We start from the raw sequence: 519,881 nt of genomic DNA, 5'->3' as shown, positions 1-519,881 counted from the left end.
TGGGGGAGGATTGAAGGAGGGAGAGGAGATGCAGGGAGGGGAGCAGAGAAAAATGTAGAGCTCAGTAAATATCAACAATAAATAAAAAGAATCTGAACAACATTTAATCAGAAGGACCCATTATTACAGTATTTGAGGCAGACACAGACTCGGCAGGCATGCATGCCATGAGTGTATGCATGATCAAGTAATGGTCATAGTCATGTATGTAAAGAAGATTAGACCATCCTGGCAGCCATAGGTTCTGACATGTAGCTTCCATTGAGAGTCTCAAGCCTAACGGCTAACCGCTGGCAGGGTGGGGGCAGTACCGATCAAGATCCATCACAACACCACTGGGAATATCTGTCTAAAGTTTCTCGTGTGGAATAAACAACAGAGGCTCCTAGTGACTTGGTAAGTTAAATGAAAAGGTGTTTGGTTCCATGAGGCAAGTCTGGAACCAGAGTGCTTGAGAGAAGTTAGAAGCTCGCAGGAAAGATTATCTGAAAAGTAGCTGATGCCCAATGGGGAAAGCTTGGTGGCAAAGCAGATAGAGAGAGAGAGGACCACAGAGGAACACAGGAGAGTCACTGTCTTGAAAACAAGAGGCTGGGTTCTCTCTGAAGTAACTTGAGATGGTTTGGCAACCACATTTTGAAATAACAGTTAAAAAGATCCATCACCTCATATTTGGAGCATCAGTTGGAGTAGGAGGGCCTTCTGTCTATGTGTTACTTTCATTGGTCAAATAAAGAAACGGCCTTGGCCTTTGATAGGAGAGCAGCTTAGATAGGCAGAGTAGACAGAACAGAATGCTAGGAAAAAGAAAGCAGAGTCAGGCAGATGTCATGAAGCTCCAGCCTGAGATGGACATAGGTTAGAATCTTCCTGGTAAGCCACAACCCCGTGGTGATACACAGATTACTAGTTATGGGTTAATCAAGATGTGAGAGTTAGCCAGAAGAGGCTAGATATTATGGGGGGCCAGGCAGTGTTCAAATGAATACAGTTTCCGTGTAATTATTCGGGGATTAGCCAGGCGGCCAGGAACTGGTCGGGACATGGCCCACTCACAGCTCATCTTTGCAACAATCAGTGCTAAGACTATGTTACATACTAAATTGGTAATAAAACTTTTAGCCTGGCAGTGGGGAAGCAGGACTTAAATCCCAGCATTTTGGAGGCAGATGAAGAAGGATTTCTATGAGTTCAAGGTCAGCCTGGTCTACAGATCGAGTTTCAGGACAGCCAGGACTACACAGAGATGTTCTCAAAAAAAAAAAAAAGTCATTATATTGTTTATAAAAACAATATAAATATATTTTTATTGGGACATGTAAAAAGAGATAGAGAACAAAGAAAAAACTGCAATTACCTTAAGTTGCACATTCATAAATCCTGTGTGTGTGACTGTCTGCACATGTTCATGTGTGTATGTGTGTGTATACATGTATGTGGAGGCTAAGCATCAATGCCTTCTTCATTCTCCACCTTAGTTTTTGAGGTGGTATCCCTGGAACTCACCGATTTGATTAGACATGCCCCTGCCTCTGCCTGCCCACGTCTGGGATTAAGGCCTGTGCAGCTCTCTTTTGTGGGTGCCAGGAGTCGGAAACCAAGTCCTCACAGTGGCAGAGTAAGCACTCTACCAACTGTGCCGTCTCCCTGCCTCTCAGTTCCTTTTTCTACACATATATCACGCCTCCTCTTAATATGAGATTAGAATAAATCCAAATTTTGTCTTGTTTTTACACATCATTACAAGTGTTTCCCTTGTCATGAAATATTATTTGGAAACATTTTTATGTCTTATTGTCTATTGTAAGGTTCTACACTAATATATTTAACATCCTGTTGTTACTGTTAGGGTATTATGTGAAAAAGCTTTTATTTGCCTTTATATCAATGTTACTTTTACAGATTTTTGTGATTCAATTGTGCAGCACTTGAGCATGAACCTTGTATATGAAAATATTATGTTGTGGTGTGAACAGGCTAGACAAATCTATTAGGAGAAAGGAACCTATTTTATTAAATCTCCTCCTCCACACATGTTGGGATTATAGGTGTGTGCTACCAATGCAGGGGGAAAAATCCCACCAGGTCTTTTATTTGTTTGTTTGAGACAAAGCCTTATATAGCTTAAACTAGCACAACCTCACTAGGGTGACTTTGAACACAACCTTCAGCTACCTGCTGTCCTCAATTCTTACCTGAGTTGCAGGAATGGCATCGTTTGGTACAAGTATCCTCAGTTAAGAATGAGGAAGACAGCTCTTGAAATCTGAGCATGATGGGGGAGGCTATAGGGGAAGGAACCTGCTATTGCTGTTTTGCTCAACAGCCATGCTGCCCCCCTTGCCTTCTAAGTATTTATGCTGAATCACAGAGATAGTGCTGCTCTTGACCTTAGTCAGAGAAGCTGGAGCTTTTGCAGCTGGGCAGAGGTTGATGCAGAGACTCATTACTGATCATAAAGAGCAAGTGAGTGTTTGCACATGTTCATGTGTGTGTGAGTATACACGTTTGTGTGTGCGAATGCACATATTCATGTGTGTTTGTACACGTGTGTTTACACGGGTTCATGTGTGTATGTTTGCACACATTCAAGTATGTGTTTGCAGATGTTCACGTGTGTGAGTGTTTGCATATATTCATGTGCTTGCACACATTCATGTGTGTGTGTTTGCACACATGTTGATGTGTGTATACATGTGTGTGAAGACCAAGCATCAATATTTTTTTGAGTAAGTGCTTGGTCAGTCCTAAATGTCTGCAGCAAGCCTCCCTGTGAAAGGCTCAGGGACATCTTGGAAAGGGAGGTGGGAAGACTGTATGAGCCAGAGGATGGGGCAGGTACTGAGAAGTACTGTCCTCTGTCAGTGATACGGCCCTTGCATTCATGAATTCACGGCAGCCATAGTTACTTGCTCAAGACCTGCATGAGATCAAGCCTGTCAAAATTCCACGAATGGGGGAGGGACTGGGGGAACTCTGCTCCTTAGCTGAGGAGACACTGGATTTGGAGCTCCTGAGAGTCCCTCTCCCTCAGGGATGTGGTCCCTGGCAAGATGACCGCACACCAGTGAATTTTCAAACATTTATCCACATATCAACAGCACTAATTGGACTCTGTGGGTTATTGAAAGGAGGAGGCAGGAGAGGAGAAGGGGAAAGAAGGTGATACAGCATTGGGAGACAGTGTTGAGGCAGTCCATGAAGAATTGAAGAGAAGAGGGAAGCTGTATATCCGTGGTTCTCAACCTTTCTAATGCTACAACCCTTTAATTGTTGTGACCATCAACCGTAAAATTATTTTCGCTGCTACTTCATAATTGCAATTTTGCTACTGTTATGAAATGTAAATATCTGATATGTGACCTGTTTGGCAGTCATGACCCCTAGGTTGGGAAATGCTGGAGTGCTTGCTCAAAATATACTGTATATATGTATGAAATGTTCAAAGAAAAAAACCTATTTTAAGAAGATCGTTATGTTAGTCCAACACTGCAGAGGCAGCCCCTGAGTGTGATATTGGGCAGAACAGCAATACCAGACAAGACCCCCGTATTCCTTGAATAAAAATGAAACCAAAACCAACACAACAAAACAAATGAAAATATTATTTCACAATTTTGACAAGCACAAAGAAAACGAAAATCACAGCACAAACCACATATACAAAAAAGCTCAAACCTCCATCTTTTCCTGGCGAATGGGATTAACTACTGCCTCTTTATCAGTCCCAGCTTGGGCAGCCCTCTAGTCCTCTAGTAAGAATTTCTGCAATATCTAATCGTAGAATTATCTGTGCTACTTTGTTTTCTATTTTGTTTGAGACAGAATCATGAAATGTTGACTGCGCTAATCTTAAACTCCTGCCTCACCTCCCCACTGGCTGGGATTCTGGGTCCATATTATGGGGCCTATCCTCACGTCTCTTCTTGAGGGATGCTTTTATATATGTTTAGCTGGGCAGTGGTGGTTCAATCCTTTAATCCTAGCACTTGAGAGACAGGCAGATCTGTGAGTTTAAGGCCACCTGGTCTACAGAATGAGTTCTAGGACAGCCAGGGCTACACAGAGAAACCCTATTTCAAAAAACAAACAAACAAACATACAAAACAAAGCAAAAATCCAAACAAACAAAACATACATTTTAAAAATTAAGACATAATTACATTGTTCCTCCCACTTTCCTTTCTTTTTTCCAACTCTTTCCCTGTACCCGTTTTGCTCTTTTTCAAATTCATAGGTTCTATTTCTATTTCTTTGTGGTTTTTAACACCACACACATTCCTAAATATATAAATGCAACTTGCTAATCATTATAAAGTTTCCTAAATGCCTAAGATTTCAGGACTGACCACTCGGTACTGGATAACAAATCTGGGGGTTTCCTGGGGAGGGCTTTTTCTTCTGCTCCCAGCATATTTTGGTTAGCTATAGTTCTTTGTTCTGTGTTGAGGCCCCATGCCATTTCTTCCTCTCCTGTTAGCGTGTCTATTGGTGTTATCCTTGTCTGGGTCTTGTTCAAGAGGCCATGTTGATTAGACTTCATGCTTGTAGCTTCTCTAACATTCTAATAGTCAAAGTCGCATAGCAAACTTCCTGTTCTTCCGCATTTTACAGTCTTGCCACCCTGTCTTCTGCTATGATCCCCGAGTGTTAGATGCAGGAGTTGTGTCATAGCTATATCAGTTGGGTCCGGGCACCTTGTATTCATATGTCCTCTGCATTTTGATCAGTGTGGTTTTTTTGTAATGACCTCTGTCTCAAGGAGCCACTCCTCTATGAGGGTACTTATTTGTATATATAAAGATAATTATTTAGGATATAGCAGGGTATATCCTAGCTTAATAAAGTGGCAGTGGTATGCTCTGTTTTAAGATTCATGACATCACTAGCTCCTAGGAGTTGGCTGTTTCCAGTACCAGGAATGATTTTCCTTTTGCTGAAGAGGCCTTAAGTCCAAGTAGAGAGCTGATGGTGACTGTCAAGGTATGCACGTCACTCTTGGACCCTTAGGAATATTGTACCATGCTTGCCATTTTTTATTTCATATGTGTCATAGCTGGGTAGGACTATTGGATGATTCCCGCTGGTCTTAAGTAGGGTTTCTGTTGCCACAACAAAACACCATGTCCAAAACACAAGTTGGGGAGGAAAGGGTTTATTTGCCTTACACTTCCACATTACTGTTCATGATTGAAGGAAGAAAGGATAGGAACTCAAACAGGGCAAGATTCTGGAGGCTGGAGTTGAGGTAGAAGCCAAGGAGGGGTGCTGCTTACTGGCTTGCTTCCCATAGCTTGATCAACCTGCTTTCTTATAGGACTCAGGACTATGAGCCCCGGAGTGGCATCACCCTCAATGGGCTGGACCCTTCATCATTGAACACCAATTGAGAAAATGTTATATAACTGGATCTCATAAAAGCATTTCCTTCAACTGAGGCTCCTTCCTCTTTCATGACTCTAGCTTGTGTCAAGTTGACACACAAAACCAGTCAGTACATGGCTCTTGGAAGCTTGCATACCTTCAGGAACCATAAAAGCTGGTCCTCAGAGGGGGAGGCTTTCAGGATAGATCCAGCTCAGCTTCTCTGAGTTCTATGTCCAAGGTACATGGTGTATTCAACAATAAGGACTTACCTTCCCTCTTTCCTCTGCGAGGCAATCAAAGACAACAGAAATAGCCTACATTTGGGGAGTCTCTTGGACAACCCTGACTAACAACTCAAAACAGGGTTTTTGAAACCTTGCATTAGAGTTTTGTTAGTCTCTAGAGCTTGAGCAGCACTGTCAACCCCGGTTGTACTAGGAGGAAGTGGGTCATGGGGGTATACCTTCCAGGACAGATTTTCCCTCAGGGTCTCATTTTTCTCTCTCTCTTTTCTTTATCCACATCCCACTCTACCACCCTGGCATGAGCGGCTCTCCTTCCACCATGATAGCTCACCTCACCTCAGGCCCACAGGGATGAAGCCAACCTCCCCGAAATCATGAGCCGAAAGAAATCTTCCTGCTTCTAAATCATTTCTCTCAACAAAAAACACTAACAAATGATATTATTATTTGGTAAAGTTTTTTCCAGCTCTTTCACACCTGTTTCTGGCCAATCGGCATTTTAAGTATTTATTTATAAGAGCAAGGTTTTGTGGGAGAGAAAGACACGAGTCTAGCAAAATCTGTAGGCAGAGTTTGAATAAGTATCTCTGTGGGTCACCTTTAAAGCCCTTGCGAGGGTTCATCTCCCAGCCTCTGTCTTTGTTTTCTCCAGAACATCTCTGTTTTGTTCCAGCTGCCCTGAACTGGAAGACTTTCTCCAGCTTTGGATCAGCAACAGTTGATCTTGAGCCAGACTTCCAAGACACCAAGCCAAATAAGTGCCTTCCTCACAGGCCGTTGGGATCTCAGACATCTCTCACAGTCATGCCCATTCCAGGCTAAAACCTGCCTCCTTCGTGGTCATGTTTCCTATGTGTGATAGCATGTACCTTTAGCTTTCCAAATGTCACAATTTTACCAGAGAGAATTTGAAACACTGTTGCCAATTTGAGGCAATGTTGACATGAACAAAATTGTTCATTCAGGATGTGGATTGGAACAAAAGGATGAAGAAACTCTCATGAGAGCATTGTTGTCTTGCTTGTCTAAAAGAACGAAAACTTTTCTTTAACCTCAGAAACAAGCCCTGCTTCGTTTTTGTACTGAGAGATTAATAAGAACTGACATTGTAATTGTATGGCTTGATAAAATTGTCAAGGACTCAAACAATGTCGAAAGCAACCGCACGTTGCCTTCTTTTGTGTATGTGTGTGTGTGCGGAGTATTTATTTTTTCTATTTCTAAAACTCTTCCTTCTCCTTGCAAAGGGAACATAATTAGCCTTTTTCAAAACAATTTTGCATTTTTTGAACCTGAATACCTCACTTTTTTCCCCTTTTCTTTTTCTTCTTGTTTTTCTTCTCTTGGGAGACTTTAGAGATTAATTGCTTTAAAAGAAGTATTTAGTTGCAGGCTCCCTGTAGGAACACGGGCCAGATAAGCAGTCAAAAGTATCTGAAAGAAAGAAAGTGGTTATTAAGCTGTGTTTCTTCTTGTTGACACTACAAAGTATATTTGCATAATAGCCCATCTAACATCTAGAGAAAGAGGGAAGGGGCTTTTATTCTAAGATAAAAGAAGATTATTTTTGTCTTGATTGAGTCTCTGTAAAAATTACTTTATTATATAAAAGTAATGTCAGCATAGTTCTTTAGTTTGTTCAAGGTTGGGGTCAAATATCTTATGAGTCAAACTTCTTACATTGGTTTTATGAATTCAACCAATCCCAAACTGTTTCTACAACTTGCTTTAGGTCCCTGATGATGTATTTAAAACTGTCTTCAACCACATAAAATGATAAGGGACATCTGCTTATAAAGGGTTCAATGTCATGAGCTCTGTACAGTGTTGTAAATCGTAAGGATTTATGGCTTGCTGAAGTATAATGTTCAGATGAACAATTAAGCAATTAGATAATGCTTGGATTCTAAATCAGTTTCCTCCATCTCAAAAAAAAAAATCAGTTTCCAAGAAGAAAATAGAGAACACTGATACTAAACATACATTTAAGTGACTCCTATTGCTTAAACCTCCAAGACTCCAATGCCTATAGATTTAGAATATTTGTCTAGCTATTCATAGCTGTACTATTAGGATATTTCTGCCTCCTCAAATTTGTTAGAGTTATATAAATTAATCATTGTAGAGAAAAGTAGCTGAGCAGATAGATTTTGATCTTCAATTTCTTAAACTTTCGTTTCTATCTGGAGAAACTTTTTTAACTTTTTTAAATGTGACAGCTAAGGGTTAGAGGTGTAGCTCCAAGATGGGGCGTCTGCTCAGCATGCACAAGGTCCTGCGTTCACATAATAGTCACATAACCAAGAGACAAAAGGAAAACAGAGCACAAAGGGGAAAACAGGGAAAGGGGGAGATCATTAGATTTGTCTAAAATTCTCCGAAGGCTAACAAATTCAAAACATGTTTAAGGGTTCTTTTGTTTTCCAAACGTAGACTATAAAAATAAGATGAACAATAAAGATGAGGTTTTCTTCCTAGACAATTTGTTCTTGGGTGAAACGTGTTGCTATAAATATTATTCTATAACTGTATGCTTAAAATATTATTTTATTCTATGGGTATGAGTATCTTATCTACGTGTATGCCCATGCATTTTTGCAAGCCTGCCAAGGAGGCAGAAGAGGGCACCACATCCCTTGGAACTGGAGTTATAACCAGTTGTGAGCTGTTTTGTAAGTACTGGGAATCAAACCTGGGTCCTCCAGAAGAGCAGTTAATGCTCTTAACTCCAGCCTCAGTGACTGTATACTTTTCAAGTTAAAAAAAATTAATATATATTTATAAGCATGAAAGTCTGGTATATGAACTGTCAACCTTAACAGTTTGTCAGGATTCTCTCTCTCTCTCTCTCTCTCTCTCTCTCTCCCCCCCCCCCCAATCTGTTTTTGCAGATCAAACATAGGGCCTCATGCATTCTATACAAGAGGTCATCTCTGAGCACATCTGTGGTCCCTTTCCTAGGATTCTACGTTCACATCCCTTTTTATTTATAGAAAGTCGCAGTAAACACTAGAATCCCACATGCATGGTATATTTGTTCATTTTTCTTTACTGTAACAAGATACACAAGGCTGGATAATGTTTTTAAGAAGAAGTTTATTTAGCTCCCACTTCTGCAGGTTCAGACAAATCGTGCCAGCTTCTGAGTGGCTCTGGAGAGGAAATTCCCGTGGAAGAGATGAGCTCTGCAGACTCTTCCGTGAATAGAAGACACTCATCAGTTCGGAGCAAGTCACCCAATCTTTATAAAATGCTGTTACCACAGTCACTCTCCTTCTCCTGCTTTGAAAGAGGAGAATCCTGCCACCACTTAACCCCTGTCAGAGGACTCTCCATTACCTGAAGACCTTCTAAGAACTGCCGTAAACATTCTTGATGTCATTTTGTCAGAACCCACAGTTAAAATAAATAAATAAATAAATAAATAAATAAATAAATAAATAAAATTTGCCAAGCAGGACATTCTGTCACAGACTTAAATCCCTCCTTGAAAGTTTCTGTGGCATTGCAGATTGAACCCAGGCCTCATACATGGCAGGCAAGCTCTCAACCACTGAGCTGCATTCCCCAGCCTGATCTCATCTCATTTTATCAGGTGTCCAAATTAATCGTTCTTGCTCAGACCTGCTGGTTAACAACAGATGAAAATATTTGTACTGACAGATTTTATTTGTGTTAGTTCAGATTTCAAAATACTTTAGAAACAAAAAGTTTGATTATTATATAAATCTGTGAAATGACAGTCAGTTTGTGCATCCCAAGACGTTTTGATAGACCTAAGGAGATAGCAAAAAATAATAGCACTTAGCAGAAATCCTTCCATGACGTCGCCCATAACAGCAGGAAGAGAATAGCCCTGATACATGATGTGGATGGAATATAGAACGTCCCTTGAGGTTCATATGCTGACTGCTTGGTCCTCAGCAAGCGGTGCTCTTTCAGGAGGTCTGAAAAGTAAAAATTATGGTCTCACTACAGGAAACCTCTGATGGCTATACATAGTCCTTACTCTCCTTCTCTCTCTTACATCTTTTTCACCATGGGGTGAACAAGCTCCTCCACATACTCCTGCCGCCATAATGTTGTGCCACATCATGAACCCACACAAAACGGAGGCAGCTACAATGGACCAGAATCCCTGAAATCATGACCCCGAACAAGTCTTCCCTTCCTCCAGTAGTGTAGGTCAGGAATTTAGCCACAGTGATGAGGCAATGACTAACACAATATTGACCCAGGTTGGCGAGGCTGTTTTTAAAGATGTTTAATTATTTTGTGGGTGCATGTGTGTGCGCATGTGTACGTGTGTGTACATGACTGCATATGCATGTGTATGTATTGCCTGAGGAAGAAAGAGAATATCTGACAGAAACTCCTGAACCTGGAGTTCCAGCCAGTCGTGAGCAGCCATGAGGGTGCTGAGAACTGAATTCTGGTCCTTTGTAAGAACAACCAGTGTTTTAACTGCTAAGCCATCTATCCAGCCCATGGCAGGGAAATTTTTTAAAAGGGCTGTCCAAAATGCTACCAATATCTTATTTGTATTGTGATTACAGGTGAGTTCATCATTTCCTTTGGATCTTTGCTCAGATACAACATTCTGAGTATGCTTTTCGCTGATTTCCCTCCCTGGTAAAGAAATGCCTCCTCCCTGATCCTCCTGCATATTTCGTTTTAGGAATTTGTCTACCATTGAGAGAGAGAGAGAGAGAGAGAGAGAGAGAGAGAGAGAGAGAGGAAGAAGAAGAAGAAGAAGAAGAAGAAGAAGAAGAAGAAGAAGAAGAAGAAGAAGAGGGGGGAGGGAGGGGAAGGGACAGGGAAGGGAAGGAGGCCGCTATGTAGCTAGCCATGTAGTAGAGGATGACCTTGATCTCCTGATCCTCCTGACTGTCTCCCATGTATGTTAAAACTAAAAGTATGTACAGCCATACCTAGTCTCTGTGGTGTCGGGATCAGAACCCAGAGCCTCATGCATGCCGTACAAGCAATCTACCAAATGAGCCGCAAACTCAACCTTCATGGATTCCGTGTTCCATTTTGTGTTATTCTTGGCACCTGAAAACGGAGAGTATATAACAATACCGGATAAACACGATTTGAGAGTTCTGCTCTCTAAACTCCCACCGCAAACCAGACCTGTTATGCTCAGTAAGTTTCTTTTTTCCAGGGTTAGGATGGAGTCCAGGGCTTCATACATGCTAGGCAAATGCTCTGTCTTTGAATTAAAACCTTAGGCCTCTGTGTTCTTTGAACACTGTGTTGATAGCTGGTGACCAGCAGGGACTAAGCCCTGCCGTTAAGGAGGTTATGATTGAGTCAGGGGAAAGCATGGACAAGTAAATTGGCAATTAAAGCATGGTGTGATAAGTGCTACGGTAGGCAGAGAAATGGCTAGCATGCGGACCATCCCCCAGCTCCGTCAGACTCCTCAAGCTCAGACTTTGCAAATCTGAATCTCCTGAAGGGAGCAGCATCTCAACGCAGACGTGAAGACCGAGAGTTAATCTGGGTGAAAAATGAGAAGCAGGGGTATTTCAAACAGAGAATGATCTATGGAAAGTCTGAGCAACAAGAAGTTCTTGCCAGACCTAAAGGCTTGTTCCTCCTCGGACCTGCTGATCTGCTTCTGATTTGGCCTCTGCACGAGTTGTTTCCTCTGCTGCGAATGACAGGGATGAGAGAGAGAGAGAGAGAGAGAGAGAGAGAGAGAGAGAGAGACTCCATAAATTCTGTTAATCCCGAGAACCCACAAGCACTGGTGCCCCACTTCTTTGTCCGTCTAGAACCCCAGCCTATGGGGTAATATGACCTTCATTCTAGATATATCTCATCTCAGTTGAACCTCTTCAGAAACAGACACATCCAGAGGTTTGTCTCCTAGGTGATTCTAGAGCTCCTCAAACTGTCAATCAACACTGCTATATTCAGTCGGGCACTGGTGGCGCACGCCTTTAATCCCAGAACTCAGGAGGCAGAGGCAGGAGGATCTCTGTGAGTTTGAGGCCAGCCTGGTCTACAGAGTGAGTTTCAGGATAGGAACACAAAGGAAAAAAACAAACAAACAAAAAGACTGTTATAGGGCTGGAGAGATGGCTCAGTGGTTAAGAGTACTGGCTGCTCTTCCAGAGGTCCTGAGTTCAATTCCCAGCAACCACATGGTGGCTCACAACCATCTGTAATGAGATCTGGCGCCCTCTTCTGGCCCTTAGGCATATATGCAGGCAGAACACTATACATAATAAAAAATAAAATCTTAAAAAAAAAAAAAGACTGTTACATTCACACTGCATTTGAACAGAATCTTGTGATTCTATTACCCGGAGAAGGTGGGACAAAGCCAGGAATTTTCCTGCCTCGAGAAAAAAATAATCAGAGGCAGGTGGATCTATGTGAATTCAAGATCTACTTGGTCTATGTATCAAGTTCCAGATCAACCAGGGCTACTTAGCAAGATCCTTTCTTAAAATAAAGAAGAGTAATCGGCATCATCCATCTGCAAAGTAAAAACAAGCATAGTATGCTGTGAATACCATTGGTTGTTGAGGGAGGTCACTTGGCCACTTGTTTGTTTCCCAGCTACCCAGACCCCCCGAAATAATCACACAGAAACTGTATTAATTAAATTAACTCTTACATATTAATCTAACCTGTTTCTATTAATCTGTGCATCGCCACATCGCTGTGACTTACTGCTAAAGTTCCGACATCTATCTCCAGCAGGGCTACATGGCTTTTCTCTGACTCTGCCCTTCTTTCTCCCAGCATTCAGTTTAGTTTTCCCTGCCTGCCTGAGTTCTACCCTATCAGGCCAAGACAGTTTCTTTATTAACCAATGGTATTCACAGCAAACTGAGGGGAATCCCACATCATTTGGTGAATGAAGAAACTGCCTTGGCCTGTCAATAGGGCAGAGTATAGCTCGGGGAGGAGAGGGCGGAGACAACACGACTAAACTGAATGCTGGGAGAAAAGAGGCAGAGTCAGTGAGAAGCCATGGAGCCCCACCTTAGACAGGCGTGGGAACTTTACCACAGCTTAGTGCCGATACAGAGATTAATAGAGATGGGTAATAGAGATGGGTTAAATTAAGATAGAAGAGTTAGCCAGAAATACACTTAAGCTATTGGCCAAACAGTATTGCAAATAATATGGTTTCTGAGTGATTATTACGGGTCTGGGCAGGATGGAAACCTCTTACTACAGGTAAGTGTAGTTATTAATATCCATCTGTATTCTAACTTGCTCTTTTAGTAGAGCAGGAAAGAAACACAAAAGAGCCTCTTTCCATACATTTGCTAATACGTGTCTCAGGTTAGTTCTATGGAATCAAAAGCTGACATGGGGCTGGCAATGCAAGGTACTCCAGGAGGACACAGGATCAGCAAGAAAACTACATTCTGTGCCCTTCAATCAAGCTTCAGTCAATGATTCAGGGAGTCTTTGTTGTTGTTGCTGTTGTTGTTATTTATGCTTTTCAAGACAGGACTTCTCTGTGGAGCCTCCGCTGTCCTGGAACTCACTTTGTAGACCACGCTTGCCTGGAACTCAGAGATCTGCTAGCCTCTGCCTTCCAATGCTGGGATTAAAGCATGTACCCCCAAGCCTGGCAATTCAGGGAGTCTTAATGCATATTGGACCACAGTCATTGTTGCCCCCTAGAGACCTGGAGGAACCAGACCTTTACCCTGGATGCCACGGGTACTTCAACGGTTGGATGTAGGTATCGCAGGAAGGGTGTGTGTTGGCCATGGCAACAGTTTAGAGAGGGCCTAATGGGAGTGACAGCTGGAGAAATCTGGTCACAGCATCCAAGAAGGCCAAGATGACAAGTCCTTCCTTGAAACATGATACATGTGTCCACCACAGTCTTTTTTCCATAAACATAAACACATAGTCGTGATCATAAACGAGAAGGACATATTCAAGTTCTAACTTCAGTTCCAGAGGATCTGATGTCTTCTGTTGACCTCTGTGGGCACCAGGCATGTACATGGTACACATCGTACATGCAGGCGAAACACTCATACATGTAAAATAAGTCAATAAAATTTTTAATGTGTATATTTAAAGATATTTGTGAGTGTGTGGGTGTGGGGGGCAAGTGTGCATATGGGTGTGGAACATGTATGTGGTGTAGAAGTGTGGGGGGGGGAGGAGTGACGAGCATGCCCGTGCATATGTGGAAGCCAGCAGAAATATTGCTGCTCTTTTCTATCACTCTGTCTCATTGGAGCTAGGCCGGCAGCTTGAAAACCCCAGTGATACTCCTGTCTCTGCCCACTTGGTCCCCCCGACAGTATTGGTACGCATCTGGCCATGCCCAGTTTTTTTATATTTGTGCTGGGGATTTGAACTTGGATAATCATGCTTTTGTAGCAAGTTATTTTACCCACTCAATTGTCTCCCTAGCCCCAAGAACACGTATATTTTAAAACTATTGGAAAGCATCCAAGATCTATGACAGAAATTACTATACGGAAATATGCTTGGAATATATTTCTCTCGGGGAACTTGGGATCCAAGGCTGCTGCCATGGGGCTTCCTTTACACTTGATGGACAATATTTTTATTCCAGAATTTGGGTTTACTTCATCCTGTAAGATGTCTAATATTTTCCATGACAGATTGCAGATCACTCTGTCCTCTGACTTTCCTTTTTCCATCCCTTTTCCATGACATCAGGAGCCAACCATCTGAACCAATTTTAAACAGCTTCACATTATAGCCCCATACTTTTAAGTTTGGTGTTATTCTTTTATAGTAGAAAGCGTTTCTTCAGTTGAGTTTTAAAGTAGCAAACTTAATTGATTTATTGAAACAGTTTCAACATAACAGAAATTATGGAAGAATTTTGCTAGGGTTGGGAGCATGGCTCAGTGGGAGGCCGTGCTTACAATGCAGGTACTAGGGAGACAAAAGCAAGATTCTTGCTTGAGCTCAGAAGTCTGACACGAGCCTGGGCAGCAACACAGCGACTCCGTCTTGTTTTTTTCTTTTATGTACATATTTTTAACTTTTAAAAAAGATTTATTTATTTTTAATGTAAGTGTAAGGGTCTTTGGTCTGCATATATGTCTGTGTAGCACATGGTGCTTCCATTTCTGCAGAGTCTAGAAGTAGGCATCTGTCTCCCTGGAACTGGAGTCACAGATGCTTGTGAGCTACAATGTGGGTACCAGGAATCAAACCTGAGTCTTCTGGAAGAGTACAGGCATACATAAAGGAAAAATCATGTACATAAGAATAAATGCCTTATATACATGTATGAAAATGCTATAACGAAACCCATTATTACTTATAGTTAATATATACAAATAAAAGTTTTTAAAAGAAAGATTCCTCAGGGCAGTGCCAAATGACTTAAGTCTCAAAACACTGGAAGAATCAATCAGCCTCAAGTTTTTATTGTGTACATGTTCATCAAGAGGAGGCTGGGGAGGTAGCCAAAGATCCTAAGTAGCATCGGTATACCATGGGGATCCCGTTAAGTGTGTGTGTGTGTGTGTGTGTGTGTGTGTGTGTACGTACGTGTGTGTTTATTTTGAGACAGGGTTTCTCTGTGTAGCCCTGGCTTTCCTGGAACTTGCTCTGTAGACCAGGCTGGCCTGGACTTCAGCAATCCAACTGCCTGCTAGGATTAAAGGCATGTGCCGCCATGCCCGGCTCCATTAAAGAGTTGTAAGCACAGAAATGTCATGTATTTTTCAAAACTACCTGTACTGGCCCGACAGAAGGATGTTCTAAATGTGCAGTTTTTAGTGTGCACAAGCCAGCCGCTTTAGCATCATTGTACACACTTGTCAGAAACCCACATTCTCAGCCTGGGTATGTAGCGCATGGGCAAGACCCTGGTTTGCGCTCCTGTGCCATAACAAAGCAAAACAAAATCAAACCTAAACAACAGCAACAACACACATAGCTTCCAGGATCCCTCTTCCGGAGCTCTTGAACAGAACCTGGGAGGTGGCTCAGCAGTCAGTTTTAAGAAGTCCTCCAGTAGTTTCTGATAGAGGTCAAAGTTTGAGGACCATTGCGCTGAACCAGTGGGAAAACTGACAGTGTCCCTCAGGTTAGGGTAAAGCGAGTGAGGGCTCTGTCAGGTGCAGAATTGCAGAGGGTAACAAAACCCTCAACAATCAAGTCAAAATTTAACGCAATATTTTTTTTTTTAATTTTTCGAGACAGGGTTTCTCCGTAGCTTCTGGTTCCTGCCCTGGAACTAGCTCTTGTAGACCAGGCTGGCCCCGAACTCACAGAGATCCGCCTGCCTCTGCCTCCCGAGTGCTGGGATTAAAGGCGTGCGCCACCACCGCCCGTCGCAATATTTTTTAAAATAAAAATTAGCCCAGTTTTCCTGAGATGAAAACCATTTTCAGTAAGGCGTCCCTGTTGTGCAATGAGGGCTGATGTCAGTCTGCCTCTGGGTTCCCAGGATCTCTGAGGCTCTTGTACCCCTCAGCAGGCAGACTTATGACGTTGACACAGGCAAGTAAAAAGACGTGGTAGCTCACATTGTACACAGGCAGTCTCAAGTTCAGGAGGACCCCACACTTAGAAGGCCCTGTGTTTACTTAAGTGCCGTCATTGTTTTGAAATTCTTCATACAGATTTGGAAGGGGGTCCTGCAGCTGCATCTTGTGCACATGGATTTTTTTTTAACCCCTTCAAATTTTACCTCTGAATAAAGTGAATTCCGTCTTCTTTATCGTTCCTATGGAGCTTTCCAGAACTCTTTTGTTTCAAAAAATGAGAAGACATTTTGGTAAATGCATCCTGGACACACGATTTTCCTTTTGCCTTAGGCTCCGATGTGACAAATCTGGAGGTTTGGGTATGAGTGTTTTAGCATATACATGTATATGCTTGTGTGTCTGCACATGTGTGTATATGTGTCAACAGAGGCCAAAGGCTGATTGTCAGGCATCTTCTTTGATCACTTTCCACCTTAATTTTCCTGGTTTTTTTTTTTTTTTTTTTTTTTTTTTTTTTTTTTTTTTTTTGCTAGCCAATGATACTGTGCCTTTTTTTTTTTTTAAAAAAGGCTTCTGGGGATCCGGACTCAGTCCATGCTTGTATGACAAGCACTTTATCAAGGGAGCCATCTCCTCATTCCCAGTGGAAGCATTTTTTAAAAATACGTATATATTTATTTATTCTTACTCTTTTATATGGGTGTTCGAGACCTTTACTTTCTCTCTCTTCTCTTCTTTCTCTCTTTTGACTGACATGACTGGTGGGTGCTATTGATGGTCAGGTGGTAGGCAGAGGCTAGAGCTACACAGAGAAATCCTCTAATGAACAGGACAGCTTCCACAGGCAGGAATCATGGTTTCCCGAGTATATGAGTGTGTGTATTTATGTATTTATGTGCATTTTTGGTGCCTTTCTCTTTGGCTCTTTTTTCTTGTTTGGTTGTTTTGTCATATTCTGATTTGTTTGTTTTTAATTTATCTTATTTCATTATTATTTCTTTTTTCTATTTTTTTAGATTTATTTATTTATTAAGGATTTCTGCCTCCTCCCCACCACCGCCTCCCATTTCCCTCCCCCTCCCCCGATCAAGTCCCCCTCCCTCATCAGCTCGAAGAGCAATCTGGGTTCCCTGACCTGTGGGACGTCCAAGGACCGCCCACCTCCATCCAGGTCTAGTAAGGTGAGCATCCAAATTGCCTAGGCTCCCCCAAAGCCAGTACGTGCAGTAGGATCAAAAACCCATTGCCATTGTTCTTGAGCTCTCAGTAGTCCTCATTGTCTGCTATGTTCAGCTAGTCCGGTTTTATCCCATGCTTTTTCAGACCCAGGCCAGCTGGTCTTGGTGAGTTCCGAGTAGAACATCCCCATTGTCTCAGTGTGTGGGTGCATCCCTCGCGGTCCTGAGTTCCTTGCTCGTGCTCTCTCTCCTTCTGCTCCTGATTTGGACCTTGAGATTTCAGTCCGGTGCTCCAATGTAGGTCTCTGTCTCTGTCTCATTTTTTCTTTGGATTCACCTTCTTATTTAGCTTCTCTAGGATCACGAATTACCATTATTATTTCTTATATGCCTGTTTGTTTTCTAAGGAGAGACAGAAAGAGTGTGGATCCAGGTGGGATGTAAGGTGGGGAGGAACTGGGAGGAATAAGGGAGGGGAAACTGTGATTAAAATATATTGTATGGAAAAAAATCTATTTTCAATAAGAGAAAAGAAAGAAAAAATGTCATCTGTACTGAGGCTGAGACGCTCTAGCGGGAGGCTATTTCCAGTGTCACAAATTAGGCACAACAGCAAATGTGGAACCAGCTAAAACTGGGTGAGTCATCAGCCGGAGGGAATAGAGAAAGAAAGCCTTCCAGAATCTTCTCTCGCTTATGGCTCAGGTTAGTACAGAGAATTTGGGAGGAAGCACCGGTAAGGGAGAGGCGAATGGAGAGCCGTCCTCAGGCAGGAGATTCAGATAGGAAGCTCTGAAGACAGGGATTTCAGGATGTCATCGGGTTCCGCTGCCACGCCTAGTCCTCTGGGTAGCCATCTCTCCTACCTTAGAGAACAAAGCCTACAGACAGATTAGGGGACAGGAAATGCCTTGTCCTTCCTTCCTTCCTTCCTTCCTTCCTTTCTTCCTTTCTTTTTATATACAGACTATGTCGCCTTGGCTGGTCTAGGTTTGCTATTTAGATCAGGCTGGCCTGGAACTCATTGCCAAGATCTCCTTGCCTCTGCTTCCTGAATGCTGGAATTAAAGGCACAGGTCACATCCAGCCCTAAGAAATACAATTTGGGGGAGGGTTTTTAAGTTCCCAAAGGTTTTCCTAAAAATTGCCTTGCAGAAAAAAATGTGTATTTCAAGTATTTAAACTTATATCTAAAATTACGGAGCTCATTGCTGTGTTGGGGGCAAAGGGTGATAATCTGATTGCTTTTTCCCTCTAGAGGAACTAAGTTTATGTCAGTGGGAGAAGAGGAAGAAGAAAGGGATGAAGATGAAAGAATGGCTGAGACCACCAGCCAGATCAGAGAACAGAGAAGAGGAACCACAAAATCTTCCCGGATCCACTTGAGCAGATACAAGGAGCCAGCTTTCCAAGTGGCAACACAGTGCTACTTAAGGGGAGAACCCCCAGCCTTGGAGCCACAGAATGACACCTGCCTATAGGCAGTCTTCCTTCCCAACAGAGCACAGTGTTTGGAGCTCCAGGATATAAGCAATGCCCCATCATTGGTGGAGCCAAAGGGAATAAAGGGAGCCAGGCTGCCTGGGTGGTGGCAGCACACACCTTTAATCCCAGCACTCAGGAGGCAGAGGCAGGTGAATCTCTGTGAGTTTGAGGCCAGCCTGGTCTACAGAGTGAGTTCCAGGCCAGCCAGGGATACACAGAGACACCTAGTCTTGAAAAACAAAACAAAATGAAAAAGAAGCCAGGCTCTACTATAGATGAAGACGGACGGCAACTCCCAGTGCTCTGGGTCAATAGCTCTAGAACTATTTCTGAGAGAATCTTTTCTTCACTTTTCATACCAGCAGGGAGGAACTCATGCCTTACTCCTCTTACATCCAGCATTCTCTATTGTCTTAATGAAAAGCAAAGATTTTTCTTTGCCACTAAACCTTAAAGAATACTTTTCTGAGCCAGGAGGTGGTAGAGCACACCTTTAATCCCAGACCTGAGGCAGAAGTAGGCAGATCTCTGTGAGTTCAAGGCCAGCCAATCTATAAGAGCTAGTTCCAGCACAGGCTCCAAAGTTACAGAGAGACCCCATCTCAAAAAACAAAACAAAAAAGCACACTGTGGTTGCTTTGGGATTTTGGAAACCCTGTGTGTTTCTTTCTTTTCTCTGTGCTTCCGGATGTCTCGGAGGGAGAGATGTTATATTACCCCACTCTATACCTCTAGACCTGGTTCTGGTTAGGGCTCTGACAGATGTAGGTGTCTATAGGGGATGCTGTGGGGCAGGTCTACCACTTAGGAACAAAGTGCCTGTTCCACCACATGCAGTCATGTGGTCTGTGGTAGCTCATGGCTCATCTAATGACTACTGGATTCAGAAATGTCAAGGCCCAGTTGGCTTGCCCAGCCAACTCCGCGACTCCTCGTAGGATTGGCCCAGACCTCTGTTGCAAGTTCATCCCAGTTCAAGTCTTTCCAGCCTGTTCTTCTCTCAAGCCCTTACAAGGATTGTCCCCAAGAGTATTCCCCAGCCAACTCTCCCTTACACACATCTCTGCCTGAAGTCTGTTTCCTGGGAAACCAACTAAGACAGTATTTAATAAATATTTGTTGAAGGAATGAATGAAGGGGCTCTCTCCCGCAGTTCTCACTCTGAGTTGAAATATCGTGGAACACATTTGACCTTTATTTGTATATTTGACATTTTATTTTGTCATCTTAGGCCTTACAAGTCGGATCTCACACTCAAATCATTCACCCGACCCCAGGGTCGTGCATCGCTTACGTGATGACAGTATCAATGCCCCGTTGTTGTAGTTATATTGTCATTTGACCATCAGATGGCAGAGGTGACACTTGGAGAGCCCATCTGTCTGACCCTGGGTCCTCTCTGCCAGGATTTAACATGAAACCCAAATTACCCATTTAGTACCATTAATTCCCACACCATTGTAATTACGCCATTGTTTCGCATCATAGGGAAGTGTCACTGCTGCAGATAGCTTTGTTTGCTTTCAGAAAATCAGAGTGTGGCGTACACTAGTGTGGAATATATCAGGATCCCTGCATAGCAGCCGCTTGCTCCACTGACCCATATCTTCACCTAACAACTCGATGAGAATTCCAGGTCTGAGGAGGGATAGATGCACGGCTGGACTCCTTCCCAGCCCAGGAAGGTTCTGGGTGAATAGAGGCACCCGGGTTGGACCCCTTGTGCCTTCCAAAGGCTCCTAGGGTTCTCTAAAAAGGTCCTGACAATACCTTTCGGCCTAAGCCAGACACCAGGGCCCAACATTGCTTCCTCCTCTGTGAGGCCCTCCCAAATATTCCGAGCAGTGCCAACTTCCCCTACATGGTGGGGCAGACAGAGCACTTTATTTCTCCCAGGAATCCTTATTTTGGACCTTTTTTGTGTGTGTGCTGCGAGGCGGTGGCTGCTTGACCAAGCCTGGATGAGCTTTTCTCTCTTCACTGTCGGAATGTCCCTAGTCCCACAACCATGACTGGCCAAGGGCAGTGGCTAGCCTCCGCAAAGCACTTGCTCTGTGCAGTATTGCTCAGTTCTAACTCGTTCTACGTGGAGTCTGTGAGTCAATGAAATGGGCCGAGGGTCTATAGCCAGGGGAGAACTGGGAAGTCGGTCTTGTTTGGAAATGGAGGCAAACAGAGTGAGAAGTCTGTTGCCATTCTTCCATCCTGGCTTTCTAAACTTAGGGAATATATGAATCTCCCACTGATGCTGTAACAAAGACCATGTAGTTAGTGGTTTAAAACAGCACACATTTTTTTTTTGTTCTGGTGGCCCGAAGTATGAAGTAGATCCTAATTATCAAAGCATCTGAGCTAGCTGGTTGTATTCTGGGGGCTCCAGGAAGATTCCTTTCCTTGTTTTTATTTTATTTTTAAATTTATTTTTATTATTTTGTATGTATGAGTATTTTGCCTGCATGTATGTCTGTGCACCACATGCACGCCTGGTGATGGAGGAGTTGGTGAACCTCCGCGTGGGTGCTAGGAATAGAACCCTGGTCCTTTGCAACAACAACAAGGGTTCATAAGCACTGAGCTGACTCTACAACCTTGTCTTTTATTCTTTTACCAGAATTAGATATGACATGCCTATGTCCTGGGTTTACCATACGACCACCTTTGGGGTCTTGACCTTCAGCCTGCTGAGAGAATTTGTGGTTTAGGGTCAAAGGAGCCTGAGGCTGCTTGTTGAACACGCTTTGTGTTTCAGAAGCTATAACAGATGCTTTACCCATTCTATCTCATTTAATTCTCACACCAGCATATCAAAGAAGGGCGTGGTTGTGTGTGTGTGTGTGTGTGTGTGTGTGTGTGTGTGTGTGTGTGTGAAGTCAGAGAACAACTTTCAGAAATTGTTCTTCCTTTCCACCCTGCGGGTCCTGGAGCTTTTACTCAGTTTGTCAGGCATGACAGCAAAAGCCCTTACCTACCAAGCCATCTTGTCAGCCCATTAGATTTACTTACGTAGCTAATGACTTATTTATTGGAGACAGGGTCTCATGTAGCCCCGGTTACCTTGGACTCTGTCTACTTGAGAATGATCGCGAATCCTCATCTTTGGGCTTCACTCCCAAGTATGTGAACCACTGCATGACTTTGCAGGATTTTTATGAGGTCAGGCCAACCTTTTACAACCCAGTAGTAGAGTTTCATGCTAGGGTGTGTGTGTGTGGCTGTGTGCATGCATGCATGCCTGCACATGCACATGTGTGGGAAAGTCAGAAGACAACAATGGGTACCATTTTTCCCCAGGTGCCATCTGCCTTTTTTTTTTTCTTTGAGACAAGGTCAAAATTGGCCTGGACTTCTGGTCAATGAGCCCCAGCGATCCACCTGTCCCAGCACTGGGATTCCAAGCATGTTAGGATTTGTTTTTTTCTTTTTAATTATTCTATCCTTTCCTTAATACCTGGACAAACACTTTTCTGACCCGCAGAATGGGACAGTAAGTGGCTCCAGGGTTTGTGTGAGGAAGGAGATGACATCTGTAAGGGGCTTGGGGCGATGCTCACGGTAAGTGCTCCATTAGTGCCCGCTGTTACTGTCTTCTACCCCGTCTTTCTTCCCCTGGGCTCTCCTATCTCAGACTCCGCTCACTTGGGCAGACAGAGTCCCACTCAGTCCCAGCTAGACCCAGGCAAAGTGGGCAGGTATCAGCGTGAGCTCTCAAACTACTTTAATAACATTAATGTTGTCGCAGGAACGGTGTCAGGAGCCACTTAGCGTACGGCCCCACGTGCTCGAAGAGGAGAGGGTTTTTGTAAAATGTTTGAATATAAAGTAAAATGGCCCTACTTTGTAGGCTTTCTTCCGGGGCTGTCTGTCATGCTCAGATGACTCCAGGGACAGCCTTTACTAGGGCCATGAGGGAGGGAAGAAAGGACAGACAAAGAAAAACCAGGATCGGGTGACCTGGACTCCCGGATGGAGAAGCCTCTTCACCTCCGAAGCTCAGTGGGTTTATTACCTATAGCTGAATGGAGCTGTAGTTATTGCATAGAGCTGACCAAGGAGGCAGGCTTAGCTATTCTGGGCAGGCACAGTCTTCAGGCCATCAACAGGCAGGGAGAGAAAGCTATGGAGAAGATATTCTGTACACATTATCAGCATCTGTACATGGACCAAAGGAAGGCTTTCCCATCCTCTGAGCCTCATCGTGGGTCGGGGAAATTTGCCATTTCCCCGTGGGTCTGAGGTTACTGGCCTTGATATGGCCGACTCGAGAACAAAGCACGCTCACTTAGGACTTCATTCAGGGCTTCCAGCTCTCCCCACAAATGCCCTAAGAGGAGGATCGAATCTTGCCTAGCATCATCAAAAAAAAGTTAATTAACCATGTTAGCAGATTCCTATGGGGCAGAGAGATGGCTCAGTTAGGAGCCCTGGAGGCTTTTCCAGAGGACCTGGGTTCGATTCCCGGTACCCATGTGTTGGCTTACAGCTGTTCATAATTCCAGTTTCAGGGGATTTGGTGCCTTCTTCTCTCCTCCATAGGCACCAGGGACACATGTGGTGTACAGACATACATGGAGGCAAAACACCCACACACATTGGTAAAAAATGTCCCAGAGAGCTGTTTTGTGCTCTCCACCTAGCCCTGCTGGAGTGTAAAGATCTCTGTGCCTTTCACTTACTACCTGTTATTAATTAGTCACTGTACTATTGATGTGGATTTGAGTCCTTCTGGGAATCTTGCGTGACTCTGTCTCACAAATGGAATAGTGTGGACTAGTCTTTCCTAGTGGAAGGACTGAGAATTGTCATTGCAAATGGGTAGGCGATGTTTTCCATGGGTAGAGCTATACATTTTAAATCTGTATGTGTTTCATAACCTTTCTTATCCTTAAGACAATAATACAATCAAAGTAAAAAATAATTTTAAAATTCTTTTTCGGTAATTTGAAGCATTTCAATTAAACTTTATATAAACAGGTCTTACTGGTCAGTGGTGGTACATTCCTTTAATCCCAACACCTAGATGGTAGAGGCAGGTGGATATCTGTGAGTTTGAGGCCTGGTCTACACAGTGAATTCCAGGTTAACTGGGGTGAGACCTTAAACAAACAAACAAATAGATGAATACATTAATATGCACACACACACACACACACACACACACACACACACATATATATATATATTTAGTTGCTGTGTATGCTTGTGTGTATTTGTATGCTAAGTGTATGTGGGTGCCCGATGGAGGAAGGTCATTGGTTAAAAAATAAAGAAACTGCTTGGCCCTGATAGGTAGAAAATTAGGTAGGTGGAGTAAACAGAACAGAATGCTGGGAGGAAGAGGAAGTGAGCTCAGACTTGATAGCTCTCCTCTCTGGGGCAGATGTGAGGAGCTGCTCTCCAGGGCAGACGCGATGAAACTCCGACCCAGGATGGACGTAGGCTTGAATCTTCCCGGTAAGCGCACCTTGGGGTACTATACACATTATTAGAAATGGGCTAGTCCAGGTGCGAGAGTTAGCCGAGAAGAGGATAGATATAATGGGCCAAGCAGTGTTTAAATGAATACAGTTTGTGTGTTGTTATTTCGGGTAAAGCTAGCCGGTGGTGGGAGCTGGGTGGCAGAATGCAACCCACAGTTCCTACAACAGGTGCCAGAGAAGGCCAGAGAATATCATAATTTATCTTGTAGGTTACAGAGTTATTGACTAATGTGGGTGCTGGGAACCAAACTCTGGTTCTCGTAAGAGCAGCAAGCACTCTTAATGGCTGAGCTTCTCTCTAACACCTGAAGAAAGTCTGAAGAGATCAGTTCATTCAGGCAGGCATGGTGGCATGTGTCTGTAAATCCTAGTATTTGGGAGGCAGGGACGGGAGTAGCAGGAGTTCAAGACCATCCTCAGGTACACAGTGACTTCAGGGCCAGCCGGGGTTACAGAAGACTCTGTGGGATTTTACTTTTTGTTTTAGAAAAGAACAAAGATATATTCTCTAAGTCAGTGTTACAAATTGAAGCTTAAGAAGAGAAATAATTGACTTAAGCTTTTTCCAGAAAGAAGATTACTTTCTGAATCTTATTTACAGCGTCCATATTTTATGGACTTGTAAGTGACTTGCATATGTAATCTCCTGTTTGAATAATTTCAGGCTATATTGTAGGAGAGACCCAGCCAATCACCTTGCTACCAGGGGGCGGGGTCCCCCGAGGATATTTTTTACTTATAAAGATTGCAGGCGTGCTCCCAGTTATCTGCAGGAATCTGTGGTTCTGTAAGTCTATTTCCCCATTAAAGCTGTATATATTATCACAATCTGTCTGCATTCATTTATGCCGGTACACTGTATTATTTCCAGCTATTTGCTTTATTACTAAGTTTTCTTATAAAGTTTAAATATTTGCTTAAGTAAAAAGTCTAAGTAACTATGTGCATTACTTTAAAAAAATATTTTCCTGCCTTTAATGCCAGCACTTGGGAGGCAGAGGCAGGCGGATCTCTTTGAGTTGGAGGCCAGCCTGGTCTACAAGAGCTAGTTCCAGACCAGGCTTCAAAGTTACAGAGAAATCCTGCAGAAAAACAAACAAAAATTTCATGAAGAAAATTTATTTTTATAGTGATTTTTCATAATATATATTCTTTCTCTCTCTCTCTCTCTCTCTCTCTCTCTCTCTCTTATTTTTCAAGACAGGGGTTCCCTGTTTAGGTCTGGCTGTCCTGGAAGTTGCTCTGTAGACCAGATTGGCCTCAAATTTAGAGATTCGCCTGCCTTTGGCTCCCGAGTGAATTAAAGGGAGTGGGCCACCAGGTCAGGCAATGAGTACATTATTTAAACTGAGTTGACATTTTATTCTTACATACTTTCAAGTAGGTTTATATAATTTACAGTATCAATGTTGAATTTCACATTGTAATGTTATAATGACTGCCTACAATCTCAATATGTGGGAGGCAGAAGGAGGATTAAGAGTTTTAGAGTGGGTTACACAGTGAAGCCTATTTCTAGAAAAAAAAATATTCCATTCAAACAACACAGAGCTACACAACACTGACAGTGAAGCCACACTATGTTATGATATCGCTCTCCTAAAACCCAGTGTTCTGGAATGCAGACTCTGAGGAAGACAAGTGCCATTGTTATCAGATTAGCCCTGTCTGCTCGGAGGAGTCTGTCACAAGCTGGCTTGTTGACTGCTGATGTTCTCAAGGAGGTAGGGCAGCTCACTGGACCCTCATCTCCGAGTCCAGTTCTCCTCCCAGCCATGGGTATGCAATTCTGCCCTAACTGTATAGGTCTTAGAAGATGCTGCACTATGGAGGCTGGGGGAAGCCCCAGAAGGGGGCGCTCTGTCAATGCTGCCATGGAAAAGCCATCAACCATGCTGGGTGCAGACTTCCCAGTGTAGCAGCTTTGGGCTCGTCTGCACTTCAGCAAGTAGCCTCTTACCTGTATTGCCTTACTTAGGGTTTCTATTGCTGTGATAAAACACCATGACAAAAAAAAAAAAAAAAAAAAAAGCGCACTGAATGTGTTGCGAGTTATTGGTTCCCAAACTGAACTCGGGTGGAATGGGACTTTCGTTTGTCATTGGGACCTTATGAGGAGGAGGCAGGCAGATGTTATTTACACCTTGTCAGGAAAGGAATTCTCTCACAAGGACCAGTGTCTTCAACTTGAATATTCATGCTGGCTGAAAGCCTACCTAAAAGGTGGCGATAATTCTGTAGTTTGCTGCCACCTAGTGGTGAAGACTGCGTCGCTGCGGACTAAAACTGGAGGGAACTCGCTGGCCCTGTTTTACCTCAGCAAACATTTGTGGAGCTAGTTATGCTTGGCACGGCTCAGTCGCCAGGGACTTAAATATGGTTTCAGTATTGGGAAAATCCTAACTCAATGGTTCTCAACCTTCCTAAATGCTGCGACCTTTTAATACAGCTCCTCATGTTGGGACCCCTCAACGACAAAAATTATTTCATTGCTACTTTGTAACTGTAGTTTTGCTACAGTTATGAATTGTAATGTAAACATCTGATATATGACCCCAAGGAGGTCATGACCCACAGGTTGAGATCTACTGGCTGTCAGGACTTGTCAGGAGGCCTAATGAGTGGGACAGCGTTCTGAGGAACAACCCGAGAACAGGAGAAGGGCTCCTCGGGTTTCATTTAAGAAGTGATGTCGAGGCTTGTCCTCCAGTGTGAGGGAGTTTATGGCAGTGCCTTCAGAAATCTTGAGAAGGTCATTCAAGTTGGAGACAGGTTTACGGGGAAGAAAGAGGGGGGACTGTCACACAGACTATGGTTATGTCTTAGAGGGAAGGGATGAGAATTTTTGAGAAAGTCTGATGAACATCTGAAAAGTTCCTTACTCATAAACAGCTTAGGTTTGTGTTCAAATTGTGTTAGGTCATTAAAAGCAAATAAAATTTTAAGAGTCACTAGAAGAGCTCTGGAGATAGATCAACCAATAAAAGATAGATCAACCTGAGTTCAAATTCCCAGAATCCACATTTAAAAAAAAAAAATCTAGCTTTCTCCTGTAATGACAGCAGTGCTGAGATGGGAGGATCCTTGGAATCACTGACCTCCATTCTCTGCAGTTCCCACTGTGATCTCATCCAATCCTGAGCCTTGAAATACCAGCAGCCATATCTCCTTCAGTGCAGACTCTCTGAGTGTCTGCTGGATGGCTAAGGGGTCCCCAGTGCCACCTGCCTTTTGCACTGAAAATTATATGCAAATATATCTTAAATAAATGATTACTTGAAAAATGAAATTTATGCCCTGGCAATGCTGAGGCATACATGGGCAGCCTGTATATGGCGGTTCTGTTGAACTTGTCCATATTGGGTATATTGGTCTAAGCTGATGAGGACTACTGACCAGGTCTCTTCCTCAAACCATCACTTAGTTAATGATAATTAATGTACTTCATATGCCAAGGGGTGTCTGCGGGTGCTTTATAGTACCATGACAGCCAGCTTCATAATATGACCCTCTCCTGATATTGGTCACCTGCTGCTGTGCCTTTATATAGACCTTCCTACACAGAATCTGGGTTGTCTTTTAAACCCATAGGATGCATTCCAAAGTAATGGGCTGTGCAAAGGTTACTGAAGCTTCTACCAGGATTTCTCTTGTTCATTCAGAGGAAAGCCAGCCACTGTGTTTTAATATTGGTGTCCTGGGGACAGGCTTGTGTGGTAAGGGAACTGGTCTTCTGTAAGCAACTGTCAGGAAGCAGATCCTTGGAAGCCAACCCTTCAGGAGACTGCAGCCCCAGCCAACATAACTGTAACCTAACGAGAGAGTCCCAGTTCAAAGTACCCAGTTACATTGCTCCTCAATTTCTGACCCACAGAGAAATAATTAAATGTGTGTTTTAAGCATTGATAAGTAACAGAAAAACTTTTTATGACTTTGGGATAAATTTATGCTATAAACATAAAATAACATCCTATCTTATAGTGTATCACTTTAGATTTCATCTTAGATATAAAACTATTCAAAAAGGCTTTACAGGGGCTGGAGAGATGGCTCAGAGGTTAAGAGCATTGCCTGCTCTTCCAAAGGTCCTGAGTTCAATTCCCAGCAACCACATGGTGGCTCACAACCATCTGTAATGGGGTCTTCTAGCCTGCAGGCATACACACTGACAGAATATTGTATACATAATAAATAAATAAATATTAAAAAAAGGCTTTACAGAGATCATGCATACACGTTACCTTGCATTGTTGGCACATTATTGTATATTATAATCTGAGGGGGTGGCTAGGGTGGGGACTAGGAAACTGGGAGTTTCTTAGGCTTTCTGTATGAAAAAAGCGTTTGTAAGAGATCATTGCCTTTGCCCGGACAGTTGTGCTGTTTCTTGAGGTTGGCTGTACATACCGGCAGCAACCGTGCAACAACTGAAGCCTTTTCTTGTGGTCTGTAAAGGCTGGATTTTTCATTATTCAAATGTCCTTATGAATGCAGAAAATTAATTGTATCGGAAAACATACTGCTTTTTTTTTTAAAAAAAACAACACCTCCTTTCTTTAACAAAAGGAAATTTATTTTCTAGAGATGGAATCTAGGGCCTCATGCATGCTAGAGAGGTGCTCTGCGAAGAGCAGAAACCTCCAGGTCTTCTCTTCCTCTCTCTTTTTCTGAGACAGAGTCTTGCTATGTAGCTCTGTATAGCCCAGAATAACCTCCTGTGTAGACCAGGCCGGCTTCAGAGACTTGCATCATTCCTCTTGTCTTTGCCTCCTGAGTGCTGGGATTTCAAGCATGTGCCACCTTGCCCGGCAAAGTTATTATTTTATATATTAAAGTATAAATTAAAACAAACTTAAATGACATAGCAGAAATAGGATAAAATCAGAAGTAATTTACATTGTGTATTTTTATTTAATATTATAAATACCCCTAAATACGTTCAAGCCTCAACACTGCAAAGTAAAATGATAAATACTACGCTTATCAGAATTAAGAAAACGAAGTCTCAGAGTTTCTGATTAATATTTCAAGAAGCATTTGTTTTGGTTATGTATGTGCGTTACAGGGAGCCCACCAGAGATGACCACTCAAACACTGTTTACAGTCAACTGAAAGATTTTTCTAGCCATCTGGGACTACACGCAGGCATTCCAGACTGAAGTGCAGCCCGAGTGTCCAGAGCATGGGGTTTTTGAAGGCAAAATCCATGTTTTGGCATCCGATCAGCAGCGGAAGGGGGCTTTGCTGAGCAGTTCACTGGAGGGTGTTCTGCAGAGGCAGGCAGTTTATCAGAAGCTAAGACAAGCTAGCTAGCACATCTTTACCCTGGGTTTCTAGAATAGAGCTGATAATTTTCCATGGGATTCTCCATCAAGGAGATCAAATTCTAGATAAGACTGAAAGGGCCTCAGCAAGAATACACGATGGAGGGGTGGGGTGGGATGGGGGTAAGGGGAGATGGGGAGAGAAAAGTGAGAAGGGGAGGATGGGGGGAACTTGGGGAAATGGGATGGTTGGGATAAAGGAAGGGTGGATATGGGAGCAGGGAAGTATATATCTTAATTAAGGGAGCCATCTTAGGGTTGGCAAGAGACTTGAACCTAGAGGGGCTCCCAGGTGCCAAGGGCGATGTCCCCAGTTAGTTCCTTGGGCAGCTGAGGATAGGGAACCTGAAATGGCCCTATCCTATAGCCATACTGATAAATATCTTGCATATCACCATAGAACCTTCATCTGGCGATGGATGGAGATAGAGACAGAGACCTACATTGGAACACCGGAATGAGCTCCCAAGGTCCCAATGAGGAGCAGGAGGGAGAACATGAGCAAGGAAGTCAGGACCGTGAGGGGTGCACCCACCTACTGAGACAGTAGGGCTGATCGATTGGGAGCTCACCAAGGCCAGCTGGATTGGGACTGAAAAAGCATGGGATAAAACCAGACTCTCTGAACATGGCAGACAATGAGGGCTGATGAGAAGCCAAGGACAATGGCACTGGGTTTTGATCCTACTTCATGTTCAGGCTTTGTGGGAGCCAAGCCAGTTTGGATGCTCATTTTCCTAGACCTGGATGGAGTGGGGAGGACCTTGGACTTTCCACAGGGCAGAGAACCCTGACTGCTCTTCAGACTGGAGAGGGAGGGGGAGAGGAGTGGGAGGAGGGGGAGGAAAATGGGAGGCTGGGAGGAGGCGGATTTTTTTTTAATCAATAAAAAAAAGAATACAAGATGGAAGAACCTCAGTACTGTCTTACCATGTCACATTCTGCACTGGCTCTATGGGCATGAGTCATATGTTACGTTCTAGGGGCATAGATGGTCCTAAGGACCAGTAGCTTAATTCAGTTTATTCTTTGTGATGTAGTTGAGAATGCAGGGTTCAATCATTAGCCTGATCAGAATAAGAATCAACAGTCCAGCTAATGCTGATAGAAAGGTGGTCAGCCATGGGAACCAGGTAAGAAAGACTGACACCAATTATTTGATCTGTGTTTCCCTTTAATCCCCCTTTGAGGTTTTCTCTGAGCATGGTTTCCCAGACTGGTTGGCATGGAAACAACAATTTTCTCCTAAGACCATGCAAAGTCTTCAGTTCTGTAGAACTACTTTTGTGAAAGAGTCAACTTGGCTCTCCGGCCTGGAAACAGAATTCTCCAAATGATCTAGGTCTAGGTTGGTCTGGAACTTGAGTTCCTTAAAGTCTTGGTTCCTTGGTTCCCTGTAGGGCCCATGGCAGTTGTACCAGCTATTCCTGCCTCTTCTATGATTGGGAGCAGAACTGGAGCCCTTTTGACTTTCGTTAACATTGAGTCAAAGCCAAATGAGCTTTGTCTCCTCTTCTCTATTATAGGCCTATCCCTGGGAATAGCATATAGTGTTCGTTATCATAAACATAGCACGGAGGTGTGGCTTTCCAGTGAGCGGGAAGAGACACATTTAGTCAAACTGCTCCCATTTGTGTGAACAATACATCATCTGGTGTTGCCAAAGGTATATCAATCAAATCAGGTCAGTAACTTCAGGAGGGCCATGCCGGGGATCTGAGGAGTTGTCTAGTAGGAGAGTGGCAGGGACCAAATGCGGGGTTGATCCAGGAACAGGGCTTGCTATGAGGTCACTTGGGCGTTAGACACCCGTCTCTCGGGTATTCCTCTCAATAGGGCCTCAACAGAGTGTAGAGTTGCAGGGACAGTTTGTGTCCTAAAGTTAATCTGTCAGATTCTCTTACCAGCAAGGTGGTGGCAGTAAGGGCCTTTATAAATGCTGACCATCCAGCTGTGACCAGACCAAGTTTCTTGGACAGATATACCACCAGTCTTCCCCAGCGCCCCAGGGTTTGTAGGAGGATCCCTGGGACAACGCCTCTGGCTTCACCCATGCACAAGTGGGACAGGTTAGTAATGTCTGGGAAGGCCAGGCTGGGGCAGGCACCAGGGCCTTTTTCATGGCTTTGAAGACCCTCTGCTCAGTCTCAGTCCATTCCAAACACTGGGTACCCCTGGTGTTGGCACAGATGGGGCTTGGCTGCTTCAGCAAACCTCGTTATCCACGGCCTGCAGTATCTAACTGCTCCCAGGAATTCCCATTACTTATTTTGATCTGGGAGCAGAGATCTTCTTCAATTGCTGACTCTGCTGTGTTTGGGGGGGGTTCTCTGCTGCTATCTGCTGTGCTCCAGATTTCTTCTGCTTTTTAATGCTTTAACTGGCAGAGACAATGAACACAACCCAGACCTGTAGACCATATCATTTCAGGAACCTTAGACTGTATCAGTAGTTTGTTATTGTTAGGAAATCCCCAGGCACCCCAAAAGGGCAGGGCCACTGACTTGGTCCAAAACGACAGTCTTGGCTCACTCAGCTCATGCTGGATTATTGGATTGTTGGCTGACATTTTCAGCAGTTCTCAAGAACTTGCAAAACTATTTGTGTCTGCCAGGATGAGCCTTTTTCCTACTGTTCCTGCCTCTGGCAGAAGAGGCATCTGGCTCCCTACTGACATGCACATATGATGCATACCAAAGCTAATGCTAGCTCCTTTTCACCTGTACTTGTTATGCATCTCAGAGTCCAGGCTGGCATCCTGGTCCTTTGCACTTCCTCCTCTGCCCTAAACTCTTATGCAGCTCCAGTTCACACACTTCACTATCCATGGCCATGTCTGCTTCCCCCCTCCCCCCCAATCTGGACTCCTCCAGAGCAAACGTCCAGAGGCACCAACTAGCATGAATGCATACATGTAGTACTGCATATTATATGTTAACAGTGAATCAAAGAATTACCATCACCCATTTCAGGTGGGTGACCCCAAAAGCAATGCTAAAATATGCAAATCGGTGGATAATATACACAAAAACAAACAAGCTATTGTTTAGTGGTGCATGTGGCAAAATCACAAAGCAAAACTAAGCGCATTAATATAAAATTGAGAAAAAATTTAAAAGCTTAAACATTCCCCCCGATGAACCTCTTCTTCATTATTCTCCCCTCAACAAGATAGCATCTTGTCTGATTTCTAATCTTGTCCCGTGCCCCAGCTCCTACTGCCGTGATAGGTCTCCAGTTTTTACTCATTTTTTTAAGATATTTATTTTTTATGCATCCAATATTCTGTGTGTATGCCTGCAGGCCAGAAGAGGGCACCAGACCCCATTACAGATGGTTGGGAGCCACCATGTGGTTGCTGGGAATTGTACTCAGGACCTTTGGAAGAGCAGGCAATGCTCTTAACCACTGAACCATCTCTCCAGCCCCCTTTTTACTCATTTTTAAGGACTGGACTGAGTGACAGTTTGTGAGCTGTGTAAAAGATACACTCTAAGGCAGCTTTCAAGGCTCGGATGGTGGAGTTCAAGTCGTTGCTTGTGGCTTCAGTTCACTGCAGGGCTCAACGGTTGTCGCGGGTAGTTTTTGCCCTGTCTCTGGGCACAGTGAGTGTAGAAAGTCTGGACTGAGACAGGAATGTGGTATTGACACCTAGGGGTGTGGAGGCTGCAGCCAGAAGAAGATAAGGCGTGTGTAGCGAACAGCGGCCCGGATCACAGGAACACTGATCCAAAACTCTTGATGTCGCGGTCTATCCGAACCTACTCGCTAACGAACGCCCTCTCTGATGACATCACAGACCTTCCGCACTTCTAATTGGCGGAGCGGCATCCGGCTACTCTCGCGGTATTTCCTTGCCAGGTCCCGGTTTGTTTCCCGGCGCCGGGACCTCCGGTTGTGGATCGCGAACCACGTTAAGAGCTACCGGGACGCCGTAGACTAGACGGGCTTCCGGAACTCCTCCAGAGGCGGCGACTCTTTGCAGACGTCCCAGGGCACGAGGTTTGGCTCGCGAGTGTGCTGCCTGCCAGGCGCGCGGGCGCATGGGACCGACTCAACATAGCGCGGCCGGGCCAGCCTGCAGGGCTTCCTGAGGGTGCCAGCCTGTGGGCGCTGGTCGCTTAGGTCTCCATGGAGACAGGCCTTTAACCACTTTTTCGCCTGTCATTCTTCGGACTCCACGTGGGAATCTGAAAGATGTAGATGGGAGGGAAGCAGCAAATGGTACCTACGAGCAGAAAGTCACCAGGCTGCACAGGGGTATTTCCCGCACTGGGGATGCCCAGTTCACCAGAACACACGTTTATCCATAGAACACGCGGAATCACCTACTCTTATTTTCTGTGCAGTCCTCAGGATTCCGGGATCAAATACTGCTGCAGACTTGTCATTTACCCAAAATATCTCCAATTTCCTTCCGCAGTACCTTCTCACTTTGTACCCTGGCTGCTCGTTTAGGAAACTTCTTTCTAAATTTAAATACGAACTTCAAATTCTTCCCTTGTTGTCTGCTAGTAGTGTTCATTCTTAACCTTTTGGTGGACTGCTCACTTTACTGTGTTGACTTTTTGTCCAAATGTACTATGAATTCTTTAGTATCAGGATCAGCCTGACATATAAGCCGTAGCGTGAACGTTTAGGTCATAGGTGGCCCACCTTTTCGCCATTAAAGGTATTTGCCCCTCCCAGAATGTCTCTAGCAGATGTTCATTCCTTGGTTTTGTCCAACAAATGTTTATAAATGTTTACATGCCTGAATGGTGAAAGAATTGAGAATTAAAACACTGGACTCACCGTTAAAACTGCCACTTTCTTGGAGTTTGCTAATAGGGAAAACAGACAATACACAGATGTGCAAGTACATGTAGTTTCAGGTAGTAATAGGTGCTGTAAAAAATGATGGAAGGGTTGTGTATCAGTGATGATATTGTAGGTCAAGTGACAGAAAGCTTCTCAGGTGGTATTCAATCACACACTTGGATAATAAGTATGTCTTGCCGTATACGTGGGACAGCATTAGTGGACAGATCTGGAAAGCTCATGGGTGATAGATAACAAGAGCATCAGGAGTTGCGAGTGCTCTTAAGGTGGCAGAGCAGATTGCTTTGAAATGAAAAACAGGAAGCTGGGTTTTCAGGCTTTGAATACCAACACCCAAATTTGGATATTAATAATTAAATTGTATTTAGTGCCATTGGAAACCCTTGAGGTTATAAGTAAGTGCGTGTTTAGACTTTGTTAGTGTTTTTAAAAGATTACTTTGATGGTTGACAAGAATGAATTCTTCAGAGGTGGTGGGGGTGGGGAGGCAGTTAGTAAGCTGAATCAGGCCTATAGGTGAAATTCTATTGAGTCAGTTTCTGCCTGGGAGAGAATCTGAGGGTAGCCCATTCTTCATTGGACCACAGATGTCTTCTTTGACTTAAGCTGGAATTTGAAGCTTTTGTCAACCTTCTGATCCTTCAGTGGGACAAAAGAAATTTCTCCTTCAAAGCAGCAGCTATTTTAGCACTGCATAGTGAGATTCCTTTTCAAACAACAGCAGTAAAAACACTAAACAAACAAACAAGCACACAGGTTTTTTGTTTTTTGGTTTTTTTTTTTTTTTTTTTTTTTTTTTTTTGTAAACCAGATATCCTCAGCTCAATGGCTGTCAGCCTGGGGCAGTTGTGCCCTCTGATAGTGGCACTGTAGGAGACATCTGTTGGTTGTCGTAACTTGTTGGAAGTAAGATGCTCCTGGCATCTAATGGGATAGAGCCTGGGAAGCTAAGCATCCTATAGTGCACAGGACAACATCCTCAGCAGTCATGTGGCCTAAATGTCAGTGTTGCAGGAGAAACCCTCCACTGGACTAACATCTTAAACTCTTCTTTCTTTCAGAGACTACTGTTTGTCCTGTCTAAAATGGGTGTGAAGAAGAAAAGAGAAATGCAGGTTGCTGCATTGACTGTCTGTCATCAGGACCTGGAAATTTTGAGATGTAGGTGATTTTTAAGTTTCATTAGTTTAGTGAGCAGGGTATTTAAATCTCTGGGTCCCTCTAGAATATAATGCTGAAATTCTTTCTGTTTAATTTTTTCATTTTTTTGCATTCAATTTTGGATAAAAAATAATTTTGTTAAATATTATTTGTGCTTAGACTGAGTTCTGCTTGCTATTTTGGTTTCTGTACTTTTAAAAAGAATTTATGTATGTATGTGCACCAGGCATGTGCATGCCTGAAGCCCACAGAGATCATAAGAGGGCATCAAATCCCCAGGAACTGTGGTTAGAGAGGGTAGTAAACTGCCGTGTGGATGCTGGGAACTGAACCTGGGTTCTCTGCAAGCACAGCCAGTGCTCTTAATGGCAGGCCTCTGTGTCTATTTTTACTTTATTATTTATTAATCTCTGTGTGTACGCGCACATGCACCAGTGTGCACGTTCTCACTTGCTCTTTACTTTTTTTTTTTTTGCCAATTTGAGCTAGAGTCACCTGGGAAGAGAGAAGTTCCATCAGAAAATATCTCCATCAGGTTAGCCTGTAGGCAAATCGGTGTGTGTGTGTGTGAATTTCCTGATTAATGATTCCCAGCCCATTGTAGGCAATATCACCCTTGGACAGGTGGTCTTGGGTTGTATAATAAAAGCCAGCTGAGTAATCTGCATGGAACAACCAGTGAACAGCGTTGCCTCCATGGTCTGTGTTTAGGTTCCTACCTCCAGGTCTCAGCCTTGAGCTCCTGTCCCGACTTCTGCTAGTGATAGACTGTGACCTGGGAGTTGAAAGATAAAATAAACTCTTTCCTCCCCAGGTTGCTTTTGGCCATGGTATTTGTCACAGCAGTAGAAAGCGAACTAAGACAGCATGTGTATATGTGGACATACACATGCCCTGACACAGGTGTAGGGGTCAGAGGACAACTCTGAAGAGTTGGCTCTTCTCCCTCCACTGCATGGGTTCTGGGGACTCAAACTTAGGGTCAGACTTGGTGGTAAGCCACTCACTGCTAACACACTCCCTGGCCCTGGTTTATGTCCTTAGCAGTTTTGTAGCATGTATATAGAGAAGGAATAATTAATCCATATGTAGCTACATTATTGAAAGTTTTGTTCCTGTTCCTTAGCTTTTGCTGATGCAGAAGGGAAAAATCTAGCCTCTTTGTTGTTACATTGTGTACAGCTCACTGATGGAGTGTCCCAAATCCATTCTGTTAAACAGGTAAAGTGGAGTTTTTGTTCATGATGTGTCTTAAATATTATGCTATTATGGATTTTAAAAATTAACTGACAGTTTTTGGCTTTAGTTATTTAATGCCAATTTATCACCAAATGATAGTTTTTTCCTTTTTCTGTTCATTGTGTAATGTGTGAGCAGCAATAGAAATAGTAAATAAGCTTCCACCATCGTTGTGATTATAAGTAGATAGGAGATAATTGTGTGCAGTTTGTTAAAATTTTTATTTCTTTGGTTTTCCTGAGACAGGGTTTCACTGTGTAGCCCTGGCTGTCCTGGAACTCACTCTGTAGATCAGACTGGCCTCAAACTCTCAGAAGTCTGCCTGCCTCTGTTCCCAAGTGCTGGAATTAAAAGTGTGTGCCACCACTACCTGGCAATTTTTTTAAAAAAATTACTATTAATTTTGAATCTTTAATTTCGGCAGACACATTTGAAAGTTAATTTAAAATATAGATTGTTCTTATTTGTATTTCAGCATTTAGATTTTTCACACATACACACTTTGAAATCAGTTAAATATATTACTCACTGTATTGCCCTGGGGCATGGGGGGGGGCAGCCCGTATATGGCGGCTCTGTTGAACTTGTCCATATTGGGTTTCATGGTCTAAGTTGATGAGGACTACTGACCAGTAGAATCAGTCTGAGAATGTAGCTCCATTGGTAGAGTGCTTGCCCCGATTTGCTCCTCAGCACCGCATAAATCAGACATGGTGGCACATGCCTGTAGTCTCAACTCTCAAGAGGTAGATGTGGGAGTATCAGAAGTTCAAAGTCACTCTCCTTTTTCCTTTCAAAGAAAAGGAAAATGACTTAAAAGAATATTTGTAATCATCTTAGTTTGATGTATTTGATATTAGAATTGCTTTGATTTTTTTTTTTTTTTTAATTATAGATTGTACCTTTTCTGGAGAAGGTAGATAAAAATGGTGTGTGTGATCCTGCTATTCAAAGTTGTTTGGATATTTTAGCAGGCATTTATTTCTCCTTGACTCTGAAGAATCCCTTGAAGAAAGTTTTGATAAGGTAAGGAAAAGAAAAGAGTATAAGTTGAGTGCTACAAGAAATAGCCAGGAACTGGAGATAATACTTCAGTAGTAGTGCTTACCTACCTAGCCAGGTGAAACCTGGCTTCCATCCTCAGCACTTAAAGAAAGAAAGAGAAAAAAAAAGCAAAGTGAACACTGTTTTGGTAAAATTAAACTAAAGTATATTACTACAAATTTCTTTTCTTTTTTTCTTTTTTTTAAAGATTTATTTATTATGTATATAGTGTTCTGTCTGTATGTATGCATGCGGGCCGGAAGAGGGCACCAGATCTTATTACAGATGGTTGCAAACCACCATGTGGTTGCTGGGAATTGAACTCAGGACCTCTGAAACCACAGTCAGCTCTTAACCTCTGAGCCATCTCTCCAGCCCCCTACTAGTTTCATTTATACTCTCTATGTATCTGTCTGAGGTTTTTAGAAAGCAAAAAGCCTTAGGTTATAGGATTAAAAAAAAAAAAAACAAGCTGCACATTTATTCTTTGGGCCCCAGCTCACTGGTTTCTGGGTCAGTTCTTTTACATGGATGCTTAAATCTATCATCTTGCTTTTTTCCCCTGTCCCCATCTTTCTAACAGATAGTACAGGATTATATGCTTCATATAAAGTTAAGTAATACAGAAGTCTAAAAAATTAAGTGAAGCTTGAATTCCGCCATTTCTGCCTTGTTTCATTAGGAAAGGGTTGTCACTTTAATTTTGGATTTTGGTTTTTGAAACCTTTTCTTTGGGTTTAACATGTATACTATGTTTTGGTTTTAATATTTTTATGCAAATGGGATTATACTCTACACAATGCTCTGTAGTTAATTTGTTTATTAAAGAATATCTTGGAGGGTTGGTGAGATGGCTCTGTGGGCCAGGGTAATTCTCATCAAGTCTGATAGCCTGAGTTTTATCTTTGCCTCTACGTGGTAGAAAGAGAACCAACTCTTACAAGTTTGATGTCCATATGTGTGCTGGGGTACCCATGTGTAAGCAAACAAACAAGCAAATAGAACATCTTAGGGAAATTTCTATATCAAAATAGCCCTTTTAAAATGTGTTCATTTATTTTTGTTTTGTGAGTGTTTTGTTTGCATTTATGACTGTGTATGTACTCCATATCACGATACATATTATTTAGTTTATTTAATCTCCTTGCCACTTATGAATATCCGATGTTGTAGGTTTCATTATTTCAGCGATGCTGCAGTGATATTTTTTGTAATACATAGAATGTGTGTAATTGCAAGAATTACTAGAGTGGGATTTCTAGACCAAAAGGCCTATTTTGTAGATGTTGTTGACTGTGTTTCTCCTAAGCTGTCTGTTTACGCTTCTCCAGCTGTGAGTGACACTACTTATTTCATTGTGTCTCTCCAGCACTGGATCATACCAGTTTTTACATTTTTAAAATGTAAAGATGAGAAATTCTATTTTATTATCATTTGTTTATCCCAGACTGTTAATGTTGACCTTTCCTTGTTGCTGGGTTTTGACCCCATGAGGCTCCTGTATGTTAAGCAGATACCCTCCCATTGAACCACATTGCCAACTCATTGTTGAACATTTTTGCAATGTGTGGAGTTTGATTACCTTTTAAATTATTATATATCTTTTTATTGTCTTATAATCTTTTCTTGATTTATAAGTGCTTTATATAGATTATGTGCCAAATATATTCCTTTATTTTTCACTTTCTGAATGATATATTGTCTTTGTAAAAATCAAAAGACCTTGATCTTACTAATTCTTTTCCTTATATAGATTTCTAAACTTTTTGCCATGCCTATTTATGTTTTCCCTAATTCAAGATTGTTTATTTATCTGTCTTACTTTTTTTGTTCAGTTTTTAAATCCATCTACAATCAAGTTTTGAGTATTGGGTGAGATAGGGATCTAGTTTCACCTAGGATCTCTGTTATCCCCAGATTGTTGGCTCATGCATTTCCCTTCATATTTAGAATACTCCTTATCATTATGTATTTTTATATAAACTAGGTTTGATCATTTTACACTTGTGTGTATTTGTTATACCAATATCACTCTTCTTTTACTATTTTAATAATATGATTCAAATACAGAATAAGTTACCTTTCTACTAAATTTTCTTTTTCAGAATATTACAGTTTTTAGATTATTTCTTCTAGAAAGTAGTGAACTTTTCAAATTAAAAAAATGTATGTTTTGATTGATTATAGTATGTGATATTTGAGATTGACCTACAAGATTTGAGGTGATAATTATTTGGTATTTGAAGGAAATGTGTTTCAGATGGAGGAAATAAGTGAAAAGATTTTGTAAAGCTCTCAGAACAAAGAAAAGTCATATAGTCAGAGCTAAGTGATCAAGGATTGAGATGAAGTCAGAGGGCTAATGGTGAGGGAGAGAGGCAGGTTTTGAAAAGCCTTGTAGTTTAGTGTGAGCTATGCTTATTAGTGCCGCTGTTTGTGGAACTTGTTAGAGGATCACAGGTCAGTTCTTTACGTCTCTGCATTCTGCATTTGGCAAACTCAGGTCATGTACTGAACATGTACAAACTTGTTTTCCTTATTATCGTCCCTTAAACGACAGAGAAACAACTGTTAATATAGCATCCACATTGCATTGCACATTGCAAAAAATTTAGAGGTGGTTTAAAGTATGTGGGAGAATATGCTCTGTATGTTATACAGGAGGTTGACTATCCCCCAGTTTTTGTACCTGGTTGGTTCTGAAACCATTCTCATAATAATTGGTGACTACATGGTACTTTAGTACTATTGTGTAAGCTGAGACTGAATATTCATTTCCTGGTCACTCAGACCCGAATAATCACACAGAAACTATATTAATTACAAGACTGTTTGGCCAATAGCTCAGATGTATTTCTAGCTAGCTCTTATAACTTAATTTAACCCATTTCTATTACTCTACATATCGCCTTGAGTCTGTGGCTTACCGGTAAGGTTCTGGCATCTTACTCCTTAAGCAGCTTACATGGCGTCTCCTTCACTCCATCTACTCTTTCTCTATATCTCTGTTCGAATTTCTCACCTGGCTTTACTCTGCTAAGCCAATAGCTGAAACAGCTTTATTCATCAACCAATAAAAGCAATACATATACAGAAGGACTTCCCACATCACTATTGCTCTGGCTACTCTGTTGAGAGAAGTCTGGGGGATCAGAAACAGCAAAATGGAACCAGGGAGACAGATGAGAAATGGTAGATAGGGAATTTTGGTGATGGCAGTATAAGGTTATAATTTCAGTGCTGTATTTTGAAGGTATGGTTCAGTGTTTAACATTTGTATATTTTCTTCTCCCTCCATACTTAAGCCAGTGATACAAGCTTTTCATTCTTCGCTTCTTTTTTACAGCTCACTGAATGGCCTACCTAAGTTTTTTCTGACTGAGGCTATACACAGTTTTACTTCTCACCTTCAAGAAGAATTAAATACTGCTGACTTATATTCTTATAGAAAAGTAATTGACAATATATCTTCCTGCATGGAGAACTTTAACTTGGGTAAGCCAGTACTTTTCCTGGCTAATGTCTGTCATTACATCACTTTTTTTTTTTATTGAAAAAAAAAATTTCTGCCTCCTCCCAGCCTCCCATTTCCCTCCCCCTTCTCCCGCCCCTCTCCCCCTCCCCCCACTCCTCTCCCCCTCCCTCTCCATTCCGAAGAGCAGTCAGGGTTCCCTGCCCTGTGGAAAGTCCAAGGTCCTCCCCCCTCCATCCAGGTCTAGGAAGGCGAGCATCCAAACTGGCTAGGCTCCCACAAAGCCAGAACATGAAGTAGTCAGGACCACGAGAGATGTACCCACCCACTGAGACAGTGGGGCTGATCTATTGGGAGCTCACCAAGGCCAGCTGGACTGTGACTGAAAAAGCAAGGGATAAAACCGGACTCTCTGAACATGGCGGACAATGAGGGCTGATGAGAAGCCAAGGACAATGGCATGGGGTTTTGTTCCTACATCACTTTTTAAAATGTTCATTTTGACAAAAAATCCTTAGCATTGTTATTTTCCTACCTGCAGGTAGAGCAAGTGTTGTCAATCTACTTGAAAATGGTAAGTCTTGATATTTTCTTTTGCTCTGAGGGGTGACAGTTTCTGGAGTGGTTTTTTTTTTTTTTTTTTTTTTTTTTTTTTGGTTTTTCGAGACGGTTTCTCTGTGGCTTTGGAGCCTGTCCTGGAACTAGCTCTGTAGACCAGGCTGGTCTCGAACTCACAGAGATCCGCCTGCCTCTGCCTCCCAAGTGCTGGGATTAAAGGCGTTTGGAGTGGTTTTGAAGCTGACTACTTCCCATTTCTTGGGAGAATTGGAGTATCTCACATAACTAAAGTACACCATGCTACTTTGAAGTTTCTGCTTCTCAATGACATCATTTCTGGTAGACGTTTGAAAATGTTCCTGTACTGAAGCTGGAACCCAGTTTGGACTTCTGGTTTGTCATTATATTCTTTTTTTTTTTTTCAGTGCTTCATTTTCTGCACAAGAGTTTAATTGAAATCCTGGAAGAAAACAGGCAAGTGCTGTATGTCTGCGTGCTTGTGCATATGTGTGTGCACTTTGGGGCTTTTCTCGTACAGAGGACACTTTCTTAATGGTCTCAGAATGTGCTGTTTCCGACATTTAGCATTTAGCAAGATTATTTAAATTTTTTTTAGAATTGATGTGTGTAATTTTTAATTGATTTTTTTGAGACAGGGACTTACTTCATAAACCAGGCTAACCTCAAACTTGTAATCTTCCTGCTGTAGCCTCTCAGGTGCTGAGATTACATGTATGTATCACCATGCTTAAATAATAATTTTTAAAAGATCATTATTATGAGAACTATTGAGAAAGAGAAAAGTCGTTTCCTCTACCTTTGAGTGTTTGATATTTTCATGGGTGAAATTTTTTTCTTATTATCTTTCTGAAGATATTACTAATAGTTACCTTTGTTTTTTTTTTTTTTTTTTTTTTTTTAAGTTTTCTTCGATTTACATAGTATCTGGCTTTTCTCAGTTTCTTTTTTCCTCCTGTTTGCTGTGTTTGTTGACTGTATTTTTGGCAATAAACCTTCCTCAGAAGTCTAGTGATGCTGGCTGGTGAAACATTCAGGAAAAGGCTTTTAAACATTATGTGAACCTGTGCACTTTGGTGGGGTTGGCTGCAGGTTTGGTCTGTTTCTGGGGAACCCTTTAAGCCGTGCTCTTGCTCCTTGGGAAGTAGATTTACAGTAGCATCAACATCTAGACTTTGCTTTAATATTCTTACTGCTGAGTGGCTGGATAAAGCTGAGATCTTGGGTTTTGACAGCCACCGGGCACATGTTTACCTATTTCTCCTTTCTGCAATACAGCATAGCTACCTTATCTATTTGCACTGTTTTCCTGACAGATACTGGCCGGTTGTTACAGTTTGTTTCTTACCACGTAGCTCAGACTGCACTTAAACTGAAATTCTCCTGGCCACTAATCCCAGCTGACATGCCTTGCTTTACATTCTGCACAGGTGAACTAGCTGTCCGCTGTCTTAGAGGTTTGCTTTAGAATGCTTATTCTTTCTAAGACGTGTAGTCTCTTTGCCTGTTTTCTGCCCTGTATTTACTTCCACATCAAAGCCAGCACTAAAGTGCCCAGGTCTCCAGGTTACTCTCTGATTTAGTGTCCATCTTTCCTCATTCTAAGTCAGTTACTAGTAGTTATATGCTTGACAGCTTCTAAAATATTGCCATTATCACCTTGTTCCTTATGTATCTGTTTATGCCTTTTTATATTTTAAATCATGGCTGCTAGTTTAGGAAAGTTCTGGAATGGAGTAGAAGTATTAACTGTATGCCCACTTTAACCTGTGGTTCTCTCCTTCAAGAGGCGCTCCTTTGTCTCCTTTTTAGACTTCTCGGCTCATCTCACGGACCAGGGTCCATTCCTCCAATTTTATTCTTCTTACTATTTCTTTGTTGTTAGTCACTGTCTATATTATATTTAGGATTTTCACTTAGCTCTTCTTCCTTAGTAGATTCATATATTCAGTTGGTTCCCAGATACTTTGACTTGACAATTTTATAGGTGCTTCAAGTTCAGTGTATGCAAAAGAAAATTCACTGTCTTAAGAAGATACAAACCCTGGTCACTTCCATTCTACTTTCTGTCTTTGAGTTTGCTCATCTTTGATACTTCATATGAATGGAATCATGTAATATATGCATATTCTTTATATATATTTGTACATGCATGTAGATTCATTGTTTATATATATTTGTGGTGACAGAAATACAGTTTCATTCTACAGCCCAGATAGGCAATGAGTTCTTGATTTTCCTGCTTTAGTCTCCTGAGTGCTGAGATTACAGGCATATATCATCATGTCCAGCCTGATGATATATTATCCTTTTATATCACACTTACTTCATTTGGAATGTTTTTAGGATCTGTCATGTAGTAATGTGTATCAGAATTTTATTTTTTTTATAGTCAAATATTCCACTGTGTATATAGGGCACATGTTTTCTATTTGTTGACCTTTTTTTTTTTTTTTTTTTTTGGCTCTTTCTACCCTTTGGCTGCTCTATAATGCTGCTGTAAGTATTGGTATACACAAGAGCCTGTTTTAGTTTCTGTTTTCTTTTCTTCCTCCCCCCTCATTTGTTTGTTTTTTTAAATAAGGTCTTGCTCTGTGGCCTCAGTTGGCTAGAATCTCAGCTGTAGCTTAGACTGGTCTCAGAGTTGTATTGTGGCAGCTCTTCTGCTTCAGCCTCCCATGTACCTCACACACTTGCCTCTGCTTTTATTTATTGGAGATATATACCTAAGAGTGGGCTAGCTGGGCCCTATGCTAATTTTGTTTGTTTTGAGGAAGTTACAGTTTTCCCTGGTTTGAGTTTTAATAGGATTTTCTGTTTTCCCCTTTTGAAAATAGAGAAGAATGAGGCTGAAGGCTGGGAGAGCAGGTGAAAGCTATTGTAACCCAAAAGAGGCATGAGGATGGATGGCTCAGGTCAGATAGTGGCTGTGGACATGGTTTGGGTCCAGATACATTTTGGAAACAGAACCAAGATTTCCTTGCAGATGGGATAGAGAAGACAGGAGGCCAGCATGATTACCATGGCTTTAGAAATAGAGATCCCAGGAGGTAGCACAGCTTTGGAGTCAGAGAAAATCTAGGACAGCATGTTAATTCACCTATCTTGAGATACCTATTAGATAACCAAATGAAGATTGTGAGTAGGAAGTTAGAAATACAAGTTTGTAATGGAAGAGATCTGGGCAATAGTTAACGTATAGAATATAATTTAAAGTATCAAGGGAGAGAATTAGATGAGAATAGAGAACTAAGTGGGACTGAATCTTGGGGAGCTTTGACATAGAGTAGGATGGGCAGGGAATGTCTCAATGTCAGAGGATCTATTTAGTGTACCTGAGGCTTTGGGTTGGACCTTCACACCAGAGAGAAGGGGCGGGGCATGAGAGGGAAGAGTGAACTAGTTAGATGGGTAAATAGATTAGGGTGAAGAGAACAATCTAGTCATGTCTGAGGAGAAAATCTACGACAGCATGTTGAAGGCAGGTGGAAAAGTATGCTTATATTGAGTGTTTGTGCCTGTAAGTTGTCTCATTTTTTTTTTAATTTCTTATCTTTGCCCTAAAATAGGGAGTAAGGTTAATCTTGCTGAGAAAGAGGGGCCTATTGCTGTAAGAGTATTTAGGAGTTTACAATTAGTGTCTATGTAACTGGAATGCTTATCCCAAATTGATTTTGGCCCTTGGTTGCAGGAATGTGCTAGTTTTGGAGAGGATAGAAGTGGTGACATTTGTATTTGAGTTTTCTTTTGAAATCCTTTTTTTTTCTTCTTTGTAGAAAATTTTCTGGAAATCATATTGTTCAAACACAGTTAATGAATGACTTGTTGGTGGGTATTAGAGTTTCAATGACATTAGTACAGAAAGTACAAGGTCTCCAGAGTGATCTTGGGAATGATTCTGGCTCTCCCATCTGGCAAACTATGTGTGGCTTGCTGAGCGTTTTCACCAAGTTTTTAAATGATGGTAAGTGTGACAGTGTACAAAATGATGGGCGTAACTGCATGCCAGAAGCTTTTCCTATATTTGTAATTGAGATGTGGGACTTTAACCTATGGGGAAATGACCTGAACTACATGATTTTAATGGTTTTGTTTGTTTGCTTGCTTTTTTTTTTTGTTTTTTTTCGAGACAGGGTTTCTCTGTGGTTTTGGAGCCTGTCCTGGAACTAGCTCTTGTAGACCAGGCTGGCCTCGAACTCACAGAGATCTGCCTGCCTCTGCCTCCCGAGTGCTGGGATTAAAGGCGTGCGCCACCACCGCCCGGCTGCTTTTTGTTTTTCACACGTATGAGTTCAGCAAAGGAGGTTGAACTTTTCCCAGTTTGCATGTGTTTATATATGTGAGCATGTTTATTGTGAACAAAGGAGAAATACCAATACTCTCATTGTTGGAAAGCCACAGATGTTAAGTTATCCTGAACCTTGCTAGCTCAGTTGGCAGAGCCTGAGACTCTTAATCCCTGGGTTGTGTGTTCCAGCCCCACATTGGTCGTCAGAATGTAGCATAATTCAGGTCCATGAGAGCCTATAATAAAGGCTAACAGATGTTTATTGGGGAACACTCACAATAAGAAAGCCGCTGCATCCCTCTGCTCTGTGGACGCTGGGAGCTGCAAACCCAACTTTTATCACCAGCCATGCGAAAGGGAAAAAAGGATGAGCATGTTTGATGTCTGAGCTCTAGTATCCAAAAGGCTATTTGAATGAATTCCCACAACACCACCACAGACTTTAAGTTATAGAAGAAAATTCTTCAGAAGTAGTTACCAAATTTAAGAAAGGCTTAGAAAGATAAGTTGAATTCTTAGTGGTATTATATTCAAATAATGACAATAGTTGTTGTTTATAAACCTAATTCCTCCCTATATCTCTTCTGTCCATGAGAACTATACCACTAAGAAGCTAAACAGAAGAAAATAAATTTCTCCTCATGAGAGTATTTCAATTATTAAATTTAAATGCAGTAACATGGTAGACTGTTGAGTCATCTCTCCAGGCTCAGACAAAAGTTTAATGAGACATTACTTTCTGAAAAGTTGATGGCACTCCATCAGCGCCATTCGTAGATAATTCCAAGCTTGTTGTGTTAGTAAAGTGTTTAGCTGCGAGTAACAAAAATTGATCCCGAAGTTTAGAGGCAGATGACCCAGAATTACTGCCAGCAATGTCAGAGCCAGCTCTGCGTTTCTGCTGGGGCATTTTTATCATGTTGCTGCCTACCCGTGGTCCTGCTGTCTCCTGTTTGGCATCTGTCTGCTGTAGCTGCAGGCATCAAGTGTTTGTTCAAGGCAAGAACGGCCTTGCATCTCTTTCTTTATCTGTCCATCTGTCTCTCTCCCTCTCTTTCTTTTTTATGTCTGAGTGTTCTGCATGTGTCCCTGAATGGCAGAAGAGGGCACCTGATACTATTATAGACGGTTGTGAGCCACCATGTGGTTGCTGGAAATTGAACTCAGGACCTCTAAAAGAGCAGCCAGTGCTCTTAACCACTGAGCCATCTTCCTATCCCCAGGGTCTTGCATCATAATCAGAAAACTAATAGATCCAAAGGACTTCTTCCTATAGCTCATTGGCCTGCACCCCTGCAGTGGCTGTCTTTAGTTTCAAGGAGTATTGTGGAAGCAAGAATCCTGCTTTTTGCTAAGCATATGGCTACCCAAGGTCAGTTTTGTTCCCAGAGAGGAAGGAAAGAGTGGATATTTAATAGTTAAGGTGTTTGTCATACTTCTTAGTCTGAGCTGAGTAATTCACATTCCTGGAGACTAATGTATGTGCAAACGAAGAGAGGGTAGCGAATTAAAATTGTCTGATCACTGAGTACTGTGTCAGAAGGGTTTCTGGTTGACATTGATGTAGATTTTTTCATACAGACCTTCAGAGCGCTTTTAGGAAAATTGTCCATGGAGTGGGAATTCAGGCATCAGTGTTGGGGAGGGCAGGGGCCACTGTTACCGGGTGTTCTAGTAGCTTGGATGTCGAGGATGAGCGTAAGAAGTTGGACAAGAGAGGAAGGAAGCTCATTCACTAAATATGTGCTGGGCTTAACTTCTTTTTCTTCATTCTCATTTAAACTTTATGACAACTTGTCTGGTAGGGGTTATTTTTTTCTTTGAGACGAAAGCTGAGTTCCCGGGAAGTTAAGTAACCTGTCTGGATCTAGTTACCTGGGAAATGGTTGAGTGGAACTCTGGGACTGTCTGACCCAGAGCACTCGCTCTTTCTGCTACACCAGACTGCCCATGCTTTGCTACATGATGGTTGCTTCTTCCTCCCATAGACGACCTGCTGCAGACTATTCAGAGCACATCGGGATTAGCTGTTATTCTTTTTGTGAAGACCATGCTCCATCCATCTGAAAAGCTTCCTGAGTTGGTGAGCGCTTCTCCTTTTTAGAAATTCCCTTCAATGAGAATTAGACAGACATCAGTTTGTTTTAGTTTAAATATTTTATTTGTTACTATTTTACAGTTATTTGTTTGTGATGTGTGTCTAGGCACACGTGTCACAGTGAATGTGTAGCGGTCAGTTGACAACTTATGGTAGGTGATTGGATCCTGGGGATCAAACTGAGGTTCTTAGACTTGACATGTTTCTCTTACTAAGCCATTTCACTATCCCTCAGTTTTTAAAATGTATTGGCTAAATTTTTAAAAGTTTATGTGGCATAGTTGGAATTTTTCCAATGGCTCTTTTCTCTTATAATGATAATTCTAAATATGCAAATGAAGTGGTGGCAGGATGATGACAGAGTAATAACAGCTATCTGTAAATCAGTTTTGCAGAGATAATTACTATTAGCGTTTTGTTGACTTCCTCGTTTCTTGTAGGGCCGACTTTTTGGTTCTGTGTGTCTGTGGTAAGAGATATTTATAACATCACAGTTATGCAGTGACTAGTGTTTAAATACATGGCAATAATTTTCCGATAGTCTTTTTTTATTAAGAATAGACTTTATAATGTACTTAATCATACTTTATCATGTAATATAAGAGGCATGTTTGGGTCAATTTTTAGTGAATTTGGTCCCTAAGGAAAGTGTAATTTGGTAATGTAGACCATAGTCTTTGTATTGTCTGCTAGCATTCTTCCCTCCTCTCAGTATATTATCTAGAAACTCAGTTTATCTAATTAAACATCTCTGTATTCTGAGATCACACAAAATAATTATTATTGTATACAACTGATTTTTTTTCAGAACTCCCCTAAAAGCATCCTTTTGTTCACCTTTATGCTCCACCAGTACTTTCATCTCAGCAGACAGATTTATGTGCTTAGGTTTAATTTTTTCTTTCTTTTAAAGTTAGTGTAATAATTTTAATGTTTGTGGCTGTTTCATCATTACTTTTCCTAGAATATTTTGGCAAAGAGATTTGTAGGTTGGCATTTGAGAGACTTACATATTATTGTCTCTGTTGTTTCTAGATCAGCAGCCTGCTTCTGCAGTCGGTTGACCCTGCCAGCATCCCTGAGTGGTTCATGAACAGCTGCAGGAGCCTTTGCTGTGCTGACGTGCCGGCGTCAACTCTCTTATTCCTGTGTCAGGGAACACTTGCGATGTTGGACTGGCAGGATGGGAGCATGGGCCCACCTGGGGAGGCTTTGCTCTTGGATACTGTGCGGGTTTTGTTTACCTTGAGTTCACAGTGAGTTTTTCTTTTGTTATCTCATATTTTGTTTGTTTATAAGACATTTGAAGGATACAACTAACCCAACAAACTCAGTTCAGTTAAATGTGGAAGGATGAATTCTAAATTAAAATTGATGAGTGAGAATAGAATAGACATGAGAGATAATGAGAAGGTAATGAGAATGACAGTCATAGGAATTATTCCTATAGGCTATCCTAATGAACATTTCTAATGCTTGCCTTTTTGTTTGTTGTTTTGAGTTATTCTTATGTTACTTTGAACTTACTTTGTGGCCAAGGCTGGTTTTGAACCCCTGATCTTTCTGCTTCTCCTTCCATAGCAAGTATATGCTACTACACCCAACTTATGCTAGCATTAAAATAAGATTTTATGTTTATTTAATAATGTGCATATGTGTGATGGATATTTGCATGTGTGTGAAGTACCATGGAGGCTGGAGGAGGGCAGTGGATTCCTTGGTACTAGAGTTAGAGGTGGTTGGGATCTGCCTGACATTGGTGTTTGGAACTGAACTTTGGACCTCTGAAACAACAGTATGTGCTTTTAACTACTGAGCTATCTTTCCAGTTTTTAAAAACTTAAAAATTTGCATTTAGAGATGGTACAACACATGACCCTATTTTCAGTTCCTGGAGCTGTACCAAGCCAAACCACAGAAAAATCCTATAACAATGCCTGAGTGTATAATGCTTTAGGATTCATGAGTTTCATGAATTCTAGGTAACCATTACTTTTTATACATAGATAGTATAAAAACTTAATTTGTTGGATGAGTAAAGTGAAGTTTAGACACTAAATGCTCTCTTAGGAGCATGTTATAGTAAGGTAGTCACAGAGCTGAGTTCCTTTGTTGTTTTGCCATTGTGGCTGAAATGATCAAGTACTTAATATGTCAAAACAGAGTCTGGTGAGATGGCTTAGCTGTTAAAAGTGCTTGCCACCAAGCCTGATGGTCTGACTTTGATTCATTGATCATACATGGTAGAAGGAGAAGACTGACTTCCGAAAGTTTTCCTACGATCTTAGCATACCTGCATACAAACGCACACTAAATAAATAAATAATAAAAATTTTAAAGTCAGACCATGAATACAGCCTATCAGAATTGCTATTAAAGTAAGCCAAAAGCTCTAAAATAATTTTTGCAAATTGGAGGTATAATTCATGTACTATAAATTCGCAAATGTAAAGTGCACAGTCTTGTTTCTTTTAGTGTGTTTATGAACTTGTACAACCATCACCACAGTCAGCCTCAGAGTGCTTCCATCTTCCTGGATGGCCATGGTGGTGCACTCGGGAGGCAGAGACAGCAAGATGAGCTGTAGTGTAGCTCAGGTTTCTTTGTGAGACCTTGTCTCAAAATAAATTTTCATCATCCTAAAACAGCATATACCCAAGACCTCAGGCTCAGTGGGTAGGAGACTTGCTGTGCATGTGGACCTGAGTTCAGATCTCAAGCAGCTCATGTGCCTTTAACCTCAGCATTAGTGAGGACCAGTAAATCCGGGGAGCTCTCTGATCAGCTGTCTTAGCTGAAATGGCTAGGTTGTAGTTCAGTAAGAGACGCTGAAGCAAGATGGAAGAAGACACCTGGCATCTTCTGTGGCCTCTGTGCGTGCATCCTCACACTCACTTGACTCTGTACCCCTCCCCCCCACAATTTAAAATACCCATGAAACCATCATCACAGTAAAGATAGTGAATAGTTCCTTTTTTCCTAAAAGTTTTTTCATATTCATTTTTTGTTTTTTGTAAGGTGAAAAAAATTCATCTGAAAGTTTGACTTTCAGTTTGACCTTCATTTGTAATTTTGTTGTTGTAAATTTCATTGAATTTTCTGTTCATTCTTTGTTTTTAAAACTTATGATTTCTGTGTAATTTCTTATACCATTATAATAATATATGTCATGGTTTATTTTTCTCCAGGATTAAGGAGTCAACACTAGAAATGTTCCTATCTAGAATCTTGGCATCTTGGACCAATTCAGCCATACATATCCTTGGATCAAGTTCCCCAAGCCTAAAGGACTCTCTGAATGGGGGTTCCAGCATAGCTAGGAGACTTTTGGAATACGTCTATACACACTGGGAACATCCATTGGATGCTCTGAGACACCAAACCAAAATCATATTCAGAAATCTTTTGCAAATGCACCGGCTCACTACAGAAGGGGCAGATTTAGTGACCGACCCTTTCTTCCTGGAATTGACTAAGAGTCTTCTTCAGTTAGAATGGCATATTAAAGGGAAGTACGCATGTCTTGGCTGTTTGGTTGAGAGTATTGGAATTGAGCATATTTTGTCAATAGATAAAACAATTCCATCTCAGATCTTAGAGGTGATGGGAGACCAGTCGTTGGTACCTTATGCAAGTGACCTTTTGGAAACCATGTTTAAGAATCATAAGAGCCATTTGAAGTCCCAGACCGCCACCAGTACTTGGATGGATGTGTGGCATGAGACTTGGGTTTCTCCTCTCCTTTCTATACTGTGTGGAGGAAACTTGGATCAGAAGTCTTACGTGATCGATTATTACTTGCCAAGGTTACTGAATTACAGCCCTGAAAGCCTGCAGTACATGGTAAAGATTCTTCAGGCATCTATTGACACTGAAACTGGTGAGAAATATTTTGTTTTAGTAGTTCTATTTAGGAGACGTAAGTGTAGGTCCCTGTGCAGATGCTTGTTATCTCCTAGTTTAAATATCCCCCGTCTCCCATTCTATAAGTGGTCAAGAATGCTATTAATGATAGCCACTTCAGATTGAAACAGATTAGACTTTCAATACCTGAGTGGTGTTTTTGGCTGAAGTAGTTTCACTAAGCCAAAGAGGGATTCCAGTTATAAAATTTTGTTTCATATTTTTAAAAGATTGATTTTTATGTGTATGAGTTGGTGTGCTTACCTGTCTAGTGTCTATATGAGCAACATATGTGTGCCTAGTGCCTTTGGTGGTCAGAACAGGCATTGGATCTTTTGGAATGGAGTTCCAGAGAGTTGTGAGCTGCCACGTGGGTACTGGGAATTGAACCTGGGCCCTCTGGGAGAGCAGCCAGTGCTCTCAACTCCATAGACATCTGCTCCAGCCCCTAGTTACAAGGTTTTAATTTATTATTTTGATCCCAAACTAGAGTAATGGTATATGTATTTTATATAATTTTCTTTAATTTGTATAATTTTATCCAAATGATTGAAATAGCAATTAAAAATGCTTTAGTCTGGCTTAATAAAAACAGGTGAGTTTTTCACAACTTAAAATAAAGAACTATATAGTCATTTAGAATAGGGGGAATATCCCACTGAAGCTTAGAAGTGCTAAAAGAATCATGGTTTATAATGAACGTGTAACCATATGGGGTGGTATATGTCTCCAATTCATGCATTTGGGAGACAGAGACAGGAGAATTGTTTCCGGTTCAAGGCCAGTTTTGTATACATCGAAGTTCCAGGTAGGCCGTGACTGTATTAAACTCTCTAAATGCATAGATAGATTAAAAAAGAACGTGAGGCGATAACCCTGAGTATGGAAATATCAAAAAAATTTCTTAACTTGGTTCTGAGAGGGAATTTTAATTTTATATACAAAAATAATGTGTTATTTAATAATCTTTTACAGTTGTTCCTTATGAAGCTGTCCTGCAGTTAGCTTGTTTTATTCTGTGTAAGGTGTTCTGCGAGCCTCAGCTTCCTGTGCTGTATCAGAGCACAGCCTTGCTAGAGGCCGATGTTCTACTGAAATCAGGAAGCCTTTGTGGCCACGTTTTATGTTCTTTATAAATGAGAACAACTCCAAAATACATGTTGTGGATCAATGTTTGTGTTCAAGGAAGTTACAGTCTTTGAACTAGTACAATGTTTCTACTGTTCTTGTGTAATTGTCTTACTTTTCTCCACTTGATTTTTTTCTTCTAATTCACATAATGGTGGACTTTTTTTTAAGATTCAAGACCAAAAGTAAAAGTTTTAGAGAATAAGTTTTGATTTCTTTTTATTAATAAGATAATTACGCTTACTTGAAATTATTGGCAAGAACAGTTATTTTCAGTCATTTCTGTTTTAGAATAAGTACTTTAATTGGTTCTAGAATTAGTTTAAAATTTAATGTTAATTGGAACATAAAAAGTTGGCATGCCATAGTCATTGCATAGCACAATGATCTTTGTCCTTGTGCTTTTAAGATAAGAACAATCTTTTCTCTCTTAGGGGCTTGCAGTCGCAGAGGGGCTCTGGGAGCTTTGATGGCATGTCTGCGAACAGCTAGAGCTCATGGACATCTTCAGTCTGCAACTCCTGCCTGGGAGAACCTTGTGTGCGGTGCAAGGATAAAGCAAGGCTTAATTCACCAACACTGCCAAGTAAGGAAACTCGTGTTGCACACATTAGTCCCTGCTAACCTCATTCTGTTAGTCCTGCTAGCGGCCCCTAAATTCTAGGGGGTCCATTTTAATAGTAGAGGGTGGCAGTGTCTGGTTGGGAACATGGACAAGTTATGTGAAGAACCTGCAGCTCTGAGAGACAGCGTAGAGTCAGTATGTCTAGTAAGGGGCTTTAGCTGAAAGATTTAGAGGAGCCCAGCAGTGTCCGCTATGACTGCTTCGGAAATGGAGTGTTAGAAGAGCACACAGAATGGAAGCGAAGCTCAGGTTGGGAGAGCGCTGGAGCTAGACTAATGACATCATTGATTCCCAGTTACCAATAGGGTGGGTGTGTTCATTGCTTATCAGTACAGTCAGAGATGAAGTTCTGGAATAGGTGCAAAGGAAGCCAGGAGACCAGCTAGTGTGAACTGGAGGTGAGCTGTGAAGGCCTGGAGTGAGGTAGCTCTGAGGAGATGAGAGGGGTGGAGCTAAAAGCTACATAAGTAAGGCTTTGGCTTGTGAATGTGTGTAAGGCTCGGTTTATACATGGAGTGACAGTTTTATAAGAAGTAACTAATTACGAGGTGTTTTGGATTGAGAAGCCTTTCTGAGGTATATGTAGGTAACATGAAGTTTACTTTTTTCTTTGGTAGCTTATACAAATATCACACATTTGAAATAGTTTGGGCTTTTCCTAGTTCTTGGGAAAATTAACATTTTATGGTTTGATGTATTTCAGGTGCGGATAGATACACTAGGCTTGCTTTGTGAAAGTAACCGGAGCACAGAAGTGGTCTCTCCAGAAGAAATGCAGTGGGTTCAGTTCTTTATAACATACAATCTCAACAGCCAGTCTCCAGGGGTGCGGCAGCAGATTTGCTCGCTCCTTAAAAAGGTACAATCTTGCATCAGAATGGGAAAGTGCAATTGCTCAGAAATTGCTGTTTTAACAGGTCCCAGATTTGGGGCAAGTGTGAAATGGTTGTGGTTGGGCTGCCATGTTTCTTCATGGTTTCAGTGTCTTGTCCTGAGTTCAGCAAATTTACATGTGGGATTAAAATACCACACAGGGCCAGGCGGTGCTGGTGCACACCTTTAATTTTAGCACTTGGGAGACAGAGCCAGCTAAATCTCTGTGAGTTCAAGGCTAGCTTGGTCTATAGAGTTCCAAGACAACCAGAGCTACATAGAGAAACCACATTTCCAAAAACAAACAGAAAAAAAGGGTTTTAAAATCCAAGACAGAAAGTTTTTTCATTGGGTGTTTAAAAAAAAAATTGACCCCGACCTCTTTACAAGTATAATTTTAAAACATTTTATTCATTTACTTAGGGGACAGGTGTATATATAGGGGTGCACTTATGGAGGTCAGAAGACAGTTTGCAGGAGTTGGTTCTCCTCATCTGCTGTGTGAATCCTGGGAGTAGACTTAGGTCATCAGGCTTGGTGGCAGACATCATTACTGAACTATCTCACCAGCCCAAACTCTTGTTTTTTGAAAGAAAAAAAAGTCCAGCATTGGGGTTCTTGGAGCGTGGGTGATTTGAAGATGGGGGGACGGCAGCTCTTGCACTTGTGAGCACCTCCGGACTGGTGATTTCATGGTAGTTCACCTTGAATCATTCGTGTAGCGCATCTCTGGTGAGGACTGGTAAGGTACAGAAATGACTGCATCATCTCAGCTTCAGCCAGTTTAAAGGAAATGGGAAAACCGGTTTGATTATGGTTATAGTAATAGGTTGTTTTTGGTAAAACTATAAAATGTTAATTTTATGGCAAAAAGAGACTGCAGATTTCATGATTTGAAATTGCAGGCACTGCATGCACCTTAAATTATTCCTGCTGGTCTAGATTTACTGTGTGATTCACATAGTTTTTATTTTTTAAATGTCTTTTTCTCCTTAAAAGTTGTTTTGCAGGATACAAGAAAGTTCTCAGGTACTTTATAAGTTGGAGCAAAGGAAATCCACACTTGACTCAGAGAACCGGTCCAGCAGAGAGCAGCCTCCTGTCTCTTTGCAGCAGTATAAGGTAGGTCATGTGCCGGCCACACAGGACTGTGAGGAAGCACTAGAGGGTAACAGACAGAAATCTCTTGCTGAATTAGGACTTTGTGTTTTTCCTTGTCACGATGGATGTTACATATTCCTTCTGGGACTGGGTACCCTACTGGAAGGAGCTGCGGTTGTGGAACCAGTGCAATCCCTGAACTGTGACAGAGTGACGTAACGAGGCTCACCTGTGAGTAGCTTATTTTTTGAGGGGCCAGTTTACTTATTTCTTTGACATTTGTTTAGTTGCTACCTCTAAAGTCCACCTCTTCACGGGGCAGAAGACTGCTGATACCGTGACCCAGACTGACAGCGTGTGTGTGTGACAGACACAGGATATTCGTGTGGGTGTGGTCACGAGTGTCTGCATGTGGAGGGCAGAGGTCGATATGACCAGTCTCTCCCTTACTCTTTGAGACAGGTCTCTCACAACCCTTGAGCTGTTTTTTCAGCAGCTGCTTGGTAGCAAGCCCCAAGCACCCTCTTGTCTGTGATCTAGGACTGAGATCACAGGTGTGTCCATTGCAACCCTGGGCTTTGGTGTTAGGGATCCAGCTCAGGTGCTCATGTTTGTAGAACAAGCACAGTACTAACTGACCCATCTTCCCGCCCTCCTGTTTTGTATGTCATCCAGAGCCATATAATGAACTCTGTCTCAAAAATCAAACAATCAAACCATACAAATAAACATCAAAACCACTAAAACCAACAAACAAACTAAAACCCCGAACAAGTTGGTTTTGAGGGTTAAATGAGAAAACCCTTTGTAAACACTCACTGGGGGCTGAGGAGATGGCTCATCAGGTACAGGGGCTTGCTGCTAGGCCTCATCTCTTAAGTTCCATACCTGGAATCCATGTGCAGAAATCCTACTCCTGAAAATTGTCTTCTGATTTCCACATGGGCACAGTGGCATTTACTGCTCATGTTCGGATACATACATAATAAATAAAATAATAAAAATAAAAAGTCTTTAAAAGTGGTTGAGAGCGTATATGGAGCCCTGCCCTGTGTGTGTGAGTGACGTATTGTTTATTAGCCTCTCTTGATCATTGCTGGATTTGAGGAAATCGCTCCTTTGCCTCTTGATGAAAGGAGTGGTATGACATCCATGAAATGACGCTTAAGCTCCTAAGAACATAAATGCCTATCGTGTGGATTGAGATTCTAAATTTTCACAAAAGCTTGTGTTTTAGTTTTCCCTTAGACGCTCCTTTTTCCCTCTCTTGAGACAAAGTCTCGCTCTGTAGCCCAGGCTAGCCTTAAACTGTGGTCCTCCTGTCTTAGTTCTGAGAGCTATGAGTATAGTCATGTGTACCATGTCTGACAGACGTATGTTTCTTGAACATTAGAGACTTAATCGAAGTCAATCTTGTGGTTATGATCATTTCTTATAACTGTTAACAGTCTGTGGCTTTTGGAGGTTGTGAACTTTGCCCTGTTTTACCGTCATCATACCAGTGGGTACCATGCAGTGTGTGATAGGCCCAGTGCCAATTACAGACCAAGTGCTGAGGAAGAAGGGGAGGCTTAGTTGATAAAGATATCTTTTAGAGTGGTGGGGATGATTTCTTGTCTAAATAACCAATCCTAATGTCTAGAGTACTTTCAAACTTATCAAATACCATGTACCTATGTTTTCATTTAATCTTTTATAACAGACTGTGGGTTAAGCACTCTTACCCCATAACAAGTGAGAAACTGAAACTTAAAAAAGTTGAGTGACCTCAGCTACTAGAAGTAATGCCAGTACCCAAGTCTAGATTTGCTCCTGACTGGAAACACCCTAATAGTCCTTTTTATGGGCTCACCTAAGTGGGGGCTGGTAGATGAGAGAGATTGGGGAGGACTTAGAAGTGAATTCACTTATAAGTAAATATGGCACGTGGAATGCAGAAGTTGAGTAAGACCTGAGTGTGGGAAATGCTCAGTAGAGCATTCCTGTGGTTGGTTATGGTATTTGGAAATCTTACTAGGAACCCTAAATTAGCTAGACTGGGGATGGAGTTCAGTGATAGAGTGCTCTCTTAGTGTCTATAAGCCATGTTTGGATCCCAGCCTGGGTGTGGGGTCCACAAACGGGGTGTGGTGGCACACGACTGTTGTCTCAGCACTTACAAAGTGGAAGCAGGAGGATCAGAAACCGAAGGCCACCCTCTGCCGCATAGCAATTAGATCTTTTTATGAACTGTCACAGTTCCTTTAGCAGTCTGTATTGACTATTTCTTTTTTACTCTAAAACTTTGGAAAGCTACATACCTCTGATGCCTGACGGCTTCTGTCTGGAGCAGTGAGGAATTCATGAAGCCCTGGCACAGACAGGGCCTGAACAGATCTTGTTGTTTTCTAAAACTATGATTGATTTTTTTATTGTTGAATCAGTAAAGACAGGTTTAATTGATGTCCTGGTGTAGTTTATGCCTTTAGGGCTGTCCGTGTTACGTTGCTGTATCAAATGCCTGAGGGAGGGTACTTTGGAAAGGATGGGTTATGGAGAGGAATTAGTGGCTGGAAAGATCAAACAGCAGAGGTGAGGGTTCTCTACCCATGTCATGAGATAGCAGAGTGGTGGGCACAGTATGGAAGGAGCACGTGCTAAGGAGTGTAGCGAAACAGCCATTCCCATGGAAACTTGTAGCTTACCAGTAACCTGATTCACTCCTGACAGCAGAATCAGTTCCTGTGGGTGGAGTCCCTAGACCTAATTACCTCCCACCAGGCCTTACCTCTTAAATTTATACTGTCCCACTGGGGGTCAAACTTGAAGCAGATGAGTCTTTAGGAGATAAACTGTCCAAACTCTAGCAGGTGTCAAGCTGAATAATGAAGCAGCTTCTAAAGAGTCTTCTCTCTGTAGTAAATGTAACAAAAGCAATCCTCCTGAAGGGCAGCACCTAACTGCCCGTTAACTTCATTATTCGTAACTGTAGTTTGTTTTTAATTTTAGAATTTCATGTCATCTGTTTGCGACATTCTTTTTGAAGCATTGTTTCCTGGATCTTCCTACTCAACAAGGTTTTCAGCTTTAAGCATATTGGGATCGGTAGCAGAAGTGTTTGCTGTCTCAGAAGGTAAGCTTCACCAATGTATGGGAAACATAACACTTGGCCAGTATTTTGTTGTCTTTTGATAGATCCCTTCTTAATACATAGGTCTCATTTGTACGTAATTAAAGTTGCTAGAAAAGGGCAGATGGGAAAGAAACTGTCTCTCCTTTTTGTCAGTCACTGCCTGCTCAGCATATTGTCACGCTGCGTGGATCCTCTTGACTTCCTGCACCAACACTTCCCGTACCTCACATTTGTTTGTGCTGTTATAAGAAAGGGCTACATCTGTTAAGTTTAAAATGAAAACCACTATCTTTTATCTTCTATTTAATAAAAAGATGAAAGAGCCTTTGTGGTTAAAATGTGGTTTCTCATATATGCCAATTGCCTGGAGATTCCTATACCTTCAGAAATCACACACTATAGTACAAGAACCATTTGCCTGGAGTTTCCTGTACCTTCAGAAACCACACACTATAGCACAAGAACCATTTGCCTGGAGATTCCTGTACTTTCAGAAATCACACACTATAGTACAAGAACCATTTGCCTGGAGATTCCTGTACCTTCAGAAACCACACACTATAGTACAAGAACCATTTGCCTGGAGATTCCTGTACCTTCAGAAACCACACACTATAGCACAAGAACCATTTGCCTGGAGATTCCTGTACTTTCAGAAACCACACACTATAGCACAAGAACCATTGCATGACAACAAACTAAATATCTACACGATTCCAGAAGAAGAAAAACTATGAGAAAAAGAATAATTCTATACTTAGTAAAAGATTGAAACAGATCAAAACCTACTCCTAGCCTCTGGGTATGATAATACATGCGTTTAATCCCCGCACTTAAAGGAATGAGGCAGGGGGATCTCATATTAGAAGCCAACCTTCTTTACCTCGTCAAAACCTTGTCCCAAAACAAATACAAAATCAAAAAGTATTCTAACAAAGCAAAGTCTGAGACAAGTGACTGATAAATTCCACCAAATATTTATAGTTATCCCTTCTCATAGTCTTTCACAAAACTAAAGAGGAGGGGTGACCTTCATTCTGTGAACTCAAAGAAAAGCAAATAAGGCTTGTAGAAGGGTCAGCAAGATGGCTCAGTGGTTTGCTGCCCAGCCTGCCTATGTAGGTAGAAGAAGAGAACTGACTCGCGCAGATCATCCTCTGACTTCTACATGTGCACAGTGGTACATAAATGCAAAAAAAAAAAAAATGAAAATAAGGACTCTGTAAGAAAATGATAGACCAGTATCTCTTATGAATATAGATTCAGAAAACCTCAAGAAAATACTCCAGCAAACAAAATTTAGCAGCATATTAAAAATATTGAACACAGGGCTGGAGAGATGGGTAAGATGGTTAAGAGTACTCCTGCTTTTGTAGAAGACCCAGGTTCTATTCTTGGTTCCCACATGGAAACTCAAAACCATCCATGACTCTAGTTCCAGGGAATCTATGCTCTCTTTTGATTTCTGTGGGCATTGGACACATGTGATACACATGTATATATTTAGGCAAAACACTCATACACATAAAATAAAAAAAATTACTTAAAAAAATGTATGCAGCCGAGTGGTGGTGGTGCACACTTTTAATTCCAGCATTTGGGAGGCAGAGGCAGGTGGATCTTTGTGAGTTTGAGGCCAGCCTGGTTTGCAGAACAAGTTCCAGGACAGCCTGGGCTGTTACAGAGAGAAACCCAGTTTTGAAACTTGAAACAAGAACAAGAAACAAACAACAACAATAACAAAAATGTGTGCTACAACCATGTGGAATTTATCCCAGGAATTTGGGATGGGTCAAAATAAAAAGATCATATAGGATGTCATTGCTTGTCATTCTGTCGGCTGACTCCAAGACTTTGGATCTTAGGTCAGTAAGTTTTTTAAAAGATTTATTTTTATTGTATGTTTATGAATGTTCATCTGTATGTATGTTGTGTGTATATGAATGTATGTGTGTGTGTGTATGTCTGTCTGTCTGTCTGTCTGTCTGTCTTCTGTCTTTCTGGTGCCCACCAAGGCCAGAAGACAGGATTGGACTCTCTGAACTGGAGGTACAGATGGGGGTGAGATACCATGTGGTGCTGGAAACTGAACCTGGGTCTTCTATGAGAGCAGCAATGCTCTTGACTACCGAGTCATCTTTCTAGCGCCATGAAGATTTTTAAAAATGGGTTCCTAAGTTTGTTTGTTCATTTTTATTTTCAAAGTAACTGAGATATCTTTCATACCCTTTGAAAGGGAATAAAATATTTTTAAGTCTTAAAAATGTGTTTTATATTTGTAAATCTGTAGTACTTACTTTGTCATTTGAAGAGATGCAGTTTATGCTATTGTATAGTGTATGCTATGTAAAGGATGAAATGAAATTTTATTGTGGGTAAAGCAGGAAGTATGAATTTTGTAACTGATCTTATATAAATATCTGACCAAGATAGCTTTGGGCAGTTGATTTTTTTTATTTACTTTTAAATGGTTTTCATTTATTTAAAAATTTAAGGTACCATCCAACCAGTGTATCAGCTGAGTCATGACATTGATGCTGGCCGTTTCCAAATACTGATAGAATGTTTTACTAGTACTTTTGAAGAAGTGAAAACCTTAGCATTTGACCTTCTGATGAAGCTGCCGTCAGTAACAGCTGGACAGTTTCAGGTATTTGGACTTTACCTATGTAAATGTGCATGTATGTAGAAATCTTAACTTAGGTAAAGCAGTCAGGATTGTCCTGGGTCTGTCTTTGCTTCCTTAGGTCATTTGAGTGTTTCTTTCAGTTTCTGTCTGTTTGGTCTAGCAGGAGTGGGAAATGGTAAAAATCCACATTCCTGAGCTATACTTTTTAAAGCTGCTTTGGTGGAAAGGGAGGCGTAGGAGGCGGTAGGTTTTGTTGTTTACAAGATTATTGGTAGATTTCAGTTATGTGGTCTCCATAGTTCCCTTGGACTTGTAATATTTGTTCAAAACATATCACTTACAGTAATTTTGAGGTTTTAAAGATAATCTTCCTGATTATAGACTGAGAAGCTGAGCGTACATGAGGTAGAGAATGTGTTTCTGGTCTTCCTCTCAGCAGTAGCTAAACCGAGACTGAAACCTCAGACTGTTTGAGGCCAGCAGCAGTTCTCTGCAGAGGCGCTTGGCCCCAGCTCTCTCCCCGACACTCCTTTTCCTGCCTTGGGGTAGGAGATGAAGATGGGATTAGGGGTAAAGGCATGGTATAGGGTAGGTCTGCAGAGACACCCAGTCAGGCACTGTCCTCTTTAACTTGTTCTGGGAATGTGGGGTCACCAGGACCACAGTGAGGGTAGAGCTTTGCCTTCCGTTAGCATTTTCAGAGGCCAAGGGGCTGAGGGGCTACAGCTGTTAGGTTATATTTAGGGTATGCTGTACAGCCGTACACCATCTTATAGGTGCGGGATTCAGAGGAGCAGAGTCTACCAAGACAGCACCATATTGTTGTTTCTGTGTCTTTGGTATGGCATCACAGGGTCTCAGGGGGTCACTGCTCTGACTTGTGTCCAGGTTAGGAATGGCTGCCCAGGATCTGGCTGTATCTGTAGTCTTCTGGGTGCCTTAGTGAGCAGAAGGTTCTTTGCTATCCTCTGCTAAACTCTTGTGCCCTATAGAGTTTAAAAATAGACTTTCTTTTATTAGTACAGCTTCCCTTACTGTTTATCACATATAGCTTTTTATCATATAGATTAGCTATGCCTCATTCCTTTCAGATAACTTTTGAAAGGTGTTGTAAGGGGAGTGGCAGGCTATGTCCCGCCGCCCGGCTAGCTTATACCCCGAAATAACAACACACAAATTGTATTCATTTAAACACTGCCTGGCCCATTAGCTCTAGCCTCTTACTGGCTAACTCTCACATCTTAATTAACCCATTTCTATTAATGTGTATCGCCACTTGACTGTGGCTTACCAGCATGAGTCTAACCAGCATCCATCTTGGGCAGGAGAATCATGGCGTCTACCACATTCCCTTTTCCCCAGCATCCTGTTCTGTCTACTCTGCCCACTTAAGGGCTGCCCTGTCAAAAGGCCAAGCCAGCTTCTTTATTCAACCAATGAAAGCAACACAAATAGAGAAGAACCTCCTACAGAAAGGATATAAAGTAAGAAGGTAAACTGTAGGAAGAACTGGTTCTTCATACCTGTGAAGGCCCTGAGATGACCTCCGCATCTTTAATTCCATAAACATGTACTCATAGGAACACATGGTATTTAAGACATTTCTGCCCCATGTGGTTTAAGTTAGGATTTTAGATATAGTATCTGGCCATTGTCATAAACATTTATGATTTTAAAATGAGGCAGGCAAGGTGGCTCAGTAGGTAAAGGTGCCAGTCACCAGCCTTGTGATCTGGGTTTGGTCTCTGACCTCTGCCTGGTAGAGGAAGAGAATCAGCTCTTTAAGTTGTCCTCTGACGTCCATTAGCACCATAGTGTGTGCAAGTCCATCTCAGGTCACTACTCCCAAATAAATAAATGTAATTTAAATAAAAGAATCGACCACCTCCTCTTTAAACAAAGATTTAAAAATATTGGCTATGTATTTCCAAAGTCCTGTATTTTATGTAGTATGTCATTCTTTTGAACAGTATAAGTTAACATTTAAGTATTCTTTGAGTGCTAGCTGAACCTCTCGAGTACACTGTGTATATAATACATGTTCTTGATGGTATGTCTTTCTGATATGTGTCTTTTCTACTCATTGGTTTACTACCCATCTTTCTGTGGAGCTGCAAATCTTGTGTATTTATGGTACATTAATATTTTAAGTTTTTGAATTACATTTATTTGTGCATGTGTGCTACTGGGGCGGTGTGTGTGTGTGTCTGTGTGTGTGTGTGTGTGTGTCTGTGTGGTGTGTGTGTGTGTCTGTGTGTGTGTATGTGTGTCTGTGTGTGTGTATGTGTGTGTGTGTCTGTGTGTGTCTGTGTGTGTCTGTGTGTGTGTGTGGTGGTGGTGGTGTGTCTGTGTGTGTGTCTGTGTGTGTGTGTGGTGTGTGTGTGTGTGGTGTGTGTGTATGTGTGTGTGTATGTGTGTGTGTCTGTGTGTGTGTGTCTGTGTGTGTGGTGGTGGGGTGTGTGTGTGTGGTGTGTGTGTCTGTGTGTGTGGTGTGTGTGTGTGGTGGAGTGTGTGTGTGTGTGATGGTGTGTCTGTGTGTGTGTCTGTGTGTGTCTGTGTGTGTGTCTGTGTGTGTGGTGGTGGTGTGTGTGTGTCTGTGTCTGTGTGTGTGTGTGGTGTCTGTGTGTCTGTGTGTGTATGTATGTGTGTGTGTCTGTGTGTGTCTGTGTGTGTGTGTGGTGTGTCTGTGTGTGTGTCTGTGTGTGTGTGTGTGTCTGTGTGTATGTGTGTGTCTGTGTGTGTGTGGTGGTGGTGTGTCTGTGTGTGTGTGAGTTGTGTGTGTGTGGTGGTATGTGTGTGTGTGTCTGTGTGTGTGTGTGGTGGTGGTGTGTCTGTGTGTGTGTGTGAGTGTGTGTGTGTGTGTGTGGTGGTGTGTGTGTGTGTGTGGTGTGTGTGTGTGTGTGTGTGTGTGTGGTGGTAGGTCAGAGGACAACCTGCAGAAGTTGTTTATCTTTTTCCACCATATGAGTTCCAGGATCTGATTCAGGTTTTTAGGCTCTGAGTCATCTTTAGGTTTCCTTGTATTAATATTTTGCACTAAATGGGATAAAAGTATTCTCAGTTTTTTTTTTTTTAAGTTTTTTTAGACAGGGTTTCTCTGTGTAATAGGCCTAGCTGTCTTGGAACTCACTTTGTAGACCAGGCTGGCCTTGAACTCACAGAAATCCAAGTACCTCTGTCCCTGAGTGCTGGGATTACAGGCGTCACCACCACTGCCCGGCTAAGTGGTCTCTTTTAAGACTGTTTATTTTTTTACTGATTTATAGATAGTGTAGTTTAAGATTTTATTCTTAGGTAGAAAGATGACCTAGATGTTTATTTAGTACTTTCTGTTTTTTTTAAATTTATTTATTTATTAAAGATTTCTGTCTCTTCCCCGCCACCTATTTAGTACTTTCTGATGATTATTTAGATTTCACTTTTTTGACCACTAAAAGTTTTTTTAGGTTATAGAAAATTAAATGTCAAGTAGAAAATAATTTAGATTAAAACCAAACTGACATGCAAATCAATACATTTGCTATCTACTGTTTTGAAATTGTTAGACATCATTGTCAGCGTACTAATAATCAAATCCAAGAGTGAGTTTCTAACTCCTCTCATTAGATAGTTATAGAACAATCCAAAAAGAATCACAGTAATATTAAGTAGCTAAACACTGATGTCCAGAATGGTTTGATGACCATGTGGCTTGATAGCCGTGGGACTGGGGCTGGGGTCCACGTCTCCCATTGTTAACCCAGTGTCACAGGGACTTTCCCCTTGCTCTGTGCTCTTTAGCAGAGCGAGGAGTGGAGTCTAAGTAAGGCACGGGTGTAGGAGCTTGGCTGCCAGACTTCTGAGTCTGATTGACCCCTTCTTCTCCAGTTTGTATGGAGTTATACCATGAGGAGCCTTTCTTTGTCTCTGTCATTTGAGCAGCCAGTTCTATGAGAAGGGAAAAGGGGAAAGAACAGTAATGTGGTGTTCAGATAAGACGTAAACTGAGAAACAAAGCTAATAAAACTTGTGCTCTGAGTAGAAGGTGGTCTGCCTGGGGCCTAGCAGAGTTCACAGGAAAGCAGTATCTGTTTGCCCATTGAGTTTCCCAATTGAAATTATATTCAGGGTCTTCATCGCTGAAGTGATTAATGGTCATCACCAAGTACTGTAGGAAAAGTAGCCTATGTTCATGGAGAAAAGCAGTTCATAGTCACTAATGTTCATACCGAGTCACAGCCAGATGGTGGGTATGAACTTAAATACACTGTTCCTTTAAGTTCCTCTCTGCCATGGTGATTGAGACTGTGCTCTGCTCTAGGATCCTGAGAAGCTGCAAGACCTGTTCCAGGCAGCATTGGAGCTCAGCACCAGCACAAAGCCATACGACTGTGTGACTGCCTCCTACCTGCTGAACTTGCTGATATGGCAAGATGCCCTGCCAGCTTCCCTTTCTGCCTCCTCAGCATGGCTGCTCACATGTGAGGCTGGAGAGAAGGCTGCTGTGCTGGAAAGGAACACATTAGTGGGTTTGTATTGAGAAAATGATCTTTCACTGTCATTTATCAAATATTAGTTTCTTTTTGGTTAGAGTACCCAATGGTTCAATATTTTCTTGTTTTTAAAAGTTTCCAGCATATAAGAACATGAGTACCATTTATGCAAATTAATAGTTTATTCTTCTTTAACACCTATTTCTTCTGTTTTCTCTTTTCCCTCTATTTAACAACCTTAACTGTCCTGGAACTAGGCATGTAGACCAGGCTGGCCTCTAACTGAGATCCATCTGCCTCTGCCTCCCGAGTGCTGGGATTAAAGGTGTGTGTCACCACACCCACTTGCTAAACAGAAGACATATGCTAAATAATTAGATGCACAAATGTGCATTAATGGAAACATTTTGAAGAACGCATCTTTTCTTTTTAATTTTACTTTCATTGTGACCACAGACAAATCATCCTCCTTGTATCTGTACAGAGCAGTTACTTTGATGTTGGGATATTTTCCTCAATCACTTCTTCACCTTATTATTTTGTTATTTTTAAAAACATTAAAACTTAAATGCTGCTTGTGAGTGTCCATGTGCGGTGTGTGCATACATGTGTGCCTGTGCATGGAGGCCAGAGGAGAAGATCTGCTCTCCTGTCCTCTCTGCACTGGTGGAGGCCAGAGGAGAAGATCTGCTCTCCTGTCCTCTCCCTCTGTGTTTGCTTCTGGAACCTGGAACTGCACTAGTGGCCAGCAAGCCCCAAAGATCCTCATGTCCGTCTTCCACAGTGCTAGGGTTGTAGGCATCTGATCACACCCAGCTCTTGGATTTGAACTCAGGCTCACATGCTTGCATGGCAAGATAACATTGAGCTATCTCTGTAGCTCTCACTTTAATTTTTGAGACAGAATCTCTTCATTGCACCTAGAGCTTGCCATTTCTGCTTGACTGACTGGCAAGGGAACTTCCAGATTCTGCCTGTTTCTGAATTTACCTCTCCACTGGGTTTACATATGTGTGCCGTCATGTCAAACTTTTATATCCATGCTGGTGATTCCAACTGAGAGCTTCCTGCTTGTATAACACTGAGCCAATTCTCCAGCCTCCCCCACTTTCTACTCTCTCTTTTTTAAATAGGATCTCTTGTGGCCTAGGTCAGCCTGAAACTTGCTTTGTAGTCAACGGTAAGCTTGAGCTTCTGCTCCTCCTGCCTTACCCAGTGCAGTACCAGGCATTGAGCCCAGGACTTTGTGCATGCTAGGCAAGTGAACAGCAAGGACAGGAAGCAACACAGCACCATCAGCTTAGAGGGAATTGCAGACCAAAATCACAGAGAGAAAAGTTCTTCATTCCAAGTGTGATATCTAAGTAGAAACCCCGAAATTAGAAATGTTGTTGAGGCTGTGGAGAAAATAGAATATGCACTGCTACGGTCGAGGGTATGCACAAAAACATTTAGCCTGTAAATATCCAGAGAAATTAAAACATAAGCCCAGTCAAGAATTGTACAAGAATGTTCATAGAAATATTATTCATACTTTTCTAAAAGTTGAAATAAGCCATGTGCACATCAGTTGCTGGGTAGGTAAAAATGTGTTATGTGTGGGCAGTGGACTCCTGTCCAGCATATAAAAGAATGAATTATTGATGCAGCTTTGATGAACTTTGAAAACTTTATGACAAGTGAGAAGCCAGTCTCGTGTTACTTTTTTCTATTTATGATTGTCTAGAATAAGCAACAAAAAAAAAGTTATTTTTGTTTTTTTTGAGACAGGATCTCATATAGCCCAGGCCAACCTCCAACTTGCTATATAGCCAGGCTGGTCCTGAACTCCTGATCTCCCTACCTCAGTTTCCCATGTTCTAGAACTACAGACAGGTATATATCACCACACCTGGCTAAGAAGAGGCATATCTGTATGGACAAAATAAGTCAGTCCAGAGCAAGAGTAGAGCTTCCCTGAGAGGAGTGACTGTTGTTTCTGAGTGAAGGTTTCTGTTTTAGTTTTGTGTATGTGTCAGCAGACAGCAAATATGTTCTAGAATAGTGCTTATGTTTGTATAGAGAAAAAAGGACTTGTACACTCTTGATTTTTATTGTATTTGTGCATGTGCGCATGTGTAATGGTGTGAGTGTCGGAGGACACCTTTGGGAGCCAATTCTCTTCTTTCACCCCTTGGGCCCTGGGGCTCCAGCCCAGGCTGTCATGTGTGGTTGGACGCTGCTCTGGTCACTGAGCCGTCTTACTTTGCTCAACTTGTGCACTTGAAATGTGTGAATTGATTGGTGTCTGAATTGTATCTTGATTACACTGTTACTAAATATCATTTTTGGCCAAATAGTCCATGCTACATGGTTCTGGAGTTTGACACCCAGCTAGAGGGTATCTAAAAGGATTGGTTCAGAGTGAGTATCATTAAACTTTCGGTTAAGTGAATGCATTCTATCCCCCCTCCTCCCCCAACAGGGTTTCTCTATAGCTTTGGGGCCTGTCCTGGAACTAGCTCTTGTAGACCAGACTGGCCTTGAATTAACAGAGATCCGCCTGCCTCCTGTGTCCTGGAATTAAAGGCGTGTGACACCACCTGGCTTGCATTCCATTTTTTTTAAACAGTGTCTTAACTAGAAATTGCTAACAGGCTCCGATATCCCTGAAATCTTTGATTCAAACTTCTGACTTAGGGGCTGGAAGGATGACTCAGTTGGTAGAGCGCTTGCTCTGCACACGGGAGGATCTGAGTTGGGATCGTCAGTGTCTATGGAAGAAGCCAGGTGTGGCAATGTGCATTTGTCATTCCAGCCTGGGGAGGCAGATACAGGGAGCATCTTGAAGCTGGCCAGCCAGCAAGCCAGCCTTGCTGTATTAGTGAGCCATAGGCTTAGTGAAAGATCTTTCTTCAGAAAATAAGGTGGAGAGTGATCAGGGAAGGTATCCAGCATTGACCTGTCTTCCAGCTGTACATATGCACATTTGTACATTGTTCTCACAGACCTCTAGTATATGGTTCTAAACCTTGGGGCTTGACCCCTTTGGGGGTCGAATGACCTTTTCACAGGGGTAGCCCAGGACCATTGGAAAACACAGATATTTACATCATGATCATAACAGTAGCAAAAGTACAGTTATGAACTAGCAATGGAATAATTTTATGGTTGCGGGTCACCACACAATGAGGAGCTGTATTAAAGGGTTGTAGCATTAGAAAGGTTGAGAACCACTGCCCATAGTGTAACAGTTAGTTGAGCTTGGTGTGTTCTTTTTCTATAAATAAATTATAAATGTGTTCTATGTATAACTGAGGCTATTTCAGTTTCTCTTTGCTTTTTTTCTAGTTATTAAATGCTTGATGGAAAGTCTTGAGGATGAGATATCTCAGGCTGAGGACTCTTTGCTTCAGGCCGCATCCTCATTTCCAATGTATGGAAGAGTCCACTGTATAACGAGAGCTTTTCAGAAGTTGCCTCTACAGTAAGAATACCCACAGCTATATCTTGTTTCAGAAATACACTTGTGTCTGGCATTTAGCTTTTTACTGGAGTCTGTTTTTGGAAATGAATGTTATGTTGCTTTAAAAAGATTGAAAATTAGATTTAATTATCTACCCATATATGTATATTTTAAAGTCCCTAATATTTCATATACCACACAGTTTTAAGCCATAAATTCTTGCAGCTCTTTTTTATGTTAATTTCATTTCTAAAATGAGTGTTTTGCTTTTTATATCACGTCTCTCCTGTGTTGTTGCAGTGACCTGCAGTTGGTGAGTGAGTGGAGGCTCGTGGTGGAGAGGCTTTTGCTGCTGTCCTACAGGCTTTCTGCTGTGGTGTCTCCTGTCATCCAGAGCTCCTCCCCGGAAGGCCTCATCCCTATGGACACTGACTCAGGTCAGCAGTTTCTAACTATTATAAACAGCCTCCAGCAGGAGAGAGTTTTACACAGTGCTGTAGTGAGTGGTAAGGTGCCTTTGCTCCTGTGAGCATATTCACCCATCTTCCCACAGGCAGACTTAATGTTATTCTCTGAGTTAGAAAGAAAAAGAAGAGGGACAAAGAAGGGGATCAGTGGGAGTGAGGAGGACAAGGGAAGGTAATGTAAAGAATATGATCAGAGTATACTATGAAATTATATTCATCATTAGTCCTATCATGTTGTATAGCCAGTGCCTACTAAATAAAATTATATAAAAGACAAAAGAAAAAAGAGAGTTACAAGCAGTGTATATATAAAATGACCCCAAACTCCAGAGACCCAGGTGATGAAGAAGATAGATTGGGTTTTACAGTATTGTTTTTCAGAGCAAGTAGTACAGATATGTGAAGTGGGCAGAGAAGACCACTTACTGGGAATCTGAAATGAACCAAGACCAATTGATGGGAAATAGTTATTCAGAATTGAACTCAAGAACTTTTATCTGCTTTTGCCTTCCCAGTCTCTGCATCTTTGCTCATTTTCCTACCATGAATCTGCATGCAAGCCAGGGGTTAGGACTACTTGGCGTGTCCTGCATGCAAGCCAGGGGTTAGGACCGCTCGGCAGTCTCCCTTCTCACACCCAGTGCATTTCTCTTTTCTTTCAGGCTTACTCTTACAACCTCTTAAATCTCTTTCCTTTTTCTCTGCATCCTCTTGTCCTCTCCAGGTCATTTTCTGTTTTCTTAGGTTATCCTAGATCCTTCCCTGTGGATTTCCCTTCATTCTTACCTTCTTCCATTTCCTTCTAACAAAGTTCAAGTGACTTTTTCTAGTCGTGTAATTTATTTGAATGGCACATAGTCTAGCCTCTTGTTCTGTCCCATGTTGATGCGTCAGTGCTCCCCCCTGTGTCCTGGAGTGGTGTGCACCTGCTTTCTCTCCAGCCTGTTTCTTAACGCGTTTCTCCCCTGGAGCTCTCCTTCATGGAACATATTGTGCAGGAGTGGTGCCTGTGCTTTCCTGCCTTGTGATGAAATTTAGTGATGATTCATGATACCAAGACAGTTCATTGCTTCAGCGCATGTTAATCTAAATACCGAATTTAGATACTTTGGTTTTCCTACTTAGATAGCACATCTTGAATATTTTGCTCAGGCAAATACTGGTAGATTCTAAATGCGCAATCTTGAATGTTTCAGTTCCTTAATGTAGGTAGATCTTGTGAATATGCATAAGAGGTTTTATTGTTGTTATTATTATTTAAGAGTAGGTGGGGAGGAACCGGACAGGTTTGGGAGGGGAAAGAATATGATCAAAATTTACTGAATGAAAAAATTTTAAAAGAATAAAAAAGATTTTAAATTTAAAAAGGTTGATCTTAGATCAACAGACTCTTATCTCACAGACTTTTCCTGAATTCTGCCCCCAGCTCCTGAGGGGAAAGAATTTTTAATATTTTATATAAATATTATATATGTTTTATACTTCTTTCTTGTTTTATAGGTCATATATCTTGAACTCCCTTGCAAAGAGCCATAGTTAGATAGATAGGATTGCTAAAATTTTGTTCTGATTGCTTCTCTTTCTCTTCTTCTCTTGGCTTTTGGGGTGGGGAATTGGGGGTAGTGTTATTTTTTCCTGACTATTAAAATTAGCTTTTTTGACAGAATTTCAGGGAAGCATCAGTGAGCATAATGTGTTGCTTGAATGCCTGTGAACACAGGTTTGAGCCTCTATATTTCCCACACTTGTCTGAATAGATGTATGCCATGTATATCTCCTATTAGATGTTTCTGTTTGTTCCATGTGATTGGTTATCTGTTGGTATTTTAATTTTTTTTATTTTAATTTTTTGTTTTTGAGACAAGGTTTCTCTGTAGCTTTTGGAGCCTGTCCTGGAACTAGCTCTTGTAGACCAGGCTGGCCTCAAACTCACAGAGATCCACCTGCCTCTGCCTCCTGAGTGCTGGGATTAAAGGCATGCACCACCACCACCACCTGGCACCTGTTGGTTTGTTAAAAAGTAGAGCTTGGGTGACTTCTAGCTACCCATCCATCTTCCCATTCATTTGGCCCAATTCCCTGAACCTCTGTATTGAGTCAGGTTTGTTCTAGGCATTGGTGATTCACAGTGAGTACCTGTAGTTTACTAAAAGATACTGAATGAAACATTGGCACTGTCCATCATGTTGAGAAGGCTGGATCTTTTGCTTTTCTAAACCAGATATGGAATTTTCCTATGCTTATGTTACAAAAGATTGTGTGGTGTTGATTTTTTTGAAGCTATCACAACACATATTTTTTTAAAAAATATTTATTTATTCATTTATTATGTATACAATATTCTGTCTGTATGCCTGCAGGCCAGAAGAGGGCGCCAGACCTCCTTACAGATGGTTGTGAGCCACCATGTGATTGCTGGGAATTGAACTCAGGACCTTTGGAAGAGCAGGCAGTGCTCTTAACCGCTGAGCCATCTCTCCAGCCCCCACAACACATATTTTTATCTTTCAGTCTTAGTAACTTATATTGTAGGCTAGGAAATTAAACTTTACTTCTCTCACATGATAAAGCTCTATAACAGCGATCACAGTCTTTGAACGGTGGATGTTTGAACTGCATTGTTGTCATGTCATATCTTAAGAGCACACTCTAATATCATGAAGACCCTATATAAGAAAGTTCATACTGGCCATCCTGTGAGCTCAGGGATTGTCGCTGTTGGAAACTACAGCAACTTTGAGTTAGTTGAGGGAAATCTGTATGACCTGGAACTTGGCGTTCATGCATACTTATCTTTTCTTCAGAGTCAGCAAGCCGCTTGCAAGTCATTCTCAATGAGATTCAGCCACGGGATACTAATGCTTACTTCAACCAAGCCAAGATACTGAAAGAACGTGGTAGCTTTGATTTGGAAGATTTGAGTGCCAGTGTCTCAGATATTGATAGCTTCGCAGAAAGCAAAGGTAAGATACACGAAATACTTGATACTGTAATCAGTGGGTTGTTGTGTTTTGTTTGTGTGTGTGTGTTTCCGAGGCTTGAACTCAAAGCTTTGTAAGGCAAGCTAGGCAAGTGTTGTACCAATGAACCTAAACTACTGTACACTGGCCGCAAGTATTTCAGTGATGTAAAATATATAGGCTGTCTTTAAAAAAAATTGTTTTATTTTAAAGTGTGTGTGTGTTTACATACCTAAGTGCAGGTGTCTGTGAAGGCCAAAGGTGTCAGATCCTTCTGGAACTGAAGTTCGTAGGCCGTTGTGAGTTGCCAGATGTGGATTCTTAAACCCAGACTCTTAACTGCTGAGCCATCTTTCCGACCCCAGAATAATGCCCTTTCCAGTTCAGATTCTAAAAGAGTTCAGATTTACAGAACATGTCTGGAAAACAAAGATTTTTCTTTTTAATTTAGGTTTTGAAACTACTTTATAAGAGCTTTCTCAGAAAATGGTATGTCTTAGTTCAACATAAACGATGCTACAACAAACCTTTTGAGCATAAAACTCTTTAACAGCCCAGCCGGGAGAGCAGGGACACATGGTGATGATGGGCCTGGGCGTGGGTGGCCTCACCTCCTCCCTGCTGCACAGTCACGGTGTCTTCTCCAGGAGTTCTTAAGTCAGCATAAATAAAGGAACCCTTATTATCAAGCAGAACGTGAGCTTCTCTGTTATATCAAACCACCAGATCACACGAAGTAATTTTTTAGTGATTTGCCCTGGGGCTATATTCTCCACTAGGTGGGGTTATCGACTTGCAAAAAATTCTCTTTGCAATTTGTATTTTTAAAATGACAGTTATAGGTTTTCACTGTAATACTGATATGTCAATTTAAAACAGGTAAAGCCATGCTCCATATCCTCCCAGTTCTTCCCAGTTCCAATTTTGTGTATAAGCCACTCTATCCATACTGTGTATTTATACGTGCATTTATTCTTTTAGCGTAGAGAGCTTTCTTTTTAAAAAGCAAGATAGAATAAACAATTTTGTTAACTTCCTTTTTTACATTAATAGAATTTTTTTATGTTAGTAATAAAATACACCTAGAACTTGGATAAGAGAATAAGTAGGAGGACATTTGGGGCTAGAGAGATGGCTCAGTGGGTTAAGAGCACTGGCAGTTCTTCCAGAGGACCTGGGTTCAATTCCCAGCACCCACATGGCAGCTCACGACTGTCTGTAACTCCAGTTCCAGGGGATCTGATACCTTGATACCAATGCACATAAAATAAAGTTAAGTAGGAAGACATTTAGCTCATTTGCCATGTTATTTGAACATACTTTGAAAGATAATTATTATTTGCTTTTGATTTTAAAAGTTTTGTCTTGGGGCTTGAAAGAGAGCAGTTAAGAGCCCTGTCCTTTTGAAGGGTCTGGGTGCAATCCTAGTACCTACATGCTAGCTCACAACTGTCTGTAACTCTAATTCCAGAGGATCCAGTGGTTTTTTCCCCCCCTTTTATTGGCCTTTGTGGGCAGCAGTCATGCATGTGGTGATACACAAGCAGGCAAAGCAAAACACCCATGTGCATTAAAACACAAAAAGACATATTAAATGTTCTGTGTTAGGAACTGGAGAAGTAGCTAAGTGGTTAAGAGCACTTGTTCTTGCTTTTTTATCTGTATCTGCTATGTATCCACCCACCTATCTATTACATCTACCTGTCTGTCTGTCCATCTGCTCATCCATCTGCCTGCCTTCCTCCTTCCTTCCTTCCTTCCTTCCTTCCTTTTTTATTTTCCTGCCTACCTACTATCCATCCACCCATCTTCCTTCCTATCTTTCTCTCAGTCTCCCAGTATAGATGCCCGTGCTGTAATTCTTTTTTTTTTTTTTTTTTTTTTTTGGAGACAGAGTTTCTCTGTAATTTTGGAGCCTGTCCTAGAACTAGCTCTTGTAGACCCATGCTGTAATTCTAACACTCAGGATCTCAGGGTGCTAGGTAAGGAAGGTTGTGAGTTTGAGAAGTCTGAGCTACATAAGGAGATACTGTATATAAAGAAGCAAAGCCAAAACAACAAAATTTTTATCCGTTCCTTAACTGATAAAATAACCATTCTCACTAAAGTAAACAAGAAGTACTTTTTTTTAATGCTCAACCATGTAATACTTTATGGGTGCCAGAGAGATGGAAAGTTTGTTTTATTAATATTCAAATATTAGTCCTAAGTTTTGAGGCAGTATTGTGTTTCATTTTAAGTTTATTTGAAAGTAACAAATTAAAAAATTAGCATGCTTCATTCCCATAGCGTGTTCTTTACAAATGTTAGCATGTTTTGTTTTGTTTTCTCTGAATAAACAGAACATATGACAAATTGGTTTGTTCAAACAGATCATTCTTGGAGAAATTATGAGTGTGTCCTAAGAAACCTGGGATGTGAGGAATCCTAGCTAGTGTTCCAATAGTGTTTGTTTTGTTCCTTAAGGCAGAGAAGGAAGAACATGTGACGTCACTGCTCAGATGGTCCTGGTGTGCTGCTGGAGGAGTATGAAGGAAGTCGCTTTACTTCTCGGCACCCTCTGCCAGCTTCTCCCCATGCAGCCTGTCCCAGAATCCTGTAGTGGGTTATTAACAGTGCAGCAGGTAAGGTGGATGGCCGCTCCACCAGGGCTTGTTTGTGGCTAAGGCGGAGGCCGTTATTGTAGATCAACTTTTAAAAACAGGTTTGGACCTTAAAGATTTTACAGATGCCAACTGAAAAAATAATTTTAGGGTATTAGACCTAGTATATTTTTAAAATAATGGCATTTTAAGAAATATATCAGTAATTATAGATTTGCCTCACTTTTGACTCCAACATTGTTATAGTTTTTTATTTCTCTTTTTAACATATGTAAACTTGAATTCTAGCTGAAATTATCTATTTAGTAAGACACTCCCTGGCCCCTGTCTCTTAAAAATTTCAAAGGAATGAAATGTAACATTGGTTGGTCATGCTCTCCTGTTGCCCTCCCTTCAGTAGTAAAGTTGCAGTCCTTAATGCGTTTGACAGACTTTCGCTTTAGACCACAAGTTAGCTCAGCATCTGGGGCTGTTCAGGGATCTAGTGCTGTGTTTACAAGAAGCTAGCTCACCACAAGCATTTCATTTGGAAATATTGTAGATTTATTAGATTTTTGTTTTTAATTGATTCCTTCTTCCTTTCCATATGGTTTCAACAAATCCATTTCCCACAGTTTCCCAGCAAAGATATATAGCATGCACTTTCATTTTTAACCTTTTTCAAATAAAAATAATTTCCCCCCGTAGGGTATTACAACATTCAAGAACAAAACAAATGCTGTAGTATGCTAATGCTGGTTATTTCTACAATAACCATGCGACTAGCTCCATGGAAATAATGCTAATGTTTTTATTCTCACACTCTGGTTCATGTGCTTGCATCTGGCTAACAGCTGGGCCAGTGATGTTGCAAGAAGGCCTTGGAAAAGCACAGGGCAAAGGCGAGCAGCACATTGTGGGTGGCATGTTCCTCAGTCTCTTCCAGATCAAATAGGCCTTGGTGTTCTAGAGTTACTTGGAGCCATTACTCTGACTCGCAATTGGCCCAATGCCTGTTTTTTTTGCTGAGGAACCCAGTTATGATCAGCCATTTCACTGGGTGAACCCACCATCTTGTTATGAAATAAGCATGTGCTATTTCCCTTGTCAGCTTCTCTTTTCAAGAACAAATTGAAGAAAATACATTTTGCTTTTTACTGTAACTGAGAAAGGCTTAAAAGTGCCCCGTGAAAATTATTTGCCTTAACACCCTTTCCATTACATCAAAAGTTTGTATTATAATGAATTTATGTGGAACAGCTGTGTTAAAATTGGGACCTAACGTAAAAGAGATGTTTGGTGTTTTAAAAAAAGAAACTAAAAATAGCAAATAAATAGTTGTATAAACTAAAGAATTCTTCAGTAGCTATTTGTATGGATAAGTAGACTCCTGCCCATTAAGAAAAAACATTACTCTCCATTTGGATAAACCACACAGTTTTCCAGTGTGCTTTTTACATGATAAGCTCACATGTAGCTGTATGAGAAGACATTACTGGCTTGATGATGGATCAGGGCACATATAGTTGCTGTGTGCTATCAGAAACTGTCTCTGGAAAGCTTTACTCTTGGTTTTGTTGACTTTTAAACAAACGCCTTATTAGGAACATTTAGCCCCCCCCCCCCCACACACACACAAAAGATTGCTTCTTTAAAGTTTTTTTTTAATTTAAACATTTTAGGTTTGTTTATTATAAATGTATGCTATCATATAGATGGGCATCAGTTGTGCTCTTAGTGCCCATGGAGGCCAGAAGAAGACATCAGATCAGATCCCCAGAACTGGAATTACACATGGTTTGAGCCACCATGTGGATGCTGGAAACTGAACCCTGGGATCCTTTTGCAAGAACAGCAGTGCTCTTAATTTCGAGCTAGCTCTTCTTCATCCCATTTACTTGTCATGTAGCCCAGGCTGGCCTTCCACGTGCTGGAAAGACAGCCAGTTCTCAACTCTGCTTCTGTGAGTCAAAAATGGTCCCATGTACTTGATTCTTTTAAGAATGACAAATGAAAATGACAGAGGAACATAGTTTACATCAGGGTGCCTGGCCATACCTAAGGTAAATCCATACCTCCAAGGACATAGTTGCCCTGGCAAAGCTACATTTGCTGTAGCTGGTAACAAAAACATCAGTTTGAGAGTTATGTCAGATGAATGTGACGACACCAGACTCACCTCTGTAGTTAATATGTGTAGTGCTGATGCATAGCTCTAGTCTCCTCTCTCACCTTTCCTGCCCAGTGCTTTGACATCACTCTGATTTTATGGCCTTTGTTAAAGGGTGGCCACTTAAATAGCACACACATGAAAATGATTTACAGCAGGCTGGCAGGAAAGAAGGGTGACAGTTTGGTGACCTATCTTGCTATATGATAGCAAAGTGGTGCTTGTTTTTAGTTCTGAGTTTCCAGGGCTTGGTTCATGGGCACATCATCCCCGTGATGCTCTCCAGCTCTCTTAGATAAGAGGAAACAGAAGGCCCTGCTTGTCCAAAGATCACAAAGGTTGTCTCTGGCCTCCCTCAGACAGGAGCCCAGTTCTCTCCTTTCTTTCCATCATGGCTTCCCCTGGCACAGTGCTCTCTTTTTTCTGAGCAGCTAATTTAAGTTTTCTTTAAGCTAAATTTTCTCCTTCTCTATTACTCAAGCCAGTTTTCTCTGCTGAAAGAGCAATGAAAGATAACTTTTTTTTTTTAAGTTTAATATCTAATCGTTCCGTAGAGCACTTCTTGTGAAGCAGTTCTTCAAGAAGAAACTGTTCACCCGGCGGCAGGTCTGACTTCCCCCTGCCCTCTAATCGCACAATGAAAGGTTCTTTCATAGTGCTCCTGTCCTAGAGGTGGAGAGAAAGCTGCTTTGAGGGCTGTAAGTCGAGACCCTTCAATGGTGAGCAGTGCACACAGCCTTATCTCACTGTTTCCTGACTCACTGGTATGTGTCTGAGTTTCTAGCCTGACGTTTTGCTGATAGACTTCTACTTGATATTTTGTTGGACCTCTTTCCAGTGCGATGGCTGATACTGATTTTAAAACAACTTCTATGTTGAATATCAATTTCATTGGAGAGTTCATCTAATATTTCTAAAGAGAGTCTTCTGGGTAAATTTTCATACCTGCTTCACCTCACACCCCTTACTGCCACAGAAATCACGTGAACAAACATATTGCCAACTAGTAGAAAGTGCCTGCTTTAGATTCTGCTGTTGCTTGAGTGATTTCTAATGCTGGTGCATTTCCTCTCTTGTTATTTATTTTTTGTAATGGGTTACAAGTGGAATTTACATTTATTAATATTCATAAGTCATAAAGCAATTGCCTTTTGTTTTATTTGTTTATATTTAGATTTTAAATATTACAAATAAGTATATTGAACTATAATGAGTGTAATTTATAACTTTTTTTTATAAAAAAATTTATTTATTATGGCTGGGCATTGGTGATGCACCCCTTTAATCTCAGCACTCAGGAGGCAGAGGCAGGTGGATCTCTGTGAGTTCAAGGCCAGCCTGGGCTACAAGAGCTAGTTATATGACAGACACCAAAGCTACAGAGAAACCCTGTCTCAAAAAACAAACAAACAAACAAACAAAAAGATTTATTTATTTATTATGTATATAGTATTCTGCCTACGTATATGCCTGCTTGCTAGACGAGGGCACCAGATCTTACTATAGATGGTGGTGAACTACCATGTGGTTGCCGGAAATTGGCCTCAGGACCTATGACAGAGCACCAGTGCTCGTAACCTCTGAGCCATCTCTCCAGCACGAAAGTTAAAACTCTTAGGCTTTGCAGTAAACTGTAGAAGTGAACACATTGTCGTTTAGTTGCCTATTTATTGACTGTCTTACTACATGGATGTTGTGGGAACGTAAATAAGACTTATATGTGGTTCTCTGCCCTCAGAGAGCTTAGTTAATATACCAATGAAACAAAGCCAGAGTAACTTTGAAAACTCAGGCCTGAAGGGCAAAGTTAAAGTGGCTCATGTTGAGAAGCTGCAAGAAAGCAAAAGCTAAACTCCCTGGTCAGACAGCGTCTGCACACCAGAAAACCATTTTAGTTATATAGACGGACAATTTGAGGGAATTCTGTTAGAAATCATTAAAATAAAGAAGGAATGGTTTTAAACATTAATTATTGTTTAGGGTTTAAATGTGAAGCATGCCATGTAACCAAAATGGAATTAGAGTCTCCTGACTGTAGACATCCCCAGGGTTATAAGAAATAGTTTTGTTTTCAAGTCAGAGTTTGAATTAAGGGCTCCTATTTTATAGTGCAAAGTCAAACCAAAAGGAGAGATTTATAGACTGCTAATTTATCTGATGGTAAACTTTAAATGCTGGAGACATGGCATGTAGCTGTTTCCCTGTATATTTGTGACCTATAAATCCATAAAAGGTGCCAGTTTGCTTAGAGTTTCATAAAACGTCTAAGTAGGATATGTTAAACTTAAAAGATAGTGACATGTTTAATTTTAAAATTAAAAATCAGTATCTTATTTTTTTATTCACTTTTACCTTAATTTTCTTTTAAATATCCTGAGATGTGTGTTAGCTCGTGGCTGTAATCCTAGTATTTGGGAGGCTGAGGCAAAAAGCTCTTCAGGGATTCGAGGCCAGCCTCAGCTGTGTAGTGGTTCCAACCCAGCCTGAACAGTAGAATGAGATTCTGCCTCAGCTAAAAATGATAATAAAACATCTTGGGAGAATCTACTTTTTTATGTTAAAGTTTGTTTTTTAAAAAATACACTATCTGTAAAGAAACTCTTTGAACTTAAGAAACTTGGTGGTTTCTAATGAAACAATTGAGGTTTCCCTTTAAAGACTAAATGGAAATTTTCACGGAGCTAGTGAAATGGCTCCGTGTGTAAATTCTTTCACCAAGATTGATCCCTGGGACCCACTCCTGTCCTCTGATCTCTGTAGGCACCCTGCACGCATACGTACACACAAATAAACAATGTAAGGTTTTAAAGTTCCGTTTCTGCTTCTTACTATTGTTACTCATTTTCTGAATGGTCTGAGTCGTCTCAATTCTTTGTAGTCTGGTTATCCACTGAGAGGGTGTCAGTAGATTGCTTCTGTGCAGCTGCTGCTTACATTATCCTGTGCACTCTCCCACCTTCAGGAACTGGGTTCATCCCTCCTCTTCATGCCTGTTTTTCACTGCTGTGTAGTATAAAGCCTCTAAGTCATTCATCTGGATCTGCTTACATATGTTAGATTTGGATTCATTCAAGTGTCTGGTTATCCTCTTCTCTTTTGGTTTACCTAGCCACATACACCCTGTGCGAGATGTGAGCATGAACTCTAGTCTAATTTTGTGTGGATGGGCCTTTCTTGAAAGACAGTGAGTGTTGTGCAGCTCTCGTTACAACCCATCATGCTAGTTTTCTCTGCAGATCTAAACTGAAAGCCTACTGAGGTCACACATCCTGTTTTCATCTTCTTTGTCTGCCTCTGTAAGTGCCACAGCATTGGACAGGATGTCAAAAACACTTGACAATGATTTTTTTTATATTCCTGCAAGGGCAAAAATTCACAAGTTTGTTTGGAGATTAAATGTGAAATAAAATAAAGAAAGATTGTCTACATAACACTCTTGTCCTTAGGGTCTCATTCTGACTGCTGAGATTGGGATTACCTAGGGCTGAGGGGCCACATGGGAAAGACCACCCACAGACATACTTTTGGACACTTTAGTTTTATTACATGCTGTTCAGTTTAGTCCTTTGAAAAACGTTGGTATAAAGGAAGCAATGAAAATAATGACCTCTGTTTAAGGAGACGATAGTGAGCTGTTGCAAGTCCTCAGAAAGCCTTCTTGAATAGCGTTCGTCTTTATTGAACGATGTCACAATATCTGAAACACTTTAGAGGAAAGAATTAACTAAGAGACTCTGTTGTCTTTGTTTTCTCTGCTCTGAAGTATCTTCTTAGTAACCTCTTACTTCTGTAATGATAGCAATGATGCTTGAAAAAAGCTTTACCTGAAGGATATAGCGTGTTAGTCTGAAATAGAGTTTGTAAAAATTCATCATGCACTGCTTGTGTGGTTCTTTGTTGGTCTCCATTTCTGTCTGTGCACTCTTTATAACAGATACACCGAGTGTAGATGTTTTCCCTCTAGATGGAACAGAGAGCTCATGGGGAACTGAATTAGGTTATAGAGAATTAGCCTGTTCTGAATTTGTCATTAGCTCATTTAAACACAACCACCCATGAGGTGAGTAAGTGCCTTTAGTGCCCCAGTATACAGAAGAGGAAAATGAAGCCATTGAGCATGGTTGCTCATTTACTGCTCACTGTCGTGGCTCTGATGTATGCAGAACACTAACCCTGTCACTGCTGAGGTGAAGGTGTTTCTGGGAAGCAGATCTGAGGTCCTGTTGGGCAACTTCCCTGTTTACAATGCTGTGGTCTATAGATGCACAGTGAACAGATAGCTGATTACTGCTTCGGTCCAGAGTTTATATAAAGCCTGAAGTTTCTAAAGTCAGCAGCCACCAAATCTGTCACCAAATGACATAAACCAAGTTGGATTAACTAGTTTGCCAGCTCTCTGTTCAGAGCAATGTGACTAATTGTCAGTTATGTTTTGTTTTAAATTACTTGACGTGCTTTGTGTTTAATCTTACCTAAGAGAAAGACAACATGTCAGGAAATGAGGGCATGGCATCCTGGCAGTTTCCATGGTTGAATTAAAGTACTGCTTATTGACTTGTGAGGCCTTTTACTAAGCCTCACCTGTAACCTTAGTGAGTCTCTAGAACATAATGTGAATGGACATGGCTCTCAGTTTAAGATGAAAATGGATAATGTTAGTGCTCAGCAGTGCAGATGTGCTTCCTGTCATTGAACTGTACACTTAAAATGGATGGCATGGTAAATTTTCTTACGTGTATTTTACCATAATAAATGCAAAATATTTGAAGAACAAATATTTAGAATCACGAATGTGAGTTTGTTACTCTTTGCGATTTTTTTTTTTGTTGATGTTGAATGAATGGCATGAGCTAACAGATTGTACTGTGAAATTTGCAGATCTGGCATAAGGAGGCATTCTAGTGTAGCAATTAAAGATCGATGACTCCCTGGTTTCCTGTCCTGCTTACTTGCTGTATGACCTTAGATTAAATTATATAGCCTTTCTGTGCCCAAGTTTTCTATTGGAGACTATAGTGTTAAGCTAACACAATGGTGTTTATTTCATGGAGTTCATTATGAATAGTTAATGAGATGCTATAAAAAGCTTAAGGCATGTGTGGTAGCACACATTTGTAATCCCCGCTGGGGGTATGAAGAACAAGAGTTCAGTGTTATTCCTGACTACAGCGTAGCAAGTTCAAGGCCAGTCTCAGCTCTCTGAGATCCTATCTCAGAAAATAACATATAAGTCAGTGTTAGGTGGATACCCAGGTACAGGTTCCAAATTATATTGCTGATATGTGCTAATGCATCTGTAAATTAAGCATAAATTGAATATTATTTTCATTTTTTTAAAGGTAAAAGAAATAGGAGATTACTTTAAACAACACCTTTTACAATCAAGACACAGAGGAGCATTTGAACTGGCTTATACTGGTTTTGTGAAACTCACTGAAATATTAAACAGGTAAAACAAATATCCTTTTTGTGTAGGTTTTTTAAAGAGCAGATTCTAGACCGTATGCATGGAGTAGATGTTGTTTGTGTCTTTTCTACGTTGGAAAGAATGAAGACTGGCTGGTTACAGAACTCAAGAGATGACTTTCCTGGTTCCGTCATGTGATTGACTGCAGATGGCGGCGTGAGATGTCCAGCCGGCACTGCTTCCTCACCAAAGCTCATTCAAAGTACACTCAAAGATTTGCCAAAAATAAGCTTGAGATTACTGCTTCTTTCCATGGGTGAAATGAATGTTTTGTCTGTTTGAAAATAACTTGATGTTTGGAATCAAATAGTCCTGGATTTCTTTGTTTCAGGGAAAAACAAGGATTTTGTCTTTTTCTTTATAGTTTTATAGAAAAGTCTTGAAATAACAATAAGTAGACATAATTAATCTTAACCAGAGATGTAGATAGATCTCATGTATTTAACCAAATGTATATTTTTAACTTTATGGGTGCCAGAAATTTCACTCATTCATATAATAATAGATTTTCTCTAAATGGTTTGTAAGGAAACCTTCACTTACTTAATGACTAAGTATTTGTGACAAACATTCCCTAAATGAAAGGTAGTTTATTTTTCAGGAAAACATTTCTATTGCCTGGATGTTGCCAGTCTTGTAGTGTAGTAATAAGGGGCAGCGGGACTGTGTCCCTGGCACCCCAGCCGCCTGGCTAGCTTATGCCCCGAAATAACAACACACAAACTGTATTCAATTAAACACTGCTTGGCCCTTTACCTCTAGCCCTTACTGGCTAATTCTGATATCCCAATCAACCCATCTCTAATAATCTGTGAGAACCGGTCTTACCGGGAAGATTCTAGCCTAGTCCATCCTAGGTCAGAGCTTCATGGCGTGTGTCTGCCCGGGAGCGGGGCATGGCATCTCTCTCAGGCGTCTGCTCCCGAGAGGAGAGCTGTGGAGTCTGACCTCACTTCCTCTTCCTCCCAGCGTTCTGTTCTGTTTACTCCTCCTACCTATGTTCTAACCAATAAAATGGGCCAAGGCAGTTCCTTTATTAGCCAATGACCTTCCTCCATCATTGTAGCTTCAGCAAACATTTTGTTTTGGCTGCTGAGCGATTTTCAGTGTTGATATCTGTGATGCTTTGATCTGTGATGCTTTGTTTTCACTGCTGGTGAAAACATTTCTAAAATGTCTTGTTTGTTGTAGGTCACATAGACTATCTTTAAGTGATACTTTAAAAATGTCCCTGATATTAAAACTAATGATCTTTAAAAACATTATATTTTATTTTTAAGTGTGTGTGTGTGTGTGTGTGTGTGTGTGTGTGTGAGAGAGAGAGAGAGAGAGAGAGAGAGAGAGAGAGAGAGAGAGAGAGAAAGAGAGAGAGAGAGAGTCTGTGGACAGGAGTTCAGGTGCCTGTGGAGGCTAGAGAAGAACTTTACACTCTCAATCTGGAGTTGCAGGTGTTCGTGAACAGCCTGATATAGGTTCTAGGAACCACATTCTGGTTTTCTGTAAGCGCAGTGAGGTCTCTTAGATGCTGAGCCATCTCTTGAGATCTGTAAAGTGTGACCTTGAAAAATATTTTTTCTTTTCTGGGCTGAAGAGCTGACTGACTCAGTGGTTAAGAGCACTGGCTGCTCTTCCAGAGGTCCTGAGTTCAATTCCCAGCAACTACATGGTGTCTCACAGCCATCTATAATGTAATAGAATATGATGCCCTCTTTTGATATGCAGGATGCAGATATACTTGCAGGTAGCCCTCATATACATACATAAGTATATCCTTAAAAAAAAGAAGATGCTTTATCTTTTCAATCCTTTGTTTCTATTGTAGACATGATATGAGTATTCTTTTCTCATAATGCAAATACTCCCATTTGCATTTCAAATGAATGTTAGCTGTGTAGTTTGTATTGTGCTTGGCTTGGAAAATATAATACCTCACCATGAGACACAATTTCTATTGTTAAAGAGCTTGTGAAGTATGAGGACAGTCTAACCCCATTGATGGGTAGGATTGGTTCAGCTATTCTGTCTGACTAGACAGTGTCTGCATCCTCCTTAATGGTTCCATGCATGTCCTTCCTGAAGCTGCATCCTCACTCCAAGGAGTGGCCTTCTTTCTTCCAGAGTAAAGGATGTATTTTTCCTTTGTTATAGTCTCCAAACAAGAGCTGATGGTTTAGTTTAGGAAATAAGCAAGGGTAAAACTCAGAATATCAACAGGAACTATGTTCCAGGCCTCTACTGGTCAGAAGAATTGCTGCAAACATTTGGCTCAATAGATTTTAATGACTATTAGGGAGTACCTAGATCTCAGTTTTGGCGATCTAAGCCTGAGGTGATGGGGCTCTGAGATGAGCAGAGATGGGTATTTCACCTAACATTTGTCCTCATGTGGACAACTCCACACATGACATACTGAATGACCAAAAGGAAAGCAATAGACATTCTGTTACATTTCTTGACTTTATGAGATGGAATCAGGGCAAGGCTAAGCTAGGTAGTTTTCCTCTGGACAGTTACTGATTAATTTGCCACTAGCTGGCAGATGAAGTAGTGGACGAGGGGGTTCCTTCTGGCTGTGGTCACATTTCTGGCACCTTGGGCAGTGGGATAGCTAGAAGACTGGACCTAGTTGGCATATAAACTAACGACATGACTGGTGTAAAGTACGGGAAGATTTTATTGTAGATATGAGAGAGAACAGCCCGAGCATCTGGAAGAGTCTCACACAGAGAGATAAAGAGGTAGACTGACCGTGGGCAGCACAGACTGGACAAGACCAGGGCTGTCTGCGAGAGGGGAATAGCAAGAGATAAAAACTTGCTAGAGAGAAATGTCCCAAATCACCAAGGAGAGTGTCTTTTTCCATGTGATGGGTACCCAGTAGGGTGAGAAAAGCTGCCCGACCTACCCTGTTAGCAATAGGAGGCTCCAGGAGCCACCAGAGGCAGAGCAGGCAGCTCCAGGGTGACACTTGCTTGAGTACCGAAAGAGAACAGGTGGGGGGAAGAAATGGCTGAAGTCGGACTCAAAATTTGGAGTTGAATATGATGGGTGGCAGAAACAGCAGGAACCTCTGCATCCATACCTCTGCAGACTCAAATCAACAGCTTGATTTGGTTGGGGAGGCTGGTCCCCTCGGAAGGGGGTCTGTTTGTGTCCCTCCTGAGTGTTCCGTACCAGATGTGTAACTGACAACATGATCACTCCTTTTTTATGGTTACAGGGATGGTTTTTATTGTGAATGAGAGGTGGAAAATATCCAGAGGTGTCTGGAAGAATCCAGAGCAGAGAGAGAGAGAAAGAAGTAGACTGAACATGGCATGGCCAGCAGACTGGACATGCTGGGGAGGGAGGTAGTTTCTATATTGTTAAGCTTAGAGAAAGCTGCCAGACAGGCTGTGGCAGACTCCGACCTCTGACTAGCCAGCCATGTATTCCAGCACCTTTTGGAGTTTGCAGAATTGAAGTTTACTTTGGATCTGACAGTTGGGACCACAAGTGATCTCTTACTAAACATGGCAGTTTTGGGGTAGCAGAACTTCTTAAATAGTAGCAAGCTCTAGGCAGAAGCTATATGATCTCTTCTGGCCCTAGTAGTCTGGCAAGTCTCCTAGTGTGGCTTCAGTCACATGCTTTTGGTTATAAAGAGTCTTTAGGACAGACCAAGTGTAGTCTACTTTTTGGTGACACAGTGGCAATTGAATGCAAGTGGTAGTGGTTACCAGGGAATCAGTGATGGTTCCTCTGGTTTTAGATCCTAGTGACCAGGAAAATGGGATTGATGTTATCAAAGTCAGAGGAACTTTTGTCTGTCTGTTTTGCCTGTACTGAGTGTCAGGAAATGATGGGTTGTCCTGGTGGCTGTCCTCAGTTTAGCAGTTGCAGTAGCGTATGACGAGGTAAGGTAACGTAGCTGAAACAGATAGGTCTGGGTACTGTTTCCATAATCATCACTGCTGCTAGGACTGAAGTCTTCAGGGAGGAGTGGGAATGGACAGAACAGAGAACCAAGGACAGAAACGTTGTGTGAGGCCGAGCATGAATGAAACACCACATCTTCGCGTCAATTTCAGAACTATTGTGTACTTGCGTAGTAGAAGCCATCCCCAAGAGATGAAGCAGGGAGATGGGGAAAGTGCCTGCTGTATTGGCCACTCGAATCTGTTTTAAAGCCCCCTCACGGCTGTCATTGTTGGTTCATACCCATGGTGGGCATTCTCATCTGATGCTTCTGGGTGCAGGGGTTTTCTGTCCCTTTGGGAACATTTCAAATCCGACTATTTTGCACAGAATATCTGTATCATGTGTGTTGCTTTTGTTTGTTTGGTTTTCATTTTTAAAAGAAAATCTGTTTCCTTTGGGCTTTTTTAGGTGGAAGGGTTAATTTAATAAGCACTTAAGTGATGAAAAACTTGTTTAGGCATACAGCATTGAAGAAGTTTGCAAGAAAAAATCTGGGCGTTCCTAAAGACCCATAGGAATCAAGGCCAGCTGCTGACTACCGCTTGCACTGCAGCTGTGTTAAGGAAGAAAGCACTTAAAGTGATTAATGGACAAATAACTGAAGAGTTAAACATGAGCTACATTCTTTAAATTGGTTTTTAATAGGATTATTCAAAATGTCTTCAAATGTAAACTGATTTTACTATTAAACAATTATCAGGATAAACAAGAATGGGGAATATACTATTCCTTTTTTCTGGGAAATTTTTAAAAATAATATTTATATGTATAACACAAACAAATGTGGAGTTAGTGTTCTGTAATCTGATTTTCTCATGTAGCAATTTCTGTTTGGGATTTGATGAATATTCATACTTTCTTTGTAAAACACCATTACCGCTAAATATGATTGTGTATGCCTGTAATTTTAGTATTCTGGAGGCTGAGGCAGGAGGATTTACATAGCAAGGCCCTCCACCAAACCCAAACAACAAAATAAGCTGAAGCCATAACTGTCTTACATGAGGTACTCACAGAAGTGCCTTCTCCACTTATAATTCTGCCCTACACTTACAATTGTTAGCGACCTCAGTGTTTAATTGGGGGGGGCTTAAGTATATTTAAATCATGGATAAATTCAAATTTCTGGTGAAAATCATAAATGGGACTCTCCTTGTCCTTTGTATTTGAAGTTGCTGTTCTAATTTAAAGATTCCTAAACTAGAGAGTGCAGTTGGGGACTTTGATTTCTTCACATTTAAAGCTTAACTGTGGGGGTAAATTGTTGAACAGAGGGCTGGAGAGATGACTCAGAGGTTAAGAGCATTGCCTGCTCTTCCAAAGGTCCTGAGTTCAATTCCCAGCAACCACATGGTGGCTCACAACCATCTGCAATGAGGTCTGGTGCCTTCTTCTGGCCTGCAGGCACACACAGACAGAATATTGCATACAAAATAAATAAATAAATAAATAAATATTTAAAAAAAATTGTTGAACAGAATTGTAAGTGTAGAAGTTACCTTGTGAGCACTTCGTGGTATCTTACTCTTCATATGGGAGTTGCTCTGACTACTGAAGGATGGGCATTCTACAATTATCTGCCGTAGTAATTATAACATATTCACATTATTGACCCCCTGAATGAACTGCTGAGAGCTAGCAGTTTTAGGTATAAAACACTAGTAATTTAAATATTTAATCTTTATCAATGAATTATAGTTCCTTTGATGCAAATCTAAGTGAAAATCTTTTATGAACAATTGGAATGTATAGTAAAAACTAAGTTCTCCTTTTTCTGGAGAACAAAAGAATGTATCTTTACATAGTTGTACAAAAAAATAAATGGTAAGTGTAATATATTGGGGAGAGGTTCATTCTTCTCTGATTAACATTATATTGTCTGATCTTTTATTCGTGTTTCATTGGACAGATATTCTTTTCTTTAAAGACTTATCTATCTGTCTGTCTGTCTATTTATTTATATGCATACAGCATTTTGTCTGCATGTATCCCTGCAGGCCAAAAGAGGTACCAGATCTCATTATGTATGGTTGTGAGCCACATGTGGTTGCTGGGAATTGAACTCAGGACCTCTGGAAGAATAGCAGGTGCCCTTAACCACTAAACCATCTCTCCAGCCCAACAGATATTTTTGAATCACATACTTACTGCTCACTCAATGTCCTATGGATTTTATTTGAAATATGCATAATTAAATTAAGAATAGGTTATAGCTAGGAGGTAGTTGCACAGACATTTAATCCCAGCACTTAGAAGGATTAGGCGGGTGGATTTCTGTGAGTTCGAGGCCAGCCTGGTCTTCAGAGCTAGTTCCAGCTACATAAAGAAACCCTGTCTCAAAAACAAAACAAAACAAAATAAAAACAAAAACCATTGTGGGTTCTAAGCTTATTCTGAGGTGCTATAATCCTGAAGAGCCCTATGAATTGGGGGAGTCTGAACCATATGAATAGTCAGCACTTTGTAGGTCTGGCTGCCATAAAACTCACAATGTAGACAATGCTGGCCCAAGACTCAGATTCTTGTGCTGGAATGTAGGTCTGTGCCAGCCTGCTGATTCCTTCTTTCCATTTTTATAGTAGATTGAAAGGATTTTGTGAAAGCTGGAATGTCTTAATGTTAATTTTCTACGTCACTGTGGTTACTATATTGTTAGTGACCTTTGAATTTTTATTTTTCATATCTATTTTACGTGAGCGTTTTTGCCTGTATGAAAGTGTACCTGGTGCATGCAATACCCACCAAGGCCAGAAGAGGGCATCAGGAGTGCTAGAGCGCTTCCTTGTGGTGCTGGGAACCAAACCTGAGCCCTCAGAAAGAGCACCGTGATCTTGACCACTGGTCTCCATTTCTCCAGCCCCTGAATTGTTTTTAAGTCTACTCCTGTAAAGTCAGCCCATCCCCTATTTTGGAAATTTTAATACTGGTTTTCAAAGTCTTTATAATATGTTTTCATTTAGATATAAGAACAGAAGAACCTTGCTCTCAGTGAGTATTCTGTAACGTAGAGTTTTCAAACTAATGTATTATGGTTTAATCTTCTTTCTTCTTGGTCTCAAGGAAACATTCTATGCTGAGTACTCTGTGGGCACGTCCTCCCACCACTTTTCATGTAGCGTTCTTGTTCTTCCTGTGGCTTCTCTGCTTATTTCCTCGTTGTTGCCCCTGCTCTCAGCTAAGTTTTAGCGCAGTGTCTGCCGTCTCCACCTGCAGTGAGCTTGAGCAGTCTGTGGTGTTGGTGAGGGCGGGCAGGGAAGGTAGCTTCTCTTGATAATGTCATTTTCCCACTGCTCTCATTTATGCACATCCTTCTTCAGATTTAAAGTTTCTCCATATTTCAGAGGTATGCTCCCTTTCAGAGACTGCCTCTGTGCATACAGTCTTCTTGCACAACCTGTCATTTTGTAGTTATTTAAAGACGAAGACATGAGCCATTAAATTATAAAAACATAAAACCAGAAGAAAGAATGGATAAAGTTTTCACTTATGAAATAATTGGAGATAGGAGAAAATTTTCTAAATAAATTTTTCTGGAAAGGGTTTTAGGAAATGAAGATAAGTATCTCAGTTAACGGCGCCTAACAAGTAATATAACTAATTCAGACTCACCAAGACAATAACCAGGGCACTCCATAGGTGGATGGAAGAAGCGTTTGGAAAGTTCCTTTGTACTCAGGGAATCTGATGTGTTGCTACAAAATAGTCTAATGACCAATTAGTGGAGTCTATGGCATATGTAATCTTGTATTGTGGGTTTGTTTTTTTTTTCTTATCTTAAAGAACTTATCCACTAGGAGTGAGATAACTCTGTATAGAAGTTGGACTAACCTGTTTATGGAATAGCAATTTGCTCCAGTCCTGAACATCATCTGGAGCCTGCCTTGTACATTTCTGCTACTTTTCTAATTTTAAAAATGTTAAAACTTATTATTTTCAGTGCTTTATTGACTCTCGAGTGTGGGCATGCTAGGCAAGTAGTGTTCACTGAAGGGTAGCCGCCCGCTCCCTGATACATTTGGTATGGGCTCAGGCTGACCACTGGAAGAGGAAAATAGCAATGACAAGTTTCCTTCTGGCCCCTTCGTGATTGTGGTGAAGAAGAAAAATCACAGTGCTTTGATTTTGTCCTCTTGGTTTGAAGTACAGACAAAATATAAAGGTGCTTCCCTAGTTGTCATCATACTCTGTCCAGTAACTGATGGAAGCAGAGGCAGAGATCCACAGACAAGCCCTTCGCTGAGCTCTGAGAGTCTTGCAAAAGAAAGGGAGGGGGGATTGGACCAGCCAGGGGGTCACGATGGGGGAACCCACAGAGACAGCTGACCTGAGCTCGTGGGATCTCATGAACACTGGACCAACTGTCAGAGAGCCAAAATGGGACTGACCTAGGCCCTCTATATGTGTGTGACAGTTGTGTCTTTTCGTAAGGCTTCTAACAGTGAGCTGGCTTTTGCTAACCTATTTCCCATGCTGCATTATCTGGCCCTGCCTCGATGTAAGGGGAGGAGCTGGGTTCTGCCTCAATGTGATGTGCCATGCTTTGTGCCAGCCCAAGGGAGTCCTGGTGCTTTCTGAATGGAGATGGATGAGGAGTGGGTGGGAGAGAGTAAGTGTGAAGGGGGGGGGGCTGGTTGCTATGTAAAATAGATGAAAAAAATGTTCTTTAAATAAAAAAATTTAAAAACTATATGAAGATATAATTTAAGTGAGTTCCACTGCTAGCTTACTAAGAACAGTAAAATACCTAACCTGTCTGAGACGTTGTGTCCCTTTTCAAGAAAAGGACTCCAGCTCCTTTCAGCCTGAGCATCCCACTCACCCTGTACAGTGCTGCCTTCTGATTGCTTGGGAAAGTCTGGGGGGTTTTATGGTGAAAGATGATAGGGAACTGGATGCATTTTAAGAATTATTTTTATTTTTGTGAGTAATGTGTATGTGTGGGTGTGCGCACGCTATGTGTATATGTGAGGATCAGGGGACAACTTGTGGGAGCTGGTTAATGCCTCCTTTGTTCTATGAGTTAGTTCATCCTTTGTTTCTTATGTGGTAATACCCTTACCTGCTTAGCCATCTCCACAGCCCTGCAATTGGATATATTTTTGTAAGTTCCCTTTAGTACTGTTAAGCTGATTTCATAGGTGCATGTAGATTAATAATATGTAGTTTTAAGGAACTCTTTTTTGATGAGACTTGAACCCTTAATAACTTAAAATTGTGTGATATTCTTGAGGCTCACGACATTGGTAAAGTCGTCAAAGCAAAAGAGTCTTCAGACAAAGATGGTGTGTCCTCTTTAATTGGGGGCATTTGCTGACAGAAGCAGGATAATGGAATTCCCCTAGTCTGTGGTTGGTGACTGCAGAGTGTTGGCAAGAAGCAGTTCTTCATTTCGGGATCCTTTCCCTTTTCCTTCCTGACCCCAGACTGTGATGAGGAACCAAAACAAACAACCAGAACTTGCTGCATTGTTCTTGGGAGTCTTCCCTTTACCTGGCAGTATCTTCTCTTAGCAAACACCAGTCATCCTGGTGTTTTGAAATCACTTCCTTATAAAGCTGGCTTTCCTTGCTGGGGAGTGGACTTGAGGTGCCAAAACTTGAGGGTGTTTTATCTTATAGCTACTATGACTTTGTGTTGAGAAATCTTAAGGTTACAGCCTCTCTTCCCTACACACCCTTTTTAGTTTGCGGCTGTACCAGAAGACAAGGTACTGCACAGCAGCGGCCACCAGCTCGGTTTGGTTTGTTTGTATGCAATCATTCAGCAGAAAGTTTCCGCTGCACCTGCATGCCAGATGCTATACAGGGCAAACTCTCTGGACTACTGAAAATAGGGTGTTCTAGGCTGCATTCCTGGGAATTTAAAGAACATTGGTAGGGCCTAATCCAGCTGTGAAGGCTTCTAGGAGGCTGTGCTGAGGTGTTGGGGGTTGTTCTCATCAGAGGCTTTAGGTACTTCATATATTTAGGGTGAGACTGTCTGTGTGTAACAGTCACTAAAGGAGTAAAGAATATCTCTTTCATAAAGTCTCTCTGTGGAGCCTGACTACCCTGAAGCTCTGTAGAGCAGGCTGGCCTTGCAATCGCAGAGATCCTCATGCCTCTGCTGGGATTAAAGGCGTGCTCCACTGCTGCCCAGCTGTGGTGGGTATTTCTTAGAGACTAGCAGTTCAGGAGACGTTCATTGGTCACTCACAGTATGTAAGGAGTTGTGACAGGAGACGCTAGTAGAGGAGAAACAGTGGTAAGATGTGGGGTTTGCTACCAAGGAAGCTTTATTTGAGTGTGTTTATGGGCTCGTGTGGAAGCTACAGGATGTCATTTCAGGAACCATCTACCTTGTTCTTTGAGAAAGTTTCTTAATGACTTAGAGCTCACCAGGTAGGCTATGCTGGGTGGCCAGCAAGTCCCAAAGATCTTCCTCTTTCTACATTCCCAATGCTGGGAATATAAGAGCACCTAGCTTTTTTACGTGGGATCTGGGTGTTGAACTCCAGACATCATGTTACTTTAGCAACTGACATGTTCTTATCCCACTAGAGCAGCAATTCTCAACCTGCGGGTCATGACCCCTTTAGAGTTCCAAGGACCCAGAGGTTGCATATCAGATATTTATGATTCATAAAAGCAAAATTACAGTTATGAAGGAGCAATAAAATAATTTTATGGTTGGGGTCACTACAACATGAGGCACTGTAAAAGGGCTGCAGCGTTAGGAAGACTGAGAACCGCTGCTCTTGAACTTTCAACCTAGCAACTTAATGTTTGGGATTAGTAAGTAAAGTATGGAGTCACTAGGCAGAAATTAAAGACCAAGAGGAAGATCAGCTTGTTGGACTGTGTGTCCCAGGTGATAGACGGAATCATTGGGAGCAACAATAGAAAGCAAGAGAAGTCCTCAATAGGAGACAGGCCATGATGTTTGGGGTGGTGTTGGGAAGCTGCCTAGAGGGATAGCAAATAGACAGTTGGGGTACAGGTCCAGAGGCTAGGAGAGGAGGCAGAGGTGGAGATGCAGGACTGGGGAAAACATCTAGTTCTGTGAAAATAGGGAGAGTTAGATACTCTGGGTAGAGACATATATTTAGGAAATTAGACAAACAGGGAACATTTGAAGTTATTGCCTGGAGAAGGTCTCCTAAAGAGCCTTGGGAGAAAAGGAAAAAGTTACATTGTCACCTGTTGCTAAAGTTCAGAAATGCTGAAACATAGTTCCTACCCTATTTTTACATGTGCAATCACTTCACACTCCAGAAACAAGTACTAGTCTTCAGTCTGAACTTCATTTGGGTTTTGTTCTTGAATCCTGGGAAAAGCTCATCCTTGGGACAAGATTTAGGCTAATAGGTTTGCTGTTGATAGGCTTCCCATGGGTGGCAACTCTTACCCCTGGGAAACACTTGTGCATTCCCTCTTTAATAGTTACTGTATCCTCTTTATCTCTTTTTGGGCCAGCCTGCTTTGTTAGAACGCCACGCCCAGCAGAGCTGGTCATTTAACTGCAGATATTTATTGAGCTCCCACCAGGGTGCTGAGCCCTGTTGTAGATACTTGAAAGTACAAAAATGGACAGGAGAGAATATGTCCGTGATCATGTGCAGCTTGTATTTTATTTTATTTATTTTTTGATTTTTTCGAGACAGGGTTTCTCTGTGGTTTTGGAGCCTGCTCTGGAACTAGCTCTTGTAGACCAGGCTGTCTGAACTCACAGAGATCCGCCTGCCTCTGCCTCCTGAGTGCTGAAATTAAAGGCGTGCGCCACGACCGCCCGGCTGCAGTTTGTATTTTAAAGCACACTTAGGAAGCTATAACATTCTATCAAATAGCAGTGTGTGTGCACTCTAGCACATGTAGAGGTCAGAACACAGCTTTGGGGAGTCAGTCCTCTCCTTCCACTTTGAGAGCTGAGGATCAAACACAGGCTGTCTGTTTACCCACTGAGCTACCTGCTTGCTTTACTTTGTTGTTTTGAGACAAAGCCTCCTATAGCCCAAGCTTAAGCGCACCTTTTAGTTGAGGATAACCTTAAACTTATGATCTCCCCTCCCCCCTTTCCAAGTACTGGGATTACAGGTGTGCACTGCCAAGCCCCACTTAGCAGTGTGCATTTGATTTGATAAAGTTTGGTGACAGAGAAAGCCCCCCTCCTTTTTTTCTCTTTAGAGTCGAGTAGTATTTGAAAGGACCCGAATGACTAGAAGCAGCAGAGTTCTGAGAAGAACTAATATGTAAGTCCTTAGGTATCCAAGAGCAAAATGGGATAAAGTGAAATTTAATGTGATTATCCAAGTATGTAAGGCTTTGTAAACCCAGATAATGGATTAAATGTGTATGGAGATACATATTTTTTAGTTTCCTGTGAAACACATTTAGAGTAAATCTGTTGTATAGGCATCCAGGAGAGGATACCTGGTACTGGCCTAAAACATGACTGTAACTCTTGTGCCTTTGCATAGTGTTTTAGCGATCTAAAAGTGTTGTCTTCTGAATAGCCAGCTTTGAGTGGCCAATGATGCTTAACTGAAACTAACACTACCACTAATTTACATCAAATTCCAGTTTGTCCTCAGAGCTTCTGTTGGCATTTTATCCCGTTATCTAAGTGATTGTCAAATGGAACTGAAGGAAACAAAGTGAAGGTGTGTGGCGGTGTGCCAATGTGTCGGCCATCGGCTCATACAGGTAGCTTTACAAAGTGAAGGTGTGTGGCGGTGTGCCAATGTGTCGGCCATCAGCCCATACAGGTAGCTTTACTTTACTGATGCTGATTTGTCTGGACACCATACCTTAACTGAATCAATTATTCTTTAGGGCTGTTTTAAACCTGACAGTTTTCACTTTTTCCTGTTTTGATGAGCAAAGGGAAGGACTTCCTTTCTGTACTAAAAGCCCTTAGTAGCCTGGCGAGTGAATTATTTGGTAAATAAAGGTGTTTGGTAAACCTGCGAGGTTGTACATGATTAATTTCTTGGCAGTTGTGTCTTGGTACATTTCTGGGTATTTGTGTCATACATTAGCTTTCATGTGTTTCCTGTTTCAATGTGAAAGTGGTTGCTTTATGCTTGCAGGTGGATGTTTCTTCAGGCCGTTGTGAATGGTTCAGCTAATATAAGAAAATGGTATATTAACAAGACTGGGTCTCCCTGGTTCCCCAGGGGAGTCGGAGTACCTCCAGAATGGATGAGACACAGTTCATTTCATGCCAGGCCAAGCTGAGTTTTCTGTAGGATCTTCTGTTTGCCAGGGTGCTTTCTGCCTGTGCTATCCAGTCCATTAGCATACTTTAGTATTTTAACTCTAATGACGTATGTTCGATGACCAAATCAGTCTGAATAAAGCACGAGTAGGAAGATGATTTCTGTTTTGTTATATTTAGGAAATTTCCTTGAAACAGTGCACCCAGAGCACTTTCTGAGTGAACAGCTTTTGGAAGTTGGTTCCAGGGTACAGTGTATATACACCAGCTACTTCTTCATGGTTTTTGGTTCATTTGTTTGGGAGTGAAATCCATTGAAACAAGTAACAGGAACTGATAGTATCTTTAGTACCAGTGAATCAAACCAAAAATGTAATGTAGCATAAGGTCAGTTCCCTTGAAGTAGTGCTTTCTTATTAAGCTGACATTTTAGTGTTTTATTTTTATTAATTTTTTTACTCAATTTACAAAAAGTGTAAAAGTCTGAGAGACAGCAGTTGGCTAATTTAAATTAAGGAACGTGGGTAAACTATGTATAACTAGCTTGTTATAAACAAGCTGTGGGGAGCCAGGGTTGCACAGTGACAGTTCGTAAATAAACTCAAGACATGACTGAGGATGGATCTGGCCTTGTGGATTGTTTCTTTTTTTCAAATTGGGTCTTAGTACATAGTCCAGGGTAACCTCAAAGTCAGGATCCTTCTGCCTCAGCCTCAAGTGCTAGGATTATACGGCACCTAGTTGATTGTCTTTTGAAAGGGTTGTGCTGAATGTTGTGTTGAGAATAAATGGTAACAGTAAAAGTAGAGCATCCGTTTGGGAGGTTACAGTCGGACTTGAATTCCAAAAGAGTTGGCTGAGGTTTGGAGGACGGTAGAGATGGAAAACCTGCCCAGAGTCTGGATCATTTCCAAGTCAAATATCCATGCTGTTGACAGCTTAGATAGGGCAGTTTTTAGAAGGGAGGGTGCAGAGGAGCTCTTTGTTACTCGTTAGTAAAATGTGGCAGTCTGGTAGGGCAGGCTTCTGGAGCAGAGTGGGGCTTTAGTATGGGAGATGTACTTTGTTTTGTGGACATCCTGTTAGCACCACTTAGATTTGTTTAACTTTACTGAAGAACATCTTTCAGGATTTCCTTTATTCAGAATCCCAGGTAGTCTTTATTATTATTATCATTACATTTAACTTACTCACTGACTAACTGTATATATGTGTGTGTGCCACTTGTGAGTGTGTAAGGGCTAGAGGACAATTTGAAGGAGTCTGTTTTCTCTGCACTGTGTAGGTCCCACTGAGACATCTAGTCCACACAGCAAAGATCTTTCTGATGTGTCTCAAACAATCTAGATTTTGCTTCAATTTTTTAATATAATTTAATATGGTATAGAATTCCAACAACAGGTAGTTATCCTTCAGTATTTTAAATATACTACTTTGTCTTTTATTATTGATAATGAGAAACTTGGTTTGTTTGTTTGTTTGCTTGCTTGTTTTTTGAGACAGGATTTCTACGTATAGCCCTGACTGTCTTGGAACTCACTCTGTGAACCAAGGATGGCCTTAAACTCAAAGATCTGCCCTGCCTCCTGAGTGCTGGGATTAAAGGTATGCACCACCATCACCTGGGTGAAAAACTTATTTTTGATATAATTGATGTTTTTAAAATTTTAAGTTTAATTTTTTAGCATTGATACCATCTCTTTTGGAAATTATACTTTAATACAGAATGTGTTTAGTGTTTTTATTTTTATTTAAGCCTGTTTTCTTTTTTCAGCACTGTTTGTTTTCGTAATTTCTTGCACTTGAAAAAATCTGACAGAGTTTCATGTAGCCAAGAGTGGCCTCCAACTTCCTATGTAGCCAGAGCTGGTCTTGAACTCATGATCTTTCTGCCTTTACCTCCTAAGTGCTGGGATTACAGGTGTATATCATGCCTGGCAGGTAAATATTCCTTTTGTGTTTTTCTCCTTTGCAGTACAGCTATTGAACCCAGGGTCTGGCCTGTGCTAGGTGAGCACTCTACCATTGAGCTACATCCCAGCTCTCCTGTCGTTCTTTTTTTTTTTTTTTTTTTTTTTGATTTTTTTGAGACAGGATTTCTCCGTAGCTTTTTGGTTCCTGTCCTGGAACTAGCTCTTGTAGACCAGGCTGGCCTCAAACTCACAGAGATCCTCCTGCCTCTGCCTCCCGAGTGCTGGGTTAAAGGCATGCGCCACCACCGCCCGGCTCTCCTGCCCTTCTTAAGAAGAAATCATTCCTTCATTATTTCTTTAATATACTAAAGTGAAATTATTTTAAGGTCTTTGTCAGTCTGCCCTATAAAATTAGTTTGATTTAGTATGTTCTAATTATTTTTAGCTGTCCTTAATATAAAATTCTTTGTGTTGTGAGATTTGGTTTGCTGGCTATAATTAGGAACCTTTTGATTAATTGTGTGTTTATTTGGATTCATTCCTCTGAGGAGGTAGATCAGATGGTGTCATTTTGGTCTGTCTCTTCCTAGTTACCCTGGCTATCATAGATTTAACTACCAATTCAGTAGACAGTCTGGTTCAGGGTGCTATGGTTTATCTTGGTTGTAGCCCCAGGTCTAAAAGTCACCCTTATTCAAGCCTTCTCTCATGGGAGAGATAGCCTCTGAAATTCCCTTCTGGAAAAAGACTGCTTTCCCCTCAGAGCTCACTTCATTGCCACGGCTGCTGGTTCTAAATCTGCCATACTATAGAAGCCTCGTTCCTGTGTCAGCTTTTTCACTTCTTATTTCCTGTGGTTAGCTTGTTCTTCCTTAGCTGTTTTTAGGGCTTCTAGGTGTACGTTTTGGGTGTTTGCGGGTGTTGTGTGAGTGTGGGAGGATGCCTTTTCAAAGTGTAAGTCAGAAATTTCACTGAAACTCTTAAAAAAAACTTAAATTTCTTATAATCAGATAATATTTTTATGAAATGCCTCTGGGGAGTTTATTAAACATGTTCCAAAACTAAACTCCTGTATAGCAGCATTCTTGTGCTGGAGGAGAAAACTGGGAAGTTAAGCATCTATGATTTGTCCTAGGTCTCATAGCTTTTACATGGCCCAGAAGGGAGCTAACCTCAGGAACTTGGCTCCATAATTGGTGTTTCTAGACACCAACTTGGATATTTGTCCACCCTGACTTCCTAGTTGGTGTCCTTGACCACTGTGTTTACACCTCCATCTGTCAGAGGAAAGAATATTTTCTCCTGCATTTGTTTGTTCCAAGGATGATGCAAGATCAGATGTGTGGAGCGTGATATTGACTAGATAGATGCATAATAGACATGCAATAAATGTTTTCTTTCTTTCTTTCTTTCTTTTTTTTTTGGTTTTTCTAGACAGGGTTTCTCTTTGGTTTTGGAGCCTGTCCTGGAACTAGCTCTTGTAGACCAGGCTGGTCTCTATGTAGCAGGCAAATATATTTCCAGTATGATAATTTAAATAAGGCTTTAAGGTTTTGTTTGGAATGCAGTGTGTTTGATCTGAATAAAGAAAGTGGGAGTTACATTGTTGAACCAAAGTTTTGTATATGACTTTGGGGTGGGAGGTCTGGTCCACAAGAGGAGCAGAGCTAGGAAGCAAGGGAATCAAAGAAATAGAATTCAACAGCAAATGCTAGACTGAAAACCAGCCAATTAAAGAATTCAGAAAAACTGGTTTGATGCTGGGGAATCCCAGAGCAGAACAAGGTCTGGACTGGGTGGCAGGAGTGAACACCCCGAGCATTTCTCGGAGCTTGTTCTGAGGTTGCTGGGTCTTCAGTGGGCACAGAAGGTTCTTTTGAAGATACTTTGCCCAGCCGTAATCTTGTAGAACATTCTTCTAGCCCTATTTTGGAAATCCCCAAATTAATAAGGAACATTTGGTCCTCAGTATGCAATACCCAAGGGAATAAATAGGTCTGGCTAAGTGTTTACATTTCAGATAGCCAAGAATCTAAATGAGGGAATTGTCTTTGGGACCTTGGTTAAAGCTTGTTTTCTGGCACCTCCTGCTTTCTGCTATTTAGGCTTTCCACCATTCTTCTGAGCAGCCTTCAGTGTCTAGCTTGCATCCCATTCCTCCCACGACACCACCAGCCCTCTGTACCCTGGACCTAGTAATATAACTCCATTAACTTAGAAAGTTTGTCAGTGCTGATGAACAGGAGTATGTGTGAAGACTATAAAAAAATGCTTAGTTGGAAATAGGGGTGTGTGCATATTTGGTGTGTGTGTGTGTGTGTGTGTGTGTGTGTTATATGCTAGTGTAAAAGCCAGCAAAGAGAAGAACCTTATTAAAACAACATCTGTGTATAAATTGGTGAAGTTAAAATAGGAATGTTAGCTCCAGGTCATATATAACCTTTCAAACTTAAGGAGAATGTGATAATTTAAATCAAGATTTGATTGGTAGTCAGTTTACATGAAAGGGTGACACCTGCTGAGGTGGCGTACTGATCCCAGACCTGCCTGGCTGCTGTGGCCTTCATTTGCTAGCCCAGGAAGGGTGTAGGAGAGGCTGTGTTGAGAAACCTTGTTGAGCTAGTGTCTAGTGTACTAGTATCTCAACGCACTTGATAGGAACACAGGTTCCTGTCATGTCCTGCATTCATTTCTCCCTGACTCTCTTGCTTAGTGCAGTCTAACTAGAGACCTGACTTGCCACAGGCTGCAACTTGTCTTTAAGACAGTTCTTTAGTAGAGCAGAAAATGCAAGGAAATGATATTCATAGACAATCTAGATCAAGTTATTCTGGGTGACTTTCCTAACTTCTGTAATTCCAACATATTTTTGAACCACACACATAAAATGCCTTTTGCTTTAGTTTTTAAAAAATTCCCTTATCTACTAATTGTGAGTTAAATTAACCCATGTGTGTATGTATGTATGTGCGTTTGTATGTGTATATATATATATATATATATATATATACTTCCTATTTTTAATAGTGAAAAAAGACTCAAAGAATGTAGCAGTCCAATCTATGACTGTATCATTAGCACTTAAATAATTGTTTTGAACAATCTGGAGTTCAATTTTTGATTGGGAAATGAAAGATTATACCAAGTTAGGTTATTTATTAATTTATTTCTGCTTATTTCTGTTGCTATGTGTAAGCATGTGCATGAGAGTGCAGATTCCTTTGGAGGTCAGAAGATGGTGTTGAGTCCTCTAGAGCTGGAGGATTTTTGGTCGCCCAACATGGCTGCTGGGAACTGAACTTGGGTCCTCTTACAAGAGTAATACCTGTTCTTAACTGCTGAGGCAGCTCTCAAACCACAGAGTTGGAAATGTTAATATAAGCTAAGGAAATTACTACCTGTGACTGACTGGGAATGGAGTTTATTGGAAGAATAGTTACCAGGCACATGCAAGGCCCTGGGTTCTATCCCCAGTACAAACAGGAAATTTATCTTTAAAATGATAGAGATGGGAGCAGCTTTAGTCCTTAAAATATAAATATGTATGTATATACACAAACATGTTCATTAGAGAATAAGAGTTCCAATTGCCTTTATTCATTACTCAGATCCAACAGTTATCAGAATTTGCCACAAATGCTTTATACCTTTGCATGGTAGCTGTTGAAGTATTAAAATATTAATCTTGGTTTGTGAATTTTACTCTCGGACCTTTCTATATGTGTCTCTACAAATGTGGACACTTTTCCTCATGTCTCATTGCCATGGTTACATCCTCGGTGTCAACTATATCTAGAGCATTTATAATTTTTTCATATTACTTGGCAATATCATTCTTGCATTTTTATCTGTTCTAGTCAAGGTCTAAACAAGGTTGTCACTTTAGAAGTTGTTGTTAAGCCTGTGGCTCTTACTTAGTCTCCTGATTAAGATTTTCTTCTACCTCAGTACTGGGGATTGAACCTACGGCCTTGAATGTGCCAACTGAACTACATCCCCAGCCAGTGGTTTAAATTTTTGAGAGTTGGCTTTGGTGACTATGGGACACAGGCGGGGAAAAGCAAGGGTAGAGGGGTGGATTTTAATCCATTCTATGAGGAAATGTTTAAAATCCCTGCTGAAAAAAAAAAGTATTTAAGCCAGGCGGTGGTGGCGCACGCCTTTAATCCCAGCACTCGGGAGGCAGAGGCAGGCGGATCTCTGTGAGTTCGAGACCAGCCTGGTCTACAAGAGCTAGTTCCAGGACAGGCTCCAAAACCACAGAGAAACCTTGTCTCGAAAAAACGAAAAATAAAAAAAAAATAAAATAAATAAAATAAAATCCCTGCTGAGTGTGGGGGATTTGACTCTAATTTTCAGGGCTGAAATTCTGCGGTCCATGTTTGAGTGGTATTAGTTCTATATTTAAGTCAATGTGAAACATTTACATAAATTTCAGTTGTTCTGTTCTGGAGTGTGTAGTCAGAAATGCAAGTTTACTGTTTTACAACAGAATAAAGAAAAATCCCAAATGTGTTCGAAAGGTGCAAATCTTGCTCTAAATTACAGCCAATTATTTTTCTGATGATTGTTTTCTTCTATTTAAAGTAAAAGCATTTTTCACAGCTTGATATCTGTTTACTTAATGTGCTAATTTCAGTTAAGCAGGTCCTTAATTCCTACTTGGGAAGGCTAAGTCAGGGATTGCCACATTCGAGGCCTGTGTGGGCAACTTACTGAAACCTTTTTCTCAAAATAAAAACCAGAAAACAACTGGGGATCTCGCTTAGCAGTAGGATTTTTTTGTGTGGTGCATTAAGACCCCCCAGCTAACCTCTAGTACCACTTCCCTTAGTCAGGGTGTCCTCTTTCCAAGGTGCCTGTTTCCCTTCATTGAGTATGCTGCTACTTGAGCTAATGTTAATACAGTAAAGTGTGATGTTCAACAGGTTTCTTAAACATTGACTTGAAAGTGTCCTCAGATCCTACAAGGAAGCAAGAGAGAAGGAACTCCTGAGAGTTGCCTCTGGCCCCTATGCCATGGCGGTCTTGCCTGTTTACACACACACACATCTGCATACACAACACACACTTGTGCATACATACACACATATATACACACACTTGTGCATACATACACACATATATACACACACTTGTGCATACATACACACATATATACACACACTTGTGCATACATACACACATATATACACACACTTGTGCATACATACACACATATATACACACACTCAATTTTAAGAACATCCTCTGATATAGTCAGTTTTTTAAGCATGTTTTGCCTCTTCCTAGATAAATTTCATTCTTAATACTCTACAGGTTTGAAAAAATACTATTTGCGAAAAACCACATTTTAAGTAAGATGAAAGAAATTATTAAAATGTAAGTTTAAATTCATTCATTTACTTTGACTTGTGTAATCTCTATAAATAAAAATCAATTACAGAAAACTATACTATGTGTGATGTTTGTATTGGAAACCTTAAGTCTTACAGTATGAATATCCATATGAGCTTTGTGAGCCTCCTTCACACCCTTGTGAGTATTGAGGCAGGCCTGTGTGTTCAAGTATTTGTAGATCATACTTTACACACATTAGTTGTAGGAAGTAGTACCTTTAGTGGCTTTAAGTCAAGACAGATCGTAGAGAGGGGTCTTAGTTACTTCCTCGTTGAAAATGCAACTTCAGGGAGATGGTTTATTTTGGGTCACTGTACAGTCCTCACAAGAAATCCAGGCATTGGAAGCTCGAGGGAGCTGGATCCAGAGCCAGAAAGACGAGGGTGAATGCCAAGCTCCCTCTCTCCTTAGTAAGTCCGCCCACAGCTGATGGGCTTACCTCCGCTGAAGGTGGTCCTTCCCAGGCATGCTCAGAAGCTTGTCTCTTGGGTGACTCAGGATCTCAGCAGGCTGACATCGACAGTAACTGTTAAAACAGGTATATAATAATAGGTTGAGAAGTCAAGTAAGACACTTTGTAAATTGAGTCTTCACAAAATGAAATGTTCATTATTTCTGATAGTGCTAATGAGCGCCATTAGTTTGTGCTTTTACCTGTTAGAGCCTGATAATCCCAAACATTTGCTTGTTTGTACCTTTTAGGTGCTCTGATGGGAGTCTGCAAAAGCTGCCGGAGCAGTGGTTGTGGAGTGTTCTGGAGGAAATTAAAAGCAGTGATCCCTCTTCCAAACTCTGTGCTACAAGGCGCAGTGCTGGGATCCCTTTCTACATACAGGTACTCACCAGAGACCACCGCACTGGTCTCTTTGTTTCTTGAAACTGTATTTTCATCTTCTCAATATGTCAGTGAACACAGTGTATTAGGATGTTTCTGTATTTCCAGTACCACAGCATTTGTGACTTGGTTATTTTTAATTGTTATTCCATTCATTTATTAATGTGTACGTATGTGCACAGGCATACACATGCTATGGTTCACATGTAGAGATCAGAGGACAGCTTGCTGGAGTTGGGTTTCTCTTTCCATCATGTGGATCCCACGGATTGAATTTAGCTTGTTAACATTTGGTGGCAAGCACCTTTATTGACTAGCATCTCGGACAGTCTGTTCTGTGTCAGCTCTGTTCTAGGAGCAGGAGGTCAGTCTTGTAATATAAACAGAGAGTAGTATAGATTTCCATCTGTAATTCAGTAGTCAGAAATCACTGTGGCACAGCTTATTTCTAGGAAGTATTCATATTTGAGTTCTATAATATATCCATCATAAAAATCATAATCTTAATAGTAATTTACAGTTGTGATGGTTATATCACATCTGTTACTTCATTTAAACCATGCCTAAACTCTATGAGATAGGTACAGTTACCATATGAACATTTCCTAAGTGAAGAGATTCGGGACTGAGGAAGTGACTGGCCAGAGGTCTCAGGGATGTAAACCTTGCTAGAGCTTAAGCCCAGTCCATCTGACTCTTGACCGCATCTTCATGTGAGACCATATGTGAGTACAGTTCCTGAACACAGATGAAAACATGCTGAACACTTGATTTCTAAAATAATTATACCTTACAACATGTTCATGTCCCATATGCTGTTAGTGTTGCTGACGGATAAATAGTTCTTTTCTGCGGGATAGAGAATAAGAGACTGTCACTTCATTATCCCAAAGAATAAGCACCAATACCCTCTCAGTACAAAATCAGATACACCCTTATGTATAGTAAGAAGATCCACAAATTGGGCAGTGTAATAAACACAGTGGAAGCAGATCAAGTAGCCTTCCTTCTTAGTCTCCTATAGTTTGTCTCTCTCTTTTATTTCTCTCTGTATGTTTCTTTAATTTGTTTATCTTCGTTTTATTTGCATTGGTGTTTTGCCTGCGTGTATGTCTGTGTGAGGGTGTCAGATCTTGGAGTTAGAGACACTTGTTAGCTACCATGTGGGTGCTGGGAATTGAACTTGGGTCCTCTAGAAGAGTCGCCAGTGCTTTTAACTAATGAACTACCTCTCCAGCCCGTATTTCTTTCTCTTATTCCTAGTCTCCTTATGACTTTTTTGATGCCCATGGGGCACCAGTTGCAGAAGTGATTGACTGAGGTCACTGGGTAGCCCTGAGGAATGAGCTTTTTACATGTTCTTAGCCTCTTTTGTGTAATAAGTCTTTCTCTGTCCCACCAACTCCCAAATAATGACATGGAGACTTCTTATTAATTATGAAAGCTCAGCCTTAGTTTAGGCTTGTTCCTAAATAGCCCCTATAGCTTAAATTAATCCATTTAAATTACTTTCTGTGCTTTCATGTGGCTTGTGGCTTTTACCTCTCCTCCTGCATGTCCTGTTTCCACTGTGTCCAGCTGGTGGCTCCCCTTTGTTCTTCCCAGAGCCCTCTTTGTCATAAGTCCCGCCATACCTCCTGCATAGCTAGGTGTGCTTTAGCTTCCTACTTGCAATTCCTTCTGACCTTCTGTGTTTATGTGGTCTTCTTTTCTGAGGACAAATTTCAGGTAATGGAGGGAGCTGCCCCGTGTTTATGCTCTGTGCTTATTCCAGCTGGGATATTCACCGTGTGCTACCATTTGATCATAGTTAAGAGAGTGACCACTGAGTCCATTTCCTAAGCCTGAACTCAGCAGGCTGCATCACCATACTTTTGTCCGGTTCTTGAGGCAAGACGAGTTGAGTCATGTTTCTGGGAAGAATACCTCTCAGTAATTGAGTATAGCTTTGTTATTTATATTAGTGGAATAAAGTTTTAATTGCCAGAAAAATCTGCTCAAACAGGGTTCTATTTTTCTTAGGATGATGTACCAATAAAGTAATACTCTTTGTTCTGCTGACAACTTCAATTTAAAGTTAACTGTGGTGAAAAACTACCATTTTAGTGTATAAGTTTACCCTTTGTATTAACAGACCTTTTTAGACATTCGTAGAGTATGCTTTCTGACATAGATATATTGTGATGAATTCAAGTCTGTTTATATGTTTTTCTTCTATGCTCATTGCATAGCTTGTCACGGGTTTATAAAATGAAGAATAGTTGCGACTCTGGCTCTAGGGAGCCAGGTGCTGCATTTTACAAGATGTAGATGTGGAGGGTGAGAGCTCCAGAATGTAGCTGAAGTGTCTTTTCTTTGACAACTTGGTTGAGATAGAATTCACTTGTGACAACAGTTCATGCATTTAATGTGTACAATGCAGTGATTTGCATTATATTCTCAGAGCTTGATAACTATTAGCACAATCTAATTCGAGAATATCTCCTAACCCCAGCCATTAGCACTTACTATTCACTCCCCATTCCACCCACCTCTGCTGCTCTCAGAGCACTAATTAGGCAACCACAAATCTTCTGTTTCTGTGAATTTGTCTGTTCTGGACCTTTCATGTAAATGGAATCATATAATGTTCAGTCTTTTATGTCTGGCTTCTTTCACTTAGCAGTATATTTTCAGAATTCATTCATGTTGCCACGTATATCAGTACTCCATTTCTTTCTATTATATTGCCTTAAGCGGGCTGATAGTTCATTATTTTGTTTATTGGATGCTTGTCACAAAGTAAGTAAGTGGCTCCTTTGAAATCCAAGTGTAAGATCTCTTTGGAGTTTGTAATGTGTCTTTGTCCTGTGGAGTTTTAAATGCTGTGGTATGATTCAACTTTCAGTAGACTCTTCTGTGAAGAATTAAATTGTTGATCAGTATCTAGAGGGCCGGAAAACCTTTAGAAGAAATCTAATCCAGAATGTTTTTGTAACTGTTTAAGTAAAGAAAAAAATTTCTTATTTGATCAATTTATTTCTGTTTTACCTGATTTTGTTTCTTACAAAGTGGCTTATCAGAGTCATTTATTCATCAGTTGCTTATGATTAGATCAACGAAAAGCAAGCAGAAGGGTCTGTGGAGTTGACATGATTTCACCTTAACCTAATTTCATACATGAACACGGAAGAGAAGTTAAGCTACCTGGTTAAAGCAGCCTGACTTCATTAATTTAACCCAGTAGTCTTGTTTTTATAGAGGGTATTTTCAGTTTGGGGGTTAATTTCAAAGCTGATAAATAGGTGTGTGCAAAATCAAAGCTCGTTGATTTTGGTATTTCCCCTCACAGGCATTGTTGGCTTCTGAACCAAAAAAAGGAAAAATGGATTTGTTGAAAATAACAATGAAAGAGCTGATCTCTTTGGCTTTATCTGTAGATACCTCAAAGGGCATAGTCCCCCAGGTAATGCTGAAAATGCTCTTATACTGCTTGAAGGCAGAGTAGTTAAGTCTCTGCTGTATATTTACTTCTTAAAGGTATCTGCTAAAGATACACAGCTGCTGAAGGTAGGTTAATGTGAAGTGTTTAGGAGGTACGCTGTTAGTTTTGCTTTTTTGGTCTTTCCTATCCATAAAATAAGCTTGCTTGTATTGGTGAATGTGTGCTGCGGGAGCTCCTTCCGTAATTCCAAACTGATGTGGGATTTTTTTGTGACTTACACTTTCAAACATGAATGATTTTTAAACTGTGTTGAAAATATTTAGCTGACAAGATATTTCCTAATGTTACTATTGCGTCTAAAAATTTGAAACTGAGTATGTAATCATACTTGAATTTCATATGTGCTTCTTTGAGTTGACGTAAACTTTGTAGTTGAACAGTTGAATCCTTTAAAATGTGATGTCTTATTTTAGTATGTTTACATTTTAATTTTAAGTGATGTTTTAGTTTCTTCTAGTCACTGTGTATATGTCTTTGGGTCAGCATGCCTCACAGCTGCACTCCACCACTAGGCAGTAAATACTATGTGTGCCTTGTCTTCTAGATGTCCTTGGCAAATACTTCTTAGTAGGATGTTACTGTGGAAGGCCCATGCTCAGTTAGGGGACAGAGCTAAAGTTTATAGAAAAGAAAAGTATGTTTACTTGGTTTTAAATTATAGGTGGTATCAGGTGCCATGGCCATAAAGTGGACCAACTGGGAGAAAGTATTGTGTTTATTAACATATACATAGTGGCCAGTTACTGTAAGAGAATTCTTTGGGAAAAATAACTAACATTAATCATTTTTCAAAAAAGCCTATGTCAAGACATTTTTCAATGAAATGTGAGAAATATAACTACTTATATTTTTTTAGGCAGAGACTTTGAAAAAGACTCAGATTGACAGGAACTTTGATAAGTAACCAGGTTCTTTGGCATCAGTAGTATTGCTTACTGTCTCTTCTTTCTTTCTGCCTTGCTAGTGTTGTAAGAAATCTGATTTTAAAAGTCAGCTCAGTGGCTCAGCACTTTAACTAGGATGTGAAGGCTTAGGTCTGGTCTCCAGCACCACAGAGGTTTTTTTTTTTTTTTTGTTTTTTTGTTTTTTTGTTTTTTTCGAGACAGGGTTTCTCTGTGGCTTTGGAGCCTGTCCTGGAACTAGCTCTGTAGACCAGGCTGGTCTCGAACTCACAGAGATCCGCCTGCCTCTGCCTCCTGAGTGCTGGGATTAAAGGCGTGCGCCACCATCGCCCGGCACCACAGAGGTTTAATGATCTTAGCTGTATTTTTGCTGTTTAACATAAGTCTGTTTTATGTTTGAGTGTTAGTTTTCTAACATGTTAAGAGGACACCCAGCATTTGTTTTTGTTTGTTTGTTTTAGTATTTTTAAGTATGGTTATTGAAAATGTACGCTTAAAGTTTTTGTTTGTTTGTTTTAGTATTTTTAAATATGGTCATTGAAAATGTACATTTAAGGTTTTTGTCTGTTTGGTTTGGTTTTCTTTTTGACCTCGAACTCAGAGATCTGCCTGCTTCTGCCTCCCGAGTTCTGGGATTAAAGGCATTATTAGGCACACTACTGCCAAGCTTATATTTCTTTTCTTAATAATCAGCTAAAGTGCATTGTACAGTGTCAATGTCTAGACGACTTGGTAGTATTCAACTATAAATGTTAAAAAGTTTTGATCATTGATTAAAATTTTTAATTATTTATTTTATGTGTGTGCATGTTTTGACTACATATATGTATATGTACAATGTATATACCTGGTTCTTATGGAGGTCAGAACAGGCTGTCAGATCCCATGGAACTGGAATTACAGTGGTTTTGGGCCACGTTGTGGGTATAGAACTAGGGTTTTTCTGCAAGAACAGCTAGTGCTCTTAATCTTTGAGCCATTTCTCCAGTCCCTTGACCTGTGTTTTAACAAGTATTTATTTTAAAAGCATTAAAACAATATTTCTTTCCAATTATAGTGTGATCAGAGCACAGTCTATAAGATAGCAATACTTGCTATTTATTTAGATTCTGTTTGTGGGTGGGTTTGGGATCATTTTTTAAAATTATTTAAATGTTCCATGTATGTTTGGAAACAACCTACCTGTTCTTATTTACTAGATACAGAAGTCTACATATGTTCAATGGATGAAACTTTATTAATTGTATTGTTCCATTTCATAATATCTTTATCTAGATTTTCAGTTCATAAATGTATTCTCTTAACTGTGTTATTACATTCAAAAACAGTCCACTTCTGGTCATTTGTGTACAGTTTTAGAATGACCATAATTTTAAATCCACCACTGATCTTGAACTTCTCATTCTAGGTTCATGCTTTAAACATCCTCAGAGCCCTGTTCAGAGATACACGCCTGGGAGAAAACATTATTCCTTATGTTGCTGATGGAGCTAAGGCTGCAATTCTGGGATTCACGTCACCTGTCTGGGCAGTGAGTGTTCTTGCCATCTGTGCCCACTGAGCTAATTATGCTTTTGAATAACAGGTTTTTGATAAGCTAACCTTTCCCTGATGATAAAATATATATGTTGCATTTTATCAACTAATTTCTTCAGGGGATAAGTGTTTTGATCAGACTACATTTATTTACAGTTTCTATTGTTGTAAAGTGACACCATGTTTTTCCTATAAAGAAGAACATTTAATTGGGGCTGGCTTACAGTTTCAGAGGTTCAGTCCATTATATCATGACGAGAAGCATGGCAGCATGCAGGCAGATATGGTACTGGAGAAGGAGCTGAGAGTTCTACATCTTGATTTACAGGCAGCAGGAGATAGTGAGCCACACTGAGCATACCTGAGCTTAAAAGACCTCAAAGCCCAGCCCCACAGTGACACACTCCCTCAAACAAGGCCACACCTACTCCAACAGGCCACATCCCCTAATAGTGCCACTCCCTGTGGGCCAGTGGGGTCGATTTTATTCAACTACCACAGGTTTCCATTTTATCTCCTTTGTGGATTTATCATTAATAACTTTATTTTGTGGTTGCTTTGACATCTGTATGTCTTATGCCATATAAAGTGTAAGAACTTATTAATAGTGTGCTTCTATTTATCTCTGTCTGGGCTGTTACTGCTTCACATTTTTCTTTGCTGTATGTGGTGACTCAACACTATCTACAGGTTGTTTTATATAACACCATGTACTAAGTTGTTACTTCTTTTCTATAAATGATCCATTATCATGCTTTTTTTTGGTATTTATTTACATTTTATTATTCAAAAATTTAATTTCAAAAGTCTCAAAGGCTAATTACTTAAAAATTATTATTACAAGTTGCTTTGAAATATCTCACAGCACTTCAAAAATATTACCTTTTGGATCTAACCCTTTCTTGAGAAAGGAGCTCTTCTTACTGTTCTTTTTTTTTTTTTAAATTTATTTATTTATTAAGGATTTCTGCCTCGTCCCCACAACCGCTTCCCATTTCCCTCCCCCTCCCCCGATCAAGTCCCCCTCCCTCATCTGCTCGAAGAGCAATCAGGGTTCCCTGACCTGTGGGAAGCCCAAGGACTGCCCACCTCTATCCAGGTCTCGTAAGGTGAGCATTCAAACTGCCTAGGCTCCCACAAAGCCAGTACGTGCAGTAGGATCAAAAACCCACTGCAATTGTGCTTGAATTCTCAGTATTCCTCATTGTCCGCTATGCTCAGCTAGTCCGGATTTATCCCATGCTTTTTCAGACCTAGGCCAGCTGGCCTTGGTGAGATCCCAATAGATCATCCCCATTGTCTTAGTGTGTGGGTGCATCCCTCGTGGTCCTGAGTTCCTTGCTCGTGCTCCGTCTCCTTCTGCTCCTGATTTGGACCTTGAGATTTCTGTCCGGTGCTCCCGTGTGGGTCTCTGTCTCTGTCTCCTTTCATCGCCTGATGAAGGTTAATATTCCTGAGGATGCCTATGTGTTTGTCTTTGGATTCACCTTATTTAGCTTCTCTAGGAACATGAATTATAGGCTCAATGTCCTTTATTTATGGCTAGAAACCAAATATGAGTGAGTACATCCCATGTTCCTCTTTTTGGGTCTGGCTTACCTCACTCAGGATAGTGTTTTCTATTTCCATCCATTTGTATGCAAAATTCAAGAAGTCCTTGTTTTTTACTGCTGAGTAATACTCTAATATGTATATATTCCATACTTTCTTCATCCATTCTTCCGTTGAAGGGCATCTAGGTTGTTTCCAGGTTCTGGCTATTACAAACAATGCTGCCATGAACATAGTTGAGCATATACTTTTGCTGTATGATAGGGCCTCTCTTGGGTATATTCCCAAGAGTGGTATTGCTGGATCCAGGGGTAGGTTGATCCCGAATTTCCTGAGAAACCGAAACACTGCTTTCCAGAGTGGTTGCACAAGTTTGCATTCCCACCAGCAATGGGTGAGTGTACCCCTTTCTCCACAACCTCTCCAGCAAAGGCTATCATTGGTGTTTTTTATTTTAGCCATTCTGACAGGTGTAAGGTGGTATCTTAAAGTTGTCTTGATTTGCATTTCCCTGATCGCTAAGGAAGTTGAGCATGACCTTAAGTGTCTTTTGGCCATTTGAAGTTCTTCTGTTGAGAATTCTCTGTTCAGATCAGTGCCCCATTTTATAATTGGGTTGATTAGCCTTTTACGGTCTAGTTTCTTGAGTTCTTTATATATTTTGGAGATCAAACCTTTGTCAGTTGCAGGGTTGGTGAAGATCTTCTCCCAGTCAGTGGGTTGTCTTTTTGTCTTAGTGACAGTGTCCTTTGCTTTACAGAAGCTTCTCAGCCTCAGGAAGTCCCATTTATTCAATGATGCCCTTAGTGTCTGTGCTGCTGGGGTTATACATAGGAAGTGGTCTCCTGTGCCCATGTGCTGTAGAGTACTTCCCACTTTCTCTTCTATCAGGTTCAGTGTGTTTGGACTGATATTGAGGTCTTTAATCCATTTGGATTTGAGTTTTGTGCATGGTGATAGATATGGATCTATTTTTATTCTTCTACAGATTGACATCCAGTTTTGCCAGCACCATTTGTTGAAGATGCTCTCTTTTTTCCATTGTATACTTTTAGCTCCTTTATCGAAGATCAGGTGTTCATAGGTTTTTGGGTTAATGTCAGGGTCTTCTATTCGATTCCATTGGTCGACTTCTCTGTTTTTATGCCAATACCAAGCTGTTTTCAATACTGTAGCTCTGTAATAGAGTTTGAAGTCAGGGATGGTAATGCCTCCAGACAATCCTTTATTGTATAAGATTGTTTTGGCTATCCTGGGTTTTTTGTTTTTCCATATAAAGTTGATTATTGTCTTCTCCAGATCTGTGAAGAATTTTGATGGGATTTTGATGGGGATTGCATTGAATCTATAGATTGCTTTTGGTAGAATTGCCATTTTTACTATGTTGATCCTCCCAATCCAAGAGCAAGGGAGGTCTTTCCATTTTCTGGTGTCTTCTTCAATTTCTTTCTTCAAAGACTTAAAGTTCTTGTCAAGTAGATCTTTCACTTCCTTGGTCAGGGTTACCCCAAGGTATTTTATGCTATTTGTGGCTATCGTGAAAGGTGATGCTTCTCTGATTTCCCTCTCTGCTTCCTTATCCTTGGTGTATAGGAAGGCCATTATCATGCTTTTTAATTTACCACCAGCCATTTTGAAGTGTACACAACTCAGTGGCACCAGATACATTGGTGTTATCACTAGTGCATATTTTCTGAATTTTTTCCTCACAGTCTTTACCCATTCACTGGCTCATCATCCCTTGTGCATTCAGCTATGCTTTCTTCTCTGGATTTGTCTGGCCTAACCCATCACATAAGTGGAGTCTATAATATATGTCCCTTTGCATTTGATGTGTTTCAGGACTTTCCCTTATTCTATTGATAAGATGATAGACTTTAGGATTGTTTCCAAGCTTTTAATTATGAATGATGCCACAATAAATACTTATAGTCCAGTTCTCTGAATTCCTGCTCTCAGCTTGTTTGGGTCTGTCACATGGTAATTCTGCTTCCCGTTTTAGGAACCTGTTTCCTACAGTGACAGCCATTTACCTTCACATGCCACAACAAGAGCTCCACTTTCCTTACTTCATAACCAACATTTATTATTTTCCTGTTGTTAATGACAGCCCATCTTAATAAGTGTGAAATAGAATTCTATTCTGGTTTTTTTTTTTTTTTTTTGGTTTTTCGAGACAGGGTTTCTCTGTGGTTTTGGAGCCTGTCCTGGAACTAGCTCTTGTAGACCAGGCTGGCCTCGAACTCACAGAGATCCGCCTGCCTCTGCCTCCCGAGTGCTGGGATTAAAGGCGTGCGCCACCACCGCCCAGCTTTATTCTGGTTTTTGAAATAAAAAAATATTCAGACTTATTTATTTTATTCTGTGTATTAGTGTTTTGCCCGAACATATATGTGGGTACCACATAATATGTGTGATGCCTGTGGAGGTCAGAATAGGTTATTAGAGGCCCGAGAAGTGGAGTTATAGATGGTTGTGAGCCACAATATGGGAGATGGAAACGGAACCCAGCTCCTTTGCAAGAGCAGCAAAACTTTTAACTACTGACCTATCTCTCCAGACTTTCCCATTCTGGTTTTGATTTGCATTTCCAAAATGATTACTAATACTGATTTAGAAGCAAAAAAATTCTTAGTATCTTAATGCATCTTTCAACATCTGTGGATTCCTTTATCCATCATGTGCTGTATCTTTAGCAGTGGGGTCTTATCTTCTAGTTCTAGTGAACAACCAAGAGCAGTAGCACTGTCTTCTGTTGTTTTGAGGGCTTCTGGGACCTCCCTGACCAATTACATATTGGGAGAAAGCTCATGCCTGGCACTGAGATCTTAGTAACTCATTTACTCTGGGAGAAGCACTGTCTTCCCATACAGGGTAACTGTGCTCAAATTCCTTTTAAACAATTATTACTGTATTTAAAAAATTAGCTTCCAAAATAGTGAGTTTCCACAAGGACTTTTCATATATCTTTCCCTGCTTCTCTCTACCCTCTTTGTGGGATCAATCTGAAGCGTCCCCATAGGTTCAGGTGTTGGAACACGTGGTCTCCACCTGGTGGTACTGTTGGGAAGGCTGTGAAACTTCTCAGGGTGCTCTATGCCTTTGAAGACATGCTCACTGGGATCAGGTCTGGAAACTTTATTGCCCCACCCCCTTCCTACTCCCTCTCTGCCTCCTGACTGTGTACACAATGTGAGCAGCCGGTTCCCACTCCTGCCACCTGCCTTCTGTACCACGGTGTAACTACACCAGAGTAAGCTCTTCTTTCCTCAGCTTCCTCTTGTCGGGGCTCTTGTGGCCACAACAGGAAAAGCGACTACACAGCCCGGCCTATTTGATAGCATGTTCTAATGACCAAACTGCGGCAGGTGCATATCTATAATCCCAATACTCGAGAAGCTGAGGTAAGAGGATAGTCAGATCCCATCTTAAACAGCAACAAAATGGCAGCTGGGATTATGGACTGGTGGTAGAACACTTGCAGAGCATGGGCAAGGCCCGGGTTTTAAATAAAGAATATTTAAAACTCAGCAAGAAAAAGACTCCCCATTTAAAGGGAGCATAGTGAATCTGAATACATTTCTCTAAGGAGGACATTCAGATGATCAGTAGACATACAAAAAATGTTTACTAGCATTTTGTCATTAGGGAAAATACAAGTCAAAACTGCCCATTAGAATTTTTTAAAAAAGGACATTAACAAACATTGAGATAATCCAGATCTGAGTTGGGGCAGAGACAGTGATGATGACAGAACAAGATGGATGCATTGCTGCTTGGAGACATTAGGCAGGGCTGTGACAGGGCTCCGTTATTTGCTGACTATTGATTGAATATCAGTAGATCACTGCCCAGTTTGGGGGTTAAACTGTGAATGGTATTTATATATCCATAAAGTTCATTTTCAAGGCTATCATAGATGAACTGGCTCTTTGGCTTTTAGAGGAGAGGTTGCAGTGGGTGCCCTTAGGACAGATACAGTCTGCTACTGTGTTTCATTTGGCCTCTATGACAGTTCCTCACTTTCCTTTAATTTGTTGCCAGCATTTCCAAATAGTGAGATTTCACATAAAAATCAGGGTTTCTGGCTTCTCTTGAAAAAAAAAAAAACAAAAACAGAAGATCTGGCAATAGTATAGTGGCTTTATATTCCCTCGTGGCCACTAGCCAGCCTAATAGTAACTGCCTTAGACATGGTGCACTGACGTCTTTGTTGCCACTGTTCCTGGGCATTTGGGTTTGTGGCCATTCCTGCAATGGCTTTAGAAAGTTGTTTTCTAAATCTCTTATTATTAATTTCCTTTTAAAAATTTATTGCACTGTGTGCTCATGCATGTATAGATGTACAGCTCATGTATGACAGTCAGTTACAAGATTGTGAGTCAGTTTTTCCTTCTACCATATAGGTCCCAGGTATGTGACTTAGGTCTTCAGGCTTAGTGACAAGTACCTTTACCTGTTGAGCCATCTGGTTGGCTCACATTCTTAGTTTTTACGACCTTTCAGCTTATATTACTAGTTGACATATATTATGATGATGATTCTACCTGCCCAATCAGAATATAGATTCTGTCATAGCAGTTTTTAATTTCTGATTCTGAATGTTCTCAGGATTCTGGTATAATTCAGTGTACATTTGACAAGATTTGACAAGATAATTGAGGAAGGCTGATGAAGTTAGGATAGTCAATATTTTTACATGATTCTGAAGCATCTTGACATGCATTGTTTAGTAAAGATAGTCTCTGTTAGTATGGTGGAGAAACAATTATAGTTTATTCTTAATAATTTTCCTTTATTAAAAAGATTTCTCTTATTTTTTCCCATGAGAATGTTTGCCAGAATGCATATATGTGCACCGTATGCATGCCTGGTTCCCGAAGAGGTTAAAAGAGGGCATTGGATCTCCTAAAACTGGAATTGTGTATGGTTGTGAGCCACCATGTGGATTCTGGGAATTGAACATGGGTCCTCTGCAAGAACAGCCAATCAGTCCTCTTAACTGCTGAGCAATCTCTCTAGTCTGTTTTTTTTTTCTTCCTTTTTGAGACTGCCTCATTATATAGCCCTGACTGGCCTGCAACTCATGATTTTCCTGCTTTGGCCTTCTAAATGCTGGGATTACAGGCTTGTGCTGTTGCCATGACTGGGTGTCTTGCTTCATTTTTATTAATCGGTTATCATAAAATAATTTCAAAGTTAAAATTACTTGAGTGGGTTACTGGCATTGTAAGATTAATAAACAACATCTTGAGTATTGACTGGTGTCTTGGTTGTTTTAATTACATGGATTCTATAAAGTTAAATCAAAAGTTTTTTTCACAGGAAAAAGAAGGAGTTCAGGTTTCCTGGAGTGTTCATCATCAGGATGTGGGGAAAGAAGTCCGTTTCATTCTTTAGAAGCATACAAATATATGGTGAAACAATTGATAGCATTAGAAAAGGCTGTGTTAGAAAGGAAAAAAGAGCAGGCTGTGTTATAAAGAGCAGGCTGTGTTATAAAGAGCAGGCTGTGTTATATGCGTATGGTCGGATAGTACAGCTGGGTCAGTTTAAGAGTAAGTCATTGAGAGAATTATCAGAAAGGGTTTTTTTTCTCATTTGCTTTATTTTATGAGTGCAAACCTTATTTTCTTTAGTTTCACTCTGCCAGTTAGGTAATGATTTTTTAATATCTACTTTAAACATTGTTAATGTTTATTTCATGCCGTGAGTATTTCTTAAATATTATTTTATGTTTATTTTTACATTAGGTGAGAAATTCATCCACACTTCTCTTTAGTTCCTTGATCACAAGAATTTTTGGAGTTAAAAGGGGAAAGGATGAACTTTCCAAAACAAACAGGTAAGCTCAATCCAGCCTCAGCTTTATACAGCACTGTCCAGGCTACAGTGACTGCCAGATCCACAGATTCGTCAGTGACCTAAAATTGTAAAAGTTCTATAATGACATAAAGCATGCCACCAAGTCCTAGGGCCGATCAGCTACTCAGTATGCAGGTCTGGAAAGTGCAGAGACAGAGCAGGGTTGAAAGGGCAGAAATAAAGACCTCAGTGCAACAGCAGAGATTTTTATCTTCTTCAAATATCTCTGAAATGTTCCCAGTTAATATCTCTCTCTCTCTCTCTTTCTCTTTCTCTCTCTCTCCCCCCTCTCTCTTTCTCTCTTTTTCTCTCTCTCCCCCCCTCTCTCTGTGTGTGTATATATATATATATATATGTATATTAGTGTTCAGCATGTTATGTTCGCTTGTCCAGGTAGAAATGTAACCATTTTTGAATTCTGATCAATGCATGCCCCTGAGTCCCTTTTCATTGTACTTAGTATGTGAAGCAGGTAGAGACTCAGTCACTTAGAAGAAACAGTGCTTTTGGCTTGTTGGAATTTACTGTCTGAGACATTTTCACATAACATGTTATTCTTGTTGAACCTAGGAAACCATTTGATAAAGGGTAGTTTCAAAGTGATATACAAGTTGTGTATGTTTCTGAAGAAGAGAAGCTCCGAGTAGGAGCACGGGGGAGGATTTGAAGCTAGTCCAGTTGGCTTGCAGTTGCTAACACTAGATGTCACTGTTGTTGTGTGCTCAGTTGCTCTCGTAGCATCATTTAGGATCCAGTTTGGTTTGTCTTGAGGTTCTCCCTCCCACCTAAAAGGTTGCTATACTCCACATTTGTTTTAGGCTAATTGCCTTACAAGAATGTTTTCTTGTGCTGGCACTAAGTCTTAGGAATTACGTGTACACGATCCTGTGACTCCACAATAGCAGTGCTCGAGTTGCTGAGATAGGAACATTGTAAGAACATAGGATGAACTTGAGGCTAGCCTGGGCTACAGAAGTAGACCATGTCTCAAAAGGAAAAAAAAGCTATTTATCATCCTGTAAATTTACCAAATATTAAAAAGGAAGGTAACTGGGTATATGTATGAATTTCCCAAGAATTTGATGAAAATACTAGACTACTATATTTTATTTTTGAATTTATCCATGTACATCTATCTGTGAGTGTATGTATGTTTAGTGCCCACAGAGACCAGAGAGGGCGTCAGATTCATTGCAGCTGGAGTTACACATAAACTCCGGTTATCACAGTTGAACTGCAACTGGTTTTAATTGCTTAAATCATCTCTCTAGTTCTTATTTTGTTTTTAAAAACTGTTTCATCTTTAAAAATAAAATATTACTCGTTTGTAATAATGATTTTAATTTTTGCTTTTCTTAAAGTAATTTGCCCATTTAGTAATATAAAATGACTGATGCTGTTTCTCTTCAGTTTTGTGTACTTTGTAATAATTCTACAGTGTCCTAAGGTTTCACCTAATTTAGTCTGCTCATAAAACCATGATTAACAGTGATATAAACTGAGCCTGAGGGTACAAGCCTGTAACCCTGGAATGTAGGTAGGAACATCTGGAGCTGAAAGTCACTCTGGGCTACATAGTTTGAGGCCAACCTGGGCTATATGAGACTTTGTATTGGAAAAACAGAAATAAATAGCTTGAATTCTTTTTATAGTTGTTGTGAAGCTATTCTTGGACATTACTTATACATTTTACTGTGTGCAGTAGAAAATGATATTTTATTTCATTTAGATTGAAAGAGGGTGGAAGAATAGAGTGGTGATACATATAATTTTAATCATCTTGCCAAAGCTATACTGATGGAAACACTACTATACATTCATTCTCTCTGAATGGGAAAAGTTAGAAAATCACAACTTTCCTAGAAAGAGGGAAGTGGAGTATTTTCAGGGTGGTTTCAAGTACAATTGAAAAGGAAAATGAAGGAAGTAGGAAATTGATTATGTATTTAAATTGATGACCACTTTTGTTAAGAGCCTTTACTTTGATAACCTGAGGGTTTGTCTGCGCTGTCCTTATACAGGCTTCTGCTTTCTCTGGACTGGAAAGTCTGGCATAGCTGTAATTGGACTTGCTCTCTAAAGCCTTTCCCGACTCAGATTTGCAGCGAGTGCTCTGCGTTTGTGCTGTAGTCAGTTGTATCACTGTTGGTTGAAATGCTTATTTGCTCTGTCTTAGACAATATTAGGTCTCCAAGAGCAGGGCCTTTTCCATCTTTTTTGCATATATAATAATGGGGCCCTTTAAGAATGCTGGAAGTGATGATTTTTACATTGTCTCTTTTTTTGGCATCAAATAACTAACCTCTCCTGATGGCATCTCCCAGGATGGGAATACTTGCTTTCACAACTTCACTGTCTGCCAGAGGCCTTGTAAATGTATGCTCTTGGTCAGGAATGAGTTGACAGGAAAAGACCAAAAAGAACATCTGCCTTTTACCTCTGCTGTGAAAATTATGTCTCTTGGAGTAAACAGCTTGGTTTCTAGGTATCCTGTTGCCCCTAGAGATGACCTTAATAGACTCCTTGATCCACTCTGCGTTTCAGTCAGTTCACTGTCATCTCAGGAATAATAAGACCTAGGCTCATGTCCTCACGGGGTCATCGTCAGCCCAGAGCTAACCGTTGGACTTCTTTCCTATGACAGTATTGGGAGCCCTCCAGAGACTCCTGTGCTCTTTTCTTTTGTTACTACCCCTGTCATCCTTCTTGTCCCGCAGTTTTGCTTTTAGATGTTGATTTTTGAGAAAACTGCAGGATCAGTGTCTTGATATTTTTTGTGTATCTGGTGCCTTACTGTCTTACGTGTAGGAGACTCACAGACATACTTGCTTAATAAATAAACCAAAATTTTGATGCTAATCAAAGGAATAAGAAAACTGGTTTCTCTTGCCTTTATCCCAAATGACTGCAATAATTGACTGAAACAAGTTAGCTTGCCTCTCTGTGTCTTGAGTTTCTCCCCTATAAAATGAGGGTTCTTGGAGTAGCCCCAAGGTCCTAAAATACTGAGCTCCAGCATTCCATAAGTTCCTAGAATTGCAGCCTTGGTTAAGTGCTGTATTCTTAGTGCATAGACCTGCCACATAGTAGGGTGGAAAAAAATGGACTTTCATATATAAAGAAGTGATAGGGGGTCCCCGTCTCCTCTGTTAAATATATTAAAACAAATGTTCTTTTGAGCCAATTGGCCTTGTTTTAGGTGTTTAAATTATGAAGAATTTAATAAGTTTATTAAAAAATAAGCTTAAAGATATTATATATATAAGTATATATAATAAATTGTTTTTTCATTTGTTTATTTGTTTTTGTTTTTGTTCTTTTGAGACAAGGTTTCTCTGTAGCTTGGTGCCTGCCTATAACTAGTTCTTGTAGACCTCGAACTCACAGAGATCTGCCTGCCTCTGCCTCCCCACCCCTCAGTCCTGAGATTAGAGGCATATACCACCACCGCCTGCCCAAAGAATTAATAAGTTTTATTTGTGTGTTTCAGCCATGTATTTGAAGGATATCTTGTATTGGTTTTGGCTTTAGATTGTTTCAAATAAATATGTGAGGAGCATTCATGTTTATATACATAATTTTTTATGACTACAGAGTTTCACTATCCTGGAATGAGTGGCTAGGAGTCCTTAAATTTAAATTTATTTTTATGTTATGTGTCTGGGCAAACAACTGCATGTGTCTGTGCAACATGTATGTGCATTACCTGTGGAGGCCAGAAGAGGGCGTGAGGTCCTCTTGACTTTAACTTACAGATGGTGGTTAGCTGCCATGTGGGCACTGGTAATCAAATCCAGGTCCTCTGGAAGAGCAGCCAATCCCCTTAATCACTGAGGCATCTCTCCAGCCCCCTAATTCTATGTTCTTAAATAATATTACTATATTAAGATTTTCTAAAGCTTTTTCCCTTTGTGCTTCTTGTCATCTATCAAACTTATAATGTGGCCCGACTGCAAGGTTCTGTGATCCCCATCTACATGGAGAGGTTTGCCTTGATGACCCCTCATTTCTACCAGCAGGAGCAAAATATATGTGGCTTTTGTTTTTTTCCTAATTTAATCCCTATGTGAATTAGCCTTCAAGTCGGTGGGTTCGAGCTCTATGGCCGATCAGTATATAGCAGTCTGAAGAGCTTTCCTTTGACCATATGACATCCATGTGCTCAGTGAAGAGGGGCAGCTTTTGCACTTCCTGCCTCAGTGCTATGAACTCAGCATTAACAGGGAGAGGAACGTTGCCCATAATCAAGGAGCTCACAATCAGCTGGGGAGACAAGGACCTATACTTTTGAATCAGGTGAAATAGAAAACACTATACTATAATTGCCTGCACAACATGATACAGATAGTGAATTCTCTAGATATTCGTAAATGGAAAAATAGAGTGGAATACTCTCCAGGGGAAATAGCGCCCTCTTCTGGCCTCCATGGGTAATGCATGCACATGTTGCACAAACACATGCAGGCATTTACCCAGACACATAACATAAAAATAAATTTAAATTTCAAGCCTCCTAGCCACTCATTCCAGGATAGTGAAATTCTGTGGTCATAAAAAGGGATAGTGGATGAGTAGACTTGGGGTAGTGAGAGAAAGTCAATCTAAAAAGGAAAAGGCTCGCTCCTCTCAGTGAAGAGAAGATCACATCCAAGGGAACAGTATAGGAAGATTTTGTATGATTTTAGAAGAAAATGTGTCTGTAAAAGCATTATTTGATCCAAGGGAAATGATTTTCAGTGACTATGTTTGCAGGTGTTACAATGACTTTACTTTCTAGGCTATAAATGACAGAACCATTTAGTTATTTGTCTTACTGTCTTGGTGTGTAGACATGCCAGTGTCTTCCCCAGCCCCGTGCCCTGCTTACAGGAAGACTGTGAAGCAGTTTCCAGACAGAACGGCTTTTTCTCCTACTTTTCATGTTTTCTAGGAAAATAGATTCCACAAGTTTCTGTGGTTACCCACCCCATTGTTGAGGAAAGAATCAGATATTCAGAACTAAAAATGAGAGCTGTAGGGTGTGTGGGCCTTTGTGTTTTTGAAAATGTAATTATTAGAATTCAGAATGACTTATTTGATTTGAACTGTGTAGTAGCTTGCAGCAAGTACTTATTTGGCCAGACTGAAAACCAGAATTTTCTTTGACTGTGGCATCATCTTATAGACCAAAAGGATTCCCATTTTCTCCACTAAATGAGCTTCTGTTGTGTTCTCACTCTGACAGGAATCAGAAGTATTCCATGTCAGAGCCAGAGCCAGAGCTCAGTCAGCAGGGGCCTGAGCAGCCTGCCCAGCGCCCTGTCCAGTCTCCTACCACACTGGGAAATCCCACACTTGGAAGTTAGAGGTAGCAAGGTTGGAAGCACAAGTTCATCCTTAAGTTAGAAGCCAGCCTTGGTCACAGGGCATCTTGTCCTAAAAGAAAGAAGTGAGGGGTGGGAGGGAGGTGTCACATAAGCTTGAAAAGCTCATTCAGTCTCTTGAACTTGCGATGGAGGCAGAAGGAAAGACCGAGTGTAGAGTTGTCCCCTGAACTCTACACCATGCTTGCACAGGCAAACAAACCAGTACTCCACACCCTAAAGAATAGGATCTGTGCTTGCTGTGAGAGTCTCTGTTAAAGGGCAGACAAATTTCTGAGAAAAGCTGGCATTCCTCGGTGCCCTTTCCATGTATCCAGTTTAGTGTTAATGAGAGCCTGGTATCAGGTGAGAATGCCACCTTTTCCAGTGTAGTCATTTACCTACTGTTACACACCCAGAATGTGACCCAACTAGAGTGCAGGGCGCGTTCCAGCTGCCTTTCACCAACACGCACCCTCCATTGGTAGACAGTCACAGTTCTGTCGTCTGGCTTTAACTTTGACACCTTCAAGCTGTGGAGACTCTTCCCCTCTGTCTGCGTATGGACTGGAAACCTCTCCTCTCTGAAATGATAGCCTGTATTTTTTAGGGAAAGCGAAAAGAAGCCAAGGAAAAGTAGACCTTGAGGTGACTGGTATGAGTCTTTGTGTGGACGATGGAGTGGATTGTACCCTTCTTGACGTGGTGAAGGTTACTTGTCCTCTCCAGCCCCTGCTGTTTTCACATCCCTAAAGTAATGAGAGAGTAGGCTTCAAGGATTTCAGGGTTCAGAACCAGGAAAGTACAAGTCTTAGTTTTCAGTTTGAGTTGCCCCAGTAAAGTGTCAGAGTTTCTACTAGGACATTGGCCGTTTCGACAGTTAATCCTATAGAACTTTTAGATTTGATAATAGTTTGGTGCTATGGGATGGGAATTTGGGGGCTTATAAAAATTCTTTCCTATAATGTGATTTCTTTTAGACTTAACTAAATGTTTTTCAGAGTTCATGGTGATGTTCTTTATTCATGTCTTTAATTAAATCAGACTCATTATAGCCATCATCATCATCACTTGGCGTTACCCCTGGAGACCCTGAGAGGGGCTCAGTTCTGTTCACACTTCTCAGCCGTGACAATTGAAGTAAGAAGAGTGAAGCGGCTTGCTCGACATCACAGTAGCACTGGAAGTCAAATTCAGTCATTTTTAGCTCACATTAAGCTTAACTACATTTTTAATCTTTCAGTTTATCCTATTAGTAACCATACACCAGAACTGGATTCAGTAGCTCTCATATAGAGTATGAATTTTAATCTTCCAAGGAGACGCTTTACCTGCCATAGGGTTTTAAACACTGATTTAAAAGTTAACAGCCACATGTTTTTTTTTGGAGGCATTGTCCACTCATTTCCCACAGACATTTGTAGACCATTCAGTTTTATTTTGTAGTTAGGAAAAAATGAGTATCTTGTGTTTCTGTTGTTGAATACTTCCTACAACAGAGCTAAGTCTATACTAGCCCTTCGGCCACTGAAGAGCTCCATGTTTCTAGTTTCTGTTCACTGGGTTCATGAATTTTAGGTAAGAAAACTATAAAATTCTTAACAACAACAACAACAACATTCTTGAAAAGTAATATGTTCATGAACTTAAGAGGGAATTAGTCATTGTGTTCTTAAATATTGACTCTTGCATGAACCAAGTAATCTTTGTTCTTAAGTACTGCTTCAGGCCATTGCCTTCTTAATAACTAAGGCATTGTTGTCTTCGTTCGAGCATGTTCTGTGGAATTTTGGCAGTGCAGCATCCTTTTTCTGCATCCTAGAAAAGCATGAGTAAATATTTTTTCTTATCTTTGGTATTTTTGTAGCTTAAATTTTATACGAGCCAGACTGATATAACGTAATACCAAGATTGCATAATCCGAGACGTCAGCACTGCTGCTAGAACTGCGGGGCTTTGCAGGCTGTACTTGCTCTCCATTCTCTGCCCTAGGGAAATACCACAGACTGCTTTCCCAGTGAGAAGATGGAGTCAAAGAGGTTAAAGATTGAGGGAACAGTTTCATTCAAACAAGGATAGTATTTCTTTTTCATTCAGAACTTAGTCCTTGGAACTATTTATTTTAGTTCTAAACAGTTTGAAATTCTAGGAATTGTTGTTGGACACTTGTTGTTAGAATTACTTGTTAACACATTGATTTTTGAAAATATAATAAAAAATTTTCATTGAATCCTTGCTATACACCTTGGCACTCTAGTGTGTACAAAAGTAGTTCATGACATGATCTTAGATTTCCAGGATTTTTACTTCTTAGTGAGAGGTAAGGCCAACTTTGAACTTGTTCAATAAATATGATTATCAGACTATTAGTATTGGTTGTCAGGGATAGGGACCAGAGGAAATGAAGTCATCCCAACTAACAGTTCAACTTTGTTCTTGACTTGAAAGAAAGGGTAGGGTTGGGTCTGTAAAGAGGGGATTGCATGAGGTATTATGTGGTATTATATGGTACATATAAGGATGGAGGTTAGAAACAACACTGCACATGCCTGAGGACTGATGGCAAAACAGCCAGGAACAGAAAGGGTGTGATGTACATTTTCATCATCCATATCTAGAACAAGGAAGGATTGGTTGGCCACCTGTTCTAGGTGTGTTTGCATTTTATACAGCATTAGGAATTGTTCAGAAGTTCCTGTATCTGAGGATTCTATGACATGACATCTTTTTTCTTCTTATAAATCATTGAGGAATGAATGAATACCTTGTCACTGGCTGGTGGACCTAGAGAGCACAGTGCAGGGCTTCTTAGATGGTTTGCTCATGAGCTGCAGTCCATTCAGCTTAGTGTGATCCTTTTAGCATTCTTTCTTTTTGCCACTCCTGAATTAACAATCAGTATCTGTACCAGTGGGGAGTGTACATTATACTTCAATAAAGATTAGCTTTTCCAAGAGTTTAAAAGGTACATAGAAAAATATTTGGTTCTTTCTTTTCTTTTTCATTTTTTCAGTCTTTTTTGCTAGATAAAAATGATGCATTAAATAGGAGTTTGTGATGGGACATCTTAGGACACTTAAGTGCTATAATTGTTTTGTGAATCTTCAAGAGTGGGATATTGCATGTGGTACTGCTCTAAATTATTTATTTAACCTTGAGTTTCTTTCAGGGTTTCAAGGAACATCTACTATCGGTGTTTCAGTAGCCATGATTTTGGTGATATTGTAAAGAAACTGACTAAGGAAAGTAAAAGGCATATTTCTGATGCTGTGCACATCACCAGATATGAAAGTTTGGTTGTGTGAATAAAAATGGCCTCCATAGGCTCATAGGGAGTGCCATTATTGGGCATTTTGGTCTTTTTGGAGGAAGTATGTCACTGGGGAGTGGCCTTTCGGGTTTCAGAGGCTCAAGGCAGGCCCAGTGTCATCCTCTTCCTGCCACCTAGACCTTTTAGCTCCTTCTCTAACACCACATCTGCCTGCATGCTGCCACACTTCCCACCATGATGACAATGGACTAAACCTCTGAACTGTAAGCCAGCCCCAATTAAATGTTTGTTTGTTTGTTTTAAATCTGAGTTACTGTGGTCATGGTATGTTTTCACAACAGTAGAATATGGAATAAAACAGAGAGCTACTTAGTTCAGATTATCTTGGCAGCCACAGAAAGACTTAGTTTTAGTTGTAGTTAAATGTACCATAAATTATCTCAAATTGTGAGGTTAAATTTAACATGGTCTCCTAAGTATGGTTGATGGTCAGCAGTGAATCTGTGAACATTTCATGGTTATAGACTTTAAAAACCTCCATAGAAATTAAAATACTTCTTTGAAAGGAAGAGCTTTCTATTTTGTTTAGGGTCTCCGGCCATTTTATCAGGAGATCCTTTGCATTTCCCACAGTCTTGATTGTTGCTGGGGAAGACAATTAGAGTAGCATGTTTGGAGAGCTAATCAGGAAGCTGCGGCCTGATCATCAGGCTGGGGGTTTGTGTGGGTGTGAGGAAGAAGAGGGAGCAGACAGGGTCAGAGAAGAGTACTGACCTGTGTGAAGTAGATATGCTTTGGGCCCTTCCTTGACACAAGTAACTGCTCGGAGAAGGGTGACTTTCTGACTGAAGTTAAGTTTTATTCATAGGAAAGATGAGGGAGGGGAATGAATGTTTATTAAGCAATTGAGAATGTCTAATGCTACATTCTTCTAGGCCAATGTCCTCAACCCTCCTAATGCTGCAACCCTTTAAAACAGTTCTTTATGTTATGGTGACCCCAACCACAACATTATTTTCATTGCAACTTCATAACTTCATGCTACTGTTATGAAACATAATATAAATATCTGATACTTACTCTGTTCTTAGGCATCCCCTGTGAAAGGATCATTAAACCCCAAATGGGTCATGGCCCATGATTGAGAACTGCTGTTGTAGGCCATCTCAAAAGCTTTGAAAATGTTTTTTATAAAGAATAGTGCCTTTAATATTAGAAGATAATATGTGCAATATTTCATTTTAGCCATTAGGAAAATTTATTTTCCCTTTGCATTTTTCCATATATAATTATAAAGAGATATGAAGTGGTGCTACTGTTCTTGTAGTTAGTATGGTTTTATATACATCATTTTTATAATCAGCTTGCATTTAAAAAACACTGTCATCTAGTCTTAATCCATTTTCTGTTGCTATATCCGACTACCTAATGCTAGGTAATATATAAAGTTAGCTCATGATTCTGGTGGCTGGAAGTGGTCAAAATAATATGGTCCTGGCATTCTGGAGGTGTCCCTCTGGCTATATTTACAATAGGGCAGAGAAACAGAAAGGAAAGCAACTACATAGAGCAGGGCCAAGTAAATGGGTGGCCTTGCTGTGTAACAACCTGTTCTGTTGAGATGCCATCCATCTTTCAAGATAGCATAGTCTGTTCGTGATTGTGGAGTCTGCCTGCAACCTAATTACTTTCTCTTACTGGTTCTATCATGTCCGAACTCTTACATTGAGGGCTAAACTTCTAGAATATGTATCTTTGAGGGACAAAGTACACCTCTTATTTAACTTCCAGAAATAAAGTGTACATTTTTTTTTCAGATGAACAATGTTTTGGGGAACATTAAAAGAGAGATTGTGACTACAAAGCAATCACTTTTCTAAGACTGAACATGCTATTCTGCAAAATGTCTCCTGACATCATAGCTAAGATGATTTGAATGAGAAAGGCCCCATAGGCTCGTATATTTGAATCCTTGCTCCCCAGTTGATGCAGCTGTTTGGGAAGGATAAGGAGGTGTGGCCTTGTTGGAGGAGGTGTTTCACTTTGACATTTCAAAGGCCCACATTGCTTTCAGTTAGCTGCGTCTCTGCCTCGTGCTTGTGGATCAGGATGCAACCTCTCAGCTAGTGTTCCGTTGCTGTGTCTGCCTGCTGCCGTGCTCCATGCAGTGACAGCCATGATCTTGCCCTCTGTAAGTCTCCAATAAACTGTGTCTTCTATAAGTTCCCTTGATCATGGCATCTTGGTGTGACAATAGAAAAGTAAGAAAGATAGTAGCTGGTCTGTTAAAGCTAATTGCAAACTCTGATTCACTTTGGAATTTGAAATTTGGTTACAATGTTGATTATTTTATTGAAAAGCAAAACTGTGTGAAGTTAAATAATCTAAGTTTATTAGAATTGGTACTTGATTTATTTTTATTTCTGGGTCCCAAATCCCTGTTTTGTTTAAATTGAATTTGGTATTTTAATTTGACTTCTTTGGCCTCTGAGCTCCAATTAGGCCATTTGTTCTGAATAATCTCCTTTTCTCTGTCAGCTAAGTTTTTCTTTTCTCTCCTCTAAATGCTGAACTGTTTTGCTCTGTACAAACTGTTTCTATAGAAATAGGGCATGAAGCTGTCAGGGCAAACCAGCTGGACTTAACAGAAGACAGGATCCGATTTGCTTCGTTGGATGGGTCTGATCTAGCTGCTAAATCTTGGGGGGGCTAGAATTTTCCTCTCTATGGGCCCAATTCTGTGACATCTTCATTTTTGCTGATTTATTTTTCTGACTGCTGAGGTTCTGAACTGACTTAGACAGCCAGAGTTGTCACTTGTGCCCTTTATTCAGTTGAGTTCCTTTCCCAGCTCTCATCATAGTTCAGACCCTCTGCTGTGGTACCATTTCTGTGGAATTGGTGTCCAGTGATCCAGTATTTTCCCCTTCATCATTCATTCATGGATCTGAGAATGGAAGGGGGTTCAGACACTTGCAAAATATGATCTGAATTTGAGGAAAAATAAAGGGACACTGCGACCCAACTTGGACCGATTCCTAATGCTAACTGTGAGCACGTGGGAAGGTCTAAGTGCTCTGGCCTTTGCTCGTCCTCCTAGGATCAGTTCATGCCCATGCCTCAGGTTTCCTCACTTTAACCCCACTGCACAAATTCACCTCTAGCAGAAAACTTACTCAGTCTTTAAGCTTATATCCTTCAAAACCTTTCCTTTCTCCATCTCTTCCTCACGTGAGTGCTATTATTCTCTATCACTTACTTCCCTATCCTCCAGCATGAGTGAGTACGGAGCAGCATTGGCGTTATCTCTTAGGCTTACATTTGGAAGTGAAGTGATAACACAAAGAAATATAGCATCACTGTCTGCACAGGTAGGAAGTACATTGTTTTGACTAAGACAAAAATCCAGTGTAAGCCATCATATCTCCTTTATGCTTTGGTTAAGCTTTCTCTTACGTGTCAATGATTCATTTTTGAATGGTGCTTTCCCATTTTCCTTATTTACTAGAGGTTGGTGTCTTAGTGTCTTTTCCTGTTGTTGTGATTAAATGCTCTGACCAAAGCAACTTAAGGGAGAAAAAGTTTATTTTAGTTCATAGTTCAAGGTATCAAGTCCATCATGGCAGGAGCTTCAGGGCAGCGGGAGTCTAATGTTGCTGTCACATTGTAACCCCAATCAGGAAACAGAGAAGATGAAGCTGTGGTGTTCCTCAGTCTTCCTTATTTGTTTCCACAGTTCAGGAGGCCACCAGGGAAGCCTCGCCCACAGTTAAGTGGGTCTTCCCATGTCAATAAGCCAAACTAAGATCATCTCCCACAGGCCTGCCCTGAGGCTTGGCTTGAATCTTCAGTGATTCTAGATCCTGTCAAGTTGGCATTTAACACTAACCATTGATGTGGGAGGTCCTTCTGTCTGTGTGTTGCTTTTATTGGTTAATAAATAAACTGCTTTGGCCTGTTGATAGGACAGAACTTAGGTAGGCGGGAAAAGCTCAACTGAGTGCTGGGAGAAAGGAGGCAGAGTTAGGGAGAAGCCATGGAGCCTCCGTTGGAGACAGATGTGCTGAAACTTTGCTGGTAGGCCACGACCTTGTGGTGATGCACAGATTAATGAAGATGGGTTAAATTAAGATATAAGAATTAGCAGATAGGAGGCTAGAGCTAATGGGCCAAACAGTGATTTAAATAATATAGTTTCTGTGTGATTATTTTGAGGCTGAGCAGCTGGGAACGAAATAAGCGGCCTTCAACAATAAACCATCACTGTTGGGTTTTACTTTTTATCGGTATAAAAATATAATGGTTCAATAGTGAAATACCTGATTTCTGTAGGGTGCCTGCAATGCCACCATTTATAACATCCTTGAGAAGCATTTCTACTTGTTATGTGAGAAAACCACCACCTCTCCAAAGATGAACTGAACATTTTTAAATATTTGTTTTTATTTCCTGTTTTCCTCCCTGGCTGCCTTCAAAACTGCTCTTACATACTGCCCAGCTGGTTGGCTTTCTCAAGAAAATTAAATTCTGTGGAACCTGTTGCCTTTTCTGTGGTGTTCCTTTCTCTGAAAACTCCTTTTTGCCCCTATTCCCATTGAAGTTTGATGATTTTCAAAGGTGTATGTGTGTGTGTGTGTGTGTGTGTGTGTAATGTTATTCATTATAAATGTTTAAAAGTCACTGTAGCTGTTTGTCTTAATCTGGAGTAACTTTGTACACATGATCTGATACAGTCAATGAATATGTGTGAAGAAGCATTAACTGTGTGGTGAACTTAGTGCTAGACCTAAGAAAAATACCAGAACAGCCTATTCTTGGGCAACATAAGATGTGCTTGTAGTGAAACAAACCCAAATAAAACCCAGGCAAAGTGGTTAAGGAAGAGATAAGTGTTAATATGAAATGAAGATAGTTTTAAGAGAGAGAAGATGGTTGCTAAGTAGAAATCAAGTTATAATCTTGTTTTAAGATAACCCAAGAGGGAAGCATCTAATGATTCTTAAGTATTCTTTCTATGATGTACATACTGGAATCTCTGTGTGAAAGAAGTACTTAGTGCTCAACCAAATCTTAAGAGATTTTGCTCCTTTTTAGAGGGACAACGTGCGCTCTGATATGCATTCCTTTTTAAGGGGAGATGTGAGGTGGTTGTGGATTCAATCCGGGGCATGGTGCATGCCAGGCCAGTACGCTATATCTGAAGTGCATCCCTGGGCCTTTGGATGTGCTCTTTATAATTAGAGTCTGATTGTCAGTGTCTGTATTCTTTCTTGGGGAAAAATAAATGATGTTAACAATATTTTTTGTTCCCTGCACATATAGAGGAGTTGGTTTCTCACTTTCCATTGTGAATTCTGAGGATGGAACTCAGAATGTCAGGCATACATGACAAAGAGCCTTTAAGCTGAGCCATCTTGCCAGCTTTAAAGCATTTTTTACCAGCATCATATACTTTACCTTTTCATCAGTGCTGAAGGAAATTCCTGATGTGCTTTTATTTTATTTTATTTTTTTTTTGAGAAATGTTCTCCTTTAGTCTAGTCTGGCTTTAAACTTCCTGTGTAGCCAAAAAATACCTGAACTCTTGATGCTCCTGATTTCCCCTCCTGAGTACAGGGATTAAGGCTTGCACAACCATACATTGCAAATAATTCTATTACTATAAAATATTTCTTCTCTCCCAGTTTTAAAAATATTAATTCAGCATAGTACATATATGTAAAGTGTTTGAATATGTACCATGCCTTTCTTTCGCTCACATCACCTGAGTGTAATTCCTAGGACTCTGCATTCTACCTGTCTTTGGATTGTTTGGAGTTGTCGGCTGTTTTAAAGAACTTGATCTTGAAAAGTCATTTTCCATGTGTTTTTCCTATAGGAATTGTAATTTTTTAGCTCTCTTTTGCTAACCCTCTAAGGTTTATGTTTCTCAAATTGCTCCCCACTCTGCCTTTTTTGAAAAGCTGTTTTCATTTTGTTTAAACCAGCTGCCTATCATTCACAGAGCATTTACAAACCATCTAAATTTTTCACATTATGAGGAATATTCTTGTGCGAGTTTTTAACTTTTCCCATGTTTTCTGGGATTATTTCTTTGGAATAAATGATCTGAAGAGCAAATACTGGGTTAAAGAATACAAACATCTCATGAAAATGGTAGGCAAGCCTCCTTTAAATAAGATCGTATCAATTTACACATTTATCAGCATGTATAAATCTTTCCAATAGTGGCTGTCATTGTTTTTTTTTAATGTATGTGTAAGGGAATGTGGGGGGAAATGACCATGTTGTTTCAATTTCCATTGCTTTTATTAGTAGGGAGGCTGAATCGCTTGCCCACATTATTTGTTGGTTAATTGTATTTTCTTTAGCTTTGATTTCAGGACCCTCTATTAATTTGCACCTGACCTTTTTACCTTATCTCCTATTATTCAAACCCACAAATATTTATTAAACTCCCAGGCTGCCGTCTTCCACCCAACAAATGCATAGACTCTAATCAAGCTGAGCTCTCATTGTTTTTTTTTAAATATATTACATTTTCCTTTGAGGGTCCATTCCCCAGCTTTGGTGTTTGTTTTGTTGTCCCCCCCCCAGAGATAGAGTTTCTCTGTAGCTTTGGTGCCTGTCCTGGAATTAGCTTTTATAGATCAGGCTGACTTCAAACTCACAGAAATTCGCCTGCCTCTGCCTCCCAAGTGCTGGGATTAAAGGCATACACCACCATCTCTTGGCTCCTTCTTTTCTTAAGCAAAGCTTTCCATCCTAAAGATTCAGCTCCAATCTTTTTTGTCTCTGGGAAGTCTTCCCCGACATGACAGTGGCATACCAGCTTCGGGTTCCATGATCCTTGTACTCCATAACTTGTTCAGAATCTGCCTCTCGTCACAGGTAGAAGAGAAACATGTGGAGATAGGTAAGACGAGATTTACCTTGCAGGGTTTTGGGTGCACTGAGCTGGTTTTTGCAGCCTAGCATTCTCTGAAAATGGGATAATGATGTCCTGCTCTGTAGTGTTTGTGAGGAGTGAGGGGCTGGTGCTTGGTGTTCAGAAACTCTCATTTTAGTGCTTATGTATGGCTTTTGTTGATGCTTTCTCTTTAAGACCTGCTGTGGTTCAAGCCAGCTGAGGTCCAGCACAGAGAGCTGGGAAGTAGACATGGGGGTCCCACCCTTAATAAAGAAGCTATTTTGCATGTGATACCTAAACCAGTTTTCTCCAGTGGAGTGCCAGTGGGCCAGTGTGAAATGAATTCCATGTTGTTGTTTGCTTGTTTATTTGTTTTATTTACTCAGTGGGGAGGCTTTTTGTTTTTGTGGTGGGGTAAAAAGAGAGATAGTACTTACGTTTTAAACTGTTGAACAAATAACACACTGTCTGAGTAGTTCTTGTCTTTGCTTCAATTCTTTTCTTTTTCTGTTGTTGACAAATTAAGATAGGATATCGTATAGCTGGGGTTGGCCAGGACCTGGCTGAGGCCGAGGACCTTAAGCTCCTGATCTCCCTGCTTCCTCCTCTGGAGTGTGTCCATTACAGACATGTGTGCCAACGCTCTGGTTTAGGCAATAATCAGTATCAGACCTCAAGCCTCCAGAATGCTTTCCAGGTGTTCTGCCACCTGCGCCACATCCACAGTAGTACTCCCCTTTTTATGCCTTGGACATGGCATATTGTCCCTGTGTCCTGAAAGAAATGCCAAGGACAGGAAGTCACTGTGGCTCTCCGTGCCCCGTGCGCTTTGTAGATGCTGCTTGAGTAGGGAGAGGAAAGCAGCCGCCTCAGGGCTGAGCATCTCAATCAGTCTCTGAGAAAGCCTTTACCATAGTTTACCAGGAAGACTTTCTGCCAGGGCCTTTTAAAAATGGTGAGTTTTGTTGCTTTTTCAGTCAAGTGGACTAAGTTATTCAGTAGAAAGTCCTTAAAAGATCCAAATTATATCCCTGGATTTCACTTTTCCATACAGGGTTGTATTCATTAATATTTGTTAGAACCTATGCTTACTACTACCATAAGAAGCCGTAAACAAAGCCAGATCCTTGTTCCTTTAATTGCCATGTGGTTTGGATTAACAGCACTGTTACTCCCTTCTTTACACCTGGGATTTCCAAGCATTCTCAAAAAGCTGAATTGGTGACTCATGATTAGTCAGCATGTGACATTCTATTTTCATTTATTTAAAATGTAAACACCAAAAAATATCCCGGATAAAGATCTGCACTTATTTTAACTAGTGACAGATGCTGTGCTCAGTATTTCTACTAAAGACTTAGGCTCCCTTTCCACGTACTTCAAGCCTCACATTGCAGCTCTCTTCCATTCCAAGCATAACAGTTAACCAGTAAACCAAAACAGCAGCCTCGTCTGCCTTAGCTCAGCGGCCTTCTGATTTCTTCCAGTCTGTTTGCTATGGAGGTTCACTGGGTTATCTGCTGAGCTGCTCTTAGTCTGTAGGGCTAGGAGCACTGGCTGCATTATAGAAGATTCCACTGGTGGCAGACGAGAATAGTTTCTGCAGGGTGGGAAGTTTAATTCCTTGTGCTGGTCATTGTTTTGTTTTTGAAATGTTTCAAACTATTCTCAACCTTTTATTAATACTCAATATTCTTTAATTTTCTAATTTTATACTGAAAGCCATAAACAGTATGGTATATAATTGGTTTAGTTTACTAGAGATAATTCCAGCATTCAGCAGAAACAGCTATGCACTGTGGAAACTTTTCCAGTTATTTGAAAAGAAAAATCAAAATAAAAGTATACAGTGACCAATCACGGTACTTCCTGTATGCAGTGGTAAGTATCATCTCCTTGTATTGTTCCTGGTTGAAATAACATTAGTATACCCAGTTTTATAAAAAGCCTGGAGAGTTTCTTTACCTTATCTCATGTGTTCCTAGGCATTCCCAGTAGGATGCGTATTGCCCAGTTCTAGATGACATACTTGGGAGTTTCCATGATTAATTTGCTACATGTTTCATATCTGGTGTGAAGCAGAGCTGCTGTGCAGACTCAGCAGTGAGCCCTCACCTAGTTATTTTTCCATTAGAGCAAAGCTCTTTTGTTGACTAATATACACGATTTCTAAAAGCGGCGGGGTTTGGCCAGTGGTTTGTTTAATCATGTCCTTTCCTGAGAGGTAAAGTAAAATCATTCATGTTTGCTCTGCTGGAGATAAGAGCAGCAGGTTATACTAGAGGAATAATGAAGCATTTCCATTCCTCCTGCTTCAGGAGCTTCATATATCAAATGGGGAAATAACTCCTAGGGGTTTTGTATGTTTGCATTAAAACTGTCTGCCCAACACTGAAAGAGCTCCTGGTGGAGAACATTTAACTGGTGTTAGGTTCATTTATTCAGTGGACTTTGTTGGCCATGTGCTGAGTGCTGGAAGAAAAATAAGTTAATGTTTTTAGCTTCAAGAATCTTAGTGTTGGGCTGGAGCGGTGACTGGGGAAGAGCATTTGCTCTTCTTGCAGACAGCATGTTTGGTTCCATAAACACCTTGATGGCTTCCTCCAGTTCCAGGCGATCCAAGCTCCTGTTCAGGCTTCTGCAGGTACTAGGCACAGATTTGGCACACATGCATGCATTCAGGCACTCTCATATACAAAAATTGAAAATAAAGAAATCTTAAAAAAAAAAAAAAAAAAAACGACTCTCAGAGTCAAATAGAGTAGGTGTACTCCAGACTGCATGCCGCAGCGGGAGTGCTCCGCTCCAGGGCTGCGGTGGGAGGCTCTGGAAGCAGGGTGTGATGGAGATGATCAGCGGAAGTTAGTCTGAGCTTGGGAAAGGAGTAGAAGTTAAGGCAAGCGAAGCCAAACTGTGGGGCAAGCAGGCTTCTAATCTCGGAAAGTTTCTGAGTCTAATGGCGTCATTTTAGAGGTGAGCATTGAGGACCCGCAGATTAGCCTTCCTGGCTGCTTTCTTCTTCCTTCCTGTCTCTTTCATTCTTTCCCTCCCTCCCTCCTTTCTTCCTCCTCTCCTCCTTTGCCTGCCCTCCTGCCCATCCCTGCCATGGCTTTCTGTGTCTCAGACTTCCCGTCTTCCCTTCTCACCACTGAAGTGCTGGGATTATAGGTGTGAGCTACCACACCCTGTTTGTTTAGAACTGAGAATTAAATTCAGGACTTTATGCATGCTAGGCAGGCAGTGTACCAACTGAACGACATCCCTAGACCTCAAAGTTCACTTTTGACCTAAGTCTTGAGAAGCAAGAGTGAGATCTGCTGGAGCATATCCACTCTGCAGTTATAAACACAGGGTCTGGAGCCTAGGAGTAAGGTCTAGACAAAGGGGTGTTCCATTGTGTAGATGGCATTTCATACCCCAGTGAATGGGATCACCAAAGGACTGAGAATAGTGTCTAGAGGCATCAGAGGTTAAATGATGTGTACAGTAAAATCTTCCAAAAGAGATAGACTGTTTCAGTACTCAGATTTAGAGATGAGGCATGTGTGCTTGTGTATTTCAAAATCAGTGACTTTTGTTTTTCTGAAAGTGCTTGAGTCTTCCCATGGTGAACATGTGTTCCTGGGTTGCTCGTCCCAGGACTCTGGGTGCTTGTGAGGAGATGTTTAACCTCTCTACCCACCCCTCCGCTCTATTTGAGAAGTCTGCTGACTCTGCCCAACCCTTGGGACATAGTGTGGGAAGGTGGAACTCTTTGCTTTGTTAAGTTTTGAGTGTTAAATCCTTAAATGTATTTGGAGAAATAATGAAAGTATCCTCTGGATTAAACAAGTTCAGTGGATTTTAATTTTCCTGACAAACTGTTATTAAGAAATTGTTTGGGAGATTTGTTCTCAGAGAAGGATTAGCTAACTTAAGTTTTTCATTTGGAAAAGTAGTTTTTGAATCAGAAAGCAAGGTTGGAGGAATCATTTCTGTTGCTTTATATAGTGCAGAGAAAGTATGTAAAACTGGCAGATGAAAATTCCCCTCATGATAGGAGAAGCACGGAAACAGAGAAAATTATAATATGTTAGGGAAAGGATTCTCTATCCACTGTACCTGCTTTTATCTTCAATTCTGGAAGGCTCTGCCAGCTGCGTTTTTTACACCCCTATACTTGTCCTGCCAAGAGTTGCATATTTTTGGCAAAATGTTCATTACTGGCTAGGAGTGCACAAGAGAGCCTTTGCCAGAGAATTAAGCAAGCAACAGTCTGTCAAAACAAATATTCTAGTTTGAAAATATAGTCCTGCAGGGGAGGGAGGAGGGGGCCGTAGTAGAGGAGCCAGGGCATGCTCTGAGGCTGAGTATTTATTTCATAAGAATTCTGTGTCCTGAAAGGCTGCTGTTTGTCAGTGCTGGGGACGCAGGGCTGTGGTACATGAAGTGTACTGATGGATGCTGGGGACTCAGGGCTGTGGTACATGAAGTGTACTGATGGATGCTGGGGGACGCAGGGCTGTGGTACATGAAGTGTACTGATGGATGCTGGGGACTCAGGGCTGTGGTACATGAAGTGTACTGATGGATGCTGGGGATGCAGGGCTGTGGTACATGAAGTGTACTGATGAGCAAGGATGGGTTTCCCAGGGATTTGGGGTTTGTTTTTGGGTTTTGTATGCTGCTCTTATGATGACAGCCTTTTCTAAGAGTGAAACATTTGATAACAAATAGCCTTTTAAATTAAATTTAGGAGGTATTTAACAAAACTTGTGTTTACATGGAAAAAAACTTCGAGGCCCGAGGATATTAAGTACACATAAACAAATCCTCCCAGAAACACAGACTGTTTCATAAGCAGTTATTTGACTAGGAAATGCCAACTTTATATGACTCCAGCCTTAAAAGTAGTCATTATTGATTCTAAAAAACAAAACTTGTTTTTCTTCCCCTCTTTTTCTTCTGTTTATTTCTTTGTTATGTAAAAATATTTTATAAGTTAATGTGGAATAGATTGGACAAATGCAAGTGTGTTTAGATTCCCTCGCTATCTAGATATTCAGGGCTACTACCAAAAAGTTACACTTTAAGTTGGAGAAACATGTTTGTTTGTTAGCTGACATTTTGGTTGGACCTGCTGGAATGGGTAGGGGTGTTAACTGTATTAAGCTTCAAGAGAGGAAAAAAGATTGCATGCGAAATTGGATTTTAGTTTTTGAGGATCTCCTGACTGAACATCTATGTACTGCTGCTGATATTTTCTAAGAATTAAAAAAAAAAATGTTACCTTGTAATATTTCAGTAAATGATAACATGTGATTAAGTATTTTAAGAATAAAGTTTAAAACCTTAATATAATATTAATAAAATACATATGTATTTATTCTGACTTCCTCCTACAGATCTTATATAGACCTGCTTCCTAAGTAATTCAAGGAGCACATGCCTGTGTCCCGAGCATAAGAGGAGGACTTTTTGCCCCTTGATTCTCTGACTTGGTCTACTTTAGTTACTGGAAGAGAGGTTAATTAATGTAAAATCTCTTTAGTTTTAGTAATTCAAAAGAATAAAAATCTTTTGAGGGCTTCAAAAGATCATGGTGCACCATTGGAATTTGCCTTTAGTAAATGTAACATTTGTTTTCTAAAGAATTATAACAACATACTTAAATTCCAGAACAGTAAGCAAAATAGCTTAAGTTCACTGACTTGAAAAAACATTCTTTTATACTGCATGGTTCTAAAATAAATACTTAAAAGAAACAGAGAGCAAGCCATTCTATCTTGGATTTCATTTTCCTTCAGATAGAACAGCTAGAACAAACATTCTTGCTAGTTAACATTGCCTGTGTTTTTATGAAGTTAATAACTGACCTGTCAATCACGCCCTATATAAATACGGTAGTTGAATGCTTTCTGCTTTAGAAGCACTTTTATTTACAAGAGCTGCCAGCCAAGATTTCCAAAGCACTCCACGGGCTGTTTGCTTTGATCTGTTTTGAGGGCTGGTCCCTTTATACCTGTTGCTTTGCTCTTTATGATACCTCTGTGTGATCAGGTAAGGGAGAGCAGATGTGCAGAAGAAGGAAACCAGGGCTCAAGGGGAATTGTGTAATTATGCACCAACAGCTCTAGAACAGAATATTTTCCTAGATCAACTTAGTTGCTGTTATGACAAGAGAACAGATGTCATGGTATTCACCCCAGAGAAGTCGGAGCTTTTCTTTAATGGAGTGGTGTGTGTCCCACCCCGCTGCTTTGAAACTGCAGCTCCTTCCCAGGCTTTTTGCCTTTGACCTTTTTCATTTGCTCCTTCCTTAGGGAGTATTTACCACGTGTCTCTATCCAAATAATCAGTTCTCTGTGGGAGAGTCACCTTTGCATTCTGAACTGGAAGAGCATTTTATGTGTAAAGCCAGGTTCCAACCGGAGCAACTTCTGGCGGACTGCCTTGTGGCTTCAGCTTCTGGTGGGCTGCCTTGTGGCTTCAGCTTCTGGTGGGCTGCCTTGTGGCTTCAGCTTCTGGCGGACTGCCTTGTGGATTGATCTGGAGTCTTCCCAGGACTGAGGGGAATGAGTACTGAAAGCCTCTTTGCAGCCCCTGCGTGCAGGCACAGTGTTTAGTGAATGAAAGAAGGGCAGAAAGGAAGAGAAACTACAGACTTGCATCCAGAATGACCTGAGCATTTTCTTTTCTCCTTTTTATTAAGTGCTGTCTTAGCAAGTCCTATGAATTACATTTACATATTACTCTCCTCCAGGAACCTGAGTGTCTGAAGTTTGTAGCTTCTGTTTCTGTTTGAAACTGAAATGGTTTTCTGTCTGTGTTTTTAGCTGGAGATCCTATCACCACTTAACACTGCCTTGGGAGGGAAGGTGGGTTTTCAGGCCCTCAGAGGTCACTGTGCTTGGGCAAATTCTCTTCATGCTCCCTGCTGCTCTCTGGCCACCTGGGTTAGCACCTTTGCCTCCTGTGGAAGGGCGCCTAAATTTGGCTCCAGGTTCAGAAAGCAGGCCTTTACCAAATCAGTTTTCTCTTGATTTTTACCCAGAGCATTTTCTAAATCTAGTATCTTTAGCTGTTGTTTTGCAGTTTGTTGGATTCTAGTTTATAGCTTTTAAGCATTGCTGTCTCTGATAGTCAGCAGACTGTAAGTAATACCAGGATAACCCTGTTCGAGCATCCTTCTTCGGGTACTTGTCAGATAAAATGGTTTGGTAAGTGGGAAGGTAGACTAAAGCTTGGTTTTGAGCTCTGTTCTCCTGCAGAACCTTGTGGGGAGCAAAGATAGGAAGGCTCTGAGGTTACCTGAACCAGTACAAACTAGCTCACTTGTAGGGCTGTGTGGCCTGTGTTGAGGCAGAAGCCTGTAAGAGATAGAAAAGGGCTGAAATCACCTTGATGCATTCTTAAGCCTTAATTGGGGCTACAGGGCCGCCAGAGACCAGGGCAGAGGAGCGAGCAGCAGTTAGAGAAGATCACCATGCTGCAGCTACCAGGGAAGAAACTGCTGTTGCAAATGTGCCCAGGGAGGATGGGGTTAGGGACCCTTTGAGACTGTTTAGTTGACAGATGTGCAAAGTCTCCTCCAGTGTTTTTATTTTGCATTCATCCAGGGTTCAAGCCTGTAATTAAATTTCTGAACAAAGACTTGATTACTGTGAACTTACACCATCCAGACTGATGACTAACAGCTCCTCCTTCAAGGTACATAATGCAATCTGTAGTGCGCAAAGCAGAGTGGACTCCAGTGGTCTAAAACAGTCTCAGTGACAGGGCTTTTTTTTTCTAATTTAACTTTTTATTTTAAATGCATTGGTGTGAAGCTATCAGATCCCAGAAAAATGGAGTTACAGACAGTTGTGAACTGCCGTGTGGGTGCAGAGAATTGAACCAGTGCTCTTAACTGCTGAGCCATCTCTCCAGCCCCTACAGGCTTTTTAAAATACCCCCGAAAATATGTGCATTTCCAACTAAGAGTGTGGTGTTTGTTTGATTGTTTGTTTCAAAAACTCCATTTGGCCATTGAGATGGCTCAGTGAGTAAAGGCACTTGCCACCAAGTCTGATACCTTGTTTGATCCCTGTGACCTACATGGTAGAAAGAGAACCAATTTTTCTTTGATTCCCACATATCCTATGACATACGCATGCACATACACAGACACACATGCATACACAACACACACACACACAAAAATAATATTTATTTCTTTAAAGGTTCAAAATATTATTTTTTTGAGATAGTTTCACTGTAGATCAGGCTGCCCTGCCTCCCAAGTGCTGGGATTAAAGGTGTATGCCATCTTTCTTCCCAGCCTTAAATAAAATGTAATTTAAAAAATTTCCTCTGCACTTTTGTGTAGGCACCGTATACTTACTTGAAACATTTTCAGACAGACCTAAACACAGTTTATGATGTTTATTCCTAGGCCAAAAGTTCAGGCAGTTTCTCAGAATTTGAGAAATAAGAGTTGGGATTCATTAGCTTGGCATCTCAGACCTCCCACATCCAGCTCACCCTCCCTCTCCATTGTTCCAGGCAAGCCTGAGGCGTCTGTGCTCAGCAGTCTCCCTGACTTCCAGCAGTACTAGGAGAGGTGAACCCCAGCTGTCCTTAAGACCAGCGCATCTGAGCAGTGTCTTCTCTTTTTCACCCTGTCAGCCTCCCATATCCTCACTCATGTGAAATCCTGGAAATCCTCTTTGGCCTCCTGCCTACTGCTCAGGCCTCCAGAGCAAGAACGTACCCCCCCTTCTCTCTCTCTCTCTCTCTCTCTCTCTCTCTCTCTCTCTCTCTCTGTTGGTTTTTCTTTTGTTTTTGTTTTCTATTCCTTTTTGTCTTGTTTTGTAAACCTGATTTAAAATTCCTTGAGACCTAGAGTTCTCTTCTATGTGAGAATGTTCTCTGGAGCATTTAGCATAATAGTTAATGCTTGTCCGTGGTTGATTGATGGGTTTTGTGTCTCAGGGCCAGGGCTTGATGTATTTGTAGTCTGTAAGAGTGAACTATTTTCAAAACCACTGAGTACCTTGTACCAGGTTTATTTTTTTGCTTGTCAGCACAGTAGTGGAAAAGTTAGACCTAACTCTGCCCAGAACATCTAGTTTCCAAATCTTTACATGAGCAGAATGGTGTTACAGTCACACGCTGGAGCACTTTTCCCCTGGGCACTGCCAAGTCTTTCTTACGCTGACTGGCTGACCAGTGTTCCTCAGATCTTATTTCAGCGTTCTGGGTTATTTTTATTTTTAATTAAGGGAAAGATTATTTCTAAGACTTTTCTTGGACCGAAGGCAAGTGAATATTCATTAAATGTTTACTTTCTTGACTTGAATTGGCTTCAACAGGTGATAACTTGGGTGGGATTATGTCCTGACAGTGATCTGACAAGGTTCCTGTTCATGCTAGTTATTGACTTTTCCAGTGTAACCTTTTATAGATAGCACGGAGCCAGCATCCTAGAATTCATACCATATAAGGAACTGGCTTTCTTTTAATTTTGTGTTTTGAGTTTGAGGAAGATGCATATTTTGCCAAGTTGGGACTTTGAAGGCTGTAGTGCTTAACTCATCTGATCTGAAAATTACTGGTAAAATGACTGCTTGTGCCAAATGCAAAACCAAGTCTAAATAGTGAATGGGCTAGTATGACTGACACAGCATGCCGTAGGCATCTGGAAGCTTATTTATACCAGACTGGGGCCTTTAATAAGGCATTGTAGGCCTGTGTACACAGTGGGCAGTCTTCCACATTACATAGCACCTTTTGACACTGTTGTGTATTCATTCATTAGTTTTGTTTGTTCTTTTCTTGGAGCTAGACTTAATGGGAGGCTCATAGGAAACAGTGATAAGCAATCCTAAGATATTTTAATTCTGATGGTTTCTTGAGTCAGGGGGTTTTGTTGACCAGGCTGTCTTTGAACCCTCAATCTTCTTGCCTCTGTGCACCATGACTCTAGCCTTATTATTTTGACTGTTTGTGTCTGGTCTTGTTTCTCTTAGTGGGCCATCAACGTCTGGGGGTGAGACTTTGTCTCCTTCATTGTATCTGGCATATGAAGATTAAGTGTTGCTGTGAAAACACATGGAGCACAGGCTGCCATCTGAGTTCATAGGAGGGGATCAAGGAGAGCATCTCAGAGCAAAAAAAAAAAAAATGAGCTATAACATTTGGTTGGGAAAGAAAGTTGGGAAGCTTGGGGTAAAAATATGCAAAATGAAGAGGAGAAGCTTGGGATGAATGGGGGACCTTGCCAGGTTGCTTGAGGACATGGGAACAAGCAAGTATTTTAAAGTGCAGGTTTAAGAAGCACTTAAAAGGTTTGTTTTAGATGATCATTTTAGCTGCTGAATGGAGACACACTGTAACTGGATTGGAACTAAAAGCTAAAGACTGGAAGATCAGTATGTTTACTTGAGTGGTTTTGTCGGTTACAACAGTATAGACTTTTGGAACTCAGGCTTCAGGATTTCATACACCAGCAGTTATTTGCTTTTTTAAATTGAGAACCAGCATAATAGAACCTTTCATTCTGCTAAGTATTCTATCATACATATGTACCCCCAGTCTAAAATATGCTACTTAATTTTTATACATTTCTCTCTCTCTCTCTCTCTCTCTCTCTCTCTCCCTCTCTCTCTCTCTCTCTCTCTCTCTCTCTCTCCCCTTTCTGATGTCTCACCTAATTCAATCCCAGTGTTAACAAATGAGGAAATAGATGAGAAAACTGGATTCAGAAGTTGGGTGACTTACATCATTCATCTAATAGATAGCAGAACTAAAACCACCATTCAAGATATGGGCACCCTCACATTGTTTTGGTTTTACTCACAGTTTCAAGGATGGAAAGAAAAGGAACCCTGGCCTTCTTGTGAGTCATGTCTTTTCGGTCAAAACATACATGACTTGTCTTTGGACTGAAACAGTATTTTAGTGATGACTCTTTTATTCCTCTTTATCTTGCAACAATCCAGTGAACTTGGGTAACCTTATTAAATAGGCCAGAGGATGCTAAGTAGCTTTTTCAACAGTATTTTCATTTCATCCTCTCATGTCCCTGTCTTTTCTATAAATAAGCCTGGACCATCCTTCTCCTGGGTTTTTGTTAGGAGAATGGTCCTGCACAGCAAAGCGGTGTGTGTGTATGTGTGTGTACACGCACGTGTGTGCATGTGTGTGTGTTATTTACATCCCGTCACCACTTTCTTATTTTTTAATAAAAAAAACTATGCTTGGAGATTAAATTTGGTACATATAAATTCCAGAAAGAACGGGATAGGTTTTGTAGCAGTTTTCTTTCTTTGTAGAAAAGGAGAGAAAGGAAGTACATAAAAAGAACAAAATTAGACTTAATGAGAGAAAAGGTGAAGCAATAGCAATTTGAATTAGACAAAAGGGAAAAATGTGTTAGGAAATACCTGTGGGCACTTCCCTGTGACAGCTTTGTAAACAACATTGCTGGTGCACCCCAGAATCCTCTTCTGGCCTGTGGAACAATTTAAAATAAAGTAGGTGCCATGGGAAAACTTCTTTAATTTTTTTATTTATGTCCATCTTTGTTATTTTCTGACAAATTACAGATTTTTTTGGAAAATTGTTAAAAGTGATACATTAAGTTATTTCAATGTAAACTCAGCCAGTGGTCAGTCCATTGTAATTATGAAATAATGTAAGTATAGTTTTCTTTTCCAAGGATAAAGTACTCATTGTAGTATTTGCACATTTTTGTATGTATGTTCAGGCATAGGAGTGTCTGTTTGCACTACTAGAATGAAACCATCAAAAGGAAACATTGTTTTCTGGTAATGCATGGGCAGAAAAGTGCATAGACCACTGTGTGTGTGTGTGTGTGTGTGTGTGTGTGTGTGTGTGTGTATGTGTGTGTGTGTATATATGTGTGTGTGTGTATGTGTGTGTGTATGTGTGTGTGTGTATGTGTGTGTGTGTGTGTGTGTGTGTTTGTTTCTCTATACGTGCCAACTATATATTATCTCATTTTGTAGCTTCCCTTTTTTGGTCTTTGGCACTTAATACATTCAGTGTTTAATGAAACAATTTAGTGTTTGATCCCTCAAAATTATAGGTGTTAACTTTTACAGAATTCTTTGTAAATTTTTATGATAAACTTAAATTTTAATCATATTTTCCTTGCCTGCGTTTTATGTATTTTTTTTAATATTTATTTATTTATTTATTATGTATACAATATTCTCTCTGTGTGTATGCCTGCAGGCCAGAAGAGGGCACCAGACCCCATTACAGATGGTTGTGAGCCACCATGTGGTTGCTGGGAATTGAACTCAGGACCTTTGGAAGAGCAGGCAATGCTCTTAACCTCTGAGCCATCTCTCCAGCCCCCGTTTTATGTATTTTTAAAAGCTATCTGTACTGCAAGAACAAGTACGTTGTATTCTCTGGTCTTTTGGACTCTGGTATGTTGGCCTTCATGATAATTTATACTAATATCTGTTTTCTTCCTTTCATCTCCTCTTCAAAGTAGGGAGGGAGGGGAAGAGGACTGGGTGGCAGGATCCAAGGCCAAAGAGCAATGGTTTGTAATCTGTGGAGAAGGAACAAAGTTAGATTTGTGGATGTGTTATCTCTGTTCTCACAGTAACTCCACTAAGCAGGCATGACTATTCCCATCTTACAGAAAAGAGATGGGAGGGCAGTCAGCAAGGATGAGTGATCAGCCCAGCCTATGCTGTCAGTGAGCAGTCACTCCTCCATACTGGAGCTTAGGCTCTGCTCCTTTTCCACAGTATGTTTCCTCTTTATTGTCTCAACAGAGAATAAAACGTTTAGGAAACATGGGCTCAGATTTTATTTCCTGGTGTAGTAGCATCCTTCTCTGAAACAAAATTTTCACATTACTTATAAAAATTGCCATTAGAATAGGCTTTAATATAGACAGATATGATATTTGAAATGCCTTAGTTTTGCGGCATGTTATTAGATTTGCCTAAACTCATAGCATTTTGTTTTAAATATAATTATTTAATGAGGATGGATATTTTGCTAACATTTGTGAGTTTTACAGGTTTTTAAGAATCATTAGGGTATTTCTATATGTAGGCTATTTAGTGGGCAGTGTCTTTGCAAGGTTAGGTAATGACTCACTAAACTGGTGTCTATGAGTCTGTTGAAAAGGTTAAGTAGACTGCACAGTACTCTTGACATACGTGCAGCTCCTCTGCCAGCCTGCAGTGAGTGCATGTGACGGGCTTAGAAACAAGGTCATGAAGTCAAAAAGACTAACCACAGTGAGATCAGACTTGCGACCATAAGTACAATATGTAAAAACCGGGTCTCTGAAAGAACGCCTTGCCTCCCTCCTACTGCTGCTCCTCCGTTGCTTTGAAATCATGTCTGACTTGGGCTCGGAGTGAAAAAGAAAGAAAACTTTTAATTTTGTGCTTTGAATAGGTGTCCTTTAGAGTCATGTAGTAGATATTTGTGTTGACAAGTCTAAACTAGAATAGAACTTAACTTTTAATAAATGCTCTTACACCATACTGCTTATTTGAGTGGTCTTCACTTGGGTCTTTCTCTAGGTGGCCTCCTTTTTGGCTTGTGTTTGATACATTATAGCACTTAGTGTTTCTGTTTCTGACAGAATTATTGTTTATTTTGAGATGTGGAGAGGGAGGAGGGAAGGTGGGAGGGAGGGGAAAGACCATGTTAGATATGTTAGGAGGAGAAAAATGTACTATAACCATACCAAGAAATACACTTAAAATTTATAGTCATTAGTGAAAGAAAAGTTGAAAGTAAGAGTGGAATTTATTGGGAGCAGATATAGAGATCAGAGCCCGGAAGAGAGCTGAATTTTTCTTTGCGTCGTCCTTCCTTTTTTTGAGCCAGAATGGCCTGAGCTCATGTTTCTTTTGCCTTGGCCTTCCGAATGCTGGGATTACAGGTCTGCCACCATGCCCTGCCCAGAATGAGAGTTTTAAAGCATCACTGTGCACATAAGAAAGTGTTGTAGGAAATTAAAAATAAGATCATCCATGTGACATTTTAGTGTGCGGACAGAAGGCCAGTGAACTAGAGGTTGAACTAGAAAGGAGGTTGAGGGGGTGGGACATGGGAGAGATGAAAATCAGATAATTATTTCAGTTGACTCAACATTCAATTTAAGAGTTCAGAAAGGAGAGTAAAGTAAGGACAGAATATTGTGACAGCACAAGGAAATTTCTTAAGACTGAGAAGCATGAGTCCCCACACAGTGAATGAAAGTGCACACCAGGGTTCTGGCGCTTAGAGCTGATAAGAGAGAAACTGCTAAAAGTTTACACACTGTTAATGAAGCATTGCACAACAAACAGTAACCACAGAAATTAATGGAGTGGGGCTAGAGAGATGATGGCTTAGCAGTTAAGAGCACTTGTTTATGCAGAGGGCCCGAGCTTGGCTCCCAGCACCTACATGGTTTCTCATAACCAGTCATAACTCTGGTTCTATAGGATCTGGATCCATGCTCTCTTCTGGCCAATGTGGGCATCAGGCATGCACATGGTGAACAGACATACCGACAGATAGAACACATGAAAAAATGTTTTTAATATAAAAAATTAATGGAACAATGCCTTTAAAATTCTGAAACTATATAATTTCATTCCTGTTTTTTCTATATTTGGCTATAATTACTAACCAAATTTAAAAATAAAACTGTATTTGAATTAATGGCAAGGAAAATAATACCTTTTTTTATTCTGCCACTGAATGTATAAAAGCCAGTGTACAAAAGCAAGGATAGCATTTAAACATCAATTAAAATAATTTGACAAACAGTATTGTTCAACTGGCTTGTGTTTATCATTCCTTCAGAACAGCAGAACATAGCATATGTACAGCTTGGCATGGTTTATGTGTGTATAAGAGCTCTATAATGGGCAGGATTTGGTACGTTTTACTGTGTATTTCTTGCCTTTTTTTAAATGAGCAAATGTTAGTTATAGTTAAGAGAAAAATTAGAGGAAGAGAAAAGAGACTTGATTTATTCTTTCTCTTATTTAAAAACTGTAGGAAATGCATGGTTTGCCTGTCTCCTCTCCTGGGTGCTGTGGTCTGTGACTGAAGAGCAAACAGTGCCTCACTCAGCCTTTGCGGGGCTTGGGGTCTGGTTATTCGGGGAATCAGGCATGGAAGGGAACGGGAGTGGAATGACTCCAGTTAGATAAAGAATGTTCCAAGCCAGGCTCCGTGTGATCTCAATGGGCAGTCTGCTTTGGGACCAAGTGGATGATATTAGGGTTCACAGAGGTGGCCGCCTGACTTTAGAGCACTTTAAAGACTCAGCATTCATGAGAAGAGCAAACACAAGCCTTTAATCTCAGAATGTCTAATTTAATGCATTTCATTTGCATTTAAACAGAAACCAACCTGCTTCCCGCTGCCAGTCCCAGGAACTAGGGGTTAGGTTTTTTTTTGTTGTTGTTGTTTTGTTGTTTGTTTTTTATATTATAATAATAATAACAACAATGAGCTATACTTATTCCAGATTATTTTTCTTGCTGCTCAAAAAATAAATGGCTAAGTTGTCCAAAAATATTCTTTTTTTGAAATCAGTCAAGCAATGGCTTTTCCCGTGGTGGTAGATCTCCCAACCTCTGGAAGATTATCTTTTTCTGAGTACTTGCAGGCTGGTATTGGTTGGGAATACACTTAGCAGATGTCTAAGGTAGGTACTATAAGCAGAGACCTGCTTAAGCAAAGGAAAGCAAACTATATAATGAGTATTCTGAAACTTCCTTTACTTAGTTGTTGGGAAATTCTGTCAGTGGATATCCATCCTACTAGGTATGGACAGCGTTGGAGTAGAGTAGCATTTACCTGGCATCTGATTGATTTTTAGTTTGGTTTTTCTTTGTGAATAAATCTTGGCTTGAAATCTACTGTGGAAAATGGAGCATAGAACCTGGTTAAGAACAACTCCATGCTCCCTCCCCTTTTCTGATTTAATTTGCATGAAAGTTGAACATTTTGGGGGAGACAAGGGAGGTCAGAGGTATTTTAGTGCTTTGGTAAATTTTTCTTAATTTGAATACAGGAGAGACAGGACATTCACTGGACCAGATGGAATTATCTGTGATAATGGCCAGTAATCTCTGGGAATGTTTTGTAAGAATAGATAAGTAGATTTTCACAGATTATCCTGATTGCTAGTTTCCCTGTTTAGATTCATTGGGTGGCCCTGGCTGAGTGTGGAAGGAAGAAGCTCAGGTGGGGACTTTTATCCGACTGTACTGGGCTGACTGACAGTGTAAAGAGGTTGCTGTCTGACCAAACCACAGGGACATGAAGCCCTTTGAAAACTGACCTGTCTGGGTCACAGTCTGTCCTTGGTTGGCTAAGCAGCTGCCTGCCATGGGGTAGAGGCACCAGCCTAATAGAAAGCTGGGACACCTAGTCCTGTACTTGCACCCGACTTGTGTCTCCATCTTAGAAGGCTCACTTAATTCCTAATGATTAATAATTCAATTAGATATTCATCAGGGGCAGTTCTTAGGTCTAGCATGGGCCTTGAGTTCTGGGATTATGGTGGTACCTGCCCTTCCCTTGCATGGTTTGAATTAGCAAATTAATATTGACCTCAATGAAAATATTTGTATAATTTAGGATAGGAACTTAAAAGGTAACAGAATGTTAGAGATGATAGAAATACTGAGTTGTATGTAAATCTATTATTTCTTACTGAATGAACTGGAAATTGCTGGGTGATGACTTAAAAATTTTTTTAAGTGTGCTAAATGAAATAGTGTACAGCAGAAGTTCATGTTCAGTGCCTGTGCATGGGTTGATCTTTGTGTATCCAGAGTTAGGGTGATGGGACTAGGGTCCTTTGATTGACAGGACAGCTCAGTTAGTTGAGGCAGGGTTTGTAGAGTGGATTGCCAAGGGAACAGTAAGGAGGACAGTATTTGCCAAGTACCTGCGACATTTTATATCCTGTTTTGGATCCTGGGATTAGAGAGGAAACAAGAAAGTTTCAGGTCTCATGGAGCCGACATTCTAGTGAGGAGATTATTTTTAAGCATGCTTCAATAAAAGAGCATTAACTGTTTGCATCATACAGAAGCTAAAGCTTGTGAGGGAAGGAACTGTGGTAGATGGTGTGTTCTGCTTAGGCCAGAGAGGCTGGAAATCTGGGCATGGCGGGAAGTAAGGGGGGCGAGCAGAGATAGTGGTTCTTAGTCTCTTATTTGCGGTATCTTACAAATACTGCAAAGTCTGGACTCTCCCCGAAGCCCATGGTGATGTTGCAAAAGGAGACCAACCTGAGGATCACCAGCCCTCTTCCACTGTGGAACTGCTGTGGTTGTTTCAATATAATAATACGTTTTGTTGTGATACATGCACAGAACAGATTTTGCCATCTCTTCTGTGTTTAAGTAGACATCTCAGAGACAGTGAGTACCTTCACACTGTCACATCATTACTGCTGCAGTCCGTCTCCAAAATTCTCCCTACCCTCTGAAAGGAGAGTGCATTAAACACTCCCCACCCCAACTCCTAGTAGAGACCATTTCATTGATTTTTCTTAACAAATATATAACAGTGTTGTTTTTTTAAATCTACCATGCTCAGATTCATACCACATCCTCAAATTTTCTTAAAATATAAAACAGAATCTTGAGTCTTAAGGCAGTGATGACTGAAGATGTGTGCATCTCTGGGGTTCCCAGTGGAGTGTACCATGTTTGCAACAGCATAGTCAGCCATGCCTGCGGTGGGGCCATGTTCTTTCCGTACACACACCACAGCTTCATAGGAGTGGCCACCCCTGCAAATGCTATAGAGCATGGCTGTGGGACATTTCCAGAGAGGTTTGATTGAGGTGGGAAGATGTATCCTGAATCTAGGTGGTACCATCCCATGGGGTAGAGTCCTGGACCAATACCTAAAGGGGCATGTTTGAGCTTTGCATTGTGGGGAATGTGAGCACAGCTCCCTCCCTCCCTCTCTCTGTTTTAAGTGTCTTAGTGCACGTGCGCACAAAGATGCCATGGAATATGTATGAAATGTAGAGGATGACTTGTGGGAGGTGATTGAACTTGGTCACCAGGCTTGGCAGTAAACAGCCCCTGAGCTGTCTCAGTGACCAGGTACTGTTTTATTTATAGCCACCTATTTTTTTTTAAATATTTATTTATTTATTATGTATGCAATGTTCTGTCTGTGTGAATTCCTGAAGGTCAGAAGAGGGCACCAGACCTCATTACAGATGGTTGTGAGCCACCATGCGGTTGCTGGGAATTGAACTCAGGACCTTTGGAAGAGCAGGCAATGCTCTTAACCACTGAGCCATCTCTCCAGCCCTAGCCACCTATTTTTTATTGTTTATGTGGAATACAGTTTTTCATTCTTTCACTTTAAGCTTATCTATCTCTACTCTAAAGCAAGTCTCCTAGACAGCATATTATGTGATCATGTTTTTTTAAAGTCTGTTCTGTTCGTATCTTGTCTTATTAGTTGGAGAATATAATCCATTTACATTTAAGGTGATTGCTAATAAGAAAGGACTTACATGTGTCATTTGACTATTTCCTACGTAACATACAGCTTTATTTTCCCTCATTTCTTACACTAATGTCTCTTGTGTTTAGTTGATTTTGGGGACTGAGAACTTAAATTTATACTTGTTTATTTTTCTAAAGATTTATTTTATGTGCATGAATGTTTTGTCTGAGTGTGTGTGTGTGTGTGTGTGTGTATCACTTTGCATGTTTGGTACCCATGGAGACCAGAGAGGGCATAGGATCCCCTGAAACTAGAGTTATAGGAACTGAACCCACATCCTCAGTAAGAGTTGCAGGTGCTCTTAACTGCTGAGCCATATTTCTAACCCTGTTTGTCTGTCTGTTATACTGTAAATTTTAAAACTGTTTCCTCATTTGCTTTGTTATATTTGATATTCTTTAAAAACTTTGTAGTTACCATTCATGTTACACTTAATATTCTAACATTATCTTCTAATTTGAATCCCCATCACTTCAGTAATATACAGTACTGCATCTGTGAGCTCATTCCATCTGCCTTTAGTTACTGATGTTATGTGATACTGAAGTGCCACATATACTGTGTTCAACTCAGGACCACGAGGGGTGCACCCACACACTGAGACAATGGGGATGTTCTACTGGGAACTCACCAAGGCCAGCTGGCCTGGGTCTGGAAAAGCCTGGGATAAAACCGGACTCTCTGAACATAGTGGACAATGAGGACTACTGAGAACTCAAGAACAATGGCAATGGGTTTCTGATCCTACTGCACGCACTGGCTTTGTGGGAGCCTAGGCAGTTTGGATGCTCAACTTACTAGACCTGGATGGAGGTGGGGGTTCCTTGGACTTCCCACAGGACAGGGAACCCTGATTGCTTTTCGGGCTGAGGGGGGGGGACTTAATTGGGGGAAGGGGAGGGAAATGGGGGGCAGTGGCGGGGAAGAGACAGAAATCTTTAATAAATAAATAAATTAAAAAAATAAAATAAAATAAAAAAAATCATAAATTTTTAAAGAACTATTGTTTAAAAAAACTATTGTTTTTTCATAGTAGCCTAATTGTCTAGAAAACAAAACGTGAAGTTACAAACCAAAGTTTTAATAATATTGACTTTAAAGTAATAGTATTTTATTTTCTTTATTTTTGGTTTTTTCAAGACAGAGTCTCACTATGTAGGCCTGGCTGTCCTAGGTTTCATTATGTAGACAAGGCTGGCCTCAAACTCAAAGATCCTCTTGCATGCTAGGATTACACCTGACAGCTTTTTCTTGTTTAACACACTAGTCTCACGTGCTGAGATGTAGCTCAGCTAATCAAGTGCTTCCCTTGAGTGCATAAATCTGGGTTCAAATCTAGCCTCTCATGAACTGGGGTTGTGGCATAACTGTATTCCCAGCACTTGGGAGGTGGAGAGAGGAGGGTCAGAGATTCAAATCATCCTTGGCTACATGTTGACTTTGCCTGTTTTATAAGAGGAGAATTAGTTACTGAAGTTACTTGGATAATAAAGAGAAGTCAGAAAAAGAGCTGCAGGCAACAAAGGGATGCTGAGAACAAAGGAAATAGTCTTCCTTGGGGGAGAGCACTTGAATTGGTTATTTAATACCAAATGGTCAGCTAGGAAAACATACAAGTTACATATGGGCTGAACCAGTTGTATTTATAACAACTATTAAGGAAAAAGAGGCTGTGAATTTGAAAGAGAGCTGACAATGGGGTCATGGCAGACAATATGGGAGCGATTGGAAGAAGGAAAGGCAAGGGAGGAAATGATGTAGTTATAATCTTAAAAAAAAAAAGAAGTATAAATTTTTAAAGTCTTTGGATTGTAAAAGGAACCAAAATTGTGTACCTGTTACACATCTCATTCTACTTTTTTTTTTTGGTTTTTCGAGACAGGGTTTCTCTGTGGTTTTGGAGCCTGTCCTGGAACTAGCTCTTGTAGACCAGGCTGGTCTCGAACTCACAGAGATCCGCCTGCCTCTGCCTCCCGATTAATTTTTGCAATTTGAGTTTTCTTCACTTTAGAATGAGATGTGTGTGGCCGCGCGGTGGTGGCGCACACATCTCATTCTAAAGTGAAGAAAACTCAAATTGCAAAAATTAAGTTCTTGGGGTTATTTAAAAAGGAAAACTGAATTTTTAAAGTTCACTAATGCTTTCTTAATTGCCCATGCTCCTTGCTACCTGACCCTGGTCATTTCTTCACGTGACCTCATGTTTTTCTGTGTGCCCTTTCCACTTCAGCTACAGGGGCATCTCAGCGATTCCTGCAGGTCCAGGGTAGTAAGCTCACTTTGCTTCTGTTTTTTTGTTTGTTTTAGGATGCCTTCATTTCTCCGTGTGTGTGTGGGGGGGGGGGAGGATCTTGGTAGACAGCCTCGACTGGCCTTGAACTCAAGACCCTCCTTCCTTTGTGTCCCAGGTGTGGTGCAAGTACAGGCAGATGTCACCACCCTAGTTCTCCCTAACTTTTAAGTTATAGGTCTACTAAGTATATGATTCCTGGTTCATGGTTTTTTTGGCCATCACTCTGGCTTCTAAAGCGTCCGATGAGAAGTCTGCTGGCAGTCTTCTTACTCAGACTCCTTTGTGGTGGAGGCCTGCTTCCTTTCACTACTTCCTGCTGTCTTCATTTTGATGATAACATGTTTAGGGGTATGGCTTTCTCAGATGTCTCTCGGCAGAGTTTGCTGAGCTTCTTTTATGCTGATCCTCATCTTCCTTCAAATAGGACTTTGCATAATATTCCTTAGACCCTATCTCTGCCCCTTTCTCCTTTTCCTTTAGAAACTGATGGTGTTTATGGTGATCTCAGTGGTGTCCTGCACCTCTGGGCTCTGGCAGCATTTCTGAACTCTTTGTTCTGTTGCGCAGGTACAGTCTCTTGGTTGTCCTCTGTCCACCTTGAGTATTCTTTTTCCCTCAGTGAAACTTCCACTTTGTTATTCTCCTTTTCAGCGCTAGAATTTCTTCCCTTATTTATTTAGGTTTTTCTCTCTGGAGTGGTAGGTTTTTGTTAATACATTATTTTCTTGACTTTCTCCATGTCTTTTTTTTAATTCTTCAAACATTTTTAAGACAGTCATTTTAAAGTCTTTGTCTAGCAAGTCCACACATTGGTCTTTCCTGGGGGCAGTTTGTTGTATTTTCCCCCCGTGAATGGGTGATTTTTTTTGTTGTTGTTGTTGTTCAAAACTGTATATTTCAGTCTACTGTATGTACCGAGGGTGTGGAGTTGGGCTGGTGTTTTGGTTGTTGAAGACTGTGTCATTGTGAGGAGTAAGCCCAAGGTAAGCAAGAACCTCCTCACTGGGTGTGTGGGCTTCCTTTCTAGGTATCTTTAGAAATATGATCCTTTCTCCAAGTCTGGTTTTCAGAGGGGAACAGCTGGAATTAGGTTTAACACATGATTCTTTGAACAGACTCTTTTGACTATGCAAGCCCAGCAGGTGATCTGCTGAGGTGTAGTATGTTTCATACCTGAAGTTTAAAGACAGAAAGGAGAAAACAGTGTGGCCACAGAGCCATAATCATGTAACCACAAGCCAGGAAATGTTGGCCATCACCAGAAGGTGCAAGAGATGAAGGTGGAATTCTCTCAGAGAGCCTCCAAAGGGACGCTGCTGACATCATCAGTACTAATTGCAGATTTCTAGCCTCAAGAACATAGTAATTCGACATAATAAAGTAGCTTGTATGTTCCTTGTTACTGATTCTTCCTTCAGTGTAACTCAGTGCTTTAATTATAACACTTTTCTGTATAAAAAACCACCATGAAATTTAGTGTCTAAACTAACAGTTTTTAATTTCCCACAACGTTAAGGGCTAGCTGGATTCAGCCAGATAATTCTTTTTTATTTATTTATTTTTATTGATATTTATTGAGCTCTACATTTTCCTCTGCTCCCCTCCCTGCCTCTCCCCTCCCCTCTTCAACCCTTCCCCAAGGTCTCCATGCTCCCAATTTACTCAGGAGATTTTGTCTTTTGCTACTTTCTACTTACTTCCCATGTAGATTATATCTATGTAAGTCTCTCTTAGTGTCCATATTGTTGTCTAAGTTCTCTGGGATTGTGGCTTGTAGGCTGGCTTTCTTTGCTTTATGTTTAAAAACCACCTATGAGTGAGTACATGTGATAATTGGCTTTCTGTGTCTGGGTTACCTCACTCAAAATGGTGTTTTCTAGCTCCACCCATTTTCCTGCAAAATTCAAGCTGTCATTATTTTTTTCTGCTGTGTAGTACTCCATTGTGTAAATGTACCACATTTTTCTTATCCATTATTCGATTGAGGGGCATTTCGGTTGTTTCCAGGTTCTGGCTATGACCAAAAAAGACCCTGCTATGAACATAGTTGAGCACATGTTCTTGTGGCACGATTGAACATCCTTTGGATATATACCCAGAAGTGGTATTACTGGGTCTTAAGGAAGGTTGTTTCCTAATTTTCTGAGAAATTGCCACACTGACATCCAAAGGGGTTGTACCAGCTTGCATTCCCACCAGCAATGCAGAAGTGTTCTTTCTTCCCCGCAACCTCTCCAGTATAAGTTGTCATCAGTGCTTTTGATTTTGGCCATTCTTACAGGTGTAAGATGGAATCTCAGAGTTGTTTTGATTTGCATTTCTCTGATGATTGAAGATGTTGAACATTTCCTTAAGTCTCTTTCAGCCATTTTAGATTCCTCTGTTGAGAGTTCTCTGTTTAGGTCTGTACTCCATATTTTTAAATTGGATTATGTGTTCTTTTGGTGTCCAATTTCTTGAGTTCTTTGTATATTTTGGAGATCAGACCTCTGTCTGATGTGGGGTTAGTGAAGATCTTTTCCCATTCTGTAGGCTGTCGTTTTGTCTTGTTGACTGTGTCTTTCGCTTTACAGAGCTTTTCAGCTTCAGGAGGTCCCATTTATTAACTGTTTCTCTCAGTGTCTGTGCTACTGGGGTTATATTTAGGAAGTGGTCTCCTGTGCCAATGCGTTCAAGTGTACTTCCCACTTTCTCTTCTATAAGGTTCAGTGTGGCTGGCGTTATGTTGAGGTTTTGATCCATTTGGACTTGAGTTTTGTGCATGGTGATAGATATGGGTCTATTTTCATTCTTCTACATGTTGATATCCAATTATGCCAGCACCACTTGTTAAATATGCTTTCTTTTTTCCACTTGATATTTTTTGCTTTATCAAATATCAGGTGTTTGAAGAAGTGTGGATTGATATTCAGGTCTTCTATTCAGTTCCATTGGTCCTCCTGTCTGTTCTTATGCGAATACCAGGCTGTTTTCAGTACTGTAGCTCTGTAGTAGAGTTTGAAGTCAGGGATTTTGATGCCTCCAGAAGTTCTTTTATTGTACAGGATTGGTTTGGCTATCCTGGGTTTTTTGCTTTTCCAAATGAAGTTGAGTACTGTTCTTTCGAGGTCTTTGAAGAATTTTGCTGGGATTTTGATGGGCATTGCGTTGAATCTGTAGATTGCTTTTGGTACGATTGCCATTTTTACTATGTTAATTCTGCCTACCCTAGAGCATGGGAGATCTTTCCACTTTATGGTGTCTTCTTCAATTTCTTTCTTCAAAGATGTAAAGTTCTTGTCATACAAGTCTTTCATTTGTTTGGTTAGAGTTACTCTGAGATATTTTATGCTATTTGTGGCTGTCGTGAAGGGTGTTGTTTCTCTGATTTCTTCCCCAGCCCCTTTATCATCTGTGTACAGGAGGGCTACTGATTTTTTGAGTTAATCTTGTAACCTGCTATATTGCTGAACGTGTTTATGAGTTGTAGACGTTCCTTGGTGAAATTTTTCAGATGTTTCTTTTGTACCATGTAACATCATCTGAAATGACCTCAACTAGAACCAGCAGCACAGATGACCAGACTGATGGGGTTTCTCCAGCAGCGTAGTTAGAGCATCAGTAGAGTGAATACAGAAGTTGCCCTGCCTCTTAAAAGCCCAAGCCCAGACTAGCACAGTGCCATCTCCACGACCTCCTCTGATCACAGCAAGTTACAAGGCATTCTGGAGGCAAGGAGTGAGAAGTACACCTACATTTTGAAAGAGAGGAGAAGCGTACACCCAGGGGAAGGAGGCTGTGGCTCATCTCTGTGAACAGTCTGTCACAGATCCCTTTCAAAATGACCATGAAGTCAAACTCCTACAGACTACATGATTCTGAGACTTCTGAGGTGATGGACTTCAACCAGAAACATTTTCTTTTTTTAATTTTTTTTACGTGTGTGTGTGTGTGTGTGTGTGTGTGTGTGTGTATAGATACTTAGGTGCTGTTGTGTACATGTGGAGGCCCAACTCATGGGTGTTGGTTCTGTCCTTACACCATGTGGGTCCTAGGGACTGAGCTCGGATTGCCAGGCTTGGCGAAGTGCCTTTGCCTGCTGAGCCATCTCACCAGCCCAAGAAACATTTTCTAAGAAACAATTCCTTATGTTAAAAAAAAAAAAAAAGGCCATATAAGCTGCTGAGATGGAAACTCGCACATAGAGGAATTTAAGAGAGGCATACTGACTCACTTCCTGGCAGTGAATGAGAAATGTGTTTCCAAGCCCCCTCCTGGACCAGTGGTTTTCCAAGGGATGACTTGCAGCCAGAACACTTCAGAACCAAGACCACCCTACCCCTCTCTGGATAGAGTATTCTAATGGGCACTGTGGCATTTTGGGAACTGTTCATTTTCAGAGGACAAGAAGGGGGAGATGTGATTCCTGTTAGCACTTTGGTAGAGGTCCTGAGGCCCAAGGCTTTCCCGTTAGAACCACTGCAGGGATCACAGTGGCTTGAGGGTTTGTTCTGGGAGTGCCTAGGGTCACACCCAGGCCTCTCTACTTGCAGCACAGGTCTTCTGTCACCTCCATCCTGCCCGCGGGCTTGGATTTTAGACTGACTCTGGAAATACTGATGGCAGCCTTCTTTTTTTCTTTGTGGTTGTTTCAACAAGACATAGGTAGACCATGATGTTCTCAAGTTTGGTGATCCATCTGCCTCAACCTCTTGGCTGCTGGGATTATGGGCTTGCACCAGCCAGGACAGCAGGTTTATCTCTTTCTATTGTCACACTCATTCGTGTGCTGACCTTGACCACTGCAGGAGATGCTGCTGCCAACCCAGTTAGGGCTGAGGAGAAGCTTCCAAGAATAGAATCAGAGATGGTCTGGTGGGGTTCCAAATCTAGATTTCTTTTTAATGAGTTATTTGTGTTTTATTAGTTTATTTGATCATGTCCTTTTAATTCATGTGTGTGCTATGTCTTCTTTGTAGGCCTGTTTCCATTTGGGGACATTGTTTTTCTTAAAATGAGCTTGCTGTTTTATCAGCAATCACTGTGGCAAGCAGACAGGCCCTTAGCTGAATTTCTCTCCTCTGGGCTGGTTTTATTAGCCAGAATGTAGGGAGCAGCCCCATTTTGATAGTTTATTGGGTTCCCATTTGAAACATCAACTGCAAATCTCCAGGTTTTTGCTTTCAACGTTTATTTGCATATAACAACAGAGTTTATGGTGTTTGCTCCATGGCCTCTGAATAAGACCTGTTTTTCAAAACTGGGCACAGCCTCCGCCTTTGCTGCTGTTTACTATGCAGCTCCTCAGGCCTGCATGCTTCTGCTTGCCCTTGCTCGCTTTTCCTTTTAGTCCCTTGTGCATTACGCTATTGACCGCCGTTCTGCGATGATTGAGAGTGATATGAGCTGCATGTAGAGGGACTCTTGTGCAACAACTTCATTTTCATTGCATTATTATTTGCATAGGGTTGCCTTTGTTAAAGCTCCAACGCATAGACTCCTGGCATTTTAACTTTTCCTCTGTGTGGCAGATCTTAAGGGCATAGTTTTTAAAAGAGACTGAAGCTTGATTTCAGTGAAATGTTTGTGGGAAACATGGATGCGTGGGAGACAGTTTTGTGGAGTCAGTTCTTACTCCCCAAATTCTGAGGCTGGTCTGTCTTATTTCTGCAGTGTGTACTCCTGGCTAACTGATCCATAGCTTCCAGTCTCTGTCTTGCATCTCATGGTATAAGTGCTGGGATTACAGATAAGCACTTCTGCATCCAGCTTTTTATGTGGGTACTGGGGATCAAACTCGGGACATCAAGCTTGCACAGCGAGTGCTTTTACCCACTGAGCCATCTGTGTGTGTGTGTGTGTGTGTGTGTGTATGTGTGTGTGGGGGGAGTGTAAAGGTACCCAAGGAAGTCAGAGGCATCTGGGATTTCCTGAATCTATAGTTGTACGTGCTTGTGTGTGGTTGATGTGGGTACTGGAAACTAAATTCAGGCACTCAATAAGTACAATACATGTTCTCACTGGAGTTTATAATTTAAGTTTTTATCTATGTGTATATGTCTGTGTGAGTATATGCCTTGTGTGTGTGCCCTCTTAGGTCAGCTGTAATTACAGACAGTTGTAAATTGGGTGCTGGGAACTGATCACAAGTCCTCTTGGAGAACAGCAGGAGCTCTTAACCTCAGACCAAGATTTTTAAAGCTGTTAAATATTGGACTGGATTCAAAGTAGACCAAGTGATCTAAGCTTGGTTGCTTTCCCAGAACTCAAGGGCTAGAGCTGCAGCATTACCGTGATTAGATGGAATGTGCAGACATACCAAGTAACATACAAACATGATTGGAAGAAAAACCACTGTCCACATGACCGAGCCAAGGGGATAATGTCCTTTCATGTTAGTTTCCTGGTTAGTGCCCTGAAGGAACTTCTGAACTCTGGGAGAGTCCCAGAGTATGTCTCACAGACGCCGCTATTTTTAGGAGGCTTCAGTTGAACTTGGAACTGAGTGTTTGTATTGTTTGAGACAAGGTTTACTCTGTAGCCTAGACTGGCCTTCCACTCACCATTCCCCTGCCTCCATCTCCCATATGCTGGAATTACACAAGTGTGTCAGCATACCTGGCTGAACTTACCCTTGACATATCTGTAAGTGCAAGCAAGTAGATCATAGAGTAATACATAAGGAGAAGAGAGAGATGGACAGATCGGCACTTCAGATTGGTGACTAATGTGGAGGGTTGAGTTTATGTTTTAGATTTTTCTGTGGTATTTTATTATCTGAGTTTTCTTCTACAAAGAAAGTTAGGCTAGGCAGGTGTGTGGTATGAAGACTTGAATCTTAGCACTGTGAGGCAGAGACTGACAAGTCTCTGTGAATTTGATGCTAGCTTGGTCTACATAGTAAGTTTCGGGCTACATAGTGGGCCCTATCTAAACAAAACAAAAAGTAAGATAGGGGCTGTAGAAATAGCTCACACTAGTTAAAAGCCCTTGCTACAGAGAACCTGGGTTTGGTTCCCAGCACCCACATGGAAGATCACAAATACCTGCAACTCTTGTCCAGGGGATTCAGTACCCTCTTCTGGCCCCCTTCGGCTGGTTTATGTACGCAGTACACTTAAACTCATGCATGCAAACACTGATGAGCATAAGTAAAATAAATACTCTTTAATCTTTAAAGTAAAAGAAGTTAGGCTAGCATAATTTTAATAACATTTTTAAAATAAAGCCAATCAGCACCAAGCAGACACTCCCATCAGTTTAGAAAACCTCCTGCTGCCTACCTGCTTTCTTCCAATGTTGGCCAGGCTCTGTGGAGTCAACACTGCACAGGTCAGGTGAGAAGTACCCACCTGATTCCTTTTGCCATAACTCTAGAGATGTAGCATTCTGCATGTGACTTCTGTGTTAATCCAAGGGCCTACAGGTGGAGGCAAAATGGATGGCTTGCACTTGTACCTTCTTTGTCTGAGTTGTCAGTTAAATTGATAGACAACAGATTAACAGTTAAAGATTTAAGGGTTGGAGGGTGGCTCATTTGTGCATGAAGCTGTTCACATTAAAGTATATGTATAATCCCAGCACTCTTATGGTGAGATAGGAAATGGAGGCAGAATAGCCTGGAAGATCATGGGCCACCTATTAGCTGACATATTAGCTACAAACAAAAAAGACCCTGTCTCAAGCAAAGTGGAAGGCAAGGACAAACACTTGAGTTGTCTTCTGACCTCCATACATGTACAGTGGCATGCATATAGTCATATGCATACATACACACACAGCATACACTCTTGTGTGCATATGCTCATGCACACACAGATTAATAATAAAAATTAAAATTAAAAACGTTATTTATGTGCATATACACAAGAATCCCACCACATACTGAACTTGAAGACAAGTTAAATGATTGAAGCTTCATTATAACTACAAACAAGAACAGAGTCATGGAGTTTTTTGAGTTAAACGTGGCTGAGGGGAGAAATTTCTGTAGTGAATAAAGGTGGCCATATTTCACAAATCATCTTGTCTCTGAGCAGTCCTTTTTACTATATGTATATATTGTCCCCAACGTAGATTTCATTTGTCACAGTAAATGTTGGAATACGAGCTTTCGGTAGCTGTCTCTGTGACTAGTTTCTCAGAGTAGTCAGGCCGGAATACACCTGTGAAGTGTACTGTGGAGTGCCATATTTGGTATCCTGTGGTCATAGTTTGGGGAAGTTTTACCCAAAGGTGTTTCCTTGGTTGGCTGACATGCCCTTACCTGCTGAGACCAAGATTAGCATTTGTCTTGCACAGGCTGAGGGAAAGCTGGTGTGCTGTCTTTACCCTGGCTTGTTTGTTTCTGCCAATTCTGCCTGTTTATCCCACTCACCACTCAGGGCTCTTTTCCCTCTCTAGGAGGGTGTGCTGATGGTGGTTCAGCTCCCCCGCCCCCATCCTTTCTATTATCTAAAAAGGCTGCAGGGCTAGTTTTGAGTACATAGATAAAAAAAAAAGTTTGAAATACCCTGTCTGTCTGAAGAATTTACCCTGAGGGCTTCTTATACCTTCTGTAGAGCTAGCATCAGCCTGTTGTTTGCTTGTTGGGGTGAACTAGAATTGAACTGCTTGTAAGCCAATGAGATAAGCCTTATCTGTGCTTAAGAAATATCAAGTCCTCACAGGGTGTCTCAGTTTGCTAACAGTGCCATTTCTGGATTGCCAGGGAAGACTTGGTGGGGTTACTTTCTTGCTGTCTTGCTCCTGATTCCTTTTTCCTTTGTCTGTCTAGTCCTTTGCTTCTTGCACTCAGTGCCTATTTCTTGTGGATCTTACTTGTTTTGAGATGATCAGCTTTTTTTTTTTTTTTCAACTTGCTAGAGATGGATCTCAGAGCCTCACATGCTAGGCAAGTAGTGCTTTAGAACTGAGCTGCAGTCCCAGCCCCTGCCACTGTTTATTGGATGCCAACTCCAAACTGGACAGCATACTTAGTGTCTGAGATACAAAGGGAAAAAGAAGATAGCTTTAGCCTCTGCCTGGGGAAAGAGTATATTCTGGCAGGAGAAACAGGTGAACAGGAAGGTGCATGGACGACTTGCTGTATGATATGATGGGGGCAGCGTGGATTGTAGTATAGAACCAAGGAAATATACCTCACCCAGTTCTTTGGTGTGGATATGTTTTCTCTTTATTTTAAAGCCTGTGTGTAGCATTTGTGCCATGGTATGCCATGTTTGGAGGTCAGATGGCAGTATGCAGAGGAGCTTGGTTTCTCTCCTACTGTATAGGTCCTTGTGATTGAATTCAGTCACTAGGCTTGGCAGCAGCACCTTGACTTACTGAATCATCTTGCCACCCTCCCCCCCCCAAACAGTTCATGAATGAAGCTGTTGACAGGTGGATCTTCTAAGAGTTAAGGCCTCATTGGGAGGTCATTGGGGTACCACATTTGAAGGGAATAAAGTAATGGGACACTGAGTCAATTCTCATAAGAGCAAATGGTTGTAAAAACAACCCTGTGTCTTACTATGGTTTCTATGACTGTAATAAGACACCATGACCAGAAAACAACTTGGAGAGAAAAGGATTTATTTCAGCTTGCACTTCCACATTATAGCCACCTGGCATGAACGTTTGGTTCATGCTAAGTTGTGAGAATACTTCCTGGCAGGACATATAGCTCAGGTCTTCTGTGTCGCAGCCATTGGAACCCTGGCCTTTTAGGTGAGCTACAGGAGAGATATGTTTTCTTAAAATAAGGCTATTAAGAATTTTAGATCAGGACATCTGTTTTGTCAGAGTCAAATATCTCCTTAGAAAATAACTTTTGTTTTCCTAATACCTGATAAACACACAGATGCTTATAGGCCTGTAGCATCTAGAATGACAGCAGCAATAAGAAAATAGTGAACCCTCTGTGTTTGAGATCTTCATCTGTGAACCCAGCCAACCATGGAATAATAATATTTGGAAGACACACTACGTATGTTCTGATCATGGTCAGACTTCTATTCTTACCATTATTCACTAGGCAGTGCAGTAAAACAGCATGTACAAAGCATTTATATTGTGTGGGTATGTCAAATGTTATAAAAATGACTTGAAGGATGCTATGCCACTGTGTGAGTATTTATAAGTTCTCCTATCTGCAGGGGTCCTGGAGCCAACTCCTCCTCCCATAATGAGAAACAACTCTGTATTTTAAAAACGATATAATAAAACAAATTACTCAGCTCTGAGAAACAAAACAATTAGTTAAAATGTTCACAAAATGTTTAGCTTTGAGGTAATGTACTATATACCTCCAGGACAGACTGGCTAGTAAATATTTTCTAAGATAACTGAATGAGGTAATTTGCTGTTTGGAACAATTAGCTTCGATTCAATTAAAATAATGCCTTTAATCATAGAGTAGTAGTTCAGCGGCCCTTTTATCTGGCAGCATTATGGACAACAGAGCCCAGTTATCTATCAGGACAATTTCTAGATCACAGTCATATGGTTTGTATAAGTGAGACTGCTTGCCTTTGTAACTCACCTAAGAGATATTAGACCACTAGGAATGACTGACTAGTTCCTCTGCGGAGTGAATATGCTGCTTTTTGTATGTTAGTTAAGTGGAGAGGTATATATGGGCAAACATATTGACATTTCCTCCTGTGGTTGTTTTAATAGGTCTGTCCATCTTGTGTTGACTTGTTGCCCTTTACTTACTGGTTTCCGGCAGTTCTGGTTACAATTGTGTAGTCCCATTTGTGACTTGTATTCTTGTGTTGAATTTAAAACATTTTACTATTGAAAATTTCAATGTATTTAAACAGGAATTGTCCCATTGCATCCATTACTCAGCTTTAGCTGTTGTCAGCATTTATCATTTTGTCTTTCTTAGTTCCTCCATTTCTTGCTTTCCTGGAGCTTGTAAACACCATGTCATTTTCCCTATAAATCCACTTGGAGTACATGACTAAAGGAGTCTTAGAAGAAATACCACTGTGTTATTACCACATCTAGCAAAGTGAATTCCTCTGTAGACAAACTTCCCTTAATGTTTTACAAGTTTTTCTGTATTTAATTTATTAGAACTGGGAACCAGGCAGCTTCTACACATTGCAGTTCGTCCACTTTAGCTCATTTCTTTGAATTTTTTTTACTCTCAAAAGCCTCTTATTTTGTAACACTTTATATTATTTTGTAGCTATTGGTTTATTAGTAGAAACTGGCTGTTTTCCTATGCAGTTTCCAAAATCTGAGTGCTTTTGCAATATTGTTTAGCTTTTTCTATTGGTCCTCCATATTTCTAATAAAATGGCATTAGAAGTACAAACTTGGTTACATTTAGATTTTTTTCTTTCTTGTTTTTTTGTTTGTTTTTTTTTGTTTTGTTTTTTTTTTTGTTGTTTTTTTTTTTGTTTTTTTTGAAACAGGGTTTTTTCTGGGTAGTTTTGGCTGCCCTGGGACTTGCTTTGTAAGATCAGGCTGGCCTCCAACACAGAGATCCACTGGCCTCTGCCTCTCGAGTGCCAGGATTAAAGTTGTATGCCACCACTGCCTGGCAATCCTCCTGCCTCAGTTTTCCAAGTTCTAGGATTGAAGGTGTTTACCATATCATACCCCTAGCCCCAGCACCAGCCTTTATTTCTGGATTACTGCCAAAGGCTAGATGGAAAGGCAGTATAGAAAACCACACAGCCCTTGGTTTCCCAGACATGCGATGCTGATTAGGTGTCAGGTGCTAGGGGCCGCAGCCAATATTAATACTGAAGGTTGCATCCATTTTGTTGACAGCAATTTAAATTAATTAAATGATGTATTAGATGAAATGCATGAATTTAGTCCTAATTTGTCAGGACTGACAACATGGAGACCTTATGGGGAAATTCCTCAGAAGTCAAGACTGTAAAAAACTTACTCTTTCACTTTTCTTTTTCGCTGTTTTTAGGCTTTAGATACAGTAGAATTTTATTTTGTATATATCAAAAGGCTAAAATTCAGTTTTAATGAATTACCATATTATTGATTTACTTATTTGGTTTTCTGGAATTCATTTTTGTTGTGGAAGTGTCTGTCATGTGTAGACCAAGCTGGCCCTAAATTTGCTGTGTAGCTAAGCTATTCTGATATGTCTTGCAACCTGAGGGATGAGTTCCCAACCTTGTACTTTATTGTAGCCTGTGGTGTGTCATATATATTTTAGAATCTCCATCTCATCACTTACACACATGGGGGATGAGCAGAAGCAGACAGACAGGGACACAGAAAGGGGACAGAGACAGACAGACAGACAGGAACAATGGAGGGGGGCTGGTAGAGAGACAGGGACACAGAGTTTTTATTAGAATTATATTGCATTTGTACAGATTAAGAGTTTAATCTTTGTAATATTAAATGTTTTAGCCCTTGTGCAAAATGCATCTCCATCTTTCTAATTAAGGAACATCTTACTAAAAATGTGATAGGGCAGGTAAGATGCCTCCCTAGGTAAAGGCACTTACTGATAAACCTGAAGACCTGAGTTCAATCCCTGGGACCCACATGGTGGAAAGAAATAAAGGAAGGGAGGGAGAATAAAAGACGAGAGCAAGCCTGAATGCGGAAATGTATTTGAGATGGATTTAGATCATAGACTTTTGTGTGAAAGGCCGAGCCATAGCACATTCAAAAAACAGTTGTTACTCTGAAGAGAAAGAGATTTCTTAGTTGTATAAATACATGAGTCACAGAAAGGAAAATGATAAATTACTGGACTTAATCAAATATTTTAAAATGTTCTCATCTAAAGACATTATTAAGAAAGAAGGCTGACTCAGCAGAGATGTGTATATGTTGTTTGTATGACAAGGGAAACAACGTATTTTCAGAATGGGTAAAAGGGTTTGAATAGAAGGCCACACGATGCCTAAGCACAGGAAGACTGCTCAGCACCATCAGTCATCCAGGTATGCAAATCAAAATCACAGATACCCCAGGTTTCACTAAATGGAAAAACAAGATAAAAGCCACCAGCAAGCACTGTAAGTGGTAGAGAGCCTCCAAAACTTTGCTTTTCTGTTGTTGGAGTATAAAGTCATGGAGTTGTTTGGGAAACTGTGTGTTTCCTAAGTGATAAGCAGATTTCACATTTATTCTCAGATGTTAACCCAGAGAAATAAAGACATATGATCAAGAACAACCTTGTTTGAGAATGTCAGGATAGCACTTGTGTTCAGAATGCCCATGTCTGCGCACAGAATGAGTTACAAACATCTGTGTCTACATGGTGGAATTCTGCTTAGGAGAAGAGTAGAACCACAGAATGAGTTACAAACATCTGTGTCTACATGGTGGAATTCTGCTTAGGAGAAGAGTAGAACCACTGCTGCAGCCAGTGTTGTGGACAAAGCTCAGCAACTCTATGCCAGATGTGAAAAGCCAGACAGAAAAGTTATAAAATGTACCACTACATTTTTGTGAAAGTTTAAAATAGATGAAACTAAACTGTGGTAATCGAAATCAAATCAGTGGTTACTCGGGGAGGCAGAAGCTGGCCGGAGACAGAGCTTTATGGGAAATCATGAGTCTTGGTGGTAGCCAATTTGCGTGTATGTGTGAGCCGACTAGCAACACAAGATCTGAGCGGTTTGCTGCCTGCAAAATGCTTCAGTTTAACCAAATGTGATATGAGTGTTCATTAATAGGAGCATATGTCTAGAGTTGAAACAGTGAGCAGGTTATGAGTGTTTCTTTATAGTTAGGCCTTTTCTAATTTCTTTAACAGGCAAGCCTCTTTCCTAAATGCTTTATTTACTAAGTGTGAGCTTTTTGGCCTACTGTGTGTGCCATCTGAAAAACTATTATCTCCTTTTCTGAGTTCAAGAGTAGTTTCTGTAAGTATGGGAAAGATGATCCTTATAGGTATCCGCTGGAGCAGTCCCTATAGACACTTATGCACCAAGCCCATCCTTCCTGTTGCCGCCATCCTCCAGAGCAGTGGTTCTCACTTATTTATCATTGTGTCTTATCACATACATTTGGCAGTATCTGGAGACATTGTCATTGTGACAATTAGAGAGAAGGATACTGTGCTACTGGCATCTAGTGGGTAGAAACCTCAGAGACTATTACCCATTCTGTAGCACAAAGGACATCCTCCGGTCCTGAAGAATTGCTTGGTCCAAAATCACATGGCTCCAAAGTTGGGAAACCTTGTTCTAGGCCTCTCCTTATCGCTGGAGCCGAGTCAGTCTGTCAGGTGTTGACTGTGCTCTACTCAAATCAGTTGTGCACATTACATATCTCTTCTCTGATTGAAGTTAATATCAAATATTTGTAAGTATATGTCATCTTAATTATGGAGAGAAATCCGTGTCTCATTTGTGTTGACTATCAAATGTAAGATGTTGGAGGTTTTCATTAAATAGCCAGACATGACCTTACTGTTTTCCTTCAAAGGGGGAAGGTGTGAGCTTTCTTATCAAATCCAAGGATATCAAATGTAATCGTTTCTCCTTTGTTTCTTCTTCCGCAGAATGACAGGAAGAGAATTTTTCTCTCGCTTTCCGGAATTATATCCATTTCTCCTCAAGCAGTTGGAAACTGTAGCCAGTACAGTGGACAGGTAAGGCAAGGACATATTGGATGAAGTACAGTCACAGTGTGAAGATATGTGTAGTCACGATGGTTGGACAGGATGGCTCGTGCCTGCAATCCCAGCCCTCAGAAGATGGACACTGGAGGGTTGCCATCAGTTTAAGGCTAATCTGAGGTACATAGACAGACTTTTCTCAAAAAAAAAAAAAAAAAAAATCCTGGGAGTGGAGGAGCTGTGGAGAAATGACTCAGCAATTAAGAACACTGATCTTCCAGAGGACCTAGGCCCACTTCCTCACACCCACATGGTAACTTCCAGCTGTCCATAAATCCAGGTCCAGGGGATCCAGTGCCTTCTGGCATCTGTAGGCAGCAGGTACAATGAGATACACAGACACACAAGCAGACAAAACTCTGGTTCACATAAAATAAGATACTAAAGTTAAAAACAAGCAAACACTGGAGTAGATGGAATGATTGATTAGTGGGCTCAGACACTAGCTAGTAAGCCTGACAACTTGAGCTTGGTTTCCAAGACCTGTGTTGTGGAAGGAAAGAGCCAGCCCCTGAAAATTGTCTCCTGACAGTGTGCTTTGGCATGTGTGTACACAAAAACACATGTATGTACACACACCCAGAAGGAGAGAGAAATTAAATAAATATAATTTTTTAATTTTTAAAGATTATAATATAATTACATTATTTTCTTTTTTTCTTTTCTCCCTCCAAACCCTCTCATATACCTCCCTTGCTCTCTTTCAAATTCCTGGCCTTTTTTTTTTAATTGTTGGTATATTTGTGTGTGTGTGTGTGTGTGTGTGTGTGTGTGTGTTCCTTGATTCACAAATATAACCTGCTCAGTCCATATGTTACTTGTATATGTGTGTGTTCAGGACTGACCAGTCAATACTGGATGACCAGTTGGTGTGCTCTTTCCTGGGCAAGACTTTTTCCCACTCCCAGCATTCCACAACTGCCTATATTCAGGAACTTCTCCCCTCCCACATTAGCATGTCTATTGGTTTCCTTGTTTGGTTTTGTTTAGGCAGCCATGTTGGCAAAACTTTTTGGGTGTAGCTTCTGACATGTCTAGAAGGCACAGTCTTACAGCAAATGTAAGTTTAAAAATTAAAAACAAAAACCGCAACACCAAGCAAAGTGAAGGGGCTCACAAAGCTCCACTCCTCCCTGAGGGTCTGTAGGTGGTGGAGTAGCCACCAGTAAGTGCCCATAGTCCTGTGAATAACCCCTCACCCATGCTTCTCTCAGCAATTTTAATGAAACTCACCGGTTACCTAAAACAAACCTGGAAGGAGGGCATAAAAGAGGGTCAGAAGTGTCATTATATGAAATTATCACCATGTATCTCCTAAAGTACAACATTCTTTGAAGTTTTATTTTCTTTTATGTGTCTGTCTGCGTGTTAGTCTGTACATGCACATGGGTGCCCACAGAGGCTAGAAGTGGGCATCAGATCACCTGGAGACATGGCTTAGTGGTTCAGAGCACTTGCTGTGCTTTTAAGACCCGTGCTCCCAGCACCTATGTCAAGGCAGCTCACAAACACCTTTCACTCCAGCCCCTGGGAATCTGATACCCTCTTCTAGTCTGCATGGTTATATACATAGACTCATGCACATAGACACATGCGTGTATACATAGAGAAATGCACGTAAAGTTTCTTTAATTTTAGGTTAAAAACATTTATTTTTCCATAATGTGCTTGCCCTACAAGCCCAAAGTTTAATCACCAGTACCCATATAAAAAGTTGGATGTGGTGGCATGTGCACTTATAACTCTAGTCCTGGAGATGCACACAGAAAAGGACTAACCTGTTGGGTGAACCCCAAGACCCAGAGAGAGACCCTCTCTTGAAAGACAGGGTGGCATCGACAAGATGGCTCAAGCCTGAGGGCGTGTCTTGTGTGCCCCAACCCCACACCAATTCACAAGTCATCCTCTGACCGTGTGTCGTGGCATTGTGTCTCCTCCCATCATATGCACAATGATAATAAATATCTTTTTATTTTAAGTTTTAAAAGGACTAAGCTGGGCAGTTCCTGAGGATTGACATCCAAGGTTGACCTCTTTCACACACACACAAATTATTTCTTCCTGTTATTTTTTAAGATCTCTTTCTAGATACTAAATTTATTTAATAGATTCTTACTGTTTTGTGTTACTGGCCTGTTTCAACTCACCACTGTGAAACTGTAGCAGTTTGCTAATTAATCAGGTCACCTGTGTTCAGATGTGAGTCTACCTGAGTAAAAATGACCAGTTGAGTTTTAGGAACTGCTTGAGATGGAGAGGAATGCTCTCATTTCCTTTCAGTCCTACCCTGTAGCTGACAGTAGACTTTTTTCTATGGGCATCTCAGAACATATATCATTTTTTTTTCTTTATCAGTCTTTGTGCTGGTGTGAATGCATGTAACTTGTCTGTAATGGGAAGATGTAATTTTATCAGTGATTTACTTTTGTTGTGATACGTTTTCTCTAACTGCTAGTTGGTGCAGATAGGATTTTCTGGTTCTGGTAAGTCATAGCCTATTCATGCTTTCTCAAACCCACCAGACATGGCAAGCTTCACATTCCCTGCTCCAGACAGCCCAGCCAGCTCAAGAAAGACTGGCTTTGGAAGAGAATGCGTGCAGAAGCCTTGCTTTGCCAAAGAGTTCACATGTGTACATTAAAGTGAAGGAGAAAAAAGTGACAAAATGTGTTTGAGTGGTACCTGACTTCTTCAGTCTTAAATCTTTCATGTATAATAACTTCTTTTCAGTGAGACGGGAGAACCTGATCGCCATCCCAGTATGTTCCTCTTACTCTTGGTGCTGGAGAGACTCTACCCATCTCCGATGGATGGCACGTCGTCTGCACTCAGCTTGGCACCTTTTGTTCCTTTCATCATCAGGTAGTGTCATGGTGTAGGAAACTTGGAGGAAATGCTTTATCTTGTTCTTATTTGGAGAATTATAATCAGCATATTGTCTTAGAAAGCCATTGTGTGAAACCTACGGTATGGTGAGACTTTCTGCCATTGCTCCCGACTGTTCTCTAGTGCTTTAGAGCAAGGTGCTTAGACGGTGGGCCTGGGAGCTTACTGTGTTGGCAGTGCTTCCCTTGGAGACCTGCTAATGGGTATGTGGTGTTGATAAGAGCTATTCTTTTGAAAAAGCTGCCTATGGTTTGCATTGTTCTATACTGGGCCAGCCAACACATGTATGATGGAGCAGGCTTAATCCTAGCATGTATTCCCTGTCCTGTAGTTTAAAAGACTATCAGGATATATAGCTCTTTACTCTGGAGGAATCAGAGCATCCAGAACCTGGCATGCCTGTGGCAATGCCACATTGCCCATGATCCCACTTACTTTCTCTTCCAAACTTGAGGTGCCTAAGAAAGATCCCAAAGCTTAGAGTACATGTGGATACACACCAGCTACAGGTGTTCTTGCTTGAGGGACATCACCAAAGGCTCTGTTACCTCTTCTGTGGTGTCTGTCACCTTCTTGACCACTTTTATTTTGGATTAAGCACCTTAACATGCCAGCCTCCACAAAGCATTTGTATTTCCCAACTGTTGTATTATTAACAGTTTTTGCTTTCTTCTTACTTCTTGACAAGTTGGTGCCTTTAATGTATCTACTAAAAAATTGAAATGGACTTGGACATGCAGTACAAGAACATGAGACTCGAGAGTATGTGTTTAACGTTTGTGTGGCACTCTGGCCTATGCTTCCTGGTTTCATGTAGCTGATGTGCGCATTTCCATGTGAGAAACCATTAAACACAAGATTCTGACATGTGATTGCTTTGGCCATTTGTTTGTCACCAGGCCCAGGCTGTGGCTGTGTTATCTTTCATCATAGAGGTGACTCACTCAGACTGGTTTCTGCTTCCTGATACAGTTACCAACCACCTCATCCAATATTTGGTGATTCATTTTAGAAATTTGGGTGGTAAATTTTACTTTTAAGAGTATTCTCTCTATGAACACTTGTAGCAGGCAGGTAGGGGCTAAGTACTGTTTCAGAAAGTCGACACAAGGAGAAGGGGGCAGAGAGTCAACAGTGTGCATTAGAAAACCAGCTGGGCCGTGGACCCTCATCATCTGCTGAGAGCATTTGCTTTGCAGAGGCTTTTACTGTCTGTGGTCTGCTACTCCTAGAGGCAGGAAGTTGCTGCATTGAAAATATCCTTTCTAATGGCCCTGTTTATTTATCATCTGAGTATAGACATGGTATTGAGAAATAGTCAAAGATTACATTAATATAGAAGATTTAAACATTACTCTGAAACCAGGTTGTAGGAAGCAGTGAAGTCCTTAGTAAGGGTGTGTGGTTGGCATGGGTGTGGTGGTCAGTGACACAAGTATCTCAGGCCCATGGGAATGGCAAAAGCTTTCTCTGGGTAAGATTTAGAGGGATGGCAAAGCCTTCAGCTCACCCCTGTCAGGATGGTGATAAATTCTGCAGAAAATGTTCACAGCTGCTCCCCATCACCCACATTGTGAGCGCAAGTTCATGACCTAAAAATTGCTTCCCTACAATGACTGCTCCTACCAAGATAGCTAAACCTGCCTCCTCCTTCAGTTGTATTTAGTAATGCTGCCTTCTTGTTTATCTGTATGCAGTAACCCTGCCTCCTCCAACACTCTCATCTCACTGTTCAACTATATATAGTATATATTATACATAGACGTATGGCTGTATATGTATATAAAACTATATATAATAGGCCGGGCGGTAGCGGCGCACGCCTTTAATCCCAGCACTCGGGAGGCAGAGGGAGGCGGATCTCTGTTAGTTCCAGGACAGGCTCCAAAGCTACCGCAAAACCCTATCTTGAAAAAACAAATATATATATTTAACATCCTGAGCTTTCCAGTGTGCTATTACAGAGCGTAGACTACCTGATCTGTGTCTATGTGCTGTCTGTCCTTTCCTCATTCCCATGTTGCACCTAGTTAGGGTTCTAGGGCCCAAAATGCAAGGATGTGGCACCAGGTTAGAACATGGTTTGGGTTAGTTTGGTTGGTTTCGTTTATGTTATTTGGTTTTGCATTGCTGGGGATCAAACTCAGGGCCTTGCTCATGCCTGGCAAGCACTCTACCATTGAGCGGTATCCCAGCCCTGTATATTTAAGAATCTACCCAAGCACTGGGAAGATGGTTCAGCAGTTAAGAATGCTTGCTATCAAAGCAGACCAAGGTTTGTTTCCCAGAATCCATATGATGGCTCACAACTGCCTATAATTCCAGGTCCAGGGAATCTAGCACCCTCTTTTTACCTCCATAGGCACCAGGCATCCATATGATGCACACACATAATACATACATATATATAATAAACAAATCTAAGGGATTTTTAAAGAAAGAGTCTATCTAAGCTTATTTCTCTGTCAGCATGAATCTTAGAAGTTACTAATTTGGATTTTCCATGTTATATGTGGGCATAGTTAAGACTGTTATACTGTCTTGGAACAGAAATGCTCATATTAGCCCAAGCATCTTGTTTACAGTTTTTAAGGTCTTGTGTATTTTTCTGTTCTCCATCCAGATACACAGCCCTTCCCACATTAATGTGACACCTTTCATTTCACACTATTCTCTCTTCAGTTGCAGTAGCACAGGCAGATTATTAATGTTTTGAAAGAACTCCAAGTAGCTTTCTGAATGCAGCTCCCAGTGTCTAGTGGTCTGGGCTTTCTAGAGGCCAGAGGTCTCCTTTGAGACTAACAGGGCTGGGAGTCTTTGGATTCCCTTTCACAGGCAAGTTCAAGCTTCCGCTGGAAAATCTCAGGAAACCTCATAGTACCCTAGAATGCTGACTGTGGAGTCCTGAACAGAGCAGAGGCCCAGGCTGAGGAGACTTGGTTCTGTGACACTGGCACGGAGCAGTTTTCCTGCACTGGACTGATGTGGTGGTACTCTCTCTGAGTGCATAGTGCCTCCTCCTGCTAAAAACATGAGAGCCCAGCACCTCTCTAACCTGGGAGGAATCACCTCATTGTTTTGAGGGCCTTTGTAAAACATCCCCCACCCCCCACTCCCCACCCCCACAGCTTCCCCTTCTTTCATCTTAGTCTAATTTTAGTTCCCATCTTCCCCAGTCCATTTACTCATTGCCCTCATTTTTGAAAGTGATCTCTGTTTGTTTTCTTTCTCTTACAAATACTAAGCACCAGTAACAAAACCAAACAAATAGGAACCTGTAGAAGTCATGCATAGAACCTATGTGGGGGACATTTTTATGTTGAGATATGAGCATCTAGTCAACAAAGATTAGGGAAGCTTGTGGTTCGTGTTTTTAAAAGAGTTTCATGGGACCTTAGGACTCTATCAGTTTTACCAAAGAAGAAGATGGAGACAGAAAAACTGAGAGTTGGTCCTTTTAAGCTTGTGATGCTGAGAAATAATATTGACTCTGATCTTGTTTCCCTTGAGTGTTACATAATGCGGATGATTACATTGCACCTTCTCCAGGTTAGGGAGTAAAGCACGTGTCTTCTATGCTGGAGTATTGTAGATCTTACAGGAAACAGTAAGGAGTTTCCTTTTCACTTGAGATTCTGGTGCCAGGAACTCGTCTTTAAGTATGCATTACACTGCTGCTTTGGTGTTTTGGATTTTGTTTGTTTGTATTTGTGTTTATTTTTGTTTTGAGATGGATTCTTATGCAGCCTAGACTTTCCTGAACTTAGTATGCAGCCAAAGACAACCTTGAACTTCTCATCATCTTGTCTCCATTTCCCAAGCACCCGGATAATAGGCATGTACCAGTATGCCAAGTTATACAGTGCTAGGACTTGAACTCAGGAGTTAACCACATGCTGTGCCCATCTTATTTGTATCTGCTCTCACTTCTCAGAATCCTTTTAGCTAAGTAGAGGGCAACATTTACTTTATGGAGACAAAACAGATAAGCAGGGTGGTTCCAGCACCGCCAAGGTAGAAGTCTCTGCTGCTCCCTCTCTCATGCTCTCAGCTCCTGGTCGCTCCTCTTTCCGAGTGCAGTGCGCGCTCCTCCTGCCATTGTCACTGTTAGCCTGGACTGTCATGCTCAGCGCTTGCTCCTCAGCATGGACTGTAATCTTCTAGGCAGACAAGCTCAGGCATTGTTGTTTTGTGGTACTTTCTTCTACCTAGTACAAATCTAGGCACCAAATTAAACTGAGTAAAATAAAAATGAAACTAGCTTGGAGTCAAAAGTTTGTGGTGAGTAGATCTGTGTATTCTGGGGTGTTCAAGGACTTCCAGCCCTGTATGATTAGAACCACATGTTTTAGCCATGGTCATGGCTTACATAGAAAGGAGCCTCAGCTGGGTTTTATGTTTTACCTGGCCTTTGAGGAGCCCTCTGTTCTAATATGAGCTTTGGCATTTGCTTATATTGTGATTCACCTCTCTGACTTTTTGTTTCCTTTTCAAACAAGTTTCAGTCAAATTGAGTTCTTGGACTGAGTGTTACCTTGGTCCTCTCTGGCCTCATGAGCCTGTGACCTTTCTGGATTATGAATTCCTTTTTGGCCATCCTTTAGAGGGGCCCCGTGAAAGTGCCTTTCAGTACCCTGCTACAGGGTTTAGGGTCATTGGAGAGAAGCCTGAATGGATCAGGATAGAAGATGTGGCAAGGCACTGTCTTTCTCTTGAAGCTCATAGTTATAATGAAGCCAAACATGCAAGGGAAAGCCCCCCCAGACCAATACAGCCAGATCCCAGAACCCAGGTAGGAGAGCCTCAGTCCAGTGGGGTTAAATGTCCTCCTTACAAAATAGCCTCCTAGGTTTAGCACTTGGGAGGCAGAGGAGAATCTCTGTGAGTTTGAGGCCAGCTTGGTCTACATACAGAGCTCTAGGACAACCAAGACTACATAGAGAAACCCTGTCTTCAAAACAAAACAAAAACCTTTTTAAATTTGGTGTATATTAAGTGTACTTATTTGATTTGCGGAGCAACGGTGTGTCTTCCGTCCATGTGCACAATGTGTAGCACACATGCATCCCCATGAATGTACCGCCTCAAACATTTGTCCCCTGGGGGTGGGAACATGGACACTCTGAAAGAGCAAGCTTTTTTTTTTCCCCCACTTGCTTTGACATGTCTCTGCCAGTAAATGGGAAGGAAAGCCCTGAAGCCAGATGAAGGTCAGGTACTAGGCATTGTGTTCTGTGAGTAAGAGCATGTCCTAGGACTCAAATAATTGAGAGACTCAGGTTCCAAAGGTCAGCTCAGAATCATGCCAGCAATTTGGGGGCCATGGGTCATGGAAATGTTCCAGCAGCCTTCAAAAGACTCTCTAAAAGCAAGGAGAAAGCATATTTTTCTGCAACCACATATTTGTACTGATAGTAGTTGTTTCCGACTGACTCTTAAGTGTATCACTTAGCAGTACTCTGTGCTTTAGTTGCTGAGAACTAGGAAGGATTCCCCAAGAGTATTAGTCATGTATGAGTCACCTCAGTGTTTGGGTGGTGTTACCATGCTGGTGGGTATGCAGCTTTATTCAACATTGGAATTACTTAAATGAAAATAGACTCAATTGCCACTTTGTATATAACAGAGGCAAAGGAATAAAAATACAAAAATCTTCAGAAATGAGAGTAGCAAATACAAACTCAATCCATACCCTCTACCTCTGTATGTCTTGGGGGAATGGGAGCCACTGAGAAGCTGTGAACTCAGAGCTTGGATTTTATTTATGGTGTGTATTTTTTTAATGCTTGGAACTAAGCAAATAGTTGAATGTCATATTAGTCTCTCTCTCTCTCTCTCTCTCTCTCTCTCTCTCTCTCTCTCTCTCTCTCTCGTCTGATATATTCCTTGATTGAAAGTACAGGTTGGCAAGTTGGCTCAACAGGTAAAGGCCCTTGCCACTGAGCCTAACAACCGACCTGATCCTTGGGATCCTTGGGATCCTCATGGTAAAAGGAGAAAACTGACTCCTGCAGCTGGTCCTCTGACTTGCATACAATAAGGACTTTGTAAAATATATGTTCCATATGACTTTAGGAAACTGTTTTTGGTAGGTTGAGACTGGAGATATATACCATATTTGGATTTTTTAAATCAAAATCATATCTGTATAAAATTAAGAGTGTCTGTTTTCCCATCATTTTATGTAGGAGACGGGAATGGGGTCTTCTGTGAGCCTGGGGGCAATGTGATGGCACTGCTGTTGTGGAGAGCTTTGCTGTAGTCTTCCTTAACTCTGTGGCCATTCTGTTGAGTCTTCTGCTCTGGGATCCTCGTTTTAGGAGGGTCACTGATAGGCTAGTGTTTATCTGGGGCAGTGACACAGCGTGGAGGAAGCAGGACATCTGGAAGCAGTCAGATTGGGAAGGCTGGGTAGAGGCAACGAGGTAATCGTCTTTAGATACTCAAGAGGCTGCCGTATGGTAGAAAGCAATTTGTTATTTTCCCTCCCAGTGGGGAAGTAGGAGAGGGTACAACTCTGAAGACAAAGAAGAGTTTTGTGAAAGACAGTGTTCTCCATCAAACACATGACTAGATTTTCTTATACCGGGCTGCCCAGCAATGAAAGTGCTTGAGGAGAACTGATCCTATGTTGGATATGCTTCCCAAAGGGTCTCTGTGATGTGTCTGAGGTTGGGTAGGATGACTGTCAAGGCATCTATTTGGGATGTCTTATTTCAGAACACTGAATATCTCAGCCACAGTTCCAAAGTGGGTGGTGAGTGAAACAATGAGCCTTGATCTAAATGTCTCATACCTATTTGTACACTTTTTATGAATTCCCCAGTCTTACAAAGAAAAAAATGGGAGAGCCATTTTGGCATGACCCACAGAGTTGTGGTGGTCTATTCCTAAATGATGCCCTCCAGGAATTAAGCCACTTAAATTTAGCTTCTAACTAACTTCTGTAACTTTGTTCTGGATGGTTCTGAGAACACGCTTGGCCTGTGTGATGTTATGTCTGAAAAGTACTCTTCTTGATTTAATTATCTTTTTTTTTTTTTGTGGTTGCTGTATTTTCTTCCATTCCAGATGTTGACTTAAGTTCCATTTGTTTTCTGACAAGTATAAAGAACATGTTAGTCTTGAGAAGTCAGAGGTGGCTCTTCTGAAGTGACTGGAATAAGGAGCTGTTTGCTGTCCGCAGCTCTCAATGGATCTTGTTTGAACAGAGATGTCCCTGGGAGAGAGTACTGTAGTCCCCAAGTCTTGCCCATTGCATATGGAAACATCTGAAAATTGGGCCTTGCTGGAACAGCAAATGAAGAATTCCCTCTCCCTGACCCTCCTGTGGTTTCCACTGAATTTCATAGGGTCACAGGGACAGAGACCCCAGCACCCTAACCTGCTGACAGTTGGGGTGATGAGGGACCTGTTACCCTGTCAGTCTAGAACTCTGTCTTTTGTTTTATGGGTGAGACTATGGACTCCAGATCAGACTTTGGACAACATGGCAAAGGACAGGGGTCACTTCTGCTCAGGGACTTTTCAGCAGTTCATTTTTCTTTTGTCTTTTCCTGGCACCCACTGTTCTCTGTGCTGGGGTTAGCCCACTGAGCTAATTGTGATGCAGACATGTACATGTGAAATAACTTCCTGAGTTTCTAGTGCCAGTCATTTAGGCTTTTTATAGGGAGGGAGGTCTTGGAGCAGAGATGGGGGAGAGGTCCTGGTGCTATGCTAATTCGCTTGGTGGAGGGAGGCCTCCCTTTTTCTATGGCCTCATCCAGCTCTGTTGAGAGCTGTGCTCATGCTCTTCTGAGTTTCCAGATTCCACCCAGGGTAGTTGAAGTTAAGCATGTGGAATGAAGTCATGTTTTCTATGTTGTGTGCCCCCCCCCTTCAAGTTCTGGATTAAAATAAACAAACAAAAAAAACCTCATTGATTTTTTTTTTTTCCTCCCAGTTCCTAGAGCAGGGTCTGGCTAGCTCAGTCTGGGGTGCCAGATCTCTTTAAGACATTTTTCCAAGTATGTTTTGAGCAACAGGAATGAGGAGTTCACCTCTTATGGAATGCATTGACAAAGCAAGCTAGAAAAACAAAGCTTGTAAGGACCAGCTTTTCTTCAGTGTTATCTGTTACTTCAACAGGCCAGTTCAGGTCATGTTAGAACAAGTGATTAGATCTGCAAACAGTCTCATGCTTAGGTGAAAATTCTGACAGTGATGATAATCCATGGCCTATTGCTGTCATTGGCTTGAAGAGCTAGATTCCAACTAGTTGATTGATTAGCCAAGTACTTGCTAAACATTTGTTGTATATCTAGCTTGTGTTGAGTTGTGGGTAAGCTCAAAAGAAAGGGGTCTTCATTCTTGAAGAGCTTGCTGTAGGGCCAGCGAGATAAAGTGCAGGCTTGTCACTCTGACATTGTGTACATTAACTACTTTGTTATGTGATACATGCCCTAAGGTCTGAGACTAGTGAGCTGTATAAGTCTAGCAAGCTTTCCCCAGTAGCAGGGCAGGAAACTCTCAGGGAAATTCAATCTGCTATTTTGGGAAGTGAGGCCATGGTACTCTGCAGGCTGTGGGGCCCAGCTGGGGGGGGCACTGGTAGCTCTAGATTTATAACCTGGAAGTGATTGTAGAGCATTGCTTCTGCTCGACTAAGGGTGACCCAGAAGATGCACAAAGACAGTGGTTTGCAGTTTTAACAGGAGAAACTGCTATCACAGATCTGTGACAACTTTAGTAAAGATAGTATTTGTCCCAGAGGCTCCTTTTTTTAAAAACAGTAACCCTATACATTTAAAAATACTTGAATTTTTTTCCATATGAAACTTTTATTTCCCTGGTCTTAAATATTTTCTCAAAAGTTTTGCCAAGGTGTTCACAGATATTTTTAATGCTAACTTGTAGGTCTTCACTGTATTGAGCTCCATGCTGCTAATGTGCGCTCATTTACCATCGTAGTAATGGACATTTTAGATCAAAACTGTACTTTTTTTTCTCTTCAGACCAAAAGTATGAGTTAGGGAACAGAATAGCAAATAAAAATTAAATATAGTAGTATAGGGAGATGACTGATTATCTTTCCCTGGCTCATTCTCCCCCGGCCATTTGGACCTTGACTCTTACCTTACTACAGTTGCCTCCTGCTATACTGAGAGCTATCTTTCTAGACCTCCAGCAGATACCTGAAGCCACAGTTAGTATTGAACTAACTAACACTGTATTTGTTCCCATAAGACATTACTTTTACATTTGTTGTGCAACCTCAAAGCCTCCATTAATCCCCCTCCCCCATACACACACACATCCCTGGTACAGTTTCATGAATAGAAGACTCATCTTTACCATGAATCTGAGGTTTGCAGCCCAGTTTTTCTCTTTTCCTAATGGATCCCTTTTCACCTACAGTGTTGGTGTTGTGACTGCTCCTTGGCAAGTCAGAATTGCCAGCTTCATCACTACTTCTATGCTTTGGGCAGTAAGACTTGGACCCAACCACTGTTTCATGGTAGCAGTCCAGTAAGTGAAATAGCTAAGTTACTCACAGGTGCGTAATATGCACTAGGGATAGGCTCAGCAAAGGATGGTTCATGTTTTGAGCTGGACAGTATGGGGTGACATGAGATTTCATCATTTTACTTAAAATGATATCCAAATTAAAACCTACGGATTGTTTATTCCTGAAATTTTCCAGGTAGTACTTTCAGGCCACAGGTAACTACGAGCATGGAAAGCAGGGACAGCAGTATCTACAGTCTGGTCAAATGGGCTGCGTTAGTCACATCGGCGCACAAGGTGCACCGGGCCTTACTTACAACTTGCATGTTTCTGCTTGCCCTTCCCTCTCTCCTCCATTGGCTCTGGCGCCTCTCTCCCCCTCCTTTCTAACAGGCACAGCACTCTTCACCACTGCTCCATACATCCACTACTGCGCTTACTTATTCGACCCAGTAGCTCCGCTTTCATCACCTTGGGCTTACAACAGATATTAGAGACCTCTCCATAGAGACAGCCCCCTCCCCGCCCAAAGCTGCTCATGTTCAGTGATCTGATTCTCAGGAAAAGTTCTGTGTTCAGAGTCCCCTACTTCATGTCCTGTCCCATTCACTTCTTGGACAGCTGCAGCCTAGCTCCTCGCCATCACTGCACTGAGCCTGTGTCTCATTTCCAAAGCCGCTGAATGCTCTGCAGTGGTGTCTGCTTTTATCCTGAACCAGTGCTCTTGCAGACTCCCTCCTCCACAACACTGGCCACAGCAGCTTCCTTGAGCCATTGTTTCTCCTCTTTGACTTCCTTCCCACTCCACCTTCTTCCTGCTGCTCTTCAAACACTGCCCACCTCCGCGTCCTGCCCTCAGCCTGCCTTTTCCACTCCCTCGCACTCCCTGAGGTTGCACATGCCTACACTAAGGAGTCAGTCTTGATCTGTGATTCCATGTTCCTCTCTGCCTATGCCACAGACATCCGTCAGCGTTTTCACTTGCCTCTGCTCACTGTGGGCTAAGCAGCCCACCGTCGGGTCTGCTCACTGTGAGCTAAGCAGCCCACCGTCGGGTCTGCTCACTGTGGGCTAAGCAGCCCACCGTCGGGTCTGCTGCTGCATCCTTTCTGCTGTCACACTGCACCTTCTCCACACTGCACCTTCTCCACACTGCACCTTCTCCACACTCCACCTTCTCCACAAGGAACATAACAGAATGTGGACTCAGGGATCTGACTGCGTTCGCACTTGCTCACTGACAGGAGCATTGCTCCAAAACAAATCCCTGGCTTCTGAAAGCCTTCCAGTAAGTTTGAAATGATTTGCTCTTTTTCGTTACATTGATTAATAACAATTTGCAGTAGCAAGCAGCAGCTCCTGTGACAGGGTCCAGGAGAAATAAGGCTAATGTATCGACAGTATGTACCTGGCTGTTTGAGGAGTCAGGGTTGGTTCATTTATTCATTTACTCAACAGGAATTACCGAGAACACTGAGGCACTAAAATTTGATGGAGAGTTGGACATGATGAGTTACTATGATGCTTCTTGTCTCTTTTTCTTCTGATTTTTTTCCATTCTAATTAGAGATAAATGATAATTAGCAGATGTTTATGGTAGAGTAGGCACTATTATAGGTCCTTCTGCATATTATCCCATTTAATCATCAAAACAGCAGTGTGAGTTTGCTGTTGCTATTACTATCATCTAACGAGGAGTCATGGAAACACACCCTAGGTCATATGGCTGGTGTGGGCTAGGCTTGGGTGGGAGCCCAGGTGGCCTGGCTCCAGAACCCATTTGCCTTAGGTTTAATAGTTCCTCACCCAGCAACAGGCTCTCCCACCTACCTATTTCTGATGTTCTCTCTGTGAAACATGACGAGCTGGCTCTCATTGTGCCAAAGGTAACCTACAGGTGTTTGGGCTTGCCTTGTTTTCTTGGATGGTTCTCCTTTGGGGCATGGCATTGGCAGTGGTCTCACTTTTCAATCTGAAATCAGCACTAAAGGAGGAAACGTTTGCAGCTGAACCCACGTGCTCGTGACAGATTGCTAAATCAAACTGGCTCAGCTGAAGCACTGAGATTCTTGAGAAATACTAAGACTTTCTTACAAAAGAAATTTTCCTTGTTATAGGAGCTTAGGGTCACTGCATACTTGCAGATGTCATGGTAAAGAACAAGTGTGGCTTGAGCTGAGATGCGTACAATCCTAGCGAGATTATTCGTGGGCTGCTGTTCATGCATGCTTTCAAAACTATTAGCAACGTTTCCTCTCTGACTCTAGTGTGTCATCTTGAGTTTCCACAGTTAAAATTTTATATAATTTGGAGAGATTTTGGAGTTGCTGAGAGTGAAAGAAAACCATAGTAACATGCATTTCCCTGAGGATTTGAAGTTTACAAAGTACTCTCTTCATATGTACTAATTTACTTCTCTATCTTTACTGTCTTAGAAAACATGGTAATCGGTACATATTAAAATGTTTTTAGTTGCCCATGTTTTCTTGTCTAACAATCCTAAACCTACTCAAGAAAAAGCCAGTATGGATGAGTAGGTTGCTTAACTGAGTTTCATTGCTCCAAAGTGCATCTAGGGACCTCAGGGAACAATCTTGAGGGGCCCTGACAGTAGCAGCTGGTGAAATGGGTTAAAGTGGACTAAAGTCTGTGAAATGGGTTAAAATCCCTCTTTCTTGTCAGTTTTATGGTTTTTTTTTAAATTTGTTTATTATATGTATGAGTGCTCTATCTACATGTACAACTTTATGTCAGAAAGGGCATCAGACTACACTATAGATGGCTGTGAGCCACCATGTGGTTGCTGAGAACAGAACTCAGGACCTCTGGAAGAGCAGCCACGTTATCCACACAACATCCAGAGTGTTATCAGAGGCTGCTGTGTGTCTTGAAGGTACTGCCACATGAGAAAACCCACTTAATTTTGATCACTGTAGCCATCCTGGAAAAGGTTGTCTGTTTTGGTCCAAACCATGGAGATATATCCAAATAGCCAAGAAAAAGCTGAGCTGTTACTGAAAGATGTGTCACAGAGACAAGAAAATAATTTACAAATAGTGGGCAGAAAATATGTTTAAAACACTAAGGGAGGCCCTTGAGCTGTCCTTGTGGGTGATGGGTGAGAGGTATTAGCTTGTTTCTTATTGGACTGTTTATTCATTTTCCCCGTAAGAGTCATTATTTCCTACAAAACCAAAATTTAAGGTATAGATTCATTTGGGCATGGACAAAATGACCAAAAGTGCAAAATTAATTTACTAATTATAACCTATATAACTTTAATGAAGAGAAACCTAAAGAAATGGAATTCTTACAGGGTGTGATGGTGCATGTCTTTAATCCCAGTATTTGGGAGACAGGATCTCTGTGAGTTTGAGGCCAGCCTAGTCTATATAGTGCATTTCAGGCTAGCTGGAGCTACTTAGTAAGATCCTGTGTCCCAGGCAGGAGTCTGGGGTGGAGTCTGGCTAGAGAGGGGTTTGCAGTGCGCTTCCTGATTGAGCATGTCCCTAAAGTAGCAGTTTTAGGATCCCATCAATTGAGAGAATTTTGCACTGTCAACCGGCCCACAGAGCAGCTTTCTAAAGCACTGGTGTTACAGGGGAACTGTACACAAACCTAGAGGATGCTGTGGGATTGCCCAGTCTGACAAAGGTCACTAGTGTTGTTGGACAATTATGCTCTGGTTTAGACACCTCGGGCTGTGGATTCTAAAATGGGTGGTTACCCTGACTAAACCTTAGATAAATATTCTTGAGTTCTAGGTAAGATAGGGGATTCAAAGCTCTGTTTTTCTCTGAGTCCCACGACCAGTCCATGAGTGAACTGAGTTAGAGGACAGTAAGAGAACACTCTGCTCCTATCTGCTGTTCCTGTAGCCCTCCCTCTTCCTTAGGGTGCTGCTAACCTACTGCAGACCTATCTGCTGTTCCTGTAGCCCTCCCTCTTCCTTAGGGGTGCTGCTAATCTGCTGCAGACCTATCTGCTATTCCTGTAGCCCTCCCTCTTCCTTAGGGTGCTGCTAATCTGCTGCAGACCTATCAACGACTGATTTACTCTGAGGGTGGTGGACACGTATGGAAAATTATGTTAGTGTTCTTAAACAGTACCCTCAGGCCGGCCACCTTATATTCTTGGGTACACCCTTCATCTTGAGCTGAGCCTTGAGGGTTCACAACAGACCTTCATTTAGTATGTAGTTTTGATCCATTTAAAACCAGGGAGAGACAGAATACACTTATGTCATTAGCCACAGTGTGAGATAGGTTATGCTTCTTTGATTTTTTTTTTAAATTTATTTATTTATTAAGGATTTCTGCCTCGTCCCCACAACCGCTTCCCATTTCCCTCCCCCTCCCCCGATCAAGTCCCCCTCCCTCATCTGCTCGAAGAGCAATCAGGGTTCCCTGACCTGTGGGAAGCCCAAGGACTGCCCACCTCTATCCAGGTCTCGTAAGGTGAGCATCCAAACTGCCTAGGCTCCCACAAAGCCAGTACGTGCAGTAGGATCAAAAACCCACTGCAATTGTTCTTGAATTCTCAGTATTCCTCATTGTCCGCTATGTTCAGCTAGTCCGGATTTATCCCATGCTTTTTCAGACCTAGGCCAGCTGGCCTTGGTGAGATCCCAATAGATCATCCCCATTGTCTTAGTGTGTGGGTGCACCCCTCGTGGTCCTGAGTTCCTTGCTCGTGCTCCGTCTCCTCCTGCTCCTGATTTGGACCTTGAGATTTCTGTCCGGTGCTCCCATGTGCTTCTTTGATTTTAACAAGAAGACAATTGGCAGAAGATGCAGAATGAGGAACAAGAAAGCATGTTGTCATCTCCACACTTGTGACCTGGTGGAGGCCCACCATAACTCTACCCCACCAGAACTGGTTACCATGCTTTCAGTGACACCCTCTTTTCCATTTACCTCTCCTCTGTCAGAGAAATCAATGGAGGCCTCTTTATAGCTTTGATTCTTCCTTACTCTTCAGAGATGTAACTCTGTTTCCTTTCCAAGATGAAAGCTTTGTCTTTGTCCCTCCCCAAATAGTTCCAGTCAGCAGAACACACCGAATCTTTGCAGATAAAAGACCCTGCTGATAAAATGCCAGATTGTTATCAGAGCTGCAAGTGAGGGAGTCAAGTCTCTACTGTTAATTACCTCCTTACAGCTTTGTTTATATCCTGTTCATTCAAGGCATGTTTTTCTTGGATAGCTTCTTGTCTGAGCTCTGAACTGGAGTCTGAAGTTTGTAAAACTCCCGAAGGTCAGAGAATAGTGGATCTCTTCTTTTCAGAAAGGCTTAATTGGAAGGAAGAGAAGATCAAAGTTGCTATCTTCCGTCTGAAAAGGATGAATGCTTCATTTGGATGGTTAGTTCCTCACCTCAAGAAGACAGACCCCAGTGTACTATATGAACCTTGGTTCTGAATGCTTAGCCAGGAAGTTGCCTGGCAATAGACTGGCATTTATATCTGAAGCTGTGAATATAAAGCACTGGCTAATTGGACGTCCAGTCATTGAGGCCAAAGGCTAGTTGAATCAAAATAAACTACCTGATAAATATACTTGACAATATTGATCCATGCATTTAAAAATGGTTGGGTATAGTGACGCATGCCTTATGTCCCAGCACTTGGGAGTCAAAGACAGGCGGATCTCTGAGTTTGATGTCAGCCTAATGTATATAGTAAGTTCCAGGCTAGGTAGAACTATGTAATGAGATGGCTAAACTGATAAATGTTATGTTTTGGGCATTTCATCATAACAGTGCCTGCTTTAACAGTAGTCTAGCACCATAGGAAATACAGTGTGATAGGGCTTCTGATCTGCCTTAATTTTAATGTGATTGCTGTTGCATAGAAGGAATTGACTAGCCTTTTAAGAACTATAGGGCTATGGATATTGAACACTTTAAGGAACCCAAGAAGTAAGAGCATTTTGCTGCTATCACATTAGGTGTATGAAAAAGTTTGGGATTGAAAGAGCCTGTTTTGTCTTTAAAAGTATCATTTAAACCATGGTAGCTACTGTTCTACAGATAAACCAGGGGAGAGAAGTCAGTTCTCTCCAGTGTACTCTGTCTTCATGGCTGGAAGAGGAGTGTTCATTGCTCTGATTATGGAACAGTCTTCATGATTAAATTAGCCATATGTGGGCTCTGGCAACAATTAAGTGGCCAAACATATTTCTTTACTATTAATGAATGAAATTTGTTTTTTTATATTTATTTTTTTCATTATTTATTTATTTATTAAAGATTTCTGTCCCTTCCCGACCCACCGCCTCCCATATCCCTCCCCCTCCCCCAATCAACTCCCCCTCTCTCATCAGCCTGAAGAGCAGACCTGGTTCCCTGCCCTGTGGGAAGTCCAAGGACCTCCCACCTCCTTCCAGGTCTAGTAAGGTGAACATCCAAACAGCCTAGGCTCCCACAAAGCCAGTACGTGTAGTAGGATGAAAAACCCATTGCCATCGTTCTTGACTTCTCAGTAGTCCTCATTGTCCGCTATGTTCAGCGAGTCCGGTTTTATCCCATGCTTTTTCAGACCCAGGCCAGATGAATGAAATTTGAATCTGAATCTGACCTTATGTTGTCTTGTTAGCTTCCGTCTTTGTTAAAAAGACAACTGCAAACTGGCTAAACCAGCCCTCTCAGCTTCTCAGCAGTGGACTGCCATATTTTTCAGACCAAAGAAATTCTCAAACCCTATAAACATCTTATCTGGAGGTATAACTACAATATGAGTTTTAGGAAGGGAGGAAGGGATAGAAGAATATACTCATATTAAATAACGAAACACTTTTCAACCGTGAAAATTCTTTTTTTTCCCCCTTTGAGACAGGGCCTCTCTATATAGCCTTGGTTAGCCTGAAACAATAATGCCTGGTGAAAACCTGGTATTTTAAACTATAACAAAGAAATCCCTCAGTTGAGCGATGGTGGCACACGCTTTTAAACCCAGCACTCAGGAGGCAGAGGCAGGCAGATCTCTGTGGGTTCAAGGCCGGTCTTGTCTACAGAGTGAATTCCAAGACAACCAGGGCTATTAAAAAGAGAAACCCTGTCTCGAACAAACAAAACAAAACAAAAAATACATCTTGTATCCTCCATCCCTGTCATTGTTTGAAGGCAACTAGGATGTCAACAATCTCTTTCCTATATTTTAATTTAGAACTTTTTGAAAAAGAGGCTGGACATTAAAGACTTAGGAATAAGTTAAGGACATACACACACACACACATACACACTTTGAGTAAAATTCAGTAGAAATAAGTTCTGGCCTTCTCACTACTAAAAATAGGGAGGGATATGTTTTGTTTTGTTTTTGAAGCAGGGTCTTACTATATAGCCCAGGCTGACCTGAAACTTGCTTTGTATTCAGGTGACCTAGGTGACCTAAAATTTGTAAGCTTCCTGCCACCTCTTATTGAGTACTAGAATTATATTATGTATTACATGTATGTACCACTGCATAGGCTCAAAAATATATTCTTTATGAAACAAAGATTTTGCTAGATATAGCATGGTTGTTTAAGAAAGTCTGATATACATGATTTTTTTTTTTGAAAAGTGGATTCCTTTGCTTTCCTTTTGATTAATGGTTTTGTCAGGATAACTTCTGGGATAGTAAATGAAGTGTTTTGAAGTATCTGAGGGAGGGAGTGAAGAGCATTTCTGTACCTTGTGTGAACTGGTAATGCAGATTGTAGGTGCGTGACTCCAGATTCCACCGGCAAATATAGTCAAAGTCATAGAAATCTATTGATGAGATCATGAAAATGAACAGAAGCAATCCAGGTTGTTTTGTTTTCTTTTGAAATGTTGTATTTGTTAGATTGGTAGACCTTTGTACCCAAAGCTTAAGCAGTATTGGGTTTCACACTTAGTATTTTATTTTTATCTGAATTTAGAGGTTGTGTCTTTGACAGAATTGAAGAATGAATCAGACATTCTCCACTAATTTTATTTTGTTTATTTTTGATAGACAAAGAGGAAAGCTAGCAAATAAATAATACTGCTTTGAAGCCACCTTTATTAAATTCAGCTGGAGTAGAAATAGTGATATTTAAGAGCTTTCTTATTTTTTGTTTACATTCATTGTATGCCGTCTTTGAAGACTTATTTAATGCTACTTATGCATATATATATGTATATATATATAATATCCTTATTGAAACTAGCAATGGGAATTAGCAGTGATTTTCTTTTTCTAGTACTCTATGGTCTCAGATATTTAGATTGTTGGATATTTTAGAAGTTATGGCCAGTATTCTTTATTGACATGTCCCCATCTTAAAACACAATCACCATGAAATTAATGTATTAACCCAAGGTCACAGTCAGGAAAGGACTTGTAGGTAATATGATGCCCCTGATAATTAGTAGCATCATAATTAAGTATTAGGATGCTTCAGTGATGAAAGGATATAGCATGCTTCTGAACAAAGATACCACCACTGTGGCTGTATGCTTGTAATACTAGTACACTTTTTATTGGGGCCAGGCCATGCGCATGTGTAGTCAGTTCTGTTTGAACTGTACACAGCAATCTGCATTCGCTATGCATTCATTTAGGATGTATAAATAGGATGCTGGTCTTGGTTCTATTTTCCCAGAATTTAGGATGATTTGAATTATTAGGAACTGAAAAGTACTTTTTCATTATGATATGAGTCGAGTTTTTGATTGTTCAAGATATTAGAAAGAAGACTTAATAAATTCAAAGTGGAGAGAAACATCTGCTTTACCTTAATAATCACATAGAAAATATCATAAATGCAGATGAGTTTATTATAGCTGTCCCAACAAAATTGAAACTACTTAATTGAATAGTTTATAATATGTATTTTAAAATAACAATTTAATTAATTTTCATTTGTATAATCATTATTCAGTACTGAGGTTGTAAAAATACCTTGGATACTGTAGGCTGACATGTAATTGTAAGGCCATTATTGGGAGACTAAGACAGGCGATCCACAAGTTTGAGGCTAAGACAAGTTTCTCAGGTTCAAGACCTGTGTCAGAAACTGAGACACACTCACTTTGCAGTTGATACATGCTGTAGAGTAAAGCTAGACAGTTTAATTTTGAATCTTGGCTGATCCGTTTCCTTCCTTTGTGAATTAGTTAAATTGATTTTGCTGAATTCCTCTGTGCAATATTGAGAACATAGTCCTAGTTCTTATATGATTGTTAGCCTTTAATATTTATTTTTTAAAAAACTGATCACAAGGAAAAGTTAATTTTGGTCAGAAAGTTGAAAAATTGACTAGGCTTGTTTAATCTGGGGGAAAAAACACTTACGAGAAGGGAAACAAGAAACTTTTCCTTGAAGTTTGTTGTTTGAGACAGAGTCTTAGTATGTAACTCTGGCTATCCTGGAACTCACTCTATAGACCAACCTGGTCTTGAACTCAAAGAAATCCACCTGCCTCTGCCTCCCAAGTACTGGGATTAAAGGCTAATGAAGATGTTCTTTAAAAACAAATTAATACCTGACTGGTAAACTGCACATGTTCAGAGTGTGCAATTTGATAATTTATATACCTATAAAGCTACCACTACTATAAAGTTAGTGAACATATCTATCGTCCTTTGTAATCCTTATACAACACCCCCCCCCCCCAGGCATCTGACAGTGGTGGCTTTGTTCTCTGTCACTATAGATTAACTTACATTTTCTAGAATTTTATAAAATGGGAATCATACTGCATACATTCTATTTTCTTTGGCATTCCACTTGCTGGGCCTCATTAGGCCTGGGCATGAGGCCCACTGTAACTTCCTGAGCCTAGCTTGAGTTTGGAGACCTGGAGGCCATGACTTCCCCATATTAGTGAGTGACTCAGGGCAGACTGACCTAAACCCACCTCTGCCCAGCCACTGCTAACATGGCAGGATATTATTGGCCCTTATTCCTTACTCTGCCTCAATTCATCCCAAGATTCCCACCCCCTCTCAGCCCTATGTAAGTTCCTGCCTGATGCAATAAAGCGAGATCCTGCTTCGATAGACTCCTGACTCACTGTACGTGTGTTCCTCCCTGGTGGCCAGGGGGAAGGTCTGAGTCTTTGACACTCACTATCCTGCCCAGCCCCAGGGAAAGTCCAGCAGGTCCTTCTCTGCTGCCATCCTTTTTGCCAGAGAACCTGGCATCCACCTGCATATTCTGAGATTCAGCCATGTTTTTAAGTAAAGTGGGATTCTCTTATACTGATCCTCCACAATTTGTTTACTTCTTTAACTCGTGATAGACATTTATTTTATCTAAAAATTTAGCTATTATAGATAAGTTGCTAGGAAGTCCCATTCATGTACAAGTCTTTGTATGGATATTAGCTTTCATTTCTTCTCTAGATTAAATACATGAGAGTGAAATGGGAGGGCTATGTGGTTGCTTTAACTTTAAGAAGCTGAAAACTTGTTTTCCATAGTTCCTGAACCATTTTACATTCCCACCAGCCAAGTGTAATAGTGGGCAAGGTGCACACCTCACCTGCTCAGCTTTTGGTTTTATTTTTTCTTCTGTTTTTATTTCCTTTTTCAGACTTATTTGTCTTTATTCCATATGTATGAGTGTTTCCCCTGCTTGTATATTTTACATCACATGTATGCCTAGTGTTCTTGGTGATCAGAGAAAATGATAGATTCCTAAAACTGGAGTTACAGATGATTACAAGCTGTCATGTTGGTGCTGGAAATCCACTTGGGTCCTCTGAAAGAGCAGACAGTGTTCTTAACCACTAGGCCATCTCCCTGGCCTCAGTAAACACAGTCATTTTCATTTAGTATTTCTCAAATGTGTAGTGGTAGATCATTATTACTAAATATATTAATAACTCATATCACCTTCACTGGTGTTGACTCATCGTGTATGACATTAGGTTACATGAACACATTTTCATACCACCATATAATGTACTTTTAGTTTCCCAAGTAACTCAACATGGTGAGCATCTTCACTATACTCTAAGCATAGATTTGGATGCAAACAAACATAAAACTTTTCCTAGGGTGTTTCTAAAGGGCTAGCAGTAGTCTGTTAGCAGTACTATAGGTCTGTGGAGATGTGACTCAGTTGATTTAATTCAGAAGGAACATTTTTGTGGAGATGAAACTGTTCCTGTTGCATACTATTTTTCTAGGCCAAAATCAGGCAACTTTTTGGAACTTTTCAAACCTTTCCATGTAGTTGGTTTTGAAAGATTCATTCTTAATTATTTCAGTTTGAATTGTTGCTAGGAAATAAAAGGAAGGTTATTTGGGGGCATTAATTAGCGTTAGCAAAAACAAGCTGCAGTCTCAGAGAGCAATAATCATATTAAAAGAAATGCTCCACTTTCTCTCTTCCAGGAGGAGCACCAGGCGTTTAGTTGGTGTAGTCAGGAAGATTCATGTAGCTTTCTGTAGAGGCAAAATAATCACCAGATTCTAAGACTCTAGATGAGTAAAGGTCATGGGGTTGTTGTGGCCTTGGGAAGAGTGAGGGGTGCTTTAATGAGAGGATTCCAGTAGAGTTGATGAAGGGCTTTCCTCTGTAGGAAACACTGGTCGTTTGTTTCCAACTCCGACAGAGGTCTGAGCTAAGGGAAACTGGCTCTGACTATAGAAAGGTTGAGTGTGGTCAGTGTTAGGCATAAAAATTTTATTATCAGCATCAATATTGTTAGGAGATTAAGCAATGGAACAAGTCAAGAGAGATCCTAAAGATAATGTTGAAATTAAAAAAAAAGATAGTAATCCAACCAAAATGTTTAAATGCCCGTTGATTTATAGGATTTTTTATTGGATGGCTCTTAAGAAATTATTCTTAGTATCTTTTACAGATGAGGATGTGAAGGGATGTTATTATCTTGAGGGGCTATGGAGAGTTTATTTAGTGGATATTGGGAGGGTAGGAGTATGGGGGGAAGAGAGAAAGAGAGAGAAATAGAGGAACAAAGAGAGAGAGAGATGCCTAAGTGGGGGAGGAGGGAGACAAAGATACAAAGCGCTGCCTCTTCAGAAGAAGATCAGATGCAGAGAGCATGAAGGGATATTATGCAACTTGCCTTTGGCCCCATAGCTGGTACAGATATTAATATTTTAATTTGCATCTTTTCATTGTCATCTTATTTATGTCACCAAAGAAGCATTATAGTTGTTTCTCTTCATTAAAATGGTCACTTAAGTGTGTGTGCTTCTTTTTCCCAAGCCCTTAAAGCTCTGCTAATGCCCAGACTTGAGTGTATCCGTACATGTCACTATAAAGGTTAAAGTTTTCCATTCTTGAACATTTTGAGAACTGGTTTATGTACATGAGCAAATACAGTGCTTTGAGTGGTTAGATGGTTTGAACCGAGGTGATTAGTAATAACAGAGGACAGAGAGGCCATTGTCACATCCTTTGTGTGACCTGCCCCATTTTGATATATGTTCTTCATAAACCATTGTTTGGCCTGGGCTACAAAGTCTGCAGTTTGTGAGTGACTTTGGGTCAAAGTCCTGTGACTGATGTGCTTTCTTTAAGGGCAGTACATTAGAAACCTTTAGGTTTTGTTTTTTTGTTTTGGGTTTTTTTTTTTTTTTGCAACAGTAGTTTGAACAGGAGGAAATACATTTATGCTGCCAGTTTATTGTGAATGAGATCTGTAAATGTGAGTTCCAACCATTGGAATTAGTGGGATAAATTGCTTCTTAAGGATTCCACACCCATAATCACAACAGAAGGAAACTGGCACAGGGCATTCTATTTGGCTGTGGTTATATTCATTTGGTGACTCATTGTTCTGTACATGTTCCCACTAGTCTATCTGTAGTGAAAAACACATACATTCATATAATGTTCTTTGAAGGCTTATCTGAGTACTAAAAATAGGACAGGGGGCTGGGAGATATCTTAGTCCATATAGCATTGGCCCTGGAAGCGTGAGGACCTGGGTTTGATCATGGGCATTGCCATGTGCCCTTGTAATCCCAGTGCTGGGGAAGCAGTGACAGATGGATACCTGGGGTTTGCTGGCCAGCTAGTGTAGCTGAAATGATGAGTCTTGGGGTCTAATGAGAGATGCTTTTTCAAAAAATGAAGTAGACTGCTGTTCGGTAGTGGTGCAAGCCTTTAATCCCAGCACTCGGGAGGCAGAGGAAGGTGAATCTCTGTGAGTTCAAGTCCAGTGTGTTCTACAGAGCGAGTTCCAGGACAGACTCCAAAGCTACACAGAGAAATCCTGTCTCAAAAAAATCAACCCTCCAAACCAAACAAAAAAACTAAAACAAAGTAGACGGCACCTGATGTTGACTTCTAGCTTCTATATGTACATTCACCCAGATGTAAATGGACCTACTCCACATGTGTGCATAAACCCCATACATCTGCGTGCGCACGCGCACACACACACACACACACACACACACACACACACACACACACACGAGGGGGAGAGAGAATATTTGAAAGTACCTAGATTACCTGCCTCCAACTTTTTGCTTTCCTTGTATTTTTGCATAGGTGTTGGGCTTTTTCAGAAACATAACAAATTCTTGTCATAAGGGAAATTAATCGAGCTGTTTACATTTAAAAATATTTAAACTGTCATTTGTGGACCACTCAGCTCACAAGTTTTGTTAATTTTATTAGTTTAGTGCAAAAAGATTTTTAGTTTCAGACTGAGTTTTACGTCATTACAATTAGGCTTATTAATCAAAATAGGAGCTACTATGGTCAACAGTCTTAGACAATAAGTTTGCTTATCCTGTAGCATAAAAGCTTTGGCTTCAGGATCTGATGAGCTCTTGGAAAGCTCTTTCTACATCTTGCTGCCCGTGGAAGTGTAAAAGGTTGTCAAGATGCATGAAGAAGTGGTATCTGGTTGGCAAGAAGTCAGGTGAATATGGCAGATGAGGCAAAACTTTTTAGCAAATTTACTCAACCTTTGAAGCACTAGTTGTATGGTATGCGGCCAGCAACTGTTGGAGAAGAATTGGCCCTTTCTGTTGGCAGTGCCGGCTGCAGTGGTTGCAGTTTCCGGTACATCTCCTCTACTTTCTGACACATTTCTCAGATGGGAGGGTTTCGCTTGGGTGCGGATTGCTGTGGTCGATCAGGCTGGCCTCAGAGCACCCATCAGTGACCATGACTTTTTCTGCGCATGTTGTCCTTGTCTAAGTACTTTGAGCAGCTTTATGGGCCAGCCACAGAGCTGGATGTCACTGGTTGTTATGTACATTCTACTTTTCATCACAGATTCATTGTTATTGCACAAAATAACAGCATTACTTTACTGTCTTTAACTTTTGGTCAGCTCATAGAGCATTCACTTAGTCTCACTTTGCCAGTTTCCTTCAAATGCTGGACAAACATTGAATGGTCCGAGTCGAATTCTTTGGCAGATTCTGATGTAGTTGTGAGTCCTCTTCCATGATTACAGTCAGTTGGTCATCATCAGCTCTGATGGCAGGCGTGTTCCTTATCTTTAAGGTGCTCATTTCTTTGCAAAATTTCTAGAACTATCACTTATTGTATATTCATTCATTAGCAGTTTCTGGGCTGTTGGCACCGAGGGCTGTCTCTACTGCTTTACCACTCATTTTGAATTCTAATAAGAAAATCACTCAAATTTACTTTTGTCTAACAATTTTCCATTGTATTAAATAAACATAAAGCAAGTATAAATTAATAAGTTATTAGTTTTAAAAAGCAAGAAATGAACTTTAAAATGTTGTGTAATCACCATTATTAAGAATATTCTCCCAGGCAGTGGTCGCGCACGCCTTTAATCCCAGCACTAGGGAAGCAGAGGCAGGTGGATCTCTGTGACTTTGAGACAGCCTGGTCTACAAAGTAAGTTCCAGGTCAGGCTCCAAAGCTACAGAGAAACTGTCTAAAAACCAATAAATAAATAAATAAATAAATAAATAAATAAATGTACACATGCATCACCCAGCAAATTTTAACATTATAAAATTCATAATCACCACTCATAATAACTTTTCAGATATTATTAATAGGCTCTCAAAAAGTTAAGTTGGACAAAAAAGTTTATTTCTCTATGATTTATTAATTATTTCCCTGATTTCTCTAGCAGATCGTGGACTAGTTTTAGGGTACTTTGTATATCAGAATCGTTTTAATTTGCCAATAGAGGACATTTAGGTTTTTGAATATTTGAAATCTTATTTTTTTTTAAGTAGGAATAAACACAGTTCTTTCTAAACCTTTCCCCAGGTACATGGTAGGATTAAAGAATAGAGTGTGAACTCTTAGTACCTTTCTATGGTTTCTTTAATGGATCACTCAATCCTCTGTGACCTGAAAAGTCATTTGCTATGAGCACGGAACCAGTCTCCAAGATTGATGGTGCGAGTTCCAAGTATATTAAATCACTTTGAGAGCTAGAATTTCAGGCAGTAACACACCACAAGGAGAACCAGCCTGTTAGCTGACTTCTACACCTGTCCCCTCCCTACCTGCAAGAAAGGAAGACACCCTAAGCCCAGGTGCTGTGTTCATAACCCCGCCAAAGAGTCTAAAGGCATCTTTCTTCTAGTCTCCTGTAGAGACAGCAGAGAGTTGTGAAAGGCTTTTATTCCATCTGCAGAGTCTGTACCCTCAGCTGGGCTGCAGACCTCACCCCAGCCTGTGAGCCTTCCAAGGCAGAGCTGGAAATGCTTTTCCAGCTGGTGTGGGTGGAGACTCCAGACCAAGGAGCAGCTCTGTGCTCTGGTTTGGAGACTAAACTTCCAGAAGGGCTGGCAAGGGAAATGGTTCGTGTTAGATCTTTATATATTTACAGCACTTCATTTTTATTTTTGGTAAGGACTAAAATTAGTTCTTTTCCTTAAATCTCTAGGCTGGGGTTTCTAGTGTCTTTGTGTGGCCATTGCTGTAAAGCCTTCTTCCTACACTGGGAAAGAGCTTTTACTGAGAGAGACTGTTCTCAGTATTCCAGAGAAAAATCTCCTTCCCAGCTGTCTAAAACACTTGGATGGAATCTCAAAATATTTGTTTAAAATTGCATTTACTGGCAAAAAGATGATAAACTATTTAAATGAAATTTCAGATGAAATATGAAGATTGTATTTTGTCTATATTTTGATAAGAGCAAGGAATCAGGGATTAACATTTAAAAGCCATGCATCCCTTCATTATTGAAGAAATAATTGTAATTTCAGATAACGGAAGTGTAGTGTTCCAAGAGCTTTTTGGATGTAACTACCACACCATTTACCTTGGGGAAATTTGTTCACTTCATTGCCCAACACCAAAAGGAATGGTATGCATGCAGGCAGCCATCACCATTACCTCTGTGGTCCTGTGTCCTTGCCACGTGATATGACTGGGTGTTGCTGTATGTGCAGCTGCCATTTTAACTTAAAATTAGCAGCCCGGGGCATATAAGACTGAGTAAAGACTGGTAAGTGAGCACCAGAGTGGAGGGATCACATAGTCACATGTCTTTTAAGGCCAGGCTTGGGCCTATGGTGGCCTGGTCCCAAGTAGTCACATTACAGTTCTCTAATGTTCTATTGTGGTTTATTACTGTTTATTTCTTCATAAGGTTTTGTTATATCAATCAATCTCAGTTAATTTTCAAAGAGCTGCCCAGTAGATACAATTAAACTGAACATTTTGCCTGCAGACACATAATAATTGTTTTGTTTTGTTTTACTCAATCAGACCTGACAATGTGCACTTTTTAGTTGAGCAAGTATCTACTGCTCTTATTCCTCTCTCATTAACACAAGAAATGATTTTTTTCAACTTAACTCCAAAAGTCATGTCCATTTATATTTGATATATTTGAATGGAGAAACTCATGATGAGCTGAATTGAGGGTATGAGTAAATGCAATTATAAGTTCTAGCTAGCAGTGTGAGTGGGCCAGAAAAAGGGCCAGTTCAGACGGCAGTAGATCTTTTGATGAATTAATAACAGGTTTAGGAGGGTCAGGAAAGAACAAGCAGAGAATCTGGTAACTTCGACCACCACTGAACTCCCTGAGAATGTGATTCAAAAATATTTAGATCTTCAAACATATTGGGTACTGTTTTTCTTTTATGTATGCACACATACCCACACAGGATTATTTCTCTGAAGGCAAGATTTAGAACAATATACAAGAGAGAGCAAAAATCTTTGGTATAATAACATTGGGGTAAACAGAACAGGAATTGGAGCCCTGGGCCAGGAGAATGAAAGTGTGAGAGCAGAGAGTCAGCTGGCCCAGAAAAACTTCAGTGCCCCCTCTTCTCTTCAACTTATGTGCGTGGAAAGTGAAGGGTGGGCCTCTGTGAGCACATGAAGTATGCTTGCTGTCAGCAAGGCTGCTTCCTGTGCTGGGACAGAGAGCCCTGGAGACAACAGAGTATGCTTGTTCACTGAGGCTGAGTCCTAATGACTCTACCTATCAGACTATGATGGCTGACCACCTGTGTGGTGAGCACTGTGCTTTACACTTATTATCCCACTTAACGTCACAGTAGCAAGTAAGTCAAACCTTAGAAACTGGCTAACCCTAAAACCCACACCATGAAGTGATAGTACTTGAATCCACACTGAGGTGACATGTTCTTAACTCCTACCTTGTATGCTCTCCGTGTCATTTCAGTGTAGTAGACAAGGTAGTGGCCAGGGTTTGTTGTGGGAAGGGTAGATGTGATGCATCCCCTGTGCTGACACAGAGCTGACTATGCACTTTAATAACTGCACAGGAATAAAAGCAAATGGTCCTGACCAGAGGCAGTGCAGCAAGGTTTGACAAAAGAGCTCATACCATATTAAAATTCAGATGCAGAGAAGATCCCCAGTGGTCCAGAGTCAAAGCAAATTCCAAAGCATTACAAATGAAGTGTAGTAATAAGCCACTCTGTAGTAGTAGGAGCGGTGGGGCTGCATCCCTGGCACCCGGCCGCCCGCACAGCTAGCTTCACCCGAAATAATTACACGGAAACTATATTCTTTTAAACGCCGCTTGGCCCATTATATCTAGCCTTTTCTCAGCTAACTCTCGCACCTGGACTAGCCCATTTCTTATAATCTGTGTAGCCCACGAGCTGGCTTACCAGGAATGATCTTAACCTGCGTCTGCCTGGAGTGGGAGAATCATGGCGACTCCTGACTCAGCTTCTTTCTCCCAGCTTTCCGTTCTGTTTACTCCACCCACCTATGTTTTAACCTATGAGGGCCAAACAGTTTCTTTATTGCTTAACCAATGAAATCAACAGATTGATATATGACACTCCCACATCAATGAAGTAGTAGTTAAGCTGGCAAATCCTACATGCAGAGCAGGCTTTGTTTTAACTCTGTAACTGTGAACCTACTGCTCCTCCCCTAGCCTTCAGAGATACCCTGGAAGATCTGGGTCATTGTTGGGTACCATTTCCTAAGAGCGTAGAGCCAAGCTGTATGGAAAGCAGACCACTATTGCCTGGCATTCATGAGCATGTTTAGCGAGGGGCAGTTTCTGTGACATATTTCAGTCACAAAATTTAGTGTTCCAAGCAAAATGATAACCCGTCTGTGTAATTTTCTATCTTGAACACCTCTAAGTTCCTTGTCCCCAACAACTGTCAAAGCAAACTTGCAAGTGTATATTTGCTTAGTGTTTGTGTATTATGTGTGTATACACAGGTACATATGTGTGAATCTAACTGTAATCCAATGTCCTGCTTATATACTTACCATTAGATAAGTGTGAAATTACATTGGTTATTACTTTCTAATGAATATCATTTAATTTTACTTTACAAGTTGCTATCTTTAGAAATGGCATTGCTTTTTTAAAATTGCATTTATTTATTGTGTGTATGTGTATGGGTTTGGGTACATGCATGCCTCAGCACATGTGTGGAAGTCAGAGGGACTTTGGTCAGAGGGACTGTGGGAGTTGGTTCTCTTCTTACACCATGTGAATCTCAGGGATCAAGCCTTCGAGCTTGTTATGTAGCAGGTTGACTCTACATAGTGATCCGCCTGCCTTCCCCTAGATTGCTGGGGTTAAAAGTATGCACTAGCATGCCTGGTAAATGCACGTTGCTTTCTGAGGATAGTTTCAGTTTTGCTTGTTTACCTGGTTGTATGGGTTTAATAAGTACCTAAAGTGGGGTATGGAAACAAAACATTTTGGACCTTTTCCACTTTCTATTCTTTCCCCTGTATAGATCCCAAAGGCAGATTCCTTTGGGAAATCATCATTTGCAGAAGGCAGGCCATTCTTTTGTGTAAGGTTGCTCCTAATTGAAAACTAAATATCTATAATCATGTTGGGGTTATTTGTATTCGAAAGGAAACATTTATATACAAGAGCCCTTTGGTGACATAAAACACTATACCACATAGTACAAGTTGGGGCTGGGTAGAGGACGAACTGGGAACCTTCAGAAAGTGGCTGTGCAGAATGAAATAATTTGCTAATTAGGTTGCAAACCAGTTTCAGAATATTTTCTTTTCTTTGTTGAATGAAGTTTTCTGTCCCCATGGGCCAAAACAAGCATTTTACTATGTTTGCCAATTACAGATTAAACATTTAATCATTTTAAAGGAAAAACAAGTGAGAAAATGGGTGAGTTGTCAGGACCTAGTTAAAGTCCAGAGGCGTTCTCTGGCAACCTGCTGTAGCCTTGGCCGCCTTCCACTCTGCTACCTGACAACACTTCTCCGGTCTGTATCAGGCGCTAAGTTTTTCTCTTACGTGTTTTTCTTTCTTCTCCATTGTCATCCAGTTCCCCAGTGAAATTTAAAGTCATTTTGTTTCTACAGAAATGGCATTGCAGGGGCAGTGGTGTGTGGGTGTGTAAGTTAGAGGACAGCTGTGGAGTTGGTCCTCTTCACAGGAGTTCCCAGTATCAAACTCAGATTACCAGGCATGTGCGGTGAGTGCCTTAAGTGAGCGAATTCTCTGACCCTAGAAATTTTTTCTGTTTTTATTCACATATTAAGGTTCACTTTGGTGGTACTTCTGAAATACTAAAAACATTTATTCCTATGACTCTGCCCCCTGCATCCTATACCTACATGGCTATGGCCCCAAAAGACCATATGCAAATTCCCTTGTTTTGGGGGAAAGTTAAGAGGTCCTCTCTTTGCCAAGTAGAACCTACTGTCTTCTGATCTTGTTACCTTGGCATCTATGACACCTCTGAAATTGGATTACTTTTGTAAGTGGGTAAAATTTTATGAAGTCTAGAGAATTCAAGAAAAGTACTTCCTATGCTGAGACTTTACCAGATTGAACTTCTCTTACAGTCTGTGTTGTGTCTTTAAAAGCTTTCAGCTTCGCAGTCATACTCCCCACAGTGGTGTGGCTTCTCAGGAGCTAAGTGTTTACAAGGCTAAGAGGCCTATAGATGCCCTGCCTTTCCAGTGCTCTGTTAACATCACAAAATGCCACTTGTCCATGGCTGTTCCTTGCTTTTATCCCCACTCTTTAGATGTTAATCAGCCCAATGGTGAGGATTTAGAGCCTTGGCATTTATATCTTGTCTTTTTGACTGGAGCTTCATACTATGTTGCTTACCATTTGTGATGCTCCTCACTGTGGCCCAACCCATCAATTCTTTAGCCTTAATGTCCAGTTACTCATTAGCACCTGTCATCCAGACACATCCACCTGTCCCTTCAGCATTTTTCTGTGTGTGATTTATATACTGCTGGTCTTGGCTAGGACAGCCTTTTGTTTTTCTTGCCCAACTAGAACCATACTTTCCTGACTCAGCCATTCTCTTCTCACTGCTTGTAGCATGAAGATCATTTGTTTATCATTGTCCCTATACTGCCTCAGTTTTGCTCATCATTCTGAATGTGCATTTTATCCCTCTAAACAGCTTATAGGCTGCTCAGAGACAGTCTTGCTGCTCATGGCACTTACCACACTACTTTCTATTCTTCACAGGTATCCAGTTAAACTTTGTTCATCATTGATGAATAAACCAGTTTTCTGCTATTATCTTCCCCTGTGATAGGATTGTATATGCCAGTGTTATTTTTAACAAAAGCAATGTGACCTGTGAAACTAACATAGATACAGAGAAAAACATCATTTGAATAAGGAAAGAATAAGAACAGTCATTTGAAATGAGGTACTGATTCTGTAAATAATAAACATATACAAAGATACAGATGTGGAAACAAGCATTAATGCTGTTATGTTTTCATTTCTCTTTAGGTGTGGTTGCTCGCCTATCTACCATTCCCGTGAAATGGCAGCTCGTGCACTGGTCCCCTTCATTACAATAGACCAAATACCAAGCACCGTCCGTGCTCTACTAGACTCACTTCCCAACAGCACTAACCGGTGTTTCCGACAAAACCATATCCATGGGACACTTCTGCAAGTAAGTACAGTGACTCTGTGTGGCTTTCATAGACCACCGCAGGATGAACTTTGGTTTTTTCGTGTATTCTTAGCAGGTGAAAACTTGATACACAAGCTTTTAAGATTGTTTGTAGGGCTTATTTATTTCTACTTCTTAATTACCATATAGCTCAAATATGAATTAGTGTACATTGATTTGGCGGATTATCTTGTGCATTCAATTCTGCAACATGCTTTTTCCATCAAGTATGCCTACAGAACATTCCGAGCCATTTCTTCTTCAAGGTTGTGATGGTTTGAATGAGAAATGTCCCCTAGAGTCTTGGGTGTTAGAATGCGTGGTCCTCAGTTGATGGTACTGTTTGGTCACTGATGTGTCACTCATGGCAGGCTGTGAGACTTCCTGCTCCTACCACCATGGCATCACTCCACCATCGAGGTCTCGTAACTCTCTGGAACTGTTAGCTCAAATGGACTTTAGCCCAAATAGACTTTTCTCTTAGGTTGCCTTGGTCATGATATTTTATCACAGCAATGGAAAACTGTGAGCCTTCTAAGAAGACTGCCTAAGTGCCCACTCGTGCATGCTTGCACACACACACACACACACACACACACACACACACATACACACACACACCTTCAGAGTCACCTCAGGTCATCTGCTCCCTGTTGTGTGTATTACAGGGTTTTGCTGGTTTTTGGGAGGGGGGAGCGGAGAAGCATTTGAGGGTAGGGGTGATGCTACAGCACCCAGGTGGCAATCGGGACAGCCTCAGGTATCAGTTCTCACCTTTCTCCTTGTTTGAAGAGTCTCTTGGTTTTTTTGTTTTGTTTTGTTTTGTTTTTTTGCTTTGGGGGTTATTCCCTTCTTCACCACAGGCTGTGCCTCTGGGTTTACCTTGGGACTGGGTGTTCAAACCAGGTCCTCACGTTTGTGTAGCGGCACTTTTCCCTGCAGAACCATCTTTCCAGTCCCATGTGACTCTTACTATAAAGTCTCAAGCACTTACACCTTCCAGTCCTCACTTGGTTCCTGTGTTAAAGATAGGCACAGACTATCTTAGCCTTGGAGACAAACCTCAGAGGTCCAGAGATCATCATTGGATTAGTCAAACAGCTAGGTCTCTTTGCCCCTAACTCTGCCTCTGTTTCAAAGGAAACAGACTAATGATAAGGAAAGTAGCAGAAGAGAATCTTGAAAGTGTACCCTATAGGGAGTTAGACAGAATGCCCAAAGCATAAAAGATTGCAGCTGTAGGCTGATGAGTTCTTGCAGAAGTAGTGTGGGTGGGGTTGTTTTTCCTTCCTTTCTCCACTTGTACTGGTGGGCCTCTAATTGGATGCCTCCTGCCACCATAGCAGTCCCTATGTTGCACTGGTCTGCCCAGCAACCAGACATGATCTCCACTCTGTATGTGGGCTACCTTCCATATTCTCAGGTTTACTTTGTTGACTGTCATATAAAACTCTATGGAAAAACAAGAAACACTCCCAATTCTGGGCTTGTCCAGCTGTTCTTGTTCCTGAGTGTTGATGAAAGGCTTCCTGTGGGTGGGTTGGGGGTGAGGAGTCATAATTGAATGTGGGCATTTACTGTGCTGGTCTAACAGACTCCTGCATTGGTCAGAGTTGTTTCACTCGTGTTGAAAAGGTGTGTGCAGTCTTCTGCTCTGTTTGGACTGTTTCATTGTCTCTTCGGGGAGAGCATCTGAGGAGTTAAGTCAAGAGAGGAATCTCTCTGTAAGTTCTTCTACACATAAAACTATCTTTAAAATCAGCAGATGCTTGCTTGAACTTGGAAAAGAGGTTAGGGACTGAGAGGAGTGATAGTCTCCATGGGACCTTCAGAACCAGCTAAGTAAATACAAAACTGTTAGTTTTTCAAGAGCAGGAAATCATTTTGTAATCAGAAAACAAATTCTTTCACAGAACATTTTCTTGAATTATACATTTTGACTTCTTTGAAGATATTTACATAAACATATCAAACCCCAGAGTATTTCTTTAGTATACCTTAAAAACAAAAATGTGCTGATCCCTGGGTTTCTGAGACTTGGGAAAGACTCAAATTATAGGGCATGCAGAATAAGAACATGTGGGTTCATTTCCTAATCATTTCAAAACCAGAGGTTCAGAATGGCAGTGCTGAAGTGGAAGGAAATGGCACCCGTATGGAAAGGTGAGATTGTACAGCAGGTTCTAAAGAGCCCAGAGTAAATGACATTAAATCTCAATAAAGGCCAGATAAGAGCCATGGACATTACCTCATTTGGGAACAACACTGGCAGGGCCACCCGTCCTTTAAGTAGAATTAACTGTCTGTTTTTATTGCCAAAACTCTTCATGTTAGGAACTTAATGTTATTACTAGGTTACTTATCACCCCTAAGAAGTTGCAGTGCAGTTCAGAAAGTTCTCTTGTTAAGACTGAGTTTGGCCAGCAACCCTGAGGAAAGGGTTGTTCTGATCCTTGTGTATTTAACTAACATTTTGGTGTTCCATAGAGAAGTCTACAGCATCTGAGGGGAGAGCTTGAGTTTTGGATTTGTTCATCATCCATCATGTCTTTTGTTCATGTTTCTGATGGTATAATACAAAAGATGGGCCTTGTTCTTATTATTGTAAAGCTCCTTTGTAAAGTAAATAGGCTAGATAATGTAGCTTGTTGGAAAATGAGAAAACCATTTGGGTATTTATCTGAATATTCCAGGCAAGTTTTTTCTTTAATCTAAATAATCACTCAAGTGCTACATATCCCTTGGTGTGAGAACACAAACTGCATCTTCTACTGATTGTAATCAACACACTTCTTCCTGTTTTAGCAGCGGAACATGTTAAACACTTCAATTTTTTATTTTTCTTCCCAATCCGGAGACTTGATTTCTCCACTCTGAGAATTCTGAGGTAGAAAACGTCTTCTTTCCTGTCTGTGGAGTTCAGTAATAGTGCTGCCTACTTGTTTGCTGCAACACACTAACCAGAGATGGCCTAGGTGGACAGCTTAGGTCCCCTGAAAGGACAAGTAGCCTTCAGAGCATTTGTGGTTGTGTTCATATTTTTAGCAAGTCTACAGAGTAGCGAGACAGGTGCCCCTTCATTCATTCCCTCCTCACTCCCTCCCTCCTACCCAGTTGATCTAAGCCCAGAATGGGTGACTTGTATGAAGCCCCAGAGGTAATCAGCTGTAGAGATTTGTCTTACTCTAAAGCCCACGTTCTTTCTATTTATAACATTCCTCCTGCCTGATAGTTGATGAGAGTAACAGCTTTTCACGAGTAGGAACTTAAATTAAGAACCCGTCTCTTCTCTGGTTTTATCTATTACCAGTTGGTTGATCTTCTTAAATTCAGTGTGTTGTGATTCCCCAACATTGGAAGCAGAGTGAGGCCACCTGTGTTTTAGAGGTTGTCAGGGAAAGTCCTAAAACCCAGAGAAGATTCGATGGGAAAGAAGCACTATACTTTATTCCCTCCGCTCATGGCTTTCTCTTTTCTCTTTTCTATAACTAAGCTGCAGTAGTCACATCCTCTGTCATCCCTAAGCCTTGGACTTGAGCAGCATAGGAATGATGGATCTAGGAAATGTTGGGCACAAGGAAGTGGTGAGGATGGAGTTTAATAAAGCAAACACCGCATGCCTACGCTGTTTTAGGTGCTGCTGGAGTGTGAGGAGTAGTTTGCCCCTGGGGTTCTTCCTTCCCAGTGTGGGGAGCTCTACTTCCAAAGCTCAGTGCACTCCCTGTGGGTAGGAACAGAGGACTGAGTGACACTGAGGCGGAAGACAGACAGATAGCTGGCTGTGGGCATGAATGAGGCCCTTTCTGCTTGAGTTAGGATCTCCACACAGATGGGAGCAGCAGAACAGACTCAAAGACAGCATGAGGACTGAAATAGAGGATGATCCTGGAATCACTTTCTTGAAAAGAAAAGCAGGAACCCAGAAAGAATTAAAGGTGAACCAGTTTAGCTAATTGTATAAAGCAGACAATGTTTAAGGAGTAGGGACCAAACATGCATCCTTCAGTGCTCTCCCTAGACCCCAAAATAGAAGGGAGTAGAAAATCCAGAGTAGGAACAGCCTTTCACTAATATTGTGCATCAGTATTTATAATAAATATAATTTGAGTTATTTCCATCTTTTAAAAGTATACCCATACTAGACAATATGTACCTTAAGAATTTTAATATTTTTCCATGTTTCTCAGCAGTACAAATTGTGAGACCTAAAATGTTGAAATTGTCCAGAAATGGGATAGTACTTGATGGATCTCTTTCGGTGACCTGTGGCTGTTGTTGTTTATTTTATGCTCAGAAAATACAATTTCCAATGAAAAAAACGAAAGCATGAGATGATGCTGATGTTGTAAGTTTTAAGTGGACTAATTGTCAGTGTTTGTTCCCAGACTGAGTCGGACTTCACTGAAAGCGCTCGTTTATGACTAGTTGTTAGCTTGTTCTTCCCTCTGGGGCACCTGTGCTCCGGTGAGAGGAGAGCGAAGGGACGGAGTAGTTCCTAGTCCAGCCAGGGCTGTGGCAGTGCTGCCTCCACGTGTTGTCTGTACACATGTCACAGTCTTGGGAGCATGAATGAGCAAAGGGCTGGAGACTCCACGTGGTCACCTGCACTTGGGAATGGCAGCATCTGTTTTAACCTGGGGGCATTGATAAGAAAGGCACTGGGTGACGCTGGGCTCTTTTTAGAAGTTAAAGAAAGCCTTGGACCTTGTTAAAACTTACCTTTGGTGATACATTGCTTTCTTGATATAAACCCAGAAAAGCTATTTTTAATTAAAATGCTACTTTCAGAGATAAATTAATCCCTTCCTTAGAAAGATTCAGAAGTTTTTATTTGGTGTGTGTTACTTGTTGGAGAGCCTTCTCCACATGTTGGGAACTATCTCCCAGCTGCCAGGTCCAGTGCTATCCAGCCAGGCCCACTGGCTGTTATACGTGGTCATTGTCCCCCACAGCAATGCCCTCCCATAGCTTTGCAGTGTTCTGAAGGAAGGCCAGATATAAGTCAAGGATATGTTGAATTTACAGGATAGACACATCATGTTTCCCCATGTGATTTTTACTGTTTGGGATTAGAATGGGGCCAGGAACAGTGAAAAGTAGAGAATATACCTCTATATTTTCCTGCTTGCTGTGTATGTTATATATATTGGATGGGTTGCCACTTATTGAGTACCTACAGAGGTCCTTCTGGAAAGTTTATGTAATTCCTGTCCTACTGATGAGAAAAACTGAGGGTAAAAGAGTGAGATGTTCCCCAAGTTGTGTAAGTATAAATGGTAGCAAGGAGATCATGGATTCAGTTCTACCCTCATGTGAAGCTTTTGAACTTCCAGTATTAGACTCTACTATGCTATATACACTATACTTGGTTCTACTGTTTTATACATGTGTATGTTTAATATATATTATCATTGTCATATTATACTCTATTATAGTGTACTACTTCTGTGGATGAGGAAAAGAATATTCTCAGAGAAAAATGAATCATTGTGGGGTCTTCCAGGTACCACCATGGGAAATTGACATTTGCTGTTGGGTTGTTCAAGTGCTTTTGATAGACATCAGCTTTGTCTCAAGTAGGTACATAGAATACATAGAGGAAAGAGGGTCCATTGCTCATAAACATGAGCTCTCAGGGACAATGATGTGGCTGAGTTGGCAGAGCATTTTCCTAGCATGCCCAAAGCCATTGGAGTCAGTCCCCAGCACTGAATAAACCTGTAATCCCAGCACATGGAAGCTAGAGACAGCAGGATCAGACGTCCAGGGTCATCGTAACTACAAAATGAGTTCAAAGGCAACATGGGCTACATAAGATCCTGTCTCAAAATGCAGCAGACATAAAAACAGATCAGCTTTCATGGAGCTAATATTCTTATAGTAGGGGCCTTAGGAGAGAGACAATAACAAATAATAGCTTAATACTCACTATAATTTATGGTCAGTATTGTAGGTAAATTATGTAGCTTCTTGGAAGCTCTTAATTGTTGTGTCCCACTGTTGCAAGGAGAGAGGGCCTGCTTTTCATCCCGGCCGCCTGGCTAGCTTAACCCCCGAAATAATTCCACAGAAATTGTATTAATTAAATCACTGCCTGGCCCATTATCTCTAGCCTCTTATTGGCTAACTCTCACATCTTGATTTAACCCATTTTTGTTAATCTGTATATTACCACGTGGCAGTGGCCTACTGGGAAAGATTTGACTTGTCTGTCTCTGGCAGCTCCATGGCGGCTCTCTGTCTGCCCTTCTTCCCCGCATTCAGTTCTGTCTACTCCGCTTACCGAAGTGCTGCCCTATCAAAAGGCCAAGGCAGTTTCTTTATTCAACCAATGAAAGAAACACATAGACAGAAGAACCTCCTACACCATCCCACAAAAGCAGATGGACTAGAGGAGTCGGAATGAGAGAAACAGATGGCAGCAGTAAAGCAAGGATTAGAGCAGTCACTGTTGAAATGGTACTGTCTGAGCTGGAGGCGGGTACTAGATGCACTGGTCACATAGATTTGTAAGTAGCTTTACTAGATGTGTGCCTGAGACCACCTTTTCGATAGAGAAGGCCATCAGAGTGGGCATAATGGGTGAGCAAGGGAAGGAAGAATGCCACACTTTAGAAGCCCCTGAAGTGAATCCCCATGCTCTAGTTTCAGGGATCCTCTCTGAAGCCCTGTTCCTCTAGGATCACTGTGAGTCAGGCATGTCTGCTCAGTTCGAGAAAAGAGAACATCACTATTCCATCACTTCCTCTTCCTCTAGTGTAGCCTGTCCATGGACTTTGTACATCTGGGCCTGTGAGAGAGATGGAGAGTGAACTGGATAATGTCTCTGTTTTTATTTGTGACTATTTATTGAGTAGTTTTTAAGCATAAACCCAGTACCATGGAGAACACAAAGAACAGTTTGTTTATAACATGGTCTCCACTCTCAAGAAGGGACTTGGTGATCATCCCTGAAAAAGTGAGCTGTCAACATTGCAAGCAGTTACACCATAGTATGTGGCAGCATATGATATGTGCCAAAGGAATGTCATAGTCATAGGCGTGAGCTAAGGCCAGCATGGGCTGGAGTGAGTGCATAGGCTTCGTGGGTGATGGGGCTTGGGATAAACCAATGTAAGAGAGTATTTGCCATGTGCTTAGCCACTGGTTGCTTTCAGGGGTGATTGGATTAAAGGTATAGGTCAGCATATATATGAAAGACTAAAAATGACATGAGAGATTTTGAGCTAAAGAAAGCTATTTTAGGAAAGCTAATACTGTATATTGAAATAATTGTAGACCATGTGAACATTTCTATTCGTATGCTGAGCGTGTGCACAAGTGTATGTCAGTTATGAGGTTTGACTGTGCTTCAGAGAGTCCTTGATCAGCCGCTGTCCCCCCACCCTCACAAGAGCTGCAGTTCCCTCAGGTTCCCTAGCATAGCTCCTTCCAGTCAGCATGTTATCCTGCACACCTGGTTTGTTTGGAATTACATCCTTTCCCTCAGACTCCATCAGAAACTCAATGACTCTACAAAGGAACACTGTTACACTGTCTCAGACAAAGAACGCTTTGAACATTCCGGGGGGGGGGAGGGGGGGTTGAAGTTTATAAAGTGAAAAGAGATATAGGATCTGCCTAGATAGAATAATCTAGTACTTTTCTTAGTTTGTTTTCCATCCTCGTCTTTCCAGTCCCTCCTAGTAGTTTCTTTGTTATTGTTTGAGACATTTTATTACCCTAGATAATTCTGAGCATACTTCAAAAACCCATCAGAAGAAAACAGCACACTGTATACAGTGTGGGGCTCTGTCATTTCCTAGGATTCTGGCAAATAGTCATGGGCCCGTTATGTGATGGAAATTTTTGAGGGGGTGTTTCCCCACCCAATAAAATTATTATATATTGTTTGTTTTTAGAGGATGCCAGTCTGACAAACAAAAATACCTCGTTGCCTTTGTTGGTGTTGTATTTTGGGGATTGCATAGTGTGTGTACTTGTTTATTTAAGATACCCACTTTATTTCAGTTACTAAGGAATTGACTGACCTTTTGAAAGCACTGTGGTTGAAGATGCTGAGATAATTTGGCAGTTACCCTAGAGCAGTGGTTCTTAACCTTCCTAATGTTATGACCCTTTGATACCCTTTTGCTATCCCCCAAACATAAAATTATTTCATTGCTACTTTATAACTGTAATTTTGCTACTGTTATGAATGATAATGTAAATATCTGATACAGGATATATGTGACCCCCCCAAAGGGGTCACAACCCATGTGTTGAGAGCCATTGCCCTAGAGGCTTGCAATCAAATGAGGCCCTGACCTAAAGAAAGATTCAAGGATATGGAGCTTATTTCCTGTTCTAAAGCACATGGCTATGGAAACAAACACTCTTCTGTGTCCCCTTGACCTGGTTATCTGCCTTTTATTGAAAACCTTTGCTCCATGGTACCTGTGAATTCATTCCCTTTATCATCCTATGGGACAAAATGGGATATAGCAGCCAGGCAGTGGTGGGGCAGCACACCTTTAACCCCGGCACAGGCTCCAAAGCTGCAGAGAAATCCTGTGGGGGCGGGGTGGGGAGAAGGGAACCAAAAGAACAAAAAGAATGGGATATAGCTCTCTTAAATACTCATGATCATGGAAACCTCACTCCTGTCCTAGGAACAGGCTGGGGCTCAGAGGGCTACAATGATCTCTGCGTTGAGTAGCAAATTTAGAACACAGTCTGGAAATCCTGGTGAAAGCTCCAGATTTCCCTCCCTGCCTCAACCCCAACCCCCTTCCATACCCCCTCCCCCCCACAAAAGTGCCATGAACACATAAGCCAGTCCCTTTCAAATCTTAGCTGTTTCGAGTTTACTTCATGGCGTGCCCTAGCCTGCCTCTGACCCACTTGAACTGTATTTTCTTGAAACCTACGTTTAACCTCCCCAGACTCAGGGAACACAATACATTTCTAGGTTCTGTTTACCAGGGAGAGTTTTGGGGGAAATCACAGAATTTTCTCTCTTCTGCTTGAAACCTGTGTTACTGGGTATGATTACTGTCCATCTTATTGAGCCTCTTTCTCCTTGGTAGAAAGTAGGAACTATGTGGGTAAATCTTCACTAAGAATAGGGTTCTGCTGAAAAACGTAGCCAGTTGAACTAAACCGTCTCTAGATTCACAGATTTTGTCCCTCAAAAGGAGACTAGTGGATCTAGATACTGGTGCCAAAAATGCATGATGGAAATAGTAATCATAGTTAATTTTATTTAAAAAGTCTCTTAAATGTTATATGGACCTTATATATGCAAATGCCCATAAATCCAGTAAGTTTATAACTTGATTCTTGAAAAATGTTAAGATATATGAAAATAAGGCTTTATTTTCTTTTATTGATTTTTATTGAGCTCTACAATTTTCTCTGCTCCCCTGCCTCTCCCCTCCCTACTTCAGTCCTCCCCCAAGGTCCCCATGCTCCCAATTTACTCAGGAGATTTTGTCTTTTTCTACTTTCTACTTCCCATGTAGATTATATCTATGTAAATCTCTCTTAGTTGTCTAAGTTTTCTGGGATTGTGGTTTGTAGGCTGGCTTTCTTTGCTTTATGTTTAAAAACCACTTATGAGTGAGTACATATGATAATTGTCTTTCTGTGTCTGGGTTACCTCACTCAAAATGGTGTTTTCTAGCTCCATCCATTTTCCTGCAAAATTCAAGCTGTCGTTATTTTTTTCTGCTGTGTAGTACTCCATTGTGTACATGTACCACATTTTTCTTATCCATTCTTTGGTCGAGAGGCATTTCAGTTGTTTCCAGGTTCTGGCTGTGACAAACAAAGCTGCTATGAACATAGTTGAGCACATGTCCTTGTGGCACGATTGAGCATCCTTTGGATATATACCCAACAGTGGTATTACTGGGTCTTGAAGAAAGTCATTTCCTAATTTCCTGAGAAATCGCCACACTGACATCCAAAGGGGCTGTACCAGCTTGCATTCCCGCCAGCAATGCAGAAGTGTTCCCTTTTCCCCACAACCTGTCCAGCATAAGTTGTTATCAGTGTTTTTGATCTTGGCCATTCTTACAGGTGTAAGATGGAATCTCAGAGTTATTTTGATTTGCATTTCTCTAATGACTAAGGATGTTGAACATTTCCTTAAGTGTCTTTCAGCAAGAAAATAAGGCTTTGAAATACATTCCTAATAACTCATTTAGAATTTGTCAGTTATTGCGCACATCCCTGCCTCCCTTCCTCCTCCTCCTCCTCCTCCTCCTCCTCCTCCTCCTCCTCCTCCTCCTCCTTCTCCTCCTCCCTCCCTCCCTCCCTCCTCCCCCTCTCTCTCTCTCTCTCTCTCTCTCTCTCTCTCTCTCCCTCTCTCTCTCTCAGCGGACCCTGCTGGACAGATAGAAAGTCGGACCTCCCACTCTTGTAGCGTGAGTTTTTCCCTAATAACCATTATTCTTGAGCTAGCTTGGTTATTTATCATGCCAACCTAATCCCAAACACAGTCTCATGCTCCCTGTTCCTCCTCAGGCCTCTGTACCTCCTCTCAGAAAGATGGTGCTGATTTTGCAGACGCATCTTCAAGATTGTGGAGTTGCCTACTGTGGATCAGTGTGTATTGTGGTGTTTTTCTGTTGTTGTTGTTTTTGTTTGTTTGTTTTTTGTTTTGATTTTTCGAGACAGGGTTTCTCCGTAGCTTTTTGGTTTCTGTCCTGGAACTAGCTCTTGTAGACCAGGCTGGCCTCGAACTCACAGATATCCCCCCTGCCTCTGCCTCCCGAGTGCTGGGATTAAAGGCGTGCGCCACCGCCGCCCGGCCTGTATTGTGTTTTGATATTCTTCCCCATCCTCACTTTTTCTATATGTTGTTTCCTGGATTTTTACTCTTCTCCCAAAGAAAAGGAACACAAAGTGAACACACACACACACAATTCTAAGCTGTCTGTCCACTTCAGAAGTTAAATCTTAGATACCAGTTGCTTAGTCACAGTGAGTCTCGTCAAAATTTTTTAACTTCATATCAGGAAAGTGAGACTAGCCTGTTCGCTGCTTTTTTCCCCCCTCAGTGACAGTTGCTGTGCACTGGCAACAGTCTAGAACCTTACCTCTCAAGAATTGGTGGGGACCACAGCACTGGGCTTCACTGAAACTATTAGAAGTCTGGGCTCCAACCCATTGCTGCTTTGTAGTACTTCCTTCTCGTCCAGATCTACGTGTTTGGGACTTCCTGTTCTGTTTTTCTTTTAATGCATTACTGCTTTTTTTTTAGAACTTTAAACATTACATAGACATTTTTTTGTGAATTTTTCTTAATATATTAAATGTATGTCTGGAGGACATCTCTGATAACATTCCTTTTTCTGAGATTATTGATGCCATTTTGAGGTATGATGATAGGATTATTTGTGAATTGTGTATTTTGAAGAATATTCTACAATAATATACATTTACTTTTTCACCTATCTGATAGCAATGTGAGTTGAAAATTATAAGCAATATTGATTTTGTAGTTCTTTTAGTTCTATACACTTTAGCAATGTGTAAAATTTAAGCAATGTTCTTAATATCTGAAATTTTCATGATTTTTTTATGCTTATGCCTTTTTATCTAATGTTGATATTGCTAAAACAATTCTCTTCTGCCTAAGTTTATTAAATACATACATACAGACATACATATATATATATGTATATATATACACATATATATAATGTTCATTCCTTTTCTCTTATTAAATTACAGGTTTAGTTGTCCTTTTAGATAGCATAGATCTGATTTTATTTCTATATTTAATCCAATAGTAACCATCTCCTTTTTGGTAAACTTTTTTGTTTAGGGTAGTTTACTACAAAATTGTGAAGACTACCAAAGGTTTTCATACACCGTTACCAGTTTTCCCCACTGCTACCGTCCTGTATTATAGTGGTGTTTGTCACACTAATCAGGTAATCGGCACATTGCTGTAAACTAAGCTGGACACAGTGGACCCCTTCTCTAGTCTTTATCTACTGTCCCTTTTCCGTCTCAGAATTCCAGCCAGGTTGCCACATTACATCTAGTTGTCATGTCCCCTTAGCCTCCTCTAGCCTATCAGAGTTTTTCAAGTATTTTTCTTGTTTTTAATCAGCTGAATATAAACTACTGGTCAGAAAGTTCCTCCATTTGAGTTTGTCTGTTTTTTTGGGGGGTTTTGGTGGTGTTTGTTTGTTTGTTTCTTCGAGACAGGGTTTCTCTGTATATTTTTGGCTGTCCTGGAATTCATTCTGTAGACCAGGCTGGCCTCGAACTCACAGAGACTCCCCTGCCTCTGCCTCCCAAGTGCTGGAATTAAAGGCGTGCACCAGCACCACAGCCCCGGTGTTTTGTTTTGTGGCTAAACTAGGGTTTAGTATTTGGAAAGGAGGCCACAAAAATGGCTGCCATTTGCATTCTGTCGTCTCAAAAGCTTCACATGCTGCCATCATGGCTTGTCACTGCTGCTGTTAGCCTGAGCCATTGTTTAGAGGTGATGTTTGCCAGCTTACCTGCTGTCAAGTCCCTCTCCTTCTCACACTCCCACTCTTTAAAAGGGTGCTAGAAAATGCAGCCTATACTTAGGGGTGGAAGAAAAGAAGTTAATTTTTGTTTATCAGAGGTGGATATCTTCATAACTGTGTAATTCTAAGTGGGAAATCTGTCTCTTCTCCAGTTAACTGATATTTTTAACCATTTATTTACATAAGTATAGACTCATCAGTATTTATCTTTTAATTTAAGTTTTAATCTAGTATTACATCATTTTTTACTGGATGATTCTGGCTTCAGCTATTGTAAGCTCAGGTTGATTCCTGTGTTCCTATAGAGTGACTTTTCTTTTGGGGCCAACAGCTCACAAAAAACAACATGGAAACTCATTATTAATTATGAAAGCTCAGCCTATAGCTTAGGCTTGTTCACTAGCTCTTATAACTGAAATTAACCCATTTATGTTCATCCGTGTGTTGCTATGTGACTCATGGATTTTACCTCTCCTCCTGCATATCTATCCCCTCTGCATCAGCTGGTGACTTGGCCTTTCTTCTTCCGGAAGCCCCGCCTATACCTCCTACCTAGCTAGTGTCATACCTTCACACAATGTAAAGACATTTTCCACAACATGTCACTTTGATGTACTTCCAAACTTCTAATTTGGTCAGTTGCTTTTTCTTTTCTGGCATTCCAAGATGTTTTAGGCTGACCTAGATCCAGAATTAGTCATCTCTCCAAGGAGCCCTGATTCCTTTTATTGGTAAATGATATTAGACGCCAAAATCACAATACTGTGTGTACTCTTTGCTACTGGAGTACCATTATTTCTAGATATGCTCTTTAAACAGAATTAGGAAACCCACATCAATATATTAATCTATTTATATGCACTCACACGTAATTCTTTAACAGTCTGTATCTGTATTAAGCTACGTGGAGTTATACTGATCTCTTTGATTCTGGTGCAATACTACATAGTTCATTCTATTTTACTTTCCTGTGTATCTGTAACCTTTCACTTAAGGAGTAAGAAACCTAAAATTTGTTAATTTTATTTAACAGTGAGTTTTGTTATATATATATGTGTGTGTGTATGTATATAATATATATGTATATATAATATACATATATAGTATAAATATAGCTATCGATCATGCTTACCGTCACTACAGAGCAAAGTCTTTCTGGCCAACACTACATTCTAGTCCTTGCACCTAAAGAAACTGGCTTTCTTTCTCAGAGTAGAAATAGATAGAGTAAGTATGATTGCAATTTCCAGACCTTCTGGGTGTTCATAATTGCCAACATCTGGCTTCATTCTAATGCAGCACTTGAGTCTCAGCCAAAAAAGAACCAGCAGAATCCTAACTCTTGACTTCAAGCAAGGTTAAGTTGTGTTGATTCAAAATAATACTGAATCAGGCTGCACGTATTTAACATGTGGACCTCAGGAATGACGCTGAATGTTTGGAATACCAGTCTTTATCATGTGTTGTCTGAGGACAGCCAGTAAATCTCTAGCACCAAATCTAATTTAGAAAGAGATATTAGTTCTGTATATTTTTAACTATAAAATCAAAGAAAACTTTAAAAATAACTTGAGTGAACTGGAGACCATCTTCAAAAAGCAAGTGATAGTACTTTTTAAAAACTTGGGTTGTTTCAGCTGCCTGGGGAGAGTGAGTTCAAGACTATTCACTGTAGTGTATGTATCCTGACAGTCGGGGAGAGGCGCACAAAGACATGTGCTTTCTCTGTGGTGTCTCCTCATACCAAAGGATTTCTTTTATGAAAAGATAGACCACAGACACAGAGAAGGGCCGATGTGTTTTCTACAGCTACAGTTTAAACCAAGCTGTAAATGTTGGCTCTTGCTAGTGCTTTCTACTGGTACAATCTAACCCATGCTGTGAGTGTTGGCCGAGTTCCACCAGTGTTTTATCCAGGTACAGTTTAAACCAAGCTGTCAGTGGTGACTCTGGGGCTGCACCAGTGCTGACCTGGCTTCAGGGGCCAGTGTGCTCTCAAGTGGCTTGCATGGGGAAGTGGCTTGCACAGGGGTGGTGTTTTTGGAGTTGAGCTGTGAACACTGGCACAGATCTCACAAAATTCTCTTGTTAAATGATTTGCTTGCTTATGCTTTGTTTTCTTCCTCCTTCTGGAGTTCTCATCCTGTTTCCTTTGCTGTCTTCCTGGTCAGCAGTTCTGTAACAGGATTAAAGGGATGCCGCAGTTTCCAAAAATAGACGTTCAGGAGCTTTACTGCCCAGCAGAGGGAGGTCAGAATGTTAAGTATTATATTGTTTGGGGTACATATTTTCAGTGCCCACTTTGGGGCTTTGTGTGTTGGAAATAACTGCTCTTCCAGAGGTCCTGAGTTCAATTCCCAGCAACCACATGGTGGTTCACAACCATCTATGTTGAGATATAGTGCCCTCTTCTGACATGCAGGTGTACATGCAGACAGATACTGTATACATAATAAATAAATAAATAAATAAATAAATAAATCTTCAAAAATATTTAAAAAAATGGTTACAAAATTATCTTTGCATAAAATTCTGTTGTAGCTCATTGGAGCTTCACATGAATAGTCTTCTGGAAAGATTTTATGTAAGGTAGATTTTTTTGTTGTCTTCTAATAATTGGAAGGATAAAGAATAAAGCAGACAGGTAACATGTTTTTACCATTTTAAAATTGAAAAGCATGGGGGGAAAGCCATGCTTTATTATGAGTACTTCCTTCCTATTTGGTTTTAGTTTGAGATTAGCACTGTTTTTATTGTTTTATTTGTAGCACTCTATCAGCGCACTAGATTGCCTTGTGAATAGAAAATGGTGTGTTTGGGTCTAAGTAGGCCTAGACTTGACATTGACAGAGATGCTATGGGACTGGAAAGATGGCTTGCTGCTCTTCTAGAGGACTTGAGTTTGGTTCCTAGAACCCATGTCATGCAGCTCCCAACTGCCCGTAACTTCAGCCCTTTGCTGGTCTCCATGAGCATGCACATGGCATACACTCACACAGACATATACATATGTAAAAAAATCTTTTAATTAAAAAGTAGAGTTATTCTATATGCAAATCCCAATACAGTGGCTGGCAGTTATCTTTCATAATAATGGTGACATGATCGCCACAACTTGGTCCCCTTCCCAGCCACCCCTTTATAGTATGATGAGTTAACAAGTTGGTGACCTGCACAAAGTGAGACCCAGCTATTTAATCTCTTGTCAGACATCACCCCCATCCCCCATGCAGTGCTGTACAGGTCTCTGTAAAAAGTCCTTGCTGACTCGGCAGCCAGTCAACTTCTAGTTTATTTTTTTATGAGGTTTGGTTTTGTTTTGTTTCCTTTCTAATCGAGGTGTGAAAAAGTTCTAGGTTCAGTTGAAGTTCCTGATGAAGAAACACATTGAGATTTTTTTCAGTAATAAAATTTACGTATTTGTATTTCAACAACTTAGCTAAAAACTTGATGTAAATTCTTGGTAAATAAATAAATAATGGTGATGTGATGATGATTAATTTAAACTGCCATTATAAAAATTATTTATACCAAAGGGAATTAAAAAATAAATATATGAGCAGGCATGGCGGCTCTCACCTTTAATCCCAGCACTCAGAACACAGAGGCAGGCAGATCTCTGTGAGTTCAAGGCCGGCCTGGTCTGCAAGAGCTAGTACCAGGACAGCCAGGGTGGTTACAGAGAAACCCTGTCTCAAAGAAAAGAAATAAGTAAACAAATACATGGACAAATAAAATCATCACTTAGACAAATATAAAATGAATATGTATAAGTTTTATTTAATTCATTGGTTAATAAAGGAACCAGAAAGATTTCATGATCAGTTCAAAGAACACTTGAAAGCGTGAGCATCTACAGGCAATGTAACAAAAATGTTAGGATTTCTGAGTTAGACATAAAACAGTTCAATATTCAGCAGATGTTAACTCTTTATGTTTATTACTCTGGGGCAGAAACTAATTGCCATCTCCACTTCCCAAAAGCCTACAGATTTCCAAGTAACCTCACTGTGGGTCTTGTACTTTTATTCAGCACTAAACAAGGTTGTCATCTATAGTTTGGCAGTCAGATCAGGCCTGCATTCTATTTTGAATAAAGCTTTATTGAAACACAGCTGTGCCTCCTTTTTACATATTTTCTATAACTGCTTATGCTTGTAAGAGAGACCATTATACACAAAGTTTGTATTGTATTTACTCTCTACCTCTTCACAGGACAGCTTTGCTAATTACTGGCTAAAAGAATCCTTGAGTTTTATACATACTTATTTTGTTAGGTTTATCCCATAATGACTAATGGTTTTGTGTTTTATTAGAAATAGTACTGTGTTTTACATTTAACTCTCACGTGTCCATTGATTATATAGGGAGTATAGTTAATTTCCAAATGCTGACATTGTTCTGGGGCCCTGCTAAGCTCACTAGACCTAGTGTCCTTTTTAAATAGATTGTCTTACTCCCTAGATAACTGTGCCATCTATAAATAAAGGCACTTTGTTTCTTTATAATTACTATACCCTTTATTTCCTGCTTTTATCTTACTGCTTTCTTATTTTGTCTAGGTCTTTCAGTATGATGTTGAGTAGGAGTGGAAAGAATGAACAGTCTGGTGTTTCCTAATCATAGAGGAAAAGCATTCAATCTTCAATGTATGGCTACATGTTTTTCTTACCTGTTTTTGTCAGGTTGAAAAGTTTTCATTATAAACAGATACTTAATCTCAGTTAGATTACTATTGCTATGACAAACACCATGACCAAAAGCAACTTGGGGAGGAAAAAGTTATTTGACCTTACAGCTTTTAGTCCTCTCTTTCTTGAAGGAAAGTCAAGACAGGAACCTGGAGGTGGGAACTAGAGTAGAGACCATGGAGGAATGTTGCTTACTGGCTTGCTCCTCCTGACTTACTCAGTTTGCTTTCTTATGCAACCCAAGACCACCTCCCTGGAGGTAGCATCACCCACAGTAGACAAGGCCCTCCCACTTCAATTATTAATCAAAATAATGTCTTGTAGACTTGGGTACAAGCAATCTGATGGAAGTATTTTGAGGTTCCTCTTCCTGGTCAACATTAGTGCTGTGGGATGATCTTTCGGCACTCTGTGAATATGTATTCCTCATTAATTAATACAAGCTATTTGACCAAAAGCCAGGCAGGATAGGGTTAGGCGGAACAACCAAACTGAGAACTCAGAGACAGAAAGGCAGAGTCAAGAGAGATGACAGCCAACTGCCAAACAAGCAGGTCGTGTAGAAAATGAGGTAGCAAACCTTGAGCCGTGTGGCAAAACAGATAGAAGAGTTAGCTAGTAATAAGCCTGAGGTATTGGTCGAGCATTAATAATTAATATAAGCCTCTGAGTGGTTATTTGGAAGTGGCTATGGTACAGGGCGGGACAGAGAAACCTCCATTTACACTCTAGTCCTATTATATTGGCAAATAAAACAAAACAAAATGGAAACAAGGGTGAGTTGAACTTTGTTAAATGCCTTTTCCACAGTCACTGAGTTAATTTTATTCCTTCCTCTTTCCCAAATTCTGAGGATTAAGCCTGGAGTCTTTATTTGTGGTGGGCAAGTGCTATCCCTCCACTACCTTAGCCCATAGTTCTCATTTCTTCAGTTGTAGTGATGATAGTGAATTACACTCTTCTCCAGTGTTGTATCGACCTTGTGTTGATCTTACTGGTTCTCTTATTAATTAGTGAATTCGATAAAACATTTTATACTTGTTTATTTTATCTACAAAAAATAAGAGTTTTACTTTCATGAAAATTAAACTTAAAAAAGGTTACTTTCCCAAATTACTTTATATATTTAATGTAAGGCACATCAAAAATGTATTATTTTCTCTAAGTAATTACTAATTTGTAATTAAATTTTAATTTAATTACTAATACATTTTAATTTAATCACTAATTAGTAATTAAAATTGCTCATATTTTCTTTAAGTAATTTGTGTCTAGAAGAATGTTTTGAAAAGGAAAAATATTGCAATCCTAGAGAACAAGCCTAGGACCTTTAGGGTTTTAGGAAACCATACCCCTCTACCCCTGAGATATATTTCCAAACCCAAAATCATTTTATTCTTTTATGTTGTTGTTTTTGTTTTTTGTTTTTTGAAATAGGGTTTCTTTGTATAGCCATGGCTGTCCTGGAACTCACTCTGTAGACCAGGATGGCTTTGAGCTGTTGTTTTTGTTTTTTGTTTTTTGAAATAGGGTTTCTTTGTATAGCCATGGCTGTCCTGGAACTCACTCTGTAGACCAGGATGGCTTTGAGCTCACAGAGATCGACCTCTGTGAGTTCTGGGATTAAAGGTATATGACACCATCCAGCCACCCCAAGTCTTTTTAAATTCGTAATTTTCATAGGTTTTCTGGAACTGTTTGGCTTTTGATCTTTTTTTAATATTTTTTAACTTCTTTAAAGATTTATTTATTTATTGTGAGTGAATGTTTTGCTAGTATGTGTGCCTGTGAACCATGTGTATGCCAGGTATCTATAAAGGTCAGAAGAAGACGTTAAGTGGATATGAGCCACCATATGGTACTGGAAGTCAAAACCAGGTCCTCTGTAGAAGCAACAAGTGCTCTAAACCTCCAAGCCACCTCTCTAGTTCCTTGTTCTTATTCTTGAGTCATCATTCTTTAAACTGTATGTTGTCACTCAGGAGAGCAGACCCTGCACCTCGCCTGGGCAGGACTGTGGAACTGACCCTGTTGGTGGAGGTGTGGGTGAGCCAACCCCGAATATATGAGATTGGGAGATGTGTCCCGACTCCTCATCTGTCTTGTGGTGGCACGGGTGGGAAAGAGATGCCTCCCCATCAGTGTCTGAGGCAGCTGGAAGATCTGGCCTTGAGGTCATAAGAGTGGGAGAGCTGTCCCTATACACCCATCAGCTGCAACACTCAGGAGAACAGGCTCAATACCTTGCCTGGGAACTACAATAGAGCCAACCCTGTTGGCAGAGGTATGGGTGAACCAACCCTGAAGTTGTGAGCATAACAGAACTGTCCCCCTTACTCATCTACCTTGAGGTGGCATGGTGGGGGGAGCACCCCATCCCCCAGCCCATCAATGCTTGAGGCAGGTGGAAAAGCTGGTCCTGAGTGGGAGAGCTGGCCTGCCCCTCATTAGCTGCAGCACTCTGAAGACTGGCCCCTACACCCCTACACCTCGCTTAGGCAACACAGTAGGGGCAGTCCTAAAGGTGTAGGTGTGGAAGAAGCCATCCTGAGGATGTGAAAGTCGAAGCCAGAGAACTGGGCCTACCCCTTGCTCAGTGCTGCAAGTAGTGAACTAGCCAGGGAAATGCTGGAGAGCTCACCCTGGCAGCAAAGACATAAGAGAATTGCAGGCTGACCAAACTTGCAACTACCCAGACCCAGAACCAGGGTTGTATGTTGGCCCATCCCAACAACCACCTCATCTGTGATCTGCTGGAGCAGGGTGGGGGTGTCAGTCTTATGCAACCAGAGCTGTGGGATCTCCACAACACAGGGCAGCAATAGGATGTCCAGGAGGAATCCCAGTGAGGGCCCAGTGTCGATGGTGCAGCAGAGATCAGGGGCCTCGAACCAGACCAATGATTCTTTGTGATAAATGCCTGCATCTAAAAATGTATAGATAAAGGGGCTTACTGCATGACTCATTCATTGTGTCATTACAGCTTTCTTTTTTACTTTCTCTTAAATTTTATGTTTTATTTTGGAGGGAAGTGGGTGGGATCAGGAGGCATGATGTGAAAGACATAAAAAATAAATATAAATAAATTACTGTATGTTATCTACTACATTTAAAATAATGTGAAGTCATGATTCTTTTGCATATGCCGTTAGCCTTTAATCTTAAATACTCAATACTTAGCATGGTGTTTTAGAGTGATCAAAAGCTGTGGAAATTCTTCCTTGTTTTTCAGGTAGAAGATTTGGGTGTTGGTATTTCCAGGCCAACACAGTGGAACATTTTAAGTGTTTCATAAACTGATGCTCTCCTTTGTCACATTGGGGTGATCACTGATCCCTCAAAATGCAGATTAGTTGGCTTCTTTCCTTTCCTAAAGAGCAGCGCAGAGTAGACTCCCCATCTGTGACGACACTCACTCCCACCCTGTGAGCGCTAGCTTTCCTGGGATGGAGGGTCAGCCTTTATGCTGTGCTGCCTACTTTCCATGGGTAGAAAGTCCAGAACTGGCTGTGGAAGCTTCCCTTTAGCTCTCACATCATTCCTTAGAAAGCCTAATGTTGTCTAAATGAGGAACTCGTTAACTTGAGTTTTGCTGCTTTAGGAATTTGGTTTTGTTTTGGTGTTCTGTTTTGGTGTTCATGTGTAGGTGATTCTCACACTGGGATTCCATAAAAATTTGCCTTCATCAGTGGTGTTGGTTACAAAGGATTCTTCTTTCAACCATCCTCAGGTTCAAGAAAGAAACCCTACTTGATAGTCACTTGGAAGCCTTCTGGGTGGGTCTGTGGTTTGGGCTGGGACCGAGCCTCGCCGAAACACTGAACTACCTCAACCCGTTTGCGTTCTCATTACTGACTAGATGAAGCAGCAAGTTATCAGCTCCTTTGGAACTTATTTGACTAGAGTTCTTGTGCATTAGAAATTATTTCCCAGTCGGGTGGTGATGGCGCATACCTTTAATCCCAGCATTCGGGGGTGGGGGCAGAGAAGGTGAATTTCCAAGAGTTCAAGGCCAGCCTGGTCTACCAAGTGAGTTCCAGGACAGGCTCCAAAGCTACAGAGAAACCCTGTCTCAAAAAGAGAGAGAGAAATTATTTCCTGATTATTTTATATCTAGGACTCTGGGTTGATTTTTTTAGATATCTGTACTGATGAACACACACTTTTTAGTTGAGCACTTTCAAGAGATTTTATATTGTGAGAAGGTAACCAATAAGCAACTAGACAATGGGAGATATGTTTGAATGGGTGGTAGCAAAACTCAATACTTCAGGTCCATTTATCTCAATCATCGGGAAAAGATGAGTTGTACGTAGGTGCTGGGCTTGGGTTTTATACTCCATCCCTAACTTGGAGTGGGAGGATAGACATTTAAACCTCTAGAAAAATTAACACATAAACAGTCTGGAAATGGCAAGTGATTTCTTAGCACACTGGAAAAGGGAAATGATAGCAAACACCCTGGCAATTAAGTGGCAAAATGTCTCTGTAGGTTTGGCAAACAGGCAGGTAATTTGGTAAAGGGTTGAGAATGAGAGAAATCAGAATAATAATTGACTGTGTTTGTCAAGGAGCTGATATAGTCAAGAGTGAATGCACAAAAGAGTCAATGAACTTGAAGGCGCAGTCAGTGGTCTCAGAAGACACATAGTCCGAGTTTTTATTCTTTGTTCATGTTTTATAAGAACACTTTCTTCCTGGATCTTTTTCAGTGTAGAGTAGACTCCTTGACAGACACATGAGCACTACCGTCGTCTGTGCTCTTAGCAGCCAGGACCTAGTTAAAGTCCGATGGTGTCGCGGCACTCCTGCCTTTCAGCCTGGGGTTCCAACAGGTATGCTAGAACCATGTCACATTACAGAGCTCAGTATGTTAATACAACTGTTGATACAGTGTATATGTAAAGACTCATCATGTTGTGTGTACACGTTATATTGGGTCAGTTGTAGGTCAAACTTTATTTAGAAGTAGCAGTCAGGGTTTTGCTCAGTGTGTTCTGTGATTTGGGGGTGACCTACTTTGTATAGAGAGGGTGTTATTTAAAGCTTTCCCCAAGGAATGAAGCACATGGTGAATTAAAACAAAGGGAATATTTTTTTAGAATCTATCTTCAAATCACTGTGTAGATTGTTTGGCACAATTGAAATCTCAGTGGCTATAAAGGTCTATGGTGTGGGTGTGAGTCTCAGCGTTTACTTCAAAGCAGAAATGTATTGTTCATTAATCTTGTTCTTTGATGGTGATGTTAGCTTTTTTTGTTACTGTTGCATTTACCTTGGCCTGAGTGCTGGCAATTAAATAGCACAGTGAAGATTACTGGAAAACATTAACTTGTTATTGTTAGCCGACAGCATGCTAAGTTTGATGGGAAGTTGAGTTGATAAATAACTTCATCTATGCATTGATTTTGCAATCTACTGAGTTTCAGAGGTTAATCTCATCATGAGAACTATTCATTATTTACATTTGAAACCTTTTGTTTTATGAAGAATTGTTTCATCCTTTTGAAAAACATGTAACATTAAACATAGTTGTGATACACCTCTGAAATTTTGTTTTCAGTATGCTACAGTAAGTTTGCTTCCCATTTTTTGTTTAATTTTATGTTTTTGGATATTACATAAAGATGGTATTTTATGTCTTACAAAAGGATCTATAAAACAAAAGGATCTATAAAAATAGGAAAACAAAAGTTTTCCTATTGCATTTATAGCTTAATCCATGATGGACTTTATATTTTTAATAAGCATATTTTTAAATAAGCATCCTTGGACATTTGTAGTGCTTAATATAAAACTTCTATTCATTTCTGAGAAGGGCATAGAAACACCCGCCTCTTGGATTTTGTAATGAATTGTCTGATACCATTCATTAATTCTGAACTCTTCCCAGAATGGTAGTGGAGAGAGAACTGGGTCAAATAACAGTCCATGAGGGACAAAAGGAGCTTGATTCTGGGAAATTTGGGCAGTTGAACCAAGTAGAAGTTTCTAGAAATCTCACCAGATTGCTAAGTAGCAGTCACCTTCTTTCAGGCCAAGATAGAAGCCCCAAGTTTTTGTTTTCATTTTCATTAGCTCATTGTGAGGGGGACTTTACGATATTGAACCAAGGGCTAAGGATATTGGTCAATGATAGAGCAGTTACTTAGCATTCTAGAGACATTGGATAATATCTTCAACACGCACACAATGTTGGAATTTTAGAGGTTTTTTTCCTTTTAATTGGATGGTGCTTGATTTAATTCAATCATTAATGGATTTTTAAAGTTTTGTTTTTATTTATGTATACGTGTCTGTATGAGTGTGTATGTGTGTGTTCGTGAAACCAGAAGTGTACAGCCAATTGTGAATCACCCAAAATGGGTGCTGAAAACAAAACTTGAGTCCTCTAGAAGAGCAACTCTGAACTGCTGAGCAACCTCTATAGCCCCCAAGTCTGTAAGGGTGGTATGAGTTCCAAAGACATGCATGGTGCTTTGCTTGTATAGAACGAGTAGGATAATAATGCGGTATAAAGTCATTCCTAGGGCCTGAAGCATGACTGGATTTAACCAACAGACTCTCAATAGAAAAATTAGATTATCTAACTTATTGTAATTTAATTACAATATTATTTTATTATTTGATTGATACTAATTAATAATGTTATTGTAATAATAATACTGTTTCAGGCCAAAATTAATTGTAATTCTAGACTTAGAATAGGTGGAATGTTGGTGGCCTAAGTATTGAGGCTATTTGGTAAGATATTTTAGACTTCTATGGTGTTAGAACACTGACAAAAACTGAAAGACTTGATAGGCTGTCAGTTTCCCAAATTTTCTCTTCTGGAGATTTTGATTGTGTCAGACTCAAGTCAGACCCCAGAATCTACTTCCTAAGGAAGCAGCCTAAGTAATTCTTGTCATGCAAGTGTAGAAAACAGGGGAGGTGAAGAGGGAAATAAGGGACTGTACAAAACTGAGTTACTGTCCGAGACAGGTGGTACTTGTGTCCAGTCCTTGAGCAAGTCTTTGTCCGGAGTGACCGCTAGTGTGAATAAATAGGCAGTAGCCCTTTGTGATGAAAGGGCCACAAAGAGCAGCAAGAAAAGCCTGCAGTTCCACATTTCAACAGCTGCTGAACAAAAAGTTTTCCCGGATTTCATTTCATTACTTATTTTCCACTCCAAACCTGCTCCACCTTAGGGAGGGTGCTCCAGATCATTCGTGTGGAAAGCAGGCAGAGAGCCAAGAGTAAGGAGGAAGCTTTTGAATAGCTCCTGGTGTCCACTTGGCAGATGCAGGGGAAAACTTCAAGTTCTAAAGGGCAGCTGGCAGGAGTGCCCAAAGCAAGGGTATAGGAAGCAGTTCAGTAACACACTATTTCATGGTCAAGATCAAGGGGCCTGAAGAAAGAATTGTAGAAATGAGCAGAGATAGCATTCATAACTATAATTGTGTGTGACACATCTTCTAAGGATCAAGGAAGTCAGTGGAGCACATAAACTCTTGATCCCATGACATCCTCATCTTGATGGTATTACTTCCATTCTAGGACTGAAGACCTAGAGTTGAGTAGGGAGCCTCTGCCCTAGAGGTGAGCTAGAGAGAGGGTGGGTGTTGAAAGGCTGGAGAAGAAAAGGGCTTGATGTTGAGCCGAGATGGGGAAGGTAGATTTCAGCACATGTAAATGGAGGAAACATTATCACCCAAGAAGAAGCTGTGGAACCAGGAGAAATGGAGGAGGAGGTCAAAAATGTCAGAGGACTTTGAACTGTGCAGAGAAAGCACACATGACAAGTAAATGGCCCAGCAAGCATTTGAGAAGGAAGTGATTTGCAGATGGCTCGCTGACCACAGCAGTTCCCACACGCTTTCTGGAAAGCATCAGTACACAGTCTGCGGTGGGGGGTGTGCAATGGAGAACTTTTGCTTTTTAATCATAGTTTTCCTTAAAATTTGGTCTGTGGGCTTTCTCCTTCATGGTAATAGCAAAACAGCTTGGACAGTGGTGAGTTTAGAAAGCAAGAGACTGCACCTTAGCATCCACTTAGACATCCCAGTGTCTCAGCATCACATGAAACTTACTCTCCTATGGATGCCATTCTTTATGATCTTCACCCAGTGCTAGTTGTCTTTCTTTTTCTGAGTAATTAAAAGAAGCCAAAATGAGGATCCTAAAGCCAAAATGGGGTTGCTAAGATTGACTAGTGCAAGCTTATAGTACCAATTATTTGATTATGTAAAGTAAGTGTGTAGTTTACACTAAAAAAAAAAAATTTAAGCTGGGCTTGATGGTGGACACTTTTAACCATAGCACTTGAGGCAGAGATAGGTGGAACCCTGAGCTTGAGACCAGCCTGGTCTACAGAGCAAGTTCTAAGACAGCCAGGACTACAGAGAGACCTTCTTGAAATGCTCCCTCTCCCAAAATCATTTATGTATATGTGTGAGTACATGCCATGTGTCTGTGGAGACCAGTGGAAAGTGTCAGGTCCCTTGGAGCTGGAGTTTACAGGCAGTTGTGAGCTGCTTGATATGGGTTCTGGGGACAGAATTTAGGTCCTTTGAAAAACCAACAAGGGTTCTCATCCACCTTTGGGTGGATGAGAACTTTTGTAATCAGAGAATTCAAAGCATGTTTGAAAAATAATACTAAATATAGAATTATAGTATTGACCATTGTTGATGTGAATGTAGTGGCTTTTATTTGCTTTGTGTGTGTTATTTTAAATCACAAAATTTTCTATAGAAGGCATAAAACAGTTTTCCTGTGATTTAGAGTGAGAGAGTCCTCTTCTTTGCTCTTGTTTTCCTTTCTTGTCTCCGTCTGTTACAATTATTTAGTTCCTTTTTTCATCCTTCCTTTCTCCCTTCCTCTTAACTCCTCTCCCTGCTTTTCCTTTTCCACAAAGTGGGGTTGGCCAGAGACCTCAAAGAGAGCTCCATCCAGAGCAGAAGTACTTGTCTTCTGGTGTTTGTTCTTGTTGGGTGGATAGTGAAGCCATACTTTGTCTCTCCCACCACATCTAGTTCTGAAAGGTCTCAGTGCTCTGCTTGACTTCGTCGTACCACATGCCCTGACCACTGAGACATGAGTGACTGGCAAGTGGACGACAGACGTGGGGGTGCTGAAAAGCAGTCAGGCTCTCGGTTCTGAGATGTGGAGCGTTGGCAGAGGAGTCTCCTCATCCTCCATCTTCCCTGGCTCTGTGGAGCAGAGCTTCATGGTGGTGTCACCCTTTGTTCTTCTTCCTCTTGTCCATCCTGTTTCAACCATCATGGCCTTTTTGGTTTCCTGTAGTTTCTCTGAGGATGTTGACACTGCAGGCGCTCTATTGTGAGCATGGCAGGAATACTTTTTTTTTTTTAACTGTGATAAAGCACACATAAAGTGTGCTATTTTAAGCACTTGTGAGCTGTATTAAATATATTTGCACTGTTGTGCATCCAGTTTTTAGGACATTTCTAATTTGCAGACTTGAAACTTTGTACTCATTAAACAGCTTCTGTTTCTCCTTCCTCTCAGCCCCAGGCATGCACATTCTTCTTTGTGAAACTATGAGTTGATCACTTTTGAATACTTCATATGAATGAAATCAGACAGTGTTAGAGGAATGCCTGCATGCATACACATGCATGTGTGTGCAACTGGCTTCACCTCTCATGGTGCCATAAAATGCATGTATATTGTAAGTAAGAAACACGGAAAATTTAGCTATGACCCCCCCCCCAAAAAAAAATCAAACTTACAACAATATACTTCTTAAAGTAACTGGGGGATGGTCATTATTATGCATCTTTGCCTTATGCGTGACAGTAGCCGTGGTAAGGTGACTATTATTATGTATCTTTATGTATCTTTGCCATGTACTTGACAGGGGCTGTGATAAGATGACCATTATTGTGTATCTCTGCCATACACCTGATGGGGCTATGGTAAGATGATTGGTGAAAAGCACACTATCTAGGAAAATTACCAGAGTCCATAAGGAAAGCACTGCCAAGAAGCAGTCCTAGGAAGGGCTAGAAGTCTGGTGGCCAACTCCAAACACCTGCTGAGGAGTGCAGGCAAGTAGAACAACAGAATCAGTGCCCACAGATGGCTAGGTTCTTCTCTATTCCTATTTCAAGAGGAGTCATAAATTGCCTAGAAATATTAAAACTGCACGCCATTGATCGGGAAGACCCAGTTGTCAAAGTGTAATTGATGTGGGAGTGTCATATCAGTCTGTTGCTTTCATTGGTTAATTAATAAAGAAACTGCTTGGCCTGATAGGTTAGAACATAGGTGGGTGGAGTAAACAGAACAGAATGCTGGGAAGAAGAGGAAGTGAGCTCAGACGCCATAGCTCTCCTCTCTGAGGCAGACACGATGAAGCTCCGACCCAGGATGGACGTAGGCTAGAATCTTCTTGGTAAGCGCACCTCGTGGTGCTACACACATTAATAGAAATGGGCCAAGCAGTGTTTATATGAATACAGTTTGTGTGTCGTTATTTTGGGGCATAAGCTAGCCAGGCGGCTGGGAGCCGGGTGGCAGGAATGCAGCCCACCAGCTCCTACTACATGTAATCACCAATCACTTTTCACAGCAACTACCCTGGACCTCATTTTACCCCATGACATGAGCGTCCATTTACATGTGAGGAAAGTGAAACTCAAAGACAGTACAGTCTCAGGTCACCAGCCCGGCCTTGCCTGGAGCCTGCGATTTGACAGTGCCCCAGAGCGTCTCACTTTAGTGCTGCCTCCATTTTGACCTGGATACTTCTTTGTTATGAAAGGGTGTAGTGTGTTTTGTAAAGCATTTTCCAGCTTTTCTGACCTGAGCCTCTAGGTACTGGTAGTTTTTAGGTTGTGACAACCAAAAATGCCTTAGACAGTGCCAGGTGTTCATGGCAGATTTAGAACCACTGATCCAAAGCCAAAAGTTTCTCAATAGGAATCTGATGGGAACAAAGAAAGATGTCTTTTTGTCCTATTACAGTCTGTCCCAATAATGTCTGAGAGGGCTCGTCTATGTAAAAATCCATACTAACTTTAAACCTTTCCCAAATTGGTCCTCATAGCCTCCCAGCAATACTGGGATGGGGAGGTCAGAACAGCTGATGCTTGGGGAGGGCATACTTTCTCAGTAGTCTTTGCTCTGTGAGCTCTTCGTTCAACAGATAATGGCAAGAGAATAGTTTCAGAAGTTGAAAGATTTAGAGGGGAGATTGCAAACTTCCTTAAAATGGATCTGATGTAAATGTCATGTCAACAAGCCAGGAAGACAGGCTGGTTGGCCACCCATCACGCAGCATATTCTGGTTCTGAGGCCTCACCCTCTTCTCTCCCATGTGCAGATTCTTTGTTCTACTTTTGTTTTGGTTTTTGTTTGTTTGGATGGTTTATTTTGTTTTTAGACAGTCTCTTGCTATGTACCACAGGTTGACATTTCTTTTGCCTGGGATTACATATTTGTACCACCGTGTTGCAAGCAGTCCTGCTACTTACACAATTACGTTAACCTTGTGCGTGCTGATTATCTCACAGAAACTGCCTTGAATTTGAAAACCAAATCAACAACTTTCTCACTTCAAGAAGAGCCTGTTGGACATGATTTGCATAAAAGGATAAATAGTAATCAAGGCAACATTTTTAAGTGCCAAATGGATGGTTCAGATAGTAAATTATATGGGACTAAAGGATGAGATGATCATGACCTAGCATTGTTAGATAGCTTCACAGAGGGAGTTGGTGAACTAAGCCTTAATGAGCAAGTAGAAAAGACAGGAAGGTGGATAAGGTCTCGTTATCACAAACTCTGCCTAGTGGTGGATTAAAATCCATTTACATGCATGCCTGTCATCCAGAGCTCATTGTCATCTCAGACAAATTTGGTTACTCGGGATCAAAGAAGGCTCATAAGGAAGGATCTGTTTCATGGGTTCTTTCCTTCGGTGATAGCTCATGGAATCACCATTCTCTGAAGTGTTCTCCAGGGAACCTGGGCTCAGGATTTGGAGAGAGCTTACTGAGGCCTGCTTGCATGGCGTTAGATAGTGCACAGGCTGGTGGGGTTGAGGAGGCACAGCAATCACTAAAAGGGTTCCACGACCACATGAGACACTGTCTGGCGTATTGCACAGGCTCCAGTCATTGGCTAGAATTGTAGCATTCCCAAAAATGAATGCCGCAGATGTTCCCTCTGTTGGAGGTGCTGAGTGTCAAAGGAACAAACAAACTGGGGGAGGGTGAAAGGGAAGCTGCCCACTTCTCTGTTCCTAGGGACTTAGAGCAATCGTGTTTTTCCTTTCTCCATGTGAAAATATAAACAGTCACTTCATAAACAGTCGTCCCTTTTCGACTTAGAGATCAGCCTCTCCCTTTTGTTTACTTTGAAATAAGCTGCAACTGACAGCATGAAAAAAAGAAATTGCATCTTTGTTTTCAGAAAGAGAAGTCTGTTATCATAGAACACGGGTTTCAGCAGCCTCCAGAGGCTGGCCCTGGCTCTGACCTAGGGTGCAGGCTTGAAGGGCCTTAAGGGAGGTCTTAAGGTGCTTTGTCCAAGTCCCTAGCTGGGGAGGTTGGATAATAGTCACTAATCAGCCCGAAGACCAGATACTAAATGCCAAATTGTTTTCTCTGATTCAAACTCTTTTTACAAGGGAAATGTTGCAGCTGCTTTAAAGTCCAGAAAGTTTTATGTTGACGTAGCGGCTCTCTGTTAGCCGTGCTTGCCAACAGTATGGGTATGTCACTGGAGCACTCAAGAATGCTGCTACCCAGCCGGGCAAGGTGGCGCACGCCTTTAATCCCAGCACTCGGGAGCAGAGGCAGGCAGACCTCTGTGAGTTCGAAGCCAGCCTGGTCTACAAGAGCTAGTTCCAGGACAGGCTCTAAGGCTACAGAGAAACCCTGTCTCGAAAAACCAAAACAAAAACAAAGAATGCTGCTACCCACCTTTCCCCTTGGTGCCTTTCCTTGACCTGCTTGCTCTTCAAGTGCCACTGGGTACTAAAAACTAAAAAGTTGAAGGGTAAGTCCAGCAGTGGCGATTAAGTTGATGAGGATGAGTGACCAGCTCTCGTCCTCCATAGTACATTGTAAGACTGAAAAAAGTCCATATTTTCCAGTTTAATAGCCACTGCCAAACTTGGTGTGGAGTTAACTTTGCCTAGTTCCCATTATAAAGTGTAACATGGTATATGTATAAAAACGTGACTTTAGTGGTCAATTTCTAACTCATTGGTAAATTCATGTTTTCTTAGTTATTAATTGTGTTTTGTCTTTGCAAAAACTTTGTCAAATCACTTTGGTTTAAAAATGCATTGTTTGGGGGCTGGAGAGATGGCTCAGAGGTTAAGAGCACTGCTTGCTCTTCCAAAGGTCCTGAGTTCAATTCCCAGCAACCACATGGTGGCTCACAACCATCTGTAATGGGGTCTGGTGCCCTCTTCTGGCCTGCAGGCATACACACAGACAGAATATTGTATACATAATAAATAAATAAATATTTAAAAAAAAATTTAAAAAAAAATTTAAAAATGCATTGTTTGGGCCTAAGAGGTGGAACATGGTGAGAGGGCAGGTGGATGAATAAGAGTAGAGCAATGGGGACATGCGTGTGAAAAGACCGTAATGAGACCCACAGCTTTCTGTTAAAAGAGAAAAATACATTGTTATTCCTTTCCTTAAACCTTAATGAAATTAAACATTTTCTCATATGTTTATTGGCTATTTGTATTCATCTGTACATTGTTTATATTCTTTGCTAACATTTACAGTTCCCAAAGGGGTGTGCTAAAGCATTGGATGATTTAAAACTGGGGGATAAGTGCAATGATACTGGACATCTGTCAGACATGTGAACTACTAGGTCAAAGTGACAGTTAGAACATTGGCTTGTGACACACTGCTCTTGATGCTGTCATGTCTTTGTAAAATTGACATTGGGTAGCTGTTGTGAAAGAAAGTAAGTGTCACAAGAAATTAACGTGGAACAGCAACAAGAGGAGTCCAGGGCGTGGGAAGTTATACACAAAAGTCTTTTTACCCTATGTGTATTATATTTCAAACAGCCACAGAGTTAATCGGGTCATTTGGACCTACTCACTTAATGAATTAAAAGCATTAGATATTTCTTTTGGCCTAGAGGGCACTGTGAAAAAATTATTGAGGTACTGATAGTGTGTGAATTAAGGAAGTTTGAAAATCTAGTCCTGCCAGCTTTTTTGAAACAAAGTCTCACTATGAAGTCCTGGCTGACTTCTAGCTCAGGATTCTGCCTCCCTTTGCCTTCTACATGCTTTCTCTTATTCGTCCCTAAGTATTTTAAGCTCTGTATTATAGAATTTTTCAGATATAAACAAGTAATATAAGAATCTTTGGGTGGATGGAATTATCAGCAATAATTCATTATTGACTAGTTGTATTTGGTCGGCAGGTATTTATTTGCTTATTTGTTTATTTTTATGTATGAGTGTTTTGCCTGCATGTATGTATGTGTACCATATGCATGTCTGGTCCCCAAGGATACTAGAAGAGGACACAGGATCCCTTGGGTCTGGAGTTACAAGTAATGAGCTGCCACATGGGTGCTGGGGTTTGAAACTCTGTCCTCTGGAAGAGCAGCAGTGCTCTTAATTGCTGAGTCATCTCTCCAGCCACTGCTCTGGTTGGATTTTGATACATTTTGCTATATTACAGACTTTATTATTGATCTCAAGTCTTTAAGGATCCAATTATACAGAAAATTTAAATGTTCTCCTGGCCAGGCATCATGATTCATGCCAATAATCTGGCTTGCTACAATATGAAGCCAGCCTGAGCTACATAGTAAGTACCATGCTAGCCTGGACTACAGAGTAAGATTTTTGTCATAAAGTGGGGAGGAGAACTTAAAGAGACTGGCTTTGCAAACAAATTATCTGTAATGTTTAAATTTTTACACATAGTTTCTCAGCAATAAAAGCTAAAAGTTTTTTAGTTTGAACAGATAAAGATTGACTAGCCTCAATATTACTGTCTAAACGTTGCCCTTACCTAATTCAGGGTCCTTGACACTGCTTCTGGGAACCAGGTTCCTAATGGTATTATAAATCTGTAGTACCACTATGACTTTGCAAAACAAATACAAACTCAAATTCAGTTCCTACTCCCTTCCTAAGTAAGTATGGTAGAGTTCCTAATCAATAAGCCCCTCTGTTTAGTGAGTCTTTTTTCTCCAGACAAAAATCCTATTCTTGGGACCCCGAGGAGCTGTGGGGAAGAATGAGACCCAGTTCTTTGCTTCAAGGGTCTCTATTCTAGGTAAAAACAGATTGATAACTGATGCCAGGTTCAGAGGGCTAGACATGTGGCTTAGTAACAAAGAGCTTTCCTAGCATGCATGTGGTTGCCCTGTATTCAGTCCTCAGCACTGCTCCCTTTGGAGGATGCCAGTGAACAGGACTGTTGGGCACTAAAAAGAAATGAGGGTCTTAGGAAGGGGTTACAAGCTCAGTATGCAAGCCCAGAAATGTTTGAAGTTGACACTATGGTTTGAGTAGAATGCCTATAGCCCAGTTGGAGAGAGTAGAAGGAAACCTGGGAAGGGCCAGGCTTGACCAAGTAGCCTTTGTTAGGTTGTAAGAAGTGGGAGCTCATTTTTTATGGACACAGAATAGGCTTATGAAGTAAAAGGGAGGTTGAGCTCTCAGGACCCAGTAAGTCCTTGAAGAGGGTTTTGAACTTGTGAGCATTACTCTTAGGGCTTGCCTTTGGGAAAACTGTCAGCTGTATGTCAAAATAAGTATTGGAGGAAAGACATCATTCAGGTGCAAGGTCTTTGAGCTTTTGACCAGCATGATGGGAGAGTTCTAGAAAGGCAGGACACAGTGGCTTTCCACCTACTCTTTGGGAGGGTTATATGTTTTGGTCCTTCCACACATGTGGTGTATTCCCAATGATACGCTCCCAGGCTGCTCAGGTAAGAAGTAACTTCACCTGATTAGTCCTCTTCCACACAGCAACAACACTGCTTACCAAGACCTTTTCAGGGATGTTTTCTCTCATCTCATAAACAGGCTGAGGTTTGGGGGAGCAGCCGGTTGAAATGCTTCTTGCTCAGCGCTCTAAATAGAGAGACCATTATGGGATTGTTGTGGGTGGCACAAGCCCTTCTTCCAAGGAATGACCCAGCTGAGGAATTCAAGTGTCATTAAGGTGCTGTCTAGAGCCCATACTCCTCCAAGGTCTGTGTGACTGGCAACAAGAACCACTTCTTTGTTGGGCTCTCTGTGTACAAGTGGTGTAGATACGTGCATGTGCCCACAAGCCTAGCAATAAGAAGGGTGCTCCTGAGAAGCTGCCGTCTACCTGGGGCTCCAGCCAGTGTGCCTGAAGCATAGAGCCAATCCTGCAACGCTGGCTGCACTGATTGGAACTGACAAGTGTTACTGGGATTTTCTCCCTGGCCTTCCCAACACATGCATGCATGCACACACGCATGCCTGCATGCACACGCTCATATACATGCATGCAAGTGCGTGCACACACTCACACATGCATGCACACACATGTGCATGACTGCCTTTGTTTATTATATCCACTTCCAGCAGTTGTGTGATGAGGCATGTTTCTGTGAATTAGAAAGTTTAGATTCTTTCCTCAGCCATTCCCCTCCTAAGCCCCCTTTTCAGTCTGACTTAAAGCCATAAAATACTTCTGCCTGCCTGCCTTTAGTTCTGTTTGTATGAATTAAGTTGACAGGATAAATATTCACATTCCGAGCTACAGGCTGAAACAATGTTTGCCTGTTCTGACCAGTGAGTCGAGAAAGGGGGGAGCAGGGTCTGACATCACCCTATACTGTACATTCCCAGCATAGATCATTTATTTAAGTCCCTAAAAAAATACAGATGTTTTACCAGCCGAAATAAAATCCTGTGTAAACATGGAGCTTGGAAAAATGTGTCACTGACTTAGCTGGGGTTACAGCAATGCGGGAAGAAGACAAGCAGGAAGGCAGATGCAGGCGGGTGTGCTCGGCCGAATGGAACAAGGAATGAAGTCCTCGTCCAGTCTATATGCTGCAAGGGGAAAAGACTGGATTTATTTATTTTTTTCATTTTGTTTTAGCAGAATCCAGCTGCAAAAACGAATCAATTAGCATTTGATCATCAGAGTTTAGGATCATTGATGGTCATAATCCACTCACCCCCTTTAGGTCTGACCTTTGGAGTGTCTCTTTTCCTATTAGAGTTGGTCTTTTTCAAGGCCTGCCTAAGCCTGCCCTGTGACTGCTGGGCCTGTTGGCTCCTGGAGCTCAGCTGCTGTTGATTTTAAAGGGGGAAACTGGCCTGAAAGCCACACTTGTGAAGAAGAAACCTGTCTTCGCATCACCTCCCTGAACAGCCATCGATCATCTCGATCTTGTCCCACCCAGGTCACTGTTTTAGTTCTGCAGCAGAAACCAGACAGACTTTCCTGATGCTGTGGGAAGCTTTTTCAGGGAATTGCCTCATGACTCTTCTTAGACCCACAACATTTATTCAGAATGCACTACATTTGTGCTGTGCAGCTGCTTCTAAGATTCTGGACTTCCCAGATGAACCACACTTCCTACAGATGCCTGCACCCCACCCCCAATCTCTCTATATTTAGAGTCTGGGTAGAGGGAGACCCTAACTGCTTCCAGGTTCTCAATGTGATATCTCATTAAGGCTTAGTTTTTCAGTGCAAGAAATACAGGACCCCCCTGCCCTTCATGCAGTACAGCCCCTCAAGGACCACCCCTCCCTAGGGCAGGACTGACCAGCCCCTGCTTGTGGTAGCCAGGGCATGCTGCTGCCTACTTAGATTAGGCCTGCCTCTTCCTGACTGAGGCATAACTATCCTGTTTTGTTTTGTTGTTTGCTTTTAATATGTGATGTTGGGGTGCAGAGGTACCCCAGCATTCGTGTGAAGGTCAAGGAACAACTGTGCACAGTCACTTCTCTACTTCCGCTTAAGCTTGGGTCCTGAACTCTCCATGTTCATGTGGCAAGGCTCTCTGCCAGCTGAGCCATTGGGCATAATTCTCTTCTGGCAGCAGCGCTTTCTTCTCTTTTTCCTTTCATCGTTGACACCTCTAAATCCACAGTAGGGAGCAAAGTTCCCTTCCGTCTCAAAAAGAATTGTTGTTTTTTATAACAGATGCTAGCTAGAGAAAGCATCACATAGGTGTCCCCCACTCCACATCTCAGTAAATGAGGTGTCAAGTCCAAGTTCATCCAGCCCCCCCATCTCGCTCTCAGACCTGTGGGGATGCCCTTCTGCCCTTGGCTTTGAGAGGTCGCAGGCTTGTACCCCCGCTGGCTCTGCACTTGTAGGCACTCCCAGCTCTCTGCTGGGTTCTTCTCTCTGGCTGAAGCTCTAGCTTCTCTGTGCTTGGTTACAGCTGTTTGCAGGTTATCCCAGGCCTGGAGTCAGCCATACTCTCCACCAGTACTTAGGCAAAGTGTGGAGAGAGAAGAGAGGCCTTGTCTGAGGGACCAGTGGCTCTTTCCTGAGTTTCCTGGCCTTCTGTCTGAACTTCACACCTAATTATTGCCTGTTTTTTCTTGAGCCCAGTGTTACAAATGACATGTGAAGATGGTTGTGTATTCAAATATTTTCATTAATATTTCTCCGAAACACCAATCTATTTCACACTTGCTTGTAAGCCTTACCTCTCCTTCATCGTCTTAGCACCCTTTTCCTTTGCCTGCCCTGCTCTGACATATGCTCAATTTGTATTGTGCTGCCTCCTCCACTTGCTTCTTTCTACCAGGTTTGCCTACATGCACCTCTGTATCCACTTGTCAGTTGTAGACAGATCACTCTCTGTCCTTGGTGAGTAACTAGGATCACAATTGTTGTCTGGTTTGTGCCCAGGGTGACAGAATTGATGGGCCCGTAGGCTGACATTCATAAGCCAGAGCTACCAAGCGTTTCAAAAACAGTGTTGTTTTTGCCAAGTAAGGTGAGCAAATATAGGCCAGAGCTTAAACATCCACCGGGGGTTATTTCTGAAGTGATTGCTTCTAAATGAGAAGCATTTGAAACCTCACGGCTCTCTTGACAAGTAAATTCCACAGTCGTGTGTTTTGCTGGTGTCTGCTGATTAATTACCGCACTGTGACACATGAAAGCCCTGGTGGTTGGTTTAGTGCAGCTGTGGAGAAAAGAAAGCAAGGCCCAGTGACTTTGCCAGCTCTTTCGGGACAGTGGGGATTGAGGTCGAGGGAGGTATTTTTCCCTCTGGCAGTCACCACATAGGAACAGAAGCCCCAGCCAGCCCAGTTCTCCAGGCTCTGTGCCGGGTGGTTTGGTCCCTGCAGGCTGTGGTGAGAGAACAGCATCTGACCTGGTATATCAGAGAGAACAGGTCCTTTGTTAGAGAAAGTTCCTCAGTGTTCATACACTCCAGTATACTCCTGCTTCCAGAAAAGCTACATTGGGCATGGTGGCCTACACCTGTAATTCCATCAGGAGGCAGAGGCAGGAGGATCGGATCCTGTTCCAGCCCAGCCTTAGCTACATAGGGAATTTGAGATCAGCCTGGGCTACTTGAGCTCTTATCTCAAGGGCCTTGTGGCTTGTGCTTGTAATCCCAGCACTTGGAAGACTGCGGCTCAGACTGGGAGACGGCACTAAGCTTGTGTGTGGACTACCCCAAGAGCTCACATAAAGGCGCAGACTGGGAGATGGCACTAAGCTTGTGTGTGGACTACCCCAGGAGCTCACATAAAGGCGCAGACTGGGAGAGGTGCTATACTTGCGTGCGGACTACCCCAGGAGCTCACATAAAGGCGCAGACTGGGAGACTGAGCTATGCTTGCGTGCGGGCTACTCCAGGAGCCCACATAAAGCCAGAGATGACAGCTAGTGTGTCTGTAATCCCAGCACTAATGGCAGAGGATTCAACAGAAAAAAAAATACTAAAATAGATTTTTAAATTCTTTTTTTTTCTTTTTTTTGGGGGGGGGGGGCGTTCGAGACAGGGTTTCTCTGTAGCTTTGAAGCCAGTCCCCGAACTAGCTCTTGTAGACCAAACTGGCCTTGAACTCACAAATATCCGCCTGTCTCTGCCTCCCCCTGAGGGCTGGGATTAAAGGCGTGCACCACCAACGCCTGGTGATTTTAAAATTCTTAATGTGTTTATTGGTAATTTGTTTCTGTCATCCTCCTCATCTTCTTATGTAGATGGTGGAGCCAATCAAAGAAGTTGACTACCATGATCCTTTCAGGTCAGGGAACCTTATCTACCCTCTGTCTCATTCATTTTGCCCCAAAGATTTGTGCTCCTCATGGAGGTGATGTGGGTCATTGCTGAGGAGGAGTCCGCATACATTTGCCTTGGTCAGGTTTGCTTGTGTGGTGATACAGTGCCACCATCCTAAATATAAACTCTAGACAGACTCCAGGATCTTCCCTGTCAGCTTTTCATTCTGGTAGATAATTGCCATGAAGATGTCAAGTGTGTGCACACATCTGACTGCCAAGGGAAAGTCTGAGAGATCTTATACAGACGCCACTGCCCACTTCCTCACAGGTGTGCTGTGCTGTGCCTACTGAACCGAGATTTACGTCTAAACCACGTAGACTCATAGTCCCTCTCCCTGGAGTTTATTTTCATGTGAGACAGCTGACATAATGATAATTGTGCTTCTTTGCTCAACTCACTGTATAGGTTGTTTCTAAGGGAGATGCTCTTGAAGCAAATGATTGTGTGGTCACACTGATCCCCATCTGGGGAGTTGTGGGCAAGACCCAGAGCATGGGTTTGGCCGGGCCCTGGACTTCTCCACTGCTGTGTCCTCCCACCCTGCAGTTTCAGCTTGTTTTCCTGTGCAGACTGGAACCTCATTCTGCAGGTGTCTGTTTCCTTTGAAGGAACTGTTTTGAGGAAATCTAAGAGGGAGGACCTGAGCATTTGTGGAAAACATTTTCACAGCGAAGTATTGCCTTTTCTCTTTTCCGGTTCAGGTTTTTCATTTGTTACAAGCCTACGTTACAGACTCCAGACACAGAACAAATGCAGATTTTCAGCAGGAACTAAGTGACGTCATTGTTTGTACCAAAGCCAAACTCTGGCTAGCCACGAGGTATGTAAAAGCCCCACGTGATGAGGCATCATCCGGTTAGCGGTGTGTTTGACACTGCTGTTTCCAGTTGTGAAGAGTTCTAAGCCACTCATTTGGGTTCCTCAGACTTATTAGAATATTTTAGACCTTTGCACTGTGGTAAAGAAAATACTTTCTTGACAATTTTTCTAAAATTGCTGAGTGATGGGATCGGGCTTCAACAGTCTGAAGTTTCTTCTCCTCAACCAGTACCTGTGTAGATTTTGTAACTACAGACGCCAGCGGTTGACTGGTCTACATTGTATAAACCCTTAGGAGCCATGGCAGCTTCATGGCTAAAGGTCCTTGGGCAGCTTGAGCAGACGCTGACGGGAAATGAAAGGTGCCTGGTTAGATGGATAGAAGGATGGCATATTCCAACAAAGCAGAGGGGTACTCTTCTTTTTTTCCTTTTGTCGTTCCTACCAGTATTTATTCTGAAATTTAGAACATAAAAGATAAAAGAATAAAAAGAACCTTTCATTTTGTTATATGTAGAGAATATTCTAACACAGTGTTCAAATCTTCATTTAGGTCCCCAGATTTTGGTAAGACAGTGTCCCTGCAAGGGCCTCTGAATGAATTATCTCTGGCAACAGTCGTTAAGAAGAGGCCAGTGTGCTTCCTTACCATATGTCATGCCATAGCTTGCTGCCTCGGGTTTTGAGTTGATATTTTGTCATCTAATGTAACACCTACTCCCTTTTTGTTTGGTAAATGTTGTGCTTCTGTTCATTTTTGTTGGAATCTCCACTCTGTGTAGGAAGTCAAATAATGGGCAGTCACCCTAAGCAAAGCATTGGTGAGCAACAGGCCACCATCAATCAGCCTTTGTATCCACACAGAAGAGTGGATACGTAGAAAAGAGCTAGACCTGGCTTCTAGGAGGTTTGAAAGATGAGTAAACCATGTTTTCATTCAGTATTTTAAATGTGATAGCAATAAGTATAATACAAATGTAAGCAGTATAGGCATGGCCCAGAAGAGAGTTGAGTGAGGGTTAACAGCAAGCTCACTCAGAGATGGTAGAATTTTGCCAAATGGCTAAGTCAGGGAGAATTCCAGGCATAGGTGATACAGCATAGACAGAAAGGTGGCCATGTGAAATGATGGGATAATTCTCCGTGAGGCAGAGGAAATCAGGCAGACACACTAAAAGCTCTGAAGGAAAGAAAGTATCTGATGAGTGTTCAGTCGATACTTAGAACTGTGGGCAGGGATACTGAGGGGGTGTTCTCTATCTGAAGTGCCAATATGGCAAGCTGCTAAATGGTTGGTTTCTCTAAGCCTGATACCATTTACCTTCTGTGCAGTTTTGTTGCCCTTAGCTTCTCTAAGTTACACTTCCTGGAAAAACAGAGACTGGGGGAAGGGGGGCTCGCATTTGCCCCTTAGCTTTTCCCCAAGAAACAGGTCAGGTCTTCCTAGCTATTATTTCTGGGGGTCAGGAAGTAGAGGTTTCCTGGAAATCATTCTTCTGAAACCCTCTTCTAGTCATAACTTCTCCAGTCTCTAGCCTTGGCTCTGAAGCTGCTGTAAGGGAGGAGCTCTGCCCCTTTTGCTTAGGCTCATTGGAGACTTGTCTCCTGCCTGCTTTCTGAGTCCATTCCTTCTTGCTGCATGAGAAAAGATGGAGGAACAGGTCAGCCCTTAGTGGGCTTCAGTTCACTCAGGGCCTGAAGACAGCTGGTAAAGTGGTACTTCTGCCCACCTACTCTTTAGCTAGAGAAGCCCTTCCTGCCTTCGGAGATATGCCTCTTGGTCCCTGTCTCTTGTCATTGTCATCAGCCCTTCCACCCCCTTTTCTGGGTTTGACTTCCGATTTCCTTAGCCTAGAAAATGAAGCCATGAATCACATGAGCTCACTGGGTTTCCACCTCCCTGCCCAGAGTACAGAAAAGCCACTCTTCTGTCTCCAGTACAGTCAACTCTCTATTATCCAAGTGTGAACTTTCCACTCAGTGGGTGGTCTGTGGATGGTTCCTAACACCAGACTGCCTCTTATTTCCCAACATACTTTTTTACAAGTATTAATCGGGGTGTGTTCAGAGCCTAGAATCGAGTTTGGAAGGAAATCCTGCCGCCAAAGCACAGTACATTCCAGAGCTTTGCGCGAGCTGTTCTGTGTTATCCACATCATGGAGTACTGCCCACCGGCCCTGAGTTGAGGCCATAGAACTCCATGTAGGTAATGAAACCTTCACCTGGCCCATGCCTGCCTTATCTCTGAGGGCCTCGTGCTATGGGAGGTTTTTGTCTGTACCAGTCAACTACATCTCAGATGAACCCATCTGGGGTCATGGTAGTCACCTCAAAGCCGATCTTTCTTCCTTTCTCCCTGCCTTTGCCATGGAGATGTTACAGTGCAGAGTATTCCAAATCCAACTGCTAAAGAGGCCCCTTTATTCCTGGTCATTTACACTTGAAAGATAAATGTGCCTCGGGCTCACTGAGGCCTCTCTGTAGCTTTCTAGTGTAGCCTATGGAAAGTACTGTTGCTGGGCAGAAAACGTTGCTTTAATTTCTAGCAGCAGCACCTTTTCCTCATTGAGTTCATTCAGTCCAGTAAGCACAAGAATCTTAGGGGATGTGCTATTTATCTTTTTGTTCCAAAGGGTTTCTAACACAGTTTATTGAAGCTATGGACAATCAATTGAATTTTTAAATTTGGAGTCTAAAATCGAGAAACACATAAAGACTTTTGTTGCATATTCATGTTTTGACTTTGCAAGATTAATAAGGATTTATTTCTGTGAGCTGGTTGAGCAGTACCCACGGAGTTGCTGGGGGAGTTTTAGGTGATAAATGGCCAGCTGGCAATGTGACTTGAATAAAGGATCAGGCTTTTCTCTTACAAGCCGCTTTTCATTCCAGGGTGTCAGAGCCTTTATGGAAATCGGGTCGTTAAGCTTTTGCATCCTTTCCTTCTCCCTTTCCCTTAGCCTTCCCTCCTCAGCCAGTTCACTGTGATCTTTTTCTCAGTGTGAAGGTGATAGTTACTAACTCCTGGTAGAAAACTCAGCCAACCCTGGTCAGGAACCAAATGAGAATTAGAGTGAGCCTCTGGCCTGGAAAGTTGGTCTAGGGGTTCCTCAAGAGGATCTAGTCTAGTCCTGAGGGTGGCCCTGCTGACCGCCCTTGCTGTCTGCTGTGCTAGCCGACTCATGGGCCCGCCCAAACAGGAAGGGCTTTGAAAAGCTCTTTCAAGCAGGACTAAGAGGAAAAGGCTTATTTACTTTGGTTGTAATTTGGGATTACAATTATATTGGGCTTAAAATTTTTCAGAAGTGGTTTGTTATCTTGCGTTTGCTTCAGTCATAAAAGAATAAATGTGTATTGGGTGTTCCTTTTAGAAAACGATGAAATCAGCCATGTGTGCTGGTACACATCTGTTAATCCTAGGCGGGGTCTGAGACAAGCGAGTTGTTGAAAATTTCAGGCCAGTCTGAGCTACACAGTGAAACTTTTTCAAGAAGCATAACAAAACTAAATCAAAGAAAGATAAGGAAAACTTGGTAGGCTGTGCAAACTGTTAGACACTGTGGGTGATATAATAGTCAAAAGGAAATGAATTTTCTACTAAACTTCTCATGGTTTTCCTTAGCTGTCAGTGCATATCAAGGAAAAATAGTCTAGCACAAATTTCAAAAATAATATAAAAAAGAAAGTTACTCTGACCACAGTCCAGTGGAAACCACTGTTATTGGTTAACAGTTTTATGCGGTTACTTCAACTTTTTTCCTATTTTTGTTCCATAGCTAAGATTTTGTTAAGTATAAAAGTTACAGCTTCCTCTTTTCACTTGATGATATGAAAGTGTTTGCTATTATTATTATTATTAAAAACTTTTTATGTCTGCTGTGGAAATAGTATCACACTTAAAATTTAAAAATTAAAAATAGAATTAGTATAAAATCTTGCAGTTCTTCTAAGTATATGCACACACACACATAATGAAAGCAGAGACTTGGGTATTAATTTATGTTGTTGTTAAGTTTTTTGACTGTTTTAGCTTTACCACCACACATCTTTATAAAAAAATAATAATTTTGCCCATTTTTGAATTAGGAAAAAAATCTTTAAAAATATCATTTGTTAAAAATATATGTAAGCATGTGTGTGTGTGTGTGTGTGTGTGTGTGTGTGTGTTTGGGTTTTTGTTTGTTTGGCTAGTTTTTTGAGACAGAGTCTCACAGTAGCCCTGGCTAGCCTGAAACTCACCAAGATTTGCCTGTCTGTCTCCCAGGTGTGCTGGAATTAAAGGCATACGCCACGATGACTGGCTTCATTGCTCCACTTTTCTTTTTTTGTTTTTGTTTTTTCAAGACAAGGTTTCTCTGTAGCTTTGGTGCCTGTCCTGGAACTAGCTCTTGTAGGCTGGCTTTGAACTCAAAGAGATCCACCTGCTTCTGCCTCCCGAGTGCTGGGATTAAAGGTGTGCGCTATCACCACCCAGCTCATTGCTCCACTTTTTTTATTATTATTATTTATTTATTTATTAAAGATTTCTGTCTCTTCCCCGCCACCGCCTCCCATATCCCTCCCTCTCCCCCCAATCAACTCCCCCTCTCTCATCAGCCTGAAGAGCAGACTGGGTTCCCTGCCCTGTGGGGAGTCCAAGGACCTCCCACCTCCTTCCAGGTCTAGTAAGGTGAACATCCAAACAGCCTAGGCTCCCACAAAGCCCGTACGTGCAGTAGGATCAAAAACCCATTGCCATTGTTCTTGAGTTCTCAGTAGTCCTCATTGTCCGCTATGTTCAGCGAGTCCGGTTTTATCCCAGGCTTTTTCAGACCCAGTCCAGCTGGCCTTGGTGAGTTCCCAAAAGAACATCCCCATTGTCTCAGTGTGTGGGTGGATCCCTCACGGTCCTGAGTTCCTTGCTCGTGCTCTCCTTCTGCTCCTGATTTGGACCTTGGGGTTGTAGTCCGGTGCTCCAATGTGGGACTCTGTCTCCTTTCATCGCCTGATGAAGGTTAATATCCAGGAGGATGACTATATGTTTTTCTTTGGGTTCACCTTCTTATTTAGCTTCTCTAGGATCATGAATTATAGGCTCAATGTCCTTATTTATGGCTAGAAACCAAATATGAGTGAGTACATCTCATGCTCCTCTTTTTGGGTCTGGCTTACCTCACTCAGGATAGTGTTTTCTATTTCTGTTTATTTGCATGCAAAATTCAAGAAGTCATTGTTTTTTACTGCTGAATAGTACTCTAATATGTATATATTCCATACTTTCTTCATCCATTCTTCCATTGAAGGGCATCTAGGTTGTTTCCAGGTTCTGGCTATTACATTACTCCACTTTTTTTAAAAAATATTTATTTATTTATTATGTATACAATATTCTTTCAGCGTGTATGCCTGAGGGCACCAGACCTCATTACAGATGGTTGTGAGCCACCATGTGGTTGCTGGGAATTGAACTCAGGACCTTTGGAAGAGCAGGCAATGCTCTTAACCGCTGAGCCATCTCTCCAGCCCCCTCCACTTTTTAATGTCATAAATAATGTTCTAGTGAGAAATCTGTGTGTGTGTGTGTGTGTGTGTGTGTGTGTTCTGTAATACTAGCCTTAGGTTTGCCCTGTAGAAGTAGAGTGAGTTTCCTGAGAGCTACCACAGTATCTAAAGGTTTCACTGACACTGCTATACAGGGAGTCCTTCCTCCCACCAGCAGTCAGAGAGACCTTCACCAAAGGTTTAAGATTTTTTAAAACTTAATTCTGGAATGCCTACTTTGTGCCACACTCTGGATGAAGCAATTGGTACATATAATTCCATAAGTTCATCTCAAAACTCTCTTGTATTAGAAAATCAATTTTTCTTGGAGACACACCCTGTGTGTGACTCCAGTTTAGTTGGTGTAAGTTCAAAGATAAGTAAAGTAAGTATACATATGTTTTCCATTTTTACTTTTAATGGGATAACACATAAACCAACACATTTTAATCTTTTGTTTCTGCTTAGTAAAGAGCCTTTCCTGGGCTTTCCAAAGGTGCCACTAGGACCTGGATGTGTTATACACTCTTTGCCATAGGCACCATGTACCAAAATAACAACTGTCCTGTTGACAGTCTAAGTGCTTTATATCTATATGTGCTCACTTGTAGGCTCAACCTCCCCCCCCCTTCTTGCTTATTCTTTCTCTCATTTTCTCTCTTTCGTCTCTCTCCCTCTTTTCCTCTCTCCCTCTCTCCCTAGAGGAGTGATGATTGTTTTAATTTAGCCTTGAGGCGGTCCTGCTCTGTAGCTAGGCTGGCCTCAGACTCACATCCACCTTCTAGCTGTAGGTGGCCCACTGCTGAGATGTAGGATGGCAGTGGCACACTATCACTTTGGCTCTGGTCATCTCTTTCAATAGAACATGATTTGCATATATCACAACTGTCCTCAGCTGGCTACTTCTCCCATTAGATCCCCCACAGTAGTCTGTGACTCTTGGTCTTGACACTTCTCAAATGCCAGATTGATTGGTAGTCAGTTTACATTCCAAACAGTAGTTCCTAATTCTCAGGCTGGAGTGCTAGAATCAGTGTCAGTCCCCACCCTTAGAGAATATTCCATACCTTTGCCCTCCTGACTCCATTTGAGCCTGGTACCCTTCCGTGGTTGTTGTCCTAGAAACTCGTGTCACATGTTTCAAGGTGGCTAACGTAGTATAGACTGTATTTGGATCACTTCATTTACCAGCCTTCCTCGGGCTAGCCATGTGCCGACTGTTTTAAACACTGCAGCTATTTATTAAAACCACAGTTACAGAAACAAAACAGTCTTTTCAGGCAGACTCGTGGGCTTGGAATTTTAGATGCGGAAAACCCCTGATGTTGGTGCGACTTCACTCACCAGCCGCATGCATGTGCAGAACTGCAGCCCACAGAGGTCAGGGCATTCCATCCATTCACACAGCTGACCAGGAGCAGACCCCGATGGCAACTACTAACATTTGTTGAGGACTCAGCTTCCAAGTCCTTGTCAGGCTTTTTCCAGGCCATACTGTCTCCATCTGTCCATACACTGTTTGTTTGTTGGGGACTTAGGGATATAAGCATTGTCTAGAGTAAGCTTCTCAGAAGGGAAGCATGCACATCAATCACTTGTTAGAATGGAGACTCATATTCACAAGCTCACAGTGGGACCTGGGAGCCAAAATAATAGACCAGTTCCAGGTGAGACTACTGATTGGCCCTGGGACATAATTCATACTTAAGTGATAAAGACTAAGGCATCAACTACTGTAATTACACGATCCCCAGTTGAAAATATTCCTGCCCTCATGACCTCATTCTCAAGGCCATGGTAGAAGCTTAGAGTTGCAGTAGCAGACCCAAGACTACCAAAGGCATCAGGCCTGCCTTCTCTCCCAATATCAGGGTCTGTGTGGCACCAGAACACTATGAGAAGGCGGTATTCCTTGATCCAGGCCACCATCCCTGTGGTCTCCATGCCTGGGGAGGACCAGTGCTTTGTTGACAGCAGTTGAGTGTTTGTGGTTCTGTAAAGTGCCAGCCTGACAGGCTCTTGGGGTACAAGAGTAGGGTTATTAAGAAAACAGCCTTGGGGTGAGTTTTTAAATAAAGCAGTGTTATTGAAGGGAGTGGGGACAGGAAAACCTATATCCTGAAGAGCTACTCTAGTGACCAATTCTGGTAATTGGTACCTCAAGCCAACTCTGACTTGCAACCTATGAACTGTAAGATTGATACACTTCCTAGTCAGCTTCCTTGGAGTGCTCCTCCCACCCCTGTGTACTCTTGTTAACTGGTCCCACTAACGTAAGCACTGGACCCTTGATGACTTATGTAAGTAAGTGTGCTGTAGAGACAGAGACGGCTGGGCTTGCTCACGTGTGGCATTCCCAGTTCTTCCCCAGGGCTCTGGCCAGCTGCAGAATTCTGCTCTAGAATATCATTTCGCTTTACAACAGTTGAAGACAGTATTTCTTTTCTAAGCAGCAAATTTATTCACATGAGAGACTACACTTTTAGGGCTTGGCTCTGACCCTCCTTTGGCTCTGTCCCCGGCCCTTCCACAGTCTCCTGTCTTTTTTACCAGACCGCCGCTCTCTGCAGGAAACAGCTCCTTCTTTTGCAGTGACCTAAGAAACAGTGTGGCTTCATCCCTCAGCCATGCTGCAGCTTGCTTTCCCACCTCCATGCCACCGACAGGAGTGCATACGTTGTTGTATTCCAGTGATCATGGGGCTCTGCAAGGCTATCATTTGTGGTCCCTGCTAAGACTTGAAGGGACACAAGTCTCAACAGGGCTGGGTAGTCACATAGCAAGTGTGCAGGCACAGCTGGCAGTGTCTTTGCTTTTATGTGTGTGCTGGGAGGTGATCTCTTTTCAGGCTGTTGCTTTCCTTTTCTTTCCTTTTTTCTTTTTCCTTCCCTTCCTCTCCTTTTTCTTCTCTTCTCTCCCTTCTTTTGTATAAAAGGTTTTCCCAGTAGTCCTTTTCTACATTTGAGAGGCAGAGAGGAGAGAATGAGACAATGATCACTGCTTTCCTATCAGCTCTGAGATTTTGTGGGGAGAAGAGACCATCATTAGGTGCCTTTTTACTCCTCTCAAGCCTATTTGAAGTCACCTGCAGCCTGGTGAAGAACTGAATAGAGAAAGGAGTGGAATTGGTGTATTTTAGACACAAACTTCTTTCAAACATCTCAGGAATGTTTAAGGCAATGATACCTTGAGTTGAGATCCTGTTTGTATTTTTCAAACAAGAAAGAACTGTGAAGTTACATTTCAACAGAAACAGTGGGAGAAGATGCAAAACATCTTTTTCATTAAATACTTCTTTTGCAAATGCAAAAAGGAACAAGCTGTCTGAGAGGTGAAGTTTGAAGGTATAGGAAGTGGTTTTTGCTGAAAGCTTGGCTTCTGCAAGTGAGTCAGGGTAACAGCAGTCATATGTGATTAGTGTGCTCACCTGAGCCTTGCAGTCCAGGAAAGTATAGAATAGATAGTCCTTTCACACAATTGTAACCAGGCATCCAGTGTCCAACTGCTGATGCCTCCTGCTTTTTATATACAGAAATCGACAACCCGAACCTGAAGCTAGGATTAGCTGGCTAGAAAGCTCTTCTATCTTCCTCCACTTGTAGCTGTTGGCCCGAGGGGTGGAGGGCTGTTGGTGGAAAGTTTGGACAATATTGTCATGTTCTAACTTGCCTTCCCATAATACTATGTAAAGCTCTAGTATAGTGGGGTAATTTTTTCCCTAATATTAGTTGCTAATATTAGTATTACATATTAGCATGTAATATGTTCTGTCTTTTGGATAAACCACCACCTTCACTGAGCCATTTCCATTTAATTAAAGCCAATTCCAGTTCACAGACAGTATAGAACAATGTAGCAGCATGCTGGAGAGTATAAAATGAGTGCTTATTACTAGGGTATAGTAGCGTGGCCTTGTAATTCCAGCACACAGGAGGCTGGAGCAGAATTGCTGCAAGCTCAGGGTTAGACCAGGCTGCACAGTAAGACCCTGTCTCAAAAATCAAAATATAAACTTAAGGTGTAAAATATTGTCCCTGTATCAAAAACCATTTGGGGATAATAGAAGGATGACTCAGTGAATTTAAGACAACTTGCTGTCTTGCAGAGGACCTGGATTTGATTTCTAGCACCTTCCTGGCAGTAACTATCTATAATGCCAATCCTAAGGGATCTGATGCCCTCTTCTGACCTTTATAGGCACCAGGCATGCATGTCATAGACATTCATATAGGCAAAGCACCAATATACATAAAATGAAAAAAAAAAATCTTCAAAAAAAAAAAAAGCCTGACCAAGACAAGAACAGATTAAACATAAGCAAGTAAGACTTTACTAAGGGCTGAAATGAGTCACAGTAGAGCAGAAACAAGAGAAATAAATGCTAGCTTGTGGGGTACAGGGGTCAAGGAAGGGTTCCAAGAGGAAAAGACTCTGAACAGGCTGAGAGAGGGTTAATTGTTTGGTAGGCTAATTTTCTTTGACTGGAGAACCGGAGGGGTTATACAGATACAGACTAACCTTTGTCGAGTAAGTGAAGAATGTCTGCTTCCCAGGTACCAAGGCGTCTTAGCACAGTGCCCAGCACTGTGATAAGTACTTTAGGTATATGGGATAGAACCTCAGTAGACCTTGGCTGTCGTGGTCTAGTTATAATGCAGTCCAGTGCCTACAAATACTATTAGCCAACAGTGGAGCTCAAATAGCAGTGGAGACAGTAAGTATGAAAGTCCCAAAGAAAAGGTGGGTTTGCACAGTCGGGAGATTTTCTCAGAGAGGTCTGAGAGTACCTTTAGAGCTGGGGTGTGGTTTAAAAACAGCAGAGGTGATAGAAAAAGAACACGTTTTGTGAGCAGTGGGAGGCAGAGCCTCAGGAGGTGCTCTGCAACGCTCGATAAGGGACCAGATGTGATGGCCCTTAAAGCACAACCAAAGGAATTTGCATTTGGTCCAGGACTTTAAGATATAACTGCTGGCCTCAGGCAGACACTGGTGATAGGCCTCTGTCTGTACATACTTGAAATTCAAAATTCCAAAAGCTCCCCAGCAGCAGCCTGCTAGTCCCCTGGGTCACTCGAAGTGGGAATGGCATGGCTTTTATCTTTGTGCTTTTGTTAAGAGGATCACAGAACCATGGAGTTTATGCTAGGAAAGGGAATGTAAAGATGGTCTCATCTGGTGAAATTCCTCCCTCACGCAGAAGCTTTTGTGGAAACTCAATGCTGCTGAAGCTCGTGTAGCAGAGACGGTAAACAGTTTCAGCTGGGGTGGGGCCTGGAGACCACCTGCATGGCTTCCCTCCCATTGGAAGCCCAGAAGGGACTGCGAGGTACCCTAACTCGCTGTTTGAAAACAGTGATCTAATCAAAATAAAACTGCAGAGGAGATAATTGACAAGAAAATGGGCAGGCCTTCCTAACAGACATGTGTGGTCCCCAGAATATGGCTCCAGGTAGGGGTGAATGCAGCAGGTTCTGTTTTGCTTCTCATCCTAGCTGCCACTGCTGCCTGATCATCCTTGCAGAAACTGCCTTCCCTATATGACCCAGCCCTAGACTTTGCCACCAAAGGCCACTGTTCCAGACCTCTTCCTGAGAGGCCAGCTGCCACAGTCTGCTGCCTCTTTACCAAGCAGAGGAAGTTCATTCTCCCGAGCACCCAGTGTCCAGTGTTCTGTAGCAGTGACCTTTTAGAGGTAGTTCCTCTGGAGTCAGTTAGCTTGACCACAGTCCTTACGGCACTATGTTCCCTCCCTGCCCCAGTATTGAGCTGATTAAGCCCTGGTACATTTGCCCTGTGTGCCCAGGGTTTAGCCCTCTTTCAGGAAGGCTTGTAGGAAAGGGACTGGTTTCTGCTAGTGGGCTGAGGGAGGAGCCTGGAAGAGGCCCTCACTGACTTACTTCTCCTTGCCCTCAGCTACCTGTTGTACTCAGGCCTCTTTAGTGGTTACACTGGACTACAAGCCTCTAGAAACACCTTCCCATGCAGGCTCAGAGAAGCATTCCTCTTTGAGCCTAAAGAGCCACATCCCTGTGTTCTGGAGAGGGGCTGCTTCTTAAGGCACTAGTTTAGCAGGAAACCTCAGCATTTAAAAAAAAAAAAAATGCCGGGCGGTGGTGGCGCACGCCTTTAATCCCAGCACTTGGGAGGCAGAGGCAGAACTCTGTGAGTTCGAGACCAGCCTGGTCTACAAGAGCTAGTTCCAGGACAGGCTCCAAAACCACAGAGAAACCCTGTCTCGAAAAACCAAAAAAAAAATGCTGTGCTGAAGTTAGCGGGGGCACTGCCATGTGTCCCTGAAGCCCACCACTGTGGCCTGTACCATCCAGAGGTTCCACTTCTGTCTTCAGAGTTGAAAGTGCTAAAGATGTGAGGTTTCAGGCTTGAGAGACAGAAACAGACAGACCTCTGTGGGTTTGAGGCCAGACTACGTAGCAAGTTCCAGGCCAGCCAGGAATACAGTGAGACTTGTCTCGAAAGAAAGAGAGAGAGAGAGAGAGAGAGAGAGAGAGAGAGAGAGAGGAAGAGGGGAGGGAGGGAGGGAGGGAGGGAGGGAGAGAGGGAGGAAGAAGGGGGCAGAAGAGGAGAAGAGGTAGAAAATGGAGGAGGCTGGAGAAAACCTGGTAGTAATGGCTGTGCAGTGTCAAAGGGCCAAGCACAAGAGGGAGAGACCTATGATCAGGCATCTTGGGCTCTGTTAGCATCGTCAGCCATGCTGGAAAGACACCAACCCCGGTGTGTGTGGGTGCACACCAACGTGTCCTTTATGCTTGGCACACTGTCTCTGTTTAGTAGTTGTGTTTGGGACACATAAATACAATGTGCTTGTCTGGAAAACCTTGACTCTATTTTTAGCTTTGCCTTGATCTTGGGGAGGTCACTTGAGCTCTATGAACATAGTGTTATTGACTCTGAAAAATGGAAAAATAATGTCTATGATTCTTAGTAAGATAAAATTAAATAAGAATGTTTTTAAAGATAACCCTTTCATAAAATGCATTATACTGTTATTCTGTTGCTTGTATTGCTGGGACTGAGGTCCAAGCATATATGCCTTGCCAAGTTCACCTGGCCATAGGTTGTAAAGCGAACTTGTCAATCAGCATCCAGGAGTTCCCATTCTCCTTGCTTCTTTATCCTTGTTGTGCTCCTGGAAAGTAAGTTGGAAGAATCAAAGAGACTCTGTTAGCATTCTGTAGTGTGGTCAGTGCTTTGCAGCCTCCAAGTCCAAACTACAACAAAGGTTTGCTTAGATACTACTTTTCTCCCATAATCCCTAGCCCATAGCTTATTAAATTATTAACCAGCAATTTTTCTGGCAGCATATTAAACTTTACTTTTAAACAAGTCACAGAGGGAGGGAAACATGCATCTCTCATAAAAGGAATAAAACACACACTCTAAAATACTTTCCCAGGCTTTGAACAAATCCCAAACCCCACACAAGGTCTCTTTTTCATCATTCTCTGCACACAGCTTGAATAGTAGTGCATTAATAAGAAAAAGATGCCTAATAGAAAGATGGAAAAACATGAGAGTCTCTGAGAGTCCCTAAGGGCCCACTGAAAAGGCCAGGTGAGCTTTCGTTCGGGCAGCAGAGGAAGTCATGGTCTGGGGTTGCAGGATTCCCCTGGGGTGGCAGTAAAGGGAAGCAGAGCAGCCTGTGATTTCAGGACTGCCCTGAGAGGGGACCCCAGTGCTTTCCATAGACTACGGGTGGGCCTCATCCTGGTCAAAGGGTAAAGGCTTCAGCACTCATGGACCTTCTCTCTTAGGAGCAAAGCTTCTTCCCCAGGAGGAGCCCTTGGAGGAGTAGCACATGGCTGGGGCCTTTGTTCCTTTACCAGATATGTCCAACATACGGTCTTTCTGCAAATTCTCTGGAAGGTGATCCATACCAAAGCAGAGACTGGGGAAAGACTTGACTTGAAGAGCCCAAGAAGGAGGACTACATGGCAGTTTCTCCTTTTGGGGTGTCTATGCAGGCACTGGTGGTTTTAGTCTGTCATAATTACTCAGCCCACCAGCACCACCCCCTCATGAAGGCAAGGTAATCTCAGGGACTGGGGAGCCTGCCAACCCTACATGTTGCTGCCAGCTGGCTCGCCTGCAGATCTGAATCCTAGCTGGTACAGTGGAGGGAAATAGCTTGTTTAAAATTACATATTCTGCAATTCATGATCATTTGGCATCATGGCTTACACAAATCTCCATTTGTTTCTCCAAGAATGCCATATGCTGATTAGTTGGCCAGTCTGTGGTAAAAATGGAAATCAGAATGGGAGAGGGAGCTTCTCTTTATTTAATTTACACTTCCACATTTACATGGCTTAATGTGGCCTGCATCAAAGGAAGACCTCCTAAGTTCTAGCCACAGGGGCTCTGTAGGCAAACACTAGCTAGCTCTGTGGACTGCCTCCACAACAGTGCTTTGCTGCTGGGATTGCCAAGAGGGACCTCTGGGAAACCCGAGGACTGTCAGCAGAATGCCTTGATCAAGCCAGCTATAGCTCCCAGGAGGCTAGTCAAGAAACCAGAGGATAGGCTTTGAGGGGCCTTTTAAATAAAGGGCCCAACACAGCAGGCAAGGGGTCAAGAGCCCGGTCATAGCAGTATGTACAGACATAGATGGTGCTTCTCTGCCATTCCCTGCCTTTCCTTTTTTTCGCACCTGCCCCTGCTCACCTTGCTGCTTCTCTAATCTGGTAGCCCTTGTCCCTCTTCCCTGACCGCCCACTGCCTCTGTGTGGGCCTGCTAGAGGCCCATGCTGCTTTTGCTCACTGCTGGCTCTGGTTAGAAGCGTTTTCTCCTCCTTGTGTCCTTCTTTGGAGCCACAAACCCAGGCACTGATGAGCCCTAGCTGAGACTCAAGATCTCATCAATCCCTGTCAGCTGGACCTGTTTTCAAGTCCTTCCATGTCTCTAGCCCCCTCCTCCTTCATGGCATTCTTTTTCATTGTTTTGTTTTTCTCCTTCCCCACAAAAACCATATATTCTGTAAGGTCAAAACTTGGTCCTCTTTTTCATCTCTCCCTCTGCTGAATGCCCCTACAATACTCAAGAGAGGTTAGCCTTGGCTCCACCCAGAGTTTAGGGAGTAGGTCCTTTGGAACTAAAGTGACCAGACCCAGATTTTGTTGAAGTCCAGATCAGATTTCCTGACTTAGAAACTTTAATGATGCCAGAAGCTTGAAGCGGGACAGTTGTTCCAGCCCTCTGGACATAACTGTGGGTTCTTCTGAAGGAGATTGCTGTTGTGTATCCTAAGTGGATTGCCTCTTCAAGGGAGCCCCTGTGGGGTCAGAGTACTAAGTGAACTTCAAGCCCTCTGTTGTGATTTGAGCTGAGGGGACCCACAGGATCTTCAGCCCTTTAGGGCTTTGGAGCTCTCACTGTGGGGCCCCTGTTCATTCTGCACAACTTTCTTCTGTTCCCCTCTCCTTCTCATTTCTCAACACCACGTTCTCTATAGCTGCTGTGTGCTCAAGTCTTCAGATGTACCGCCGCTTCCTCTTCTGGGGTCATTGCCATGGCCCGCTGCCCAGACTCCTCACCAGGCAGACAGGTTTGTCTCCTTTAGCAGCCTTCATTTGTCTGTTGATCTCTCTTTCATGGCACTGCCATACTCTAATATGAGGGGTCATGTTTCTCCCATTAAACTAGTAGACTTAAAGTATTTTGTTTTAAATAGTCAAAACTAACACACACACACACACACACTGGAAAGAAATAAAACCAAAAATGTATACATATGGCCAGTGGTTATATATGTGAGTCTATGTACATGGATATACACAGATACACTAGACACACACTGGCTTGTGAATTTTAATGTGGCTTGAAATTGTGAATAATTTGTACCCTTACCTCCAAATACTTGCATCTAATTCTGGGAGGCAGAAGCAGGAGGGCTGTAGCAAGTTCCAGGCCAGCCAGAGCTAAATACCAAGGCCCTGTCTCAACATACGCACATAGGGTTGAGGAAGTAAATTAAAGTTCCTTAAGACTTAGCAGATTTGATTTCAAGAAGGATAGCTTTCTCCATATCTGTGACCTTACTGTTGCCATCCTTTCAGTGCAATGTAAGGTATATCATTATGTAGAAAAGGAATTTAAGGGCTAGGAACAATATTCAATATTTTACTTAAAATTATTGCATTGCATTAATTATATCTCATTTAAAGATAAATAAGATTAGCCAGGAGTTGTGACACATACTTCCTAGCACTTGGAAGCAGAGGCAGGCAGATCTCTGTGAGTTTAAGACTAGCCTGATCGATAGCGCGAGTTCAAGACAGCCAGGTCTTCACAGAAAAACTCTGTCTTGGAAGAAGAAAAAGGAAGATATATGAGATCAATCATTCTGGGCAAGAACGTTCTAGAAACAAACAAGGTACTGAAACCACTGTGACACCCTTGGAGTTCATTTTCTTCTCTCCCTGCCTCGTCCTGTCTCCATCCTGTCTTTTTCACTTGTCATGATCCACTAGTTTATTTCATAACTAATGAAGTGGGCCATATATATACTCGGCAGTTTGAAGAACACTGTTCAGGACTCTAAGTTCCTTGAGGGCAGTATCTGTGTCATCTTCATCTTTCCAGACCCTGGCACTATTCCTGGCTGCATGTAGCTTCTGAGTAAATGTTTTCTGAATGAATAGACCTCAGTTAAAGCAGATCAGCAGCCTCTGGGATTCCGGAAGGGCCAGGAGAAGTAAATAATTTATCACAGGCTTCCCAAGAGCTCCTGCCATCCTCTAGACACTGGGGCCATTGTGGACATGTCCTGCCTTCCCTCCCCAACCCCCACTTTCCAGGACAGAGGGCAGAAAGTTTAATGGAGTTCAGAAATTTCCCAAGGCAAAGACATACTCATCAGGATCTCGGGTGGGTGTTTGTCAAGAGATAAATGATTTTTTTTAAAGAGTGGTGGAAGAAAAACAAGGTTTTCAAAAGAGCCCTTTATTCTGTTTCTTATATATAAATGTAGCCGGGCCTGACTCTGTCTGCACTTTCCAGCACCACTGCTCTGCTGGTTTCGAGCCCATCTGCTAGACCCTGGCCAGTCTGAGTTTTTCAAACACTGTAAATCTTCATTAGACTATGCCCATGCCAGAATTTTTCCATTTGGAGGTAGAAAAAAATCCCAAGCCCCCCAAAACTCTGTGGCTTATTTCCTGTCCAGCTGGCTTCTGTCTCTTGGGGTTTTATTCCCATCATCAAAGAGACTTGACAGACCAAGAACAAACCTCTGGCTCACCCTGAGCTCACATGTACTGTCTCCAAGTCAGAGCAAGTGAGAAAGAGAGGAAAGTATTTTCCTGACTGAGAAGGCTGACAGAAAGCCCAGTTCTCTCACTCCACATGGGTCTGTTCTGTGGCTGTCCTGGAGGGCGGAGCTGTAAATGGTGAGCTGCAGGCCAGATTCACTCACTCTCTGAGTCCCTGAGAGCCAGCATGAGCTCTGTTCTGACCCGGAGTCTCTGTTCCTAGGATCTAAAGTGGCAGAATGTGGAGGATCCTCCATAATTTTGATTGCAACAAGCTGGCCTAGAGCCTCACAGTTATGGAGTAGCCAGAGTGGTCTGTCTTTGCAGTGTCCCAGGAAGCCAGCACAGTTGGCAGTTTGTGTCTGCTGAGGAAACATGCAGGGATTCTGCTCATTTAGGAATGTTTAAAAGGATGTTAGCTGCAGCGTACAACGCTGGGAAACTTGGGCAGGAGTATCACTGCAAGTCCTAGACTAGCCTGGACTGCATAGCAGGTTCCAAGGCCAGCCTGGGCTACATACTGAACACTGAACCTTGGCTTTAAAAAAACCAAAAAAAAGGCAAGTGTTAAGGTGGCACAGGTCTATGATCTCTACATTTGGAAGGTGGAAACAGGAGGATCAGGAGCTCAAGGTCATTCTCTGATATATAGGAAGTTCAAGGCCAGCCTGGGCTATATGACACCCTATCAATCATCATCATCATCATTATCATCATCATCATAACAACTTAGCTAAAAATTTTATTGTAAAAGCCTATTACACACTAAGTTTGAACAAATCAGTGTACCACGTTTGTCTTTATGGCTGTGTCCAGAAAACACTGAGGCAGGAGGCTGTGACTCTGCAACATGGTAGCTAATGGTAGCTTAGGACATTAAGGAGCACCCCTTGGATGCAACTCATCTGCTTTCCCAGCACATGCCAGCTTCTCTACAATCTAAACAAATCCCTTTGACATTTGTAGACAAGTCTCGAAATGTCTGGTCAACTTTGTCCATCTGAATTCTTCCCATCTTACCCTGCCCAAGTAAGTGCATTTATGAAAACTGAGACTCTAGCTCAGTGGTAGAGCACTTGACTCTCATGCTTGAAGTCCTAGGTTCAATCCTCAGTACTGCCCCAAAAAACAAAACCAAATAAAACAGCAGCAAAGGGCACCCACATTCATATAGGCCCTGCCATTTCTCCAGTCTGCTCTAGTATGTTTCTCCTCTTCATTCATGAGGTCTTAACCCAGGATTTCTTTGTTATCCTTGCATAAGTAGGCAAACTTCTCAGAGGCCTAATGCCATCCTTTTTGTCTCTTTTTGTTTGTTTTGTTTTGTTTTTTGAGACTGGGTTTCTCTGTAGCTTTAGAGCCTGTCCTGGAACTCTTGTAGACCAGGCTGGCCTCGAACTCAGAGAGATCCAACTCTGTCTATGCCTCCCAAGTGCTGGGATTAAAGGTGTGAGTGTACCCCTTTTTGTCTCTTCTGCTTAGCTCTAGCACAAAGCTACTGGGGCCATTACTCAGCCCTGTGGGAGACATCTGGTGGTTCATTGATTCCCCCCCCCCCCCCGGGCTGGCCTCCTGCGTGTTCTTTTCTGACTTATTTCCCTGAGTAGCCTTTTGGCAAGGGTAGTTAACAGTGACACAATTGTAGAGAGAAGGAGTACAACAAAGAGTTATGATTGAGAAACCTGAGGAAAACAAGATAAAGGCAAATGATGGGCAGGATTAGGGAAGAAAAACAAGGGACTGGGGTGAAAGTTCAGCTAGTTGGCAGAGCACTTGCCTCCCAAGTGTAAGGATCTGCCTTCAGATCCCAGAACTCATGTACAGTCTGGGTGTGGCAGTACATGCCTGTAATCTCAGTGTTATGGAAGTGTAGGGACAGGAGCATCTCTGTAGCCTGCTGGTCGGTAGGTCTCACCCAGGTTCAGGGAGTACCTGACCTCAAAATACATGGTGGAGAACCAGAGGGATGGTTCAGCGGGTAAAGATTATTATGCAAGCCTGGTGACCAGAGTTCAATCCCCAGAACCCACAAAAGGGGAAGGAGCAAGCCAACTCTACACAGTTGACCTCTGACCTTCATGTGTGTAATACAACATGTGTGCATGGCACACACATGAGCACAAACACACACACTGATAATATTAAATAAAAAATTTAGATAAGACAGTCTCATTCTGAGATTTCGGGAGACAGGATCGCCATTTCAGACTGAGGTCAAGTCACCAAGGGAGTGGTTTGTCACTAAAGATACCAAGGAGTAAAAGTATGAGTTAACATACAGTGGGAATAAATCCATTATGAGTGTGGAGACTGAATAAGAGACTTTCCAGGTGGGAGGAATGGCACATGGAAGCATAAGAAAAAGTAAATACAAGGTTCAAAGTAGTCACCGCTGAGGGATCAGATTCCAGCCAAAGATCTCTGAGGGAGCAGACCCGAGCCAGAGCCCTCTGCTGAACCAGGCCAAAGCAGGCTCAAGCCAGGGACATCTGTGAGAACAGGCCTGACGCAGTGACCTCCACAGAAGCAGGTACGAGGGAGCCACTGCTGAGGGAGTATGCAACCGCCATGGGAGCAGGCCCTCACAACTCCGGGAGCATTGAGCAGAGTGCTGAGCGACCTCTGGGAACACAGAGTGACTGGAACCATGGCCCTGACTGCAACACGAGGAGCAACCATCTTAGATTCACTGGCAAGATTGATCACCAGAGACATAGTCCCAACTACATCAGTCAGAGGAAGAGATGGGTAAACAAGGTAATAATGCACTCAACATGACAAAGAACAACACAACACCAACAAAAATTATTGACCCTACAACAGCAAGACTTGAACAATCAAATATAGATGAAACAGAAGAAAATGACTTAAAGAATAATACCCAACAAAACTGTCAATCACCATAGATGGACAAAACAAGATATTCCAAGACAGAACCATATTTAACCAATACCTTTCCACAAACCCAGCACTACACAAAGTACTAGAAAGAAAACTCTAACCCAAGGAAGTTAGCTACATCCTCAAAAATACAATAGATGATCTTACAGCAGCAAAGCCCAAAGAAGGGAAAAACACACAGAATAACATCACCAGCAATGAAAACTAAAATAACAGGAACTAGCAATCACTGGTCATTAATATCCCTTAATATAAATGGATTCAACTCACCTATAAAAAGACATAGTTTAACAGATTGGATAAGAAAACAGAATCCATCCTTCTGCTGCATACAAGAAACACACCTCAACCTCAAAGATAGACATCGCTTCAGAATAAAGGGTTGGGGAAAATTTTCCAATCAAATGGGCCTAAGAAACGAGCTGGTGTAGCTATCCTACTACCTAAAAAAATAAACTTCAAACTAAAATCAATCAAAAGATACAAGAAAGACATTTCATAATAGTTTCAGGAAAAATCCACCAAGAGGAAATCTCAGTACTGAGCATCTGTGCCCCAAATACAAGGGCACCATTATATGTAAAAGAAACACTACCAAAGCTTAAGTCACACACTAAACTACAAACACTAATAGTACGAGACTTCATTCAACACCCCACTCTCACCACTGGACAGGTCTGTCAGACAGAAAATTAACAGAGAAATAAGGGAGCTAACAGATGTTATGAATCAAATGGACTTAACAGACATCTATAGAACATTCCATCTAAACATAAAAGAATATACCATCTTCTCAGCACCTCATGGAACCTTCTCGAAAATTGACCACATCTAGGTAACAAAGCAAACCTCAACAGATACAAAAAAAATTGGAATAATCCCATGTATCTTATCAGATCACCATGGCTTAAAATTAGAATTCAACAGCAACACTAATTTCAGAAAGCACACAAACACATGGAAGTTAAACAGTGCTCACTTGACTCATCAATGGTTCAAAGAAGAAATAAAGGAGGAAATCAAAGACTTCCTAAAATTCAATGAAAATGACCACACAACATACCCAAATTCACGGGACATAATGAAAGCAGTGTTAAGAGGAAAATTCATAGCACTAAATGCCTACATAAAGAAGCTGGAAAAATCCCACACATTTGAAACATTTGAACATTTGAAAACTCTAGAACAAAAAGAAGCAAATTTACCCAGGATTAATAGACGGCTGGAAATAATCAAATTGAGAGCTGAAATCAACAGAATAGAAACAAAGAAAACGATACAAAGAATCAATGAAACAAAGAGTTGGTTCTTTGAGAAAATCAACAAAATAGACAAACCTTTATCCAAACTAACCAAAAGGCAAATTAACAAAATTAACAAACTAACCCAACTAACCGAAAGGCAAATTAACAAAATTAACAAAAGTACTAGAAAGGCAATTAACAAACTAACCAAAAGGCAAATTAACAAAATATAATTTAACAAAATAATATCCAAATTAACAAAATCAGAATTAAAAAGGGGGACATAACAACAGACAGGAAGGAAATCCAGAGAATCATTAGGTCATATTTCGAAAAACTGTACTCCACGAAATTGGAAAACTTAAAGGAAATGGACAATTTTCTAGATAAATATCACATAACAAAATTAAATCAAGACCAGGTAAGCAAATTAAATAGACCTATAACAGCTAAAGAAATAGAAACAGTCATCAAAAGTCTCCCAACCACAAAAAGCTCAGGGCCAGATGGTTTCAGCCCAGAATTCTACAAGATTTTCAAAGAAGAACTAGTACCAATACTCCTCAAATTGCTCCACACAATAGGAACAGAGGAAATGTTACCAAACTCTTTTTATGAGGCTACAATTAACCTGATACCCAAACCACAATATTAATAAGGAGAATTACAGATCAATCTCACTCTTGAACATTGATGCAAAAATACTCAATAAAATACTGGCAAACTAAATCCAAGAACACATCAGAAAAATCATCACCATGATCAAGTCAGCTTCATCTCAACGGTGTAGAGATGGTTCAACATACGAAAGTCTGTCAGTGTAATTCACCATATAAACAAACTGAAAAAAAAAAAAAAAACCAAATGATCATCTCATTAGATGCTGAAAAAGCCTTTGACAAAATACAACATCCCTTCACGATAAAGGTCTTGGAGAGAGGAGGAATATAAGGGACGTACCTAAACATAATAAAGGCAATATACAGCAAGAAAATTACCAACATCAAACTAAATGGAAAGAAACTCAAAGCTATCCCACTGAAATCAGGAACAAGACAAGTTTGTCCACTCTCTCCGTATCTATTCAATATAGTACATGAGGTTCTAGCTAGAGCAATAAGACAACACAAGGAGATCAAGGCGATACAAATCAGAAAAAAAAGTCAAACTCTCACTTTTGCTGATGATATGATAGTTTATATAAGGGACCCCAAAACTTCTACCAAGGAACTTCTACAACTCATAAACACTTTCAGCAATGTAGCAGGATACAAGATTAACTCAAAAAAAAAAAAAATCAGAAGCCCTTTACACAGATGATAAATGGGCCGAGAGAGAGAGATCAGAGAAACATCACCCTTCACAATAGCCACAAATAACATAAAATATCTTGGAGTAACTCTTATCAAATAAGTGAAAGAGCTGTATGACAAGAACTTTAAATCTTTGAAGAAAGATATTGAAGAAGATACCAGAGAATGGAAAGATCCCCCATGCTCTTGGGTAGGTAGAATTAACATAGTAAAAAATGGCAATCTTACCAAAAGCAATCTACAAATTCAATGCCATGCCCAGCAAAATTCTTCACAAACCTCAAAAGAACAGTACTCAACTTCATATAGAAAAACAAAAAACCCAGGATAGCCAAAACAATCCTGTACAATAAAGGAACTTCTGGAGGCATCACAATCTCTGACTTTAAACTCTACTACAGAGCTACAGTACTGAAAACAGCCTGGTATTGGAATGAAACAGACAGGAGGACCAATGGAACCAAATCAACAACCCAGATATCAATTCACACACAAACATCTGATTTTTGACAAAGAAGCAAAAAATATAAAATGGGAAAAAGAAAACATATTCAATAAGTGGTGCTGGCTGTTGAATAACTGGATTTCAACCTGGAGAAGAATGAACATAGATCCATATCTGTCACTATGCATAAAACTCAAGTCCAAATGGATGTAAGACCTCAACATAAAACCAACCACACTGAATGAACCTCATAGAAGAGAAAGTGGGAAGTACACTTGAACACATTGTCACAGGAAACCACCTCCTAAATATAACCCCAGTAGCACAGACACTGAGAGAAACAATTAATAAATGGGACCTCCTGAAACTGAGAAGCTTCTGTAAAGTAAAAGATATGGTCAAGAAGACAAAATGGCAGCCTACAGAATGGGAAAATATCTTCACCAACCCCACATAGGACAGAGGGCTGAAAAATATACAAAAAAAAAAATCTCAAGAAACTCGTCATCAAAAGAACAAATAATCCAAATAATGTGAATCAAAACAACTTTGAGATTTCATCTTACACCTGTAAGAATGGCCAAGATCAAAAACACTGAGGACAGCTTATGTTGGAGAGGATGTGGGGTAAAGGGAACACTTCTGCATTGCTGGTGGGAGTGCAAACTGGTATAGCTGCTTTGGATTTCAATATGGCAGTTTCTCAGAAAATTAGGAAACAACCTATCTCAAGTCCCAGCAATATGACTTCTGGGTATATACCCAAAGAATGCTCAATCATACCACAAAGACATGTGCTCAGCTATGTTCATAGCGGCATTTTTTTGTTGTAGCGAGAACCTGGAAACAACCTAAATGCCCCTTGACTGAAGAATGGATAAGGAAAATGTGGTACATTTACACAATGAAGTACTACACAGCAGAAAAAATAATGACATCTTGAAATTTGTGAGCAAATGGATGGATCTAGAAAACATCATATTGAGTGAGGTAACCAAGACCCAGAAAGACAAATACCATATGTACTTACTCATACGTGGCTTTTAGACATTAAAAAAAAAGCAGCTTATGATTCCACAATCCCAGATAACCTAGACAACAAAGAGGACCCTAAGAGAGACATACATGGATCTTATGTACATGGGAAGTAGAAAAGACAAGATCTCCTGAGTAAATTGGGAGCATAGCGACCATAGGAGAGGGTAAGAAGTGAGGAGAGAGGAAAAAATGTATAGCTCAATATAAACAACTAAAAAAAATACTAAAAATTTACCATAAATTTAAATATATGCACATTTTTAAATCTTTGTCAAGCATAGCATTCTTGATCAATATGTATTTTAGTTAGTCACAATAGACTTTGATATACCTTATAATTGACTCTTCTCAATACTACAGGCATTTTCTTTTATGGCTAATGGATATAAAAAAGACATAGAATATTTTTTAAAAATTTAAATAATAAGGGAACTGGGGAGATTGCTGAGTAGGTAAAGGCACTGGCTTCCAAGCCTGATGGCCTGAGTGTGATGTCTGAAACCCACACAGGGAAGGAGAAAGTTGTCCTGATCTCCCCACATCACACCAGCACAATACTTACAACTTAAAAATGAATATTACAGGTGTATTGTACCACAAGTGGTGACAGGGTTGTTTTGGGTTGTTGGTTTTTTTTCATGTTAGTATCTGCCAGCTTTAGGATATGGCCAGTTGAGGATGAAGGAAACAGACTATAGGGAGTTGGTAACACCGCACATGTACAAAAGACGTGAAGGTTAGCACTCCACCACTTCAGGGCCATCCCTAGTCGTAGGTCAGTAGAAGGGACCAGGGTTAAGCCCTCTTGAGATGTCTGTACCTGCCAGGCACTGAATGTCATTTCCAGTTCACTCTGACATCTTGATGCTCGTGACTCACAGAGAGATAGTGAGTTCAGTGCCAAGAGCCTGCTCAGTACCCAGAGATAACAAGTAACAAAACCAGCATTCAAACCCCACCATGCCTACTGATTTTACTATACATGCCAAGTTCTTAGCACACCGAATCCGGGCCTGTTTGCAGTCCATCTGAACTGGGGCTCAGAGCGGGGTGCCTCAAGCACTGTCCTCAAAAGGAAGTCTAAGCTGTCTCTTGCTCTTTCTGCCACATGGATCCAAGGTTCAAATGAGCCAGTCACAGAAAGAAGAAAGACAATCTCATGTACTAAGAGAAGAGCACCAGCTCTCTATGTGTTCATCTGTGTGGTGCTCAGTGCCTCTTGGCAGTCAGTAGGTGTCATTTTCATATGTGATTGCAGTTTGCTTCACCTGAATGTTAAATCCCTGAATTTCATAACCAGTGACCACCACCACCCCCTTTTCTCCAGGTAAGAGGAGAATACTAGATCTTCACACCCTCCTCTCCCTGTTTTCAACTTGGCAGGATAGAAGTTGAAATCCGAGTTTTACCAGGAGCATGGCATAGCTTTATCTGCTTTGTGCTCACATATACTGTGGTGGTTTGAACAGGAATGGCCCCATAGGCTCGTATATTTGAATGATTAGTCATTAGGGAATGGCCCTTTTGTGAAGGATTAGAACAGTTTCCCTGGCGTTGATGGAGTAGATGCAGCTTCATTGGAGGAAGTGTGTCAATGGGGGTGGGTTTTGAGGTTTTACAAGCCCATAATGGGCCCAGTATCTGTCTGTCTCTCTCCCCTCTCTCTCTCTCTCTGTCTGTCTCTGTCTCTGTCTCTATCTCTGTCTCTCTCCCCCTACTGATCAGGACATAAAAGTCTCATATACTGCCCCTGTATGAGAGCTTCCATATTCCTTGCCATGACCATAATGGACTGGGCCTCTGAAACTGTAAGCAAGTCTCTAGTTAAATGTGTTGTAAGAATTGCCTTGACCATGGTGTCTCTTCACAGCAATAGAACACTGACTGAGACATAGACTTTGCCTCTGCCACAGGCTCCTGGACTCATTTTGTTACAAATTGCCAATTTTCTTTCTACCCACAGTGGTCCATCATTGTTAGTGTAATGCAGCTGCCTACACCTCATGACATGCCTAGTAGAAAACACCTATTTGTTTCTTTCCTACGGCCTTGGCAGTTTATTGTCTACTCTTTACCTTTGCAGGCAGAATCCATGCTTGGTGACCAGAGCTGTGTACATTGATGTTCTCTTCCTGCTGACAAGCTGCCTGGACAGACCTGCAGAAGGCCAGCAACCAGGTATGACTCACATCCTCTCTTAGAACGTCACAGGTGAGAGAGAGTTTTGGGCAGCTCTCCCGCACGCTTGCTCACCCCCAGCTCAGGGTATGAGACTGACCAACAGAATCCATGTGGCCCCTTCCTAGAAGCATCTCAAGGAAATCTGCCCTTGTGTGCCTGAAATTTTACCAGTAAATATGTTCTATTTGGCCATTCAGAGAAGACTCTACTCAGATACCCTCATGTTTGAAGACCTTGGCCTTTTGATATTTTATAATTTTTTATAATTTTCTCTGAAAACTATGAAATTTTTCAGTAATGGTTCATTCTGTTCCATCCTGTAGAGATAACTGAGCTCGCTCAGTTATTGGTGGATATTTAAGTCCCTGTTCTTAATCTGCCCGCCACCACTTTGTGTAAAAGTTCTTCCCTCAGGTCTGACTTCATACATGTCTCTAGGCCATGTGTATCTGATTATAGATCCACATACAGTTGTTCTATTTTAATTATGATTCACAAAGTGAATTAGAGAAGGACATCCCAAATAAAAATAATTTGATATGTTTATATAAGAGGCCTCGGGAAGTTCAGTACGTAAGTTCCAGACCATAGACTGAAACAGATTTTCACCAATCCAAAGTAGAATGCAGGATAATGAGCCTACAACTGATTAAAATAAGCGTCTCCTAATTGATTAGGCCTGTCCAAGGAGATTCTGAGTACAAGCAGGCCAGGTCTTTCCTATGTTGGGTTTAGCTTATCCATGATTTGTTGCCTTCAGTAAATATGTTCAGGCTGTCAGAGTCTTGCTATGCCCATATGGAGCTCTGTTCCCAAATTCAAACTAATTTAAAGTGTTTTGTGGGAGGGGGGGTTAAAGCAGCCTCACCCAGATTGATGTATATTAGCCCACAAAGCCCCTAGATTCACACAGAAGTAATTAGAACACAGAATCCTCTCCACATCCAGTAGTATAGCATCCTACCGGTTAACGGGGACCACATCCTGGTTTAGCCAGGAATACCTGTAATCCCAGCACTGGAGAGGTAGAGACAGGAAGATGAGGAGTTCAAAGCTGGACTCAGCTGCTTGAATTCTAAACTAGCCTGAGCTACAGAGATCCTGTCTCAAAAAAAACCCCCAAAGTCCCAGTGTGTGCCTCTCATCACAACATAGATATTAATGTTGTTCCTTTATAATCTTGAAAGTATCCAGGTTTGCACAATAAAATATGGTCATTCTAGCTGTACCAAACCTATGTGCTGAATCTGCTTTGGTTTACACTTGAGTTAACTGGGATCCAAAGGTTATGAAAAGAATGTAGATCATGCTACCAAATAAGCTGTCCTAGATTTTTACCATTCTGTATTTCATCCAAATTCCATATCTGTGTCTAAAGGCCTTATTACTAACCTCTTCACCAGGATACAGGCAATGTTGTGTTTTGGAAATCATTGGTCCAGCTCTGTCCATATGGAATCCTGTTCTCAAACTGCCTTAAAGTGCACTGTGGGAGCCAAGGGCATATGAAACCACCTCACCCAGATGTGTGTTGTGTTTAGTCTAGTATGAAAGGGTCTGTCCTTGGATGTTGTAATGTACCTTTGCCTCCCCAACTTCTTTCTCATCCTTTGTTTATTGACTCTATAAAGATGGATTTGAGGGTTTTTTTAAGTAATTCTGTTCTCCAAACTCTTAGCATTAATTATAACATATACTCCAATTAAGTATAATCGCATACTATCTTTAGTAACTCAGCAGCATTTCTCACACATACGTATTGCTCCTCTTAGCATCCTTTCTTTATAAAGTAAGATATGGTGGAAACAGAGCTTTCTACCCTTTCTCTAACGTGGCAGCCATAGCTCTAAATGTATTGTACTTGCATTGCCCAGGGAGGCAGAAACTAGCATTTTGAAACACAGAAACTAGTGCTTGAGCATTTGATGCATGTAAGCTCCTCCAAATTGAGATGTTCTATTAGTATAAAATGTACAGCCAACTTCAGAGAGTTCCACCATTAGGGAGGCTAAGATAAGAGGACTACAAATTTAAGTCCAGCCTGGGTTACATATCACAACACTGTCTTAGAAATACTTAAATGAGCAGGACTGGTGAATGGTTCAGAATGTAAGGGCACTCGCTGCCCACCCTGACAACTTGAGACTGATCACCAGAACCCACTTGGTGGAAGAAGAGAACCAACCTCTGAAAGTTGTCTTCTGACCTCCACACACTCACCATGGCACACTCATGCCCACACACACGCACAATTAATCAACAATTGATTAATTAATTAATTAGAGTTCAAATATTAAAACTAGAAAATTTCTCAGATTTTTATACTGATTATTTGTTGGAAAGGTAATACTTTGAAATCATTAAAATTTGAAATTTATTGCTGAAATTAATTTCATGAGCCTGGTGGTAGTGGCACACACCTTTAATCCTCATGCTCGGGGGCAGAGGCAGGTGAATCTCTGTAAGTTCAAGGCCAACCTTGTCTAGAGAGCAAGTTCCAGGACAGACTCAAAGCAACAAAGAAACTGTCTCAAAAAAGAAAGAAAAAAGAGAAGCAAAAAAATTCCTTAGTTTTTTCCACTCCTTAGTCAAAATGTGAGGAGCTGGGGTATAGCCAGTGACACATTATATGCCTGGCATGTGCAAAGGCCCTGAACTCAATCCCAGCACAACAAAAAAAGATTCAATTACTAAACAAGTATAACATCTCACAGCTATAATTCAGTATCTGGGAAACCAATGCTGGAGAATGGGTTTGAGGCCAGCCTGGTGTACACAGCAAGTTCCAAACCAGCCAAGGCTAAATAGTGAGACCTTGTCTCAAGAAATTAAAAAAAAAACAAAAACAAAAACTACTATTAAATAGGGGGGAAAAGTAAGAAAATCAAAGCTGTCACTGAATATGTGTGCTTACCTCTCATGCAGAGAATATGCTTCATGCAACAGCAAGTACTCAGCCAGTACTCACTGGCCCCTGTGGATTCCATGTGTTCACCGTCATCATCTGGAAACCTGCATGCAGCCTGTACTTGCAAGGCTGAGCTCCTCCCTCACACTCAGTCCTCCCAGTGGTAACATTTAAGGAGAAATGCTCACATACCTGCTCAGGCTTCAGGAATCTACTTGGTCACAGCTGTCTCTACCACTTGAACGAAGGGTTTTGTTGTGGTGGTGGTGGTGGTTTACTTGTATTCATGAGAGATGCTAGTGTCAGATGTATGTTGAGCACATGTATCTAGAGCTAGTGTGGACTGTGACTGTGCCTTGGACTAAGAAGGAAACACCACAGAGAGGTGGTTTCTTCTTGGAATTGGGAACTTTGTAGGGGAGGTCGCAGCCAGATTTTGACAAATCACAGGGACTCAGAAGGTGAACAAAGAAGTGGATATTACCAACAGAGTCCACACCGTCTTCAAAGAGTTGGGGTATTTGAAGTTTGAGGTTCAAAGCTAAGCAAGTATTACCAGAAGTGAAGCTGGCAAGGCAGAAACAAAGTCACAGAGAGCCCCAAAGGCCAAAATCCAAGGAGCCATTTGACTGTATAAGCAAAGGAAGTTACTGTGTGTTATAAAACAGAGTGGAGTTATGTGGGTTTAAAACAACATGACCTTTTTTTTCCTCTGTGCTCTTATTGGATTCTCAGCACTCTTAAGGAGACAAGTTCTTATAAAGAATAGACCTGAAGATTCTTGGGGTGGTGTACTTTTTAAATGTTTTCTTTATGCTTTTGTTTGGGGGGCGGTGTGTGCATATGTACTCCTGTACCACAGCATGGTCAGAGCCTGGTCAAAGGACAGCTTTCCAGCTTTGGTTCCCTCTTCCAACCACATGGACCCTGGGATTGACCTCAAGTTATCAGTCTTGGTGGAAGGTGCCTCTACCTGCTGAACCAACTTGCCAGCCTGCATTTACTTTTTGTTGAGTCAGGATCTCGCTATGTAGTCCTGGCAAACCTAGGACTTGCAATGTTGAGCAGCCTGAACTTTAAATCACATAGATCTACCTGCCTCTACCTCCCAAGTGCTGGAATTACAAATGCATCTAACAAGCCCAGCAGTACTGAAAATTCATTCACCAGCTATCAGGGATGCTTTGCTTGATCATCATAATAACCAACATTGGGGCTGTGGGAGACCGAATGGAAAGCAGCAGTGCTAAAAAATAGTTTAGGATGGTGGAGTTGTAGGACACTCCTTTTCTTATTTCTGTCTTAGTAGTTTACACAAGTCAACCCCATCTTACTGACTTTGTGAAGATTGTTTTATACTTATCTGTATTCATATGTACATCAATATATTGAAATATGGATCTTGAAGGTGATGGTTAATGAAAACTGATCACAGTTTTAGCTAAAGAACCTGTCCTTCCTACACTGTTTTGTGATGCTGGGGATGGAAACCAGGTCCTTGCACTTGCTAAGCCCACACTCTACCATTGAGCTGTGTCCTCAGCACTCTATGCTCATTTTCAGACAGAGCCTTGCTAAGGTTCCTGGGCTGACCTTGAACTTTGCATCTTCCTGACTCTACTTCCCGAGTAGTAAGGACTACGGGTCTGTGTGCCCAGGCCTAGCTTTGTGCTCCTTTGTGTCTGGGTCTCTGGAGGCAGCTTCCCTGCCCCTGGGATGCTTGCTGGATGCCTCTTCTGCTCTTAGTTTTAGAAAACATCACTTTCAGTTTCCTCTCCCTTTTCTTGGTTAATAATAATAGCCAACTTTTATTGACTGCTTATCAGCTCTTGGGCAAGCACTGTGCCCAGCATTCCATGTACTTGAATGGGGGAAGTGCTAGTGTTCCTTCATTGTACACGTGAGCACACTGAGGTATAGAGAACTCATGTGTGTCCTAAGGTGTCAGAGCCTGGGCTCTCCATCCCCCCACAGGAGCCCTGGAACACCCTTTCTGGGTCCAGCCCCAGGCTTCATTCTCAATGCTGCAGTTCTAAATCACAGTTTTTATAGTGTAAGGAAGTGTGGAGCCATCTGAAAGCATGGCTGGAACTCGAGTATATTACTAGAAAGAGAGCACTTGCCACTCTGGGTGGGACCTGCCTTTTTGCCTTTGAACACAGACATTCTTAGGGCCACACCACCACTTCTCAGTAGCAGGCTGCTGGGGACTGTTTCTGTGGTTTCTTTGTTAGCTGGGATGTACAGGTCAGATCGCATCACTCTGCCAAGTACAATAAACACTCCTTCAACTGGAATCTTTATCATTATTACTATCTTTTTCCTAAATGCCGTAAGAGTGACCAGCTCACAGGAGTGAAATCAGAATCCTAAGTGGTCTAACTGCCTAGCGGTGTGCTTTGTGGATGGGTGTTAGATAAGGATACGGGCACTCCGTATTACAGCTCAGGTTTGTAGATGAGAAACTGGATGCTGACAGCCCTCCCCCCCGGGCAGCTTAGGTGTCAGGGCAGTCAAATGGTGAAGTCTGCAGCGTATTCATCAATGCTTGTGTTTTGTTTGCTCAGAACGTGAACACTCTATGCATGATGTGAAGAAATACAGTCCATGATTTTTATGACCTAAGAACTTCCTCAGCTTAGTTCCTAGGAAATGTAGCTGACCAGTTAGTTACGTAGAATAAAAACATTGGCAATAAAAACATTGGCAACGTACAAACTCCTGCTTTGCTTATCCACTCTAATTAGGTTAAATGTAACCAATTCCATGTGAACAAATTGAATATGATTTGCACTGTCCTTCGGGTGTATGCTTTTAGTAGAGCCGCATGCAGACCTGTCTAACGTGACACAGCTGCTGGAGCCTCTCAGCTGGAGTGGGAGGGCAGGGGGATTGGGAACAGATTTTAGAGTCTTGTGGGAACTTCAGATTTCTGGGCTTGCACCTGTGAAAATTCAAGGCCATTTTTCAGGTTTTTGCCATCAGTAGTAGTAGATTAGTTGATTTTCTCCAGACACTCGACTCTGGTCTGAACTATTGCTTTTCCCAGGGAACAGTGCACTCTAACGAAGTAGCTCTTTCTTACACAGGGCAGTACTGGATGAGGAGATGAAAGTGATGCTTGCCATGTTGACCCAAGTCAGTATGTATACAAAGGCCACTCTGAGATCTGCAGTTTCATGTTGTCTAGTAGGAAGATGGAGACTGTCCCTGTGGAGTGAGGGTCTTTTCTGTGACAGAACCGTGTCCTGAAACTCTCCGACTTGCACTTCTACCCCCAGAGAAAGAACTGTTCAGATGTGCAGGATGATCTCAGTACTCTGTGGTTTCTGTCCTTTTACATGTTTCTGCCTCTCCCCTCTCCAGCCCTTCATTACCAATCACCAGGAACTAGTTGGCCCTATTAAATTACAGTACATATAGGTTTTTTTTCTTTTTTAAGTCTGTTTTAGGGCTAAAGAGGTGGCTTAAAGGTTAAGAGCACGGACTGCTCTTCTAGAGGTCTGAGTTCAATTCCCAGCAACCACATGATGGCTCACAACCATCTGTAATGAGACCTGGTTGCCTCTTCTGGTGTACAGACATTCATGCAGGCAGAACACGATATACATAATAAATAAATACATCTGTTCTAGATATTTTGCATGAGTGGAAATCATACCTTTGTGTCCTTTCATGTCTGGATTGTTTTACTTAATGTTTTTAAATTTTATCCATGTTGTAACCTAATGCACTTTCTTTCTTTTATTTTATAGCTAAATATATTTTATAGCTAAATAATATCCTACAGTGTAGATATCACATTTTTTAGTCATTTATGGACATTTGGTTTGCTTCTACATTTTATCTTTTATAAATAATGCTGCTATAAATATTCATGGGCTTTGTTGTTGTTCTGAGTAAATTGAGCATTGGAGTACAGTTGTTGTGGGTCTGTATGCCAACTTCTTAAGGAATTGCTGAACATCTTCAAGAAGGTGGTCCTGCCAGCAACACCTGAGGTCTCCAGTTCTCCACTTTTTCTCCAGTACTTGTTATTGCTTGGTTGCAGTCACCATGCTGTGTGGGGAATGGCATTTACTGTGTGAGATTTGACTTTCCTTCTTGATGATGCATCACTTTGCCTGATGCTCATTGGTCATTTTTCTCTAGAGAAATGTCTACTCAGACCTTTTACCCAATTTTTTAAGATTTATTTTTATTTATGTGTGTCTGTATCTCCACATATATTCATGGTTCTCCACAGGGACCAAAAGAGGGTATCAGATTTCCTGGAATCGGGAGTTACAGGTGGTTGGGAGCCACCTGATACGGGTGCTGGGGCTGAACTTGAGTCCTAGAAGAGCATCATTTAACCGTCTCTCCAGCCCTCCTTTGCCCACTTCTAAATTAGAATAATTAAACTTATTCTTGTCAGGAAAGTTCTCTATGATGTTCTTGATTTTAATTCCTTGTAAACTATACACATTTGCAAATATCTTTTTTCTGTTCTGCAAGGGGTTTGGTTTTGGGTTTTGTTTTTTGATTTGGTTTGGTTTGGTTTGGTTTTGTCACTTTTTCTGATGGCATTTTTTTGATGGACAAAGGTTTGTGCTTTGATAAAGTCTGCTTTGTTGCCTTGTGTTTAACATCATACCTAAGACCTATTGCCTAACATCGCAGAGATTTTGCCCATTTTCTTCTGAAAGCTCCATAGGTCTATGATCCATTCGGAGTTAATTTTTTTTAATTTACTTAAATTTATTTCATGTGCATTGGTGTGAAGGTGTCAGATGCCCTGGAACTGGAGTTACAGATAGTTGTGGGTGCTGGGAATTGAACCCAAGTCCTCTGTAAGAGCAGCCAGTGCTCTGGCTGCTGAGCCATCTCTCCAACCCCAGAGGGTTTTTTTGTTTGTTTGTTTGTTTCTTTTTTGTTTTAATTTAGTATGGGATACAGAACTACCACATCTTTTGTATGTGACTATTCATGTTTATGTTTTAAAAAGAACTAATTCCCCACTATATCACTTCTGCTTACTTGTCAAAAGAAGACAACTTATAAATTACGAGTTTCATTTTGAATTCTTGATTTGTGTGTGTGTGTGTGTGTGTGTGTTTATTTCATTTGTGTGTGGGATGCCCTTGGAGACTAGAGAGGAAGTTTATCCCCTGCAGCTAGACTGCCAGGCAGTTGTGAGCAGACCAAATGGGTGCAGGAACTGAATTCAGGTCTTGTGGAAGAGCAGCAAGAGGTCTGAATTGCTGAGCCATCTCTCCTGCCTCTTTCTGGGTTTTTAATTCTTTTCCATTGCTCTGTATGGCTGGCCATCTGCCAGAAACACACTGTCTTGATTGCCACTGCTATGTAGTAACTTTTGAAATGCCAATGAGTCTTCCAAATTGTTTTTGCTACTCTGGTTCCCCACATTTTTATATGAATTTTAGATCAGTTTTATCAATATATTAAAAGAATGGGAAAGAAAAGCCCACTGGACCTTCGTAGGGATTACATTGAGTGTATAGATCGTTTCGAGAAGTTTGTTTTGTTTTGTTTGTCTTGTTAGTGATGTTTTATAGTTTTAACATCCACACCATGTGTGTCTTTCATTATGGATTTTTTTGTCTTGCAGCCTTTCTGAGCTCATGATTAGCATGTGGGGGTGAGGGTAGATCCCTTGAGGTTTCATCTATCCAAGTTTTATTTGTATCTTTTATATCTTCTGTATTTATGTTTAGTTTTTTCTCATCTTTACCGTGAGTAACATATTTTATATGAGTTATTTTCATGATCATGCTTCTCATTACTTATTATTTCTGTATTTGTTTCTTTTTTTATTAATGTTCACTCTCATCTTGGGTCACACTTTCCTATTTCTTTGGCTAATGGTTACTATTAGATACAGAAAGTGCTAGTTTTATGCTGTGAGATGTTGGATTTGTGTTGCTCATTTGATATGTGTGAGTTTGTTTCAGCACAGTCATGTTGCGTAGGCCACTTGGGGTCTTCTGAGGCTTGGTTTTAACATTGTCCTGCAAAGTTTAGTCTGAAAAGGGGTCTTTAGTTTAAAGCAGGCAGCTCCACTATATGGCAGTGCCCTGTTATGTGTGTAGTGTCCCTGCTCTGGACAGGAAAGCAGAACTAAACGAGCCTTTTAGAGCATAAGGAATTGGATGGTTCAGCTCACTGTGGCTTTCTTGTCCTTACTCTCCTCATCCTATGCAGATTCTCTTTCTGCATACAGAGGTGTGGAACCAGATCCCAAGACCTCTTGACCTGCAACGGTGCTGATCACCAGGGCCTCTTAACTCTGTGAGCAATTCCTCTCCAGAAATATATCCCACTGTCTGCAGCCTGACCCTCCCAACCTTAATCTCATCATACAGCCTCTGTGCTGGGGCTTTGGTCCCCCTTGAGGATATGCCCTGCCCAGTGTATAAAACAAGAATGTCATACATTTTCCAGTTTCTGGTTGTTTGTGGTTGATGATGACTCTTGCAATAATCCTTCAAGTGCAGATACAAAGTCACTCCCTCTGCCTCATTTTGATACCTCTTCTTGTATATCTTCAACTATAAGATAAAGGCAGTACCCTCAGAAAATCAGGTGGAAGTCATAAAAAATTGTGAAAACTTATTGAAAAGTCATAAAGAGAAAAAAGCTAACACTGAAAACGCAGCTGTCTGGAAACAAAATTGATAGCAAAAAAGGGATGGTTATCATGTGGGGGCGGGGCTTCTAAGTAGATGTTTGATGTGTTAGATCATTTTCTGTTGCTAGAAACATCATAGACAGATAATTAAGAAAGAAGATAGTTTGTTTTACTCCCAGTTTTAGAAGTGGAAGAGCGTGGCGTTGGCATCTGGCAAAGGCCTACTGCACCATCATCCACAGCAACGTGGGCTTCCTAGCCCAGGTGTCTCTGCTCTTTTTATAAAACCACTGTCTTCCTCTGATGTTTGCCACCACCCAGTTAAATTCCATCCTCTTACTGCCTTGTGTGGAGATTAAATATCACTGTGAGCTTTGGTGGAGACATTCAAACAGTAACACTGGGTGCACTTTCCCATAGGCTCACCTGTGGCTCACCTGGCAGAAGTCCCTTAACTCCTCTCCATTTTGGACTTTACAGCCCAATCAGATTCTGCTGAACTTGCCAACTGGGAGCCCCTCATTGCAGACCACACCTCCTGCAGTTTGTCTGTGGTCCAGGGCTGCTAGAGACCTCTTTGGTCTTTGCTTCTGTTTCTTTAGGTACATATGTCAGAGCTCAGATACAGCCTCCATACTGTCTTGTAACACTAGCAAGGGACTGAGATGGGGAGGCTACAGATTGGGCCCAGGTCCTGAGAAGAGTCCTTCCACCCAGTTGTGGTCCTCAGAGTGCTTTTATGCTATCTACTGTTGCCGCAAGATGTCAGAGAAGCCTCAGATCCTCTTTGGGAAACAGGTTCAGTTAAAGGGGTAGCAAGTGCTAGGGTATTAGGATGAAGCAAGTTCCTTCCAGTCTCACACCTACAAGGCAGTTCTTTGAAGAAGCAGAAGCAGTCTATGTTGGAAAATAACTGCAAGTTTGTGTTTGTAAGTTTGTCCTGTGTTTATCCACAATATTTCCTTATTTGCTCCCTGTATTGGGCAAAGGCTAGGTGGGATAGAGGTGGAGGAAAGAAGTTAAAAATGTTGAGCCCTTCCCATGGGATAGCCCTTATGCACTCATCTTTTGTGGACTCTTCTGATTCCCAGGTTTGAAGGGCTGTGTTCTTAGTTCATGGCTTAACAATGTTCTTCAAATAGCATACTTAGAAGACATCCTGTGTCCCGGAAGCACATAAGAGCCCTTTGCTTAAACTTTCCTGCCTCTGAGCTGGCTCTGTTGCACAAGTCTGTAATGCTTGAAATGTAGGCAGGAGGGTATGAAGTTCAAGGTTGTCCTCAGCTACATAGTGAGCTGGGGCATGAAAGGGAGATCCATTATTCTGAGAACATATGGACAACCAAAGTATCCTATTGCTGCAGTGAAACACCATGACCAAAAGCAAGTTGACGAGAAAGGGTTCATTTGGCTTACACTTCCATATTGCTGCCATTAATAGAGGAAGTCAGGGCACGAACCTGGAGCCAGGAGCTGATGCAGAAGCCATGGAGCAGTGCTGCCTACTGACCTGCTCCCCATGGCTTGCTCTGTCTGCTTTCTTATAGAATCCAGGACCACCAGCTCAGGAATGGCCCCACCCACAAGGGGCTGGACCTTCCTCCATCAATTGCTAATTAAGAAAATGCCCTAAAGGCTTGCCTAGACTGGATCTTATGGAGACATTTTTTTCAGTTGAGGTTCCCTTCTCTCTGTTGACTCTAGCTTGTGACAAATTGATTTAAAAAAAAAAAAACAAAAAACAGCCAGAACATGAGGGAAAGGCAATATTATCAGAGGGCCATGGATGTGATGGGGGCCATACCTCTGTATGTGTCTTTGAAGGGTCAGAGAACTAGAAACAAAATTCAGCAAGAAAATAACAGCAGGACCAGTTCAAGGAAGCCTATCTCCAAGTCCTCTCCCAGGTCCTTTTCCATATCTGTGACTGGAAGGGCCTCTGGGGTCAGGATCACAGTTTACTGGGAGAGGCAGGGTTAGAAAGGAGGATGGAATTTCCCTTTGATAAGGAGAAGCCAAGAATTAATAAATCAGTTGATTTTGTTGTTGTTGTAGTTCCTATGGTTTCCTGTTCTGTACAAGTATCATTTTTTTTTTACTGAGAAGTTGCATAACAAGACATTAACATCACAGAGTACAAATCATCAGCTGATTATTTTTAGAGTCATTTCACAGAAGAACTTCATTTGGCCCAGATTGTAGACCTCGCTGACCTGAGAGAAGGTGGGACATCCCACTGCACATTGAGACTTTCTTCGTCCCTCCTTTAAGGGATGCTGGGAGAAAGCTTAGGACAATTATGTCTGCCACCTTTTTATGTGTGTGTGTATGGGGAAGGGTGGTCTTGTGTATCCCAGGATGCACTTGAACCCACTATGTAGCCAAGTGACTTTGGATTTATGATCCTTCTGCCTCCATCTCTCCAGTACTGGGAGTACAGGAGTAGACTACCACACCCAGTTTATATAGTACTGGGGATCGAATGCAGGGCCTCATGCACCACCCTCCCAACAGTCATACCCTCAACATTTCTACAGACTTGTATCAACCTAGTAGCGTCAGAGAATTCGGGGCCTTTGCAAAATTTGAAAGAGAATCACTCATTTGAGGTTGTGGGAGCAGCATATGTAAGGTTGGGTAGATTAAGAGCCTCTGAGTCTCAGTGGCAGGTGAGGCCCCAAAGTGTCATAGTGAGTTTCATTGTGATCTGCTCATTGGCCACTCAGTTCTATTGACTGGTGTTTTTCTGTCTGGAAGAGGATCCTTTCCCATCCCTGCCTCTGGATTGCAGCTTGTCAGTAGGCTGCTCTGACTCCTCAGTAATCATCTCTGCCAGGACCAAGAAAACCTCACTCCAGGCCTGTCCAGCTTTTCCTTCTTTGCCTTTGTCATTTTGACAACTCAGCACAGGACTATTGGGAATTTTGTTGAATGGTATTACAGTGAAGACCAGGAACTATGCATGTTATGGAACTCCGTGGCTGAGAACTAGAGCAAGGGGTTGACTTCTGATGAGGAAACACTGCCAAAGCGACATCATTTAGACACCAGAATTCCATTGAACAGGGCAAGTGTTGACACCAAGAAGAGCAGATGACCTCAGATGGGCTGAGATAAAGTGCATGTGGTCCCTGCCATACCACAGCATCATCAGTACATGGGAATTTGCTAGAAAACAGTTTGCAGGGTCTTACTGGATCAGAAGCTCTAGGGTAAGCAACTAAAATTTGAGGAGACTTAGAGAGTTGAGTCTCACCTTTAATTGTATATATTCTCATTCTCTCCCTCCTCCCTTTCTCCTGTCCTTCCTTCACTCTCTTCCTCTCTTACCCCCTCAAATTAAATATCTTTATATCGTAACCCCATTGTATCCATAATTATGTGGCAGTGATATCAGCCAGTTTTTTCAGAATACCCTTGTTAAAACTAATATGTGTCTTCAATTTGGGTTTCAGGTAGAAGGCTTGAATGTGGGGCTTCATACGTACTACCATACACTCTACCAAGTGAGGGGTGTGTGTGTGCACGTGCGTGTGTGCGTGTGTGTACACGTGTGTGTACATGTGGCACTTACGTAAAATCCACACATACATTTAAGACAAGTTGTTCCCGTGTAGCTCAGGCTGACCTTGAAGTCATGATCTTGTCTCAGCTTCCCAAATACTGAGGTTACAGATGTGTAGTACTATATTTGGCTTTCTACTGACTTGTGAAAAGCAGCTTTGAGGCCTGTGCAGTGGTGTACAACTATAGTCGTGGCTACTTGAGAAACTGAACAAGGAGTTTGAGGCCAACCTGGGCAGCATAGAGACACCTGTCTCAGGGGCATTTTGATAAATCTGTATGAGTGGCTCAGGCCTTTTGATCGTCTACAAGCCTACAGCTAAGATTAGCTCTTCCTCCAAACTTGCTTAAGATGCTGCTGCTAAATTACCTATCCGCATCCTGGTCAGCGTCAGCATCCCTGACTTGGCTAGTTAGGAATGGCAGATTTGAGGTTCTAGGCTAATTTTAGGCATCATTGTTCTGGGTGCAAGGTAAGACTGAACTCCCCAGCCTGGGACCTGAGACCTGCTCAGATGGTGAGGACACAGGCTGAGAACCACTGTAGGGAAGGGATTCTGTGTTATCTCTGCAATTGCTCATATTAAAAACTTGGACACTCCTCCCTCCAGACTCCTTTTCCTCCTTGAGCCACCCCCACTCAGTTCTGGAGCACAGTGGGGGCGATTTCTATAGTTTCCACCCACAGGACCTCCATGCAAGCAGAGGCTGGTCTTTTTAACTCACTGCTACATCTGAATCCTAAGAGGCCAAGAACAAAAGTGTATGTGGCAAGCCAGTGTCTACACTGTAGAAGGCCCCACTGCCCCAGTGCCTGCCAGCAGCATTTGATCGTGCTCACTCAGTCTTCTGAATTCTTAGTAACACCCTCCTTTGTGACTTCCCTAAAGAGAAAACACACCACAATGAATGCCTTTCCTCTTCCCTTCTGGGAAGTACCAAGCTAGCATCAGCTGCACTTTGCTAAGAGCTGTAATTCCTGTCTACACAATTCATAACCCAGCCAACCCTGGGAGAGTTCTCCCGAGTGTGCCTCTCAGTGTGCCTCTCAGCTGGGACACAAAACAGGACCACCTGTCAGCATCTTGACAAGGCAGTAACCTGTACAACCTGAAACCAGCTGAATCCAAACCTGCTAGGATCCATGTGTGTGTGCGCGCACGGGCTCTGATTTTCAAAATGTTTGGAGCAGCAGCAGCTGCAGCAGCACCTATAAGGGCTAGAGGTGTGACTTCCTCAGTGAGAACTGGGTCTGTGGCTTGATCTTAGCAACTGGAAGGCTGAAGTGGAGAATTGCCATAAATGCACACATACCAAGGTCTAGGCCAACCAGGACCTTTTAGGGATAATCTGTCTCCAAAACCTAGTGCTTGAACTAAACCTCAGTTTATAGAATGTTTGTCTGGCATGCCTAAAGCCCCTTCAAGCTCTAGCACTGTGTAGCCCAGGTGTGGTGCTGCCAGCCTGCAACCCCAGCATCAGAGGATTTGGAGGATCAGCAGTTCAGGGCCATCTTAAACTGTGTAGCAAATTCAAGGCCAGGATGGACTACCTGAGACCATGTCTCAGAAATTAGTTCATTAATTGTTTAATTAGCTAAAAATAGAATAAGACTGATCCCTCCAGGGGAGGCACACTTGTGTTTCAGCTATTCAGCTATTCTGCTGGGGCCAGAGATGATAAAGGTGCCTGTCACTCAAACCTGAGTCCAATCTCAGGAACCCACATAAATGTGAAAGGCAAGAATCAACTCCACACGGTTGTCCTCTGGCTCCGAGGATGTGCCATGCATTTCCACCCCCATCGTGATAATAAGTGAAATGAAGCTTGAAAGGAAAACTTAGCTCTGGTGTATCCCTTTGTGTCACAGTTGTTGCACAACATAGTATTCTATTCTAACCCACAGTCTGGGAAAAGTGTGGCTTGAGCATAGCTTGATGCCTTTCTGCCTCATGGTACAGACGTGAAACAGAGCCTTGGACGGTCCTTGATCTCCTTCCATCTGTTCTCACCTAGCTCTCCCAGCAGAGCTTCTTTTCAACAAAGAGTTAGTTTATCTTTTTTAAAATTTATGTCTGTGTCTGTGTGAGCATACGTGTTGCCTGCAGAAGCTAAAAGAAGGTGTCAGATCCACCTCCAGGGGATGCGATGTGAGTGCTGAAAACTGGACTCAGGTCTCTGCAGGAACAGCAAGTGCTTTAACCATTGAGCCATCTCTACAGCTCCTGAGTGGCATTTTAAAACTTTTCTCAGTAATAACTATTGCATTCTTTTTGGTCTTTTCTTCCAGCTTTTATGCTCTTTACCTGTCTTAGTTGGGTTACTATTGCTGTGTTTATTTGAGTTACACTTCCACATCACTGTTCATCATTGAAGGGAGTCAGGACAGGAGTTCAAACAGTACAGGAACCTGGAGGCTGAGGCCATAGAGGAGTGCTGCTTCCTGGCTTGCTCCTCATGGGTTGCTCGGCCTGGTTTCTTTGAGGACCACCAACCCAGGCATGGCACCACCCTCAGTGGGTGGGCCCTAATTAAGAAAATATTTTTTTTTTTGAGACAGGGTTTCTCTGTAGCTTTTGGTTCCTGTCCTGGAACTAGCTCTTCTAGACCAGGCTGGCCTTGAACTCACAGAGATCCGCCTGCCTCTGCCTCCCGAGTGCTGGGATTAAAGGCATGCGCCACCTCCGCCTGACTAATTAAGAAATTATTAAGCCAGATTTTACAGATGCATTTTCTCACTTGTGGTTCCTCCTTCCCAGTGACTGTAGCCTATGTCAAGTGACATAAGACTAACCAACACATTACCTAACGTCTCTTCTCTTGACTCATCTGTAAAAACAGAACAATATTCATTGTAACTACAAATATTCTCCTTCCCACTGGTCCTCTGCACTGGTTTCTCTCTGCCCGCCTGTTCCCAAAGCCACTTATGAAATAACCACTCTGAGGCTTAGTATTAATCACATACTCTTTAGCCTGTTAACTCACACTTTATATTAACTAACTCATATCTTAAATTAACCCATTTTTATTATTTTATATTACACCATGAGACTCGTGGTTTGTTACCTCTTGCTTCTTGTGTAGCTACATGGCATCTCCTTGACTCCACGTATTCTCTCTCTTTGTGTGTGTGTGTGTGTGTGTGTGTGTGTGTGTGTGTGTGTGTGTATGTGTGTGTGTTTAGATTTCCCACCTGGCTTTACTTTGCTAAGCCAACAGCTTTATTCATCAACCCAGAAAAGCAAGACACATATACAGAAGGAGATCCCACATCAATTCATAAGTTGAGAAACATCCAACAGTGTCAATTTTGAAAGCAATTCTTATTTATAATGTTAAATAATAGGTATACAGTATTTTATAATAACCCAACAGAACATAATGCATAAATACTCAACAACTGACTCCTATGAGTCACTAGAAATTTTAGGACAATAGGCTTTTCAGGGTTTTTTATTAACATAATTTTTTATTGATTCTTTGAGAATTTCACACCATGCACCCCAATCCCACTCATTTCCCAGCCTCTCTATATCCACCCTCCACCCTTGTAGTGTCCCCCCCCCAATGGAAAATTTAAAAAGAATAATAAAAATAAGAAATAAAAAATAAAAATGCAAACAAATACAACCTGGTCTACATAGCGAGTTCCAGGACAGCCAGAACTGTTATACAAACAAATACAGCCTGGTCTACATAGCAAGTCCCAGGACAGCCAGAGCTGTTATACAGAGGAACCCTGTCTCGGAGAAATAAGAAACAAGCAAACAAAACACTTCACTCCATCTTTCCCACCTCTCCACCGCCTCTTCATTTGTCTCAGTAGCACTGGGAGATGGTGAGTTTCATGCAACAGACCCTTTTGTCCAAACAACTTTACTAGCTTTACTTGGAAATGTTTATTATGTATTGTTTTGTTGGTTGGGCTCAAGACCTCTGGCTTCTGGTACACCATCTATACTGGTCCCTCACCAAAACTCCTCTTGAATATCTTACTGTTGCCTGAGTCATGGAGATCCTGCAGCTATGGTTCTGTAGGACCAGTCCCTTCATATGCTACAGCAGGTGGGGTAGATGTTGGGGAGTACCAACTCAAAGTCCTGGATATGTGTCTGGGCGGTTGACATTTGAGATTTTTTTACAGTTGCCTTTTCAATATTGTGTGCATGGCTTTTCCTCCCCTTTAGTCTTAAGGCTCTTCTATAGTAGATTGTTCTCCTTGTCAAGTCTGAGTCAGACTTGAGTACCCAGTGTCTGTACCCCAGGGACCTTCCTGAACATGCTCCCCAACAATTTTAGTTCTTGTCAAGACTCCAGAGGAAACAAGCTGTTTCTGGGTGTCCCACTCTGGAGTCCAGGAGACCATACACTCTACCTAGAACATCCCCCACAGACAATAGGTTCCTCCAAAACATTATACAAAATGATCCAAGCAGTCCGGGTTTTAACTACATTTAGGTTTTATTAGTTTGGTATGGTTTTCTGAAATAAGGTCTTCCTGTGTAGCCCAGGCTGGCCTGGCACTTGCTGTCTCCTGCCTCCACCTTCGGTCTGTTGGGGTCAGTCATGTACCAGCAGCCTGGCTCTTGATGACATTTTTTTGAGTTTTTTTATTTCATGTGTAAGAATGTTTTTCCTGCATTTATGTATATGCACCACATAAATGCCTGGTGCCCCTTTGAGGTCAGAAGAAGATATTGGAGACCCTGGAATTCTAGTTATAGATGGTTGTGAGCCACCATGTATGTAAGTGCTAGGATCCAAAACTGGGTCCTCTGCATGAGCAGCAAATGCTCTTGCCCTCTGAGCCATCTTTCCAACCTCCTTTCTAGGAGCAGATCTCTGAGCCATGTCTCTGACTTTCAATCAGTGAAATGTTATCCTTACAATATAGTAGGTGAAGAGGGTAGGAAATGGTACCAAAACCCATAGAGATGGAGCGCTTCTACATGGCATAACATTGGGATTGAGGTCTTAGACAATGAGAATGACCTGAGTCTATCAGCTGCCAGGGTTTCTATGCTCTTGTACGGATACTTGTCTCCTATGGTGAGGTTCGCATGGCCAATGGTAGTGCCCCTATTCTAGCTTCATTGCTGTTTTTGTGATAAAATACCAAAAACATGGTAGGGAAGAACGGGTTTATTCCAGTTTATAATTGCAGGCTACAGAAAAGTCAAGGCAGGAACTTTGTTGAGTCCCCAGTCAAGAGCAGAGGCTCGAGCCCAGCCATGCTGCCTACTTGCACTGTTTCCTCAGTAGATTTTGTTTACTCTCATACAGTTCAGGCTCCAGCCACTGAAATGGTGCCACATGTCTAGGGTCTTCCCACCCCAGTTAATTATCAAGGCCATCTCCCACAGACATGCCCATGAGCCAATCTGATATGGTTCTTCAACTGGGAGTCTCTTCTCCAGTGATTGCAACTAGGTTGTTGAAGTTCAAACTAACCACTGCATCCCCTCATCATACCTTCCAGGATGGGCTTCTTTTTGAAAGAGCTTGTGTTGTATAAATATTCCTTGTTTTAATTCTAGAATTATTTTAAGTTTATATGGATCTTTAAGTTCAAAGCATTTCCTAAGCATTAAATTACTGTTTCAGCTTCCTGTTTATGATAGTTCTCTAAAGTCAGCAGAGTCCATTGAGCGACATTGAGATGTCAGATATTTAGTGCTCTGTGTCCTGAATGCTCCCTAGTAAGCCATGCCAGGGTAAGCTCATTCACCTTCCTGATAGTCTTATGAGAGTGCTTCCATAGACTGAATTTCAGCAAGGTGCCTGGTGAAGTTCCCCAATGTTTTGTAGATGAAACCCCTCAGAACAACACCCAACTGCAGATGACCAAAACCAGAGAGAAACTGCTCAGAGTGGATGGGAGGCAGGTGTGAATACTTCCTGCAGATCTCTTTCTCCTGCCTGGCCTAGTGGCGTTGTTAGTAACTGTTTAGTTGTGACACTTAAAGCATTCTGTGAAATTGAGGCCACCCAGCCTTTGTTAGATGATAAACATTGTATGAATAACTGGGTCCTGGGAGAGACCTAACTCACCTAAGTTGGTCCCAGATTCTTTATCACTTCAGCCCTTAAGCCATATTTTTCCCTATCTATTCTGTCTTAGTCCATTTTTCTGCTGCTACAAAAAGAATGTCACGGCCTAGGTGCATCAGAACTGATGGAAGTTTGCTTAACTTACAGTACTGGAGGCTTAGAAGTTCAGAACTGGGGGTCGTGGTTCCCCGTCCCTGTGACATAACAAATGAGCATGCATAAAACCAAAAGAACAAGAGGGGGTCCAATTTATAAATAACACACCTAGCCCTTGTGTGAAAAGCCCCCTCTTAATCTAGGCATGGTGGTGCACACTTACAATCCCAGCACAGGGAGGTACAGCAGAAGGATAACCCTGAATCCCAGACCAGCTTGGGCTATAGAAAGAGACCATGTCTGAAAAAGCAAAAAACAAAAACAAAAAACCTCTTGATGTCATTTCAGAGACAATCACACTTCAACAGAGGTTTGAGAGAAAACATTCAAGCCATACAACCATTTTCCCTGAGGCTTTCCAATTCCCTCCTGAAGTACTGGGGGGGGGGTGCCTCTTATTTAGGGTTTCAGTTGCTATGAAGAGACACATGACCACAGCAACCCTTATAAAGGAAAACACTTAACTGGAGTGGCTTATAGTTCAGTGATTTAGTCCATTATCATGGTGGGACATGGCAGTGTTAAGGTAGACATGGTGAGAGTTCAACATCTTGCAGGCAACAGGAAGTAGTCTGAAACACTGGGTGTAGCTTGAGCATATATAAGACCTCAAATCCCACCTCCACAGTGATGTACTTCCTCCAATAAGGCCACACCCCTTCCAACAAAGCCACACCTCCTAACAGTGCCACCCCATTTGGGGACCATTTTCTTTAAAACCACCAAAAGGGGTCTTTGTGACTTTCCTTGAACTCCTGATCTACCTCCTGTGTGTTGAAACTATAGGCATGGGATACTTTGGTAGTCTTTCACCTGGTTTCCCTGCTGTAATATTGCCCCCTCAGCAATAAAAAGACTTCAGTAAGCATGTTTTTCTGGCTGTTAAAATAACCTCAGGCAGGTGTAGCAGCATATACCTGCAAACACTTTGGAAGTTGAGGCTGGAGGATCACAAGCTTAAGGGCTGCCTAAGCAGCAGGCAACTTGAGCAGGAAGACCAAGAAGGAGTTCAAGGTCATCCTTGGGTAAACAGTGAATTCAAGGCTAGTTGAGACCTTTTCTCAAGAAACAATAGGTAGGGACTGAAGAGACAGCTTGGTAGTTAAGAGTGCTGGCTGTTCCTAAAGAAGACCTGGGTTCAGAACCTACATGGTGGCTCACAGCCATCTATAACTCCACTTCCAGAAAATCCAGCACCCTTTTCTGGCCTCTGTAAGCACTACACACATGTAGTACACAAATACTCAGACAAAGCATACATCACATAAAATTTTTTAAAAATATTTATTACCATACACTGGTACTTTGCCTGTATATATTCTGTGTGAGGGTGTTGGACCCCCTAGAACTGGAGTTACAGACAGTTGTGAACTGCCATGTGGGTGCTGGGATTTGAACATAAAACTTAACAGGTAGACAAGGTTTAAGAGGGATTAAACCCAATAAGGAAAACAAGTTGACCATAAGTTCCAAGTACAAGACAGCTCCCCTCTCCGTAGTCAAATAAGAGGAGGGAAGCTTTCTACTGACTGCATCAGGATCCAACAGGAAGTCTAGTAGTCTGTTGTCCAGATCAAGGGAGGATAATGGCCCTACTGGATAGATAATGCAGAGCATAAGACTACTCTGTGATCCAAGTTCAGAGAGGGAGAGATCTGCCTATAGCAGTACAGCTGGAACAGGAAGAGAAGTCCATAACGATGAAGAAAACAGAGAGAGTAAAATAATGGTGGGCAGATGCCTACAGGACTGTCATCGGGAGGGCAGAATTAGGCCAGTGAGTGGAGTTCTAGAAAAATCGTTTGACAAAACTGACATTGTTAGTTGTGCTGACAATGAAGTGTGCTGTCTTGTGAACATCAGGTCACCCCAGCATGTGCCCCGAGCCTCTGGTGCTTTTCAGGGACCCGAGTCCTGCAGGAAGCTTGGACTTTTCCTTGGGCACTTTCCAGAGCGGGTCACTGGTCTGCATTTATTGAGTGTCCAGAAGGGACGCAGGAGTTCATTTTCTGTGATGCCTCCCACTTTTCTGTATCCTTGCCTGGAAAACCAAATGAAAATATTACTTTTTTCTCCCTGTTTTTGTTTGTTTGTTTATTTTGTCTTTTTTGCTTGCTTTCTAGCTTTGGAGAGTCTTGGCCTCTGGGATGATGTGAGAAGAATTGTCTTGGGATCAGAGCTAGTTACAGGGTTCCCCTGGACCTTCAAGGTGCCAGGCCTGCCACAGTACCTGCAGAGCCTTACCAAACTCGCCATCCCTGAAGTGTGGGCATCGCTGGCTGAGGCTGAAGGACAGGCGGTTCCTGTTCCTCTCTCTTTCCCTCAGCTTCTGGAGTCTTCCTTTTCTGAAGTGCGCTTGTTAACCCTGGAAACCCTGCTGGAAAGGGCAACATCCTCCGAACTGGAAGAGAAGGGACCACATCCCTTGCTGTGTAGTATGGGAGAAGAGTTCCTGCTGTTGGCGATGAAGGAAAACCACCCAGGATGTTTCTGCCGGGTAGAATCTCTGCTGCATTGACACCCCTCTGTGTCCCACATTGGTTTGGTGCTCGCCACACAAACATGAGAACCCATGTAAATGCCAGCTAGTCATGGCAGCTCACCTATAATGCCAGCACTTGGGTAAAGATGAGATCCCTGGGGAAAGCTGACTAGCTAGACCAGTCAAACCAGGAAGCTCCAAGTGCAGTGAAAGACCATGGAGAATGGTCATGAGAAACAACTGATGTCACCCTGGCCTCCATTGGCTGGGACACATCTCAGAGGTTAACTTAACTGATACACCTAATTCCAGGCAGATGGCTACCTGGAAAGCCTGGTCAAAATGAAAGATTTCCAGGCTTGGCATCTCAGATAGTTAGGAGGCTGGGGCCTCTCTGGGCTACAGAGTGAGTTCAGAGCACTTAGTGAGATTCTGTCCCAAAGCTAAGAAGTGCAAAGAGAAAGGGAATCTGGTTCAGTCTAGCATGTGTGAGACCATATAGGCTTCTTGTGCTGGTGTCAGGAACCAGGGACCCTCAAGCTTGTCATTGCTCTGCCCTCCCTCAGTTTCTCAAAGATGTTACAGAGGAAATAAGAAATCAGTGTCTTTTGGGACCTTTTGAAAATAGATTCCACTCCTTGTTGTTATAAACAGTAGTACCACAAGACTTTTCCCAGTGTATTTCTTTACCTGTTTTCTTGGATTTGACTCAGGTCCTGAAGATTCTCTATCATATGAACCCCAGTGAATGGCTTCCCCAGACAGAATGCTGTGTTCACCTCTCCACAAAGGAGTTCCTGATCTGGACTATGGATATTGCTTCCAATGACAGGTTTGTCCCCGTGCTCCTGTGCAGTCTTGGTGGACTGTATACCTCTTTAAGTCTCCATGAGAGAGCCTACTCACTGTCTTCCCTTAAGGGCTCAGATACTGAGTTTCTTTCTCAGCTTCAGCCTGGGAGCTGTATTCTAAACTCCAGTAGAAGAGCATCAAGTTTTCTCACTAGTAACCAAAGGATACAAGAAGTTATACAGTCAGATAAAGAATTTACGTCTGCAAAAGTTACAGACTATATCTGTAAACGTTTGTGCATAAAGTATGTTAAATATAGGTTGATTAGTTGTTAATCTAGCATCAGCAAAGCCCTGAACTTGATTCCCAGCACCACAAAAGCCAGTGTGGTAACCACATAAATGTAATCCCAGCACAAAGGAGGTGGAGGTCAGAGGATCAGAAATTCAAAGTCAGCCTTGCCTACATAGTGAGTTTGAGGCTAGTTTGGGTTACACAAGAGCCTGTCTTATCTCGGATGTTTAACTTGGCTTGTGTATGTGGTAACTGTTGAGGATCTGTGAGTGTGTGTGTGTGTGTATTTTAATTTTCTTTTATTTTCCAGATCTGAAATCCAGAGTGTCGCTCTGAAGCTTGCCTCCAAAGTCATTGCGTACCACATGCAGACATGTGAGGAGGTGAGGCTGACTCTGTCCCTGTACTGATACCTGGCTTCTTACCGAGAGGCTGGCAGTGAAAGGGAGCGTCTCGGGCAGAACCACAGGAACTCAACAGAAATGTTACTTGTACTGGAGTTTTACTTTGGGAATCTCTTGCAAAATCTCAGAACACATGCTTCCTTTTCTCTTGTTTTAGGCATTTTTGACTAGAGCCTCTGAGGGTGAAGCCCTCCCCAGCACATATATGCCCATTGCTTTCTCCCATTTCTGTAGCTAGACTCTGTTTAAGGGGGAATAAGCTGTCAGGCTGGAGAGATGGCTCAGTGGTTAGAGCACTGGCTGCTCTTCCAGAGGTTCTGAGTTCAATTCCCAGCAACCACATGATGGCTCACAGCCATCTGTAATGAGATCTTGTGCCCTCTTCTGGTAGAACACTATATATAATAAATAAATAAATCTTTTAAAAGGGGGGGGATAAGCTGTCAAATCAAGAATCTTTAGGATTACAACTTAATGAGCTAAGTATGATCATGTATTGCACAGGCTGAAATACCCTGCCTGCCGTGTGAATGAGCTGTATCTGAACCAAGTCCCACGTATGCCCTTCCTGTCCCACATGCCCTTTGAAGGTGAAGTGGAACTAAATAAGCTTCCTGGGAAAATGCTGTGAGACATACATACATACATACATACCTAGGTGTATATGTACCTAGGCTCAGGAAACACTGTGGAAGAGGAGACAAAAAGAATTTAAGAGCTGAGAGATGAGGAGAAGGGCAGTGAAATCCCATCCTCTAGACAGGACACATCAGTGTCACTTATTCTAGGCCTGCACAACATAGGTCCTCCTGACAGTCAGTCATGGATAGGGGAGGGACTCTGCCCCTTGAATCATAGGCTACTAGTTCTGAGAGAACAACCATTTTAAGGTATGTAAGCACTAGTGAACCTGCCAGACTCCAGCATACAGACGGTCCTAATGAAAGCCAGGGGCACAGATAAAGCAAAACACGGTTATGGGATAGAGGGGAGAAGAATAACAGCAATAAGAACACACTATATACTTGTATAAACTCTTAAAGAACACATTTGATTTTTAAAAAAGAAAGACAGCACCATCTCAAGGTAGTAGGCGAACAATGGCCAATCTGCAGTACAATTAAACCTTTCCTCACTGTGCTAGTGGAGACAGAGATGCCGCAGATGCAGAGAGGAACAGATCCGAGCGCTCACTCGTGTGAGAAGGAGAGTGCTGAGTCACTGGCAGACTCTGGAAACCCAAGGGGAAGGCCGGGTTTTAAAGATCAGATTGCCTGGAGAGATGAAGAGATGGCTCAGTGGTTAAAAGCACTGGCTGCTCTTCCAGAGGTCCTAAGTTCAGTTCCCAGCAACCACATGACAGCTCACAACAACTCTGATGCCTTCTTCTGGTATGCAGGCATGCATGTAGATAGAACACTGATACATAAATAAATAATTAAAAAAAAATCAGATTGTCCAAGGCTGGGTTAGGGTAAAAGCCCCAATGTTAGCATTAGCAAGCAAGGAAGCAGATTCCTTGGCTCTGTCGTTCAAAGGCATGACGGAGGACTAAACTTAGGTCACAGGCCACTCAGAGATATAAAAATTTTAAAAATAAATAGAAGAGCTGGGCGGTGGTGGCGCACGCCTTTAATCCCAGCACTCGGGAGGCAGAGGCAGGCGGATCTCTGTGAGTTTGAGGCCAGCCTGGTCTACAAGAGCTAGTTCCAGGACAGGAACCAAAAGCTACGGAGAAACCCTGTCTCGAAAAATCAAAAATAAATAAATAAATAAATAGAAGAAAACAGTGTTTGGAAGTAAAGAGAAATAGGGAAAGACAGGATTTTCTTAAAAGATAAATAGGTCTGGGACTGTAGCTCAGTAAAGTAAAAAAAGAGCATTTGCTTAGCATGCACAAGGCCCTGGGTTCCCTCCCTAGCACTTCAACCACCCCTGTAATCCCACCCCTGTAATCCCAGCACTTCTAAGGCTGAGGCATACGGGCCCCAGTTGTGAGCCCAGCTACATAGAGAGACAACTGTCTCAGGAAACAAACAGCCACAGCAGAACACCTAAAACCCGTCTTAAGGCAGCGAGCCGTCTCGACAGCAGAAGCCAGTCTGCCGAAGAAACCGTGCAGCTGCTCTTCACCAGTTGCCTCCAGCGTAGCTGTTTGGAACTTGAATGAAGTATTATCTCATGAAACTGGAAGTATTTTCTAAGGAGAGCAAAATCCAGAGAACGGTGGACCTTCGTGGAGGGACACATTGCCAGGGCTCTGTGGGGGAACTGTGATTTGGCATCAGCAGCTGAGAACCTCAGTTTAGATCTCCGGAGCCACTGCCCCAGCGCTCTCCGGGTGCAGTCAGAGAGGTTCAGCTCCTCGATGGAGTGTTTTGGAGACTGCCTCTGGTTCTCTGATGGTGGGCTTCATGAACAAGACATTCCTTCTCCCAGTTCTGAGGCTTTCCAGAGAAGGCCTTCTCACTGCCTGATAACTGCAGACATGGCAGAGTGTGGCACGAGGTGAGAAGGCATGAAGAAAGGGAGCAGACAGACAAACAGAAGAATTCGCTTGTGTGGCAGAGTTACTCCTATGAGGAGTCGCCCAGCCTGGAGATAACAGCGTTTATCCATTAATGTCATGATGTCCCACTCTCCTCACTGCTCAGAACGCCTTGCCCCATATAACATGTCACAGCAGCAGCTGGATTTCAGCATGCCCTTAGAGGAAACCTCCAAAGCATACCAGGAAGTAGTTCACATGGAATGAGAGTCTCCATTATAGGGAAAGTGAGGCATGAGTACAAAAGCTAAAAATAAACCAACTGTCAAAACTCAGAGTAGAATATTGTTTGACCATGAAAAGGAATAGATAAAAGATTAGAATCCTTGATCTGTTGACCCAGACATCACACAAAGCACATACAAGTCAGAGTATCACAGGTGTTTCACAGATATATATATATATATACAGTCTTAAGTGTCAAAGTTTTAGAAAAAGTCCGTGAATTATGTACCTATAAAGCTTTTATTATCAAAACCAGTGGGGCTTTGCTTAGAGAGAGCCCTGAGCCACTGGTGTTTCCTGGGGCTGCAGGTAGAGGATCACTCATGATCTCCTTTTGTATTCTCAGAACAAGGATTCCCTAGCCTCTGAGCTGAGGCAGTGGGTCCAGCTGGTTGTCCGGTCCTGTGAAGACCATCTTCCTACTGCATCTAGACTGGCTGCTGCTGCTACCCTCACATGCACAGCACCCCTGTTCCTCACCAGTCCCCAGCCCATTCTTGGTAAGTGTGCTAAGCAGGGTGCCCACTGCACCCAGGTCAACTAACCCAGGAGGATATTCCAGACTAACAGAAAGGACACTGTCAGAGGCAGCATGTTTCCAGGATGTTCTGTCCTCTTCGTTCATATTCTGGCTCTTTACCAACAGCTGCTTGCCTTTGTTCCCTTCAATCTTATCATCATCCAAACCACCCCATGCACATTTTTTCAGAACACCCATGAGCTCTGTAGTCTTTCCTATCTTTAAACTTGACCCTTTTGGTAGTCTATTATTAAAACCTCTCATTTGAGACAGTGTCACTATATAGCCCAGGAGAACGTCAAACTTGAGAAATTCCCTGTCTTGCCTCCCAAGTACTGGGATTATCAGTGTAGACCTCCATGCTCCACTGATGCGGAGCTTGGAGTGGGTTCCCACTGTCTCCAGGCTAAATCTACACATCCTTTAACACTAATTTAATCCTAAATCTAGGCCCTTTCTGTACTCCTTTGTGTTTTTCTGTTTCATCCCTGGCCCACCTTACTGCCTCGTCATCTGCCACTCCTTCCTCTGGCCTGTTTGTCATCAGTAGGAAGCAGCTATCTAGAAATAAACTCTGTCTGACTGACTTGTTGGCTTTTCAAGACTCAGCCCAACCTTCTCCTCTTCCAAGAAGCCAGGACTTCCTTAAAAGATGTAGAGAAGTGCTCCCCAGGACAACATGCTGCTGAGGTTAAGAAGGGCCAGGCTTCTTTTTGATGTCACCACGGGGCCATGGTTCCCTTTACTACTGAACTGGACTTGAAATCAGTCCTGGGACATGAAAGGTGCTATTCCAAAGTCAAATGGATGTGCAGCTCTGAGCTGGCTTCTAAACTGGTTCCTCCCCTCACTGCCACTCTTATGCCTAGAGAGCAGTAGCTAGGTTTAGCTTCATGCCAGAGATGCCAAAGAAAATGAAATCTGAGGAAAACTTCTGAAGACAAAGACAATGGGTGGGGTGGGGGTGTATTTAATGTTTTTATTGTGTTGCTTTGGAGTTTGTTTCAATTTATAAACATAGGGTTTAATTAAAGGAGAACCAGGGACAGAGAGCCAGACTCCAGCACAGACCTGTCCTCCTCTGCATGTGGTCTTATTACCACTGGGTGCTCATTTCCTGTCTCTTCCTGACCACAAGTCACTTTCTGTTTCTCTTTACTACATTCAAGCTTGGCCCTCAAGAATCAGGCAAGGGCCCAGCCCCACAAGGAACTTTCAGTATTGTTATGGTGACAGATTTCCAGGGTTAGGGGGAGAATCAGTTTTTAGGTGGACACTGAAATTGAAGTTAGACCTGTGAAGTGCCCGCCTGTGCAGCCTCTGTCTGCGGAGCAGTTTTCCTTGCTGTTCTTTTACTTCTTTCTTCTAAGTGACATCACCAGCGACCCTCCTGTGGTTACAGTTTAATCATTGAAGCCAGAGCAATAGGAGAAAAGGCGAATAAACTTTAAGTTAGGTCAGGCACAGTGGTCTGTGCCTGCAGTCCTAGCTACTTGAGAGGCTGATGCTGGTGAAACTGGCTTAGCCAGCACAGTAAAACCCTCTCAAAGGTGCTGTGTTGTCTCTTCTGTGCCACGCACTCTCAGGAAGGTCAGTACCATTTTGCTGCACAGGGGCATATTTTCCTGAACAACTTTGGTAACGTTGGCACTCACAAGTAAGACTTATAAAACAACCTGAAATTCTTTTGTGGGATTGAGTCTTGGTTTGTGTTAGTGGCTGGTGCTAGGGATGGCATGACAAACAAGGAAAGATACAAGTGATGGCCAGTGGCCCACAAGCTCATGAAGAAAAGCCACCAGAGACTCCAGGCCAGCCTGAAATGGAAGAGGGAAATTCTTTAGAGGTCCAAGTGACCTTGTTATGGGAAAACTCAAGATGGATTCTTTGGCAGTGCACACCTGGAATGGCAGCCTTTGGAGGTGGAAGCAGGAGGGTGTCAGGAGTTTGAGGCTAATCTAGGACTGTACAGTGGGCTGCTAGAAGCCCTGTCTCAAAAATTAAAAGAACATAGAGTCTTTGAGGAGGAGTAAGCATGATCTGGGAGCAGGGAAGAGCTGAACTCCAGATGGTGCCGTCGGCAAAGAGGGCGAGGCCTCAGCTCAGACTCTTCTCAAGGCATACGGGTGCTATGCTGCCCTTGCCCTCTAATGAGACGGACGCTCCACAGCCTGCACTCACACTGCCTGCTGCCTCTCTCCACCCTCCTACTTTCTGTCCCTGGAGCCCATTTCAATGTCTTCCTGCAGCTGCCCAACTTCATTTGTGACTGCTCATCACCTGTATTCTAGATCTCATGGCCCTTGACGCTCCGCAGAGCAGATTCTGCCTGTTGTCCATAGCATTTCCATATGGTCACTAGCAGAACCCATGCCAATGGCAATGGCAGCAGAAAATAGGCCCCAGAGACATGTAACATGGACCCTTTTTCATGGGCCCTCCCTACTTTTGATTCTTGCCCCCAGATATGATATTAATGAATACTTTGCTTTTCAGAATTGGTGAGTTCTCACTGTCTCAAATCACACTGAACTACTTTCTGCAAAGAACTCTGGTTTTTGAGATAAGGTCTCACCATGTAGCTCAAGCTGTCCCTCAACTCACTTCATAACCAAGACTGGGATTACTAGTATGTGCCACCAACCTTCAGTCCCACCCCACCCCCAAACAGGGTCTCAATATATAGCCCTGGCTGTCCTGGAACTCTATATGTAGGCCAAGCTGGCCTCGATATCACAGAGATGCCTTCTGAGTACTGATTGACAATGTGAAAAACATTCTTGCTGCATAAATCATGCCGCTGGAGAGAATTGCCTGGGATCTTGTAGAATAGTCTGCTCTTTCTGGAAACCTTGCCCTTCTTCCTCACACACACACACACACACACACACACAGACACACACACACACACACAAAGTTTCCAAGCTTCCCCAGCAGGGTCCTCTCTGTTCCAGTGTTGCTCTGATGCTCAGGTCTTCCTGTCTTACAGTGACACCCCCTCCCAAAAAAGAATGGCTGTTGCTTCTTCACAAACATCCTCCCCCCACCCATGGTTAAAGCAGTGTTACTACGTGCTTGTCAGTGGTGCTGGAGATGACATGAATGCCTTTTCGTTTTCTTCACAGAATTGCAGGACACACTTTCTCTCTGGAGGTGTGTCCTTACCCTTCTGCAGAGTGAGGAACAAACTGTCAGAGAGGCAGCCACAGAAATCGTGACAACAGCCATGTCACAAGGAAACACTTGCCAGTCAACAGGTACCTTGTTCTTGACCTTGTCTCTTACTTTATTGCTCCAGGACCAGGATTGGCAAGCTTACCTGTAAGATGCCATATAGTAAATATTTTAAGTTTTGCCTAACCATTCAGCCTCTTCCTCAACATTATCATTGTAATGAGAAACCTGCCGAAACCATAGGCAAATGAGCACAGTTATATTCCAATAAAATGAACAAAAGCAGGGCACTTCCCAAATTTGATCTGCCAGCTATATTCTGCGGACTCTACTTAGAACTCCTAGAGAAAGTTGTTTTCAAATGTAGAAATTTAATATGCAGTATCCTTTCTTGGCTGCAGTTCTCTGTTTTAAACAAGGCCAAATCTTATTATCTGTATAGTTACAGAAGCCAGGAATCACTGGTCCGTCATTTTGTTCCTACATGAGTTTTCATATGTGTAACTTAAGTTTTGCCTTTCTGAGCCTTTCTTCCTTATTTGGTAACCATATTAGCCCAAGAGACAGGAGTAAGGCAGAAATAAAGAGGTCTGGATGGGCAGTGCTAAACTCACTCACTATATAGCCATTATAGCCCTGGCCTGGAGTCATCTCAGTGTTACAGAAGCAAAGGGAACTCCTCTTGAGGGTTGGACATGGGCTGCTGGCTGTAAGAGATGGGAAGCAAGTTAGGATGGAAGCAAGGTTGTATACTTCTGAATGAGCTGATTATCTGGGACAGTGACTATTTTTATGGATGTAGAATGCTTCAGCCTGGGTTGCAGGAAGATTTCTGGGCCAGTCATCCTGATGAGAAGCATGAATGTCATTCTGAGGCAGAGAGTCACAGCTGTGCAGGGAAGTTCCGCGTAATGGACAGCTGAACAGGAGAGGGCAGAGCCATCCAGTATCTGTAACTGTATCCCCACGGCAAGGGCTGTTCTCTGAAGCACTGTGCTGGCCTGTACTCAGGAGGGTTCCTGGAGTATTCAAGCTTTTGGAGAAGTGAGATCTCTGCTATACTGTGTGTGCTTTCCTTTGCATGGAGGGAAGGAGCTAGTTTTTGCACAGTCTTGCATTATGCCACTCCAAGGCAGTTTAGCCAGGACCAACTTGGCCTTTCAGTGAAGCACCGAGAGGAGCTACAGCGGTGTACAGCAGTGCTCTGCGCACCAGTGCCGGCCTGCAGACCACTTCCATGTGAATGACCCCTCCCTGCAGCCTCACTCCTTTCCCAGGAAGCTTGTCTTTCTTCTTACAAGTGTGTGCACATGGCAGGGGTGGGTGGGGTGTATGGGAGATAACTTGGAGGAGTCGGTTCTCCTTCCACTGTGGGTCCTGGGGATCAAACCCAGGTCATGAGGATTGGTAGCCTCTCCCCATCTCACACACAGTTTCTCCTAGGAGGATGCTTGCAATGTCCAGCAAGTACACAGCATATTTGGAGGTTTAATAGCCAGTGTTCTCCTGGGACCTGCTCTGCCTGAGAGCAAACAAGAATTTCGCAGTGAATTCAGATAGCGGTTTTCTCTTACCTTTAAATTTTTAGTCTTTGCTCTCCTTTTTCTTTTCTTTCAGTTTTCCAAGTTCATTTATAAGACAAACATATTATCATATTCGTCTAGCTTGAATTCATAAGAAAGAGAGATCCTAATTTTATATATTAATCCTTTCTGCATCTTAAACTCCTGTATAAGTCCCCTTAAGGAAGCCTACTTACCAAATTTTGTGTTCCTCATCTTGATCAATAAAAAAGATTTAAAAGCTGAGTATAGTGGCTCATGCACTTGGGAGGCAGAAGCAGGATTGCTGACAGTCAGAGCTGTTCTGCTTACATGGTGAGTGTCAGATCAGCTATGGCTAGAGAGAGAGAGAATTTAGAAATAGAATATATGTATGTGTGTTTTATATATATGTACATATATGTGTGTATATATACATGTATATATATTATTGGACAATTTAAGGTCAGAGAAAAAGGTATACCACAATGGATTATCATCTATACAGTAAAGTTGATACTAGATTTCTTAGATTTGTTAGCTGTTCTATGCTTTTATAAGAGAATATTGCCCTCTTAGGAAATAGATAACTATTAAGTAGCTAAGACACAACTCTTGGAGCTAACTAATACCCTGGATGTTCAGAAGAGAAACTTATGTATGCAAATGTAAGAGGACTGCCAGACTTGCATCCTTCCTGAAAATATTTTGAAATAAAATGTGTTTTATTTCACAATCTAGTTTTACAACTGAAAAAATCCAATATAATAAATACTGATAGGTCATTTGATTGATTTATGGGGCTGGAGAGATGACTCAGCAATTAAGAGCACCTGCTGCTATTGTAGAAGACCCAAGTTCAACTCCCAGCACCCATGTGGTGGCTCACAGCCATCTATAACTCCAGTTCCAGGGTACCTGACTCCCTAGTCTGACCTCTGTAGACATGCACTTGGTGCTCATGCATGCATGCAGACAAAACACTCATAACACATAAAATATCCCCCCAAAAATGTCTGGGATATGGGTGCAACTCAGGTTATAGAGAGCTTATCTAGCATACATGAAACCCTGGGTTTGTTCCCCAGTACTACAGAAAATGGCAATGGTTACCCTTGTCATTGTGAGTGCAGGCAGGAGGATCAGAAGTTGAGGGTCATTCTCAATCCCATATCAAGTTTGAAGCCAACCTAGGATATATTGGGGGGGGGGGAGTAGAGAAGGATGACTGGAATTGGGCTCAGTTAGCTAGAATGCTCACCTAGATTGTGCAAAGTCCTGGGTTCCATTGCCACCATGAACCAGATATATGGTAGTGCATGCTTATAGTCCCAGCACTTGGGAGATGGAGGATCAGAAGTTCAAGGTCATTTTTGGCCAGCCTAAGTTACCAAAATCTAAGTGGAGGAAATGAATGAATTCAGTTCCTATGATGACTTTTTTTCCCTTAAATTAGATTACAGTGCCTTGCCACATCCCTCCTTAAAAGTTTTGAATGAATACTGTATACAAAAGAGTCAAATTCATATAATTCAAAGATCTTAGCAACATTGCATCCTATGTGGTGTGTCACTACATGATGGTCCTTATTCAGACCAAGGAGCATCCTTATATTTTGTCTCTTCTGCCTGGTTCATAACATGTAGAGCCACTAAACAGCTTGATTTTTTTTCTTCTTCTCTGTTTTGGATTGTTTGAGACATGGTGTCATGATTCCCAGGCTGGCCCTGACCTTTCCTGCCTCCACCTCCCAAGTATTTGTAAACACTGGTGTATGCCAACTCAGGTTGATTTTCTTAAGCTTTAATTAATTTAGTTAGCTGTTCCCAGTCAGTTACCCCTACTGAACCTTGGATTTCATAAAAATGCATGTCATTTATTTTGTTTCCCAAATCAGCACCTATAATGCCACAATAAAATAAAGTGATTAAGTGATATGACTAAATAAGGTCTTCTTCAAGGAGTCAGAATTATTATAGCCATGGCAACACATGTCTATAATCCTAGCATTCGTGAGATAGAGGCAAGAGGATCAGGGGTTCAAAGCCAGCCTCAGCTATATAGGAAGTTCAAAGCTGGCCTGGACTACAAAAGACTTTGTTTCAAAAACAGCACAGGAGGGCCTGGAAATATAGCTCAGCAGTTAAGAGTACATACTGCTCTTACAGAAGACCTGATGACGTCAGTTTCAAGCACCGCTATTGAGTGCCTTACATCTCTGGGGGATCTGATGCCTTCTGCTCTTCATAGACACACATACACACACAATTTAAAAGAAAAAAGCAGAACAAGGGGCTGTAGATGCAGATCAGTCAATAGAATGCTTGCATAGTATGCATAAGGCCCAGGGTTTGCTCACTAGCACCATATAAACCAGGCATGGTGGCATACACGAAAATCCCAGCACTCAGGAGGAAGAGGCAAGAGGATCAGAAGTTTAAGTTCATCCTGTTACATAGGGAGTTCAAGGCCAACCTGGGCTTAAAGACCCTGTCTATATATGGTAATAAAATTATTTCTCACTTTTCCTCTAAGGAAAGAAAGAAACCAGGAGCCACCCGTGCCTCTTGCTAGTGAATGTGGGCTGGGTGCAGGCAGAAGAGCTTTTCTCTCACAGCACCCATTGCATGCATTCTTGCTGCTGGGTCTCAGAATGATCTTGAGAAGGCAGCTATCCAACGGAAGAGACACATGTTATACCAATGGGAGCAGAACATTGGACACAGAAGGAAACACTGAGCCCAAACCTGGAGCTGAAGGGGTCTGGGAAGGTTGGAGTTGCAAATGGACATCCCTAGGCAGAGCCAGACTGAGGAGTGACAAGAGATGAGCAGGGACCAGTCTAGAAAGGGCAGGAATGACTTTGAGTAATAGGGTGGCAGTCAGGTCTCCGGGGCGTTTTCAACAGGAAAGTGCTGTTACAGGCACATGTGGAAGTGTATGAGACGGAACAGGACTGTAGATGAATGAGGGACTCAGCCCAGACAGTTCTCACAAAATGCCCTTGGTGGTGATGGGCCGATAGAAAAAGATTGATTTGTGAGATCTAGGGAACTCAAAAGAATTGGGGGTTGCTGCTTGTAGGAAGTGGAGAGAAAAAATATGGAATGAATTCAAGGTTTCAAGGCATCCAGGGGAGATTCCTGCCTGTGCCTCTGGTACTGATACAGAGCAAGTCTGAACTACCACGAACCTCAAAACACTCAGAAGCCACAAGGCATTGTGATAGGGGACAAAGTATTCTTTAGCAGGAGAGCAGGGTGGGACCTTTACATTCATTGGGAACAAAGTTCCACAGCACAGTTCAACTATCGGAAGCCCTGCTACTTCTTCACAAGGCTGACCATTGGTCCACCTGACATGGCCTTGAACTTACAGAAGGGACAAGCATTAAATCTACTTTCTCACACCACAGCACCTTCCGATGTCTTTCATACAGTGGGCTTATGTGTAGATTTGTAGTAAGACTTGGTTATGAGGGACTGGAGAGATGGCTCGGAGGTTAAGAACACTGGCTGTTCTTCCAAAGGTCCTGAATTCAATTCCAAGCAACCACATGGTGGCTCACAACCATCTATAATGAGATCTGGTGTCCTCTCCTGGTGTGCAAGAAGAACACTGTATACATAGTAAATAAATAAGTCTTGAAAACAATTGATTAATGATTCTGAAAGACCAAAAGGAAATAACTCAGCATGCTGGTAGAGGTGGCTTAGTGGTTAAGAGCACTGACTCTTCCAGAGGACCTTCAATTACCAGAACCCATATGTCAGCTCAAAACCATCTGTAACTTTAGTTCCAGGTACTCCAACACCCTCTTCTGGCCTCTACAAGGTGCACAGACATACATGCAGGCCAAACACCCATACACGATTGGGGGGGGGGGGCGAGAGAGTGGGAGAGTGCACACAAGAGCAAGCACACAGAACCCTGTGCTCAAATAGTTCTCATGGGGATGGTAACGGTATCGTCACCTTTTGCCTGCTGGTTTCTGCTGTTGTGCATCACTCCATCACAGTTGCCAGCAGCAGAGCCTGGAGCTCCTTCAGGCTCACAGGAATAAACTTAAGGGAGGTCCTGTAGCCTCCGCCTTCCCCTCTGTGTCAGGCCCAGCCTATAAATGGACACAGAAGAAATGGCCTGCATGGGACTTAAGAATAGAAGGATGAGCTGGGCAATGGTAGTGCAGACCTTTAGTCCCAGCGGGGGCAGGTGGGTCTCCATGAGTTCAAGGACAACTAGCACTATACAGAGAAACCTTGTCTTGTAAAACAAACACAAAGAGGAATGGAGTTTACAGTTAGAGTAGTCTATATGGTGGGGTACGAGGTCCTACCCTTCTGCTGACTTGATTAGGACTTGAAATGCATGGGAAAGAGCTCTAGTTCATTGGCAGGAGATACATAGAGCTGACTTTGCAGGGCCCCACCATAGCAGCCTATTTACCTGTTTTGTGTTCTGTACTGGACTTTTGAACGTGGGATTCCATATGGGAATAAACACCTGGACAATACTTCAGCTTAAAATACAAGTTTGTGTGGTTCTCCAGTTAGGAAATGGCATTCTGGGTGAGAACAAAGGTTCCTAAAAGCTGGAGAGGCTATGGGTCAGGAGCAGACAAGGGCTGGCCTCCTGAGCCCTTCTCTGCTGCACTGGTTCACTGTTTACCCTCTCAGCTTTAGGCAGGCTTTGATCCTGGTTGGGATGGGCTTTCTCTATACCCACATGTGAGATTTTGAAGAAAATGTTAATTCTGATGACCAGCAGTCTATTTGCCTTGCTAAAGGATAAGAAAGAAAAGCTATTTAACAAGGGATCCGGTATTTGAGCTCAAGAAGGCCAACTTCTAAGTAGAAATTTACTTATGAGAAAAACAGAAAAGATTTAAGAAGGAGCCAGGTATGGAGACACATGCCTTTAACTCTAGTGCTCAGGAGGCAGCAGGCCAGCCTGACATACAAAACAAGTTCTAGCCAGTGGTGACGCACGCCTTTAATCCCAGCATTCAGGAGACAGAGACAGACGGATCTCTGTGAGTTTGAGGCCAGCCTGATCTACAGAGCAAGTTATAGGAAAGCCAGCGTTACACACAGAGAAACCCTGCCTCAGAGGAGAGGACAAAGAATATATAAACAGACAGATGTAACGACCTTTATCTCTACCTTTTGGAGCTCTGGTCCTGGTCTAACCCTCCTAATCCACCAAGAATCACATAAGAGCCCTACGACCTCTGTCATTGTGTCATCCCAAATAACCCTAGCTCCTTTTCTTCCTTCACTTTCTTTTCCTACATGCTGTGGGTTGCTCTGTCCAGGCTTAGAGATTGTTTGTTTGTTTGAGATCTCCTATGGCCCAGACTGATCTCCAATTATAAAAGCTAACCTTGCATTCATGATCCCTGCTTCTCCTTCCTGAGCACTGGGCTTCTGGATGTGCACCAGTTCCAGCTGTTGTCTCCTGTGAGTGCTCAGTTTTCACTGATGGCTTGATCTTCCACCCAGTCAATCCTTAGTTGCTGTGGAGATTGAGAATGGCACTCTAAAACCAGCAGCTGAGCCATGCATCCCTAGTAGAAGCAGCTAGCGAGTCCCTTTCAGTCCTGACGCATGCAAGCTGTAGCAGCCCCTCCTTCACTCGCTGTGTGCTTTTGCCAGCCATGTCCTGAGCCCTTTCCGCCTACCTCTGAGGCCCGGGCCTCAGACTGTGGAGCAGAGAACTAGCCCGGGATGGTAGAGGAGAGACCCTGAAGGAGCCTCCTGCGCATGACATGAAACTAGAATCATTGTGAGCCTTGGCAGAGAAACAGAAGAGTGAATGGAAGCGTAAGTGAGATACAGAAACTATGAGAAGTAAATGTTTGAAACTGGAACATAGGTGACATTGTATAGAGCAAGTCCAGACAGCCCTGTAGCCCTGGGCAACAAAGGAGGGGAAAACACTTGCTCAACTCCTCCCAAAATGCTCTTCTCCCATCACCATCCTAACACACACATAACATATGTGCACCATTGTCACCCACATAAAGCCAGTGAGCCAGCATAAACTAAGGACACTCCTCATATGTTCCAACCCTTGAGCAATCAGGGAAGAAGGCCTGAGTGAAGAGATACAGTACTAGGTCACTGTGACATTTTACAGTGGGTCCATGGTGAGATAGCTCAGTCAGCAGGGCCTCTGGCCTCTGGAGATTTATGCTGAGTCACAGGCAGCTCCACCTCCAGAACCTTTGAAAGCTGCACACTAGTCGGCCTCTGTTTGGGTCCTTCCTGCCAGCTCACAGGCATTCTGCAGGGTTGGGCCCAGAAGAGGTCTCCAAGCATCTCTTCCCTCCTCCCTCTGCCTTCCCGTAGGTTATTCCTACTCTGCTTAGGTGCACTGTCTCTAAAAACCCTTGCGAGTTTAGTCCCGTGTGTGACCCATCAGTCTTTTTCAGGGAGGGACCAGGGGCTGGAGAGGCGGCTTGTAGGTTAAGAGCGCATATTACACCCAAAGAGGATCTGAATTCGGTTCCCAGCATCCAAGCCAGGAGACTCACCGCCATCTATAATCCAGTTTATATGAAATCCAATACACCTGGCCTCCATCTGCATGTGCGAAACAATAAAGCCTTAGGTCAGCCATGGCCACCGTCCAGCACGCACTCGCAAAGCCCGAATCCTCAGTCTTACTTCATGTGCTGTTCTGGCCCCACCTTCTCCCCTAGACTTCTTCAGATCCATTAGCCTGCGCTTTGGGCCTCCTCCTCTCCCACACTGTCCACGGTGCTGGCTGCCCAGACTGTGCTGTGCACTTCACCCCACCGCCCTCATTCTCTACAGTCTGTAGTTCTCCAGCAGAACACCACTTCCCAAAGAGTAGTGCTTTTTTTATGTTTTATTTTGTCTGTGGGTGTGTACACAAGTATGCCATGGCGTACGTACATGGTGGAGGTCAGAGAACCTTGCAGGAGTCCGTTTTTTTTCTACCCGGGATCAAACTCAAGTCATCAAGCATGGCAGCAGGTACTTTTCCCACGAAGCAATCTTATTGGTCCTGATTCTTTGTTGTTGTTTTTCCCTTCCTTGATTTTTAGAACCTGGCATCCACTAAAAATCACTGTATAATCAGTTGAATAAATGAATGAATGAGTCAAAATAGTTCAAAACAATAAGGATTTGGCGTTTTCAAAACTGGCCTGATGTGGGAGGGATGGATCTAAAGCCTTTTGGATTCTAAGTTGTTAAAAAATTGTTCTATGGGACTCTGTGAGTTTGAGATCAGCCTGATCTGCGCAGTGACTTCTAGAACAGGCTATATAGAGAAATCCTGTCTCAAGAAAGAAAAAGGAAAGAGAAAAAAGTTGTCTTGAAGTGGGAGAGCCCAATCCTAGCAGATTCTGTAAGCTACGTTAGGCCCTACTACTTCCTAAAAACACTAACTGGTTGAGCATCTGTTCCATCCAGGCCTATAGCAGATCTAGATTCACTTGTTCTCCCCCTCGTCATCCCCTCCTTTCTCAAGCGGGATAGATTTTTAAGATTTATTTATGAGGATGGAGAGATAGCTCAGGGCTGAAGTGCTCTTCCAGAGGACCAGGGTTCAGTTCCCAGCACCTACGCTGTAACTCCATTCCAGGAGATCCAGACACCCTCTGCTAGCTTCTAAGAGTGCTACATACACACGGTGTACAGATATACACACAGGCAAAAATCCATATAGAGGGCTGGAGAGATGGCTCAGAGATTAAGAGCACTGACTGCTCTTCCGGAGGTCCTGAGTTCAGTTCCCAGCAACCACATGGTGGCTCACAACCATCTGTACTGAGATCTGGCGCCCTCCTCTGGCGTGCAGGCATACATCAAGGCAGAATGTTGTATACATAATAAATAAATAAATAAATAAATAAATCTTTTTTTAAAAAAATCCATATAGATAAGAATAAAATAAAATTTTAAAGTAAGTATTTATTTATAAATAGATAAATAATGTCCTGGATAAAAACACCCAGTGCATTTAAACACTACGGCCTCTCTTCAGCACCAGGATGGAAGTTCTTGAGTAAAAGTTTAATTTATGACCACACATCCTGGGAAGGCCCAGCTTAGGGACTAAGGGCACACGTATCCTCCTAGAGGGTCTGCAGTGGCAGCTGCTGTGATTGAAGAACATTTCCCTCAAGTCCCCTCTTCCTGAGCCGTCTCTACCTCTGAATGCCTTGCAGCACGGGGAGAGCATTTATGCTTGTCTTCATTCAAAAGCCAAGCAGAAGTTTTGAGTGGTAAAGTAGTGTGTCTAGAGCCCTGTGACCATGACAGCTGGAGTCAGACTTGAAGCCAGGACCCTGTGGTGACTAAAGCTTTGCCCTTTCAAACTCTCTTCTGAGGCAGGGGGAGCGATCCAAACCAGACTACAGGTCTAGGAAGTAGAAGCTGAGAGCTCAGGGGACGTTAGAAGTTTTCTAAATGACCATGGTTGGTTTATTTTCTTTGTTTCTGCTGTTTTGAGATATTTTTCTTGTAATCCAGACTGGCCTCAAGTTCTCTGTATCGCCCAGGAAGGCCTTGAACTCTTGATTCTCTTCCCTCCTCCTCCAGAATGCTGGGATTTTAGGTGTGTGTCACCATGTCCAAATACCATTATCATGTGTGATAAAAGACACTAAAGGTATATGCTAAGAAGGTAGATTGGGGACCTAGAGCTGAGACAAAGGGGAGAATTAGCATTCAAGAGATGGGAGGAGGTCTTTAACCAAAGACTGATGGGTCCCTGTCTCTTCCTAGAGGGAGGGAGTTACACAGGGATAGAAGGTTTTAGCTGTGCTCTACAGATAAGGGATCTAAAGGCCATATCACACTGTTAGACCTTACGGAGCCCAGGGAAGCACTTCACTCTACCTCCCAGACACCTCTATTCTCCTGGGAAAAGGGACAGAAATGTTGGTGTGACCTCTGAGGCCAGTGCAGACTCCTAGCACTAGTGAGCTGAGATTCAGGGAAGGAAATGCTGCCTGCAAGAGAGTTTGGTGGAACTCCAGCAGCACTGGTGGAAGAAGAGTGCTCTATGAAGCCAGCATCTCCCTTCACATAGCCCACCCCAAGGCCAGCTCTGACCTGCTCCATTGCCATCAGGGTGTTCCTTTCTGTTGTCAGGGGACTCTGGGGGAGGAGACACAAGAAAGTAGGAATTACAGTTTGCCAGGGAAGGAATGCTCTCTGTGTCCTCATTCATTTCTTCAAGTCACAGACATCTGGTCAAGGTCGGCTGGAGGCTCCACCACTTCCCTGAATCACCTGTAGAAGACTCTCACAGTGGAGCTCCAGTGACTACAGACCACATTGCCTGTCCCATCTGTCACTGTTCTCGGGGAGCCTGGGCGCCTGACGCACACTTGTGTTCAACCAGTGCGTCACCAGCAGCTGGTTCCCGTGCTATACAAAACAGGTACAAACTAACACTCACGTCTTTATACCTGGGAACAGGTTGCAGGTGCCTGTGAGTACTCTGGTTGAGCCTTGTTGCTGGGGTGATAGGATTGTTTCCATGGCCTCCCAATGACTAAGCCCCAGAGAGACGACAACAAGCTCCTTTCGAGGAAATGAGGGCCGTTTTTGCATTATTTTGCCTCCACTCATATGTTCCTGACAGCCAATCTCACTGACCCTGAGGTGACTGACCTCTGTGGGTGGCGATAAGCCCACAGTCTAGGGCTTAAGCCATCTGGTGCTGACGCGGCTGGTAGGGTCTCACTGTCCCAGTTAGCAAAGGGTATCTGTGCCTGGTGGTCACTTCTTGTGGCTCATCCCTCCTTGTCTGGCTTCCCTTCTATGTGGGAGCCTTCATTTGCCGTGTTAGGGCTACAGAGGATGCAGCATTTCTGTGTTCACTGGAGCAAGCTTCTGATCCATGTACACGTGTGTTCATTCGTTTGCAGACACAGGAGCATCTACACTTACTTTTCACACAGTCTTTCACAAGCATGGGACTTGCTTGACTAGGCTAGACTAGGAGTGAGCCTCAGGGATTTGTCTCTCCCAAGCCCCCAGTACCAGGATCATAGCTGTGTGCTGCTATGCTCAGCTTTTTCACGTAAGTTCTGGAGATCAAACTGGAGATTCTCATGTTTGTATAGGAAGCACTTACTGACTATGCTATCTCCCAAGCCTTTTCTCTGTGACCCTCAGCCGAGTGAGGGAATTATGGTGAAGGAGATAGGCTTTGGTCTCATTCACTCCTGGTTTGGCTAGGTGACTAAGGAGCCTGCTGGTGAGCAGCTTTTCCCCGATTTCTCCTCGATGCCTGAACATTGCATGGAGCAGATACGTGTCCTTGGCCCCCTGCATTGGTTCAGCCCCAGATACCTTCTCACCAGTTGTCCAGGCCGTGCTGTTGCAACACAGTGTAGCCTAAGGGTTGGCGAGGCAAGAGCTAAGCCCAGGAGTGGACCCTGCATAGGCCATACTGAAGCCCCTTACTCTTTAGCATCCTACCATTATCTGAGTGAGAGTAAAGAGTGCCGTCTGCGCTCTAGAAAACCCTTGTCCTACCCATAAAACCCTCCAGATCCTCTTCTCAGATGTCCTGCTTAGAGCAGGCTAACCTGGACTTTCTTGTTCCTTATGCCCTTTTTTGACTGACGAGAGCTCTTCAAAGCAGAACAGAATGGAAAGTGGCTGTAGCTGTGATTGCTTGGGGAGGAAGCATGGACCCATGCTGGGAGTACCTGTGTGCATTCGGGCAGTACTGTGTTGTAAAGAGCACAGGACAGCAGTTTGGATGTGTCTCTATGTATGGTCACTGGAGAGGATAGGTGTCCAGGGGCTGGGCTTTAGCCAGCTCTCTGAAGCAGCCAGTGCCCTGCATGTCTAAAAGGGCGAGATACCTTGAGTGTACTGATGGAGTTTGCCAAAGTGAATTTCTAAGCTGGGTGTGGTGGCACATGTTTAATCCCAGCACTTGGGAAACAGAGGCAGGCGAATCTCTGAATTCCAGGCCAGCTAGAGCTACGTGGTGAGAATCAAAAGCCTGACCTTCTCTTCTCTCTGCTCCTCTTTTCCATTTTGATCTTGCGTGCCTCGCACATCTCCAGCAGAGGTAGCGAGAGCATGAGAGTAGAGCCAATGAGCCATATCAAAATGGACTGCAGGGGGCTGGAGAGATGGCTCAGAGGTTAAGAGCATTGCCTGCTCTTCCAAAGGTCCTGAGTTCAATTCCCAGCAACCACATGGTGGCTCACAACCATCTGTACTGAGATCTGGTGCCCTCCTCTGGCGTGCGGGCATACATCGAGGCAGAATGTTGTATATATAATAAATAAATATTTAAAAAAAAAAGAAATGGACTGTAGTTTCAAGTATGAAACCACTGGTGTTTTAGTAGGTGTGTTTCTGGTGTCTGCAACACAGAGACCGAGTTAGGGGATTCTCTCCCTAACACAGATGACCCAGCAACTGCTATGGTGGTCCTGTCGTCAAGGGACCCACACCTTCTTTTCTGCTGCTGGAGTGTCAATATGTGCTGCCCCTCTTTGGTCCAAGGTGGGAGGTCCAGCCCCACTTGCATATGCACAGTCTGGTGACTAGGGAGGAAGGGCGGGCCATTGTAGGAGTCGTGGACCTGCTCGCACTCTGCTGGTCTCAGCTAGAGGCCCAGGGTTGTCAGACTGAGCTCACTGCCCGCATGCTCAGCTAAAATGGGGAGGTGAGCTCACGTGGCACCCCGTGTCCTTCCAGAGGTCTGGTACTGAGGAGAGACAGCCGCACGTAGACTAGCGGCTGGGGACTCAGACGTGCATGAACTGAGCCCCTGGCCCTGGCAGTTGGGAGCCATTCACAGGCAGCAGATTTTACCTCACTTGCATCCATGCTGTCTTTTCTCTTAGTAACTCACACAGCCAAGCTTACGAGAAAGGGAAATAATTAAGAATTTTGACTGGAGGGGCTGGAGAGATGGCTCAGTGGTTAAGAGCATTGCCTGCTCTTCCAATGGTCCTGAGTTCAATTCCCAGCAACCACATGGTGGCTCACAACCATCTGGAATGAGGTCTGGTGCCCTCTTCTGGCCTGCAGACATACACACAGACAGAACATTGTATACATAATAAATAAATAAATATTTAAAAAAAAAAGAGAAAGAATTTTGACTGGAAAATTATCAGTATCTTTATAAATGTGAATATGGTTCCACTTCTCAGGCCCCATCCACCACCTAGAATGCAAAGGCTTGGTTAGAAGACAAGCACACAGGCCTTCCAGTTACATCACCATGTAGTTAGAATTGATTATAAAGAGAATGAATTAGGTGGTGGCACTTAGTAGTCTAAAGAATAGAGGCGTGGGAAGGACATGGCAGAGTCATACTTTGGAAAGACCCAAGAAGGGGCAAATAAGAGTCCCAGTTTCTTATAGATTCGTATTGCCTGTACCCACTTCATTCCTGTGTGAGTACTGCCCTGGGCTATGCTGGGTCAGCCTGAATAAGTAAGTGTTTTGGGATCTTAAAGCCCATCCAGCTCCTTGGTTCCACATGGCCTTTCAGACCTCAGCACTCTGTCTTCTTTGGTCACCCCGCCTTCAATTCTGGTGTTTCTCATCAACTCACCCAAAGCAAGATCTTTTTAAGGACAGAGGCTTCCAGCACCAGGAAGTTAGCTGGCACATTGGCACATAGAATGGCTACATACAGCTACTCACGTCCTGGCTTCTGCAGTGCTCTGGTTTTGGAGAGGAAGATGAGTCTGGAGTCAAGGTGGTCAGGTTTCCTGGCTAGCCTCCCAGTAAATCCAGTGGCCCCTTATAAGCCAGAATGAGCCTTGAAGGCAGGGTTGGCCAGGCTCTCCAGGTACTCAGCCCCGTCATATCAGAGAGTGAAGCTCCCTGGTGTTACAAGCCTTGCCACCGGGCCCTAATGATGTAGTTCCTCTGGCTGCTCGAGCCTGTGGAGTGGTGGGGACCTGTTTGATAGTCCACGCTCTATTTTTATCCTTTGAAGATGTAGTTCTAAAGTCCACACTTGAAATCATTGACTCTACACCCAGAAGGCTCAGGAGGTTGTCACGTGCAGTGTCACACTGCACCCAGCACCTTAGTCCGTCTCTTCCCTCTCTCTCCTCCAGGAGTTAGAAGTAAGTGGTAGATCCAAACATGAGTAGCTTCTGGCCAAAAATTTGATTTGACTCTGAGAAATTGGCAGGGATATTCTTCTGGTGACACAGTGAGAGGACAGAACCCTCAGAAGCAGAATTCTCTTTCTGAGAAGATGCCCCTCCTCCATCCATCCAGTCAGCCATACCCATCTCCCCTCAGACTGTGTGCAGCATGGCCCTGAAGAGAGCACGGGCTTTCACTGGCCACCCTGTGCTGTATGTAGGGGTTATGTTCACACTAGCATAAAACTCAGTGTCCAAAAAAAAAAAAAAAAAACAACTCAGTGTCCACAGGAAGTCTCCCAACAGGCCAGCCTGCCTACATTCTGCACCCACCCTGGTCTCTTGTCTTCTCTCTTCCCATCCCCTGCCTGCCCACCCTAGCTACCAAGCTAGAGCAGATCTGGGAATAGCCTGACCTTTCTACCCTGGCTACGAGCAGTGATGGCCTTCTTTTTTTTCTTAACAGACCTGTCCATAAATCTTAGTTGTTTTTCATCTTTGAAAAAGCCGCTTCTATCAGCAAGTCATTACTCACATGTGAGGGGTAGGGAAAAGTTCACTAGTTTCAGACTTCAAGTTCTTTTTACTTCATTTCACAACATCCATTCCCCAGAAACCACAGACTTTTTTTTTTAAGTAAGTACCCAGTAGGCAAGATGCCCAATGACACAGCCTGCTAGATTTAAGGCCAGCCATCTGGGGAGAAAAGGAGCTGGTCACAGGATTTGCCTCAGATGGGGCTGTCTCTCACCATGGAAAACAGGGAATTAAACTCCCACTATTAGTGTTTTACAGTGGTGGACTTGATGGGCTGGTAGATTTGAGGAGACAAGAATGCTGTTTATAATGCAAGGCATGCTCAGAATCAATATATGGCAGATGTAGCTCACTAGAGTTCGTCTCTGTCAGCAGGAGCAAAGGTGAAGGGAGGGTGAGTAGGGAGCAGGCAGGAAGGAGAAGGAAACTGGGAGAGGAGGTGCCAACCCAGGACTGCTCTTCGTTTGTTTGCTTGTTTGGGTTTTGTTTGTTTGTTGTTTTCTTGGACAAGGTCTCTCTTTGTAGTCCCTGCTGGTCTGGAACTTCTGGTGTAGATCCCTACTGGTTGGGATCTCAAACTCACGGAGATCCAGCTGCCTCTGGGATTAAAGGTGTGTGCACCATGGCCAACACTCTTTCTGTCTTTTGAGGGGGTGGTACCCGTGTGTATATGTGCCTATGGGGAGCAGACACTGGGTATCTTCCTCAGTCATGCTCCACCTTGTTTTTTGAGACAGGGTCCCTCACTGAAACTGGAGCTCCCCCATTCAGCTAGACTGGCTAGCCAGGAAGCCTCTTGTCTGCCTCCCAGCTCTAGGATTTCAGGCAGATGCTACTGCATCCAGTATTCTATATGGGTGCCAGGGATCCAAACTCTGTTCTCAGGCTTACGTGGCAAAACTGCACCAACTGAGCCATGTCCCCAGAGCCCACATGCTGCCTTTCCAATCTCAGATAACACTCTAGCATTGGTGACCAGAAGGAGAGGACAGCAATGTAAAGGTTCTTTTCATGCGGTAGAAAGAATGTGGCAAGACCCTAAGAAGATGCTCCTGGTTCGATGTAGTGGAGAATGCCTGTAATTCCAGCCCTTGTAAAGTAGAGATAAGAGGATCGGTTTTGCTACATAGGGAATTCAAAGTCAGGCTTGGCTACACCAGACCCTGTCTCAAAAACAGTGGGGTAGTGATCTTAGAAAATAAGTGTTTATCAGATTTGCTATGCCTTTAAAAATATTTTTGAGAGAAAGAATGTGTGTGTATGGTGTGTGTGTATGTACTCACCTGTGTGCGCGTGCACGAGCACACGGGTAAATACATATGGAGGCAGAAGAGGTACTAGATCCCTTGGAACTGGATTACAGGCAGCTGTGAGCAGCTGATGCAGGCCAAGAACCAAACCAAAGTCCTATGCTAGAGCAGTATGAGCTCTTAACCATTGAGCCATCTCTCCAGCCCTTTAAAGTAACTGCTATTACATTGGATAAGAGAATTTAGACTTTAGGAAAATGATGGAAAGAATGACAATAACGTTTGCCCCCCTACTGGTTGGGGACTTTTTATTGTTCTTATCGAGGATCAAATATGGGTTCTCATGCATTCTTAACAAGGGCTCCACCACTGAGCTCTACTCCAGGATTGTTTTTACTTTTCATCTTGAGACAAGGTCTTAAACTTAGTTGGCACTCACTGTAGACCAAGCAGGCCTTAAACTTGTGATCGATCCCTCTGCCTCAGCTTCCTGAACAACTTGAATTACAGGCATGGACCATCAGGTACAGCACTTTTTAAAAGGCAAAATCTAATAGAGTATTTAGTAATCCTGATATCTGCATGTAATTGACAAACCAAATAATGATTCACTATGAGGGAGTCAGGGCCGAGTGGCAGCTCTCTGAAAGGAGGAACCCACACCTTTTCTGTCTTCGCCTCACTCTTCTGGACCAGTATGGCTGCTGGGAACCTTCATCATGACAGTCATTGCACATGAGAAGAAAGAACATCAGAGAGCATGATTTCTCCCCTTGTGGGGATTCTCCCAGAGTTCTGTGGTACACTTCACTTACTTTATCAGCTACCACTTAATAACATAGTCATACTTTTTTTAAATGACTTATTTATTTTTCTTTTATGTGCATTGATATTTTGCCTGCATGTATGTCTGTGTGAGAATGTCAGATGCCCTGAACTGGAGTTAGAGGCAGTTGTGAACTGCCATGTGGTTGCTGGGAATTGAACTCAAATCCTCTGGAAGAGCAGCTAGTGCTCTTAATTGCTGAGCCATTACTCCAGCCCCACATAATCATACTTAACTGCAAAGTGTACAAATAAATGTGCTGGGCACATTACCTAGACTTAATCTTTCTAAAGGGAACACATGTACCTTTCGGTCATTTTGATAAAGAGATGATCCTTAAATAACACAGTCTCTGGAAACAAAGGGATGCCCAGAACTATTCCAGGTAAACAGCAGCAGAAAGAAGAGATTATGTTTCAGATGGTAGGCATAAGATGGTGATTGCAGTATGACTTCATAGATCACGGAGCGAGGTATTGCCTTTTACAATGCTTATAGAAAGTAAATAAGGCTGGAGAGATGGCGCAGTGGTCAAGACCGTTGCTGTTCCTCAGAAGACCTGGGTTCAATTCTCAAAACACCTATATCCAGGAGGTTCTGATTCCCTCTTCTGGCCTCCTCTGGTACCAGGCATATATGGTACATAGACATGTACACAGGCAAATACCCACATATTAAAAATAAAAAAAAATTTAAAGGAGAAAGTAGCAGATTCAACTCAATGCTCATCAGAATCCCAGCAAAATTCTTCAAAGACTCAACCTCATATGGAAAAGCAAAAAACTCAGGATAGCCAAAACAATCCTGTACAATAAAAGAATTTCTGGAGGTATCACAATCCCTGACTTCAAACTCAGCTACAGTACTGAAAACAGCCTGGTATTGGCATAAGAACAGACAGGAGGACCAATGGAACCAAATAGAAGATTCAGATATTAATCCACCACCTGATTTTTGACAAAGAAGCAAAAAATATCAAAAGGAAAAAGAAAGCATATTTAACAAGTGGTGCTGGCATAATTGGATATCAACATGTAGAAGAATGAAAATAGACCCATACCTATCACCATGCACAAAACTCAAGTCCAAATGGATCAAAACCTCAACATAAAGCCAGCTATACTGAACCTTATAGAAGAGAAAGTGGGAAGTACACTTGAACGCATTGGCACAGGGAACCACTTCCTAAGTATAACCCCAGCAGCACAGACACTGAGAGAAACAATTAATAAATGGGACCTCCTGAAACTGAAAAGCTTCTGTAAAGCCATGGACATGGTCAACAAGAGAAAACGACAGCCTACAGAATGGGAAAAGATCTTCGCTAACCCCACATCAGACAGAAATCTGATCTCCAAAATATACAAAGAACTCAAGAAATTGGACACCAAAAGAACACATAATCCAATAAAAAAAATGGAGTATAGACCTAAACAGAGAACTCTCAACAGAGAAATCTAAAATGGCTGAAAGACATGTAAGGAAATGTTCAACATCCTTAGTCATCAGAAAATGCAAATCAAAACAACTCTGAGATTTCATCTTACACCTATAAGAATGGCCAAGATCAAAAACACTGATGACAACTTATGCTGGAGAGGTTGTGGGGAAAAGGGAACACTCATACATTGCTGGTGGGAGTACAAGCTGGTACAACCCCTTTAGATGTCAGTGTGGCGATTTCTCAGAAAATTAGGAAACAACCTTCCTTAAGACCCAGTAATACCACTTTTGGGTATATATCCAAAGGATGCTCAATCGTGTCACAAGGACATGTGCTCAACTATGGTCATAGCAGGTTTGTTTGTCATAGCCAGACCCTGGAAACAACTGAAATGCCCCTCAATCAAAAAATGGATAAGGAAAATATGGTACATTTACACAATGGAGTACTACACAGCAGAAAAAAAAATAATGACAGCTTGAATTTTGCAGGAAAATGGATGGAGCTAGAAAACATTATTTTGGGTGAGGTGACCCAGACACAGAAAGATAACTATCACATGTATCCCTCATAGGTTGTTTTTAAACATAAAGCAAAGAAAGCCAGCCTACAAACCACAATCCCAGAGAACTTAGACAACAATGAGGACTCTTACACTAAGTAGGGTGTAAGATATGAGGCATCGCTTTACTAGCTTCCAAGAGAAGTTTGAATGCCAGGAGACACCACTACGATTTGTGAGGTCCTCCATGCTAGGGGTGACAGTGGCAAGCAGGGCTTAAAAGCCGCAAGGTTACGGTATCACCCTGACTCAGTCTGAGCTTGCAATACTCAGAGAATTGCTGAAGTGTGACCAGTGACAGTATACATATATATTTCTGGGCTCAGAAAACTCAGCCACAACAAGCATCTCTTAAAGTCTTCATTGTCTCCTGAGATCTTTGTCGTTACTTTGTTTTAATTTTTATTATGCTTATTGTGTGTGCATATCCATGCATATGTGAGAGAGAGTGTGCAAGGGCACACTCTTGGAGGTCAGAGAGCATCCTGCAGGTGTGTTTTCACCTTCCAACCTATGGGTCCTGGCAACCAAACTCAGGTTGTCAGCCCTTATTTTGGTTTTTGTTTCTGGTTTTAAAAGTTTCTTTCTTTTTTTTTTTTTAATGTGTATGGGTATTTTTGCCTGCATGTATTTAAGTTCACTGCATTGCATGCCTGGTTCCTGTGGTGGCCAGAAGAGGGTTCGGGATCCCCTGTAACTGAGGTACGCTGTGTGGGTGCTAAAACTGAACCTGGGTCCTCTGAGAGAGCAGCCATTGCCCTTATGCTGAGTCATCTCTCCAGCCTTTTGCTTTGTTTTTCAAGACACAACCTCACCCTGTAGCCCCAGTAGCTTGGAACTCACTGCATAATCCAGGCTGCCTTCAGACTCATGGTGAACCTCTTGCCTCACCTTTCCCAGTACTGGGATTAGAGACATGTTCACTCAGCTGAACTTCTTTTAATTCTGGTAGTTGAAGTTGGTAATGGTGGGAGGTCCTTATCAGGAAGATAATGAAGGAAGGGCATTCGCTCTAAGGTTTTACATGGTGTTGTGAGATGGCTGTCACTCTCTCCAAAACAAGAAATCATGTAAGTGGGTGAGACTGAGATAGGAGGACCAAGAGTTCAAGGCCAGGGTGGACTACAGGGATGAAACCCTGTCTCAAAACAAAAAGGTAAAATACCATTGACATTTCTGAGAAACACTAGTCATTTAAAAGGGAAGGGGGACTGGCAACATGTGGAATGATCCCACTTTAAGATGTAACAGTAGTAGATATTATAAATAAATGTGTACTTTTGTACGTCTGGAACGATACTCATCTGCTTTGTGTTCTGCCATGGGTAGGTGCTCTAGAGAGGAGCAGGCCGTGGTGAGAGCTGTAGACTGGACACTGAAGCACTCTATAAATAACACCCATTTAAACAGCCACAGGACATTGGCACAATTTATATTGTAGCTTTCAGTTCATAAAGTTGGATTCTTCCTTCGTTACCTTCTGAGGAAATTGCAAGCGCACTGAGAGCTTGAGTAAAGATAAGAAATGGAGAGTATGGCTTAGTGGTAGAGTGTTTGCCTGGCACACCTGAAGCCCTGGCTCATTATCCAGCACCCAGAGTGAGTGAACAAGAACCTAAATGTAGCTGAATACTATCAGATAGTTAAGAAAACCTGCTAAATATATTATTCCAAGAACGAAACAAAAATTAGGGGCTGGGAGATGACTCAGTGAATAAAGTGTGTGCCACACAAACATGAAGACCTGAGTTCACATCCCTGGAACCCTGGACACAGAGGCAAGGTAGCACATGCTCCTGTGGTGAGATGCCAAGCCGAGACAAGAGACTGTAGTAAGGAGCGGCAGGCTGCGTTCCTGCCACCCAGCTCCTGGCCACCGGCTAGCTTTACCCAAAATAATTACACAGAAACTGTATTCTTTTAAACACTGCTTGGCCATTAGCTCTAGCCTCTTATTTGCTAACTCTCACATCTTGATTAACCCATTTCTATTAATCTGTGTAGCACCACAAGGTGGTGGCTTACCGGAAGGATCGTAACCTGTGTCCATCTTGGAGAGGAGAGCTATAGCATCTGCCTCACTTCCCTTCTTCTCAGCATTCTGTTCTCTCTACTCCACCCACCTAAGTTCTGACCTATCAGGCTAAGCAGTTTCTTTATTAATTAAACAATGAAAGAAACACATAGAAAGAAGACCCACCGACATCATTTCCCCTTTTTCTGTTTAAACAAAAAAGAAAGGCTTTCATTTTAACATAGTAAAATTACATATAACAAAACAGTTATAAAGCAAGAATTACAGTTAGAATATTTGTATCTATTTTATCTTTTATCATAACAATGGAAAACTATATCTATCTATTCTTTAATTCCATCAAAGACTCCAGAAGGATATAATATTACCTAATTAAACAAGAAATAAGCATCTTTCAAAACTCTAGAAATGACAGAGACATCTCACTGCCTGGACAGTCACCCAAAGTTACTCTGTACTGTTGGAGCATCTATCTTTGACCTTCAGGCCCATTGTATCCAGCAGACTCTTCCATGAAGCAGGAAATTTTAAAGACAGTTCAGTCACTTTCTGCTATGTCCTGCAGAATGTCTCACAGACTCTTTCATAATTCAGGAACCCCGAAAGACCATCTCACCTTTAGGCAAGTTTAGCAGTCCTCTCTCTGTGGTTTCTCTGTGTCCAGTTTATGCAACAGTCCAGGCAAGAGCAGTTTCTTGCCCAAATAGCTATCAAACTCCATAAGGAGCCTCTTCCGTGCCCATCTTCCTCTTGAAGTAGATTGGTGCTGCCAGGAGCAGACGTGTCTCATTGTCATGAAAAATCCTAAGTTATTAAAACATTTAAAATGTCATATTCTGTAGTCTTTGAAAGATATGAAGAATGTCTATCTAACTGAAATATATCTCTATATATCCAGAAAATCTAACTAACATGACTACAAGCTGGACTATTATCGATGATTATCCATTAACAACCTATATTTCCTAATTATACATTACATTTTTTAAATGAACTGCACAACCACAATACCTCAATCAAGATCAGAAATACATATACATATAACAAAATTGACCTTAAAATCCATACCAATGCAAATTATTCATATCTCCCAGGAGTCGGTGGCAGGAACGCAGCCCGCCGCTCCTTACAAGAGACTCCCCAGAAGTTCATGGGCCAGCTAGGCTGCCATCCACAGTGGCAGGCAGCAAGGCAAAAGCACTGTGGAAGATGAGGACCAGCCCCCAAGGCCCTCTGATCTCTGACCTCCACACATGTGCTGTGGTATGCGAGTACATACACAAAATTAAAGATTCCTTTGACCCCAAATAGATGAAAATACCATCAATATTGAAATAGGTGAGCAGACACAGTATAAGGAACCTATACCAGTTCTTGGAATTCTTAGGCTGAAAGACTACCTGAGCCCCAAGAGTTTAAAGCTAATCTGGGCAAGAGGGTAGGACCTCATCTCAAACAATGAGGTTTAAATACATGGAGCTCTTCTTAGGGAAAACACTTGTGATATATCAGACAGTTGTTACACAAAATATACAAAGATGTCATCTTTAAAAAGTTAATAAATGAAAATGATAGAAAAAGAGATTCATTAAGAGAGTGGGTAGATGGCTCAGTCAATAATGCGTTTGCTGTGTAGGCATGAGAGCCTGAATTCAGATCCCCAGAGCTCAGGTAAAAAGACAGGCATGGCAGTATCCACCTGTAATACCAGCCCTGAAGAGGTGGAGGTAGGTGGATCCCAGGACCTGTTAGAGGAAGCCACTAGTTAGTTCCTGGCTGCTCAGCCCTGAAATATCACACAGAAATCATATTATTTAAATCACTGCTCCTTATTGGCTAACTCTTACATATGAATTTGACCCATCTCCATTAATCTGTGTATTGCCACGTGGCAGTGGCTTACCAGCAAAGTTTCCAGCATGTCTGACTCTGGCCACTGCTCCCTGGCATCTCTCTGACTCTGCCCTTCTTTCTAACAGCATTCAGTTTAGTTTTCCCTGTCTACCTAAGTTCTGCCCTGCTATAGGTCCAAAGCAGTGTATTTATTCATTAATGGTAATCACAGCACACAAAGGGGATTCCCACATCAAGGGCCTTTGTGGCCAGTTGGTGAGCTCCAGGTTCACTGAGAGATGAGAGATTCTGCCTCAAAAACTAAGGTGGGTCTGTCGAGATGTCAGCAGGTAAAGGCACTTGCCACTAAGCTTAACTGCCTGAGTTTAATCCCTGGGACACACATTGTAGAAGGAGGGAATTCACTCCTGTAAGTTTTCCTTGGACCTCCACACATTCACCAAGGCATGCACATGCCCACACGTATGCGCGCGCGCACACACACACACACACACACACATCACATTATTAAAAAGATGGAGAGCAATAGAGAAAGACATCTGACATCAATCTCTGACCTTTACACATACATACATCCTCTAAAGGAGAAAGATAGACAGTAAAATGAATCTCCTTGTAGAAGAACTAGATATGAGCAATACAAATGATAAAAAGTTCTCATCCAACTAGAACAACAGTGCCCTGCTAGTTCCCCGTGTGTCATTGGCACACATGAAAAGATTGTGTTCTCCCAGATTGCTACAGTTGTGCAGGAGCAAGCATAGCCAGACCCAGGTGAACTGAAGATGGGCTTATTTCTAGAGCCCATGTAATAGTATTTCTGGGAATTTACATTGTATAAGCCAACTGAGCCGGGACTCAAACGTTTAGGAATTTATCTATAGAAATAAAGAGATATCTGCATACATGTGTAAGAACATATCTGTGAGTTTATGTCCTTTAATATTGTTTAGATAAAACAACCCAAGTGTACACCAAAGAATTAAATAAATTTTAATCCCTTCATCCATGGCAGAAGGTAAACATGATGGGGTAGATGCATATGAATTAGCATGCAAAGGCACCATGAGATAATGCAGCTTGGGGAAAGGAGCAGAACATGCTGAGCATTGTGGTACATGCCTGTAATCCTAACACTCAGCAGGAGAATGGTCACAAGTTCAAGGATGGCCTGGGCTAAATAACAAGTCTCAAATAAAGAAGGAATAGGAGCCAGTGAGGTAGCTCAGTGGGTAAAGGCATTTGCCGACAAACCTGACAAGCTGAATTTGATCCTGGGACCCAAATGATAGAAGGACAGAACGGATTCCCACAAGTTCCCTACAACTTTCACACACATGCATATGGCACATATACACACTTGTACACACATATCCACATATGCTCACAAAATAAAATACAATTCTTTTTTTTTAATTAAAGAAAAGTAAGCTGGGCCTAGTACTTGGGAGGCAGAGGCAGGTGTGTCTCTGTGAGTTCAAGGCCAGCCTGGTCAACAGAGCAAGTTCCTGGATAGCCAGGATTTGTACATCTAGGAAGCTATATTATACATTTCAGTCCCCTCCAACTGCAGGGACCTAGCAAGGAGTATGTGAACACACATATAGTTACGGTGTGCATTCAGTCTGCAGTCAGCACAGGGTTAAATAGTTATAGCTAATTGTGATGTGTAATCTTGCTAGGTTTCCCTAGCCGGCAGCCATGAATGAAGACTCCCTGGACTTTGGGACTCATGGTCTCAAAGTATCAAGTCTTTGTTTTAGTCTCAAGCCAGCCTTTTTTGACCACTTAACAAATTGCGGTGATCTCTGCCACTATCACTGTGAGGCCTCAGCAAGTGCCAGGTGAACTTGCCATGTTTAATGGAGCAGCCTCTTTAGTCATTCTGCTCAGGAAGCTGTGTGATGGCTAAACCGAATTTAAAATCCCTTTTTGAACACGCTAAGACTTAGGGACAATGTTTTATTTTAGTGTTGAGAATTTCTTTGTGCTCCCACAACCTTACTTCTTACCATGGAACCTCCAGAACCTTCTGGAAGCTTCCCACAGGCCATGTTCCCTCCAGTGGAAGGCCTGTGGAGTTTGATTTAGTTTCTGTAACCTCTTGGCAGGGACAGAGGCAGAATAGTCTCAGCTGAAGAGAAGAATCTCAGAGACCAAGAGCTGACAGAGAGGACCATGGTGGGAGGTTTGTAACCCATCCCAACCCCATCCCAACTCTTGATTTCACCACAGTTTAGCAAAAAGTCTTAGTAAAATGCTCCACTCTCTCATAAACTTCATCATCTCTGACCCTCAGAGTCAGGACTGCCCTGGTCATTGTGACTGTAGCTCAGAGTGTTTGCGTCTTTAATGGAGGACTGCCAGGTTTGTTGAATAAAAATACAAAACACACAAACTTGAAAATCGGGTAACCATCTAGTGAAAAGTATGTCCCTGGCATTATTTGGGCATATTTAAACAGTCATAATTCATTGTTTACCTAAAATTCAGATGAAGAAGCTCAGTGTCCTATATTTAACCCAGCTCCCCTTCTCTCTGGAAGCTTCCGAGTAAAGGCCCATAGCGGTATCAGAACACTAAGACATTGTCAAGGCCCCAGAACCTCCCCCACTCCTGCCTGGGGGCCTCTGTTTCTCTATGACTTTCCCCACCCTGACCTCTTAACTTTCCTCATTTTGCTCTCACTGGCAATTAAAGTGTATATATACTTGAGTGCCAGTTACAATTACTAAGTAAGGTTTTGTGTTAACAGGGGAATTTAACTTTTAGAAAGCAAGTTGCTGTTTCTGATTGGTGGCCTTCAGTTCATTTTTAGCCATGTGAATCATTGACCTTCACCTTGAGCAGGAAGGAAAGGCTCCTATATCCAGGGCGAGCTCATGTGCATCCTCCTACAACAGATACCACTGAGGAGGAGGGGGTGGCATAGACTGTGATGTGGGGAGGAGGGGTGCCATAGACTGTGAGGGGGAGGAGGGGGTACCATAGACTGTGATATGGGGAGGAGGGGGTGCCATAGACTGTGATATGGGGAGGAGGGGGTACCATAGACTGTGATGTGGGGAGGAGGGGGTGCCATAGACTGTGAGGGGGAGGAAGGGGTGGCATAGACTGTGAGGGGGAGGAGGGGGTACCATAGACTGTGATATGGGGAGGAGGAGGTGCCATAGACTGTGATATGGGGAGGAGGAGGTGCCATAGACTGTGATATGGGGAGGAGGGGGTGCCATAGACTGTGAGGGGGAGGAAGGGGTGGCATAGACTGTGATATGGGGAGGAGGGGGTGCCATAGACTGTGAGGGGGAGGAGGAGGTGCCATAGACTGTGAGGGGGAGGAGGGGGTGCCATAGACTGTGATATGGGGAGGAGGGGGTGCCATAGACTGTGATATGGGGAGGAGGGGGTGCCATAGACTGTGAGGGGGAGGAAGGGGTGCCATAGACTGTGATGGAGGAAGGCATAAAATAGACTGTGATGGGTAGGGGAGATTCGCACTAAGTTGACCTGATCAGAGAAGAATCCTTAGAATCCTCCTAGGGCCAGGTTACCAAGGAAGTCTGTTCCTCTCCTGATTATGGTAGATTCCTCATAGTCTTCTGCTTCCCTTCTCTGGCTCCTCCAAAACCCAGGTAGTCTACTCTGGAAAACCCTTGTGCTGCCCTGCATTAGAACCTGCTGGCTTCCTTCCACTTACTGTCGTAAGTAACTCTGCCGCCCATCCTCTCTGTGCACAGAGCTGTCTCCTCTGTGGTTCCCATGTGGAAAGGAGAGCTCTCCAGAGCAGTGCTGTCTCCCAGATAGGATGCTGCCCTGGAATCAGAAGTGACTTCTGTCTGAACTCGCCAGCTCCATTCTTCTGGGCGGCAGTGTCACCGTATACCTCACAGAACATCTGCTTCAAAGCACAAATGAAAAGAAGCAGTAAAAGGCGATTAGGGTTCCACTCTTGAACAAATGCTACATAGTATTTTGTTAATGCTGAAAAAACATCAATTTTCTATTTGTTGTAAAATCCTGTTTATTTGCTAAGTTAGGGATCCCTAGCACATTAATTTGGAGGTCTCTTGGGGATTTAGGGACTTCTGGGTGCTTGTTCCTGTCTCTTTTAGGCAGGAAAGAGTTTAAAGGACTGAAAGACTAATCTGCTCTTCAGTTTCTTGCTGTATTTTAGTAGTAACTTGATGTTTGTGATGACAGCAAGGTGTCTTTTTGACCCTCTGAAGGAGTCATTGGGGTGAATTTGAGGACCATGCTTACCAAACAGATATGTTACCTAGAGAATCTGACAGCAGTTCTCTCTCTTTGATTGGAATGAAATAACCACCTCACCCATTGGAAGCCCTTGGCCTTCTCCTGAATAAAGCCCTACAGAGCTCATTAGGGCAGAGACTTCACTGGAAGCTGCCCACTGTGTGTGTGGGGGGGGGGGGTCTGAAGGTAAGAAACTTCCTACTGTGTGTGTGGGATCTGAAGGTGAGAAACTTCCTACTGTGTGTGTGGGATCTGAAGGTGAGAAACTTCCTACTGTGTGGGAGGTCTGAAGGTGAGAAAGATGCCCACTGCTTGTGGGGTCTGAAGGTGAAAAGGATGCCCCATGTGGGGGGTCTGAAGGTGAGAGACCACAGCATTCCAGCTTCCGTAAGTAAGACTCATCTTGGATATCTTCTTAATTACAGGGTCTCAGCAAGGCAAAAAGGAAGTGCAGAACTTTCCTTCTCTTGATAGTTGAGGTCTAAGTGAGAAGTGTCTGGTCACCTTGCAGTTAAATTCAGGCCTGACCCGCACCTCCAAAGTGCCAGCATTGAGCAGCAACCACACCTGTAGGAATTCATTCATGTTGGGAGAAGAAGAGAGGATGGGATCAAAGCCTCCTGTAACCCAAGAATTTCTCAGCAGCTGTAGTCCCCTAATAATTATGGTTTGGAGCTTTGCTAGGAAGCAAAGCCATTTAGCATGCCACATTTAACAATGAACACTTTTTTCTGTATTTATAATGGTCTCTGTACAGAGCAAATAGGCACCTTGAACAAAAGGTAGGATACTTATATGTGTATATAAATTAACTGTACCTACATTAAACCCAAACATGTTTTCAGAGAGGAATGTGGCACTTCCCGCTGCTTCGTACCCAGCTTATGAGTGAGTGGGAGAAAGGCCACATGCTCTGCTCCTTCTCCGTTTCTCTATGGGCCAAGCAGTTGTAGCAGTAGTAGTAGTAGTATATTTTATTTTAAAAATCTACCAACCCTCTAAGCAAAACAGTGTACTAAGGAAAACCTTTGTGATCTGGCCCTATGGGAATAGGAAGCCAGAATAACTGAAGAAAGCAAGTCCCAGGCCCTGTGAAGCCAGGAGGAAGGAGTGTGTGTGGGAAGCCCCCATTTCTGCATCACGTAGAACCTGGGATCCTAGTTCATGTTGAGTTTGCTGGACAAACCTTTGTCATGGAGAGAAGGTAGAGGAGAGAATCTGTACAGAGGAGAGGAGTACATTAGAGCTGAACCTGAACAGAGGAGTAGAAGGCTGGCTGATCACAACTTGTCAGTACACAACAGAGAAAGCAAACTGCAAGTGGGGTAAGCCTGCCCCCAGGGATGTGCTTCCAGTAAGACCTCTCTCTCTCTCTTAAAAAAAGTTATACTCTCCCCCAAACACCACCACCACCAGGGGACCGGGTATTAAAATACATGAGCCTATGGAGGCCCTTATGGACTCCAACCCTCTGTAACCATAAACCAAAATCAGTTCTTCCCTTCTATAAGCTGCTGTGGTCATGATGCTGTATCACAGCAGCAGTAAAGCATTACAGAAGCTGGTGTCAGAGAAAGGGATTATTGCTGTGGAGAACTTGACCATGATGGGGTTTTGTTTGTTTTGTTTTTTGTTTTGAGGAATGTGTAAGATTTTAGAACATCTGCCTAGAACAACAGTTGAAAGCTGTAACCAGAGCTGAATAGTCCAGACTAGTAGAAGTGCTAAGAGTGATGCAGACAGCAGAGGCCCAGCTGATGAGGTTTCAGAAAGAAACAAGGTCTCTATTAGCAACTGGCCTAGAGGCCATCCATGTGGTTATTCGGCAAAGAATCTGGTTGCTTTCTGCCCATATACTAAGAACTTGCTTGGGCAAAATTTAAATGTAATGGACTAATTTATTTGATGGATTAAATTTCAGGATGATATAATGTTGAGTCTATGGCATGGTTATTACTGATTACTCTTAGGCAGGTCTAAAATGAGTAGGTAAGTGGGACAGAAAAAGGTACAGAATACAGCTTGCAGAGGAAAGAGCACTAGGGAGCTAAGGTATAGTGAAATTGTATGCTGATAGTCTGTGGTTGTTAAAGTGAGGTAAGAAGAGGCCTCTAGACTCTACTGAAACAATAAGGAAGGTTCCCCAAGGGCAAGGTCCCACCCAGTTAAAGCCTCCAATTTATGGCAAAGAACCTACGGAGTTTTCTGGTTTAGCAAGACTGCACACAAAGCTTCTACTAGTGTGATTCAAGGAGGCGAAGGCTCACACAAGCCGGCGACCACACGTGAAGTGCTGTCCCTGTGCTACTGTCTCTGGAGGCTTGAAAGATACAAGAAGGAGGGAGTTGTAGGTTCTTCCTGTATGGTTTCAAGAGCCACTGAGGCCAAGCAATGTGTGACAGGGCTAGAGTCCCCACAAAACCATGAGAGGACACTGCATAGAACTGTGACGGTGAAGCCTGGGTTGCAGTGAAGATGCCAAGATGCTGAAGATACCAGAGCTGCATGTGTGGATGGAACCAGTCCAAAAGAAAAATGTATGTTCCAGGCAGCAAAGGTGGAGGGGCAGAGCCATCTAGGCCCTTTAAAACCAAAGTCCAGATACTGGACATGAAGCTGCAAGATTTGGTGTTTGCCCTGCTGGGTTTTAGTCTTGCTTAGGCCTAGTATTTCCTCACTATGCCAATTTCCTCCCTTTTGGAATGGAATGTATATTCTGTGCCATTCTATGTTGGCAGTACATAATTTGTATTTTGTTTTATTGTGGTTATAGTCAAGAGGTTATCTTGAGAATTGAGAGAGACTGAACTTTTGAACAGTGTTGAAGCTGTTAAAGGCTTTAGGGACTTTTTTTTAAATTTATTTATTTATTAAAGATTTCTGTCTCTTCCCTGCCACCGCCTCCCATTTCCCTCTCCCTCCCCCAATCAAGTCCCCCTCCCTCGTCAGCCCAAAGAGCGATCAGGGTTCCCTGCCCTGTGGGAAGTCCAAGGACCACCCACCTCCATCCAGGTCTAGTAAGGTGAACATCCAAACAGCCTAGGCTCCCACAAAGCCAGTGCGTGCAGTAGGATCAAAAACCCATTGCCCATTGATCTTGAGTTCTCAGTATTCCTCATTGTCCGCTATGTTCAGAGAGTCCGGTTTTATCCCAGGCTTTTTCAGACCCAGGCCAGCTGGCCTTGGTGAGTTCCCGATAGAACATCCCCATTGTCTCAGTGTGTGGGTGCACCTCTCGCAGTTTAGGGACTTTTAAAGTTGCACTAACATCATTTTGTATCATGAGATGGCCTCAACCCTATGGGGACAAGGAGCCAAATATGGTGGTTTGAACAAGTGTATAAATTTAAATATGTATCTCCCCATCATAGCCTCATATATTTGAACATTTGATTCCAGTTGGTGATGCTGTTTGGGAGGTTATGGAACTTTTAGAACAAGGAAGTACATCATGGGGGGGGTGGGCTTCACAAGTTCATAGACTCATCCACTGCTGTTCCCTCTTTTTTTCCTGATGTGCCCGCAAAATGTGATCAGCCAGCCTCCTGTTCTGGCCACCTGCTGACATGCTGTCCCTACTATTGTAGCCACAAAGCCTCTGGAATCATAAACCAAAATAATCCAAATACCATAGTGGTTACTGGGAGCACAGAAATTGTAGTTGAGGAGTTGAAGGCTGTGAAAGCAAAGGCCAGCAGGGACGTCTTTCTGAATGTTAAGGGCACTGAGTATGGCTAACCTGCAGCAGAAGACCTGGTCCGCTGCTCAGGTACACAAGAATAGATTTAGGGTGGACTGCGAAGGGAGAGACAGGCAGGTGCTGCCTGGCAGTGACCAAAGGAGAGTACCAGGGTATCCGAATCAGAAGCAAGGGAAGAAGGTATCGCTCCACCTGGAGAGTTAGAGTAGAGTACACAGCAGCTTCTGCCAGGAGGAAGGGGAGACACAGAAAGTAACAAACAAACATGTTCCCAGAACAGATTTTGACTGAGAAGAAGTGTTTTCTTAATGACTTCCCCTCGCCCTGGAGATCAAAACCAGGACCTCACACATGCTAAGCAAGTGCCCTGTCTCTGAACCTTCCAAAGCCATCTAATAATATAGGCTAATAAGAGTCACTATTTCAAGCTGGTAGTGGTGGCCTAGGCCTTTAATCCCAACACTCCGGAGGCAGAGTCAGGCGGATCTCTGTGAGTTCAAGACCAGCCTGGTCTACAGAGCAATTCCAGGACAACCAAGGCTACACAGAGAAATCCTGTTTCAAAAAAAAAAAGATAGAAAGAAAAGAAAAATCAATTTTCCTAAGCTGGAGACATTTCTGGATGCAGAATGAACTGGGAAGTGGAAAGGCAGTTTAACAATGGACTCCTAAGAACACCAATAGAAAGGCTCCCGGGCTGGAGAGATGGCTCAGTGGTTAAGAGCACTGCTTGCTTTTCTAAAGGTCCTGAGTTCAATTCCCAGCAATCACATGGTGGCTTATAACCATCTGTGATGAGATCTGGTGTTTTCTTCTGGCCTGCAGGCATGAGTGCAAACAATACTATATACACAATAAATAAATAAATCTTTTTTAAAAAAAAATAGAAAGGCTCCCTTCCTTCACTCCCACTGTAGGCTGGCTCTCTAGAAACTCTACCGCATCTCTGGGGAGCATACAGTTCTTCAGTGTTGTTCAGACGAGGGCCGCTGGACAGCTGAGCTGACAGAGAGGGCTGGGATCAAGAGCGGCAAATGGCTCTAAGGGAAAAGAGACGGGATGCTAGACAGCTTTAAGGCTGCCTTCTCTTCCAAGAATACTCTCAGTAATATGACTGTATTTGGCATTTTTTTCTGTGTGATGTCAAGGAATACTCTTCCTTAAAAACTTTCATGAAAAGCAACTATAAAGCAGACTAGGGCAATGAAATAGAAATCAGACAAGTGAGCGTGTATAACTTGGGGCAAGAGATTGCTCCTGGAGCTTTATGATTCCATCCCTGCTATCCCAGCTCCAATCCTGGGGGTACACTTCATCTGAGACTCGCCACAAAGGGGATTTCAGCACTTCTGTCCAAGGCTGGCCATGCAGGGGATTTCAGATGGGAAAACCCTGGCTTTATTGCCGACTGGGATGAGGGCAGGGAAGCAGCCTTGCTTAGGGACTATGCCAGCCACCTTCCGTGGCTTGCACACACTCTAGTCCTCCTGCCCTATACCTTGTCCTAGTCTGCTCCCAGGCCCTGGCCAACAGGGAAGAGGGCTAGCCTCCCCACTGCCCCACCCAATTTTCATTTCTCTTTTTGGATGTTGTAAAGATGGAATCCAGGCTGTCATGCCTGCTAAGCACACCCCACCACTGAGCTATGCTTCTAAGCCTCACTCTTTTTAATCCTGTATCTGTGCCCTTCTTAGGGTCAGGGACTATGTCCTAAGGAACAGTGCTCATTGAACAGGTACTTTATTTTATTTGTTTGTTTATTTGTTTGCTTTGGTCTTTCAAGACAAGGTTTTTCTGTGTAACAGTCCTGGCTGTCTAGGAACTTGCTTTGTAGACCGGGCTGGCCTCCAACTCACTGAGAACAGACACTTTATTTAAAAAAAAAAATTATAATATATATATATATATATATATATATATATAATGTATACAATATTTTGTCTGTGTGTATGCCTTCAGGCCAGAAGAGGGCAACAGACCCCATTACAGATGGTTGTGAGCCACCATGTGGTTGCTGGGAATTGAACTCATGACCTTTGGAAGAGCAGGCAATACTCTTAACCTCTGGGCCATCTCTCCAGCCCGAACAGACACTTTCTTAAGCTCCCATTTTTTTTGACTGCTCTCCTGTTTTCTGGCTATGCTCCCTGCTACATTTTCCTGATGCTCCTTTTATTTATGTATGTGTTTGTTTGTTTATGATTGAGATGAAAATTATATAACATCAGAGTATAACCATTTTAGGAGCTGGAGAGATGGCTAAGTGATTAAGAGCACTTGCTGTTCTGGCAGAGGCCCTGAGTTCAGTTACCAGCACCCACATAGTGACTCATAACCATCCAAAACTCCAGTTCCAGAGTATCCAATACATAAGAAAATAAATGTAAAATATAACTTTGATTAAACATTTTAAAATTTTTATTTGTTATTGAGGGTGGAGTGTGCACGTGCAATAGTTTGCATGTGGAGACAAGAGGACAACTTTTATGTGGTATCTGGAGATCAAATTCAGGTTGTCAGGCAAGCATCTTTATCCAGTATCTCGCCAGCCTAAAATTAGCCATTTGAAAGTATACAGTTCAGTGTGACATTTAATACATTTGCAGTGTTATGCAGCCATCACCACTATCCAGTTCCAGGACATTTTATCACTCCCCTAAAGAAAAACAGCTATTAAGCATCCCCTGAAGGCTAGCAGACTGCTTCCTGTCTCTGGGAACCTTCCTTCTCCAGATACTTCATATAATGGACCCTATAATACACCCTTGTACTTGTCTTTATTCATAATGTTTATAAGGCACATTCATTTTGTAGGCTGAACCAAGCCCTTTTTTTGTGGCTAAGTAATATTCCGTTATATAGATATGCCATATTTTGTTTCTCTATTCATTTGTGAATGCCTGGGCATTGAGTTGATACCTCCCTCTAGCTGTTGTAAAGAATGTTTTTTGATTGTCCATCTACACGTTGTTGTTTAAGGCCCAGTTCTTTGGGGTATGTGCTTGGGAGTAAGTTTCAGATCATATGGCAATTATATATTTTAACTGTTTTGAGATACTGGAGGTCTTTTTTCATGGCTATTCTCCCTAAGTCACCTCTGACAAGGCACAGCAGGAATGTACCCCTCTGCACCCCTAAACACTGGGAGTCAGAACATTACCCCGATTGCTACTTCAGGGAAGAACCTAAAAGAATAAAGGCAAGGTACTCCAATCTCCTTAGATGAATGAGTAAGCGCTCCAGTGAGACAGTAAGCAGAGGGGGAGGCTGAGAAGGTGTAAGGTGACTAGAGAAGGCTTGACTGAGACAGGAAAGGAGCTGAGCAGCAGCCCAGAGACCTGTGAACATTCTCCTTTAACAGAGGAGCCATGGAAGGAGGCAGAGTGAGACTCACCAAGGCACAGTTTGGTCGGGCAGGGCTGCATTTGTGTGTGGGATGGTTTGGACTTGTTTGGTTTAGGTTTGAGGTTAATCAGTTGTTTTTGAGACAGTCTCACATAGTCCTAGTTGACCTTGAACGCCTGGTCCTCTTGCCTCAGCCTCCCAAGTGCAGAGATCACAGGCACGGGCTAGGTCAGGGCTGCTTTGACAGGTCATTCTCAGCAGCAGAAAAGGGAATTGCTTTGATTAAAGGAGGGTGAACTGGAAACCAGGAGGCTGGTGAGAATCCAGCATTGTTTCTAGGGCAAGAGTAGCAAGGATGAAGCAAAGCCGCACCAGTGGGACAGAGCTGGGGCAAATCTGAAAGGGTTCCCAGGGCTTCTGTTGTTGTGACAGAGACCAGGACAAAAGATGAGATGTCACTGGAGGGAAAGAGCTTTGGAGAGCCCCAAAGCATAGCACCTGTTAGAGCCCAGCAGGCCTGAATGCCAAGACAGGAAGGCGCTGGTGTAGGCCAGGCTGCCCCTTCCAGAGTGATAACTGGACACACAGCGGCTGGCCTCCTCCCTCTCACAGGCCTACACACATTCCTGAGCAACATCAGTGTGTTTGACCACATCATTGACCTGGAGGACACTGTGACTTTGTAAAAAAAAAAAAAAAAAAATTTAATCTGAATTATACAACATGGATTATTTTTTAGGTAATTTCAAGAAATGACTCTCATCATAACTTCATGATGAGTTTTCCAGAGGCAGACCAAGTCTCATGGTTTCCTTTCTTGAGTAGCAACTCCTCTGTGTAAATTTAATAGGGGAATATCTTATCTTATCAGGATTTGTAGTCAAGAAAAGCTTTTCCACTCCCACTTGCAGACTGTGTCCGACTTATTTTTTGTGTTTATTTCTACCAAGTCTCAGTGCCCTGGGTTCTCCTATTTGCAGCTTTCGTTGACACTAACAAAATGACTTCTGGTTATTGTGACTGTTGTGTAGTATTGTTATAGTCAGTTTAACTTTGTACTGATGGTTTTTGCTAATGATATTCACAGCAAGGTCAGAAACAACCTGCTTCTCCTAGACAGTGATAGGAGGAAGGGGAACCTTTTACTGGATGAAAATCGGAACCCTTCTTACAAGCCCACCCTTCAAGTAGGGCGACAACATACACCTGTATTACAAGTACTCAGGAAGCTGAGGCAGGAAGTTGGAGCACTAAGCCTTGGTGACCTTGAGTTAGAACCCACTCCAGGGGAAAGGAGAACACCAACCCATGCAGATTGTCCTCTGGCCTACACATGTACACACGCACACAGTTTGTGAAAATTTAAAGATCAGTACATGTATCCATCCTGTACCTTTTTCCTGCTCACTTGACTTCTCTCTGATCTGACATTTCTTTGTGCCTTGCTCTTAGGAGGTTTTTGTGTCCTTTTTGCTTCTCTTCCCTCTCCCAGGCCTTCTTCAAATTCTGCTCCCCATTTCCAGCAGTCTAGGGCCATGTCAACAGGTGGGTACCAGGCCTTTGGGAGGGGAATTGTATTTCCAGGGCAGCTGCTGGGGAATAAGGGCGATGTGGAACAGATAAGGCTGCTAAGAGAGGGCTTGAGCATAAATTCAGTTTCAAGATAGAAAATTCCTAGGGCTGAGAATGTGGCTTAGTGGTGGGGTCACTTGGCCAGCATCAGCATCTACAGGCTCTGGGTTCAGTCCCAAATGGAGAGCAGTAATTCCCAAAAACTTTGAAATCGTAGATACTTAACATTTTGAACAGAGTTTCTAAGTCCTTTTTTTTTAAACATTTATTTATAGTATATTTGTGTGTGTGTGTGTGTGTGTGTGTGTGTGTGTGTGTGTATCAGTCAAGGGGACAAGGGCTAGACAGTGACACTGTGGGCTAGAGTGGCTTTGCAAATTCATAAGTGACATTTAATCTTAAAATTTCAGGCTGAGCCTGGCAGTGGTGGTGCACACCTTGAATACCACCACTTGGAAGGCAGAGGCAGGCAGATCTCTGAGTTCAAGACAATTCTGGTCTACAGAGTGAGTTCCAGGACAGCCAGAGCTATTACATAGAGAAAGTTTGTCTTAGGAAGGATAAAGAAGAGGAAGAGAAGAAACAAAAGAAGAGAGAGAGGGTGACAGTGTTTGAGAAGATAATTTGTTTCTATATCTGTAGTACCAGGTCCTCACCTGCACAGCTCACACTGTGGAGAGGTAAAGACTGCAAGAACTTTGGGAGCCTAGGCCGTGTGTTTCCTTTGGAAACAGGTGGAAAAGAAGGCAAAATCAAAATTCTAGTATTTGAAAAGTTTTTTTTTTTTTTGCCCCAAGTATTTTTTAAATGTCAAATAATGGTGGTATGATGTTCCTTCTGACATAGAACTTTTCCACTTTGGGGCAGAAAGAGCTCACGGGGGTAGGGCCACTAGTTTCTTCTTGGTTTAGAAGATGATTTCCTCTACGCTAACCTCTTCTATCCCCGTCTCCTATGACTCCTGGGATCTGCTCACCTGGTCTGCTGCAGACAGACTGTATTGGATGTGTCTACTTCAGGTGGCAGGTGTTTCTCTCTACTCTTTGGCACTGTGAGCAAGGCCATTATGAATGCTCATCAGATGCTTGTTGGAACACAGGCTCTTTCTTAATTTCTCTTGGATAGGCCCAGGAGTAGACAGGGTCTTGTGCTCAGTCCTGTGAGAAACTGAAAGTTTGTTTTCCAGTGGAACCGCACCATTCAACAGTCCTACCAGCAAACTGGAGGGGGTCCTTTTTTTTTTTTTCTCTATACCTTGACTAAAAATATACCTGTCTTTTTATTGTTCTCGGCAGTCACCCTGGTCATTTAGAAGTAATCTCTGTGGGGTTTATTGGTTTTGTTTGACTTGGTAATATGTCTTTTGTTTTTAAATTTTGTGTGTGTGTGTGTGTGTGTGTGTGTGTGTGTGTGTACCTGCAGGTACTTTCAGAGGCCAGAAGGGGACGCTGGATCCCCTGGAGCTTGAGTGACAGGTGGTTGTGCCCTGCCCAACATGAGTCTGGGAACTGAACTGAAATCGGATCCTCTGAAAAAGCACCAAGTGTCAACTGCTGAGCCGTCACTCAAGCCCTCTCGTTTGGGGGTGTTTTGTTTTTTTGGCAGCATCTTGGTTAACCAGCTAGCCTTGAACTCACCATAAATTCCTAATCTTCCGACCATCATCTCCAGAGTGCTGGTATTACAGACACGCACCTGGTTTATAAAGTACTAGGGATTAAATTCAGGATTCGACATAGTAGGCAGCCCTATATCAGCTGGCCTACATCCCCAGACCCTGATTCTGCACTTGAGTTTCACTAATTCATGTGTCTGTCATTTTGTCCGAAACACACTACCAAGCTAGAGCTGTAGTTCACTGATGGTGATTGCTTAACATGCATGAAGCCTCGAGTTCCGTGCCCAGCAGTAGCACAGGCGCACACACTCTGCATTGCCACACACCCCCCCCCCCCATCTGCATTGCCTTGATTCCCATAGCTTTAAGTTTTGAAATCCAAAGAGGAGAGTTCTTGGATTAGTCTTTAGTTTCTGTTTTTTCAAGCTCCTTTGGGTCTGCTGAGTTCAGAGCAGACTCCTGACCACACTTGTTGCTTGGCTGCCGGCTTTCTCATTTCCTTGATTGACTTGAGTGCTAAGTGGAAAATCCCCTTCTCCCTTTGAGAGGCAGCCTGGCCAGCAGAGATCTGGGCTCATCTGGCCAAGTTTAGTCTAGGACCAGGTAAGTCAGCCAGCCAGGGAATGTGTAGGCTGTACCTGGCTCAGAAGCAGGAGACCCACTCCATCTAATCCCAACATCCCGCCTTCCTGGCTTCCTCCGTAGTACACAGCGTTGTGATAATCTCTAATCACACCACACACATTCTTTTTGTGCCTGTCATTCTGGCATTCTCCGATCCCTTCCTAAGGATGATTAATGGCACAGAGGGAAGTCATTTTGTTGTCAGGTGGGACCAGTGTGGCAACCTGGCCCTCCTGGTGGCATGTCCAGTCACACCCAACAGATGTGTCTGTCATCTGTGCTGCAGGCACTGATTTTACTGTTAAGTGTGTCCCTGGCTGACCTGGACCACTATGTAGGTAGACCAGGCTGGCCTTGAACTTGTGGAGTTCTGCTTCCAAAGTGCTGGAATTAAAGGTGATGTGGGAATGTCATGTATCAATCTGTTGATTTCATTGGTTAAGTAATAAACAAACTGCTTGGGCTCATAGCTTAGAACATAGGTGGGTGGAGTAAACAGAACAGAATGCTGGGAGGAAGAGGAAGTGAGGTAAGACGCCTCAGACAGAGACGCCATGCTCCCGTCTCCTGGGCAGACGCAGGGATAGCTCTGCTCTCTGAGGCACACGCGATGAAGCTCCAACCCAGGATGGACGTAGGCTAGAATCTTCTCGGTAAGACCAGTGCTCACAGATTATTAGAGATGGGTTGATCGGGATATCAGAATTAGCCAGTAAGGGCTAGAGCTAAAGGGCCAAGCAGTGTTTAAAAGAATAGTTTCCATGTAATTATTTCGGGTAAAGCTAGCCGTGCGGGCGGCGGGGTGCTGGGGACACAGCCCCGCCGCTCCTATTATAACATAAAGGTGTATTCCAGCACACCTGGCCTGGTGGAAGAACTTTTTACCTTTCCTGTAGCGTTTTCAGTCCTTGCCTTAAGATTAAAAAAAAAAAAAAAAAAAAAAAGGAGGAAGCTCAGGCAGAAGGTAAATTTTTCTGGAAGGTCTCAGGATCAGCCGGCCTGATGCTGACCCCATAATACAGTTTCACACCTGTGCCTTTTTAAATGCGTGAGAATGTGAAGGCCAGCATGGCTGAAGTGTGGCGAACACCTGAGAGCAAGGGGATCAGCCCTGTGTCTGCTCCACTGCACAGTCGCTGACTGCTTGTCTCACATAAAAACACTCCTGCTCCTGGAATGTGCCTGGTGCTCTCCACTGCTTCATACGAACATGAAAGGATTGGCAATTCTGCATTCTTGAGAGCCACTTGGAGTTATATGTGAAGCAGAAGTAGTGACACCCAGTCCTCAAACTTCGGGGGACTGAGGGTGTAGCTGAGAGGCCCTGGCACCACCAAAAAAAAAAAAAAAAAAAAAAAAAAAAAAAGCATAGCTCCTGAAAAGATTGGAGACCAAACTCTGGATAGGCCTAAATGTGCCGTAGACCTTCCATGGTGGCCCCCATAGCAACACCCTGGGGGCTCGGCCTTCTATTCCAGACTTCAACCTCCTTCTTGTGTACTGAGCAGGTTCATCTGGGTATCAGATGGCCAGGGATATCTGGGCTGGAGCTGGGACTGTAGATTTGAGAAATAGGAGGGTTCAATAGAAATGCATCATTAAATGGCGGAGGGGAGGGGGTGCCAGTACAGGAGGGTTCCAAAAAGACCTACTCTCTGAGCTGAGAAACTTAAGTCTTGAGGTTCAGGCTGCCTGCTATTGGAGTGAGAAGGGTTGAGTTAGTGGTAGAAGTGTCAATACCCCGAACCTGCTTGCAACTCCACATTTAGGTCTAAGGCTACACAGTCAAGTGAGCAGGGTTTCCCCAGGACACCTACTTCCTCTTCCTACACATGCTCTTTCAGTATCTCACCCTCAAGAAGTCAGAGGGCAGAAGAGGGAATTACTATCCATAAAAAGGCAACAAAATGTCAGCAAGACCCTAAGCTGAGGCCATTGCTCAGTGGTAGACAACTTGTAAAGCACAAAAAATTAGGACCAAAACCCAGTGCACCACCTCCTGGGTGGCCTGTGAGGCGCATAGGGTTTTACGTTCCTAAATGGTTGAGAGCTGGGGATTAGCTCAGTTGGTAGAATGCTTGCTAGAGCACTTAGCCCCAGTATCACGTAACACTGGATGGATATATTAGCACACACCCGCGGTCCCAATGCTTGGGAGGTGAAGGCAGAAAAGATCAAAAGTTCAAGGAGATCCTTGACTACAAACCAGATATGGTGCACATGTTTGGAATCCTAGCACTGGGCTATGTATTGAGGAGGAAGAAAGTTGGAAGGGGGAAAGACAATGTTTTTACATATGGAATTTGAATGGCAGTGTGTATAGATAACACTCTATTGGCACACAGCCACTGTCTCTAATGCATGGACCATGTAAAACAGGTGAGGGGCGTGTGATGCCACTCTTAAAATGACAGCTCCCTCTCTTTCCACTTGTGCTGGAGGAGCTAAGACAAAAGTCTAGTCCTATGGATGGGGCTGCTCTAGAATAGGATAGGGTGCTGGGATTCAGGCTTAGGACTCCTTCTAGCAGTATAGAGAGAAGGACCCAGGAGAGGATTAGGAGCCCTCAGTGATCAGTGCCACCACCACCACCACTCCCAGTGTGGTGACTGGGATTTGATCTGAGACTCTTCATGTCCCGAGTCCTCCAGGCTTCCTGAGCTACATTCATTGATTGCCTCCCTCCTTTCTCTACAGAATTTGCCTTCTGCCAAGTGAATGCCTCCATTGCTCTGGCCTTGGCCTTAGCTGTTCTGTGTGACTTGCTCCGGCAGTGGGACAAGCTGGTACCAGCACTGCCCATTCTCCTGGGATGGCTGCTAGGAGAGGATGATGACCCACAGGACCTTGTGCAGAGCCCACATCAGGTAACCCCAGCTGCTCAGGGAACTGGGAGGCAGGCAGTGTCCTGGGCCTCTGGATGTAGCACCAACAGTCTCTGATGGTAAAAGTGTTCGGGCCGCTCTAATTCAGAGTAGAAACTGACTAGGAAAAAACCTCCTGGGGGAGGCACACAGCACACACTCACTGAGAAAACCTCCTGGGGGAGGCACACAGCACACACTCACTAAGGAAACCTCCTGGGGGAGGCACACAGCACACACTCACTGAGAAAACCTCCTGGGGGATGCACAGCACACAGCACACACTCACTGAGAAAACCTCCTGGGGGAGGCACACAGCACACACTCACTAAGGAAACCTCCTGGGGGAGGCACACAGCACACACTCACTGAGGCTTACTTTGGAGGTTTCCATGACAAGCTTTCAGATAGTGGGGAAGGGCACTTTAAAAAAATACACCTTCAATATTGAAAATAAAACTGAGAAATGCGTATCATTTGATCCTAGCATGGGCAACAGTCCTCACAGTCCTGGGTGTAAACATTTCCCAAGAATTAGGTTCCTTCCAGGAAATATGGTGCTTGACTCCTCTTCCCGCGTGACAGGGAACTCATCTGGAAACTGAAGACCAGCAGAGGCAACACGGGCATTGGGAGACAGAAATCTGTGCCCACTCATGTGATTCTGCTCATCCTGAGCAGACAGAGTTCAAACCCCAGTCTGTTTATAGGAAATGTGGCCATGTAGTGAAGTGGTTTTGAGAAAATGACCTTGAAAACCCTGGAAATTTGCTCTCAGAAGACTGGTGTCATGCATGTTCTCAGTATGTCTTTGGTCTGCTGCCGAGATTTCCCTTGCTCCCTCCTCTGATTTCTCAGTACACCTTAAAATCTAAGATCCACTTCCTTGGCAAGGTCCTCTTTTCACCATTAGTTCCCCAAAATATGTTGGCTTCGAGCTACTTACACATCTTTATCAAAGGTCATGTTGCGTCTGGAGTGAGACATTCCTCTCTGGTAGAGAAGTACAAAGAATGAAAGTGGAAGGGTGACCTTGAGAGCTCAGGCAGTGGGCACAGTGTTGACAGGCTCGAGTGGGCCCTCTGTCAGCTTTGGAGGAGACACAGATCTCACATCTAGCAAGGCCTTATGTGGTGTGCCTGGGGCTTGGCAGTACTCCCTATAAGGCTCACTGTGGGTGGCTTTCATTTGATGTAGGGAGAAGATGACTACGTATTTGAAAAATCAGAAGTCAACTTTTGGGCTGAGACGCTGACCTTCGTGAAATACCTATGTAGGCAGCTCTTCCATCTCCTCTGTCAGTCTGACTGGCCGGCCCCTCACTCCCAGAAGCTCTGTCACCTGCAAACTATAGCATCAGAGCAGCGTCACCTCGTCTCTCAGCTCCTCAGAGAACTTCCACCGTCGGCTGAATTTTTGAAGACAGTGGAGTACACAAGGCTGCGCATTCAGGAGGAAAGGACTTCAGCTGTCCTGAGGCTGCTGGCCTTCCTGGAAGGAAAGGAAGTTCTCAGAGCTGAAGACTGTCCTAGGGAATGGAGACAGTTGATGGCCCCAAGAACAGAAGCAGCATGCTGAGAGACGGCTGGCTGGGCCAGGGAGTGGATTCTCTCCCAGCTCTGCTCTACAAGAAACACGTTGGACAGAAATTGAAACTCTTTCCTTTTGTGCCTCCCCCACTTGTGGGAGCCTAAGCTTCTTCCTGCAGAGTGCTTTGTCTTTACACTCATCAGGGCAGCCCAGTTTACAGCTCCTCTAGGAAGTGAGGCCGCTATGTTGAATATTTACTCTGTTCCCAGGTGCAGGCCACCTGCAGGCCTGAATTAACCTTTTCTATCATGAAGAACTGCCAGTCCAGCCAGAGTATATTTTCCATACACTGACTATGAGTTTTAGCACACACAAGTTCCCCCACCCCACGTACAGACAGACAAACACACACACACACACACACACTGCTCTTTTGTCTGTTTTGGTTTGGGCTCTGTATAGGAGCTGTAATACTTACCAAACAGCCTATTTGGCCATATTTCTAAACTTTCTTCCATTTTAGCAATAGAGAAATATGTCCCAAGTGTTGGGTTCTGTAAGAACTAAGAATCCACCCCAGGCAAATACTTGTGCTTTATTATCTACATGCACAAGTCCCTCCTGTCTTTCCCAGAAACGCCTGTGAATGCTAGGAAACCTGGTTGTTGCCATCAGCTATTTGAAGGAGTTTGGGCGAAAGAGAAGCCTGAACAATTGCTTGATTAGTTTGACGCCTACACTGTTTACTGTGCTGTGATTGGTGGACGCAATGAAATGACTCTTATTTCAGATGTTAATAAACACATTTAATCCACTTCAGTGATTCCATCTAGAAACCTTAAGGGTTTCCTCAGTTCCAAGCCCAGCCAACATGCTTCCCCAGATACCCAGCAGGTGGCACCCTTGCACACATTATGCAGCTAGTCTACTTCTTTAGCTTACTATCTTAAAACTTATTTTAAACTATTATCAGCACTGTGCATGATGGTCGGGCACCCATGCCACAGCATGCATGTCTGTGGAAGTCAGAGTCAGTTCTCTCCTTCCACCTTTACATGGGTTCCAGAAATCCAACTCAGGTTCAGGCTTGCATAGCAAGAGCCTTTATCCACCGAGCCATAGCATTGCTGGCCTGGCTTACCACTGGTAATGCATACTTTCACCACAGACAGGTCCCATCAAATTGGATGTGCTGTAGCCTGATCCACATTCCTAGTTACCTACAAAGACCATGCCAGCAATAGTTAGAAACTTGTAGGGGCTATAAATCCGCTCCCAGATGAATGGTCACTTAGGGTTACGGGGAAAGGGAATCCAATGCAGACTAGAGAGGCATTTACCAGGCCCTTCCCTTCTGCAGAAAAGCTGAGATTTCGAATGGAATTGGTCCTTGAAAAGAATACCATCCAGCACCATTTAAAAAAAAAAAAAAGGTAGAGAACTTGTCTTTAGGAAGAGGAAAGACAGGGCAGTGTCTCTAGCATCTCTGAGGAAGACCAGAAACCCCCTAGGTGGTTTTGCAAACATTCAGCGCCAGGTATTTGCATGACCCTGTAGTACTTACCTAGTTAGGCACCAGTCTAGCCGGCCTTGAGAAATTAAACACCTAATGTTTTTTAGTTTGTTTTGGGTTTTGCTTTTCAGAGCCAGGGGTTAGCTGTTTACCCCAAGCTGGCCTCAACACTTGTGTTAACCCTCCTGCCTTCCAAGTGCCAAGATTACAGACACACACCACCACGCCCAGCTTTATACTACTTTTTTTACTATAAGATCTACTTGGTGAGAGGGGCTGGTGGTGTCATGGGATGATAACTGTGGGACATTAATTCTGATCAGGGCCCAACAAAGGCCAACTCACTGGCGAAACCAACCGTCCCTCTCCCCTCCCATCTCGAATGAAATAAAAGCAGTTACATAACAATAAATCTATCTCACACCAGCAGGCACGCTGCACCAAAGCATGTACCAGAACATGGTTACCTTATCTCCAAGTGCATCCTACCAAGTCTACAGTGGGTGTTCTCGCTGCTGCTGGCTGGGAATTACCCCAGATTTGGATCTTGACTGGCTATGACCAGCCTTGGGGGGTGGAGGGGTTGGGGGAGGCAGGAGGGATGGATGTTTCCACGGGTTTGTATCTGAAATCCTTCTAGCAGCAGCTAGGTGTATGGTTGCTCCACGCTTTCTTGAGAGGAACCTGGAAAACCTTAGTCACAGAGAACATGTTTGGGGGTCATTTAGGCCACAGGTACCCAGCCCTGTCTAGGGGACCAAGCAACACTGATGGGAACAGTGAAGCAGCCATCTTTCTTGAAGTCACTACTTACTTTTGACTCCAAGCTCTAGGGTCCTAAGATTTGGGTGACCCTCAGACCCTCTGCTCAGGCCACAGCCAAAAGCCAGTTTGCTTGACTATGTAAGATGGTGTGGGCTTTATCTACCTTTTGGACACCTTCTTGGGTATTTTGTGCCTGGACAAAAGTGACAGAGGGATGTGTAAAGGATGAATTTTATCTTCGTGTTAAAAGTAAGAAAACCCAAGTACCAAACAGACCACGTGACTTACCGGGGTTAGAACCTCAGCTCCTATCCATATTTTTTTGTTTGTCCTTTATTGAGGTACGGTCTCCCATTGAGCTGTGCTAGGCTGGCCTAAAATGCAACTCAGCCTCCCAGGTGCTGGGCTTATAGGAGCTATACCCACTCGGCACTAATTTTTTACCCTGAAGCCCTCCAGCTTTGCCCTGGGCTGTAACTACAGGGGCAGCAGGCGCCTCCATATTGGCAAATGCACGCTGAACTCGGGAGCCTGTTGAGTGACAGGTCCTACCTCCTTCCCTTGCAGGTTAACTGATACAGCCCAGGTGCATACTGGACAGAGTGCAAGTAGACAGGAAGAGCAACGTGGGAAGGGTGTAGATCAAGCGTCCTTCCCTGGCAGCTGCTGGGCCTTCCACCCAGGGCAGCCTGAGCTGCCAGCTGGGTGAAATCATGGGCCCAGCTCCAGCTATTGGCAGCCAGTATGGAGTCAGTGTAGAGAAAAAAGACCTGACTCCAGATCGGTCGGCCGAGAAAAGCTGTGGGTGGCTTTAGCCTCACTGGGCGCTAGGTGGGGGTGTCTGCCCCCTCTCAGAAAGAGCCGGGCGACTTTTGGGAAAGCTCATTTTTCTACTGAAAGCTAGTGGGGGTTACACCAAAAACAACAGACTAGGACCCTCCTCCCCCAGCCCGCGCGCGCGCGCGCACACACACAAACCCTAGTGGCGGTTCAGCAACCACCGCCTCCTGCAGCCAGCACAGAGCTTAGATTTGATGCGGTGCCTCCCACAGCCCAAGAGAGAAGGTTGCAGGACTCGACAGGCTAAGGCTGTGCAGGGCGGGAAGCCTTGGCCAGCAGCTGCACCCCCACCCAAGAGGATTGGGGAGGCCAAGCCAACCGGCAGACAAAGGTGAAGGAAGTGACTTCCTCCATGTCCATACTGCTCCCCCGACTTCCCTCTAGTTCCCCGAGCGGGTTCTCCCGCCCCGGACACACCGCGCCACTCCGCGCCTTTGGCCCAGGCTCAAGGTCTTGTGATGCGATTAGCAAAGCCAGCGCCTTGTCCTTAGACACTCAACCCTGCCCCGCAGGCCCCAGTGCTCAAGTCCTGTTTACTAAGCCTGGGCGGGGAGAAGGGCGGAGAAACGGGCCACTGCTCCTCCAGGCTGGCCGTTCCCGCCCCCACCCCTACTGTGTCTCCACGGGCAGCTGGGTTCGAGCTGCCACCTACGGGACAAGCCGCGAGCCCGAGTCGTCCTCCCCCTCCCCCCGCCCTCTAGTCCCAAGCACCCTTTGCCAATCAGTCTGGCAACACGCATCATTGCAATACTGTTATATTTTGCAATTCCCGCGCGCGAGCAAAACCAAGGGTGGGAAAGAAAAAGCTGTCCCAGTCCGCCTAGCAGGATCCGGCGGGAAAAGGTACGTCCAGGATAGGACTGGCGGTCACAGACAGAACGTGAAAGCGCTTTCAAACGTTATAGACCCAGAGGCGGTGGAGAGCGGGATCTTCCCGCCAGCGCCACCCCAGCAGCACCCAAAGGGGGCCGCATTCTCAACACCGCCCGGACGCCCGGGCTGCCAGCTCCGCCCCCTACCCCCCCCAGGGGGGGAAAATTGGCGGCGGCCAATGAGAGGCCGAGAAGGCGCCTGACGCCCGCAAGCCGGCGGGCGGCGTTGCCTGGAGACCCCGGCGGGTCAGCGTTCAGTCCCCTCCCCCGGTGCGCTTTGCTCCGCCGCCTCGCGGCTCCCGGGCTCTATATAGGGCGCGCGCTCGCAGCTCTCGGAGTTCCACCAGTCCGCGAGCTGCCGTCGGCTCGTGCGGGGGGCGGGCCGGGGCGCCGAGCTGCGCTCTCGCTTCTCCTCTGCCCCCCCACTCCGCACCGCGGCCTCCTCCTTCTGCACGGCCCCGCAAGCAAACTTTCCGTCTCTCCCCGCCTCTCGCCCGTTAATCGTCTCCGTTCGAGCCGGGCCGCACCGCACCGAGGGCCCCTCCCATCCCTCCCCGCTTGCAGTTTCCGACCATTACAGGACCCAGAAAAAATGTCGACCACACTCCTGTCCGCTTTCTACGATATCGACTTCTTATGCAAGGTAAGACAGCGGGGAAGGATGACGGGTTGCCTGGAACCCTTAGAGTTCCGAGACTTGGCTGCCGGGCCCGGTTGGGGCGGAAGAACCCTTCCAAGTTGACTTTTCGGGTGGAGGGAAGTCCTGGAGTTAGCAGCCCTGTGTGCTTGCGACTGTGGGCGTGGAGAGCTGGGAGGGAAGGAGTAGCGGCTGGAGCTGCGGCGCTCCTCCCGAGCCGACTGCGGCCACGCTCCCGGGACTTCCCGGACAGTGTTTGCGCCGCCCACCCCGTGGCCACGGGCCCAGGATCACATGGCTAGACCCGGCGCGGCCCGGGTGGGCGTCCTCCGCTCTCGCCGGCCTGCTTTTTGCGAGTGTAACGGTGGAGGCTGAATTGAAATCGGCAGGAGAAAAGAAGGTGGGCACTTGGGACTAGGTGTTCACCCTGTAGACCTCCCCAACCTTCCGATCTTCATCCCTTACCCACTCCCCTCCCTTTGGCAGACGGAAAAATCCCTGGCCAACCTCAATCTGAACAACATGCTGGACAAGAAGGCGGTGGGGACGCCCGTGGCTGCTGCCAACAGCTCGAGCTTCACGCCGGGCTTCCTGCGACGCCACTCGGCCAGCAACCTACACGCGCTCGCCCACCCCGCTCCCAGCCCGGGCAGCTGCTCGCCCAAGTTCCCAGGCGCCCCTAACGGCGGCAGCTGCGGTCCCGCAGGCGCGGGTGGCCCGGCCTCCTATGGCCAGCTCAAGGAGCCTTCAGGGGGCAGCGGCGGCACGGCGCTGGTGAACAAGGAGAGCAAATTCCGGGACCGCTCGTTCAGCGAGAACGGCGATCGCAGCCAGCACCTCCTGCACCTGCAGCAGCAGCAGAAGGGGGGTAGTGGCTCCCAGATCAACTCTACGCGCTACAAGACCGAGCTGTGTCGCCCCTTCGAGGAGAGCGGCACGTGCAAGTACGGCGAGAAGTGCCAGTTCGCGCACGGCTTCCACGAGCTCCGCAGCCTCACTCGGCACCCCAAGTATAAGACGGAGCTGTGCCGCACCTTCCACACCATCGGCTTCTGCCCCTACGGCCCGCGCTGCCATTTCATCCACAACGCAGACGAGCGGCGGCCCGCGCCATCGGGGGGCGCCTCTGGGGACCTGCGAGCGTTTGGCGCGCGCGATGCCCTGCACCTGGGCTTCGCCCGGGAGCCGCGGCCCAAACTGCATCACAGCCTCAGTTTCTCAGGCTTCCCTTCGGGTCACCACCAGCCACCGGGAGGTCTGGAGTCGCCGCTGCTGCTCGACAGCCCTACGTCGCGCACTCCGCCGCCGCCCTCCTGCTCTTCGGCCTCATCCTGTTCCTCCTCTGCCTCTTCCTGCTCCTCCACGTCGGCGGCATCCACGCCCTCGGGCGCCCCGACGTGCTGCGCCTCGGCGGCGGCTGCTGCAGCAGCCGCGCTGCTCTACGGGCCCGGGAACGCCGAGGACCTGCTGCCCCCCGGAGCCCCGTGCGCCACCTGTTCGGCCAGCTCGTGTGCCAACAACGCCTTCGCCTTCGGCCCGGAGCTGAGCAGCCTCATCACGCCGCTTGCCATCCAGACCCACAACTTCGCCGCCGCAGCCGCCGCCTACTACCGCAGCCAGCAGCAGGGCCTGGCGGGGCCCGCGCCGCCCCCTGCGCAACCCCCCGCGGCCCCCGCGCCGCCCTCGCCGCCCTTTGGCTTCCAGCTGCCGCGCCGTCTGTCCGAGTCGCCCGTGTTTGACGCGCCCCCCAGCCCCCCGGACTCGCTGTCGGACCGCGACAGCTACCTGAGCGGCTCGCTGAGCTCCGGCAGTCTCAGCGGCTCCGAGTCCCCCAGCCTGGACCCCGGCCGCCGCCTGCCCATCTTCAGCCGCCTCTCCATCTCCGACGATTGAGGCAAGGGGGCGCCCGTGAGGGGTTGGGAGAGGCGCTGCAGGGAGCCCCGGGTAGGGGTGACAGTGCCGCAGGCCGGACTTGCAGGTCCCGGCTGAGCACTTGGACTCGAACTCTGCTGGGAGGGGCCCTGCCCCCTCCCCTTTCGGTTTTCTTGTTTTGGTTTTTTTTATTTTATTATTATTACAAAGTTTCGTTCTTGTTGAAATAGAAGCCAACGAACTTTTTGTGTGGATGAACAAAATATTCACAACAGGCGGTTGTGATGCGATAGAACAAAAGATACCAAACACTTGTTTAGGTCTCAGATTCTGAGTTTGAAACTCTAGTTACAAAAAACAAAACATCTGCCCAGCACCAGCAGCTAAAACCACATTCCATCTCTTTCACTTGAAAGCCTTAGTTACAGTCCAGATGTGAGGACTCTTACCTTGGAAGGGGTTCCTAATGTTTGTCTCAGACCAGTGCGAGCCGGCCCACTGCCACCTCCCTCAACTCTAAGAGTCTAGACTCAGTGTGTAATGCCAGGAACATGCCTTGAAACGAGTAGCCTTCAGCCCCGTTTGTCGCGGTTGTTTTTCTTGTTTGTTTTTTAAAAAGTTATGTGTTTTGGGGTGGGGGGGGACCCTTGCATTCCAAAGTTTGATACTGGTCTCATTGCCACCACTTGGTGGGTGTTTCGCTTAGAACCATTTCCTCTGCTCTCTGGAAGCCTCGAGCAGAGCTCAGTTCGTAATTGTTGGGAAGTAAGTGCTTCATTTTTACCTGTCTTGAGTTGATTGGCACCACTGCACCACAACTCAATATGAAAAAAAACTATTTAACTTATTTATTATCTTGTGAAAAGTATACATTGAGGGTGTTGTTCATACTGTATTTATCGAGTATGATGAAAAGCAATAGATATATATTCTTTTATTATGTTAAATTATAATTGCCATTATTAATCGGCAAAATGTGGAGTGTATGTTCTTTTCACAGTAATATATGCCTTTTGTAACTTCACTTGGTTATTTTATTGTAAATGAGTAAGAAAATCTTAATTTAAGAGATTGTATGTAATATTTATTTCATTAATTTCTTTCCTTGTTTACGTAAATTTCAAAAGATTGCATGATTTCTTTACGGAAATCTATCTATCTTGATGCTGTGGAAGTAGTTTGAGAACATTTTGAGTTTTTCTTAGAATGTATAATGGTTGTGGCCCATCCAGCTTTACAGAGAAAGAATGACCACATAGTCGGCAGCCAGGCTCACATGTGGCATGCTTTGCCAGTCCCGCTTTCTACACGGGACAGTGAGGATTCCACCAGTTCTACTGTGACATTGAGTATGAAGACATGTAGCAATAATGGGGAAATGGTCTCAGTGCCTTCGTAGGGCCCGAACTTGCCTTAAATCTTCCTCAACCAAATAAGTATTTCGTTAGTGTTTGTGAGAGAATTTGAATGTCGGATGGGTTCACCTGCACAAAAGGAAAAGTTTTTTACCACTCTTTTTATCTAGCTATAAAGTGAAGAGGGTCATCCCAGCGGTGAAATGGTCTGCAGACCATGAATATGCCTTGTTTCACGACAGCCCAAAACTTGTACTATTAGTTTTCAATGTAAAAAGGTAGGAATGTCTCCTAGGCCTTCCTGGATGGCGAATGAATGAGCAGGCGCTTAGTTCGTATGTAGGTACAGTGGACACCCTGTGCGGACTCTGGACTACTCTGACAGTAGGTTTTTGAATGTAACAAGATGAGTCAACTTGAGTTTGTAATATATTCTGGGGAATCAGTTCACTACAGATTGTGACTGTAAACATTGTACTGTAAATGTTTTGTAGTTTTCCCCCAATAAAATTTTTTGGGAAAAAAGTATTCCTGTGCATAAAAGGAGTGTTCTCTTTAAACCCTAGTAGGTCTCCTCTCCTGGCTTCCAGCATGGCCTTGCCAGGTCTGGGGAGGGGTGTGGGGAGAGGATGTGAGGAGCTGGCCCATTGCAGCAGAGCCTGTATCCACTTGTACCTGTATTTACTTTATAGCAAAGCCTTTCAGCTGAAAGGCTAATTTGGCTGTCAAGGGCATTTGTTGGCTGTTCCCTCTGGTAATAAGATGCATCCCAGTGTTGGCTGACTGGCTGGTGGCAGGGCCTGGCGGGAGACCGCAAGGGGTGTGGCCGGCCTGTGAGTCACCCAGTGGGTCACATGGCTGCCCTGGCAGCTAAAAGGTCCGATTTTTCTCCGCAAAGCCTGACCAGGGCCTGTAGCCTTGATAGGAGCTGGACATGGAGATTTGGACCAGGTTGGGAATCCGGGGTTTTGCTTGGACTTTGGAAAGCTGGGTTACGTCCTTGTTCAGAGAGGGAGGACGGAAGATGAAGCGGGTTAAACTTCTATCTGGGTAATGCCTTGTTTACACAGACAACTTCCTCTGGGAATGAGCGTGTTCAGGCTATTTATGCGAAAGGGAGATTGAGGAGGGCAGAAAGCAAAGTCACCCAGGCTTCTACCGAAGGGAAACAGGGCTGCCTTCATATGCCTGGTTCTCAAAAGTCACTTGTGGTTTTGGGCTTTTGTTTTTGTTTTTACCCCGATCATTTTAAAACAATCACTTTTTAAACTCCTAAAACGATTGGGTTTTTCTCCCCCTCCTGCATACACACAGTTCGGACAACTTTTCCGAAGGAGCCGGGAGATCCAGCCATAGTTGCTTTCTTATTGATAATAGCTGGGCTCCATCAGTCGATCCTTGCCCTGCTCTGGCTGCCCCTGCCTTGGCCAGGGTCTCCTGCGACTCAGCTGAGCAGGAGTGGTGGGGGGTGTCTGAGGGATGCGCCGTGTGGGGCAGATGTTTCCAGTTAAGGAAGATGGAGTTGGTGTTCACTGGAGTGATTTTTTTTTTTTTTTTTTTTTTTTTTGGTTCTTGCTGCCTGAGTGGGGAACAGTTCAAAGTTCTCCCAGATGTTGGGCCTTGGGGGCGGAGGGAGCCGGAGGCCAAGAAGGCCTGGGGTTGAGTGAAGCCCCTGCAGCTCTTTGGCCTCTTGGCCATAAAGAATGTGCACTGGGGAGGAAAGGGCCCCACTGTGGAGCTATTTAGGCCCGGCTGCATTTCAAAGACCGTGTTCCCACTTCATTCCCAAACTTATTTTTCTAGACAAGTACTTTTGATCAGCTGGAATGTTGGACTTCTCTTTGGGGTGAGCCACAGTCATTTTTTAAAACGGCTCTGTTTGAAAACCCAACTGCTAGGCCCTGAAGTTTTTTGTGTTTTCGATGTGTCCAGATCATGGAAAGCTTGGGAGGTAGGTGGTCATTGAGAGTTTTTCTCACCCACACATCAATGGAGACTCTGGGTCACTGTCCTGCAGCAACCAGAATAAACAGCAAACAGCCTCTCCTCCATCACACTTAGGAGAGTTGTTGATTTTTTGTTGTTTTGTACATCCAGGATCTAAAAGTAAAACTTGCAAGTGAGGGCGAAGTAGGAACGAGCCACCACCGGGGGGCTGCATTGGAGGCTGCACTGTGGAGCTGGGAGAGTGGAGGCTCCCGGCCGAGTCTAATTAGAATCCGTCCAGGCAGCTGTGGGTTCAGAATCCACTGCTTCAAGGAGGCCTTACAACTGACTGGAGACGGGGGTGATTTGGAACAATCCAACTAGTGTGCCCCATCTTACAAACTGTTTGAGAAGAGGATGTGGTACAAGCACAGGTCCCGCTGCCTGGGTCTCCTGCCAGACGTGTAAAAGACAGAGCACAGCTGAGGAGCCCTGCGCTGACTGACCTGTGTGAGGAGGTGGAGGACTGGGAGCAGGCCTGAAAGCCCTTGATGCAGGAAAGATGGTGGGCCAGGCTCTTGACTGCCGGGCCTGCTCCTGAGGGAGGGTACTTGCCGTTAGAGCCTGCTTCAGGGTCTTAGGAAAGCCCTCGGGTGGGTGTCTACTGAAAGCTTGCTGGGAGGAAAACCACCTGCAGACACAACTGTCCTCCAGCTTCAGGTGACAAATGAAGGCGGCGGAGGTGACTCGCCCCCAGTTTTTTTAAAACCGGAAGTTGGGTCTCTGCAGCCCTTTCAGGCTGACCCGTTGTTGGACCAGGGCCAGGCAAGCTCTTTTTGTTTGCTTGTTTGTTTGTCTTTGTAACTGCAGATCCTCCTGCCTCAGCCTCCAGCTGATTCAGGACTACAGGTGTGCCCCACAACACCCAGCTGTAATCTCATTTCATTGTATTTACTATTCTGGAGGATGTAGTGAGCTCTAGACGTTCGCAGGGTTTTTGTTGTTGTTTTTTGTCTTGTTTTGTTTTTAATGTTGTTTTTCTAGAGAAGGTTTCTGATGTAACCCTAGCTGTCCTGGAACTCACTCTGTAGGCCAGGCTAGCATCCAACTCACAGAATCCCTCCTGCCTCTGCTGGGATTTAAGACAATGCAGTTTGCAATCTGAGCTACTAGCAAGCCGGAGAGGGAGGGAAAGAAGGCAAAAGGAAGTTGAGGCAGAGTGGGAAGATGGCGCCCCAGCAGGCAGTGAGGTACCCTGTTCCTAATTTACGACGAAAGGAGCTGGGACGTGAAAGGGCGTTCATGGGTGTGCTTGGCAAGGCATCTGTGAAGGGAGGTGTGTGAAGTTGTGCCCACATGGGAGGTGGGTTTGTGTCTGTTAGCCCCGGGTGTTGTTCTGTGTCTATGTGTGTAATGGGTTCAGAAAGGGCTGGTGGGTGTGTGGTTCTGCACAAAGCTGATGCAAGCAAGGGATTCTGACTCTTGTAGAGTCTAAGAGTCTGTGGGTGTTGGTGAGTATGGGTGCATCTTGTGATGTACTGGTTGCATGTAGTAGGGGAGTGTGGGTTTGGGTTTATGCTGTGTATTTAGGGTTTGAGAGTGTGGGAGTCTGTGGGGGTGTGTTTCTGTGTTAGGGTCACGGCTGTGCGTGTGAACAGGTAGGTGCCTGCGACTGTGAGTGGCCCTGGTGGGTGTGTCCTTGTGCCCTGCTGTGTGTGAGTGAATGTGGGTTTGGGCGTGTACGGTGTGTGGCTGTAGCTGTGGGGGTGGGGTGGGGGCCTCCAGTGTGTGAGGAGGTACGCACAGCTTGTGCTTGGGTACGGTTGTGTCAACAGGGGTACGGGGTGTGTCTGTACAGGGTATGTGTGGGGCGGGGGGTTACCAACACCTATAAAGAAAAAGCAGGCCTTCTTAGCAAACCTCTTTCAATTTTAAAACTGCTTTCAAAACCCGGAAATAACTGCCAGGCTGCTATCCACTTCCTGCTGGGCGGGGGCAAGAGCAGGCCGGGTGGGAGAGTGACCACAGCCTCCCAGGCTGCAGGGATCCCAGAGCCACCTTCACTGCTGGGCACACCTGCCAAGGGCAGGCCTCATGGGCCCCTTGCTGTCTGCAGGGACATTTTTAGCAACAGTTCATTCTTGGGGGCTGAGGGAGGGGCCTCTGATTTCCATCTGGGCAGAAATAACTTCTGTCAGATCTTCATTCTTCACCCGGGGAAGTCGCCCCGAAATAGAGAGAAGATGTAAGGACCCGAGACGGATGGGGAAGGAAACTCCTGAGATCATTGAAAGCGAGTTTAAAATATTTCTCTAAAAATAAGCTTTGTTTTTCTTGTGGATTTGTCTGGCACTTGGGGTCCCCCGGTCAGGGTGCTTTAGCTGGTCTGGGAAGCTGGGCGGAATTTTTTTTTTTTTAAAAAAAGCGAGTGTTTCCCAGCTGTGGCCTTGGAAAGTTCTCTGTTTTCCATTTATTAAACTCCTAGTTTCCGGCTAATTAAAATTATTTTCAAATAAAACTCTGTAGCCCAGCAATATTTGATGAAACACAGAATTCCCAGTGACCCTCTGCAGGAGGCCAAGCCAGCTGTGGGCAGCCTGTGTCCCCTCTTCTGGGCTAAAGGCCTGTTTATAGAGAGGAGAACTGGGCCTGGTCCGAGTAAATTCCAGCAGCCATGGCAGGGTGGGTCACCTTCAAGTCTCCAAAAGAGACTCAGAATAACTTACTTTGCTGTTGTTGCTTGGCTGTATTGGTGCTGAACCCCAGGGTCTGGTCGGTGTTAGGCCAGTGCTCCCCACCATGCTAAGACTCCCACACTTACAGCTCGAGGTAACTGGAAAGCTGCTGCCCTACCCATGGCCACCATCTAACACCGTGGGCAGAGCGTCCACTTCAAGGGAGACACGCAAGCTAGATGGGGTTGGCTTTCAGTTTTAATCCCAACACTCAACACTGAGGAGGCAGGCAGGCACAGGCTTTCAGTTTGAAACCAGACTGGTCTATATACTGAGATTCAGGACATAGAGAGAGACCTTGTCTCAAAAAGAAGAAAAACAGGTAAGGGCATAAGTACATTGATATTCCTATCTGGTATGTCTCTCCCTGACCTAGAACTCCCTTGAGACCTCAGGATAGTGAGGTCGCTGTCCCGGGACTTTACACCTACCTTAAGCTCAGATCAGCATGCCTGCCCCAGAGGTGGGTGGAACCCAACAGAAATCCAAAGCCACCTGTTGTTAATAGATGTGAGATACTGCTGTAGGTGACCCCACTGAGGGTAAGGCCAAGCCTGCCGTGATTCACCAGCTGGCCGAGTCCCCATTGGGCGGACCGACAGAGGGGCAGGACGTCGCCTTTGTCCCACAGAGAGTTCGCACTGTCTGGTGAAGGGTAAACTGATTGCTGTTGCCTGCAGGGAGTGGACAGATGAGGTTTCAGGGTTTGCCCGTGGTGTATCAGCCATCCACACTTCGTTCCTTTTTATGGTCGAGACGTAGTCCATTGTATGGATATACCGCAGTCTGTTTAACTAGAGTCGGTGGACCCTGGCGGTGTTAAAAGGCACTGCTAGGGAATAATCAGGTCCAAGTCTGGTGGTAATGTATGATTTCAGCCCTGGGGAGTAGGCACCTATGACTAGAATTACTGGCCCATAGGTGATCAAACCCAGAGCCTCCTACAGGCTAGGCCTCAGGCTCTACCATTGAGCCACACCCCAGACCCACGTTTAGGTTTGGGGGAACTACCACACCATTTTCAAAGTAATATATCAGAATTTTTTCTTTTTGTTTGTTGTCTGTTTCGGTTGTTTGGTGGAATTCGCTGAGGTCTAGGACATATAACCCCAAGTTCCATCCCTAGCCAAAATAGATACTTTATGAATTGTTTTATTGAGCAGGTTCTCCTGACTAGCCTGGAACTCACTTCAGCTGGTCTTAAGAAGGAGCGACAGGAGGCCAGGGACTCAAGGGCATCCCCAGCCACACAGCAAGTTCAGGGCCAGACCGAGCTGGGAGACACCCTGTCTTGAAACACCAAAAGAAAAGCCAGGCATGGTGGTACTTAGCCTAATCCTTGCACTCAGGAAGCTAAGGCAAAAGGATTGCCCTAAGTTCAAGGCTAGTCTTGGCCATAAAGTGAGTCCCAGGCCAAGCAAGACCCAGTCTAAGAAAGAGAGGGAGGCAAGAAAGAACTTTTTTTAATTATTTATTTTTATTTTATGTACGTTGGTGTTTTGTTTGCATGTATGTCTGTGTAAGGGGGTTCAATCCCCTGGAACTGGAGCGACAGACAGTTGTGAGCTGCCATGTGGATACTGGGACTTGAAGCCAGTGCTCTTGACCGCTGAGCCATCTCTCCAACCCCAAAAAGAACTTTTTTAAAAAATAATTTATTTAACTTTATTTTATGTGCATTGGTGTGAGGGTGTCAGATCCCTGGAACTGGAGTCACAAACAGTTGTGAGCTGCCATATGGGTGCTGGGAATTGAACCAGGATCCTCTGGAAAAGCAGCCAGTGCTCTTAACTGCTGAGCCATCTCTCCAGCCCCAAAAGGGAACTTTTGAAATTTATTCCTAATAGCCAAAAGATAGAATCAGGAGCCTAAGAATGTAGTTCACATGGTAGAGTGCTTGTCTAGCCCTGGGTTTGATCCCTAGCACCACTGGTATGGTGGCTGGCACTTACCTCTGCAAGGCAGGGACAGGGCAATCAGATACTTAAGGTGATCATCCTAAGCTACATAGTGAGTTTGGCTACATGAGATCCTGTCCTTTTTTTAAAAAAAAGAAAGAAAGAAAGAAAGAGAAAGAAAGAAAGAAAGAAAGAAAAGAAAAGAAAAGAAACACTTCAAAAATCTATGAACTAATGAGTTCCAGTTCCAGGGACTCTGATGACCCCCCTCTTCTGGCCTTCATAAACACAGAGAGATACATGATGTACATATATGCATGCAGGCAAAATACTCACACACATAAATGACTTAGAATAATAGTAGTAGTAATAATTTTCTTAAATGACCATAGGCTAACCCAGGTGTGGTGGCGCACACCTTTAGTCCCAGCACTCGGGAGGCAGAGGCAGGCAGATCTCTGTGAGTTCAAGGCCAGCCTGGTCTACAGAGCTAATGCCAGGACAGCCAGGGCTACGTAGAGAAACCCTGTCTTGAAGGGGAAAAAAAACTGTACATGCAAGCTGACGGACTTTGCTTTCCATCTCACAGCCCCAGAAAAACATACTCAAGCCAGGTGTGGCACAAGCTAGTAGTCCTGTCTCCCTGCAGGACAGCAGAACCAAAACTAATCAGGCATGGTGGCTCACACCTGTCAGACCAGCCTGGCCAACAGCAAAAAATCTCAAAGCAAAAGGATTAACTAGTCCATTTTAAACAAATACAGGGCTGGAGAGATGGCTCAGTGGTCAGGAGGACTGGCCGCACTTCCAGAGGACCGGGGTTCAACTCCCAGCAACCACATGGCAGCTTGCCACCACCTGAAATTCTCCACTTCCAGGGGGCCCAAAGCCCCTTCTGGCTTCCAAGGGCCCTTCTTCGTGTGGTGCACAGACACACATGCACATAAGCACTTACATATAAAAATAATAAAATAAATTTTCAAAACACAAATACAGAAACTGCCCTCAGTTCCCCGCCTCTGTAGGCCATGCCTCCTTTGGACCTACCATCCCAGAGCCCAGAATGTTTCTCCAGGTTGAAACAGCTGGGACTCTACTGCCACAAGGGAGAAGGGTCCCAGGTGCTGCCAATGACTCCTTGGATCAAGGACTCAAATTGAGCACCAGGTTTTCCAGCTGAGAATTGTGCTACTCCATAGCTGCTCTAAGGATTAGTGAACTAATAGGTGCTTAGGGGTGTCTGTGGTCCGGAAGGATAAGCCAACTGCTCTTAGTGTGTCAGCTCTGCTCCCCCACTATCCCCTACCTCCTTCCTCCCCCTCCCCCACGGGGCCTCAAGCCCAGGGTCTCCAGGAAGGCCTTGGAAATTCTAGTAGCACCCCTTTATAGCGATTCTGTACCACAACCCTCAATCGAGGCTTTACAGATGCTAATGGCTCTCCCGGCAGCCAGAACTGGGCCTGGGTCACTATTCCATTTCAAAGGGTAGGGAATGTTCTGAGGAGCTGCCGAGCCTTCTTCAGGACCCCTGCTTTGTCCTCAAAAGTCAGCTGACCCAACTCTGCCTCTTTTGGCTGTCCCGGAAGACCCTCCGGCCCCCAGGTGAGATTCCCAAGCGCGCTGTGACCTGCTTCACTAGGACTTTCTTTTCTTTGTTGAGAAAGGGTAGCACAGGCTGAACTCGATTATAGCAGAGATGACCTTGAATTCCAGGTGTCTCTCTGCCCACCCCGCAGGCTGCTCAGCTCAAGGGGTGGTTCCTCAGTGTCCCTATTTTTGGAGGCAGGTTCTCACTGTGTAGCCCTAGCTGTTGCTATGGAGGTCAGGCTGGCCCCCAGCTTGTACCGCTCCACCAGGAATTAAAGACGTGTGCCGCCGCCACCGCTGGCAAGGAATTCATTAGAAGACAAGTCTTTCACGTACAGGTATTTTACAGCTTACTAAAGACAAATTTACATGCTGCGGATGTGTTTGTTTCTTGACAAATACTGGCCGAAGAGTAGATAGTGCAGGACACAAACACTGAAGATGTTTGGATTTTATTGTCATTAATTCTGAGAGCAGCTCTTTGATGACAAAGAGTGACAGAAACACATTTAAGGCTCTTCAGAAATTTTAGAAATTCTATCCTAACCCCAGTCCAGAATTCATTTAATGTTTGTTCTTTTAGGAAACTCTCACAACTCAAAACGGTCATTGTCAATTTTTTATTCTTTGAACATTTCATGCGCGTGTACAATATATCTCAGTCATACCCATCCCTCGCTCCACCCAGGATCGCCCATCACGTCTCTCTTCTAACTAGTTTCTGTGTCCTGACCAGGGGATTACAGGGGTCGGGGAGGTTGACTGAAGTGATCAGTGAGCCCATGGGCGGAGCGTGCGCTGTGCCCTGTGACAGCTCCCTGCTCCTTCCCCTGCCCCTCAGCAGCTGCAGAACTGGAGTAGGCCCCAGCAGTTCTGTGGAGAGGCCTCGGCTCACAGCAGGCTGGCACAGACCTGGATTGGCCACACTGCTGCTCCCTACCTGTGGAACTTCCAACCTCGGCGTCCTCATAATGAACAGGGGAGGGGAATGCAGTCCCAATGGCTCCAAATCCCCTTGAGGGTCAAAACTGGATTTTAAGTGTGAAATGTTTAGCCAAGTTCCCTTCTCAGCCACTAAGCAGTGTGCTTAGCGATGTGTCCTGGGCCAAGTCTGTTCCTGGCAACTGTGTGAGTCTCCTGTCCTCTCCATCCAAGCAGGAAAGTTCTGCGTTTGCTGCCTCTGGTTTATAACTGTAAACGTCAGGGCCTGTGTTGGCTGGTTTTATGTCAACTTGACACATCTGGGAGAAGAAAATGCTTCCATAAAAATGAGGTAACAGGCAAACCTGTAGGGTATTTTCTTCATTAGTGATTGATGGGGGAAGGCCCAAATGACTGTGGGTGGTGCCATCCCTGGGCTGGTGGTCCTGGGTTCTATAAGAAAGCAGGCTGAGCAAGCCATGGGGAACAAGCCAGTAAGCAGCTCCCTCATGGCCTCTACACCAGCTCCTGCCTCCCGGTTCCTGTCCTGACTTCCTTCAGTGATGAACAGAGCTGTGGAAGTGTAAGCTGAGCAAACCCTCTCTGCCCCTGCTTGTTTTGGTTATGGTGTTTCATGGCAGCAATAGAAACCCTAACCAAGACATGGCCTTTCTCAAAAGAGTGTCAGCTCAAGCACTGCCAAGAGAACCAACTTACAGAAAAGGAGCCTTGGGTTGTTTTATTCTTATTTTGCAACCTCCAATTTGAGGGGTGTCACGAAGGACCCATGATATGTCCCCCAAACTCATGTACCTAATTACTTATTTATTTTTAATTTTTTCAAATTATGTTTTTAAGTTATTTTTTCAAATTACGTTTTTTCAAATTGCACACACACACACACACACACACACACACAGCACTTTCTTTTGCAGGTGAGCATGCATATGTGCCAGAGGCTTGACACCAAAGGTCACTCCTTGCAGGGCTTTCCTGAGGTAAGTACAGTTAAACCAAATGTGGGCTATGGCAGTGACGCAGGACGGTGAATAGTTCAATGTCAGCCTTGACTACGTAGCCAATTCAACACCTGCCTAATCTGCATGCCAGCCTGCCTAGAAACATAACAAAACATGCACTCACCGTGGAGGCTGGGGCGTGGGCTGGTGGAAGAGAGCTGGCCTGGCGTGTCTGGCACCCTGATTTCAAGCCCAGCACTGCAAACATAAAAAAATAAAACAGACGCAAACAGCAAGACGGAAGGTAGCCTGTTACCCTACCCTTAGACACTGTCCTTTGTCACAGCATGCCCTGGGACATGTGACAGGGGCTGACAGAAGGCCTCTGGCTTCTCCCGCCGTCCGGGAGCATTCCAGCCTTCCCCCCCTCCCCCCTCCCCCGTCACAGAGAATTCAGAATACCTGTATGCCACCATTTCATCCCAAAGACCATGCTGTCTGCTGAAGGGGCTAGCCTGGGCTCTACCTGGCCCACACCTCTACCCAGCAGCCTTGGATCTTCCTCCCCCACAGCTCCTCACACTAACTCCTCTACCCAACTCCGTCTCCAAATGTGTGACACCCATGATGGAGGCATCCTCAGAGGCCCCCGGTACTCTCCTCCATCTTTTCCCTCTAGTCCTTTTCTTCCTGTCTGCTCTCTAACTCCAGCCCCTCTCCTCTGCAGGGCAGGCCTCCCTGCATTGGCCTGGACAGCTGCAGGTATCCTCTGAGGCTAGAAGAGGGTTTGGATACCCCTGGAGTTGGAGTTAGAGGTAGGTATGAACCTCTCGTAATGGCTGCTAGGAACTGAAGTCCTCTGCAAGAGCGAGCGGTAAGTACTCTTAGCCATCACTGCAGCCCCCATTTCCTCATACACACACACACACACACACACACACACATACACACACACATACACACACATACACACACACATACACACACATACACACACACATACACACACATACACACACACATACACACACATACACACACATACACACATTTACACACACGTACACATACAAACATGTACATGCACATACACACATACATAAACACATAGTACACACACGCACATACACACCATATACACATACATACACACACACATACACACATTTACACACACGTACACATACAAACATGTACATGCACATACACACATACATAAACACATAGTACACACACGCACATACACACCATATACACATACATACACACACACATTTACACACACACATATACACACACATACACACACACATACACACACATACACACACATACACACACACATACACACACATACACACACATACACACACACATATACACGTACACATACAAACATGTACATGCACATACACACATACATAAACACATAGTACACACACACGCACATATACACCATATACACATACATACACACACACATACATACACACACGTTCAGGGCCACAAATGAGCTCTCTGTCAGCCCCCTGTCACTGCTGCACCATGCCTAGGGTGATAACCCTGGTGACGGATGCTCACTGCCCCTGTTCCAGTGGTTTTTCCTTTCTAAGTGGTACAGCCTAAGCAGCTGAATCTCAGGTCCTGGGGCAAGCACTTCATATCACAAGTCCTGGCTATGCAATGCCAGTTCTCATGGTGCTTCTTACGTGTCTGTGAAGTGGCACAGGCATGTGCATTGAAAAGCTCAAAGCCTGGTCTGGGTATGGAGCGCAATAGCAGAGTGATCTCCACACACAAGGCCCACGCCTGTCAGCCCAGCTCACTGAAGGCAAGCAGGAGAATCAGAAGTTCACATTCGTTCTCAACTACATAGCAAGTTCTAGACCAGCCTGGACTGTATGAGACCATGTCTCAAAAAAGTTAAACACAGCCTGATCTACAAGAGCTAGTTCCAGGACAGGCTCCAAAGCCACAGAGAAACCCTGTCTCGAAAAACCAAAAAAAAAGAAAAAAAAAAGTTAAACACACACATACATATGCACACACACATACACACATACATATACACACATACATACACACACATAATACATACGTACATATACATACACACATACATACACATATATACACACATACATACATACACACATACACACACATATACACACATACACACATACATACACACATAACACATATATACACATAATACACATACATATACATACACACATACACACATACACACATACACATACATGCACACATAACACACACACATACACACACATACACACACACACCCCATACAAAGTCCCTGCCATCATAGCAATTCTCCTGTTCTCTGTGCCTCCACACTCCTCCTCCATATTCCCTCCCCCTTCATCTCCCTGTTGGCCTGACCTATATATTCTGAAGTCTACAGGACAAGGTCTCCACCCTGGAGTCTCTTGCTCTTTCCCTACCTCCCTGACTTGGGAGCACCAGGACAGGCCTGGGTCAGTCCCACTGGGCTCAGGGCTCCTGGAGCCTGGGAGACAAAAGACTAGGAAGATGCCTCACTGATCTTTGAGGGGCGGCCCTTCCAGCGTGACCTAGGGTGTGTGGAGATACAAACATGAGTGTGTAGTGGTGGCATGCGTGAGTCAAGTGACTGGGTCTTGTGGTTGTGTGTGAGAATGTTCACATTTTAGGAGCGGTTGTGTCCGGCGTTATGTAATGCAAATGCTCCCTGGGGCCAACAAACCACAGTGGTGTAACTGCCAGTCGCCTGGGGAGGAAAAGGAGGGGAGATGTTGAGTCTTTTCTGTCCCTGCTGCCCTCCAGCAGGCAGCCCCGGATAGCCAGGCGCTTCCTGTTCTCTTGTTCCCACAGCCCAAGGACCCGCGGGCTCGGCTGGGCACGCGGGCCCAGGCCAGGGGTCACAGGAACTCTGCAGTCCTTGCTTGGATTACTGCTCTTGACACTGGCCTGAGGACTGTGATCACGGTTGCCTTCTCTTGGCCTGCTGTGGGCCAACAATTGCTGCCCACTACCTGCCTCATCACACAGTGGTCCTCCCTTTAAAGTCTCTGAGGTTCCCTTGTCCCAACATTGGAGCCCACCATCTCATTGGCCTTCCTGGAGCAGTGGGAACCTCATCTGTTTGCACCTGTGTTGTTGACCTCAGGGCCAACTCTCCCTTTCTCTCTCAAACTCCGTGTTCCTCCTCCCCACCCCGTACTGCACACCCCACACCCCCACATCCGTTCTGTATGTGGGCTACAGCAGCCCTGGAGGCCTGCTCTCTGTTCTGAACCCCTCAGGCACCTCTGAATGCCCGGCTCGACATCTGGCCTTGCACAATTGTCCCTTGTTCTCCAGCTGTGCCTTTTAATAATAATGGCCACAGTTTATAATAATGGCCAAGCTCTGCCAAGCCCAGTCCCTGGAGGTGTCCTCATACGGGCATGTCATCTTCACACCAACCCTAATAATGCATTTCCTGCTATTACGTGCAAGATCCCCATGGAGAGGGGTTAACCATGACCATGGTTGTGCAAGCAGCTGGCAGCCTCCGTGCCCAAGCCCTGTGTCCTCACACCTCCAGGCCCATGAAGGCAGGAAGTCCCACCCAGGCCTGCCTTCCCTGATGCTTACCCACCTGGTTAGTTGACTGGCTGGCTGGCTTCTATACACTCAGAGCCTGTGGCTATCTCTGCGACTTTGAACTACTAATCTAATAACCGATTGGATAGAATTAACTGAGATCTCTTATTCACAACAAGAGCGGGAGAGTGGTTATACAGCTCAGTGGTAGAGCTAGCGTTTGGCTGCCATACACAAGGTCTAGGTTTGACTGATCCCCTGCACTGGGGGTGAAGGGGGGCATGGGACAGAACACACCTGAATGGCATGAAAAGAGAAGTCTCATTTTAAGCAGTTCCTGGGCATCGCTGAGCCTGTCTCCTCAAGTGCAAAATGAGACTAGCCAGTGTCCTTCCTCACAGTTCCCAAGAGCGTTATGGGCCCTGTTATGTGTGGGGACCACTCGTCATAAAATTATTTCCTTGCTACTTCATTGCTATAATTTGCTTGCTACTTCATTTGCTATAATTTTGCTACGGTTATGAATCACAACATAAATGTTTGATATGCGATCCTGTGGGGGTTGCGACCCATAGGTTGAGAACCGCTGGTCTAGGCGCTACTGGGAATACCCAGTTAAGGTGATTTGCCCAGCAGACCACCCTGGAAAGGTCTGTAAGCCACAGACTGTTGCTCCTGGACAGTCACCCCACCCAGCCCCCCTTCCTTCCCTGCCCAGGGTTGCGGGAGAATCCCCTTAAACTCTGTTTCTGTCATCTCTCCCGTGCTGCTTAGGGGCACATTCTGTTTCTGCACCTGGCGTCCAAATCAAGCCCCCATCCTTGGCTCTATACACCTCCTGCTACCCCTGCCCTCTCTCATCCTTTCTCCTTCCTGCTTTTACTCCCCCTCCAACACCTTCATCCCTAACACATGACATACTTTATATACTTGTCTTTTAAGTCTGCTGCCTCTAAAAGGTCAGCTCTGCAGGAGAATTATGCTCAGGCAGTAGAATGGCGGATCTCCTTTACTGTGTGCTCCGTTCATTCCACAGTGCTGGGGCTGGAACCCAGGACCTGGCACATGCTGTACAAGGTGCTCTACCACGCACCTCCGCCCCCAGCCCTCCTCCAAATTCTCCAAACAGCCTGGCGAAAAGTAGATGCTTACCAAGCAGCCACCTCTCCACCCCTCTGCGGTCCGATTCAGGCCAGGTGTTTTCAGTCCGGCGCCAGGAAGGCTTCTGGGATTCCATCAGCCATAGCCCAGTCTCCTCTCTCTAACATCATCACTAGGCCAATAGCACCCAGCCCCATCTTCTTCCTCTTCTTCAGTCTCAGGAAAAATCCCAGAGGTACAAGGTCAGCCACGTGGACCAGTCCATTCATAGGAGGTCAGGGTTCTTGTTTCCCACCAGCTTGGTCTAAGGGCAAGAGATGAGGACCGTGTATTTTTTCTACCCAGAGAGGCATTTTGCTTGAGTTCAACTTCAGCCATCCTATGGCAGGGCATTGTGGGAGTGAAGTAGGAGATGAAGGTGGGCTTCTAGGTCCCAGGAATGCTGGGTTCTGACCCAGACACCTGCAGCCAAGGCTCCATCCTGGGGGCTTTAGGAAGGCCAAAGGTTTCCAGTACCTTGAAGTCCTTCCAGAGACTGCATTAGCACCATGGCCACGGAGAAGGCTGAGGTTCCTCCTGTGCATGAGAGGGGGAAGGAGAAAAGATCGAATTCTCTCTGGCACATGAACTCCTAAACCGAGGAGGTAAATGAGTGAAAACCAGGGAGCCGGAAAGTGACGAGGAGTTAGGAGACAGCTGTGGCCCCTCTGGACACAGCAGCAGAAACGGGGAAGCTGGGGAGAGGCATCTGAACCTGGCTTGCTCTGACGCTCCGGGGAAGCATCATCCTTCAGCGATGCTAGAGAGGGAGGTCCTGGGGACTCAGGGTCACACAGTCTTCCTCCTCTGTTCCCTGGCATTCCAGGCCTTTTGGTGGAAGAAGCAGACTATGGTCTGTGAACTAGAATGGCTACCCTCCCTTCGCTTCAAAGATTAGATAAAATGTGTAAAATATACCTAACTGGCACACAATGTTATTCAGTAACGGCAGGACCTTCCCCCAGTCCCATGCAACTACACTCCCACAAGCCTCATGGTTACTTCTCACACATGGTTGGACCCCACAGAACTCCTCCTGGCCTCAGGCTCTGTGGGAGAGAAAGTCTACAGGAACTTGAGAGCTCCTCACTCTGTCTAGTGTCTGGGGGAGCGGGGAGAGCAGGGGCGTTTAGAGGGGTGTGGGGGTACATGCCTTGTTCTAGCGCCTGTTCACCTGATGTCCTTCCCAATTTGGTCTAGCCCTCCCTGGACACTCGTGCGTGCTCTGCTTTCCCTGGACTGTCCATCCAACATTCCAGAATGCAGCCTAGGAGCCCCACTGACTGACTCCTTCTAGCCTGGGTTTCCCAATTACAAGCTGTGTGACCTTGGGCAAGCTTCTCAGTCTCCCTAGGCCCCTGCTTCCCTGGCTTTCATCTCTGCCCCCCAGCCCCCCCCCCCACCCCCACCTTCACCATTCCCTGGGAACCCAGGTGTGCAGATTTTGTCTCATCAAACAGCCAGTAAGTTCCAGAAAGGTCTAGGTAGCCCATTCATTAAACTATTCTGTGTGAAATCTCGTGGCTCACCCCAAGCGACAAAGGCTGAACCAGAGTTCAGTAAAGCAGGCTCATTGGCCAAGGCCACTGGGCCTCTGTGCCTTGAGGCCTCTCTGCCTGTCTTGCTTTAAGTGTGCTTAGATTTCTGGGCTCTGAGGTGGGCCAACCAGATTCTGGCCTGGTAGTGCCCCAGGGTGATTAGGAAAGAGGTAAGCGAACGTTTAAAACTCTCTCTCAGGTCCCTCAACAGAGGCCTAATTGCAGGGCCCAGCTGCCATAGCCGGGCTGTGAAATGGTTTCCAGTTGACTAGGAAATGGTGGTAGGGTTGTCTGTGTTGAGTGGAGAGAGGAGAGGAGTGTTGAGGTGGAGGTGAAAGAGTGAAGGAAGAACAGCCTGCACCAGCGGGGCGTTGATGCTCCGGGCCAGGAAACCTGCATCTAACAGACATGTGCACACGCATTTGCTGGGGTGGGCACCTGTCTTCTCCAGCAGGCTACACTAGACACTGTTAACTGGTCCCCTCCAACGTGTGGCTGGGCAAGCAGGAGAGAGCTATTTCCTTTGACTCAAAACCTTTCTCTCTTGTTTCACTCTTTTACCGCGTGCGTATATTATTACTGTTTTTAAACGTCAACAGATGTTATCGGACTCATGCCGCTCTTTGTCTGTGGTCAGAAAGGAAGCGGGTACTGGTACTGGGAGCTGGTGAGGAGGGGGTGTGGTTTCGTCAGATCTTGCTCTTGAAGACGGGGGGACTTCCTGGGGGCCAGAGGCTGGAGACCTTGGAAGGGGTTTGAAGGAGTTGGCACTCTGGAGAACAGTCCCACCTAGCTGTTGTGCCTTAGTCCTCACTGGGATGGTCTCTGAGGGACCTAACACAGGTTTTAGGCTCTGGGGCCATCTCCCCTAAGTGAGCTGGGTCTCTAGGAGTTTTGATTCCTTTGCTATGGGGCAAGAGCCAGGCTCCCTTCTTCTGCCTCAGATCTGCCCCTGGTCTGAGCCCTGCCCGTTGTCTGTGCTTCCTGAGCCCTTGGCCCAGTTGTGCCTGAGGACAGTGGCCAGGTGCCCGATGCCACATCCTGTCCTCATAGGAACCTGCCTACATCTCTATGGCAGATGTAAGGTCAGGGGTCCCTCCACCAGCAAGCTGGGGAGAGCCTGGGGAGCTGAGCCCTTTTCTCCCCTCCGATCTTTCAGTGGTTTGTTTGGTTTTGTGTTTTGGGGACAGGATCACACTCTTGTAGCTTGCAAGTCCAGGCTGGCTTCATACTCATTTAGATCCTCCTGCCTCAACCTTCTGAGTGTGTGGAAGATTACAGCCTTCAGCTGCCGCACTCAATTCTCTCCTCGGTTCTGTTTGCGTACACCCCCAGTTGGCAGTCACTGCTGGGCTAGCGCGGTGAAGCAGCCTCTAGGCTCTGGTGTCCGTGGCTATGGCTGACGACTGTGCCAAGGCACTGCTCTCGTCCCACGTGGACAGACTGCCAACCTCCATGCCACTTCATAAGCTGAACATCTGAGGCCCAGGTCAGGAAAGTGACCATCAAGCAGAAGACGAGCTGAGAATGTCACAGGCCTGAGACCTAGAGCATTCAGCTTCCAGAGTGTTCCAGGAAGGAATGACTCGAGTAACATTAAATGTAGCTCTGGAACCGTCAACTCAGAAATGAAGCACCGGGACTGGAGGTGTAGCTCAGTCAGTGAGTAGTGCTCTGTGAGTCGACAGGACCCAAAGCCCTGGGTTCCATCCCCAGTGTGACATACTTGATGTGGTGGTGTGCACACCTGTAATTCCCACACTCCTCGAGTTCCGTCCCCAGAGCCACATACATGGTGTGGTGTGTGCACACCCGTAATTCCAACACTCCTCGGGTTCCGTCCCCAGCACCACATACATGGTGTGGTGTGTGCACACCCATAATTCCCACACTCCTCGGGTTCCGTCCCCAGCACCACATACATGGTGTGGTGTGTGCACACCCATAATTCCCACACTCCTCAGGTTCCATCCCCAGCGCCACATACATGGTGTGGTGTGTGCACACCCATAATTCCCACACTCCTCGGGTTCCGTCCCCAGCACCACATACATGGTGTGGTGTGTGCACACCCATAATTCCCACACTCCTCAGGTTCCGTCCCCAGCACCACATACATGGTGTGGTGTGTGCACACCCATAATTCCCACACTCCTCAGGTTCCGTCCCCAGCGCCACATACATGGTGTGGTGGTGCGCACACCTGTATTTCCAGCACTCTGAAGGAGCAGGTAGGAGGATGAAAAGTTTAAGGTTATTCTTGGCTACACAGTGTGTTGTACAAGGCCAGCGTGGGCCACATGAGATCCTGGGTCAAAAAAAAAAAATCAATAACAGCAGGGCTGGGATATATGTAGGGTAATATAGCAGGGCTGGGGTACTGTGGGGTAAACCAGCAGGGCTAGAGAGGGGTGAAATAGCAGGGCTGGGGTGTTGCAGGGTAAACCAGCAGGTTTGGGGTGTAGGGGTGTAGCGCAAAGGGACTGGGATATGTGTGGGGCATAACCTCAGTATAAAGTGCTTATCTCCAGTGCCCTGGGTTCCAACCCCAGCACCACAAATATTAAGAATAATAAGGTGCTGGGAAGATAGCTCAGCAATTAAGAGGGTATACAGGTAGCTCTTGCAAAGGACGTGAGTTCAAGTCCCGGGACCCATGTCAAGAGCCTAGCAACACTTACAACTCCAGCTTCAGGTGAGCTGATGCCCTCTTCTGGCCTCCTCAGACACTTGCAGTCATGTGCACAGACACACACTCAACATAGACATCCATCCATCCACCCATCTATCATCTATCTATCTATTTTTGAGACAGGGTTTTTACTATGTAGCCCTGACTGGCCTGAAACTTGGCACGTAGACCAGGCTGGCCTTGAACTCAAAGAGATCTGCATGCCTCTGCCTCATGTTAAAGACATGAAACACAGTATCTAGCTACATACACATTCTTTTAAGGATTAAAAAAAAAAGACACCATGACAGATACTCCACACCTATTAGAATGGCCCAAATCGAGACCACAGTCACATCAAAGGCTGGCCAGGATATAAAGGAATTCTCATCCTTTGCTAGTAGGAACACAAGGCAGTGGAAACCATCAAATATCAGCTGTTGCCTGAGGGCAGGGCCAGGGACAAGTCAGTGAGGTCAGAGGATTGTTAGGGCAGGAAACTATCTGTATGGTGGTCCTATAATGACCTCAGAATACACCACATTAACAGTGAGCCCTAATATACGTTATGAACTGTAGGTGAGAGTGTGTCAATGTGGCCTTATCTGCTGCAACCTGTGGACCACTCTGCAGTGATGCTGCTCGCTCAGGAAGCCCTGGGGAATGTGGCATCTCTGCTCTTTTTGCTATTTCTCCAGAACAGAAGACTCTGGAAAACCCATCTATTTAAATAATAATAACCACACACCGGAATCCCAACACTTGGAAGGTGGAGGCCAGAAGAAAGTTGAAGATGGTCTTCAGCTACACAGTGAGCTCAAGGCCAGCCTGTGCTAGAGAACCAGTCAATGATAATCATGGCTCAGGAGTAGGAGTCCCTCTGGATTTTCTCCTTTAGGGCCCTATCTGGTCTCTGCCACCAGGGAATTGGGGTGGGAATGGCCACTGGGGGAGAATTAAGGAAGTGAGAGAGACTCTGGTGGGTTCCCAGCACTAAGGCAGGAGAGCAGGGCCCATCTTTTTCCCTCCTGTCTCCCACAGTTTCCTGGAGGAGGCTCAAAGATCCCCAGCCGTTGGCCCTCTTCTCCTCAGCTTCCTGTTTGGGTTCCAGAGAGACGGTTAGGCCGTTTCTGCAGCTGAACAGAGCCAGTTGGCCTGATGGTGGTGGTGGGGGCGCTTGGGAGGGAGTGGATTGGGGGCTGCTAGCGTGACAAGCATGGAAACAAACCCCACAAGTTCCGAACCCCTCAGCCCTGCAGCCTTCGACTGGTGGGTTGGTTGGCACCTGGCTCCCTGAGGGATGTATCTGAGCTAGGCAACCGAGGCCTGGGACATCACCTCCCTCTGTGGGCAGACTTTCCTGCTGGCCACTTATCTAATCTAGCCCCAGCTTGGACTGCAGTGGGCTCTCTGTGCCACCCCCCCCTCCCCATCCCTCACCATTTACCTCAGCCTTGATGTACCCTCCCATTCACAGACTGGATTCCAACTCCAGGCCTTATGACAGGCTCCAGCGGTAGACAGCACTACCTACCCTGAAGGAGTCTTGAGTTAAGGTTGGAGGCAGAGTCTTGGTGCCAAGTACCTATTCAGAGAGCAGAGAGGGGCACTCAGTGTCAGACAGAAATGTCCTATAGTCAGAATTTCGAGGGTGAATAGAGTTACTTGGAAAAGAGGGTAAGGATATTTCAATTGCAAAGGCCCGTGGAGAGGCAAGTACCAGGTATTGGCAGGGATGTAGTTTAAGAAGCAACCAGACAGCAGGGCCGTGGTGGTGCACACTTTTGATCCCAGCATTTGGGAGGGAGAGGCAGGCAGATCTCTGATTTCGAGGCCAGCGTGGTCTACAGAGCAAGTTCCAGGACTGCCAACAATATACAGAAAAACTCTGTCTCAAACTATCCCCCTCCAAAAAAAAGAAGAAGAAGAAGAAGAAGAAGAAGAAGAAGAAGAAGAAGAAGAAGAGGAGGAGGAGGAGGAGGAGGAGGAGGAGGAAGAAGAGGAGGAGGAGGAGAAGAAGAAGAAGAGGAAGAGGAAGAGGAAGAGGAGGAGGAGGAAGAAGAAGAAGAAGAAGAAGAAGAAGAAGAAGAAGAAGAAGAAGAAGAAGAAGAAGAAGAAGATCCCAAGGCCAGTTAGGACTGCATTTGCTCATTCCAACTTGACTCCCATCCCCAGAGAGTGGTCCAGCAGCCCAAGGTCTCCCTCTGTTCCCTGGGATCTATGGGATCAGAGCCCCTGCAGGCCTGGATTCCCTTGCCAGCCTGCAGTCAGCTTCTACAGTCAAGTGTTAGTGGAGAGAGGCTGAAGTAATTGTCCAGGCTGTGGGGGAGGGGAGCACCCAGACCATTGACATGATCCCTGGAGACAGCACTCAACCTGGAGCCATGGAAGATGGGGCAGACGGGCATCTTGCAAGATGGAAAGCTATCTTCTCTTCAGTGAGTGTGGAAGAGAGACGCTTCACTTGGGATTACACAAAGGGAGAGGTGCTTTGAGATTAGCATGCTGCAGGTGAGAGTTGGGGTACAGAGGGGCCCAGCTTCTGCTTCTTTGGCCCCAGGGTTAGCTACAATGTAGTCTTTCTGGCAAAGGCCCTAAAGAGAGCGAAACTGAGACACAAAATGTGCTTGCCCTGTGGTGAAGACCTTCCTGGCCAGCACTTGGCCTCTTGTTCTGGGCATCCTGGCAGCAGAACCCCTGTCTCCTGAGAAAGCCTGCTTCTCTTCTCCACACATCTGGCAGTTCTGTGCCTTTGTCCCAAGTGTCATCAACCTGGGCCTGTGATGTGCAGGAGGTGGGGGTGGGAGTAGGAGGGGTGGGAGGTTCTCTGCCACGGGCTGTCAGACTGGCCACCCAGAGCCACATTTCCTGAACGCACCTATGAAGACACCACAGGGGAGGTGTGGCTGAGGAGGAGTTCTTGGAGAGAGGATGTGGACTAAATAGAGAACTAAATAGAAAATTAGAAGACACCTTTAATCTCAGCACTCAGCAAACAGAGGCAGGCAGATCTCTGAGAGTTCAAGGCCAGCTTGACCCAGGCTGGTCTACAGAGCAATTACCAGGACAGCCAGGGCTACAGAATAAGACCCTATCTCAAAATACATAGAAAGAAAGTCAGGAATAAATCTAGCAAGAAATTTATATATATATAAAAAAAACCCTGTGTAGAAAACAAAAAAATTTCAACTAAAGAGTTTGAATAAAGATCTATAAAGTAACAGGGGCTTCGCGCACAGGTTTTCAATTTCAGAAGGGGGTGGGGTATAGCTCAGGGATAGATCACTTGCTTACCACGTGCAAGTCTGTGGTTTCAGGCTCAGCATCGCAGTAAAGAAACCTTTTAGAATGGCCTCAACCGAGCATTTAACCAACCACTGTGCTTGTCTTATCCTGGGACCCCGTGAGCCTGCACAGGCAGTGTGTCCATGAAGCTGGTCTTGCTGAGGGACAAGGTTCCTACAATGGGGATCTTACTGAGGGAAAAAAAAAAGAAGGCAGGAGCAAGGACCCAAGGGACAGGGAAGAGCTGGCCCTGCCAGAATATCCAAACCAGAGACGGATAAGGCCGATTGCTCAGGTGAGGCCAAGCCTAGGATGCTCGGATTTGAGCTTGCAGTACACATGGAAGATTCCTGAGCTACAGGGAAGAGAGGCTGGGCCAGGGTGGTACCTGTTTTCTGGCCTGAGAGGGCCTGATCCCCACTTACTAGAGAGGAAACCAAGGCCCAGAGAGGGAGGAGTGTGGCCCAGGTTACCCAGTGAGGAGTACATGGCCAGGTCAGAGCTCTGCTTGCCTAGATTCTTATCCTCAGTTCTACAGAGAGTAAGCTGAGACTCCATACCTCAGATGGCAGCTAGCACGGGCCCTCCAGTGTCTCCGTTGACCTCATGAGCTCCAGACCGTGGCCTTGTAGGCCCTGGGTCCTTTCTCCTCTGGCTCTGCTATCACCCTCATTTTTACTTCCTGTACTTGGCCCCCTAGAGCTGGACCTCACCATGCTCTGACCTTTGAAAACTCCATGCCTGCTACTTCTAGTCTGGCCAGGCAGTAGCCTGCAACCAAATGAATGTCCAGAACAGGGATCCTTGTCATCAGACGGCAGCCAAGGCCCAAGGTTCCTCCAACGCAGGCTAAACGCTGCTGTTTTCTCCCTCATTCCCCACTGACCCACTGAACCAATGTCCTGTTCCTTCTGTTCCTGCATCATCTCAGGCGCGGATCCTGTCATGGGGTCCAATGCCTTCATGTCCCCGGGACTCACTAATCTGTTACTTCTTTTAGGGAAATGGGGAACTTTCAATGAAGCCTGTGTGTGTAAATGTACACAAAGTCTGGTTGAACATCTCTGATAAAAAACAAACGCCACTAGCCGGGCGGTGGTGGCGCACGCCTTTAATCCCAGCACTTGGGAGGCAGAGGCAGGCGGATCTTTGTGAGTTCGAGACCAGCCTGGTCTACAAGAGCTAGTTCCAGGACAGGCTCCAAAACCACAGAGAAACCCTGTCTCGAAAAACCAAAAAAAAAAAAAAAAAAAAAAAAAAAACGCCACTGCCAGGCGGTGGTGGTGCATGACTTTGATCCCAGCACTTGGGAGGGAGAAGTAGGAGGATCTCTGTGAGTTTGAGGCCAACCTGGTCTACAAAGTGAGTTCCAGCCAGGACTATTAAACAGAGAAACTCTGTCTCAAAAAAAAAAAAACAAAAAACAAAAAAAACAAACAAAACAAAAAAGAAAACCCCAAAACACCCCCCCCCCAATAAAAAAACCCATGGAAACCCTCAGGTATTGTGAACCTCACTACTTGGCCTTAGCCACCTGGACTTGTGACTTGGTAGAAGTGAGTGGGGAGGAGGTAAGTGAGTGAGGTGGAGGTAGGGTAGGAACCCCGTTTATAGCGGACACATATTTCCTGAGCTCTGGGAAACCTTGGGGTCACTGCCAAGGGTAAGGTAGGTAGGATGCTGGAGACAGAAGTCCAGGGATGTGCTGTTTTACCTTCCTTACCTCTAGCAGCAGGACTTCTGAGGCCCTAGCCTGGGGGGAGTTCTGTTCCCCCAGACAATGGCTTTGTTGCTGCCCCTGAAGGCAGCTTTCATTGAATCTCTATCATTCTAATAAAACTCAAGATTCAAAGGCTAGTTGAAAACCTATAAGCTCAGAGTGAGAGTAGCAACTGGCTAACTTTCTCTCTTAGTTGGCGTCCCCAGAAGCCTCTCTCCTTCCACACCACCCCAACTAAAAACCCACACTAAACCTGGTGGTGGTGGCGCATGCCTTTAATCCCAGGACTCAGGAGGCAGAGGCAGGCAGACCTCTGTGAGTTTGAGACCAGCCTGGTCTACAGAGCTAGTTCCAGGACAGGTTCCAGTGCTACACAGAGAAATCTTGTCTCGAAAAAAAACCCAAATAATAATAATAATAATAATACCACCACATTTAGCTCCTCCCCGCTACTTCCTGTCAACTAGTTGATAACTCCGCCTCTCTGAACCCATGTTAATTCTATTTAATAAATGCAAATGCAGCCTATCTTTACAGTTTAAACATCTTTGCCTAGTTAAACAAGTACTTCACAACATATATTCCTCTCCCGGAGCAGAGAGGAGCAAGTGGAAGCTGCAAAGATAAACTGGGAGTAGAGTTGGGGTGTCTGAGACAAAAGACTGTGACCCCAAAAGGAGGGCTCATCTGTGCTAACTGGAAACCTCTCTCCAATTCCATCACTGCTTAGAGTGACTCAGGGGTAGGGTTGGGGGCCACTGAGGCATTCCCCACTGCATTGTTGGTCCTGGGCTGCCGTGCTCTTCTTGTAGGAAGGAGACCAGAGGTTCATTTTGTTTGTTTGTTTTTGTTTTGTTTTTCAAAACAGGGTTACCCTGTAGTCCTGGAACTTGCTGTAGACCAGCCAGGCCTCAAACTCAATCCACCTGTCTCTGCCTCCCGAGTGCTGAGACCCGGCTCAAAGGTCCTTTTAAAGATGTGTTATTTTCATTGTTGATTGTGTGCACTGGTGCGTGTGTGTACGTGCCTGCATGCGTGCATGCCTGCGTGAGTGCGTATCTCCACAGAGGCCAGAGGTGTTGTGGAACCTCATCTCCGCAGAGCTACGGGCAGCTGTGAGCCTACCTGAGCGTGAGTGTTGGAACCCGAACTCAGATCCTCTGGAATAGTAGGGCCCCTTAACTGCTGAGCCTCTTAACCCACTGAGTCCCAGGGTCCTTTCAGAAGCTTCTGTGAGGAGTTAATGAAGGGTCTGAAAGTCACAAACCTTTCTGCCAAGGAAGTTGGGACCTCCATCTGCAGTCCCCGGGTCTCTACATGGCCTCTCCTGGAACCACATGCTTGGCACTGAGGCCAGGAGCACCACTTCTGGAGAGCCGGTATCTTCCACACAGGGGTGGTCTAGGACATGAGGGCCTGGGAATAGTCAAGTCTGGTTTTAGCAGCTGTGAGAGAAACAGGTCCTCCATATTTGAAATGTCCTACAGATTTCTAGTCTGACAGACCAGCTTCTGCCCCTTACTGGCTGGACCTGCCTCGGTCACCCCAGCTTCAAAGGAGTTTGAACGTCAATAACTAGGTTTGTAGCATAGGGCAGTCCACCAAGATGTTGGGGCAGGTGGTTAAGACTGTGTGGTTCCTTTTGGGTTCCCCAGGGAGCAGAAGTAAGAGCTTATCTGTGATATTAGGACTTGAATAAGAAGGCAGTTTTCTAGAAAAAGACTGAGTGCACCCCCTCTCCTGCAGTTCCTGCTGCCAGGAAGCTGAGCCATGGACTGGCCTCAGGTTCAGGGGTTTTTGCTCCTAACTGTGGAGGGTCCCAGGACCACACAGTTGAACTTCAGAGGACTGTTCTAACAGGTGTGGCTTCCTGGAGCTGAGCAGCCCTGAGTCTCTCAGGCCTGAAAAACTGGAGAAAGAGACCTACAGCACTGATCTGAACTGATCTGAGCTAGCCCTGAGCTGATCTGAAGGGCTTCCTGGAGGCGGCCACTCAGGTCCTAACTTCCAGAAGAAAGGTCAAGAAGGGCTTTTTCTGCGATTCTTCAGTGAAATACAAGTCCAGTTGCTGTAGGCTGGGGTTGCTGAGGCCTGGGAAGTGAAGCATCCTTGAGATCAGAGGGGTCAAGAGAGATAAAGAATGCTGAGAAGCAAGGTCCCACACACAGGGATTTAAGCCACTAGTCACCCCCTCCCAGGAACAAGTAGCAGCTGGTGCTTCTTCCAGAAAGCCTACTAGGAGTGCCTGTGGTGTTACTATGGAGCGGTAGGGTGTAAACAGGGTGCAGAGAGAGAGCATGGGATGGCCAGGGACCAAAGGCAAGTCCAGGGCCCCAGATGGCGTGCCTAGGGAGGAGGTGGCCAGGCACAGGGGCTTAGAGGCCCAGTGCGGGGCTGGCCCACAGCTGGGGCAGGTATTTTTAGGTAGGCTCAGGTACAGACTGAGACATTACGCCACAGACCGACAGGTGGTTAATGTTTAATCCCCTCTTTAATCATTAACTCTCTGGCTGGCTGGGGAGGACAGGACTGTTGTCAAATCAGTAACCACAGGCCAGGGGAACAATGTCCACAGATTTCTTTGCCCCTGCTGGCTAGGCTGGGGGTGTTGGCTGGGTGGGAGGCACCCATGGTCCTAGGGTTCCTGGTGTGGCTCTTTCTGTGGTAATTAAGGGTTTGGAGACAGTAGAAGGAGTCCCCTGGAGACCCTGGATCTTCTAACCCAGGGGCTCTTGTGGTGGCCAGTGACCGGGAGTGATATCCATTTAGGCATGAGGGTTCCAAAGCTGCTATCTCCTTCCAGGCCCTGAGACTTCGGGCAAGTCACACAGCCTCCCCGGCCTCAGTTCCTTCATCTTCACCGTGAGGAAATGTATTCGTAGCTTGAAGGATTGTCATGAGATTTGAACAAGATGTGAGTGTATAAGGAAGTACTTTCTAGACGGGAGACTGAGATAGCAAGCTGCTTAGAGACAGTATCAGCTCCGAAAGGGCAGTCACGGTGAAAGGCGCAGAGCTGAGAGCAGATCCGCGAGGGCAGAGTCATAAAAGGCGCAAGGATGAAAGAAGAAAGATAGCGATGTTATTTCCATTCAGATGGTGGCCTGCTCTGTGGAGCTGTTTTTAATTCGGGTAATCAAATGGTTATTAACAAGTCTGTTTGCTCAGGTCCCAAACTGGGCTGCAGGGTTAATGTGAAGGAAAAAAAAAAAAAAAACAGCTAACCTTTCCCGCCCTGGGGAGTGGGGTGGGGGGAGCAAAGGTGACCAGGTTTCCAAGGCTGATCCAGAACAAGAGAGGCAGTGTTTGTAAGGACGGTCAACAGGTCAGGACCATAGGGTCAGCAGGGTGGGGACGTGGGGAGGTGGACAGTGTAGGCTGAGGGTCAGAGCCCAATCAGAGAAGAGAGAGAGGGTCCTGGGAGATGAGTGGGAATTATATGCCTCCTGATAGGTGCTGGGACACACAGAGACCCCAGACACACCCTGTTGCAATCAGGTAGTCCCCACGCAGGTACACACAGCAGTGGGCACAGGACACAGCAGCATAGCTAGGACTGTGTAATTCCCGAACCTGATAGGGGTTGCAGGGAGGTGCTTAGCGTGGGCGCAGGGACTCAGAACACTCCTAGATGGGAAAGGGTGAGCCAAGCCTTGGAAGGGAGGCAGATGGGGCTCCTTGGAGGAGGTGGGTATAAAACTGGTCTTTAAGAAGGGGGGGGGGGCTCTGGGGGTTCCTGTAGCTTCCCAGACCTTAAGCCCTCAGCCCTGTTCTGACCACACCCCAAGCTCAGTTCTGGCCCAGATTCACAGAGGCAAAAAGAAGCCAGAGACACCTAAGAAATCAGGCTAAGGATCAAAAGAAACAGAATTCTGCCCTTCCCTGTGCCCCTCCTAGCAAGGCTCTGCAGGGTGTGTGTGTGGGGGAGTGGGGTAGGGAGGGCTACTCGGATCTATCTGTGAAGCTTGTCTCACGAAGGATCCTCTGCAGGAAGTCAGGCCTTATGTGGGCTCCCTGCTCAGAGGACTCTTGTCCAGTGTGGACAAGACAGGGAATAAGGAGCTGAAGAGATGGCTCAGCAGTTAAGGACACTGACTGCTCTTCCAGAGGACCTGGGTTCAATTCCCAGCACCCACATGGCTGCTCACAACTATCTGCAACTCTATTTCCAGGGGACCAAACACCCACCATAGCAAAACAGCAATGCTTATAAAATAAAATTAAATAAATTTAAAAAAAGACAGGTAATAAAAGGGCAAAGTGACCCAGGGAGGGGCCCAAAGGGAATGGCAGATGCCACCAGGCAAGCTATTGCTATCTAAGAGTTCACACTGAACGCTGAGTCCAGAGCCTAAATCCTGCCTGTCCATTTCCAGCTGTAACCTTGGGCCTGACCCTTCTCTGCCTCTGTTTCTTTCTTTTTTCTTAAAAACACTTTTACTTATTTTACTATGTGTGTTCTGTCTGCATGTATGGACATGCACCATACATGTAGTTGGTGCCCATGTCAGAAGAGGTCCCCTGGAACTGGGGTTACAGATGGTTGTGAACCATCATGTGGGTGCTGGGAACCGGACCTGGTTTCTGCAAGAAGAAGCGTTCATAAGCCCTGAACTATGTCTCCATTCCTGTGTCTTGCTAGAGCTGTGTAAGGGGACCAGGAATGACCTGCCATAAAGTACCAACTGCCTATGATGGCTGAGTTGTAATGAAACCCAGGGCCCAAGAGCCGGGAGTACAGTGAGTGAGGGGCCTGAAGGAGAGCATTCCTTACTGGCATGTTTGATGAGACTTCCTGGAGGAGGAGCCATACACCCCCTTGGAGGGTTAGTAGGATCCCTTCAGCAAGGGAGAAGGGAAGTAACCCTTCCCTGAGGAGAGACAAGCAGAGGCAGGAAGAGACAACATAAGGCTAGGGACAGGGATGATAAGGAGATCTCTGTGGTGAACGTAGCCTTCTGAGACAGCTAGACAGAAGAAGGGGTAAGAGGGACTCAAAGCTTTGGGCTCCAATGGAGATGGGCAGCTGGTCCAGGATCAGTAGGGTTTGCATTTATGGGCTGCCAGGCTGGACCTGGAGCATAACCTCCACAAGTTTCCTCTGGCATGCCCCCTGAGGTCCCTTTTAGAGTCTACCTTCTATGCCTCTGGCCCGATGATCATAGGCCATTCATTTTCCAGTCTCTGTCTTGTCGTCCGCCATGTGGGCACAGAACCCTCACCGCAGTGGTAAATGGTGGCTACGGATTACAGGGGCTACTCTCTGAAGTATGCATGGCCCAGGGTCAAGTGGAGAGGTACAGGGTTGGGAGAGGAGCCAGGCCAAAGCTCACCTCCTTTCTTCCCTGGGCTTGGGTGAGAGGGGGGCCTCAGCTTATCTGTGTCCTGACAGAGCTGGAGTGGGTGAGGAGGGGGTGCTTCTCCAGCAGCCCAGATAGCATAAGGGCGATAAAGAGCACAGGCCACAGCCCTGCAAAGAGGCAGGGACAGCAAGCTGTGCAAAGCTGGAGTTGTTAACACTGTCACTTCCCTGATCCTTCCCCTAACTCCTTTGACCCCTCCAGGCTCCCTGGGTGCAACCCCAGCATTCCCACCCAAAGAGGCATTTAGTGGTGGCCTTTGGCCACTGTTTCAGGGAACCAATAGCAAAGGAGAGCGGTCTGGAGCAATCACAAGGTAACTAACTCTCCAGGCTCTGCCTGGGGCTTTCCCACATTTCCTGGGAAATTCCGTCGGCCTACTTGTCAGGTCTTAAAGCTGAAAGACCTTCATCCAGGAAACCCTCTTCATTTTGGGCACGCAGGGAGAGGTGGTCGCTTCTGGAGTGAACGGATGAATGTAGGGTGGGTGATGAAGGAAGCAGATGATGGAGGTGTGACAGTAGATTGGGGGTGCTCAGTGGCATCCTGTACCTGCACTAGAGGGACAGGCTTACATATGAAGGTGACCGATAGAGCTGGATTCCCTGCCAGAGGGCCTCTGTGCCCATGGAGGCTCGGATGGGCAGATTTGCCATAGTTGAGGGGGTCTGTTTCTGGCGTTCTGACAGAGACCTCTCTCCATAGGGGCTCTGTGCACCCCGCTGTTGCTATTCTGGTTTGAGAGTGGCTGTATATCATACGTGTGAGCAGCTGAGCTGAGACAGCAGTTGCTCAAAATCACGGTCAGGGCACACCCCCACACTCAACCCTGCAAGCATGGCCCAGAGACTTCTGGCCCCCAGCCCCTTTTCAATGGGCATCTCACTCTATGCAAAAACCCACAGGGAGACAGGCAAGGGCAGGGCTTGACTGGGAAGCAGACACTCTGAGGGAGAAGGGTTTGGGAGAGCTAGAGGGAAGAGAAAGTGGCAGTTCCTCAGACAGCTCCCGCAGGTCAGATGTGTTTGAGCTCTGGGACAGACACTTGTCCCTGGGCTTACAGAAGGACACTTCTAGACCGAGTGCAAAGTCTCCCCACTCCTCTCTCCAGACCCCAACTTGGTTGAGTGACCAAAGCCTGTTGATGAAGCTGCCTTTGGTACTGCTGTTAATGTCAGGGTCGCCCTGTGATCCCAGCAGAGCCCTGCCCGCCCCTCCACTACCCAGCCCCACTTCCCGCCTCACACCCTAAGGCTTTTGCCTGCCTCTTCTGTTATCTCTCTCTGCACGGGTCTGGTCCAGCTCTGCTCACTTCTGAGTCATCAGTACCATTCAGTTGCTGTGCTTAGCCGATGTCATGTCTGGAAGGCTAAGTGCTAGCATTTTGTTATAGATGCGCGATACCCCCCACCCCAACTCAGCAGTGGCCATGAAGTTCCAGACAGTGGGAGAGGGAGGAGAAAAGCGGGGGTGGGGGGGTAGTAAGAGAGAAGACCGCCAAGGCGTTTTGAGTGGCCCCAACTCCTGTGTGTGTCTAGCCTAGCCTTCTCTCCCTCTCTCCCGTTCCAGACCCGGCCACGAGGCCAAACTGTGTGAACAAATGGTGCTGTTGGGCCAGGGGCCAAGACGGAATCCCCTCAGACAGGCTGGCCAAAGGGTCTGTCCACCAACTTGCCAGGTCTGCAGGGAGTCCGGGGGAGGGACAGGCTGAGGCAGACCCAGCTCTGGCGGAGCAGTGGGCACTGAGGACAGGAGAGCCAGGCCTGCCTGGCCTTTGAAGGGCCAGCCTTCCTCAGGAGAACACTTTAAATCGCCCCCAATTAAACCATTGCCGGAAGCTTTTAACAACCCTATAGGCCTTTTAAGGACTGTCCTTTTGTTAGGCGGCCAAGCTGTTAGGCAGGGAGGGAGGGAGGGAGGGAGGGAAAGAGAGAGAGAGAGAGAGAGAGAGAGAGAGAGAGAGAGAGAGAGAGAGAATATGAATATGCGCATCCCGCGGACAAGCTCTGGCCAGGGCCTCTCACTACCTCTCCTGGGCCCCAAGGCCAGTGGTCTCCAAGCATGAAGCACCCTTCTACATTGCTTGTCTGGGAATCAAGGACTGGTGAGCCTGCTTGGATCTGGGGCAGCCCAGGCCTTCTCTGCGTATTCCGATAGAGCATACTGCCCTGCTTCCAGAGGGCTTGGGCCTGGGAGATCTGCACTGCCACCCTTTCCAAGGGACCTCTGTGGCCCCGAAAGTGGCCTCTTTCCGGGACTTCCAGAAGTTGTCTTGGGACAGTAGGAGCTTCTGCTCTCCCTGTTCCCACAGAGCCCGCACTCCACTTGAGCCTGCTTTAGGGGCTTCAGGTAGAGTTCTCAGGTGGTTGTCTTCTGGAAGGTCTTAAAATTTAGGATTCAGCCCTTCCTTAGGAACAGGATTCCCTCTGACAAGCTGCCAGGGAAGGACTGGGGAGCCCTGTATCCTGCCATTCCTTCCTCAGCCTCCTTTCTTGCCCCAAAGCAAAACCAAGGGTAGATTTGATATTTGCTGAGTTAGACTGTGGGCCGTAGGTGCCTTTTATAGTTACTGCAGCATGTGTACACTTTAAAACAAGAACGCCCGTCTGTAAACCGGAGTTGCTAGAGGACAGCAAACAGCAAGCTTCCGTTGGGTTGTCTGGTTTGACACTAGAATCTTCCATCACTGTTGTGCACATCTGCTCCCTCATTGTATCCTCAGGGAAGCCTGAAGGCCATTGGACAGGCCCCTCCACTGTACAGAAAAGAAACTGAAAGAAGCCTAGGCAGGTTTGTGGAACTGGCTTGAGTCTGCAGCAGGCTAGGAGGGATTCTCAGGAAGCTCCCTTCAAAGTCACCCTCCTCTCGGGTCACACAGAGCTGTCACAGATAGCACAAGGGCACATTATGGCCCTCATGGCATGTGGGTTGGTGGTACGTTCTTCATTGCCTGGAGGGAGCTACTGGATGCTTTGAAGGAATTCCTCTTTTTCTGAGGCCAATTTGAGCTTCTGTCTCTCGTGAGTGAAGGCTGGGCTCACCAAATGGACCCTCCCAGCTCCTGGCCTGTACTGCTGGCTTCCTTTGCATCATTTACTATAGCCCCCCCTCCCACCTCTCATTCCCTCCCCCCCGCCCCCGCTCCCCCCCCCCCCCCCGGAGGTGTGAGATGACTCAGGACTTGTGTGGGATCCACTGCTAGTCAATGGAGAGGCCCAGACACCATCCTAATCTCTTGGGCTCTAAATTGGCCACTGTTGGGACTGGCGAGATGGCTCAGTAGTTAAGGGCACCTAGTGTTCTCACACAGGTCTTAGGTCTCACACTGGAAGGCTTATGGCCACATGGTACTTTGGCTCCAGAGGATCAGATCTCTCTGGCCCTCTCAGTCAAGCGCCGTGCGCGCGCGCGCGCACACACACACACACACACACACACACACACGTGCGCGCACACACACACACACGGTATGGCAGTATATACCTTTAATCCCAGAACTGGAAAGGCAGTGGCCGGCAGATCTCTTTGAGTTTAAAAGCCAGCCTAGTCTACATAGCAAGTTCCAGAACAGTCAGAGCTACAGAGTAAGACCTTACCTCAAAAATAAAGTTTAAAAATAGGTCTTGGAACAGAAGGGATGGCTCAGCAATTGAGAGCACTGGCTGTTTTTCATAGAGGACCTGGATTTGGTTCTCAACACCTACATGGTGGCTCACAACGGTCTCTAATTCTAGTTTCAGGGAATCTGGTGTTTTCTCTGGCTTCTTAAGATACCAGGCATGCATATGGTGGGCGCAGACATACATTCTGGAGAAACACCATAAAACCAAAATGTAGTAGGTATAAAATCAACACCGAAGTAAGCTTTACTAACTTCCGTACTACAGCACCATGAAGTGGCCAGCACAAAGTGGCCGAGAAGCCGGGCCGTCAGAATGACAAGTTAGGTGGGAACAGCCACTGGGCCACTGGGAATGGAGTCAGGCGATGGTGAGGGGACACAAACACCACGACGGGACCTGTACAAGGCCTGAGGGTAGATGTCTGAGGGACAGAACAGGTTGAATAAGGCTGGGGATGGGGGCAGGAGAGCCTGCTGAAGCTGACAGAGCCACTTGGACGTCTATAGCGCCTTGTTTTGTTCCCAAATGCAAGGCAAGGATTCTTCTCTTTTTTTTTTTTTTTTGTTTCTTTTTTTGCCATTTTTTTATTATTATTATTTTTTTTTATTGCGAAAAGAAGAAAAAAAAACATAAACAAAAAACAAGTTTCCACCTCCTCCCAGCCTCCCATTTCCCTTACCCTCCTCCCACCCTTCTCCCCCTCCTCCCACCCTTCTCCCCCTCCTCCCACCCTTCTCCCTCTCCCCCCACTCCTTTCCCCCTCCCTCTCCAGTCCACAGAGCAGTCCGGGTTCCCTGCCCTGTGTTAAGTCCTAGGTCCTCTCCGTCCATATCTAGGAAGGTGAACATCCAAACTGGCTATAGTAGGTGCCTCGAGGGTGTCCTGGAGATCCTGCACCTATTGTAGCATGAAGGATTCTTCTCTTGATACTGATAAGGAAACAGATGGTTAGAGATAGGAGCTAACGTGCCAGAAATTTCTAGTCCAGAGTATCAAGCCCAATTCAAACCTGCAACTCAAGCCCGAGAAATCAGCTATTTGGTTGATTCCACTAACGGTTCCCCTCCATTTCTTAGATGGTCCTAGGGATCGGACTCAGGGCCTTGGGCATGCGAGGCCAGTGCTCTCCTGTTGAGCTGTATCTCCAGCCCCCCAAATTAGCAATTTGGATCACCAATTCAGATGACCTCACCGTTGGGGGGGGTTGCAGCCCAACTACCCTCCCCCACCACATGATCCCCCACAGGCCCATCGTTTTGACATTTCAAAAGCTCTGGATGGAAACCCAAAGCCTCTTCAGCGATGGCCCAGGTGGGCAGCTTGCCAGCTGGACGCTGGCGCCTAGCTCACTAGAGGATTGCCCAGCACAGCTTCCATGAGAAAAGGGGTTTAGGGGCTCTGGGCAGATCCTGCTGGGAACCATCAATACTCTCACTCAAGGGTGCTGAGGGAAGGAGCTGGGCCTGCTGGGACCTGGGGGGAACCTCCTCATCCATCTCCCACAGCTGAATATCCCTTCTGATCCTGGCCTGGGGTCCTGGGTGTGTTTTATTTAACATAGGCCCCCCGACACACACCTTCTTATTCACATTAACAAAAGTTACATGCAGCTCTTTAAAAAAAAAAAGTGTCATTAAAACTGGGGGCGGTGATGTCTACCCGTGTCTACTTGTAAACCCAGCACACTAGGAGGTGGAATCAGGAGGATTAGGAAGTAAAGGCCATTGTCCGCATGAGACCTTGTCTCAAAAAAAAAAAAATAATAACACATCGTTAGAGTCAGGGGTGCAGAGCTCAAGGCTTGATGTGAGCAATACACACATGCTTGCATGCACGCCATACATGCAAAAAAATTCCATGACTGACACAGGCTTTCATAGAGATGAAGTTATTGATCTGAAGTATACCTCTAAGAAACTTACTAGTCCAACATTTCATGGACTGGGAGCCAGGGGCTTGCTGAGTTGCCCCGCCCCCATCTTTGAGAGGACTGAGTTTAGTTAGAGAGTGGCTGCTCCGAGGAAACCACCTTGCTCACGTCCCCTCTCTTCTCATGCGCTTGGGCTTGGTCCCTTGAGGGAACAAGTGGCTGTCGCCATGAAGTGGCTGCAGGCAGAGATAACTCAGTTGCTCTGGGGTCAGGCCCAGCTGTTGTAGTCCAGGATTGCACTCAGCCTACTCCTGGGCTGGTCTTTAAGAAAGAGCCTGGTCCTGAAAGACCTGCTGTTTGGAGGAAAACAATGAGTCAGCCCTGGAAGGAGAGGGGGTGTGAGTCATCCACGGAAGGGAAGGGGGCGTGGTTCTGGGACCCGGCAATCCAGCCTCCAGCTTTTCCCAAGCGGACTCTTCCCATCTCCCAATTTGTCCTGCCCTCCCTCTTCCCCCTCCCCCCAGCCCTTTCCTTTTTCTGTTATTTGGCTGTGATAGGAAAAGCATTGAAAAATAGAAAGTGCCCTAGACAGGAAAACACTCTTGAGAGCTGAAACCTGAAACCCAGTGGCCTGCGCCAACTCCCCAGTTGGAGGTGGACGGCTAGCCAGGATTCGTTCTGGGCCCCAGTCCCAGGCTCTTCTTAGGGTAGTGCCTGAAGCCCCTTTAGTGGAGGTGAGGACTTGAGGGGGGCAGTGGGTGACCACATGGATGAGGGAGAGAGGCAGATAATGGGAGGTTTGGACAGATTTCCTTTTTATAATTATTTTATTTTATATTTATTCATGTATTTATTTCTTATTACTAATTTGCTTGTTGCTGGTGGTGGAACCTAGGATCTCATGTATGTAAGGCAAGGGCCCTACCTCTGAAATATAGCCCTACTGCAGACTTCTTAAAAACATTCCCATTGTCGCAGGGAGGTGGTGGCACATGCCTTTAATCCCAGCAGCCAGGAGGCAGGGGCAGGCAAACTCTCTGAGTTTGAGGCCAGCCTGTTCCACAAAGCAAGTTCCAGGACAGGTTCCAAAGCTGCATAGAGAAACCCTGTCTCAAAAAACAAAACAAGAACGACAATAAAACATTACCATTGTCAAGGCCCCATGCATTTTCATGCAGTCCCAGGATCTCCACGAGAGCCACAAGAGGGGACAGAACCATGACTTAGCACACAATTTACTAATGAGTCGTTGTGGATACTTCCTGGTGACTCCTATTAGACCCTAGCGGGTGTCACAAACACCCCAGTCCTCTATTTCTTTCCCACTGATCCAGAAAGAATCTGCTTTTGGTGAAAGGGCAGAGAGAATTGGCTAGAAGTTACAGACCAAATTCATTCATCAAAAGCTTACTGGGTAGGCTGAGCCAGACTCCAGAGATGGGGCGGTTGGGAGGCTCAGGCTCCAGAGAGCCAGCTGTGTGAATTGATAACTACTCTACAATAGAGCATGGATGAGCCTTATCTGCCCTGTGTGCAGGGAGCACGCTGAGGGGCCTGAGGGGTAGGGAGGTTTTCTAGAGGTCTTAGCCAGGCCTGGGCTACCTGGGAGGCCGAGGCAGGAGGATTCAAGACCAGCCTGGGAAATTTAGTGTGAACCTGTCTCAAAAAAAGTAAAGTCAGGCTCAGTGGGTAGTGAACACCTTTAATCCCAGGAAGAGGCAGATGAATCTCTGTGAGCTGGAGGCCAGCTTGGGCTATTGTAAGTCTAAGGCTAGGGCTGAATAGGAGATTATCAGCTTTTGGGATGGTTTGCTGTGTATATGCACAGTTCTAGAGTCACAATACTCAGGGAGGAGAAAAGAGAAAGGCGTAAGTACCTACAGTGACCATTGGAACCGGGCCTTTGGGGAAGCAGCAATGTGCTGGGTAAACTCTCCCAACACTTCTGCCCTCCAGCCACTGTACTCATTCCAGATGCAGGACAGGGGTTGAGATCCAGGAAAGGAACAGTTACACTCTTCATCCTTTGGGCCAAGGAGCCAGAATTTTACCCGCGGAGCCATGGGAAGCCAGCAAAAACTTCGGAGGGAGGGCGGGGCAGTCTGACCTGTGCTTTGGTTCAGAGGAAGATGACCCTTAAATATTAAATGAGAACTGATGGCAATGTAGTCAGGCGATGGGGAGGCCACGGGAGAAACGTGCAGGAGCTCAGAAGACCCAGCCTTAGTTCTGCTCTGGCCTGGTCTCCAGAGAGCAGCCCCTCTTGGCCTCCCCCCACCTTTGCTACCAGTCAAGCTCAGACAGCATTCACTCAGCTGACATCAGTCCAGCCACACTAAGTGCAGGACTGGGATAAGAACAAGCCAATCCCTGCCTGGGAGGCCGGAGGGAAGAGCACTTGCTCAACAATAGCAACATCACAGGGCGGCTCTCCCTGGTCCAGCTTCTGCCTCCGAGTTCCCCTCTAGACTGCTCCCTCCACACCTCCAGGGCTCTCAGAGCCTGGGAGACACCTGACAGGTCTCAGAAGAGCAGGTGTAGGCCCGAGCGCATAATGCAGGACTCATCTAGCGTTTTCTGAGATTATTAACCCCCGTGGAGAATAACCGTTCTCCCAGCTCCCGACTCACAGAGAACCCAGACCACAGACAAATTGTTCAGCTGAACCAAAGCCTTCGGCGTGTGCAAATGGCCTGAAAGCATAGGCTGACCCAGTGAACCTGTCTGGTGGAAATGCTGCCACTGTGGGTTTAGCAGTGGCAACACTGCCGGCCTTTAAGGCCTCAGCCCTGTGTCCTAAGGGGCAGAGATTATTTTGGCTACTCGTTGTCTTAGACAACCAATTATCACAAGCTATTTGGGACTAAAAGACACAAGTAGGAGAGATCTAGGTAAGATGGGGTATTTTACATTACCAGGATTCCCCCCACCCCATGGCTATTCTAGACTTTGTTGACAAGATCACCAAGGCAACATATAGGCAAGTCCAGGACAGGTGATTGGGAGGTGATTCCCCTCTCCTGACTTCATTAAGTGTTGGTAGTTCAGGCGTGAGAAATGAGGTGGGGCCCGGGTGCCCTGAGTGATAACTGGGGATTATTTGCAAAGCGGTTGCTTTCAGATCTTGGACTTGTATATTTCCGTTTCCTCCTGGCCCCTGGACGTACAAAGTTGCCGGCTGTGTGTTTGTGTCCTCTCTTGGATATAAACTACGAGACTCAGTATGCAGGGGACACTGGAGCCCTGGGGTTGACAGTGGGTGCTGGATTAGCAGCCTCTGTCCCAGCGTTAGGTAGCACAGGTCGCGGGCAGCAGGAGTCCTTCCTTTTATTTCTGGCAAAGACTGCGGGAGGGGAGTTCCCCTTCTCTGTTTGTTTTGATTCTGTTGTTTTCTTAAAGACAGGAAGGAAAGCTCTCATCACTTTTTCGGTTCTGTGAACAATAAAGGCAGGCAGGAGGATGTTCCCCCGCCAAGCCCACACCTTCTCCTCTCCCCTCCCCACCTCGAGCCCCCCCCCCCCCCCCAGGATCAGGTCCCACCGGTTAGAGAGGCTGCTTCACCTCTGAATTGTGTCGACTTCTCTGAGTAAAAATGGGAGCCCTCAGATTCCCTTCAGAAGGTTCTCAAGGCTATAAATATATAAATAAATGAAAGCTCCGAACTTGGAAAGACAAAGGACTGCTCAGAACACGCAGAGGGTGGTCCAGAAGGGTCCCTCCTTTGCCTCCTTCCCTTAGGAGCAAAAACGTTTGGCCTAGGACACAGTCAGGGAAGCAAAATGGGGCTCCTCTTATCTTTCCATACAAAGCTGGTTCCGTCCACAGCAGACTTGCAAATATTGGCCTGACCCTGTTTGACTTTTAAGCAGCTTGAGAAACAAGGAACGGCTGGCAGGTGAATCCAGGGGCTGCTTGGTTCCTGGAATTGTCCTTGCTCTGTTGGCAGACCAGCTGAGTTTCTCCCAGAACATCTCCTGGCTTCTTAGTCTCTGGCGCTCCAAGCCTCAACCCACTCCCATCAGACAGAGGCCTTCTCTTCCTCACCCCCCTTCTCTCTTATATCCTCTTTTCTCTTGTACCTTTTTGAGAAGGGTCTTGCTATTTTGCCTGACTGGCCTTGAACTTTATATGTAGACTAGCCTGGTCTTGACCATAAGCTGATCCTCCTGCCTCAGCTTCTGCCAAGACCTTCCTCTTCTCCCCACTTCTGCTTCTCACTACCTAGCCTTGGCTATCCAGCCTGGGTTTAAGCTCCTGTGGCTCCTCCTACCAGGTACCACTGCAACGGGGGAGGGGGGCTGCTTCCTGGGACTAAGGGACTGCCCTGACCTATCAAACAAGGAGCCCCAGGGGCTCTGGTTGTTCCTACTGTTCACATTTTACTCTGAAACTTGGCCCAAAAGTTACCTCAGCATCTTTGTCTGCAAAGTCGTCCCTGAACTCTTGAAATAAAAATGCTCTTTTACAGTGAGCATGGTTTACAGTCCTGGTCCCTCGGGTAGCCACTAGACTTGGAATCCTGACAGAGCAATGTTCACATGACTAAGTAAGTAACATATGTAGAGTATGGTTGGTTTATCTATTTATTTTTGAGACAGTGTCTCCTATAGAGCCCTGGCTAGCCTCAAACTAGCTGGCTTCGAACTTTTTGTCCTCCTGTCTTCACCTTCAGAGTGCTGGGATTTCAGGCATGCACCACCAAGCCTGTTTTTTTTTTTTTTTTCCAAGCCTGGTTTTTTATGTGATACTGAGGATCAAACCCAGGGCTAGGCATCCTACTAACTGAGCTACATTCCCAGCCCTAGAGTGCATATTCTATTCAGTGACTTCTATGCCCGTTGAACGTGTGGTACCCTGTGTGGGAGACATTAGTTTATGGAAGATGTGGATACTTGAGAGGCTAACGGCTCCCAGGGACCCTGGAGCCTGGGGTATCACAGATACCCCAGATAGTTCTGGGATAAATGAGCTTTTATCAACCCTCCTGGAACACTAAGCCAGAAGCCAGTGGCCCAGATGTGAACACTCTGAGGTGCCTGGCAGAAATGAACACTGTGGGGGCTTTCTCCATCACTGTGCAGCTTTCTCAGCCATCTGCCCAGGCCTGAAAACTTGTTCTACCACCAACCAGTTCTACCATGAGCATGGCCTGCCTCACTTTTCTGGGTCCCAGTATTGTTTATTTTTATTTTATTTATTTTATTTGTGGAAATGAGATAAGGAATTCATGAGACAGTCGGTACTTAACAAATATGACATTTCAAAAGAAACCGAAGGGCTGAAGATATAATTCTTCAGCCTTCGGGTGGAGTCTTGTGTTTGATTTCCAGCACCCAATAAAAGCAGGCATGGTGGTCCATGCCTATAATCCCAGTGCTTGGGAGATGGAGGCAGTAGGGTCAGAAGTTCAAGGTGATCATCAGCTATACTAGTGAGTTCCAGGACGGGAGTGGTGGCTCAGTGGTTAAGATCACTTGTTGCTCTTCCAGAGGACCAGGGTTTGGTTTCCCAGCACACACATGGTGGCTATCAACCATCCATACTTTAGCTCAGCAGATTCATCAACTTTTTCTGACCTCCATGGGCACTAGGGGCGCATGCCTTGCACATATAAATGTCCATGTAGGCAAAACACTCTATGCATAAGAGAAGTAAATAGCTAAAACTAAAAAAAATAAAATAAAAAATAAATAAAAGTGAATGCCTGCACAACCTGGAATATGTGAGTTCCTGTCTCAAAGTAAGCAAACAAACCAACCCGTGGCGGCCCCAGCTTCACGTCTTGCTATTTGTTGTCCCTTCCGGAATGTACTCCTGTGTCCTCTCTACCCTTCTGGGATCCCCACCTGGCCACCCCCGCCTGTCCTTGCACACAGGTTGGCCCAGCAAATGTGCCTCTCCACATTGTCTCCTGGCCCTCTTCTCCTTCTGGCTTCCTGACCAGGTCCAGCCCCCATTCCTAGCCCAGACTCCTCCACCCTGCCAGGACCACAGCACCAGTTCCCAACCACATGAAGGAAGGCACGCGGAAAAGCCATAAACCCAGGGGTTGAGTGGGATGTTTGTCAAAGGAGGACAGATCTGCAGCCAGGGACATGGAGGGAGCGTGCTGGGGCTTGGAGGAAGAGGCATTTCTGGGGAGAAGGGATGAACCTGGAGGAGCTGGCTCAGTGTGTGAGGGAAGGAGGCCTGTTAACACTTCTGCCCGAGCCGCGCTTCCTCTGCACCTCAGCCAGGCGCACACAGGCACGTCTGTCTGCCTCTCACTGCCACGCTGTGTTAGCAGCAGCCCCAGGTGGGAGGGTGTCGCCTGGGCACAAATGCCCATTATGGATGGGCAGTACAGGGGAAGACAGCGCCTCCCGAGGTAAGACCACTCCCAGAATTCATAATTCAGATTTGACCCTGGAGTTACCACCTTCCGGGCAAAGTTGGCACCCAGGGACACTTGAACCTAGGGAGTGGCTGGCTTTGTTCCAAGGACTCCGGGTACCAGGGGTACCTTCTTCCCAGGAGAAGGCAGCCAGCCATATTTGGAAGGCTAGAGAACCCTGGGGAGAGCTCCCTCCAGAGTTCATGATGGAGGGTGACTCAATTGTTGCCAGTCCCTGGGACTGAGGCAAAAGATGGCCCTCTGAGGGGCACTGACAGATAGGAGGCCAGCACTGAAGAGGGAAAGAAGACAGACCCAATTTCTACCCCACACCTCTTGAGTGGAGCCCCCAGAAACAAGGTGGTGCTGTATTATGGTCCCTTGTTACCCTGGGCCTTTATCCTTAGAGGGCTTCTTGTGTTCTTCCTCGGGCCAAGGGGTGAAAGAAATCACACATCCCACAGACAGACACTGTCAGGCCCCCACTGAACTTCCTTAAACCCCTCTCTGGCTCCTCCAGGCCTGCTATGGGTTTTTAGAATTTCCATTTCATCTGTAGACGGGTTCAAGCTTGGGTTGGCTGCCTGTCAGTACCTCCTGGAGATAACCCAAGGACTTCAAGGGGGGTGTTGTAAGGACCTCAGGATATGAGATGAGCTTCCCTATCCACTGCAGTTCCCTGGGAAAGTGACATATCGTCCAACCTTAGCGAACGGATACTCTGGCCCTGCTGAGGGAAATGAATTGGAGGGCGTAATGGTGGGCTCATTCCAAGAACAGCCCGCTCACATCCTGTGTTATCAAAGGCCAAGGCAGGCTGTCCAGCTACAGACCCCCATCCCTGCTTCTCCAACCCCTTCCCTTCCCAGGGACACTCCACCGTACATGGTAACCTCCTCCATACCACACACGTAAGTGCTCAGATGTTCATGATGACACACCTGGGGCCTATATACACATGCCACTCACACAGCCCTCTTCAGTAGCAGAGCGCTTGATAAATGCCCAAAAGTGCCCCCAGAAGCTCCACCTCACCCATAACCTCCCAGGCAGACACGGCTCAGGCTCCTACTGATCTCTTAGCAAGCTCACAGGTCAGCTGCCTGCTGTGTCCCAGGCTGCCTACCCACCTATGCAGTCCCCACATCCAGGGCCCTTGCCAAGCTCCTCAGTATCCCCAGCCTGGATTGGGACGTTTATGCTTCTGGCCTCTTATACATAAGTTTATGGATTTTAGAAGATGGGGTGTTTGGTTGAGAGAATGGAAATGTAGGGGTATCTGCAAGCAAAGCAGAGAGGAAGAGCAGGAAGGAAGAACAGTATGACTCATTTCCAGTTTTACAGTTCAGTTCCAGGGGGGAGGAAGGGCTTCTTTGTCAACACCATCAGGGCCTGGGAGTGGTGGAGGGGAACTGTCCCTGGCGTGTTGGTTGGAGGAGCTAGGACCTTCTTGAGAGGCAGCGTTTGTGTGCACTTGGGTGGCAGGAGTGCTGTGAAATCAGCATTCTGAATCCCCAGTGTTTGTCTTACATCCTAGCCTGCAAAACTACCTGGGTGCTCTAACTGTCCCGCCCACGGCCGACCAGACATGGCCCCCTGGCACTTCTGTTTATCCTTATCACGGTTCCCCAGCCGCGCACAGCTCAGCCACTGTTCCTTTCCATAGCATCGTCACTGCTGCTCACCTGCTTCTTCGCAGTCAGCCTTCCAGGCCTCTGCTCTAGTGTGTGGTACCCCACCCCAACTCGACAGCATGCAGGCTCCTGTTCCTTCCTGCCTCCACTTACTCCTTATTCTCCAAACCCATTGCTTTCTCTTGTTTTCTGACGAGTGAGCCAGTTAACCTGTGAGCTCCTAAAGGGTTTTCTTTGCTTTTTGTTTTTGTTTCTGCTTCTCTTCTTGTGCAGAAAGTCCTGGGAGCCAGGCAGCAGGAGAGTGAGAGTAGGAAGGCCAGACAGGCTCTTCTTGTACTCTACTGTCTGGGAGCAGATCTCCTGGGCCAGTCTGACCCCATTAGATCACAGAGGCTAAGGCAGTAAAGGTTGCTCACAGGCTACACCCCACCCCAGGGCCAGGGGAAGCCCAGCCACTGGCTTAGCCGCCAGTGTAGGGCTCTGTCTACACAGTACCTTGGGGTCAAGCCTGTACTAGCTTCCCTCACAAGCTCACTCCTGCCTACAGCAGCCTTGTGACTTTCGGGCTCTCATTAACCCCTTTAAACCCGAGGGAAACTGAGGCATGGAGAGCAATTGGGTAAGCAGGAGACTCCAGTCTATGTCCCTTCTTCTCACTGGTGCTCAGCCCCTCCCCTCATTGACAGTGTCTGCCCTCTCAGCTTGCCTGAGTCTTCCTGGTCCCTCTCCAACTTCCTGTCTGAACCTCTGCCTGTTTCTTTCTCCATCACCCCCTAACCCTTTGCTTAATGGCATCCAAGGTCCTCTCCTTCCTCACCCTGAGCAGAGAGCCAAACGAAGAATGCCCTGGCTGAGGCCATTCCAGTGTGCTGGAATTCCCAGGGAGCTGGGCTAAGCACACATTTGTGGAGTGGCGAGCCCTCTGTTTTCTTTGTCATTGTGCGTTTGTCTCTGTATGCTGTGTGTGTGTGCACGCATGATGCCATGTTTGGAGGCTGGAAGACAAGCTTAGAGTTCATTCTCTCTACCTTTACCTAGGGTCCCAGTGTGAAACTCAGGTAGCCAGACTGACCTGAGCTTGATTGGCAGAGCAGATAATGACAGTGAATTTTAGCCTCCCTAGTGCTGGGGTCACAGGTGAGCACCATCCTTTCCTGGCTTACTCTGTGCTGAGACTGAACACCAGGCTTTGTTTAGTTACATAAGCTCTCTCTCTCAACCCAGCTACATTCCCAGCCCCATGGAAGGCTTTTTTTAGACTTGGAATCCTAGACTAGACAGAGCTCTGTCCTTGGTGACAACAGGGGCTGCTCTCTCAAGTGCCACTCCTAGTTTGTCTGTACTTCTCTCTGGTGTGTTCCACTCCTCACCCCACCCCCAGACGTAGCCATTGACTCCCTTCAGAGCCTGCAAAATGCCCATTACAGATGAAGATGGAAAAATCAGGTAAAATACCTAAGGAATACACACCACATGTATACTCTCCCTGTGACAAACTCACGTGTGTGATCCCAGCACTGAGAGCATGGACTTACCTAGCAATAAGTCCCATTCCAACCCGGAGCCAGCGATTCCTGATTCTTTCACACACACACCCCCCATTTCACTCATCATGGTAAGGCCTGTAATGTCTCAGTGTCGGATGCAAAATCTGGCTGTGATCTTTGTGCCTCACCAGGGTCAAGGCTGGAGTCCTCTACACGTTCAGGTTTTCTGGAAAGGACTGGCCCAGACTCTGATGTGGGACACATTTCTAGATATAGGAGATGGGTGTCCCTTGGAAGGGTGGAGCCAACTCTTTGCCACAAAGAAGGCTTTGAGGTCACAGTGGGAGTAGCTAGCTGGAGGTGGTGGTCTTCATGCTGACAGCTGCACTTGACTGGAGTCTTGAGGTAAGCATGGTCACATGGTTTGAGCCAGAGAACTTGAGTTGAATGGATGCTTGCCACTTGCAGGAAGTAGCAGCCGGAAGGGCTAAGGCATGGGTATTCCTTTCACCTTGCTGCCATGGCAGTCATGAGCAGAGATGCCACTGTGTTTCTTCACCAGTGTCTCCTAGTGAGGACAGTAGAGTTCAGAATCTTCCAGGGATTTGCAATGCTCTGTTCTTTGCTATGGGGTTTTGTTTCTTTGTTTTGAGACAGGGTTTCTCTGTGTAGCTCTGACTGTCCTGGAACTCATTCTGTAGACCAGGCTGGCCTCGAACTCAGAGATCTGCCTGCCTCTTCCTCCCAAGTACTGGGATTAAACATGTGTGCCACCACAGCCTGGCGACTTACTCTGTTTTGTCTTGTCTTGCTATGTATCCCTTGCTAGCCTGAAACTCACTGTGTAACATAAACTGGGCCTATACAGATTTTCCTGCCTTTGGCTCCCAAATGCAAGGATTACAGGTATGCACCATGGTATCGGTTTCTCTGCTGTTTTAAGCCTCTAGAATATTTGTGATTTTTTATTATAAATGTTTTGCAGAGCTGGGGATGGAACCCAGGGCCTTAAGTATGCTAAGCAAGCACCCTACCATTGAGTTGAACTGCATCTCACCCCTGAAATGTTCGTAGCTGTACTGTAAACTTCCTCCTCCTGTCTGCCACCCTTCCCTCATGGGGTGATGGGAGTTTGAGAACTTTTGCACGTGACACGTGACCGGGCTAGCTGTCTTCCGATGCCATGCCATTTGTTAGGTCTCTTTAAGCCAAGACACAACATTTTACCCAGACCTAGTGTGTGGAATGGAGGCACACAGGTGATGGGGGCGACAGATACCTGGGCAAACCCCTGTAACACGGTGTGCTAAGTTCTTAGTGCCTGCGGGAATCCAGGCCTCAGCAAGCCCAGAGGAGGAAGCAGTGAGAGTATTGGGCTCAGAATGAATATGAAGGGTTGGGCTGAGCCTTCAAGCAGAGCAAAGACCGTGGTGTTTCTTAGCAGGTAGGAAGGCCACCACTACTCGGTGTCTGCTGTGTGCTGGATGCTGAGGCAGGCACTTCTCCCTTCTTATAGGAGGCCGGGTAGCTGTAGGCTGTGGACTATTGTCACTTTCATTTATGAATGAGATACCCAGGCCACCGAGGTGACAGAACCCACCCAGGGTTGGGCAGTTGATAAACACAGTGTGGGTGCTTAGATCCAGAGGGGAAATGACCCCAACTGACCCTCTGTCCCATGTGCCTCTCCCCACAGGGTCTGCTTTACAAAGCTTGGGAAAGACTAAGATTGCAAACCCCACTCTTCTCTGTGGTTAGAGAGAAGTTTCTGAAACTCGGCTCTGGTTAAGCCATGCTCCTGCGCATGAACCCTCTATGACTCCCAGCTACCATCTAGACAAGGCCTGGCTCTATCGGGTGGGTAACTTTAGCCTCTGCTGAAAGTGTCTGACTACACCAGGACCCGGGGCTGAACGTGTGCCAAGCATTCCCTGCCATTTTGTGCCTGTTGTGATTGCTTCAGTTGCTTCTTCTGTGGGCATGGGGTTTCCTAACACGTTACCTGCTGCTCTTCCCTTCCAAGCTTAGCCCAGAGGCCCCCGTTTGGTCTGAGACTTGGTAAGAGTGTTGAGTCGGTTTGGGTGTTGGCAATGACTGTTCCGAGACACGCGGACTTCTGATCACAGGACATGAGCTTTATGAGTACAAGTAAACATAGTAGCTAAGAGCTGTTTTTTCAGGGGCTGAAGAGATGGCTCAGTGGTTAAGAGCCCTGACTGCACTTGCAGAGGACCTGGGTTCAATTCCCAGCACCCACATGGCAGCTCACAACTGTCTATAACTCTAAAATTTGATATCTTCATGCAGACATACGTACAGGCAAAACGCCAATGCACATAAAATAAAAAGTTTAAAAAAAGAGTTGTTTTTCAATGACAGCAATTCTCATAGATGAGTCTGGAGACCATGCTGTTGTTGGGGTTGACTCTTTCGAAGCTGTGTGGGTGGGGGCAAGTCAGTTGACCTCTCTGATCCCGGGCTTTTCTGTCTGTGAAATGGGCAGTTATGTTGGTGCCTGCCACACAGGTTAGCAAGGACTCTAGTAGACACACCATGTGAAGAAAACCACCCTTGCCAGCTCTGCCTGAGCTCTAGGGTGTGGAGGGCCCTGCTGAGTGGGTCTGGGCTTCTGGAGGGTCCTAACGGAAGAAGCAGGTGGTGGACAGATGTAGACAGGCTGTTTGGCTCAGTGGGCTGTGCAGAGAAAATCCCAGGGTTTTATAAAAGGCATGGGTTTCCTCTATGGTCAAGTAAATATAAGAAAAGGTTGTCTCCAGGGAACTGCTCCCCACTTGAGGGCCAAAGTCCTTAGGGAACAGTCTGGAGGCTCCTTTTATGTGACTGTAAAGTAATCCAGGGCCTGGCAGGGTCGAGGTTGGGTGGTTGTGACGCGCAGGGCAGCATTCGTGTGGTCAATGATTACCTTTTATGCTTGGCCATAAAGGCAACCGCCTGGCCTACAGACAGTGTCGTTCTATACGATGGATGTCTCAGGAGGGTATCGTGGGCACAGGCACACATGCGTCTGTGCACATGCACACATAAGCACACGCGACACACACTTACACTGCTATCAAGTAGGAGCCTGCCTTCGCTGAGGTTTTTAGGACAGCCCTGGGAGGCACCCCTACCTCCCCAGGTGTTCTCTGTACCAGATGCCCAGGGGTATGGTGGGGGCCCAGTGAGTGTGAACACAAAAGAGTTCTGTCCTGGGTCGGGATCCTGTCCTGGGTCGGGATCCTGTCCTAGGTCGGGTTCCTGTCCTAGGTCGGGTTCCTGTCCTGGGTAGATCACTTGGCCCAGGAGTCAATCCTCAGAGGAATAAGGGTCTCACCACAGTTCAAAGTTTAAGTAACCTGCGGTTGGTGCAGCTGAGATCTGGTGTGCAGGGACTCGCCATAGGTTTGATGCTGGAGACCACGGCTGAGCAAGGAGGCCTCGGGTATTCTGTGTGCTACAAACTCAGGGGCTACTCCCCCAAGAGACCAAACAGGAATCTGAGAGGACAGTACTTCATTCAGGACAATCTCCTTCCTACCTCATCTCTGGTCAGGCATAGAATCCTGTCCCCAGGAAAGTAGTGGCCATCAGGGGGTCAGGGCGAGAACAGAGATGGTCAGATCAATGTTTTCCCTCTCCGTTGATAAGACCCAGAACCTTTGTCCCAGTGAGAGAGGCTGTAGAGCAAACACGGAGGGGTAGTTTGTAAGTCTCTGGTAGGTCCCTGGCTGAGGGCACAGTTGTGGGGTGCTGAGAGTGGCCATCAGGAGCCTTGCCCCAGCCAGCTTAACCTAGGTCCTGCAGTTCTCCAGGGACCAGATCAGAAAGAGTGGTGTGGCTGGGCAGTGGTGGCACACGTTTTAATCCCAGCACTGGGGAGGGAGGTAGAGGCAGGTGGATCTCTGTGAGTTCGAGGCCAGCCTGATCTACAGAGTGAGTTCCTGGACTGGATCCATACATAGCTACTGAGAAACCCTATTTTGAAAAACAAAAACAAAAATAACAACAACAAACAGAGAACAGAGAGAGAGAGAGGTGTTGTCCTCTCAGGGAGTGATCACAGAGGCCTCTGGGAGGGAGCTGCGTCTGGGGAAAGAGATTCATTCACCGCAGTCATAAATGCTCTGCTCTGTAGAACCAGAGTTGTTTTGAGGCCTGGCTAGGGCCTCCAGTCAACCTTTGGTTCTGATAAAGATAAGAGGCTCCAGGTGATAACACACAAACCAGAATCTGTCACCAGGAGCTAATTAGGGCCCTGGGTGCTGAACCTGGCCACACCCGCTACACCTGACCGGATTTTTCATGGGAGGAGGGGAGGACTGGGCTCCCTGCCCATGCCTCAGCCTTCCTGGATTTTTGTCGCCACTCTCTTTCCACTCCTTATTCCTAGCCACTCCCCTCCCCACTGCTGCTATAACAGCAAGAAATAAAACATATTCCAGCCTGTGACATCTCATCCCATTGACATAACATAGCACAATGTGTAGAGCCCATGGTGTCCTAGCTGTCTCTGCGAGACCTTGAGCCAGACACATCTCCCCGAACCTCAGTCCCTCACTTTGGACATTGGTGTGGCAATGAGACAGATACTCAGTCATCCTCTGCTGGATTCTGATGGGGTCTAAAGTCCGCTCTTCGTGCTGTGACACACTACAGGCTGTGACGCACAAAACCTATTACTAGGGCCACCCAGGAACGTAGGGTGAGTGTGTGACGCTCGACTGAATCCCCAACCCATCTCTCTTGGGAAGATGAAGATGGGAGTCAGGAGGAGGCTCTGCTGTCCCCAGGGCTTCCAGAATGCTCCCTTGTCTGTTGCCTGCTCTCGGCCACTATTTTTAACTCCATGGTCATTAAATCATGTGTTGCTGGAGAAGGATCCCGATTGGCTCTTCTCCTGTTCCTCCTCTGTGTGCCTCCCCTGTCTCTCTCTCTCTCTCTCTCTCTCTCTCTCTCTCTCTCTCTCTCTCTCTCTCTCTCACACACACACACACACACACACACACACACGCACACGTGCCCAAAGCCTACAGGTGACCAGGTGCTGGGCCAGGCTGAACCCACTTTGAGCTGGGGAGGTGATTGGATGAGGTTACTGCTGATTCCAGCTCCTCCCAGACTGAGCTCAGTGTGGGTTCCCCTTCATAGTTTGCAGGGTTCAACCTCAGAGCAAGGCAAGAGCAGAGACGTGTGGCCCGGTTGTGCGTGGATGAAGAGACAGACCTCGGCTGGGGATGTATATGTGGGAGAGGGTAGTAAAGGAAGAAGGCTCTTCCATCTTGCCCTTCCCCCTTCGAGTTACTTGTGGACTCAGCTTGCTAGCTCAGAGCTGGGTCCAGGGTAGTTGGTGACTCCCGCCAGCTCTCACAAGTCTGTGCCATAGAAAGAAAGGCAAAAGTCTGTCTCTGAGGATGGAGTACACAGACATACCTTAGCGGACAGTGGCCGGAAGAACAAAGGTTATGCCTGCCTACAGTGTGTGTGTGTGTGTGTGTGTGTGTGTGTGTGTGTGTGTGTTGGGGGCGGGTGTTAGTAGGGGAGTCCTTGGGAAGGAATGCCCAAAGTGACCCTGGGAAAGTAGCAGATGGTAGAACAGCTTCCCTCAGTTTCGGTTTCCATCTAAACAGCGGGTGTCATTGGTACGCTTTCTTCATGAATCCGTACGTATAAAGTACGGCACTCAGGGCCTGGCTGGTGACCGGTGATGGGTGCCAATGGGTGGATAGCTGATGTTATGGTGGTGGGGGAGTGGGCGTGGGTTGTCTAGGGCAGAGTCAACAGCACGGGGGTAAAAACGAGGAAATTCAAAGGCGGACGAGTCTGCCGCCCTGGAAAGAGTGACGGGAATTGACCGCTCAAGGTGTGTGGAGCTGTATATACAAAGAGAGCCGTGCAGCAGCGAGCACTGACCCAGCATGCATCGTGGTGGTGGGGCGGAGTCGGGCTTCCCAGGCCGGAGAGACTCTGAGACTGACTGCCAGGTCCTGTCCAGACTACAGAGCTGTGGGAAGGTCCAAGACTGGGAACCTTGGATAGCCTTGTTGTTGTTGTTGTTGTTATTATTAATCTGTTGTTTGTTCGCACATGTTGTTTGTGTGGATGCATAAGTGCCATGTCATGCATGAAAGTCAGTGACAACTTTTGGGGGTCACTTGTGTTCTTCTACCGTGTGGGTCTTGGAGACCACAGCCAGGCCGTCAGGCTTGGTGGCGAACACCCTTACCCGGGACGCCATCTTGCTAGCCTAGATTCTCTTTCTACAGGACTTGGGTGAAGAGGAGTCTGGGAGTGTGTGTTGGGAGGTAGATGGGAGATCACTGTCTGTTCTGGGGAGGGGTCCACAGCTCTCTCTCTCTCAGCCGTTGATCCTCGAGCATAGAACAGCATAGTTGAGTGGGTGACCCGGAAGGCTGAATTCCACACACCCTGTTCTCACCCAGCCCTATTCTTCTTCCTCACTGCCCCAGCCCCATGAGGGGACGTTTCATGTCTTCAGAACACAGCTAGGTGTGAGCTTGTGAGAGTGTGTGTGGGCGCTCATGTCCCGGTGTGGGTGTGGAGGTCAGAGGGCAGCTTGAAGGAGTCAGTTCTCTCCCTCCAACTTGTGGGTCCGAGGGATCCAACCCAGGGCCTCAGGCTCTGCACCGAGTTTCCCTTACCTAGTGAACCCTCTCCCCAGCCCGTACATACATGGTGTTTCTAGTTCAGATTGTTAAGGCCGGTCAGTCCCCTGTCCTTAGACCCTACACGGCTCCTTCCTCCCAGAGCTCACCGGAACTTGGGCAAAGCAGTAGTCTGCTTAATTCTGAGTTAAGCAGAGTGAGGAGGAGGGGCTGGCAGGCCCTGCCAAGAAGGAGCCCTGAAGTTTTCCTGCTGAGTCTTGGAATCATAAGCCCTGAAGAGGGAGATCTATGGGGAGTTTGTACAGCATCCTTTGGCCGACATCACAGGCAGGTCTGCGGCTTGCCGGCCAGTGAGTCCTACCAAAGCAGCAAGCCCCAGGATCGACCTGCCTCAAAAAAATAAGGCAGAGATAGATCTGTCTCAGTCAGGGTCTACTACCGTTGAGGAAACACCATGACCAAAAACAGCTTAGGGAGGAAAGGGTTTGTTTGGCTTACACTTCCCTATCATGGTTCATCACTGAAGGAAGTCAAGACAGAAACTCACACAGGGCAGGGTCCTGGAGGCAGGAGCTGATGCAGAGGCCATGAGGGAGCTGCTTACTGGCTTGCTCTGCCTGCTTTCTTATAGAACCCAGGACCATTGGCCCAGGGATGGCACCACCCACAATGGGCCTTCCCCCATCATTCATTAATTAAGAAAATACCCTATAGGCTTGCCAACATCTGGATCTTATGGAGACAGTTTCTCAGCTGAGGGTTCCTCCTTTCCTTGACTCCAGCTTGTGTCAAGTTGACATAAACTAGCCAGGACAAGGTCCATAGAAGAAAACAATGTTGACTTCTGACCTCTACATCAATACACATAGGTGACCTCTACATGAATACACATAGGTGAGCATACTCACACATACACCCCACCCTACACACATATACCACATACACATACATTATAAACATATCCCACACACATACAGTTCACTCTAACACAAATACCATACACACGTCCTACACAACACACACATATCACACACATATTATTACACATCACATATTCACACCACACACATATACACCTACCCTGTTCACATGTAACATACACATAAACTACACATCACACACAATATACACATCTACCGTACCCCGTACACATCACATGCAGTCCCCACACTCGCTGTACATGACACACATTTCACACAATACACTATCCATACATATATAACAACACACATATGCACATCACACACACCACACACATACACATACCACACACACTGGAACATGACAGGTAGATAGATGTACATGCCTGCAATCCCTGCACTCAGGAGGCTAAGGCAGGTCACAGAATAAGTGTCAGGTCAGACTGGGCTACACGGTAAGGCCTTGTCTCGGAGGAGCGGGGAGAGGAGGAGTAGGAGACAGGAAGAGGAGGGGAAAGGAGGAAAAAGAAAGGTATGTAGTATAAGAGCTAAGAGTGGGAATATGGCCTGCAGCAGGCAGCCTGGGCTTGAAGCCTGACTACCCACTGAGGGACTTAGCTCATCTGTCTTTGGGTCTCAGTTTCCAAAACTATAAAATGGGCACAGGAACACTGTTTCTCTCATAGGCTCATTACAATAATCAAACGGAAAAAAAAATTGTTTAGGAAAGGTTTTTTTGTTTTTTGTTTTTTTTCACAGAGTAAATATGATATAGGTGTGTTGGTCCTCGTTGAACAAATGATATAGCTACCTGTCCTGTTATGCCCAGGCTGGCACACAGCTCTGGCAGAGGGTGTGGTAGGGTGACCACTGCCAGTATATCCAAAGTCCCCTGCTGAGTTGCCAGAAGGCCTGCCCTGGCACTTCTTAGCCCCCAAGTCTAGAAAAGTAATTGTGTTTCCCCAAGGTGTGGCGGGTGGGGAGCAGGAGCCCGGGAGCCCCCAGCATGGGCTGAAGTCCCCACTCACACTCCACAGCCCTCGCCATTGCTGTCAGGTGTCAGTCATGCCTTAGTGCTGGAGCAAGCACAGGGGTGTGGGGACTCCCCGCCCTGACTGGAGCCTCAGTCTCTGGTGGTGACACGTGAGAGAAAGATGATGCTAGCTGTGCTAGAGAGCTCAGGTGGAGAGGTTTTCTATTGGGGGAAAGTGAATGGGAAAAGAGGGAAAGGGAGAGGGTAGACTAGCCTCTGGGGACAGGAGCGGCCGGAGAGAAGAGAGAGCGAGAGAGACAGATGGAGACAGAGGGAGAAAGAGAGAGATGGGAAGTGGGCAGGGCCCCTTTAAAAGGGAACATAGTGAATGTGCACAGGAGGGGCTCCTAGTGGCTGCAGCTAAGGACATATACCCAAGTTCAGGCCAATACAGATGCCTGAATTCTAACATCTGGGCCATGCCAACCTCTCAGGCTGGTTCTTACCTGCCTTACGGCTCTGTTTTCACCTAGTCAACAAACATTTCCGGAGGCCCAGTTGTGTGTCATACAGATAAACCCGAGGTACATTTTACCTCTTCCTGTCTTGGCCAGAGTTCCCTTGCTTTGACAAATGCATGAAAAACAAAACGAAAAACAGCATCAGGGAGGAAGGATTTATTTCAGCTCATGGTCTCAGAGATTTCAGTCTGGTGGGGACAACTTGGCAGAACAGACACTTTCACCTCATGCTGGCCAGGAGGCAAGCGGGGAGGGCAGAAGAGATGGCTCAGTGAGTTAAAGCATTTGCCATGCAATCCTGACTCTGAGCTTTGATCCTCAGAACCCACATAAAGCTGGGCATAGCCTCCCAGGGGTCTGTAATCCCAGAAGGCTTCTGTGGAGATGGGAGAGTCACTGGGAGTCCCCATACTGGCTAGCCTTGAGCCTCACACAGACAGACATACATGCAGGCAAAATACCAATACATAAAAAAAAAAAAACATTTTAAAAAATAAAAATAGCCGGGCGATGGTGGCGCACGCCTTTAATCCCAGCACTCGGGAGGCAGAGGCAGGTGGATCTCTGTGAGTTCGAGACCAGCCTGGTCTACAGAGCTAGTTCCAGGACAGGCTCCAAAGCCACAGAGAAACCCTGTCTTGAAAAAACCAAAAAAAAAAATAAAAAATAAATAAATAAAAATAAAAAAAAGTAAAAAAAAAATAAAAAATAAAAATAAAAATGGAGGTCCCCTCTGTAATGATTGTTCTATCTCTTTAAGAGACAAACCATGCCCACGCCCTCCCCCATCAGCTGAGGCAGGCTGATCTTCAGCTTCCAGCCTGAGCTCTCTCTCTTTTCTGTCTTCCTCTGGAGAGGCAACTTCTGCCTCTCTACCAACTTCTCCCCCTCCCCCACTTCTGTCCCTCTCTTCTCTCTCTCCCCCCTCCTTCTTTCTCTCTCTCTCCCCCTTCTCCCCTTTTCCTTCCCCTCCATAACCCCCTGAATAAATATTTAACCTCACTCTGCATGTTGTCCCTATCCATGTCTGTCTCTTGCCTGCCCGCCACGTGTCTCCCTGCCTGCGACTAGCCACCACTCAAGGACGGGCAGCCATCTCTGTCTGGGACTGGCTGCTCTCAGGGCTTGCTGCCTGCTGCCACATGCCCGGCTACCACCGCTTGGGGACCTACGGCATTTCTGCTGCCTACTGCCACAGGGGATCTTGCAGCATTTTTTATTTTTCCATTATACCCTCTTACCTCCCACAAGGCTCAGAGCTCCCCACAACCTGCTTCCTGGGTATTCCCCCCTCCCTGAGCTGTTTGCATGCTGGGTTTGAGGGACAGCCCAGTCCCCTAGGTAGGGCTTCATAGAGTTCTGAGCCCTGCATGGAGATGCAGAACACAGATCTTGTGCCAGGGTTGTGGTGCTCAGGTTCTAATTCACTTTTTTTTTTCTTGAGCTGTACTTTGTGCTTGCTGCATGAACCCAAGTGTTGATTCCTTACTGAATCACAGGGCATCCCTGGACTTGCAATACAGTAGGAGCAGAGACCCAGGAGCACTCTTTGTTGTGCATATGCATGATTGCCTGTGTGTGGGTATGTGCACCTGAATGCCAATGCCCATGGAGGCCAGAGGGTGGCGTCAGATCCCTTGGAGCTCAAGTTACAGGAGGTTGTGAGCCATCTAGTGTGGGTGCTAAGAACCAAATTCCTCTGTAGGAGCAGCCAGTGCACTGAACTGCTGGGCCATCTCTTTAGCCTTTTCTCTTTTCCTTCCTTCCTCCCTCCCTCCCTCCCTCTCTCCCTTCCTCCCTCCCTCCCTCTCTCCCTCCCTCCGTCCCTTTTTCCTTTTCCCTCCTTCTTTTCTCTCTTTTCTTTCTTGAGACAGGGTCTCATGTGACCTAGGCCTGACCTAGAAGTCAGTGTAGCTGAGGATGACCTTGCCTTGTGCTCCCTCCGTCTTCTTCACCTCTCCAGTTCTGGGGTTACAGTTGTTGCCGACATACTCCGTGTCTCAGGAGCCACTCCATGGGGAATGAGGACATTGGGATCCAGGCAGTTGTCATGTACGTAGATGTCAGACATGGACAAACATTCTGTTTTTTTTAATTTTTATTTTATTTTGAACACACTTTGGGAGAGCCGACACTTTACAAATGCAGCATTTTCATGAACATGAGATAATTTTTGAAAATTTTATTTCTTTGCTGTGTGTTTGTGTACCGGTGCCACCGCGGCATGTGGGGGGCAGAGGACAGCTTCCAGGAGTTGGTTCTCCTGGGTCAGGTTTCAGAGCCAGTGCCTTTGCCAGCCTCCATGACATGCTTTTTAAATAGACCTACATACTGTCGTTGATTAAGTCTATTTTGATTTCTTGAGATGGAGTTTCACGTATTCCAAGCAGGCCTCAACTTCTCCATGTAGCCAAGGATAGCGCTGAATTTCTGTTCCTCCTGCTCCTACCTTCCAAGTTCTGGGATGACAGACATGAGCTGCTGCACCCAGCTTTGTGTAGTGCCGGGGATCGAACCCAGCCAGGGCTTTGCGCCTGTTAGGCAAGAGCTCTACCAACTGAGCTGCAGCCACAGCTCCTGCTGGTTCAACTGAAATGTCTTTACCAGCAGAGATTCTCGCACTCACTACTGGCACGGCTTGAGAAAGCAGTCATGATAGGAACACTCACTTCCTGAGCATTCCACAGGCCAGGACTTCCGTAGACAAGGAAGACACAGTGGCAAAGGAAGCCATTAGGCTTGACCTCAGGAGGCTGGTGTCCCAGACCAGAGGTCTTAAGAGACTTTGGGGCTGTTTATGGGAGTTTGGATGGGGGGGGGGGAGGCTTAACCATCAGCAGGGCCTACTCAGTGTCCACTGTTCCTGTCTGGCTTTTTTTGTGCTGGGGAGGTTGCGAGGCAGACACACCTGACCGACTCCCAGGCTGTGGGGCTCTATTTTTAGAAGGGTCAGCCTCCACACCTGCTCAGGTGCCCAGCTGCTGGAGAGAGCCCAGCGAGCCTACCTGTAGAGGGAACCTGTCTCCGCTAACACAGCTGTCTCCGCCAACACAGCTGTCTCTACCATACAGGTAGGCCCACCCTTCAGACAGAGGAGCCTCCGGGCCCAGCTCATCAGGGTGGGCCAGAACAGGACTTTGCTAATCTACAGATCTGACAGGGAAGCCCCAGCTCCTCTCCCTTATTGCTCACATCGGCAGGTCTATCTCCTATCTCCCAGACTGAGGTGCCCTGAAGGTCACCCAGCTCTGGAGCCTTCCAGGCCTCAGCCTGTGCGCCACGTCTCATACCTGTGAACCCTTACAACAGCCCTTAGGGCCAGCAGAGACTCCACTTCCTGGTCAAATGTCACAGAGGAGATCCAGCCTGTCCCAGAATCCCTAGTCACCTAGGTCCTTGGTCTTTGCTGGTCTCCGGATGGATGATGCTTGCTATAGCTGAGCTGTATCTCAGAAGCCCCTCCCTGTAGAATGACAGCCACCTTTAGAATCCAGGTGGTAGCAGAGAAGCGGCAGGCACGGGACCCAGCTACGTTATATCCTTTGGGCCCTCCTCTACGGAAGAACCGTCCATGGCTCTCGATAGAAAGGCCAGCCTGAAGCTCGCTCTGGTGGTGTGCTGGCTAATTTTATGTCACCTGGACACAAGTTGGAGTCATCAGAAAGAAGGGAGTCCCAGTTGAGAAAATGCCTCCTTAAGATCTGGCTGTAGGTTAGCACGATAGTAGTGGTGCCCGCCTTTAATCCCAGCACTCAAGAGGCAGAGGCAAGCGGATCTCTGTGAGTTCCAGGCCAGCCTGGTCTATAAGAGCTAGTTCCAGAGCAGCTAGGACTATTATACAGAGAACCGTGTCTCAGAAAAATAAAAACAAAACAGAAAAACAAACAAACAAACAAAAAACCCCACCCCAAAACCAACAACCCTGTCTCAAAAAACCAAAACAACAACACCTCCCCCCAAATCTGGCTGTAGGCAAAGCCATTTTCTTAATTACTGACTGATGGAGAAGGGGAGGGCCTAGCCTGTTGTGGATGGTACCACTGCTGGGCTGGTGGTCCCGGGTGCTATAAGAAAACAGGTTAAACAAGCCAGGAGGAGCAAGCCAGTAAGCTGCACTCCTCCATGGCCTCCACATCAGCTCCTGCCTCCAGGTTCCTGCCCTGCTTAAGTTCCTGCCCTCACTGCTTTTGATGATGAACTAACTGTTATATGAACTTGGGTGTAATAAACCCTTGCCTCCCCACGCTGCTTTTGGTCATGTGTCTCATGACAGCAATAGGAAGCCTAACTGAGACAGGTGGGGGGCACGTAGCCTTTGTGCTGCTCCATCCCGCCCCAGAAGCCCTCAGTCAGGCTAGTACAGACACAGTCCTGCTGTGCCTCTGGCTCTGTTCAGGCCCCTCTCTGTCTCTGAAACTTGAGAAGGAAGGTCCAAGCAGTTAGGGCTAGAGCCTAGAGCGTGCCTCTGCATTCCCCGGGCATCTGTGTGGCATTTTCTTTATGCTCTGTATAAAAATGGAGAAGCTGGGCTGGAGAGATGGCTCAGTGGTTAAGAGCATTGCCTGCTCTTCCAAAGGTCCTGAGTTCAATTCCCAGCAACCACATGGTGGCTCACAACCATCTGTAATGAGGTCTGGTGCCCTCTTCTGGCCTACAGACATACACACAGACAGAATATTGTATACATAATAAATAAATAAATTAAAAAAAAATGGAGAAGCTGAGTGCAGCAATTGGTTGAGATCATCCGGCTAGAACTGAGCACGGGTGGGATGCAGGCTGGTCCCACCTGAATCCACTCTGTCATGTAACTCACTGGGACTGCATATGTTGCGAATTAGGTTGGTACGATAAATAACCAGGCCAGCTCAAGAATAACAATTATATTTTAATGGTTATAAGGGGAAACTCACGCTACAAGAGTAGGAGGTCCGACTTTCTATCTGTCCAGCGGGAGCAGCGCAGAGAGAGAGAGAGAGAGAGAGAGAGAGAGAGAGAGAGAGAGAGAGAGAGATAGAGAGAGATATGAGCTCCAGGTAGCCATGCCTTAACTAGGTGATTGGTTGACAGCTTCCCCATCATGCATAGATCTTGACTGTATGACTTTGGGCTAAACCCTATGAAAGACAGAGGCAGACTTCTGGAAGGACACTAACATACATGCATGCACACACGTGTGTGCATATACATGAGCAGGGTTCTGATACCCCCACCAAGTAGTAGGGAGATGGGGACAGTCCTCTGGGCTGGGGAGCGGGGAGAGAAGGCAGATGAGGCGGAAGTACAGATGCCTGGAATTCTCATGGCCCCCAGTCTTGTACCCTCAATGCTCGCTCGACTGCTCCCTAACCTGACCCCTTCCAACAATGAGCTCCATTTCCTTTGAAAATGAGAGCAGGAAGGAGAAAATGCCATCTGCTTGACAGTTTCACCGTGTCTTTGAGGACAGTTTGGTCCCTTCCTATCTCTGGCTCTGCCTCCTTCATGCTACCCGTGGCATCATTGCACGAACCGCATCTTACCCTGGACTGACTCCACATCCTAAAGATCTCCATGCTTTCCCCGGGGAGGCAGGCTGCTCTGTGGCTGAAAGACACAGGAGGACAGGGACCTGGCGCTGGGGATGGAACCCAGGGCTCCCAGCATGCTAGGCAAGCAATGATCAACTGCTCTCTCCCCTAACTCATTTCTCTCGGGAGGAAACTGAGATGCAGCAAAGTCCTAGGACTCACCCGGGATCATACTGAAGCTCTGAACCCAAGTCTAGGAACAGAGAACCATCCCGTTGGCCTAAAGTCATCTCAAGCCCAGGCTAGAAAGAAGCAAAGGATGGGCGTTAGGAACCAGAGAATAAAGTTGGGAAGAGCCCCTGGTATTGGGTGGGGCACCTCACTGATGTGGCATTACCATCCTGGAGCTCTGAAGAGGAAGAAACAATGTTTGGAAAAGCATCGCATGCCCCACGTCAGAAAGCACTGGTCACATGACCGCAGATGGCGGTGGGCAGCAGGCAGCCTGCACAGCCATGCGTGACAGTCTGTAGAGTTATCTGTTGAGTGGGAAGGTGTCTGGGGAGAAGACAGGAGTGACTAATACTTTCATCAAGGATTAAGTGGTGACCGAGTCCATCCATCCCATCAACCAGTGCTTTGCTTTGGTTTTTTTTTTTTTCTTTGATTTTTTAAGACAGGGTTTCTCTGTGTAGCTGTGGCTATCCTGAAACTCACTTTATAGACCAGACTGACCTTGAACTCAGAGATCTGCCTGCTTCTGCATCTTGAGTGCTGGGATTAAAGGCATGCACCACCACCTCCCAGCCTGTTTTTCTTTCTTTTTTCTTTCTTTCTTTCTTTCTTTCTTTCTTTCTTTCTTTCTTTCTTTCCTATAGTACACCAAGTATCAGACTGGGAATTGGGACTTTCCAGGTTTGAAATCTACTCTAGGAAGGCGCTTCAGTGGGGACAGGACAGACAGCCTTTCTGGGACAGAACTCCATCAACAGACCTTTCCCTCTGCTGGGCCTTCTCTGTGCTCCAGGCTTCCTGAGAGAGCCACACACCCCCATAGATCCTGTCTCTGTCCTTCTGTCTCCTTCAAAGTCCTTTCCTACAGATTGTACCAGGCTTTTTCTTTTGGGCCACCAACCAGTTCCCAAATCATGACATGGAGACTTATTATTAGTTTTGAATGTTTGACCTTAGTTTAGCTCTTTTCTGGCAATCTCTTTTAACTTAACCTGTTTCTCTTTATCCACCTTTCGCCTCGGGGCTTTATTACCTTTCTTACTTTCTATATATCTTACCTCCCCTGCTTCTCACGTCTGGCTGGTTGGCATCTGCCTGGCTTCTGGCTCTGGCCAGTTCCCTCTTTCTCTCCTTCTTTCCTTCATCTCTGAGATTTCTCCTCTTATTTACTTGTTCTCTTTGTCTGTCAGTCCCACCCATCCCTTTCCTGCCTAGCTATTGGCTATTCAGCTTTTTATTAGACCAATCAGGTGCCTTAGGCAGGCAAGGTGAAAGAGATGCAACACATATTTACATAGTTAAACAAATGCAGCATAAACAAATACAGCACACCTTTACACAGTTAAAGTAATATTCTGCAGCATAAACAAATATAACCCATCTTCACCCACTTAAAATAATATTCCACAACAACAGATGGCACCTGTCATCCATCATCCCTCCCTCCATCCTTCCTTCCCGCCATCTTTTCTGCTTTATTTTTCTATTACATATATATTTATACCATATATATATATATATATATATATATATATGGTTTATAAAAGAGAGAGGTGTATATTTAAAAGGATAGAGAGATCTGCATTTAGGATACATAAACATAGTCTGACATTGGACGTGGTGGTACAGACGTGAGACACCAGCACTTGGCAGGCTAATGCAGGGGAGTTTGAGCTCCAGTGGGCGTGGGCTACTCAGTAAGACCCGTCTCAAAACAGGGAGGGAGGGAAGGAGAAAGGAAAGGGAAGGAAGAGAGAGAGAGGGAAGGAGGGAGGAAGGGGAGGGAGAAGGGAGAATGGGAATGAAAGCAACTTCTACTCTGTGTTGGTGTTAGAATCCAGGCCTGCCACGTACTAGGTAACTGCTCTCCCACCCCTAGCCGCAGGGACCAATTCTTGGCCCTCTTTGCTGGCTTTAATGGACTTTCTGGAATGAGAGTTGAAGGAATACACCCTTGGGGGATCAGGCAGAGGTACCCAGGCCCAGCCCCTTGTCCAGGCCTGCCTGGCCCTCCCTATCTCTCCTCAGGACTTCAGCTTCTGGGGACAGAATGGTGATGTAGAAGGACCTGGTCCTGGAGCAAGAAGCCTGTTGGATCCTGACTGATAATTCCACAATGGGCGTAAGTAGATCGCCAGCCCTGCCCCAGGCCACTCATTCCTGCTCTGTAGGTTGGGAAACTGAGCTGGGAAACAAGCCTCAAATGCTAGACTGAGTTGGTCTTAGCCTTTTCCTTCCTCCTTCCCTCCCTCCCTCCCTCCCTCCCTCCCTCCCTCCCTTCCTCCCTCCCCTACTCCCGAATCCCCTCCCTTCTCTCTTTCCTCTTTCCCTCCCCCTTCTTTCCTTCTGTTCCCCCTCCCCCATCCCAAGACAGGGTCTCTGTATGTAGCCCTAGCTGTTCTAACTCACTCTGTAGATCAGGTTGGCCTTGAACTCACAGAGATCCGCCTGCCTCTGCTCCCCTGTGCTGGGATTAAAGGTGTGCGCCACCACCACTGGACATTAGTTGAGTATTTTAAACATTTTGTTTGATACAAAGAAAGGGTGGTAGAGAATAAAGAATTTCTTGTAATACCAGCACTCAAGACACAGAGATGAACAGATCTTGAACTCAAGGCTAACTTGGACTACAAAACAAGACACCATGTCTAAAAAGAGCAGAAAGGAATAGTGCCAGAATTCACATCTGGGCAAAGTCAGGCACAATAACGAATTCCCAAAATCCCAGCATGTAGAAGGCTGAGGCAGGAAAATTGTGACGTTCCAGGCCGGCCTGAGCTACATAGTGAATTCTGGGCCATTCTGGGCCACAGAGTGAAGTCCAGCTACAAAGTGAGACAGACAGACCTTGTTTCAAAGCGAAACAACAGCAACAAATCTGTAAACAAATCTTCCAACACCTATGCTCCTAAGAACCAAGTCCATGGTCAGAGAGAGAGAGAGCCATCTCTGCTTCAGTTGCAGGCTTTTGTATATTTCTGGGGTGTACTTCTCTCAGAAGAGTACCGTCCCTGCGAGTAGGCTGTTTGGAAGCAAATGGACCAGGGCTCACTGTGCGAGAGGCTGTCTTCTGTGCTGCTCTCTGATCTGCAAAGCACACTGCCAGGGGCTTCCCCCAGTGCCCAGCTCCTGCCCACTGGCTTCTCCTGTGCGTCCATGTATCCTCGTCATCGTTCCAGGTGTCTGTCCCCCTCCCCAGCTGACGGTCATTGCTGAAGCGGTCACAGTACCAGAGATGTGGTACCATTCTAGCCAACGTCTAGTCAGGTCAGTTTCGTGGGTGCTTCTGGGAAAAAAATTTCCTTCATCTTACAGTGGGACAGATGGCGAGATTCCTCCTGCTGTTTGTTTGTTTTGCTTGTGAACATTGCTGTACTGTGGTGTGATGTCTGGGGTGGTGGCAGCCATCTTGCAGGCAAGGATAAGACAGCCAGCTTAGGGAAGAGAAAGAAGAAATGACCTGGATCCTTGATGATGCTCAGCCCCAGAGCCAACCTGTCTTGAAGCAGCCCTTGCTCTGAACTTACTGTTCTCTGAGAAAATATGCTGTCTTTATTATCCAAGAACTCTCATAGAGATCTCCCGTTTCTTGTCTTGTTAAGACCTCTGAGGCCTGAGATGGAAACAGGAGAACCACCACCCAAACTCATAGCTGCCCACAGGAGCAGAACCACGTTAGGTGAGGACAATCAGATTCCTTCACCGAGGGAGGCGTTGAGCAGCCTTCCCCTGTTGATTCAGAGGGGAAGAGAGCACCCCAGCTTGGTTCTATACCCAGAATCCCCTTCATTCCATCAAAAGGGCCCACACTCTGACTCCTATCGCCTGTGGGGTCAGCAGAGGAGAAGGCTGGGGGCTGACTGGCTTCATTCACTGAGTCAGGGTAGAAAACAGATGCTCAGGAACCCCGCTGGGCCGAGGCTCAGCCTGGACAGAGGTGGACCTATCCTCAGCTCTGATCCACCCATATCAAGGTCCAGATGTGGCTGCTTCCATGTATTAATGATCCTTTGGATTTGTCAAAGTCCAGCCACAGTTAGCCTTAGCCCAGCCTCAGACTTACCAAGTCCCCAGGGGAAGAACTCAGTCATGAGCAGACCTGAGGGCTGGTGAAAGGGATGTGGGAGCTGGACCAGAGAGCTTCAGATGAGGCCTGCTCCGTCACCCATGCTGAGTTCCTAAGGTCTGTGTCAGCCATCACCTGCTGTATAACTTAGCTGCCACAGACTTAGTAGCTAGAGGGCTAGGGATGTAGTTCAGTTGGCGAAGAGTTTGCCTACCATGCCATAAAGACCTGGGTTCAAACCCCAGAGTCAGTTAAACCAGGGATAGTGGCACATGTGTGCTCTTGGGACTGTGGAGGCCAACGGTCAGTTCAAGGCTGGGACTGCAGAGATGGCTCAGTGTGTAAAAGCATTCGCTGCCAAGCCTGATAATCTGAGCTTGCTCCCTGGAACTCACGTGGTAGAAGAAGCCAAGTCTTGCAAATTGTTCTCTTCTCTCTCTCTCTCTCTCTCTCTCTCTCTCTCTCTCTCTCTGTCTCTTTCTCTCTCTCTCTCTGTCTCTCTCTTTCTTTCTCTCTTTCTGTCTCTCTCTTTTTTTTTTCTCTCTCTCTCCACACACACACACACACACACACACACACACACACACACACTGATGCATGCACATACTCACGCACAAGCCAGGTGGTGTCTTTTATTCCAGTATGCAGGACATAGAGGCAGGCAGATCTCTATGAGTTCCAGGCCATCCAAGGCTACATCCAGACCTTGTCTCAAAAACAACAAAAGCAGCAACAAACCACACATATGCACAATTAATATTTTTTTAAAGCAATAGTGGGCAGGAGAGATGGCTCAGTGGTTAAGAGCACTGGCTGCTTTTCCAGAGGATCCAGGTTCAATTCCCAGCACCCCCAAAGGAGTTTACAACATTCATAACTACAGTTCCAGGGGTCTGAAGCTTCTTCTGACCTCCACAGCTGCAAGGCACACACGTGGTGTGCAGACAAACATTCAAGCAAAAACTCATACACATAAAGATTTATTCATTTTATCTATCTATTTATTTATTTAAAATCTGAGAGAGAGTCTTACTATGTAGTTCTGGCTGTCCTGGAACTCACTTATGTAGACCAGGCTGGCCTCGAACTCGTGAAATCCTTCTGCCTCTGTCTACCAAGCACTGCAATTAAAGGCATGTGTCACTACTCCCAGCAAAATCAAGAGATCTTAAAAAAAAAAGTACAAGGTCATACTCAGCTACATTTGAGGCCAATCTAGAATATATGAAGACCCTGTCTCCAAAATAAACAAACAGATAAATAAAATAAGGGAAGTAAGAAAGAAAGTATAAACTTAGGAGCTCATCTGCCCGTGGTTCTAGCACTTAGGTAGGGTTAGGGGGACAGCTCATCCGGTCTGTACATGGCAGCGTGCCTCAGAAAGTCTGATGGGGCAGGGGAGGGCAGGCCCCGAGGGACACCTGTTCCCAGTCTCACTGTCTTCTGTTCTTCCTCAGCTAAGGGTGGAGGGAGCAGGTAGAAGGTGTGGAAGATGAGAACAGGCCAGGCCAGGAGTCAGTGTGGCTCGGCCACCCCAGCAGCTGGATGTCACTGTGGTGGTCCCAGAGGATGGCCATGTTCCTTGCATCTAAGACCATCGCTGGGCCAGGCCCGTAACTCCCAGCTCTTGGGGAGGCTGAGTTAGGAAACCTGCCTAGGCTAAAGAGTGAGCTAAACAGTGGGGCATGTAGGGAGACCCTGCCTCAAAATGTGTGAGTACATGGTGTGTGTATGTGAGCATGCCTGTGAATATTTGTGTGTATAGTGTGTGTGAGCATGTGTGTGTGTGTGTAAGCATGAGTATGGGTGTGTGTATGTGAGCATGTGTGTGTGTGAATGTGGGTGGTGTATGTATCTATTTGGGTGTGTGAGTGTATGATAGTGCATGTGTATGTGGTGTGTGTATATTTGTGTGGGGGCTTGGTTTTACACCCTGCAAACTGAGTGGCTGGCATCACTTTTACCATATTCTGTTGGTCACAGCAAGTCACAGGGCAACCCTGAGCTTTGTAGTGAGGATGGGAAAAAGAGTCTTCCTCACAGAGAGGGGAGGAGGGCTGGGACAGCCCAGTCACCTAGGTGACCTCTGTGATCCTTAGGCTTCTTATCTGTAAAATGATAACAATTCTCACCTCCCAGGGGTACAGTGTGTGAAGGTGAATAAATGTTGGGACAACAATTTCTGCACCAGAATGATGCCTTGTTCAGCCGGGGTTCTGCTCCCATCCTCCAGTCTGGTTTTATAGATGATTACCTATTTGCTGTTTTGTTCCACACATCCATCCACCCATCCATCTGTCTGTCTGTCCATCTGTCCATCCATCCTCCAACTCTCAGATCCTTTGACCCAGGTGCCATTCCGGAAGCCAGGGATCATAGCAAAGACTATGACCATCTCTGCTGTTCCCAGAGCTCATATTAAGAGAAACAGTCGATGGGCAGGAAGTAAGGGCTGAGATGAAGGAAGTCATGAAGGAAAAAACATGGGCTGAGCCGGGCGGTGGTGGCGCACGCCTTTAATCCCAGCACTTGGGAGGCAGAGGCAGGTGGATCTCTGTGAGTTCGAGGCCAGCCTGGTCTACAAAGGGAGTTCCAGGACAGGCTCCAAAGCTACAGAGAAACCCTGTCTCGAAAAACCAAAAAAAAAAAAAAAAAAAAAAAAAAGAAAAAACATGGGCTGCAGTTGATTGGTGTGGCTTGGATAGCTTGTTTAGAGATTGTTCCTTAAGTCAGTTTTAGAGGAGGAACCAGGAGGGTGACTTCGGTGCTGGGAGACCACTGGGGCCCCCAGGAGCCGGTGAGAGGGAGGGAAAGGAGGGGAGAAAAGGGTGGTACAGAGCACAGGCTTGGAGGAACACCCTCTCCAGACCCTGTGTGGCTCCCTCCGCTAGGGTATTGAGATGGGGCTGCACGGAGGACCACCTGGGGCTACCGCTGACTGCTGGCTGCTCTTATCTCTGCTTGGTTAGACAGTATCTCACATAAATAGGACCTGAGTGCAGGGGGCGTTGCTGTTCCCTGGTGTCTCCAGGGGCCTAGAATCTCGTTGGGCCATGGAAGATTTTCCAGCATCTGCTGCTGTCTAGACAGGAGACAAGAAGGGAGAGCCCCCAATATAGAAATGAGGGCTTTCCCTCCCCAATCCCCTGGCTAAACTTTAGACAGGACAGAAGAAGGGGAGTGTGACCGACCTGCACACCACCCGGTGCACACATATTGGTGCCAAGCTATGAACCCTGTGGTGGTGCCCCCCCTCCCCTGGCCTCTTCGCACGTGGTTTGGAGCCCCTAGTGTAGACCAGAGACAGAGCGTCCTGTCCTTTGAGGCTGTGGTACAGGCAGGGGTAAAAGCAGATCCTGGCCACACATGTGCGCACACACACATGCAGCTGCCCCTCCTCCTGCCCTTCCTGCCCTTCCCAGCATGCACATGTGAACAATCAACTGCTCTGACCAGGCGGCCCCTAGACCTTAGACTCAGGTACACCACCCTGCATGCTGCCCTGCCAAGGACAGAGAGGTGGAGGAAGCGGTGAGGGCACCTTCCTGCCTCTGAACTTCCACCTTTACCTCTCTGTGCCGCACAGAGGGCACCCAGCTGTTTATCAGTCTTTGTCTTTGTGGGGGGGGGGAAGCATGGTTCTTTCACCTTCTCATATCAAAACCACTTCCCCATGGGCCAGCTTCCACACTCAGCCCTCAGTGGGGCCCCTCTTGCCTACTCTGTGCCCAATATGGACACCCATGTTGGCCAGACTTGCTCATGCCGAGAAATCCAGTGGCTTCTGGGAGAACGACCCGCTCCAGCCCACGCCAGGTTGGAGCCCACCCCCAGTGCAGTTTCTATTTCGGGCTTCCTGGCTTTAAGGGGGGACTTTGGAAACAGGGCTCAGGTTCGGTGCCAGCCCTGTAGGACCCAAGGCAAGCACACGGTCTCTCCATGTCATTTGTTTTTGCAGAGCTCTGTGAATTCCTTCAAGTCTACTGTGATCAGCAAAGGCAGGTCACCATTGCTAGGGGTCCTTGCCTCAGAAGAGGCCAGTATTGACCTGACAGCTCTGGCCTAGCAGGCCCAGCCCACCAATCTCCAGGACACAGGGGTCCCCATGGAGGCTCTAGCACCCCATAGGGTCCTGATGCTGCAGGAGTGGGAACTCCATCTCCAGTCTTCCGTGGGACAGGAATCACTTACAAATCTCCACCCAGCCTCGGTCTACTTCCATAGCCCCAGCTTGTACCCCACTCCAAGCCTCTGCCGTGCCAGGTTTCTCTACTGCTATCTAGAAGCCTGCCGCTTTATACAACTTGAAGGCCTGGGTTCCTCCAGTGTGAAGGATCTGAGAATCCCCACGGCACAGGTGACACCAGATGACCATACCGTGGCTGTCACTGTCTGCCGCCAACACCTGGGGCATACTGCTACTACCTTCTCGCCCTGGATCCTGGGAGCCAAACCTCAAAGGGTGGGTAGCTCTCTTTAAATGCAGAAGGAAGAGAAGCTGCGTGCTAAGTGCCCTGCTGGGAGGAAGTCAGAACTGGGCTGTGGTAGGACAGTTCCAGGGCCTCACGCATCTCCGGCCTGACTCCAACCCTGCTGATGTCATGGGGAGTGCCTCCTCACCCCACCCCCGCCCCTGGTGGCCCGGCCCTGGCGGGTAGTGGCAGGGCACCAGGTTGCAGTGACTGAGACTTTGGATGACCAGCAGGCTCATTGTTACCCAACCCCATCATGACCACCCTCCCCCAAGGGCTAACCTAGGAAAGACAGTTTAGCACCCACTGTGGGCTGGATAATCTCACAGCCACACCTTCACTCAAGCCTCTATGCCACCCTGTCCTTTATGGGCGAGGAAGCCATTTCAGTGAGGCCAGGGAACCTGCCTGAGGTGATGCCGCTTATGGTGGCAGAGCAGGCCTTCCCGCCCTCCTGCCCACTCGCCCTCCTGCTAGCTGGGATGTGTGGAGGGGTGGTCGAGTTCATACATCCTGGAGGAGTCTTCAGAGGCTGCCTGTTTCTTAAGAAGGAAGCGAGTGCCCCAGGCCATGCCATGGGCTCCTGGCAGTACCTCGCCGGGGTGGATAATGTTCCTTGGCAAGGGAACCTGGTGGGCGGGGCTTTGCTGGGAAAGCTCCTCCATCACTACCTCCAGGGCTCGCCTCAGAAAACCCCAGCTGCAGCAGGCCCTTCCTCCTCCTCCGGCCTCTCCCTGGCTTTTACCATAACCTACTGTGCTTGGTCCGGTTTACTCTCTTCAGTACTGGGAACCGCATTCAGGGTCTCTCTTGTGCCAGGCCAGGGAGCACTCTGTCATTAAGCAATATTCTCTCATTGGAAACTCATTATGTTTGTTTGTTTATTTGTTGTTGTTGTTGTTGTTGCTTTTCCTTTTGAGGCAGGGTCTCACTGTATAGCCCCGGCTAACCTGGAAATTGTGATTCAGATTTGTCTGTCTCCAACATGCAGACATCAGGGGGCCTCTGCCTCGCAAGCACAGGGATTAAAGCTGGGAGCCATCGTACTTGTATACAAGTTTATTCTCGATAGGTTGCCCAGGCTGACCTTGAACTCACTCTATAGGCCTGGCACCACCTGAATTTTCCACTCTCTTGCCTCGGCTTCCCGGATAGCGAGGATCACCTGCCTGGGCCCCAGGACAGCCTACTTAGTTTCTGCATCCAGTTAATCTGCTTATTTTCATGCCCCAGCTAGAACGTGACCTTCAGAGGCCTGCGTCTGTCTGGTCCCTTGCTTCGAAGAGCATCCAGCAGAAACTCGGGCGTTCTTTCATGGGATGGGTAAAGGAATGAATGAAGAAAGTCAGGCTGTGGAAGAAGGCTGAGTGGGGGAAAGTTCAGTGGGAGGGCGAAGTTACTAAAGGCAAGCCAAAGAGATAATTCTAGGCAGCTGAGGGGAACAAGAAGTACTGTAGAAAAGAGAAGGAACAGGGCCACCGCGTAGAGTCATGTGATCTGACACCGGAGACCTCAAGGATGAGCAGTGTCTTCTCCTGGCTGTGGTGCCCCCACAGGTGGGGAAGGACAGAGCTTTGGCCTGGGCAGGCTCAGAGGTGGAGTGAGTATATGGACTGGAGGCAGGCTTCGGGTGTCTTCAGCAGGAGGAACAGGCTGTACCCTCCACGAGGGTGCCACGCGGTCGTGGTTAGCAGTTTGCCATCCGGTGTTGTCTCCAAAGACAGTTGTCCAACCCAGGGAGAGCCACTGGCGTGCTGTCAGCAATCTCTGGTACCTGTTGTGCTCAGCGGGTGGGTAGGGAAATCACCCAGCACACCCCACAGACACCCACCAAATGCTGGGGACCAAGATAATGGCAACTGCTGTGGGGAGGGTTGTTTCCTGAGGTGGTAGGGTGCTGGAGGCTGGGGACACTGTGTTCTGAGGTCTCACTAAACAGAGGCCTCAGTGGGGACCTGTCCCCGCTGCGGGAGCCACCCCTCCCAGTTCCACTGCTTGGGCACAGCAACAATAGCCCGGTGGCTGCGGCTGTCTCCGATGAGTCACCTTGCCCACAGTGAGCCTGGCTGGCGATGTTATCAGTGGCCTTGCTTGCTTCATTCCTGGGTGACATCACCCACCTCTGTCTTCTCCTTCTCGACTCTGTAGCCTAATGCCCTGGCACGTCCTGGAGCACTGGCCTATGAGGCTCTTGCCAGAGGTCACCAGGGCAGGTCACCAGGGCAGCTCCCCAGGGCCTCAGGAGGCTCAGCTTCTTACTGCTGGTTTTGCTGTATGGGTTCCCAGTCTACCTACAGGGATATGCTACCAAGATGGAAGTGAGCGCAGTGGGCCCTTTTCCACCCTGACCCTAGCTTGCTCCCTTTCTTTCCTCAACCAGAAATCTCCTAGGAAGGATGCCCCACTTGCATTGTTGGATGGAAGCCCTGAATTCCATACCTTGTGGTCTGGGCCTGGGCTCTCTAAGTTCTGCCTATTGCTGGCCTGGTAGCCCTGGAGCTTCTGGGATGTAGTCACAGGGCCTCCCAGCTCACGTAGGCCCAGACTGTGGCTCTGTACTGGCCTTTGTGCACCTTTGCACAATCACCCTGCCGGGGACCCACTGTTGCCTCTTCTGCCCGTGTGTACCTGGCAGCCTCTGGGGAGCTGAGCTCAGCCCTGCAAGATCTCTTTCCTCCTTCCGCTTGTTATTATTCTCGATGCTGACCTGTGGTCAGTGCCATATGGAAGGTGCCAGAGGCTCAGTAGAGCAGGAATTGGAGTGACCAGGAGCTCATGGGGCTCGACTGCAGAGGCAAGAGAGAAGGGTGGGTCCGCAGCTGTCTTCCCTGTCCTTTGAGCTTCATGAAAGGCTGGCCCCTTTGCAAGGAGGCAGAGGGAACATGAGTGGACAGGCAGGGAGAAACAGCAGCCCACCAAGCTGTCCTCTGGGACCCCATGAGACAGCTCCTCGAGTACAGGCTTTTAAGCAGCGTCCACTTTTCCTCTAGTCATCTGACCAAAAGAAATTGTTCCTGAGACAAAAAAAGAAAGAAAACCACAGAATCAAGAGAGCCTAACACTAAGGTCGCATCTTCACCGTCAGTTGAGAAACAGAGCCCAGGAGAAGCCTGGTGCATCCATGCTAGACCCTTGGAGCCTTTGGCTGTGCCCAGCACCCTGGCCCTCCTCCTCTCTCCTGGGACATTGGCCCCACTCACTGTAGCCTCCCTGACTTCAGTGCTTGCCTGTCACGCAGAGCCGCTGCTAAGCAAGCACTGTGATGATACAGAGGTTGAGTCCTGGGGCACAGGAAGAGGGTGGCAGGAGGAGTTTCAGAGGACAAAGAGCCTACTCCTTAGTTGGGTTAAGGCCAGCTGAGTAGGCCTGGTCTCAGAGCTCTTGGGTTCCCTTTCTGCCCTGAGTTGAATTCTCATTCATGATGCTGGAGAGGTAGACACCTTCAGATTTTGTCAACACAGCCTAGCCAGGTCTCCTGGGGGTCGCTACCGTTGTACTTCCTCCCTTGGTTGCAGACCCAGTTCCAATTTCACTCAACCCTGATTGTCTTTGTTGGAGAGAGTTCGCCATGGCTTTACCTGGTTTTTTTGAATTCATTCCCCCCCACTTAGGAAACAAACAAATATTTGTCTTATTGTGCATGTGCGTGTGTGTGTGTATGGGTGTGTGTGAGTGCACATGCCATGGTGGTTGTGTGGAGGTCAGAGGACAACTTGTGTGAGTTGGCTCTTTCCTTCTTTCCAAGGTGGGTTCTGGGGATCGAACTCAGGTCGCTAGGCTTGGCAGCAAGCACCTTTACATCCAATGTGCCACCCTCACCAGCCCAGCCCTCTTCGTCCCTGTGTTCAATGCTCACCACTGCTTTCAAAATCCGCACATGTTTTATTCGAGTCTTCCAGACTGCATTTGGCAATCTCTTTCCAGCTCATTCCTCTACTTGGATGCTGGGTCTTGGTTCAAAGTCACATTCTTCCACTACTCAAGCTAGCAGCTGTTACTCTTGCCTCATCTTCCATCTGCCACACTATTAGCCATATACTGGGGGGAAGACAGTGTCTCACCGAATAGTCCAAGCTTGCCTGGAATTTGCAGTCTTAGTGTGTCAGCCTCCCCAGATTTGGGATTACAGGCCAATTACCCATTTCTTCAGACAGTTTAATGTCTAGTGGCTTTGTCCTTCTTTCTCATCCCCATTATCTTTGTTTTCCTACCACACTGGGGATGAAACCCACTACCCTGAACATGTCAGGCAAGAACCCATAGGTCCCTTTTGGTTGTGTTGGTTTTGTCCATTGATCTTCTGAAGCAGGGTTTCATATAGCCCAGGCTGTCCTTCAACTCAAGATCCCCTTGCTTCAGCCTCCCGAGTAAGGAAAAAATAGGTGTGCGCAGCCAGGCCCAGCCTTCTGTCCTCCCCAGGCCCACCCCTCTGTCCTCCCCAGGCCCAGCCCTCTGTCCTCCCCAGGTCCACCCCTCTGTCCTCCCCAGGCCCAGCCCTCTGTCCTCCCCAGGCCCAGCCCTCTGTCCTCCCCAGGAACACCCCTCTGTCCTCCCCAGGTCCACCCCTCTGTCCTCCCCAGGCCCACCCCTCTGTCCTCCCCAGGCCCAGCCCTCTGTCCTCCCCAGGTCCGTGTCTACCAAGAAGGGCCAGTGGAATCCACTCATCTCCCGGCTTCACTTTCCCAGGCACGTGGTACTCCTGCCTTCCTCTCTAGCTGGACTTTGATGCTGCTGGCCACAGGCAAGCCGGGTGCACCATGGAAATGGCCGGTGTGACTGGTTCTTTGCCTTTGTTCAGGCTGCTGGAGAAGCACGCATCCCGTCCCAAGGGAGGGTCTCTGTGTAGGGACAGTCAGCTGGCCTGCTAGGCTCCTTTCTTCAGTCTCCAGGAAGTCCCACCCTCTCCCTTCCATCCTCAGTGGCACCCTCCGTAGCCACAAACTCTGCCTTGACTTTGGCCACAGACCACAGGCTCCGCTGTCTCCTCACCTAAACCCCTAGGCCCACCAAGAACGTGGTGGTGAACAGGTAAGGGCCAGGCAGGCCACTTTCCCTACGGGGACCCTCAGAGCAGGCCTCCAAGGCCACTTTAATTGAGCCTTCGTCTTCTCATCTGTCAAATGGGCTCGTAGTCACACCTGCTTCTCGGATGGGTACCAGACAGACATGGTACCCAGAAGCCACAGGGGTGCCAATAACACCAGGGTTGCATCCATGGCTCTTTGGCATCAATGTTAGCAGCTGGGAGAGAGTGCAGATAGGTAAGTGCCCTGTCACCCTCTTCCCGCGGTGCTGGTCACACCCTGCTCCACCAGACTTGGGCCTGGGCAAGCACTTCTTCCCCTTGGCCAGCACTTCCAATCAGGACGTGGGGTTGTCCACGTTATCCTGTAGCGTGCAGTGTCAGCCTGAGGACAGGGTAGGCTGTCACTTCCGTGGCTTGCCAACAAGGCTGAAAGGTTGTCCCAGCCACGTGGGCCTGGAGGCATGCTGGTTAAGCTGCTTCTGTGCAGGCTGTGGTGTCCCCCACTATTTTTTTGCACTCACTGACCATCTGCCAAGTGGGCACCACACTTGCTTCTCCTTCTTTGGATGGTGGGGGGAGGGAAGGTAGAGATGGGTGAGCCTGGGAAGCTGTGGGGAGGTGGACACCCTGCTGAGCACCTGCTGGGGTAGAGAGAGGCTAGCAGCCTTGAGGCCTCACCACGTGGCCGTCGCCTCTCTCCCCCAGGCTGGGCTGTGTGCCTGAGTCCACAGCGCCCCCTGCTGGCGAATTCTCTCAGAGGCTCCCTGTGGGCAGCCAGTAACCCACATTCCTCTGCTGACACCCCCCCCCCCCCCAGTAGGGGTCTGTCACTCTGGAAACCCACTTTGATTAAAAAGTACACCTAGGCAGCAAGAAATTCAGGTTGAGTGTAGAGTTGGGGAGCTGGGCTCTCAGGACAAAGTTTTCTAGGCTCCCGGGCCTTTGGAAGCTCTGCAAGCCCGGAAGAGTTCCCTTGATGGGGACTTTGGCCCTAAGCCCTCACGGGCTCATAGAAACATCAGACAGCAGCAAGCTTGCCTACCCTGGGCTTGCTCTTTGTTAGAGGCCAGGCGGTCTTCAGCCCTGTCTGTGAGTCTCCTCTGTCAGGGCCTAGTCACAGCTGCGGCTTTACCAAGTGCCTCTGGGGAAACTGGCAAGCCCATCCCCACCACGAGCACCATTTACTGCTCTTGAGCCTTCCCCCACACATATGTCCTTCCCAGGACACCTGTATCCGAACGAATCCCTCCCCACCAAGCCTTCACGGATGGCCCCAGGCTTGAATGATTTTCTCTGGCTCCAGGGTTTTTCATGACTTTGCACACATGCTCCCGTGTCCTGAGCACAGGTGTGATCATCTTACCCCATCTTTCTTTAGAAACTGGGACTGTAGGAGGGCAGGCTAATGCTGCCTCTTCTCCTGGACCTCTGCAAATCTCCAGGGGACACATCATACATCTTGTTGTTTTGTTTTGGACATGGTCTCACCTAGCCCAGGCTGGCCTCACATTCACTAGGTAACCCAGGCCAGCCTTGAACTTATTGTTTCAGCTTCACAGGTGCTGGGACTAAAGTCATTTTAAATTCAGCTGGACTCACCTGGTGTGTGGTTTTGCCCCTGGGGGTCAGGGTGGGGGCTGGGTGTCACTGGCATCTTAAGAATAAATGTCAGGGATGCAGTAACTGTCACACAGAGTCCTCTCTTCTGAGAGGGACAGATCAAGGAACTCTGGGTAGACTCTTAACTGCCCCTTCTCCATCCTTTAGAGTACTGGGGTGCCCCTGAAATACTTTTTTTTTTTTTTTGGATTTTCGAGACAGGGTTTCTCCGTAGCTTTTGGTTCCTGTCCTGGAACTAGCTCTTGTAGACCAGGCTGGCCTCGAACTCACAGAGATCCGCCTGCCTCTGCCTCCCGAGTGCTGGGATTAAAGGCGTGCGCCATCACCGCCCGGTTTGAAATACTTAAATACTTTTCTGAACTGATAGGGTCTGTGCAAGCGGAGGTGGCCTGAGTCGAGGAGGAGAATCCAGACCTGGGTTAAAATCCTTGAGGTAGTGTAGGCCTGGCCTCATCTATAAATGGGGATGGAAGTGACCCCTTTTAGTCCCAATGGGATGAGGTCCTCCACTGTCCCTGTGGGCTAAGTGTGTCTGTCTGCTGATGGGCTGGACACCTAGTCTCAGTCCCATAGCCAGATGTGGGAGGTGACTGTGGCAGTAACTGCCCCTCTGGGAAACAGCTGCCAGAACAAGAATGCTTTGACAGGCGCATCAAAGCTGCATGTCTCCTAGGAACTGACTGGGTGGGTGGGACAGCTGTTGGCCAGGCCCCAGTGCAGCCGTGGAGGCCCCAGGAGGCGTCCCCTTTAGCTGGGGTTAGGAATGTCCCAGGGGCTGGTCACCCAGACACAGCCTTCCTCTGCACAACTGTAGGTGGGCTTGGGCAATCCAGGGTTCTTGGTGCCCACATGAAGGCCTCCTGTGGAGAACGCTGTGAGGGCCTGGCTCTCATTCTCCTGGGGATGGGGCTCTGGGAGCCTCTCTCACCCTCTCAAGCCATGACCATCCGAAGCACCTCTCTATGAGGGCCTCACGCCTCTCTTTACTTTCAAAGTGAGGTCTCCTAGTTCACACCAAAACCCAAACCTGACTATGCAAAGGACAAGCAGGGCTTCAAGGAGAACAGGAAGCCAAACTCCCCTGACATTCCACTGTTCTCACGTTCTCCATGGCTAAGCCCCACCCACAGCCTCCTGAGGGCCAGGAGTGTGCGTGTACAGAGGAATGGGAACAGGCCCAATGTCCTTGGGTCTTACCCCATGACCTTGTGGGTCAGGGTATGTTCTGGAGTCAGCCCTGAAGCCAGATGCTACAATATGCAGGAGACAAGAGCCTTGGTTTGCTCATTCGTAAATGGGCTTAGTGACACTTCTTCCTGTGCTGTTCTAGGAGGGAAGGACTTAGCAGAGTTTCTGTGTGTGTGTATGTAGTCGGTGCTCAATAAATGCTGCCAAATGTGAGCTTTGCTTCTGCTGCAGTGACTGTGTCTGTTGATACAATCTTCACCTTTGCCCTTTTGGTTCCTAGAATGAAGTTTTAAGGTAATCTATCGCTTTAGCTTAGAGTGGAAACAAGGCTTCCGAAAGACTCCACATGATATATTTTTTCAGTATAATCATGTCTTGAATATTACATGGAGATATTTACATTAAAGGCTATTTATTACTTGCTAAAAATCTATACAACTGTTCTATGCATCTTCTTAATCCAGGCAATATTCCTCACAGGTTCCCCACACCTAAGTGAGGTTAGGGGGTTCATGGAGAACTGGAGAGGCTCAAGGTATGTTCCAGCCAGAGACAGTCAAGCCAGATCACCCCCATTTGGTGTGTACTGGTTGTCTGTGTCTCCTGAGGCTCAAGCTGGGTTTGGCTCACACTGAGGCCCATGGCCTCTACCAGGTGGATTCACATAATTCTAACTCCATGGACCCAAGCAGTGGTCGGGGTTGCTCCCAGAAGCTCTGGAAGCAGCTTGGCCTGGTTTACAAAGACCAAGAGATAGGGTTATAGGGAACTGAACGCATATTTGTGCTGAGGCAGCATTATGTAACAGTTCTCGCTCCCAAGGCTTGTCGTCCATCAGGCAAACATCAGAAATGCAAAGCTAGCAGAGGGCACTTCTGGTGTGTGTGTGTGTGCGCGCACACACACACACGTGCGTGGTTTTTCATACTGAGGGTGAGAATCCTAGCACTTGACCTCTGTGTACCCTGGGCCGTATGGCATTGGGGAAAGTTGTGGGTCCTTTACCGAGTAGTTTCAAATATGCAGACCCAAGTCAGGACTATGACAATGACGCACAGACCTCCAAACGGGAGCCAGCTCTGAGAGTAGCTGCGGTACTTCTTAAAAGGCTTGTCTTTATTTTCATATGTGTCTGGGTGTTTTTCCTGCATGTATGTCTACATACTACACGCATACAGTGCCTGTGGAGCCTAGAAGAGGCCACGGAATCCTCTGGGACTAGCATTGCAGGTGTTTGTGAGCCACTGTGTAGGTGCTAGGAATTGAACCCATGTCATCTGCAAGAGCAGCCATGCACTTACCTGCTGAGCTATCTCTCCAGCCCCTGTCCCCTGAGGTGCGTTTTGATTAATACTTTACAATTTGATTATTTTTAATTTAGCATATGTGTGTGTGTGTGTGTGAGAGAGAGAGAGAGAGAGAGAGAGAGAGAGAGATGTGAGAAGTCCTCTGTATATGTGTTGCTTTTATTGATTAATGAATAAAGCTGTTTCAGCCATTGGTTTAGCAGAGTAAAGCCAGGCGGGAAATCTGAACAGAGATATAGAGAGAAAGTAGACGGAGTCAGGGAGATGCCGTGTAGCTGCTGAAGGAGAAGGACACACTGGAGCCTTAGGAATCTTACCAGTAGGCCACAGCCTCGTGGCAATACACAGATTGATAGAAATGGGTTAATTTAAGATGTAAGAGCTAGCTAGGAATTCTCTAGAGTCACTGGCTAAACAGTGTTGGAGTTAATATAGTTTCTGTGTGATTATTCGTGTCAGGGTGGAATTCGCTAGAGTCATTGGCTAAACAGTGTTGGAGTTAATATAGTTTCTGTGTGATTATTCGTGTCAGGGTGGCCAGGAAATGAACAGGCAGTCTCTGCCTACATGTGTGTGTGCCGTGACACTCTGTGGAGTTAGTGGACAGCTTGAGGGACCTGGTCCTCTCCTTCCATCATATGGCTTCCAGGAATTAAACTCAGGTCATTAGACTTGCTGTCAGAGGCTGGCCTTTGGGAGTCAGTCCTCATCCTTCCTTGTCCTTTATCCACCTTGTTGTGGCAAGGTCTCTCTCTCTCTCTCTCTCTCTCTCTCTCTCTCTTTGGTTTTTTGAGACAGGGTTTCTCTGTAGCTTTGGAGCCTGTCCTGGAACTAGCTCTTGTAGACCAGCTGGCCTCGAACTCACAGAGATCCACCTACCTGCCTCTGCCCCTGCTGGGATTAAAGGCGTGCACCACCACTGCCTGTCTGCGGCAGGGACTCTCTAGTTTCTGTGGCTGCTCTTTGTTCTCCAGGGCCCACAGACTTCCAGGTGGTTCTCTGGTTCCCATCTCATCAGAGGAGTGCTGAGATTTCAGATTTGAGCAGCCACACCCAGCTTTTAGGAAGACTGCAGGGATCTGACCCTGGTTATCAGGCTCATGCAGCAAGCGCCATTACCGATGGAGCCCTTTCCCCTCACCTTAGCGGCACTAACAGGTGGTTGCTTTGCAATGGTGATGTGTATGTGTTACATCTTCAAAGATCTGCAGCCAGTCTAAAGTGATCTAAACCTGATGGCTTCTGGTGACAGAGTCTCGGTGTCTGATACTACTGGAGATCTTCCCTACCCTGGAAAGTAAGTGCAGACTTCAGTTAAAGGCTAGTGAAAATGCGCACCCACAGCTCCCCTGCTCCCCAGCGCCCTTATCCAAATTCATGGAGCTTTGGGTTTTCCTCACAGACTTCTGAGGATGGGAAGCTGTGGATCCCAGGCGAAGAGGCCCAGAGGTTCTGAGAGGAGGAAAGAATGAGGCCAGGACTGTCCATGCTGAAACATGCAGGAGAGTCAAGGGTGGCCTGAGGGCATGGGTCAGTGTGGGTGCTGGGAGCACGTAGTCTGTGGGCCTCACCAGCACGGGCTAGCCTGCTACAGTGGGCTCTAAGCTGAGCTGTGCCTTCCGAGGTCCTTGTCCTGCAGTGTGGAGAGTGGGTCAGACTCCTCTGTTCTCCCTTAGCAACCTGCCCAGCATCCCTGAGGCTGGGGCCTGCAATATGGAAGGAGAGAGAAGGGCCTCATGAAGTGTGATGCACTCGGGCAAGCCAAAGCCCCGCTTCTAAAGTGGGGGAAGAGGGAGGCATGGAAGGAGAAAACTGTGGGCAGAAGAAGGGTAGGCATAGACACTGAGGAGGGAGCAATGAGGAAGTTTCTAGAAATCTGTGCCTCTCTTCTCTTTCCTGAACTTCCTCTCCCTTCTGCCTCCTCCCACTAGGAAGCAGAATCCAATTTCCTCTTTCTTTCTTTCTTTCTTTTTCTTTTTTTTTCAAAGCAGGGCTCAGAATTCTCAGTCTTTAGGCATCTTCTCCCACGAGTGTGTACAAGTAGCAACTTTTTCTTTGGACAGTTATTCTAAGGCCCGTGAGCGAGCTCAGCAGGTCAAGTCCTTGCTTCCCTATGATCCGAGTTCAGTACCTGAACTCCATGTACAGGTGGAACTAGGGAACTGATATTGTCCTCTGACCTCAAGGCATGTGATGTGTCGTGACATGAACCATACTCCCACCATATGCACACACTATAAACAACAATAATAATAAAATTAAATTAAGCTGTGTATGGTGGTGCATGCCTTTAATCCCAGCACTGGAGAGGCAGAGGCAGGCAGATCTCTGAGTTTGAAGCCAGCCTGGTCTGCAGAGGGAGTTCCAGGACAGCAGCGCTACACAGAGAAACTCTGTCTCAAAAACCAAAAACAAAACAGCAACAACAAAACAAAGTCATCAGAACATGTCAGTAAGTCATAAGGACTTGCTTGATGCATGAGTAATACTGATCTTCACTCGGAGTCCAGATTCTTGGGGAACAGGGGGAAGGATGGAGTCCCTTGTATCTTGTGGTAGATAGCTGTATTGGGGCCCCCAGTGAACCACACATTTTGGTACAAATGTCTCATATAGTTCTATTCCTCCATGATTGTGGGAATATGGCTTGCTATTAATAACGTGACATCAGGACCGGGCAGTGGTGGTGCACACCTTTGATCCCAGCACTCTGGAGGAAGAGGCAGGAGGATCTCTGTGAGTCTGAGACCACCCTGGTCTACAGAAGGAGTTCCAAGACAGCCAGAGTGACACGAGAAACCCTTGAAAAACCAACACCAACCCCCAACAAAACAAAATATGACATCAAACTATGGCTGACCATAGTTCTGATGAACCTTGCCTCTTCTCATCCCTGCCCTGGAACATTCTCAAGGACGACAGCCACTGATCTGGAAAGAGATTAAGGTCTGGAATCGTGAGTGAACAATCACCCAGCACACAGTGTGATCACTAGACAATTTGCTATGGCTTGTGTGCACTTTTCAAGCTAACTGAAGCTGCCTGATACAGAAGACAAGCCGAGCCCTTCCCCAATTATTGACCTATAAAATCATAAACAAATAAAGCCTTGTTCTTTTAAGCCATTAGGTTTAGGAGTGGCTTGTTACACAGCAGAAAGAAGCAGGAGTCTTGTCACAGGTGTGTGAGTAATGTTTCTGGAATGAGCGGATGACTAAGCACCACACTAGTGCTCTTGCTCACTTGCTCATTGGCCTTGGATACTTATCCAGCTTTGATCACAGCTACTTTCTTATAGGATTCCTGTGATGTCCAATTTTATCTGTCAACTTGACTGGGTCACTGGGTACCGAGTTATTTGGTCAAATATCTTGGCTGTTTCTATAAAGGTGTTTTTTTTAATAGGATTAACATTTAAACCTTTACAAGCAGATTTTTCTGCAAAATGTGGGTGGGGCTTATCCAATCAGTGGGGGGACTGAATAGAACAGAAGGTTAACCCCGAATAAGAGAATTCCCCCATCTGAGAGCCTTTAATTGACAGCTCTTCCTGGTTCTGTTCTGTAGCAGCCTGCTACTCTGTACTGAAACAGATATCAGCCCTGCAGATTTTAGACTAGCTGCCTCCATAACTGCTATCAAAACCTTATGATTCGGGGCTGGAGAGATGGCTCAGCGGTTAAGAGCATTGCCTGCTCTTCCAAAAGTCCTGAGTTCAATTCCCAGCAACCACATAGTGGCTCACAACCATCTGTAATGAGGCCTGCAGGAAGAGTACTGTATACATAATAAACAAATAAATAAATATTAAAAAAAACAAACAAAAAACAAAAACCTTATGATTCTCTCTCTCTCTCTCTCTCTCTCTCTCTCTCTCTCTCTCTCTCAGACACACACACACACACAATGAACACAATCATAGTATTGGGCTAATAGCTGGAGACCGTGACATAGTGTCTGGTCACACAGTAAAATGAGGGTGTCTCATGACAACCCAAAGTAAGGTGGAGCCTCAGAGCTGGGTATGGACCCAAAGCCCCCACTTTGTCTCAGTCTTCTTTCTGTTTCTCCCAACCACTTCACCATAGCCTTTCAGGGAGTCTGTGACTAGCTCAATTCATGAATTCACTTCGGCAGGTGCCAGGATCCCGCGGCTCCACCCTGCCTCATGCCAGTGTCCTGAAGCCAGACCACGCCAGCACTTACAACCTCCATCTGCCTCCTGCTGCTTGAGTTGTATAAAAGCTCAGTTGAGGGAAATAAAGTTCAAGGGGGGGTCACTTAAAGGCCACGCATTCCATCCATTCTTCCAGATACTTATCCCCAACTAGTCAGAGGGTCAGGAAATGGAGCAGTATTGGTCATCACAGAATCTTTATTTTTATCCGCCTCTCCCTTATGACTTGGGAAGAGGAGGTCCCCAAGTGGTGTACACTTTGGGACGTTTTTGTCCAGTTGGTCCTTTCCTCAGACACCAGGCAGAAGACATTTTAGGCTCTGGATTCCATCAAAAAAAAAAAAAAAAAAACAAATCTGCAAGGAATTCTGATGTGAGGACTCCAAGACTTGTATGATGGATGCCCAACTTTTTCTCATCTCTGTTGCCAGAAAACTACAGGCGAATTTGAGGTGACCTTTAAGACTCTTGGTGGACCTTGTGGGCTGTCATTTGAGAGAGATGGCTTCTTTCCATATCCTGGGCCATAATATATACATCATTATAGTGATCGTTTCATGTGTAAATTGTTTCGGGGTCTAGTGAGGCCAGAGTGTGGGGGGTCAGTAAGTACAATAATTGGTAATCCCGAGAAGCTTAGTCAGGGTGGAGTATTGGCCTGGGTGTGTGGGAGGGCAGAGGGCCTGGTGGCACGGGACAAATGTCCTTTTCTCACCACTGTGGTGGTAATGAAGGGTCTGGCTTCACTAGAGCAGGGGGGGTCTAATGAAAAGAGAATTTTCCATGGATCAGAAACAGCAGTACAGCTGTTGCTCAACTTGAACTTCTCCCCATGGCCCCAAGGCTGTCTGGTATTTTTGTCTCATTGTGAAACACTGAAACTTGCAGCACCCTTTCTCTTCCTCTTCCCCTGGCCCCAGTCACTCTCACCCACCCTTTTTCTCCCTGAGTACATCTCATTCGGTCCCTGCCCTCCATCTGCTTGCCGAGGCAGCTGCTGAGCTGCGTACCAAAACCGTTCCTCCCTCTCTGGGTAAAACTGGGGTCCCTCTGGGCCGAGGCTCCACACTGGTCCTGGAGCACACAAGAAGAAGCTGAGATGACTTGAGACGAGAGGCCATGGATCCAAAGATGACAATCACACGCATGGTGGCCGCGTACACACCTGCTGCTGTTGCTCTTCCGTTTTGTTTGCTTACATTAATTCTGGCTCGGCTCCTGATGCACTTTTATCAGGCGCCGGGCAAGACTCTAGCTTCTTAAAAATCCTTTTGGCCAGGTGTGTCAGTGCACGCCTCTAATCCCAGTAATTCGGAGGCAGAGGCAGGAGGATCTCTGAGTTTGAGACCAGCCTGGTCTACATAGCAAGTTCCCAGAAAGTCAGGGATACATAGAGAGATCCTGTCTGAAAACAAAACAAAAATCAAACAGACCAAACCAAAACCAAAACAACAACAAAAAGTTTAGTTTGTATGTATACACACACAGCGCCAAGGTGTGTGGTGTGTGTGGTGTGTGTGTGTGTGTGTGTGTGTGGTGTGTGTGTGTGTGTGTGTGTGGTGTGTGTGTGTGGTGTGTGTGTGGTGTGTGTGGTGTGTGTGTGGTGTGTGTGTGTGTGGTGTGCGTGTGTGTGGTGTGTGTATGTGGTGTGTGTGGTGTGTGTGTGGTGTGTGTGGTGTGTGTGTGGTGTGTGTGTGGTGTGTGTGTGTGTGTGTGTGGTGTGTGTGGTGTGTGTGTGTGTGTGGTGTGTGTGGTGTGTGTGTGTGTGGTGTGTGTGTGGTGTGTGTGTGTGTGGTGTGTGTGGTGTGTGTGTGTGGTGTGTGTGTGTGTGGTGTGTGTGTGGTGTGTGTGTGGTGTGTGTGTGTGTGGTGTGTGTGTGGTGTGTGTGTGTGTGGTGTGTGTGGTGTGTGTGTGTGTGTGGTGTGTGTGGTGTGTGTGTGTGTGTGTGGTGTGTGTGTGGTGTGTGTGTGTGTGGTGTGTGTGGTGTGTGTGTGTGGTGTGTGTGTGGTGTGTGTGTGTGTGGTGTGTGTGTGGTGTGTGTGGTGTGTGTGTGTGGTGTGTGTGTGGTGTGTGTGTGTGGTGTGTGTGTGTGTGGTGTGTGTGTGGTGTGTGTGTGTGTGTGGTGTGTGTGTGGTGTGTGTGGTGTGTGTGTGGTGTGTGTGTGTGGTGTGTGTGTATGTGTGTGTGTGTGTGTGTGTGTGTAGGTCAGAGGACAACTTTTGGGAGCAAGTTCTCTCCTTTTATCTTATAGATTTGAACTCAGGTCATCAAGCTTGGTACCAAGTACCTTTTCCCCCATGGAGACTACTAGAAATGAATTCTGACATTGTCAAACATCCTCTGAGGAGAGGAAAATAAAAGCCCCTGGACTCAGAACCAGCATCCGGGTGCCCCCACTCCACACTGACGGAGGCCTCTTGGGTGAACTTACTCCATATCCTCCTAGCTGCACACACCCCTACAGCTCTGATAATTGCTCATTCACACCCTTTGCTCAGTTCTCTCTCTGCCTCTCCCACCCTCCTTGTGGTGCAGAGGATGAAACCCAGGGCCTCGTGCATGCTAATCAAGTGCTCTGCCCCGAGCTACACTCTGCACGCATTTTCTGTCGAGGTTGTACCTATTTTTCGTTTGTCAAGGACAGCCCTGTGTCGTCGGAATGAATGCAACACTTTGGGGGCGGGTGTTCTGTGGTCCCTTCTGTCTGTTCGATGCACTGTACAGGTACAGGGAACAGGTACGGAGCTGGCTGGCAGCGGAGTCCACAGCCTGCCTTTCCTGCCGGTATGTCATTGCAGAAGGCAGCTGAAGCAAGAGGTAGGGGAGAGATGTCTCCCAGGGAGGGTCACAGGGCTCAGCCACAGCTGCATTTGGGTCCCCTGATTCCAGTGTCTCTGGAACCCGATTTAACATTCCCGTTAGCCTAGGGATGACCAAGTTATTTTGCTTCTGTATCTGCAAGAGACCATGGTTCTGGTGTACTGAGGAGAGGGGGAGCTGGTCGCATCTCTGTGTCTCTATATATGGGGGCTCTTGGCTTAGAGGGGACACAGAGCTCTCAGACTCAGAGGTGGCAACGTCTCCTTTAGATTGTCTGTCCTGGACCCTGAGGGGTGTTGTGTCCTGTACTCTGTGCCCTGCCAGCAGAGTGTTTTTTTTTTTTTCCTGGCCTAGGGAATGATTAATGGAGGAGAGGCTGTGGGATAGGATGGAGAGGTTTGCTGTGCACATGCTGTTCACGTGACTCTCGACTCTAGCTCTTCTCCTTTCTCTTGTCCTTATCTCCTTCCCAGCACTTGGCCTCTCTCTGGTTTCTCTTCTGTATTTTTCCTTTCTCAGTCTGTGTGAAGCCCTCCCTGCTGGCCACAGCCTGAAGACTGGCCTTGGATCACATCCTTAGAGCAGGGCCTCTGGGCCTCCATGGTTAGGTGGCAAATATACAGCCCAGACCCACCTCACCTCTCATGACAGACATGTATCTTATACCAGGGTTCTTTGCATAGCCCCCAAACCCTTGCTGAGCGGAGAAGATGGATGGATGTTACCATTGGCTGACAGCACCGGGAGCCTTTCTGCCTCTGGGAACCTTCGCAGTGGCCTTCACGGGGACTGGTCAGAGTAACCTGGTCACCTCCTAGATGCTTCTTTGATGTGAAGTATACCTAAGACAGCCGGGGATGCTTATCAAGTCTCCCCAGGAGGATTCTCCCCTGACTCTGTGACCAGGCTGGAGCGAACTGTTTTCCTGAGGAAAGTATCACAGAAAGAGCCCTGGGCACAGCGCAGGAGACCTGGGCTGGAATGGGGACTACCGTGAGGTAGTGGAGTAATCCTGGGCTCAGTGATCTCCAGTCACTGGACAAGAGCACCCTGGGGAGAAATAGCTGAGTAAGGGAATCAGAGATTGGAAAATCTACTAGACTAACCCTTCATTTGAGAAATAAGGGGACTTTTGAAGGGTCCTCCCAACACGGGGACAGGGCCAGGCAGAAGCCAGGCTAAGTTCTGAACTCCTTTTCTATACAGCCAGTCATCCTGGACCCTCAGCGAGTTGCTTTGTAAATTTTACCCTCTCCTCTCAGGACAAAGTGGACAGGGGGTAGGGGGACTGCGCATGCGCCTCTCTCCACTTTAGGAGGGCATAGTTTCTTCTGGAGTCTGGGTGGGGAAACAGCTCCTAAGCTGAAGGGCATGGGACTTAGGCAAACTTGGCAAGAAAACCTTTGCCGAGGTGCCGGACTTCTGCAGCTACTTCGTAGGTCCTCTGGGCAGAAAAGGGGAAGTTTTGGCTGTATTTAGAAAGCTGCTCATAAATAGGAATGGCGGGGGTGGAGGTGAGGATGAGGAAGGCGGCTGGCTAGAGGAGCTGGGGGAGGAAGGCAGGCTGTCATCCAGAAGGGATCCAGCAGGGGCCTGAGGATAGAGGTTTGATTTGGATCCGCACGTCGTCACTTGGGGAGCTCTTGGAGCTAGAGGATGGGGGTGGGGCAGAATGAAGAGGAGGAAGGAAAAGGGCAAGGGGAGGAGAAAGAATTCTCAGCCAGCACGCCCGGCTTTTTTAATGCTGGAAGCAAAGGGTAAAAGTGCCGGCCACATGCCAAGCCGCCCCAGAGGCCCAGGTAGTGACTGTCCCTTAGGGGGCAGAGAGGTAGGACAGAGGCTGGGAAGGAGAAAGCTTTGAGTGCTCAGTCCCAAATCTGAGGTCAAGGGAAGAACTTTTGTTCTCGCAAGTCACCATCATAAGATGCCCTAACTTGGATGGTTGATTGACAGCAGACATTCACTGCTCAAGCGCTGGGGGCTGGCAGTGATGGGTGGTGATGGAGGAACCATGACTTCAACCTAGAACTCTCTTCCAGAAGGTCTCGTCCCCTACCTACAATGTACTTGAGCACAGCTGCTCTTCCAGGGGTGTCCCTATGCCCAGGAGAGGACCCCATCCCGACATGGGGCACGGTATGCTGGCCATAGGAACCGTGCCGCAGTCTTTCTCTAAGCCGTAGCAGAAGGACCTGCTCTGAGGATGGGAGTTAATGTCAGGCTTCACTCCTGCTGACTCCACCGTGGATCATCCACATTCAAACAGCCAGTTCAGGGCGCCCTGGTGAGGACAGCTGCTCACCTCAGCCCAGCTTAGGACTCTGCCTGAGCGCCAGCTGTGTGTCAACGGCTATGCTAAGTGCCAGAGGTTGGATAACAACGTGGTTCCTTTCCTCATGGAATTGGAGTCCAGTGAGGGTCCCTCGTGGGCCAGTGTTTCTCCCGGGCGAAGGCAGGAGGGCCGTGGGTCTTCTGTCTTTGATCTCATCGAGGAGAAGATAATCGTAAACTTGAAACGCTGAGAGAATGAGGCAAGGATGAAGACGTGCGTTGTGGAGAGCTAAGAACCTGTTGATTCAGGCTTGGTGGTCCTGTAAGTGGGCCTGACTGCCCATCCACTAACTAGCCTTGGCAAATGGAAAGACCCTCCAGTTCCAGCATGAGTGTGTAGGGCTGGAAAACCTGTGTGGGCTCCGCTGTTTTTTTCTTTTCTTTTTGAGAAAAGTTCTCTTGTAGCTCAGGCTGGCCTCTAACTTGCTATGTAGCCAAAGCTATCCTTTAAATTCTGCTCTCTCTGCCCTCGCACCCCAAGTCCTGGGATTAGAGGTCTACACCACCACGCTTGCTTTTATCTCTGATCATTTCTCTCTCCTCCTTCCTCCTCTCTCAGCACTAGACTCTGTCCCTGTGCAAATGTCTGGGTCCAGGTCTGGGCTGTGCTCGGCATCCCCGCATGATGTTGGCTGAATGGAGATTCAGAGGCCAGTAACGCAGGGCATTCCTTTGAGGATTGTCAAAGCAATTTGGGGTTCACAGAATGCTTTCACGGAAGACAGTGGGAGGTGCTTCTGAGCGGGAGTGTGTTAGGGCACGGGGCTGCAGGCAGCAGCAGGACTGCGGTACTGTGCCTGGGCGTGGGAATGCTGATACTGTGGTGTGCATGTGTGCCCAGCTGCTACGGAAGACTGGAAGGCTAGCGTTAGGGATCGCAGTGTAGCCTTTCCCCTAGAGTCACCCTCTGCATTTCTGAAACCATCTGAGAAAAGGGCTAGGCACCTTGACCTTTTGGCTTTAATTACGTCAGGGGAGATTTTCAAGGCCATCCTGTAACATCGCTCGCTTGCTTTCCTTTCTGCCAAGCCTTACTCCAGCCTCCCGTGGTTATTCCAGATGATAAATAAAGCTTCTTTATTTATCACTCTGGGTGATGTTCTGCTGGTGTCCTGGCCACTGGGGCCTGCCTAGGCCCCAAGTCTCCTCAAAACTGTGTTGGCCTTAGAAGCCGTGTTTGAGTTAGCTTTTTTGCTGGACAGCTAGTCTGCTTCCTTAGAGGCTTTGGCTGGGCCTTGGCTGAACTCTGTTTCACTTTGTTTTCCTCCACTTTGTTCTAGAATTTTCTGTGCATTTTCCCACCCACAGAGGTGGCTGTCATATGACATTGGCTTTCCAGTGTCCGGCATGGTATGCTGGACGCAGAGTGAGTCTGGTCAGGCACCCTCTGTGCCTTGGAGGCAAGACAAGGTCCCTCGGCAAACAAGGAAGGCTTCCCGTCTCCATTTGGCCAGGAGGATGGGGCTCTGTGGTGGTCTGGCTTGTTGTCCTGTGGTCCTGCTCAAGACTAGAAGTCTTAGGCAAAGGGAACATTTTCCAGAGCCGAGGGACAGAACGTCTCAGGGAAATGGACTGGTCTGGGCAGGCAGGGTTTTGGAAAACCCCTGCTTGTTCTGGGAGGTGTTCAGAATGCTGAGGTTTTGGAAAACCATGGCGGTTCTTCACAGCTGTTGCAGCTTTGGGGAGGATTGGATGGGTGCCTAATGTTTTGGGTTCACCAGTAAAGGTGAAGGCCAGCCCTGCCAGCCTGGAACCCAGGCCTCTGTTAGGCCTGCGGGGCGGGGGGCACTGGACTTTGAAGAGGAATGGGACACACAGGCCTGGCCCTGTGAACAGTGAGAGGCTGGTGTCACCATCAGCCATGACTGAGGTTGGTGGGTAGTGGCCTTGCTTGACACAAAACCATGAAGCCTTTGGGCCTCATCTCCAAGGCACCTCTGATGAAGCGGATAGGAGAGCCCCCAGTGACCCCATGAACAGAACATGCCAGTCTTCTGATCAGCTAGAGCAATTTCATTGAGGGACTGAGACACCCAGCCCACTACTGAGCAACCGGGGAAGGCTTAGGCTTCAGAAGGCCAGAGCCTTCTCCTCTAGCAGCTTCTACCCTCCTCTGCTTTTGCTCACAGTCAGAACGCCCGGGGTCCACTTTCAGCTCTGCGATCCAGGCCAAGTCAGTTCACCTCTGTTGACTGTCTCTTCACCTCTGAACTGTAGAGCACTGAGCCGTCATCGTCGGCTGTAAGGCTTGAAGAACAAATAAGAAAATACAGATGTCTAGACCTCCACCTTATTTTGTTTTAAAAATGATTTTATACCTTTACCATGGGGTAGGTGGGTGGGTGGGGAAGTGCTTGCGGTGAGATGCGGAGATGCATTCATCTCTTCTTCCGTGCTTAATGTGGGTTACAGGGATTGTGGTCTCCAGGCTCAATAGCAAGCCCAGTTATCCACCGAGCCGTCTCATGTATCAGACTCCCACTTTAGAGCTAGATTTGGTAAGGGTACAGTGAGGCCCAGGCAAGTCCCCCACACTCCTTTGAGGTCCTGACTTTAACTGTTGATCCCTTAGACCCATTCTTCTTGGTGTTGGGGAGGGCCTGATCCCGGTAGGGCCCTAGCCTGGGCTGGTAACGTCCATCTAGGCTCTGCTAAAAGCCATTCCCATTTCCATGGCTTCAGCTCCTGGGTGTCCGACGGAAATCACGAGGCTTTCAGGCGTCTTGCAGCCTGCAGAAGAGACTCTGGGTCCTGCTTATCCCAGCTCCCGGCCACCCTGATCCCTCGAGGGACTCGGGAGAAGAGAGAACTCAACTTCGGGTCTCCTCGCCCCGGTTCTCCCACAGCGCTGACGTTGCCCTGCGGCCCAGCTGGCTGCAGTTTTTTCGCAATAACAATATCCCGGGGAGGGTTGGAGCGGCGGGGTGAATGGGCGCCTTTGTCCCCGACTCTGAAGGCCGATTAATTATGCGCCGCGGAGCGCGGGAGCGCGGCCGCCCGGCCCCCTGCGTGCCTGAAAGGCCGGAGCTTGGGAGCGCGGCCGCCGGCTCTGCGCCGCCGCACAAAGAGCCGCGCATTAGGAGCCCGGCAATTACCCCGCAGTTTGGATGTGTCCTTGTCTCGCTGACACCGCGCCGCCCCTCTCCGGGCGGCTGCACTTTGAGGATTTGCAAGTCCTTTCTTGGTTGCTAGGGGCGACTGGGCGGAGGGGTTGGGAGCTTGGGGTGGAGGGGGGGGGGCATGCCAAGCCTGTCCAGTTGGAAGCGGTCCGGACCGGGGTGGGGGAAGGGCGGGAGGGTGTCACCCCTGGGGACCAGGACCTTAGGGTTGATGTTTTCTCTAAAGCTGGAGCCTTGTTCAGAGTGCATATTCCTGGGCCTCACCCAGAGTACTCCCCGATTTAGTCGGTGTTGGGGTGCCCTTTAAGCCCCACAGGTATTATTTTTAAAACTTAGTGTGGAATAGTGAACATAATGTATAGATTTAATTTTTTTTTAAAAAAGTATTTACATTTATCATCCTTTTGTGTGCGCACATATATACACTGGCCCACACTTGCCTCGTCGCACATCATCGCACACGTGGATGTCAGAAGACCGTTTGTGGAAGTCTGCTTTTGCTTTCTACCATGTGACTCCTGGGCTACAGTCTTTAGATCTGCAGCAAATGTCCACCTGCAGAACCTTCTTAAAGGCCCTCTAACGCACAGCGTGTGCACATGTGTGCTCTGTGTCGCCTGTATCACACTGACATTCGGAACAATCCCATCAGTCCAGAAGGTTCCCTGAATCCTCTTTCCACTCCCTGCTCCCCCCCCCCCCCCCACACACACACTCCCAGGCTCTGCTGTTCTGAATGTTGACACATCCCTTAAACTTCATTTGGCTTTGGATTGGAAGATCAATGGAGTCACACATTGTGACTCCTGTTTTAGCTCTGATTTCTCAGCAGTGTTTTGGGAATCCATACACAGTGTGTATTCGTAGCGTTATCCGTTCGCCCGTTAGCGGACATTCCAGAGTGCTTCTACGTTGTGCTGTTGGAAGGAAAGAGGCTGCGATTGTTTTGTATAGATCTTTTTATGAGTGCCTTTGGGTGAGTATCTAGGAGGGGAGTTGCTGGGTCACAGGGAAGTCATTTTGTTTTAAGAGAAAGTGGCTGGCTTCTTTTCTTAAGCATCTGTGATCTGTGCATCTTTATACTGCATGGAAAGCGTACGAGGTGATCCAGTTACTCCACATCCTTGTCAGCACTTGGTGTTGTCGATGGTTTTGAGTTTAGCTGTTCTAACATGGGATCTCACTGTTGTTTTTTTTTTTTTTCTTCTTCTTTGGGAGGGCAGGTGCCTGAGCTCCAAGGACTATACAGTACCGTGTGTGTGTGTGTGTGTGTGTGTGTGTACATATGTGTATGTTCATATGTGTGTGCAAGTGTACATGCCCATATGGAAGCCAAAGGACATTAGTGTCTTCCGTTATCACTCTTTGTCTTAGTCCCTTGAGACAGGGTCTTTCACTGACTTGAAGCTTGCCATTTGGGTCAGGCTGCACAGCCTGTGGGATCTTCTCCACAAACACCCTCACTTGTCTGATTTATTCCTTTAAATATCCCCCCCATTCTTCGATTACCATCCCATGCCCCTGTCCCTAAGTTAAAAACATGAACGTGTTTGACATCACAACTTTGGGTGTTGTCTTGGTGACTTCTCCTGTGGTCCTGATAAAATACCCTGACAGTACAACTTAAGGAAGGAAGGGTTTGTCCAGAGGTGGGGTGGGCTGTGGTGGGGAGCTCCTGGAGACAGGAGCCTGAGGCAATTGGCTACTTTGCATCTACACTCTGGAAACAGAGAGTAATAAATGCCCTTGTGTAGCTATTTTCTCCTTTTTATGCATCCTAAGATCCAAGTCTAAGGAATGGTGCTGCCCACTGTTAGGCCCATCTTCTCACCTCAGTTAACCTGACCCCTCACAGGTGTGCCCAGAGGCTGACCTAAGTAATACTGCACCATGTTTTTAGGGTTCACTACCTTGCTGGGTGTGCTTTTTAGTTAATTATACATCCACTTGGTTTTATCCACCCTACTGTCCATTCCATTCCATTCTTTTTGTTTTGTTTTGTTTTGTTTTGTTTTGTTTTCGAGACAGGCTTTCCTCTGTGTAGCCCTGGCTATCCTGGAACTTGTTCTGTAAACCAAGCTGGCCTCGAACTCAGAGCTCTGCCTGCCTCTGCCTCCCATGTGCAGAGATTAAAGGTGTGCACCACAATTGCCTGGCTTCATTTCGTATCTAAGTAAAAGAGAAAGGCAAGCCAAAGAGATGCCTAGAACAGGACTCATCCTTAAGAACCAAGAGATAGAGATGGAGATGGAGGTGTCCCACTCCTTTATAAAAGCACTACTGTACATATGTTCTTCACTTGAGGAGAAGCGGCAAGCTAGAAGCTAGAGTTACAGGCAGTTGTGAACTGCCCAATGTACTGCCCAGGTGCTGGCAACCTGGAAAAGCAGCAAGCATGCCCAACTGCGGAGTCATTTCTCTAGGCCCTCTTCTCTAGACTTCAAAGAATCTCACACATTAAGTGCTGAAAAGTAGCTTGTTGGGTTGGGAGATGACCGGGTGGGTAAAGGTGACCACTGCCAAACCTGATGATCTGAGCTTGAGCCCTGGGATCCACATGGTGGAAGGAGAGAGCTAGCTCCTGGAAGTTGTTCTGTCTTACAGACAGACAGACAGACAGACAGACACACACACACACACACACACAGAGAGAGAGAGAGAGAGAGAGAGAGAGAGGGAGAGAGAGGGAATAAAAAATAAGTTAGTGTAATTTTAAAAAACAACTAGGGATAGTTTCCCCTACACTGTGGTTTCAACATGATTTAAGGAGACTAACAAAGACTAGAATTAGATATAATTAACCCAGCATGCCTTCAATTCCAGCGCTCTGGAGGCAGAAGCAGGCAAGACTTCTGTGAGCTCAAGGCCAGCCTGTTTTACATGATGAGTTCCAGAACAACCAGGGATACATAGTGAAACCTTGTCTCAAAAACAAAACAAAAGAAATGAGAAAGAGGAAGCTTAAGAAGAGGAGGAGGAAGAAGAAGAGGAAGAGGAAGAAATAATTAATTAAATGACACTTGTAGCTCCCAGGAGGGAGAGAGCTCTGCAGGAGTGAGCAGAGAGGACTCCAGGAGTGATCAGAAAGAGAGGACTCCAGGAGTGATCAGAAAGGACTGCAGGAGTGAGCAGAGAGGACTCCTGGAGAAGGCAAAGACCAGGACTGAATAGCAAGAGAACTCCAGGGCAAGCCCCCTGAAAGAACTCCTTACGGGTGTCAGGGTGGCCCCCACAGGAAAGGTCCCAACTGTGAGCCATGCAGCCCTCCAAGAGCTGCGTACAGAAGTCCCATGCCATGTTTAGGATTTTGTCTTCAGGAAGGCCAATAGGTCGTTAGATGGCTTTCCCACAACCTCCTGAGAGGCCAGCCTGAGGTAACCATCCACAAAGGACATCCCTCCCTCCAGATACAACAACACAAGACAGCTGCCAGTCTCCAAAGCTCTTAGGTACCAGCATTGTTAGCACTCACAGAGACTCAGATTCCTATTCTTCCCTTAGGAGGACTGTCACTGAAGACAAGAGACATCAGTCCTTCTCCTCTGTGGCACCTTGCAGAGGCTGTGAGGTGAACAAAGTGAGGCAAAGTCATATTGGCTTGCAGTATTGTGTGTGTTCATGCACATGCGTGTGTGTGTGTGTGTGTGTGTGTGTGTGTGTGTCTATATGTACCATGGCACATATGTGAAGGAGAGGACAACCTCAGGTGTAAGTCTTCGCTTCCACCTTGCTCCAGGCAGGGCCTCTTGTTCCCAGCACACACTGCCTGGCCTTTACCGGCCGGTGTGCTGTGCTAATACGAGTACCCCATCCCCCAAGATCTTCCTCTCCAGACTGGAATGTTGACCTGAGGTGGAGCCTGGGAAATGCTGGCATGTTTGCTTTAGTGGGAATGTTCTAGTGAGGAGAGGTATTTAACTCCTCAGACCAGCCATGGCTTTGCCTTCCCAGGGGATCAATTGTTCAATTCTTTTACCCCTAGAAATTTAATAAATCTGTTATTATGGTTTGTCAGGTTGACTTCTATGGCTTTGGTTATGAAGTAGGTTAAAATATTATTTTGTTACCTTCCAGCCCTCCCCTGCTGCTGCTCAGAATACGGTGTCTTCATCACGTTAGAGAAAGGAGCCCCCTTTCTGGGTAGGCAAATTAGAAAAAGCTGCGCTTTCCCTGTGGCAGACAGAGCCTCTCGTCAGGGCACAATGCTGGGTGGGTGGAATGTGAGGCTGGGTTTCAGGCTTCCCTCCAGTCCCGTCTGTGGTCAGGTCCCTCTGTGCAGCACACAGGCTACGTGGTCATTGCAATGGTCCTGCCTGCCCACACGTGTTTCCTGGACCATTTGTTGTCTGTCTCAAAGTGTCTGTCATTCGTAATATGAAGTATTGGTCCAGGTTTTTTGAGATAGGGTCTCTTGTAGAGATTGGCTTTGATCCTTCTGCCTCAGCCTCCCAAGTGCTCCGAACCATCTGGTGGACAACTTTTGGGTTTTGGAGAAAACATCTCCTGAGCACATTTCCACGCCAGTGCTGGGATTGAGCCCATGGCCTCACACGGGCCTGGTACACACTCCACACTGAGCTTCACCCCCAGCCTGACAGACAGACACTCCTGAAAGGTCCCGAGGATCCTTTTTCCTCTTACACGGGGACAAAACTAGTTGGGAAAGTACAAGCAAAATCCTAGGAGTGAGTTGACAAGATAGTGCCTGCAGGCAATGGCGACAGTGACATGGGGATCACCCCCAAGGGACTGGGGACCATAGGAAGAAGAGGAAGGCTCACCAGCTGCTTCCACAGCCAGGCAGCCACACCGTACCAGAGCATGACTCTCTCCTCTTGTGAGCTGTGCTGCTTTCAGTGAGGTAGCTGAATAGGTAAGTCACGACTGTGTCACGTCAGGGGACATCAGGTAGGCTGTCTGCCTCTGTCACTGCAGAAGGCCGTGTGGGGATCTGGAAGGACGGACTCAGTGGTGCCAGCCCAGCCCAGCACTGTGAACTGAGAGCGCATTTAAGGATATGAGTCTAGCAAGCTACATCTGGGTTCAAATCTCAACTTTGTCCCTTTTTAACTCTGTGGCCTGGACATTTTAACCTCGTATGGCTTCTTATTTATTTGTTTATTTAGGGCTTTAAAGATATGTTCTCACCATGAAACCTTGGCTAGCCTCAAACTCACTATTTAGACCAGGCCAGCTTTGAACTCAGAGAGAGAGAGAGAGAGAGAGAAAGAGAGAGAGAGAGTTCTGGAATTAAAGGTGTGCACCATCATGCCTGGCTTCTTATGGACTTTAAAACATTTACATTATTCTTTGGCTCTCCGATCATCAAGAAATTAGGTCTAGGCCTGGAGGGAAGACCCCAGGTTTGATTCTCAGTATCCATGCTGCACGGCTCACAACTGCCTGTTAGTCCAGATCCAGGTTATCGATGTCTTATTCTGGGATTTGTGGGCACCCACATGCACACCCACATGATACATGATTTAAAAAAAAAAAAGGAAAGAAAGAAAGAAACCATGTCTCTCCTCTCCTTTTCAACCTGGATGGGGATTTGGGAGCACACGACATTCCCCGAATATAGTAAATGACTTAGTGACTTTTAAGTCTTAACTGGAACAGCTCATGTAGCTTCCAGTGCTCCTTTTAGGACAATCATGCTGGGATTCTTCAGTTGCCATGAAAGAAAGCCAGCTACCCAGAATCTTAGGGAGACACCTGAGTGGCCTTGGCCACCACCCAGCCTGAGTTGCCTGTGTTATCTTTGTTGGAGCCTCTATTGTGTGGGGATGAAGCCCTGCAGCTTCCTCTGCCCCTGATGAACTGCAAACTCAAGGCCCCGAGGAGAACCACCGTGCTAGCTCAGTCACCCAAATCCATACCCAAGAGAAACGGTCGCCATTGTTCTAAGCCCACTGCTTGGGTTGGTCTGTTAGGACGCCTCAGACATTGATGCAGACCTGGAAGTAAACTGCCCCATAACAAAACCTAATTATGGCTTCGGGCCTGGATATGAGTAGACATTCTCGGGGCTTTGAGTGTCTGTTACTACTCATGGGAACCTGATGGTCTTCAAGGAGCCTGCTGACAGGACTTAGAGGAAAATGGGGGAGATGTTATTAGAAGTAGGGTACAGTGGGGGAGCATTAATTAAATAGTAAAGGAAGTTTTTTTTTCTGTTGCTTGCTTTTTTATTTTTCTCTCATATGTTACATCTCCACTGCAGTTTCTCCTCTCCTCCCAGTCCTTCCAACCCACCTCCCCTCTCGAGACTCCAGGTCCTCTCCTGCTTCATGTCCCTTCAGAAAGGGGCCTGCCTCTCAGGGCTATCAGCCAAACACAGCCTATCAAGTATCAAGCTGCAATAAGACTAGGCACCTCCCTCATATTAAGGCTGCACAAGGCACAGTAGGAGGAAAAGGGTCCCCAAAGCAGACAAAAGAGTCAGAAACGGCACTCATTCCCTCTGTTCAGAGTCCCACAAGGACAACACTACACAGTTATAGCATGTATGAAGAGGACCTAGGTCACACCTATGTAGGTGCCCTGATTGTCGATCAGTCTCTGTGAGCCCCTATGAGCCCTGCTTAGTTGATTCTGTGGATTTGTAGGAGAAAGGTGAACTGACTTGTCGCTGGAAGTGATGTGGATCATAGGAAAGGTACCCGAGGAATTAATGGTTTAGACTAAGGAGATGGTTTTGCTGGCCTTAAACTCCTGACCTTCCTGCCTCAGCCTCCTGAGTACTTGGCATCACAAGTATGCACCATGCCCGACTTGACTAGCGGGACTTTAAAATGAGCTTTTGGAAGTGCCAGTTGTATGATTGAGTTGCATGTGACAAGGATGGAGAAGAATGAATTAAAAAAGAAACTAACTTTCAAATAAAATTTATAGAAATTCTAACAGAGTCAAGGACTTGTGGGGGTTTAAAAACGAATCTGTTTCTCATTTTCAGCCTCTACAAATGGGAAAACATGTCCAAAACAGAAAAAAGCTCAGGGTCAAAAATAAAACCCAGAACTAAATGATAAAATTTGTGTAAACCTCAGAAAGAGCCAGGTGTAAGGATTACAGGTATTATAGCATGCAGAACACGAAGACAGGGGGATGTCTGTGAGTTTGAAGCCAGTCTGGACTACATGAAACCTGACCTCAAAAACAAACAAACAAACAAACAAACAACCTGTGGCTGCTATGTAGGCGAATTCATGGGAAATGGCATTTAGTTAAGGTATACTCTATTTAAGGAGGAACTCGGCATATTATATGGCATATGGCACATACCTATTAGCCAAGTACTTGGAAAACTTGGGGCTAGCCTGGGTTACCCAGCAAGCACCAGTTCTTAAAAAGGTAGAGATGGGTGTGGTGGTACACATCTATAATCCCACTACTGAGGAGATGAAGGCTGGAGGGATGGGGGGGTTCAAGGTCAGCTTTGGCTATGTATCAAGTTTGAAGTCAGCCTGTGCTATATAAGACCCTGCTTCAGGAAACCAAAAGGGAAAAAAGGTGGGAGGGAGTGATAACCAGTCTCCAAAGATAACAGCCACTCAACTCTTGATGCCCTTCCCCTAACCCCTCAATTGATTTGGGCTTGTTCACCTGACCTAACAGAATGCAACCCATAGGGCCATCCCTGTGACACTTTTGGAGCCATGAGGCGTCTGGTTACTTTCCTGGAGAAATCCACACAGAAAAGAGACTGAGAATTCGTGTGGGAGGTCCTTCTGTCTATGTGTTACTTTTATTGGTTAATGAATAAAGAAACTTCTTTGGGCCTATAGCAGAGCTATAAGGGAACAGAGCTAGGTGGGGAAAACTAAGCTCAATGCTGGGAGAAAGAGGGCGGAGTCAGAGAGATGCTATGTGGCCCAGCCAGAGACAGATACTGGAACTTTACCTGGTAATCCACAGCTAGGTGGAGATACACAGATTAGTAGAAATGGGTTAAATTCATATGTAAGAGTTAGCCAATAAGAAGCTACAGCTAATGGGCCAAGCAGTGATTTAATTAATACAGTTTCTGTGTGATTATTTTGTTCTGGGTGGCCGGGACGAACAAGCGGTCTCCTATTACAGAGAATATCTAGTGAGGAGAAGGAGCCGCAGTAACCTAACCTTTCATCTAGGCTCAGCCTGACTTTCCAGAGTCCTGGCCAGCATGTCAAACTTAAGGGTGGGCCATCTTGACTCCATGAGCCCAGCCAAGTTTCTAGATAGCTGCAGCTGCTGCCCGGGTCCAAATGAAAGACTTTGTCTGCCTCCAGTGAGATCTGTAGATGAACTGCTCAGCCACTCAGCAAGTCATGAGAGAAAAATGCATGTTTACGGCTAATTTTAAAACATTGAATTTAGCGCGCGCATGCACGCTCGTGTGTGTGTGTATGATACATATGGAGCTCAGAGGACAATTCTTTTGGGAATTCATTCTCTCTTGCCACCTTGTGAGATTGGGGGACTAAACAAAGGTTGCCAGGCCTGCCTATTTGTGCTTTTACCCACTGAACCATCTTGCTTGCCCAAGTGTGTCTTTAACATCAAATAGTAGATTATTAAGAAGCAAGTGCTGGGCTTGGGTCATGACTTAGAGAGTAAAAGTGCTTGCTATGAACATCTGTATACATCTGCAATCCCAGCATTCCTACAGCGAGATGGGAGGTGGTCACAGGAGAGTCAGCCAGTGGCCAGCTAGCCTAGGGTAGGCAACTCCATATAAACATAGAGAGACCCTGCCTTAAACAAGGCGGAAGGAAAGAACCAATTTCCAAAGTGTTATACTGTGACCTCCATGTGTATGCAATGCTCCCTTCCCCCATAAATGCCGAGGACAGAGCTTGGTATATAGGAGACATTTGATAAGTATTCTAATTAGATGAATGAATCTCTTCTCCCCACTCCTCCTTCCCCTAGCTTAGTGCTCCTGAGCTGATGTGCCCATGCCCTGGTCATGTGACAGTGAACTTCTGATTTAACTAACTCCCTTATCATTCAAATGGACAAGAAGTGGACAGCATATATAGATCTGGGGCAGAGCAGGTGCTAAGGGCTCTTATAATGTGTCTGTTCAGGAAGGAAGTAGGTGAGTGACAATGGCCACAAGGTCACGTAGACTCACCGTGTCCAGGGAACGTGAAGGAAGGACAGAGCCCAGGCAGGGACCTGGGGATGCTGCGGCTGCATTTCTGGAAGGAAGTCATAATGAACAGGAGGCAGTGTCCCAGGGTTGCAGAGGCAGGGGACTCACTCAGGCACAGGAGCCATAGACGGTCCCCAGTCTCACGTGAATAAGATTCAAGCTAGGCAGAGTTATTCGATGGCAAGAGAAATTTGCACATGTGGCTATTTAATTAGATGGATGATCCCTGTAGGAAGGGACTCCATGGAACCTTCTGGGGCATTCTGGAAATATTCTGTACTTGATGCAGATGGGGTATATATCTATCCAAGTTCATGGAACTATACCTTCAAGACCAGTGTGTATCTTGACTTTGCCCAGAGACACTCGAAGCATGTTAGTGTACCCTCCCTTCAAGCAGGAAGTTCTTTCAGGAATTTCCCAGCTGCCAGCCTTCTACTCCCCATGAAAGTCTCTCCTGCACCCCACACCCCTAGACCTTGCTGAGTTGCAGCATGGGCACCTGCCCCTAAGATGACAGAGAGGGAGATCTGGAAATGCTCTTTGAGGCTGGTGAGCATGTGAGAGTGTCTCTCTCTTTGCCTCTCAACCACCTAAAGAGCCAGGCTGTTGGGAGCTGGGGAGCATTTAGATAAGACCAGCAGAAACATGCGCTTGGTGTGTCGGATCTGGTTCCTCAATGGTGAGCGGGCAGGACGGGCATTTTGGCTTAGTTCCAAGTCAAGAGCTTGCTTGCTTTGCTCGTAGCTCTGCTTGGAGTCCGGTGGCATCCCTTGGCGGGGAGCAGCTTCTTGTCTCAACTGCAGCTGTGGGTTACATGTTTCATTCAGAATGCCCAGCAGGAAGCAACAGGCTCTACATTCCAGGGCTTTTAGTCATTCTCTCGCTCTCTCAGTGCTTTGGAGCAGGATTATGATGTTCTTCAAAGCTCACTGTCTTCGGCTGGCCTCCCAAGAGGAAGTGGGTGGGTCACTGGGGGAGAGAACACAGGCCCAAATTCAGGGCTGGATCAAGACCAGCAGACCAAACCCATAGAGGTCAGTTGAAGGTGTCCCAGGTATGTCAAAGGGACTCAAGCTGTGGGTGGTAGCTCTTGCCTTCCTAGACACAGGCCAAGGAGAACACAGGGTCCCTCTCTGTGTGGTATCTCTGCAGGTGAGATGCTCACTGGGGACAGGCAGGGTATGTGGCAACATTTCATCCCACTGGACTGCACATGCAAGCTTTGCTTTGTTCCTAGTCTGAGGGGGAGGACCGAGACTTTCCACCCTTAGAGGTCAGTGGTGACAAATATTCAGGTTTGGGTCAGGGGGTCGATGGACCCCACAGATAACCCAGAGAAACCACAAAGTAAGTCTGTTAGAATGTCTGCTAGACTCCTGGCACTGAACCGGGCGTTCGGAATAGAACAGCAAGAGAGACTCCATCCCAGTTGTCACCATAGCGCCTGGGACATGTGGCCTGGCAGGTGCCCACTAGGGTAAGGGAGAGAGCAGGTAAGGGCAGAGAATTGGTAGGTAACAGATGCCAGCAGTGGGAAGGGAGAAGGAACAGAGCTGTAAGGTGTCGAGGGAGAGCAACGAAAGGGCAGAGCCCAGGCAGGAGCTTGGGGATTGACATACCACCACTCGGAAAGAAAGACATGATACATAGGAGGCCAAGGCCCCGGGTGCTGAGGCAGGGTTCCTTCTGGAGTCACAGAAAGCCCAGAGCCAGGCCCTTCCCCGGGTGGCGGGGAGGAAAGGCAGCCACAGTCTTGCCCCAGTTCTGCAGCCATGACAGCGCTCTGGTTCCCTCTGAGGAGGAATTCTAACCAGATTCCCAAGACTTCCCAGCAGCTCCCAGACGAGACTGAGATCTCAGACTCATTGAGGGACTCTCAGAAGGCAAAACAAATCCCAAGATGTAATTAAGGTTACAGATTAGCAACTGTGAGCTCACGAAAGGATGGAGAATCTCTTCCCATCGACCTCTTGGAAGCAGAGGTCTCCAGGTGACATCAGGACATGACATCATCGGTTGCCAGCTTAGATGTCTGCTGGTGAAGACCGGGGTCCACATGGAGGAAAGAACCTCAGAGAGGCAGCAGAAGGCTGTGACCTTTCGTCCTATAGCCAAAGGAACTGAATTTTGCCACAGGCGAGAACCGTTTAGCTCGGAGTTTCTAGAAACCAGCCCAGCCAGCTGAATCTTTGGTTGTTTGGACATCCGAGCTGACAGCCCAGCTGGGCCCACCTGGACTACTGATCTGCAGAGCTGGGGATAGTGAACAGGTGTTGTAAGCGGCTAACGTGTAGGCGATTTGCTGTATAGCCACAGAAGCGGAGCGTTCTCCCACTTTCTCACTGTCCCCTGGAAGAGTTCTGTGCCTCTCTGTCTGAGCCCAGCTGCCTCCAGCATGCTTTGTATCACCGACACTCTACCACAGATGAGCCACGACCACTGGCTCTAGGCAAGGGTGCCTTGTCCCCTGCCCCAAGGTGTGAGGCCCTCAGCACCTCAGAGTCCCCCTTTTTAAGAACCACCCTGCAGCTGCTCCCAGACCACAGCCTACAGGGTACAAGTCTGCCCCAACCCAGCTATGTCCCTGGGGGTAGGGGGGAGTGCAGGGCTCTGAATAGAAACAGGAGAAGGGTAGTGACCTCAGCCTCCCCCTTCCTCTCAGATGACAAGTCTGGGCTCTGTGAAGGCAAGAGACAGGAACTGTGTGTGCTCCAAAGCTCAGTAAAGTTCACCCCTCCTCCACCCTGGCTCAAAGAGTTCTCTGATTGGGCAGGACAGGTGATGTTTATAATCCTGAGCTTGGGCCAGGGAAGATGCTCAGAGGGAAAAGGCCCATGCTACCATGGCTGACTCTTGAAGTTCGATTCCTGGAATGGTGTGGTGGGAGGAGAGAACTGACTTACACAGGTTGTCCTCTGACCTCTTCACAAGTGTTGTGGATTCCCCCCGCCCCCACCCCTGCCCTCTCACACACACGAAAAGTAATTTAAAAAATTGTGTGCCTGCGTCCTTAACAAACTGCTGGGTACGTGGTCAGGTGTCTCCTGGGAATCCAGGATTATTCGCAAGGGAGCAGTTTATGTCTCTGTTTTCCTGATTGGAAGGCTCTAATAAAGGTTTTCTCATTCCCGTGTCAAACCCTTTCTGGAACTCTCTAACACGTCCCAGATGGTGAAGAGTTTCTCTCCCCGCAGCTCTGAGCAGGGTGCGGATTCAGAAAGAGGGTTTGGGTTGGCCGCACTTGGCACCTCCCCCTGCAGTTTTCCTCTGGGGGAGGTCACGTGGTTGTCTCCAGATAGACGGTTCCAGAGACACACGAGCCAACAGGCACACAGAACTGCCTGGCAGGCAAGAAGATGGCAGGCCTCACCCTCTGCCTTGATCACCCCAGGCTTTGTTTTGTTTTGTTTTCGTTCTGACAGGCTTTTGCTAAGTACCCCAGGCTAACCTGACACTATGCTTCCTACCCCGGCCTCCTGAGTGCTGGGATTGTGGTCTGTACTACCGCTCAGGGACATTTATTTAGTTTTTTGACAAGCAGACAATACTTTTTGTTCTCACGAGAGGCAGGCCTGGTCAGTCATAAGCAAATTGTCGAGTCAGCTTGTGCCTCTGTCGTCTTTCCCGGCCCCCCCAAAGCCACTTCTTCTATCTGTAGCTGGTTCCTTCTTTTAGGACTCTGGCATGATCCCAAGACCCTTGGGTTGGACCTGGGAAGAAAGCCCTGGAAGACTCTCATAGTACAAAGGGTTACCCAGGGCTGACGCTAGTGTCCTACACACTGGGACAGGTGGGTCTATGTGACATGCCTAGGTACAGGAGAGGAAGGTAAGGCTCCAGGGATCCCCTGTAGGGCCCATCAGCACCCCTATGCAGGTCCTGCTCTTGCCTTTGGTTTCTGTCGTCTTGACTGTCTATCCCTAGCCTAAATATAGTCTCAGATACAGTTTTTGCTGTCAAAGTCTCTCTCAGGCGGGGAATTAACTTTATTTATGCTTTCCCTAGTTTCCAAGGTGAAGGCTGGGCTAGGTAGATCCCAGGGACAGAGTTTAGGGTTGTCATGTATTTGGAGAGTGAAGGTTGAGAGGGGCGGGCGTCTGGTCCCTTATGAGAAGGATGAAGGGTTGGGGTATGTATAGCTGCTCTTCTAGCCTTTTACCACTGGAAGAGGCATTTAAAGGTAAAGAGGGTATTTAAGGGTAACTACATGTCCCTGGGGGTTGGGAGCAAAGCTGCTTCCTCCCAGGGTTCCCCTGAGGGCTGAATCTGGGTTGTGCTGGTTCATGTCCACAGTGGAATCTTTTTTTCAGGCTGGGACTCGGAGGCCAGGGCCAGGCATTGCCCTCAGCTGTGGCCCCCACCCCCAATTCTGGGCTCAGAGCTGAACCAAGTCTGAAACAGACAGCCTCTCTCTGCTCCTCTGACTCCACCCCCATCCTGCTGGAGTCTGCTTTTCATCACCCATTAATCACTGGTGCTTCCCACAGCCTGTGTCTGTCTGTCCACACTCAACAACCCCTGGGCCCTGGCAGGGGTGAGGGGGCTGGACAGACAGGCAGGCAGGTGGGCTGTTGACCTGGGGAAACACTATGTCACAGTAGGGGCTGCTCCCTACTCCAAGATAGGGGAGAAGAATGATTCTGGGCTCATTCGAGGTCACTCCCACCCCCAACTCAGCCTGGAGCAGCCAGCCCGGCCTATCTCACCCTGGCAGCAGGCGACAGAAGCCATTAGCTGTCCTGTATGCCAGGAAGGAAATGGGTTGGAGGGCTGAGGAATTCTAATTAAGCTTCCCCAGCTGGCAGGCCGGCTGGCTGGTGAGAGCTGGCATCTCTACCCCTACTCATGTTGGTGCCAGCCCTATCCGGCCTGGCCTGCTTGGTGCCCACCTGCCACTGTGGGAACCCCGTTGGTAGACTGCCTTGCAAAGCCGCTTGAAGATTCCCAGGCGCGGGGCTTTCCACTTGGCTCCTGTCCTCCCTCTCTCCTCCTTCTACCTACCATGACTCTGAAGAAGTAGCCTTCATCTACAAGTGAACTGGTTTCATCCGGATCCATTCTCAGTTCTGAACTACAATCTCCTTGAACTTTAGTTTCCTTGACAGCACAGTGGGATAAAGATCCTGGTTTGTGTCCCCGCCTTAGGACCGCCCACCTATAGAAAGCTATAGAATAACTCATATTCATCTGGTCTCTCTTGGGTGTGAAAAGTGAGGTAGGACTGGCTGGAAAGAGCACAAGGTGCCCTGGGAAGATCTTTGTCTTCCACAATGTCATTTCAAGCCACAAGATTGCTGAACGATGACTCGGTTCTCCTGCTAAGCCCCAGACCTCTCTGTGTACAGGTTACCGTGCTATCTGCAGGCACCAGGAGCCCCCTGCTGACCTGGGTCTCTTGTCTTACAGTAGCATTTCTGTTTTAATATAGGAGCGCACCGAAAGCAATAGCTTGTTCCAAAGGAATGAGGCTCTGATGCCTGGATTTAGTGGAGAGTCTAGGCTAGAGGATGGGCCGTTTCATGCTTGCCAACTGATCTCACATGGAGGGGTCTCCAGTCCCTGCACCGAACTTGGCTCCCTCCCTGGTGGGCTGCCATTGGGACTGTGTGTCTAGTGTCTGTTAAGGGACTCATGAGAGGCAAGAATTAGTAAAGAGGGCCTTTTTTGAAGTGTGACAGGTTTGGTGTGGTTTTTAAAGTAGCTTTATGTGTGTGTGTGTGCGCGTGCGCATGCACAGATACTATATATATATATATATATATATATATATATATATATATATATTGAGAGAGAGAGAGAGAGAGAGAGAGAGAGAGAGAGGCCAGGGGACAAACCGAGAAGAATCGGTTCTCCTACCTTGTGGGTCCTGGGAATTAAACTTGGGCTGTCAGGTTTGGTGACAGTGCTTTTACCTCGAGAGCCATCATAGCAGCCCAGCTTCTTTGATTTTTGAGACAGGGTCTCACTCTACAGCTCAGTTTGACCTGGAAATCACTACATAGCCCATCACAGCCATTCATTTGCCTCAGCCTCTAGAATCCTTGGCCTTAGAAGGACTTGAGCCACCATGACCAGTCAGGCTGAAACCTGGAGTCCAGTGCCATGATGCTGAGTGACCGTGGTCTCTATATCTTCATAATTAAGTGGGAATCCTACCAGTACTGCCTAGACCTGCTGGGGATGAGATGATACAACAGACTGAAGTCCCTGGACAGATAGGGTGCCCCACATGTAGTGGTCATCAGTGGGAAAGCCCCTGGCTATTCTGGCTGTTGTGGCCCATTGCCTTCTCGGGGCACAGGACTGGTGGGCAGCATGGCGTAGTGCCAGCAGTGCTGGTTACAGGAACTATCTGAAAACCTAGAAGGAGCCGAGGAATGGTCTTTACTTTGCCCAAGAACTATGTCTCTAGAACTCAGAAGTCCCCAGCTCTGACTATGCCCAACTCCTCATTCAAGGCAGGCCTCTGTCCTCAGCCTCTGTCTCGGATCCTCTGACCTGGCGGGCGGGAGCAACTTCGCAGAGTATCCAGAAGACATGGCTCCCCAACGGTTTCTACTGGCGCCAGGATGCCGCACGGTGGCCGTCTCTCGGTTGTTGCCACATGAGATTGTAAAGTCTCCAGGAGGCAGACTTCCTCAGAGGGCAAAGCCCACCAGAACCAGAACAGTGAAGTCACGGGACTCCTTTGCACAAATCCAGCGTGCACACCTGCATATCATTGCACAGTGGTTGGCATACATTTGTCTCCATTCCGCATCCGCGCCCTCGTACTGCTCCTTCTCCTCCTCTATGAAAGCCAAATATTAAAGTTGTAACATTGAAGCCTTTAAACCAAATCCCATTCATTTCAGGGTGGTTTGAAGGCCTGATGGATAAGCAGCCTGTGACAGGGGCCTCCAGAGAGACCCGGCTGTGGTTCCTAGGGAACTTGCAGTCTAAAGGGGGAAAGAAAACTCGTGTCTGAGATCCAGAGACTCTGCTAGGGTACACTCAAGGGTACAGTAGAAGCATGTAGTGGGAATGGCAGGGTGGGAGTTCAGAGTGAGCCAGCAGAGCAGGAGCTGTGACCTTCGGTGTCCTCAGAGTTGGCTACTGCTGCAAAGAGGCGGGGCTGTGACATTAGCGCCCTTGGTCCCATGGCTCTCTTTGGAGCATGTGCCGTGAATGCTTACCTTCCCTCATACATGTGGCTAGCTCCAGACTGGGCCATGTGTAGAGCGTATGGTGATTCTAATACCCTCAAGAACTTGTGTGAGCAGCAATGAAGGCCTCGTCCTATGCCAGCCCATTTGGATGGTGTGGATGAGGGGACAGAGGGGCTGTTAGGGGCTTGAGAGTCTCCTCAGGCAGGGAAGGGTCTGGGATCATGAGCTCAGGTCTCCAGGCCCTCCGCTTGTATCTAGGTCAATACCGCAGGGAGTGGGAGCCTCTACGGCAGGCTACAGAGCAGGACCAGCTAGGAGTTCGTAGAGCAGGTGGCTGCTGGGTTCAAATCTTGACGCCACTGATTACCAGCTGTGCTCTTTCAGGGACGCCAGCTGATTTCCCAACCCAGATTTCTTTACCTGGCGAATGAGCAAAGATGGGCAGCTCCTTGGGGAAACTGACTCACCCGGCACCGGGGTTGGTTGTATGTAACAAAGGTCTATGCTGGGTGGGGCGGGGAGAGGCAGGCATGGGAGTGGCTTACTGAAGGCTTCATGAGATAGACCAGCCTAGCTGGAACAGGGGCTGTCCAGGGAGGAGGGGAGGACAAGCCTGACGTTGGCTTCAGTGTCCTCCATCATTTCAGGGATGATCATGTGGAAGATGTGTTCGCGGTCTCCCACAGCTTGGCAAATTCATACAGGTACAGAGAGCGTGGTAATTCTGCCCTCCATTGGACTCCAGGTTTCTGGTTATGAGCTGGTAGCCTACTGTTAGCGATGGCCACACTTTAGGATGAACAGTGTGATCAGATTTAGAGTTGACAGCCTGGATACTTGAAGGCAATGCCTCAAGTTTGACTTCACTTTCTCTGAGTTCTTAAAAAAAATCTAGCAAGGACAGGCATTGGTCTCTCCATGTTGTTGTAGAAAGGTTACTCAGACTCAAGGACCAAAGCAAGGAAGTTGAGGGACAGTGAGAAGCCTAGGTTATGATGGAATGGGTCAGGGATGCTGAACAAGAGCAGGTCGGGATGAGGAGCAGCCGGTCAGAGAACTCCAAAGTAAGCAAACAGTGTACACAGGAGACAAACACCTAGACATTTGTTCTTCCATTTACAGCCCACAAACTACCTTCCTCAGAGCTCAGAGAATGGCGGGCTCCCTTCAGTTTTCCAGAATATTCTCTAATTACAGATTTCCCAGGAGTCTAGTTTGAAACAAAATACACATTCCCTCCTTATGTTGGTCTATCTATCTATCTATCTATCTATCTATCTATCTTCTATCTATCTATCTATCTATCAACTATAGTTAGCAGGGTCTTGGATAGCTCAGGCTGGCTTCAAACTCACTATGAAGCTGAGGATGATCTTGAACTTCTTAAACATTTTAACAATCTTTATCTTACGTGTGTGAGTATCTTGTCTGCATGTATGTCTTTGTTCCACGTGTGTGCAGTGCTTGAGGAGGCTAGAAGAGGGAGTCTGATCCTCGGCATGGGGAGTTAGAGATGGTTGCTAACTACACACTCAGGTGCTCGCAAGAACAGCAAGTGCTCTTAACTGCTGCACCTTGTCTAGCTTCTTTCTTCCTTCCTTTCTTTCTTTTTCTTGTTTGTTTCTCAAGACAGGGTTTCTCTGTAGCTTTGGAGCCTATCCTGGCCTTGAACTCACAGAGATCCGCCTGCCTCTGCCTCTCCAGTGCTGAAATTAAAGGCGTGAGCCACCACTACTCAGCCAGTTTATTTTCTTGTCTCCACCTCCCGAGTGCTGAAGTTACAACATACTCCCCCCATGCCTGGTTTATGTGGTGCTGGAAATCAAACCCAAGTCTTTGTGCATCCCAGGCAAGTTCTCCACCGGCCACATCAGACTCTCAAACCCTTCTTTACCTTTTTTTTTTTTTCTTTATTCAAGCTCATTTGGGCAAATTAAGTTTGGCTATCACTTGGAACAAAAAAGACAGATATGGGGTTCAGCCTTTTCTTTGTTCTATAACTGTAGGTAGGGAGAATAAAGGGAGGGGTGGTACAGACAGTGTGCACTTAAGAGGGCTACCACTATGGCTCCTAATCCCAAGATGCAGGAGAGCCACTGAAGGGATTTGACTAGGTCCTTGTACTTCTGGCTGCCCCTCCCCGGTGAAGCCACTCAGATCTTCTAGGCTGACCTGCTCCGGATCTTACTTCTCTAGCTCTTTTCCCTTCCCTGTTCTTCTTCCCCTTGACTCCTTTCTGTTTGCTTAGATCCTCTGTGACTTGGGTCCATTCCTCATGATAATTTACACACAATTGCACGATTGAGCTTATTGAACATCGCTTCACATCTGGCTCGGTTGTCATTCATGTGTCTCTGCCCGTGTAACCACAGACTAAGGCATCACATGTTACAAGACCACCCCCCCCACCCCGTGCTCCTCTCCAGAGAAGACCACCCGAGAGTCTGACTTTTACCATCATAGGTTGTTGACCTTCATACAAATGGTATCAGATGGTGCTTTGTGTGTGGTTTATTTTATCCAACACAATGCCTTGGAGACTCACGCTGATGTATTTTGTTGTTTTAATCACCATGTTCGAATATATGAGAGCATCGCAGTTGGCTTAACCACCCACTGTGCACAGGTATTTGGGTTGCTCCCATTTGAGCCTCATGATAAAAACATGTGTGTCCACACCTACTTCCGGACATGCACGTTTGTTTCTCTAGGGTACAGGATTCGTGGAACAGAATCCTTCTTGCTGGCTTGGCTCGGGACTAGATGGCTTTAGCAAAACAAGTTGGCCCTGTCCTCAGTATCCACCAGATACAGCTTCTGGTGGGTCAGGTAGCAACTTCACATTGTTGGAGGTAAAGAACTGGGTGGCAAGGCCAGAGCACTTGCATCTTTTTAAGGGGCCACGAGACAGGGTTTGAGATGCGCTAGGAGAAGCTGTGACTTCTTTCATCATTTCTAGGATGGAAAGAGGGTCAGAGAGCAGTGGGGTCTAGGAGGGGGAAGCATCCTAGACAGAAAGACGAAACTGTCCAAGGTATGAAGGCATCTGGAGCTCCAGAGCCACTGACCTGTATGAAGTCATGTGACTCCTATCTGAAGTCATATGACCTGTCCAAAGTCATGTGGCCGACAGGGATGTCACCTTAGTCACAGCAGGTTGACCCTTATAGGGGAGGCACTTAGGGATAGCCAGAGGTGCTGTCCTGGATTAGATGGGAGCTCTGCCTGCAGATTAGCCTCCAGGCAACTCTTTTATAGGCTGCTCTCCCATGCCTGGCCTCTTGCTCTGCATCTGGCTCCGTCTGCTCCCAGGGAGAAAGTCATAAGCCATGCAAAGCCTGGGTCATAACTTTGAGCTGGATGAGTAGGGGAGTGAGCCTGAGTCTGGGGCGGGGGGGAGGCTGATATTGCCTAAGACCCCATAACAAGACCTGCATGGGTAAGAGGGGGCAGCTCTCGAGAACATTCCTGGAAAAATAGTTTGCCTTTAGTAACACTCCCCCCGCCAGGCTTTCTTGGTAAGACTCACTATTTGATCTTAGGTTGGGAGGCTCTGTGTTGACTTTGAAGTTGTAGGGAAAGTTTAGTGGGTCAGGGGAAACACTACCTTGGCCTCCTAGCAACTGACAGTGGACATCTTTACTGGAAGATTCCGCATGGTTCATTCTAAATTCATAACAGCTGTGTTAATGGTGTGAAGACTCCGGGCTGTGGAATTAGGGATCCTCTGGCTTTGTTCCTGGAAGGGAGAGAGGCTGGGCGTGCATGTCTGTAAGTGCGTGTCTGAATAATGTCTCTGTGTATATAAGCATCTATTACTTAGCTATTTGTTCATTCATTCTGCAAGTATTTACTAATTGCCTATTATGTACCACTGGGGTTTCCACAGTGGATAAATGAGACAAAGTCCTTGACCTCAGAGGAGGTTATTATGTGCCAGAACACATCTCCACATGATATCTGTACATTTGATGATAGCCTCTTGCTGGAGCATGCAGCTGTTTTCTCCCCTGTACCTCTGTATGTGTGTGTGTGTGTGTACGCGCGCACATGTGCATCTCTGTGTGTGTGTAGGAGTCCCCATGTGCATGTACAAAGAGGGCTCTGAAGAGCTGAAGTTCTTGATGTGTGCATATCTGTATGCCGGCGAAAGGGAGAGAATTACTCATCCACTCAGAGAACTTTTCAAGAAAGGCCTCTCTCCCAGAGCAGTTATATTTTCATAAATAAAAATAATCAGATAATGAGTTCATTTCCGATCTCGAGTTTGATGCCAACATTCCATTGAAATAAGACCTGCTGGCTGGCGGGCTGGCGGCGAGCTGTGTGGCTTGGAGTAGCTGGGGAAAATGCAGAGGAGGGGAGAGCCCTGCCCCTTGCAGACTGCAGGAAGTAAGGGAATCTGTGGCCAAAGAAACTGCCTGTGTCTGGGGTCTGGGAGTATCTCACCCTTAACACAGATTCTAGTAGAGTCCAGACTGGGGTGTCCAAGGTCTGTGTTTCTCCATTTTTCCTTTCTAACTAGTGATGGTTTATACAACTTTATAAATATTGACAGCTGCCAAAAAGCACAGCCCACCATGATGCTCTTAAGTTTTGGAGACCCAGTGAATAACCCCTTCCACTCAGCCTAAAGCTCAGCTATGTCTGCTGGGAAAGGGGAGAGGGGGATCAGAACGAGACTGTGGTTAGAGACTTGAAGGGAGTGTGAGAGACCAGACGTGGACCTTGGACCCTGTCTCTGAGTTCTCATCTAGAAAATCTTGGTTTTACATTCCCCACCTTTTGTCATAGCCTCCCCAAGACATGCCTCTTCTCATCCGCTTTCCCTACCCTGTACTCCTACCAGATGTAATCACTCCATTCGCTGGGCAGTGCTGGAATGCACATTTAATCCCAGCACTCAGGAGGCAGAGGCAGTGGGGTCTCCAAGTGCCAGGCCAGCCTGGACTACAGAGTGAGTTCTAGAACAGCCAGGGCTACACAGAGAAACCCGGTCTCGAAAACCAGAAACCAATAACCAAAATCATTCCATTCCACCCTTTCTGCCCTTGCATAGGTGGTGCCCTCTCCTTGCATGCTTCTCTTCCAACTCTGATACTCCAAATCCACCTGTTCTTGAGGACGGAGAGGTCTCCCCTTTAGGAGTGCTTGCTCATGCTTAGCAATGACCACCTGATAAGTGTCTCCTCTCTTTTTCTTCCTGGACTCTGAATCCTAAGACCCAAGATCTGCGCCTCACCCATACAGCTGACTTTCCTCTACAAGGCCCAGCGACAGGCCTGTGCCTCGATGCTGGCCGGAAAGGTGTCCTGAGCTCAGCCAGTAGTTTGCTGCTGTGTTCTGATAGATGTGTGCTCTGCACGGGGGAATCCTGGTCCCAGACAAGAATGCCTTGACATCAGCATGGTGGCTAAGAGAGCAACAGGGAAAGAAATGAAGTTTTCACTAGGAGATATGATGTGTACCCCAAATTGGGACGTCTGCTAGATGTCAGAGAATCGATTCAGAGACACACGCTGATTGCTTGCAAGAAAGGTGAAATGGCCTGTCCCCCAACCTCCCACCTCCCTACTCTCACCTCCACCCATCCACCCCCTCCACCCCCTCATCCAGCCACCCACCCACCCATCCATTCATCTGCTTTTTAAATTTTTATTTTGTGGTATGTGTGAGTGCCCACATGTTTGTGTCTTACATGCATACCTGGTGCCCTTGGAGGCCAGAAGAGGACACTGGATCTCTACTGGGACTATAGCGAACTGCCGTGTGGGTGCTGGGAGCCAAACTGGGGTCCTCTGCAAAAGCATCGAGCACTCTTAACTGGCGAGCCATCTCCCCAGGCTCCTTCCACGCTTTTTCACTTAGCCATCCACACATTCAACAAGCAGCCTAGAGCATCGCTCACATTATTGCAGCTACTCTTCACAGCAGCTGTGTGAGGAATGCTCCCTGTATGTGTGTATGGGGTGGGGGCGGGGGAGGGCTGGTGAGCCTTAGAGAAGATGGAGTCAGTGTTCAAGGTCATACAGCTGATGAGGCCTAAGTAGGGACTTACACTCTTACCAGGCTGCCTCTCCAACCAGGGCTCTTCCCACGCCAGAGAGGAACAAATGGCTTATTTCTCAGTCTCTTCAAGGCTTTGGGCAGAGCTGGATCATAGCCCTTGGGCAATATGATTAAGCCTTGTTCTTTGTCTGGGAAGTTCAGCCTGTGTCCTCACCCAGTGCCCCCAATGCAATTTTGCTATAAGCTAGCTTGTCTTTCTCCTCTGAGAAATCCTCTCTGACAAGGCCATTTATAGGAGCAGGGTCTTCGCCCACGGGAAGAAAGTTGGGAGAGTGAGGTTTCTGGCAGGGAGAGTTGTTGGCTTTGTTGTTGTTTGTTTGTTTTTGCCAGGTGTTGGCCCAGCTAGGAGGGTTTAGCATGGGAAGGAGACCCGAGAGTGCTTCCACAATCATGTTCAACTCTACTCAAAATGCTTGTTTTGTAGAGTCTCCCTGGGGTGGGGAGAGGGGAGCTCAGGACTCTGATTCTTCAGCAAGACCCAAAGGCTTTGGATGTGGTGGCCAGAAGATGGATAAGAAATGAATATAAGTCAGGCCTGGAAGCATGCACCTGTACTCCTAGCTACCCAGGAAGTTGAGGCAGGAGGAGGCAAATTCAAGGCCTATCTGAACTATAGAGTTACTTGAAAACCAGCCTGGGTAACTTAAGTGAGACCCTGTCTCAAACTAAAAAGTATTTTAAAAAATGGGGGTGAGGAAGAGGGTTATGGGAATATAAATCAGTGACAGTGTGTTTGCCTGACATGTTCGAGAACTTGGTTTCAATTCCCAATATTATATAAAACAACATGGACACAAAATAAAACTTCCTTTAATATGCCCAGAGATGACTGACATTTGGGCAGAGTCAGCATGGGAGTAGCCAGTCCTGGACTGAATCCCTGCGACCATCTGTTCTCTCTCTCTCTCTCTCTCTCTCTCTCTCTCTCTCTCTCTCTCTCTGCCTCCAAGAGTGAGCTGCATTTGTGAGGGTCAGAAGACAACATTATGTGTGGGTCCTACTTTGAGTCAGGGTCTCTCTTGTTACATTCTGCTGTGTTACCCCAGGCTATCCAGCTGCAAATGATGGGTATTCTCCTGTCTCTGCTCCCATCTCTGTTTAGAGGTGTGCTGGGGTTAAAGAGACATGCACTACAAGTATGATTTGTTAGTTTTGAAACAATGTCTCACTATGTAGCCCTCTAGCTGTCCTGGACCTCACTTTGTAGACCAGGCTAGCCCCAAACACACAGAACTCTTCCTGCTTCTGCCTCTCCCTCCCAAGTGCTGGGATTATTACGTGTATATATGTGTGAGTCTTTTGGCAGGTAGCTTGTGCTTATGAATGCAGTGTCCTCGGAGGAGGTCAGATCCCGTGGAGCTAGAGTTACAGGCAGTTGGAAGACGCACTACATGGGTACTGGAAAGTGAACTCTGGCCTGGTCCAAGAGTACACACTCTTAACCAAGAGTCATTTCTCCAGTCCACTGCTGGACAGGGTCTCCTGTAGCCTAGCTGTCCTTGAACTTATTAGTAGCTGAAGATGGCCTTGAGCTTCTGATTCTCCTGCCTCTGCCCCCTGAGTGCTAAAATGAAAGCCAAGCACACTGCGTCCTGTTTAAACCAAAGCGGGAACTGAAAACAGGGCTTTATGCATGCTAGGCAGGAGTTCTACCAACTGAAGGGCATTGGCAGCTCTGCTAGGAGTCTGTACTCCTCTTCCCCAGGTCTCCGTTGTGGGGGATGACCTGAAGGGCTTGCTGGAGTTCAGTGAGTTTGCCTTCCGTGCACTCTGGGGTCCTCCTTGGGTGTCCACATTGTCCCCTGAGATATCTAAGCCAGAAGACTCATGAACATACCTGTGACCCAGAAGATGAAGTGAAAGCTGGAGTGGGGAAAGGGAGTCACTCTGAGAGATTTTCCTTCAAGCTAGAGGTTTGGGTAAGGGTTCAGGGTTCATGAGTCACGGAATAAAATTGTTCTTTTCAGGAGGAGGAAAGGGCTAGGCTCCAGCCTGGACCTTCCAGACTGGGAACTTGAGCTACTTGCTGTCTGTTTGCAAAATAAAGTGGGGGAGTGGGGAGGGAAAGGGGGGATGACTCCTGTTGATGTGTTCTAGTTCGGGCCTCGCTGGGAATGGAGTTTAGAAATTTGATCAGGGGCAGAAGCAGCTCCTGACCACATTCCCGGAGGACATTCTGTGGAGAAATCCTGTCCCCACCTTAGTGGGTTACAGGGGGGACAGAAAGCAAGCATTCACCATGTCTAGAGATCTGGCTGTTTTGGAGAGTGTCCAGGGCTACAGAGAAGGGAGGAATGGGGAAGCCTTGGAGAGGTGGGGAGTCCCTAAGGCCACACCAGCTGCGGCTGCAGCGGCTCAGCTTTTCCTGCGTCTGTCATAGACTCCTTCACAGAGTTCAGGCTGAGTTATCCAACCCTCCTCCTTCCTAAGGGGAGATAGGGATGGGGAGGATGGGGGGCAGGTGGGAGTGAAGGTGTGGGGGTATGGGAGTATGAGGTGGGAACTTCTTCCTCTCTGGAGGAGGCCAGCTAGAGCTAAGCCCTCTCCCTGGCCTCCAGGCTCCTGGAAGGGAGAGTGCTCTGACATCTTGGTCACCATCACCTCTTAGCTACTAGTCCAAAGTCCACGTCCCTCCCTCCCCCAGCCAGGTCAGGAGACCGAGAGCTCCTTCCCACCCAGGCCTGTCCCCCTTTCTAGCTAGAGTAGCAGTTCTCAGCCCCCAAAGTCCAACCCCCAAAGTCACCACCCTTTTGGGGGTGAAATGACCCTTTCAAAGGGGTCGACTAAGACCATCAGAAAACACAAGATATTTATATTATGATTCATAACAGTAGCAAAATTACAGTTAGGAATTAGCAACGGAAATCATTTTGTGGTTGGGGGGGTCACCACAACACAAGGAACCGTATTAAAGGGTCACAGCGTTAGGAAGGTCGAGAACCACTGAGCCAGAGGAAACAGCTACCAGGGAGAAGTTTAGGTCTGAAAAGAAGATAGAGCTGGTCCTGTGGCGGCAGCAGCTTGACTTGGCAGTCTGTCATCACTGTCACCATGCAAGCCCCTTGAAAGTGTCCTCCAGACACAGTTCCCTCTCTGCCTCCCTTGTCTGTCTCTCCTCTTACCTGTTCTCTCTGTCTGTCTACCTGGCTGTCTGCCTCTCTCATATCCCCACTCCAAGACGGCCTTCTGCTCTCCCCAGGCCCCAGGAACCCTCTTGCCTTAATCTGTTGCAAGAGGTGTGTTTGCTCAGTGGAATACCTTGGCAGGTTCCACTGAAAAATACCATTTTGCCTTTTAAAAAATCATTTCAGATAGCCCAGAGGAGCCAGAGGAGGAGGAGAGAGGAGGGTGGTGTGTGAGGAAGAGTAGGAAGAGGATAAGCCTGCCGCCAAGCCAATGATGCTCTCCCTGGAGAAAGAACTCATTCCACGGTTCACCGAGCTTCCTCAGCTGAGTTGGGTGTCAGTCAGAATCTCTGTCCCCCGACTATGAGCCTAGTTACACCTAGATCCTGCTGGCCTGGAATCTGTCTGCCTGAGCCCTGGCTGGCCTGCAGATCCAAGAGCCTGCATTGGGATAACCTCAGCCAAGACATAGGAATCCTGTCCAGGGCATGGCATCCAACATGACCCATTTCAACACCCTACCTCTCCCTCACTGACAAGGTTGAGAGAGATTTATGGGGAGGGCCCTGGGCATTCTCAGAACGTAGAAGGAAGCAGAACTGGACTTTGCCTAGGTTGATGTGGCCTACACCATTCTTTCCTGCTTGGAAATTGCACCTGAAAGGCCAGATTTCTTCTTTCACTGGGGAAGCACAGACCTGGCCAGTGTGGCCCATGTGGCCCAAGTCCTCACAACCCTCCATGCCACACACCCTAGCCGCCTGCCCACCTCTCCCATAGCCATCACCTCCCTGCTGCTGTGGCCAGGTGTGTCGGTCCCGGATGCCATCTCCTGTGAGGAGAGACTTGTGGGCAGCTGTAGGGGTGAGCACCCACAAACTCTGTTGTCCTCTATAGAGTTCCAGAGATCTGGTGGTGGGGGAAAGTCCGGGCTCTTTCTCTTCTCACCCCTGCCTGGGCGGTGGGGTGGGGTGGGGTGGGGTGGTGTGGGGTGGGGTGGTGTGGGGTGGGGTGGGGTGGGGTGGTGCTCTCCCAATGGCTGCAGACTTGGAGCTTTGGGAGAGCTGCTCTCCTGGGCCACGGGAATAGAATAAAAATTACCCCCATTTCTCACCGCTTCCCCTCATCTACTGACTCAGGTGTCCCTGCACTACCCCCGGTGAGTAAATCAACACTGATACAGCCTTGCCCTGGAAGGAAATAGACCTCATAGAGGCTGGGAGTCTCTATTGCCCAAGCTTCATGGCTATGTGGGGTGACATGGAGGGTAAGTCAAGGGCACTGGGTATCTCTGTCATTTCCAGTTCCTGCCAACCTGGTCACCCACCCACCCACCACATACTTGGATGCCTACTGTTTGCCAGTGGATGTGTGAGACCCTTCTCCACAAGACCCCTTTGCACCCCTTTGAGCGTCTGTCAAACCCATGGGTATGACAGCATGACGGAGTCTCCCTGTGTAACCTAGGCTGGTCTGGAATGCCCAGTCCTCTTGCTTCCTGTTCTGGAGCGCTGGGATTACAGGTGTCTGGCACGGCAAGAGCCTTTCCGAGATCCTTAATGCGGTGGCTTTTGTGGTTTGGGCACTCTGTGGAAAGTTGTTAGCCAAATCACAGACATCGCGATGACTATCACTAAAGAGGTTTAGGGCCCTGCCCTCTGTTTTCTATATCTGTGTTTCTCTTCTCTTCTCTTCTACCCCCAACCCCCAAGTCTGAACCCTAAGCTGGGCCACAACCTCCTAAGGAGTTCCCAGCCAGTGCGCTCCCCACCAGGTGCACAGAGACCTATTCTGCGGGCGTCCAGCCCCTTGCCCTGTTCCTAGGGGACCCTGCCTGGTGACCTCATGACCCATGTTTGAGCGGGCAAAGGGGCCTTTTGTTCCTGGGGCCTGGCCCTCGGGGCCGCGCAGCTCCCGCCCTAATCCGGCTAATTACCGTCCACAGGGCGGTCGGGGTGCGCGCTCGCCCACCACTTTCCCACGGCTGCGAAGAAAGCCCCTCAGTGCCGCATGGAGAACAGAGGGCGATTCAGCGTCTTCTGCCACCCTGGGCCTTCGCGTCTTCTGCCTACGACCTCTGCCTGTCCTTGTCTGGCCGTGTGCAGACCCCCTTTTTGCTATGATTTTCTGTCTCCATCCATGGGTCTCTTCAACTCATTCCCTGATCGGCGGCGTTTTCTTAGGAGGTTCTGGACCCGGTCCCTATCTACAGCTGTTCATTCTGAGGCTTAATGGGTCTGTTCGCTGAACTCTTCTCATGCCAGGATCAACCTCTCCAATCTGAGGGTCCACTCTGGGAGCCCCACCATGTTGACTTTCAGGTCTCAGGCCTCTGGCCTTACGGAGGACCACAGAAGTTTGGTCCTTCCTAAATGGAGGGAATCGGGACTGCTCTGCAGAGAGCTAGGGATAACAAAGTGGTAACGTGCATAAGTCCAACTGCAGGCAAGAGGGAAGGAGGCAGGAAGCTAATTATTCTGGGGTCCCAGCTTTGTCTCGTGAATAGTCTTGGGTGAAGCTTTGCCCCCTCCCCCCCCCGCCCCCGCTCTAATGAGGAGCAACTCCGAGATAGTAAGAAGCATATGAACAGTACGTGCTGAGCTCACACACACACACACACACACACACACACACACACACACCAGCTTTTGAGCACAGGGGTTAGCTGAGAGCCCCTGAAGACTCAATGTCTTGTGGCCAGAGTGCCTCAATTCCCAGCGTTGAGGGAACTGCCATCAGCCTCAGTTGGGCTGGCCAAGGAGAATGCCTGGGCCGTGCTTGCCTGAGTCTGGTGCAGCCACCATTGAATCTGGACAATAGTTTAGAACTCAGTGGGAGAGCATGCTCAAAGAGTGCTGGGCAAGTCGTGGGTTGGCTACTTCTGGAAATTTTAGGACCCAAGGATTTCACACACACACACACACACACACACACACACACACACACACACACACACAGTGTTTCTTCGTGTTCTGGAACTCACTATGTAGATCGGGCTGGCCCGAAGCTCAGAGATCCTCCTGCCTCCTGAGTGCTGTTATCAAAGATTGCGCCACCACACCCAACAGCATTTAATCTCCAAAAATGTGTACAGGGATGATTTTCAGTGGGCGAGAAACATCCCAAACAGCATGAAGATTGCTTTGCTGCATTCTAGTTGGGGGGCCATGGGAGAACAGGCTGTTAGAGGGGGGTAGAGCACCCAGGAAAGATGAGAAGGGCTGCTGGAACCAAGCTGAGGAAGGTAGTCAGGGTTGGCTTTTCTGGTTGGTAGCATTTCAGTGAATGTCTGGGGCTCTTTCCAGGGTGATGAACCCAACGGGCTTGCAGGCAGGTTCCCACCAGGACTGCCGCAGGGTTCTTCCAGGACACTTGGTGGTGCTTGAACGGTGCCTGGATCACCACTGGGCAGCAGCAGGAAGAGTCTGATGAGAAAACCTAGGCTGTTGTTAAATTCCTGCCCTTCATTTTCCCCGTCCTTCTTCCTACTGCTGCGGATGTTCCGCACGGGCATCCTTGGATGAACAGACACAGTGCTGGGGGAAGGCTTGTAGACAGGTGGTCTGTGTGTTCCGGGGAGAAGTAGGTTCCTCCTGTGTGGGCTTTTTTATACCCAGGTAATTGAGGACAAATGATTAATGTGTTTGTGAGCTAAACAACCCAGGATTGTGGGTATTCAGAGCAGGGGGCAGAAATAAGCAGCGAAATGTGGCCTCCAGGAGACCTAGAGAAAATAGAAGGTGAGAGACAGAAGACAGGATGTTACAGGAGGACTTACTGGTACTCAGAGCCCTAGCCTGACTATCTTAGCAGGGAGGCATTGGTTCTATGTAGTATGGGTACCATCTGGGGCCGCTGCGGAGGCCAGTGACTGTTCTCCTTCTCTCGCCAGCTCATTGCTGTTCTCATGGACAAATCCAGAGGAGCCTGGCTCTGGTTAAAGTACCCATGAGTGTGAGCAGCCCCTCCTCCTGCCTTGCCTCAGTGGAGTCAGCCTGGGTCAGGGGCCTTGGCAACTTCCGCACTGGATCATCTCCCATTGACTGTGATGTGTGGACTGTGTGAACCAGGCAAGTGTTTTGGTTCCTATAGGACCAAAGGCAGAAGACTCCTGCTGCCATGAGTAGTTTCATAACCCTGTCCCTCTCTCATCAGTTGGGGAAACCATGGATTCACCATTCTACCTCTCTGGGCCTTAGTTAGTTGGTTTACATGCAAAGTGGCTAGAAACTAGGTATAATATGAAACAAAACAATTATATACATGGGAATTATGGTCAGTATGAATAAATTATGAATGTCAAAAGGTTTCTGCTGGCCGGCAGCTTCCAGTCTCCTTTGACCTACACATTTCACATTCTGGCCTCTAAATCAGAGCACAGATAGATAATGATACATGGTACGCATGAGTTCCTGTGTGCTGTTCTTCATTCTACTTTTCACAAGTTGCAAGTCATAGCCCATTAGGTTTTGGACTGCAGCGCAGAACGAGACATCAAATTTTTGTGGATTTGTCATACTTGACGTAGGTTTAGGAGCTGCCCGCTTGAGTGCATCCACTCTGATTCCTGGGCGACCTGCCATTGACCTGGCTTAGACCTGCTTCTCTGAAGTCTGATTGGGCCCAGCTCCTCCAGTCTTCTCTTCTGGTCAGCCCCATCAAATCTCCTTGGCGATAAATCAGCTTCATGCCAAACGCTAGACATATCAGCTAGACATAAACATGGCCTTATGAATCACCTTGCCTCTCATGTATATGAGAACCAGCTGACCAGCCAAGGGAAGTGATTAACTCAGAGCCACTCAGTGAACATGTGTCAGATCCAGAATGGAAGCTCAGGTGTTGTAGCAAGCTTGGTCTAGGTTCTACTAGCTAAGAGGCCAGAGCAAGCCTGCTGCTCTTCTGAGGAACAGTCTCCTCTTTGGAGTGGACCTCTGTAGGTGGTGTTTTTCTTCAGGATCTCTGGCTCCACAAATAACCACACAGAGACTTATTATTAATTATAAATGCTTGGCCGATAGCTTAGGCTTGCTACTAACTAGCTCTTACAACTTAAATTAACCCATATTTCTTATCTACACTCTACCGTGTGGCGGTACCTTTCTTCAGACAGCAGATTCTCCTTGCTTTGAATCTGACTGGCGACTCTGCCCTCCTTCTTCCCAACATTCTCTCAGCCTGAGTCTCCCGCAAAAATCTCTTCTTGCCTCACTCTTGGCTGGTTGACTCTTTATTAAACCAATGAGAGCATATAAAAGATTTTTTCTGCTTCAGACCTCTTTGCTTTTTCCAACAGTTGAGAGTGCTTTAAAGACCACATGAGAATACATGCACAAAAGGGATTTGAAATAAAAGTTTAAACATATGGGAGGAAAGGGGGAAGGTTAGGGATTGTCTGAGGATGGTGTAGTTACTTTGAGTTGGACATTGAACACTTTATGGATATTCGTTCATGCTTGTTAACATTTATCAAAACCCACAGCACTGGACTCTAGAGATGGCTCAGCTGGTCAAAATGTTTGTCATGAGGCATGATTGTTGTGGAATAATCTTTTTGTACACTGTGAAGATGTGTTGCTCTCATTGGTTTAATAAAGAATCAAATGGCCAATAACTAGACAGAAGGGGTTAGGCAGGACTTGCAGACAGGGAGAGAACCCTGGGATGAAGAAGGGCAGAGTTGCCAGGAGACATGGGGAGAGGCAAGAAGCTGTGCTGAGGAAAGGTACCGAGCCACATGGTAGATGGGACATAGATAAGAAATGTGGTTAGTTTAAGTTGTAAGAGCTACTTAGTAACAAGCCCAAGCTACCAGCTGAGTATTTTATTTAAGCAAGTCTCCGTGTGGTTATTTGGGAGCTGGCTGGCAGTACAGAAAATAATGCCTATACCTGATGACCTGAGTTCATGTCAGACCCAGGACCGACATGGTGGAACTGGCTCCTACCCTGCACACTTGAGCTATGACAAGCACATACTCTTCCTTCAATACACTCAAACAAAGAGAAGTATATTTAAAAAAAAAAACAGTATTCTATAGCATAGGGAGTGAATTTTTATGCATATTTTAAAAATCATGTAGGTGGTCAGATATGCCAGGATGCCTTGCAGAACACAGCAGAAATCAGAATTAAATGAATGGCTACTATATGAGACTGCCTCAATGAAGTGAGTGTGTGGTGTGTGTGTGTGTTCACGCGCGCACGCACATGCATGCATGGGGGTGCGTCTGACCTCAAAACTTGGAAATGAATGAAATATGTTAAAACCAGGGGCAAAAGAAACCATGCCTAAGCACTGCACTCTAGTTGATAAAACTTTCCCTAGGAGCAAGAATTACCAAATCCAAAGTCTCTGTGTGTGGTACAGGAACTGACTAGTAAGGGAAATGGATGGTGAATGGCAGGTGCCAGGTTGCTCACTGTGGAAGTTAGAGGCTATTGTCAAGGTAGCCCAGGCTACTCTGATCCCTAGGACAATGACTTAGAGTTCTAACAACACTATGAGATCAGGGCTACTTCAACATAGCTCCAACTGGACACTTATAGAAGTAGCTATGGATTCGTGCATGTCTGTCTGAGTAGTCAGTATGCCTACCACACTTTCGAGCTCTGTCAGTTGGGATCATCTAGAAGAAAGGACAGTAGTGATGGGCACACAAATGTCCAGATCTTGGATTCTGAGTCATTCTCGGGACACTGGGCTAGCTCAGTCAGCAGAGGCATGAGACTTTTAGTTTTCCTGTCTAGTGAAGGGCTTCCTGGAGAAATCAGTGATTCAAGAAATGCATGAGATGAGCCTGAAACATCTTCTAGTAACCAGAAATGTTATGGAATTACAGATAAATAAATAACGGGAGTGTGTCAAAAACAAACAAACAAAGGTGTCACCTGAAAGAGAGCCACTGGCCAAAGCTGAACTTGTTTGCACAACTGAGTAAGTGCAACAGCACTAGATTGTTACCCAAACCACAAAGTGAACACCTGAGCATGAGTGCTTGTGCAAAGGAAGGGCCTACTAAATAAACCAACTAGAGAAAAGATAGAAAACGCTCGGGCAGAGGAATTGCAGACGGTTGGTGCGGACACTCAAAAATGACTGTGCACATGACTTCCCGTCAGCTCAGTGTTCAGAGAGGAAGGAAAACCTTCACCCGAGCAGAGAGACATGGTCTCCCTCAGCCAGTTGTCAAAACTAGCATCACCCTTGATGTGACATGATGAAAGGGATAGCTTGCGTCTGTGGTCTTCCTTTCCTTACCCAGAAGTCCCGTTTAACATCATGGAAGGCATGAGGTAAGTTCTAGCTGAAGATTGTTCTCCAGTGCTCCTGAAAACTGTCAAAACAAGAGACATCTGAGAGGCTGTCACAGTTAAAGAAACATGGTGGCTAAACGGAGATGGTCTCTCAGAACAGGAAAAGGATGCTAGCTTATGAAACTAAGGTGGCTGAATGAAGTGGACTCACAGTTTAGAAACACTGTACATAATACTACACAGATCATCAAGTTGTGTCCGTATTGGCTCACGGACTGTGGCAAGTGTGTTCTGCCGGTGAGAGGAGACACTAAGGGGAGAAGCAGGTGCAGAGAATGTGGGAACACTCCACGCCATCTTTGTGGTTGTTCCCCATACATTTAAAAGTTTGCCAAAACAAACCTTTTATATAGAAATCTGAAGGCCTTGTGTGAGCGCGCTCCTCAGCTCGTGGTTAAGATGGCTGGAATTGGGAGTCTGCTTTGAGAAGGCTTCAAGGAGGTCCCAAGAACTTTCAGGGTTAAGAAATCCAACTATTACTGGGCTGTGGTGACACACACCTTTAATCCCAGTGCTCGGGAGGCAGAGGCAGAGATATCTCAGTGAGTTCAAGGCCAGCCTGGTCTACTAAGTGAGTTATAGTACAGAGAAACCCTGTCTCAGAAAAAAAAAAAATCTGGGGACACTGGAGATAGGGTATAAGAAGAAGGTCTGTGCTTATCCTGGCCTGAAAAGAGGTGCCATGGGACAAGGGTGTCTATTCAGGGAGGGTGTCTGGAGGAGGTGAGTGGGTGGGAAGATATTCTAGTATTCCTTCTATCTGAAGATGGGGCTCATATCCTGTCCCGCAGAGTCTGAGGTATATGGTTGCGTTGACTAATAAATTGGGAGAAGCGATGGTGTGTGCAGACCTGGGCTTTTAGAAACCGTCAGCTTCCACTTCCTGTCTTGTAGGATTGCTCCCCCTTGGCATGCAGACACCATGCTGAGAGGAAGTCCAAGTGATCAGCCCCAGCTGGTGGAGGGATGGGCGCCCGGAGGTCCAGAGGCCCGTGTGCAGAGGAAGAGGCCTCCAGCTCTCGGGTCTGCCTGTGCTCCCAGTCAGTCTTCACTTGCTAACCGTGTGAACCGTCTTGCAAATGGCTCCTCCTATCCGCAGATAAGTAGCCACAGTCACCATCTTGCAGAGCAGAAACTAACCCCTCTTGCCAGGGTCTGCCCAAGGTGGATTCATGAGGTCATAGGTGATGCATCAAGCTACTGACTTTGCGTGTATGCAGCCATGGTCATCTGCACATCCAGTGGTGTGTGCTCAAGTGTGGTGTGGTGGTGAAGGGAGCCTGGAGCCAGATTGCCTGAGTTCAAATCCTAACTCTCCCAGGTATCAATCACCGTGTAATTCTCAGCAAGCTAGCTAGTATTTCTGTGCCTCCGTTAAATCATCTGGAAAACGGAGAGAATGACAGACATCCTAGAATTATCAGCATGGTGAAATGAAAATTATCTAGCATGTGCATAATTACTCTGCCAAGCTGAGATGTCAACCTTTCTGGGTTCCGGGATGTGGGCCTCCCAGGCCTTCCATTACATAGGATGACCCTTGCCTGGTTCCCATCTTCCTTCTCACAGTACCGAATTCTGCCTGTGAGATTGGCCTTGTCCACTTCCGTTTCTGAACTGGTCTTCTCTCTCACCCCTCCTGTTCTGACCACTGCTGGGGCTGCCTTTTGTTTGGACTGTAAGGAAGCACTGTCAGGTGAGGTGGCAGTGGAGACTCTGCCGTGGGGGTGGGGTGGCCATTCTGGCTTATTCAGGTCACTGGGAAACAGAAGCCTTCCCATCCACCTCATGCCAAGGCGTGGGTTTTGTTGCTGAAACAAGAGTCCAGAGAGAAAGGGTATAAGGTAGGCAGGTCTGGCTGAGGAATATAGCAGAGCTTTAGTTTTTCTAAGAAATGCCCAATGACATTGGATGTTCCTCAGAAAAGCTCCGGTTTCATCTTAATTAGATTTAGCTAGAGAAAAGCGAATATACTCTATGCGACTTTCCCACACGCCTTGGTACAGGTTCTGAGAACTCAGGGGTGCTTCGCATCCGGCTGTCCCCCAGGACTCAGGTGTCACTGGCTCTAGGGGATGCAGGGATACTGTGGCCTCAAATTAGAGCTTTTCAAACCAAGATGGGCACAAAGAGAGAGGGTCTTTGTTGGGAAGCATGAATCACCGACCCCTGGAAGGCAGTTATTGGTCTTCCAGCCTCCATCAGCCAGAAAGAAACGACCCACTTCTTCATGCTAGGGGAGCCATGTGCTGGCCTTGATTGTCAGTGCAGGTTTAGGATTTGGAACTGGAAAGCAGGATGCCTTAGGGGACTGAGGTAATGGGAGCCTAGATGGGAAGGAAGCAGGAGAGGCCTGCCCACAGCAGGGTTAGCTTCAGGGAGAACAAGAGGCGAGCTGGCGGGGCGTGGACACAGCAGGCCCCCGAGCCCAAGCTCCAGTCTCTGAGTCAGGGTGTGATGGGGTACATATGGAGAGAACCCCAACTCTGAGTCCCCACTGATATTGGCCATGAGGATGGTGGAAGGAAAATTCTGTCGCCGCTCAGAGTTCCGGTTATAAACTAGGAATAGCATTGCGCATGTGCGTACCCTCCCACCCCTGAGCAGTTTTCACAGAAGAGTTTCTTTCTTTGTTTGAAAGGCCTTTGATACGTCAATGTATCCAGTGACTCAGCAAGGAGCTAGTGAATGAAGCCTATCCAAGCTGATCTCAGGCCCTTTCCTGGAGAGGAGGTTCCTTCTAGAAGCTAATAGTCATGACTCCTCACCCCACCTTAGCTGCCCACTGCAGACTGTTAGGAGTCAGGGCAAGGCCCAGAATAGGGCTGCTTTTAAAGCCCAGACGACTCTCAAGAGCAGGCAGAACTGAGGACCCCAGAACCCAAGGCATACTGGGGTGAGCAGCCAGAATTGGAGTGAGGAGATACAAAATGGCTAGCTCCCTCCAGGCTGGAGACAGTCAGCGGCTTCTGCGGCGGCTGCTGGTCCCTAGCAGAGTGCAAGGATAGCCGAGCATTGAATGGAGGCTCCAGATTTCTCTGTGGCAGGCCTCTCGAGTTGCAGGGCCTCAGCTGCTTTGGAGCAGGGAGGGGCGAAGGTCCCCCTTGTAGGTCTTGCACTGCAGCTGGCTGGGGGCCTGGAATCTGTCAGCAGCTTCATTGAGATGCTGCCCCAGCTCTGCCCTAGTTCAGCGTTTCAGAGCCTTCAGCCCCCTGGCCCAGCCTTCCTCTGCTCTCTTCGTCACCCTGGAAACAGCTCTTGGTGACTGGTGGCCTGAGGGAGAATGGGGGGCCAGAAAGGCCATGGGAAGGGAGCAGGCAGCCTGATCTGGGGAAAGAAAGCTTAGCTGAAGCAGGGTCAGCATGGGTAGTGGTGGAGAGGCCCCGGGCTAGGCCCACCCTGAAGGGCCTTTCTGATGTTTGCTCGCTGAGAAGGAATATTTTTCTTCCTTCGTTTATTTGCCTTGACTTAGGGTGCCATTTTCTTAATGGCCACTGAGTGCTTAAATCGTCCTCTTGCAGTTTGTGGGTTTGATCCTAGCCCCTCCATCCCTGTGGGAGACTGAGGCTTTGCTTACTTCTCTCTAGTTCCAGATAAGGAAAGATAGACTTTCCATCCAGACACCAAGGCAGCTGACACCTCAAGTCCACCACGCACTCCGGCAGGCCCTGGAGGGGGCGGTCACTGGGGACAGTTGCTCCAGTTCTCTGTCCTTTTTCAAGCTGAGAATTGCTGTCACATTCCCCAGGCTGGTCAGTCACTTACCTGTGGGATACAGGTGAGCAACAAGGAGCAGGCTTAGTTTGCCTGGCCTTTGAGACTCCGTGACTTGGTGGATTCTCTGTGTAGAAATGCCAGTTTACGCAGCGCCACAGGTAATGTGAACTGAGGTCAGGCACAAGTGGGTGGCCCACGTTCAAGACCCCTGAGATTGTCCAGGGTTCAGGCCCAGCCGCTGTGTTCTCTGGGCCTCTGTGTTCTATCATCAAGCAAAGGTCTGATCCTTCCTAGCTGGGTTGCATGTGAGGATGAAGATTGGTTCTTAGCTGGCCTTCTCTCTGAGCCAGGTGGTGCAGTAGCTGCCGTGGTGACCAGGCACATACCCTAGGTGTCTGGGAGAGCCACCAATGCTCACCGCTGTCCCTCCTCCTCAGAGAGGGCTCCTGGCCCTACTGTCTGGAGGTTATCCTCTCAGGCTCCCATCCCATATCTCGCCCTGCTCTGACCCAGGGCATCACCTGACCCAAGGGAATGAAGCTGGTAAAGGAGAGGATCTCTGAGTGGATGAGGGGAGGGGGAACCAGAGCCGAGCAGCAGCCTTGGTAGTCTGCTCCTTGGATGCTCTCCTCTTTCTCCCGCTCCGCCTTGCATTCTGGGCTCCAGGAGCCAGTCATCTGTCCCATCTCACAGAACTGTCGGCCATGACTTCGACTCATTTTTTTTTCCTCCAACTATTGGGTCAATCAGTAACTGAGTTCTTCTACTCAAGGTCTGTCCTGTGCTCAGGCCTCGGCTCACTGTCCAGCCATTGCCCAGGTTTGTTCCCCTCACCCTGTGTACATGCATGCATGTGCGTGCATGTGTGTGTGTGTGCGTGTGTGTATGTGTGTGTATGTATGTGTGTTTATGTGTTTGTATGTGTGTATGTATGTGTGTGTTTGTGTGTGTATTCATATGTGTGAATGTGTGTCTATATGTGTGTTTGTATGTGTGTGCATGTGTGTATATGTGTGTATTTGTACATGTGTATATATGTGTGTGTGTATGTGTGTGTTTGTACGTGTGTATATATGTGTGTGTGTATATGAGTGTGTTTGAATGTATGTGTATATGTGTGTGTTTGTATGTATGTATATGTGTGCATGTGTGTGTGTATATGTGTATGTTTGTATGTGTGTGTGTGTGTGTATGTGCTAATGGCAGGGGTCGGACACTTGAGAGCAGAGAACTTGGAAGATACTGAGTCTTGGGTCTTCCCTGGCATGGAGAAAGGCCTGGCTATATTAGAAGAGCTGACACAGATGGCCTGACCCACCCCATGGCAGCTGGGCTGGGAAGTTGGGGAGGCAGCCTTCCTGATTCCTTTCTTCCCCTTTCCTGCTCATAACTTCCCTCCCTCTGGCCACTCTGCCTGCCGCCAGCATTGGTGGAGCAATATCCAGCACAAAGGCGGGGGTACAATGGGGACATACAATGCCACTGGTAAAACTGGGAAACTCTTGTTAGGACAGAGGACTTCTTGGAGTCCTTTTCCACCACCCTGCCAGACATTCCCTGCCCTCATTTCAGAGAGGAGGGAAAGCCTTGGACACTGGGCTAGTCCTACCCCACCCCACCACTGCCTGCCTGAACATCACAGGGATGTGAGGACAAGCTCTGGGCGCTGAGGAAGGAAAACTGAAAGAGGCTGGGTGACCAACTGAGAGAACCAAAGCCTGTGAAGAGGAAGTGCTGGCTGATGCTCCAACCCTCGAACACATCCTCCGGTCAGGCCTGCATCAGCACCTCCAAGCCACTGCAGCTGCTCACTTGCATGCCTCGGTCATACTTCCTGTGCCTGGCTTGTGGGGACACCATAGAGACAGAAGCTGCCAACACCAGCACACAGCTGCTCTGCTCATGGCTGCTCCGATAAGCTTGGCAACAGCAGCAGAAGGAAAGCGGCCTTGCCGACCCAGCGGCCTCATCCCGGGAGCAGTGACCACTGTGCTGTCCAGCGTAGACACCATATCTTCCCTTCACTGCTATCTAGGAAAGCCTGGGCTGTCTGGGTTCCAGGGAGGGGACAGGACATGTTTAAACAGGGTGACTTGGGGGTTTAGGAAAGCTCCCTGCTCCAGGCACAGGTGAGAAGCAGGAGAGGAGGTGATGTCAGCCGTCTGGCGGCAGCTTAGCTGTGTGTAGTGAAACCTGTAACCTGTGACACAGGAGTCAGTCGCTTCTTGGAATTGACACTAGGGAAATGATAGTGAGTTCACGCAAGGCATGTGCACGAGGACACTCTGCCTCCACCTCATTTAGAGCTGACACCACTCCGCGAAAGACTGAAGCAGTCACACAATGGAGACTTGTTCACACAGTGGTGGAGTTATCAATAAAGCTGCCAAGAACGTTCTGGCACATGTCCTTTGACTGACATAAACTGCCTTTCTCTTGGGTAGAGATGGAATCGCTGAGTCCAAAGGATTGTGTATGTTCATTGCGAGTCGAGGCTGCCAATCAATGATTGCACCATTGCACACACCCACACCCAGCTAATGAGAGCCCCAGTTGCTACAGCCTTGCCAACACTTAGTATTGTCAACTTGTTTCCTTTCAGCTCTTCTGGTGAGTGGGGAGAGGAGTTGCATTGTGATTTTAATCTGCATTTCTAAACATTTGCCAACAAGAAGATGACTAAACAAATTGTTTCTCTTTATAAGATGGAAATTTACACAGCACTAAAAAAGAATGAGCTACCAGGTCACATGCTAACATGGACAAACCTTAAAACAAAACAAAAAGCAAGCAAACAAACAACCCCCCCCCAAAAAAAACGATGGGAAGTATATAAAGAATGTATGCAAGATTCCATTTATATAACGTTATAAAACCGGGAAAGGCAATCTAGGTCGAACCGTTGCCTAAAGGGATGGACAGGTAGTCATGAAGAGGAGGATGAGAGATCTTGCTGGAGTATTGAAAATGTTCAATACCTTGGTGACCTTAGTGCAGGTAGTAGTAAATAAATGCATGAAACTTAGTAGCTTTGCTGTATATAACAGAGCAAATATATAATTTCCACTCATCATTAATGATCTTTTTGCATGATCTTGGTTTTGTAATAAACTAGGTATGCAAACTAGACCTTTACTGAAAATAAATCATAAAGAAATGGATTTTACTGGCTGAAAGACACTTAAGGAAATGCTCAACATCCTTAGCCATCAGAGAAATGCAAATCAAAACAACTCTGAGATTTCATCTTAACAATGGCCAAGATCAAAAACAATGATGACAACTTACGCTGGAGAGGATGTGGGGTAAAGGGAACACACCTGCATTGCTGATGGGAGTGCAAATTGGTACAATCCTTTTGGGCATCAGTATGGAGATTTCTCAGAAAATTAGGAAACAACCTTCCTCAAGACCCAGCAATATCACTTTTGGGTATATATCCAAAGGATGCTCAATCGTGCCACAAGGACATGTGCTCAACTATGTTCATAGCAGCTTTGTCATAGCCAGAACCTGAAAACAACCTAAAGGCCTCTCGACCGAAGAATGGTTAAGAAAAATGTGGTACATTTACACAATGGAGTACTACACAGCAAAAAAAAAAAAAAAAAAAAAAAAAAAAAAAAAAAAAGACATCTTGAAATTTGCAGGCAAATGGATGGATCTAGAAAACATCATATTGAGTGAGGTAACCCAGATCCAGAAAGACAAATATCATATGTGCTCACTCATAAGTGGCTTTTAGACACAAAGCAAAACCAGCCTACAATTCACAAACCCAGAGAACCTAGACAACAATGAGGACCCTAAGAGAGACATACATGAATCTTATCTACATGGGAAATAGAAAAAGACAAGATCTCCTGAGTAAATTGGGAGCATGGGGACCATAGGAGAGGGCTAAAGGGGAGGGGAGAGGCAGGGAGAGGAGCAGAGAAAAATGTATAGCTCAGTAAAATCAATAAAAAATTATTTCTGAAAAAAAAAGAAAAAAACGAATTTTACAATGACTCTTTGGTATACTTATAACCTTACCACTTATTAAAGAGAAAAGAAGATCTACTTAGTCATGATAGGGATGTGTTTACACGTTTCTATTGAACTGAATGTTTTATACCGCAGGATAGAGAGCGTCTTCGATGTGTTTCGGAGTTCACCGATGTTTCCATTGTATAATTGCCAGTGCTAAGAACACCACCTTGTGTAATTTCGGACCATAAAATGGCAGAGGTATGTTTGGGGATATTTTGGAATTTCTGGCCCAAATCCCCAAACTAAAATTCATTGGACATTGTTTTAAAAATAAAACTTGTGTCAGCAACTCAGGCATCAAGTTTTAAGATCAACATTCTATCATAATCCAATCCAGACGTGGACTAATTTGATACACGCTGAGGAATGATGGTGAGAGAATATCGAGAGTGTGTGTTTTATAATTAGACCATTATGTCTCTGTAAGAGCAGAAAACCTGCGTGCACGGTAAAAACACTGCAGCTCTCAACATGTCCTCGTCTTGAATCTGTACCCAGGTGTGTGGGACCGTGCTGATCAGCTAGGAGTGGCCTGAGGACATGCACAATGCAAAGATTATATTCAGAACCTAGGCTTTAGTGAGGGGCCACATGCAACACTGACGGACACTTCCAGAAATACCTTCGCTCCACTATGTGTTTAATTCCGGATTCATTTTTGGTTGATGTATATTGAAAACAATTTTAGCTCTTCCCACCAAGAAGGTATGAATTTTTCCCACATCTAGTTACATGATCCTATATGGAGTTTAGATATATAGCTTAAGAAACTGTGGCCTATAACATATATTTACATGGAAAAATTAAAATATTTACCAAAGGGGAATATACTGTTCTATATTGATTAAATTTGAATTAAGTTTTAAAAAGTTTAGGGTAAAAGGCGCATTTCAAAAGTCTATGGACATGACAGGTGTGTGTGTGTGTGTGGGGGGCTTCCTTAATGAGCTCTTGTCTGGCCAGATTCCAGTGTATCTCATTTCACACCAACATGAACGTGTGATTTGTACCGAATGATGCTTTTGAAGGGTTCACAGTGCCTTGGAATCATCATACAGGGCTGAGAGATTCAGGGGAGCACGGATGAAATCATACAGGGCTGAGAGATTCAGGGGAGCACAGGTGAAATCATACAGGGGTGAGAGATTCAGGGGAGCACAGGTGAAATCATACAGGGCTGAGAGATTTGGGGGAGCATGGATGAAATCATACAGGGCTGAGAGATTCAGGGGAGCACAGGTGAAATCATGCAGGGGTGAGAGATTTGGGGGAGCACAGAAGGAGCCAACTGGCATAGCTGTTAGTATGGCCTCTGGAAGGGCTGGTACAAAGCTGTGCGTCTGGAGGGCATGATCAGGCCAGGAGCTATAAATCATAGAAAATGGAAACAGAGAATATTTGAATATCTAAACCAGAGAAGAAAACAAAGAAACAAACAAACAAACAAACAAAAAAACCAAAACAAACCTTAGGAGCAGTGTTTTCTAGATTTTGAAGGCTGGCCATGTGCATAAAGTCTCATTTGTGTTCTGTCAAAGAGAAGCAAAAGGAAACAAGATGATCCCAGCTGAAAAGACCTCTTTACTTTAGAGTGTTGGATAAGTTGGGTTTTACCGTCCCCTCCAAACCTGGTTCAAAAGCATCAGGGCCCAGGGAGGGGAGCTAAATGTTAGAGTACTTGCCTCTTCCTTGGGTTTGTTCTCCAATATTCAATGGTGTGTGTGTGTGTGTGTGTGTGTGTGTGTGTGTGTGTGTGTGTGAAATAACAGGAAATTAAAGTTATATCCAAAGTCATATGAGGGAACTGAGCTTGAATCTCTAGCACTAAGATACAGTAAGCAAGCTTACATAGAGTCACAACAAAAACAGTATGTGTGACTTTTAGCAAAAACAGTGGCTGTGTGCAGGATGGTGGTGGTGGCGCATGCCTTTAATCCCAGAACTCAGGAGGCAGAGGCATGCAGATCTCTGTCGTTGTTTGGGAGATCCACCACCCAGTTCCCAAACAAGTCACACGAAGGCTTATTTTTCTCATAACTCTCCAGCCTTAGCTTGGCTTCTTTCTAGCCAGTTGTCTTAAATCATCCCGTCTACCTTTTGCTTCTCTTTCTCCTTCTTACTTTTGTAATCTGACTTTCACTCTTGTGTGGCTTGTGTGGCTGCGTGGCTGCGTGGCTGTGTGGCTGGCCCCTTCTTTCCTCACTCCCTCATCTCTCTTGCTCCTTCTTTTTCTCCTTCTATTTATTCTCTCTGCCTAGCAGCCCTGCTCATCCTTTCTCCTGCCCAGCTATTGGTAGCTCAGTTCTTTATTAGACCAATCAGGTGTTTTAGACAGGCAAAGTAACACAGCTTCACAGAGTTAAACAAATGCTACACAAAAGAACGCAACGCATCTTTACAGCATTGAACAACTGTTCCACCGCATAAACAAATGTAACACATCTTAAAATAATGTCCTACAACAGATCTCTGTGAGTTCGTGACCAACCTGGTCTAGTGGAAACTCAAGGACAACCAGGGCTCCACAAAGAGACCCTGTCTCAAACAAACAAAAACCAGTAGTTGTGTTTCCTCTGTCCCTGCGAAATCACCTTCTCGGTGTGACTTTTAGCCCTTCCCATCAAGCATGAATATTTGTTTTTCTCCTTTTTCTCCTTGGTTAATATACACCTGGCATCCCAGAACTCAAATGGAGACAGGAAAATTGTGAGTGACAACATATCATACTGATATCCTGTCTCAAAAAAAAAATGGCTTCATGTCTTGCTTTGGATATTGGTAAACTTGAAGAAGCTGGGGGCTGGAAAAGAGCTTGCGCACTGGCCTTACCTGCTCGTGCTGTTCCTGTGACTGCAACAGCCCTGACTACCCTGCTGGAAACCAGCCCTAGCTGCTTGCGTGGCAAGCAACCACACAGCGGCGGTTTCCAAATATCAGACCTAGGATACGACCCTTCGAACCCATTAGCTTCCTACAGACCAGCCCTGTAGATGAGTGAGTCTGTGTGAGGCCAACAGAGTCGCTTGCTGAGGGTAGGTCAGAGCTCCACCCACAGATCTGAGCTGCCATAGACTTGTCCAGAATCATCAAGTTTGGGAGTGGATAGGAGAGAAGGTGGAAAAGACTAATATACACAGAAACCATCTTTTTCTAATCATAAAAAAGCCAATGTGTCTTTCAAAAATTCTAGAGGCAAGAAATGACTTGCTTAAGTCATGACGTATTTTGGAAATCAGTTTAGTTTCAGCCTCGGATGGGAACAGATTCCTGGAAATACAAAAGCGAGAGTCCCAGGAATAAGTCTCAGGACAATAGCTCAACAGCAATGGTTGCTTAAGCCTCTGCGCCAGATGCATCTCACGGGGTTTCGCTTTAGATGAATCCATGTATTATATTGTGTCATGAATCACCATAACCAGCCCCGGGGGCTGCTTCTCAGGCAGGGATTGGAAATCCTGATGAGATGGCTCACTGGAATGATGGTTCAGGTTGGGCTGGACACAGGAAGTGTCCTCTGAAAGGAATGGTGGAAGGCTCGCTCCCTTTTCCTGTGTCCCGGCTTCCTGAATGGGCTGTTGCTGCCCTGACATCACCCCTTTTCCTTCATCTCTCTCCTCCATTCACTCTGTGGTGATTTATATTGGTTATCAATGACAGGATCTAGGATCACCTAGAAGACTGCAAACCTCTGGGCGTGTCTGTGAGGGAATTCTAGATTGGATTAATGGACGTGTCAAGATTGACCCGTGTGTAGGCAGCAGTACTCTGTGGGCAGGAGTATGAGAACCAATAAAGGGAACGCATGCGCTGAACACTCTGTCTCATCCTGTTTCCCAACCACGGAGGCAATGTGATCGGCTGCCTCGTGTTCCTGCTGTCTGCCTTCTCTGCCATGATGGTATGTTCGAATTACTGGGTATTTTGTGATAGCAAAGAGAGAAGAACCTGATACACACCCCACCCATCTGTCCTCTCTCTAGCAAATCTCTAAGAGGTGTCTGTAAAGTTCTCAGTCATAAGCACCCTCCCCTCCAATTCTTCTTTTGTTTTTGTTTGTTTGTTTTTATTCCTTTCTCTTTTTCTTTTTTCTTTTCTTTTCTTTTCTTTTTTTGTTTTGTTTTGTTTTGAGACAGGGCTTCTCTGTGTAGCCGTAGATATTCTTGGCTCTCCTGGAACTTGCTCTGTAGACCAGACTAGTCTTGAACTCCCAGAGATCCGCTTGCTTCTGACTCATGAGTGCTGGGATTAAAGGTGTGCAGTACCACCACCTGGCTCTCCTTTTGCATTTTTAAGGCTGGAAGCACCATGGCATTGCCCTGTTACCTGGAGATCAGGTAACCTCAAAGTCAAAGGTAAGCTGGGCCTGAGAACCCAGACTTCTTAGGTTCAGATCCAACGTTTTCCCATCCTGGGGTTGCATGGGAATGGGCTTGATTGAGCTATGCACTCTCGGTTCTGGGTCCTGAACAGATTGTTGGAAACCTTTTTTCTCTTTTGGAACTTCATATGTATTAAGTACTCTACCAATGAGCTACATCCCCTGCCCAAGGCCATTTCCTAAAGACTATGCCCATGAGGACAATTCCATTTTTGCTCTGCTGAGTTTGAGCAGTGATAGGAATATCAGGACACAACGAAAAACCCTCTTGTGCTTGGAGACTGAGCTGCTCCTGTTCTGCCCTACGTTGCTACATCTTCTTCCTTGATCACTTGAAATAATCCAGTGGTAGCCTTTGACCATGCTGCTTGGCACGGGTGGGTGGGCAGGTGTCATTGTGTAGTGTTTAACTGAATGGGGGAGTCTGTGTGACTCCGAGTGAGTACACACGGCACATCTGTCTGTCTGTCCGAAGCAAGCATCTGTCTGGGTGTGAGGTGACTCAGATGCTGAACCTTACAGTTCCTCGGTCACCCTCTTGTCTACAGCCTGGCAGCTCTCACGGCGGCTGTGTCCTTCCCACCCCTGGAGAGGAATGTTCCTGGCAGCCCCGATGCCCACCACAGGCTGAGAGCAGAGGCACGGGTGGTACAAGGTGTCCAGCTGGCCCCAAGACAGGGCCTCCCAGGGGTGCTGGGTATGGGCTGAGCCTCTTCCTAGAAAAGGGGACTGGTTCTTAAGAACAATCTCATGAAGACGATTAAAAACTTGCTCTTGTGTCAATACCAAGTAGAACATGATTGCAAGAGATGCAGAGGAACGCAGTTTGGGTGCCATAGGCGGAGGTGAGTTGTGCTTTAGAGGCAGGCATAGTGTTGCCAGTGTAGGAGGCAGAGGAGAAAATGGAGAGCGGGAGCTTGGAAGAGGCACAATAGGCATGAAGACCTGGTCCTAAAATTCCCTTCTGGTTTCAGCATGGGATTAAACCTGATAACCATTTAAGGGACCAGTAAGGGTCAGCATAGGGACAGACATCTGCTTGTGAGGCTCTAAGAACGGGGAGAGGCACTTGGTAGATTAGTAAGGCTGGGGAGGCTTTGGGGGAGGAGGAGAGATGGGGGAAGGTAAAAGTGACACCTCAGAAGAGAATGCACGACTCTTGGAAGGCCTCCCCAATCCCACCATGATCCTGAAGGCCAGAGTCCCTAGGGATTGAGGGGCAGAAAAACTATGTATGAAGAAGCAGGGGTCCTCAGTTTGACCTAGTGAAGATGGCCAAGGCGTCTATAAGTGGTCCCCATGTCTGGGGAATTTCAGGCTTGCCTGACTTCCCTTGTCTCCTTCTCTTGTTCTCATAGGGAGCTCCTGACCTTGCAGAGGCTTTATTTATGGAGTTCACAGAGGACAAGAGCCGCTATGAGGGTCTCCTTTTGGCTGAGCAGCTTGGAGTGTGACCTCACAAAAATCTCACCTCTCAGGCCATGGTATCTTCATTCATAGAATGAGGACACAGGGCTTCTCGGGTCACATAATTCCCATCTCCCTTGCCTGCCTTGAGTAGCTGGTAAGGCTGGGAGTCCTGCAGAAGACCACAAAGCCAAGACTAAGCTCTAAGAGACAGATGCTGTGATCAATTAGCGATGCATGCTGGGTCTCGCTCCCGCCAACGTCATTACACCCTCCGTGATATCCTGTGCTCTCTAACAGTGGGCAGAGGACCAGCCTTCTGTGAGAAATGGATGGCTCTCTCATTACTGTGACAAATCTTATGTGTGTTCCCCAGGGCCAGACATCTAATGGGAGACAGGTGTCCCCAGGCATTTGACGCCCGGTCGCATGCAAACAGAAGCACGAGTGACTTTCCGGGAGGGAAGTGGGGGTGGGGGAGTAGGCACCCCCAAATCAGAACTCTTGGTCCATTTGTTTTTCTGGCATTTTGAGAGATTTGTGCCCAGCTGCATTTATTTATAGATAATAATGAGGAAAGTTAGTTGTTTTTGTTTGTTTGTTTCGGAAACAGAAAAAAACATGTCAGTATTGTTGAGTAAGTAGAGAACAGACTAGGAAAACCAGTGAGGTGTAGCCCACGGTCATAACTACCCCAGGCTGGCCTTGTGCTTGCTTTGTAGCTGAAGATGGCCTTAAACTCTTTAAAAATGTTTAAATTATTGTTTTTATTTGAAGTGTATGGATGCTTTCCAAGAAGCATGTTTATCTGTGTCGTGTAGCACATGCGTACCTCATGTCCCGAGATGGATGCCAGAAGAAGGCATTAAATTCCCTGGACCTGAAGTTACAGGTGGTTCTGAGCCTCCCCGCGGGTACTGGGAATCAAAATCAGCTCCTCTGAAACAGCAACAAGTGTTCTTTTGTTGTTGTTTGTTTTTTTGAGACAGGGTTTCTCAGTGTAACAGTCCTGGCTGTCCTGGAACTCACTATGTAGACCTGGCTGGCCTCGAACTCACAGAGATCTGCCTGCCTCTGCCTCCTGTGTGCTGAAATTAAAGGCGTGCGCCACCACTGCCCAGCTGGCACAAATGTTCTTAACCACTCTCTAGTGTCCTTCTCTCTTTTCTTTTCCTGATAGGGTTTCCTTTTGTAGCCCTAGCTGGTCTAGAATTCACTATGTAGGCCTGACCTCAGACTCACAAAGATTTGCCTGCTTCTGCGTTTTGAGTTTTGAGATTTAAGGGCACATCTTAACTGGCTGGCCTTGACCTCTTGATTCTCTCACCTCTACCTTCTGAGAGCTGGGACCCTATCTGGTTCAGAACTACAATCCTTAAGGAGAATTTTACTCGGGAAGCTAGAGTGTTTTTGCAAAATATGTGGGCAGTTTTTAGAAATGGTTTATTTTATGTGTTTGGGTGTTTCGCCTGCATGTTCCTGTGTTTATCACGAGCTTGCCTGCTGCCCTTAATACAGAAGAGTATTGGGCTTTCTGGAACTGGAGCTGTAGATGGTTGTGAGTCTCCATGCGGGTTTTTAGAATTTAACCCTGGTCCTCTGGAGGAAGAAGGACGGCACTTAACCACTGAGCCCTTCTTATTGCCATGTGTATTTATGAATGCAGTCTGTATAGTACATGGTAATGTACAAAGGGAATGTTCATGTGGAATAAAGATGGTATGAATCATGTGTATGTAGCATATAGCAGGCATGTTTGGAGAACATGGATGTATACATCTGTATTTAGCATGTATATATGAAGTATCGGGGCTAGAAATGTAACTCGGCTAGTAGAGTGCTTGCCTTGTATGCAAGAGTCCCAAGATTCAATGCCCTGTCTGATAAACCAGGCATGATGTCACACACCTGAAATCCCAGCACTCAGGAGGCAGGAAGATCAGAAGTTTAAGGTCATCCTTGGCTCCATTCGGGGTCAACCTGGGGTCTATGAAACCTTGTCTCAATAAAACAAAACAGTAGTAAAGAATGAACGTGTGTATTCTGTATGTGCGTGCAGCCTGGGTGAGACACGTACAATCTGGAGAGGCCTCTGGCAGCCTTTCTCCGTGACCAACTGATTTCCAGACAGGGCCTGGTGATGACTCAAAGTAACCTTGTTATTTGAAACAGCTCCTCTAGGGACATAGCAGAGAAATGAGAGCCCTGTCACTTTCTTGGGTTGCCTCTTCCAGGAGGAAACCGGGAATTTCTGGAGTCTGATTTACACATCCTGTGAAACACAGATAAGCAGCAAGAGACCCGAGTCAGGCAAAGACCAACTGCCAGCTCATGGAGCTGGATTCAAAAGCGTGGGCCTTGAAGTTTCATCCCCCTTCAGCGAAGATGGTAAAATGGTCCCAGTGGCCGTCCAGAGGAAAGTTGAGTAACCACTACGATGGATTTGGAACCTCTGTGATAGCTAGGGAGCACGCTTGATGGTAGTGGTGCTTAGCTGATAGGCAGTGAAGCTTCCAGAACAGCCGTTCAGGGTAAAGGTGGCTGTTCTAGCACTCTGGAGACCTAAACATGTGAGGGATGGGGGAGGGAGCGGGAGAGAGGGAGGCAAATTAACCTCTGTTAACTGCTGTTAGGGAAAGCTGTCTAGGGGATTTTACTTGGGGACAGAGAGGGACAAAGCCTGCCCTACTGTGAAAGCTTGCAGAAGTCAGGGCAGCTCATTGAGCCTCCATTCTGAGTTGTCAGGAGGCATTGTGGACCTCGGCCTTGCCGCAGCATGCTGTGGGGTGAGTCCAGGGCCAACAGGGGGAATGTTTTTGCAGCGTTGAAGGGACTGTCCCCAGGGGCAAGGTTGTTCCTGGCCTGGAGCCCAGTACCTAGTAGGTGTCCAGTAAATAGCTGTTGAAAGAATGAGAGGCCCAGCGGGGGCCATCCAAGGGAAACAGGCCCGTTTCCACCAGCTTCGGATACGGGGCTTCCAGGGCAGGGCTAGGGGGTGGACACCCAGCCCGTCCAGCTGCCCATTTCCTCCTCCCCTTTTCCGGCCCCTCACTCCAGAACGTTGGCGGTTCCCACGGCCTCCCTTGCTCTCAGTTACAGCAGCCATTGTTCAGCTGTTATCTGGGCCCAGGCAAGGCCAGCCTAGACCCTGCGCTGGACGCTGGACGAGAGGAAGGGGAAGACAAGGGCAGATAGCAAGGGAAGGGAAACTGAGGACTGGAGAGGGGGAAGAACCGTGCTCCCGATGCTTCTGAGAGGTATAGCCTCAGGAGAGAGGCCAAGGTTTGGAGAGGGCTAGGGCTAGCTCCCAGAGGTCGCCCAAGGTCGGATGGAAGAATCAGAACCCTCACAGCAGACACAGCACTACCTACAATCTACGGTGGAAGATTGACTGCTGGGAGAATATTTGAAAATGTTCAAAGTAGTATTTTCCTTTTTTTTTTTTTTTTTTTTTTTTTTTTGGTTTTTTCGAGACAGGGTTTCTCTGTGGCTTTGGAGCCTGTCCTGGAACTAGCTCTGTAGACCAGGCTGGTCTCGAACTCACAGAGATCCGCCTACCTCTGCCTCCCGAGTGCTGGGATTAAAGGCATGTGCCACCATTTTCTTCCGCTACATAGCTCTGTTCCGACCTCCTTCAGCTAGGATGCTGAGGTGTGCTTAGATAATGTGAATGGTCACCCGAACACTGGCTTACGACAGGAGTGAGGCTGGGGGGAAGCTAGAAGCAGCCCACGGACTCTGGGAATCCCAAGCACTACCCTTAAGTGTCTGGCATGTTACGAACCAGGCTTAGTGTTCCTGGAGTTTGAATCTCAAAAGGCAGACTATAGCATGTATAAATAATGAGCAGCAATTGGAAATTGATAGTGGAGGCGTGGGCTCCTTGTTCTGTCCTGCCTGGCTAGCGTACATCTGAAATAACCACATGGAAATCTGTATTAATTAAATCACTGCCTGGTCCATTAGTTCTAGCCTCTTATTGGCTAACTCTCACATCTTGATTCAACCCATTTCTATTAATCTGTATGCCTCCATGAGGCCGTGGCTTACCAGGAAAGATTCAACATGTCTGACATGGCAGCTTCATGGCAGGTGGCTCTCTGCCCCTGCCTTCTTTCTCCCAGCATTCTGTTCTGTCTACTCCGCCCACCTAATTTTCTGCCCCTATCAAAAGGCCAAGGCAGTCTCTTTATTTAACCAATGAAAGTAACACACAGACAAAAGACCTTCCTACACCAGAAATTTTCATGATATGGGCGACATAGAAAAAGGATCTGAGAATTTACACAAATGCAGCACCAAGAGGTAAATGCATAGAAGATTGGAAAGAAAACTCGAGAAAGGAGGAGATGTAGCCTGTTCCAAGTGGAGCTCCAGGAAGAGAGCTTGAAAGAAGGGCTGGCTCCCTGCAGAAAACCATAAAGTCCAACGCTTACTTTTCTTTCCTTTTCTTTTTTTATGTGCACGAGCACATGTGCATGCCCGTTTGAGTGCATCTGCACATGCATGTGCAGATGCCCACAGAGGCTGGAAGAGGGCACCAGATCCCTTGCAACTGGAGTTACTGGCATTCATGAATCAGGATCTGAACTCCAGTCCTCAGGAAAGAGCCTCAAGGCCTCTTACCTGACAATCCACCTTCCTGTTGATCTTCAGATGACAGAAGGAACAGGAGAGCTTCTTTGGGTTACTTTTAGAAGGGCACGGATCCTGTTTCTGAGGGGTCCGTCCTCACCATGTCGTCACCTCCTCATTTTACTGCACTGAGTACAGGCCCCAGCTCATGACTCTCAGGGGCAATGTCAGCTTACAGACGACAGCGGCTCTCCGGCTTAGTTCTAGCAACTGACTCCTTCCAAGTGGAAACGCACTGTTGGATACTCGAAGCAGACTGCCTCAGAAGAAAGGATCTGCAGACGTGTGTGTGTGTGTGTGTGTGTGTGTGTGTAAGCTTGGATGCAGCATTTCCCAAAATGTATGGGACGCTTTCATAACGATGTGTCCTGTGATGAAGGGATTGTGTAATCAAATAAGTTTGAGAAATAATAAATCAAAACTGAGCTGGATCTGGAAGATGGGGATGTTTACAGTGTCTCCTGGGAATCTTCAGGAGGAGACCCATTTGGCAGTATGGAGACCACCTGTTAAACAGTGGCCATCCCTCAGGCTAAGTAGAGAATGGCTTTGGATATTGCTTTATTGGACAATAATAATTGTAAGTATTCCTATGTCACTGGAGTTAGTAGAAGGCTAGCCATTAAAACAGAGGGCATAGCCACTAAAACAGTGTCCCATATTAAACATAGAACCTTCAGTCTTCCTTGATTCCAGGATGCAAAAGACCCATGGAAAATCCAGCCAGGGTCAGGCTTTTCTCTCCCAATACCTGTGCCCACAGGGGTGTGGCCTGGCCTAGCACGAGCTTGGTGAACCCAGTTCCATCCATCAGATCTTCCTGGCAGAATTTTGTCTCAGAGCTAAACCAGCCCAGTCAGGAGTCCCCTGGTGCCTCTTGGCAACTCTTGGACCCCCTTCCTGGCAGTCTTGGTGTCCACCATCAACTCTTCTTAATGGTAGGATAGATTTCTGGAAATGAAGGGGAGCAGTAACAATGAGACAGGATGTCTCCACCCTGCTTCCCAGAGCAGCCTGGGGTTGACGTGCTATCCTGACCTACCCCAATACAGTGGGAAGTGTCTGACCGTCCTACCCTTCCTCACCTCAGGCCCCAGGGACAGAACAGGGCTTCATGTAGAACAGGAAGGAGGCTAAATCTTAGGGTAGGCCTGTCTGGCTTTCTTTGGCTCCATTCTTCCCTCTTTATTTTACAAGTTGAACAGAAGTACAGAGGAGGAACTCTGCTAGGAGCTGGCATGTCTCAGTGACCAGAGAGGAAGCTGCCTTTCAGAGCTGGGTGGAGCTGGCTGGTACAGGTAACCTAGGAACATCCATGAAGTGGTTTAAAGGCTTTGATACCGGGTTGGGCATGAGAAAGGCTTTACCGTGACGCCATCTGTCAAGCAGTGCCCTGGTTTCAGAGCTGAGGACACACTGGGAAACCTGTTTTCATGGCATTTCAAACCAGTGCTCCTCCTCCTCTCCCCATCTCCTTTTGGCATGTCTAGAGGGCTGTGTCTTTGTCTTCTTTGACCTGGTCAAGACACTGGAAAACCACTATTCCCAGAAGACAGCAAATCTATGCCCTGTCGTCAGCACCCTGGCCTGGGGCAGAGCGACTTCCAGCCCCTCCTCAGGGAGCCCCTCGTCTGTGATTAGAGCATCCCTAAGGGGAAAGCTGGCCTGGGCATTTGCATAGTTTAAAGACCTATTTTCTAAGGGGAGTGTCTCTGAGACCTGGACTTGGTTTTCCTCACGAAACATGTGGGGTTTCTAAGGAAGAGATTCAAGGAGCCCCAAGGCTGAAGGGAGGTAGGAATGATCTGGGAATCTGGTCCTTCAGGGTATGAAGTGTCCGTAAAAAGTGACTTGTTCTCTTTTCAGTTTGGGAACTCCCAGAGGAGTCCTAGCCTCTGTCCGGACTCCTATAAGGCAGAGCATTGTCCCTGTCATGTGACTGAGTGTGGTGATACAGAGGTTGCGTTCTGTCCCCAGGTCTAAGTAGATGATCTGAGGATGCTGGCAGGACGCTGTTTCCCCTGTTGGTTCAGTAGATCAGGTTCCGGGCCACCCCGGCACTGTCCTGTGCTCCCGAGTCCCCCTGAATCGTCAGCCCTCCCTTGCCACTATCGCCTGGTGACTCATCACTCCCTTCCTGCTCCTACACACACTAGTCTGTGTTCCTGAACCTTGCTCATGTTGCCTTGGGACCTGGAGGACCCTTCCCACCTTGTCACCTGCCAGGTTTCAACATCTTCCCTTGCCCTGGACCAGTCATTTACTCCTGCAAAGCATGCTGAGATACCCCATGCCTTGCTGTATTCCCAGTCCCTTCAGGCCCGTGTGTGTCTGGCACTTGTGGAGACTCACACGTCCGCATTCAGTCCCACACAAACCTGCAGACTGGAGGGAGAAGATAGCAGAATGATGGATGGGCCCCAGTGGCTTCGGTCCCTGCTGGCGCTGTGCTAAGGAGATCTCCCCTCCAAGAAGCCTGATATTTTCCAGGAATTTCCTGAGAGGAGGGGCCTGCACTCTGGGAATGAGAGCCAGCTGTGGGGTTGAGGCCTAGGGTTGGGGCTGGGGACACTGGGCTTCCTGGCTGAGTCAGCGACTATTCCCTAGGTAATTTATGGGTTGAGTCAGGCTACAAGCAGGGATGGGCTGGTGGTATAGGGTGGGGGGGGGGCTTTCGGTGTTGAGGGAAGGGCAAGCAAATTGGTCTGGTTCCAGAAGAGATCCTCCGTCTTCATCAATACTCCCCTTCCCAGTCTACAAAAGGAGCAGCCAAGAGAGGGAGGATCATGGAAGATGGCCAAAGGGAAAAAAACCTGTTAGGTACTAGGGGTCCCTGAGGCTTGGGACACTCCCTCCCCAGCAAGGAAGTGGTCCTGGCTAGCCTCAGGGTTAATTAGCAGTGAAAAATGCCACTGGTTTCCACACCCAGGCAGTACATGCTTTTGGCCCCTGTCCCTTCCTCAGAGGGCCTGGGCTGGGCTGTATGACCTGGTATCTGACACCCCTTCTGTGGTGGACCTACTGGGTGGTTAGACTTAGCACCGACAGTACGCTGACCCTCGAGCCCTCTTTTAGGCATGCTGGCCTGCCTCTTTCTAGCTTTGCTTTTGAGATTCACCTATTTAGGAGTCTGGGCTGAGGGTGGTGTCCTGGTGAACAAGGGTAAGCAAACGCCAGCTTTAAGTCACTGCCCAAGATCTGCCCATGGAAGGCACTGCAAGAAGACACCCTGGCTGGACAGAGCTACAGGCAAGTGGGAGTGCTGAGAGATTGATAGGAGTCTTCCTCAGGAAGAGTACACCAACTGCTCAGCCAATACCAAATGGTCAGCCTTGAAAACACACGCACACATGCGCGTGCGCGCACACACACACACACACATAAAAACACACACGTTTATGTAACATTAGATATTATAGATGTATTATAGATAATGATCAGGCTATATTTATTTATTTAGGAATGCACACACGCAAACACACACACACCAATTATAGAATAAGAGAGCAGGGGTTACATGGAAGGGAGAGAGGAATGGAAATGGGGAAAATGACATAATTATATTTTAATAACAAAAATATTATAATGTCACCTTCCCTGGGGGTAGAGTTGGGCTCAGTGGTCGGTAGGGACTGACTGAGTTTAAGCACTGCCTTCTCTGGATTGGAGGAAGTGGAGCAGGGAAGGGTATGCAATCACACGTGGGCATGTGCACCCACAGAAGCCTGCTAGGAAAACTATTTCTGTCCATTTCACCCAGTTCTTCCCGGGATTTCACAGAAAGTCGGCCTGTTCTGAGCCATTGAGGGACTCTGCTTGTTAATGATGTGTCCCGTGGGGGCTAGGTCCTAGCTCTCCCAGCCTTTTCGGTCTTCTGTTGGAGACCGCTCTAGCAGATTCAAAGCTGGCTGCAGAGGGGAGCTCTCAGTTCATCAGAGGGGTTTCCTGACAACTGTGTGCCTCGTTTTCAATTCAGGCTCAAAGTCCTTGTGTCAAAGAGGAGTTCCCAAGAATGGTAGACTTTAGAAATCCTACATTAGAACAGGAGATTAAAAAACGAAAACCACTGTTGGAGGTGGGTGATCCCTTGTAAAGGGGTTCAGAAGAATATGTATTTCATTGTGACTGGGGGACTCTTTTCTTCTCTTATTTAAAGAATTATCTTTTTATTTATGTGTTTGTATGTCTGTGTGAGTGTATGCCATGTGTATGTCGGTGCCCATGGAGGCCAGAAGAGGGTGTTGGATCCTTTGGAACTGGAATTTCAGGTGATTGTGAGCTGCCTGACGTGGGTGCTTTCTCCAGTCCTCTGGAAGAACAGCCAATGCTCTTAACTGCCAAGCCAGTTCTCCAGCCCTTTCTCTCCTTGTTGGTAGTCAGGAGACCAATTCTAGGCAGGAAGATCTTTAGCATATGGGATCCGGGTGTAATTTAGCTGTGGACGGGCCTTCTGCCATGACCTCCCAACTCAACTCTGTCGGGCTCTCTCTACCCCAAACCTACTAATCCCCTGAGCAAGGAACAATGGGATCTGCCACAGTAAGCCAGGTTAGACATGGCAGCCGAAGAGGTGAGGAGTCTGGGGTCTGGGCAATGTTGGGATCCGGTAGATAAACTTACTGACTGACTGGACTGAGAGAAGAGACTTCAGGGCTGTGCTCCAAGAGTTTGGGCCCCTCGAATTAAAGGGGTGGGCTTGCTCTTGGCTGAAAAAGAGAAATAATTTTGTTGTCTACTCACAAGCTTGCCGTTATTCATAGCTAAACAGTCAGAAATCATCCGTGGTTAGAACGGAGCAGGCTGTCAGTGGGCTCACCGCCCGCCCTGGTCTGAGAAGGTTCCCTGAGGCCCCTGTGGAGGAAGAGGGAGGTTTACCTCCTGCCTCTGTGGCTGGACAGGGCACAGTGGTACAGAAGGCTTCTCCTACCCTCCCAAGTGCACTGGGCTGGCAGGAGATGGAAACAAGGCAGGGATGTGTGGAAGAGGAGGGGAGTACAGGCACTTCCTGTGCAGTTACCAGAGCCCTGTGGAGGAGGAAGTGGTCAGAGAGCTGAGGATGGTGGCTTTGCTTGTTCCAGCCGCAAACCCTCACAAGCCACCAGGCCAGAGGCCTAGCCCTGGCAGCAAGTACCAGGGCCCCTCAGGATAGGGGTTGTCAGGAAAGCCCCGAGCAGCTTGTCCTTGTCTGGGACCTCGTCAAGCCTCCCGGAAGCACCTACCTGAAGAAGCGGCCTTGTCCTTTGCCTGTTCCCCTCTAGATCACTATTTTGGGCTTGCTTAATTATGGGGCTTAAGAGACTTTGCCCCACATCAGTGAAGAGGTGAGGCAGGAAGACAGCTCTGAAAGAGAGCCAGGGGAGCCACCCAGTGTGAAAACACAGAGTCTGTGTCTTAGGGGAGAGGCCCCGGGTACCCACACATTTACAGAGCTGCCCTGGGGACCCAAGCTCCACCTTGAGGACACTTGGCCCACACTGTGAGCAACTGTGGGCAGGTGGCCTTGGGAGGAGAGCTCTGGCTGGCTGAGGACAGTAGTCCTTCGGTCACTGAGAGGTCTCGAAAGAATTTGTCCTCTGAGCCTTAAACAAGGGCTGAAGCCCCCGAGACGGAGAACTGCGTGTGCTCAAGCAGAGGCCTGAGCAGTCCCCAGAGATGGGCACCAAAGCCCTTGTGGATGCCGCTAGGTGGCCAGGGCTGCATTCACAAAGCCAGCCTAGAGTATCTCTAGGCACTCAACTCCTCTGAAGGGAAGCACCTTCTTTACAGCTTCAGTCTCCTAAGGAGAAAGTAACACCCCTAAAAGTCCCTGCACCTCAGAGGGGTACGGGATTATTCATGAGGCTGGAGCTAGAGATGAGCTGGGCCTGGGTTAAGAATAGGGGGTCCCCTCTGTCTTGTATAGAGTGAGGCCTTGGAGTGGTTGCTCTGTGTCACGTGACCTGCCTCTGTTTTCTAGAGACTCTCAACCCAGGTAATGCTTAGGACTTGTCTACCCAGAAAGACAGTCAATAAATAAATAAATGTTTTCTTTTCAGAGTCTATCTAATGGGGATTCCTTCCCATAAGACAAGTGGCCTCCTGTCTAGCTAGGAGATGCGGTTTAGCCTCCATGGGGGAGTATGAAGGCTGAAGGGTGGGGAGGACAAGAGATAGGACAGCTGTAGGGGAAGAGAACCTGTGGTGACTCGGCAGGAGGGGGGCGTGTTGTCTGAGGTTTTCTGTCCTGCCTGGTTCCCACAGTCATTAAGTCCCAAAGAAATCACACAGAGGTCTACATTAGTTATAAACTGATTGGCCCGTTAGCTCAGGCTTCTTATTAACTCTTATAACTTATATTATCCCGTAATTCTCGTCTATGTTAGCCATGTGGCTCGGTACCTTATTTGGCGAGGCAGTCACATCTTGCTTCTTCTGTGGCTGAGTCACAGCTGCAGACTAGGACTTCCTTCTTCCCAGAATTCTCCTGTTCTCATTGACCCACCTCTACTTCCTGTCTGGTTGTTCCGCCTATACTTTCTGCCTGGCTCCTGGCCAATCAGCGTTTATTTAAAATATAATTGACCGGATACAAGAACTCTGAATCTAATATTCTTTGTTTAGCTTTTCTCCTGACTATTATCCATAACAACTTGTAACCAACATTGGTGTAGGAGGTCCTTCTGTCTTTGTGTTGCTTTCATTGGTTAATAAAGAAACGGCTTTGGGCCTTTTGATAGGGCAGAGCTTAGGTAGGCAGGGAAGACAGAACTGAATGCTGGGAGAAAGAAGGGTGGAGTTAGAGTGATGCAATGGAGTCACCGGCAGAGTCAGACATGCTGAATCTTTGCCAGTAAGTCACTGCCACATGGTGATATACAGATTAATAGAAATTGGTTAAATCGATATGTAAGAATTAACTAATAAGAAACTAGAGCAAATGGGCCAAGCAGTGGTTTAATTAATACAATTTCTGTGTGGTTATTTCGGGGCTAAGCTAGCTGGGTGGCCAGGACGAACAAGCAGCCCTCCATGCAAATGTTGGTTGCAAGTTGTTATGGATAATGGTCAGAAGAAAAGCTAACAAAGGATATTAGATTCAGAGTTCTTTTTTTTTTTTAAACAAAATAAAAAAGAGGGGGAAGTACTGTGGGTCAATGGTTTAACCCTGTAAACATTTGTTTCTTGTATTTGTTTAATAAAATGCTGATTAGCTGGTAGCCAGGCAGGAAGTATAGGTGGGGTGACCATGCAGGAAGCAGAGGTGGGGAAAAGTAAACGGAATGCTGGGAGGGAGAAAGAAAGAGTCAGGGAGCCGCCATGCAGCCACAGCCAGAGTAAGACACACTGAATCTTTGCCAATAAGCTACTGCCACATGGAGATATACAGATTAATAGAAATAGGTTAAACTAAGATGTAAGAGTTAGCCAATAAGGAAGTGATTTAATAATACAATTTCTGTGTGGTTATTTCGGGGCTAAGCTAGTCCGGCAGCCAGGACGGACAGGCAGGCCCTCCTTCTTTGCAACAGGGGAGCCCCTGGAGCGTGATGGGGAAGGCTCAATGCCAAGGCTTCTAGAATCTGTCGGCTAGCTCAGGGCCTACTTTGGGATGGACAGGAAGCCCAGTGGAGTCCACTTCTGGAATCTAGTCCAAGAGTAGAGACGGAAGACCAGGAAAGAGTTAGCTGTAAGATTGTTCCTCGCTGTTACCTATAAATCTGAAAGACTGGGAGCAGCCCAAGTGTCCAACAAGAGGGATTGATTAAATAGATGATACAACATCCAGCAGTTAGAAAGTAATGGAGTTTTTAAAAGGCAATGGTGGGGATTGGGTGAAGGCATTCGCCCTGAAAGCTTGGTGACTTCAGTTTGACCCTGGAACCCATATAAAAGTTAAAAAAGGGAACTCATTGCACAGAACTAACTGTCCTGTGTTTCCACATGTGTGACACGGTATGCTCAACATCATCAGGAGTGCTTTCTCTCTCTCTCTCTCTCTCTCTCTCTCTCTCTCTCTCTCTCTCTCACACACACACACACACACATACACACCCCAATAGAGAATAAGTGAGTAAACAAATAAATAAGATTAAAAGAACTAAAAGAAGTGCAATGAAATAAAACAAAAATCCCACAACCGGGGCTGGAGAGACGACTCAGGGCTTAAGAACACTTGTTGCTCTTTCAGAGGACCTGAATTTGGTTCCCAGCAACCATACTGGGCAGATCACATGTGAACATACCCACACACACAATTGAAGATGAAACGAATCTTTAACAACACACCCATGATCATCACACTCAATGGAGACATCCATTGTTAGCATATACCCACATATTTAAGTAAAATCTGGATAACGTTATGTGCATATCTGCATGTACATACAAACATACACATGCCAAGTCCTGATTTTTTTTGTAAACAGTATAATAAGCATTAGAGAGTTGGGGGACTGTAGAGATGGTTTAGGAGTTAAGAATACTGGGTTTGAGTCCCAGCACCCAGAGGGTAGCTAATAACTGTGTAATTCCAGTCCCAGGAGATCTAATGCTGTCTTCTGGCCCCCACAGGTATTGCACATTCATGGTGATAGACATGCACACCCATAAAATAAAAATAAAGGGAACTATAGAAGAAGAAGAGGAAGAGGAGGAAGAAGAAGAAAGATTTGGGGTACTGAAGAAAGGGTTCAGACACTAAGAGTGCACAGCTCTTTCAGAAGACCTGAGTTTGGTTGCCAGCACTCATGTCAGCAGCGTGAGGGGATCCAACATCCTCTTCTGGCCTCCCTGTTCATCTGCACTCACTTGTACGTACCCCACCTCCCATAGCCATACTTAAAACTATAATAAAAGTGTTTTCAGTGTGTCAGTCAGACTTGCTGCCGTGATAAACACCCGAGAGACCATCTAAATGGAGGAAGCATTTATTTGGTCTTAGAGGCGTTAGTCCATGCTGAGTTGCTCTGCTGTTGCCCCATTCTGGTGAGACAGAGCAGGGTGACAGGAACACAGGATGCTGGGTAGGGAAGCTCAGCAGCTCCCCTCAGGGCAGACAGAGGGACCAGGGACAAGATAGCCTTCTAAGGGGGAGGTGATTTGCAAGTGGCATGAAATTTGAGTGGAGGTTTGAAAGAAGCAAGGAAATAGCCTGTGGGAATGAACCCACTGGGGCGAAGGGTGTAGTGACCGGCTCCCTCTAACCAGGCTCCACCACATAGCTTTGGCCACCTTTTCATAGTGCCATCCAATCAGGAACCACCAGTGGCTTAATCCATTCCTGACAGCAGAGCCCTTGGGATCCAACCACTTCCTAAAAGCCCATCAGCTTACACCTGGACCCCAGATGTTTGCTGAATGCCTACTGTGTGCAAAGCACTTGGGAAATGGCATGGCAGGCAGGGAGGACTTCCTGGAGGGGTGAGTTATGGGTGAGGGTGTTCTGGGTCTCATCAAGAGAGTGGGACCTGTGCTTGCAAAAAACGAAGAATGTGGAGAGAGCCTCCTATCGCTGGGTGTTAGGTGTGGGGCACCAGGCCTCGCTTTTAACGTAGTGGGTGAGAACAGAATCCTGACCGCGGGGCCACACCCAAAGTGAGACCAAAGAGGAAAGAGGGACACAGTGGATTGGTCGTCCAGACAGAAGGGAGCAGCGAGGAACATTGAAAACGTGCAAGAGGGGTCTAGGGAGGCTTAGAGGAAGGCTGGGTGGTGGGGGAGTGGGGACCCTGGAGTTCCTGATGTGAGCTGGTGGGTGACGTAGGTAGTGTGGAGCCTGCTGAAGTCTGCTGCCCAAGTCTGTAAGGCAGGTGGCTGAAACAGCATGCTTGTACTCTCTTTGGAAGCTATGTGTCCAAGTCAGTGTTGTTGGGCTAAAATCAGTGTGGCTGCAGGGCTGGTCCTTCTGGAAGGCTCTGGGGGAAAGCCGATCCTTGCCTCTTCAGTGTCACCCTGGCCTGTGTCTTCTGTTCTGCGGTCCCCCTTTCCTTGACCTCTGCCTCTCTCCACCTGTTGTTCTCTCCGACCCCGCCTCCCTGTTACAAAGACGTGCCACCTGGGTAGTCCAGGTCCCTAACTAACCACAGTGCAAAGTCCTCTTAGGAGACCTGCTAGGGTCAGAATGCCTGAGCCTCCCACAGGCAGCCAGGGGCTGAGGAGGCAGGGACAAGAGGGGGCTTTTTAGCAGAGTCCTGAGACCCTTCTCTGGGGACACAAATGTGAATGAAAGGAGGTGCAGTGTCACAGTTAGGGGAGCCCCAGACTGGCAGGAGTGCACGGAGTGGCTTTTAGGAGTTCTTCCCGGAGTCGGTTGGGTCTCTTTGGTTTGGTATTTCCTTAAGGACTGTGAGCCCTTGCCATCCTTTTGCCTTGGCACACCCGGCACCCAGGTCTTCCAACCTGGTTGAGTCTATGTCTTTAAACTGTAAGGAAGAGAGAGCCTGGCTACCAAGAATAACATTTTACTGACTTGGCCTGGGCTCTGGAATCTGTGTTTTTAACAGCTGCCCAGGTGATTCTGATGAGCAGACAGTTTGAGCTCGTCTCCCCCTCCCTTTTTCCCCTTTCCCTCTTTCATTACCCTTCAGCAAACTGTTTTTTCAACTTTGTTTTTCAGTGAAAACCATTTCCTCCTCACCTTGGACCAGCGCCAGACCAAGGCCGTGCAGGCCTGTCTCTCCCACGTCAACAGCCCTGAGTCCTTGGTGGAAGACAGGGCTGTCATTTTATGCCCTTCCTCTTCCTCAGTTATCCTTGCTGGCACCTTCCTGTGGGGATCAAGGCCCGGTCACTAAAGGCAGGGTTAGTCCCATCTCCAACAAATCACAGGGGGACAGCGCACCAAGGGCCACACTGGCCCTGTCTGTATCTTCACTGTCCTCACGCATTCCTATTGCTCCAGAGAGGCTCCGTTCCAGGCCTCAGGGGATCAGCCAGAGCCACCCCCATCTCAGCTATCAGTCTTGGGCTTAATTCGCAGAAATTCAACAACCAGAAGCTTCCCTAGGCCTAATGAAGTGTCCCTATCGAGAGGAAAGGATACAGAATTTGGCAGAAACCTGAGCTGGGTGGAGGGGGTGGCTGGATTTCTTTGGCTCTCAAAGTCCCCTCCTCTGGTGGGATCCACAGTTTCATCCAGTATCCAGTTGCCTGTTGTTCTGGCTTTGGGAGGAATGGAGAACCAACTTCATGGAGGGGACTGGGACCATCTGGAGGAATGCCAGCCCTCACATTGCTTGCTATGACTATTGTGGCCACAGGCAGCTAACTACTTTCAAGTTGCACCTTCAGTTGGAAGATACAAGTTGGCTTTGATGAAAATAAAACCCTTCCATCATTTATTCTAGTGGTTTCCAAAGCTGTCTAAATTCCAGCACCACCTGGGAGGTTTATTAACTAAATATTTATAGACAGAATGTCACATATCATGAAGCTGACAATGGCCTTGAACTTCTGATCATCTTGTCTCTACCTTCCAAGTGCTGGGATTACAGATGTGTGCCACCAAGCCTGGTTTATGTGCTGCTGGGAATTGAACCCAGGGCTTCCTGAATGCTAAGCAAGTATTCTACCAATGACTTTGCATCCCTAGTCCATAAGAAGATTTCATTAAAAATAAATATTAATAAAAACAAAAGACTTTTCTAGAGTACTTCCCACTTAGGGTTATATTGCTGGAATGAAACACCATGACCAAAAGCAAGTTGGGGAGGGAGGGGCTTATTTGGTTGACACTTGCACATCATAGTCCATTTTTGAAGGAAGTCAGGACAGGAACACGAACAGGGCAGGAGCTGATGCTGAGGCCATGGAGGAGTACTGTATACTAACTTGCTCCCCATGGCTTGCTCAGCCTGCTTTCACCCAGGACCAACAGCTCAGAGATGGCACCACCCCCCATGGGCTGGGCCCTCCCATCAATCACTAATTAAGAAATGCCTTACAGCTGGATCTTATGGAGGCATTTTTTTCAATTGAGGCTCCCTCCTTTCAGATAACTCTAGTTGGTGTCAAGTAGGCATAAAACTAGCCAGCATACCATCGCTGCCTGATCAGGTAGGGTGTCCTGGGGAGTCTTGAGCTGGGTGGATGTGATTCTTTCTAATCAGGTTGTGTTCCTGACTCCAGAGGTTAAGCCTGAAACCTGAGCAAGCAGATGGAGTAGGGAAGGGTGGGTGAGCTTATACTTCTTATCACTACGTTATCCTTCATCAGGGACTCCATGTCTCAGCTTTCTTACGAACCTGGGAAGAGTGTCCAGTTTTTATTTTTTTAATTTTATTTTTATTTTTATGTACATTGGTGTTTTGCCCACATGTGTGTCTGTGTGTAGGATCCCCTGGAACTGGAATTAGACAGGTGTGAGCTGTCATGTGGTTGCTGGGAATTGAACTCAGGACCTCTGAAAGAGCAACCAGTGCTCTTTGAGCCGTCTCTCCAGCCCCTGGGGTGTCCAATGATTGTTCCTGTTTTCCTGAGGAGGAAATGACCACACACACAACCTAGATATACAGAATGGAACACAGACCCTTCTCTCAACTCCCGAGTGAAACCCCAGTGCTCTCTTAGGGACCAGGCCAATCTGGGTACCTCCTGGCTCAGTGCATCTGGAGCATCCTCAGTCCCAGATGTTCCCAGATTCCCCACTGCAGGGCACTAACGGTACCTCCAAGGCTCTTTCACCCCCATAGAGGGGGCAGTCTGTGTGGCCCCCTAGCAGAAGCTGGCTGGAAGCTGTGGTGCATGCCTTTAATCCCACAAGGCAGAGGCAGAGGATTCTCTGTGAATCCTAAGCCAGTCCACTCTACAGAGTAATTTCCAAGCTTTACCCATGGTTACATAGTGAGCTGGAAGAAAAGAAAAGAAAAGCACAGAATTTGGACTAGAGAGAGCTGGTCAGTAAAATACTTCCTGCACAAGCATTATGTCTTCGAAGAGACACCATGACCACAGCAACTCTTGTAAAGGAAAACATTTAATTGAGGCTGGCTTAGAGTTCAGAAATTTAGTCCATTATTGTCATGGCAGGAAGCATGGCGGCTTGAAGGCAGATGTGGTGCTGGAAAAGCTGCTGAGAGTTCCACATCTGGATCCACAGACAGGCAACAGGAAGTGAATATTGACATACTGGCCAGGCTTGAGCTTCTGAGACCTCAATGCCCAGCCCCTAGTGACACACCTCTTCCAACAAAGCCACACCTTCTACTAGTGCAGGAAGGGTGGATCCTTGTAGCCCCGCAATCTAGCCTACTTGGGTGAGCTCTGGGCCAGCGAGAGACTCTGTCTCAAAAATTAAGATGGGGGCTGATGTCGCTCCACCGAGGAAGAAAGTGTTTACTACACAGCCAGCAACCTAAGTTTGATCTCTGGAACCCAGGTGAAAAGGCCAGATGTGGTAGCATGCATCTGTAAATCTAACATCTGTCTCCTAGGGGGGAGGCTGAGGCAGGAGACTTGCCCAGAAGCTTTCAAGCACAGCTCTTCCGGAGTCCACAGACTGGCAGAGGAGAAAACTTACTCCAGAAAGTTTCCTCTAATCTTCATAGGCTCATCATGACACGTGTATGCATATACTCACATACATCCATGACACATCTCTGCATGCCTGAGTACACACACACACACACACACACACACACACACACACACACACTCGTTCACACTGAGTTTAACTGCACTGGTACCTCTTCCCTGGCACGGGGCCTCTCTCTAGAGAAGTCTGTCTGCCCAATCAGGATGAAAGGTGGCAGAATCGTTACTGGCACACGGGAGGCATTCTATGAGGTGGCATTTATGAATAAGTCACAGTTATGTCATGGACCTAGTGGTAGCCTAGGCACTAGACTAAAGTCCTAGAGGCTAAGAAAGGGCTCCTACCCTCTTGGACCTTACAGCCCAGTGGAGACAAGACAGAAAAGAGGGAAGAGTAGAGGAGGGGGACTGGGAGAGGACGGAGTGGAAGAGGAAGGAATGGGGGAGGAAGGAGTGGGGGAGGGAGTGACGAGAAAGGATTGGAGGAGGAAGTAGGGGAGGAAGGAGTGAAGGATGAGGGAGTTGGGGGAGGAGGTAGTGAAGGAAGAAGGAGTGGAAAAGGAAGGAGTTGGGGAGGAATGGGGGAAAGAAGAGGAGGAGGAAACAGTGGAGGAGGATGGAGTGGAGGAAGGAGATAGCTGGGGAGTCCCAGTTCTGTGGGGGCATTTGGGTGGAGAGGATTTTTGATTTAGGCTGAGGAACAAAGGCTGCACCTCTTTAGAAACAATCTGAAACTGAAGGGTGAACTGGAGCCAAACGGAAACTGAGGGTGGAGAGAGGACACAAGCAAAGCGGCAGGAGACACAAAGGTCCTGAGGTGAGGAATATGGACGCTGGAGGGGCTGCAGCGGACAGCGAGCTGGGAGGCAGCAGCCATTGTCGAAGTCAGTCAGAGCCGGGTCTTCTGGCTAGTAGCTGGGCAGGATAAAGTTAGGTGGGAAAGCCAACTGAGAATGATGGGAAGAAGGGCAGAGTCTGGAGTCACGGGCAGACACAGAGAAAAGCAAGATGGGCACGCCATACTGAGAAAAGATATCAAGCCACATGACAAAGTGTAGATAAAAAGTATGGGTTAATTTTAAATGCAAGAGTTAGCTAATAACAAGCCTGAGCTATTGACTGAGCATTGTACTTAATATAAGCCTGTGTGGTTACTTGGGAATGTCTGGCAGCACAGAAACTTCCACTAGTTCACTGTTCTGGGAACATTGTGGAGGAGCTTTAGTTCCCTTGGACTTGATGGAACACTTTCTGCAGGCCGTAACGTCTGAGTCAAAGATAGCAGAGTGGGCAGTAGAAACAGCATGGTCTAAGCTATGGCTGCATCGCCTCACAGGCCTGCCCAATGACCTCCGTGTTCTATTGTCTCTAGGTTTAAAGTGCAGCATCACCTCCTCCAGCCCTTTGGGCACCTTAGCATCTCATCTGGCTTCCAAGAGCTCTTGGGAACCCTAGGAAGCAATGTCAGCACAGTGTTGAGGAGGTCAGGCTGCCCTGGATGGCTGAACCCCAAGAGACCAAGGCACTGGGAACAGTGTTATAAGGGAAGCGCACACCTTTCCCTTCCCTCTCCTGAACATCTGTCTTCACAACCTCTCCAACCTCATCCACCAGAGGGTCTAAGATTCTTCTTCCCAAACAATGGATGGGCAAGTGAGGCCCAGCCCTGGAGAAAGTTAGAACTAAGATCCTAAACTACACAGGGGTTCCAGTAAACTCTTCTTGGGTGGAGGATGTTGCTCATGTGTAGGCCGAGAGCCCTACAGTGGGCATGGCCTCCCGGTACCACACGCAGGGTAGAGAAGCCTCGCTTCTAATAATGGAAAGGAGGCAATGTGAACTTCAGAAACCACTCTGAGCAGAGTGGAGAGGCCATGCCTAATTAACTAGAAATCCAATAAGGAGAGAGGTGTGTCAGAACTGGAAGACCTACCCTGAAGCAACAAGTGAAAAAAACTGATGGCCAGAGAGTGCTGTGGGGACTCGTTCAGCCAATAGCCTTTAAGACACTGACCCACTTTGGGCGTGGTCTCATGTACTATAAATGCAGATGAAAAGCATGCACGGGCCTCTTGGCTGCTGGATTCAGTTCCAGTTCCAAGAGCACACAGAAGACTGTAGATCGCTACTCTTTCTGTGAGTGTATCCCCACATAAATAAACCTTTGCTATACTCCATTTTGGTCTAGTGTGGAACTCTTTTGTACTCCAACAAATTGGTGTGTCCACTGTCTGGGGCATGAGTCCATTTAAGACCTAAAAAAAAAATGTTTAAGAGAAAAAGAGGGCTTCTAGACCCACAAAAGTGGGAGCCAAGTACAGGTTCTTGGTAGACATATTTTTTCTCAGATAGGCTCTGTTTGCTGGCTGCGAGCAGAAGAGGCCACTTTAAGATCCAGCTTCCTGGTTCATGCTGGTCCTGTTCCAGAGCATTTAAATGGGGGTCTGTGAGCACCGTGTTGCAAATTGCTTAATGGAGACATAGACTCACAGCATCCCTGGAGTTGGGACAGTGAGCATGGCTCGCCGAGGTAATGAATATACCTCTGCCATGTTGGACTGGGCAAAGCAAGCAGGCAGGGCCTTAGAATTGGTCCTAGCCATGCCCACTTAGCATTGAAAAAAAAAAGATGCTCCTGGTCAGAAAATGATACAGATATGCAATAAAGACAGGTTCAGATGAAAAAGACCTCTGAATGGGTTACAGTGTTGAATAAATTATGTAGGCTTGGGAGAGAGAAGAAAAATAGTATAGATAGTTAAAAAAATGAAATAGTTTTAAAAATAAAACAAAGTCCTTAAAAAGACAGTAAAAGTAATATAAAAGAATACAGACAGTCATAGATAATAGGAGTAAAGACAAATAAGTCATGCAAGGATGGATTATAACACAGTCTGGATTATGTATATTATTGGATTTTCTTTGAATTTTTTGACTTCAGAGAGACATTTGATTCTAGGGTCTGCTAAGTTAAATAAACAAAGATATCTTATCTTCAAGATTTTGATCTAAGGATATGTTTCTTTGGAAAAGAGTTTCTGCTTTTGTTTCCATAGAAGATGAGAACTTTTGGATTCCTGCCAGGCAAATGTGGTTTGATGGAAAAAAAGACCCCATGAAAGATCTATGTGAACCCTAAAAATATTTTTTCCAACAAACACCAGAAAGCAGTTTGGAGAAAACTGTGCCCAATTCCCAAAATGATTGTTTAACAAAGTTTATTTTCATTTTAAAAGGGTTACAAATGGTTAATGGAAGTAAGGGGTATATGATATAGAGATGAATACTTTGCATTGGTATGGATCTTGGTCTATCGATAAAAATTTAAGGTTGATTTTGTTACACTGAGTATATGTATTTCTGTTCTTGTTTAAGGTTTGTATTTGTGCAGATCATTTAAAATGTAATGTATAATTTAAAATTACAGATTAAGAGATAGTATATATAATAGTCAAACTTGTAATCATATTAGTTGGGTTTTCTAGATATTCAGAGAATGTTTCAGTTAGTTATATAATCTTCAAACACTTCAAAGAACTGTAAAACATGGCATTTAAATAACTTAGGACATGATTGCTCCTGGCAACACTGATCTATTCCCGAGAGAATGTTGGGCACCAAAGCCATTCCATGTGGAGTTTGTTTTCTTCTTGGCAAAACTGACCTTTGGGCAAAGAACTGCCCATGCCTTGACCACTGATAAAATGCACAGTGCCCAGACTGGACAAGCAGGATACAAGCAAAATGACTGCCAAACCTTCCCAAGACAGGGTAAGATGGATTTTTAAGTTTTCCTGCCTCTGAAAATGGTCTGTCAGTTACTCTAGGCCAAAGTTGGTTGCCCCAACATTGCAAATAAGACTTTGGGTGATTGCCCAGGTAGCTGGTTGTCTCTGTCATTTCTTGCACCTTTTGGAAGTTGCTTGATTATACTTCCTGTTCACTCAAGTAATATCATTTCTCTTCTCAGGTCTTTGATGGGGTTGAAGACTAGATAGTCATAGTTACTTTCCTCTCATGACTTAGTCAAGCCATTTTTTGTATAAGACTTAGACTCCTTAGGCTAGAATAACTATTGAAACATTTAGCATATGTTTCTTGTTTGATGTTGTTCATGCTGGTTTTAATTCTAATTTTTATGTATGTTTTTGCTTCTTCTTTTCTTTGGACAATACTTGATATTTGTTCTTATTGTATATAGTTTTGTATTTGGCTTAGAACTCTCGTATTTAGACAAAAGGGGGAGGTGCTGTGGGAACTCATTCAGTCAATAACCTTTAAGATACCAGCCCACTTTGGGCGTGGTCTCATGTACTGTAAATGCAGATGAGAAGTGTATGAGTGGCCCCTTGGCTGCTGGATTCAGTTCCAGTTCCCAGCTCACACAGAGGACTGCAGACTGCTACTCTTTCTGTGAGTTTATCCCCAGATAAATAAACCTTTGCTATACTCCATTTCAAGCTAGTATGGAACTCTTTTGTACGCTAACAAGGGAGAGGTCTCTGCTACAGAAGGCTGGACAGTGAATCCCAACCTTACAACTTGTGAATGTGCTATCTTCATATAGCAACAGGGACTTCATGGGTGATTAAGTCATAGATTAAGGTGGCGATGTTTGAGGCAGGTCTAATCTAATCACAAGTGATCTTATAAGAGGGACAGAGGACAAGTTAGAATTAGAGAAGGCAATATTATGAAGGGAGCAGAGATGGAAGATGCTCTTGGAAGGTGGAGGAAAGGGCTACAGGTCAGGGGATATAAGCATCTATTAGACACTAAAAAAAAGCAAGGAAGTGAACTTTCCTGCGCCTCCAGGGAGTTCCAACCTGTAGATGTCTGACTTTAGCCCAATGACACTGAATTTGAACTTCCAGCTTCCAGAAGTAGAGGAGAAAGAGGCTGGTTGCAGCCATTTGATCTGTGGCTACGGCAGTCACTGGAGAGTTACACTTGCTGGACATGAAGAAGGAGCCAGTGGCCAGTCCTGCTGAGTGACCCCAGTTTTGAGAAATGGATGAGCTGGGCGAGGAGTGATGAGAAGACCCCGAGGACCAGTATGTTGAGGAGGATAAGCCGGGGGCCTCTGGGAGATGTGTGTGTGTGTGTGTGTGTGTGTCAAAGAGAGACCATGGCTTCTTCATGTATCAGGGGATTTTCTGGGCGGATGACCCTCCAAAGGCATGTCAACATTTTTCTCTCCAGGAAAAAATAACTCAGTATCTATGAAGAATTCAGGATTTCACACGCACACAGAGACTTGTGGGTCCCAGGGAGACACGGGCTCTGTCATTTGCTCCAGGCGGCTTTAATTTTCTTTGGGGGCAAGCAGGGAGTAAAGCTGAGGGCAGAGCTGAGGACTGTGGACTCCTGGTGACATCTGGATCTCTCCGACGCTCTTGGGGTCCTGTGGAGTCAACCCCCCCTCTCCAGGGTTTCCTGCTTCCATGAAATCTCTGGGAGGATTTGACACATTTCCTAGCAGGGGAGCCTGGTTGGAATTTCCAGCCTGCTTCCAGATGTGGTGCTGACTGGGCTTTGGAAGGCGTCTGGGACGCTGGGAGTCTCCTTGGCCCCCCAGTGCTGACCTAAGCTGTCATGCATGTCCCCCTTCCTCATGCTGAGCTGTGTGGTTGGGCTTTCCGTGGGAGAGCCCATGGGTGTGGTTTCGCCCACATGAAGAGGGCCGAAGCTGGCAGGGTACAGCCCCGTCGTCAAAAGGTGGCCAGAGAGACCAAAGGAGAGCTGATGAAAAGCCTCCAAAGGGCATGGATACAGACCCAGACCCTACTAGGGGCGGAGTATGGAGTGGGTTGGTAGGGACAAAGGAGGAAGAGGGGCCCAGCGATCAATACCCAGTGATAAAGAGTTCCTTTTCCTGGTCCTGGCTGCTGGAGAGCAAGATGAGGGGCGGCCCTTCACCAGTCAGAGCTGGTTCCTAGTGCTGGAGCAGTTCAGCTCCCTACATAGCATGGCCAGGGTCAGAGGGTTCTCAGCAAGGGAAAGTGTCCTCATAAGGGGAGTGTATCCTCATGTGAGTCTCAGTAAAACTGTGGGAGGGTTAGGGATGCTGTGGGGCTGGAGAGATGGCTCAGTGGCTAAGAGCCAAGACTGCTTTTGTGGAGATCTTGAGTTGGGTTCCCAGCACTCATTTCAGGTAGTTCATAATCACGTGTAACGCCAGCTCCAGGGGTTCTGATGTCCTCTTTTGGTGTCTGTGGTCAACTTCAGTCACGTGCACATGTCCCAACACAGACAGACACACAGACATATAACTAAACAGTTAAAAACTAAATCTAAAAAGAATGTCCTTCCTCAACCCTAGCAGGGCCTCTTAGTATTGGCCTGTAATCCCAGCTACTTAGAAGGCTGAGGTAGTTGGATTGCAAATTCAAGGCCAGCCTGGGCTACAAGAGGTGAGTTCAAGCCTAGCTTAGGCAACTAACTTAGCGAGACTATCTCAAAATAAAGGCTAGGCGGTAGAGCTCTTGCCTAGCATGTATCAGGCTTTGGGTTCAATACCTATTAACTAAAAAAAGAAAAAAAAAGTGTTACCCTCTTCTGCCTGCCATTCTTTCTGATACTCAGAAAAATGTACCCTACCTGAGAAAGATGTGCATATCCCAGTGCCCAGAACCTGGGCATGGGTCATCACACAGGCAGGGGCTTTGTAGGTGTAATCACATTAAGATTCCACAGACAGGAAGATTGTCAGGATTATGTGGGGGTCTGTCTCTGTTGTCACAACAGTCCTCAGAAGAAAGAGGGCAGCAAACAAGGAGAAGCTCGTGGGAGCAGTGAGAGATCTGAAGGCACTGCCTTGAAGGCAGAAGGGGCTGCAGCACACAGCAGGAAGGCCCTAGACCTGGAAAAGGCAAGGGGCCCTTTGCTTCAGTACAGGCAGCCCCGATGACCCTTTAGCTGAGTTCTGGGATGCTGCCCTTGGGAGCTGGTCCCAGGGGCTGTTTGCTGAGACCTTTGTGATGTTGTAAGCCTCTCTGTGTGAAGTTTGTTATAGAAACACTGGGAACTAACACAGCCCCCTGACCAGGCATGGGCTGATCTGTCCCCTCAGCCCCAGTGAAGAAATGGCTGCCTGCACCTGGGGCTTCCAGCAGCCAGGAAGAGCTGGTCTCTGGCCCTGGCTTTGCCCTCTGTCCTCTATGGGCAAGCCAGCCACCACCAGCCACCACCAGTCACCTACCTTCTTCCTGCCTACCTTTCTCTCCCAAAGAACAAGGCCTACACATTGTAAATGGAATCAGAATAGGCCCAGAACCTTGGCCATCAGAAGCACCCGCTGACAAAGGGGTTTTAGCAGACAAACTCGAGGCGGTGCTGAGACGTCAAAATCCTCCTTTGACTTACCACTTCTGTTTGTTGTCCCCCCGCAACACTTTTAGGGTCTCACAATATAACCTTGGCCCAAACTCAGAGCTCTGCCTGCCTCTGCTTCCTGGATGCTGGGACTGAAGGTGTGCACCACCATACGACACCCAGCTTCTCCTCCGTTTTCAGGGAGGGTTTAGCTTTGTCGACCAGACAGGCTTCTCGAACTCCTGGGCAATCCTGCTTCTTCCTTCACGGTACTATGATTACAGGTGTGCATACCACACCTAGCTCGCGTTACTTATTTTTTCCTTTTTGCTCACAAGCTCAAGCATGCATGGCTATGCATAAGTTATCCCGGCACCCAAGGCACACGCTTACTCATGGGGCTCCGGAGCAGCGCCTACACGTGCAACACAAACCAGCAGTCATGGTCTTGTTTGTAGATTCACGCCCACGAACACAGAGACATTCATTTTGTACCCATTCACAAGGATACACACAAGCACAGACACACCTATGCATGAGTAAAGACCACCCATGCATGTGGACACCTGTGGAAAGGGTAGAGCGCTGTGTGCAACCTGCCCTGCCCCCAAGCCCTCTAGCCCTCTGCTCTGGAGACCTCTGCTGGCGGACCCAGGAACTGCCTCCAGGCTGTAGAGGCTGCCCTGGGCTCAGCTGGAGTTTGGAGGGAGGAAAAGGAGAGAAGAGAGACCTCCAGATCCCAAGCTCCATTTGCCTGCTTCCACCTGGTCCGTGGGCGTGGCTTTCTGCAGCTTCCACCCCAGTGCAGAAGGAGAGAGTCCTCGTGAATAGGTCTCTCATAGGCTTCTTCCAGACTTAGGCCGACCCTGCCCGAGCAGGGGCCCCTGTTAGTGTGTCTGAGACAGAAAAGAGGCCCCAGCCTGGCAGCACCTCTCAGTCTAAGACGACAAGGCTTCACCTTGCGCACACAGGGGAACCTGTGCTGGTGTCTCTTGTTCCCTTCTGCCCCTCTTGCGCCGTTTTCCGGTGGTACTCGGGACCCAGCCGCAGGGTCTCTGACTTGACTTGTTACATAGCTCCTGTTGTGTCGATCACATGACATGTCCTCATGCAGTCTCTGCTCCCATCTCCTCATGCGTGTGCAAGAAGAATGAAAACTGAAGCCTTGGAATAAGATAGTTGAACTGAAATTCCGATGCTAGCTCAATGGTGAGTCTACCAGAGGCAGCCCCAAGTGTAGCTGCTGTTCTCAGCCTCTCTTTCTCCAGGAGCATTGGAGACCTTGACATTTTGTGTTGGGGTGACTAAATAAGAGAGAATACTCAATGCCTAATGTCAGGCCGAAGCCCTCTCTATGAGGCATTATGAACCACTGGCAATGGAAGACGATGGTGAAAATCGTGCCAGGAACTTTGCCATGGGCCAAATAACCTCACTGCAAGAAGGGAGCAGTTAAGACAGCGACAGCTGATCTCTGAGGGGCTTGGGCAGCCTCTAAAGAGTTTTTGTTTGTGTAGTTAGGGGAGCAAGCTGGGGTCACAGCTCAGCTTCACAGAGGAGCTGAAGTGGTGTCAGCGGGTGTCCTCTCTCGGTCTACTTCCTCATTTCCGCAGGCAGAAATCATTTCCTCCAGGTTAGAATTGGAACCGACAGAAAGCAAATATTGGCTTGGTAGGATTTAGTGTTATCGGCCGCTTGGCTTCCCACAGTACAGCCGTGTTTCCAAGGGGCCTCTGCTAGCGTGGAGTGGAGAGGGTGCTCGTGGCTGTGAGCAGACCTGCCTTGCCATCCCTCTGCTCTTCTCAGTCCCCTTGTATCTTTTCTCCTTGCTCTGTGTGCCCTCGGCATCACTTCGACTTCCCTGTTTCACAGCTCTCTTTAGAATGTCTGTAGCCCTGCTGTGATTTAAAATCCTTCTTTTATTTTTTAATTATTTATTTATACTCTCTCTCTCTCTATATATATAGATATAAATATAGATATAGATATATCTGCAAGCCAGAAGAAGACATCAGATCCTATTATAGATGGTTGTGAGTCACCATCTGGTTGCTGGAAATTGAACCCAGAACCTTTGGAAGAGCAGACAGTGCTCTTAACCACTGGGCCATCTCTCCAGTCCCTCTTTAAAATTCTTTTTGGAAAGTGGTTGGTATTCCAGACAAGAAGCTGTTGGAACAAGGACTCAGGACAGAGTGCTTGCCTAGTACGTATGCACAAAGCCCTTTGTTTGAATCCCAGCACCGCACGAAACCGAGTGTGGCTAGTGGTGCCTACCTGTGACTCTGGCATTCAGGTGGAAGCAACAGGATCAAAAACTCAAGGTCACCCTGGGCAATGCAGTGAGTTCAAGGCCAGGGACAACATGATGCCAGTGCCAGATCTCAGAAATTTAAACACACGCACACACAAACAAAAGAAAATCATTCTCAGTATATGATTAGGTCTCCATTTTTCAGGCCAGGGGCCCTAAATGTCTGTTTGAGCCATCACCAAACTGGTCTGCCTCATATCTACATACGAAAAGAGAAAACATCTCCTTTGCAAGGCCTGGTCTGTAGGACGGGGAAAAAATGATGTGGGTCTAGAAAAGTCTGCATGTTTTTGAGGTTGGTGCCCAGAGGAAAGCTCGCTTCTTCTCAGGACTATGGAATGACAGGCAGGGCATTCGGAGGGGACTTCCAAGTGCTTTTCAAAGACCTAAGAAACTGGAATTATTCTTCGTATTTTTTCTGACTCTTGGCTTGCTCTTTGCTGGAGATGGGGGCAGTCTTGGCTTCACCTCAGTCAGCTAGACAGGGCACACTGGCAAAGGCTCCCTGGGGCAGCAAGGCAGACTTAGAAAAATAGTACAGCAAAGCAAGTCTGTAGAGCTGTAACTGGAGTTTAAAAGATGGCTCAAGAAGGAATTAGCTGAGCCACACCGATCACGGTTTACAATAAAAACAATCCCCCACGAAGAGAAAAGAGATTGTGCTAAGGACCGCACCTCCCTGATAGTCCCAAGGCTAGCCAACACGTGATACCACAAGCCCAGGACTGCTTGGCTGCAGTCTGCTACAGGTGGTGGAGAGGCTTCAAGAAAGCGGAGAGCCCTGAGGTCATGGGTTCAGATGTTTTCTCTGTCTGCACCAGAGATGCCCACCCCTTGGTATCTCCTGTCTTCACCAGCCACCATCCCTGGCTGCTGATGAGGGGAGCATGGGGAGAAGCCAGAGGGATGGGGGGGCAGAGAGGAGGATGAAAGACACAAGCCAGCTCAGGGAAGTCCTGGAAAGAGCCCGACAGCAGAGGGGAAGAGAACAATGGGTCTTTGTTGAGGGAGAGTCCACCTCCACTCACAGGTCCTGGCAAAGGGAGGCCGAGAGGCAAATCAAACACCACCCACACCCACGGGCTGCCCAGAGAGGCAGGTGAGTCAGAGCCCCAGCTTAGCTGATAACAGTCGCCAGCAGCCCAGAATGCAGCTCTTGTTGGTGATTGCCCCTACTCGCCCCCTCCTCACAGCTGGGCTTGCTGGAGCAAGCCTGAGGGTGGGGTTGACTGGCAGGAAACAGGGCTGCCTGGGAGAAGGCAGAGAGGCCCAGCCGTCTGCCCTACAAGGTGTTCTGTGGTAACTTGAAGATGCCATGTGGACAATCGGCAGCAGAAAGAGTCTCAAAGAGAAACCGTACGCTTTTTCTTCCGCGTTCAGCGCCAGCTATGTTCCCTACCCACCAATCCATTCATTCCTCCGTGGGGGAAAAAAATACCACTTTCAGTACTGAGGCAGTACTTTGGGCTGTAAATGGCCGAAACTCAACTTGAATCAGCCCGAGTGGAAAGGGTCTTGAGAAATTGTTCAAATGGGACAAGGACGGAGAAGGTCAGAGGGAGGCCGAGGCTTCTGCATCTTCTCCTCGCAACTCTTTGGGGCTGGCTTCACCTTTTCTTCTGCAGATGGGCTGTGCACCTCACCCAGCCTAGAGAGAACATAACATCAGTGTAGAGCCACGTTCTCACGGCTTTATGGCTGGAATGGTATCGTGCGTTACCAGGCTTGGTGAGAAAGTTTGTAAGGACTTCTGATGGATGGGGTTCCCTTCAAGCGTGTGCCCGGATCTAGGCCAGTCGCTGTGGACATGGAGATGTCTTGTAATTTTCCCAGATTCTGTCTCTTGTCCACTCATTGTCACTGGGTAGAATTGCAGGCAGACGCATACAAGAACCTTCTTCCTGGGGTTCTTGGGTCTCCTGTGACCCTTATGACAATGCTACCTTTTCTCTGGTAGATCAGAGATGAAGAGATGGTTCAGCGGTTAAGAGTACATATTCTCTCATAGAGGACCTTGTTTGGTTCTTAGCAACCATATTAGGTGGCTCATACCACCTGTAGCTCCAGCTGCAAGGGGATCTGACCTCCCTGGGAACCTGCATTCCTATGCACGTACTCACACACAAAGACACCCACACATACATATAATTAAGACGTTTTAACAAAGGTTTCTTCTGGATACATGGCCTCTTGGGGAAAAACAAAACCAAAACTCCTACATTTCCCAGACTCCCTTGCAGCTAAGGATATCCCTGGGTCTAAAAGTTCCAATCCATAGGGTGTGAGCAAAGCACTGTGTGCCTTTATTTAAGAGGAGGGATCCAGTCTCTCCTGGCTCTTCTCCTCCCACTCAGAACAGGCTGCCAGCCTGTGTGAGGTCCTATGTGTGAGGATACAGCCAAAGGGACGGCACTGTGGTGAGACAGTTAGAAGCGGCTGAGTCCTGGGTTCTATCTTGGCCCCAGACTATTCATTTCTGGATTGTTACACAGAGGAAAAACAATCCGCTTTGAGCTAGAGAGATGTCTCTGTGGTTAAGAGCATTTGCTGTGCTTATGGAGGATTGTGGTTTGGATTTCAGCACCCCATCTGTAACTACAGTTCTGATGCTCTCTTTTGGCCTCCCTGGGGATGAGGCATATACGTAATGAACATATACACAGGTAGGTAAAACACCAATACAATATGTCTATAGTATGCGTATATTTTGTTTTTTCAAGGCAGGGTTTCTCTGTAATGGTCCTGGCTGTTCTGGAACTCATTTTGTAGATCATAGAGATCTACCTGCCTCTGCCTCCTGGATGCTGGGATTAAAGGGTGTGCCACCACCACTCAGCAAGAATACATATACTTTTAAAAGGAATAATTCATCTTGTTGGAGTCTCTTTTATTTTGTATTTTTGTTCTATCGGTGATCTCTGTAACCTAAACAGTAAATCTAGAGACTTTTCTTTTAGTGTAGATAGTTTTGAGCCCTGAACCCAGCCTCTTTCACAGGACAGGATTTGCTTTCTGCCACAGTTACTTCTGTCCCAGAAAAGGCCTGCTTGTGGTCAGCTCTTTGCTGAGAGTAAGGCAACTTCCCCCTCGCCTTTCCCAGCTTGCTGGCTACTGCTCTCTTTGCTTCTGTTGCTGTGATAAACACCAAAAAGCGATTTGGGGAGGAAAGGATTTATCTTATAGCTTGCAGTCTATCATGAAGGAAAGTCAGGGCAGGAATACAGTAGGAACCTGAAGACAAGAACGGAAGCAGAGGCCATGGAGGAGTGCTGCTTACTGGCTTGCTCTCTACGGTTTGCTCAACCTGCTGTCTTATATAACCTGCCAAGGGGATGGCACCACCCACAGTGGACTAGGCTGTCCAACACCAAGTGATCCATCAAGACAATGCCCCACAGTTTCTCCTTCCCCAAGGTGACCCTAGCTTATGTCAAGTTGACAAAAAAACTAGCCAGCTCAGGTATATGCCAGTGTTCTACATGTGATTTGACTTGATGAGAGTCTGGCTCAGTGCAGGAGCCCCTTCAGAGCAGAGACCATGGCTCTGTCCTTAGCAGGTCACCTGTGAATGGTGGAGTCATAGTAAAATACAAATCATTGCCTCGCCTCCCTTGCAAATAGGAGCTGTGTCCATTTGTCATGTACAGGTAACCCAGTAGATAGCTCCCCTCTTCTCATGAGTTGGGGAATCAGAGGCATTCAATTACCCAGAATCATACAAAGGAAGCCTCTGGAGACATTGCTACAGGCCTTTTCTCATCCTTCCACTGTGTAAAGAACCAGGCCAGCACTCCCACCCAGCTCTCCTTTGGCCCAAGTGCCTAAGGGAGGAAACGAAAAGGGTCAGAGACAATGAGAGCACCAGCTTAGTAGGTCCTGGGTTCTTGGGATGTGAGAGAGGCAGTGTGTTCTTATAGATCAGCCACAGAAAATTATCGCATGGCTGTGTTTAACAACACACACACACACACACACACACTGCCCTTTCTTGATTGAAGAAACATAATTGAGTCAACTGGGAAAATTCAAAAGCAAACATTGCTTTAGACTACAGAAAAACAGGCTGGGCCTGGCATGGGCTTTCTCCTTTCTGTACCAATTGTGTTAAAAGAACAATGGTAGGCAGGCCCAGGCCTCTCTTGATGCTCTTCTTGGCTCTTAAGTGACTGGCTTCACCTCTTTCTCTTCTTCCAAATATCTTTCCTTAGATGGAGACATTCAGGGCCAAGATGGTGCCTGTTTCCTCCGACAGTGACTAGAAGAAGATGGTGGAACAGTTGGTAACTTTGGAAAACAAATCTCCAGAGTGTCCTTGTCTGAGACCATTTGTGGACCCAGGAAGGAGCAATGAGCTTTTGGTTGCCCTTCTCATCAAATCCGAAGGACATCAGGGCTGGTGAACCTTAACCCTTCTGCAGCTGTGCCACTGTGAGAAGCGTGCAACTCTTCCGGACACAGTGCCAAGAGTGACTTTCCCAAGACCCAGGATCTCTCTCTCCCACCTCAGGGAGAATGGTTGGGCTGCTGTCTCCTTTTCTGGGCTCCTCCCTCTTTTCTTCCCATAGACCTTGAGCCACCACTTCTCTGCGCCCCTCTCCAGAGACGCTAATTCCCTCATTCTCTTCTGGGCCATCTCCTGCCTACTACTCTCATCGTGTCTCACCTCAGCTTGTGCCATTGGCACCCACTGCTTCCAGCTTTGCCCCGCCCCTCTTTTCTCTCTGCTCTTACACTCCACACCACGCTGCTTCACTTACTGAAGACTGCAGCTCCTGCCGTATCCTCCTTTTCTCTACCCTTGTGGGAGTCTTCTAGACAAATGGAATGACCTGTGTTCATACTCTGGCCGCTGGCTCTCTTCACCTTCGTCTCTAGGCATTCTGGCCATGTGTATCACTGTAGACTTTATGGTCACTATCGCCTCAAATACTTGTGAAACTAGATTTCTCCTCCCTCTGAGCACCCATCACTTCTAAGCCTTTCCTCTTGGCGGCCCCAGGGCTCTTGTAACATGTATCTGGATTCATGGCACTCTCCAGCCCACATCTCTTCCTCCAGCCTTTACTTCTCTTTTTGTTCCCAGCTAAGCTTGCATGTATTATGAATGAATGCACTGTGGTATACTCACACAGTCTAATGCCATATTATAGGTTAAGCAAATGAGCTACAACAACACAAAACAATGGATAAGCCTTAGCCATTTTGGTGGTTTAAATGAGAATAGCTTGCCTAGGCTCATATGTTTGAATACTTGGCCTCCAGTTGGTAGAACCATTTGGGGAAAGGTTAGTATGTACGGTCTTGTTGGAGGAGGTGTGTCCCTGGATTTGAGGTTTCAGAAAGCCCATGTGTTCCCAGTTAGCTCTCTCTGCTCGTGCTTGTGGATCAGGATGTCAGCTCTCAGCTGCTACTCCGGTGCCATGCCTGTCTTCTGCTGTGCTCCCAGCCGTGATGGTGGCCAACTGTAACCCCCTGAAACTGTAAGCACCAATTAAACTCTTCACAAGCTGCCTTGGTCATAGTGTCTTATCACAGTAATAGAAAATAACCAAGATAGCTATACACAGCTAAACAAACAAAAAACCTAAAATATATATACACACAGTTAAAAAAAAGAAAATAACTAAGATAGCTATACACAGCTAAACAAAAAGGTGAATCTTAACCGATTGCATGGAGAATGAAGCCTTTTACTGATGCTAAAGGCAGCTAACATAAAATACACAGACGTTTTCTTATAGGACTGCAGAAAAGCAGTAAAAGCGTATGATAAAGACAGCATGGCAATATTACACATGGGATCCAGGGGGCTGGCCTCCTTGACTAGAAGAAGGCAGTGGGGTGCACTCTGTAGTGAGATGTGGGTCATTACTAATACCTTGGTTTGTGTGGTATTTTTTAGGTGCATACTATGTCATTAAAAGCAATTAAATAAAAGTATATTGTGCATGGATTCACAAGTGTGTTTGGGAGCCAATGTTGAGCTGAAGAAATACATATTACATTGTTCTCTTATAGAGATTCCAGGCATCCCTTATCATTCTGCCAAGAAACCCACAGTCCCCCAGGATCTTTGTCGATATCTCTCATCCTTCTTGTCTAATGGATGAAGCATCCCAGTTTCTTCAGGCGAAGAAAACTTCTATTCACTGTTCTCTGGGTCCCATCCCTTCTCATCGCCTCTAGGGCTCTGTTCATGTCCTGGTTCCCTGTTCTCATTTCCCATCAGGTTCTCTCTCCCTGCTGAGCCATGTTCACTAGATAACAAACAGTCTGTTTGCTCTCATCTTAAATACAAAGCCCTGTTAAAGAGGATCAATCAAAGTTACCCCGACACAACAAAAGGACCCATAAGTCAGTGTACCAAATGAGGTTGACTCTGGCAGGCAAGGTATGGGCAGGCAGCGCAAGGTTCCACATGGCAGCTCCTCCTTCTGTGTTGCTTTGCCACCCTTAACTCCCAGAAGGAGTTGTTCCAGGCACTGCCAGCTCTTCAGTCGTTGGCCAGAAGGAGATGGACGTGGAGGAAGAAGAAACGTCTATTTCTGCAGAGGCTGCCTGAGGTTGCGTATCACCATGTCCACTCCCAGTTGGCCTTAACGCATCTCCAGCTGTGAGGGAAGTCAAGACACATCATTGGACTACCAATAAGTCCGGTTAAATAGTTCGTTACTAACGAGGAAGATGAGAATGAATACTGAAGCCGGTGCTCTCTGCCCAAATGAACGCACACTCTCTTCCTTCACACAAAATATGCTAATCCTTTCCCAAGTTCAAAGCCCACAGCGTTTTATCCAATAATTACTCCAACCAGCTCAAAGCTTAGACCTTCCTGGCGGTTGTATGTATGATCGTTACATGAACTTCAGATATTGGTCCATTTACTCAAAAGGCAGGTTGTCTACGTGCCTGCCTCCTCCGGTCAACCACCCGTGTGCAATATACAATAGGGTATGAAACAGGATAACCACAATTAAAGGTTCTACTTGGAAAAGAAGAATGGGAAATACATAACAATTAGTGGATCCCACTGGGCAAGAATTGCAAGGGTTCCCGCCTCCTGCGGGCTACTGGGAAATCTTCCTTTATCCATTCTTCTCTCTGGCCTCTGGATCTGCCTTCTGGGAGGTCTTTATTAGTGTGTTGTTCACCAGGGCCACATGGGAAGAAGCCACTGGAGAGACTGCCTTTCCTGATGGTGAGAGTTCAGATGTCACAGCCTTCTTGCTTCTAGTGCAGGTTAGCCAGCACATGGCTCGCCTCGGGAACTGGGCAATCTGAGAGTTGTGTAGTTCAGGCTTGCAGACATTTTGTCAACTAATTTCCCTCAAAAAAAAAAGTACAACAATACAAAAATTAAATTTAAAAAACAAATTCTACTTAGAACCATATTGAAAATAGCAAAGTTGGGATAAACGTAACAAAAGAACTGAAGATTTGCACACTGAATAATTATTAACCATTGTTAAAAGAAAGGAAAGAAGCCTAAGCAAAAGGCTGCCTTGTGTTCATGCGCTGAAAGACTCAATGTTTGGCCATGATCTGCAGACTCCAGCGCAAGCCCTCTTAAAACTCAGAAGCCTTTTCCTCTCCAAAAGTGTGAAAGCTGATCCTAACAGTCATATCAAATTATGAGACCTGAATGGCAACAAGCAAACAAGACGAAACACCCTTGAGAGAGAACGAAGTAGAAAGTCTCACACTTTGCTATTTCAATTGTATTACAATGCTGTGGTGATGTCAACGTAGTAAGGGCATCAGCATGGACATGTAGAGCAATGCACAAGCATCGAGATTCCGAAAGAGATGATTAGACACAGGGGCAACTGATTTTCACAAAAAGGAGCCAATAAAATTCAGTGTGGGAAAGAACAGTCTTCCAGTAAACAGGGCTGGGACAACAGAGTAATCCTGTTCAAAGGATGTGACAGGACCTCTGTACCACATACAAAACCAACAAAGGGGCTTGGCTGTGAAAAGCACTCGTTGCTCTTGCAGAGGACCTGGTTTCATCTCCCGGCACCTATATGGTAACTGAGGTAAAGGTTATGAGGGGCCGATAACCTCACGACCATCCGTAGCTCTGATTCAAGGGGGATCCAAGTTCCTCTTTTGACTTCCTCAGCCCCAGGAATGGATGCGGTGTTCATAATACATGGACACAAAACACTCATACATGTGAAAATAAAATAAACACATCTGAAAAAATGGAGCATATCTCTGAGTGTCAGAGATAAAACTGTGGCTGAGAATCAAATATCTAACTCTTAGATTTGACACCAAAGTACAATCTAAACCCAGGCAGATTGGTTTCATTAAAGTAACACAACTTTGTACTTCAAAAATACCACCAAAATAGTGAAAAGATGACCTACATGGTTAAAGAAAACATTTGCAGAATCCATATCTGAAAACAGTGCATATGGGTATATAAAGAACTCATAATTCAACAATAAAGTAGCAAGACATGGTGGTGCACGCCTGTAAGCTCAGTTGAGAAACTGGGGCAGGAGAATCATTGTATGAGGCCAGACTGTACTACACACTGGGTTCCGAGTTAGCCTGGGTTAGAAAATGCAAATGAACAAACACAAAACAAAATGATAAACAAGCAAACAACAACAAAAGAGACCCTCCTCCAGAGAAGACAAATGACAAGCCTGTCCCACCAGCATCTGGGAGGCTGAAGAAGGGAGATGACAAATACAAGACTTCCTTGTAGCTACTGAGTGGGCGCAAGGCCATCCTGGGTGGCTTCATGAGACCCTGTTTCAGTATAAAGAGGGTTGGGGATATAGCTCAATAGTTAGTATTCAGCTACTACATGGCAGACCTTGGGTTTGATTCTAGGCAGAGGCAGAGGAAGAGGAGGAGGAAGAAGAGGAGGACCACTTATTCTTTTTAAAACATGTATAGAGGATTTGAAAGGCAGGACCAATCAGCACATGGAAACATGCCCAATGTCACCACAATAACACAGCACTCCACACCACTAGAATAATGTTTTTAAAGTTGGGGCCAGGAAACAGGTCATGACACATACGGGAGAGGGTGGCAGAAATGGGAACCTTTGCTCACTGTTGGTGGTTATGGTGACATAATATGTTGTAGTCGCTATGGAAGATGATCTGGCAGTTCTTGAGTAAGTTAAACATGAGATTACCTTCGAACCCTGGAATTCGACCATTAGGTGTCTGCCCAGAAGAGAGGAAAATATTCATAACAAAATTATTTATAATAGCCTGAAGTAGGAAACCTCAAACATGTATCCGCGGATAAACAGATGAAATGTTTATATATGTATACACATACGTATTCACAGAATATTAGTCAGTAAAAAGGCATGAAATACATGCTATGACATGGATTAAACTTGAAAACATTATGGTGAGTGAAAGAATGAAAGGTCACTTGTATGATTCCATTGATATGACATCCTCAAAAAGACAAAGCAGTAGAGATGATATTAATCCTCAAATAGCAAAGTCACCAAGGCAATGTGAAATCCCCAAACAGGCAAAGCCACAGAGACAGTCGATTAGCGGTTCCTAGGGTCTGGAGGGCAGAAGAAGGAGATGGGGAGTGCCTGTAGTGGGTATGGGGTTTCCTTCTGCAGTGGTAAAATGCTCTGCTTGACACCAGACA

At 44.9% G+C, this 519,881-nt stretch overlaps 2 protein-coding genes across 3 annotated transcripts; both read left to right on the top strand.

Annotated features, from left to right (window-relative positions):
• Window positions 1–33,424: 33,424 nt before the first annotated feature.
• Window positions 33,425–340,962, top strand: Thada (THADA armadillo repeat containing). Its single transcript, XM_041631291.1, has 38 exons — window positions 33,425–33,550; window positions 35,431–35,530; window positions 36,657–36,751; window positions 37,665–37,795; window positions 41,160–41,308; window positions 41,827–41,859; window positions 42,269–42,317; window positions 45,638–45,825; window positions 48,138–48,232; window positions 49,283–49,503; window positions 51,436–52,127; window positions 53,713–53,864; window positions 54,607–54,762; window positions 55,776–55,898; window positions 58,866–58,989; window positions 61,485–61,639; window positions 65,919–66,126; window positions 69,421–69,556; window positions 69,836–69,972; window positions 72,807–72,965; window positions 75,429–75,586; window positions 83,054–83,163; window positions 104,352–104,484; window positions 107,816–107,929; window positions 110,279–110,401; window positions 117,711–117,802; window positions 168,619–168,708; window positions 171,466–171,597; window positions 202,251–202,419; window positions 240,589–240,707; window positions 266,520–266,614; window positions 288,054–288,427; window positions 289,126–289,244; window positions 289,809–289,881; window positions 293,022–293,175; window positions 296,321–296,452; window positions 337,352–337,521; window positions 338,716–340,962. The coding sequence occupies exons 2-38, from the start codon at window positions 35,455–35,457 to the stop codon at window positions 339,094–339,096; spliced, it is 5,817 nt and encodes a 1,938-aa protein (XP_041487225.1). The 5' UTR covers window positions 33,425–33,550; window positions 35,431–35,454; the 3' UTR covers window positions 339,097–340,962.
• Window positions 340,963–343,315: 2,353 nt separating this feature from the next.
• Zfp36l2 (ZFP36 ring finger protein like 2) lies at window positions 343,316–347,430 on the top strand. 2 transcript variants are annotated; one of them, XM_041631180.1, is made up of 2 exons: window positions 343,316–343,681; window positions 344,162–347,430. In XM_041631180.1, exons 1-2 carry the CDS (start codon window positions 343,631–343,633, stop codon window positions 345,566–345,568), a joined length of 1,458 nt encoding a protein of 485 aa, XP_041487114.1. In that variant the 5' UTR covers window positions 343,316–343,630; the 3' UTR covers window positions 345,569–347,430. The 2 variants fall into 2 exon arrangements, with proteins under 2 accessions (XP_041487114.1, XP_041487115.1); XM_041631181.1 differs by lacking the exon at window positions 343,316–343,681 and adding an exon at window positions 343,694–344,075.
• The last annotated feature ends 172,451 nt before the right edge of the window (window positions 347,431–519,881 follow it).

Source organism: Microtus oregoni, unplaced genomic scaffold, assembly GCF_018167655.1.
Source record: "Microtus oregoni isolate MIOR12 unplaced genomic scaffold, Mior012 000036F_ref0000092, whole genome shotgun sequence".
Taxonomy (NCBI): domain Eukaryota; kingdom Metazoa; phylum Chordata; class Mammalia; order Rodentia; family Cricetidae; genus Microtus; species Microtus oregoni.
The sequence above is the reverse complement of the archived record's forward strand: the minus strand, read 5'-3'. Positions and strand labels throughout refer to the sequence as shown.

What these genes read in the sequence shown, in the direction of transcription:
- Zfp36l2 (XM_041631180.1), top strand. Translation starts at nt 343,631, where the DNA reads ATGTCGACCACACTCCTGTCCGCTTTCTACGATATCGACTTCTTATGC. An exon ending in ATATCGACTTCTTATGCAAG is followed by an intron (nt 343,682 to 344,161) that starts GTAAGACAGCGG and finishes TCCCTTTGGCAG; the next exon opens with ACGGAAAAATCCCTGGCCAA.
- Thada (XM_041631291.1), top strand. Translation starts at nt 35,455, where the DNA reads ATGGGTGTGAAGAAGAAAAGAGAAATGCAGGTTGCTGCATTGACTGTC. An exon ending in TTTGCTCGCTCCTTAAAAAG is followed by an intron (nt 54,763 to 55,775) that starts GTACAATCTTGC and finishes TCTCCTTAAAAG; the next exon opens with TTGTTTTGCAGGATACAAGA. An exon ending in TTGTGCAGAGCCCACATCAG is followed by an intron (nt 337,522 to 338,715) that starts GTAACCCCAGCT and finishes CATTTGATGTAG; the next exon opens with GGAGAAGATGACTACGTATT.